General features: G+C 32.8%; 60 protein-coding genes, 3 long non-coding RNA genes, 1 other non-coding gene and 6 pseudogenes across 103 annotated transcripts in view; 30 read left to right on the top strand and 40 right to left on the bottom strand.

The window, feature by feature from the left end:
* LOC114193738 (uncharacterized) overlaps window positions 1–6,206 on the top strand; it is a 7,137-nt gene extending 931 nt beyond the window's left edge. Inside the window, exon 2 of the mRNA XM_028083652.2 lies at window positions 2,553–6,206. Coding sequence (XP_027939453.1) covers window positions 2,667–5,867 — 3,201 coding nt within the window. The 5' untranslated portion in view covers window positions 2,553–2,666 and the 3' untranslated portion in view covers window positions 5,868–6,206. The remainder of the gene's footprint in view (window positions 1–2,552) is intronic.
* A 2,179-nt stretch (window positions 6,207–8,385) lies between these two features.
* LOC114195267 (uncharacterized) lies at window positions 8,386–9,187 on the bottom strand. The gene has a single exon (XM_028085672.2). The coding sequence runs from the start codon at window positions 9,074–9,076 to the stop codon at window positions 8,729–8,731; it is 348 nt and encodes a 115-aa protein (XP_027941473.1). The 5' UTR covers window positions 9,077–9,187; the 3' UTR covers window positions 8,386–8,728.
* An 8,364-nt stretch (window positions 9,188–17,551) lies between these two features.
* Window positions 17,552–21,726, bottom strand: LOC114194203 (pre-mRNA-splicing factor cwf26-like). The gene is made up of 7 exons (XM_085665306.1): window positions 21,233–21,726; window positions 20,169–20,236; window positions 20,007–20,068; window positions 19,463–19,566; window positions 18,276–18,348; window positions 18,009–18,189; window positions 17,552–17,914 (listed from the first exon to the last, which is right to left on the bottom strand). Exons 1-7 carry the CDS (start codon window positions 21,709–21,711, stop codon window positions 17,829–17,831), a joined length of 1,053 nt encoding a protein of 350 aa, XP_085521432.1. The 5' UTR covers window positions 21,712–21,726; the 3' UTR covers window positions 17,552–17,828.
* A 3,005-nt stretch (window positions 21,727–24,731) lies between these two features.
* Window positions 24,732–32,890, top strand: LOC114194111 (uncharacterized). Its single transcript, XM_085665305.1, has 9 exons — window positions 24,732–24,959; window positions 27,951–28,178; window positions 28,295–29,201; window positions 30,198–30,265; window positions 30,366–30,427; window positions 30,869–30,972; window positions 32,087–32,159; window positions 32,246–32,426; window positions 32,521–32,890. The coding sequence occupies exons 2-9, from the start codon at window positions 27,992–27,994 to the stop codon at window positions 32,604–32,606; spliced, it is 1,668 nt and encodes a 555-aa protein (XP_085521431.1). The 5' UTR covers window positions 24,732–24,959; window positions 27,951–27,991; the 3' UTR covers window positions 32,607–32,890.
* A 13,514-nt stretch (window positions 32,891–46,404) lies between these two features.
* Window positions 46,405–47,553, bottom strand: LOC114194202 (elicitor-responsive protein 3-like). Its single transcript, XM_028084310.1, has 5 exons — window positions 47,487–47,553; window positions 47,324–47,389; window positions 47,032–47,170; window positions 46,628–46,766; window positions 46,405–46,527 (listed from the first exon to the last, which is right to left on the bottom strand). The coding sequence occupies exons 1-5, from the start codon at window positions 47,551–47,553 to the stop codon at window positions 46,405–46,407; spliced, it is 534 nt and encodes a 177-aa protein (XP_027940111.1).
* Window positions 47,554–65,613: 18,060 nt separating this feature from the next.
* LOC114194115 (transcription factor GLABRA 3-like) lies at window positions 65,614–67,226 on the top strand. 2 transcript variants are annotated; one of them, XM_028084176.2, is made up of 3 exons: window positions 65,614–66,010; window positions 66,537–66,797; window positions 66,921–67,226. In XM_028084176.2, exons 1-3 carry the CDS (start codon window positions 65,883–65,885, stop codon window positions 67,036–67,038), a joined length of 507 nt encoding a protein of 168 aa, XP_027939977.1. In that variant the 5' UTR covers window positions 65,614–65,882; the 3' UTR covers window positions 67,039–67,226. The 2 variants fall into 2 exon arrangements, with proteins under 2 accessions (XP_027939977.1, XP_027939978.1); XM_028084177.2 differs by having other exon boundaries at window positions 65,623–66,010; window positions 66,924–67,226.
* Window positions 67,227–68,072: 846 nt separating this feature from the next.
* Window positions 68,073–70,268, bottom strand: LOC114194114 (protein KTI12 homolog). Its single transcript, XM_028084175.2, has 2 exons — window positions 70,138–70,268; window positions 68,073–69,161 (listed from the first exon to the last, which is right to left on the bottom strand). The coding sequence occupies exon 2, from the start codon at window positions 69,109–69,111 to the stop codon at window positions 68,203–68,205; it is 909 nt and encodes a 302-aa protein (XP_027939976.1). The 5' UTR covers window positions 69,112–69,161; window positions 70,138–70,268; the 3' UTR covers window positions 68,073–68,202.
* A 10,396-nt stretch (window positions 70,269–80,664) lies between these two features.
* LOC146884013 (uncharacterized) lies at window positions 80,665–86,256 on the bottom strand. 2 transcript variants are annotated; one of them, XM_085665703.1, is made up of 9 exons: window positions 86,114–86,256; window positions 85,368–85,596; window positions 84,347–85,276; window positions 83,284–83,351; window positions 83,122–83,183; window positions 82,577–82,680; window positions 81,390–81,462; window positions 81,123–81,303; window positions 80,665–81,028 (listed from the first exon to the last, which is right to left on the bottom strand). In XM_085665703.1, the coding sequence occupies exons 2-9, from the start codon at window positions 85,553–85,555 to the stop codon at window positions 80,943–80,945; spliced, it is 1,692 nt and encodes a 563-aa protein (XP_085521829.1). In that variant the 5' UTR covers window positions 85,556–85,596; window positions 86,114–86,256; the 3' UTR covers window positions 80,665–80,942. The 2 variants fall into 2 exon arrangements, with proteins under 2 accessions (XP_085521829.1, XP_085521828.1); XM_085665702.1 differs by lacking the exon at window positions 86,114–86,256 and having other exon boundaries at window positions 84,347–85,253; window positions 85,370–85,506.
* Window positions 86,257–86,465: 209 nt separating this feature from the next.
* On the top strand, window positions 86,466–96,167 carry LOC114171541 (mediator of RNA polymerase II transcription subunit 12-like; annotated as a pseudogene). Its single transcript, XR_014984193.1, has 10 exons — window positions 86,466–86,610; window positions 86,934–87,002; window positions 87,167–87,220; window positions 87,391–87,498; window positions 87,878–88,027; window positions 88,108–88,449; window positions 88,576–90,900; window positions 91,393–93,960; window positions 94,364–94,673; window positions 95,238–96,167. The product of XR_014984193.1 is annotated as a mediator of RNA polymerase II transcription subunit 12-like (transcript).
* Window positions 96,168–97,480: 1,313 nt separating this feature from the next.
* LOC114171540 (protein KTI12 homolog) lies at window positions 97,481–99,570 on the bottom strand. Its single transcript, XM_028056491.2, has 2 exons — window positions 99,546–99,570; window positions 97,481–98,569 (listed from the first exon to the last, which is right to left on the bottom strand). Exon 2 carries the CDS (start codon window positions 98,517–98,519, stop codon window positions 97,611–97,613), a length of 909 nt encoding a protein of 302 aa, XP_027912292.1. The 5' UTR covers window positions 98,520–98,569; window positions 99,546–99,570; the 3' UTR covers window positions 97,481–97,610.
* Window positions 99,571–109,982: 10,412 nt separating this feature from the next.
* On the bottom strand, window positions 109,983–132,433 carry LOC114171539 (uncharacterized). Of its 2 annotated transcripts, XM_085665457.1 has the most exons (9): window positions 132,295–132,433; window positions 114,685–114,913; window positions 113,664–114,593; window positions 112,601–112,668; window positions 112,439–112,500; window positions 111,894–111,997; window positions 110,708–110,780; window positions 110,441–110,621; window positions 109,983–110,346 (listed from the first exon to the last, which is right to left on the bottom strand). In XM_085665457.1, the coding sequence occupies exons 2-9, from the start codon at window positions 114,870–114,872 to the stop codon at window positions 110,261–110,263; spliced, it is 1,692 nt and encodes a 563-aa protein (XP_085521583.1). In that variant the 5' UTR covers window positions 114,873–114,913; window positions 132,295–132,433; the 3' UTR covers window positions 109,983–110,260. The 2 variants fall into 2 exon arrangements, with proteins under 2 accessions (XP_085521583.1, XP_027912291.1); XM_028056490.2 differs by lacking the exon at window positions 132,295–132,433 and having other exon boundaries at window positions 113,664–114,570; window positions 114,687–114,823.
* On the top strand, window positions 115,069–125,482 carry LOC114194110 (mediator of RNA polymerase II transcription subunit 12-like; annotated as a pseudogene). The gene is made up of 10 exons (XR_014984066.1): window positions 115,069–115,958; window positions 116,249–116,317; window positions 116,482–116,535; window positions 116,706–116,813; window positions 117,193–117,342; window positions 117,423–117,764; window positions 117,891–120,215; window positions 120,708–123,275; window positions 123,679–123,988; window positions 124,553–125,482. The product of XR_014984066.1 is annotated as a mediator of RNA polymerase II transcription subunit 12-like (transcript).
* Window positions 126,796–132,562, bottom strand: LOC114194113 (protein KTI12 homolog). The gene is made up of 2 exons (XM_028084174.2): window positions 132,295–132,562; window positions 126,796–127,884 (listed from the first exon to the last, which is right to left on the bottom strand). Exon 2 carries the CDS (start codon window positions 127,832–127,834, stop codon window positions 126,926–126,928), a length of 909 nt encoding a protein of 302 aa, XP_027939975.1. The 5' UTR covers window positions 127,835–127,884; window positions 132,295–132,562; the 3' UTR covers window positions 126,796–126,925.
* Window positions 132,563–135,616: 3,054 nt separating this feature from the next.
* On the top strand, window positions 135,617–139,707 carry LOC114194201 (uncharacterized). The gene is made up of 7 exons (XM_028084309.2): window positions 135,617–136,024; window positions 137,020–137,087; window positions 137,188–137,249; window positions 137,692–137,795; window positions 138,910–138,982; window positions 139,069–139,249; window positions 139,344–139,707. Exons 1-7 carry the CDS (start codon window positions 136,017–136,019, stop codon window positions 139,427–139,429), a joined length of 582 nt encoding a protein of 193 aa, XP_027940110.2. The 5' UTR covers window positions 135,617–136,016; the 3' UTR covers window positions 139,430–139,707.
* Window positions 139,708–149,895: 10,188 nt separating this feature from the next.
* LOC146884012 (uncharacterized) lies at window positions 149,896–153,195 on the top strand. The gene is made up of 3 exons (XR_014984143.1): window positions 149,896–150,096; window positions 150,363–150,805; window positions 152,819–153,195. It is a non-coding gene; the product is annotated as an uncharacterized LOC146884012 (long non-coding RNA).
* Window positions 153,196–156,018: 2,823 nt separating this feature from the next.
* Window positions 156,019–160,730, top strand: SHD (Chaperone protein htpG family protein). Its single transcript, XM_028084246.2, has 15 exons — window positions 156,019–156,177; window positions 156,260–156,380; window positions 156,461–156,614; window positions 156,729–156,809; window positions 156,964–157,075; window positions 157,156–157,282; window positions 157,378–157,516; window positions 157,946–158,057; window positions 158,194–158,390; window positions 158,503–158,718; window positions 158,811–158,976; window positions 159,229–159,367; window positions 159,461–159,611; window positions 159,766–160,170; window positions 160,276–160,730. The coding sequence occupies exons 1-15, from the start codon at window positions 156,111–156,113 to the stop codon at window positions 160,534–160,536; spliced, it is 2,448 nt and encodes an 815-aa protein (XP_027940047.1). The 5' UTR covers window positions 156,019–156,110; the 3' UTR covers window positions 160,537–160,730.
* A 1,356-nt stretch (window positions 160,731–162,086) lies between these two features.
* On the bottom strand, window positions 162,087–164,203 carry LOC114195256 (thaumatin-like protein 1). The gene is made up of 3 exons (XM_028085659.2): window positions 164,064–164,203; window positions 163,311–163,989; window positions 162,087–162,701 (listed from the first exon to the last, which is right to left on the bottom strand). Exons 1-3 carry the CDS (start codon window positions 164,116–164,118, stop codon window positions 162,500–162,502), a joined length of 936 nt encoding a protein of 311 aa, XP_027941460.1. The 5' UTR covers window positions 164,119–164,203; the 3' UTR covers window positions 162,087–162,499.
* A 1,395-nt stretch (window positions 164,204–165,598) lies between these two features.
* On the top strand, window positions 165,599–165,682 carry TRNAL-CAA (transfer RNA leucine (anticodon CAA)). The gene has a single exon. It is a non-coding gene; the product is annotated as a tRNA-Leu (tRNA).
* A 5,416-nt stretch (window positions 165,683–171,098) lies between these two features.
* LOC114195370 (thaumatin-like protein 1b) lies at window positions 171,099–173,368 on the bottom strand. The gene is made up of 3 exons (XM_028085806.2): window positions 173,253–173,368; window positions 172,460–173,153; window positions 171,099–171,696 (listed from the first exon to the last, which is right to left on the bottom strand). Exons 1-3 carry the CDS (start codon window positions 173,311–173,313, stop codon window positions 171,501–171,503), a joined length of 951 nt encoding a protein of 316 aa, XP_027941607.2. The 5' UTR covers window positions 173,314–173,368; the 3' UTR covers window positions 171,099–171,500.
* A 3,572-nt stretch (window positions 173,369–176,940) lies between these two features.
* On the bottom strand, window positions 176,941–181,490 carry LOC114193128 (protein PSK SIMULATOR 2-like). The gene is made up of 13 exons (XM_028082832.2): window positions 181,313–181,490; window positions 180,865–181,097; window positions 179,894–180,207; window positions 179,704–179,796; window positions 179,538–179,628; window positions 179,201–179,294; window positions 178,866–178,963; window positions 178,681–178,750; window positions 178,461–178,558; window positions 178,261–178,377; window positions 178,118–178,194; window positions 177,651–177,695; window positions 176,941–177,539 (listed from the first exon to the last, which is right to left on the bottom strand). Exons 2-13 carry the CDS (start codon window positions 181,069–181,071, stop codon window positions 177,068–177,070), a joined length of 1,776 nt encoding a protein of 591 aa, XP_027938633.2. The 5' UTR covers window positions 181,072–181,097; window positions 181,313–181,490; the 3' UTR covers window positions 176,941–177,067.
* A 2,209-nt stretch (window positions 181,491–183,699) lies between these two features.
* LOC114194769 (tubulin beta chain-like) lies at window positions 183,700–185,970 on the top strand. Its single transcript, XM_028085170.2, has 3 exons — window positions 183,700–184,244; window positions 184,619–184,888; window positions 185,143–185,970. The coding sequence occupies exons 1-3, from the start codon at window positions 183,845–183,847 to the stop codon at window positions 185,820–185,822; spliced, it is 1,350 nt and encodes a 449-aa protein (XP_027940971.1). The 5' UTR covers window positions 183,700–183,844; the 3' UTR covers window positions 185,823–185,970.
* A 1,962-nt stretch (window positions 185,971–187,932) lies between these two features.
* LOC114193778 (uncharacterized) lies at window positions 187,933–191,118 on the bottom strand. Its single transcript, XM_028083711.2, has 3 exons — window positions 190,833–191,118; window positions 189,606–189,981; window positions 187,933–189,519 (listed from the first exon to the last, which is right to left on the bottom strand). Exons 1-3 carry the CDS (start codon window positions 190,902–190,904, stop codon window positions 188,183–188,185), a joined length of 1,785 nt encoding a protein of 594 aa, XP_027939512.2. The 5' UTR covers window positions 190,905–191,118; the 3' UTR covers window positions 187,933–188,182.
* Window positions 191,119–201,392: 10,274 nt separating this feature from the next.
* Window positions 201,393–206,663, top strand: LOC114194002 (GDSL esterase/lipase EXL3-like). Its single transcript, XM_028084022.2, has 5 exons — window positions 201,393–201,717; window positions 205,400–205,530; window positions 205,614–205,838; window positions 205,974–206,229; window positions 206,315–206,663. The coding sequence occupies exons 1-5, from the start codon at window positions 201,426–201,428 to the stop codon at window positions 206,503–206,505; spliced, it is 1,095 nt and encodes a 364-aa protein (XP_027939823.2). The 5' UTR covers window positions 201,393–201,425; the 3' UTR covers window positions 206,506–206,663.
* A 5,769-nt stretch (window positions 206,664–212,432) lies between these two features.
* LOC114193750 (GDSL esterase/lipase EXL1-like) lies at window positions 212,433–215,797 on the top strand. The gene is made up of 5 exons (XM_028083665.2): window positions 212,433–212,811; window positions 213,769–213,899; window positions 213,997–214,233; window positions 214,738–214,993; window positions 215,415–215,797. Exons 1-5 carry the CDS (start codon window positions 212,502–212,504, stop codon window positions 215,603–215,605), a joined length of 1,125 nt encoding a protein of 374 aa, XP_027939466.1. The 5' UTR covers window positions 212,433–212,501; the 3' UTR covers window positions 215,606–215,797.
* Window positions 215,798–219,077: 3,280 nt separating this feature from the next.
* On the top strand, window positions 219,078–222,221 carry LOC114194040 (GDSL esterase/lipase EXL2-like). Its single transcript, XM_028084073.2, has 5 exons — window positions 219,078–219,435; window positions 220,886–221,016; window positions 221,124–221,357; window positions 221,434–221,689; window positions 221,773–222,221. Exons 1-5 carry the CDS (start codon window positions 219,138–219,140, stop codon window positions 221,961–221,963), a joined length of 1,110 nt encoding a protein of 369 aa, XP_027939874.2. The 5' UTR covers window positions 219,078–219,137; the 3' UTR covers window positions 221,964–222,221.
* A 3,235-nt stretch (window positions 222,222–225,456) lies between these two features.
* Window positions 225,457–227,746, top strand: LOC114195664 (GDSL esterase/lipase EXL3-like). The gene is made up of 5 exons (XM_028086211.2): window positions 225,457–225,745; window positions 225,854–225,984; window positions 226,112–226,345; window positions 226,677–226,929; window positions 227,017–227,746. Exons 1-5 carry the CDS (start codon window positions 225,484–225,486, stop codon window positions 227,205–227,207), a joined length of 1,071 nt encoding a protein of 356 aa, XP_027942012.2. The 5' UTR covers window positions 225,457–225,483; the 3' UTR covers window positions 227,208–227,746.
* A 1,166-nt stretch (window positions 227,747–228,912) lies between these two features.
* Window positions 228,913–232,957, bottom strand: LOC114195459 (la-related protein 1B-like). The gene is made up of 6 exons (XM_028085939.2): window positions 232,229–232,957; window positions 231,330–231,891; window positions 231,105–231,249; window positions 230,942–231,032; window positions 229,547–229,618; window positions 228,913–229,426 (listed from the first exon to the last, which is right to left on the bottom strand). Exons 1-6 carry the CDS (start codon window positions 232,676–232,678, stop codon window positions 229,265–229,267), a joined length of 1,482 nt encoding a protein of 493 aa, XP_027941740.2. The 5' UTR covers window positions 232,679–232,957; the 3' UTR covers window positions 228,913–229,264.
* Window positions 232,958–237,639: 4,682 nt separating this feature from the next.
* LOC114194200 (GDSL esterase/lipase At1g23500-like) lies at window positions 237,640–239,511 on the top strand. The gene is made up of 5 exons (XM_028084308.2): window positions 237,640–237,880; window positions 238,028–238,158; window positions 238,277–238,504; window positions 238,690–238,945; window positions 239,205–239,511. Exons 1-5 carry the CDS (start codon window positions 237,640–237,642, stop codon window positions 239,420–239,422), a joined length of 1,074 nt encoding a protein of 357 aa, XP_027940109.2. The 3' UTR covers window positions 239,423–239,511.
* An 8,020-nt stretch (window positions 239,512–247,531) lies between these two features.
* Window positions 247,532–252,033, bottom strand: LOC114195458 (la-related protein 1B-like). Its single transcript, XM_028085937.2, has 6 exons — window positions 251,242–252,033; window positions 250,357–250,918; window positions 250,131–250,275; window positions 249,968–250,058; window positions 248,214–248,285; window positions 247,532–248,107 (listed from the first exon to the last, which is right to left on the bottom strand). The coding sequence occupies exons 1-6, from the start codon at window positions 251,737–251,739 to the stop codon at window positions 247,904–247,906; spliced, it is 1,572 nt and encodes a 523-aa protein (XP_027941738.2). The 5' UTR covers window positions 251,740–252,033; the 3' UTR covers window positions 247,532–247,903.
* An 8,926-nt stretch (window positions 252,034–260,959) lies between these two features.
* Window positions 260,960–262,771, top strand: LOC114195578 (putative cinnamyl alcohol dehydrogenase 6). The gene is made up of 6 exons (XM_028086094.2): window positions 260,960–261,131; window positions 261,217–261,330; window positions 261,409–261,636; window positions 261,738–262,026; window positions 262,108–262,261; window positions 262,356–262,771. Exons 1-6 carry the CDS (start codon window positions 261,037–261,039, stop codon window positions 262,553–262,555), a joined length of 1,080 nt encoding a protein of 359 aa, XP_027941895.1. The 5' UTR covers window positions 260,960–261,036; the 3' UTR covers window positions 262,556–262,771.
* A 4,582-nt stretch (window positions 262,772–267,353) lies between these two features.
* LOC114194043 (transmembrane protein (DUF677)) lies at window positions 267,354–268,971 on the top strand. The gene is made up of 2 exons (XM_028084076.2): window positions 267,354–267,457; window positions 267,587–268,971. Exons 1-2 carry the CDS (start codon window positions 267,415–267,417, stop codon window positions 268,684–268,686), a joined length of 1,143 nt encoding a protein of 380 aa, XP_027939877.2. The 5' UTR covers window positions 267,354–267,414; the 3' UTR covers window positions 268,687–268,971.
* Window positions 268,972–269,672: 701 nt separating this feature from the next.
* Window positions 269,673–271,516, bottom strand: PER64 (Peroxidase superfamily protein). The gene is made up of 4 exons (XM_028085655.2): window positions 271,274–271,516; window positions 270,895–271,083; window positions 270,429–270,591; window positions 269,673–270,312 (listed from the first exon to the last, which is right to left on the bottom strand). The coding sequence occupies exons 1-4, from the start codon at window positions 271,475–271,477 to the stop codon at window positions 269,912–269,914; spliced, it is 957 nt and encodes a 318-aa protein (XP_027941456.2). The 5' UTR covers window positions 271,478–271,516; the 3' UTR covers window positions 269,673–269,911.
* A 1,467-nt stretch (window positions 271,517–272,983) lies between these two features.
* On the bottom strand, window positions 272,984–274,450 carry LOC114194139 (expansin-A11-like). The gene is made up of 3 exons (XM_028084213.2): window positions 274,168–274,450; window positions 273,744–274,065; window positions 272,984–273,657 (listed from the first exon to the last, which is right to left on the bottom strand). The coding sequence occupies exons 1-3, from the start codon at window positions 274,304–274,306 to the stop codon at window positions 273,351–273,353; spliced, it is 768 nt and encodes a 255-aa protein (XP_027940014.2). The 5' UTR covers window positions 274,307–274,450; the 3' UTR covers window positions 272,984–273,350.
* Window positions 274,451–275,607: 1,157 nt separating this feature from the next.
* LOC114194138 (putative 26S proteasome non-ATPase regulatory subunit 3) lies at window positions 275,608–280,280 on the bottom strand. The gene is made up of 9 exons (XM_028084212.2): window positions 280,141–280,280; window positions 279,926–280,058; window positions 279,637–279,833; window positions 279,186–279,326; window positions 278,958–279,094; window positions 278,771–278,825; window positions 278,584–278,694; window positions 278,175–278,414; window positions 275,608–276,397 (listed from the first exon to the last, which is right to left on the bottom strand). The coding sequence occupies exons 2-9, from the start codon at window positions 280,002–280,004 to the stop codon at window positions 275,885–275,887; spliced, it is 1,473 nt and encodes a 490-aa protein (XP_027940013.1). The 5' UTR covers window positions 280,005–280,058; window positions 280,141–280,280; the 3' UTR covers window positions 275,608–275,884.
* A 1,150-nt stretch (window positions 280,281–281,430) lies between these two features.
* LOC114194675 (Alba DNA/RNA-binding protein) lies at window positions 281,431–285,782 on the bottom strand. The gene is made up of 9 exons (XM_028085038.2): window positions 285,605–285,782; window positions 285,318–285,440; window positions 284,459–284,539; window positions 284,278–284,366; window positions 284,090–284,164; window positions 283,037–283,098; window positions 282,909–282,968; window positions 282,387–282,569; window positions 281,431–281,810 (listed from the first exon to the last, which is right to left on the bottom strand). Exons 2-9 carry the CDS (start codon window positions 285,438–285,440, stop codon window positions 281,731–281,733), a joined length of 753 nt encoding a protein of 250 aa, XP_027940839.1. The 5' UTR covers window positions 285,605–285,782; the 3' UTR covers window positions 281,431–281,730.
* Window positions 285,783–293,399: 7,617 nt separating this feature from the next.
* On the top strand, window positions 293,400–294,555 carry LOC114193683 (E3 ubiquitin-protein ligase ATL23 pseudogene; annotated as a pseudogene).
* A 5,079-nt stretch (window positions 294,556–299,634) lies between these two features.
* On the bottom strand, window positions 299,635–303,639 carry LOC114194321 (4-hydroxy-tetrahydrodipicolinate reductase 2, chloroplastic-like). The gene is made up of 8 exons (XM_028084461.2): window positions 303,155–303,639; window positions 302,804–303,041; window positions 302,091–302,224; window positions 301,909–301,983; window positions 301,134–301,235; window positions 300,268–300,377; window positions 300,072–300,159; window positions 299,635–299,909 (listed from the first exon to the last, which is right to left on the bottom strand). Exons 1-8 carry the CDS (start codon window positions 303,374–303,376, stop codon window positions 299,841–299,843), a joined length of 1,038 nt encoding a protein of 345 aa, XP_027940262.1. The 5' UTR covers window positions 303,377–303,639; the 3' UTR covers window positions 299,635–299,840.
* A 946-nt stretch (window positions 303,640–304,585) lies between these two features.
* On the top strand, window positions 304,586–308,961 carry LOC114194320 (calcium-dependent protein kinase 29-like). 2 transcript variants are annotated; one of them, XM_028084459.2, is made up of 8 exons: window positions 304,586–305,468; window positions 307,252–307,395; window positions 307,484–307,636; window positions 307,715–307,830; window positions 307,968–308,135; window positions 308,237–308,364; window positions 308,469–308,568; window positions 308,657–308,961. In XM_028084459.2, exons 1-8 carry the CDS (start codon window positions 304,796–304,798, stop codon window positions 308,738–308,740), a joined length of 1,566 nt encoding a protein of 521 aa, XP_027940260.1. In that variant the 5' UTR covers window positions 304,586–304,795; the 3' UTR covers window positions 308,741–308,961. The 2 variants fall into 2 exon arrangements, with proteins under 2 accessions (XP_027940260.1, XP_027940259.2); XM_028084458.2 differs by lacking the exon at window positions 304,586–305,468 and adding an exon at window positions 305,611–306,767.
* A 713-nt stretch (window positions 308,962–309,674) lies between these two features.
* EMB1793 (LYR family of Fe/S cluster biogenesis protein) lies at window positions 309,675–313,371 on the bottom strand. Of its 4 annotated transcripts, none has more exons than XM_028083389.2 (2): window positions 312,721–313,371; window positions 309,675–310,722 (listed from the first exon to the last, which is right to left on the bottom strand). In XM_028083389.2, exon 1 carries the CDS (start codon window positions 313,194–313,196, stop codon window positions 312,729–312,731), a length of 468 nt encoding a protein of 155 aa, XP_027939190.1. In that variant the 5' UTR covers window positions 313,197–313,371; the 3' UTR covers window positions 309,675–310,722; window positions 312,721–312,728. The 4 variants fall into 4 exon arrangements, with proteins under 4 accessions (XP_027939190.1, XP_027939188.1, XP_027939189.1 ...); XM_028083387.2 differs by having other exon boundaries at window positions 309,675–310,719; window positions 312,721–313,369; XM_028083388.2 differs by lacking the exon at window positions 309,675–310,722 and adding an exon at window positions 311,487–311,766.
* Window positions 309,804–312,652, top strand: LOC114193545 (calcium-dependent protein kinase 19-like). Of its 5 annotated transcripts, none has more exons than XR_014983976.1 (8): window positions 309,804–310,470; window positions 310,548–310,691; window positions 310,953–311,105; window positions 311,319–311,434; window positions 311,611–311,778; window positions 311,891–312,018; window positions 312,227–312,315; window positions 312,396–312,446. XR_014983976.1 is itself a non-coding variant. In XM_085665265.1 (8 exons), exons 1-8 carry the CDS (start codon window positions 309,804–309,806, stop codon window positions 312,447–312,449), a joined length of 1,515 nt encoding a protein of 504 aa, XP_085521391.1. In that variant the 3' UTR covers window positions 312,450–312,652. The 5 variants fall into 5 exon arrangements, 3 of the variants coding, with proteins under 3 accessions (XP_085521391.1, XP_027939184.2, XP_027939185.2); XM_085665265.1 differs by having other exon boundaries at window positions 310,563–310,691; window positions 312,216–312,315; window positions 312,396–312,652; XM_028083383.2 differs by having other exon boundaries at window positions 312,216–312,315; window positions 312,396–312,652.
* Window positions 313,372–314,582: 1,211 nt separating the features above from the next.
* LOC114193546 (uncharacterized protein At1g76070) lies at window positions 314,583–315,749 on the top strand. The gene has a single exon (XM_028083386.2). It carries the CDS (start codon window positions 314,806–314,808, stop codon window positions 315,538–315,540), a length of 735 nt encoding a protein of 244 aa, XP_027939187.1. The 5' UTR covers window positions 314,583–314,805; the 3' UTR covers window positions 315,541–315,749.
* Window positions 315,750–318,191: 2,442 nt separating this feature from the next.
* LOC114195274 (LYR family of Fe/S cluster biogenesis protein) lies at window positions 318,192–320,288 on the top strand. Of its 4 annotated transcripts, none has more exons than XM_028085689.2 (3): window positions 318,192–318,338; window positions 318,832–318,955; window positions 319,925–320,288. In XM_028085689.2, the coding sequence occupies exons 2-3, from the start codon at window positions 318,862–318,864 to the stop codon at window positions 320,065–320,067; spliced, it is 237 nt and encodes a 78-aa protein (XP_027941490.1). In that variant the 5' UTR covers window positions 318,192–318,338; window positions 318,832–318,861; the 3' UTR covers window positions 320,068–320,288. The 4 variants fall into 4 exon arrangements, with proteins under 4 accessions (XP_027941490.1, XP_027941488.1, XP_085521652.1 ...); XM_028085687.2 differs by having other exon boundaries at window positions 318,288–318,379; XM_085665526.1 differs by having other exon boundaries at window positions 318,327–318,345.
* Window positions 320,289–326,140: 5,852 nt separating this feature from the next.
* Window positions 326,141–331,857, bottom strand: LOC114195497 (general transcription and DNA repair factor IIH subunit TFB2-like). Its single transcript, XM_028085987.2, has 15 exons — window positions 331,297–331,857; window positions 330,816–330,983; window positions 330,183–330,251; window positions 329,812–329,905; window positions 329,514–329,614; window positions 329,356–329,401; window positions 329,213–329,272; window positions 329,066–329,134; window positions 328,833–328,916; window positions 328,639–328,722; window positions 328,032–328,117; window positions 327,675–327,765; window positions 326,867–326,947; window positions 326,712–326,786; window positions 326,141–326,626 (listed from the first exon to the last, which is right to left on the bottom strand). Exons 1-15 carry the CDS (start codon window positions 331,407–331,409, stop codon window positions 326,492–326,494), a joined length of 1,356 nt encoding a protein of 451 aa, XP_027941788.2. The 5' UTR covers window positions 331,410–331,857; the 3' UTR covers window positions 326,141–326,491.
* Window positions 331,858–334,401: 2,544 nt separating this feature from the next.
* Window positions 334,402–335,493, bottom strand: CDSP32 (chloroplastic drought-induced stress protein of 32 kD). The gene has a single exon (XM_028083392.2). The coding sequence runs from the start codon at window positions 335,414–335,416 to the stop codon at window positions 334,517–334,519; it is 900 nt and encodes a 299-aa protein (XP_027939193.2). The 5' UTR covers window positions 335,417–335,493; the 3' UTR covers window positions 334,402–334,516.
* Window positions 335,494–337,143: 1,650 nt separating this feature from the next.
* Window positions 337,144–338,519, top strand: LOC114193292 (24-methylenesterol C-methyltransferase 2 pseudogene; annotated as a pseudogene).
* Window positions 338,520–340,308: 1,789 nt separating this feature from the next.
* On the bottom strand, window positions 340,309–341,437 carry LOC114193192 (glutathione S-transferase-like). The gene is made up of 2 exons (XM_028082910.2): window positions 341,110–341,437; window positions 340,309–341,034 (listed from the first exon to the last, which is right to left on the bottom strand). The coding sequence occupies exons 1-2, from the start codon at window positions 341,315–341,317 to the stop codon at window positions 340,583–340,585; spliced, it is 660 nt and encodes a 219-aa protein (XP_027938711.1). The 5' UTR covers window positions 341,318–341,437; the 3' UTR covers window positions 340,309–340,582.
* Window positions 341,438–343,620: 2,183 nt separating this feature from the next.
* Window positions 343,621–346,915, top strand: AMY2 (alpha-amylase-like 2). The gene is made up of 13 exons (XM_028082860.2): window positions 343,621–343,782; window positions 343,866–343,925; window positions 344,012–344,039; window positions 344,228–344,265; window positions 344,366–344,492; window positions 344,600–344,826; window positions 344,914–345,059; window positions 345,156–345,268; window positions 345,518–345,606; window positions 345,756–345,878; window positions 346,127–346,162; window positions 346,340–346,438; window positions 346,527–346,915. The coding sequence occupies exons 2-13, from the start codon at window positions 343,911–343,913 to the stop codon at window positions 346,719–346,721; spliced, it is 1,236 nt and encodes a 411-aa protein (XP_027938661.2). The 5' UTR covers window positions 343,621–343,782; window positions 343,866–343,910; the 3' UTR covers window positions 346,722–346,915.
* Window positions 346,916–358,637: 11,722 nt separating this feature from the next.
* On the top strand, window positions 358,638–360,483 carry LOC146884011 (uncharacterized). The gene is made up of 2 exons (XR_014984136.1): window positions 358,638–358,915; window positions 359,579–360,483. It is a non-coding gene; the product is annotated as an uncharacterized LOC146884011 (long non-coding RNA).
* A 3,764-nt stretch (window positions 360,484–364,247) lies between these two features.
* LOC114194667 (uncharacterized) lies at window positions 364,248–368,379 on the top strand. Its single transcript, XM_028085027.2, has 11 exons — window positions 364,248–364,519; window positions 364,588–365,008; window positions 365,100–365,170; window positions 365,353–365,515; window positions 366,012–366,605; window positions 366,756–367,136; window positions 367,239–367,314; window positions 367,384–367,447; window positions 367,644–367,779; window positions 367,857–367,970; window positions 368,063–368,379. The coding sequence occupies exons 1-11, from the start codon at window positions 364,263–364,265 to the stop codon at window positions 368,126–368,128; spliced, it is 2,343 nt and encodes a 780-aa protein (XP_027940828.2). The 5' UTR covers window positions 364,248–364,262; the 3' UTR covers window positions 368,129–368,379.
* Window positions 368,380–368,433: 54 nt separating this feature from the next.
* Window positions 368,434–373,605, bottom strand: LOC114194669 (Pseudouridine synthase family protein). Of its 2 annotated transcripts, none has more exons than XM_028085030.2 (15): window positions 373,383–373,605; window positions 373,013–373,305; window positions 372,756–372,876; window positions 372,551–372,668; window positions 371,611–371,675; window positions 371,459–371,530; window positions 370,940–371,008; window positions 370,764–370,844; window positions 370,570–370,689; window positions 370,412–370,486; window positions 370,207–370,287; window positions 369,489–369,562; window positions 369,320–369,380; window positions 368,980–369,035; window positions 368,434–368,891 (listed from the first exon to the last, which is right to left on the bottom strand). In XM_028085030.2, the coding sequence occupies exons 1-15, from the start codon at window positions 373,506–373,508 to the stop codon at window positions 368,810–368,812; spliced, it is 1,494 nt and encodes a 497-aa protein (XP_027940831.1). In that variant the 5' UTR covers window positions 373,509–373,605; the 3' UTR covers window positions 368,434–368,809. The 2 variants fall into 2 exon arrangements, with proteins under 2 accessions (XP_027940831.1, XP_027940830.1); XM_028085029.2 differs by having other exon boundaries at window positions 371,611–371,696; window positions 373,383–373,604.
* A 658-nt stretch (window positions 373,606–374,263) lies between these two features.
* LOC114194668 (L-ascorbate oxidase homolog) lies at window positions 374,264–378,621 on the bottom strand. Its single transcript, XM_028085028.2, has 8 exons — window positions 378,296–378,621; window positions 378,106–378,215; window positions 376,513–376,783; window positions 376,020–376,122; window positions 375,430–375,775; window positions 374,983–375,348; window positions 374,802–374,880; window positions 374,264–374,719 (listed from the first exon to the last, which is right to left on the bottom strand). Exons 1-8 carry the CDS (start codon window positions 378,428–378,430, stop codon window positions 374,507–374,509), a joined length of 1,623 nt encoding a protein of 540 aa, XP_027940829.1. The 5' UTR covers window positions 378,431–378,621; the 3' UTR covers window positions 374,264–374,506.
* Window positions 378,622–383,440: 4,819 nt separating this feature from the next.
* On the bottom strand, window positions 383,441–396,502 carry LOC114195271 (Ubiquitin-like superfamily protein). Of its 3 annotated transcripts, none has more exons than XM_028085683.2 (18): window positions 396,300–396,502; window positions 395,279–395,488; window positions 395,051–395,168; window positions 394,629–394,745; window positions 394,410–394,528; window positions 394,213–394,293; window positions 393,429–393,596; window positions 393,261–393,330; window positions 393,027–393,178; window positions 391,929–392,093; window positions 391,772–391,843; window positions 388,449–388,569; window positions 388,063–388,380; window positions 387,836–387,978; window positions 387,513–387,737; window positions 384,986–385,582; window positions 384,340–384,495; window positions 383,441–384,219 (listed from the first exon to the last, which is right to left on the bottom strand). In XM_028085683.2, exons 2-18 carry the CDS (start codon window positions 395,405–395,407, stop codon window positions 384,148–384,150), a joined length of 2,823 nt encoding a protein of 940 aa, XP_027941484.1. In that variant the 5' UTR covers window positions 395,408–395,488; window positions 396,300–396,502; the 3' UTR covers window positions 383,441–384,147. The 3 variants fall into 3 exon arrangements, with proteins under 3 accessions (XP_027941484.1, XP_027941479.1, XP_027941485.1); XM_028085678.2 differs by having other exon boundaries at window positions 387,827–387,978; window positions 396,300–396,501; XM_028085684.2 differs by having other exon boundaries at window positions 387,827–387,978; window positions 394,641–394,745; window positions 396,300–396,501.
* Window positions 396,503–399,991: 3,489 nt separating this feature from the next.
* LOC114194409 (putative CoA ligase CCL5) lies at window positions 399,992–402,908 on the bottom strand. The gene is made up of 5 exons (XM_028084599.2): window positions 401,592–402,908; window positions 400,778–400,923; window positions 400,618–400,685; window positions 400,430–400,532; window positions 399,992–400,280 (listed from the first exon to the last, which is right to left on the bottom strand). Exons 1-5 carry the CDS (start codon window positions 402,802–402,804, stop codon window positions 400,167–400,169), a joined length of 1,644 nt encoding a protein of 547 aa, XP_027940400.2. The 5' UTR covers window positions 402,805–402,908; the 3' UTR covers window positions 399,992–400,166.
* Window positions 402,909–405,348: 2,440 nt separating this feature from the next.
* LOC114194590 (Tetratricopeptide repeat (TPR)-like superfamily protein) lies at window positions 405,349–421,301 on the bottom strand. 2 transcript variants are annotated; one of them, XM_028084921.2, is made up of 13 exons: window positions 421,136–421,301; window positions 421,011–421,053; window positions 420,630–420,814; window positions 420,026–420,133; window positions 419,466–419,648; window positions 412,440–412,883; window positions 411,848–411,943; window positions 411,028–411,201; window positions 410,292–410,519; window positions 409,286–409,429; window positions 408,990–409,178; window positions 408,058–408,177; window positions 405,349–406,027 (listed from the first exon to the last, which is right to left on the bottom strand). In XM_028084921.2, exons 1-13 carry the CDS (start codon window positions 421,217–421,219, stop codon window positions 405,641–405,643), a joined length of 2,385 nt encoding a protein of 794 aa, XP_027940722.2. In that variant the 5' UTR covers window positions 421,220–421,301; the 3' UTR covers window positions 405,349–405,640. The 2 variants fall into 2 exon arrangements, with proteins under 2 accessions (XP_027940722.2, XP_027940723.2); XM_028084922.2 differs by having other exon boundaries at window positions 420,630–420,831; window positions 421,136–421,249.
* A 1,447-nt stretch (window positions 421,302–422,748) lies between these two features.
* Window positions 422,749–429,495, bottom strand: LOC114193680 (BTB/POZ domain-containing protein). Of its 2 annotated transcripts, XM_028083569.2 has the most exons (13): window positions 429,354–429,495; window positions 428,021–428,834; window positions 427,455–427,778; window positions 426,618–426,845; window positions 426,124–426,285; window positions 425,502–425,714; window positions 425,365–425,412; window positions 425,208–425,266; window positions 424,315–424,447; window positions 423,829–423,909; window positions 423,667–423,747; window positions 423,386–423,454; window positions 422,749–423,291 (listed from the first exon to the last, which is right to left on the bottom strand). In XM_028083569.2, the coding sequence occupies exons 2-13, from the start codon at window positions 428,810–428,812 to the stop codon at window positions 423,073–423,075; spliced, it is 2,409 nt and encodes an 802-aa protein (XP_027939370.2). In that variant the 5' UTR covers window positions 428,813–428,834; window positions 429,354–429,495; the 3' UTR covers window positions 422,749–423,072. The 2 variants fall into 2 exon arrangements, with proteins under 2 accessions (XP_027939370.2, XP_027939372.2); XM_028083571.2 differs by lacking the exons at window positions 422,749–423,291; window positions 429,354–429,495 and having other exon boundaries at window positions 423,386–423,491; window positions 428,021–429,033.
* A 3,238-nt stretch (window positions 429,496–432,733) lies between these two features.
* LOC114194602 (catalase-3) lies at window positions 432,734–435,258 on the top strand. Its single transcript, XM_028084938.2, has 7 exons — window positions 432,734–432,893; window positions 432,971–433,067; window positions 433,144–434,198; window positions 434,284–434,373; window positions 434,548–434,615; window positions 434,703–434,796; window positions 434,968–435,258. The coding sequence occupies exons 1-7, from the start codon at window positions 432,879–432,881 to the stop codon at window positions 435,025–435,027; spliced, it is 1,479 nt and encodes a 492-aa protein (XP_027940739.2). The 5' UTR covers window positions 432,734–432,878; the 3' UTR covers window positions 435,028–435,258.
* A 1,934-nt stretch (window positions 435,259–437,192) lies between these two features.
* LOC114195385 (putative serine/threonine-protein kinase PBL21) lies at window positions 437,193–439,771 on the bottom strand. Its single transcript, XM_028085837.2, has 3 exons — window positions 438,874–439,771; window positions 438,422–438,716; window positions 437,193–437,283 (listed from the first exon to the last, which is right to left on the bottom strand). Exons 1-2 carry the CDS (start codon window positions 439,657–439,659, stop codon window positions 438,444–438,446), a joined length of 1,059 nt encoding a protein of 352 aa, XP_027941638.1. The 5' UTR covers window positions 439,660–439,771; the 3' UTR covers window positions 437,193–437,283; window positions 438,422–438,443.
* Window positions 439,772–440,852: 1,081 nt separating this feature from the next.
* On the bottom strand, window positions 440,853–442,752 carry LOC114194048 (putative 12-oxophytodienoate reductase 11). The gene is made up of 5 exons (XM_028084084.2): window positions 442,547–442,752; window positions 442,329–442,469; window positions 442,052–442,182; window positions 441,794–441,970; window positions 440,853–441,690 (listed from the first exon to the last, which is right to left on the bottom strand). The coding sequence occupies exons 1-5, from the start codon at window positions 442,645–442,647 to the stop codon at window positions 441,071–441,073; spliced, it is 1,170 nt and encodes a 389-aa protein (XP_027939885.2). The 5' UTR covers window positions 442,648–442,752; the 3' UTR covers window positions 440,853–441,070.
* Window positions 442,753–444,126: 1,374 nt separating this feature from the next.
* LOC114194198 (uncharacterized) lies at window positions 444,127–445,766 on the bottom strand (annotated as a pseudogene).
* A 7,287-nt stretch (window positions 445,767–453,053) lies between these two features.
* Window positions 453,054–465,695, top strand: LOC114193021 (RAD3-like DNA-binding helicase protein). 4 transcript variants are annotated; one of them, XR_014984275.1, is made up of 29 exons: window positions 453,054–453,509; window positions 453,589–453,673; window positions 453,898–453,973; window positions 454,424–454,488; window positions 454,578–454,622; window positions 454,712–454,812; window positions 454,911–455,052; window positions 455,299–455,360; window positions 455,467–455,540; window positions 455,632–455,702; window positions 456,354–456,441; window positions 456,515–456,587; window positions 456,688–456,783; window positions 457,240–457,348; window positions 458,380–458,473; window positions 458,556–458,639; window positions 458,722–458,878; window positions 459,281–459,477; window positions 460,961–461,005; window positions 461,271–461,299; window positions 461,389–461,510; window positions 461,587–461,634; window positions 462,162–462,286; window positions 462,378–462,661; window positions 463,336–464,236; window positions 464,390–464,461; window positions 464,708–464,827; window positions 464,914–465,018; window positions 465,386–465,695. XR_014984275.1 is itself a non-coding variant. In XM_085666004.1 (29 exons), the coding sequence occupies exons 1-28, from the start codon at window positions 453,173–453,175 to the stop codon at window positions 464,953–464,955; spliced, it is 3,744 nt and encodes a 1,247-aa protein (XP_085522130.1). In that variant the 5' UTR covers window positions 453,054–453,172; the 3' UTR covers window positions 464,956–464,988; window positions 465,386–465,695. The 4 variants fall into 4 exon arrangements, 2 of the variants coding, with proteins under 2 accessions (XP_085522130.1, XP_027938511.2); XR_014984276.1 differs by having other exon boundaries at window positions 464,914–465,082; XM_085666004.1 differs by having other exon boundaries at window positions 464,914–464,988.
* Window positions 465,696–466,455: 760 nt separating this feature from the next.
* Window positions 466,456–468,405, bottom strand: LOC114193027 (NAD(P)-binding Rossmann-fold superfamily protein). Its single transcript, XM_028082721.2, has 5 exons — window positions 468,150–468,405; window positions 467,741–468,083; window positions 467,400–467,668; window positions 467,142–467,338; window positions 466,456–467,045 (listed from the first exon to the last, which is right to left on the bottom strand). Exons 1-5 carry the CDS (start codon window positions 468,337–468,339, stop codon window positions 466,611–466,613), a joined length of 1,434 nt encoding a protein of 477 aa, XP_027938522.2. The 5' UTR covers window positions 468,340–468,405; the 3' UTR covers window positions 466,456–466,610.
* Window positions 468,406–471,092: 2,687 nt separating this feature from the next.
* On the bottom strand, window positions 471,093–474,793 carry LOC114193602 (magnesium transporter MRS2-3-like). Its single transcript, XM_028083472.2, has 6 exons — window positions 474,511–474,793; window positions 473,903–474,421; window positions 473,686–473,814; window positions 473,466–473,611; window positions 473,177–473,387; window positions 471,093–471,559 (listed from the first exon to the last, which is right to left on the bottom strand). The coding sequence occupies exons 2-6, from the start codon at window positions 474,395–474,397 to the stop codon at window positions 471,272–471,274; spliced, it is 1,269 nt and encodes a 422-aa protein (XP_027939273.1). The 5' UTR covers window positions 474,398–474,421; window positions 474,511–474,793; the 3' UTR covers window positions 471,093–471,271.
* A 3,130-nt stretch (window positions 474,794–477,923) lies between these two features.
* LOC114193688 (cell division control protein 2 homolog D) lies at window positions 477,924–479,836 on the bottom strand. Its single transcript, XM_028083580.2, has 8 exons — window positions 479,544–479,836; window positions 479,318–479,459; window positions 479,163–479,224; window positions 478,933–479,044; window positions 478,744–478,837; window positions 478,592–478,661; window positions 478,361–478,499; window positions 477,924–478,280 (listed from the first exon to the last, which is right to left on the bottom strand). Exons 1-8 carry the CDS (start codon window positions 479,765–479,767, stop codon window positions 478,188–478,190), a joined length of 936 nt encoding a protein of 311 aa, XP_027939381.1. The 5' UTR covers window positions 479,768–479,836; the 3' UTR covers window positions 477,924–478,187.
* An 8,167-nt stretch (window positions 479,837–488,003) lies between these two features.
* On the top strand, window positions 488,004–503,353 carry LOC114194253 (Chlorophyll A-B binding family protein). 3 transcript variants are annotated; one of them, XM_028084377.2, is made up of 7 exons: window positions 488,004–488,267; window positions 488,362–488,528; window positions 491,929–492,075; window positions 492,384–492,516; window positions 497,405–497,497; window positions 499,787–500,106; window positions 501,620–503,353. In XM_028084377.2, exons 1-6 carry the CDS (start codon window positions 488,094–488,096, stop codon window positions 500,099–500,101), a joined length of 1,029 nt encoding a protein of 342 aa, XP_027940178.1. In that variant the 5' UTR covers window positions 488,004–488,093; the 3' UTR covers window positions 500,102–500,106; window positions 501,620–503,353. The 3 variants fall into 3 exon arrangements, with proteins under 3 accessions (XP_027940178.1, XP_085521745.1, XP_027940177.1); XM_085665619.1 differs by lacking the exon at window positions 499,787–500,106; XM_028084376.2 differs by lacking the exon at window positions 501,620–503,353 and having other exon boundaries at window positions 499,787–500,274.
* A 2,251-nt stretch (window positions 503,354–505,604) lies between these two features.
* LOC114193924 (hydroxyproline-rich glycoprotein family protein) lies at window positions 505,605–512,577 on the bottom strand. Of its 4 annotated transcripts, XM_028083925.2 has the most exons (4): window positions 512,326–512,567; window positions 508,419–508,691; window positions 506,445–507,627; window positions 505,605–506,057 (listed from the first exon to the last, which is right to left on the bottom strand). In XM_028083925.2, exons 3-4 carry the CDS (start codon window positions 507,334–507,336, stop codon window positions 505,858–505,860), a joined length of 1,092 nt encoding a protein of 363 aa, XP_027939726.2. In that variant the 5' UTR covers window positions 507,337–507,627; window positions 508,419–508,691; window positions 512,326–512,567; the 3' UTR covers window positions 505,605–505,857. The 4 variants fall into 4 exon arrangements, with proteins under 4 accessions (XP_027939726.2, XP_027939722.2, XP_027939724.2 ...); XM_028083921.2 differs by lacking the exon at window positions 508,419–508,691 and having other exon boundaries at window positions 512,326–512,577; XM_028083923.2 differs by having other exon boundaries at window positions 506,445–508,691.
* Window positions 512,578–517,595: 5,018 nt separating this feature from the next.
* LOC146884010 (uncharacterized) lies at window positions 517,596–525,424 on the bottom strand. Of its 2 annotated transcripts, none has more exons than XM_085666024.1 (8): window positions 524,983–525,424; window positions 522,566–523,597; window positions 522,329–522,435; window positions 522,171–522,247; window positions 522,032–522,098; window positions 518,719–518,806; window positions 518,577–518,636; window positions 517,596–518,378 (listed from the first exon to the last, which is right to left on the bottom strand). In XM_085666024.1, exons 2-8 carry the CDS (start codon window positions 523,427–523,429, stop codon window positions 517,773–517,775), a joined length of 1,869 nt encoding a protein of 622 aa, XP_085522150.1. In that variant the 5' UTR covers window positions 523,430–523,597; window positions 524,983–525,424; the 3' UTR covers window positions 517,596–517,772. The 2 variants fall into 2 exon arrangements, with proteins under 2 accessions (XP_085522150.1, XP_085522151.1); XM_085666025.1 differs by having other exon boundaries at window positions 525,046–525,424.
* A 13,297-nt stretch (window positions 525,425–538,721) lies between these two features.
* On the bottom strand, window positions 538,722–545,838 carry LOC114193926 (protein Iojap, chloroplastic-like). The gene is made up of 7 exons (XM_028083926.2): window positions 545,805–545,838; window positions 544,625–544,732; window positions 543,626–543,868; window positions 542,265–542,391; window positions 540,105–540,243; window positions 539,937–540,025; window positions 538,722–539,232 (listed from the first exon to the last, which is right to left on the bottom strand). Exons 3-7 carry the CDS (start codon window positions 543,866–543,868, stop codon window positions 539,111–539,113), a joined length of 720 nt encoding a protein of 239 aa, XP_027939727.2. The 5' UTR covers window positions 544,625–544,732; window positions 545,805–545,838; the 3' UTR covers window positions 538,722–539,110.
* On the bottom strand, window positions 544,665–567,878 carry LOC146884009 (uncharacterized). 4 transcript variants are annotated; one of them, XR_014984069.1, is made up of 9 exons: window positions 567,749–567,878; window positions 567,091–567,422; window positions 566,248–566,393; window positions 565,340–565,508; window positions 564,632–564,730; window positions 564,278–564,360; window positions 563,612–563,823; window positions 550,514–550,584; window positions 544,665–544,732 (listed from the first exon to the last, which is right to left on the bottom strand). XR_014984069.1 is itself a non-coding variant. In XM_085665459.1 (7 exons), exons 2-7 carry the CDS (start codon window positions 567,415–567,417, stop codon window positions 563,697–563,699), a joined length of 951 nt encoding a protein of 316 aa, XP_085521585.1. In that variant the 5' UTR covers window positions 567,418–567,422; window positions 567,749–567,878; the 3' UTR covers window positions 563,380–563,696. The 4 variants fall into 4 exon arrangements, 1 of the variants encoding a protein (XP_085521585.1); XR_014984067.1 differs by lacking the exons at window positions 544,665–544,732; window positions 550,514–550,584 and adding an exon at window positions 560,970–561,497; XR_014984068.1 differs by lacking the exons at window positions 544,665–544,732; window positions 550,514–550,584 and adding an exon at window positions 563,317–563,478.
* LOC114193927 (uncharacterized) lies at window positions 552,100–558,834 on the top strand. Of its 5 annotated transcripts, none has more exons than XR_014984073.1 (6): window positions 552,272–552,449; window positions 552,643–552,744; window positions 553,684–553,766; window positions 554,870–554,959; window positions 555,901–557,819; window positions 557,897–558,834. It is a non-coding gene; the product is annotated as an uncharacterized LOC114193927 (long non-coding RNA). The 5 variants fall into 5 exon arrangements; XR_014984075.1 differs by having other exon boundaries at window positions 555,901–558,075; window positions 558,633–558,834; XR_014984074.1 differs by having other exon boundaries at window positions 552,100–552,364; window positions 555,901–558,834.
* Window positions 567,749–570,359, bottom strand: LOC146884008 (F-box protein At5g46170 pseudogene; annotated as a pseudogene). 2 transcript variants are annotated; one of them, XR_014984070.1, is made up of 3 exons: window positions 569,941–570,357; window positions 568,923–569,874; window positions 567,749–567,856 (listed from the first exon to the last, which is right to left on the bottom strand). The product of XR_014984070.1 is annotated as an F-box protein At5g46170 pseudogene, transcript variant X1 (transcript). The 2 variants fall into 2 exon arrangements; XR_014984071.1 differs by lacking the exon at window positions 567,749–567,856 and adding an exon at window positions 567,971–568,107 and having other exon boundaries at window positions 568,949–570,359.
* Window positions 570,360–571,937: the final 1,578 nt, after the last annotated feature.

Genomic DNA, 571,937 nt, shown 5'->3' with positions numbered 1-571,937 from the left:
TTGCTGATCCAACGTTATTCATGTGGAAAATTTTCTACTAGTATGAGTAGTTGTAGCAGCACATTTTTCTTATCTTTGCTGAAATTATGTGAAATTTTTAAATATTACTGGTGTACTATGTTTTTTGAGTACATATTCAAGTTTGCTAAATATGGCGGCTATAGATCTTTTTCCTCTGGTTAACATTATTCTATTTTTTGTCGGAGGTCCCAGCTGATTTATGAACTTTTGAGCAAATACACGTTAGTCTAAGAATTGTAACATGGGATTTTGATCATAAATGGAACTCCAAATAGCAGTTCGTGCGAAGTGCCATGTTTTGTTGTTTATTTACTTTACTGTAAGTCTTGAGGTTGATTTTATACACTAGTTTGGATTTTAGGAAGCAATTATTATGGTTTCAATCATCCTTTTTTTGTTAAAAATGTTATCCATAATTAGTTTGCATATAAAGTTGAATTTAGGCTTAGAAAGGTTGTAAAGTGTGGAAATTACATCAAACTGTTTTGTGTCTTTCACTGCATCACAGCTGACAGCAACTTGTTCTTGATAAGTTGTTGCTATTCAAGTTATTCCTGATTGGAAAAGGTTATAAACATTGTTTTTATGAAAAATAAAATGGATATGGTGATGGGGCAATTGATGCAATCGTATATGTGTAGCGATAATGCATAAGTTTGTTAATATAACCAAAAGTTTGCAGTTGGCCAGCCTTCACTTTTGAGTTTGACGAGATAAATGTTAAATGGATTCTCTCCTGTCACTATAAGGGTTTTTCTTAGGTTTCCTGTCTAGAGTTATATATGAGTCAGAAGTGTCTCTTGCTACTTTTCTTTCTGTCAGTTATAGGCTTGAAAAATGTCCAAACTGCTTGGACGTACCATATATTTATTGAATATTATGCTACTTACTATAAATTTCTCTGTAAAATTGCTCTATGATTGCTGTCAACAAATTCCAGTATCTTCGTATCTTATAGAATGCAGCCTTATTTTTTTGTTGGTATTGAGTAGTTGGTATTAGTAAATGATTTGCATAGGTGAATCTGTCAGCACACGGATTGATAGTTAATTCCATAAAAAGGTTGTTTATTTATTGCTTTTAGACGACCAAAGTCAATGATATTTATGAAGTATGAACACCTCTTGTTTGAACTTTTGCAACGTCAGACATGTTTCCTGCTCGCACATCTCCTTGACACTTGTTTAGAAAATTCAGCTTAAAACATATAACTTTAAAAAACGTCTGAGGTTCTTTGATGAAAAAGTGGCCATGGCGAATGGTGGTCACAGGTTTATCAATGCTGCCATTCTATGGCAGTGGTGTGGTGATACATGGTTGTTGCTTTTTGTGTGGCGGCTATACCGGAAGCAGTTGGTGGAAATGATAGACTCATGGAAGACAAATACCATAAAATTGGAGCACGCAGAAGAAATTTGATAACAAGTAAAAAATGGGTTTGGGTTGTTTGACCAAACCCATTATTATTCCAAATTAAAGAAAGAAAAGTAAAACCTGACCCGACCCAGGCCAACCCCACCCTGTAAACACCAACCAAATCCAGGCCCAAACATTAAAAAGGATGTGCATCATCTGTGAATCTTGTTAGCTAATGTACCATGACACCCCAAACAAAAAAATAAGGCTGCATTCTGTAAAGAGATCAAGTTCTTTGTTGCAAAATAATATCAATATTTTTTTTGTGCCACATTATCATTAGAAAAAGTGAACATAAAATAATATCTGTTATTATTAGTGTCGTGTCTGTGTCAGACTGTGGTTCATAGATTGATTTTGGTGGTATACGATTATGATTCGGGTTTAAAGAATTTGGATTTGTTTGATATGTTGTACATGAGGATTGATTTGTTTGATTTGTACACTGGAATGGTCTTTTCTTATTTCTTTTTTGTGGTGATTAATTTTATCTCGGTTGTATGTGTTTTCTTTTTTTCTATATCTTATTTTTATGATATGATAACTCTGCCTTTGTCAATCTTTATTGCAAATGTTTTTACATGGCCAGTTCCCAGCTTGTATGAAAGAGGACGGTTGTTTTAGGTAGTCAATTATCAGTGTAAAACTTTGTTGAATTTTATGTCCATACTACGTAGATAGGAGTTGAACTGAATGCATTAGAGAGTAAGTCGGTGTAGCATCCATCCTCGAAAAAATGGTTGAATCTCATCTTTTGATGGTTTGAGCATGTGTTGATAAAGCCAATAAAGAGAGTACATTAGATGACAGTAGCCTATCGGTAAAGGTGGGAAGGGAACCATAAATGTCTATTTATCAATGATTATGTAAGATTCCCTGGAATTTTTCTTGTGTATATTGTTAGCTGAAAATAAGACTGAAAAGTATGTGCATTTTCTTTTTCAGCTAAATTTACCATATTGTTGCTGTAAAAAAGGTTCAGTTGGATTTTTTTTGCTATGGTTTTGGTTATGAATCTGTGTGAAGCTCCTCAAATACCTTGAAAGTATTAAACTTTTAAGATAATTGTCTCCATTTTCGACATGCGTGTTAACTTTTTTTATTATATTTTGCAGTGCATGTTTGTGAAGCATTTTTCCTGAAATCCCAATAAACCTCTTCCAATGGGAGAAGTTCTTGCACACCAAAAAGACAGCCTTGATGTTTTGATAAAGGTTATTTGAAACAGTATGACTCTTGAAGATTTCTTTACGTTGACTGAAATGAAAGATGGCCTCACGGCCCCTTCCCGAGTGCAAGAGTTAGTCTCTGTAATGAAGAAGGAGCAAGATTGTGTCGTTAAAAATGCTGGTGATGCGACAAGGCAGTGGGCTGCTGTTGCAAGCACTATTGCTGCTACAGAGAATAAAGATTGTCTTGATCTTTTTGTTCAATTAGATGGACTTTGGTTCATAAACAGATGGTTAAAGGATGCGCAAAATTTGGGTGCTGATAATACAAATGATGGCTTCATTGAAGAATCAATAACTGCAATGTTACGAGCAGTTGAAAAACTATATCTAGACAGCGAAAAGTCAATTTCATCTGGAATTTCGGTCACTGTTAATAACCTTCTTGGCCATCACAGCTCTAAAGTGCAGGATAGAGCAAGAGCATTATTTGACCTATGGAAAGGAGGTGGACTTGGAGATGCTGAACCTCATGATAATTCAGATCGAGATAGACTCAACAATGAGAGTGATAAGATTGCCAGGGAGGAAGGCCAGCCATCTTGTGTGAACGATGCTGGCAATGACAATCATCATGCATCTCAACTTGCTGGAGATGAGAAGTCTCTATTGGGAGGCTCAAATAGTCAGCTACAAGAGAAAGTTACTAGTAGTCAGACACAGAGTGTTGATAATGCACTCCAGTCCTCTGTAAGTTTGGACTGTGAAGATGTCAAAGAGAGATCAAGCCATGTTGATAGTGTTTTGGCTTCTGCTCAAGAAGCTACCGTAAGTGAATGTGAGACCACATTGGCTGGGACCTGTAGCTTACCTATTACTAAACAAGGCAGTTTCAAAGGACAGCAAGATGATTTACAGTTGAATGACTTGTCCAAAAAGGAAAAACAAGATCAAGATGTTAATGGTCCTCCTGAAGAATTAAAATCAGCAGATATCTCTTCCGCATCCGCAAAGCCAGATCCTGAACCTGTTTCCACTGGCAATACTGAAGCAAAAGCACTGGAATCTGTGAAAGAAGAACCTGCTTTAGAACATAATGTGGAAAGCAATGAAAATGTTGTTTGTCCAAAAATAAGTGTTTCTGGTAGCATGAGAACGCCTGAATCTGATGGAATGAGTGAGATGGATGATTTCAGAGCCACAAGTTCTAGCAATCCACAGCTTCCCAAAGCATCAGAAAATGATGATGACAGTTGTTCAAGAATGTTGCCTGACTTATCTGTCACTGGAAGTAACTTGGAAAAAACTGACATGTCTTTCACCAAATCAGAATACATCAGAGCAGTAAAGGAAAACAAGGACCAAGAGTCTGATCAAGATGATGATACTTCAAATGGTTCTGATTCTTTTAATCAGGGCAAAGGTCCCAGAAGCCCTAACATTATTGACAAGAGTTCTGACATGGAAGTTGAATATGGTAATGTTGATGCTTTAGAAGTTGCTCGACTAGTTGCCCAAGAAGTTGAGAGAGAATGTGTCAGCCCTGTAAAGGAAGGGAATGACCATGGTTCTAATTGTACCACAAATGGTTCTGATTCTTTTAAATGGCGAAATCGTCCCAAAAGCCCTAATGTTATTGGCAAGAGTTGTGAAATTGAGCTCGAGTATGGCATGGTTGATGCTTTAGAAGTTGCCCGACAAGTTGCTCAGGAGGTTGAGAGAGAAGTTTCCAGCTCTTCAGAGAAAATCTCTGAAGGTGGAATTAGGCGGAGAGGCAGCCTTGATTCTTTAGGGAGAAAGGATGAGGTCACTCGTATCCTGCCTGAGGAAGTATCATCCAGGCAAAGCAACTCAGCTGAAGTGTGTTCGGAAGAGGTAGGACATATGACAGATTTAGATAATGTTGAGGCCGGGCCAGATGACATGGACTCCTCGCAGGTGACTGAAGCAGCTCGTGACCCAGGAGGTAGTTCGGAGAAAAGTCTTTGTACCTTTGATCTCAATGAAGATGTTGGATCTGATGATATGGATGTTTCTGTAAATGCCATGCCTACTATGCCAATACCTGTTGTCTCTGCTTCAAAACCTGCACAGTCTTCTGGGTTACCAATGGCCCCTTTGCAGTTTGAGGGGACCCACGGATGGAAAGGATCAGCTGCTACCAGTGCCTTTCGTCCTGCATCACCTCGTAAAAATTCTGATAGCGAGAAGAATGTTTCTGTTGGTAGAAGCTCTGAGCTTTCCAAGGAGAGGCATTGTTTCCTGGATTTTGATCTGAATGTGGCTGAAGGTGAAGAAGGATTGGTAAAACAAATTGGTGAATCTTCAGGCCTTCCTTCTGGCCAATCATCTGTGGAACTTAGTCCTAAAAGATCAAACAAGGTCGAATTGGATTTAAACAGTATTGGTGATGATGATGTCCAACCTTCAAATCAGAGGATCGAGGGCCCACCCTTTTCTGGAAGAAATGGTTATTGGAGCCCATCACCTGCTTCTTCATCGTCATCAATGCAACCTTCAGTACGGAACATTGATTTGAATGACAGACCATACTTTCAAACAGATTTAGTGGACCAAGGGCATAGTAAGTCATCTTCGATTACCGAAGCATATAAACGGTCTAAACCGGGTGCTCCTGTTATCTCTATTTTGGGTGCCAAGGTGGAAGTTGGTAGAAGAGAATATGTTCCTCAAACCTTGTCGCTACCAAATGGCAAGGCTATTGAGCCAGCAATGGATCTTCCATTATCAGGAGCAGGTGGCATTTTAGGAATGGGCCCCCCACTATCCTACAATCATTCAAATGCATTTGGGTATAATGGACTGACATCAGTGCCTGCTTTGTCTTTTTCGTCAGCCATGTACGGACCCTCTGGTGGCCCAGTTCCGTACATGGTAGACTCGAGAGGAACTCCAGTTGTGGCTCAGGTTGGGGGATCTTCGTCTACCGTCCTCTCATCTTATACTCAGCCTCCATTTATCGTAAGCATGACCGGAACGCAGCTTGGTTTAAATGGCGTTGGATCTTCACATCCCAACTTTGATCTAAACTCCGGCTTCACGATTGATGGCCCCAACAGAGACATGTTGACTGCAAGGCAATTTTTCTTTCCTGCTCAAGGCAGAGCTATTGAGGAGCATGTAAGGACCCTTCCACAGTCCTCTAATTCTGGGGTTAGTCTGAAAAGAAAGGAACCAGACGGTGGTGCCTGGGAAACCTATCCGCGTAGCTACAAACATCAGCAACCGCCATGGAAATAGCTCTAATTTACGCTCTTACCTCTCATCTGATCTGTTTATAATTCTGCTACCGATTGATGCTTATATTATTACTTTAAGTTGATAGTGAATGGTAGGCCAATCCATTGGAATCCTTTAGCATGAGAAGAACCAGCCCAATAAAAGGTGGAGGACGATGGATCTAATATGATTCATGAGATTGATTGGCAAAGGGGGAAAGTTAGTTTTTTTTTTTTTCTTTGTTTTTTCTTTCCTGCAGTTTCATAGAAAGTCAGTACAAGCTCACAAGGCTTGGTGCATTTAGCTGTAATTTGTCTTTCACATGTCAAAGAAATTATAGGCATAGTATCGTGTTTCTCACTGAGTGAGTGGTTCTTGAGTACATGGTCACAAATTTAGTTGATTTTAGTGAGTATTTATTATCAAGTAATAACCTGTATAGAGAAAACTGTGTTCAAAACTTATCCGCTTACATAAAATAGTCTAACTCGATACAACTCCTGCTTAACACCTGCTCTTAAGTATACTCAATCACATCACATTTGTTATTCCCCACTCCCCAATTTCTGCTTTGCTCAACCTTAAATCTCACTTTCCAAATCTGTACCCATTATTTCAGAGTCTTTTCTTAGTTTCTGTGACCTAATTTTTAATTTTCCCTTTGGGACAGATTAGGGCGTAAATGAAAAAAGATGCTAGTAAATTATTCAGGTTCAGTTTGTTAATTACTCGCTTTATCACGATTGTTGTAATATCTCTATCAACAATAATTTTAGTGTAATTTTTTAAGGAGAAAGGTGAGATTACTTTTTAATTTCCAAAACTTAAAATAAAAGGACCAGTTTAAACAATTTTGTTTAAAAAATAGGTTTAAAGTATCAAGCTTCTTTAAGGTCAGCCAATCGGTTAATGTATATAATTCTCTTTGAAAAAATAAAATAAAAATAACACAAAAGATTATAAATTCAATTGATATACTTTTATCCTTTGGTAGTTAAATTTTGCACGATTAAGTGTTAAAGAAACTAAAATTTTAGCTTCTTTTATTTTTTTAATTTACTTATTTTATTCTATATTTATGAGGTTTAAACCTTAGCCACACTTAATAGAATGGTGACCCGTTAAATGTATTTAAGTTTTTCAGTCTTGTTCAACTTCTGAATCAACTGTATATACAATACTGTTACTTAGTTGAAAGTCAGAGAAACATAGTTATTAATTAAACAAATATGAATTTGGGTTCAATATTTTGGTCTCCAAAGCATGTTTAGACATTTTCTTTTCTTTTCGCTTCTAAAATATATTTTTTTTTTCTTTTACTTCCGCTCTTAAAAAGTTTTATTTAGTAATTTGCTAGTGAAAACTTTGGGTCTATTAACTAGACCTGAAATATTAACTTTTTTAGTTTTTTAAAATATTGTTATTTTTCATTTTCTTTTAATTTTTTTTCATCACCTCTTTTTCACGACATATCATGTTAAAAATGATATGAATGAAATAAAGAACAAACTAGTTTTCTGGGAAAAGATGAAAAGAAACAGTTTATCAAGGGAAAAAATAAAATTCAAATAATTTAAAAACAAAAACCATTTTAATTTTTATTATAATAAATAACAAATCGGGTTAAAAAACTAGATCAAATAACTCTTCAATTGTATTAACAATTAATTTATTACATTATTAAGATCTGTATCGAAATTATTCGAACGACATGCATTCCTACATTTTGTCTTGTGTCAAGAAATAATTCATCAAGGGGATAGTCAATAAACTCATATAAATAGCATCGTGACTCTAGAGTTAAATTTTCATGAATAAAAATTAAAACTCAAAAGAGAATTCTACTTAAGATTGTTCTATATTTTTGTATTTTTCATAAAAACTAAGTTTTCCACAGTTGTAAGAATACCATCTAATTTAGTTGACTCGATAAATATTTAATTTATTAAAATTACACTTAAGTTGAATTGATTTTTTCTTCATGTTTTCAACTCAATAAAAAATTCATTTATTCAATACTCGACTTGAGTTCAATTGAATTTTTACAACTTAAACTGAATTCAAACTTAGGAATAAGTCTATTTGGTTTTCTAACTCAATTTGATTTAAAATTACCACCATTTTGCATATTTTTCATCGATTAATTTTTCATCAAAGAACTACTTATATATTATACTTTGATTCTTTTGTAAACCCAACTAATGAATTTAGTATAGTTAAAATTTAATTAATTTAATTAATAACATTATAGTCATCATAATGTTTCTTTCAAATTTTCCATGAAACCAATCAGACATAAATTATTTATTTTTTGAAACACTTTTCCGAATTTTAAGTCCTCCAATTTCTCTTATCATCGATATGTACTAAAACAATTTTACAAAAATAACTTCATTACTTCAACAAAGAGAAACTAAAAAATGGTTGAAAGATTTCATTAAAATTTTCAATCAATCTAAATATTTTGAAATGCAGTATTTCCGATACAGAAGAAAAACACCAGCAGAAATCAAAGTAACTTTTTTATATGCCATTACACTAACTAACAAAAATACATCATTTATTCACATAAACCCTCCAACCACTATTTATATATCATCATTATATATCACAACATATACAAGTCTTTTTTGGTAAAAAAGAAAAGTAATATAAAAAAGACAAAGAAAACTCTCTCTCTCTCTCTATATATATATATATATATATATATATATATATATATATATATATATATATATATATATATATATTTATGAACTTGAGAAAAAAAAAGGTAAAAAAACAAAAAAAAAAAAAGAGAAAAAGTAAAAAGAAGAAGTAATTAACAAAACCCCCTTTTTTTTTTCTGTTGGCATGTGTGTTGATGATGAGGGATTCACTGATCACAAAGTTGTGTGAGGAAGATTCTGCGGGAGTCGGAAGCGAACCTGCGATGCCGGCGAGCGCACGGCGACGCCGTGCCAGCAGATGCCACCCTTGCAGGGCTCGTGCGCGTGGTGCGGCGGAGACGGCGGCGGAGAGTGATCGGCGGCGAAGGCGTAGGTGGCCTTACGAGAGACGTCCCAGGTGAGCGTGGCTACGAGAATGAGTGCGACGGTGGCAGTGGAAACGAGGAGGACGAAGGCGCCGCCGAAGCTGCGTCCGCACACGAAGCCGTACGCTTTGATGCAGACGATCACCGCCACATACAGCACCGTTAGGTTACTCACTACAGCATCAGACACAGCCATAGAAGAGAAAGAAAATGTTTGTGTGGGTCGATCTGGGTCTGGTTCTGGCTTTAATGCGTCGTCGTCTTGGGAATGTTTCAGGGTTTTTACTTTTAATTATAACACCCGATGATGCTGAAATTACGATAATGGACCCCTCTTGTCTGATATTTCACCCTAATTATTACACACATAAAATTTTGAAACATTCTCATCATTTTTACCTAACTCTCAGGATTTAAATCTACTCTTCATAATCCCTCTAATATTTTTTTATTAAATTAAACATTTAATTACAGAATCAAAATTTAATACTCAATGCCAAAAATTTATCACTTGTTTGATATGCTCTTTTTAAAAAAGTAAGCTAATTATATCCTTGTTTTTAATAACTGATCTTATGTAAAAAAACATAATACAATAAAGAATCTCATAAGATCAAGAATTTATTATAAAAAAAAGGTAAATTTGAAGATTAAAGAAAAAAATTGCAAAGGAGTGTGTGTGTGTGAGGTTATTTACTACAACCACATCGAGCTTATCTACTTCGATATTCAGAACAAGGAGATCCGAACATATCCACCGGATTCGTAACTTATCGTGGTGTTATTATCGTACGCAACCGCCGATTTTTGTAACTCCAAGGAGATATCGCCACGTGTCTCTCATGTCAGTTTTCGCCTGACGTGGCTCTTTTTTTATTTTTAACTACTTTCTGGGCTTCGTAGGGATGTCAAAATGGGCCGAGCCCGACGGGCCGGCCCGCCAGCCCGACCAAAAAAGCATGGGCCGGGTCAAAAAATTCAGCCCGCCAACCCGAAGCAGCCCGGCCCGTCAAGCCCGATAACCCGTCGGGCCAAAACGGGCCAGTCCGCGGGCCGAACGAGTTACTAATAATACATAAAAAACACGTGCAGTGCAGCGTTTTGGGAAACCAGAAAAGACTCTTTTCTTCTCTTCTCCTCCACTCCACTCCACTCCACCCGCGGCCAAACATCACACTCTCTTCTCTTCTCTTCTCCTCCACTCCACTCCACCCGCGTTTTGGGAAACCAGAAACCACCCACTTTTCTTTCTCCTCCACCCACGTCGCTGGCGAGGAAACACGAAGGCAGAATGCAGGCCATTCACGATGCCACCATCGGACTGCGATTCACGACGATTCCGACGGCCACCACCACCGCGAAGATAGGTTTGTTCGTAATTTGAGTTCTGGTTCTTTTTTTTTTCGATTTGTGACCTAAATTTATGATTTTCGTAACCCTAAAATTGGTTTCCCTAAATTGGAGGTTATGGTGTATGTGTGGTTGTTGTTGCTGCGATTTGCCCTTGTTTGATTGGACCCATTCTGTAAATCGTAATTGTTGTGCTGTTCTTGCTTAAAATTTTCCCCTAATTTCAATTTCGTAGACAACAAGATGTGTTGTTTTGGCATTAATAAAAAGGTGTTGCTTTTAGCAAAACGATTGGATATTGTCATCCAATAGAAGCAGAGATATGGAGCAATACAGCTTGTGGGGAATTCACATGGTGGCATGGTAAAACCACACATATTTGCCTAAACTTTTGCTTTTGTGTTGAACTATTACATCTAGCTATGTATGTCACACAAACCTTATTCCACAAACGTTAACTTTTTATGTTTCACGAGGGGCTGGAAAGGAGGAAGGAAAGCCATAGATTTCGATTAGATATCAAAGAAAAAGTTGCAGTCAGTGTCTGATGTATAGTGTCTGGCTCTGTATGCGCCTAAAACATAATATGACATGTGACGGATACTTAGGCAAATGCAAATGAATGGAACAGCACAAAAATGTAGTCGTGGTTCAAAACAATTAAGGAAGCCACTAGTCATGTCCTCATCAAAATATTGGTTATGAATTGAAAAGTATATTTTTTTAAGAAAACTCTGTAATTTCTTTACTAGATGTGTGCTGCTTGTAAGGTTCAGAACATAAAGATGTAAGTTGATTTCTTAAATTGATCTTTTATTACTTTCCAAAAGTCTATTTATACATGAACTAGTTTTATTCAATTGAAACCTTTATATATTATTTTCTTCTACCAATTGGTGATATTCACTAACACAAAAAAGACCTTTAACGTCACCCCAATAACGTCTGCCTAAGAAAAGTCCAACGTTAAAAATGTGCGGTGGCATTTTTGTAAATAACGAGACCTTTTTAACGTCTGACGTGGAGCGGGCAGACGTTACTTAACGTCTGTTAAAAAATACCCCGACGTCACTCAAAAAAGGACGTCGGACCAGAGCGCGCCAGACGTCCCTTGACGTCGGACCAGAGCGCGCCAGACGTCCCTTTACGTCGGCCCCTCCCACCCCCGACGTCACTTAACGTCGGACATAACACCCCCGACGTTAAGTTTCAGTTTATCTCTGCGCGAAACGCAGAAACCCTCGCGCTGTTCATCGTTTACGCGAGATTCCCGCCGGCGACGCCATTTCCGACCCACTCCAGGTGAGTTTCGAAAGGTTTTCGCCATCAAACTTGTTGGGGTTTGATTATGGGTTGATTTTACGCGTTTTGAACCGATTATTTTCCGTTTTCATCTCCATTTGCAGTGTTTTGAGATTCGTCCCACTTGCTCTTCGTTCCCATTTGGCCAGCAGTGTGCGGAGACCCTAGACTTCCTCTCAAAGTTCGTCTTTCAATTAGAAGAGGTTAGTTTTTCATTGTATGTATATATTTGTTCCTTGTATGTATAGAATTACTTGTATTAATTTATAAATGTCATTATAGTTTTAGTCTTAGACTATTTTTTTTGTTAATTTTTTTGGCCTATTTTTTTATTTTATTTAAAATTTTATAATAATATTTGTAAAATTAGGAAATAAAATTATATTTATTATTAGATATATGCATGTTTAAATAATTCTCATTGCATTTTATTTTTGAATATTATTGTTGCAATGGTATTTTATATATGTAGATTTATTATACTTATAGTATACAGTGAGCGAAACTTAGTTCCCGTTTGAGATTTAATACAAATGATTAAATTTTTAATCGTTTGTATTAAATCTTGAATTGTCCGATTGGACAGTTTGAATTTCATATTTAAAGCAAGGAATTGGTACCTTTTAATATTATACCTAACTGTCTTCTTGTAGGTACATGGACAAAGTCATTGTGGACCAAGGTCGATCTTCCGTCTATGGATTCATTGAACCTCAAACAATTCAACCTTCGGGAAACTCACCTGACCAAATCAAACTTTATTTGCAAACATGGATGGTTGAGTCAAATAGAGAGATCTACTTTGCACCATACATTGATTCGTAAGTGTTTTTGCTAATAATATTTTGTGAAGTATTATTAATTATTTTGGCTAAGTACTTGTGATTGATGGTAGGTATCATTGGCGACTTTGTCTCATCATTCCAAGACAATGCCTAGTTGTATGGTTTTGTTCATGCCATAGGAAGATTCCACCAGCTTTTAAAAACATGTTACAAGAGTAAGTATTTTTTTTTTTTCAATCCTAACTTATGTATGTACTTAGTTATAAAAACTTACATATGTTTTATGTTTCCAAAATTTCATTAGAATTGTGGGTAAGCCTAGAGGCCAACAACTTAAAGTCATATATCCAAAGGTTAGAACTCATTCATTTTAAAGTTATTAATTTCTGTATGTCAACTTATGACTTTGATGTATTTATTTTATTTGTAATGTTCAGTGTAACAAGCAAGAAGATTCATGGGAATGTGGATATTATGTCATGTCTTGGATAAGAACAATCATTCGAGCTGCAGTTAAAGATGAATGGATAGAGGTAATTATATATATCTTTCACATATTATAAATCATATCAAACTTTAAAGAATGATATTCATACATAAGGAAATTGTATTATCAAGAATCCATCACCTCTGCCAGATGCCATTATCCACACACTAAGACAGGAATGGGCGGCATATCTATTGGAGAGATGGAGTTGATACCACATGAATTAGAACTCCTTTCAAAAACTTTATTGTACAAGAATTTCATGTTGAAATTTTTAGTTTGTTGTTATTTATATTAGTTTAGAATATATGTTGAAACTTAAGTTCTATTATATATAACTGTAACTCCAGAATTGTGCTGAAAGTATTATGAAATTGTTTTGGGAATTTTCTGATTTTCAGGTGTATGGATGTTGTAAAAACAGTCAAATTTTTTTTAAAAAAATGGAGCAGTTTAACGTCTGTTAGAGCCCGTCAGACGTTATTTAACGTCTGACCGTACCAGGGCCGACGTTATTTAACGTCTGACGGGCTCTGACAGACGTTAAACTGCTCAGGTTTTTTCCTCATTTTAGCGCAAAAATTGACGTCTGTGTTACTAGCCCCGACGTTGGATAACGTCGGACTCTTAAAAGACCGACGTCAAGTGACGTCTGCTCTTTTTTCCGACGTTATTTTGACGTCTCCCGATACGACGTCGGTGTTTGGGCAGACGTCAAAGGTCGAAAATCTCGGACGTTAAAAGGCTTTTTTGTGTTAGTGATTCAAGTATGTTTAATAATTGTAAATTGCGTGTATGGCTCAAAAACCAATACTTCTCACATGCAAAGGGTAATTTACAAAAATGACTAAAACATAAAACGGAGCTGAATAAGTAAATAAGCAAACATGTGCTAACACATTAGTCGAAGTCTTTACATGCAATCCAAGTATTCGCAGCAAATACAGCAAAACAGCAAACAAAACAAGTCTTAGAAGAGTGTTGCATCTGTAACACTTTGATTTCTATTCTCTAAATATCATATCATAGGTCAAACGAAAGACCAGTTCATAAACATAAAGCAAATACAATGAGCATTCTCTTCTTCATTCAACACCTTCCAAGCTACTACTCTTTCTTAACTGAATCAATTATGTTATTATATATTGCATTCCAGGGCTGTTTTTGTGTTGTGATAATAGATCATTGTTGTTGTACAGATGTGAAAAAATTCAAAATTAAAATCTGACTGATTGGGCCAAAAAATATACAGATCAGAAAAAACTGGCGGGCCGGGCCCAAAAAAGTAGCCCGTTTTACCATGTCGGGCCAGCCCGGCCCGACCCGTTTAATACGGGCCAAAATCGGGCCGGGTCAAAACGGGCCAGGCTGGCCCGTTTTGACACCCCTAGTGGTTTGTGGTTGACTTCTCTTCTTCTGCTTCTTCTTTTTCTTCTTCTCTACTTCTGTGTTACTTTCATACCTTTTCAAATAATCCTTCAATGAATTGGACCCCATTTTTAAGACAACAATGTCCACAGTTCAGCCTCTATAGTTACCTACCATAATGTAATGTTCTATTAGATGATGCTTCAAATACTTTCAGTATGAAATAGCAAAACTCAAACTCTAATATATATATATATATATATATATATATATATATATATATATATATATATATATATATAGGGATGGCAAAATGGGCCAGCCCTTGCCCATAGCGAAAGATTTCCGAACCTTATGAACACCACTTGTTAGCAAATATGCATAAAAAAGATAAAAACATAAATAAAAGGAATTCCTTAGGCGTGTTGGAAACACTGTCCTTAAGGATTTATCCGCAGTATATGCGCAAACCCCCCAAGATACAACAGGAACATCTCAGATATATCCCGAGGATAACAGAAACTAGCAAAATAAACTCCTTAAAGAGTAAGTAACCCATGATATAAGAGAAGAGAGAAAAAGAAGAAAAGTAAGAAAAAGAGAGATCAGAAAATGGTTGTGTGATGAAGGGATTTAAAAATCCATGCTCTGTAACTGAAGCCTAGTGTTGAAAATAATATCCCATAAAATGTGGATGTGGGATCACCATGTGGAGGAGATCTCGATGCACCATCCTTAAAAGGAGGGAGGCTTGCTCACGTTGCAACAACAACAACGCTATTATTTTTGCAATATTATTATAAATATATAACACCATTGTCTTAAAGATAATATAGAGAAGAAAAGAAGAACATTTCAGAGAAAACTCTAATGTTTGTTGTCTCTGTTATTGTATCTTTCCCGATGCACCTAGGTGGTATTTATAGGTAGAAAATGGAGACAAAAAAGTAAATAGTAATAAGAATATAGTCGTTAGCCATAAAAACCATTAACCCATAAATTAAAGGTCTATAAAAACATGAGTAACAGTAGAATTTTTATTTTAATTATTTATTTTTTAAATTATATTAAAATATTTCTAACATCTTCATCTACAGACATCAATTATCATAATTGGTTTTCTTCATCAATTGCGACATCGTCATACCATTCACAACTTTTGTCATCTCTCACTTTGGTGCACTCCTTTCTTCCTTTCTCACACTATTTCACCCTCTCTCTTTCTTTCACTCGGTACTCAGAGCATAAAGCTCTTATACCACTTTGTTGAAGAAAACTCACACACACTAAAAGAATATGCAACTTAACTCACTATGGTGTTTTTAATTGATGGAAAATGAGCTATTATATAGCTAATTACAAACAAAAAAATTAACAAACCAAACTAAATCTTAATATAATCTAATCTTATCTAATATGTCATATTATCAAACTAAATCTTAGATATTCCAACTAACTAAAATAACAACTAATTAACTTAAATTTAATTCACCAAATATAAAATATCCTATCACTTTGTTAAATAAAAATAACTCCATAATCTAACACATAGTTTAAATATTACCTAACAAAATTAAAGATTATTTAACAAAATTAAAGATTATCCAAAAAAAAATTGAGATCCTAATGTATAATCAGAAATAAAGTGGTACCTTTGTACATCGAGAATGAGAGGTTGAGAATGCACCGTCACCATCAAACCCTGACGACGTTCAACATTCAATCTAGAGAGAGAATAATGATTTTGGAAGGAAGAGAAGAGAGAAGGAAGAGAAAATTTACAATTATGATAACGATTATTTATGATATGAAGAATGATGTGAAATTATCATTTTTTTTTTCTATTAAAATTCGACTCTCTTTTTATATATCAATTTTAGTGGTTGAAATTAGTGCTATAAAATGTAGTTAAGAAATTTAACTTTTGTAAAATATATAAAGATTTAATTGGTACTCAAATTAAATATTTAATTGTTTTTATTTAATTATATCTCAATTTTCTTTCCATTTGAATAATGTTGTTGTTTCCGTTACATTAGCTTTAACCAAATTTAAATTGTGATGACTAGACACACTAACAAAAAATACGATAAAACAAATATAATTAAACTTTTTTTTACTATTTTTATTTTCTGTACATCACAGTACGAATATATGAATAGAGAAGGAATTTAAATATTTTTGTTTCTGTTTTAAAATCAAATTTATAATTATGATGAAATTGTGTTTATTTTCATTATGTATACATTAAAATATTTGTCAAATGATTATTTCACAAAATAAAGAAAGTTAACTTTAAGTTTGATTTAATTTCACAATATCGAATTAGGAAAATAAGATTTAAATTTTATAATTTAAACATATTTGAGTTAATATCATTTTTTAATAAAAATACTAAATCAATAAAAAATATTATTATTTTAAGATAAGGATGAATGTAAGAACAAAAAAGAAATAACAGATATGTATATCTTATAAAAAGTCATTCATTATTCGTACTGATGCTAATATTTAATCAAATAAACCATTATTTATTAATATCGAGACAGAAAAAACAATAAATCTCTATATATTCCTAATTATATTATAAAATAATTACTTTTATGTGAAAAAAAAAAGAGAGAACAAAGTTGGATGAAACATTACTTCATTATTTTTGGATCTAGACACACCAATAAGTTGCCAATATGACTTAAGACAAATTGTTTTATAAAAAAAATCCAGAAAATTATAAAGAAAAAATAAATTAGTTTTTTAAAGGTAAAATTAATTTATGGACTAAATAAAAACTTAAAATTTAGAGGGTAATTATATGAAAAAAGAATTTTTTTTATATTCAATCTCTATCCCAGGATGACAATCTAACTAAATGGGAGAGTCATGTAAAAAAAATTATTATAATTTACACTTCTTAATAAAGAAAACAAGTTAATATTACTTTTGTATGTATAAATTTCCTCTGTTCAAATAATTTTATTTTATCATCCAAACAAAATTAATTACATATTATTTTTGAAATATCATTCTCTAAATTGTGATTGATATTAGTACGTGAATATCAATAGACAAAAAAGTACCGATGAAAAGACGAAATGATCATTTTTTTTTAACCTAAAGTCTAACAAAATCTGAAATGGACATTATTTTGATCTTCATAGACGAATACATTACATAACCACAGTCTTTTCTTTTAAAATGCGGTATAATTAAAAAATTATTAATCATTTTAGAAGTATTATCTGAGACAAAATTAATTTTAATCTAATTAAAATTATCAGATAAATTTAAACTAATTTAAAAAATATGTCCAATGCATGTTTAAATGAAAATCCCGAGTATTTTTACTCCTCTTGCTGTAAGGTTAGACTCAAATTTGGACTATCATAAAAATCAATTTTAGCTTTAATTAACAACACTGATCCCCGAAAGTTCGAAGGAAACTCGAGAAAGACAGTCATCTTCAAACTACAGTAGTGAAAAATGATCTAAATTACATGGAACAACAATGTGATAACCTCTCAAAAACTCGAAAATATCACAATGCTGATCAAACCAAATGGAGATTTTCTAAGATAGATACATCTTTTCAATAATTTTCCTATGGACATGTCAGCATCACATTCCTTAATACTCTTGTGTAATTGTACTGCCACTTTTCACATATCAGAGACGGACCAAAGATAAGCTTCTCTATCTCTAGCTTGTCTCTCATTTGTTCTCTTAAACATATCCTTCTCGAACCCTGAAAATGATATAAGTCAATCATTTATGGCTATTTACATCAGAAAAGGGAAGGAAAAATCAAACTACAAAAAGTACAGGGAATATGAACCAACCATTACTGCGATCAACACCATCCCAATGTCGTCCGGGTCTTATTCCATACCGATTTGGTGCGGCGTCTAAACCTCTTTTTAACCAGTTGTGATTTGGAATATCCTGTGGGACTACAAAGCCTGATTCTTTCATCTTCTCATTCTCCCCCAAGTTTGGAAGAACAGGCTCTGGATATTTTTTCTGCAAATGGCAATTGGCACAAAAACATGTAAGTACTGATGAAACTCCATCTCACGCACCAAGCAACATGAAATGTTTTGCATTACCTTTACTAGATGTGCCATGGGATCACCCCACCTTAATCTCTCCTTAAACATTTTGTCTAGTTCAGGATCATCTCTGTAAGAAACAAATGCAAATACAACATAAGAGACACGGAGACAATAAGGAAAAAGGAACCTTAATCGATGACATCAGCTCACACAGTTAAACATCAACATTGCATCTCAATGACAGTCCAGAACTTGCTCTCGATGGGATTTTAACTAACAAATAATTTATAAATAAATTTCCAAGCTGGTACATGGTAAACTAAGTAATTATAAACAACACTGATTACCCCCTAAAAAAATGAAACTATGTTGAACATGTGTAAAAAGGACCATCTCATGATAATCCAGAAATGATGCAGGAATTACTTCCAAATATATACAATGATGGACCAAAAGTAAAACTTTTATCTTCTGGATCCTAAAGTAAAATATGTATTGAAGAAGATGGATAATGACAAAGCTATTGGGCTCGATATTATAATCACTGAGGTATTAAAGAGTCTAGGAGAGAGAGACACGAGTTGGCTCACAAAATTCTTTAACAAGATTACCAGGTTTAAGAAAATTTGAAACGAGTAGAGAAGTATTAAAATCCCTATTTATTACAAAGGAGATATATAACTTGCACAGATAAGGGGATTAATCTCATTGGGTATTAACACAAGCTAGGAGAAGTTTATTCGAGCCAACAATTGCTTGTTATGTTGCATTCATTTTAATAGCTGAATCAAGAATAATTTGATTCAAAATATGAAAGTTTTACTTGACGTGTCAAATTATTTATTCCATTATCCATATCAGCCTTAATCTAAGACTTATCAGATCTTAACATCCTTTTAGAAAGAAGAGCTTCAATAATTCACAGATAGTTTTCATAGAGAATCCAAGCATATCAATATTAAACATGTACTTGTTACGTGGGATGAGTGTGTTAGTGCTTCATGAGTTTGGAATTTTAGTTTTGCAAATATATTCATGTTTCATGAATTTTTTATGCATATTTATGTGTAATGTACACCTTATATCATTATAATTTTAAGAATAATTGTCACCAACTCAATGTATCCCTTTTATACATGGTATTTTTTATACCCCATATTATGTTTGTGCATCATAGGTTGCTATGATAAAAAATATAGAACAATTTAGAAACCATGTTTCTAAGTACTTTATATATATACCTGGTTCGTGCAAAAGGCTTCTCCTTTTCAAGTTCTAGTTCCTTCAGCCTAGCCTCAGCTTCACGCTTTTGAGCTAAGCCTTTGCCCCATTCTATTTCTATCTCCTGAAAATCACAAAGATACCTAAAAATTCAGCTTAGCAGTTTTTATCGGAAACATGAATAACATAACTGTTCTGACATACAGTTGAGATTTTAGAGAACTTAGTGAGTCTCTTGCCGATCACTTCTGTATACATTGTATTCATATATAAAAGGTAGCATACAAAAAAAAAGAAAAAAGAGAAAAAGAGATAGGGGTCCGCCTATAACCCTTCAACATAATACATCAAAAAATAGCTTTGTAAAAAGCTGAACAGATAAGAGAGATTATTTTAACACATTTTAGAAGTAACATTCATCTTCAATCATAGGGACCAAATGACAACAAATATGACATGGTTTCTTGTCCTTTTGATGTAATTGTAATAGTAGTAGATATAATATCCTTATAAATCTAGAAACAATACAACAATGCTACAAAAATAACGCAGAGTACCAAATACCTTGGGTTTTTCTTCTACTTTCTGTTTTGATTTCAAGTATTCCTCCTTTGAAATGCGTACTCCTGCAAAATTCAGCATCATTCAAAATTTCTTTGCACACAAAGACAACAAATCAAATACATTGAACAGAAACATCAACAAACAACTGACTAAAATTCTGACCTCTTATTTTATCACGATATACAGGTTCAGCACCCCGTCCACTTATGGAAGGGTCCATCTGGTTAAATCTGCGCAAAACATAGTTATCAATGCCATGAAGCAATGTGAAGCAACTAACACCAAAACTTGCATAGAAAGACAGGGAATGACGAGCATTTACACTTGTATAAATGAAAGAAGGGTTTCAATTTCAAGAAAGGGGAATTGCAAGATTAACCCCGTCCCCCCTCTCCAAAACAAACCTTATACAATGAAAAAAAAAAAGGTGATAAATGGGACTTTTTTTTACTGCTTTTATGAATGACATCTGCAACTTTTGTGAGTTTAAATGTTTTTTAGTATGAGGAAACATGACATAATCAGGAAAAAATTATGGCCCAGAAATGCCACTCAGCCACAATAGATAATAACTATAGCATAACAGAAAGCATTTTTAGTCAGAATAAGGTTTACCAGGCATGTTAGTGACATAATAATAGTCCTGGGCTTCTTTGTAATATAGCTTAAGATTTTGGAAGAATTGGTCTTAGAAATGAATTATTTTATTAGTGACCTATATCTTGATAACTGAATTTTAATATTGATTGTTAAAAAGGCAAAAAATACATTAACACATACTAAAATTAATAGTAACAAACAACTAACAGAAAAAGGAAACGAGCATTTCACTTAAATTTTGTAAATAAATAGAATAACAAAAAGATCACATGCTTGCTGCATTTAGTTTAAGTGTTTAACTAAACCCTAAAACTAACAGACTAGAAAAAATTGATTGTGTATGCTGTTTCATGAGACTGATAACTTCTCCCAAGTCACATAAGAAAAACTCCTATTCAAGTGTAGCTATAGTCAATAAGAAATAAACAGCCCGTGTTTCTGATCATGGTGGTAACACTTCTGCGAAAGCCAAGTAGAACTATCTCAGTATTCCATACTTCCATAACCACACAAAAAACAAGCTTAGTACTACAACACCATGGCATTAAGCAAGGATAATAACAAATATCTATCAAGTAAACATTAATATGTGATTGGAAAACATTATAAAACAACTGAACAATTACCTCAACATATCATCCCTCTTCTTTTTCTCGATCTCGTCACTGATATCCTTACCAGAAATTAGACCTGTTTTACTAGCTGGATTTGATGATTCCTGAGTATTTCTCCTTGGTGGAGCTAGTTCAAGATCCAAAGATGAATGTGAACCAACTTTAACTGAAATACTAGATGAACCCTGTCTTCCAACATTCTTCTGAATTTTCCTTGGGGGTGAAAGGTCTGACACTTCAGATCCATGTAAAGCATCTTGAGAAGGAGAATCATGACGACTGCGTCGAGGAGGAGATAGATCTTGAGGTGAATGGCGCTGAGAATCAGAAAAACCAGGTCTTGCAACATTCTTCTTGATTTTCCTCGGAGGTGAAAGGTCGAGTGCCACAGATCCACGCAAAACATCTTGAGAGGGAGAATCATGACGACTTCGTCTAGGTGGAGAGATATCTTGCAAATCAGAACTCTCAAACTTAGAAGAGTGTTGCATCTGTAACACTTTGATTTCTATTCTCTAAATATCATATCATAGGTCAAACGAAAGACCAGTTCATAAACATGAAGCAAATACAATGAGCATTCTCTTCTTCATTCAACACCTTCCAAGCTACTACTCTTTCTTAACCGAATCAATTATGTTATTATATATTGCATTCCAGGGCTGTTTTTGTGTTGTGATAATAGATCATTGTTGTTGTACAGATGTGAAAAAATTCAAAATTAAAATCTGACTGATTGGGCCAAAAAGTATACAGATCAGAAAAAACTGGCGGGCCAGCCCGCCAGCCCGCCAGCTCGCCAGCCCGCGGGCCGGGCCCAAAAAAGTAGCCCGTTTTACCATGTCGGGCCAGCCCGGCCCGGCCCGTTTAATACGGGCCAAAATCGGGCCGGGTCAAAATGGGTCGGGCTGGCCCGTTTTGACACCCCTAGTGGTTTGTGGTTGACTTCTCTTCTTCTGCTTCTTCTTTTTCTTCTTCTCTACTTCTGTGTTACTTTCATACCTTTTCAAATAATCCTTCAATGAATTGGACCCCATTTTTAAGACAACAATGTCCACAGTTCAGCCTCTATAGTTACCTACCATAATGTAATGTTCTATTAGATGATGCTTCAAATACTTTCAGTATGAAATAACAAAACTCAAACTCTAATATATATATATATATATATATATAGGGATGGCAAAATGGGCCAGGCCCGACGGGCTGGCCCGCCAGTCCGACTGAAAAAGCATGGGCCAGGCCAAGAATTTCAGCCCGCCAACCCATGACAGCCCGACCCGTCAAGCCCGCTGGCCCGTCGGGCCAGCCCACGGGCCAAAACGGGCCAGCCCGCGGGCCGTATAAGTTAATGAATAAAAAAAAAACACGTGCAGTGTAGCAGCAGGAGGTGGGTGGAGTGTTTAATTTTGGTTAAATTATTCTTTGATCCATTTTTTTGTCTAAAAATATCACTTTGGTCATCTAGTGTTTTTTAGTTTCAATTTAGTCTCGATTTTATAAAAATTAATGCATTTTTATCTTTTTTGTTAAATTTCTTGAAGCGGAACAAAATTTTTTCATCAAAATTGATACTAGGATTATGCCAATTACACCAACAAAGCAAATCATTCACAACTTCAATTTTGATGAAAAATTCTTGATTTGATTTAATAAATTTAACGAAAAAGGACAAAATTACATAAATTTTTAAAATTCGGACCAAAATTGAAATTAAAAAAAACTAGATGACCAACTTAAGAACCAAAAGAATAATCCTAAAATTTTTAGATAAACTACTCAAAACATAGTATTTAATTTTTTTATGATAATAAAAAATAATAAAATTATTATTATTATTATTATAAAATTAGATATAAATAACTTTTTATAATTTTAGTATAATTAATTTTCATTTATAATGGTTCAATTTTAAAAAATAAAAAATATTAAATTAAACAAATAATCATTTAAAAGATAATATTAATAAAAGAATTATTTTTATTTAAAAAGTGTTTAAAAGATGAAATTGAAAAATAAATACGAAAAAGAAAACTTTTTCTTATATATATATAAATGTATAAATATTTATTAAAATATTAAATTTAAAAGAAAATATTTAAAATCATATATTAAATTATATAAATGTAAAAGAAAAAATGGAGACCATACCCCTTTAGTTCCAACATTGTTCCCCATTGTATATAAGAATTAGCATTCTATAGTTTATAAAATAGAAAAATAAAATAAAAATTAATATTTCTTCCTAGTTTGAGAGCATTTGGCCCATAATTATTATAATTAAATATAATAATATTTTATGCATATAAAAAAAGTAATGCATCTAGGATATATACGAATATATACAAATGTTTTTATAATAGATTAAATTACTCTGTAATAACATTTTTTAATTAAAAAAGACGAAGACAATTTATTTCTCTAAAATTGGTAATGTACTTTTGCGCTCTCCAGAATTTTTAATATATTTTTATTTTTACAAAAATAATGCATTGAAATTAATTTTGATTCAACACCTACGTGCAAATATTTAAAATAAATATGCAGGAAAAAAATTTAGCATATTTTAACTTTGCAGAAAAAAAAATATTTTTCAAGAAATTAAAAGTAAATTATCAAAATTTTAATTTTAGAGGATCAAATCATATTTGATCTAATTTAAAATTAACAATTTAATTTTATATAGGATGATATAAAACAAATTATCTAAAGTATGTTTTTTTTTTCTATTCTATTTATCTAAAATGCAATTATTTTTATGTCCCTAGTCTCCGACGATAATATGATATTCTCATAGTTTTTTTGTGTATTTTTTAATTTTTAAAAGGACAATGATACTTTAACCTACTTTTTTTGACCAACTTTTAACCCACCACTTCAATTACCATTAGATCATACATCACATCACCAAAAAGAATAAAAAAAGATGATCTAATGGTGATTGAAGTGGTGGGTTAAAAATGGGTCAAAAAAAGTGGGTTAAAATATCATTTTCCTTTTTAAAATCATCATTTTACTTTTTGTAAAAGTACTTCTGAATTATTTGTAATAAAAAATTTCTAAATCTTCTGAAATTTTTGGAATGGGAATTTTTGAAATAAGATTTCTCGATTGAGATTTTAAGAATTTCGTTTTCAAAAAAAAATCTAGAATAAGTTCTTTTATTTATTTTTGCATAGTATTATGGTTTTCTCTTCTTTCTCTACAGAGATCTCTCTGTCTTCTTCTTTTCACTGCGGCGGAGGCAGCAGGAGTGTTGTACACTAAGAAAGGATATTTTAGCCTTTTTGATATCAATATGGTGTGCACTTAACAATGATGGGGTGCAACGAATTCTGAAGTGGATGCATTGTGTTTGGGCAAGCCCAATCAAACCCAATTTCATTGTTAACAAAAACCTAGTTTCACTGAGACAAGTAGTGGCGGCAAACTCCATTATTGTCGTTGTCACTTTCATCCAAATTCCAAAACCCACTGCCAGACTTATTCCTTCATTCCTCTCACACTCTCTTCTCCTCGTCCTCCACCACCCGCGTTTTGGGAAATCAGAAGAGAGCACCCTCGTTTCTCCTCCACCCACGTCGCTGGCCAAGAAACACGAAGGCAGAGTGCAGGCCATTCACGGCGTCTCCTTTCTCCTCCACCGTGACATCCACCACGTCGCTGGCAGGGGCAGCAGCGCCACCATCGGACTGCGATTGACGAACGATTTCGACCGCCACGACCACCACGAACACAGGTTTGTTTGTAATTTGCGTTCTGGTTCCCTTTTCTTTCAATTTGTAACCTAAATTTATGATTTTCGTAACCCTGAAATTGGTTTCCTGTAATTGGAAGTTATGGTGTATGTGTGGTTGTTGTTGCTGCGATTTGTCCTTGTTTGGATTGGACCCATTCTGTGAATCATAATTGTTGTGCTGTTGTTGGTTAAATTTTCCCCCAATTTCAATTTCGTAGTTGCTGCCGTTTTGGTGTGGTGGTGATGTTCATTTCTTTTTTTCTTGTTTTTCTAGTGTTACTATTTTTTATCTGACTGTGTGATAGGCCGATAGTTGTGGTTGTTTTCTTTGTTTGTCTGTTTATCTGTAATCATGTTGGAGATATGTGGAGAACATGTATTTCATCGTTGCACTGTGATCAAATAAATACTGCCACTGTTTCATATTGTTCTATCATCCTTGAGACAAAAATATGTTCTTCATTAATGATTGAATTATATGATAGAAAGTACCAAGTTGCAAAGTTGTATGTGCCGTGTTTGCAAAGCTGGGATTTAGTTGTTTGGCATTAACTTAAACTGAAATTTGCTTATACACTGCAGTATATTTGATGTAGAACTATAATGCCACCTCCTTTTTAACTGTTCTGAACTCTAATTTGTTTGAGGCATCTCTACCGGGGTTTGATGATGGGGAGATTTCAGAAGATGCTCCTATTGATTTGGAGGGTTTAGATGCTTCTGCAGCACATGTTGCCAAACAAATTATACAACCTCTCATCCATAATTAATGCTTCTGTTTTTTTTTTATGTAACTGTTTGCACTTTGGTAATGCTCCATGCCTAAAGTACTCTAATTCAGACTTGTTATTGATGTTGCAACAGTGTCTTGATGACTTGCAGAGAGCAAAATGTCATTTATATATATTGTAGGGTTGTTTGTTTTGTGATCAGTTATATTATATACTGCAGGGTTGTTTTTGTTGCAATAATTTTGTTGAAATCTGATTTTGGACTAAAAATGTAACATATGGAAAAAAGCCCGCGGGCTAGCCCGCCAGCTTGCGGGTCGGGTTCAAAAGTATAACCCGTTTCACCCTTGCGGGCCAGCCCGGCCCGGCCCGTATAAATCGGGCCAAAATCGGGCCGGGTCAAAACGGGCCGGGCTGGCCCGTTTTGACATCCCTATATATATATATATATATATATATATATATATATATATATATAACATCCAATCAACTCATGAATGACTTCAAGCTAAGATTTAAAAACCACTTTCTACCATCGGAAGAGTATAAACATCACATTGTCACAACAAAGCAAGGTGTGAGATATCCACTTAAAGCTAATAAAGATAACATCAAGACAAAACTGAAGGTCTGGTTATTTGAAAATACGATGCAGGACTGAATAAGAGCTAGGATTCAACAGGCTAAGCTAAAGAGTCTAGTTAGTCAGTGAAATGCAGAAGTTGGTGAATTAAAGGCATGAATGAGAAATAGAGAATATTTATTAGAATCTTATGAATCACGGTTCAATCCTGCAACTTGGCTACCTAAATAATCATATTGTTGGAATACAGTGCAGAGGAACCAAACTTTGTGCAACAAACCTAATTCCTTACTTGAAATTGCAGTTCCCCTTCTTCCCAGTGCAGCAACCACACCCTCGCCAGTCCACGACCCAAATCGCAAATGCAGTTACCCTTCTTCCCGGTGCACGAACAAAACCCTAGCCAATGCACGAGACAAATCGCAAATCCAGTGCACGAACCCTAAATCCAATTCCTTTGGAGAAAATGAATTCCCCTTCTCCCCAACACTACTCTTTGGAATAACTTCTTACGAAATCCCACCTTCCCGCTCTCTGTTTTGCAGTCTAAAAAGAAAACCACAAAGCCCTCCAAAATTCAAGCAACACAGATAATAAGAGAATCTTTCGGTTTTCCCTCCGCGTAAAAATGCCTCAGCGTGCATCCACCATTGCTTTCTCTCTCTAAGTGGCGTCAATTTTCTCTCTCTCTATATATATAATCGCGAACGTGGACCGGGGAGAGAAATAGGAGTGAAACGAAGAAGTCGATGATGATGATACTGCTGCTGTTCTTGTTGTCCGAATCAGTGTGTGGGTCGCACGCGATTGTGCGATTTCGGGTCAAACTCTAACAATTTTTTATAAGATTCTCTTATTATTTGTGTTGCTTGAATTTTGGAGGGCTTTGTGGTTTTCTTTTTAGACTGCAAAACAGAGAGCGGGAAGGTGGGATTTCGTAAGAAGTTATTCCAAAGAGTAGTGTTGGGGAGAAGGGGAATTCATTTTCTCCAAAGGAATTGGATTTAGGGTTCGTGCACTGGATTTGCGATTTGTCTCGTGCATTGGCTAGGGTTTTGTTCGTGCACCGGGAAGAAGGGTAACTGCATTTGCGATTTGGGTCGTGGACTGGCGAGGGTGTGGTTGCTGCACTGGGAAGAAGGGGAACTGCAATTTCAAGTAAGGAATTAGGTTTGTTGCACAAAGTTTGGTTCCTCTGCACTGTATTCCAACAATATGATTATTTAGGTAGCCAAGTTGCAGGATTGAACCGTGATTCATAAGATTCTAATAAATATTCTCTATTTCTCATTCATGCCTTTAATTCACCAACTTCTGCATTTCACTGACTAACTAGACTCTTTAGCTTAGCCTGTTGAATCCTAGCTCTTATTCAGTCCTGCATCGTATTTTCAAATAACCAGACCTTCAGTTTTGTCTTGATGTTATCTTTATTAGCTTTAAGTGGATATCTCACACCTTGCTTTGTTGTGACAATGTGATGTTTATACTCTTCCGATGGTAGAAAGTGGTTTTTAAATCTTAGCTTGAAGTCATTCATGAGTTGATTGGATGTTATATATATATATATATATATATATATATATATATATATATATATATATTAGAGTTTGAGTTTTGCTATTTCATACTGAAAGTATTTGAAGCATCATCTAATAGAACATTACATTATGGTAGGTAACTATAGAGCCTGAACTGTGGACATTGTTGTCTTAAAAATGGGGTCCAATTCATTGAAGGATTATTTGAAAAGGTATGAAAGTAACACAGAAGTAGAGAAGAAGAAAAAGAAGAAGCAGAAGAAGAGAAGTCAACCACAAACCACTGGCTTATTAGTCGTGGATGAAGATCCCATGTGGCAGAAACCCGTTGAACTTGCAGAAGAAAACAATGATAACTCATCTGGTGTGTAATACAAACATAACTGTTCACTCATATAAGAGAATTTACCATGAATTTACCATTAGTAATTTTTGTGTATACTATTATCTCATATAGCCATATTTTATTGGTTTATGTAGACGAAGAGAAACCACTAGTTGATGAAGACATTGATGTGAAGCGTATGAAGAGGCTTGAGCAGCTGAGGGCCAGACGTCCATATAATGCTATATCTGAAGATGGAAGTGGTTGGGTTTCGCTTTCCTCTAAACCTGAAAATTCACTTGACTCAAACAATGACGTGTCTCCTCCCCGTAAAAGAAAAGGTGTTGATTTATCACCTGGTCAATGGTCAAAACGGAATGACACCCCATCACCTGATTATAGGACTTCTAGTTTGCAAGACATCTCTCCCCCCCGACGAGGTCATGATTCTCCCCCTCAAGATGCTTTGCATGGATCTGTGGCATCGGACCTTTCACCTCCAAGGAAAATTCTGAAGAATGCTGCAAGAACTGGTCTGCCTGATATTTCTCGTGGATGTTCAACTGAAGATTTCTCTCCACCTCGACGAGGCCATCGTGGTTTTGAGAGTTCTGATTTGCAAGATATCTCTCCACCTAGACAAAGTCGTCATGATTCTCCCTCTCAAGATGTTTTGCGTGGATCTGTGGCACTCGACCTTTCACCTCCGAGGAAAATCAAGAAGAATGTTGCAAGACCTGGTTTTTCTGATTCTCAGCGCCATTCACCTCAAGATCTATCTCCTCCTCGACGCAGTCGTCATGATTCTCCTTCTCAAGATGCTTTACATGGATCTGAAGTGTCAGACCTTTCACCCCCAAGGAAAATTCAGAAGAATGTTGGAAGACAGGGTTCATCTAGTATTTCAGTTAAAGTTGGTTCACATTCATCTTTGGATCTTGAACTAGCTCCACCAAGGAGAAATACTCAGGAATCATCAAATCCAGCTAGTAAAACAGGTCTAATTTCTGGTAAGGATATCAGTGACGAGATCGAGAAAAAGAAGAGGGATGATATGTTGAGGTAATTGTTCAGTTGTTTTATAATGTTTTCCAATCACATGTTAATGTTTACTTGATAGATATTTGTTATTATCCTTGCTTAATGCCATGGTGTTGTAGTACTAAGCTTGTTTTTTGTGTGGTTATGGAAGTATGGAATACTGAGATAGTTCTACTTGGCTTTCGCAGAAGTGTTACCACCATGATCAGAAACACGGGCTGTTTATTTCTTATTGACTATAGCTACACTTGAATAGGAGTTTTTCTTATGTGACTTGGGAGAAGTTATCAGTCTCATGAAACAGCATACACAATCAATTTTTTCTAGTCTGTTAGTTTTAGGGTTTAGTTAAACACTTAAACTAAATGCAGCAAGCATGTGATCTTTTTGTTATTCTATTTATTTACAAAATTTAAGTGAAATGCTCGTTTCCTTTTTCTGTTAGCTGTTTGTTACTATTAATTTTAGTATGTGTTAATGTATTTTTTGCCTTTTTAACAATCAATATTAAAATTCAGTTATCAAGATATAGGTCACTAATAAAATATTTCATTTCTAAGACCAATTCTTCCAAAATCTTAAGCTATATTACAAAGAAGCCCAGGACTATTATTATGTCACTAACATGCCTGGTAAACCTTATTCTGACTAAAAATGCTTTCTGTTATGCTATAGTTATTATCTATTGTGGCTGAGTGGCATTTCTGGGCCATAATTTTTTCCTGATTATGTCATGTTTCCTCATACCAAAAAACATTTAAACTCACAAAAGTTGCAGATGTCATTCATAAAAGCAGTAAAAAAAAGTCCCATTTGTAACCTTTTTTTTTTTCATTGTATAAGGTTTGTTTTGGAGAGGGGGGACGGGGTTAATCTTGCAATTCCCCTTTCTTGAAATTGAAACCCTTCTTTCATTTATACAAGTGTAAATGCTCGTCATTCCCTGTCTTTCTATGCAAGTTTTGGTGTCAGTTGCTTCACATTGCTTCATGGCATTGATAACTATGTTTTGCGCAGATTTAACCAGATGGACCCTTCCATAAGTGGACGGGGTGCTGAACCTGTATATCGTGATAAAATAAGAGGTCAGAATTTTAGTCAGTTGTTTGTTGATGTTTCTGTTCAATGTATTTGATTTGTTGTCTTTGTGTGCAAAGAAATTTTGAATGATGCTGAATTTTGCAGGAGTACGCATTTCAAAGGAGGAATACTTGAAATCAAAACAGAAAGTAGAAGAAAAACCCAAGGTATTTGGTACTCTGCGTTATTTTTGTAGCATTGTTGTATTGTTTCTAGATTTATAAGGATATTATATCTACTACTATTACAATTACATCAAAAGGACAAGAAACCATGTCATATTTGTTGTCATTTGGTCCCTATGATTGAAGATGAATGTTACTTCTAAAATGTGTTAAAATAATCTCTCTTATCTGTTCAGCTTTTTACAAAGCTATTTTTTGATGTATTATGTTGAAGGGTTATAGGCGGACCCCTATCTCTTTTTCTCTTTTTTCTTTTTTTTTTGTATGCTACCTTTTATATATGAATACAATGTATACAGAAGTGATCGGCAAGAGACTCACTAAGTTCTCTAAAATCTCAACTGTATGTCAGAACAGTTATGTTATTCATGTTTCCGATAAAAACTGCTAAGCTGAATTTTTAGGTATCTTTGTGATTTTCAGGAGATAGAAATAGAATGGGGCAAAGGCTTAGCTCAAAAGCGTGAAGCTGAGGCTAGGCTGAAGGAACTAGAACTTGAAAAGGAGAAGCCTTTTGCACGGACCAGGTATATATATAAAGTACTTAGAAACATGGTTTCTAGATTGTTCTATATTTTTTATCATAGCAACCTATGATGCACAAACATAATATGGGGTATAAAAAATACCATGTATAAAAGGGATACATTGAGTTGGTGACAATTATTCTTAAAATTATAATGATATAAGGTGTACATTACACATAAATATGCATAAAAAATTCATGAAACATGAATATATTTGCAAAACTAAAATTCCAAACTCATGAAGCACTAACACACTCATCCCACGTAACAAGTACATGTTTAATATTGATATGCTTGGATTCTCTATGAAAACTATCTGTGAATTATTGAAGCTTTTCTTTCTAAAAGGATGTTAAGATCTGATAAGTCTTAGATTAAGGCTGATATGGATAATGGAATAAATAATTTGACACGTCAAGTAAAACTTTCATATTTTGAATCAAATTATTCTTGATTCAGCTATTAAAATGAATGCAACATAACAAGCAATTGTTGGCTCGAATAAACTTCTCCTAGCTTGTGTTAATACCCAATGAGATTAATCCCCTTATCTGTGCAAGTTATATATCTCCTTTGTAATAAATAGGGATTTTAATACTTCTCTACTCGTTTCAAATTTTCTTAAACCTGGTAATCTTGTTAAAGAATTTTGTGAGCCAACTCGTGTCTCTCTCTCCTAGACTCTTTAATACCTCAGTGATTATAATATCGAGCCCAATAGCTTTGTCATTATCCATCTTCTTCAATACATATTTTACTTTAGGATCCAGAAGATAAAAGTTTTACTTTTGGTCCATCATTGTATATATTTGGAAGTAATTCCTGCATCATTTCTGGATTATCATGAGATGGTCCTTTTTACACATGTTCAACATAGTTTCATTTTTTTAGGGGGTAATCAGTGCTGTTTATAATTACTTAGTTTACCATGTACCAGCTTGGAAATTTATTTATAAATTATTTGTTAGTTAAAATCCCATCGAGAGCAAGTTCTGGACTGTCATTGAGATGCAATGCTGATGTTTAACTGTGTGAGCTGATGTCATCGATTAAGGTTCCTTTTTCCTTATTGTCTCCGTGTCTCTTATGTTGTATTTGCATTTGTTTCTTACAGAGATGATCCTGAACTAGACAAAATGTTTAAGGAGAGATTAAGGTGGGGTGATCCCATGGCACATCTAGTAAAGGTAATGCAAAACATTTCATGTTGCTTGGTGCGTGAGATGGAGTTTCACCAGTACTTACATGTTTTTGTGCCAATTGCCATTTGCAGAAAAAATATCCAGAGCCTGTTCTTCCAAACTTGGGGGAGAATGAGAAGATGAAAGAATCAGGTTTTGTAGTCCCACAGGATATTCCAAATCACAGCTGGTTAAAAAGAGGTTTAGACGCCGCACCAAATCGGTATGGAATAAGACCCGGACGACATTGGGATGGTGTTGATCGCAGTAATGGTTGGTTCATATTCCCTGTACTTTTTGTAGTTTGATTTTTCCTTCCCTTTTCTGATGTAAATAGCCATAAATGATTGACTTATATCATTTTCAGGGTTCGAGAAGGATATGTTTAAGAGAACAAATGAGAGACAAGCTAGAGATAGAGAAGCTTATCTTTGGTCCGTCTCTGATATGTGAAAAGTGGCAGTACAATTACACAAGAGTATTAAGGAATGTGATGCTGACATGTCCATAGGAAAATTATTGAAAAGATGTATCTGTCTTAGAAAATCTCCATTTGGTTTGATCAGCATTGTGATATTTTCGAGTTTTTGAGAGGTTATCACATTGTTGTTCCATGTAATTTAGATCATTTTTCACTACTGTAGTTTGAAGATGACCGTCTTTCTCGAGTTTCCTTCGAACTTTCGGGGATCAGTGTTGTTAATTAAAGCTAAAATTGATTTTTATGATAGTCCAAATTTGAGTCTAACCTTACAGCAAGAGGAGTAAAAATACTCGGGATTTTCATTTAAACATGCATTGGACATATTTTTTAAATTAGTTTAAATTTATCTGATAATTTTAATTAGATTAAAATTAATTTTGTCTCAGATAATACTTCTAAAATGATTAATAATTTTTTAATTATACTGCATTTTAAAAGAAAAGACTGTGGTTATGTAATGTATTTGTCTATGAAGATCAAAATAATGTCCATTTCAGATTTTGTTAGACTTTAGGTTAAAAAAAAATGATCATTTCGTCTTTTCATCGGTACTTTTTTGTCTATTGATATTCACGTACTAATACCAATCACAATTTAGAGAATGATATTTCAAAAATAATATGTAATTAATTTTGTTTGGATGATAAAATAAAATTATTTGAACAGAGGACATTTATACATACAAAAGTAATATTAACTTGTTTTCTTTATTAAGAAGTGTAAATTATAATAATTTTTTTTACATGACTCTCCCATTTAGTTAGATTGTCATCCTGGGATAGAGATTGAATATAAAAAAAATTCTTTTTTCATATAATTACCCTCTAAATTTTAAGTTTTTATTTAGTCCATAAATTAATTTTACCTTTAAAAAACTAATTTATTTTTTCTTTATAATTTTCTGGATTTTTTTTATAAAACAATTTGTCTTAAGTCATATTGGCAACTTATTGGTGTGTCTAGATCCAAAAATAATGAAGTAATGTTTCATCCAACTTTGTTCTCTTTTTTTTTCACATAAAAGTAATTATTTTATAATATAATTAGGAATATATAGAGATTTATTGTTTTTTCTGTCTCGATATTAATAAATAATGGTTTATTTGATTAAATATTAGCATCAGTACGAATAATGTATGACTTTTTATAAGATATACATATCTGTTATTTCTTTTTTGTTCTTACATTCATCCTTATCTTAAAATAATAATATTTTTTATTGATTTAGTATTTTTATTAAAAAATGATATTAACTCAAATATATTTAAATTATAAAATTTAAATCTTATTTTCCTAATTCGATATTGTGAAATTAAATCAAACTTAAAGTTAACTTTCTTTATTTTGTGAAATAATCATTTGACAAATATTTTAATGTATACATAATGAAAATAAACACAATTTCATCATAATTATAAATTTGATTTTAAAACAGAAACAAAAATATTTAAATTCCTTCTCTATTCATATATTCGTACTGTGATGTACAGAAAATAAAAATAGTAAAAAAAAGTTTAATTATATTTGTGTTATCGTATTTTTTGTTAGTGTGTCTAGTCATCATAATTTAAATTTGGTTAAAGCTAATGTAACGGAAACAACAACATTATTCAAATGGAAAGAAAATTGAGATATAATTAAATAAAAACAATTAAATATTTAATTTGAGTACCAATTAAATCTTTATATATTTTACAAAAGTTAAATTTCTTAACTACATTTTATAGCACTAATTTCAACCACTAAAATTGATATATAAAAAGAGAGTCGAATTTTAATAGAAAAAAAAAATGATAATTTCACATCATTCTTCATATCATAAATAATCGTTATCATAATTGTAAATTTTCTCTTCCTTCTCTCTTCTCTTCCTTCCAAAATCATTATTCTCTCTCTAGATTGAATGTTGAACGTCGTCAGGGTTTGATGGTGACGGTGCATTCTCAACCTCTCATTCTCGATGTACAAAGGTACCACTTTATTTCTGATTATACATTAGGATCTCAATTTTTTTTTGGATAATCTTTAATTTTGTTAAATAATCTTTAATTTTGTTAGGTAATATTTAAACTATGTGTTAGATTATGGAGTTATTTTTATTTAACAAAGTGATAGGATATTTTATATTTGGTGAATTAAATTTAAGTTAATTAGTTGTTATTTTAGTTAGTTGGAATATCTAAGATTTAGTTTGATAATATGACATATTAGATAAGATTAGATTATATTAAGATTTAGTTTGGTTTGTTAATTTTTTTGTTTGTAATTAGCTATATAATAGCTCATTTTCCATCAATTAAAAACACCATAGTGAGTTAAGTTGCATATTCTTTTAGTGTGTGTGAGTTTTCTTCAACAAAGTGGTATAAGAGCTTTATGCTCTGAGTACCGAGTGAAAGAAAGAGAGAGGGTGAAATAGTGTGAGAAAGGAAGAAAGGAGTGCACCAAAGTGAGAGATGACAAAAGTTGTGAATGGTATGACGATGTCGCAATTGATGAAGAAAACCAATTATGATAATTGATGTCTGTAGATGAAGATGTTAGAAATATTTTAATATAATTTAAAAAATAAATAATTAAAATAAAAATTCTACTGTTACTCATGTTTTTATAGACCTTTAATTTATGGGTTAATGGTTTTTATGGCTAACGACTATATTCTTATTACTATTTACTTCTTTGTCTCCATTTTCTACCTATAAATACCACCTAGGTGCATGGGGAAAGATACAATAACAGAGACAACAAACATTAGAGTTTTCTCTGAAATGTTCTTCTTTTCTTCTCTATATTATCTTTAAGACAATGGTGTTATATATTTATAATAATATTGCAAAAATAATAGCGTTGTTGTTGTTGCAACGTGAGCAAGCCTCCCTCCTTTTAAGGATGGTGCATCGAGATCTCCTCCACATGGTGATCCCACATCCACATTTTATGGGATATTATTTTCAACACTAGGCTTCAGTTACAGAGCATGGATTTTTAAATCCCTTCATCACACAACCATTTTCTGATCTCTCTTTTTCTTACTTTTCTTCTTTTTCTCTCTTCTCTTATATCCTGGGTTACTTACTCTTTAAGGAGTTTATTTTGCTAGTTTCTGTTATCCTCGGGATATATCTGAGATGTTCCTGTTGTATCTTGGGGGGTTTGCGCATATACTGCGGATAAATCCTTAAGGACAATGTTTCCAACACGCCTAAGGAATTCCTTTTATTTATGTTTTTATCTTTTTTATGCATATTTGCTAACAAGTGGTGTTCATAAGGTTCGGAAATCTTTCGCTACACTCGATCAATCTGACGGGTTGTTGTATCTTAGGAGAGAAACACATATGATTTGAAACACATATCATTGTGTATTTGTTTAGCCCTGTGCAGTAGGGGTGTTTTCTCTCTAAGAATAGCGCTATGCGTGCCTCAACCCAGGATATTTCTACTTCTTACCTTTTATCTATTATTTATTATTGTTAAAATAATTGTTGATCTCTGATTAATATTCATTGTTTTATATATTGTCTTAGTATTATTATTGATTTAATAATTATTATTGATATCATTTTATATTTTTATTATTAATAGTATTATTTGAGTAATCATTTTCTAACAGAAGACTCTTCGGGGATCCCAAGATATTTGTGGGATATAGTGGAGACCGGGTACGAAGAACCCGCAAATGATGCAAATCAGACAACCGCCCAGATTACCGCGCTAAAGAAGACACGAGTGAGAGACAAGTCAACTTTGTACTTTTTGTACAATGTTGTGGACGAGTCGTGCTTCAAGAATATTGCAAATGTTGCATCTTCAAAGGAAGCATGGGATATTCTGGAGGTTGCATACAGAGCGAACGACCGGGTCAGACAAGTCCAGCTTCAAGCTCTCAGAGGAGAGTTTGAAGGGTTGAAGATGGAAGATAAAAAGTAGGTAACCAAGTACATAACTTGGGTAGAGAAGGTGGCCAACCAACTCGACAGGAATGGAGAGCCAATGCTAGCAAGTCGGGTTGTGGAGAAAATTGTAAGATCACTAACAGATGATTTCGATAGCATCGTATGCACCATCGAGGAGTGAAGGACCTGTCAATTCTCTTAGTAGAAGAACTCGCTGGGTCATTGGAGGCCCGTGAACAAAGGAGAGGGAAGAAGCACAAACCGCTTGATCAAGTACTACAAGCGTAACTTGATTTGAATGAAACTCGGAATACTCAGAGCCGAGGTCCTGGAGGCAGAGGACGAGGTGGTCGAGGTCGAGGTGAACGTGACAAAGATGATGTTGAAGAGAGCACAAATCAAACCAGGCAGCAGAATTGGCATGGTCGTGGTCAAGAAAGGGGCCAAACAGATTTGTCAAAGTCAGAAGTGGAATGTTTCAGGTGTGGCAAGTACGACCACTACGCAAGAGAATACAGATCGGCAAGTTGCTACAACTGTGGCAAGGTTGGTCATATAGCGAAGTTTTGTCAAACTGAAAAAAAAGGAGAAAAATCTTCTCACAAAAGAAGACAACGAGCAGGAGATAAGAATTTTAACGATTATGCAAAACTCAGATGTCAAACTCAGGAGCAGTAAATCGGATGCCAAGTTACGATCGGACTATGTGAAGGAAAGGAGATCATGTGACGAGCTTAGTCCAGGTTGTTTAAACTAGAGCTGTCAAAATGAGTTGGAACCCGCGAGCCAACCCGGCTCACCACGGGTTCAAGCCGGGTTGGGTTGAAATTTTTTTACAAATTTCAATAGGGTTGATTTTTGACTTGACTCATCTAGAACCCGACTCACCCGGGTTGAACCCATGGTGACGAGCCAACCCGCAAATAAAGGGTCACACAAGTGTTTTTTATTAAGTTGAGTTTTGCATTTGGAGCATGTTAGGTTGTTTTTTTTAGCCAACACATAGATAATTTGTATTTTTGTGATTTTGGTTTGTATTTGAATTGTATTAAAGTTTATTTAGATTTTAATTATAATTATAATTTAGTTTTGACTAAATAAAAAAATTGTATTTTTTTTAATTAAGTGAACCCGTGAGCCAACCTGTTTAACCCACCAACCCGTGGTGGACCAGGCCAGGTTCAAATTTTTTTGGCTCGCTAATAAGTGAGCCTGGTTGGGTTGGCTAACTAAGTGATCAGTCGAGCCAGGTTGGGTCGGGTTACCCATTTTGACAGCTCTAGTTTAAACAACTCGGTTTGGTATATAGACACTGGAGCAAACAATCACATGTGTAGAGATGAGAGTTTCTTCAACGAACTCACCAAGGTGGAGGACATATTAGTGTCAAGTGGAGATGATCCCAAGATGGTGATTAAAGGGCATGGAACAATACAACACATGAAAAGGATGGATGGGTTCGAGAAATCAGAGATGTCTACTATGTTCCTGAGCTGAAGAGTAAAATTTTAAGCATAGGTCAGATAGTGGAGAAAGGAAACTCGATTCTGATAAAGAATCAGGTATTGTACTTGAAGGACAAGCACAGTTGGCTAGCAGCCCAAGTAGAAAAGAAGAAAAATTGGATGTACAAATTGGAGTTGAGCATCTTGCAGAAAAGGTGTTTGAAACGTGTGGGCAGTGAAGGCGGTGCGGGATCAATTTGGAACGGTGTGGTAGAGAAAGAGTCCGATAAGCAAATTAAAGCAATGTGATATGAAAATGAAAGAGAAGAGACAACCAATCTTGCCGAAGAAGTTGAAGAAGAAGCAGTGTTGTTGATGATGGGATGTAGCTCGGGGGACGAGCAAAAACAAGTGGAGAAGTCGGCAAGAAGGTTGAGTGTCATAAATCAGTCCAGTAGCATGGAGAGGTCGTCAAGATGTGCGGATAGCTTGGAAAGCTTAGCAAAGAGTGTGGACATATAAGATAGCTCGATGGAGCATGTGGAGAGCTCGATGGAGCATGAGGCCAACTCAGTTAGCTCAGTGGGAAGTTCGAATAGCTTGATTAAGTTGGTGGAGCAAGTGGAGTGCCAATATCATTTGGGGGAGCAAGTGATCACCTTGAAAAGCTTACCAAAGAGCCTAGATAGCTCGGTAGAGAGCCTAGATAGCTCGATAAAGCGTCTAGCTAGCTCGGATAGCTTAGTGTGGATTGTGGATAGCTCGGATCTTGAACAAGAAGAGCAGTTGCGTGCCGAGAAGGATCAGAGAGTTGTATTGGAGATGCAATATGAGAAGTAACAAATTGAAACAGATGATGAGTTTGGTGTGAAGAAGGCGTGGAAATTGTCCAATCTCTTAAAGGAAGATCAACCTATTCAGAGGAACCCGATTAATGACAAGTCGGCCACAAACACAATAAAGAACCTAGCAAAGGGTAAGTCAGTTAAGATTAAGATGAAATCGATCAAAGAGAAGATCAAGTCGGATAAAGAGAAGATCAAGTTGGTCAAAGAGAAAAGCAAGTCGGTTATGGAGATAGAAGATTGTTCGGAATCTTTAATTTTGTTAGATAATCTTTAATTTTATTACATAATATTTAGATTATATGTTAGATTAGGGAGTTGTTTTTATTTAGCAAAGTGATAAGGTATTTTATATTTGGTGAATTAAATTTAAATGAGTTGTTATTTTAGTTAGTTGGAATATCTAAGATTTAGTTTAATAATATAACATATTAGATAAAATTAAATTAAATTAAAATTTAGTTTGGTTTGATAATATTTTGTTTGTAATTAGTTATATAATAACTCATTCTCCATGAATAAAAAAATACCACAATTGCATATTCTATTCTTTTTATATGTGTGAGTTTTTTTCCAACAAATTTGTCATTCTTTTTTGGAGCACTTGTTGTAACATGAAATGAGAATGAGTTTTGCTTTCATCTTCGCATTTCAAAATAATAATAATAATAATTGCAGTAGGCTTATAGAAAGTATCTATTCTAAAACACCTTTTCAGGTTAACGTGACTATTTATTCCTTTATTTTGATTGAAGAGATAAACCACTAGAAGCTGATTTTAACTTTGTAGAAACTAATTTTGACTTTTCTTATTTTTTATTTTTATTATTTAGAAAGGATACATGGACAAGCTGTTTTTTTAATAACTTATTACTAATTTAAACGTTAATTAATTCCAATTTCTCTTTACAGATTTCAAATTCAAATTCATTATAATAAGATTCAATAATAAACTTTTAAAGACTATTTTATCTGTTCAATCTCTTATGAAATTTAGTATATGACTTATTATTAAAAATATTTATTTAATATTTTTTTATTTAAATTAATTTTAAAAAATATTTTTCTTTTTTAAAATATTTTTGAATTTTATAAACTAATTATTATTTTAAAATTAAGAAATTAATATTAAAATATTACAAATATTTTATATTTTATATTTTATATTTTCTTACATGAATAAAATAAAATAAAAAAATTTCTCATTTAATATATCTTTTATATTTGTTATATAATTTATATCTTTCATATCTCATAATCCTAAAATTTGTTAAAATGCATAATATTTCATACTGTATCATATCTAATATTTTATATAGGAATTAAAAATTTTGTAAATGTGCTTCTCTGTCAAATTCTATCAAACTCTCTACCTATTTGTATTTTATAACTTTTTTATATCAGATTTGTATTTTAGTTATATATATTTTTTAAAAATTAAAAATCTAAATTTTAAATAAGATTATATTCAAATAAAAAAGTAATTTAAATTTAATTTTAAATTTCAAAATCCTAAATCCTCTCTTTCTTCTATCTTTCACCTAAAATTTCAAGAACCCTAAATCTTCTTTCTTCTTCTTTACGATTCATTCGAAAATTTGAATATCCATCCAAAAATAAATCTAATTGGCAATCTTAAATCTTAAATCTTAAAGAAACGTAACGAGAGCACTAAGAGAGAAAACTAATTTAAGACAACCTTCTTTTAACACTCCTCTTCCACCAATGTTGAATTCTTGTGTCGGGGCGGTTAGTTTTCTGAAACGAAGAGGAACTTATGACTTATCGTTATAAATTGGTTTTAAGACTTGAAGTTGGTGTTTGCGTCATGCTTGATATTGTGATCCGTTTATGTGCTAGTTTTATTCAATGTATCTATGGCATTCATTTAGAAATTCAGTTTTGTTTTTCACTCATTAGGTAGTGTTATGGGTTCTCAACCACATCTTATTGCACTAATTTCAACCACCAAAATTGATATATAAAAGAGGGTCGAATTTTAACAGAAAAAAAATATAATTTTACATCATTCTTCATATCATAAATAATCGTTATTATAATTGTAAAGATAATTATAATCAAAGCCAACAAATTTATCATACATTATTATTTTTTATCAATATCAATGTTAAAAATATATGTTAACAAAATATGTTTTTATTTTTTAAATATTCTATATGTAGCATTTTCCATGTACTTTTTTATAGGTAATATGTTTTCGTATAAGATTTAACTATTAATTTTATTCCGATATAAAATTGGAATTTCGATTCCCAAATTACTCGTTTAGGGCATTCTAATTATCTTTGTTAAAAAAAATTTATTTTAAAATAATATATATCTTTTGATAATTAAACAATCTTGATAATAGTATTTTATATACAAATAAATAACTTCTATATAGAATTTAATTTTGTTGGAGAAGTTCTAAGTAGAGATGGCAATTCGGGTCAGGTGGGTTGACTCGCAGACTCGCACAAAAAAATGTTGGGCGGGCTGGGATGTTGAACCCGCTGGCTCGCAATGGCCTGTCTCGCAATGACATGTTACTATCGTACTTTAGCTATAATCTTGGTTGTTATTTTTCTTGTTTTTGTTTAGGTAAACTAATTGAAATTATTTGAATAGAAAATGAATGTCAATTATTATGAAACGGGACGGGTCAGAAAAGTGAATCAGATATTAAACTGTGCGGCAGGCTAACCCGACCTACACTTTGCGGGCCAAAAGGTAGGATGAGCGAAAACGGGCCAAGTTAGTCCACTTTGCCATTGATCTCCTTCCTTCAAAGCGTGACCTCAATAAATTTCCAATTTCCTTCATTCTTCTTTCTTCTCTCTTCCTTCAAAAATCATTATTCGCCTATGAAGTTTAGACACAACTACTTTTATATATATATATATATATATATATATATATATATATATATATATATATATATATATATATATATATATATATATATATATATATATATATATATATATATATATAAATAATACATTAATTAATATTTAAATAATTATGTTGATAAAAATATTTTAATAGTTATGTTTACATAATATTATAAATATAAGTAATATGTTAATTAATATTTAGAAAAATATATTAATTATAAATTTTAAATAACTATATTTAAAAATAATACTATTAGATATTTAAATAATTATATAATAAAATAAATTAAAATTTCTTTGCATAAAATATATTGTATTGAAAAAAAGAAAGAAAGATTTATAAAATGAAAATGTGATTGGTGAAAAGGATTGAATTAAGACCCGTAAAATCAAAACTCCTTTATTAAATATAAAGCTTAAATAGTAGTTTGGTCCTAGTTTTCGTTCGGTTTTTTCAATGTGGTCTTACTTTTGTTTTTTTTTTCAATTTGGTCCTAATATTGGTTAATTTTATTCAATTTGGTCATTTTTGCTAATACTGTTAAAATAGTTAATGGATGTGAACAGTAACCACCACGTGTTATTTTGTGATTTTTTTTTAATTTTTTTTAATTTTTTTATTTAAAAAAAATGTACACGTGTCAAGCTCATATCAATATTATGACATGTGTCAGAGTCAATTTTTCATATTCAATTTGATTCTAATATTCGTTAATTGTTTTCAATTTGGTCATTTTTTTTTAAATTTAACATTTTTGTTCCTCTCCAAATTGATACAAAATTTAATTTGTATACATTAAAATGCATATTTTTTGTTAAATATTTTTAATTTAGAATTAGAGTTAGTTTAAAATTAAAACGAAAAAAAACAATAACACCATTAATTTAAAATTTTAAGAGGTTAAAAATATTTAATTTTAAACCAACTCTAATTTTAAATTAAAAATATTTAATAAAAATATGCATTTTAATAAGAATATCCATATATCATGTATATACAAATTATATTTTGTCTTTGGAGAGGAAAAAAATACTAAATTAAAAAAAGGTTAGGAGCAAATTGAAAACAATTAACGAATATTATGACCAAATTGAATATAAAAATCTGATTCTGACACGTGGCATGATATTAGCTTGACATGTGAATTTTGTTTTTAAATTAACAATAAATTGAAAAAAATTAAAATAATCATAAAATAACACGTGACATAATATAAACTTGACAGATGTACCTTTTTTAAATAAAAAAAATAAAAAAAATAAAAAAAAATAAAAAAAATTAACTACTATAAAATAAAATTGTCGAATGTTAGAATCAAATTAAAAAATCAAAAGTAGACCGCATTATAAAAACCGAACAAAAAGTAGGAAAAAATCACTATTTAAGCCTAAATGTAATATAACTAAAGTATTAAATTAATGAGAAAAAAAGGTTAGGTCTTTTGTTTCTGATTCTTTCGCTAGCGTTCTTTACATTCATAGCGTGTCTTCTCTGCGCGTCCAGAAACAAGGCCGTGTCAGGCCCAAATAATTGTCTCTGACACCGCGTCGTGCACACTTCCGACGTTGCGAGGGTTTGACGGTGACGGTGTACTTCTGAACCTCTCATTCAAAGGTACCACTTTTATTTCTGATTATATGTTAGGATCTCAATCTGTCATTCCTTTTTTTTAGCTCTTGGTTGTAATATGAAATGAGAATAAGCTTTGCTTCCATCTTCACATCTCAAAATAAAAATAATTGCATTTGGTTCCTTTATTTTATTATTAAGAGAAAAAAAGCCTCAAATTGTTGATCTAAAAGATAAAACAAAAAAAATTATAGTTTGTATGTGATGATAATCTTGGTTACTTGATTGTGTTTTGAACCTGTGAATGTGGTAGGTAGGGATGTCAAAATGGGCCGAGCCCGACGGGCCGGCCCGCCAGCCCGACCAAAAAAGCATGGGCCGGGTCAAAAAATTCAACCCGCCAACCCGAAGCAGCCCGGCCCGTCAAGCCCGATAACCCGTCGAGCCAGCCCACGGGCCAAAACGGGCCAGCCCGCGGGCCGAACGAGTTACTAATAATACATAAAAAACACGTGCAGTGCAGCGTTTTGGGAAACCAGAAAAGACTCTTTTCTTCTCTTCTCCTCCACTCCACTCCACTCCACCCGCGGCCAAACATCACACTCTCTTCTCTTCTCTTCTCCTCCACTCCACTCCACCCGCGTTTTGGGAAACCAGAAACCACCCACTTTTCTTTCTCCTCCACCCACGTCGCTGGCGAGGAAACACGAAGGCAGAGTGCAGGCCATTCACGACGCCACCATCGGACTGCGATTCACGACGATTCCGACGGCCACCACCACCGCGAAGATACATGGACAAGCTGTTTTTTTAATAACTTATTGACCCTACAAACCTTGTTTTTGGCGCACATTTGTGGTTGACTTCTCTTCTTCTGCTTCTTCTTTTTCTTCTTCTCTACTTCTGTGTTACTTTCATACCTTTTCAAATAATCCTTCAATGAATTGGACCCCATTTTTAAGACAACAATGTCCACAGTTCAGGCTCTATAGTTACCTACCATAATGTAATGTTCTATTAGATGATGCTTCAAATACTTTCAGTATGAAATAGCAAAACTCAAACTCTAATATATATATATATATATATATATATATATATATATATATATATATATATATATATATATATATATATATATATATATATATATATATAACATCCAATCAACTCATGAATGACTTCAAGATAAGATTTAAAAACCACTTTCTACCATCGGAAGAGTATAAACATCACATTGTCACAACAAAGCAAGGTGTGAGATATCCACTTAAAGCTAATAAAGATAACATCAAGACAAAACTGAAGGTCTGGTTATTTGAAAATACGATGCAGGACTGAATAAGAGCTAGGATTCAACAGGCTAAGCTAAAGAGTCTAGTTAGTTAGTGAAATGCAGAAGTTGGTGAATTAAAGGCATGAATGAGAAATAGAGAATATTTATTAGAATCTTATGAATCACGGTTCAATCCTGCAACTTGGCTACCTAAATAATCATATTGTTGGAATACAGTGCAGAGGAACCAAACTTTGTGCAACAAACCTAATTCCTTACTTGAAATTGCAGTTCCCCTTCTTCCCAGTGCAGCAACCACACCCTCGCCAGTCCACGACCCAAATCGCAAATGCAGTTACCCTTCTTCCCGGTGCACGAACAAAACCCTAGCCAATGCACGAGACAAATCGCAAATCCAGTGCACGAACCCTAAATCCAATTCCTTTGGAGAAAATGAATTCCCCTTCTCCCCAACACTACTCTTTGGAATAACTTCTTACGAAATCCCACCTTCCCGCTCTCTGTTTTGCAGTCTAAAAAGAAAAACCCAAAGCCCTCCAAAATTCAAGCAACACAGATAATAAGAGAATCTTTCGGTTTTCCCTCCGCGTAAAAACGCCTCAGCGTGCATCCACCATTGCTTTCTCTCTCTAAGTGGCGTCGATTTTCTCTCTCTATATATATATATTTGACATTTTAAACGTATTTTAGGATAATATTTGAATTAATAGTGAAGCGAAAATGTGTACGGTGTAAATAATTCAAATATTATCATGAAATGCGCTTGAAACGTCAAATAAACTCAACAAAAATTTGTTAAAAGGATTAAATTCACGCATTTTAAAAGATGAAAAAACTAAATTGGTCAAATTTTTTGAAGAATGACTAATTCCAAATTTCACTAAAACTTAAGGGACCAAAAACAAACCCTTATCTAAAATAACATGTACCCATCCTATTATGTAAAGAAGTACACACTATTACATTTTAAATGATGGTTAATATAGATAAATAAAGGGTTAAATATGTTTTTGTCCCTCAAGTTTTAGTGAAATTTGGAATTATTCTCTCCTCAAAACTTTGGACCAATTTAGTCCTTCATCATTAAAAATGCATGAATTTAGTCTTTTTAACCAAATTTTGTTAAGTTTATCTCACGTTTCAAGCGCATCTCATGATAGTATTTGTGTTGTTTACACGGTTTGACACATTTTCGCTTCAATGTTAACTCAAATATTATCATAAAATGCATTTAAAATGTCAAATAAACCTAACAAAATTTGGTAAGAAGGACTAAATTCACGTATTTCTAAAAAATAAATGACTAAATTGGTATAAAGTTTCGAAGAGGAACTAATTCCAAAACTTAGTGAAACTTGTTGGACCAAAAATATATTTAACCGTATATTTAATTATAAGTTCAAGGTATTCCTTCGTGCTATATATATATATATAATTTTGTATATGAATGAAAGTTTATCGGTTAACCCAACAAAATTTGCTACTTTTAGTTCTTTAAAGTTTTAAAATTAAAAAAAGAAAGATCCATATCACTACTTAATAGTGTGAGACGATAAAAAAATAATTTATTATATGAATAATTGCTCTAAAGTAGCGTATAATAATATAAGAAAAAGTTAATAGGAATTATTTAAAAATAACAACTTTATGGAAAAGTAAAAGTGTAGATAATGTATGTAAATTATAAGAGTGGTGGAAGAAAAGGGGAAATAATTTAAATAAAAACAAAAAATAACAGTAAAGATGATTTTGACTTTTGATTTTTATAATTAATTATCCATCTCAATGATAATCCTGATGACTTTTGGAAGTTTTGTGCTAATAGAAAAACAAGATTTTCCACAGTGATATTCTCCAAATCCATCCAAAAATTGAATTGGGTGATTCCTTCTTCTCATAACCCTTGAATTCATCTGGTTTCTCCATCAAGTACTCTTCATTCTGTTAACAAATTCACACTAACTAATTAGCATTTATTAGTTAATAATTGATTAATTAATTAATTAATTAATTTGCAGGTGCTAGAAAAGATGAACCCTACATTATCAGCAATGAATTTAAATCCAATTTTTATTTGTCCTTTGTAAGTGTGATCTTGAAGAACCACATTATATGGAGCTGGTTGTATTTCTATGTATCCCTGATCACTTCCTTCCAATATTATTCCACCTATGAAAATTCTGCTTTATCACAAAAATATGTTAATTGTGCAAAAAAATATATAAATAAACTAAACCTTTCCAACAATAATCGTATCTTCACAAGATTGTTTCTTACGCAAAAATAATTTTACAGATTAAATATATTTTTCATTCTCAAATTATTATAAAAAATGAAGATGGTATTTTGTCTTTAAATTAAATTATAAAATAGTTGATGTTTACATTTTATAAAAGTTATGTATTTTTTTCAACAATTGGTGTGTAAAAATAGATAAGAGATTACTTGGCTTCACCAACAAATCCACCATTTCTGAAGAGTTCTGTGTCCATGATTCTACATTTAAGATACGTTGAATTCTTGCAATCAAACTCCGACAAATCAAATATGAATTTCTCATTCCACCGAGGTTTCTCATGTTTTCCTGCATCACATACAATTATGTCAAAACAAGTCACATAAAAACAACAAGAATATTGCACTTTCATAAAAAATAAAAAAAAAACGAGTTAAACCTAAATTTTATTACTTTAATATATTTTGAATAACCTAAATTTTGAATAACATATACTTTAACCTGATGAAACTTTTGTTATTCGAGTCTGAGTGCCACATTCAATAATCACATAGTAAGAAGGTGTTCCTGCAGTATTTTGTTCAAAGAGAAATGAACAATTTTCTGATAAAAAAATAGTTTTGGATAAATTGAAATTGGGATGCAATAAACGAAAATAATATACCAACAAAATTTGTGTGTATAATTCCTTTTGCATTGACAACAAGTACTTCAAGAATTCCTCTCTTCATTCTGTGATTTTCTTCTAATAAGAAGTTCATATCTGTGTTTTTTATGGCTCTAAAACATGAAATTCTTAGAAATTATAAATTTAAGACAACATGTGTGAAGAGAGAGGTAACAATTTCATTGCTTCACTAACGTACCAATTAATTAGTTGAGGTTACCATCTCTTCATGTTATTAATGGTGTATTAATCCTTTTCAGTTTTATTCACTAATATTATTCATTTCAATGTAATTTTACCAAATTACCTTTTTTATATATATATTTTTTTAGGAGATGAATGACAATATTAATATATTTTATTTTATATCTTAAATCTTAAGATATTTTTTAAGGATAGGGTAGTGATGTAGTTTTAAAACGGAAAATTCTTCAAATGTATTTATTAATTTTGACGATTTTATATAAAATGTAAAAAAAGGTGATTTTAAAATGAACTTTCATTCCACCTTTAAATTGATTTTAAATACTCTAAGTGAATTTTAAGTTCAATTAAATTTTATAAAAGTTTATTCATGAAGTTTTTCACTCGTTATAGATTTGTCTCATATATGATCGATATTATATTTTCAACACATCTTTCTAACATTAATATATATATATATATATATATATATATATATATATATATATATATATATATATCATAAAACTAAATATTAATATATATGTCAATAATGATTTGATAGTATATGATATGATATTATCTAAGAATAAATATTAATAAAATAAACTTCATATAATTTTGATATTATTGTAATAAATAAACTTTAAATTTCACTAAAATTTTAACCTATAATGAGATTTGTTTTAAATTACATCTTATAAATTCATCTTATTTATTGTTGGTGTCAGATTTCCAATAAAAACTAAATGTAATCCCACTTTTAAATTGTTTGTATCTCCATAAACTGAACAACAACAAAAATATTTTTTTTAATTTATTATAAAGCAATAAATCTTATGTAAGAAAACAGAAGAAGATATGTAAACAAAATATTAATAAATAAATAAATAAATAAATAAATCAGTGATTATAGTAGAGAGAATACGTACTACTTTGGGAATAAAATATTCCTCTTCTTTTATCAATTAAAATACCAATTAAAGAAAAGCAAGTACAAATGAATAAAGCAACATTAAAACACTATAAAAACAGAAATTAGAAAAGGAAAAAAATAATTAGAAATAGTAAATGATGGTACCATTTATGTGAGACACATACATCATGGTTGTGTTATTTGCTTGACTACTTTGCGTGTGTGATAGGGACGAGAAAGTTGTTGATAAAGAACCCTAAAAATTTGTCCCACCCAATTAGTCTACCCATCTTTTCGTGCAAGTAATAACATGTAAGAAAATTGCATTTATTTTTACGCCATCTTAATTGTTACTAGTACTTCTTGCATTTATTTTACACTATTATTATACTCAAATAAATTAAAAACAAAATGGTCTTCTTAGATAGTCTATTTTAATTAATACATTAAAGAAGTTTTAAGAAAATAAATCGCGACTCACTTTTGCAACCCTAAATAAACTCTACTAAATAGCGTTTTCTAGTGTACCAATAAAGTCTTCTAAATTTATCATGATAATACCATTTAGTGATAAAAATGTTATATCCAACCACAAGTATTAAAACTAATTTCTAGCAAGAAAAAATATTAAATAATATTATTGCATGCAAAATCTATTATTCCATAATGGAGGTGAAGTAATCAAATCACAATTAAATTAAATTGTTATATAAGGTAAGTGTTCAATCGAATATTAACTCCTCTCATATTAATAATGGATGGTAATTATATGAAGGACAAGTCAAAATAATTTTAGAAAGAATTGTAAGGGTAATTAGTGATCATATTTATAATAATATATAAAGAGATACATTTTGTTTGTGTTCACATTTTATATTTTCATTTTTATCTTTAATTATTATTTTAAAAATTAATTATTTTATAAATAGTTTATCTATAATCGTTATTCTAAAAAAATATTCTTAACCATTATTTTAAAAACATCTAACAATTATTTTAAAAATTAATTATTTACTTTTTATTAATCTTTAACTCAAATCTTTATAAAAATAATTAAAAATAAAAAATTACTAACACACATGTCCGGCTCCTATGTTTTGGCTACTATGCATTATGGTAGTAGTGTGTATTGAGTGGGGAGACTATTAGGAGATTAATCAGTAAAAGGAAATGGGCCTAATGGTAATGGGTAGAATAGTAAGACATTCAGTTTGAATTCAAAAGGGAAGTATATAAGAAAAAGGCTACTACTTCCTACTTCCTGCACCCCTACAATTACTAATTGCTTATCAAAATCGCATGATTCAAAATGCATTTCAAACATTCTGGAAATTATATTCCATAAATCTCTTTCTGAAAATCTTATTTTCGTAAAGCTTGGTCCAGAAAATAAAACACTATTTTCAAAATTGGGGTTGCACGAAGAAATTGTGGGGGGTGCACGAGGAAACTGTGGGGGTGTAGAAAATAAAATCCAAAGAAAGAACATGCACTCTTTGGTGTTGTTTTGGAGGGTTTCTTCTGGTAAGTGAAAGCTTTTGGTGTTGAACTGAAATGAATGAAAAATATATTTGAAAGTTGTAAAGTAGAGTACGCAGTAGACATGTCAGTTAAGCTTTTTCAGTGGTTGCATACTTTTATGGTGTAAAAAGGAGAGTAGAAACATCATTTGATATTGCAATGAAAACGAAGAGATTAATTATGTTTGCAAACAGTACTTTTTCAAAGAGGACATGTGTGACCAACCTTTTGCTGATTCATCTCATTGTGATAATGTGTTTTTTTGACACTACAACAAGTGGTTCTGATGTTTTCGTACCACTTTATTAATCCAATTTTAACTAAGTAATGTCTTATTATCAGTATTAGTTTTACAAGGATTTCTTAATTCAAATACAGCAGCTATATTTCTGTTTTTAGAGTTTTATTTCACACATTGATTCCATATAAAAAGAAATTATTCTATCAATTAGAAGTCACCATGTAAATCTAATTTTAAAATAATTAGCTGTAAAAATAAATAATTTTAGGTTTACTTATGTCATAATGAAATACCGTTTGTGTTCAAATCATCTATTGATATTTAGATTCACACACAATATATATTTCGACATAAGAAAATATATTATAAGTCTCTTACATCAACCAGATATTTAAATATAAATCTCACATTATAAATTGTATGATTAAATTAAGATTAGAATTCACTTCTTAACGAATATAATAATAAGAATATAATGAAATATAATATAAGATGACGTGTGACTTTATTTTATTAAAAATGTCATCATGGTTTTCAATGTAATTACTTACAACAACCAAGAGATTAGTTGTGATGATAACTTTGATATTATTATCGACATTGATGAATAAAATATCATTATTCAATATACTTTCAATTTAAAAAGTAAAAGCAGCTTATCATTTTATATTAACTACATGTTAAAAAATGTATAGATAAATAAAACTAAACAAAATAATGATGATGTCCTCTAATTAACAAACTTTTTTAATAAAAACTACTTAAATGAAAAATGTTTACAATAAAAGAGTTGAAACTTAATTATGTCTTGAAAGAAAATGTTTGAATCGAGCTAAACTTATAAACAAATTGTTTACAAATTTCATTAGTAATATTACTAAAAAATTTCATATTTTCTGTTAGTTTTATTTTAATTTTTTTTGTAAAATATTTATAAATTTTATTATAAAAAAAAATATACAAAAAATTGTTACAAATTTTTTTTTAAAAATATTATGTATAAACATTTTTCACAATAAATCTGCAAGAAAAATTTCATGTAAAATTTTTAATAATGTAATATAAAAAATCGTGTCTAATGAAGCTTTTTCTCTATAATTTTGATAATATTTAATTTTTGCCCTTAACTTTAGAAACTTTTGAATTGTAGGTTGATCCAAAACCCGACTTAAAGAAAAAATGTGGCATATGACATAAAAACATTTCCCTACATGTTGTTTTAACCACGAGTGATGATAAAAAAGTAAATCCCATAAAAATGGTGTAGAATAAGAATAAAATATATTATTTGCAGGTAGAAAGAAGAAAGAAGAAAGAAGAAAGAAGAAAGGAGAAGAAGTGTAATATTTAAAAGAGAGAATCGAAGATGACGATGATGATGATGAAGTTTGAGGTGATATATGAGAAGTGTGATAGAAATGGTAGGGTAGTCACCTTCTCAAAAGCTTCTGCAAGCCTCATCTCACTTCAACCAAAACTACACTCCAAAACAAAACTACATTGAAGCTGGGAAATGTTGTCGTGCTGCACTCTTCTACCTTTCTTCCACGTGGCGAAACTGAATAAATTATTCAGGAGTAAATTATGTCAATTTAGATTTTTTATATAAAATTTTTTGATTAAAAAAAATGTATTCCCTTTATTTAAATAATTCTCGTACCATGTAACGTTCCATTTAATCGATAACCCTAATTAAAAGAAACGTACACAGATAACATAGTAACACGGTCTTGGAAATACTCAAGACACACATTATGGCAAAAGCCAAATAAGATACAAAGTTCAACAATACTCCAATTTAAAATTAAAGGCCAAGCAAATACATGGGTCATAACCCTATAACGAAGCCCAAAGCAGTAAAATCTAGTCCAGGCGGACTACGCAGCGGAATCATCCATTCCCTGTTGACCTCGAGTGCCTCTCACATCAATAAATTGATCATCATCGCAAAAAGAGAAGAACCACATACAAGACAACCAAACAAGCAACAAGGTAAACTAGAGTAGAAACAGTTTATCATGCAGTCACATGTTATCACACATTCCAAACAATATTTATCAACCAATCATGTTATGACTTCTCAAACAATACACTAGACTCAGACTCGACTCATCCGAATTACATATAATCTAGTCGGATTCAGCGAATGCTTGCACTTGTGGTGGATATCTCTGCTCACCCCCGAGCTAAGTGTTACAAGTGGTACAATGTCTCAATCCCCCACACACATCCCCACACACAAGGTTAGCCCTTAATGAGTTTCATGCCTCCTACTACTCTCACCACAAGAGTCAGTCTGCTTTAAGTGAGACTAACTGACTCCTTAGAGTGTCCGGATGCAACCTTACCTTGAATCCTTACCAAATTATATAGATGGGGCACCACCATGAACTCCCACTAACAATGGAATTACGTCCCGACCACTGAAGCACTACCACGAGGTCTCACCTAGAGGCTCATGGAATTACGCACTGACACAGACCAATCATACTCAATCAATCAAGTATTATTTCTCATGCACATAACTTTCATGCCAACCTTTATAACCAAATCCACATTCATATTACATGTTGAATCCATTCCAACTCATCCTTCCCAATCCATGAATATAGAATTGTACTTCATACCAATACCATGCCATTTTGATACCAACCATTTCATTGAAATCGCATGTCAAGATTTATCCAAGTTCATCATTCACAATCCATGAATCACATCACTCATGCAAATTCATTCATCTCATACTTTATAAATGCATACCAAGACATACATATATCACAAAATAGTATTCATCCCAAATAAATGAGTGTCAACATTTAAGTACCTGCAATTTCATACAATCAAGCACAGCCCACAACCATAATTCTTACACCAAAATTCCTAAGAAAATTTATTATCACAAAACCAAAAATCATTGCAGTAATGCGTGACACATTTCTCAAGCTACAGACATCTAATAAACGATCCAACTGGTCAAACCATAAAATAACATGTTATGAACCAAATGTCAAAATTTGAGCTCAATCCAACGGTTAATGAGTCAGAAAATTCAATTTTACTAAAACTGCGCATATCAAAAAAATACACAGTCGCCAAACAACCAAGTTAACTCGCTCAGTGACTGCGCGACACATCCAGAATACGAGAAATAACATCAAATATCACAGTTTCATGAATATTTGAACCCCTAACTCAGAAATATACCAAAAACTAATGTTTTCCCCAAACTTTTCTCATATTTTACAAAACATTAATCGCATAAAATAGAAATAACGTGAAACTCTAGCTTCCCTTACCTGGAAAGGGGTCAGCAGAGGACTTCGACACCCGAATCGTGACGAACAGTAGCTCAAGCAATAGCTTCGAGTGCTGGAAAACAGTGGAACGAGCTTAAAATGAACATAATGGAGCAAGAGCATGAGTTGGAAGCTAACTTACGAAGAGTAGAGAACTGGTCTGAGTTCACTTGATTAGAAACACTGGTTGAACCCTAGCAGAGCTTCACAGCTGCTCAAAGAGGAAGTAAGGGAGAACTATTTTTCTAAAATGATATGAATGAGTGGGTTAGGGCAAGTCTTTGGTCATTTAGTTCCTTATGGGCCAACCCTTAGGCCCATTATACCTTGGGACAACCTTTAAAGATTGGGGCTGAAATAAGAGGGCTTTACATACCACAATTTGCATTTTTCAATTTTTAATTTTTTAATTGATTGAATTTATGGAAAATAAGTATTCTAATTTATATTTTAATTCAAGACTATTCAACTCATTCATTGTATGCAAACAGAAAACACAAAATTCCAACATTTTATAATATAGGGTTATACTAATTTGAAAAAAAAAATTGGGTTCATGTCAATTTCGTAAAAAATATTCTTAAAATCATACTTAGGGTTCATACTAATTTGAGGAAAAACTTCATTTGGAAGAAATATCGTAATGAAAAAAATGATAAATCTAACATACAAAGTAGGTTACTAATTCATAAGATATTGTGAGCATGTGTTCCTCTTCTCTCTGTCCTCTCATCTATATTTCTCGATCTGTCTTTCTTTTTTCTTTCACACTTTTTTAATGACTTGCTGTGAAAAAAACCTTATGAGTAGATATAAAACTTTAATCCCTTAATTAACCAAGGTCCATCAAATTAATTTTTATTTTACTTTTTAAATAATAAAAGTATATAAATAATATAATAGTATATAAATTTAAATTTAAAATACATATAAATATATATAAACAATAAAATTAAAAACTTGGGGAGTCCTGCCTTTCCTTGGTCATAAAGAAGGTCCGCTTCTGCTTTCTTCCCCGACAAAACCTACATTCCTTCGGTCTCTTCTTCACCTATTATATTATAAGATCATATTGAATTGATTTAGGACGATGATAATGATATTTTGATAACTTTATTTTATAATTTGATATAACATCTTTTAAGTAATTTTGGAATATAAAAAATAAAAAAATAAAAAAAATAAAAAGCTACTTAAAATATGACACCTCGTAAAAGAAAGTTATCAATATTTAGTAGTTAAAAAATTATTTTTTTTAGATTTAAAATTCATTACTTAAAATAATATTAGAATTCTCTGAAATTTATCATAACAAAATTTAATATTTATCGGACTTATCATTTTACCATATCAGTATTAAACTATCAATTATTGTCTAATCATATACTTAAAGATGTAAATGTCTCGACATGTATTCAAAATCTTATATCAACTAAAATAAGATAAATTTACCATATATAAATCACTCTAAACCTTATCTTATAAATGGTTTTTTAAACTTAAATCAGATTTAAAAATCATTATTTAAAGAAATATAAAATAAATGTGCTCTAGTCATAAATTTAAAAAGTTTCAGCTAACATATTACATGAGATTTTATAATACACTGATGATTCTAACCAAAGAATATGATATGAAGTTTATTCTTACTAATCGTCACGTTTTAAAAAAATAATTAAATCGTGTTTCATATATAAGAAACAATTTTACTTTATTATGATAAAATGAAGTATGTTGGAATATAACACAGAGATGTCAAAAAAATCCATACACGTGGGTATTCGCGAATAAAACCTGCAACGGGTAAAAAACGGATATTAAAAATAGATACCCGCTATCCGCAGGTACGGGTATTTTTGATACCCGCATGTCAACGGGGAGGGTATGAGTATCATAATATTCGTACTAGTGGATACCCGTACCCGCTAAACATACACCTATTGACATTCTTCTCTTTCCTTTCTTTGAGATTAGATATATACATCAAACTTTATATAAATAATGACGTTTATGATATGTTTGTTGTCAAATGATGAAATAAAAATAAGAATACTTGGTATGTGACAATTGAAGTTTATTATTTGCTTATTTTGTTTATTTTTCAGGAATCAATAGGAGAAAGTGAGTTTGTTGATCAAAACACTAATTAAAGAATTTCCATTGTGTTGAACGTCATTTTATATTTACTTTTACAATTATTTGGACTTGTATCAACTTAAGTTTATTTGAATTTTTATTTAAAATTTATGACAGTGATGTATTTTATTTTATTTGAATTTATAATTAAATATTTATTTTTTAAATAATTTTGCAAATACCCGCTGGTACCTGTGATACCCGTGGATATGAAAAAAATAGGCAGATACCCGCACAACGGATATATGATAAATATTTATTCAGCGGACAAGGTACGGAAGAGTTACTACCCGTATCCTACCCACCCATTAACATCTCTAATAACACGTGAAAATGGTGACAACTTTATAATTGAATTGATGTAGTTATTACAAAATTTGAAATATTAGCTTTTAATTTGCATCGTTCGTTGGTTTTAATGGAGGAGTCAATTAAAGGACAATATATTTACTGTAAAAGAATCTAGTTTGTTGTTTGGACGATGTTTGAGATGCTCAATGATTCACTTAAAAAAGTATCAAAGTTAAGTGATTTGTCTTTATCCAAATTCTTTAAACACTATTTTTGGTTGTGAAATAGAACAGAACATTGTAATAATGGCTCCTAAAGATTTTTTTTTTTTTCACTTTCTAAATAGTTTATCTAAAAGTTGTGAAATAAGGTTCTAATTTTCTTAAAGAATAAATATGTTTTTACTTTATTTTTTATAAAATAATTTATTTTTTATTTAAAAATTATAAGTATATTTATATAATAAATATATTTTTAGTTTATATAGATAATTTTTTAGTATAATGGAAAATAAAAAAATAATTATTGAATATAAAATATAATGAAAGAGATAAAATGATAGTTACTCCAATCTCATTTATTAACACAACTATAATCTTTTATGTTTGTTATTTTAGGTTCTTTACATTATTTTAGGTCAGATTGATGTAAGACATATAAATTTACGTTACATGAATAACATATCGAACTATATTTTTTTTAATTAGAATAATTATTTTATTATTTTTATTAAATTTAACTATTTTATTTATTTATTTATTTATTAAAATTTTATCATTTCTTTATCTACAAAATAAGTAAATAAATATTCATAATGAAATTTAAAAAATATTCATATTTATTTTAAAAATTAAGAAAAGTAAATATACAACTAACTGATTTCTTAAAAAAAAAACTATTTAGTTTTCAAAAAAGTATAAATTATAATAATTTTTTTATATTATAATCAATATTATGTAAGTGTATATTTAAAACTAAAACCTCTCCTTTTCTGATAATTCACATGTTATAGTAATTTATGATAAATTAAAATTTCATAAAATCAACTTTTAGAAAAAAAATATAATTATAATAAAATGTTTTAAAATATGAAAATTAAAATACTTCTGGAATTAATTTAATGAGTTTTTTTTTTTAATACCTGGTGTTAATATTAACGATGTAAGTCCACAGTATTTATTATTTTTGTATAGAATTTATATTCATACTAAATATGCCACATATTATATACCGTCCAATGAAAATGGTTAATGATTAACATTATTGGGTTCGTCATGGATCACTTTGAACAGAAAAACTAACTATCACTTTTAAAAAGTATTAATAAGTATTAATAGTCTCTAACTGTAAAATGTGATTTTAAATTTAATTCTAACTAACCTTACTACTATTAAAAAAATTGTTTTCTCGCATCTAAAGCTAATATTTGTTACAGTTTGCTTCTTTTTATTTTATTTTATTAGTTTACATGAATTAAAAATAATGACATTTAATTTTGATCTTTCTTAATTATAATCAAATGATTTATCATATCTCCTATCATGTCCATGTCCATATCTTATAATTTTATCATACTTATTGTTATAAATTGGTATAAGGATAATTTTAAATTATTTAGATGAGAAGAATAAATATTTGATATTGTAAAAATTTTAATTATATAAATGAAATTCATGATAATTCAAATCACCATTATTATTAAAAAGATATATTTTTCATGTTAGTTGTTGTTGCCCATAACCATATCAAAAAAATTGAGACAAAACTTCATGAACAAAACAATATGCATATAATTGTTAGGATCAATATACATTCCAAATATTATTTATTTTTATGTTCTATCTCTTGTGGAAAGATGCATAGAAAATTTTAAAAAGATCGATATTTAAAATTTATCCTTAGTTTCACATTGGTGTAGTTTTTACTATTTAACTCATGTGATATGCTTTAATTTTAAAAGTAAATAAAACATAAAATGCAATGACAATTTTAAAATTTGTGTGAACTTATAAGCTTTGATTGTTGCCATAACCTAAGCCTATTCACCTATTTGCTTCGATTGCAAAGGAACTGAAACCTATAAGTTTGCAAAAATTTAAAAATTGTTACTTTTTTTTAACTATTTCATTTTAGCGCAAAGATATAGGCTTCAATTTTTGGGGAACCAAAGCCTATACGCTTTGATTTTTTCTAATAACCGAGGCATAAAACTATGCCTAGAGTTAATTTTCGTGAAAGCCTTCACTGCGAAGTTCATTTATGCAGTTTCGTGAAAACTTCCACTTCAAACGTCATAACCATTTTCCTCTCTATCTCCACTACCTCTACTGCGAACTCAATTGCGTTCATTGACGTTGTGACATCCACTCTCTACCACTCAATGTCAAACTAGTGAGTGATTTTTTCGTGCCTCCTAAATATGCTCTCATTTTTAGCAATGCTCACACAACTAAATCTAATTAACCTAATGATTTTTTGTATTCTTTTTGCTCGTTGTACCTAGTTGCACTTTTGAGGTGTCATTTTTGCCCCACTACAATTCTCTCCATTCTTTCTCTATTTTCAACTTGCTTCATTTCCATTGTTGGCTCACTCGTCAAATTTGTTCTTTCTTCCCTCGTTTTTTTTTTTTTGTTTCATTAAGACTCGTTATGTTCTTCCTAATGCATGCATTTTGTGCCGACATTCATGTCCAGGTTTTGCATTCAGGTGGCATTGGTGCAACACATGTTTCCTTACTTCCAAAACGTGTTTTACACTATTGCAGTCCTCCCCCCATTGTTGGGGTAGCTTCTACGCTCCTAGGTTCTTAAAAATTTATATTTTTATATATGATTTTAATATATTTTTTGTATGTTTGATATGTTTAGTTATTGTGCCAACTACATAGTAAAATTGTACAATAGTATGTGTAGGATATTTAAAGTGTTTTGATTCAGGTGTATTGTAATATTTGGTTTGTGTCTGAATATTTCTGGTTGTTTTGTTTCAGTCCAAGTTGATAAGGTAGAAAAATAAATATTTAAAAAAAAATTATAGAATAGGTTTCGGTTATAGCATCAACTGAAGCATATAGTGAATAATAGATTTTGGTTGCCAAAGGAACCAAAGCATATAGTTGAATAGACTTTGGTTGTTTTCAAAATCGAAACCTATCCTTCACTTCAATTTTTTTTCAATATTTTTTTAATTACTTTTGACTTCAGTTATGAAGATCATCAAAATATATTCTTAAATTACATGATTCGATTAGGAACCGAAGTCAAAAGTTTTCCCTTTTTTACCTTGTTTGGATATACTTCAGTTAGAGAACTAAAGTATAAAATTGAAGAAAAATGATGTCGAAACCTTTCACCGTGAAACATCCCTACTTTGAATAGTGTATTATTTACTTTATCCTTACTTTTAAAATTTAGAGTTAGAAAATTATGTGTTTTTACTAATGTTTTGTATTATATCTAGATATAGTTTGAACATTGAGAAAGAAATTAAGTAGTTTTTAAGAAACATTAAGAATAAGTAAAATAAAAATAACAATAAATGACAACAATTATGCACAAATCAATTTTGTTTATTTTTTTTAATTTATTTCCATTTATACACTGGTCCTATTTATTTATTTTATTTAATCAGATCATGTTTATTTATTTTATTTAATTTATTTCCAGTTATGCACGGATCCTTTTTATTTATCACATTTAACTTATCTCTAGTTACACACTGGTCATGTTTATTTATTTCATTATACACACAAATATATATATATATATATATATATATATATATATATATATATATATATATATATATATATATATATATATAGACACACACATATATACTTATGCACTGGTCCGATTTAATTTATATTTCTGTTGTTATATTTGTTTATAACATTCTATTCCATATCTAGTTATTTATTTAAAATTCTTGCTTTTATTCTTATTTTATCATTAATTTTAATTCAAAAAATATAAAAATAATGTAAAATTAAATATTATTTTATTGAGTGAGCTTGGATAAAAAAAAATTACATGTATATTTTATTGTTATTTTATATTCTTTGTGTATAGTTTGTATAATGACATAATTTGATAGTTATAACATTTTATGACATTTGAAAATGTCTAAGAGTATGTCACTTAAGAAAGACTTAAGTCTGGTTTCAATAAGTTGAGATCAAACCAACGTCACCATTTTTATATTTGGGAAGTCACAATTTGGTACAAATTGGGATGAAAAGCAGGACCATTGTGGGGGTTAAGGAAATTTTACCAAGTACGTGAATATTTGGATAGTTTAGAATAGTGCGCTGGAATAGGATATTCATAGGTCAAACTTGGGACTATCTAATACCTACTCGACATCCCCAAGGTTGGATAGTGAGTATATATCTCTTTTATGAGCTGATAAATGACTAATATTCTAGAAAAATAAATAATTATGATTGTACCAATGTTTTATGAGAAATACTCAACTATCTAATCACTTCCCAAAGTAACTTTTGATGTTAGTTCATAATGGATCATCAGAGGTGAACTGTAGATCCATACGTTTGATAAAACATGATCAAGTTTTGTGGTTGTAGGTCCAATTCTAGGCCCCTAGTATCTGTATTGTTTGTTGAGTTTATTAAGATTGATATTTAAGACTTATAAAAACCTCACTAATTTTATATTTTTCTTTGATATGTACTTAGTTGCATGAGTTGTAAAGGAACCTATTTAATGAGAGTTATTTGAAATATTATTGATGAATTAGATTGACTTATGAATAATAGTTACAAAATATATATATATATATATATATATATATATATGAAATTGTTATCGTTAGTTTTTTTCGAGCAAAATTTTATGAAAAATTTAATTCTATTTTTTTTATCAAATAATAATTATCTAACTGCACTGATATTACATCAACCAGATTTGGCTGTGGACATATAGCTATTTATTTGATTTTTGTTTTTTCATTATTCAAACCCAGTGGCCGAGTCAATATTGGAGGGCTGATACTTCCCTTATGTGGTGGCATTTATACTCTTTCTAGTTTAAACACATTTTTTTAATATTTTAAATAAAATAACAATGACTATCTGAAATTTAAATAAATATACACTCTTTTGTGTGTTTTTTTATCGTTCACTTCATGTTTTTAATAAAGTGACAATTACATATATATATATATATATATATATATATATATAATCTATAAAAAATAACATTTTTCATTTTTCATTTAAAGAATATTATCTCATTTTTATATTGTTATCGCTTTTTATTTAAATTTTAGTCATCATGATATTTCTAAATGAAATAAATGAAGTAAATAGTACTTTATAAAAAAAATGAATGTATATTTAAAAACTATAAAGTATATTATTTATTTTTTAATAAATTTTATATACTGAAAAATAATTGATAAATTTTGAGATATCAACATAATTAAGATGTCAAAATTCATAATAATATATAATATAATATGATTTGAAATATGAATCACATTTATTGTAAACAAGTTTCTATTTTAAAGCTAGATAAAGCATGAATATTATAGCTACGTTATCATATGACAAAAATTTTGAAAATGATGTGAATCAACCATCTTTAGTTCTAATGAAGGAATTAATTCGTGGTTAAACACCAAAAAAGAAAAAATGACATGCACATACTAAATATGCACATACTAAATACGTCAGATAAATTTAATAAATTTTAGTAAAAAAATATTAAATTTATGTATTTTAAAAATAAATAACTAAATTAGTTAAAAGTTTTAAAAAAAAATTAATTCCAAATTTTATTGAAACTATAATGTTTTTTTTAAGAATTATAATAAAAAATGAATTTTTAGTAGGGTAGGGACTTCTTAGGTGAATGTGGATGGTGTTTTAATGTGTCTCCTTTATATAAGAAACACGTGAAAAGACAAAAAGTTCAAACATTTCTTAAGGTCAAACAACACGGAGAGAGATCAAATAATTCTAAAAAGTTTTATCTTTTTTACTAATTAATTTTCTACCTAAGTACAATATTAGTTACATTAAAGTTTATGTATTTATTTTCTTTAAATACATTTCTAATTTTACATAATTGTTTATTGTGATCTTTTCTTTATCCTTTTACTTTTTATACATCAAACTATAAGAAAGGTGAGTGTTTTCAAAATTAGAAAGAGGGTAAGCATGATTTAGCACGAGCTATAGTTATATTTTATTTAATATTAATGATTACATATTTGACTTTGGTTTTGTTTTGTTTGAAAGATGACTAAATCCAAATCCATGCCAAATTAAAAATATCACATGTGACACATGTTGTTGAACATATATAGTACACGAGCTTCCTATGAAAAAAACAAAAAAACATGTACATGAAAGATAGTGAAATTTTTGTCTTTGTTAGGGAAACCTCTCAAATCCATAATAATATTTGTTTTTAGTATTCTAAATTTCTGACACTTTAATTATTGCACTAATATGTTATAATTAACCCCATTCCAAAACTGCCTAAATTATTGGAAAAATTTGTCACCTATATCACATCACATTCACGAATATTTTCAAACAAATTACATTGCAATCATGAAAAACATACAATTTTTTTAATTCTTTTTATTTTTTAATAAAAGGAATTATGTTTCAATATTATAATTTTTAATAAAACATCTTTGTCTAACTTAAATTAATAAAATTTATTTGAATTATTTATATGAAGATTTTTTATTTTGTGTTTACATTTTAAATATCAATTTTACTTATTAAAATACAATTATTTATTAAATTTTTAAAAATTAACTACTATTTTTATAAACTTTTTTTTCTATTTATCAACAATTATTTTTTCATATTTTTTTATATATTTTACTTTATTTTTAATAAATATGATTTTATTTTATATATTAACTAACATTATATTATCTCTATCTATTAATATAATATTACACATATTTAAAAAATATGTACACATATACGATTGAAATACACTGGTAAAATCTTAAAAAGGATAACTATGACTTATTTAATAATTTTTGAATATAAATTAATTTATTAAATCAAAAACTACTTTTATAATTTTACTGAAACCATCATACCAACATAGAATCTATAAAAAATTCTGAATCATAAAAACATGTTTGGATTTTACTTAGAACAACTCAAACTCCCTTTAAGTTGAATTAACTAAGAGACAAGTTGATGAGTAACTTGATAAACATTTCATTTATCATTCGTGCAAACATATGGTGGAATGATTAATGTCAACTAAATGTACTTATTTTATTGGTTAAAAAAATGGTGAGATTTGAACTATTACACGAACACGAACATGAACATTTTCTGATTTTGTCACTTTATTGAAAGGGATGAAAGTGAAAAATGAAGACAATGATGACGAATATTGCACACTGAGATTCCTGTGTGCCTGGTCCCAACCAAGTGTGCTTTGTCATTCTCAGATTTTAAATCTTTTAAACATATTTTCATTAAAAAATGTTTTCTTGAAAATATTTTCAGTGAATGTGGATATTTTATATTGAGGGAAGATATTATTGTGATTCCTAGGGAGAAGTTAAAAATAAAAGCAAGTCATTGAAAAGTTTTTATATTAGAATTAAATACTGTGCAATATTTACTTTTTACGGAATACCTTCATCCTCACGTGGCAATATTTTTTAATTCATTCTTTTTATAATTTATGATACCATTACAATTAATTTTAAATTTTACTTTATTTTTTCATTTTTTAAATATTTTTCATAAAATTAAATACACATAAATAAAGATTAAAGATTGTCTTTGTTTTAGTTAGTAGAATTATGAAGTTATCAGAAAATATATAATTATTTAACAATAAACGTTATGTAGAAATATGCACCGACATAGACTATTTATTTATCTAGTAAGAAATCAATGTTCAACTAACAATCTTACATGACCTTAGAATAAAGAAAAAAGCAAAGTAGGTGTGAAAAAAAAAATCGAATTCTGATAAATTTTTTCAATACACTCATGCACTATTACAATTATACATTACAAATTTAATCCTCCAAAATCCAAATTCTTTACTTTAATAAAAATAGTTGTATCGTGATAAATAGTGTTATAAGAGACTTATCACTTCCACAGATAATAGAAAAATTTATAATTAATACTAACATCACTTCATAAACGATTTTATAAGATTATAATTAATACAAACATCACTTTATAAACCAATTTTATGAAATGATATAATTACTCATTTAGTCTCCTAATTTCTTGGTTTGATTTAATTTGGTTTTTTTTTATTTATTAGTTCAATTTAGTTATCCAATTATTTAAAAATGTTCAATTTGGTACTTCTCCTAAGTTAGAGTTAACACCGTGTCCGTACATGACACGTGTCAAAATGTGAAATTTTTAATTTTTTTTGGTTCAATTTAGTACCATATTTTTAAAATGATCCAATTTTGTTCTCTTCAATTTGAGATCAAGGTAGTAAATAAGCTTAATTACAACTTATATATACATGTTAATTTTTTTTTTTGAATTTATACATCAAATCACTACACCTATTCAAATTATTTTATTTTTTACAAGTGTACAAGATTTCAAGTGTAAAAAATTACAAGGGTAAAAATGTAAAAAATAGGGATATTATATTGAACAAAAAATTTAAACAGATCCTATATTGAAAACAATTACTACCATTGTCATGTTTCAACATGGTAAACTGTCACATCACTTGGCACGATGATAACATGATATGTGACAATTTATAAATTTTTAGAAAAAAAATTGAAAATTTTATAATTTGACACATGTCATGTAAGAACACAGTGTTAACTTCAACTTAACAAAAAATACTATATTGAACCTTTTAAAATAATTAGAAGACTAAATTGAACCAACAAATCATAAAAGATTAAATTGAACCAAATCAAAAAATTAGGAAACTAAATGAGTAATTATATCTTATAAAATTAAATATATTCTTTAGCATAATTAGCATAATGTTATAATTTTTTAAAATTTATTAAAAAAATTTATTATTTATTGAAGATTATTGTTTTGTGATATTAAAAGAAAAAAAATGTACTTTTGAAAATGTCACTGTGATTCATGGTGTAAATATTTAATACTAATAATACGTACAGTTAAACTCCTACCTTAATTTTTGAAATTCTTGTAATGTGTAACTTGTTTAAAAATAAATTTAATTCCATTGAAATTTGATAATAAATCAATTTTAACATAAAAATTTAAAATTTAAGAAAAATAAAAAAAGTTAAGATATTCAACATATTTTAAAATAAACAATATAAGTATAAATTTAATTCAAAGTAGATAAACTCATGGATTTGTTTATTTTAATACTTTTTATTTTTTTAAATAGGTTTCGATATCTGAAGAATTAATCTTTTAACTTTTAACTAAAAAAAGCACCTAACTTCACCAGATATACACAGTAACAATGATTGAGAAACAATATATATATATATATATAAAGTCCATTGCAGATAAATTCAGCAAAAAGAATTTATGTTATCTCCATCAAAATAAAAAGTTCCATTTTTAATATAATACAGCAGAAAGAGGACACGAAATATGATCCACCAAACTTTGAAAATTAAATTCATTTTTGATCTGTGAGGAGAAAGGGGATGAACACCCTCTCTCACCAACACTAACCATTAACTGAGTGAGCAGGGTTGAAACCAAAGAACAAAAACGTGTGTTGTTTTTCTTTTGTGAGCAAAAGAAGAAAGTGATAGTAACACTTAGTGGAAGTGATAGTCCTGCATTTTGATGACATTTCAGAGGAACTACAATGGCCAACAAGGGAAGTCCAATGCATGAGAAGATGCAGAAAAACCTTTGCACACAACTTGCTGTTGCAGTGAGAAGCATTCAATGGAGTTATGGGATCTTCTGGGCACCTTCAACCACTGAAGAAAGGTACAAACACACACATCTTGCTGTTTTTGTTTTGTTTTGTTTGGTTTTGTCATATGCTACCAACATGTCTCTTTTCTGCAAGCTTCACTTCCTCTTCGTTAAGTCTTGAATCCCAAATTTTGATTGGTGAAAAACTGACATGGAAGTGTGCAAGAGAAAGATGTGAATGGTATGAAACTTTAGTCAAAAGGGTCACTTCACTTCACTTCATCACCTTGGAGAAAGAGGGTGTAGTGAGGATGAACTGACACAAATTTTTTCCAGGTTTTTAACTTGTTTGGGTCTAAATTCAGTGTATACAGCTGAGTTAAGCACTTTAAAAGGAAAAACTTTAGTTACTATTTATAGAGAGTAGAGTCTATCAAACATCATTAACTTGTTTCAGTTTAACCAAACACTTTGTTTTGAAAATTTATCCATGTACACAGCTACATTAAGTATTCTGAGGAAAAACAAAGGAAACTTGGTATCTATGATGTTTTAATCTGATTGGAACATGACTTTAACTTATGTTTATGTGTGAAAGGGTGCTGGAATGGAGAGAAGGGTACTACAATGGAGACATCAAGACAAGAAAAACTGTTCAAGCCATGGAATTGGAAATGAAAGCTGATAAAATAGGTCTGCAGAGGAGTGAGCAATTGAAGGAACTATACAAGTTTCTTCTTGCAGGTGAAGCTGATCCACAAACCAAAAGGCCTTCTGCTGCATTAGCTCCAGAGGATCTCTCAGATTTGGAGTGGTATTACTTGGTTTGCATGTCCTTTGTTTTCGGTCACAATCAAAGGTACCAACATTCTTAGTTCCTTCTTCATTAGTACAAACCCTTCTTGTGCAATTTTTTGTGGTTTTTTTCTTTGGATCTGGTTTTGTTGTCTCACCATGGAAGATTTTTCCTTCCCTTGTCAAGTAGTTTGCCGGGGAGAACACTGGAAATTGGTGACACAATCTGGTTATGCGATGCTCAACATGCAGACAGTAAAATTTTCTCTCGTTCTTTGCTAGCAAAGGTTGGATTTTACTTCTGAATTTGATTCAATCAACACAGTGACTTACTGTTCTTCATATGTATTTTTATTACTGGTTTTTAAAGTTTACTAAAACTTTAAAAAAGTCATTGAATTGAATTTATTTATCTATCATTCAGTGATTCTTTTGATTAAAAAGAAAAAAACTGAGTCTGATAATAATAATAATAAGAGTTTGCAACTTTGCACCACTTTTCTTTTTGCTTTTTGCTGATGACTCTACTGGCATAGGATGATGAGATGAGCATAACCCTTAATTCTGAATTGATTTTGTGAGTGGATATATACTGTACTGAAAGTGGTGCATGTTGGGCCTTTTTGTGTGTCATCTGAAATCATTTCATCCAAATTCATGAGAGTACCACTGCATCATATATTTACTTTATATATTGTGTGAATTTAATCTTTTTTACTAAATTTTGATATTTTAAATATATTTTATGATAATATTTGAGTTAATATTACAATAAATCATAAAATGTGCTTGAAATGTCATGTAAAAACAAAATTTAGTTAAAATGATTAAATTAAATTAATCAAAAATATTGAAAAAAGACTAATTTTGAATTTTATTAAAACTTAGACAAAAACATATTTAATTCTTAAAAGTATTAGTATAATATTTATAGAAATAACAAATTTAACTTCAATTTGAGAAAGAATAACACTTTTAATTTGAAAAAATTGAGACGAAATGAATGTGCATGCTAATGAAAATTTGTTTTCAATATTTATTGTTATATATACACGTCGAAAATACATTTTCGTTATATTAACACTTGTCAAGAAATCACACTGAAATATAATCCGATACAACTCAATAATCAATACCAAAGATGGGGAGAGAATTATGTTTTGTTTAGCGAGGAAGAAAAAGAGTGAACTTAGCTTGTTTAAGATCCGGTTTTCATATCTTACAATGAAAATATTTAAATTATATAATTCTTTTCATTCTTATGATTTTGTTAAACCAGACCTGAGCTAGCTACTAGGGCTGAGAAAGGAGTTTGAACGATAGTACAAGAAACCAGAAGGGAATAAAAAAACCAGTTTATTCTATAATAATGATGTAAACTAAAAAGAAAAACAGTTTCTGATCTTAAAATACAAACATGACATCCTTTAGCACACAAGCTGAATTGCAAACAATTCATATACTGTTCTTCAGGATGTTCCTAGTTCTCTGTTCAAGTAGTCAATGAACATTCTTTTTGCACTGTCTGCATCAGAAGGGGGTGGTGGCCCACTTAAACTTGTTTGCCCTGTCAATTTTATGAAGGTGCGTCGCATTCTACGTAGCTCTGGCAGCCCAACACACCTTGAAATGTTGATTACAGGCAAATCTTTTCCCACGGAAACACCGTTAAGTGGTCCTCCAAGCGCTTGAGATTGTGCTTCTACTATGGCATTTGTGACTTCTTGTGTTGCTTTGTCCAATTCATACAGAGAATTTGCATCAGAAAAACGTGAGGTTTGAGTGGCAATAGTTGGTTGCAGAATCTTAACATCCCTGGTTTTGGAGTCCACCTTTTTGGTTAAGTAGGAGACAACATCTATAATGGCAGAGGAAGATTTCTCTGTCTCTTCTCTGTGTGGCCATAATTCAAACAATGGAGAATCCCACCTGTTTCTTCTTTCTGGTTTCTCAAACCTTCTCACCAAATCTTCAAAAATTGAATCCTCATAACTGGCTTCTCCTTTCTCCCTGCGCTCTTCGTTCCATTTCCTACAAAAGGTTTCTTCTACGTCACAGTACACCACACAGTATCTGATTCCAGAAGCTCGAGCCAAGCACCATAGCTCGTATCTGTAACCCTTGATGCTATTCAAAGAATCTACTATGATGATGCTATCTTTGGACACAGACCTATCTACTTCTGACCTGAGCACCCCTCTTAAATTCTTCTCTGAAGGCATGTTTGCATAGCTTTGGTTTCGATCAAGATGAAAACAAGCTTCGTCTATGATTCTCACTTGATGTTTTGATTCTGATTCTTTTAGAGCTTCAACTAGACAGAGTGCAGCTTTGGACTTCCCACTACATGGCTGCCCACACATTACAACCAGTGCCATTTGAAAAAACAAATAGTCTGATGATACTGGTCTCTCTTTAAAGACACAACCTGCAATATATCAATGTAGGATAAGAAGTCAACAGCAGAAAAAACAACCCATCATGGACACACATCTCCACTGTAAATAATATGTAAGCTGATTATCATCACCCAATGAATATGGACATAATTCAAAAGAAAAAACCCAATGACAGTCAAAATGTGTAAAAAGAGTGACACACAACAATATGACCCAGTTTACATGAACTTGACGCAATGACCCAGTTTACATGAACTTGACGCAAGTACTGACAGAATAAGAAAATATGAAGAAATGAAATAAACTCCTCTTTACAATAAGCTTTTAGAGAAGTTATCAAAACAAGTTCCTCCGTAAGTCCTTTCTACAAGAGAAAAATAAGAAAAGTCGAAATTAGCTTCTACAAAAGTTAAAACTAGCTTGTGCAAGGGCTAATTTGTAGAAACTCTCCTGGTAAAGCTTTTCATTCTTTTAAATTTTACTTGCGTATAAGCTAATTTTCACTTACGAAGAAGTGAAGTTCATTTTTTTGTTCTTCTTGTGTTCTCTGGTAGAAGAGCTTATAGTGAAATTCATTCAAACAGGCGCAAGCTAATTCAAAATGAGCTAAGTTATGCATCCCAATGCCACTTCTATCAATCTACGTAAATCTCAAGAGAACCATGAGCGGTGGAGTTTTTTCTCAATTAACAAGAAAGAATTAATAATACCCAAATACTAACTATACAATAATATACCTGCCACATTCACAGGTTCAAAACACAATCAAGTAACCAAGATTATCATCACATACAAACTACAATTTTTTTTGTTTTATCTTTTAGATCAACAATTTGAGGCTTTTTTTCTCTTAATAATAAAATAAAGGAACCAAATGCAATTATTTTTATTTTGAGATGTGAAGATGGAAGCAAAGCTTATTCTCATTTCATATTACAACCAAGAGCTAAAAAAAAGGAATGACAGATTGAGATCCTAACATATAATCAGAAATAAAAGTGGTACCTTTGAATGAGAGGTTCAGAAGTACACCGTCACCGTCAAACCCTCGCAACGTCGAAAGTGTGCACGACGCGGTGTCAGAGACAATTATTTGGGCCTGACACGGCCTTATTTCTGGACGCGCAGAGAAGACACGCTATGAATGTAAAGAACGCTAGCGAAAGAATCAGAAACAAAAGACCTAACCTTTTTTTCTCATTAATTTAATACTTTAGTTATATTACATTTAGGCTTAAATAGTGATTTTTTCCTACGTTTTGTTCGGTTTTTATAATGCGGTCTACTTTTGATTTTTTAATTTGATTCTAACATTCGACAATTTTATTTTATAATAGTTAATTTTTTTATTTTTTTTTATTTTTTTTATTTTTTTTATTTAAAAAAGGTACATCTGTCAAGTTTATATTATGCCACGTGTTATTTTATGATTATTTTAATTTTTTTCAATTTTTTTCAATTTATTGTTAATTTAAAAACAAAATCCACATGTCAAGCTAATATCATGCCACGTGTCAGAATCAGATTTTTATATTCAATTTGGTCATAATATTCGTTAATTGTTTTCAATTTGCTCCTAACCTTTTTTTAATTTAGTATTTTTTTCCTCTCCAAAGACAAAATATAATTTGTATATACATGATATATGGATATTCTTATTAAAATGCATATTTTTATTAAATATTTTTAATTTAAAATTAGAGTTGGTTTAAAATTAAATATTTTTAACCTCTTAAAATTTTAAATTAATGGTGTTATTGTTTTTTTTCGTTTTAATTTTAAACTAACTCTAATTCTAAATTAAAAATATTTAACAAAAAATATGCATTTTAATGTATACAAATTAAATTTTGTATCAATTTGGAGAGGAACAAACATGTTAAATTTAAAAAAAAAATGACCAAATTGAAAACAATTAACGAATATTAGAATCAAATTGAATATGAAAAATTGACTCTGACACATGTCATAATATTGATATGAGCTTGACACGTGTACATTTTTTTTAAATAAAAAAATTAAAAAAAATTAAAAAAAAATCACAAAATAACACGTGGTGGTTACTGTTCACATCCATTAACTATTTTAACAGTATTAGCAAAAATGACCAAATTGAATAAAATTAACCAATATTAGGACCAAATTGAAAAAAAAAACAAAAGTAAGACCACATTGAAAAAACCGAACGAAAACTAGGACCAAACTACTATTTAAGCTTTATATTTAATAAAGGAGTTTTGATTTTACGGGTCTTAATTCAATCCTTTTCACCAATCACATTTTCATTTTATAAATCTTTCTTTCTTTTTTTCAATACAATATATTTTATGCAAAGAAATTTTAATTTATTTTATTATATAATTATTTAAATATCTAATAGTATTATTTTTAAATATAGTTATTTAAAATTTATAATTAATATATTTTTCTAAATATTAATTAACATATTACTTATATTTATAATATTATGTAAACATAACTATTAAAATATTTTTATCAACATAATTATTTAAATATTAATTAATGTATTATATATATATATATATATATATATATATATATATATATATATATATATATATATATATATATATATATATATATATATATATATATATATATATATATATATATATATATATATATATATATATATATATATATATATATATATATATATATATATATATATATATATATATATATATATATAAGTAGTTGTGTCTAAACTTCATAGGCGAATAATGATTTTTGAAGGAAGAGAGAAGAAAGAAGAATGAAGGAAATTGGAAATTTATTGAGGTCACGCTTTGAAGGAAGGAGATCAATGGCAAAGTGGACTAACTTGGCCCGTTTTCGCTCATCCTACCTTTTGGCCCGCAAAGTGTAGGTCGGGTTAGCCCGCCGCACAGTTTAATATCTGATTCACTTTTCTGACCCGTCCCGTTTCATAATAATTGACATTCATTTTCTATTCAAATAATTTCAATTAGTTTACCTAAACAAAAACAAGAAAAATAACAACCAAGATTATAGCTAAAGTACGATAGTAACATGTCATTGCGAGACAGGCCATTGCGAGCCAGCGGGTTCAACATCCCAGCCCGCCCAACATTTTTTTGTGCGAGTCTGCGAGTCAACCCACCTGACCCGAATTGCCATCTCTACTTAGAACTTCTCCAACAAAATTAAATTCTATATAGAAGTTATTTATTTGTATATAAAATACTATTATCAAGATTGTTTAATTATCAAAAGATATATATTATTTTAAAATAAATGTTTTTTAACAAAGATAATTAGAATGCCCTAAACGAGTAATTTGGGAATCGAAATTGCAATTTTATATCGGAATAAAATTAATAGTTAAATCTTATACGAAAACATATTACCCATAAAAAAGTACATGGAAGATGCTACATATAGAATATTTAAAAAATAAAAACATATTTTGTTAACATATATTTTTAACATTGATATTGATAAAAAATAATAATGTATGATAAATTTGTTGGCTTTGATTATAATTATCTTTACAATTATAATAACGATTATTTATGATATGAAGAATGATGTAAAATTATATATTTTTTTCTGTTAAAATTCGACCCTCTTTTATATATCAATTTTGGTGGTTGAAATTAGTGCAATAAGATGTGGTTGAGAACCCATAACACTACCTAATGAGTGAAAAACAAAACTGAATTTCTAAATGAATGCCATAGATACATTGAATAAAACTAGCACATAAACGGATCACAATATCAAGCATGACGCAAACACCAACTTCAAGTCTTAAAACCAATTTATAACGATAAGTCATAAGTTCCTCTTCGTTTCAGAAAACTAACCGCCCCGACACAAAAATTCAACATTGGTGGAAGAGGAGTGTTAAAAGAAGGTTGTCTTAAATTAGTTTTCTCTCTTAGTGCTCTCTTTACGTTTCTTTAAGATTTAAGATTTAAGATTGCCAATTAGATTTATTTTTGGATGGATATTCAAATTTTCGAATGAATCGCAAAGAAGAAGAAAGAAGATTGAGGGTTCTTGAAATTTTAGTGAAGGATAGAAGAAAGAGAGGATTTAGGATGTTGAAATTTAAAATTAAATTTAAATTACTTTTTTATTTGAATATAATCTTATTTAAAATTTAGATTTTTAATTTTTAAAAAATATATATAACTAAAATACAAATCTGATATAAAAAAGTTATAAAATACAAATAGGTAGAGAGTTTGATAGAATTTGACAGAGAAGCACATTTACAAAATTTTCAATTCCTATATAAAATATTAGATATGATACAGTATGAAATATTATGCATTTTAACAAATTTTAGGATTAGATATGAAAGATATAAATTATATAACAAATATAAAAGATATATTAAATGAGAAATTTTTTTATTTTATTTTATTCATGTAAGAAAATATAAAATATAAAATATAAAATATTTGTAATATTTTAATATTAATTTCTTAATTTTAAAATAATAATTAGTTTATAAAATTCAAAAATATTTTAAAAAAGAAAAATATTTTTTAAAATTAATTTAAATAAAAAAATATTAAATAAATATTTTTAATAATAAGTCATATACTAAATTTCATAAGAGATTGAACAGATAAAATAGTCTTTAAAAGTTTATTATTGAATCTTATTATAATGAATTTGAATTTGAAATCGGTAAAGAGAAATTGGAATTAATTAACGTTTAAATCAGTAAGAAGTTATTAAAAAAACAGCTTGTCCATGTATCCTTTCTAAATAATAAAAATAAAAAATAAGAAAAGTCAAAATTAGTTTCTACAAAGTTAAAATCAGCTTCTAGTGGTTTATCTCTTCAACCAAAATAAAGGAATAAATAGTCACGTTAACCTGAAAAGGTTTTTTAGAATAGATACTTTCTATAAGCCTACTGCAATTATTATTATTATTATTTTGAAATGCGAAGATGAAAGCAAAACTCATTCTCATTTCATGTTACAACAAGTGTTCCAAAAAAGAATGACAAATTTGTTGGAAAAAAACTCACACATATAAAAAGAATAGAATATGCAATTGTGGTATTTTTTTATTCATGGAGAATGAGTTATTATATAACTAATTACAAACAAAATATTATCAAACCAAACTAAATTTTAATTTAATTTAATTCTATCTAATATGTTATATTATTAAACTAAATCTTAGATATTCCAACTAACTAAAATAACAACTCATTTAAATTTAATTCACCAAATATAAAATACCTTATCACTTTGCTAAATAAAAACAACTCCCTAATCTAACATATAATCTAAATATTATGTAATAAAATTAAAGATTATCTAACAAAATTAAAGATTCCGAACAATCTTCTATCTCCATAACCGACTTGCTTTTCTCTTTGACCAACTTGATCTTCTCTTTATCCGACTTGATCTTCTCTTTGATCGATTTCATCTTAATCTTAACTGACTTACCCTTTGCTAGGTTCTTTATTGTGTTTGTGGCCGACTTGTCATTAATCGGGTTCCTCTGAATAGGTTGATCTTCCTTTAAGAGATTGGACAATTTCCACGCCTTCTTCACACCAAACTCATCATCTGTTTCAATTTGTTACTTCTCATATTGCATCTCCAGTACAACTCTCCGATCCTTCTCGGCACGCAACTGCTCTTCTTGTTCAAGATCCGAGCTATCCACAATCCACACTAAGCTATCCGAGCTAGCTAGACGCTTTATCGAGCTATCTAGGCTCTCTACCGAGCTATCTAGGCTCTTTGCTAAGCTTTTCAAGGTGATCACTTGCTCCCCCAAATGATATTGGCACTCCACTTGCTCCACCAACTTAATCAAGCTATTCGAACTTCCCACTGAGCTAACTGAGTTGGCCTCATGCTCCATCGAGCTCTCCACATGCTCCATCGAGCTATCTTATATGTCCACACTCTTTGCTAAGCTTTCCAAGCTATCCGCACATCTTGACGACCTCTCCATGCTACTGGACTGATTTATGACACTCAACCTTCTTGCCGACTTCTCCACTTGTTTTTGCTCGTCCCCCGAGCTACATCCCATCATCAACAACACTGCTTCTTCTTCAACTTCTTCGGCAAGATTGGTTGTCTCTTCTCTTTCATTTTCATATCACATTGCTTTAATTTGCTTACCGGACTCTTTCTCTACCACACCGTTCCAAATTGATCCCGCACCGCCTTCACTGCCCACACGTTTCAAACACCTTTTCTGCAAGATGCTCAACTCCAATTTGTACATCCAATTTTTCTTCTTTTCTACTTGGGCTGCTAGCCAACTGTGCTTGTCCTTCAAGTACAATACCTGATTCTTTATCAGAATCGAGTTTCCTTTCTCCACTATCTGACCTATGCTTAAAATTTTACTCTTCAGCTCAGGAACATAGTAGACATCTCTGATTTCTCGAACCCATCCATCCTTTTCATGTGTTGTATTGTTCCATGCCCTTTAATCACCATCTTGGGATCATCTCCACTTGACACTAATATGTCCTCCACCTTGGTGAGTTCGTTGAAGAAACTCTCATCTCTACACATGTGATTGTTTGCTCCAGTGTCTATATACCAAACCGAGTTGTTTAAACTAGAGCTGTCAAAATGGGTAACCCGACCCAACCTGGCTCGACTGATCACTTAGTTAGCCAACCCAACCAGGCTCACTTATTAGCGAGCCAAAAAAATTTGAACCTGGCCTGGTCCACCACGGGTTGGTGGGTTAAACAGGTTGGCTCACGGGTTCACTTAATTAAAAAAAATACAATTTTTTTATTTAGTCAAAACTAAATTATAATTATAATTAAAATCTAAATAAACTTTAATACAATTCAAATACAAACCAAAATCACAAAAATACAAATTATCTATGTGTTGGCTAAAAAAAACAACCTAACATGCTCCAAATGCAAAACTCAACTTAATAAAAAACACTTGTGTGACCCTTTATTTGCGGGTTGGCTCGTCACCATGGGTTCAACCCGGGTGAGTCGGGTTCTAGATGAGTCAAGTCAAAAATCAACCCTATTGAAATTTGTAAAAAAATTTCAACCCAACCCGGCTTGAACCCGTGGTGAGCCGGGTTGGCTCGCGGGTTCCAACTCATTTTGACAGCTCTAGTTTAAACAACCTGGACTAAGCTCGTCACATGATCTCCTTTCCTTCACATAGTCCGATCGTAACTTGGCATCCGATTTACTGCTCCTGAGTTTGACATCTGAGTTTTGCATAATCGTTAAAATTCTTATCTCCTGCTCGTTGTCTTCTTTTGTGAGAAGATTTTTCTCCTTTTTTTTCAGTTTGACAAAACTTCGCTATATGACCAACCTTGCCACAGTTGTAGCAACTTGCCGATCTGTATTCTCTTGCGTAGTGGTCGTACTTGCCACACCTGAAACATTCCACTTCTGACTTTGACAAATCTGTTTGGCCCCTTTCTTGACCACGACCATGCCAATTCTGCTGCCTGGTTTGATTTGTGCTCTCTTCAACATCATCTTTGTCACGTTCACCTCGACCTCGACCACCTCGTCCTCTGCCTCCAGGACCTCGGCTCTGAGTATTCCGAGTTTCATTCAAATCAAGTTACGCTTGTAGTACTTGATCAAGCGGTTTGTGCTTCTTCCCTCTCCTTTGTTCACGGGCCTCCAATGACCCAGCGAGTTCTTCTACTAAGAGAATTGACAGGTCCTTCACTCCTCGATGGTGCATACGATGCTATCGAAATCATCTGTTAGTGATCTTACAATTTTCTCCACAACCCGACTTGCTAGCATTGGCTCTCCATTCCTGTCGAGTTGGTTGGCCACCTTCTCTACCCAAGTTATGTACTTGGTTACCTACTTTTTATCTTCCATCTTCAACCCTTCAAACTCTCCTCTGAGAGCTTGAAGCTGGACTTGTCTGACCCGGTCGTTCGCTCTGTATGCAACCTCCAGAATATCCCATGCTTCCTTTGAAGATGCAACATTTGCAATATTCTTGAAGCACGACTCGTCCACAACATTGTACAAAAAGTACAAAGTTGACTTGTCTCTCACTCGTGTCTTCTTTAGCGCGGTAATCTGGGCGGTTGTCTGATTTGCATCATTTGCGGGTTCTTCGTACCCGGTCTCCACTATATCCCACAAATATCTTGGGATCCCCGAAGAGTCTTCTGTTAGAAAATGATTACTCAAATAATACTATTAATAATAAAAATATAAAATGATATCAATAATAATTATTAAATCAATAATAATACTAAGACAATATATAAAACAATGAATATTAATCAGAGATCAACAATTATTTTAACAATAATAAATAATAGATAAAAGGTAAGAAGTAGAAATATCCTGGGTTGAGGCACGCATAGCGCTATTCTTAGAGAGAAAACACCCCTACTGCACAGGGCTAAACAAATACACAATGATATGTGTTTCAAATCATATGCGTTTCTCTCCTAAGATACAACAACCCGTCAGATTGATCGAGTGTAGCGAAAGATTTCCGAACCTTATGAACACCACTTGTTAGCAAATATGCATAAAAAAGATAAAAACATAAATAAAAGGAATTCCTTAGGCGTGTTGGAAACACTGTCCTTAAGGATTTATCCGCAGTATATGCGCAAACCCCCCAAGATACAACAGGAACATCTCAGATATATCCCGAGGATAACAGAAACTAGCAAAATAAACTCCTTAAAGAGTAAGTAACCCAGGATATAAGAGAAGAGAGAAAAAGAAGAAAAGTAAGAAAAAGAGAGATCAGAAAATGGTTGTGTGATGAAGGGATTTAAAAATCCATGCTCTGTAACTGAAGCCTAGTGTTGAAAATAATATCCCATAAAATGTGGATGTGGGATCACCATGTGGAGGAGATCTCGATGCACCATCCTTAAAAGGAGGGAGGCTTGCTCACGTTGCAACAACAACAACGCTATTATTTTTGCAATATTATTATAAATATATAACACCATTGTCTTAAAGATAATATAGAGAAGAAAAGAAGAACATTTCAGAGAAAACTCTAATGTTTATTGTCTCTGTTATTGTATCTTTCCCCATGCACCTAGGTGGTATTTATAGGTAGAAAATGGAGACAAAGAAGTAAATAGTAATAAGAATATAGTCGTTAGCCATAAAAACCATTAACCCATAAATTAAAGGTCTATAAAAACATGAGTAACAGTAGAATTTTTATTTTAATTATTTATTTTTTAAATTATATTAAAATATTTCTAACATCTTCATCTACAGACATCAATTATCATAATTGGTTTTCTTCATCAATTGCGACATCGTCATACCATTCACAACTTTTGTCATCTCTCACTTTGGTGCACTCCTTTCTTCCTTTCTCACACTATTTCACCCTCTCTCTTTCTTTCACTCGGTACTCAGAGCATAAAGCTCTTATACCACTTTGTTGAAGAAAACTCACACACACTAAAAGAATATGCAACTTAACTCACTATGGTGTTTTTAATTGATGGAAAATGAGCTATTATATAGCTAATTACAAACAAAAAAATTAACAAACCAAACTAAATCTTAATATAATCTAATCTTATCTAATATGTCATATTATCAAACTAAATCTTAGATATTCCAACTAACTAAAATAACAACTAATTAACTTAAATTTAATTCACCAAATATAAAATATCCTATCACTTTGTTAAATAAAAATAACTCCATAATCTAACACATAGTTTAAATATTACCTAACAAAATTAAAGATTATTTAACAAAATTAAAGATTATCCAAAAAAAAATTGAGATCCTAATGTATAATCAGAAATAAAGTGGTACCTTTGTACATCGAGAATGAGAGGTTGAGAATGCACCGTCACCATCAAACCCTGACGACGTTCAACATTTAATCTAGAGAGAGAATAATGATTTTGGAAGGAAGAGAAGAGAGAAGGAAGAGAAAATTTACAGTTATGATAACGATTATTTATGATATGAAGAATGATGTGAAATTATCATTTTTTTTTCTATTAAAATTCGACTCTCTTTTTATATATCAATTTTAGTGGTTGAAATTAGTGCTATAAAATGTAGTTAAGAAATTTAACTTTTGTAAAATATATAAAGATTTAATTGGTACTCAAATTAAATATTTAATTGTTTTTATTTAATTATATCTCAATTTTCTTTCCATTTGAATAATGTTGTTGTTTCCGTTACATTAGCTTTAACCAAATTTAAATTGTGATGACTAGACACACTAACAAAAAATACGATAACACAAATATAATTAAACTTTTTTTTACTATTTTTATTTTCTGTACATCACAGTACGAATATATGAATAGAGAAGGAATTTAAATATTTTTGTTTCTGTTTTAAAATCAAATTTATAATTATGATGAAATTGTGTTTATTTTCATTATGTATACATTAAAATATTTGTCAAATGATTATTTCACAAAATAAAGAAAGTTAACTTTAAGTTTGATTTAATTTCACAATATCGAATTAGGAAAATAAGATTTAAATTTTATAATTTAAACATATTTGAGTTAATATCATTTTTTAATAAAAATACTAAATCAATAAAAAATATTATTATTTTAAGATAAGGATGAATGTAAGAACAAAAAAGAAATAACAGATATGTATATCTTATAAAAAGTCATACATTATTCGTACTGATGCTAATATTTAATCAAATAAACCATTATTTATTAATATCGAGACAGAAAAAACAATAAATCTCTATATATTCCTAATTATATTATAAAATAATTACTTTTATGTGAAAAAAAAAGAGAGAACAAAGTTGGATGAAACATTACTTCATTATTTTTGGATCTAGACACACCAATAAGTTGCCAATATGACTTAAGACAAATTGTTTTATAAAAAAAATCCAGAAAATTATAAAGAAAAAATAAATTAGTTTTTTAAAGGTAAAATTAATTTATGGACTAAATAAAAACTTAAAATTTAGAGGGTAATTATATGAAAAAAGAATTTTTTTTATATTCAATCTCTATCCCAGGATAATCTAACTAAATGGGAGAGTCATGTAAAAAAAATTATTATAATTTACACTTCTTAATAAAGAAAACAAGTTAATATTACTTTTGTATGTATAAATTTCCTCTGTTCAAATAATTTTATTTTATCATCCAAACAAAATTAATTACATATTATTTTTGAAATATCATTCTCTAAATTGTGATTGGTATTAGTACGTGAATATCAATAGACAAAAAAGTACCGATGAAAAGACGAAATGATCATTTTTTTTTAACCTAAAGTCTAACAAAATCTGAAATGGACATTATTTTGATCTTCATAGACGAATACATTACATAACCACAGTCTTTTCTTTTAAAATGCGGTATAATTAAAAAATTATTAATCATTTTAGAAGTATTATCTGAGACAAAATTAATTTTAATCTAATTAAAATTATCAGATAAATTTAAACTAATTTAAAAAATATGTCCAATGCATGTTTAAATGAAAATCCCGAGTATTTTTACTCCTCTTGCTGTAAGGTTAGACTCAAATTTGGATTATCATAAAAATCAATTTTAGCTTTAATTAACAACACTGATCCCCGAAAGTTCGAAGGAAACTCGAGAAAGACAGTCATCTTCAAACTACAGTAGTGAAAAATGATCTAAATTACATGGAACAACAATGTGATAACCTCTCAAAAACTCGAAAATATCACAATGCTGATCAAACCAAATGGAGATTTTCTAAGATAGATACATCTTTTCAATAATTTTTCTATGGACATGTCAACATCACATTCCTTAATACTCTTGTGTAATTGTACTGCCACTTTTCACATATCAGAGACGGACCAAAGATAAGCTTCTCTATCTCTAGCTTGTCTCTCATTTGTTCTCTTAAACATATCCTTCTCGAACCCTGAAAATGATATAAGTCAATCATTTATGGCTATTTACATCAGAAAAGGGAAGGAAAAATCAAACTACAAAAAGTACAGGGAATATGAACCAACCATTACTGCGATCAACACCATCCCAATGTCGTCCGGGTCTTATTCCATACCGATTTGGTGCGGCGTCTAAACCTCTTTTTAACCAGTTGTGATTTGGAATATCCTGTGGGACTACAAAGCCTGATTCTTTCATCTTCTCATTCTCCCCCAAGTTTGGAAGAACAGGCTCTGGATATTTTTTCTACAAATGGCAATTGGCACAAAAACATGTAAGTACTGATGAAACTCCATCTCACGCACCAAGCAACATGAAATGTTTTGCATTACCTTTACTAGATGTGCCATGGGATCACCCCACCTTAATCTCTCCTTAAACATTTTGTCTAGTTCAGGATCATCTCTGTAAGAAACAAATGCAAATACAACATAAGAGACACGGAGACAATAAGGAAAAAGGAACCTTAATCGATGACATCAGCTCACACAGTTAAACATCAACATTGCATCTCAATGACAGTCCAGAACTTGCTCTCGATGGGATTTTAACTAACAAATAATTTATAAATAAATTTCCAAGCTGGTACATGGTAAACTAAGTAATTATAAACAACACTGATTACCCCCTAAAAAAATGAAACTATGTTGAACATGTGTAAAAAGGACCATCTCATGATAATCCAGAAATGATGCAGGAATTACTTCCAAATATATACAATGATGGACCAAAAGTAAAACTTTTATCTTCTGGATCCTAAAGTAAAATATGTATTGAAGAAGATGGATAATGACAAAGCTATTGGGCTCGATATTATAATCACTGAGGTATTAAAGAGTCTAGGAGAGAGAGACACGAGTTGGCTCACAAAATTCTTTAACAAGATTACCAGGTTTAAGAAAATTTGAAACGAGTAGAGAAGTATTAAAATCCCTATTTATTACAAAGGAGATATATAACTTGCACAGATAAGGGGATTAATCTCATTGGGTATTAACACAAGCTAGGAGAAGTTTATTCGAGCCAACAATTGCTTGTTATGTTGCATTCATTTTAATAGCTGAATCAAGAATAATTTGATTCAAAATATGAAAGTTTTACTTGACGTGTCAAATTATTTATTCCATTATCCATATCAGCCTTAATCTAAGACTTATCAGATCTTAACATCCTTTTAGAAAGAAGAGCTTCAATAATTCACAGATAGTTTTCATAGAGAATCCAAGCATATCAATATTAAACATGTACTTGTTACGTGGGATGAGTGTGTTAGTGCTTCATGAGTTTGGAATTTTAGTTTTGCAAATATATTCATGTTTCATGAATTTTTTATGCATATTTATGTGTAATGTACACCTTATATCATTATAATTTTAAGAATAATTGTCACCAACTCAATGTATCCCTTTTATACATGGTATTTTTTATACCTCATATTATGTTTGTGCATCATAGGTTGCTATGATAAAAAATATAGAACAATCTAGAAACCATGTTTCTAAGTACTTTATATATATACCTGGTCCGTGCAAAAGGCTTCTCCTTTTCAAGTTCTAGTTCCTTCAGCCTAGCCTCAGCTTCACGCTTTTGAGCTAAGCCTTTGCCCCATTCTATTTCTATCTCCTGAAAATCACAAAGATACCTAAAAATTCAGCTTAGCAGTTTTTATCGGAAACATGAATAACATAACTGTTCTGACATACAGTTGAGATTTTAGAGAACTTAGTGAGTCTCTTGCCGATCACTTCTGTATACATTGTATTCATATATAAAAGGTAGCATACAAAAAAAAAAGAAAAAAGAGAAAAAGAGATAGGGGTCCGCCTATAACCCTTCAACATAATACATCAAAAAATAGCTTTGTAAAACGCTGAACAGATAAGAGAGATTATTTTAACACATTTTAGAAGTAACATTCATCTTCAATCATAGGGACCAAATGACAACAAATATGACATGGTTTCTTGTCCTTTTGATGTAATTGTAATAGTAGTAGATATAATATCCTTATAAATCTAGAAACAATACAACAATGCTACAAAAATAACGCAGAGTACCAAATACCTTGGGTTTTTCTTCTACTTTCTGTTTTGATTTCAAGTATTCCTCCTTTGAAATGCGTACTCCTGCAAAATTCAGCATGATTCAAAATTTCTTTGCACACAAAGACAACAAATCAAATACATTGAACAGAAACATCAATAAACAACTGACTAAAATTCTGACCTCTTATTTTATCACGATATACAGGTTCAGCACCCCGTCCACTTATGGAAGGTTCCATCTGGTTAAATCTGCGCAAAACATAGTTATCAATGCCATGAAGCAATGTGAAGCAACTGACACCAAAACTTGCATAGAAAGACAGGGAATGACGAGCATTTACACTTGTATAAATGAAAGAAGGGTTTCAATTTCAAGAAAGGGGAATTGCAAGATTAACCCCGTCCCCCCTCTCCAAAACAAACCTTATACAATGAAAAAAAAAAGGTGACAAATGGGACTTTTTTTTACTGCTTTTATGAATGACATCTGCAACTTTTGTGAGTTTAAATGTTTTTTGGTATGAGGAAACATGACATAATCAGGAAAAAATTATGGCCCAGAAATGCCACTCAGCCACAATAGATAATAACTATAGCATAACAGAAAGCATTTTTAGTCAGAATAAGGTTTACCAGGCATGTTAGTGACATAATAATAGTCCTGGGCTTCTTTGTAATATAGCTTAAGATTTTGGAAGAATTGGTCTTAGAAATGAAATATTTTATTAGTGACCTATATCTTGATAACTGAATTTTAATATTGATTGTTAAAAAGGCAAAAAATACATTAACACATACTAAAATTAATAGTAACAAACAGCTAACAGAAAAAGGAAACGAGCATTTCACTTAAATTTTGTAAATAAATAGAATAACAAAAAGATCACATGCTTGCTGCATTTAGTTTAAGTGTTTAACTAAACCCTAAAACTAACAGACTAGAAAAAATTGATTGTGTATGTTGTTTCATGAGACTGATAACTTCTCCCAAGTCACATAAGAAAAACTCCTATTCAAGTGTAGCTATAGTCAATAAGAAATAAACAGCCTGTGTTTCTGATCATGGTGGTAACACTTCTGCGAAAGCCAAGTAGAACTATCTCAGTATTCCATACTTCCATAACCACACAAAAAACAAGCTTAGTACTACAACACCATGGCATTAAGCAAGGATAATAACAAATATCTATCAAGTAAACATTAACATGTGATTGGAAAACATTATAAAACAACTGAACAATTACCTCAACATATCATCCCTCTTCTTTTTCTCGATCTCGTCACTGATATCCTTACCAGAAATTAGACCTGTTTTACTAGCTGGATTTGATGATTCCTGAGTATTTCTCCTTGGTGGAGCTAGTTCAAGATCCAAAGATGAATGTGAACCAACTTTAACTGAAATACTAGATGAACCCTGTCTTCCAACATTCTTCTGAATTTTCCTTGGGGGTGAAAGGTCTGACACTTCAGATCCATGTAAAGCATCTTGAGAAGGAGAATCATGACGACTACGTCGAGGAGGAGATAGATCTTGAGGTGAATGGCGCTGAGAATCAGAAAAACCAGGTCTTGCAACATTCTTCTTGATTTTCCTCGGAGGTGAAAGGTCGAGTGCCACAGATCCACGCAAAACATCTTGAGAGGGAGAATCATGACGACTTCGTCTAGGTGGAGAGATATCTTGCAAATCAGAACTCTCAAAACCACGATGGCCTCGTCGAGGTGGAGAGAAATCTTCAGTTGAACGTCCACGAGAAATATCAGGCAGACCAGTTCTTGCAGCATTCTTCAGAATTTTCCTTGGAGGTGAAAGGTCTGATGCCACAGATCCATGCAAAGCATCTTGAGGGGGAGAATCATGACCTCGTCGGGGGGGAGAGATGTCTTGCAAAATAGAAGTCCTATAATCAGGTGATGGGGTGTCATTGCGTTTTGACCATTGACCAGGTGATAAATCAACACCTTTTCTTTTACGGGGAGGAGACACGTCATTGTTTGAGTCAAGTGAATTTTCAGGTTTAGAGGAAAGCGAAACCCAACCACTTCCATCTTCAGATATAGCATTATATGGACGTCTGGCCCTCAGCTGCTCAAGCCTCTTCATACGCTTCACATCAATGTCTTCATCAACTAGTGGTTTCTCTTCGTCTACATAAACCAATAAAATATGGCTATATGAGATAATAGTATACACAAAAATTACTAATGGTAAATTCATGGTAAATTCTCTTATATGAGTGAACAGTTATGTTTGTATTACACACCAGATGAGTATCATTGTTTTCTTCTGCAAGTTCAACGGGTTTCTGCCACATGGGATCTTCATCCACGACTAATAAGCCAGTGGTTTGTGGTTGACTTCTCTTCTTCTGCTTCTTCTTTTTCTTCTTCTCTACTTCTGTGTTACTTTCATACCTTTTCAAATAATCCTTCAATGAATTGGACCCCATTTTTAAGACAACAATGTCCACAGTTCAGCCTCTATAGTTACCTACCATAATGTAATGTTCTATTAGATGATGCTTCAAATACTTTCAGTATGAAATAGCAAAACTCAAACTCTAATATATATATATATATATATATATATATATATATATATATATATATAACATCCAATCAACTCATGAATGACTTTAAGCTAAGATTTAAAAACCACTTTCTACCATCGGAAGAGTATAAACATCACATTGTCACAACAAAGCAAGGTGTGAGATATCCACTTAAAGCTAATAAAGATAACATCAAGACAAAACTGAAGGTCTGGTTATTTGAAAATACGATGCAGGACTGAATAAGAGCTAGGATTCAACAGGCTAAGCTAAAGAGTCTAGTTAGTCAGTGAAATGCAGAAATTGGTGAATTAAAGGCATGAATGAGAAATAGAGAATATTTATTAGAATCTTATGAATCACGGTTCAATCCTGCAACTTGGCTACCTAAATAATCATATTGTTGGAATACAGTGCAGAGGAACCAAACTTTGTGCAACAAACCTAATTCCTTACTTGAAATTGCAGTTCCCCTTCTTCCCAGTGCAGCAACCACACCCTCGCCAGTCCACGACCCAAATCGCAAATGCAGTTACCCTTCTTCCCAGTGCACGAACAAAACCCTAGCCAATGCACGAGACAAATCGCAAATCCAGTGCACGAACCCTAAATCCAATTCCTTTGGAGAAAATGAATTCCCCTTCTCCCCAACACTACTTTTTGGAATAACTTCTTACGAAATCCCACCTTTCCGCTCTCTGTTTTGCGGTCTAAAAAGAAAACTCCAAAGCCCTCCAAAATTCAAGCAACACAGATAATAAGAGAATCTTTCGGTTTTCCCTCCGCGTAAAAACGCCTCAGCGTGCATCACCATTGCTTTCTCTCTCTAAGTGGCGTCGATTTTCTCTCTCTCTATATATATATAATCGCGAACGTGGACCGGGGAGAGAAATAGGAGTGAAACGAAGAAGTCGATGATGATGATACTGCTGCTGTTCTTGTTGTCCGAATCGGTGTGTGGGTCGCACGCGATTGTGCGATTTCGGGTCAAACCCTAACAATTTTTTATTTTTTTTTATAAAAAAAAGTGTGTTGGGTGTGTGTGTTTTTTTTTTCTTTTTGGGTTAGGTTTTGTAGTTTACAGAGTGAGAGAAGGGTGTGTTGAGTGGTCACACGTGCATGCTTTAGAATCATAGCTCTCCTTGATGAGTAATGAAAATATAGAAGTCAATTTTGCTTGCATTAAAATACGGTAGTTTCAATTCAACTGTTCTAACCTGCCCTTTTGTCTAGTATCTTCTATTTTCTGACATTGCCTTGCTCCTGTATCTGTCAGGAAGCCAGAGAAATTTCTCTGACACAGGTTCCACATTTTAACAAGAATGTTGTTCTTAATTGCAAAGAGGTGTGACTCTTTTCTCTTGTGTCTTTTTTGAGATATTTTTGCCCTCTTATTTTTGTTTATATGTCTGAGCTCTTAATTTACTGCAAATCTCCATATTTTTTGGTTTTCATTACAAGGCGATTGTGGATATAGATTAACTTGTAGTTTTTTCATCTAATTTCCAGGCTATTAGAAAACGTCTGAGGGCCATCAATGAATCTCGTGCTCAGAAGAGGAAGGTGATGATCTTTAATATGTCTTATGATCTATTTATCCTTGCTGAACATTACTTTTATATGTATGTATATAGTTGTGGTGCTTTTTCTAGCTTATTTTGGAATTAATGAACTCTACTTATCTTATTTTGTTATGAAGGTGTTTGATCTACATGTGTGTTTTGATTTGATAGGCTGGTCAAGTATATGGTGTAGCTCTTTCAGGATCTCAACTTGCCAGGTCTGGAATTTTCCCTGAACTAAGACCTTGTGGTGAGGACTTCCAGAAGAAATGGATTGAGGTATACTTGGTGGTAGTCTTACTCCTACTGTTCTCTTCTCTGTGCAACTTGCTGTGGCACCTCACATTTGTTTCTAAAACAATTTTGGCAAATTTATATAAAGGAAGCACTGGGTTTTGAATGGCTAGTAACATAGTAGTAGATGGTTATATCTTGATGTGATTGGCTGCGTGATGTGAATATGGAGGGATCTGTAATTCTTATAAGCTGATATGACCAATTTACGAGAATTTTTATATGGCTTAATATGATCAATTTCTGAGGTTTTTGTTGTTAAAGCTGACAGGTTGTTATGGCTGTGAAGTCCTTGAATACTCTTTTTTGAACATTACTTGGTGGTTCAGTGTATATCGGTAACTCTTAAAAATTTTATTTACAGGGTTTATCTCAGCAGCACAAGCGGTTACGCTCTTTAGCTGATCATGTTCCTCATGGTTATAAAAGGGCATCACTTTTAGATGTTCTTATAAGGAATAACGTTCCATTGCTTAGGGCCACCTGGTTTATCAAGGTTACTTACCTCAATCAGGTAGGAATGTTTAAATGTTTGTATATGTACCTAGTTCCTTATACATTTTAATATGTGCTGATTATGATTGAGTTTTCCAGGTTCAACCTGGTTCTGTTGGTATTTCTTCTGGAACTGCTGACAAGATTCAACTGTCACGCTCTGATGTTTGGACCAAAGATGTTATCAATTACTTGCAAGCCCTTCTGGATGAATTTTTGTCAAAGAATGTTTCCCATTCTGCTTCTCATGGTCGAGAGCGATCACCACAAATACCTGGACCACTGCAGAACAAAAGTGATCCATTGTTATCTGTTTCTGATGGTGAAGGACCATCGTTACATTTTAGATGGTGGTATATTGTACGGCTTCTGCAATGGCATCATGCTGAAGGGCTGCTTCATCCATCTCTTGTCATTGATTGGGTGTTTACTCAACTACAGGTATTTACTTTCTACATTGTTTGTGTTTGATGAGTACAATGTGCTAATGAAACTAAAAATGTACTCTATATACCTTCCACTGATTTCAACTTTTGTGTTGATTTCTCACATTTCTGTTCCTTTCAGGAAAAAGATTTGCTTGAGGTTTGGCAGCTGTTATTGCCTATTATATATGGTTTTTTAGAAACTATTGTACTATCTCAAACTTATGTACGTACCCTTGCTGGACTAGCTCTTCGTGTCATTCGTGATCCTGCTCCAGGTGGTTCAGATCTAGTAGATAATTCCAGGAGGGCATACACAACTTGTGCTGTGATTGAGATGCTTCGGTATTTAATACTTGTGGTGCCAGATACTTTTGTTGCTTTGGATTGCTTTCCTTTACCTTCTTCTGTTATTTCACATACAATGAACGATGGGAATTTTGTACTAAAATCAACTGAAGCTGCAGGGAAGGTAAAAAATAGTTCAGATGATTTTGGTCGCATTATTTCACGCATTCAGAAACATACAGAGGATCTTGTTAAGGCTTCAATCCCAGGCTCTCCAGGCCATTGTCTGGCTAAAGTGGCAAAAGCCTTGGATAAAGCTCTTGTTCTGGGTGATTTGCATGTTGCATATAAATTTCTTTTTGATGATCTTTGTGGTGGAACTGTATCTGAAGGCTGGGTTGCAAAAGTCAGCCCTTGCTTAAGGTTATCTTTGAAATGGTTTGGGACTGTGAATACACCCCTTATATATTGTGTTTTTCCTTTGTGAGTGGGCAACATGTGATTTTAGGGATTTTCGTGGTTCCCCTCCTCATGACATTAAGTTTACTGGTAGGAAAGATCTTTCCCAGGTGCATATAGCTGTTAGGCTTTTAAAGATGAAGATTAAGGATGTGAAGATTTTGCTAAAACAAACAAACGAATATCGCAGAGCCAGTCGTTTTGCAAAGAATCTGGGTCAGCGGCCTAATTCGAATTATGTGGGCAAAGTATCCAGACTGAAATCTAGTTCAAAAAGCACAGGTTCTTCAGTTATATTTGAAAGCCCAGGACCACTGCATGATATTATAGTTTGTTGGATTGATCAGCATGTGGTACATAAGGGGGAAGGTTCCAAGCGCCTACAACTATTTATTGTGGAACTTATACGTGCTGGCATCTTTTATCCCTTGGCATATGTACGCCAGCTGATAGTCAGTGGGATCATGGATGCGAATGTAAATTTGGTTGACATGGAGCGACGGAGGAGACACTATCGCATCTTAAAGCAGCTACCTGGATGCTTTATCCATGATGTTTTGGAAGACTTAGGAATTGTTGATGGGGTGCATCTCAAAGAAGCATTGCAAATTTACTTGAACGAACGGCGCCTCATACTTCGGGGTCCTCTAAGTGAGTCCCATGATGATGCCAGTGGCACTGATTTATCTGCTCTAAAGAGAAAAAGATATCCTGCTTCAATAAAGGATGAAGCTTCCGGAATGACAGTTGATCAGAGAAATGTTATTTCTACCACAAAAAATGTAAAGGATAATGCTAACATTGAAGAACTAAAAACAGCTATTTCAGTACTGTTACAGCTACCTAATTGTTCATCTAATTTGAGTGCTACAGGATGTGATGAATCTGAAGGCACTATTAAAAGATCTATTGGGTCTCAGAACAGCAAAATTGATCCAGTGGAGGGTACACCTGGGTGTGAACAATGTAGCAGAACAAAGAGACAAAAGTTAAGTGAGGAAAGAAACTCATGTGTACAGGGGCATTCCCCAGTTCAATCTGATGATGACGATGCATGGTGGGTGAAAAAGGGAATGAAATCCCCAGAGCCTCTCAAAGTTGATCAACCACAAAAGTTAACCAAGCAGGTCACTAAGAGTCGGCAGAAGAATGTGCGTAAAACTCAGAGTCTTGCTCAACTGGCAGCTTCTAGAATTGAGGGTAGCCAAGGGGCATCAACTAGTCACGTTTGTGGAAGCAAAGTAAGCTGCCCTCACCATAAAACTGCTATGGATGTTGATGGGCAGAGGTCCGTGGATATCATCCCAACAAGTCATTTTGGAGATATAGTTTCCATTGGAAAAGCTCTAAAGCAGCTACGTTTTGTTGAGAAAAGGGCTATAGCCGTTTGGCTGCTGAGTGTTGTTAGGCAGGTAATTGAAGAGACGGATAAAAATATTGGTAAAGTTGGTCAGTTTGGCAGGCCTTTTTCTGGTGCTGACGATAGAAGCTCAATACGGTGGAAACTGGGTGAGGATGAACTTTCTGCAATACTGTATTTGATGGATATCTCCCATGATTTGGTATCAGCTGTCAAGTTCCTCCTTTGGTTGCTGCCGAGGGTTCTTAATAGCCCCAATTCCACAATTCATTCTGGGAGGAATGTGCTGATGCTAGCAAGGAATGCAGAAAACCAAGTTTGTGATGTGGGAGAGGCTATTCTGCTTTCATCACTGAGGAGGTTTGTAGCTCTGCAATCAATTATATTTTATATAGTTTTTGTTTGCTGTCTCTTGGAAAACAGAAATTTGCTCTCCCCCACATGATGTTTTCTTCCTTTTCAATGGCTTAGAACCTTTTAGATAAGTGGTACAAATACAATGCTTTATAAAGCACCTCGTAGTAGGCTGCTATATCTGTTTCTATTTCTTCTTATGCTCCCTTTTGTTGTCACCTTAATCAAGCCACTGTTTTAACATAATTATGCAAGTTTACTGAACGTTAAGTGATGTTTCTGTAATTTTTATGGTCCATCTCACTCTGAAATATTCATATTTTTGTAATTGAATCTGTGGTAGTGTTTTTGTTTTGTTTTTATGATCGTGTTGGTGAGTTTCTTTGTGGATTTTTTGAATGTTTTCCTTTTGTTGTTTATGCTTGTGTGGGACAATTTCTTTGTGGATTTTTGGAATGAGATTTTGACAAACTTTCCTCTGCAATTTATTTGATGTAGGTATGAGAACATTCTTGTTGCAGCAGATCTTATTCCAGAAGCCTTGTCATCTGCAATGCATCGAGCTGCCAAAATTGTTTCATCTAATGGAAGACTTTCAGGGTCAGGGGTCCTAGCTTTTGCTCGGTACTTGTTGAGAAAATACAGCAATGTGGCTAGTGTCATTGAGTGGGAGAAAACTTTTAAGGCTACATGTGACACGAGACTTTCCTCTGAACTTGACTCTTGTAGATCAGTGGATGGAGAGTTAGGGCTGCCCCTAGGTGTTCCAGCCGGAGTAGAAGACCATGATGATTTTTTCCGTCAGAAGATCAGTGGTGGTCGGTTGCAATCCAGAGTAGGTGCAGGCATGAGGGAGGTTGTGCAGCGTAATGTTGAAGAAGCATTCCACTTTCTTTTTGGAAAGGATAGAAAGCTCTTTGCTGCTGGTACTCTAAAAGGTCTTCCTCCTGTAGAAAAATGGGACAATGGATATCAAATTGCTCAACAAATTGTTATGGGTTTAATTGATTGCATAAGACAGACTGGGGGTGCTGCTCAAGAAGGAGATCCCTCTTTGGTCTCTTCTGCGGTTTCTGCAATTGTTGGCAGTGTTGGTCCAACTTTAGCAAAAATGCCTGATTTTTCATCTGGCAGCAATCATTCAAATATAACATCAACTTCAAATTTATTGAACTATGCCAGGTGCATTCTGCGAATGCATATAACCTGTCTAGGCCTGCTTAAGGAAGCCTTAGGAGAACGACAAAGCCGTGTATTTGATATTGCACTTGCTACTGAAGCTTCTACTGCTCTTGCTGGCGTTTTCACTCCTAGTAAAGCATCTCGTGCTCAGTTTCAAACATTTCCTGAAGTCCATGATTCTAGTAACACTATTTCAAATGATATGGGAAGCAACTCTAATAAAGTCGTGGTAGCAAAAACCACAAAAATTGCTGCTGCTGTTTCTGCGCTTTTTGTTGGTGCAATTATATATGGTGTTACCAGCCTGGAAAGAATGGTAACAGTTCTCAGATTGAAGGAGGGTCTCGATGCAGTACAATTTGTAAGAAGCACTAGATCCAATGCAAATGGAAATGCTCGTTCAGTTATGGCTTTTAATAAGATGGACAGTTCAATTGAAGTTCATGTCCATTGGTTTAGACTGCTAGTTGGAAACTGCAGAACCATATGTGAAGGGTTGGTGGTGGAACTCTTGGGCGAACCATTTATTATGGCTCTTTCAAGGATGCAACGGATGCTTCCTTTAAATTTGGTCTTTCCACCTGCTTATTCAATATTTGCCTTCATTAGGTGGCGGCCTTTCATTTTGAATGCTACAGTTCGTGAAGACATGAATCAAATTTATCAGTCTCTTATAGTGGCCATAACTGAAGCAATAAAGCATTTGCCATTTCGTGATGTATGTTTTAGAGATTGTCAAGGTCTTTATGATCTTATGTCCGCAGATAATAGTGATTCTGAATTTGCAAACCTGCTAGAGTTTAATGGTTCTGACATGCATTTAAAACTCACAGCATTTGTTCCTCTACGCTCTAGGCTTTTCCTTAACGCCATTATTGATTGTAAAATGCCACAATCTATTTATGCAAAGGATGATGGGAGCCGGATTTCTGGACCTGGTGAGTCTAAAGTTAAACCCACAGATAGTGGGTCTAAGCTTCAGGATATGCTTGTGCATGTTTTGGATACCTTGCAACCTGCCAAATTTCACTGGCAGTGGGTCCTCCTCAGGTTACTTTTAAATGAACAAGCCCTCATTGAAAAAGTGGAGAATCATGATGTGCCCTTGTCTGATGCTATAAAGTTGTCCTCACCTAGTCCTGAGAAGGCTGCTAGCGCTTCTGAGAATGAGAACAATTTTATTCAAATACTTCTCACTAGGTTACTGGTTAGACCTGATGCTGCACCCCTTTTTTCAGAATTGATTCATCTCTTTGGTAGGTCACTAGAGGATTCAATGTTGTTGCAAGCTAAATGGTTCCTTGGAGGCCAGGACGTCCTCTTTGGCCGGAAGGCCATTAGACAAAGGCTGCATAACATTGCTGTTAATAAAAAACTTTCTGTTAAGACCCAATTTTGGGAACCTTGGGGTTGGTGTAGTCCAACTACTGATTCATTGACTATCAAAGGGGATAACAAGAAGTTTGACAGCACCTCTCTTGAAGAAGGAGAAGTTGTTGAAGAGGGAACATATTTGAAAAGGTGCCAGCAGCAAGTGATTGAGAGGGCTCTTATTGAGTTGCTTCTTCCTTGCATAGATCAAAGCTCTGATGAAGCTCGCAATTCTTTTGCAACTGACTTGGTGAAACAGTTGAGTTATATCGAGACACACATAACTGCTATTACAGGTGGAAGTAAACCAGTGGGAAGTGCTCCTGCTGGAGTTGAAGGTCAGCCAAATAAAGTAAATAACCGCAAAAATTTGAGAACTGGAAACGCTACATTATCTAGACGACCAACAGTAGCAACAGATTCTTCTCCTCCTTCTCCTGCAGCCCTACGAGCTTCTATGTCATTACGGTTGCAGTTGCTCCTAAGATTTCTTCCTACTCTTTGCACTGACAGGTAAGAACGACGAGATATTGCATTGTCCAATTGGTTTTCGTTACAGGATTCTTGTCGCACTTGTTGAAGCGTAAGAAATTCTATGGTTTTTTGTTCTTAAAATGGATGAAAAAATGGAGTAAATTGCAATGCAATTTTCAGATTAAAAAAATACGGTTCTCTATAATACAATTTGGTATCATGGGTGCTAGCACCGATAGAGATAGTTTTTCCTTGCAACAATGGACTTGAGCTAAAATTAGGTGTTAAGTTAAATCAGTTAATTATGGCAGCTAGAAGTGAAATTATGGATATTTGTGCCATGAATCCAATGACTGTTTTTACTTTTATTTGTGCATGTGAAACGGAACTAGTACATCAATGTTAGTTGTGATTCTTAAGTTCCATATGTTCAATATTGTAGGGAGCCATCTGTGCGGAGCACGAGACAATTTCTTGCCTCTGTTATTTTTCGTCTCCTTGGTAGTCGGGTTGTGCATCAGGATGCAGACATTTCAGCAAATGCTGTGCCTCTGCCAACGAGGGAGGCAGAGTCATCTTCTGAAGTTGCTTCTGCTGCTTTTGTGGATTCTTCTTCTCAGAGTCTGTTTGATCGTTTGCTGTTGGTTTTGCATGGGTTGCTAAGTAGTTATCCTCCAAGTTGGCTCCGGCCAAAGCCTTCAAAGACAAGCAATGAACCTACAATTGATCGAGAGTTGTTGGAAACTTTGCAGGTTTGATCATTTAATCTATGAATGTATATAGTTTTATTTTCTGCGCTACCCCTTACGTGGCTTTGCAGCCTTTTTAACACTATTCTAATTTGCCTTGAGAAACTGGTTAGCAGATGAAATAGCCAACATAATATTCTTTTGAAGTGTAATAATTATTTGTTTGTTCGGCTGTATGTATTGATTGTGTGCTTAAAAATTCTATACCATATTAGGTCTTAATTCAATGTGTAGTGTAATATCTTTTTTTTATTGAGGTTTTTTATCAACATATTTGATAAACTCTAAATTTCTATCATCTCCAATAAATAATATTGGAACTATAGCCTTATTTTTCTTTGCTTTCACCCTGAAGTCATGGAATGACCCAACCCGTTATCTGTGCATCATGTTATACTGGAATTGTATTTACTCTACAAACTGTTATCCCATGTTGTACTGGTTTCATATCAGATATTGTGTTAGCCATATCCATGCTTCATAATGCTCTCCAATGGAAATATTTCTGTAACATACTTCTCAATCTGGAAATGTTAGTACTTATCTAACGTCAACTGTCTGATGCAGAATGACTTGGATCGTATGCAACTACCAGATACTGATCGGTGGCGAATCCAAGCTGCAATGCCGGTACTCATCCCTTCTATGCGGTGCTCTCTATCCTGCCAGCCACCATCTGTTTCAAATTCTGCTCTTATGTGCATTCAACCCGGCACTACAAATCCTGGGGTTAACTCCAGTAGCTCAACTATCCCCCAGAGGGGTCCAGCTCTATCAAGGGTTGCATCTAATGTATCAGGGAAGCAAAAACGACAGGACAATGATTTGGAAATTGATCCTTGGACACTTTTAGAAGACGGCGCCGGCTCTGTCCCTCCGGCAGGTAACACCGCTAGCATAGGAAGTGGTGATCATGTTAACATTCGAGCCGCTAGCTGGCTGAAAGGAGCTGTAAGGGTGAGACGAACAGACCTCACATATGTTGGTGCAGTAGATGACGATAGTTGATTAGCAATATTTTTTGTTGGTTTGGAGTATGCAACCCCACTGGCCAGTGCTTTTTGTGGTTTTTGATTTTTTATATTCAATACAAGAATGGCATGAAGATGCTGCCATTTTGTGCTTGCCCTTTGTTGGAAGCAGAAGGAGCATGGTTATGAAAGAAAATGGTTGTTGGAAGACAGCACATCCAATGGTTCTTTCTGGCTCTGGTTGACTACTAACCTGTGTTGATAATCACGCCCTTCTGGATTGTGCATTTGCTGGCGCAGTTCAGAGGTTTGTTGTACATATAGGAATGATTGTTTCTCTTTACCAATTGGTCCGAGTAATATAATCTCAAGTGATCTGTAGCTTTTTCATGCTCATTATGTCTAATGAACGCTTGTGTGAGCACTGTCTATAGCTTTTTTAGGGTCACAAGCACACACAAGTGCAATCAATCATTGTTTCTTTTCTCATTCAAATTATCAAAGGTTATCTGGTTGATCTGGAGCATCACCAAAGCATTCCATTATTTGCTTGCTAATCCAGAGATAGATTCATTTCTGTCTAAAATTTTACCAGTAAAAAAGTTGCTGTGTATGCATCATCAGCAGGGGAAAGAATATTATGTGTGTCTATACACGCCATAAATGTTATCTGAGCAAATTTTGTAGTGGACGACAAGGTTGCATATTTTCTTTTTTATTTAAGCAGGAGAAGGTTTTTTCTTTAGCAATTGTAATAATGTAGAATATGATGTCCATATTTTAAATATTATGACTTAGTTGTGATACCATGTCATTTCTTCGATTCTGGTTACGTCCTGTTTTTAAGTTGTTTCTTTTTAGGGTCCTAAAGTATGTAAAACATCGCATGATAACTAGTAAAATAACTGACACCGTCAATTCTTTAGTTACTCTCGGTTTATCTTTCCTGTTTTTTTTTTTTTTTTAAATGTTGGCTTAATTACTAACATTTAATATAAATAATAATGTTATATTATCATTTATATTAAAAATTCTTACAAAATTATGACTCATAATGTAATGTTAAAAAGTTATTTTTAAAAATATGATTAAAGATATTTTTTGTTCTCTCAAGTTTTATTAAATTTTGGAATTGATTTTTTTTTTAACCTTTATACTAATTTAATCCTTTATGTTTAAAAATGTGTGAATTTAATCTTTTTTATTAAATTTTATTAAATTTATTTGACATTTTAAATGTATTTTATGATAATATTTGAGTTAATATTACAATAAATCATAAAATGTGCTTGAAATGTCATGTAAAAACAAAATTTAGTTAAAATGATTAAATTAAATTAATCAAAAATATTGAAAAAAGACTAATTTTGAATTTTATTAAAACTTAGACAAAAACATATTTAATTCTTAAAAGTATTAGTATAATATTTATAGAAATAACAAATTTAACTTCAATTTGAGAAAGAATAACACTTTTAATTTGAAAAAATTGAGACGAAATGAATGTGCATGCTAATGAAAATTTGTTTTCAATATTTATTGTTATATATACACGTCGAAAATACATTTTCGTTATATTAACACTTGTCAAGAAATCACACTGAAATATAATCCGATACAACTCAATAATCAATACCAAAGATGGGGAGAGAATTATGTTTTGTTTAGCGAGGAAGAAAAAGAGTGAACTTAGCTTGTTTAAGATCCGGTTTTCATATCTTACAATGAAAATATTTAAATTATATAATTCTTTTCATTCTTATGATTTTGTTAAACCAGACCTGAGCTAGCTACTAGGGCTGAGAAAGGAGTTTGAACGATAGTACAAGAAACCAGAAGGGAATAAAAAAACCAGTTTATTCTATAATAATGATGTAAACTAAAAAGAAAAACAGTTTCTGATCTTAAAATACAAACATGACATCCTTTAGCACACAAGCTGAATTGCAAACAATTCATATACTGTTCTTCAGGATGTTCCTAGTTCTCTGTTCAAGTAGTCAATGAACATTCTTTTTGCACTGTCTGCATCAGAAGGGGGTGGTGGCCCACTTAAACTTGTTTGCCCTGTCAATTTTATGAAGGTGCGTCGCATTCTACGTAGCTCCGGCAGCCCAACACACCTTGAAATGTTGATTACAGGCAAATCTTTTCCCACGGAAACACCGTTAAGTGGTCCTCCAAGCGCTTGAGATTGTGCTTCTACTATGGCATTTGTGACTTCTTGTGTTGCTTTGTCCAATTCATACAGAGAATTTGCATCAGAAAAACGTGAGGTTTGAGTGGCAATAGTTGGTTGCAGAATCTTAACATCCCTGGTTTTGGAGTCCACCTTTTTGGTTAAGTAGGAGACAACATCTATAATGGCAGAGGAAGATTTCTCTGTCTCTTCTCTGTGTGGCCATAATTCAAACAATGGAGAATCCCACCTGTTTCTTCTTTCTGGTTTCTCAAACCTTCTCACCAAATCTTCAAAAATTGAATCCTCATAACTGGCTTCTCCTTTCTCCCTGCGCTCTTCGTTCCATTTCCTACAAAAGGTTTCTTCTACGTCACAGTACACCACACAGTATCTGATTCCAGAAGCTCGAGCCAAGCACCATAGCTCGTATCTGTAACCCTTGATGCTATTCAAAGAATCTACTATGATGATGCTATCTTTGGACACAGACCTATCTACTTCTGACCTGAGCACCCCTCTTAAATTCTTCTCTGAAGGCATGTTTGCATAGCTTTGGTTTCGATCAAGATGAAAACAAGCTTCGTCTATGATTCTCACTTGATGTTTTGATTCTGATTCTTTTAGAGCTTCAACTAGACAGAGTGCAGCTTTGGACTTCCCACTACATGGCTGCCCACACATTACAACCAGTGCCATTTGAAAAAACAAATAGTCTGATGATACTGGTCTCTCTTTAAAGACACAACCTGCAATATATCAATGTAGGATAAGAAGTCAACAGCAGAAAAAACAACCCATCATGGACACACATCTCCACTGTAAATAATATGTAAGTTGATTATCATCACCCAATGAATATGGACATAATTCAAAAGAAAAAACCCAATGACAGTCAAAATGTGTAAAAAGAGTGACACACAACAATATGACCCAGTTTACATGAACTTGACGCAATGACCCAGTTTACATGAACTTGACGCAAGTACTGACAGAATAAGAAAATATGAAGAAATGAAATAAACTCCTCTTTACAATAAGCTTTTAGAGAAGTTATCAAAACAAGTTCCTCCGTAAGTCCTTTCTACAAGAGAAAAATAAGAAAAGTCGAAATTAGCTTCTACAAAAGTTAAAACTAGCTTGTGCAAGGGCTAATTTGTAGAAACTCTCCTGGTAAAGCTTTTCATTCTTTTAAATTTTACTTGCGTATAAGCTAATTTTCACTTACGAAGAAGTGAAGTTCATTTTTTTGTTCTTCTTGTGTTCTCTGGTAGAAGAGCTTATAGTGAAATTCATTCAAACAGGCGCAAGCTAATTCAAAATGAGCTAAGTTATGCATCCCAATGCCACTTCTATCAATCTACGTAAATCTCAAGAGAACCATGAGCGGTGGAGTTTTTTCTCAATTAACAAGAAAGAATTAATAATACCCAAATACTAACTATACAATAATATACCTGCCACATTCACAGGTTCAAAACACAATCAAGTAACCAAGATTATCATCACATACAAACTACAATTTTTTTTGTTTTATCTTTTAGATCAACAATTTGAGGCTTTTTTTCTCTTAATAATAAAATAAAGGAACCAAATGCAATTATTTTTATTTTGAGATGTGAAGATGGAAGCAAAGCTTATTCTCATTTCATATTACAACCAAGAGCTAAAAAAAAGGAATGACAGATTGAGATCCTAACATATAATCAGAAATAAAAGTGGTACCTTTGAATGAGAGGTTCAGAAGTACACCGTCACCGTCAAACCCTCGCAACGTCGAAAGTGTGCACGACGCGGTGTCAGAGACAATTATTTGGGCCTGACACGGCCTTATTTCTGGACGCGCAGAGAAGACACGCTATGAATGTAAAGAACGCTAGCGAAAGAATCAGAAACAAAAGACCTAACCTTTTTTTCTCATTAATTTAATACTTTAGTTATATTACATTTAGGCTTAAATAGTGATTTTTTCCTACGTTTTGTTCGGTTTTTATAATGCGGTCTACTTTTGATTTTTTAATTTGATTCTAACATTCGACAATTTTATTTTATAATAGTTAATTTTTTTATTTTTTTTTATTTTTTTTATTTTTTTTATTTAAAAAAGGTACATCTGTCAAGTTTATATTATGCCACGTGTTATTTTATGATTATTTTAATTTTTTTCAATTTTTTTCAATTTATTGTTAATTTAAAAACAAAATCCACATGTCAAGCTAATATCATGCCACGTGTCAGAATCAGATTTTTATATTCAATTTGGTCATAATATTCGTTAATTGTTTTCAATTTGCTCCTAACCTTTTTTTAATTTAGTATTTTTTTCCTCTCCAAAGACAAAATATAATTTGTATATACATGATATATGGATATTCTTATTAAAATGCATATTTTTATTAAATATTTTTAATTTAAAATTAGAGTTGGTTTAAAATTAAATATTTTTAACCTCTTAAAATTTTAAATTAATGGTGTTATTGTTTTTTTTCGTTTTAATTTTAAACTAACTCTAATTTTAAATTAAAAATATTTAACAAAAAATATGCATTTTAATGTATACAAATTAAATTTTGTATCAATTTGGAGAGGAACAAACATGTTAAATTTAAAAAAAAAATGACCAAATTGAAAACAATTAACGAATATTAGAATCAAATTGAATATGAAAAATTGACTCTGACACATGTCATAATATTGATATGAGCTTGACACGTGTACATTTTTTTTAAATAAAAAAATTAAAAAAAAATAAAAAAAAAATCACAAAATAACACGTGGTGGTTACTGTTCACATCCATTAACTATTTTAACAGTATTAGCAAAAATGACCAAATTGAATAAAATTAACCAATATTAGGACCAAATTGAAAAAAAAAAACAAAAGTAAGACCACATTGAAAAAACCGAACGAAAACTAGGACCAAACTACTATTTAAGCTTTATATTTAATAAAGGAGTTTTGATTTTACGGGTCTTAATTCAATCCTTTTCACCAATCACATTTTCATTTTATAAATCTTTCTTTCTTTTTTTCAATACAATATATTTTATGCAAAGAAATTTTAATTTATTTTATTATATAATTATTTAAATATCTAATAGTATTATTTTTAAATATAGTTATTTAAAATTTATAATTAATATATTTTTCTAAATATTAATTAACATATTACTTATATTTATAATATTATGTAAACATAACTATTAAAATATTTTTATCAACATAATTATTTAAATATTAATTAATGTATTATATATATATATATATATATATATATATATATATATATATATATATATATATATATATATATATATATATATATATATATATATATATAAAAGTAGTTGTGTCTAAACTTCATAGGCGAATAATGATTTTTGAAGGAAGAGAGAAGAAAGAAGAATGAAGGAAATTGGAAATTTATTGAGGTCACGCTTTGAAGGAAGGAGATCAATGGCAAAGTGGACTAACTTGGCCCGTTTTCGCTCATCCTACCTTTTGGCCCGCAAAGTGTAGGTCGGGTTAGCCCGCCGCACAGTTTAATATCTGATTCACTTTTCTGACCCGTCCCGTTTCATAATAATTGACATTCATTTTCTATTCAAATAATTTCAATTAGTTTACCTAAACAAAAACAAGAAAAATAACAACCAAGATTATAGCTAAAGTACGATAGTAACATGTCATTGCGAGACAGGCCATTGCGAGCCAGCGGGTTCAACATCCCAGCCCGCCCAACATTTTTTTGTGCGAGTCTGCGAGTCAACCCACCTGACCCGAATTGCCATCTCTACTTAGAACTTCTCCAACAAAATTAAATTCTATATAGAAGTTATTTATTTGTATATAAAATACTATTATCAAGATTGTTTAATTATCAAAAGATATATATTATTTTAAAATAAATGTTTTTTAACAAAGATAATTAGAATGCCCTAAACGAGTAATTTGGGAATCGAAATTGCAATTTTATATCGGAATAAAATTAATAGTTAAATCTTATACGAAAACATATTACCCATAAAAAAGTACATGGAAGATGCTACATATAGAATATTTAAAAAATAAAAACATATTTTGTTAACATATATTTTTAACATTGATATTGATAAAAAATAATAATGTATGATAAATTTGTTGGCTTTGATTATAATTATCTTTACAATTATAATAACGATTATTTATGATATGAAGAATGATGTAAAATTATATATTTTTTTCTGTTAAAATTCGACCCTCTTTTATATATCAATTTTGGTGGTTGAAATTAGTGCAATAAGATGTGGTTGAGAACCCATAACACTACCTAATGAGTGAAAAACAAAACTGAATTTCTAAATGAATGCCATAGATACATTGAATAAAACTAGCACATAAACGGATCACAATATCAAGCATGACGCAAACACCAACTTCAAGTCTTAAAACCAATTTATAACGATAAGTCATAAGTTCCTCTTCGTTTCAGAAAACTAACCGCCCCGACACAAAAATTCAACATTGGTGGAAGAGGAGTGTTAAAAGAAGGTTGTCTTAAATTAGTTTTCTCTCTTAGTGCTCTCTTTACGTTTCTTTAAGATTTAAGATTTAAGATTGCCAATTAGATTTATTTTTGGATGGATATTCAAATTTTCGAATGAATCGCAAAGAAGAAGAAAGAAGATTGAGGGTTCTTGAAATTTTAGTGAAGGATAGAAGAAAGAGAGGATTTAGGATGTTGAAATTTAAAATTAAATTTAAATTACTTTTTTATTTGAATATAATCTTATTTAAAATTTAGATTTTTAATTTTTAAAAAATATATATAACTAAAATACAAATCTGATATAAAAAAGTTATAAAATACAAATAGGTAGAGAGTTTGATAGAATTTGACAGAGAAGCACATTTACAAAATTTTCAATTCCTATATAAAATATTAGATATGATACAGTATGAAATATTATGCATTTTAACAAATTTTAGGATTAGATATGAAAGATATAAATTATATAACAAATATAAAAGATATATTAAATGAGAAATTTTTTTATTTTATTTTATTCATGTAAGAAAATATAAAATATAAAATATAAAATATTTGTAATATTTTAATATTAATTTCTTAATTTTAAAATAATAATTAGTTTATAAAATTCAAAAATATTTTAAAAAAGAAAAATATTTTTTAAAATTAATTTAAATAAAAAAATATTAAATAAATATTTTTAATAATAAGTCATATACTAAATTTCATAAGAGATTGAACAGATAAAATAGTCTTTAAAAGTTTATTATTGAATCTTATTATAATGAATTTGAATTTGAAATCGGTAAAGAGAAATTGGAATTAATTAACGTTTAAATCAGTAAGAAGTTATTAAAAAAACAGCTTGTCCATGTATCCTTTCTAAATAATAAAAATAAAAAATAAGAAAAGTCAAAATTAGTTTCTACAAAGTTAAAATCAGCTTCTAGTGGTTTATCTCTTCAACCAAAATAAAGGAATAAATAGTCACGTTAACCTGAAAAGGTTTTTTAGAATAGATACTTTCTATAAGCCTACTGCAATTATTATTATTATTATTTTGAAATGCGAAGATGAAAGCAAAACTCATTCTCATTTCATGTTACAACAAGTGTTCCAAAAAAGAATGACAAATTTGTTGGAAAAAAACTCACACATATAAAAAGAATAGAATATGCAATTGTGGTATTTTTTTATTCATGGAGAATGAGTTATTATATAACTAATTACAAACAAAATATTATCAAACCAAACTAAATTTTAATTTAATTTAATTCTATCTAATATGTTATATTATTAAACTAAATCTTAGATATTCCAACTAACTAAAATAACAACTCATTTAAATTTAATTCACCAAATATAAAATACCTTATCACTTTGCTAAATAAAAACAACTCCCTAATCTAACATATAATCTAAATATTATGTAATAAAATTAAAGATTATCTAACAAAATTAAAGATTCCGAACAATCTTCTATCTCCATAACCGACTTGCTTTTCTCTTTGACCAACTTGATCTTCTCTTTATCCGACTTGATCTTCTCTTTGATCGATTTCATCTTAATCTTAACTGACTTACCCTTTGCTAGGTTCTTTATTGTGTTTGTGGCCGACTTGTCATTAATCGGGTTCCTCTGAATAGGTTGATCTTCCTTTAAGAGATTGGACAATTTCCACGCCTTCTTCACACCAAACTCATCATCTGTTTCAATTTGTTACTTCTCATATTGCATCTCCAGTACAACTCTCCGATCCTTCTCGGCACGCAACTGCTCTTCTTGTTCAAGATCCGAGCTATCCACAATCCACACTAAGCTATCCGAGCTAGCTAGACGCTTTATCGAGCTATCTAGGCTCTCTACCGAGCTATCTAGGCTCTTTGCTAAGCTTTTCAAGGTGATCACTTGCTCCCCCAAATGATATTGGCACTCCACTTGCTCCACCAACTTAATCAAGCTATTCGAACTTCCCACTGAGCTAACTGAGTTGGCCTCATGCTCCATCGAGCTCTCCACATGCTCCATCGAGCTATCTTATATGTCCACACTCTTTGCTAAGCTTTCCAAGCTATCCGCACATCTTGACGACCTCTCCATGCTACTGGACTGATTTATGACACTCAACCTTCTTGCCGACTTCTCCACTTGTTTTTGCTCGTCCCCCGAGCTACATCCCATCATCAACAACACTGCTTCTTCTTCAACTTCTTCGGCAAGATTGGTTGTCTCTTCTCTTTCATTTTCATATCACATTGCTTTAATTTGCTTACCGGACTCTTTCTCTACCACACCGTTCCAAATTGATCCCGCACCGCCTTCACTGCCCACACGTTTCAAACACCTTTTCTGCAAGATGCTCAACTCCAATTTGTACATCCAATTTTTCTTCTTTTCTACTTGGGCTGCTAGCCAACTGTGCTTGTCCTTCAAGTACAATACCTGATTCTTTATCAGAATCGAGTTTCCTTTCTCCACTATCTGACCTATGCTTAAAATTTTACTCTTCAGCTCAGGAACATAGTAGACATCTCTGATTTCTCGAACCCATCCATCCTTTTCATGTGTTGTATTGTTCCATGCCCTTTAATCACCATCTTGGGATCATCTCCACTTGACACTAATATGTCCTCCACCTTGGTGAGTTCGTTGAAGAAACTCTCATCTCTACACATGTGATTGTTTGCTCCAGTGTCTATATACCAAACCGAGTTGTTTAAACTAGAGCTGTCAAAATGGGTAACCCGACCCAACCTGGCTCGACTGATCACTTAGTTAGCCAACCCAACCAGGCTCACTTATTAGCGAGCCAAAAAAATTTGAACCTGGCCTGGTCCACCACGGGTTGGTGGGTTAAACAGGTTGGCTCACGGGTTCACTTAATTAAAAAAAATACAATTTTTTTATTTAGTCAAAACTAAATTATAATTATAATTAAAATCTAAATAAACTTTAATACAATTCAAATACAAACCAAAATCACAAAAATACAAATTATCTATGTGTTGGCTAAAAAAAACAACCTAACATGCTCCAAATGCAAAACTCAACTTAATAAAAAACACTTGTGTGACCCTTTATTTGCGGGTTGGCTCGTCACCATGGGTTCAACCCGGGTGAGTCGGGTTCTAGATGAGTCAAGTCAAAAATCAACCCTATTGAAATTTGTAAAAAAATTTCAACCCAACCCGGCTTGAACCCGTGGTGAGCCGGGTTGGCTCGCGGGTTCCAACTCATTTTGACAGCTCTAGTTTAAACAACCTGGACTAAGCTCGTCACATGATCTCCTTTCCTTCACATAGTCCGATCGTAACTTGGCATCCGATTTACTGCTCCTGAGTTTGACATCTGAGTTTTGCATAATCGTTAAAATTCTTATCTCTTGCTCGTTGTCTTCTTTTGTGAGAAGATTTTTCTCCTTTTTTTTCAGTTTGACAAAACTTCGCTATATGACCAACCTTGCCACAGTTGTAGCAACTTGCCGATCTGTATTCTCTTGCGTAGTGGTCGTACTTGCCACACCTGAAACATTCCACTTCTGACTTTGACAAATCTGTTTGGCCCCTTTCTTGACCACGACCATGCCAATTCTGCTGCCTGGTTTGATTTGTGCTCTCTTCAACATCATCTTTGTCACGTTCACCTCGACCTCGACCACCTCGTCCTCTGCCTCCAGGACCTCGGCTCTGAGTATTCCGAGTTTCATTCAAATCAAGTTACGCTTGTAGTACTTGATCAAGCGGTTTGTGCTTCTTCCCTCTCCTTTGTTCACGGGCCTCCAATGACCCAGCGAGTTCTTCTACTAAGAGAATTGACAGGTCCTTCACTCCTCGATGGTGCATACGATGCTATCGAAATCATCTGTTAGTGATCTTACAATTTTCTCCACAACCCGACTTGCTAGCATTGGCTCTCCATTCCTGTCGAGTTGGTTGGCCACCTTCTCTACCCAAGTTATGTACTTGGTTACCTACTTTTTATCTTCCATCTTCAACCCTTCAAACTCTCCTCTGAGAGCTTGAAGCTGGACTTGTCTGACCCGGTCGTTCGCTCTGTATGCAACCTCCAGAATATCCCATGCTTCCTTTGAAGATGCAACATTTGCAATATTCTTGAAGCACGACTCGTCCACAACATTGTACAAAAAGTACAAAGTTGACTTGTCTCTCACTCGTGTCTTCTTTAGCGCGGTAATCTGGGCGGTTGTCTGATTTGCATCATTTGCGGGTTCTTCGTACCCGGTCTCCACTATATCCCACAAATATCTTGGGATCCCCGAAGAGTCTTCTGTTAGAAAATGATTACTCAAATAATACTATTAATAATAAAAATATAAAATGATATCAATAATAATTATTAAATCAATAATAATACTAAGACAATATATAAAACAATGAATATTAATCAGAGATCAACAATTATTTTAACAATAATAAATAATAGATAAAAGGTAAGAAGTAGAAATATCCTGGGTTGAGGCACGCATAGCGCTATTCTTAGAGAGAAAACACCCCTACTGCACAGGGCTAAACAAATACACAATGATATGTGTTTCAAATCATATGCGTTTCTCTCCTAAGATACAACAACCCGTCAGATTGATCGAGTGTAGCGAAAGATTTCCGAACCTTATGAACACCACTTGTTAGCAAATATGCATAAAAAAGATAAAAACATAAATAAAAGGAATTCCTTAGGCGTGTTGGAAACACTGTCCTTAAGGATTTATCCGCAGTATATGCGCAAACCCCCCAAGATACAACAGGAACATCTCAGATATATCCCGAGGATAACAGAAACTAGCAAAATAAACTCCTTAAAGAGTAAGTAACCCAGGATATAAGAGAAGAGAGAAAAAGAAGAAAAGTAAGAAAAAGAGAGATCAGAAAATGGTTGTGTGATGAAGGGATTTAAAAATCCATGCTCTGTAACTGAAGCCTAGTGTTGAAAATAATATCCCATAAAATGTGGATGTGGGATCACCATGTGGAGGAGATCTCGATGCACCATCCTTAAAAGGAGGGAGGCTTGCTCACGTTGCAACAACAACAACGCTATTATTTTTGCAATATTATTATAAATATATAACACCATTGTCTTAAAGATAATATAGAGAAGAAAAGAAGAACATTTCAGAGAAAACTCTAATGTTTGTTGTCTCTGTTATTGTATCTTTCCCCATGCACCTAGGTGGTATTTATAGGTAGAAAATGGAGACAAAGAAGTAAATAGTAATAAGAATATAGTCGTTAGCCATAAAAACCATTAACCCATAAATTAAAGGTCTATAAAAACATGAGTAACAGTAGAATTTTTATTTTAATTATTTATTTTTTAAATTATATTAAAATATTTCTAACATCTTCATCTACAGACATCAATTATCATAATTGGTTTTCTTCATCAATTGCGACATCGTCATACCATTCACAACTTTTGTCATCTCTCACTTTGGTGCACTCCTTTCTTCCTTTCTCACACTATTTCACCCTCTCTCTTTCTTTCACTCGGTACTCAGAGCATAAAGCTCTTATACCACTTTGTTGAAGAAAACTCACACACACTAAAAGAATATGCAACTTAACTCACTATGGTGTTTTTAATTGATGGAAAATGAGCTATTATATAGCTAATTACAAACAAAAAAATTAACAAACCAAACTAAATCTTAATATAATCTAATCTTATCTAATATGTCATATTATCAAACTAAATCTTAGATATTCCAACTAACTAAAATAACAACTAATTAACTTAAATTTAATTCACCAAATATAAAATATCCTATCACTTTGTTAAATAAAAATAACTCCATAATCTAACACATAGTTTAAATATTACCTAACAAAATTAAAGATTATTTAACAAAATTAAAGATTATCCAAAAAAAAATTGAGATCCTAATGTATAATCAGAAATAAAGTGGTACCTTTGTACATCGAGAATGAGAGGTTGAGAATGCACCGTCACCATCAAACCCTGACGACGTTCAACATTTAATCTAGAGAGAGAATAATGATTTTGGAAGGAAGAGAAGAGAGAAGGAAGAGAAAATTTACAGTTATGATAACGATTATTTATGATATGAAGAATGATGTGAAATTATCATTTTTTTTTCTATTAAAATTCGACTCTCTTTTTATATATCAATTTTAGTGGTTGAAATTAGTGCTATAAAATGTAGTTAAGAAATTTAACTTTTGTAAAATATATAAAGATTTAATTGGTACTCAAATTAAATATTTAATTGTTTTTATTTAATTATATCTCAATTTTCTTTCCATTTGAATAATGTTGTTGTTTCCGTTACATTAGCTTTAACCAAATTTAAATTGTGATGACTAGACACACTAACAAAAAATACGATAACACAAATATAATTAAACTTTTTTTTACTATTTTTATTTTCTGTACATCACAGTACGAATATATGAATAGAGGAGGAATTTAAATATTTTTGTTTCTGTTTTAAAATCAAATTTATAATTATGATGAAATTGTGTTTATTTTCATTATGTATACATTAAAATATTTGTCAAATGATTATTTCACAAAATAAAGAAAGTTAACTTTAAGTTTGATTTAATTTCACAATATCGAATTAGGAAAATAAGATTTAAATTTTATAATTTAAACATATTTGAGTTAATATCATTTTTTAATAAAAATACTAAATCAATAAAAAATATTATTATTTTAAGATAAGGATGAATGTAAGAACAAAAAAGAAATAACAGATATGTATATCTTATAAAAAGTCATACATTATTCGTACTGATGCTAATATTTAATCAAATAAACCATTATTTTTTAATATCGAGACAGAAAAAACAATAAATCTCTATATATTCCTAATTATATTATAAAATAATTACTTTTATGTGAAAAAAAAAGAGAGAACAAAGTTGGATGAAACATTACTTCATTATTTTTGGATCTAGACACACCAATAAGTTGCCAATATGACTTAAGACAAATTGTTTTATAAAAAAAATCCAGAAAATTATAAAGAAAAAATAAATTAGTTTTTTAAAGGTAAAATTAATTTATGGACTAAATAAAAACTTAAAATTTAGAGGGTAATTATATGAAAAAAGAATTTTTTTTATATTCAATCTCTATCCCAGGATAATCTAACTAAATGGGAGAGTCATGTAAAAAAAATTATTATAATTTACACTTCTTAATAAAGAAAACAAGTTAATATTACTTTTGTATGTATAAATTTCCTCTGTTCAAATAATTTTATTTTATCGTCCAAACAAAATTAATTACATATTATTTTTGAAATATCATTCTCTAAATTGTGATTGGTATTAGTACGTGAATATCAATAGACAAAAAAGTACCGATGAAAAGACGAAATGATCATTTTTTTTTAACCTAAAGTCTAACAAAATCTGAAATGGACATTATTTTGATCTTCATAGACGAATACATTACATAACCACAGTCTTTTCTTTTAAAATGCGGTATAATTAAAAAATTATTAATCATTTTAGAAGTATTATCTGAGACAAAATTAATTTTAATCTAATTAAAATTATCAGATAAATTTAAACTAATTTAAAAAATATGTCCAATGCATGTTTAAATGAAAATCCCGAGTATTTTTACTCCTCTTGCTGTAAGGTTAGACTCAAATTTGGATTATCATAAAAATCAATTTTAGCTTTAATTAACAACACTGATCCCCGAAAGTTCGAAGGAAACTCGAGAAAGACAGTCATCTTCAAACTACAGTAGTGAAAAATGATCTAAATTACATGGAACAACAATGTGATAACCTCTCAAAAACTCGAAAATATCACAATGCTGATCAAACCAAATGGAGATTTTCTAAGATAGATACATCTTTTCAATAATTTTTCTATGGACATGTCAACATCACATTCCTTAATACTCTTGTGTAATTGTACTGCCACTTTTCACATATCAGAGACGGACCAAAGATAAGCTTCTCTATCTCTAGCTTGTCTCTCATTTGTTCTCTTAAACATATCCTTCTCGAACCCTGAAAATGATATAAGTCAATCATTTATGGCTATTTACATCAGAAAAGGGAAGGAAAAATCAAACTACAAAAAGTACAGGGAATATGAACCAACCATTACTGCGATCAACACCATCCCAATGTCGTCCGGGTCTTATTCCATACCGATTTGGTGCGGCGTCTAAACCTCTTTTTAACCAGTTGTGATTTGGAATATCCTGTGGGACTACAAAGCCTGATTCTTTCATCTTCTCATTCTCCCCCAAGTTTGGAAGAACAGGCTCTGGATATTTTTTCTACAAATGGCAATTGGCACAAAAACATGTAAGTACTGATGAAACTCCATCTCACGCACCAAGCAACATGAAATGTTTTGCATTACCTTTACTAGATGTGCCATGGGATCACCCCACCTTAATCTCTCCTTAAACATTTTGTCTAGTTCAGGATCATCTCTGTAAGAAACAAATGCAAATACAACATAAGAGACACGGAGACAATAAGGAAAAAGAACCTTAATCGATGACATCAGCTCACACAGTTAAACATCAGCATTGCATCTCAATGACAGTCCAGAACTTGCTCTCGATGTGATTTTAACTAACAAATAATTTATAAATAAATTTCCAAGCTGGTACATGGTAAACTAAGTAATTATAAACAGCACTGATTACCCCCTAAAAAAATGAAACTATGTTGAACATGTGTAAAAAGGACCATCTCATGATAATCCAGAAATGATGCAGGAATTACTTCCAAATATATACAATGATGGACCAAAAGTAAAACTTTTATCTTCTGGATCCTAAAGTAAAATATGTATTGAAGAAGATGGATAATGACAAAGCTATTGGGCTCGATATTATAATCACTGAGGTATTAAAGAGTCTAGGAGAGAGAGACACGAGTTGGCTCACAAAATTCTTTAACAAGATTACCAGGTTTAAGAAAATTTGAAACGAGTAGAGAAGTATTAAAATCCCTATTTATTACAAAGGAGATATATAACTTGCACAGATAAGGGGATTAATCTCATTGGGTATTAACACAAGCTAGGAGAAGTTTATTCGAGCCAACAATTGCTGGTTATGTTGCATTCATTTTAATAGCTGAATCAAGAATAATTTGATTCAAAATATGAAAGTTTTACTTGACGTGTCAAATTATTTATTCCATTATCCATATCAGCCTTAATCTAAGACTTATCAGATCTTAACATCCTTTTAGAAAGAAGAGCTTCAATAATTCACAGATAGTTTTCATAGAGAATCCAAGCATATCAATATTAAACATGTACTTGTTACGTGGGATGAGTGTGTTAGTGCTTCATGAGTTTGGAATTTTAGTTTTGCAAATATATTCATGTTTCATGAATTTTTTATGCATATTTATGTGTAATGTACACCTTATATCATTATAATTTTAAGAATAATTGTCACCAACTCAATGTATCCCTTTTATACATGGTATTTTTTATACCTCATATTATGTTTGTGCATCATAGGTTGCTATGATAAAAAATATAGAACAATCTAGAAACCATGTTTCTAAGTACTTTATATATATACCTGGTCCGTGCAAAAGGCTTCTCCTTTTCAAGTTCTAGTTCCTTCAGCCTAGCCTCAGCTTCACGCTTTTGAGCTAAGCCTTTGCCCCATTCTATTTCTATCTCCTGAAAATCACAAAGATACCTAAAAATTCAGCTTAGCAGTTTTTATCGGAAACATGAATAACATAACTGTTCTGACATACAGTTGAGATTTTAGAGAACTTAGTGAGTCTCTTGCCGATCACTTCTGTATACATTGTATTCATATATAAAAGGTAGCATACAAAAAAAAAAGAAAAAAGAGAAAAAGAGATAGGGGTCCGCCTATAACCCTTCAACATAATACATCAAAAAATAGCTTTGTAAAACGCTGAACAGATAAGAGAGATTATTTTAACACATTTTAGAAGTAACATTCATCTTCAATCATAGGGACCAAATGACAACAAATATGACATGGTTTCTTGTCCTTTTGATGTAATTGTAATAGTAGTAGATATAATATCCTTATAAATCTAGAAACAATACAACAATGCTACAAAAATAACGCAGAGTACCAAATACCTTGGGTTTTTCTTCTACTTTCTGTTTTGATTTCAAGTATTCCTCCTTTGAAATGCGTACTCCTGCAAAATTCAGCATGATTCAAAATTTCTTTGCACACAAAGACAACAAATCAAATACATTGAACAGAAACATCAATAAACAACTGACTAAAATTCTGACCTCTTATTTTATCACGATATACAGGTTCAGCACCCCGTCCACTTATGGAAGGTTCCATCTGGTTAAATCTGCGCAAAACATAGTTATCAATGCCATGAAGCAATGTGAAGCAACTGACACCAAAACTTGCATAGAAAGACAGGGAATGACGAGCATTTACACTTGTATAAATGAAAGAAGGGTTTCAATTTCAAGAAAGGGGAATTGCAAGATTAACCCCGTCCCCCCTCTCCAAAACAAACCTTATACAATGAAAAAAAAAAGGTGACAAATGGGACTTTTTTTTACTGCTTTTATGAATGACATCTGCAACTTTTGTGAGTTTAAATGTTTTTTGGTATGAGGAAACATGACATAATCAGGAAAAAATTATGGCCCAGAAATGCCACTCAGCCACAATAGATAATAACTATAGCATAACAGAAAGCATTTTTAGTCAGAATAAGGTTTACCAGGCATGTTAGTGACATAATAATAGTCCTGGGCTTCTTTGTAATATAGCTTAAGATTTTGGAAGAATTGGTCTTAGAAATGAAATATTTTATTAGTGACCTATATCTTGATAACTGAATTTTAATATTGATTGTTAAAAAGGCAAAAAATACATTAACACATACTAAAATTAATAGTAACAAACAGCTAACAGAAAAAGGAAACGAGCATTTCACTTAAATTTTGTAAATAAATAGAATAACAAAAAGATCACATGCTTGCTGCATTTAGTTTAAGTGTTTAACTAAACCCTAAAACTAACAGACTAGAAAAAATTGATTGTGTATGTTGTTTCATGAGACTGATAACTTCTCCCAAGTCACATAAGAAAAACTCCTATTCAAGTGTAGCTATAGTCAATAAGAAATAAACAGCCTGTGTTTCTGATCATGGTGGTAACACTTCTGCGAAAGCCAAGTAGAACTATCTCAGTATTCCATACTTCCATAACCACACAAAAAACAAGCTTAGTACTACAACACCATGGCATTAAGCAAGGATAATAACAAATATCTATCAAGTAAACATTAACATGTGATTGGAAAACATTATAAAACAACTGAACAATTACCTCAACATATCATCCCTCTTCTTTTTCTCGATCTCGTCACTGATATCCTTACCAGAAATTAGACCTGTTTTACTAGCTGGATTTGATGATTCCTGAGTATTTCTCCTTGGTGGAGCTAGTTCAAGATCCAAAGATGAATGTGAACCAACTTTAACTGAAATACTAGATGAACCCTGTCTTCCAACATTCTTCTGAATTTTCCTTGGGGGTGAAAGGTCTGACACTTCAGATCCATGTAAAGCATCTTGAGAAGGAGAATCATGACGACTACGTCGAGGAGGAGATAGATCTTGAGGTGAATGGCGCTGAGAATCAGAAAAACCAGGTCTTGCAACATTCTTCTTGATTTTCCTCGGAGGTGAAAGGTCGAGTGCCACAGATCCACGCAAAACATCTTGAGAGGGAGAATCATGACGACTTCGTCTAGGTGGAGAGATATCTTGCAAATCAGAACTCTCAAAACCACGATGGCCTCGTCGAGGTGGAGAGAAATCTTCAGTTGAACGTCCACGAGAAATATCAGGCAGACCAGTTCTTGCAGCATTCTTCAGAATTTTCCTTGGAGGTGAAAGGTCTGATGCCACAGATCCATGCAAAGCATCTTGAGGGGGAGAATCATGACCTCGTCGGGGGGGAGAGATGTCTTGCAAAATAGAAGTCCTATAATCAGGTGATGGGGTGTCATTGCGTTTTGACCATTGACCAGGTGATAAATCAACACCTTTTCTTTTACGGGGAGGAGACACGTCATTGTTTGAGTCAAGTGAATTTTCAGGTTTAGAGGAAAGCGAAACCCAACCACTTCCATCTTCAGATATAGCATTATATGGACGTCTGGCCCTCAGCTGCTCAAGCCTCTTCATACGCTTCACATCAATGTCTTCATCAACTAGTGGTTTCTCTTCGTCTACATAAACCAATAAAATATGGCTATATGAGATAATAGTATACACAAAAATTACTAATGGTAAATTCATGGTAAATTCTCTTATATGAGTGAACAGTTATGTTTGTATTACACACCAGATGAGTATCATTGTTTTCTTCTGCAAGTTCAACGGGTTTCTGCCACATGGGATCTTCATCCACGACTAATAAGCCAGTGGTTTGTGGTTGACTTCTCTTCTTCTGCTTCTTCTTTTTCTTCTTCTCTACTTCTGTGTTACTTTCATACCTTTTCAAATAATCCTTCAATGAATTGGACCCCATTTTTAAGACAACAATGTCCACAGTTCAGCCTCTATAGTTACCTACCATAATGTAATGTTCTATTAGATGATGCTTCAAATACTTTCAGTATGAAATAGCAAAACTCAAACTCTAATATATATATATATATATATATATATATATATATATATATATATAACATCCAATCAACTCATGAATGACTTTAAGCTAAGATTTAAAAACCACTTTCTACCATCGGAAGAGTATAAACATCACATTGTCACAACAAAGCAAGGTGTGAGATATCCACTTAAAGCTAATAAAGATAACATCAAGACAAAACTGAAGGTCTGGTTATTTGAAAATACGATGCAGGACTGAATAAGAGCTAGGATTCAACAGGCTAAGCTAAAGAGTCTAGTTAGTCAGTGAAATGCAGAAGTTGGTGAATTAAAGGCATGAATGAGAAATAGAGAATATTTATTAGAATCTTATGAATCACGGTTCAATCCTGCAACTTGGCTACCTAAATAATCATATTGTTGGAATACAGTGCAGAGGAACCAAACTTTGTGCAACAAACCTAATTCCTTACTTGAAATTGCAGTTCCCCTTCTTCCCAGTGCAGCAACCACACCCTCGCCAGTCCACGACCCAAATCGCAAATGCAGTTACCCTTCTTCCCAGTGCACGAACAAAACCCTAGCCAATGCACGAGACAAATCGCAAATCCAGTGCACGAACCCTAAATCCAATTCCTTTGGAGAAAATGAATTCCCCTTCTCCCCAACACTACTTTTTGGAATAACTTCTTACGAAATCCCACCTTTCCGCTCTCTGTTTTGCGGTCTAAAAAGAAAACTCCAAAGCCCTCCAAAATTCAAGCAACACAGATAATAAGAGAATCTTTCGGTTTTCCCTCCGCGTAAAAACGCCTCAGCGTGCATCACCATTGCTTTCTCTCTCTAAGTGGCGTCGATTTTCTCTCTCTCTATATATATATAATCGCGAACGTGGACCGGGGAGAGAAATAGGAGTGAAACGAAGAAGTCGATGATGATGATACTGCTGCTGTTCTTGTTGTCCGAATCGGTGTGTGGGTCGCACGCGATTGTGCGATTTCGGGTCAAACCCTAACAATTTTTTATTTTTTTTTATAAAAAAAAGTGTGTTGGGTGTGTGTGTTTTTTTTTTCTTTTTGGGTTAGGTTTTGTAGTTTACAGAGTGAGAGAAGGGTGTGTTGAGTGGTCACACGTGCATGCTTTAGAATCATAGCTCTCCTTGATGAGTAATGAAAATATAGAAGTCAATTTTGCTTGCATTAAAATACGGTAGTTTCAATTCAACTGTTCTAACCTGCCCTTTTGTCTAGTATCTTCTATTTTCTGACATTGCCTTGCTCCTGTATCTGTCAGGAAGCCAGAGAAATTTCTCTGACACAGGTTCCACATTTTAACAAGAATGTTGTTCTTAATTGCAAAGAGGTGTGACTCTTTTCTCTTGTGTCTTTTTTGAGATATTTTTGCCCTCTTATTTTTGTTTATATGTCTGAGCTCTTAATTTACTGCAAATCTCCATATTTTTTGGTTTTCATTACAAGGCGATTGTGGATATAGATTAACTTGTAGTTTTTTCATCTAATTTCCAGGCTATTAGAAAACGTCTGAGGGCCATCAATGAATCTCGTGCTCAGAAGAGGAAGGTGATGATCTTTAATATGTCTTATGATCTATTTATCCTTGCTGAACATTACTTTTATATGTATGTATATAGTTGTGGTGCTTTTTCTAGCTTATTTTGGAATTAATGAACTCTACTTATCTTATTTTGTTATGAAGGTGTTTGATCTACATGTGTGTTTTGATTTGATAGGCTGGTCAAGTATATGGTGTAGCTCTTTCAGGATCTCAACTTGCCAGGTCTGGAATTTTCCCTGAACTAAGACCTTGTGGTGAGGACTTCCAGAAGAAATGGATTGAGGTATACTTGGTGGTAGTCTTACTCCTACTGTTCTCTTCTCTGTGCAACTTGCTGTGGCACCTCACATTTGTTTCTAAAACAATTTTGGCAAATTTATATAAAGGAAGCACTGGGTTTTGAATGGCTAGTAACATAGTAGTAGATGGTTATATCTTGATGTGATTGGCTGCGTGATGTGAATATGGAGGGATCTGTAATTCTTATAAGCTGATATGACCAATTTACGAGAATTTTTATATGGCTTAATATGATCAATTTCTGAGGTTTTTGTTGTTAAAGCTGACAGGTTGTTATGGCTGTGAAGTCCTTGAATACTCTTTTTTGAACATTACTTGGTGGTTCAGTGTATATCGGTAACTCTTAAAAATTTTATTTACAGGGTTTATCTCAGCAGCACAAGCGGTTACGCTCTTTAGCTGATCATGTTCCTCATGGTTATAAAAGGGCATCACTTTTAGATGTTCTTATAAGGAATAACGTTCCATTGCTTAGGGCCACCTGGTTTATCAAGGTTACTTACCTCAATCAGGTAGGAATGTTTAAATGTTTGTATATGTACCTAGTTCCTTATACATTTTAATATGTGCTGATTATGATTGAGTTTTCCAGGTTCAACCTGGTTCTGTTGGTATTTCTTCTGGAACTGCTGACAAGATTCAACTGTCACGCTCTGATGTTTGGACCAAAGATGTTATCAATTACTTGCAAGCCCTTCTGGATGAATTTTTGTCAAAGAATGTTTCCCATTCTGCTTCTCATGGTCGAGAGCGATCACCACAAATACCTGGACCACTGCAGAACAAAAGTGATCCATTGTTATCTGTTTCTGATGGTGAAGGACCATCGTTACATTTTAGATGGTGGTATATTGTACGGCTTCTGCAATGGCATCATGCTGAAGGGCTGCTTCATCCATCTCTTGTCATTGATTGGGTGTTTACTCAACTACAGGTATTTACTTTCTACATTGTTTGTGTTTGATGAGTACAATGTGCTAATGAAACTAAAAATGTACTCTATATACCTTCCACTGATTTCAACTTTTGTGTTGATTTCTCACATTTCTGTTCCTTTCAGGAAAAAGATTTGCTTGAGGTTTGGCAGCTGTTATTGCCTATTATATATGGTTTTTTAGAAACTATTGTACTATCTCAAACTTATGTACGTACCCTTGCTGGACTAGCTCTTCGTGTCATTCGTGATCCTGCTCCAGGTGGTTCAGATCTAGTAGATAATTCCAGGAGGGCATACACAACTTGTGCTGTGATTGAGATGCTTCGGTATTTAATACTTGTGGTGCCAGATACTTTTGTTGCTTTGGATTGCTTTCCTTTACCTTCTTCTGTTATTTCACATACAATGAACGATGGGAATTTTGTACTAAAATCAACTGAAGCTGCAGGGAAGGTAAAAAATAGTTCAGATGATTTTGGTCGCATTATTTCACGCATTCAGAAACATACAGAGGATCTTGTTAAGGCTTCAATCCCAGGCTCTCCAGGCCATTGTCTGGCTAAAGTGGCAAAAGCCTTGGATAAAGCTCTTGTTCTGGGTGATTTGCATGTTGCATATAAATTTCTTTTTGATGATCTTTGTGGTGGAACTGTATCTGAAGGCTGGGTTGCAAAAGTCAGCCCTTGCTTAAGGTTATCTTTGAAATGGTTTGGGACTGTGAATACACCCCTTATATATTGTGTTTTTCCTTTGTGAGTGGGCAACATGTGATTTTAGGGATTTTCGTGGTTCCCCTCCTCATGACATTAAGTTTACTGGTAGGAAAGATCTTTCCCAGGTGCATATAGCTGTTAGGCTTTTAAAGATGAAGATTAAGGATGTGAAGATTTTGCTAAAACAAACAAACGAATATCGCAGAGCCAGTCGTTTTGCAAAGAATCTGGGTCAGCGGCCTAATTCGAATTATGTGGGCAAAGTATCCAGACTGAAATCTAGTTCAAAAAGCACAGGTTCTTCAGTTATATTTGAAAGCCCAGGACCACTGCATGATATTATAGTTTGTTGGATTGATCAGCATGTGGTACATAAGGGGGAAGGTTCCAAGCGCCTACAACTATTTATTGTGGAACTTATACGTGCTGGCATCTTTTATCCCTTGGCATATGTACGCCAGCTGATAGTCAGTGGGATCATGGATGCGAATGTAAATTTGGTTGACATGGAGCGACGGAGGAGACACTATCGCATCTTAAAGCAGCTACCTGGATGCTTTATCCATGATGTTTTGGAAGACTTAGGAATTGTTGATGGGGTGCATCTCAAAGAAGCATTGCAAATTTACTTGAACGAACGGCGCCTCATACTTCGGGGTCCTCTAAGTGAGTCCCATGATGATGCCAGTGGCACTGATTTATCTGCTCTAAAGAGAAAAAGATATCCTGCTTCAATAAAGGATGAAGCTTCCGGAATGACAGTTGATCAGAGAAATGTTATTTCTACCACAAAAAATGTAAAGGATAATGCTAACATTGAAGAACTAAAAACAGCTATTTCAGTACTGTTACAGCTACCTAATTGTTCATCTAATTTGAGTGCTACAGGATGTGATGAATCTGAAGGCACTATTAAAAGATCTATTGGGTCTCAGAACAGCAAAATTGATCCAGTGGAGGGTACACCTGGGTGTGAACAATGTAGCAGAACAAAGAGACAAAAGTTAAGTGAGGAAAGAAACTCATGTGTACAGGGGCATTCCCCAGTTCAATCTGATGATGACGATGCATGGTGGGTGAAAAAGGGAATGAAATCCCCAGAGCCTCTCAAAGTTGATCAACCACAAAAGTTAACCAAGCAGGTCACTAAGAGTCGGCAGAAGAATGTGCGTAAAACTCAGAGTCTTGCTCAACTGGCAGCTTCTAGAATTGAGGGTAGCCAAGGGGCATCAACTAGTCACGTTTGTGGAAGCAAAGTAAGCTGCCCTCACCATAAAACTGCTATGGATGTTGATGGGCAGAGGTCCGTGGATATCATCCCAACAAGTCATTTTGGAGATATAGTTTCCATTGGAAAAGCTCTAAAGCAGCTACGTTTTGTTGAGAAAAGGGCTATAGCCGTTTGGCTGCTGAGTGTTGTTAGGCAGGTAATTGAAGAGACGGATAAAAATATTGGTAAAGTTGGTCAGTTTGGCAGGCCTTTTTCTGGTGCTGACGATAGAAGCTCAATACGGTGGAAACTGGGTGAGGATGAACTTTCTGCAATACTGTATTTGATGGATATCTCCCATGATTTGGTATCAGCTGTCAAGTTCCTCCTTTGGTTGCTGCCGAGGGTTCTTAATAGCCCCAATTCCACAATTCATTCTGGGAGGAATGTGCTGATGCTAGCAAGGAATGCAGAAAACCAAGTTTGTGATGTGGGAGAGGCTATTCTGCTTTCATCACTGAGGAGGTTTGTAGCTCTGCAATCAATTATATTTTATATAGTTTTTGTTTGCTGTCTCTTGGAAAACAGAAATTTGCTCTCCCCCACATGATGTTTTCTTCCTTTTCAATGGCTTAGAACCTTTTAGATAAGTGGTACAAATACAATGCTTTATAAAGCACCTCGTAGTAGGCTGCTATATCTGTTTCTATTTCTTCTTATGCTCCCTTTTGTTGTCACCTTAATCAAGCCACTGTTTTAACATAATTATGCAAGTTTACTGAACGTTAAGTGATGTTTCTGTAATTTTTATGGTCCATCTCACTCTGAAATATTCATATTTTTGTAATTGAATCTGTGGTAGTGTTTTTGTTTTGTTTTTATGATCGTGTTGGTGAGTTTCTTTGTGGATTTTTTGAATGTTTTCCTTTTGTTGTTTATGCTTGTGTGGGACAATTTCTTTGTGGATTTTTGGAATGAGATTTTGACAAACTTTCCTCTGCAATTTATTTGATGTAGGTATGAGAACATTCTTGTTGCAGCAGATCTTATTCCAGAAGCCTTGTCATCTGCAATGCATCGAGCTGCCAAAATTGTTTCATCTAATGGAAGACTTTCAGGGTCAGGGGTCCTAGCTTTTGCTCGGTACTTGTTGAGAAAATACAGCAATGTGGCTAGTGTCATTGAGTGGGAGAAAACTTTTAAGGCTACATGTGACACGAGACTTTCCTCTGAACTTGACTCTTGTAGATCAGTGGATGGAGAGTTAGGGCTGCCCCTAGGTGTTCCAGCCGGAGTAGAAGACCATGATGATTTTTTCCGTCAGAAGATCAGTGGTGGTCGGTTGCAATCCAGAGTAGGTGCAGGCATGAGGGAGGTTGTGCAGCGTAATGTTGAAGAAGCATTCCACTTTCTTTTTGGAAAGGATAGAAAGCTCTTTGCTGCTGGTACTCTAAAAGGTCTTCCTCCTGTAGAAAAATGGGACAATGGATATCAAATTGCTCAACAAATTGTTATGGGTTTAATTGATTGCATAAGACAGACTGGGGGTGCTGCTCAAGAAGGAGATCCCTCTTTGGTCTCTTCTGCGGTTTCTGCAATTGTTGGCAGTGTTGGTCCAACTTTAGCAAAAATGCCTGATTTTTCATCTGGCAGCAATCATTCAAATATAACATCAACTTCAAATTTATTGAACTATGCCAGGTGCATTCTGCGAATGCATATAACCTGTCTAGGCCTGCTTAAGGAAGCCTTAGGAGAACGACAAAGCCGTGTATTTGATATTGCACTTGCTACTGAAGCTTCTACTGCTCTTGCTGGCGTTTTCACTCCTAGTAAAGCATCTCGTGCTCAGTTTCAAACATTTCCTGAAGTCCATGATTCTAGTAACACTATTTCAAATGATATGGGAAGCAACTCTAATAAAGTCGTGGTAGCAAAAACCACAAAAATTGCTGCTGCTGTTTCTGCGCTTTTTGTTGGTGCAATTATATATGGTGTTACCAGCCTGGAAAGAATGGTAACAGTTCTCAGATTGAAGGAGGGTCTCGATGCAGTACAATTTGTAAGAAGCACTAGATCCAATGCAAATGGAAATGCTCGTTCAGTTATGGCTTTTAATAAGATGGACAGTTCAATTGAAGTTCATGTCCATTGGTTTAGACTGCTAGTTGGAAACTGCAGAACCATATGTGAAGGGTTGGTGGTGGAACTCTTGGGCGAACCATTTATTATGGCTCTTTCAAGGATGCAACGGATGCTTCCTTTAAATTTGGTCTTTCCACCTGCTTATTCAATATTTGCCTTCATTAGGTGGCGGCCTTTCATTTTGAATGCTACAGTTCGTGAAGACATGAATCAAATTTATCAGTCTCTTATAGTGGCCATAACTGAAGCAATAAAGCATTTGCCATTTCGTGATGTATGTTTTAGAGATTGTCAAGGTCTTTATGATCTTATGTCCGCAGATAATAGTGATTCTGAATTTGCAAACCTGCTAGAGTTTAATGGTTCTGACATGCATTTAAAACTCACAGCATTTGTTCCTCTACGCTCTAGGCTTTTCCTTAACGCCATTATTGATTGTAAAATGCCACAATCTATTTATGCAAAGGATGATGGGAGCCGGATTTCTGGACCTGGTGAGTCTAAAGTTAAACCCACAGATAGTGGGTCTAAGCTTCAGGATATGCTTGTGCATGTTTTGGATACCTTGCAACCTGCCAAATTTCACTGGCAGTGGGTCCTCCTCAGGTTACTTTTAAATGAACAAGCCCTCATTGAAAAAGTGGAGAATCATGATGTGCCCTTGTCTGATGCTATAAAGTTGTCCTCACCTAGTCCTGAGAAGGCTGCTAGCGCTTCTGAGAATGAGAACAATTTTATTCAAATACTTCTCACTAGGTTACTGGTTAGACCTGATGCTGCACCCCTTTTTTCAGAATTGATTCATCTCTTTGGTAGGTCACTAGAGGATTCAATGTTGTTGCAAGCTAAATGGTTCCTTGGAGGCCAGGACGTCCTCTTTGGCCGGAAGGCCATTAGACAAAGGCTGCATAACATTGCTGTTAATAAAAAACTTTCTGTTAAGACCCAATTTTGGGAACCTTGGGGTTGGTGTAGTCCAACTACTGATTCATTGACTATCAAAGGGGATAACAAGAAGTTTGACAGCACCTCTCTTGAAGAAGGAGAAGTTGTTGAAGAGGGAACATATTTGAAAAGGTGCCAGCAGCAAGTGATTGAGAGGGCTCTTATTGAGTTGCTTCTTCCTTGCATAGATCAAAGCTCTGATGAAGCTCGCAATTCTTTTGCAACTGACTTGGTGAAACAGTTGAGTTATATCGAGACACACATAACTGCTATTACAGGTGGAAGTAAACCAGTGGGAAGTGCTCCTGCTGGAGTTGAAGGTCAGCCAAATAAAGTAAATAACCGCAAAAATTTGAGAACTGGAAACGCTACATTATCTAGACGACCAACAGTAGCAACAGATTCTTCTCCTCCTTCTCCTGCAGCCCTACGAGCTTCTATGTCATTACGGTTGCAGTTGCTCCTAAGATTTCTTCCTACTCTTTGCACTGACAGGTAAGAACGACGAGATATTGCATTGTCCAATTGGTTTTCGTTACAGGATTCTTGTCGCACTTGTTGAAGCGTAAGAAATTCTATGGTTTTTTGTTCTTAAAATGGATGAAAAAATGGAGTAAATTGCAATGCAATTTTCAGATTAAAAAAATACGGTTCTCTATAATACAATTTGGTATCATGGGTGCTAGCACCGATAGAGATAGTTTTTCCTTGCAACAATGGACTTGAGCTAAAATTAGGTGTTAAGTTAAATCAGTTAATTATGGCAGCTAGAAGTGAAATTATGGATATTTGTGCCATGAATCCAATGACTGTTTTTACTTTTATTTGTGCATGTGAAACGGAACTAGTACATCAATGTTAGTTGTGATTCTTAAGTTCCATATGTTCAATATTGTAGGGAGCCATCTGTGCGGAGCACGAGACAATTTCTTGCCTCTGTTATTTTTCGTCTCCTTGGTAGTCGGGTTGTGCATCAGGATGCAGACATTTCAGCAAATGCTGTGCCTCTGCCAACGAGGGAGGCAGAGTCATCTTCTGAAGTTGCTTCTGCTGCTTTTGTGGATTCTTCTTCTCAGAGTCTGTTTGATCGTTTGCTGTTGGTTTTGCATGGGTTGCTAAGTAGTTATCCTCCAAGTTGGCTCCGGCCAAAGCCTTCAAAGACAAGCAATGAACCTACAATTGATCGAGAGTTGTTGGAAACTTTGCAGGTTTGATCATTTAATCTATGAATGTATATAGTTTTATTTTCTGCGCTACCCCTTACGTGGCTTTGCAGCCTTTTTAACACTATTCTAATTTGCCTTGAGAAACTGGTTAGCAGATGAAATAGCCAACATAATATTCTTTTGAAGTGTAATAATTATTTGTTTGTTCGGCTGTATGTATTGATTGTGTGCTTAAAAATTCTATACCATATTAGGTCTTAATTCAATGTGTAGTGTAATATCTTTTTTTTATTGAGGTTTTTTATCAACATATTTGATAAACTCTAAATTTCTATCATCTCCAATAAATAATATTGGAACTATAGCCTTATTTTTCTTTGCTTTCACCCTGAAGTCATGGAATGACCCAACCCGTTATCTGTGCATCATGTTATACTGGAATTGTATTTACTCTACAAACTGTTATCCCATGTTGTACTGGTTTCATATCAGATATTGTGTTAGCCATATCCATGCTTCATAATGCTCTCCAATGGAAATATTTCTGTAACATACTTCTCAATCTGGAAATGTTAGTACTTATCTAACGTCAACTGTCTGATGCAGAATGACTTGGATCGTATGCAACTACCAGATACTGATCGGTGGCGAATCCAAGCTGCAATGCCGGTACTCATCCCTTCTATGCGGTGCTCTCTATCCTGCCAGCCACCATCTGTTTCAAATTCTGCTCTTATGTGCATTCAACCCGGCACTACAAATCCTGGGGTTAACTCCAGTAGCTCAACTATCCCCCAGAGGGGTCCAGCTCTATCAAGGGTTGCATCTAATGTATCAGGGAAGCAAAAACGACAGGACAATGATTTGGAAATTGATCCTTGGACACTTTTAGAAGACGGCGCCGGCTCTGTCCCTCCGGCAGGTAACACCGCTAGCATAGGAAGTGGTGATCATGTTAACATTCGAGCCGCTAGCTGGCTGAAAGGAGCTGTAAGGGTGAGACGAACAGACCTCACATATGTTGGTGCAGTAGATGACGATAGTTGATTAGCAATATTTTTTGTTGGTTTGGAGTATGCAACCCCACTGGCCAGTGCTTTTTGTGGTTTTTGATTTTTTATATTCAATACAAGAATGGCATGAAGATGCTGCCATTTTGTGCTTGCCCTTTGTTGGAAGCAGAAGGAGCATGGTTATGAAAGAAAATGGTTGTTGGAAGACAGCACATCCAATGGTTCTTTCTGGCTCTGGTTGACTACTAACCTGTGTTGATAATCACGCCCTTCTGGATTGTGCATTTGCTGGCGCAGTTCAGAGGTTTGTTGTACATATAGGAATGATTGTTTCTCTTTACCAATTGGTCCGAGTAATATAATCTCAAGTGATCTGTAGCTTTTTCATGCTCATTATGTCTAATGAACGCTTGTGTGAGCACTGTCTATAGCTTTTTTAGGGTCACAAGCACACACAAGTGCAATCAATCATTGTTTCTTTTCTCATTCAAATTATCAAAGGTTATCTGGTTGATCTGGAGCATCACCAAAGCATTCCATTATTTGCTTGCTAATCCAGAGATAGATTCATTTCTGTCTAAAATTTTACCAGTAAAAAAGTTGCTGTGTATGCATCATCAGCAGGGGAAAGAATATTATGTGTGTCTATACACGCCATAAATGTTATCTGAGCAAATTTTGTAGTGGACGACAAGGTTGCATATTTTCTTTTTTATTTAAGCAGGAGAAGGTTTTTTCTTTAGCAATTGTAATAATGTAGAATATGATGTCCATATTTTAAATATTATGACTTAGTTGTGATACCATGTCATTTCTTCGATTCTGGTTACGTCCTGTTTTTAAGTTGTTTCTTTTTAGGGTCCTAAAGTATGTAAAACATCGCATGATAACTAGTAAAATAACTGACACCGTCAATTCTTTAGTTACTCTCGGTTTATCTTTCCTGTTTTTTTTTTTTTTTTAAATGTTGGCTTAATTACTAACATTTAATATAAATAATAATGTTATATTATCATTTATATTAAAAATTCTTACAAAATTATGACTCATAATGTAATGTTAAAAAGTTATTTTTAAAAATATGATTAAAGATATTTTTTGTTCTCTCAAGTTTTATTAAATTTTGGAATTGATTTTTTTTTTAACCTTTATACTAATTTAATCCTTTATGTTTAAAAATGTGTGAATTTAATCTTTTTTATTAAATTTTATTAAATTTATTTGACATTTTAAATGTATTTTATGATAATATTTGAGTTAATATTACAATAAATCATAAAATGTGCTTGAAATGTCATGTAAAAACAAAATTTAGTTAAAATGATTAAATTAAATTAATCAAAAATATTGAAAAAAGACTAATTTTGAATTTTATTAAAACTTAGACAAAAACATATTTAATTCTTAAAAGTATTAGTATAATATTTATAGAAATAACAAATTTAACTTCAATTTGAGAAAGAATAACACTTTTAATTTGAAAAAATTGAGACGAAATGAATGTGCATGCTAATGAAAATTTGTTTTCAATATTTATTGTTATATATACACGTCGAAAATACATTTTCGTTATATTAACACTTGTCAAGAAATCACACTGAAATATAATCCGATACAACTCAATAATCAATACCAAAGATGGGGAGAGAATTATGTTTTGTTTAGCGAGGAAGAAAAAGAGTGAACTTAGCTTGTTTAAGATCCGGTTTTCATATCTTACAATGAAAATATTTAAATTATATAATTCTTTTCATTCTTATGATTTTGTTAAACCAGACCTGAGCTAGCTACTAGGGCTGAGAAAGGAGTTTGAACGATAGTACAAGAAACCAGAAGGGAATAAAAAAACCAGTTTATTCTATAATAATGATGTAAACTAAAAAGAAAAACAGTTTCTGATCTTAAAATACAAACATGACATCCTTTAGCACACAAGCTGAATTGCAAACAATTCATATACTGTTCTTCAGGATGTTCCTAGTTCTCTGTTCAAGTAGTCAATGAACATTCTTTTTGCACTGTCTGCATCAGAAGGGGGTGGTGGCCCACTTAAACTTGTTTGCCCTGTCAATTTTATGAAGGTGCGTCGCATTCTACGTAGCTCCGGCAGCCCAACACACCTTGAAATGTTGATTACAGGCAAATCTTTTCCCACGGAAACACCGTTAAGTGGTCCTCCAAGCGCTTGAGATTGTGCTTCTACTATGGCATTTGTGACTTCTTGTGTTGCTTTGTCCAATTCATACAGAGAATTTGCATCAGAAAAACGTGAGGTTTGAGTGGCAATAGTTGGTTGCAGAATCTTAACATCCCTGGTTTTGGAGTCCACCTTTTTGGTTAAGTAGGAGACAACATCTATAATGGCAGAGGAAGATTTCTCTGTCTCTTCTCTGTGTGGCCATAATTCAAACAATGGAGAATCCCACCTGTTTCTTCTTTCTGGTTTCTCAAACCTTCTCACCAAATCTTCAAAAATTGAATCCTCATAACTGGCTTCTCCTTTCTCCCTGCGCTCTTCGTTCCATTTCCTACAAAAGGTTTCTTCTACGTCACAGTACACCACACAGTATCTGATTCCAGAAGCTCGAGCCAAGCACCATAGCTCGTATCTGTAACCCTTGATGCTATTCAAAGAATCTACTATGATGATGCTATCTTTGGACACAGACCTATCTACTTCTGACCTGAGCACCCCTCTTAAATTCTTCTCTGAAGGCATGTTTGCATAGCTTTGGTTTCGATCAAGATGAAAACAAGCTTCGTCTATGATTCTCACTTGATGTTTTGATTCTGATTCTTTTAGAGCTTCAACTAGACAGAGTGCAGCTTTGGACTTCCCACTACATGGCTGCCCACACATTACAACCAGTGCCATTTGAAAAAACAAATAGTCTGATGATACTGGTCTCTCTTTAAAGACACAACCTGCAATATATCAATGTAGGATAAGAAGTCAACAGCAGAAAAAACAACCCATCATGGACACACATCTCCACTGTAAATAATATGTAAGCTGATTATCATCACCCAATGAATATGGACATAATTCAAAAGAAAAAACCCAATGACAGTCAAAATGTGTAAAAAGAGTGACACACAACAATATGACCCAGTTTACATGAACTTGACGCAATGACCCAGTTTACATGAACTTGACGCAAGTACTGACAGAATAAGAAAATATGAAGAAATGAAATAAACTCCTCTTTACAATAAGCTTTTAGAGAAGTTATCAAAACAAGTTCCTCCGTAAGTCCTTTCTACAAGAGAAAAATAAGAAAAGTCGAAATTAGCTTCTACAAAAGTTAAAACTAGCTTGTGCAAGGGCTAATTTGTAGAAACTCTCCTGGTAAAGCTTTTCATTCTTTTAAATTTTACTTGCGTATAAGCTAATTTTCACTTACGAAGAAGTGAAGTTCATTTTTTTGTTCTTCTTGTGTTCTCTGGTAGAAGAGCTTATAGTGAAATTCATTCAAACAGGCGCAAGCTAATTCAAAATGAGCTAAGTTATGCATCCCAATGCCACTTCTATCAATCTACGTAAATCTCAAGAGAACCATGAGCGGTGGAGTTTTTTCTCAATTAACAAGAAAGAATTAATAATACCCAAATACTAACTATACAATAATATACCTGCCACTAGGGGTGTCAAAACGGGCCAGTCCGGGCCATTTTGACCCGGCCCGATTTTGGCCCGTATTAAACGGGCCGGGCCGGGCTGGCCCGACATGGTAAAATGGGCTACTTTTTTGGGCCCGGCCCGCGGGCTGGCGAGCTGGCGGGCTGGCGGGCTGGCCTGCCAGTTTTTTCTGATCTGTATACTTTTTGGCCCAATCAGTCAGATTTTAATTTTGAATTTTTTCACATCTGTACAACAACAATGATCTATTATCACAACACAAAAACAGCCCTGGAATGCAATATATAATAACATAATTGATTCGGTTAAGAAAGAGTAGTAGCTTGGAAGGTGTTGAATGAAGAAGAGAATGCTCATTGTATTTGCTTTATGTTTATGAACTGGTCTTTCGTTTGACCTATGATATGATATTTAGAGAATAGAAATCAAAGTGTTACAGATGCAACACTCTTCTAAGACTTGTTTTGTTTGCTGTTTTGCTGTATTTGCTGCGAATACTTGGATTGCATGTAAAGACTTCGACTAATGTGTTAGCACATGTTTGCTTATTTACTTATTCAGCTCCGTTTTATGTTTTAGTCATTTTTCTAAATTACCCTTTGCATGTGAGAAGTATTGGTTTTTGAGCCATACACGCAATTTACAATTATTAAACATACTTGAATATCACCAATTGGTAGAAGAAAATAATATATAAAGGTTTCAATTAAATAAAACTAGTTCATGTATAAATAGACTTTTGGAAAGTAATAAAAGATCAATTTAAGAAATCAACTTACATCTTTATGTTCTGAACCTTACAAGCAGCACACATCTAGTAAAGAAATTACAGAGTTTTCTTAAAAAAATATACTTTTCAATTCATAACCAATATTTTGATGAGGACATGACTAGTGGCTTCCTTAATTGTTTTGAACCACGACTACATTTTTGTGCTGTTCCATTCATTTGCATTTGCCTAAGTATCCGTCACATGTCATATTATGTTTTAGGCGCATACAGAGCCAGACACTATACATCAGACACTGACTGCAACTTTTTCTTTGATATCTAATCGAAATCTATGGCTTTCCTTCCTCCTTTCCAACCCCTCGTGAAACATAAAAAGTTAACGTTTGTGGAATAAGGTTTGTGTGACATACATAGCTAGATGTAATAGTTCAACACAAAAGCAAAAGTTTAGGCAAATATGTGTGGTTTTACCATGCCACCATGTGAATTCCCCACAAGCTGTATTGCTCCATATCTCTGCTTCTATTGGATGACAATATCCAATCGTTTTGCTAAAAGCAACACCTTTGTATTAATGCCAAAACAACACATCTCGTTGTCTACGAAATTGAAATTGGGGGAAAATTTTAAGCAAGAACAGCACAACAATTACGATTTACAGAATGGGTCCAATCAAACAAGGGCAAATCGCAGCAACAACAACCACACATACACCATAACCTCCAATTTAGGGAAACCAATTTTAGGGTTACGAAAATCATAAATTTAGGTCACAAATCGAAAAAAAAAGAACTAGAACTCAAATTACGAACAAACCTATCTTCGCGGTGGTGGTGGCCGTCGGAATCGTCGTGAATCGCAGTCCACACAACGATTCGGACAACAAGAACAGCAGCAGTATCATCATCATCGACTTCTTCGTTTCACTCCTATTTCTCTCCCCGGTCCACGTTCGCGATTATATATATAGAGAGAGAGAAAATCGACGCCACTTAGAGAGAGAAAGCAATGGTGGATGCACGCTGAGGCGTTTTTACGCGGAGGGAAAACCGAAAGATTCTCTTATTATTTGTGTTGCTTGAATTTTGGAGGGCTTTGGGGTTTTCTTTTTAGACTGCAAAACAGAGAGCGGGAAGGTGGGATTTCGTAAGAAGTTATTCCAAAGAGTAGTGTTGGGGAGAAGGGGAATTCATTTTCTCCAAAGGAATTGGATTTAGGGTTCGTGCACTGGATTTGCGATTTGTCTCGTGCATTGGCTAGGGTTTTGTTCGTGCACCGGGAAGAAGGGTAACTGCATTTGCGATTTGGGTCGTGGACTGGCGAGGGTGTGGTTGCTGCACTGGGAAGAAGGGGAACTGCAATTTCAAGTAAGGAATTAGGTTTGTTGCACAAAGTTTGGTTCCTCTGCACTGTATTCCAACAATATGATTATTTAGGTAGCCAAGTTGCAGGATTGAACCGTGATTCATAAGATTCTAATAAATATTCTCTATTTCTCATTCATGCCTTTAATTCACCAACTTCTGCATTTCACTGACTAACTAGACTCTTTAGCTTAGCCTGTTGAATCCTAGCTCTTATTCAGTCCTGCATCGTATTTTCAAATAACCAGACCTTCAGTTTTGTCTTGATGTTATCTTTATTAGCTTTAAGTGGATATCTCACACCTTGCTTTGTTGTGACAATGTGATGTTTATACTCTTCCGATGGTAGAAAGTGGTTTTTAAATCTTAGCTTGAAGTCATTCATGAGTTGATTGGATGTTATATATATATATATATAGGGATGTCAAAACGGGCCAGCCCGGCCCGTTTTGACCCGGCCCAATTTTGGCCCGATTTATACGGGCCGGGCCGGGCTGGCCCGCAAGGGTGAAACGGGTTATACTTTTGAACCCGACCCGCAAGCTGGCGGGCTAGCAGGCTGGCGGGCTAGCCCGCGGGCTTTTTTCCATATGTTACATTTTTAGTCCAAAATCAGATTTCAACAAAATTATTGCAACAAAAACAACCCTGCAGTATATAATATAACTGATCACAAAACAAACAACCCTACAATATATATAAATGACATTTTGCTCTCTGCAAGTCATCAAGACACTGTTGCAACATCAATAACAAGTCTGAATTAGAGTACTTTAGGCATGGAGCATTACCAAAGTGCAAACAGTTACATAAAAAAAAAACAGAAGCATTAATTATGGATGAGAGGTTGTATAATTTGTTTGGCAACATGTGCTGCAGAAGCATCTAAACCCTCCAAATCAATAGGAGCATCTTCTGAAATCTCCCCATCATCAAACCCCGGTAGAGATGCCTCAAACAAATTAGAGTTCAGAACAGTTAAAAAGGAGGTGGCATTATAGTTCTACATCAAATATACTGCAGTGTATAAGCAAATTTCAGTTTAAGTTAATGCCAAACAACTAAATCCCAGCTTTGCAAACACGGCACATACAACTTTGCAACTTGGTACTTTCTATCATATAATTCAATCATTAATGAAGAACATATTTTTGTCTCAAGGATGATAGAACAATATGAAACAGTGGCAGTATTTATTTGATCACAGTGCAACGATGAAATACATGTTCTCCACATATCTCCAACATGATTACAGATAAACAGACAAACAAAGAAAACAACCACAACTATCGGCCTATCACACAGTCAGATAAAAAATAGTAACACTAGAAAAACAAGAAAAAAAGAAATGAACATCACCACCACACCAAAACGGCAGCAACTACGAAATTGAAATTGGGGGAAAATTTAACCAACAACAGCACAACAATTATGATTCACAGAATGGGTCCAATCCAAACAAGGACAAATCGCAGCAACAACAACCACACATACACCATAACTTCCAATTACAGGAAACCAATTTTAGGGTTACGAAAATCATAAATTTAGGTTACAAATTGAAAGAAAAGGGAACCAGAACGCAAATTACAAACAAACCTGTGTTCGTGGTGGTCGTGGCGGTCGAAATCGTTCGTCAATCGCAGTCCGATGGTGGCGCTGCTGCCCCTGCCAGCGACGTGGTGGATGTCACGGTGGAGGAGAAAGGAGACGCCGTGAATGGCCTGCACTCTGCCTTCGTGTTTCTTGGCCAGCGACGTGGGTGGAGGAGAAACGAGGGTGCTCTCTTCTGATTTCCCAAAACGCGGGTGGTGGAGGACGAGGAGAAGAGAGTGTGAGAGGAATGAAGGAATAAGTCTGGCAGTGGGTTTTGGAATTTGGATGAAAGTGACAACGACAATAATGGAGTTTGCCGCCACTACTTGTCTCAGTGAAACTAGGTTTTTGTTAACAATGAAATTGGGTTTGATTGGGCTTGCCCAAACACAATGCATCCACTTCAGAATTCGTTGCACCCCATCATTGTTAAGTGCACACCATATTGATATCAAAAAGGCTAAAATATCCTTTCTTAGTGTACAACACTCCTGCTGCCTCCGCCGCAGTGAAAAGAAGAAGACAGAGAGATCTCTGCAGAGAAAGAAGAGAAAAACATAATACTATGCAAAAATAAATAAAAGAACTTATTCTAGATTTTTTTTTGAAAACGAAATTCTTAAAATCTCAATCGAGAAATCTTATTTTAAAAATTCCCATTCCAAAAATTTCAGAAGATTTAGAAATTTTTTATTACAAATAATTCAGAAGTACTTTTACAAAAAGTAAAATGATGATTTTAAAAAGGAAAATGATATTTTAATCCACTTTTTTTGACCCATTTTTAACCCACCACTTCAATCACCATTAGATCATCTTTTTTTATTCTTTTTGGTGATGTGATGTATGATCTAATGGTAATTGAAGTGGTGGGTTAAAAGTGGGTCAAAAAAAGTAGGTTAAAGTATCATTGTCCTTTTAAAAATTAGAAAATACACAAAGAAACTATGAAAATATCATATTATCGTCGGAGACTAGGGACATAAAAATAATTGCATTTTAGATAAATAGAATAGAAAAAAAAACATACTTTAGATAATTTGTTTTATATCATCCTATATAAAATTAAATTGTTAATTTTAAATTAGATCAAATATGATTTGATCCTCTAAAATTAAAATTTTGATAATTTACTTTTAATTTCTTGAAAAATATTTTTTTTTCTGCAAAGTTAAAATATGCTAAATTTTTTTTCCTGCATATTTATTTTAAATATTTGCACGTAGGTGTTGAATCAAAATTAATTTCAATGCATTATTTTTGTAAAAATAAAAATATATTAAAAATTCTGGAGAGCGCAAAAGTACATTACCAATTTTAGAGAAATAAATTGTCTTCGTCTTTTTTAATTAAAAAATGTTATTACAGAGTAATTTAATCTATTATAAAAACATTTGTATATATTCGTATATATCCTAGATGCATTACTTTTTTTATATGCATAAAATATTATTATATTTAATTATAATAATTATGGGCCAAATGCTCTCAAACTAGGAAGAAATATTAATTTTTATTTTATTTTTCTATTTTATAAACTATAGAATGCTAATTCTTATATACAATGGGGAACAATGTTGGAACTAAAGGGGTCATGGTCTCCATTTTTTCTTTTACATTTATATAATTTAATATATGATTTTAAATATTTTCTTTTAAATTTAATATTTTAATAAATATTTATACATTTATATATATATAAGAAAAAGTTTTCTTTTTCGTATTTATTTTTCAATTTCATCTTTTAAACACTTTTTAAATAAAAATAATTCTTTTATTAATATTATCTTTTAAATGATTATTTGTTTAATTTAATCATTTTTTATTTTTTAAAATTGAACCATTATAAATGAAAATTAATTATACTAAAATTATAAAAAGTTATTTATATCTAATTTTATAATAATAATAATAATAATTTTATTATTTTTTATTATCATAAAAAAATTAAATACTATGTTTTGAGTAGTTTATCTAAAAATTTTAGGATTATTCTTTTGGTTCTTAAGTTGGTCATCTAGTTTTTTTTAATTTCAATTTTGGTCCGAATTTTAAAAAATTATGTAATTTTGTCCTTTTTCGTTAAATTTATTAAATCAAATCAAGAATTTTTCATCAAAATTGAAGTTGTAAATGATTTGCTTTGTTGGTGTAATTGACATAATCCTAGTATCAATTTTGATGAAAAAATTTTGTTCCGCTTCAAGAAATTTAACAAAAAAGATAAAAATGCATTAATTTTTATAAAATCGAGACTAAATTGAAACTAAAAAACACTAGATGACCAAAGTGATATTTTTAGACAAAAAAATGGATCAAAGAATAATTTAACCAAAATTAAACACTCCACCCACCTCCTGCTGCTACACTGCACGTGTTTTTTTTTTTATTCATTAACTTATACGGCCCGCGGGCTGGCCCGTTTTGGCTCGTGGGCTGGCCCGACGGGCCAGCGGGCTTGATGGGTCGGGCTGTCATGGGTTGGCGGGCTGAAATTCTTGGCCTGGCCCATGCTTTTTCAGTCGGACTGGCGGGCCAGCCCGTCGGGCCTGGCCCATTTTGCCATCCCTATATATATATATATATATATATATATATATATTAGAGTTTGAGTTTTGTTATTTCATACTGAAAGTATTTGAAGCATCATCTAATAGAACATTACATTATGGTAGGTAACTATAGAGGCTGAACTGTGGACATTGTTGTCTTAAAAATGGGGTCCAATTCATTGAAGGATTATTTGAAAAGGTATGAAAGTAACACAAAAGTAGAGAAGAAGAAAAAGAAGAAGCAGAAGAAGAGAAGTCAACCACAAACCACTAGGGGTGTCAAAACGGGCCAGCCCGACCCATTTTGACCCGGCCCGATTTTGGCCCGTATTAAACGGGCCGGGCCGGGCTGGCCCGACATGGTAAAACGGGCTACTTTTTTGGGCCCGGCCCGCGGGCTAGCGAGCTGGCGGGCTGGCCCGCCAGTTTTTTCTGATCTGTATACTTTTTGGCCCAATCAGTCAGATTTTAATTTTGAATTTTTTCACATCTGTACAACAACAATGATCTATTATCACAACACAAAATCAGCCCTGGAATGCAATATATAATAACATAATTGATTCAGTTAAGAAAGAGTAGTAGCTTGGAAGGTGTTGAATGAAGAAGAGAATGCTCATTGTATTTGCTTTATGTTTATGAACTGGTCTTTCGTTTGACCTATGATATGATATTTAGAGAATAGAAATCAAAGTGTTACAGATGCAACACTCTTCTAAGTTTGAGAGTTCTGATTTGCAAGATATCTCTCCACCTAGACGAAGTCGTCATGATTCTCCCTCTTAAGATGTTTTGCGTGGATCTGTGGCACTCGACCTTTCACCTCCGAGGAAAATCAAGAAGAATGTTGCAAGACCTGGTTTTTCTGATTCTCAGCGCCATTCACCTCAAGATCTATCTCCTCCTCGACGCAGTCGTCATGATTCTCCTTCTCAAGATGCTTTACATGGATCTGAAGTGTCAGACCTTTCACCCCCAAGGAAAATTCAGAAGAATGTTGGAAGACAGGGTTCATCTAGTATTTCAGTTAAAGTTGGTTCACATTCATCTTTGGATCTTGAACTAGCTCCACCAAGGAGAAATACTCAGGAATCATCAAATCCAGCTAGTAAAACAGGTCTAATTTCTGGTAAGGATATCAGTGACGAGATCGAGAAAAAGAAGAGGGATGATATGTTGAGGTAATTGTTCAGTTGTTTTATAATGTTTTCCAATCACATATTAATGTTTACTTGATAGATATTTGTTATTATCCTTGCTTAATGCCATGGTGTTGTAGTACTAAGCTTGTTTTTTGTGTGGTTATGGAAGTATGGAATACTGAGATAGTTCTACTTGGCTTTCGCAGAAGTGTTACCACCATGATCAGAAACACGGGCTGTTTATTTCTTATTGACTATAGCTACACTTGAATAGGAGTTTTTCTTATGTGACTTGGGAGAAGTTATCAGTCTCATGAAACAGCATACACAATCAATTTTTTCTAGTCTGTTAGTTTTAGGGTTTAGTTAAACACTTAAACTAAATGCAGCAAGCATGTGATCTTTTTGTTATTCTATTTATTTACAAAATTTAAGTGAAATGCTCGTTTCCTTTTTCTGTTAGTTGTTTGTTACTATTAATTTTAGTATGTGTTAATGTATTTTTTGCCTTTTTAACAATCAATATTAAAATTCAGTTATCAAGATATAGGTCACTAATAAAATATTTCATTTCTAAGACCAATTCTTCCAAAATCTTAAGCTATATTACAAAGAAGCCCAGGACTATTATTATGTCACTAACATGCCTGGTAAACCTTATTCTGACTAAAAATGCTTTCTGTTATGCTATAGTTATTATCTATTGTGGCTGAGTGGCATTTCTGGGCCATAATTTTTTCCTGATTATGTCATGTTTCCTCATACCAAAAAACATTTAAACTCACAAAAGTTGCAGATGTCATTCATAAAAGCAGTAAAAAAAAGTCCCATTTGTCACCTTTTTTTTTTCATTGTATAAGGTTTGTTTTGGAGAGGGGGGACGGGGTTAATCTTGCAATTCCCCTTTCTTGAAATTGAAACCCTTCTTTCATTTATACAAGTGTAAATGCTCGTCATTCCCTGTCTTTCTATGCAAGTTTTGGTGTCAGTTGCTTCACATTGCTTCATGGCATTGATAACTATGTTTTGCGCAGATTTAACCAGATGGACCCTTCCATAAGTGGACGGGGTGCTGAACCTGTATATCGTGATAAAATAAGAGGTCAGAATTTTAGTCAGTTGTTTGTTGATGTTTCTGTTCAATGTATTTGATTTGTTGTCTTTGTGTGCAAAGAAATTTTGAATGATGCTGAATTTTGCAGGAGTACGCATTTCAAAGGAGGAATACTTGAAATCAAAACAGAAAGTAGAAGAAAAACCCAAGGTATTTGGTACTCTGCGTTATTTTTGTAGCATTGTTGTATTGTTTCTAGATTTATAAGGATATTATATCTACTACTATTACAATTACATCAAAAGGACAAGAAACCATGTCATATTTGTTGTCATTTGGTCCCTATGATTGAAGATGAATGTTACTTCTAAAATGTGTTAAAATAATCTCTCTTATCTGTTCAGCTTTTTACAAAGCTATTTTTTGATGTATTATGTTGAAGGGTTATAGGCGGACCCCTATCTCTTTTTCTCTTTTTTCTTTTTTTTTTTGTATGCTACCTTTTATATATGAATACAATGTATACAGAAGTGATCGGCAAGAGACTCACTAAGTTCTCTAAAATCTCAACTGTATGTCAGAACAGTTATGTTATTCATGTTTCCGATAAAAACTGCTAAGCTGAATTTTTAGGTATCTTTGTGATTTTCAGGAGATAGAAATAGAATGGGGCAAAGGCTTAGCTCAAAAGCGTGAAGCTGAGGCTAGGCTGAAGGAACTAGAACTTGAAAAGGAGAAGCCTTTTGCACGGACCAGGTATATATATAAAGTACTTAGAAACATGGTTTCTAGATTGTTCTATATTTTTTATCATAGCAACCTATGATGCACAAACATAATATGGGGTATAAAAAATACCATGTATAAAAGGGATACATTGAGTTGGTGACAATTATTCTTAAAATTATAATGATATAAGGTGTACATTACACATAAATATGCATAAAAAATTCATGAAACATGAATATATTTGCAAAACTAAAATTCCAAACTCATGAAGCACTAACACACTCATCCCACGTAACAAGTACATGTTTAATATTGATATGCTTGGATTCTCTATGAAAACTATCTGTGAATTATTGAAGCTCTTCTTTCTAAAAGGATGTTAAGATCTGATAAGTCTTAGATTAAGGCTGATATGGATAATGGAATAAATAATTTGACACGTCAAGTAAAACTTTCATATTTTGAATCAAATTATTCTTGATTCAGCTATTAAAATGAATGCAACATAACAAGCAATTGTTGGCTCGAATAAACTTCTCCTAGCTTGTGTTAATACCCAATGAGATTAATCCCCTTATCTGTGCAAGTTATATATCTCCTTTGTAATAAATAGGGATTTTAATACTTCTCTACTCGTTTCAAATTTTCTTAAACCTGGTAATCTTGTTAAAGAATTTTGTGAGCCAACTCGTGTCTCTCTCTCCTAGACTCTTTAATACCTCAGTGATTATAATATCGAGCCCAATAGCTTTGTCATTATCCATCTTCTTCAATACATATTTTACTTTAGGATCCAGAAGATAAAAGTTTTACTTTTGGTCCATCATTGTATATATTTGGAAGTAATTCCTGCATCATTTCTGGATTATCATGAGATGGTCCTTTTTACACATGTTCAACATAGTTTCATTTTTTTAGGGGGTAATCAGTGTTGTTTATAATTACTTAGTTTACCATGTACCAGCTTGGAAATTTATTTATAAATTATTTGTTAGTTAAAATCCCATCGAGAGCAAGTTCTGGACTGTCATTGAGATGCAATGTTGATGTTTAACTGTGTGAGCTGATGTCATCGATTAAGGTTCCTTTTTCCTTATTGTCTCCGTGTCTCTTATGTTGTATTTGCATTTGTTTCTTACAGAGATGATCCTGAACTAGACAAAATGTTTAAGGAGAGATTAAGGTGGGGTGATCCCATGGCACATCTAGTAAAGGTAATGCAAAACATTTCATGTTGCTTGGTGCGTGAGATGGAGTTTCATCAGTACTTACATGTTTTTGTGCCAATTGCCATTTGTAGAAAAAATATCCAGAGCCTGTTCTTCCAAACTTGGGGGAGAATGAGAAGATGAAAGAATCAGGCTTTGTAGTCCCACAGGATATTCCAAATCACAACTGGTTAAAAAGAGGTTTAGACGCCGCACCAAATCGGTATGGAATAAGACCCGGACGACATTGGGATGGTGTTGATCGCAGTAATGGTTGGTTCATATTCCCTGTACTTTTTGTAGTTTGATTTTTCCTTCCCTTTTCTGATGTAAATAGCCATAAATGATTGACTTATATCATTTTCAGGGTTCGAGAAGGATATGTTTAAGAGAACAAATGAGAGACAAGCTAGAGATAGAGAAGCTTATCTTTGGTCCGTCTCTGATATGTGAAAAGTGGCAGTACAATTACACAAGAGTATTAAGGAATGTGATGTTGACATGTCCATAGAAAAATTATTGAAAAGATGTATCTATCTTAGAAAATCTCCATTTGGTTTGATCAGCATTGTGATATTTTCGAGTTTTTGAGAGGTTATCACATTGTTGTTCCATGTAATTTAGATCATTTTTCACTACTGTAGTTTGAAGATGACTGTCTTTCTCGAGTTTCCTTCGAACTTTCGGGGATCAGTGTTGTTAATTAAAGCTAAAATTGATTTTTATGATAATCCAAATTTGAGTCTAACCTTACAGCAAGAGGAGTAAAAATACTCGGGATTTTCATTTAAACATGCATTGGACATATTTTTTAAATTAGTTTAAATTTATCTGATAATTTTAATTAGATTAAAATTAATTTTGTCTCAGATAATACTTCTAAAATGATTAATAATTTTTTAATTATACCGCATTTTAAAAGAAAAGACTGTGGTTATGTAATGTATTCGTCTATGAAGATCAAAATAATGTCCATTTCAGATTTTGTTAGACTTTAGGTTAAAAAAAAATGATCATTTCGTCTTTTCATCGGTACTTTTTTGTCTATTGATATTCACGTACTAATACCAATCACAATTTAGAGAATGATATTTCAAAAATAATATGTAATTAATTTTGTTTGGATGATAAAATAAAATTATTTGAACAGAGGAAATTTATACATACAAAAGTAATATTAACTTGTTTTCTTTATTAAGAAGTGTAAATTATAATAATTTTTTTTACATGACTCTCCCATTTAGTTAGATTATCCTGGGATAGAGATTGAATATAAAAAAAATTCTTTTTTCATATAATTACCCTCTAAATTTTAAGTTTTTATTTAGTCCATAAATTAATTTTACCTTTAAAAAACTAATTTATTTTTTCTTTATAATTTTCTGGATTTTTTTTATAAAACAATTTGTCTTAAGTCATATTGGCAACTTATTGGTGTGTCTAGATCCAAAAATAATGAAGTAATGTTTCATCCAACTTTGTTCTCTCTTTTTTTTTCACATAAAAGTAATTATTTTATAATATAATTAGGAATATATAGAGATTTATTGTTTTTTCTGTCTCGATATTAATAAATAATGGTTTATTTGATTAAATATTAGCATCAGTACGAATAATGTATGACTTTTTATAAGATATACATATCTGTTATTTCTTTTTTGTTCTTACATTCATCCTTATCTTAAAATAATAATATTTTTTATTGATTTAGTATTTTTATTAAAAAATGATATTAACTCAAATATGTTTAAATTATAAAATTTAAATCTTATTTTCCTAATTCGATATTGTGAAATTAAATCAAACTTAAAGTTAACTTTCTTTATTTTGTGAAATAATCATTTGACAAATATTTTAATGTATACATAATGAAAATAAACACAATTTCATCATAATTATAAATTTGATTTTAAAACAGAAACAAAAATATTTAAATTCCTTCTCTATTCATATATTCGTACTGTGATGTACAGAAAATAAAAATAGTAAAAAAAAGTTTAATTATATTTGTTTTATCGTATTTTTTGTTAGTGTGTCTAGTCATCACAATTTAAATTTGGTTAAAGCTAATGTAACGGAAACAACAACGTTATTCAAATGGAAAGAAAATTGAGATATAATTAAATAAAAACAATTAAATATTTAATTTGAGTACGAATTAAATCTTTATATATTTTACAAAAGTTAAATTTCTTAACTACATTTTATAACACTAATTTCAACCACTAAAATTGATATATAAAAAGAGAGTCGAATTTTAATAGAAAAAAAAATGATAATTTCACATCATTCTTCATATCATAAATAATCGTTATCATAATTGTAAATTTTCTCTTCCTTCTCTCTTCTCTTCCTTCCAAAATCATTATTCTCTTTCTAGATTGAATGTTGAACGTCGTCAGGGTTTGATGGTGACGGTGCATTCTCAACCTCTCATTCTCGATGTACAAAGGTACCACTTTATTTCTGATTATACATTAGGATCTCAATTTTTTTTTGGATAATCTTTAATTTTGTTAAATAATCTTTAATTTTGTTAGGTAATATTTAAACTATGTGTTAGATTATGGAGTTATTTTTATTTAACAAAGTGATAGGATATTTTATATTTGGTGAATTAAATTTAAGTTAATTAGTTGTTATTTTAGTTAGTTGGAATATCTAAGATTTAGTTTGATAATATGACATATTAGATAAGATTAGATTATATTAAGATTTAGTTTGGTTTGTTAATTTTTTTGTTTGTAATTAGCTATATAATAGCTCATTTTCCATCAATTAAAAACACCATAGTGAGTTAAGTTGCATATTCTTTTAGTGTGTGTGAGTTTTCTTCAACAAAGTGGTACAAGAGCTTTATGCTCTGAGTACCGAGTGAAAGAAAGAGAGAGGGTGAAATAGTGTGAGAAAGGAAGAAAGGAGTGCACCAAAGTGAGAGATGACAAAAGTTGTGAATGGTATGACGATGTCGCAATTGATGAAGAAAACCAATTATGATAATTGATGTCTGTAGATGAAGATGTTAGAAATATTTTAATATAATTTAAAAAATAAATAATTAAAATAAAAATTCTACTGTTACTCATGTTTTTATAGACCTTTAATTTATGGGTTAATGGTTTTTATGGCTAACGACTATATTCTTATTACTATTTACTTCTTTGTCTCCATTTTCTACCTATAAATACCACCTAGGTGCATGGGGAAAGATACAATAACAGAGACAACAAACATTAGAGTTTTCTCTGAAATGTTCTTCTTTTCTTCTCTATATTATCTTTAAGACAATGGTGTTATATATTTATAATAATATTGCAAAAATAATAGCGTTGTTGTTGTTGCAACGTGAGCAAGCCTCCCTCCTTTTAAGGATGGTGCATCGAGATCTCCTCCACATGGTGATCCCACATCCACATTTTATGGGATATTATTTTCAACACTAGGCTTCAGTTACAGAGCATGGATTTTTAAATCCCTTCATCACACAACCATTTTCTGATCTCTCTTTTTCTTACTTTTCTTCTTTTTCTCTCTTCTCTTATATCCTGGGTTACTTACTCTTTAAGGAGTTTATTTTGCTAGTTTCTGTTATCCTCGGGATATATCTGAGATGTTCCTGTTGTATCTTGGGGGGTTTGCGCATATACTGCGGATAAATCCTTAAGGACAGTGTTTCCAACACGCCTAAGGAATTCCTTTTATTTATGTTTTTATCTTTTTTATGCATATTTGCTAACAAGTGGTGTTCATAAGGTTCGGAAATCTTTCGCTACACTCGATCAATCTGACGGGTTGTTGTATCTTAGGAGAGAAACGCATATGATTTGAAACACATATCATTGTGTATTTGTTTAGCCCTGTGCAGTAGGGGTGTTTTCTCTCTAAGAATAGCGCTATGCGTGCCTCAACCCAGGATATTTCTACTTCTTACCTTTTATCTATTATTTATTATTGTTAAAATAATTGTTGATCTCTGATTAATATTCATTGTTTTATATATTGTCTTAGTATTATTATTGATTTAATAATTATTATTGATATCATTTTATATTTTTATTATTAATAGTATTATTTCAGTAATCATTTTCTAACAGAAGACTCTTCGGGGATCCCAAGATATTTGTGGGATATAGTGGAGACCGAGTACGAAGAACCCGCAAATGATGCAAATCAGACAACCGCCCAGATTACCGCGCTAAAGAAGACACGAGTGAGAGACAAGTCAACTTTGTACTTTTTGTACAATGTTGTGGACGAGTCGTGCTTCAAGAATATTGCAAATGTTGCATCTTCAAAGGAAGCATGGGATATTCTGGAGGTTGCATACAGAGCGAACGACCGGGTCAGACAAGTCCAGCTTCAAGCTCTCAGAGGAGAGTTTGAAGGGTTGAAGATGGAAGATAAAAAGTAGGTAACCAAGTACATAACTTGGGTAGAGAAGGTGGCCAACCAACTCGACAGGAATGGAGAGCCAATGCTAGCAAGTCGGGTTGTGGAGAAAATTGTAAGATCACTAACAGATGATTTCGATAGCATCGTATGCACCATCGAGGAGTGAAGGACCTGTCAATTCTCTTAGTAGAAGAACTCGCTGGGTCATTGGAGGCCCGTGAACAAAGGAGAGGGAAGAAGCACAAACCGCTTGATCAAGTACTACAAGCGTAACTTGATTTGAATGAAACTCGGAATACTCAGAGCCGAGGTCCTGGAGGCAGAGGACGAGGTGGTCGAGGTCGAGGTGAACGTGACAAAGATGATGTTGAAGAGAGCACAAATCAAACCAGGCAGCAGAATTGGCATGGTCGTGGTCAAGAAAGGGGCCAAACAGATTTGTCAAAGTCAGAAGTGGAATGTTTCAGGTGTGGCAAGTACGACCACTACGCAAGAGAATACAGATCGGCAAGTTGCTACAACTGTGGCAAGGTTGGTCATATAGCGAAGTTTTGTCAAACTGAAAAAAAAGGAGAAAAATCTTCTCACAAAAGAAGACAACGAGCAAGAGATAAGAATTTTAACGATTATGCAAAACTCAGATGTCAAACTCAGGAGCAGTAAATCGGATGCAAAGTTACGATCGGACTATGTGAAGGAAAGGAGATCATGTGACGAGCTTAGTCCAGGTTGTTTAAACTAGAGCTGTCAAAATGAGTTGGAACCCGCGAGCCAACCCGGCTCACCACGGGTTCAAGCCGGGTTGGGTTGAAATTTTTTTACAAATTTCAATAGGGTTGATTTTTGACTTGACTCATCTAGAACCCGACTCACCCGGGTTGAACCCATGGTGACGAGCCAACCCGCAAATAAAGGGTCACACAAGTGTTTTTTATTAAGTTGAGTTTTGCATTTGGAGCATGTTAGGTTGTTTTTTTTAGCCAACACATAGATAATTTGTATTTTTGTGATTTTGGTTTGTATTTGAATTGTATTAAAGTTTATTTAGATTTTAATTATAATTATAATTTAGTTTTGACTAAATAAAAAAATTGTATTTTTTTTAATTAAGTGAACCCGTGAGCCAACCTGTTTAACCCACCAACCCGTGGTGGACCAGGCCAGGTTCAAATTTTTTTGGCTCGCTAATAAGTGAGCCTGGTTGGGTTGGCTAACTAAGTGATCAGTCGAGCCAGGTTGGGTCGGGTTACCCATTTTGACAGCTCTAGTTTAAACAACTCGGTTTGGTATATAGACACTGGAGCAAACAATCACATGTGTAGAGATGAGAGTTTCTTCAACGAACTCACCAAGGTGGAGGACATATTAGTGTCAAGTGGAGATGATCCCAAGATGGTGATTAAAGGGCATGGAACAATACAACACATGAAAAGGATGGATGGGTTCGAGAAATCAGAGATGTCTACTATGTTCCTGAGCTGAAGAGTAAAATTTTAAGCATAGGTCAGATAGTGGAGAAAGGAAACTCGATTCTGATAAAGAATCAGGTATTGTACTTGAAGGACAAGCACAGTTGGCTAGCAGCCCAAGTAGAAAAGAAGAAAAATTGGATGTACAAATTGGAGTTGAGCATCTTGCAGAAAAGGTGTTTGAAACGTGTGGGCAGTGAAGGCGGTGCGGGATCAATTTGGAACGGTGTGGTAGAGAAAGAGTCCGGTAAGCAAATTAAAGCAATGTGATATGAAAATGAAAGAGAAGAGACAACCAATCTTGCCGAAGAAGTTGAAGAAGAAGCAGTGTTGTTGATGATGGGATGTAGCTCGGGGGACGAGCAAAAACAAGTGGAGAAGTCGGCAAGAAGGTTGAGTGTCATAAATCAGTCCAGTAGCATGGAGAGGTCGTCAAGATGTGCGGATAGCTTGGAAAGCTTAGCAAAGAGTGTGGACATATAAGATAGCTCGATGGAGCATGTGGAGAGCTCGATGGAGCATGAGGCCAACTCAGTTAGCTCAGTGGGAAGTTCGAATAGCTTGATTAAGTTGGTGGAGCAAGTGGAGTGCCAATATCATTTTGGGGAGCAAGTGATCACCTTGAAAAGCTTAGCAAAGAGCCTAGATAGCTCGGTAGAGAGCCTAGATAGCTCGATAAAGCGTCTAGCTAGCTCGGATAGCTTAGTGTGGATTGTGGATAGCTTGGATCTTGAACAAGAAGAGCAGTTGCGTGCCGAGAAGGATCAGAGAGTTGTACTGGAGATGCAATATGAGAAGTAACAAATTGAAACAGATGATGAGTTTGGTGTGAAGAAGGCGTGGAAATTGTCCAATCTCTTAAAGGAAGATCAACCTATTCAGAGGAACCCGATTAATGACAAGTCGGCCACAAACACAATAAAGAACCTAGCAAAGGGTAAGTCAGTTAAGATTAAGATGAAATCGATCAAAGAGAAGATCAAGTCGGATAAAGAGAAGATCAAGTTGGTCAAAGAGAAAAGCAAGTCGGTTATGGAGATAGAAGATTGTTCGGAATCTTTAATTTTGTTAGATAATCTTTAATTTTATTACATAATATTTAGATTATATGTTAGATTAGGGAGTTGTTTTTATTTAGCAAAGTGATAAGGTATTTTATATTTGGTGAATTAAATTTAAATGAGTTGTTATTTTAGTTAGTTGGAATATCTAAGATTTAGTTTAATAATATAACATATTAGATAAAATTAAATTAAATTAAAATTTAGTTTGGTTTGATAATATTTTGTTTGTAATTAGTTATATAATAACTCATTCTCCATGAATAAAAAAATACCACAATTGCATATTCTATTCTTTTTATATGTGTGAGTTTTTTTCCAACAAATTTTTCATTCTTTTTTGGAGCACTTGTTGTAACATGAAATGAGAATGAGTTTTGCTTTCATCTTCGCATTTCAAAATAATAATAATAATAATTGCAGTAGGCTTATAAAAAGTATCTATTCTAAAAAACCTTTTCAGGTTAACGTGACTATTTATTCCTTTATTTTGGTTGAAGAGATAAACCACTAGAAGCTGATTTTAACTTTGTAGAAACTAATTTTGACTTTTCTTATTTTTTATTTTTATTATTTAGAAAGGATACATGGACAAGCTGTTTTTTTAATAACTTATTACTGATTTAAACGTTAATTAATTCCAATTTCTCTTTACAGATTTCAAATTCAAATTCATTATAATAAGATTCAATAATAAACTTTTAAAGACTATTTTATCTGTTCAATCTCTTATGAAATTTAGTATATGACTTATTATTAAAAATATTTTTTTAATATTTTTTTATTTAAATTAATTTTAAAAAATATTTTTCTTTTTTAAAATATTTTTGAATTTTATAAACTAATTATTATTTTAAAATTAAGAAATTAATATTAAAATATTACAAATATTTTATATTTTCTTACATGAATAAAATAAAATAAAAAAATTTCTCATTTAATATATCTTTTATATTTGTTATATAATTTATATCTTTCATATCTCATAATCCTAAAATTTGTTAAAATGCATAATATTTCATACTGTATCATATCTAATATTTTATATAGGAATTAAAAATTTTGTAAATGTGCTTCTCTGTCAAATTCTATCAAACTCTCTACCTATTTGTATTTTATAACTTTTTTATATCAGATTTGTATTTTAGTTATATATATTTTTTAAAAATTAAAAATCTAAATTTTAAATAAGATTATATTCAAATAAAAAAGTAATTTAAATTTAATTTTAAATTTCAACATCCTAAATCCTCTCTTTCTTCTATCCTTCACCTAAAATTTCAAGAACCCTAAATCTTCTTTCTTCTTCTTTGCGATTCATTCGAAAATTTGAATATCCATCCAAAAATAAATCTAATTGGCAATCTTAAATCTTAAATCTTAAAGAAACGTAACGAGAGCACTAAGAGAGAAAACTAATTTAAGACAACCTTCTTTTAACACTCCTCTTCCACCAATGTTGAATTCTTGTGTCGGGGCGGTTAGTTTTCTGAAACGAAGAGGAACTTATGACTTATCGTTATAAATTGGTTTTAAGACTTGAAGTTGGTGTTTGCGTCATGCTTGATATTGTGATCCGTTTATGTGCTAGTTTTATTCAATGTATCTATGGCATTCATTTAGAAATTCAGTTTTGTTTTTCACTCATTAGGTAGTGTTATGGGTTCTCAACCACATCTTATTGCACTAATTTCAACCACCAAAATTGATATATAAAAGAGGGTCGAATTTTAACAGAAAAAAATATATAATTTTACATCATTCTTCATATCATAAATAATCGTTATTATAATTGTAAAGATAATTATAATCAAAACCAACAAATTTATCATACATTATTATTTTTTATCAATATCAATGTTAAAAATATATGTTAACAAAATATGTTTTTATTTTTTAAATATTCTATATGTAGCATCTTCCATGTACTTTTTTATGGGTAATATGTTTTCGTATAAGATTTAACTATTAATTTTATTCCGATATAAAATTGCAATTTCGATTCCCAAATTACTCGTTTAGGGCATTCTAATTATCTTTGTTAAAAAACATTTATTTTAAAATAATATATATCTTTTGATAATTAAACAATCTTGATAATAGTATTTTATATACAAATAAATAACTTCTATATAGAATTTAATTTTGTTGGAGAAGTTCTAAGTAGAGATGGCAATTCGGGTCAGGTGGGTTGACTCGCAGACTCGCACAAAAAAATGTTGGGCGGGCTGGGATGTTGAACCCGTTGGCTCGCAATGGCCTGTCTCGCAATGACATGTTACTATCGTACTTTAGCTATAATCTTGGTTGTTATTTTTCTTGTTTTTGTTTAGGTAAACTAATTGAAATTATTTGAATAGAAAATGAATGTCAATTATTATGAAACGGGATGGGTCAGAAAAGTGAATCAGATATTAAACTGTGCGGCAGGCTAACCCGACCTACACTTTGCGGGCCAAAAGGTAGGATGAGCGAAAACGGGCCAAGTTAGTCCACTTTGCCATTGATCTCCTTCCTTCAAAGCGTGACCTCAATAAATTTTCAATTTCCTTCATTCTTCTTTCTTCTCTCTTCCTTCAAAAATCATTATTCGCCTATGAAGTTTAGACACAACTACTTATATATATATATATATATATATATATATATATATATATATATATATATATAAATAATACATTAATTAATATTTAAATAATTATGTTGATAAAAATATTTTAATAGTTATGTTTACATAATATTATAAATATAAGTAATATGTTAATTAATATTTAGAAAAATATATTAATTATAAATTTTAAATAACTATATTTAAAAATAATACTATTAGATATTTAAATAATTATATAATAAAATAAATTAAAATTTATTTGCATAAAATATATTGTATTGAAAAAAAGAAAGAAAGATTTATAAAATGAAAATGTGATTGGCGAAAAGGATTGAATTAAGACCCGTAAAATCAAAACTCCTTTATTAAATATAAAGCTTAAATAGTAGTTTGGTCCTAGTTTTCGTTCGGTTTTTTCAATGTGGTCTTACTTTTGTTTTTTTTTTCAATTTGGTCCTAATATTGGTTAATTTTATTCAATTTGGTCATTTTTGCTAATACTGTTAAAATAGTTAATGGATGTGAACAGTAACCACCACGTGTTATTTTGTGATTTTTTTTTATTTTTTTTTAATTTTTTTATTTAAAAAAAATGTACACGTGTCAAGCTCATATCAATATTATGACATGTGTCAGAGTCAATTTTTCATATTCAATTTGATTCTAATATTCGTTAATTGTTTTCAATTTGGTCATTTTTTTTAAAATTTAACATTTTTGTTCCTCTCCAAATTGATACAAAATTTAATTTGTATACATTAAAATGCATATTTTTTGTTAAATATTTTTAATTTAGAATTAGAGTTAGTTTAAAATTAAAACGAAATAAAACAATAACACCATTAATTTAAAATTTTAAGAGGTTAAAAATATTTAATTTTAAACCAACTCTAATTTTAAATTAAAAATATTTAATAAAAATATGCATTTTAATAAGAATATCCATATATCATGTATATACAAATTATATTTTGTCTTTGGAGAGGAAAAAAATACTAAATTAAAAAAAGGTTAGGAGCAAATTGAAAACAATTAACGAATATTATGACCAAATTGAATATAAAAATCTGATTCTGACACGTGGCATGATATTAGCTTGACATGTGGATTTTGTTTTTAAATTAACAATAAATTGAAAAAAATTGAAAAAAATTAAAATAATCATAAAATAACACGTGGCATAATATAAACTTGACAGATGTACCTTTTTTAAATAAAAAAAATAAAAAAAAATAAAAAAAAATAAAAAAATTAACTATTATAAAATAAAATTGTCGAATGTTAGAATCAAATTAAAAAATCAAAAGTAGACCGCATTATAAAAACCGAACAAAAAGTAGGAAAAAATCACTATTTAAGCCTAAATGTAATATAACTAAAGTATTAAATTAATGAGAAAAAAAGGTTAGGTCTTTTGTTTCTGATTCTTTCGCTAGCGTTCTTTACATTCATAGTGTGTCTTCTCTGCGCGTCCAGAAACAAGGTCGTGTCAGGCCCAAATAATTGTCTCTGACACCGCGTCGTGCACACTTCCGACGTTGCGAGGGTTTGACGGTGACGGTGTACTTCTGAACCTCTCATTCAAAGGTACCACTTTTATTTCTGATTATATGTTAGGATCTCAATCTGTCATTCCTTTTTTTTAGCTCTTGGTTGTAATATGAAATGAGAATAAGCTTTGCTTCCATCTTCACATCTCAAAATAAAAATAATTGCATTTGGTTCCTTTATTTTATTATTAAGAGAAAAAAAGCCTCAAATTGTTGATCTAAAAGATAAAACAAAAAATTGTAGTTTGTATGTGATGATAATCTTGGTTACTTGATTGTGTTTTGAACCTGTGAATGTGGCAGGTAGGGATGTCAAAATGGGTCGGGCCCGACGGGCCGGCCCGCCAGCCCGACCAAAAAAGCATGGGCCGGGTCAAAAAATTCAGCCCACCAACCCGAAGCAGCCCGGCCCGTCAAGCCCGATAACCCGTCGGGCCAGCCCGCGGGCCGAACGAGTTACTAATAATACATAAAAAACACGTGCAGTGCAGCGTTTTGGGAAACCAGAAAAGACTCTTTTCTTCTCTTCTCCTCCACTCCACCCGCGGCCAAACATCACACTCTCTTCTCTTCTCTTCTCCTCCACTCCACCCGCGTTTTGGGAAACCAGAAACCACCCACTTTTCTTTCTCCTCCACCCACGTCGCTGGCGAGGAAACACGAAGGCAGAGTGCAGGCCATTCACGACGCCACCATCGGACTGCGATTCACGACGATTCCGACGGCCACCACCACCGCGAAGATAGGTTTGTTCGTAATTTGAGTTCTGGTTCTTTTTTTTTCGATTTGTGACCTAAATTTATGATTTTCGTAACCCTAAAATTGGTTTCCCTAAATTGGAGGTTATGGTGTATGTGTGGTTGTTGTTGCTGCGATTTGCCCTTGTTTGATTGGACCCATTCTGTAAATCGTAATTGTTGTGCTATTCTTGCTTAAAATTTTCCCCCAATTTCAATTTCGTAGACAACGAGATGTGTTGTTTTGGCATTAATAAAAAGGTGTTGCTTTTAGCAAAACGATTGGATATTGTCATCCAATAGAAGCAGAGATATGGAGCAATACAGCTTGTGGGGAATTCACATGGTGGCATGGTAAAACCACACATATTTGCCTAAACTTTTGCTTTTGTGTTGAACTATTACATCTAGCTATGTATGTCACACAAAACTTATTCCACAAACGTTAACTTTTTATGTTTCACGAGGGGCTGGAAAGGAGGAAGGAAAGCCATAGATTTCGATTAGATATCAAAGAAAAAGTTGCAGTCAGTGTCTGATGTATAGTGTCTGGCTCTGTATGCGCCTAAAACATAATATGACATGTGACGGATACTTAGGCAAATGCAAATGAATGGAACAACACAAAAATGTAGTCGTGGTTCAAAACAATTAAGGAAGCCACTAGTCATGTCCTCATCAAAATATTGGTTATGAATTGAAAAGTATATTTTTTTAAGAAAACTCTGTAATTTCTTTACTAGATGTGTGCTGCTTGTAAGGTTCAGAACATAAAGATGTAAGTTGATTTCTTAAATTGATCTTTTATTACTTTCCAAAAGTCTATTTATACATGAACTAGTTTTATTCAATTGAAACCTTTATATATTATTTTCTTCTACCAATTGGTGATATTCAAGTATGTTTAATAATTGTAAATTGCGTGTATGGCTCAAAAACCAATACTTCTCACATGCAAAGGGTAATTTACAAAAATGACTAAAACATAAAACGGAGCTGAATAAGTAAATAAGCAAACATGTGCTAACACATTAGTCGAAGTCTTTACATGCAATCCAAGTATTCGCAGCAAATACAGCAAAACAGCAAACAAAACAAGTCTTAGAAGAGTGTTGCATCTGTAACACTTTGATTTCTATTCTCTAAATATCATATCATAGGTCAAACGAAAGACCAGTTCATAAACATAAAGCAAATACAATGAGCATTCTCTTCTTCATTCAACACCTTCCAAGCTACTACTCTTTCTTAACCGAATCAATTATGTTATTATATATTGCATTCCAGGGCTGTTTTTGTGTTGTGATAATAGATCATTGTTGTTGTACAGATGTGAAAAAATTCAAAATTAAAATCTGACTGATTGGACCAAAAAGTATACAGATCAGAAAAAACTGGCGGGCCAGCCCGCCAGCCCGCGGGCCGGGCCCAAAAAAGTAGCCCGTTTTACCATGTCGGGCCAGCCCGACCCGTTTAATACGGGCCAAAATCGGGCCGGGTCAAAACGGGCCGGGCTGGCCCGTTTTGACACCCCTAGGCTTCGTATACCGTTTACCTTTTCTTCACCGTATTGTGTTTATGTCCGTTTGTTGTTATTACCTTTTCTTTACCGTATTCTGCTGACGTCGTTTGTTGTTGTTATGCTTATAGTTTTCGCAAGTATAACCATCAACACTACTGGACAATGTCTCCTTTTTACAGTATTTTGTACGGATTATATTACTAAGACCTCGTAATATCAGAAAAGTACATTACAATCTTAGATTTATGATGCTTTTAACCAATGCTTACATGATGTATAACAGATATTTTTGTAATTGCTTTATCTATCGATAGAATGTTAACTCTTGATATAAAATAGGAATTTTATAATCTTAATGATTTTTATTTCACTTTAAATAAAGATTGTTCTCCATATTTTTGTCTTCGAAAAAATACTTATTTTTTTTCAATATATAGGTAGTAGGTGAAGGTACCGTGAATGTTTATGCACTAATTCACTCTTCTGTTTACCTTGTTTAGGTGGCTATGACAACTCCCTAACCCTAACCCTCACAATCACCGTCACCGTCACCCACCGATCGTGATTCTTGCATGCACTCCTCATAATTAATCTTCTCTCACAACTTCATTCTTCAGTCAAAAAACGTAACGTCTTTTCATATCCATTATCTGCTTTACCGTTGCATCCACGGCAATTGAATTCGATCGATAAATATAACTAAAATCTGGATTCAGCAGTATAGCATCGTTTGAGGTAACATGTTACTAACGTTATGATGGACATAACAATACTTTTGCGGGTCTATGAAGAAATAGAACCACTTCGTTTGTCTGTTTGGCTGTCTCGTCTGTAATAAATTTTATGACAATTGTTATTTACATGCTGTAGACTTAAACAATGGGTTATATTATTATATTAATTGATAACTTTCGATTACGATGTTCCAACTTCGTTCTGTTACATTCTTCAACGTATTTATTTGGTACAGAAAATTAAACAAAATTTTGACTTTTGAGGGGTCCATCATGTTTCACGTACTTTTTCTTAAACCATCTTCAATCAAATTTACTTGCATAAGTCCTTTGTTAATAAAAAATAATATTTTAACACATGTATATTTTCTCATAAATATAAATACTTGCCGGTAATATAAATCTTTACATGGACTTCGAACCAGTATAAAAGTCAATATTTTGTTTATTGCACATTGTAGTTTATGATTAAATCGTGATGTAAACTTGTTTCATACTATTTTTTTTATTTATTATTTCATTAGAAATAATAATATGTATGCAGAGGCGGATGCTTAATGGGCCATGAGACCTCCAATTTTTTTAATTATAAGTAGTACATACTATCATGAAAATTAATTAGATAGATTTTTATTTTTTATAAAGTATAATATTTAATATTAATAAAAAATAAAAAATAAATAACAAAGAATAAATTAATTTGTTGGGTTATTTTTTATGATTTTTAAACTATTTTTTTTTATTTTTTTGCATATTATATTTTCATATCACTCTTACTTTTTATATGTTCTATTTTATTATTGAAGATAAAATTGATAACTCTATCTTATCTTATTTAATAGTGAAATATTAATTTTATAGTTAGTATTTTTTTATTTTGTAAATTTTGTGTATATTTATTTTGTTATGAATATAAAAAAATGTATTATATATTGTTTCATAACTATATATTTAACTTAATTATTATAATTTTCACTTTTAATAATTATGTTTTTCAATGTTTTATTAGATTTTGATCAACTGTTCTTTATTCATAAATTATTTTTCTAATTAGGTATATTAATGAAGAATAAAATAGATTATTTTTTAAAAATAATAAATGAAAAACAATGTAAAGATGAAGATCGAATATATCTTACTCAATTATATATTTTAAAACATAATATTAAAGATTCAATTGTTAAAGCAGATAAATTTATTCAAAAAGTGTGGTTAAGATTGGTATATATATATATATAATTAAATGGTCATAAAACATTTTTTCATATGAGATATTATTTAAGTATCAACCGAGTCTATGTATTATTGCGTTATATTTTTAATAAAAAGGTTAAATAATAATTTATCATTTTATACGGGTGATTAAATTTTTCTATCAAGTTCAAATATTTTATTCCGTTGAATATATATACATACATTTTTGTAAATGGAACGAGTTCATTAACATGAATTTGTGAGGAGCATTTATTACCCAAGTAATTAATGTGAAGTCTACTCGATAAGATACTTGCTTAACAAAAGATGTTCTGTTTTGAAACATACCTAACATCAATTTAATGTTTAATTTTGTAACCATGTTTAAGGTGTTAATTGTAACGTCATTGTTAAACAATTTTTTATCTTGAGAATTATATTTTAAGATTTGAACATGCGAAAGATTTAACTGTTTTATTTATGCGTTTCAACTTGTTAAAGTTGTAGACAATAGTTAAAGTAATACAATTATTTCATTACTAAGTTCATGTATGACAATCCCACACCTTCAATATCTTTTAGAAAATACAATTTGAAACATATTAAAATACTTTGAAAAAATATATATTTATCAGAAAAGCCAAAATAAAATTTTGCAAGCTCTGTTGCTTTTTTGTTCTTTCTGTTTCTAGCAATTTTCAAAATAAGAAAGTTTCGTTTAATTATTTTCTTCGTTTATGTTCTTTTTTTTTCACATTGATGCTTTTCAATTTTACGTCAACCAGAACTTCATTTCAGAATTAATTTCAAATTACATATTATGTAATCTTTATTTCAAATTATAATTTTTGTTTGAATGCCTCCGGGACGTGTAATTTTAAAAATTAAAAATATTTTAAATAAAAAAAATTAGAGGATACTTCTGTCATTATAAAAATTTAAAAATATAAAGTTTAAGAATAAATTGTGAAGTCCGGTAGCAATTTCCTTTTTCCTTTCCGATGTTCGTTGCAAACACAACCCATTTTGTTTAAGTCTTATTGGTTTTTCAATTTTTTGTCTCGGCCCATGGAAAGGTCCCTTTCTCAGTCGCTTCTGGAGCCCATTTTCGTGACTTGGGACGTCAATGTTGGTTTAAATTCATCTTTTTTATGTTATACACTTTTCTCTCTTTTAATAATTTAACGTAAAATTTATTCAAATTCGATTTAAAAATAAAAATAACATATTGAAAAAAAATTGGAATCAAAATAAAATAACATTTATTTTGAGGAAATAATGATTGCAAAAGTAAACCGAATGCTTCAATAAATATAAACATAAATTTTATTCCTTATTAACTTCGAGAAATACTCTCATAAAAAATAATTCTTAAAATTTGTAACTTTCTATTTTTTTATACTAAGATTTAATTTAAAAGATTAAATAAGGAAATACACATTAAAAATAGAATGAAAGCTATTAGATTTTTTCCACGTAAAAAAGAAAATATATAACCAATAAGAAGCTGCCGCATTGGAGAAAATAACTAACATTTTCCAAATGGTAATGGTGGACTTGCGCTTTGGAGTCGTCTGTGGGACCATCTCCTACACTACTCGCAAATTCCACGTCGAATGGAGAAGAGAGAGCCAATAAAATAATGCCACGTGTCAGAACTTTGATTTCAGACCGTAAGATTGTCCACGTTGGCGGAACGGGGTCTTGCTAGGAACGAAGCTCCCCGTGAGAAACACGGGCAAACCTATAGGTGAGTCATATATAAATAAACCATCTAAACACAGATGCGAAATCAATCCAAACTAAACGGATCTCTTCTTCACTGTTGGAAGCTACTAGAAGCTTTGAGTGTGCGAGCACTGCGATGAGGAAGTGGACGGTTGCTTCCGTTCTCCTTCTACTCTGTCTCCTCTTTCTCTTTGCAGATCAAGGTGCGCCACTTCATCATTCACCGTTCACTCTTGTTTTCCGCGTGTTCGAATTCGTTAACGCATCGTATTTTTTCTTCCGCAGGTCGAAAGTTTCAGGCGAATGCCGCGGGCGATTCCGGCGGCGTTGTAGATCCGCCCAAGGTGGAGGACAAGATCGGCGCTGTTCCTGGCGGCCTTTCCACCGATTCAGATGTGGTCAAAAGGTGTGTGTTATTATCTCTCTCTGTCTTTACCTTTCAGGTTCTTGTTTTGGCATCTGAACGCGTGTTATTGTGATTTTAAGGGAGGCGGAGTCGATCTCGAAGAGATCTCTCCGGAGCGACGCCGAGAAGTTTGAGTTCCAAGCGGAAGTGTCACGGCTCATGGATATTATCATCAACTCTCTCTATAGTAACAAGGATATCTTCCTGAGAGAGTTGATTTCCAATGCTTCTGACGTAAGCGCTTTATTTATTAATTTAAATTAAATTTAGTAAACTGCTGCATTTCAATTTCAGCGCCAGAATTCGAATAAGTTGTTGTTAATGACAAATGATGCGTGTGCATTTTAGGCTTTGGACAAGATTAGGTTCCTCTCTCTCACGGACAAGGAGGTTTTGGGAGAAGGTGATAACACTAAGCTTGATATTCAGGTTAGAACTGGTAGCATCTATTAATTATTATTATTATTTTAAAGAGTTTTTTGGTATAATGTTTACATTGACAGTCTAAGAAATGAATGGCGGTTGTGTATTGTTTTGTCAGTGATTTGTTTTTTAACTAAACTGAAACATGTTGATGTTTCAGATTAAGTTAGACAAGGAAAAGAAAATTCTCTCGATCAGAGACCGGGGTATTGGTATGACGAAGGAGGATTTGATTAAGAATTTGGGGACAATTGCTAAATCTGGAACTTCAGGTATGTATGTTGTTTTTGCTAATGTGATTTTGCTGTAATATGGTTGGGATGATGTTAATTGGAACTGTGTGTTGATTCAGCGTTTGTTGAGAAAATGCAAACAAGTGGAGATCTCAATCTCATTGGGCAGTTTGGTGTCGGCTTTTACTCTGTGTATCTCGTGGCTGACTATGTTGAAGTTATTAGCAAGCATAATGATGATAAGCAGTATGTCTTTAAGACTTCATATTGTTTTCTAATCAGTAAATGTTGAAACCTTTGTTTTGTGTTGATTTATAAATTTGAAATTATTCGATTCTCAGGTATGTATGGGAATCAAAAGCTGATGGAGCTTTTGCAATCTCGGAAGATACATGGAACCAACCTCTAGGACGTGGAACCGAGATTAGACTACACCTCAAAGAAGAGGCTGGGGAGTACTTGGAGGAATCTAAACTGAAAGTATGTACCAAACTATTACCTTAAATTATTATAACTTTGTTGAGTTTAAATTACTCGTCTCCTTGTTTACTGCGCAGAAGTTTATGCTTAGGGGTCATTAACTGTAAACTTCAGAGTATAATATGTGAAGAATATGTAGTGTGCATATTTACTCATACTCGAAAGTATAGTGCTATTGATTTTCGCTCGGTAAATATGCAATATTAAGTAGAGCGCTGGGATTATATGGAGTGTTGCACTTGCAAAATGCCCGAGTTCTTATTAGTTTAAGTAAATATTTATATGGATTATGATTTATGGTTGCGAATAGGATAAGAAAAAAAAGGATGGACATGATTTAATATTCGAAGATTTCGTCGATGACTGTTCTCAATACGAAAGAAGTCATTCTCTTGCTAAATATGATTTGATAACTGTTGTTTTTCACAGGAATTGGTGAAGAGGTACTCTGAATTTATTAACTTCCCTATCTATATTTGGGCAAGCAAAGAGGTTGATGTGGAGGTTCCCGCAGACGAAGACGGTGATGAAGATGATTCTGGTATGTATATTTTAAAGAATTCCGTTGGATCTTTCCACTTATATCCTGTTCCAAGATTATGTTTCTGTGTTTGTTCATTCTTTTATATTATGGTGATGGTAATTTAAGATTCTACCTTATGTTCTTCCGTAAACAGCTGATGGCAGCTCCAAAGAGGAAACCGAAGACGAAGATGCTGATAAAGGTGAAGATGAAGACAAGCCTAAGACAAAGACAGTGAAGGAAACAACTTACGAATGGGAACTTCTAAATGATGTGAAAGCTATATGGCTGAGGAATCCAAAGGAGGTTACCGAGGAAGAATACACCAAATTCTATCACTCTCTTGCCAAGGTAATATTTGCAAGTTCATTACTTATGCGATACTTCAAGAGAATCTGTAGCTGAATTCACTTCACTCCGAGTTTGCTAATATTCATGAAGTTGTGGCTTTATGTTTGTGCAGGATTTCAGTGATGATAAACCTCTATCGTGGAGTCACTTCACTGCCGAAGGTGATGTAGAGTTCAAGGCAGTCCTGTTTGTACCACCTAAGGCACCTCATGATTTATACGAGAGCTATTACAACGCAAACAAATCCAACCTGAAGTTGTATGTTAGACGAGTGTTCATTTCAGACGAGTTTGATGAACTGTTGCCCAAGTACCTAAACTTCTTGAGGGTAGGCATCACTGTGCCTTGTTATTGGAGATAAATATATTTATGAGGATCAGATTAATTTTTTGTTAATGTTATTTTTGACATTGGGAACAGGGTCTTGTTGATTCCGACACATTGCCACTTAATGTATCGCGAGAAATGCTTCAACAACATAATAGTCTAAAGACAATCAAGAAGAAACTTATCAGGAAAGCCCTTGACATGATCCGTAGGATTGCTGATGAGGATCCTGACGAGTCCACCGACAAAGAAAAGAAAGGTATGGTGTTAAATTATGGGCTCGATCTGTTGGAATCCATATTCTCTTCAGGGGCTATGGTTACCCAAAACGTGTCAGTCCTATAATTCTAGGCTTGCTGTGTGTCCTACAGTCGAAATATTCTCGTCTTTTTAGTTTTTTTTGCGGGGGTGGTGCTGAAATGATTTTGTCATCTTTCTTTAATTGTATGAGTAGCTTCTTGAAGTTTATTCGCTGACTTCGTACTTCCATCTATCTTAAATATTTATGCAGAAGATGCATCCTCTGACAACAATGAGAAGAAAGGTCAGTATGTCAAGTTCTGGAATGAGTTTGGTAAATCCATTAAACTTGGTATCATCGAGGATGCCACTAACAGAAATCGGTTGGCAAAATTGCTCAGATTTGAGAGGTATAGTACTTCTGCTTGTAATAACTAAAGTCGGTAGTGTAATTTCGCCGTTTTCGATAGGTAACATTTTGCTGATGCTTGTAACTCTTGCAGCACCAAGTCTGATGGTAAATTGACATCCCTGGATCAGTACATATCTAGAATGAAAGCTGGCCAGAAGGACATCTTTTACATAACCGGAACCAACAAAGAACAACTGGAAAAATCCCCATTCCTTGAACGGCTTAAGAAGAAAAATTTTGAGGTGCAAATAAAATCAGTTTCTTTTAATGCAGAACGTTACTTCCAGTAATTGTATCTATTTGTTCTTTGGGAACTTTTGTTTCTGTTCTGCTGAGGAAAAATGATTTCATTGGTTTGATGTCTTCTAAGTGTATTTTCTTTTCAACTTGATACAGGTTATTTACTTCACGGATCCAGTTGATGAATACTTGATGCAATACCTGATGGATTATGAAGATAAAAAGTTCCAAAATGTGTCCAAGGAGGGTTTGAAACTCGGGAAGGATACGAAAAACAAGGAACTGAAGGAATCCTTTAAGGATCTTACCAAGTGGTGGAAAAGTACTCTATCCAAGGACAATGTCGACGATGTGAAGATATCCAACCGATTGGATAACACTCCTTGTGTAGTAGTGACATCAAAATATGGTTGGAGTGCAAACATGGAGCGAATCATGCAGTCTCAAACTTTGTCAGATGCTAGCAAGCAAGCATACATGCGTGGGAAGAGGGTGCTTGAGATCAATCCTAGGCACCCAATTATCAAGGAGCTCCGCGAGAGAGTAGTAAAGAACCCCGAGGTATTCTTTAGATTTGAATGGTGTCTGTTACTTAATTTTATCTGTAGCCTCTCTTTACTCAACACGATTAAGGTATATTGTTGACACAATCGGATAACTTTTCAGGATGAGGGTGTGAAACAAACAGCACAGCTGATGTATCAGACTGCACTCTTCGAGAGTGGCTTCAATCTTGATGATCCCAAGGATTTCAGTTCCCGTATTTATGACTCAGTGAAGTCTAGCTTGAACATCAGTCCTGATGCAACAGTTGAAGAGGAAGATGACACCGAGGCAGAGGCTGAAAGTGAGGCTAAAGAAGATACTCCAAAAAAGCCTGAAGCTGAAGTTGATGATGACGTTGACGATACCAAAGACGAGTTGTAGATTTCAATGACATCCACTATTTATTGACGGTGCTGTCGGTTTCCTTTTGTTTTTCATGGTTTAGCTAATAGACCGTAATAGCTTTATGTACGAGTTTTGTTTTCCTAAGTTTAAGATACCTTAGTGTAATCATCTTTTACCTTGGAATTTTGTCCTCCCACCATACTAGCTTAACACAATTTTCGGTCCCAAAAGTTTACTTATTTCTCTTGACTATCATCAGAAGATTTCGCACGTCTTATGAGAAAAATATATCGTAGAAAATGATAACTGTTAAATCGAAGTAAATTTTTCATTTTTTTTATATAAATTAAAAAAAATTATTTTGTCAAGAATAAGATTCGAACCCATGCCCTTTCGGATCAGTACCTGAAACTGGCGCCTTAGACCAACTCGGCGCCAAAATAAAGAATTTCCTTAATGTTAAAATGTTTTCATATATTGAAGTACAATACTAAAAATAATAAGTAAAAGAAATTGGCTTAACAATTGGGTACACTTCCAACAATCCACAAATTTCTTCTCCCGCCTTCCCTAACTTCCCAATAGTTAGCAAATAAATTTCGGTCAGCCTTTCCTTCTATATTCTAATACATACAAATACTTAAATAAAAGTTTATCTTTATGTTGACCTACCCTTCAACCAACATTTAGCTAGTATTTTTTGTTTTATGAATTTTGAAGAGTAATTTTGAGGAGAAACACACCGGAAGAGAGGTTGTCTGGAGAAAGATGCAAGAAATGAAGAAAAATTAAAAGAAATGTGATGAGTTTAATAGAATAATAAAAAATGATAAGTATCTAGATTGTTTCAAATTTTAGAAAAAAAAAACGAAGTAAATTTGTAATTAAGTATATAATTGTTAACCAATGGAGTAATTAAAATAAATTATAAAGTCTTGTGAGAGGAGCTTTCGTAAGGAAGGTAAGAGGAACACATTTTTTATTATATGAATAAAGGGATTGCAATGTATATTTGAGTGATCATATAATAATTTGAAAGGTTTAATTTTACTTTTAGTTCTTTAATTTGTTTGAAAAATTTAATTAGGGATTGATGTTATTATTGTGTTACATAAGAATGACAGTGTCATATTTCCATATATTACCAGTATTAGTGTTATATTAAATTTTTTATTGTAAAAATTAAGTTTTGTCAAGAATGGAATTCGAACCCATGCCCTTTCGGACCAGTACCTGAAACTGGCGCCTTAGACCAAGGCGGCCATCTTGACTTGCACATTAATTGATGAATGTCCATTTTCATAGAACTCCCAGAATGGATTATCCACTCTCCAATAGAAGTTTACCCAATTTGCCAAAAAAGAAAAAATTAAATGTTGTTAATGTAAAATAAATCTCTAATTGCAAAATGTTTCCATAACTCTGCAAAATGTTACCAAATAAATTGCGGCCAGCCTTCCCTTGTATATTGTAATAGTCACACAAATATTTAAATAAAATTCCATTTTTCTGTTAACTGATGTAGAAATAAATGTTAGGAATCTAACTGATGTTTCTCTTCTTTGATAAACACAAAAAACTGATAGTTAGGTGTGAAACTTTATGTATAATTATTTAAAAATTGTGCTTATTGGGACATTACAATATTGAACATAACCAGAGTGTGTTTAACATCAGCAATAAGTGGCTTATGTCTCTTTTCCAGACAATATAATTGCATATACCATTGTCTTGCCAACCCAAATGACATGGTGCCAAGCTTAAAATACCCTCAAAGTTCCCTTTACCAACCATGTTACTCAAATTCTAAGTCAAGCAAAGCATAAAAAACCCTACTTTTTATACTCTGCTACATCACTTTCTAATTCAATAATTCCAATCCATCTATGAAAAACTCCCTTTTTTGCTGGTGGGGTGCACATGATTCTCATTACCAAAGAAAACTCATCGCGAGATTTAGTTATCCATACTAAAAAATTTCACCTACCACTTTTCTGCACTATGAGCATTCCAAAGAGAAGAAGATTATCACAGTGAGTGTAAGAATGAATGGGAAGGGACATGAATGAGTGTTTGATGAAATTCCAGTGAAAAAGTTGGAAAACCATGGACTGTTAATTATCAACGGTATTTCCCCTGTCACTGTTTCTGACCCATTTCCAGAAGGAGGAGGTGGTGAATAATCTCTTGCAGATTTTTGGCTGCAAGTAAACAAAAACAAATAAATCATTATACCCAACAAAAAAAAATTAGATTTTGAAAATGATTACGGTTAGAAATTTTATATCGGTTAAAAATAGAAAGTAAAACATTATATAAATGGTTAAACTCAAGTTTTATCGGTGTTTTTTCTGTTTGGAAAAACGTTAGACCTAACAATTATAGATTGTTGGAACAAAATGGTATGTTATTTCTTTTGGTATGTTTCTGAATGATGAAACAATCCAACGAAGATATCCTGTAATAGATTCCAATTGTTTGGTAACTCTCTTTTCTTTTTGTGTTCCTCAAGCAAATATAGTTTGTACTTTAACTTGTGCCACACTAAAAGGTCACTATAACTAGAAAACAAAAAAGTTAGCAACCACCGTATCACTCAGATTTTAATAAAAAAAAAGGTTGCATATTATTATAATAATAGTTATTACTATTGTTAATGTAACATGAACAACCGAAAGTGTTCATCAACGATTGAAATCGTAATCTCAGAAAAATTAAAACAAAACATAAAGAAAGCGATGGTACTGAAAAGAAAACAAATGAGTATAAATAATTGATTAAAATAATAGTTAGATGCAGAATCTCCTTACCTTGTGGTTGAAGGGCAGAATGTGATGGTGTAATCAGCTCCGGTACACGTAAACGTACTCGTAGCGTCGTCGTACGCGTAGCTATACGATTTCGGACACGCGGATTTGAATACCTGCGAATATATCGAAGGCTTGCATGTCGCGGGTGAAGCGTACGCGCCGCTGCAGCAATACTCTGGGCTCTGAAACGCCTCACAGGCGCTCCTACACGCGGCGCGATCCGCCACGCGTAACTCGTTGGGGCACCGTTGGTTCAGGTCCGCAACGCACCCGGTGGACCCGCACGTACCCGACCCGCCACTGGGGTCTACAATCAACGGCAAGTTGTAACCGTCAACGAGACTCACGTCATAGAAGTCCTGCGTGCCCGAACCCGACCCGATTGTGAACTCCGCCAATGTGGCGGGTGGACTTGCCCCGCCACCGTTGCATTGGACCTGATTGGAGCCACAGTCTCCCGTCGTGCAACTGCCCTGTTGGGTATTCGGGTCGAAATTGCACCCGGTTCTGCCCCAGAATCTGCCGGACCAATTGGGCGGTGCTTGGAAGATCCGTGAGCCACCCGGTCGGAGTTCAAACCCGGTTGAATCCAATCCGGAGCTCCCTGCATTGGCTAAAATCCCAGGCCACACCGTGTAGTCACATTTGTTGATCAGAGTAAATGTGGCACATGAAGCACCTATTATCCATTGATACAAATTATTACTACTTTGGATAGAAAATTTAATGAATGGAAAATTAATTAATAATTACCTTTGAAAAGAAAAACCCAGATGAGAGCAATGGGTATGGAGAAGCAATATTCCATTTGCAATGTGATTGATTAATGGAAATGGATGAGAAGAGAGGCCATGCATGAAATGAAAGAATGTGATATGATAATAAAGTGTATATATATATAGATACTATAAAGAATATTAGGTTGAGTAAAACCCAATATAAGTTGTTGAGTGATACGTAAAAGGTTGAGCAAAATATTTGTATCTGGTTTTTGACTGCTGAATTTTTAGGATAATTATGTTGCAATGATTCTAATCGATGGGTTTAATGAACCAACGTATATAAGGGGCAAAGTATATTAATAATTATTAATATGTAATTAATTAATTAATTAAGGTCACTCTCACTTTTGATAGTGGCTAAGGGATTCGATTCTTCTTCTATCTTTTTTCTTCTTTCTTTCTTCAGTCTTTCATTTTTTTTTCTGAGGCAAGGAACTGAGATCAGATATTTTTCAAAGTGTGTTGTGAAGTGATGACTTTTGTGTTCATTTCTGCGATTTCATTGCATTGCAAGCTACGTTTTTCTCAGTTCCTAAATTTCGGATTATGATTGTTTTTGTCAAAAAAATTTAATATGAAAATTTGCCCGTACTCTTTGAGTAATTATTATTATTGTTATTAAAATCAATAAATTAATTATATGTAATAAGTTATATTTAAATAATAGCATCAAATTTCTTTAGATTATATTGTATATAAACGATTTTCTTTACTAACTTTCAGTTTCAGTTACTCCGAAAGCATCTTCTCCTGTTTTGTTTGGTGACAATTTTACCTAACATACTTGGAAGACCAAAAATCTCATCTTTTTTAACCCTGTTGCTTATTCATTTTTTTCCCCATGTTTTAAATTATCTCCGACTTTCTAACATGAAATTGGATTCTCAATTATCGCATAAATTGAAAACGTTATATTTAGTTGCGTTTAATTTAACTAGTTTTCTATCAATAAATGTTATATTAACCCATTATTCAGTATTGTTAGTAGATAGTATATAATGACGCGTTGATTTGCTTTAAATTATGGACTAAAATTATTGAATACATTAAATTGAGATTTTCTGAATAAGATATAAAACACGCAAAGCAGTTCACTAAAACAAGGCTTAAGAACCTTATATATAATAGTTTTAAAAAATGTAATATTTATCAGTAATGTATCACATTTCCAGTAGAATATTATCATAGTATATACTTGATAATTAAGTGTATAGTATTCATAATATTACTATTGCAACATTTATAAGATTTGTTTCATACACGCTATAGATTATAACACAAAATATGTCATGTGTATTTTAATTAATAGGAATGACTACAATCTACTTCTTTGTAATTTAAATTTTGTCTTGAAAGTTTTAAGAAATCTGGGTAAAATAAATAAAAAGTGTTAAAATAAGATATTTTCTAACAATATATAAAAAGTAATAAAATAAGAAATTTATAATTGTTAAAAATCTTGTCAGATAATATATATATATAACTTGGAAATTGTTCCACAATAAAGTCAGGATGGCCGAGTGGTCTAAGGCGCCAGACTCAAGTTCTGGTCCTCATTTGAGGGCGTGGGTTCAAATCCCACTTCTGACATTTTTCAGAAATTTAAGAAATTTTGTTTGAAATTGAAATTGTAGAGGTGCATAAAGAAATGGCCCATAATTATAATAAAAAAACCCATGAAATGGATTTCAGTTTTAGGCCAGATTGGAACTTCAAAGCTAGGAATTTACTTTCTACACCTCGACAATTACTCTGCACAGCCCCTTAAATTTTTGAAATGAACATTTTTTTCCTTTGGAAAAGTAATTTCCAATTATATATCCGAAAACTTTCTGGATAAATCTTCCCATAAAATTTTCAAAATAAAATTTCAAGAACATATAAAATGTGTCCTACAATAAATTTTTCGGAATAAAACTCATGAAATACTATACGAAATGTGTTTTCCACAATATTCATACACGAAATATGTTATGAAAAGAGATTTTCAAATTACATGAAATATATTCCACACAAAACTATCTAAAATTAGTTTTTTTCTGCATTTTTTCTTATCTTCTTTCTCAGTAGCATCCTCTCTCTATCTTCTTCTTCCTCGGCAGCAACATTGTAGCGGTGACGTCGGTGTAATGTGGTATGGTGACAGTGATAAAAAATATTTGAGTCTTTTCCGGTACCGTGGGAGTATAGTTAGTAATTATATGGGGTGCAAGAAGCAATACTCCAAGGTCACATATCTATTAACACCTTTGGTCTCTTCTTCATTAATATTTTGGATTAAATATTTTGGAATTAGTTAATTTTAAAACTTTTGATCAATTTAGTTATTCGTATTTCAAAATATGTGAATTTAGTCCTCTTAATCAAATTTTGTTAAGTTTATTTAACATTTTAAACACGTTTCATAATAGTATTTAATAGTATTTGACTTAACATTAAAACAAAAATGTGTCAAATACCTCAAATAAATGCGTTTGAAACATCAAATAAACCTAATAAAATTGAATTAAAATGACTAAATTCACGTATTTCGAAAAATAAATAACTAAATCAATTCAAATATTCAAAATGGACTAATTCCAAAATTCATGAAAAATCAAATAACTCAAATAAATGCGCTTGAAATATCAAATAAACCTAATAAAATTGAATTAAAATGACTAAATTCACGTATTTCGAAAGATAAATAACTAAATCGATTCAAATATTCAAAATGGACTAATTCCAAAATTCATGAAAAGTTAAAAGACCAAAAACATATTTAACCCGTATTATTTTCCCTCCCAAGAATTCTCAGTCAAACATTTTGAATACGATCAAGAAATTATAGAAAAATGATAGATAGAACATACTGCAACAAAACATTTTGAAAAAAACCTATTTTTACTCTTCATTAAAAACAAAACCTGTCTATTATGTAACATGCAATATGTGAGGGAATGAACATAATTAGTTAGACATTAACTATTACGAATGTGATTAGCCCTAGAAGTGTGAACGTGACACATGAGTTAGGTTCACAACTTTGAAATTTGTAAAAAGCCTTACAAATTGGTCTTCATAAATTGATATGTCCCTTAAAGAATAAGAATCACGCAATCACTCCAACTTCACGTGTTGAAGTTTTTTTCTATTTAAAATTCCCTGCAACATAACATACAAACCCATCTTCATTCTTCAATGCCTTCTAGATAAAATTTCTACATCTTTTAACCATAAATTTTAAAAAATACTTTTAAATGTTATATTTATTAAATTAATTTTAAATTTTTTTAAAATGTTTAAATTTCGCACGGTTCAAATTTAAAAAATGTGGCTGTTTTTATTTGAATTCTACGATCTAAATTGAAAGAACTCTTGGCCTCCATAGTGATTCCAAAATTCATTAAAATAATTTGTCCTTAGAAACCAACGTTGAAAAGAGACCAACATTCATGTACTAATGGTGTAAAACAATTTTTATAATTATCCAATCCTAAATAATTGTTAGTATGAATTTTAATAAATAATTATTATGAAAAAAAAAGTAACAAATAATTTACAATTGACCAAATTCTAATACTATCATTGAAACACCGGTGTCTCACTCAACATAAATTGTAGTTTTATACAGATCATCATTCCCACTAACTAGGCCCATGATGAAACGAGAGGAAAGGGACTTGAATGGGCCCGGCCCAATTGTGCAATTAAGAAAAACCAATGGGACCGACCCAAATATTCTTTAAAAAATTGAAATTTAGTCTTATTCTGAAGCGTGCACACATTGAAGTGGCGTCATGAATGATCTCAATCACGCAATTCATCACTAAATTTAATTATTTTGGAACAAGTGGTGTCCATTTGTTAGCAATGCATTATCCACTTATTTTAATTTATGTGATTTAATTAATATTTAACATATTTACTTTCTACAATTTCAGAATATATTTTAATAATTTGGAAATATGCAATCAAATGTTTATTTGGAAACCTATATGTTCGAAACAAATCATTCAAATTTAGGAATACAAAATGAATATTTTTCACTCTCTCATATTTGACTATTATAGAGGAACAAACATGTCCACCACCTTGATGCTATGCACTTCCAAAAATCCCTCATGTATACATTGTTTTCATTGATGGAAAGAAGCAACAATTCAATTAATATTTGAATCCTTTATAATATAGATATAAAGAAAAAGGCTAAGGTTAGAGAAGTAGTGATATCTAAATTTCAACTACTCTTCATAATTGAGCATGTCAAAAGTCAAGCCATCATCTTATCCATACAAGCCACACACACACCATCAATTTTATTTACACATATTTGCTTCCCATTATATGACTTCAATGCACAAATTGAGGAAGATTGTCTCAAAATGAAAATATATGTCTTAACAAATAAATATAATTATAATAGTTAAAAAATCAAGATAAATTGAAAATTTTCACTTTTTATAGAAATGAATAATATATAAGTAGTAGAACTTCTAAATCTATATCGTTTTAAAAATTTAAATTAAAAGTGGTATCCTGATATTTTATATGAATTTGTTTATTATTTATTTGTGTCTGATCTATTTGATATTCACCCTTAAAAAAACTTTTTCAAATAAAATTATTAGCTTCACCTCATACTTCTTATATTACTTTTAAGTGAGTTATCAAATGCTAAAATGCCAAAAAGATTATTTCTCATTATATTATATCTTTAGTGTCACATTTTTAGTCTTAATTCAAAATCATAAAATAATAATTCAATTCTCTCCCAAGAACCAAAACTTGGACCAAATATTTTTAGTTGAAGTTCTCTCCCCTCACACAATAGAAAATTTCATATTACATAGGGTTTTTCTTACAAATTTATTAAAAAAATTTGCAAGAAAAGACTTTTTTTCTGTCATTTTTTCTAAAAATTTTAATTGACAGGTAATTCTTTCGTGGGTAATCATTTTCTACAAAATTATAAAATTTGTATGTATTTTTTACAAAATTTGTTATGAAAAGTGTTTTATACAAAATATTTTGTAAGAAAATTGGTAACAATTTCTTGTAATTTTTTTTTTGTGAAAAAAAAATTGCAAGTATTTCTTAAAAAAAAATTCAAAATAAAATTGAGAGGAAATATGAGTTTTTTTTAGTAGTGTACTATGTTGAGTAATAATTATGTGAATGAAAATAAAAGTGTGAACTACTAGTATAAAGGATTCAATATTTTTCTCGAGATTAATTTTTGACAGAAAATTTCATTTATTTCATGAAAATCAAAATCAATTTCACTCTAGCAAAGGAATTCTGGATATAAGCTAACAATTTTCAAAAATAAAAAACAAAAAGGGGTATGCAAACAAAGTAATAAATCGTTAGGTTGATTTAAAAAAGAAAAAAACACAAGACCAGTACAAAAACACTCGCAGAAAGGTACACGTAGAACTTTCACAGTTCCTCTTTTTGTAACAGAACTTAGGTATAAGACAAGTAAAATTACATATGACTAATCAAATGTTAAGCAGTGTTTGACTTTGGTGAAACATGTTTACATTTTCTTGTGGCGGCTGAAAATGAAAAAATCGCGTTTCATTGATTTGAATTCAAACACCATGCATGCATGCATTGGTATTTTCACTGCTACTGCTATATGTCCTTATCGCGAATCCAATTCCAAAAATCTTTATTTGTATGCGTAAATATATTCAACCCTAAATACATAAATAACTTTTGCATTCCTTGCTTTATAGTTGAATATTGAATCGTACAATAAAAAGTGAGTTTGAACCTACGTTTTACTAACATCAAACTTCAAGCCATGTTATTGGTGAGTCAACAAACGGATTATATTTATCTAATCAATTAAAAATGCTTATTTGAAAGATTGTTTACTGCAATATTACTCCACTTGCTGCTATAATAATGCATTCGTTTGAAGTGGTGCTTTTTGTACGAGTTTATTTTAGGGTTTGTGGTTGCATAGTATATATACATGTAATTGTAAAATTTAAGTTGGGCGTTCTATTGTAAGTGGTATTAATTGTTCCATGACGGAGGTAAAGTGGACCGAGTCATAATCAAATCGTGATGTTTTGATAATGTTACATTCTTAAGTAAAAAAAGTTACACCCTGATTAATAGCTATAGTTTTTTACTTAGTGGTAAGCGCTCGATCCTAATATGTTTTTTTTATTTATTATTAAATATTTAAGTTGTAATTTATTTTTTAAAAATAATGATATTATTTATAAAAAAAATTTATTGTCCATTCAAATAACATACTTGTATGAATATTTCCCCATATATAAAACTCTTTTAACTAACTCATTCTTAACATTTTCCCTCTTGAAATTGCCTTTAAAATTACTCAACTCATTTTCTCTTAAATATTCTTTGTCTAATTAATTAATACGCGAATAGGTAATATTAATTATGAGTAGTCTTATCTTATTACTCTGCGAAAACTCAATTTTCCGATCCTCGGAGAAAACACACCTCATTAGTTAATAGTAATGTTTTTATTGACAAATAAAAATTGTGAAGTGATTAGAAGGTATTTTACTACAACCGTAATTAATTCGAAGAGAAAATTAGTCTAAATTGTGTCCGTATAAAAGGATGTAGGGATAGTGTTAGAATAATAAAATAAATGTACTTAATAAAAAGAAATATATTCTTAGAGATCAAATATAAAATTTGAAAACTTTTATTCTGGGCAAAAAGGTAACAAAGAAAAGAAAGAGATGCTGCCTAATAAAAATGCTGCGGAGGTAGATTCCAATAATAAAGATGTATATATATACACCGTAAAGAAAGTAACATTAATTTTTTGTGTGCGCTATAAATAAAAGTACCATGTTACGGCTCATAAATTAATTACAACCATACATGCCAAACCCGTGGTCCTCTTCCTACATTACTACAAATTAAAAACACCCTATTTTATCATTATTAATCACGAATCAACACCACTCACTTTTATTCAGTTTTAATTATATATGTACTACCACCTCACACGTCCACAATGTTGTAATTAGAAAATACACGAATCCATTTCTTTATTGCAATTAAATATTACATCCCCAACCAATAAAGAATTCAATAATAGTATTCCGAATTATAATCTAAACTACAAAAATAAATTAATAACGGAAAATTCCCTTAATACTACTGTGTTGCCTATTTTGCTACATGTATATATACGTAGAGTAATAATAGTATTGCGTTCTGGCACACGAAATTATGGTCGACAAGATTCGTAGGATCTTTGGGCCTCTAATGACTCACATCCCCGTCAGCACGGTCGTGTACAGGTCACATGGTTCTCGTTCTTGGTGTGCCAGAGAATAACTATAAGTCCAGCTTGGGCCCACTCCTTTGTGCGAGCCCATGGGCCCAACCGTGTGAAAAATAATGCTGAGGAAACGATTAGTAGTTAGAGGAGTTGGGTGAACCGCCACATAGCCATCGCGACACCGACGATGCCGGCAACGGCTTGCGATTGGAACACGTGGCTGCGTGTGGCCCACGAGATTTCACTCTGATCGAAGCCACCTTCGTACACCATTGTGCCGTTGTTAAGCAGTGGCGTGGTGGATGAACCATCTTGTTGCTCCTGAGATGCTTTTTGGCTGAAAAACAGGAAAACAAGAACAATATTAATTATGACAAAACAAACAAACGGGAAGTGCAAAACTAGAACTGTGAGACGTGTCATTATGAGATTCGTGCAACGGTCGTGAATTGCACAGAACCAGTTACTTTAATAATGCTACACGGTAATAATTGAGTGCAACGATAACCACCGGCATGTGTGCCATCCCCTACTTCCCATGTGCACAATTAAAAATACCAAAATTTTCTCAAATTATGTAGCCGATTTTTTTTTTTGGTTCGAGGTCTCTGTCTAAGGAGACCAATCACGTTGAGTGGGGACAAACTATTTGATCCATCTCTTCTACTTCCTACATTGCTTGTAGATGCAGAAAATGGTTGCGCTTTGACATGGCTACGCTACCTAAATCCCCATACATTCAATCTTATTAACGCCAAAATTCAAACTCGGTTTTCTTAATTTATTATTCCATTAATATGTATTTGATTTTTACTTATTTTATTACCTTCATCAGATAAGATAATGATTTTAATGAATAATTTTCAGGAATAGGACAAGTGAAACTGTCAACTCAGTCCTAACCAACGATAATATTCTTTAGCATACAGTTATTGTTGGTATAAAATGTTGACTATGCTCACTGTCATTTATACAAAATTACGTCTAAGTTGACACATAATTTTTTTTAATGGTATTATTTTCACAAAAATTAAAAAAAAAAATGATTTATATGTTTTAACTTAACGGTTGTTTGTTGTAGAAGTGGAGAAGAGACAAACCTGGTGGTAGGGGAGGGGCAAAAGGTGATGGTGTAATCGGCGGAAGCGCAAGTGAAGGTGCTGGTTTTGTCGTCGTACGCGTAGCTATAAGCGCGTGGGCACGCGTTCTTGAATATCTCAGAGTAAGACGAGGGCTTGCACGTGTCGGGCGTGCCGTACGCACCGCTGCAGCAATACTGCGGCGAGTTGAACGCCTCGCACGCGCTCTTGCACGCGACGCCCTCCTTCCCGTCCGCGCTCATCACCTTCAGCTCCGACGGACACGCGCCGTTGAGGTCCCCGACGCACCCTGTGGAGATGCACTTCTCGCCGGAGCCTCCCTGCGGCACCACCAACATCGGCACGTTGTAGCCGTCCACAAGGCTTACGTCGAAGAAATCAAGGCCTCCGGCACCGTCGAGGGTGAATTCCGCCAGTGTAGCCGGCGGAGTGGCTCCACTGCCCGCACATTCGAGCTTGCCGGAGCCACAGTCGCCGGTGACGCAGGAGAACTTGCCTGAGGAGTCTTCGGAGCAGAGAGTTCGGCCCCAGAAACGACCTCCCCAAGACGCGGGTGCGGCGATTGTGGAGGACGCGCCGGTTTGTAGCACGAAGCCGGTGGTTGAAAGAGGTGGAACTCCCGCGTTTGAGAGTATCCCCGGCCACACCGTGTAATCACATTTGTTAACTAGAGTGAATGTTGTTGAAGCCACCCCTGTAATAATAAAAATGTTACGAATTAATGAAAACTATAGTATAATTGATTTAAGCTTGAGATAAAAAAAATTTATGATATGGTTATGAGCAACATTACCTGATAGTGATAGATAAAATGATAGAGAAAATGAGAACAGTGAGAATGTGATGCGTTCCATGATGATGAATGTGAAGAAGAATAGTTTTGTTGGTTTAAGAGATATGAGAGGATGGTTAGGGTGGTGGCGGTATTTATAGAAAGAATGGTGGGAAGAGAAATAATAAAATTGTTGTGGGCCTCGTGGTTTTACGGTGGTAGGGACACTACACTGACCAAAGTAACGTTAAGACTTTCTTTCTTTCTTTCACTTTTTCATGGCATGTCATAATTTTATTTTATTTTAATTTAAGAAGAATTACTATTATTTTATTTGTAGTAATATGACAAATATTTTCACATTTATCAAATTCTTATCATCTCACTTACTGTTAGGTATAGATGAGAATCATGGTCCTTAAATTTTACTTCTTTGACCATCAACTAACTTTTTAGTTCAAACGAAATACTAATGAAATGATTTACCGTTTTAAAAAAAGTAAATCATTTACTCAAGAAAAAAGATTCGTTAATACGAAGAATGATATTTTAGTTAAATATATTCTATTATAGTTAGTGACGTTGTATTAATTAAAGGTCCATATTTTTAATCAACGTGCTATTTGATAGATGATTAACCTATATAAAAAAACATTTTTTTAAAAGAATACTAAATCTAATCCTACTTGAACTAATAATGTATCGGTAATTAAAGGTATATTTGGTTTCATAACCCATAATTTTTATTACTTCATAACATTTAGATATATAGTATTATTACTTTTTCTGTTTGAAACTTCACACGTGTACGTGCATAAATATAAATGACAAAAGTAACATAATATGTAATTTTAATACAACAATAAGATTATATTTATTATTCGTAAGTATTTGACAGAATATTGTATTGTTTGAAAAAATAATTTTAAATAAATGTTTCTTAGTTTACTGAATAAATTTTAGTTTAAAATAGGGCTTAAATATTTATGAAGTTTATGTGATTTATTTCGTGTCGATTTCCGAGTTGAAGTTAAAATCTATAGCCTCACCGTCTATAATAGTGGTTTGAAGTCTTTTATAAGTAATTATATATATATATATATATATATATATATATATATATATATGAAAATATTTGTCATAGCTGACTTAGCGCAACCCAAAACGGATATTTAAAACACATTGAAAACGTGTCCAGGTTTAGTTTTGTCTAGGTGAATAAATCAGGAATAAGTATTCAAAGAAAAATTAATAAAGCGTGTTAAGGTTAAAAAACTTGTCAAGTTTAAACATTTCAAAAAGAAGTTTGCTTAATAGATAATTAAAAATAAACTCAGTCAATAAAATATATATTAAATAAGTTAACAAATATCTTAAACAAAACTCTGTTAGCCTATTTACAATTATAGTTAAAAATAAGCAAAATAAACATTTAAAAGATACAAAATACCGTATTAAAACTTTAAAAGTTTCAGATATCAAAACATAGAAGTAAAACTAGCGTTTAGCCATTAGTTAATTAAGATCTTACTTAAAAAACCGAACTCGTTAATTTCTTTGAAGCAATAGATATTTTATATAAATAAATAAAATAAAAATGTGAAAAAAAAACATTATGGAATTAGCTTGGAAATTTTATTAAATTGTTTGTCATTAAATTGAGCGACTAAAAATGCCCAAGAAATATAATTGTAATGTATTATAATCTATCTAATCTAAATTCAAAACTAAATAAACTTTTACGTATTTTATAATTTCTACCACAACAGACACACGTTGATATGGTTTATGAAATACATAGAGACACAGTTTTTTTTTTCAATTATAATAAAATAAGTTATACTTTTAAAAATGATTTATTCTTCTATCATTTTCTAAACTTAAACAAACTCATCCTATATATATATATACAAACTATCTTCTTAATTTTGATATAACTTGAATAAATAGAATTAAACATCAAACTGAAAATACAGGTCTTTAAAAATCTAAATCACATAAATTAAAAAATAAAATAGAATTATAATTCAACCTATTCATTTTAAGATGAAGACAAAAGCAACTTGACTTACACAAATGTTGATGTTATTGAGGTGTGTGTCATACAAAAACATGGAGCCCACAGAAGAAAATGCAATGTCATGAGAAAAAAGTTCAGAAAATTGAAAAATAATTCATCAACAGTGTTTTTTTTCTTTTCTTTTATTTATTATATTATATAATCTATAAATTTATTATTTTTGAATGTATATTAGTTGGTAATAAATGTTTTTTGGCCAGGAATAATTTATTTTCAAGTGTGACATCATTCTACAAAACCTGAGCTAGCGCAGCCTTTGCAGAGAGGGATATGAAATGGATAAAAAAGAAGGTCTCGTTTGGCAACTTTTGCAATTTTGACACGATTTTGAACATATCTTACTTAATTATTTTATTCTAAAAATTCTTAACCTCTTTTGACTACTATGTACACCACTTTACTCTTCCACCAAATCACAAAGTTAGTTGATCAAGTTGCTGAATCTGTATGTAGAAGTTAGCTTCAACTTCCCAGTTTCTGATTCCAGAAATTCCTCCCATTGTTGAACTGCTTCAGTTTTTGCTGCAGTCAACAACATTTTCATAGGAATTATAAGTGTTACCCTGAAAAGAATTTAGTCACATCACATGAGATATTTCAATGCTATTATCTTGTATCTCATACAAGGATTTGAAGTATCTTGTATCTTGTATCTTAAAATATCTAAAAGTCAGAAAAGGCACACAAAAAATATCTGGGACTGATATAGCAGCATTAATTAGTAATTTAATTTATGAAAATAATGGTTGTTTGAATTGTAATTATCCACATTATTATAGCCCACCAGCTTGTAGACTTCATTAGGTGTTTATTTTTCTTTTCTCAAGTTACCCTTTTAAGCACGCAAGAGCATGTTGATTTAGTATTATTGAGAGAGACTCTTATTACAAACTTTATGTGTATATACTGTACTGACAGATACTAACCAAAAAGAGAATTGAGAATTTAATCAGTGTAAAAGGTTTCTACTTTTAATTCTTTAATCAAGTCTTTTGATATTATGTTGTAATCCCACATCGATCATCTTACAATCGAGAATCATACTACATTCTATAAAACATGTAGTTTTAGATGTTGTGGTGACAGTAGTAATAGCTTCTTAATCAGTTTAATTGTCATATTGTTTATGTAGTATTGCTGAAAGGCTATTTCTTTATACTTTCCTGAGCTTAGTAAGAAGAGATTGACAATGAAGAGTAAGATTACAGCACTAAGATTAGCCTTGAGTTTCAATTTTACAATAAGATTTTTAAATTTGAGATTTATTGTATTAGAAAGTTATTTGCAACTATTGAACACTTTTATGGTGTATTAGTACATTATAGCTCAATTTTATACTCTGTCACAGTGTAAGATGTGCTGAAGTTGTGAGTGTTTATAAGTGAAAAAAGTGATTAAGTCAACTAGTGGGTGTTTGTTAAGTGAAAAAAGTTATTAAATGAAGTAGTGAGTGTTCATTAAGTGGAAAAAATTCTAATTATTCTGTATGGTCCTTTAAATAGAAAACATGTCAATCCTAAATCAGTTTAAGCCTTAGATTCATGTAATAAGTGGTTGTACAATGTTTTATTGAACTTAACCATTGTATTTTCTCTAACTAAAATATATGAAATTCATACAAAGAAAATGTTACTTTTTTCAAAGAATAAGCTTGCATCAAGAAACTGAACACAATGTCACATATATGTTTTTCCCATAATCTTTCATAAACATCTCCATCTTGCGCAACAAAACAAACCAAATCGAAAAAAACATCTTATAGTCCATCTATAATATCCAAAAGATTAGATCTTTGGTTCTCCAAAGCTTTTGTTGTAACAGGTGAACTCCCTACACTATTACTATGATGACAAAGTTTGGCTCTTCTTTTCTTGGTCACTGCAAGATCCTCACTTTTGCTAACTCCTGGGTTCCTTCTCCTCATAGTTACTTCCTCTAACAATCTTTTGTCCTCTTGGGAAAGTTGAGTTCCCAATGACTTGCTAATACTGTCTAAGCTTATAAACTGTAACATCTTTGCTTGAAATTCTAGTCGCTTCGGAGAAGTTGTCGTGGACATTATTGGTCTCATGGGATTGCTATGTCTGTATCTTACAAAGGTAACCAAGTAGTGAAGTCTTGTCAACAATTCAATGATGTAAAAATCTATCTTCTGCTTCTCAGCATAGTAAAGTGTCTGCAGCCGAATCAGTTTATTTTCTTTGATTGTGTTTTCACAAAACTCAGTGCTGCAAATCACAAAATATGACAGTAAATCATTCTGCTAACATTGATCATCATGAATAAATACAATAATGATATTCATACACAAAATCATTGAATTAAAAGTAAAAGATAACCTTGTATTCGCCCATTCGCCAACCCATCCAAAACCTTGATGTGCCCTGCAAAATACACAAAAGCAAAGATTAGAAGAAAAAAAAAAACAACATAACATACTTCAGCAATTTCAATGACATTTGGCTGAATTGCTTTTGAAGAGTAAAATGATTCTACTCTCTCTTCATAGTCAAATTTTAATTTTGTCTTCTATCTGTTTTTGATTTGATATTGCCATGAACATGTTATGTTATGTTAGTAGATAAGTACAAGAAAACAACTCAAACCAGAAGAATGACCTATTAATAACTTACTTTACTTAGTGTGAAACTCTTAATGTTCATAAATGTCTTCTAAATGCATGACATGTCTCAACAAATTTGTGACAATCTCTGAACTTTACAAACTGGAGTTTAAAAGGAACAAAACTAGTCCAACATACAACTGGTGTTTTCAAATATCAAAGTAGGAAACTGTGTTTTCTTACTTGGTCGTGTTTGTGGCAAATGGAGTAAGCCACTGCAGCGTCTTGTCCATTTCAGCTTTGACCTCATTGATGGAGAGCTAAAGAAAATTCCCATTTAGCATAACATAACAAGAACAGAACTTCAATAATCAGATTACACATACCTGTTTCATGGCATCATAATTTTGCAACCGAGAAGGAAGAGCGTTCTTAATATTATTAGGCAATCCATGATACAATGTGTCTCTCATATTTGGAGGAAGAACAGTTGGACGAGATGCCTGATATAAGTTTGAAACAGACATTTTATTTAGATTACATCTTCAACACCTTACTATGTTACACTAGCATGGTACAAACTTACAATCATGTTTATCTGATTGATAATGTTAGCATAGTGCAGAGACAGACCAGCTTCACCAAGTCTTTCAGAACCCTTGCAAGAGTTTACAGAAGTTGTTCCTGCAACAAATTCACCATTTCATAACATTTTAGGAGTATAATACTAATGATAGGTTTGGCACCGAAATCCAAGTACTACACAGATGAAGGATTTTGAATTGTTATTAGATATGATCTCATACCATGGTTTCCAAGGAACTCGAAAATTGCTTGATCCATGTGGGTAACTATGTCAACAAGCTTTTCAACAATCTGCAGTAGGTAAATGCAAGGAACAAGTTCACTGATGTACAAAACTTTTATATTGAATGGAAGTTTCAGATGAGGAACTAACTATTCATAGAATAATAATCACAATCTTGTATACCTCTTCCAATCTTCTTGACCAAAGAGATTTCCTTTTCAAGCTCCTCACAAACTTTCTCTGATGCTTTATTTCAATCTGAAAAGCTGTGAGACTGTCCCCTACAATTATAAAGAAAACGACCTGTCACAAATAAGATAAATACTGCAGAAGATTGACTTGCAGATAATTTGTTAAGTTGATAATCTAAAATGAGAACTCTCTACAAGACCAACAATTAAGAATGTTCTTACTAAAAGGTAAAATGATTGTTGTCTTAGCACATGGACAAAACTAAAATCATCAATCAAAAAGAAAGTCAAACTTTTTAAGGAAAAGTATATCGGGAAGCTTCTAACCGTTGAGAGGAAGATTTAAGGATTCCATTTCCTTAATCTTGTTCTGATAATCTTGTTCAAATCGTTCTAACGAAGTTAGCTCGTGATATAATTCCTATATAGAGAAAAGATCAAGTTATTTAAAGAAGGAACAAATAAAAATTCAAGAATAGAGCTGAAATTTAAGCACATCAGAAGTAGGAAACACTGCAATATCATATTCATGGATTAAACATATAACATTTCACTCATTCATTCATTACAATTTACAGTTTTCAGTCTTTTACTTTCTCTAATCCTCTCTTTTGTGAAAGGCCTGCACCATGTATTCTAACAGAGAAAATTACAATTTGCTTACAGCAGTACTGTGAGATAAAGTTATCAACTCCTGCATTGTGTTTTCTGCCTCCACCCTTGGCTGCATGTTGTCCAATATGTCCATATGTAATCTGAAATGTTTGTGATTATTTGAGAAATCAACACAATGAGTTAGCATAATCTTTTTCAAAACCAAGAAAACTCACCTTGAGAAATATCGTTCTAGGTTATGCCACTGAGGATCCTTACACATGTTTCCAAATCTAGCCACTTCCCGGGAGAAAGCATTGAATTCTTCCCTACAAATTCCCAAAAATCAGAGATAAAGAACATTAGTAAAAGAAACATATATGGAGATGCAATGAAACATAAAACACTTCTAAACAAGAAAATGACCTTTTGTCAGCTTCAACTAGGCCTATTAACTCCTTTGTATCAGTTGAAACTAATTGTTGCAACCCTTCTGACTGCAAAATCTCTTTTTTAAGGAACTGAATGTTTTCTTCAGACAGTGATTGAAACAAGATTGCTCCTTTATTTATTGTGTTAGCCACTTCAAATGCCAATATAGATATTCTATTCCCTCTTGGAGCCACGGCAGAACCAAACCCATTACTGTTGCTTAACTTTGGCACACTACTTCCAAGTGTGTCCAGAACTTCCACTGCCCTCTCACCAGCTCTTCCCCAAATGGAACCTCTCTGGGATCCCTGAGAAAAGGAGACACACCATTGATCAAAGTGTAAACATCCAATTTTCAATGCAAAATATCCTAATCTATCGTATACAAATACGTGACACAAATCGAAGTATGATTTATAGCCAAGGAAAAAAATCATACAGACAAATCTATGAACTGTTTCAGAGTCAGACTATTCCACCAAAAATTTCCATCAGTTAAAAATCATCAATGTGTAGTAGAATCAGAACCAGTTCTTGTTAAGATCTCAAACCTCAAAGATTACTTTGCAGGATCAAAACAGCTTCACCACTTTCCTAGTTTAGGTAGCATATCTTCACTCAAAAATAAAAATGCAATTGATCTTCATTTTTACGAGCTTCCAACTCATTCATAATCGATTTTTTATGAATAACACCAGTTTTTTGTTACCAGTAATCATGTTTGAACAGATGTTAGAACAAGAAAATCCCTCACAGATTTAAAAATAAATAATGCAGAGGTCGTTTACATAGTCATTCCATAGCAGTTTACTAAGTATAATAAACTCGTTGACTTTTATCCATACCAGAAATCACGTTTACTCTAAATTTAATGAGAGAATTACATGCATTTTTAACTGTTTTGTTACCCCTCAACCAAATTAATTCAGCTTCAGAAAAAACAAAAATCAGTAGAAGAAAAGTACCTGTTTCCCTTCTTTTCCAGTAGGATTAGATATTCTGAATTCACTTCGATTTTTCTTTCTACCACGATCACTACTCCTTGGATTTGAATAACAATCTCCTTTCCCCTTTGTAACACTCTTTAACTTCTTAAGCTTTCCCAATCCTTTCCCTCCAACCTCTTTGTTTTTGTTTTTCTCAGCCTTACCAGCTGAACAAACCGACCCCATTAATGAAAAGAACAAAATTTGAAAGCCTGCAAAGAGGAGTGAGTCTGCAACTTTAACTTCTTTAACATGGTAAACAAAACACAGAACCAAAAGTAAAATAAAATAAAGAACATTCTCTTGGCTAATGATCATGGTGATTACAATGAAGACAACAACGTTGACATGCACAGTTTTATTATAAGAATTAACGACATGAAAACAAAGCAGCAGTTTTGATTCGGCAACCACTAGATTTCATTACCCCAATAAGTGTTGGGCTATTTACAGATAGTATCGAACTCCAAAACGGAAACTCTTGTAGAAGAATTGAAGAGGGAGATGAAAGAGATAATTTGCAACTATGGCTTTGACTAGAATGTGATAGGTTGGTTGATGAAGGACATTCGGGTGGTTGAAAACTTTGGAACATATAAAATAATAAGAATAGAAGTAAACTTAGAAATAAAATAAGATACGCGTAATTGGAATTGTGAGGAGAGGAAATTTCGTGGCACGAACCATGACAGTGAATCAGAGACTGCTTCAAACTTCATAGAGTGTTATTGTCATGTACTACGTATGAAAGATATAGACAAGACAACGTGAAAACGAACAAAACTGTAGTATCTACCTTGTCCCGTTTTGTTTGATTTTGGCTCTGCTTATGTTTCTGAATCATACTTACTCCTCTTAACCCCTTATTTGGTGTAATAATGTATTAATCAATTACAAATCACTCTAAATATAGCTTTTAAAACAATTAAAGTACAAGTCAACAAGTTTTAATTACTTGATTATTCATTATTTGTTGATAGAGTAAAAAAAGCATATTCGTTATATGTGCATTGCTTGTTTATACATCAAGATTGTGCAATTATGAGTGATGATTATTTTCTTGAACATTTTATTAATGCATTAATCATTTTGTTATTGTGTATTGAAAAAATTGGCATACTTAGAAGTTATAGTTGACTTGACTAAGTTAATTTCTATTATGGGTGGATTACTGAAGTTTGTAACATAAACTTGGTAATAACAAAAAATGTCAATAATTGAGACTCAAGGGTCCTAAATATAACTAACAAAGTTAAACCTTTGTCAAAATTTCCCATCTTAGACCTTCATAGAAAATTTCACGTTTTAGGCTTTCATCATTGAAATTCCATTCCCACCTTACCAAACATTTTTCTTCTAACCTTTTGATTTTAATTGCTTTTTCATCTCATAAAATTATCCCTTTTTGCTATTTTAGATACCAAAATCATATTTTTATAATCTTTATCAAAACCTTTGATTCTTAACCTCCTATATTACTATCATCCCTTCTCAATTTTTGTCTAATGTTTGTAAGTATTCATAACATTTGTTAACACACTCTTAAATTATTAAGTAATTTTTGTTTAGAAGTCACAAAATTGTACAAGTTTCATTTATTATTATCAAGTAAAATCTGTAGTTTTAGTTGAAATTTTAAAGAAAGAATACACTTTTCAAGTGTAATTTTTCACGTTTGGAAAGAAGACAAAGGACGAGGAAAAAGATGAAGTAAAATGGGCCCTTATTTAAAACGTTTGTCGTGAAAAACACTGTATACAGTTAATACATTAGCTATGAGCAAAGAACGTGTTTTTCTCACTGGGCTTTTTTTTTTACGTTATTTGTTAAATTTATTTAGAACATTATTTCCAACTTATTATTATATTCTAATAAGTGGTGTATTTGCATAATTAAAAATTTAATAAAAGTTGAAAATGATTATTTAAATATATGCATTGTCTGTGAAAAAATATTTAATTATATTTTGTATGATAGACATAAAACAAATGGTTAAGTATGTTTTTAGTCCATGAATTTTGATCCAAAATTGGAATTTGTTCCCATCCGAAACATTAATATATCTTGGTTTCTAAACTTAAAAAATTAATGAATATAATCTTTTAACTCAATTACGTTAATTTTTTTTAAGTATTAAACACATTTATCATTAGATATTGAATTAGGAATGTGTCAAATAGTGTAAAAAACCTTCAATATTAACATGAAAAGCGTTTTACACGTCAACAAAAATTTACATAATTGGGTTAAAAAGACTATATTCATTTGTTTTTAAAATTTAAGGAGCAAAATATATCGAAATTTCAGACAAAAATAAATCCTAATTTTGGATTAAAGTTTGAGTACTAAATAGATACTTAATCCCAGAATAAAAGTGTATTGTAGTCAGTTAACTTTTAGTTTCGAAAATATGTCCTTTACGTGTTCGATATTTTAAAATATGTTTTATCCCGTGAATTAAATGTGTTGATTTGTATTTAAAGAAAGTTCAAATAATTGTGGATGCGACGACAAATGATTATCTCTGATTTGTCAAACAACAAGCCCAAGGAATTATCTCTTGTAAGAGTGGGCTAGTGTAAATGGGCCAACAATATTAGTCACTTTTAAAGTTTGAAAACGATAGTATTTAAAATAAGTATATATTCTTACAAAAAAGAAAATAATTTAAAAATAAAATATTGTTGAAGTGTAAAAATTAAGAAAAAGAAAAAAATTGGATTGGGAAAAGACAAAAATAGAGCGAAATAGAAGGAGAAGAAGTTAAGGTAGGGATAATAATGGGTGGTAGAATTGGCGCTTCAAACCACACTCCAAGAACATAAAACTAATACCTTTTTTCCATTCCACGATTACCCTCGCATTCTCAGTTTCTGAGATCTCGTGTATATATATACACATGTGTGTGTGGAATTGAAAGAGAGAGAGAGAGAGGGAAAGAGACGGTTGAGTAAGAAGAATGAGAGAAATATTGCACGTGCAAGGTGGGCAATGCGGGAACCAAATCGGTTCGAAATTCTGGGAAGTGATATGCGATGAGCACGGGATCGATCCCACCGGAAAGTTCACCGGCGATGTGGCGTCGGATATCCAATTGGAGAGGATAAACGTGTATTACAATGAGGCTTCTGGAGGAAGGTATGTTCCGAGGGCTGTGTTGATGGATTTGGAGCCAGGGACCATGGATAGCATCAGATCCAGCCCTTACGGCAAGATCTTCCGCCCCGATAACTTCGTCTTTGGACAGTCCGGCGCCGGCAACAATTGGGCCAAGGGACACTACACCGAAGGTGCTGAATTGATCGATTCCGTTCTCGATGTCGTTCGCAAAGAGGCCGAAAACTGTGACTGCTTGCAAGGTATCCACATTCCTCTTACACTTCAATGTAGATCCGTTACAATGCAAATGCTGTTCGCAATTATAAAAACAATCATGAGATCTCGTTTTTAAAATACTGTTAATTAGTTTTTTTCGTTTAAGTAATATGGATTACTTTATTGTTCGAGATCACACGCGGTTTAGATGTTTGTCAAATGTCAAAATTATAGAATGTAGATCACTTTAGAAGATGGTATTAGATTTGATCATATTAGCCACAGATATATGTGTTTTATTAGTTTGAGTATTGTCGTAAGATTGGACCAGCTATGGTTTGTGAACATGGATGAATGTGATATTGTGTTGTGGGTTTAATGTTTGATGTGTGTTGAATTTATTTCTTTTTGTTCTCAGGTTTTCAAGTGTGTCACTCGCTTGGAGGTGGAACGGGTTCTGGCATGGGAACACTGTTGATATCGAAGATCAGGGAGGAGTACCCGGACAGAATGATGCTAACTTTCTCTGTTTTTCCTTCTCCGAAGGTCTCTGACACGGTTGTGGAGCCCTACAATGCTACTTTATCCGTCCACCAACTGGTGGAAAATGGAGATGAGTGCATGGTTCTTGACAATGAAGCACTCTACGACATTTGCTTCAGGACCTTAAAACTCACCACCCCTAGTTGTAAGTACCCCGATCCTGCATAAATTTTAATTCCTGCATTCATTATTCTGCACATTCACACATTCATCAACTCGGAACTGTCCTGGAACTGTGAAAAGGAAAAGTTATCTGCATTCTTTAGAATTCTCCCCCACAGAGAAATTGTTAGATCTCTGGTATACCATCACATTTTCAAAATTTTACTATACAACAATCATTATCTTAATCAACCTTTAGTCACATAACTTGATTAACTTAACGATTTGCAATTGTAGTTGGTGATCTGAACCACCTGATATCTGCAACCATGAGTGGAGTGACCTGCTGCTTGAGGTTTCCTGGCCAACTGAACTCTGATCTGAGGAAACTGGCTGTGAACTTGATCCCATTCCCACGTCTCCACTTCTTCATGGTGGGGTTTGCTCCTCTCACCTCACGTGGGTCTCAACAGTACGCCTCCCTCACTGTCCCTGAACTGACCCAACAAATGTGGGACGCCAAGAACATGATGTGTGCTGCAGATCCCCGCCATGGACGCTACTTGACAGCATCAGCAATGTTCAGAGGAAAAATGAGCACCAAAGAGGTTGATGAGCAAATGATCAACGTGCAGAACAAGAACTCATCATACTTTGTTGAGTGGATTCCCAACAACGTGAAGTCAAGTGTGTGTGACATCCCTCCGAAGAACTTGAAGATGTCAAGCACTTTCATTGGTAACTCGACTTCAATTCAGGAAATGTTCAGAAGGGTGAGTGAGCAATTCACTGCAATGTACCGACGCAAGGCCTTCTTGCACTGGTACACAGGGGAAGGAATGGACGAAATGGAGTTCACTGAGGCAGAGAGCAACATGAACGATTTGGTGGCAGAGTACCAACAATATCAGGATGCAACAGTTGATGAGGAGGACTATGAAGAGGGTGAGGGTGAAGAGGATCATAATTTCGAGTAGTAAGGGTTAATCATTACTATAATCTCATGAAGCCTCTTCCTTCTTTTTTTACTTCTGCACTTGCTGTGTTAGTCGTGTTATTCCTTACTTTTTATATCTGCCTTGTAGACCATATTGTTCATTGTTCATTGTTCATCGTTCATTGTTCTATACTTAATCCAAGTGCATGAATAAGAAAAAGTTTTCTTGTCAACAATTTCATATTCTTTGGTATGAGCACGCCCAAAAAATAATAAAAATATATGATGATACGTTATTACATGGTAATATAATCTATTATACCAAATATCTATGAATTTTCCTTTTATATTTATATTGTATTACTCGTATTCATTTGACTCTTTCTGTGCTCCTCACCCTTTTATTTGATTATTACATCTTACAAAATCATAACTTGATTTGGACTATAGCAAAACAGTTCATTTATATATTTTATTTTAAATTTTTGGAGGATCTTTTTTATAATTTTTACGATTAAAATAAATAATGATAAAAATAAAAATATTATTAAAAATATAAGCTCTAATAAATGAAAAGTTACTACTAATCAATGACTCATGGTAGTAATAAATATTACAGTTTTCTCGCTTATATAAAAATAAACAATAAAAATTATTTTTCCACATATTTATAACTTGTAATTGATATAAGTTTCATAAAGTGATATTTTACCTTTTGCATGAGTTACTAAAAGTACAAAAGATGAGATGATATTTCGAAAGAAACATAAAAACCAATAAAAATGTTTATTTAGATACTTTTGTTTTTACATTGAAATATATTGCTGTGGGCTTGAAAAGTGTCAGTAATATTTGCTCAAAATCAAAATACTTGATCTATACTTAAGATGGAGTTATTCTGCTAGAAATGTCAAATAATTGGTTTAGATTTATTTTAAGTTACTAGAAATGTCTTCGAAAGATGTCGTGACACCAATTATTTAATACTCCATTTCTAAAACAAGAGAATGTTTTAAAATTTCGTTATTCTTTTTTATGATGCTTTTTTATTATCTCTTAAATTATTTTAGTTACATTATCAATATCATGATTTATCTCTTTCTTTTATTCTCTTATGTTATGAAGATTGGAGAATTGAAGAATTAAATTTTAAAAATTAATATTCTACCACTACTATTATTCCCTTTTTCATAAATTGATTGCATGAGAATAATTTTGAAAAATATTGCTATTTTCCACGTTTACTTAAAAGACGAAATGTTATCCCTTCCTATTAATCATCTAAAAAACATTCAGTAAAAAATTAATATCTTTAATATATTGGAAATATAAAATACATAGGGCTGGTAAGAAGATGTAAGAAGATTTAGAATTATTCACTTTAAAATGATCTTGACGCTAACATTTTGTAATGCACAAGTAGTGATGATCACTAATATATGGGTGAAATATGGTACAGAAGTAAGAGCTTCGATTATATGCCGCAAAATAATTATAGTTTATACATCAAGTGATGATAACAGTATATGGTATAATAAATGACTTGATAATTAGTATATGCTATATTACAGTTAAATTTAATTCGTACACGGGTAAAAGATAAAAATTTAGAAAAACCATGAGAAAACCTCAACAAATTAATTTATGTATAAAGTAGTTTTAACTAGTAAAATAGATTTATTTTTCTTAGAAATGGTTATAAAAAAATTCATCCAAACTTACTACATGGTTAATAGGATGATCGTACAAAGCCTGTATTGTAAACAATTTTCACTTATTGCTCTAACTTTTTAGTTAGCTTTCCGCAAAATAAACGTACTTATTCTTCATGACAGCATACAAAACCATAATCAAACATCCAAAGTACAAATTACACAGAAAATTAAATACGTCACTTATCACTAATTCCCATCTTCGACCAAAATCATATCAGAAAGTGTGATTTTCAGTAAATTTATTAATTATATAATCATACATCGCTGAAAGAATCGCTAGAGAAAATATTGAAATTCTATTGGCAACATCAGATAAACCCATCAGAGACCTTTTTTTTCTTAAAGCAACCAATAAAACGCCTAAAAAGAACGTTTCACAGATGAATAAAAAAGTGTCATTATATTCATGTTTTAAATTTGCCTAAGAAAATGATATAGACAAAAAATCATAACAAATATCTCTATCTATATATTTATATTTATGTACATTCTCATATTCTCTAAGGACGTCCCGGTATGGAAGACAAATTGCATGATTCACGTTTAGAATATATTACGCAATTTTCCCCCCCACATGCCAAGTAAGTGTTTTTTCTCTTTCAAAAAACAATAATGCTCCGGTTCTGTCAAATTGAACAAAGCTTCCTACGTTGAAACTATCTAGTGTAAAAGAAATCCAAAAGAATCAAAATGGAACTGCATATGGCAGCGCATACACATCGACCTCAGGGAAGTATTCTGCACGAGGCCACATAGAACTTGAAAGCTTGAAGACTTCAGAATCACACTTCTGTTTCTTTGAGGCACGCGGTTTTGCCTCTGCCTCTGCTTCCGAACTAAATAGCCAATCTTGATCCAATGACTCAAATCCATCATACGTTAGTGGAGGAATAAGTAACAGAGACTTGTACAAAGATTCCACTTTCTTGCTACCATCATCAACTGCAATAACCATGTCCATAGCATCATCAACTGCTTTATCTGCGACCATGGCATCACCAACTGCAATGTCTGCGACCACAGCATCCCCGTGAAAAATGTTCTTCAACGCTTTGCTATGTTTAGAATCAGGTTTCTCAGGGACCCTTTTGCGCTTGGTGAGACATTTCGACTGGTGATCACTTGCTGGAGTACTTTTAGTCACCACATCCTCTCCATGAACCAAATTCTGCACCGCTTTGCCATGTCTAGCATCAGAGTTTCCATTAACCCGTTTGGGCTCGGTATTATTCCTCGGACATTGTGTCTGACGATCATTTTGAAGGGTACTTTTAGCACCAGAAGAATCTCCACGAATAGAATTGTGTATCGCTTTGCCAGAGTTACTAACAACCCGTTTGGGTTCTTCCAACTGGAGACATTGTAATTGCCGATCACTTCCAAGAGTACCTTTATCGATCACAACATTTCCATTAACTGAATTCTGCATCACTTTCGCATGTCCAGAATCCGAGCTTCCAAGAACACCATTGGGCACTGCAGTCCTGAGAGACTGTGACTGACGATCACTTCCAAGGGTGTTTTTAGCCACTACACCATCTCCACGAACAGAATTCTGCACTGCATTGCCATGTCTAGAAACAGAGTTTCCAAGAGGAACCCGTTTGACCTCTGTCGTCCTGAGAGACTGTGATTGACTATCATTTCCAATGGTATCTTTAGCCACAACAACATCAGGACGAACTGAATTGTTCACAGATTTGGGGTGTCTAGAATCCAAGTTTCCAACCACCCGTTTGGTCTCTGAAGTCCTGAGACATTGTGACTGACGGTCACTTCCAACATTACTCTTAGTGACCACTGCATTTCCACTAACAGAATTCTGCAACACTTTACCACTGCTGGAATCAGATTTTCCAAGAAACCGCTTCGGACCTGTGTTAGTGACACTAGTTTTATTTGAGAGATGTTCATTATCTCCCGCATTTCCTGAAGAAGACCCTACATCAAATTTTGATTTGGAATTTAATTCTTCAGGGTCGCTGTGCTTTCTTAAAGGAAGTCTGATTTTAATAGCAGGTCCTGTTTCATAGAAAAGCCAAAATTAGATTTAAATACAAATTACCCAATCAAAAACAATGAGGTGACCAGCTTCAAAGCATCCTCACCATTTTCATGAGACGCTTGTGGGGAGCCCCTTTTCCTCTTACTGCTTTGAGTACTGTCGGACAAGCAGCAAGGTTCCCGAGAAGTAACAGGTTGTTCAAGTTCCTCTGTAATTCCACTCCTCTCAAGTAGTTCATTCTCACATACTTCACCCTTTTGTAACTTTCCATCTGCTTTGGTTTCCGTAATATCTTTAATGAGCTTGAACTTCTTGTCATCGTCACTGCCATTAGTAGATGCAGTTGTTTCTTCTTTATGTTTCCTTTCTTTCTTCTCCTTCCTTTTCTCTTTCTTCTCCTCCTTCGACTTCTTCTTCTCCTTCTTGATTCTCTTCTTCTCTATCTTCTCCCTCCTCTTCTTCTCTATCTCCTCTCGGAGCTTTAGGCACCAGAATAACATTTTCAAACAGAGGATAGGGAGAAAGTCCAAAGAAACAAACATGCTATGCAAGCATTTCAATGTTTCACCATGCAATTGCAATAACTAAACTATTTCATACTTCGTACAAATCTTTTGGTAGTCAAGACAATCTTTTCAGCCATTACAAGAACCATTTTATATATTATATCCTTTACAACTCTTAAGACAGTACCAGTGCACAAGCCACACAATACCAAAAGAGGATCAGACTTGCTCCATCACACACGTCAATATCGAACGTCTACCCATGAATGAGATTATCTAGGATTACCTAATCATCCACTAATCTATACATAACAGAGACTGATGCGATCTCACATCACATCTTCATCGCCTCAGACAAATATCCTAACATGCAGTGATATGTATACAGAAAGCCCGTCCAAGATTTGAGTCCCATATTTTGAATTGCAAAAATTATTAGTTTATACAAGAAATTTCATTAACCCCAACCCAAAGATTCAAATAAAATAGTTAGTGAGTTGAGAGAACTGCATGCATCTTAAAAATCCTTTCGCAAATCCCACCAGTTATATTAGGTTAATTATTTATTATTTATACTTGACCAAAAGAAAACCCTAGAACTATTTTTCCATGTTCACTCATAAAAATCAGCCGATCTATGCCCCAAAAAGCAAAATCACGGTTCTAGGGTTCGATCAAAGCATCGAAAGAATGGGACAATCTCATCGCCTGGTCCTATTCTAACCTAGGTTGAAAAGGAGCCGTAGTTCTACCCAGAAAATCAATTTGGAACAACATGCAGAGTTGAGCGCACAAACGCAAAAACGAAACGGCTCAACACAAACCTTAATCGATTCGATCAAGGCCTCGCTACGTGCACCGTAACCTGGAGGGGGGAAAGGGAAACAACGAGACATCTTCGGTTAATATAAAAGCTTTTGGTTTGGTTGTGAGTGTTTGTGTTTTGATCAAATCGCTCAGCTAATGAAGCGAACCGAGGTTCGATTTCAAGAAAAAAGGGATAAAGAAACGCTATGAACGGAGTAATCTCTCTCTGGCTGGCGGCTACGGCCAAAGGGCTCCACAAATATGAAACCCTAATTCTGAATCGCGCAAGCCAAATGAGGCGAAGGAATGGCAAAGGGTTGTATTTATAGCCAGGGAAACCGACTTTCAGTACCACACGGTTTCGTGATTCGTACGCGACCACGCGTATTGCTCCTTTTACGATATTACCCTCTAAAATTAATCAACAATTATCTTATATGTGTATATATGATTATTATCTAATGATAAAAAATATATTTATTATACATTATTTATGTTAAAGATATTGCTTACCATGGATTAGGATTTTATTGTATAAAATCTTTATTTTTATTTCAGAATATATGTTTTTGTATTTATTTTAGAAACGAATATGGTTATGGAAAATATATTATGATTAATGTTGGAGATCTCAACAAACAAATTTACAGTAGATCCAAACTTCATTCTATGTTTGTAATATTTAATTTTATTATGTTTAATTCATAAAATATGCTTTATATTTAATCTAGAAACGAATATGTTTATGAAAATATATTATGATTAAAATAATCAAATAACTCATTAAATCTTAAAAGAAAAATCATTTATATAAAATGATAATTAATTTACTAAATATATAATATTTTAAAGATTATTATAACTTTTTTGTTTATTATTACCACTTTTATAATTATGTTAATTATAATGCATATATATTATAACTTGAATTGGTTAATTAATTAAGATAAATATATTGAAATTTATTTTTTGTTTTTATTTCTTTTAAGATGTTTTCTTTTCTTATATATAATAAAATTGAAGCTGTGACGTATGTTTGTCTTTGAGGGCGAAGTCAAGACATGCTGTATAAAACTAATTTGATTTTAAACAAATATAAAGTAAATGACTAAACGATAATATTATTATAAAAGATAAAATATTTTTATATATGAAAATAAAATTAGGAAAATTCAAAATAATTAAGTTATACAGTAAGATTTTTATCTAAATTTACAAAATCACAAAACAATTATATACTCAAGAGAATCTTGTCTAGGTGAAGTGGCTTTCAACTTATTTTCCCATGAAAAAAATATATAGATCACAATTTATATTTGAGATTTGACGAAGAGACTGAAGTAAGAAGAATAAAATTAGAGAATGAAGAGATACGGGAAAAAGTAAATAATATGATTTGACCAATAAGGCATAAAAAATATTTTTTCTTTTTTTTAAATATGATTTGAACAATAACACCTAAAAATAGTTTTTTATTTATTTATTTTTTTCAAAATAGAACTTGAAGTATCAATGGTTTTGGAAATAGTAAATATGTGTATGAAAAGACAAAACAGAGTCCCATAATTATCATTTCTATACACTTGATTGATAATTGGTATCTCCTCGGTACAAAAGCAATTGATTAAATACGTCGGAGTAAAATATTTTATACCTTTTGTAGTTATAAGTTAAATTATTTTGTTAAATAAACTGAAATTAGAACATGGATAGTAATTGAATTTTTTTATTACAAATGGTATTTTTATCGCGTTCTTCATTTCCACTATTATCAATTTTTGTTGAAATTTTTACGACTTTTATAAAAGATATATTTTATACAATAAGTTATTATTTTATTTTATTCGTGTATCTTATATGTAAAGTAAATCATGAAAAGTTATCAATATTTTGATTTTGATTTTCTAAATCTAAATTAATAATTAATATTATTAGATTTTTATTATGTTTACTTTTTTTCTTTTATTGATATTTTTATTATTATCTTTTTAAATAATTAAGGATTTATAAATAATTTTAGAAAAGATAAATATTTTTTTTATTATATAATTAATATTTTATTATATAGTTTTAAAAAAGATAAATATTTTATCTTTTATTGGATAATTAAGATTTTATTTAATAAATTAAAAAAAATAATTATTTGATTTATCTCTAATATTTAAAAGTTATCAACATTAATCGATTATCATCAATTATTAATGGAGTTAATTATTTTAATTACAAATTCAATCACAAATTTCAGACACGATCCAAAATTTTACAAAGTTAAAAAGAGAATCCCTTGTGAGGAACTTACGAGGAAGATAAGCTTAATTCTTTTGTTGAAACTCATTTTAGAAGCATTCAAATACATATTTTCTTAAAAATTAAGATACTGAAATTTAATTCTATAAATAAAGTTAAGATTTTATCTTAAGATACAAATTCTAATCAATAAAAATAAATATATATTTTTCTTGAAAAATTATATATATTCAAATTTACTTTTTTTTTTCACGACTTATCATTCTCATTCCTCCTTCAAGATTAGATTTATTGTCATATTAAATATTAGAAATCAACGACTTTTAATTTTACCATGTTAATCATGACACATAACGGTGTTTCTTTATTTTCTTTCACTTAGTTTCATTTATATAAATTTTGTTTTTCTTTTGCATATTTTGATGTTAATTACAATGACTAATTTATTATTCTTATTTGTCTAGCTTATTATATTGTTATCGAGCTCTTCAATCGTCATCATTTTTTGTATTGTATTCTTCTTTTTGTTGTTACTTTAGTATTTTATTGACAATGTTCTGTATTTAGAAAGCCACGTAAATTTCAAATGTTGAACTATTGAAGTAGACTTTCGTACTTTAAAATCTCATGCACGGATGCAAAGTTAATTATTTCGAAGATTGCGATTGAAAATTAATAACGTTATATGATGTAAATATAATTTGTTAATTAAATTGTGATTTTTAAAATAAACCTACATGTTCATTCGCTTTATTTGTTTTTTATACTTTTATTCTACTACTTTATGTATAATATAGTGATAAGTTTATTAACTTAAACATTCTAAAAGATTGTCATGTCTTTTTCGTGTATTTTAGTTGTATTAATAAATTTAGCTAAATTTATTAATCTTTCTAAGTGTATAAATAAATTCATTGCATGAAATACTATACCAAAATATATTTGAGAATTATTTCTATTGTATAAATGATAAAATTAAAATTTTAAATTTTCGAATATAAATAACTGTATCTTAACATCTAGTTAACACATTTGATGTAACAATGAATCCATTTTATATAGTGGTTTACATTGAAATTGGTATTATAAATTCAATTTATAACTACGAAATTATAGAGAAATCACACATTTCACATTGACAAGAAAGACATTTAACACCTAACATAATATCAAAGATTAATTTATTAAACAATATATTATGTCATAATTAATCATTTTTATATATCCACCAAAGTCAAGTTACTGCGGAATTTCATTGAGGGCTTTGAGCCTCCAAATTTTGTTTTTAAATGAACAAAAAACAGTATATGAATACAATTTTTTTTATTATTAAATTTCATGTCTTTGGCCCCTTCAATTTTACATCCATTTATAAAAAAAAAAATTATACCGTATAAATCTTAAAATTGTTCTGATTACACAATTCAACATTTTTTCATAAAGAAAATGATTTTTTTTGAATTATGCAACCCAAAAAAATTTTAATACAAAAAATAATTTTAAATATATTCTATAAGAAAGAAAAAACTTTGAGATTGTGTGATGAAATTCAAAAGAATTGTGAAAAAAGTCAAAACATGACTTCAAGATTATAGCATACGAAAGTTATCTTTGAATGACAAAGTGTGGATACTTTTGTATTTGTGAAGGTGTGGAGAGAAAATATAGGGTCCAAAAAGAAATTAGCGTGACTGTGACACCTCATTGGCCAAGTAGGGTTTGATTTGTGGCATCAAATTTAAGGTTGAACTGGTCCATGCAATGTTTTCTGGTGTAGTCTATCTCAAATATTCTTTGTATTACTCTTTTCCATCTCTGCATTGCCACAAATAGTGGCAACAAAATATTAAATATAAAAATTGTTCATTTTACTCCTAAAGCATACTTAAAAGAAACACTTTGAAATTAAAAAATAATATATTTTACAGGAAAAAATTATTGTTCAAAATGCAATAGAAATGTGGTTATGTTGATATTTACATTTTAGAAAAAACTTGTACTTAAACCGACACATGCGTGTAAAGTTGTAATCAATGTGTATTTAGTTTTAAGTCAACTCTATATATGGTTAAATGAATATATTTACATTTTTTTTTGAATTATAAAATCGAATTTAATATGAAAGTATGGAATCCAAAAAATTACATTATTACAATATTTTATTTTAAGTGTGTGGCTTTTTTGAATGTATTCAAATTATTTAAATCTTAAGATAAATGTTTGATCATACATTGAGATGTTCATGGTACAATATACCTAGATGTTTTTCTGTGAACAGTTTACTTAATTATGTATGATATGTTTACGATATTAAAAAGTTGGGAATGTTTGAGATAAAATTAGTATTCTTTAAGTAAATAGATTTTCAGTGAGTTATGATATATGTTTTACATTTCAAAAGTTAAAATATTTAGATCGAGTCAAATTGAGTCAACTTATTTTTTGTTTTAGAACAAAAATTTAATCTCAATGGTAAAAAATAATGAGGTATAATTGTGACATATTTCATGTTATTGGATGATTTATATCTCATTGAATATAATTGAAATATTGTTGTCATGATGGGCTTTGTAAAGATGATTTATATCCAACATTAAACATATATTTAGATGATTCGTATTCCAACATGGATTTAACAATTTAAAAACGGTGCTCTCTAAAAATAATATAATATAAAACTTATTTATGAAGTCTCCTAACTTGTAATATTTATGCGAAATAAAGTTAACTTTAAGAGATTATGTAATTTGAAAGTCAATATTTTTTCAAAATCGGAAGCATGGCAATGCGCGACAGTAGCATGGGACAATTTGGTCTTTTACCCACTTCCATGGAGTACACATGAAAAGTACGAGGGTGAATAAAGAAATGACCCAGTCAGTGTATGACCCAGTTTGTTAGTGGGTAGTGATGAGGACCAGCCCAAAAGAAGGGCCCAGTCAAGTCTGGTGATGGGACGAATTTTGTTAAACAAGATGCAAATTAAGTTTTCTTGCTCTTTTCACCTATGCAATTACTCTTTCCACCTTATGTGATAAAATGCAGAGATATAACTGTTGATTGAAATATTAATGGTTGAGATTGTAATAAAATACATGGACATTTGATTTCCCAAAAATGTTATAATTTCATACTTTACCTTTGGAAATTCTTCGTTCCTTTTAAAGGAGTCAAAGTCCCTCTTACAATGAAAAAGTAATAAGCATTTATGTAAATTATAATTACAAAAATACAATGTTAACACCAATTAGTGAATTGAAAAGTAAGTATAATATTGAAAACTTAACATCATTGTTTACTGCACTTAATAAAAAATTAAACTATATAGTTAATTATTTATATAAAATAAGAAATAAATTACTTAATTGAATAACATATTTAAAATTATACAGTTCCTTTAATTTATAATATCGTTTATTGTCTAAATTATGCTAATCTGTATTTTAATCTATTAATCATCTTAGTATTAAACTTGGTAATAAGGACTAAGTAACAAGATTTTTACAAAAGTTGAAAACAGATAAAACCATATTTACAACAAATGATATTTAAACAATAATAAAGTAAGTAATACAAGAAAAGAAAATACAAATTCATTTTTAATGATTTTGGTTGATTTTCTTCTTCTTCATTTTATATCAGTATAAAGAATATCAATAGATACAGAGAATAAAGGGTACTCCAATTTAAGAACCATAAACAAAGAACAAAAGAAACAAAACTAAAAAAAATAAGAAAGTGCAATGCAACTACAGAAGCATAAAAGAGAGGGTTCGGAATCATAAGAGAATTAAAAAGCAACACAGTGAACTAAAATCGTAAAAAGTAATTAAAATTACAAGAAACCAATCTTTTAAATAGTCTAAAACTTATTTAACAAGTTTTAATTGAATAAAATAATTAAATTATTTGCTTAATTTTTATATTATAATAATATGTTGATGTGATTAGAAACCTAATTAGACTCTGAACTAAATTTCAGCAAGTTTTAAGGCTCTTTATAGCTATTCAAAACAATTATCCTTTCTATTCAGAAAGCTTGAACTATAATTAAAGCAATTTATATTGTTGTATATTCAATTTTATATTATTATATGAATAATAAGAACGATTTCAAAATGATTTCTAATTATGGTTGAATGTGAACAATTATCACTGAATCAATTTAAAAAAAAAATGTATATGAAAAGTTTAAGTGTTTCTCTCTGAAGCAGAAACAATAGCACATTATTATTTTTTTAAATGTATCATTAAAAAGTTGTCGAAATGAACCAATTAGCATAGTATAAAAATCATGAAAGAACATGCAATATATTTAAGTTATGAATGCATTATGCATATTAATTTTTAGTTTATTTGGTTCAATATTTATTAGACTTTATGGTTATGTTGCAACTTACAACTAATAACAGCACGACAGCGACCAAACTTTTGTTGAAGTCCAGGTGTGTAATAAGATTATTTGAATCATATATTTAGAAGCTTTTTTTTTTTTTTCAAGATGCTTGCAATTTTTTTTTCTTAAAACATGTGATTGATTTTGAAGTTGTTGTACAATTAATGTAACCAAAATTAATTTTCTATAATGTCATGTGCATTTAACTTGATGGTTATGTCACAACTTCAACCAAATAACAGTACGAGGGAGACTATAGCTTTTATATAGTTGTTTTAAATATCAATAATGAGCATAGTTGAACTTTGATCCATAACATGTACGATATTTTTATCGAACTAAATTGAATATTAAATTAATTTTCCTTTTTGCTACTATAAACAATATCTGAATTTGTTAGGAAAATCAGAATAAGTGTTTTTTCTTTTACAGCTTTGGCATAAATTTTATTTGCTTCTATTTATAACAAGAACATTGCCATTTTTTTATTGTTCTTTAAAATACGACTGACTTTTTTTTATCCTAAAAATAACTCGTTGATTATTTCGACGATGAAAACCAATCTTCAAACTTGAGGTCAATAATAACGAATATCGTATTTCAAAACCCTCCAAACAAATACTTATTTTTTCTCAGTTTAAAACTTTTTATTTATCATTGTCATTTTCTTGTGGACAGAATTCATAAAAAAAAAATTAATTTTCTTTTATAAATAAAATCTGTATATATTAAACAAAATCCATATGTATTTAAATATTATCTACGGATTATATATTAAAACAAATTCATATATAAATTAGACGTCGAAAAATTTACATAGGAAAAATATTTCATATATAATTTAACATATGAAAATCCTAAATCCTAAACCGTTGCCACAATTTTTGTTGGCATAATTAAATAAATGTTTAATGGAATTATACTTATCATAATATTAAATTAACATGAGCATCATAGTCGATAGAAAGATATAGATTATATGAAACTACAAATTTGTTATCATTTTCAACTATATAAATATTTTTTCTACAAGAAATAAGTTAAAGTAATGGTTTGAGTAATTGCTTACACTTTTTTAGTAAACAAAGTTAGTTAACCCGAATTAGATGTTAATATTTTAATTTATTTTTTTCCAATTTTTTATTAAATTAAAGTTTATTAATTAAAAAAATTAAAAGTGTATTAATGTAACTATAAATAAATTCAAGTTAAAACTAAATAGACAATGATTACAACTTCATACGAGGGTGTCGGTTTAAGTACAAGTTTTTTCCTAAAACATAAATATCAATATAAACTGTACCCCATCCATTACCAATTGAAAAATATTTTTTTGCTACAAACTATTTTTTTTATCGTAAATATATATATTTTTTAAGTATGCTTCTTTGTGAGTAAAATGGAAAATTTTACATTTAATATTTTGTTCCTACTATTTGTGGCAATGCAGAAATAGAAAAGAGCAATACAAAGAACATCTGAGGCCAATAAAATAGACCAGACAAAGAACACTGCATGGGCCAACTCAACCTTAAATTTGGTACCACAAATCAAACGCTACTGGGCCCGTGTGGTGTCACGGTCACAGTCTCTGACCCACATGTTATTGGGTAGTGATGGAGGCCCAGCCCAAAAGGAGGGCCCAGGCAAGGCTGGTGCCAACTACTTCAACTGTCTTCAAGCCTGATACCATCTCATCAATGCCACACTATTAATTTCTATACAAATAATCAAACTTCAATATTCATTCTCAAATCAATTTCAGAATCTTTCAATCAAATCTTTGGAGATAAGTTTCCATGCAGTTAATGTTTTTTTTTTCTATTGGAGCAGTGTGAATGTAAAAATAATAATTAAGAGATAATATTTTTGTTTAAGAGATAAGTAAAAATTTTAGAGATTAATTAAGTGTGAATACCAAATGAAAATTATGACATAGATGCATTGTGAATACAAAAGTAAAGGACATGGTATTTAACATGGATATACTATATTAATAAAATCATATACATCGTATATTATTTACGCAACTAAACATCAATTTCAACATCACTTTTTTTCTATATTATGGGTTGCTTATTTATATTTCTTGTTTATCTTTCATTATTGTCTCAATCACTTTATTCAAATATTCCTTATTCCTCTTGATAAATTTTTATTTATCTTATTAAATCATATATATATATATATATATATATATATATATATATATATATGAATTCAATCGTTAAACTATGGTTATGTATTATTTTATTTGCTAAAGTCAAAACTTACTAAAATTAAACAATAATGAAAGTATAATTAAAGAGTTCTTATGCTATGTATTCCAAAAATATGTCTTTTCATAATGTTGACATTTATACAAACAAAGTAGTTAAAGAATTTAGATGAATATCAAAATTTTATAAATATAGTCTATATTATTGGAATGGTTAAACACATAACCAGTGACGAGTCAAAATTATCTTAAAAAAATATCTTTAAATTTATAACTGATTTAACCTACAGAGCTAAGACTAGGTGACAAACTTTCTAGAGTTATTTCCAAAATTATTTAAAGTAATTTCATCAAATTAACTGTTAAATTTTAAATTTTCATGAAAACGATAAAATGTGATTTACCTTTTTCACAAAATTCGGTCTTAATGTATATATTTTAGGTTTAATTAAGTTTTTAATTTTTCATAAACCTAAATATTTTCAATTAATTTGTTCTAATTTTTAAATATATTAAATAGTTAAAATTTTTATAATTTTCAATTGAGTTTATGGAATCTAACTCTCTCATTAAATTGATGATGGAATTGTTATTTTACTTATGAGTCTCCATTCATTAAAAAGTGCAAGTATAATTAATATAAAAATAACATTAAAATTAATATAAAATAACAAAATGACGTATATTATATAATTTAGAAATAAATTAATATTTTATCATATAATAGTTAAATCAATTATATTTTCACATTCAGTACAAAAATAATGATATTTAATAATTAAACTGAGAATTTTTATATTCTATGAAAATCTATTAAACTTTTATTACAAACTATATAACATTGAAGAAAGAGACTTTTATTTTTCCTTGTATAAAGTTTTATTCTTATAATGCAATATTATACACCCATTATACAACCACACTAAAAAAATCAGACAGAAATAATAAAGTTGTATTCTTATCATACAATATCATTCATTCATTGAACAACCACGCTAAAACACTAAAAAAAATCAGACAGAAATAATAAACATAGTAAACTATGAAGAAGAATTTATTATCAACATATAATTATAAGAAAAACCTAATTCATGCCAACATTAGCTTCCTTGATTTGTCTTGTTTTTCCTTAGACAAGCCAACAACAAATTCATGCAATAAATGACCTGAAAGGTAAAGGACACAACATGTACCAATTATTTCACTTTAAAATACGAGAGCACCAATAAGTGTTTTCCAGATATTGATCAAAATATTAAAAGTGTAAAATTTTCATGAAAAATATATTGCTACCCTCCAAATTTCAATAAAAAAAAATCTAATTCCTGACCGATAAAAATTGTTTCTTAGCATATATAAATCTGAAAACATATATCAGATGCTAATGATTTATAAACAATAATTACAAAACTTATTTATTACTCTCAATTTTAAAAACCACTCCTATTCTACATTTTATTCATTTTTTATTACGTTCATGAATAACAATACTTTTATTTTGTTGTTCAGATATACTAAAAACAGAAGTAAAACTGGCTTTACACATGTGGAAAAATAAAATAAAATCATCTAACACATATATCATGTAGTAATGGTCCATCCCATTTTAATAAAATTCTTTTTGCTTGCAAAAAAAAAAAAAATATTATTTCCATGAAAAGAGTACGTAGGTCACTAAAACTTTGTTCTCTATAAATAAGTGTTGTTATTTGTTGTCCAACACGTAGCCAAAAGTGAAGTGAAGCAGCCATGGTTCTTTCTTCTTCTTCTTCTTTTTCTCAGTCTCTTCCTTCCAACATGCTTCGTTTTGCATTGTTGGTGTTATCTGTTTCCTTAAAAACAAAAGCTTTGTTGAAACTACCACCGAATGTGTCTGTTCCGGCAGTGTTTGTGTTCGGAGATTCAGTGGTGGACACCGGCAACAACAACAACAGAACGACATCGTTTGCTAGGTCTAATTTCGCTCCTTATGGGAGAGACTTTGAAGGTGGCGTTCCAACCGGTAGATTTAGCAATGGAAAGGTTCCATCAGACCTTATAGGTAATTATATATCTTATTTTTTATCTCTTTTGTTCTTATCTTTTGTTCTATTTTATTTTATGATGTTTTATGTTTGTTAGATGAAACACAAATTTTAACAGCTTAATGAAAAAAAAAAAGAGAAGATAAATCCATTTTCCCTCGCGTGGGTATACACGTGCAAACTTTCTGTGATAATATTCGAGAGATATATGTGTCCTTATCTGAAACAATAGTCAACATTTTCTCTAAAGCCTGAAAATGGCAAACAGGTATGAGATTGGTGGAAAAAAAATGTAGTTTTTCTTATTCTAAATATTAATAAACTATTTTTTCTTATAAGAATAGTTCAAATAACAATTTTTTTTTCACAAATCTAATTCATTCAACTACTTAAACCATCAATGACAACTTTTTATTATATTTTTATTATTTTCTCGTAAAATTTTTATTATTTTTTTATTAAGGTTGACAATTGAATTTTTAAAATACTATAATATTATTTAATAATATTTAATAATTTGGATGTTTAATTTATTTATTTTGCAAATTAATTATATAGGTTGTAAGTATACTTTTCAACATATATATTTATAATAGTGTTTGGTGAGATGAACACTTGTACAATTAAAGAAAACTTCAATTCAATATTCTTTAATTATATTGTGATAAATATATAAAATAAATTACAAAAATAATCAAGTCCGTTTTTGTAAGAGTTGGTGTCAAAGAAAATTTTTCGTTATAATAACGTGGAAGAATGAAAGAGATGATACAGAAGAAAATAATACAAGAGAGACAAAGTGAGGTTTTAAAAATATGAAGCTATATTTACTTGTGAAGTTTATTAGTTCCTTTTTTTTTTTTCAAAAGATTTCCATTACAATGAAGAGTAGAGCTCGTACGCGGATGGGTCCATTAGTTTAAGTCTTCACCTACATGAATTGAATTAAGTTCAGTGATAACCAACAAATAATAATAAAAAATATTGAATTTTGAATTAAATTAATTTTAGTGATAATTAGTAAAAATAAAGATATTGAATTATAGTAGTTGAATTGATTTTGATCGTATGAGTTATGAGTAATTTGCGGAGTCTTCCCTTCTTAAGTAGTTTTTGGAAGAACTTCTTAAATTTTTTTTGACTCAATTTTATTCTAAAATAAAGACAAAATTTGAAAATAATAGTATAAACCGAACACTATACTAATCCCAATCTATACAATGTTGAATAACTAAACTGATTTATTTAATAAGCGTTTGAAATCTAGTTAAGTTTAAAAAGTTTAAAATAAACAATTTATTATAATTGTTTATTTAATTAGGATTTGAAAAGAGTTTTACATTGCATTTAAAATAGATGTCAAATATCAGTACTGTATTTAATAAAGATTAAAATCAATTTAAATGTCTCAACTAAAATTTAACCTGCCTTTAAAACAGCACATAATTGTTGGATATGATGTTTTTTTTTTTTTTTGAAAAACTGTACTAAATATTTCATTAGTCATATTAATTAACGAGTATTTATTGTGATATAACTTCACAGATAGATTCAATTTTTTAACAATATATTCTATATTATAAACACTAAATACAATTAATAGACAGGACAAAAAAATTATTCGGATTTCACTGTAATTTGGTCCAAGAATTTATTTTTTACACCTTATTTGAAAACATGGACGCGAATTCCCATAAAAAATAAGAGGATTTTAAACACTGTAAACAGGTAAATGTTTGTCAGAATTATGATAAAATATCATCAAAAAGTGATTTTTAATAATATTTACAAAAAATTTATGAAAATACTTAAGACAAAAATTGTAAAATGACACTGAAATATTATATTTTATTGTGAAGAATCAATCTGCCCCTAGATCATAATTAACAGAAGCAAAGCTTTGTTACTTCTACAGTAAAAGAATTTAATTATATGAAGAGATATAACAATATTCTTATAGTATTTTCTCTATCATATTAATCATTTTAACACACTTTGTCCTATCTCTCTCTGGTAATAAAAAAAATTGTACAAAAAGAAGCACAAACTCTCATTTTCTACTTATCTGGGCATGTGAAGGTAGCACTTACAGTATGAAAGTATCATCACCCCACTGTCATGACAGTGATAGACATAAATAAAAGATAGCATTTAAGCCATGGAGGACTTTGGAAGCTTATTTTTTAGTTAGAGTTCTTACATTGAGTATTTTTTTTTTTAAATTTTAATTAAGTTAAATAATTTTTTTTCTACTAATTTAGTCTTTTATTTTTAAAAATATGCAGATTTAGTTTTTTTAACAAGATTTTTTAAGTTTATCTAATGTTTTAAGTTCATTTTATGATAGTATTTGAATTGTTTATGTTGTTTAAACCATTTTCTTTTCAATACTAATTTAAATATTATCATAAAACACGTTTGATACTTTAAATAAATTTAACAAAATTTGATTAAAAGAAATATTTCTAAAAATTAATGATTAAATCAGTTAAAAAATTTAATGAAAGACTAATTTCAAATTTTACTAAAACTTAAAAAATAAAAAATATATTTAACCATTTAATAATGACATTTAATAATGGCTTAATGACATAGAGAAAGAGATGTAAGACATAAAGTTTTTGTTTTAGTCAATAGGTTACAGAAAATAATAATGTAAAGCAATATTATCAAAATGTAAGACACATAGTTTTTGTTTTATAATTTTCCCACTAAATAAAACCTGCAAAAACTAATTAAAAGTCATGTGAAATAATATAAATTATTTAAAAGTAAAATAAATTTTTATGAGAGTCTTGTTTTATAAAAAAAGAAATCTATACAGAAAGCATTAAGTTATTGCTTAAATTTAGAAATTGACCGACACTTTTGACATTCTAAGACCGATGTAGAGAATATCAGTTTTTAAGTTCTTTTGTTTACCTATATTTGTTCATTTTTATTTTTATCTTTCTTTTTCTACTCTATTTATTCACTACACATTTTATTTACGCTAATTCTAAATCCCCACACTATATATCTCATACAAACTATATATATATATGCTAAATTTTCCAAATTTTTATTACTCTATTTTCTTTCCACGGGTGAATCTAGATTTTTCGTTAAATTTCACTCTTATTTTAACATAATAAAATCAACATATTTTAAAGTAAGAAAATAAAGTAACAACAACAAAAAAAAAAAAATCAGCGAAATCTTTTATATCACTCATAAAACAGAGCATGTACTTTAGAGTATTTATTGAGCTACGTTGAGTTTTTAATTCACGGCCTCAGTTGTACAGGCACGCTGGGTCCCTGTATTGACAAATTAATGCATGTTATTAATATGGAACTGTTCTAATATTATCACCCTCATTATTACTATTGTTTATTATTAATAGACATACTAAAATCACAAATTAAATAGCTGAAATTATTTACTTTTCGAGTTTTCGTTTTCACACAGTGCATAGCCGTAGGACAGGTAACAGATATAATAAAACCTTCGGTTAAAGTCATATTATAGTTCGGACAATGATATTTTTTTTTATTATAATTTGAATAATGATATTTTGACACCATATTTTTTTTCGTTAAAAAAATATTTTTTGTTAAAATTATTTTATTTTTTAAAGATGTGAGTATTTTGTTGTACATGTGGGGATGTAGTGTAATTTTATGGTGTGATATATAACATAACATAAATGATGAACAGTGGAAGAGTTGGGAATTAAGGAGCTTCTGCCAGCATATTTAAAGCCAAATCTGGAGGGTAGTGATTTGGTGACAGGGGTCTGTTTTGCTTCAGGTGGCTCAGGATACGACCCTTTGACTTCCATATTAGAGGTATCTCTACCTTATCTACATACATACCTTAATTAACACTTTATTAATGCATCTTAATAATACAACAAAGATGGATTAATCAGGGATCAATGGCGTTAAGTGGGCAACTTGATCTGTTCAAAGAATACACAGTGAAATTGAAAGGTTTGGTCGGAGACGAGAGAGCAAAGTTCATCATAGCAAATAGTCTCTTCATTGTGGTAGCAGGAAGCAGTGACATTTCCAACACCTATCGCACTCGTTCTCTCCTCTACGATCTTCCTTCTTACTCCGATCTTCTCCTTAACTCAGCTTCCACCTTCTTAACGGTCAGATAAATTTCTATGTTTTTGAAACATCATTTGACATGCGTTAATTTGAAACATCAAACGTGTGTTTGTTGAATTTAATGTTATGTTTGGACTGAGGAAAACTATATATTCTTTTTATGATTGGTTTGAAAGGAATTAAATGAGTTAGGTGCGAGGAGGATTGCAGTATTCAGTGCACCTCCAATTGGGTGTTTGCCGTTTCAGAGAACAGTGGGTGGAGGAATAGAGAAAAAGTGTGCACTAAGGCCCAACAACTTGGCCCAATTATTTAACACCAAATTGTCCAATCTCGTGGGTTCTCTCAATCGTAACTTTCCCAGTAGCAGAAATGTTTTCATCAATGTTTACGACCCTCTGCTTGACATCATCGTCAATTACCAAAAATATGGTAACTGAAAATGTCTTAAATTAATTGTCTAAAAAGCTTCCCTTTTTGGTGAAAGTTGAGAAAATGAAAAGGTATATTTGTGCAGGGTATAAAGTTGGAGACACTGGATGCTGTGGAACAGGGAGAATAGAGGTTGCAATATTATGCAACAGTTTCGATACGACATGTCCCAATGTTCAGGATTATGTGTTTTGGGACAGTTTTCATCCCACAGAAAGCGCTTACAAAAGACTCATAGCTCCTATTCTTCAAAAATATTTGTACCAATTCAAGTGAGCTTTCAGAGTTCCTTCTGCTTAGGTTGTTTTCGTTACATCTTGTGTTGCTGTCTATCAATTTCATCTGTCAGAAAAATTCCGTGGATTAGTATTATATAATTATTAGCACGGAAAATGAATTTTTGAATGTTAAATTTTAATAATTTTCTTTTACAATTTTAATTGTTATTTATTTTTTTATTTTCAATATTTTAAAATCATTTGAAAGATATTATTTTATATTATAAAAAAGAGTTATCAAAATTTAATAATTAAAATATCATCAGACTCACCGAGAGTAACACTCTCGTTTACTTGATTTTGAGTGTTACGGGTCTCACTAATATTATATAACGATACCATTGAGGAGGAAATATTTTTCTTGGAAACATAATAATATTTAAATTAACTTCATTATTTGAATTATGCCCTCATGAAAATTTGAAATTTTAAGTTGAATTCTTAAATGATATCAATTTTTTTTTATGAAATAAATAGTATCAAATTTAATTACACTTAACTATGATCATCATGCGTCATTATCCATTGGGCTGAGGCTTTGAAGTTGCTCCACCATGTGAAGATGTCATCTCATATGTGGTTCAAAAGCGACAATTTCGGGTTGAAATCAACCAACTTGCATATTATAAGTTCTTAACAAATATCTATCACACTTTTTTGTTTTTTGTAATGTTTTAATATGTTTTTATTGGTTACTAATTATTTTAGTTTATAGGGTTATCAATTACCTTTTTAGTTTTTGTTTTTTTAAGTAAATGGATGTTATGTCTTTTTATGGTGATTTTTAATTACTCTATATTGGTTGTCTATAAAAAAGAATATCTTAAAATAATATATCCATGTTTTTCTACATTTTTCTATTGTTTTCTATTATGAATAGCTCGATTAAAAATAGTAATTCAAAGTGTTAAAAGGTGAGAGTATAAAACAACTGTGTCAAAAGCTTCATTGAGGGTAACGAATTCAAAGTGATTAACAAGTTGCTTTTTAAGTTAGAGAGGCAAAGAACATTATAAATTGTTTTTACAAGTTATTTTTCAATTTTGTGTATTAATTAATATCACCTTTTCCCACCGAAACTAATGGCAGAATAAAATTTTTCGTTTAAATACCAAAAATAAGACTTAATTTCACTCATGTGATTACTGCAACAATTGTCTACCTATTACATTTTCAATCGCCATCAACGAATTCTATACTTTTTTTTCACCGACAAAATTTGATTTTCCTCATTCTCTTCAAGATTCATAAACATAATGACCATATTTGTGACATTTAAATTCTCCATTTCAGAATAAATATAAGATTGATACCTTAAAACTTTTGTATTGATTATATTACGCTTTATAACCTCTCTCATGGCTTCTAACAAAATCTGAAATTATTATAAAAAAAATATATTTTTTAATTCATACACAACGATTAAATGTTTATTATAATGGTAAAATAGGTAAGTAACTATAATTTAAAAAAATACTGTTTTTTTTTACTACGTAATTGAGTTAATGATGTCTTATAATAAGGACTAGAAGGAATATGTTTTTTTTTTAAACACATCCATGTATTCTAATTTAAATTTAAATTCAAATTCAATAACATCACTTAAATTTTATGAACACACATTTTAATTTATTATTATTTAAATTTATTTGATTTCTATATTTTTTTTTAAATTTTTAAACCAGAGGCCAAAACTCGAAGCTTCATATTCAACTTTTGAGAAACCTTGATATTTTTTCTTTATCTTTAAAAGCATTTTCACAAAAAATAGTTTTAGTGATAGAAAGGTCAAACAAATCTCCAATTGAATGTAATACAACAAGGTATGATACTATGTATTTTGTAAATTTGATTAAAAGGTGCACGGATAATCTTAAAAAAAAACAATTACTTGTTGATAAAAAAAAAGTTCCTTCACTATTTGTAAGTAAAGATAACGATACTATGATTTCCATTTTTTGACTCTCATTTTTACTTTTTGGCGTGACTTAATGTGAGTCATTGATTAATATACTACGATCTTTCCTTTAAAAGAATCAATAATTCATACTAAACCACATCAAGAAGTAAAATATATGAGTCAACAAACGAAAGTCATATTATAATTTTTCTTACAAGTATAAAGAGAGTTCATACTCTTTTATAAAAAAAAAGGTGAAAATTATAGACGTCATTAGGATTTGTTAATAGGGATTAATGCATGAAATGAAGATTAATTATAAATAGAACATTTGACGTACATTTTCATGTTTGGAATATTAAAAGAGACCCAACTAAGCACATGCATGTAAGTGGATTCGTTGACGAAAAATAATGATGATAGAATAATTTGCATGGCTTGTCTTTATGCAAGGATTGTGTGGACAAAACTACGATTTCATTTGCAAGATAATAATATAATGAACATCTACCATCTAACTTCACGGGAACTGCTCAAAACGTATTTATTATATGCGACACATTATTAATTACAAACCCGATAAAGTAAGACATCGCAAACAAATAACATCAAACAAAATAGTTTAATATATCTTTACAAAAGTTTTACATGTTCTTAGGCAACGTTGTTTATTACAGGCACGTTTTTGGTTACATAAAAAGCAAAAAAAATTGCTTCTCCATCCCTACAACTGCATTTTAAACTGGAATCAACAATTTCGACAAAAGCATATGAAAATACAAAACACATGCCCACGTCAAAGCTAAAGTTTGAGTATATAATCTAAAAAAGGTTTTGAATAGAGATCAACTCATCGAACATCTCTCATGGTGAGATTTTGTTGATGATTACACATTGATTAAAAATAAGACTTTTTATCATATATAATAATTGTGTGTAAATTTTAATTATAAACTGATTTTATGGGATTAAAGTAAATTTAAAGTTCACTTCTTAACAATGTATTAAAGTCATGTGTTACAACTTATCCTAACTATATTTATCGTTGTTCGATCTATTATATCATCTGTTATCGAGAGATTTGTTGTTTATTGAGTCTATTGTGTCATTCACTATTGAATCACTTTCGAACTATCCATTAATGTTTATTTCAACATTCAAAATATATATATCTCGATGTGAAGGTGAGTTTTAGAAATTGCTTATCGACTAAAAATAATATATGATCATAATATGTAAGTGGATGTAAACTTTATTTTAAAAATCAGTTCTATGAGATTGCGTTAAATTTAAAATTCATTAGACAAATTCACATTCATTTATATATTATGTTTAAAAGTATGTTTTAAATTTAACTAAATCTGATAGAATTGGTTCATAAAATCAAGTTTGAATCTATTAATTAACTTATTATCGGTGGAAATAGAATTTTCAATATCATTTTTTGAAAGATTTTTGAAAACGTACGATTTGGGAAAGCTTTGGTTACCAAATCATTGACAAGTCTAATTAATTGTTACGATGGACAGAAAATTGAATACGTCACACGCGTCTGCTTATAATTTGAATTTGGTGATTACTGATGCAACTGACACCTAACTCAATTTAGTACAGCCCTTATATTTTATTTATTTAATTAATTAATGCTTCAACACCATAACTACTCACTCTCCCATCTGAAAACGACTTAATATTCAAAATTAAAGCTTAATTATTAGGTTATAGAGTATACTAAACTCAGTTTAATTGAAGCTATCCCTCGAATAAAAAGGAGATTAATTATGCATCAGAAGGGATGATCATAAAACAATTGATTATCTTTCACAAAAATGAAAAATTATTGTACTTTCCAAAGTAAAATTTAATGTACTTCACTGATTATATAAGTTATAAAAATTAGTGTTACAAATAAAGATTATGCACACTTGCAACTTTTACCACCAAATGGAATAATACCCTTATTTTTCTCTATACGTGTTACTCTCTTTTAAATATACTTTCTTTTAGGTATAATGTTTATAGTGCAATTTTTTTATTTACATTCTTATTTTTTAATTACTTTACATAAAACATAAAAACAAAAGGGATTAATTATTTGAATAATATTTATTTTGATAGGAGTGTGTCAATTTAGTACCTGCAATAAAAAAAATATCAATTTCGTCTTCACTTTTAAAAAAATGTCTCAATTAATCCCTTTCAAATATACTTTCTTTTAGGTATAATGTTTATAGTGCATTTTTTTTATATTTACATTCTTATTTTTTAATTACTTTACATAAAACATAGAAATAAAAAAGTTAAAACAGAAAATTGAAATATTGTTTTTCTGTCAGATAGTAATGTTTTAACATTACTATTAAAACATAGTAATGTTTCAATAGCTAGAAATAGAATGGTGTACTGAAATAAATTTCTTCATATGTCTGGTTCGACTTAGTGTCAGATAATAATATCCCTTGATCTTTATCATTTTTCATTTAAATGAGGGTCATTATAAGCAATTTATTTAATTGAAATTGAAAGTCTTGCTAATTAGTGTTCTTAATGCACTTTTTTATATATATTTTTAGTATACTAGCTAAGAAAAATGAAAACATATAAATTGTGAAAAATGGATTAAAAATAAATCAAAAAATATTTTTAATTCCTGTAAAATAAGTGAGTCTATAATTTTATTTTTTTAAAGGTATTTATTTCTTAACTGCTCTAAAGTTCAAAATAAAAAACTTAAATTTTTTAACAATTATAATTTTGTCGTTTTTGTTTAACTTTTATGATCAATATAATTAAACATGCATTTTAGTAAAGAGAGTTTATTAAAAAAAATATTATTAACATGTTAATAATTAGTTAATTTTGAAGCAATCACTAATTCTTTTAAATTTATAAAATAATATGTAACAATTCAATTAGGTCAATCATTAATAGAATTCAAACAAAACTGATGAAATTATTTTTTTCTATTAAAATTTTAATTATTTATTACATTTAAAATAAAATATATTAATATTTATGGTGCTAAATTGATTATTTAGCCTAAAAATTATAATTACCATTATCAAATTTTAGTAATTTAAAGAAATTAAAATAAAATTATATTTAAATTTTAGAAATATATATATATATATATATATATATATATATATATATATATATATATATATATATATATATATATATATATATATATATATATATATGTATGTTCGTTCTTAATCATGCTTTAATTACATTTGTCGGCGTTTGCTAAATGATAATGTTAGCATTGAAAAAGTGGAAATGGATAGAATGGAAAGCAACTGGTATTTGGTGGCGTTGACACAGCAAAAATTAAAGCACTAAAGATATTTTTTAAAACTGTTTAGTATTATTATGTTAGTTTTTAAATTAAAAAGAATTAAATAAGTATCTGTAAATATAATAATCCATTATATTAGTTTAATTTTAATAATAATATACCTTAATTTATACACTTAGATGAAATTTTGGAATAATCTGTAATTTTTTTTTAACTTTGAATATTAATATGAGATAGTATTAAATTTTTACTGTCCAAAATAGCAGTTTGTTTATTTAAAAATTACAAAATCTAAACCATAAAATAAATTTATTTCTTATAATTAAGATATAAAGTAAATTACAGCCATATATATATATATATATATATATATATATATATATATATTTCAATTTGCCATACATTCGTAATTTGTGAAATTATTTAGGAAATTACATGATTATTGACTTCGTAAATTTTTTTATCTCAATCTATTAAATTTGTGATGAGTCAAATCGACTTTAATCCTATTTTATATGAAATCGATTATGAAAAGAATAAAAAATTAAAATCACAAAGCACTTATATCATATGCATTTATATAATTTAAAACCTAAATAAAAAAATTCATTAATAGCATGACAGAATCGTGAAACTGCAATGAAAAGTTGCAAGGTAGCTTGACATAATGATGCCATAAATGAGTTAAAAACAGAGGATGATTCATTCATGCAATTTATGGTGCACACAATTATATAACATCTTCATCCTTATCTATTATCTTTCCAGAAAAAAGAACCACAACCAATAATTTATGTTGCTTTTTATGAAGCTCTCTCCTTCTTCTTCTTCTTGTTCTCCATGTTCACTCTTCCGTTTCATATTACTATTTACAATAACAGTTTTGATTGTGTGCGGAAAAACAAGGGCAGTTGTGAAACTGCCACCAAATGTTTCAGTTCCTGCAGTGTTGGTGTTTGGAGATTCGATCATGGACACTGGCAACAACAACAACAATTTAGCAACAACAGCAAGGTGCAATTACCCTCCATATGGAAAAGATTTTAAGGGAGGGATCCCTACAGGAAGATTCAGTAATGGAAAGGTTCCATCTGACCTTATAGGTGTGTGTGTCCTATTTCTCATCCCTTCTTTTTATGACACTGTCCTTCCCATCTTTGCGGATATTTAATGTACATAGTTTTGTTATATGGATAATGATATTTTGATTACTAAATTTTGATAACTTTTTCTTACAATATGAGATGTCATCTTTTAAGTGGTTTTGAAATATTGAGAATGAGAAAATAAAAAAATAAAAAACTACTTAGAAGATACTAACTAAAATTGTGAGAGAAAGTTGTCAAAAAATTTAATAATAAAAAAATCATTTTCGTTGTTCTATGTACACCTCCAAACTGTACAATGCAATCATAAATAGTTCCTATTATAAGGCAATCAAAGTTATATATCTTTCACTCTTCAAATAAATTGTACCAAATGTATCATCACGATGAAAATACAAGCTCAATTAATGCATTACTTTGGGATTTAATTATAAATAAATTAAACTATTCTTTTTTTTAATGGTATACTTTTTAAAATAATTTTAGTTTAAAAGTGTGATTTATTTTGATGATTCAACAATAAGCATTTTTTTTAAGATTTTTTTTCAAACTTATATGTTAATGAACTTTCTTAATTAACACAAAAGCTGTTCATATATTAGACTATGTATAGAATATTTATATTAACATATATTATAAGGGTTTGTTAGTTTTATGATAAAATGTAAGGAAAGGGGACTAATATTTTTGTTTTTCAATGAAAAATTTTTACAGAAAAAGTTAAAACTTTTGGTGGTGACATGTCATTTTCTAGGTAATAATTCTGATATGATTCTAACAGCTGATGTGAATTTCATTTGGGTGACATTAGTGAAAGTCTGGATGCGACCAAGTAATAGTAAAAAGAATAACGATTAAAAGCACTTAATAACATTAATAATTTTCTTAAGCACTTTTAAGTTTTAACCATTTAGAAACAAAAATTGTGAAAACTCGTGTTTCTGCATAACTCAGTGGAGGAACTGGGAATAAAGGAGTTTCTTCCACCATTCGTGGATTCAAATCTTGAAGCTGGTGAATTGGCGACCGGTGTGTGCTTTGCATCTGGTGGCGCAGGATACGATCCTTTAACAGCACAATCATCGGTAATTTCATGTCCAAAAAATCGATTAATTAATTGATCTCTCTTGAAAGTGAAGAACTGGTTTTGATGGTTTTTCTAACTTGGTGTCAATGAACTAGTTGACTATATCATTATCGGGTCAACTAGATTTGTTCAGAGAATACGTAGGGAAGTTGAAAGGGGTGGTCGGAGAAGAGAGGAGCAAGTTCATCTTGAAAAACACTCTTTATATTGTGGTATTAGGAAGCAACGACATTTCCAACACATACTTTTTGACCCGTGTTCGACAACTGCAATACCCTGATTTTTCTGCTTATGCTGATTTCATGCTCTCCTCAGCTTCTATTTTCTTGAAGGTATCATGTTATATTGTTATATATGCTTAAATATGTTTTTGATTTCTTAATTTTCAGTGAATTTTGAAATTAGTTAATTTCAAAATTTTGAACTAATTTAATTCTTCATTTTTCGAAATACGTAGATTTAGTCTTTTTAATCAAATTTTGTTAGGTTTATTTGATGTTTCGTATGTATTTCACGATTGTATTTGAGTTGTTTATAATGTTTGACACATTTTTACTTTAATGTTAAGTCAAATACTATTATGAAACGCGCTTAAAATGTCAAATAAACTTAACAAAATTTAATTAAAAGAACTAAATCTACGTATTTCAAAAGATAAAAGACTAAATTGGTCCAAAGTTTCAAAATAACTAATTTCAAAATCCACCAAAAGTTAAGAACCTAAAACATATTTAACCCTTGTATGTTTTATACAATTAGTTAAGAATTGAACTTCAAGATTAATTTAACATAATACTATGTTGTCTTTTATATTATGATGTTTGATATAAATGAAGGAAATATACGGAGAAGGGGCACGGAGGATTGCAGTGTTCAGTGTGCCACCACTTGGGTATTTGCCATCTCAGAGAACAATCGGAGGAGGAATACAAAGAAACGTTGTAGTGAAGATAAACGACGCCGTACGGATCTTTAACGCCAAATTGTCAAAGCAACTTGACTCTCTGAATCAAAACTTTCAAGATAGCAAAATAGTGTACATTGATGTTTACAACCCTCTACTTGACATCATAGTGAACTACCAAAAATATGGTAATTTTAATTTTCACTTTTTCTTATTCATATTAATTTATAGAGCTTTTTATGACAAAAAACATTCTAATGTACAGAATTACCATTTCTAATATGTTCCAAAGCTTGAGCAAATCTTTTAAGAGAATTTTCCATTTATAAGTGATATTTGGTACTATTCTTTTATCTTCTCTAGAAAAGTAGATGCATGTATTTATTTTCTATATTTAGTTTATTTTAAAAAATTGTAGCAACACCTGTGTTTTGCACATGTATGAGTAGATCGGAAAAATTAAAAGGTGGGTCTGTTCATTTAATACACTATTGACTGAGACAACAAAAACATTGAAACATAGACAATTTTTCATCGATTATTAGTTATTTTTTTAACATATTAATGGTTTAAAATTTTTGAACGTGTTATATTACCTTTGTTTTGCAGGGTATAAAGTGGGAGACAGAGGGTGCTGTGGCACAGGCACAATAGAAGTTGTATTACTGTGCAATCGTTTCACTCCATTGTGCCCTAACGATTTGGAGTATGTGTTTTGGGACAGTTTTCACCCAACCGAAAGTGTTTATAAAAAACTTATAAGCCCTGTTATTGCAAAATATTTGAACAAGTTCTTGTGAGCAACACTTACACTTATCAAATTCATTGCTTTAAACCAAAAGTTGTAAACATATATAGGTATGTATATCCTATTCTTTAGAATTACAAACATTTAGTCTTATGGTTTAACGTGTCCAGTGCATGAGACCACAATTGATATATGTGTAATTCTTGAGAAATAGAGACAGATTTCTATTATATGTTCTTCAAAATTATGTGTTTCTTTGTCAAACCTCTTAAGAATGAGTTTTCTAATTTTAAATAAACTCTAAGGCTGGAGCAAATTTTGAGGGATGGTTAGTTTCTCTTTGACAAAGGAAATAAATAGCGAGAGAAAGTACAAAATGATTTTGTACAAGATCATTACAAATATCACAATCATATACAAAAAACATCAATAACACTAGTGTAACAAAAGAGTTTGACGCCAGAATTTGAAATCAGATTATTTTTCCATTTTCGATTTTACAACTGAAAATATCTAAGTGAAGTAAAAAAAAGAGGTTTAGGCTTCAATTTCTAACCGAAACCTATATTTTAGGATTAGACTTTAGTTGTCCAAAACATAAAACAATTAAAAATAAATAAATAGCAATAAATTTTAGTCAAATGCGAGCAAGAGTGAAAGCAAAAACCAAACAAGAGTGAGAGAGACCAAGATTAACTGCTCAAACACGAACTAACAACCAAGACAATAACAATGTTGTGGTGTCCTAAACGCAATAGACCAAGACCAATATAAACATGCAATGATGTGACATCCCAACGCAAAAAGATGACAACAACCACCAAAATGTAATGGCAACACCAAAACAAGAAGAAAAATATCATTAGGAGAAAGAAAAGAAAAACAAGAACGAAAGGAAGAGATAAACGTGAAACGAGAAGAAAGATAAATGATAATGACCTCAACAAAGACTATAATGGAGGAAAACACGAAATTCCAACGATGAAGGAGAACAATGCAGCGGTGCTATGCAACAAGACTTTTCGTGAGTTGCAAAAATTTCTAAATTTATCATATATGCATATGGGTATAGGTTTTAATTTAATCTAGAACCAAAATCTATACTTTGACATTCAGGTGAAACCTTTTAAAAAACGTAATGACATTTTTGAAATGAAATGTTCGATTATAGGCTTCAGTTGTGCAAATATTTTGAAAAATATATCACTATGTCATTATAAGCTTCAATTTGTTTTTAAAGCGGAACATATTAGGCGACATCAAATTTTATTTTTGCACTTGTGTAAAAAATATATATAATATATACCTCTCATATAAATATAGTAATACATAATATTAATACAAATAATGAATGATTTAATAATATATGCATGTGTAGTTGTTGTTTGTATTCATAACTTTTTATAGTTACATAAATTTTTTTTATTAAAATTAGAAATTATGATGTATTTTTAGTGTATTTAGATCATGTTCGTATAACATATACTTGAAATACTTAATAATACATTCTTACATAAGAGTATAATATTTGTAGGGTTAAATATGTTTTTATCCCTTAACTTTTAGTGAAAATTGTAATCAGTCCCTCTTCGAAATTTTGGTTCAATTTAGTCCATGCTATTTATAATTGAGTGAATTTAGTCCTTTTAACCAAATTTTGTTAAGTTTATTTGATGTTTGAAACATATTTCATGATAGTATGATAATATTTAAGTTGTCTACACCGTTTGAAAAGTCAAATAAACTTAATAAAATTTTGTTAAATCCACGTATTTTTTAAGTTAAGAGACTAAATTATACCAAAGTTCTGAAGATGGACTAACTCTAATTTTCACTCAAAGTTAAGAGACTAAACACATATTTAATCAATATTGGTATATATAAATATTTGAATCATCATCGTTTCTATTTTTATTAAATAGTAATATTATTACATTATTGTTATTACACCTATATAATCTAGGTTAATTACTCTGAATGTTTATGTACACGACGTGTTTTATTAATTTGAGGTTATCCAATTTGTAGGACGTTACAACAAACATTAATATAACATCTATGTACAAATTAAATTTTGGTTTTAATTTGGAGAGGGACAAAAGTGCTCAATTTTTAAAATAATTAAAACTAAATTAAACAAAAATAACAAATATAGGGATCAAATTAAGTATAAAACATTGACATTGACATACAATGCTAATTTGACATATGAATATTTTTTAAATAAAAAATAAAAAAATAAAAAAGATAAAAAATTTCACCAACTAACACGTGACAAACAAAGTTTACTTTATGTTAATTATTTAAACGACGTTAATAAAAAAATCAAATTGAATAAAATCGATAAAAATTAAAACTAAATTGAACAAAAAAAATATATGACTAAATTGAATAAATTCAATAAAAATAAAACCAAAGTAGTATTTAATCATAAATAATATCATATATCTCATAATATTATCTTTTCCTTATTTTATTATTTTATGTAGGTAATATATTGTATAAATCTCGTACTTGGATCCTTCGTAGGTATTTTGGGTATGCCAACAAGAATAATAATAATAATGTAAATTTGGGTGGGGTAGGTACATAAACCTCCCCAATTCCATAGTTAATATAACTTTTGCAGTTCGATCAAGTTTATTAAATGAATGAGTTTATATGGTATTCTACTTTTCATCGAGTTGTATTTGGACACTTATATCGTCATAATTTTGGATGGAGTAAGTCCATGGTTGGACATTTATAAGGTGTTCGGAGTGTTTTCAACTGGGTCATGGTCATACACTCATAGGGTATTTGGAGTGTTTTTCAAGTAAATTCATGATCAAATACTTATAGAATACATGGATTGTTTTCCAAGTAATCCATAATTAGATACTCATGTTCAGATTTATCGAATAGTCACGTATTATGACACTCATGCTTGAATTTACCGCAGAATCACACATTCGAAAATTGGACTCAAATTAACTAAGTAGTTGCAAGTTCAGACGTTGATCTCGAATTTACCGAATAATCACAAATTCATATATGACCGAATAGTCGCAAGTTGGGACGCCGTTCATATCCTTATGAAACATCAAGTTTGTAAAAGTTGTAAAAGTTTAAACTCTAAGAGAAGTTAATGTCTGTGTTTAAATTGAAAAGCAGAAAAGGAAACAAGTGGTTGTTGGTAAATTGTTTTGCAGTAGTGAGATTGCTGTCAAACCGACCACAGTGTTCATTTAGATTCCGAAGGTGATAGCCATTATTTTCAATTACAGATCATCTGTACCAACATCAGTTAAAAAAAATTATCCCTACTGTATCACATATCTTTCACTGCAAAAGTGACATATTTTTAATTCGGACAGTTTTAGATGCTGAATATATTGATATGTCTCTCTCCAACAGACTTCTATCCAATTTCAGAGCCACTCTCCAAACTGAAACACATGATTGTCATAAATGAGATGCAACTGTTTGGTTCAAAGTACAAGCGTGGTTTATTGTCTACATATATACTCTTCCTTGTCATTCTCAAAAACCAAAACCAAGCAATAGCAAAATCTACACTCCCTAATTCCATTCTTTTTCTTCCAATGAAGATCCCTTCTTCTTCTTCTTCTTCTTTGCATTATTTTCTGGCTTCAACCTTCAATTCACTTCTCATTTTTTTCCTAGTTGTTTTCTGCAAAACATACGAGTCTGCAAAACTTGTACCGAATGGTTCAGTTCCTGCAGTACTGGTGTTTGGAGATTCGATCATGGACACCGGCAACAACAACAAGATTTTGGCAACATCAGCAAGGTGCAATTTTCCACCATATGGCAAAGATTTTAAGGGAGGGATCCCTACTGGTAGATTTTGCAATGGAAAGGTTCCATCAGACTTCATAGGTTTCTTATTATTGCTCTCTCAACTTTTTATTTTTCTCGTATTTGGATTCTCGGATTGAGTTAGAATCTTTTAGTGCTGTTCTTTTATTATATTTTCACAATACATCCATTATCATTAATTTTAATGTTTTAAAATATATTGAAAAGATATTTTCAATATATTTTTAATGCTTAACAAATAACAATATCAATAAAGAATCTGAATTCGTTTTTTTCCATATTTATATAATTGGAAATAAATGTTTGCATTTAAACTTAAAAGTATTTTGAAAGAATCATAGGATTTTACAATTGTAGTTTAATCGGTTGATGTTTATTTTACTCGTTTGAATCCCACCAATATTCGTCATGAAATTTTCTGTGTTGAACTATTTTTCCTTGGACTCATCCCGTGTCACAGCATGAGTTAAATATTTACTAAAAAACATATTATATAATCACATTTTACACTTTTATGCTTTCATGCAATCATAAATAATTTATTGACTTTAAGATTAATTTTTATAATATAATGGTTAATAACAGAAAATATTTTACGTTAATAAGACATGACCCTTATATTAATATCTATTTATTCCATTCTAATTAAAATAAAGCACTTCATTTAAAGTTGGATGGATCACTAATTGAATGACAAAAAAAAAAAGAAAAGAAAGGGAGCACAAGAAACTCATCACTTGTTGAATCAAAGCATAGACATATAATATGTTAATAGTTATTTTTGTCTGTGATATTTATCATTGTTTTATACGTGTGATATGGAGAATCTTTCTTTTTTAATCAAATCCCTCTCTTAGAAGTGAAATTCTTAAGCTATATATGCATAGGATTTCTGTTAAAAATTATGAAAACTAGTGTGATTAGGTTTATAGTTTGGTAGCTTTTGGTTAATTTCTTTATAGAAAAGTTTTAGTAATTAATAATCGAACTGGATGAGCAATATTTTTTAATTGGGATAAACAAACCAATTTACAAAATTAAAATTGTTACATGTCCACATATGATTTTTTTTAAATAGCAACTGGGATATAATATTTTTAATACCTGTAGACTTTAAATATGTCAAAAATTCTAAATTAAAACACTTATTCACTATTGTAGAAAATATTCTCTCTGAAATTAAGTACGTTAATGCGTAAAAGTGGTAATTCAATTACTTTCCAGTAGATTTTTAGATTTTTGTGATAATAAATGAATGAATTCATATTCAGTTTACATTATTCCTCAAAAAATAAGTTCTTTCTCACAATAGTTTCATAAGAGAACTTCTTCTCCTGTCTCTTTTTTTCTTTATATATTTAACTCTTATCTCAAAAATATCATTGTCCATTTAGATATGTTTGGGTTGATGTTTTCCTTCCACCCAAATAATCTTGAACTATTAAAATCAAAATTTCATCATGCTTCTTTTTCTTCTGAATTTGTTCTGTTCTTGTATTGCATGGATCAGCCGAAGAATTGGGCGTAAAAGAGTTTCTTCCAGCATACTTGGATCCAAATCTCCAACCTGATGAATTGGCCACTGGTGTTTGCTTTGCATCTGGTGGTGCTGGATACGATCCTTTAACATCAAAAACTGCAGTACATAGTTTTTCTCTTCAAAACCTAATTTCTGAAAGAAAAAAAAAAAAAATCTCTGTAAATTCTATTCCTCTAATAATAAACTTGGCTTACTAATTTATAACCAGGGAGCTATATCACTATCTGGTCAACTACAAATGTTCAAAGAATACATAGTGAAGCTAAAACAACACGTTGGAGAGAACAGAACAAACTTCATCCTAAGCAACGCTCTTTTCTTCATCGTTTTAGGCACCAACGACATTTCCAACACCTACTTTCTGTCCCATCTCAGACAACTGCAATACGATGTTTCTGCTTACTCTGACTTCCTTGTTAACTCAGCTTCTACTTTCTTCAAGGTATCAGAACCAAATTCACCAACATGAAAAAGATTTAACTTTTGTGTGATGTATTAATCTTTTCTTGTCTTTGAAGGAAATATATGAACTGGGTGCACGAAAGATTGGGGTATTCGCTGGGCCACCGGTTGGGTGTGTGCCATATCACAGAACGCTGTCTGGTGGAATAGAAAGAAAGTGTATACAAAAGTACAACAATGCAGTGATGTTATTTAACGATAAACTGTTGAGGGAGATAGGTTTCCTTAATCAGAAACTTCCAAACAGTAGGATTGTTTACATCGATGTCTACAACCCTTTACTTGATATCATTGTGAACCACCAAAAATATGGTAACTTTTCACTTCGTAATCTGTTTATCACTTTAACTGTAACAATCTTCGATGATTTTAACGTTTGTATGAAAATTATGCAGGGTACGAAGTCGGAGACCGAGGGTGTTGTGGCACAGGGACTCTAGAAGTTGCATTGACATGCAACCATTTGGATGCCACGTGTCCTAATGTTTTGGAATATGTGTTTTGGGACGGTTTTCACCCTACTGAAGACGTTTACAAAAAGCTTGTGCCCAATATTCTGCAGAAATATATACACCAGTTTCAGTGATCACTCAGAAAAGTGCGTCTTTCGAAACCATTTTCTCTCATGCTCCAAACGTACCTAAAATACTTTATCGATTGTGTTCTTTTTTCTATTCTATAGAATAAAAATTGTTAAGAAAAAATAATAGTGATCTATGTCCTAAGTTACTTGTAAGGAGGATTTCCTACCCTACATATTCGTGTTTCTTAATAGGTTTTTAGTAATACTGCAAATTATATCTTCAATAATTTTAAATAACTTGTTGTTATGATTTTGCTTACACATTTGGATATAAAGTTTGCTTAGGTGTGCATCACTTCCCAACTAACACCAACTTTAAATCGTAGCACGCACAAGAGAAATGGGGGAATATATATATAAGTAGTTTATATTTTACATTTTTTCAGAGATAATATATTTTAATTGATTTTTTTACTCACTCTAATTATTTTTAGATCATCACATCGTACTATTTAAAAATTAAAATAAATAATTAAATAATAAATTAAAAAAAGATAAAAAAATGGCTAAAAATCATTTTTTTTTCAAATAATAATAATAGGAGGAACAAAATTAATAAAACATTAATATTTGACCATCTGCTCAACTACTATTGTTTCTTGGAGAGAAATAAAAGAACACTATAATTTATGAAAATTTTATTGGAATGGTGCGAAGAGAGAAATTAGTTTTCTATATATAGTTTTTGCGTTTTCTTCTATAAATCGTATTTGAAATTCTTGCTTTTTATTCTATTAAAGGATAATTTTGAAATATAACTACTTTTTCATTTTAATTTTATTAATTCTTTTTAGAATTAGTTCTTTAAAGCTCATTTTTTATTTTATTTATTAAAAGTATATTTTAAAAATGTCGGAGCAAGATTTTTTGCCTTTCTTAAAGTTGTTTTCAAGGGCACGTATTTAGGTTTTTTTTTTTTTTTTTTAAGTTCAATGTATAATTGAAAACAAGTATGGCTTTAATTTATTTTATTTTCTTTTTATTTTGTCAGATTATGTAATTTCAATACATATTGTCAAGCGTATTTTTCTAGATAACCCTAATAATAAACTAAACTAATAACATTCATTAAAATTTTAAAATATAGTAATTGTAAATCGCTATATTTTCAACTTTCTTTCTCTGAAGAAATATTATTAGACTTTACAAATTTAACTATTGTATTTTAAACTTTGAAATAAAAAGATTAATTTTAGTTTTTAGTACATCTTTTAGATATTTTCTCGTTAGAATTTAAAATTATAAGATGAAAAACATCATTTTTTATCCACAATAGTTTGATAAAAATTATATTAACAAATATATTTATACACCATTTAATCAGTTCGAACTTGGTATTATTAAATATTGTATAACCACTTCTTTGATGAGGCATGCAACCACCTCCTTCAATAATAATAATAAGTTATATAATTTGTAATGGTATATATATATATATATATATATATATATATATATATATATATATATATATATATATATATATATATATATATATATTCTAAATTCGTAGCTAGTTAGCCAGTATTGTTTATTTTTAAGATTATTAGAATTAAATTGAAGAAGAGAGTATAACAGGTTATATTTATTAAATTTAGGATTAAATATATTTTTGGTTTTCAAGTTTTAGTGATTTTTAGAATTAGTCACTCTTCGAAACTTTATACTAATTTAGTCTTTTATTTTTAGAAATGCATGAATTTAGTCATTTTTACCAAATTTTGTTAAGTTTATTTGACATTTTATGATAATATTTGAGTTAATATTGAAGCGAAAATGTGTCAAACGGGATAAACAATTCAAATATTATCATGAAATGTGATTCAAACATCATATAAACTTAACAAAATTTTGTTAAAATGACTAAATTCACACATTTTTATAAATGAATACTAAATTGATCAAAAAATTTCAAGAGGGACTAATTCTAAAATTCACTTAAACTTGAGCGACAAAAATATATTTAACCCTAAAATTTATATAGAAGAAAAAGTGAATATTATTAATTGGAGCCTTTTTTATGAGACAAAAACTTTCTCTTAAAATTACTAGATTTAACTAACTCATCCGTCAACTTTAAGTTCTTATCTTCTATTCTCTTTGTACGTCTGCTTTTATGAATTTTGGTTGGTCCTGCATAAAGTTAGCTACCTCTATTATCAATATTGTTCAAATCCAATTCAAACTCATTTAAACCACAACAAATTAAAAATATAAATACTAATTTTATTTATATGATGTACATTACATAAATGAGTGGATAGTTGATGCAAATAGTATATATATTAATTTTATTTAAATAATATTTTGTTCATGAAAAAGAAATTGCTGAAAATAAGATATAAAGGTTTAGGTTAATTGCATAGGACAGGTAAGAAGTGAAAGGCACTCACCATATTCATTTCCATTCATACACTCTCAACCAATACCATTAATATATATATCTTCACAAACCTACCCTTCTTCTCTACTTAATTATTTGCTAACTTATTATTAGACTTAATAGTGTTTTCGTTTCTCTCATTATCATTAATGTATTTTCAATTGTTGTTTTAGTTATTCTTAAATGGATTAAAATATTTTAAAAATTTACCTCTCTTTAAAAGTAGTATATATATATATATATATATATATATATATATATATATATATATATATATATATATATATATATTCTATTTTTTATTCTTGATATTAATAAATTGGTAAATTTATATTCAGGACAATTATTGTGTTATATTTAAATTACCGGTGTTAGTATGCCAATTTTAACGATATCACATACCAATGGTTATGTAAATATATAACTAGAATAATTAATCAATTACAAAATAATAAAACTATGGAAATTAAATACTAGTCAATCTCTCAATTTTTCTTATTTCAAACTCTATCTTTGCATTTTTTTTTTCTCAAAAGCTTCGTAATTGGGAACAAGTTAAGCCATTTTGAGTCTCTTATACTAATACGTCATGTTTTAAGAGCTCAAACATCATAAACAAAGTTTTAAATTTGAATCTAGTGGATAAAAAACATACTTACAAAGAAACACCTACTAAACAAGATTTCAATGAGTTTGAACTTTTTGAATGAGAATAAATGATAAAAAAGAGAGATCATATTAATCGGTTACTCATCTTTTTTCAAACAAAATCATGGGTCAAATTAATACTTGTTACTCACCAATAACATGAAAAAATAACAGTAAAAAATTATCAAATAAATAAAATCGTATCAAAGTACTACTTATAAGTTATAATCCAATATTTGGTAGCTGAGTTAATACATATTTTATTATTTTGTGACAAATTGAAACAATACTTTTTTTTTTCGAAAAGTATATAATCCACTCCAAAACATGTGGCAATTGTCATAAAATAAACCTACTATAGGTATATAAAAATGAAAAAAAAAAATGCATGCAGTTATTGCATGTAGTTACGTTCCTTTATATAACATAACCTTCCCCAAGACAGCATAGTGAAGAAGCCTCTTGTGTGTCGCATATTTAGAAACAACAAGAATGGGTTTCATGCAGCTTACCTCATTGCTCCGTTTCATAGTAATATTTGGTTTATGGTGCAGAACGAAGGGTGTGGTGAAGCTGCCACCACACGTGTCAGTTCCAGCAGTGTTAGCATTCGGAGATTCCATCGTTGATTCCGGCAACAACAACAACATTAAAACACTGGTCAAGTGTAACTTCCCACCCTATGGGAAAGATTTTCAGGGAGGAAAACCAACCGGTCGATTTTGCAACGGAAAAATCCCTTCCGACATAATAGGTACTCTTTCTTCCATTTCTATGTTGTCTTTGTTAACCTAGGTTCATGTTCTAGGTCCATTTATTTTGTAATGTTCGTATCTCTCATTGCAAATTGGTTGAGTTTCAGTTGAAGAGTTGGGTATTAAGGAGTATTTGCCTGCATATTTGGATCCAAATCTGAAATCCAGTGATCTTGTTACTGGCGTCTGCTTTGCCTCCGGCGCTTCAGGATACGATCCTTTGACACCCCAAATAGCGGTAACATAAACCAAATTTCACTAATGATAGAACAAAGTGTCTTCACATTTGATGAAACAAATCCTGTTACATAGATGTAAGCAAAAACTCATAATTGTTCATCATTTGTTTGTGGTGTGTTACACAGTCGGTTATATCGTTATCTACTCAACTAGACATGTTCAAGGAATACATAGGAAAGCTGAAACGCATTGTCGGAGAGAGCAGAACAAACTTCATCCTGACCAACAGTCTTTGCCTTGTGGTGGCAGGCAGTGACGACATTGCCAACACCTATTTTGTTGCTCACGCCAGAATATTGCAGTATGACATTCCTTCTTACACTGATCTTATGGTCAACTCAGCCTCTGATTTTGTAAAGGTATATGCTCAAGATTTTTCTTAATCAGTATCACTATTTAAAAGTTACAGTGATCAGTGAGGACGCAACTCTTTATACTTAAAAATATAAATATTGTAATTCAATTTTAACTGAGTCCATTTACAGTGATCAGTGAAGACGCAACTCTTTTTACTTAAAAATATAACACTCTAAAAATTGTAATTCAATTTTAACTGAGTCCATTTAGTTTCTGTTACCGAATAATTGATGTCAGCTACAACGTATATATAATCTCTTCCTGAAGAAAACCTGCATGGAAAATCAACTATATGCCTTCGTTCAACATGTGTTTTTTTTTTTTGTTGATTAGGATATATATAATCTGGGAGCTCGTAGAATTGCAGTGCTGAGTGCACCACCTATTGGGTGTGTGCCATCACAGAGAACTCTAGCTGGAGGATTAGAAAGAGGGTGCTCAGAAAAGTACAATAATGCAGCAAAGTTGTTCAATTCAAAACTCTCAAAGGAACTTGATTCCCTTCGCAGCTACCCCAATAGCAGCATTGTTTACATTGATGTTTACAACCCTCTGTTTGATATCATTCAAAACTACCAAAAATATGGTAATACCAAGTTAGCTTTGGCTTCATTTACTCTGATGAGAATTTATTTCATAATAATAACATCTTTTAATTTTTTTGTTTTTGCAGGGTATAAAGTTATGGACAGAGGTTGCTGTGGCACAGGGAAACTAGAGGTTGCAGTGTTATGCAATCCTTTGGATTCTACTTGTTCTAATGCTTCAGAATATGTCTTTTGGGACAGTTACCATCCAACAGAAGGCGTTTACAGAAGAATAGTGAATCATGTTCTTGAAAAGTACATGAATCAATTGTTTTGAGGATATATTTATAATAAAAATAAGGATATATTTAGACAAATTTCATCCTAAGTATTTTTACGAAAAACAAATAATTTTTAACGAGTTAAAATAAAATTTTACATATAAGTTAAAAAATGATTCAAATAATCAAGAAATAATTTCTATAAAGTAATTTTTATATAAATTAATTTTAACTTATGTGTAATTTTATTTTAATTTTTTCTTATTTCTTTTTCCTAAAAATACTTGTGAGAAGTTTGTCTAAATTATTATATATTAATTATGATAGCAAAGGTAATTACTGTTTTGAATTTGTCGGGTTGCTTGTGTGATTGTTCACTATTTTTTTTTCTAGATTTTTACGGTCATTTTCCATCTCAGACCTTCCAGATTTTCGTGTGTTTTTTCTTTTGATTATGGATAATAAAATTAAGAGTATTCTACTCTTTGCTTAATGTTTCATTATGTTATTTTTCACTTGAGTTTGTAGTTTGTACGATAAAAGTGATGACATTGTTCACATAATAAATTTTCTCTATTATCTTCTCTTGCTAAAATGTTGTATTATGTAGACATATGTGTAATAAAATATTCTCTTATGAACTCTTATTCTTTCATGTATTAATGCCTCTGAGTTTTTACATATTATCAAATTGTCATCTGCTAAATTAAATGATCGAGGATATTGAAATGCATGCATAATAGAGTTGACATTTCACGCCTTTAAGTAATATTAACTTTAAAAACTGTTTTTTTTCAAGTAAATCAACTTAATAACATTAAATATTACTGATAAAAGGGTATAATTAGAAATTTAAGATAAAACCAATGATATTCTATATTGAATAAAACACTTCCGCGTGTCAAAGCTTGTACCTAGTCATTGCCCTCACTTATTATGTGATATTAGGAAATTATAGTAGAATAAATTAAACAATGTATTTGTACAATCAAAATTACAATAAGTTTCATTATAGAACAACTAACGTATTCAAATATATATAAAGTAGAGAAAAAAAATATATCAAAAAATAGTAGCAGATGAAGATAATTGAAGACAATTATCCAAACCAAGAAACACAGATAATTAACTCACAAAAGATCAAAACACAAACCAAACCTACTCCCCTTCATGAAACAAATCACTAATACAAATATCATGACCTCAACCCAACTACTCCTACCGTGTATTTATTTGTTAAAGAGATTTGCCTGTTTTACTCAAATAAAATAATTTGTTTTATATTATCATCTAATTTTTTTATACGTAAAATATTTATAATAATCTCACCTTTTTTTCATTTCTCATCCCCTCACTCGTAGATTTATAAATACTTCTATAATAAAATAGATTAGATTTATAAATGGTTATAGATATTAATAATTAATAAATTATAGAAAAAAATTACACCAGTATACACAAATCATAGTATACTAATAATAACCTCAATAAAAAATTATTTTTATTTTTGCTTGACATACGCTATTATCTAGCCTAAGGAAAACATTTAAAATTGAGAATTTAAGAAAATGCTGAATAAATTATATACTAACACACACTAACCCGATAAAAATTATGAAACAATATTAACATCTATATCAATTGCAGGTTTTAAATTTAATTTCCTGATCATATCACATCATTCTTTTATTTTTACCATCTTCATTAATACTACTTCTTTATTACTATCTGCAATGTCCTTATAACCCATAAATAAAACACTACACACAAGAGACATTATTTACATCATCTAACATAAATCATTCAAAAAATGGAAGTATTCATCAAATCAAATATAAGCTATACAAACCAATATACTCCATAAATCAGCCTCAATCAAAATTTTAAAGTTTTTTCTAATTAATTTTTCTCTTTTATTTTTCAATTAGTTTTTCTCCTCTTTTTTCCTCTTTTTTTTCCTCTTTTACCATAAGGAATGTGAATGACTCTTATTTCCTTCAACTACTTCACTCAAAATCACTCAAAATCGAGACCACCACAGTCTCTACTCCCATCACTTCCAAAAAAAATATAAAAATAACCTAAGACCACGTCCATTGGGGAGTTGAGCAGACTAGAGGACGGTGGTTTCTTCCAAGGTTATAGCTTGAAAATTAGTTGTCAAGTTATTGTATCTTGACCCACGGGGAGAGGATGAAGTAGAAGTAGATCCAGACCGTGTTTTAGCAGAGGACACCCATCTCATCCACTCATTATGTCTTCTTAACTTATCACCCTGCAGTCAGAACAAAATAAATTTAAATATAGAACAAAATAAATTTAAATATATTAAATTTAAACTATTAACAAAATAAATGTTTAATTGTGACAAAAGTCCTATTATATGAGAACTTACCCGCACTTCCACAATTGTTGAAGTTCTCATAGAATCCAAGATCAACTGAACGTTGGTCGTAAGACTTCTTACCTGGCACAGGACAGTACATAGAGTAAAAACAAACGGATTTTAGAGAGAAAAGTTTCTATCTTTAGTTCATTTTCATGTCTTGAATGACACACTCCAATTTTTAAAAGAGAAATAATAATAGAAAACATAGGAAAATAACTAAGTTACGTTAAGTTACATGTTACTTTTCCCTTTAATAAGAATCCGCTGCGAAAGTGCTGTAAAGTAGTCATGATATCAATAAATAAAGTTAAGATGTTAAACAATAATCTTTCATTTTCTTATAAGAATTTTTCAAATAAGAAAATTGTTAATAAATAATAAAGATTTCATTCCATTTGCCTCTCAACTCCACCCAAACCTGGGTAATGTGCAGAACAATATGTCTCTAATCACATTCCACAACCTTTGCTCTCTTATATCCTACTCATAAAATATATTGAACGCACAAAAACAAACAAGTTCAAGGAAAAAAATCAGCAATACGAGGACGAATACAACAGAAGACAAGAGACAGGAGACTTTTCAGAAAATCCAATTTCATCATTTGTCACCCTTGATAGCATGCCATGCAATACAACTGACCAGTTGATAATAAATATTAAACATTTTCATTTCGAAAATACTCAAATTAAAAACAAATAAAAAAAGAATTAGTGATCTACAGGAAGAAAGATCCCACAACCAATGACCTTGGGCGTTTTGGTGGGTTCTACGCGCCAAATCAGAAAAGAAAATCACTGACCCCACAATCCTATGAATGATAGGAGATTTTACTTTAAGATCACACCACATACCAGTTTCGGTTTGTGTGGTTTTACAACCATGCCGATATCACTAAAAAACGTTTACATTCTTTGAGAATCAGTATGAATTACCAAAGACTTAACATAGATCACAGCATATACAATCAAAGCTCTGTTTCAGGTTTGAGTGATTTTAGAATCATACTGATGATCAATCACTAATAAAAGTTTACTTTTTTTGAGATCTTAATTATCAGTATGAATGATAGGAAATTTCACTTGGATCACACAATAAACAATCAAAGATGTGTTTAAGGTTTGTGTGATTTTACAAACAAACTGAAAAATTCATCTTTCCTGGTAAGAGACATAGTTAAAGTATTCATTTATAAGCAAAAGTGTACCGAAGCATTGATGCCAAATAGATTGGGTAACGAAAATCCTCAACCAAAATAATCTTAAGAAAACAAGTAAATATAAACTGCTACAGAATTGCTACCGCTAGTCAGAGATTTAGTGATTGAATAAATTATACAACCAAGAAGTATAACATTAGAAAGCTCTACACAGAAGATACAGAGTGATTTAAGAAACTTACTCGAGGGAAGTCAGCAATCAAAGTAACAGGAACCCAACCCTGTTCATCCATTTTAGACCTTAAAAACCCATCTCTCACTAAATTAGCGTCACTGCAAAAAACAAATTGGAAATGAATGAAGATTTACTAACCATCTAAATAATAAACAAAATATAAAAATTACCTAAAGTAATATTCAATTTGGCGGACTATCATATTGGAGAGAGCAGAGTCAGCAGCAGAAAAGAATGTTGTAGGAGGAGGGCTGAGCGTGAAATAAGGCATACCAGTAAACTGGTCCATTGTTACTGGCTGATAGTAATAAAACTCTAAAACGAAAACAGAAGAAAAACATTACTTTGTTTTTTATTTTATACAAAGACAATTGATGGAAAAAAGAAAGACAAACCAGAAAAACCCATGGGGTTAGCAAATGGTCCAATGGGCTGAGGGCCCACAAAAGCAGCAGAGCTAGGAGGTGGGTGCCTCAGTAATCCTCTTGGAGGCATCCTTGGTTGAGGTACAAAAGTGTCTCTAGTATTCCCATAATTTCGGCGATCTTGATCATGCCTGCTACCGTAGCTATTATGATAGGAACCATCTCCTCGGGGATTATGCCCAAAATAACTCCTGTGAGATGAACCACGATATTCATTCATCCCAGGCACAAAACCCCCCACCATTGGTCTTGGGTCCCAATTACTGTTCCGGTAATGATCTCTTGGAGCAGGCTCAGGTACCACTGTTACCATACCATAGCTAACTGGTGGGAGATGGTAGACAGGAAAAGGTGGCGGTGGCGGGGGTGGCGGAGGATTGGAGAAGTTGCTCTGGGAAGGACCTGACACAATGCCACTGCCACCTACCCGCTTCATCGATCTTTGTCTAGCAGGCACATTGTAATTTGTTGCAGGATTAGCTTTCGCATTAGTATTAGATTGCTTCTGAGGAGCCTGTGAAGTCATTGGCGCCTACAATATAACAGAAAGGGTCATTCCAACAGAAAATAACCAGTACCCGCCATTTACCGTTAATAATATGGATTTTAAATACTTCTTTATCAAGACATACATACTCTCTTTGAAAGATGAAAAATAATATATAGTGTTTTGTTGTCATAGATTCATGTAGATTGGAAGCAGAATTCTATAGTTGGGTGTTATTCTTGCTATATTTTCATAATTTTCATATTAAAAAAAAAAACTACACAGAATTACAATTTACTGTATTTGAACAAACAAAACAGAATTATAAATAAAGAAGAAAGAAATACTAAGCAGAGGATTAGGTAATGTATTTGAACAAAACCTGAGAAGTTGAGAGTGATCCATCAGCAACGATTTTAGACGACGATTCAGGTTGCAATTTGGCAGAACCTTTGGTGGATGCAGACAACGCGGGCCACGATTCAGCTCCCATTACGGGCCCAGTCTCAAGGACGACGCCGTTTGAGGGCCTATTCCAAACGGGTTTCTTAGAACGATCAGCATTGTCCTCGGCGCCATCAGAGCTATCGGCAACAGCAACCGTGTTAGAATTGTCCATCGGCGGCGGCGACGACGGAATGAGCTTGGGAGAATCAGACGAGGGCGTCTGGTCCGTAATCAGTGATGAGGAAGAGGATGACGTTGATGGTGGTGATGGGTGAATGCCAGGCCCCGATTCCGGTTCTCCGCCGCGAACAACTTGAGCCCAGGGCGAGGGAAGGTTTTTTCGCGGGAAGCTGTTGGCATCGGCAGATTTGGCAGTGGTAACCATTGATTGATGATTAGGGTTTCTAGTTTTGTTTTGTTTTTTTATTTTGGAAGTGAAAAAGAGATTGATGAGTGAAGAAGCAAGAGAAAAGTAAAAAAATAAAACAATTCGATAATTGCAAGACAGAAAAGGGAAAGTGGGAAATTGAAAACAAATAGGAGTTAGGGTTTTTTCTGAAAAGAATGAGATGGGAAACGGATCTTAGGTGGGGAAGAACCCTCTCAGCATAAACAACTCTGATCTCTCTCCCTCTGCGTTTCTTACTGTTCTCTCTCTCCTTTTTTTTTTTCCCTCAAATCAACTAACCCTATATCTTTCTTTCACCATTATTTATCTTTATATTGGTAAAACCAGATAACAATTTTAATTTATCTTTCTTTAAATACATTTATATATATTATTTAGTTTTATAAAAGCAACCTATAGAGATAAGTAATAAGTAAATATATGTAAATATTAGATACTTATTTGCTGTTAAAAAAATAAAAAAATTGTTATTATTACTATTATTACTATAATTATATATATTAAATTTATACTTATATTATATATATATATATATATATATATATATAAAGATTTTTATTTAGTGTTCATGTTTGGTTTTTCAATCTTCTTTATATATATTTATTTATATATAAGTATATATTTGTATATTATCATTTACATTTATATATTTATTTGTGATTAAAAAGTATATAAATATTTATAACACGTTTACAATACAAAATATTTTTAGATCCTTTAAATAAAATTATAGTTTGTATTAAATTGATAGATAGTTAAGAAAATTATCATTATACTTTGTACACGCCTCAAATTAAAAAATAGGTTAAATTACTCTTTCAGTCCTTTTATTTGTCAAGTAATATCAGTTTGGTCCTCAAGTATTTTTCTGTCTCAATTTGGTCCTCGTTTTCTTAAAAATAATTCAATTTAGTCTTTACCGTTAGTTTGACCAAACGGTGTTAAAGTCAACTCCACATGTCAATTTCTATTTTTTTTTTGAATTTTTTATTTTTATTTTGATTTTTTGATTTTTATTTTTATTTTTTACACGTGTCACTTCACATATGTGTCACATGTCAAAATGATTTAATTTGGTCTCTATATTTGTTTTTAGTTTCAATTTAGTTTCAATTTTTGTAAGAATGAAGTAATATTATCCATCCTTAAATTGACACTCAATTTACTTTTTTATAAATCTTATGGTGATATTCTTACTAAAACTAACGTTTTTATTAAATATTTTTAGAAATATTTGAAATTAACTTTAAATTCTATACAAAACATTAAATTTTGCTTTTATTTTAAACTTTAAATTTAGTTTCTAAACTTATGTGTAGCAAGTTATTTGATTTTTAATCTTCATTAAGTTTGTATAATATGATACACTTGATGTCTTTATATATGATGACAAAATTATTACGTGTGGAAATTAAGTTTGGGGTTTAACCGTGTTTAATAATAAAACTAAAAAAAAAAAACTTGTTTAAAAATATTTTTACAAATATTTAATAAAAATGTCAATTTTAGTAAGAATATCATCATAAAATTTATACAAAAACTAAATTGAGTGTCAATGTAAGGAAGGACAATATTGTTTTATTTTTACAAAAATTGAGATTAAATTGAATCATGTTGGCACATGATACAACTGTGGAGTGACACATGTACAAAATTTAAAAAGTAAAAAAAAATTTAAAAAAAAGCTAAAAAATCAAAAATTCAAATAAACTATAAATTGACATGTGGCGTTGATTTTAACACCGTTTGGTCAAAATTAACGGTAAGGACCAAATTGAGAAAAAAAATACTTGAGGACCAGAAGAGTAATTTAATTAAAAAATATTTAAAACATTACCTGTGCTTTACTAAATAATAAGCTGCATCTAAAAGATTTATGTAGATGATATAAGTTAATTGTTACATATAAAAAAATTATATTTAATGGTAAAAGTTTTCTTAATAAATTATAATTTTGTTTAGATAGAAAAAAATTATTAGTTATCTTTATTCTCTTATAAAAAAAATATTTTTCTTATTTAATTCTTTTATCTATGTGATCTCTCATAGTGATCTCATTCCTTGCTTTTTCCTCTTTTACAGTTCTTATGTGGAAGGTTTTAGTATATTCCATTTCTTAGAATCTCATATTTTGTTTTGTGTACCAATATTTTTATCCTTTTTTTTATTTGTATGTTTTGCTTTCTAGTTATGTTTTTGTTTTTATTTTATTTGTTGAATTTGTATTATGATTATAAATGTGTTTCTTTTGTTTGGTTTTGCTTTTCGGTACTTTTTTATTTATTGATTTCGAAAGTTTTCTTTGATGAGAAAGTGAAATTTTTGCTTGAATTGAATTACAAAACTATTAACTTTGTTAGAGTTTGACCTTTTTATGGATAATAAAGATGAAATCTCTAATGAAATGAGCGATGAATATGAATTCGAATTGAAAAACTTTGAAAATAATGCACACGATAGATAAGATTAGTAAATCATGAACATGACACTTCTACATCATTATTTAAGGGAAATGATAGGTTATAGGTTATGAAAATGATAAAACTTATTGACATTTTTAATTATAAAAAAAAGGATAGATTCTTTTATAAATGCATATGTAGCTAATAGAATAATGTTAACCATTGTGATATTAATTGTTTAAATCAAAATAATTTATTTTTAAAATGTATATATAACTTACAAAATATTATCGCTTCAGAAGGGTTTTTCAAAATTAAAAACAATAAAAATTTATTTAAAATCAATAACATCTCAATAAATTAAATAAATTAACCTTGTTATACATTAAAAAAATATTAAATGAAATTAATTAAAACAACTTAATAGATAATTTTATATAAAAAAAAATTAAAAATATATTTTAAATAGAAAATTTCATTTTTGAAGTTTGGTTTAAATCTTTCAAATCTACGAGGCATTCATGTAAATAATATGATGTAGAGGGATGATTGGCTAATTTTTAAAATTAAAATAATCTTATAAATGAAAAATGGATAGAGAATGAAATATTTTTATTTATATTTCTTTTATATTTAAAAAGTAATAATTAAGAGATAGTGTATTTTGGAGAAAAAAAAAGTTCTCATAATATATTTATTCTAATTTATTATAAATATACATTAAATATGTAAGACTTGTATAATTTCTTACATTACATGTGCATGGAAAATATTCATTCTTATATTTATGCGTTGTATTAACTTACGTCTGAAGAATTATTAAAATTAATAGTTTGAATATAGAATATAAAGACCTTATAATTTGTCTAAAGAAATTCAAAAGGAAAAACAATATTGTGAATATTGTAGTTATAAGTAGTCAAAACATTCATTTCCCATTATTTTTTAAATATATATCCCAAATTACATATTAATTAGATTATATGTCAAACACGTTTCATTTATTCATCTATACATTTGCTTATTAAACATTAAAATTAGTATACGAAGGAAATTGTGCAAGTCTTATCTATTCAATGCATATTCATAAATAAATTAGGATAAAGACATTTAAAAATGTCATGTTTCAAGAAAATATGTTTTGTTTAACATATATAGTAGTTATAACTGCCAACTTGGAAAAAGATATGTCAAATACTTTATCGAAGATATTGCGATTCTAGAAAACTTATATTCAGTAATAAATTTAAGTAATAAAATATTTAATAACAAGTTTAACTAAATTTATGATAATGTAATTTAATTTTGTTTATATATTTACAATGAAAATAAACATTTTAAATTTATCTCAACTTCCAAAAAAAAAAAACGATTGAGTTATTTAGTTATATTAACAATTTAAAAATTTTGAATTTAGGAATGAAATATAATACTTCAAAGATACAGGCTATATAAACATTTTGAGAGTTCTGGGTATTGTATCGAAAAGTGAGAGAGAAGTTAAAACAATTATTTAATTAGTTCAATCATTTACCTTTGATATCGGATAATTGGACATAGTTATGTTAGGCTCTTTTTATTACATGACTTTATATGCTTGGTTGTTACAAAAGCGTTTTTAAAATAACTTATGTATAACACCATTATACTAAACTTATTTGTGAAAATATTTTCAATACATTAAACTCCATTAGAAAACCCTCATTTTAAAGCTAATATTTATTTCAATTAATATTCGAATTAATTTATTAAAACCAGTTCTTTGAAGGACGACAATAATCTTAATTATCATAAAATGAAAGACAAATCATTAATGAACTCTCTTTATTTAAGGGTGAAAATTTCGACTACTAAAATTAATGTAAGATTTGAAACACACTGGAATGAAAAAAATTGAGAAAAGAATAACCTAAAAAGAACGTGTAAAACTCAATGTCATTGTAAGAACAGCACGTACTCTAAAAGATAAAATCGATACTTTAAATTCTTTTCTATTTGCTCTATTTGTTTTCAAACTTTCTTTTATCGTAAGAAAAAAATTAAAATTATAATTAAAAAAAAAAAAACACACAATTCAATTTCTGTCGTTTATGTTGGTAATAGAATCTCCCCTGTTTAGAAACAAAAATAGAACAGATTCTATAATTAAAATCCCATCATGACTGAAATGTACAAAATTTATGTCTATTTATTAAATATTAAATTTTAATGCTGCACTGTTTCAAATTATGTCCTAACTTTTAAATTATATCTATATTTATTTATTTATTAATATAATTCACAGGATTTACTCGATGAATTTCTATTAAATGAGACGCACGCGGAATACATTATGAGTTAAGATTTTTTATTGAATTTTTTTTATATTGCGTTAACATTTTAAATTATTTTTTAATATATTTTAAAACGTTAGTAATAATTAGTAAATTATAAAGACACCGTAGATGTAGATGAACAATATCAAAAAATCTAAAAGAAAATCCAAATTCTCTATAAATACCATACACCTTGCAAGAAAACCATTGAAAAAGCAAAATGGAACAGTTATTAGTATCAATTGTGTTGGTTTTCTTTGGTATCAGATTTCCCAGAGCACTAGCTGCAAACCCAGCAGTTCCAGCTTTGTTTTCATTTGGAGACTCGATTCTTGATACGGGAAACAATAACCATCTTGCAACGATGACCAAGTGTAATTATCCACCCTATGGAAGGGATTTCCCTGGAGGAGTACCTACAGGAAGATTCTGCAATGGAAAAAATCCCACAGATTTGATAGGTATATTGAGATTCATGAACGTGCATGCATGCATCATCGATAATCAATCCAATAATATGTTTCATGATATATATGAATTCCATATCGTAAATATAGTTGAAATGTTTGATAATGAAGTCATGACCGATTTAAACATTGTACATGCAGCATCTGCATTGGGAGTAAAAGACACTGTGCCAGCATATCTTAGCACCACCTTGACTCCTCAAGACCTCGCCACTGGTGTTTCCTTTGCTTCTGGTGGTTCTGGACTTGATGATCTCACTTCTCAAATACAGGTATATATATATATATGTATATTACACTTTCACTGCATTTTAGGTTGTTTGCAAATCCTAACAACTGTGTTTGGGAGAAAAGTTATGTTTTTCCATGATGTTTTATGCGTGAGATCAGGGAGTTATAACGCAGCCAACCCAACTGGCGATGTTCAAAGAATACATAGGAAAGCTTACAGCAGCAGTGGGACAACAACGTGCGAGTGAGATCCTAGCCAACAGCATCTTCCTTGTTTCTGCCGGCAACAACGACATTGCCATCACCTATTCTTTACTTCTTGCCACAACACGTCCTTTCCCTCTCTACGTCGCTTACTTAGTTTCCAATGCCAAGAACTTCTTCAAGGTTCCATTGCCTCCTCTTAATTTTCTAACTGCCAAATTCATCTGTTTTGTTCTTCTGCTATACCACTTGATGTTTTTAATGTTAAACAGAGGACACGACACTACAAAAAATTCTATAGTTTATCGTACGTTAATTACGTGTTTGATTACAATTAACATAAGAGTGTGTGAATGAACTTGTTGAAGAGTATATATGATCTTGGAGTACGAAAAGTGTGGGCATTAAGCACATTGCCACTTGGATGCTTACCTGGAGGTAGAACTACAGCTGGGGGGCCATTGAGATTTTGTGCAGAACTTGCAAACATTGAAGCACAGACATTTAATGGACAGTTATCAGCAGCAGTTGATTCTCTCGGAGCCACTCTTCCAAATTATGACATTAGATTCGTCGATGTCTATACTCCTTTTCTCAGTATTATACATAATCCACAGGCATCAGGTTATTTTCTACACAACTTTATATATTCACCGATTCAAGAATAGTTCATATTATTGTTATCGATAGGTTTACGGAGAGAGTTTTACGAGAGAGATACAACACCGATGAGAGTCCAATCACATAAGACATTGACACCATTTTCAACTCAACACCTTAAGACAGTGTCTTACTTTCTCATTTCTAACCAATATAAAACTTAGGCTCACACTTGTATTTCTAACGATTATAACGGTGTTTTACGTTATGATTATTATTTCAGGGTTTACTGACGCTGGGGAAGGGTGTTGTGGGACTGCTCCATTTGGAGTTTCAGGGCTGTGTAGTCTTATGGCTGTGTGTCCGAATCCTTCCACTTACGTTTTCTGGGATTATGGTCATCCAACAGAGAGAGCTTATCAGCTTGTGGTCAATTCTATTCTTCAGAAAATGAAGATGAATGTTCAAAGCTCTTTTGCCAACACTTCTATCACAAGTTAAGGAACTTGTCTCGAATGGAGAGAGACAACAACTTCATCTAGTGTTTATCAAGTCTCAATAATAGCTCTGTTTCAATAATTAGCATGAATTTCAATCAACTTTATCAAGTCTCTCAACTGTTGTATTATTGTATTATCAAGTATATATAGTTGTTATGGAAATTATTTTCATTCATGAGTACTACAACTTTGTTTACTTTTGTATTTTTCTTATGTGTATTAGTATTTGTGAGGATGCACCATTTAGGGGTAAATTTATAAAAAATCTCTATTCATAATTACCGAAATCGACAAACTTTAGAAAAATTATCAATATAGACTTCACTGAGAAGAAATCGTACAACATGTATACGACTTCAATAAATTCAAAGAAATTGTATATAAGACTGACAACTTCACTTTGTTTACGTTAATCATGAGATTATTATTTTTTAAGTGAAATCGTATCCTAGGTCGAAGACTTTACTGTGATTACATTTATAAAGCAGCTATTTATTTGTGTTCTTTAATTCTGATAAGCGTTGTTTAATTCTGAATGCTCTTGCTTATTTCCAGAAGAAATTGAGGGAATTTTTTCAAGCCAGTTCTTGAAAATAATTTTTCTGGAGTAGAAAACAAAAAAAGGCATCATAATGGCAAGATAGATTTTTTTTTTTTTTCCTAAATTGCTGTTCCAAATACATACAATATTTGGCTTACACATACATATGCTTAACCAATGTATGGTTTTCGTAAAAAAGCTAATTAATCTTTTTAAGTTGTTTAATAAGGAAAGACAAATATTTTTATTTTGTATAAAATTATAAGAGAAACTTATTTTGTTGATAAAATTTAATTTAATAAAAGCACCGACTAGGATACGACTATTTTAATGAAGTCTCCAACAACATATATCACTTCATTTCAAAAAAATTATTTTCCTGATTAACGTAATAAAAATAAAGTCGTCAGTCTCGTATACAACTTTTTTAAATTTATTGAAGTCGTGTACATATATATGATTTTTATTTTAAAATTGTCCGTTTTGGTAATTATGAATGAGAATTGCACCAAATAGATAAATTTGCCTATTTAGGATAAAAATCCAAACCTAAAACAATAATTGTTAAAATCAAATCTGTCTAATACTTTTAACCATACAGGGATCCGAATTGATTAATGAGTTTTTCACTGGTTTAAGATGAATCTTGAAAAGATCTTTAGGTTTTAAAGTTCAATTAATCAATTACACAGTTCTGGGTTAATGGACTATTTAAATCAATCAAGAAAGATTAAGAGAGAGAAGAAAGAATCAAGACACACAATTTATACTGGTTCGATTCAATGCGAATCTACATCCAGTCTTCTCCTAAGTAACACACTTAGAAGGATTTCACTAAACAGAAATGTTCCAAGAATTACAAGCACACCTATGTAATTCTAATCCTCAAAACCCAAGAACTTGATTCAACAATCAAGAACTCCCCCTAGGAGCAATGCATCCACACAATTGCACCTAGGTCCACACTTCAAACACTGAAGCAACTGTAATAAAAAATACAGAAAACAAAACAAGAAACGAATACACCTAAGCTGTGCAGATTTGACTTGATGCTCCTTGAATCAAGCAAGATCCATCATGGTAGAATCAACCATCAATTCTTCTTGGATCTGTACTTGAGTTATCTTGCAGAATCTTCTGAAACTTTATGTCTCTCAGATGACTCTATCTCAGATGAAAACTGCGTGATTTTTCTAATTTTCCAGACCCAAAACAGATTCCAAAACAGCTTTTATACAAAGGTTTTTGTTGTCACTAATTCGATTATCAATTTACCTAATCGATTATCGTGAGTATATTTTCACTTACTTTGTACCATAGTCACAGTTAATCCATTAGTTAAAGAACTAATCATATGCAGAATTACACAGCAGGTCTGAAATACATTTGATAAAGAGAAGCTAATTGCCTAATGCATATCCTAACTGGACCAAGCTATGTTTTATCCTAGATCAGTAGACATCATCAAAATTGTTCTTCATTTATGGATGAAAGGCTCCCCCTTTCAACAATCTCCCCCTTTTTGATGATGTCCAAAACATGGACTGTGATAAGCCTGCCTGCAGCACATTAAGCAAACACAACAGCAGTACAAGCACACAAAGCAAACAACAGCATAGGCATATAACAGATATCATTTTCATTACATACTCCCCCTACCAATAAACCATCAATATATCAAATTCTCCCCCTTTTTGGACATTAGCAAAAAAATCAAACAGATTTAGGATGCAATACAGGACAGCAGGAAAATTGTATCTAAACAGCGCAGCAATGTAAGAGATGCAGTAGGAGATAATGCATAACAACCAGGATAACAACCAGAATACATAACAATTTCGCATAATGGATTAGCGGGCTCCTTTTGAGAAATTAAGTAGCAACTATGTGATGCAGAACTTAACACAGACTAAGCTTCAGACAGAACACGATAATGGATTAAGGCCAAGGTTAGGCAAGCAGCTACACAGTTTGAACACAGTAGGCATACAAAGTATGACAATACTAACAACGCAGCAGGTGAAATCAATAACATAGGTTAACATCAGAGTGCAGACATTTATGGAAGTATAGAGCAAATAGAAACCAAGACCAATGTGATGGATAAAAAATTTGACCTTTGTTATTATCACCTCTTGTAACATGACCAATAATTGGCTTTGTAAGATATCCTGTAGAAGTTCTTCACATCTCCTTTCATGTGTCTTGAGCATCCATTATATAAAAGCTACATTGTTTTCCTTGCATCAAGACACATCTGAAACAAAGATTAAAGAGAAGATGCAGGTACCCAATTGAACTTGGGTCCTTTCATGTTAGTGGTTTGAGGTGTTCCTTTAGGTACCCATTTGTAATTATTGTAACATGACCAATAATTGGCTTTGTAAGATATCCTGCAGAAGTTCTTCACTATCAAAATTTCCATCAATTGAGTCATCTGCAGATTCTGCTCTCTTAAGTTTTGTTGCAGATTTTACAGCACTCTTTAAGGCTATAGTGTGCCTCTTTTCTCCATCCTCTTCTTCCTTGAGTCTTCCAAGCTCTAATTAATGTTTCCTCAATTTTCCAAAGAGAGTGGCTATGTTCATGCTAGTGAGATCTCTAGATTCAGAAATTGCTGTAACTTTAGGCTGCCATGTCCTATTTAAGCTCTTCAAGATTTTGATATTCAGTTCTTCTTTGTCAAAGATCTTGCCAAGAGCTAAGAGGTGATTTACTATGTGTGTAAAATCTCTTCTGTACATCACATATGCTTTCTCCAGCCTTCATTCTGAACATTTCATACTCTTGAATGAGAGTATTCTTCCTTGCTCTTTTTACCTCATTCGTGCCCTCATGGGTGACCTCCAAAACATCCCACATCTCTTTGGCGGATTCACACACAGATACCCTGTAAAATTCATCCAAAGTTAGTGCAGAGGATATAATATTTTTGGCTCTAACATCATAGTGTGCCCTTTTATTTTCATCAAGAGTCCACTGTGAGAACTCTTTAAGAATAGTTTTGCCTTCCACAACTTTAATGGGTTGAAAAGGTCCATTAACTGCAGCATCCCAGACCCCTTTGTCCACTGATTCAAGAAAAATTTTCATTCTAATTTTCCAAAAAGGGTAGTTTTCACCAGCAAACAGATGTGGCCTGTTGATGGATGCCCCTTCAGTAAAGGTTTGAGATGTATTAGACATAACAGGATCTTTCTAATCGACTAGCGTGCGATTAACCAGCTCTGATACCAATTGTTAAAATCAAATATGTCTAATACTCTTAACCACAAAGGGATCCGAATTGATTAATGAGTTTTTCACTGGTTTAAGATGAATCTTGGAAAGATCTTTAGGTTTTAAAGCTCAATTAATCAATTACACAGTTCTGGGTTAATGGACTGTTTAAATCAATCAAGAAAGATTAAGAGAGAGAAGAAAGAATCAAGACACACAATTTATACTGGTTCGATTCAATGCGAATCTACATCCAGTCTTCTCCTAAGTAACACACTTAGGAGGATTCCACTAAATAGAAAGGTTCCAAGAATTACAAGCACACCTATGTAATTCTAACCCTCAAAACCCAAGAACTTGATTCAATAATCAAGAACTCCCCCTAGGAGCAATGCATCAACACAATTGCACCTAGGTCCACACTTCAAACACTGAAGCAACTGTAATAAAAAATACAGAAAACAAAACAAGAAACGAATACACCTAAGATGTGCAGATTTGATTGATGCTCCTTGAATCAAGCAAGATCCATCATGGTAGAATCAACCATCAATTCTTCTTGGATCTGTACTTGAGTTATCTTGCAGAATCTTCTGAAACTTTATATCTCTCAGATGGCTCTATCTCAGATGAAATTGCGTGATCTTTCTAATTTTCCAGACCCAAAACAGCTTTTATACAAAGGTTTTTGCTGTCACTAATTCGATTAGCAATTTACCTAATCGATTATCGTGAGTATATTTTCACTTACTTTGTACCATACTCACAGTTAATCCATTAGTTAAAGAACTAATCATATGCAGAATTACCCAGCAGGCCTGAAATACATTTGATAAAGAGAAGCTAATTGCCTAATGCATCTTTTAACTAAACCAAGCTATGTTTTATCCTAGATCAGTAGACATCATCAAAATTGTTCTTCATTTATGGATGAAAGGCTCCCCTTTCAACAATAATATGAAATTGAATGTCTATATGATCTAATTTCCCTTAAAACATGTTAATAATACACTTTCATTGTGTTTAGGTATTAATAAAATTTATTCTTTATCAAAATATACTAAAACACTTATATATTAAACAAATATCAAAATCTCGTTATAGTTAGTTTTTAATTGCTTCAAATGAGAAAAATATTATTAATTGTTTGTTTAATTTATTCAATGTAACAATCCTTTCTACCTGTGTCTGACTCATAAACCCAAATATGGTTTGTAAGAAAACCTTTTTAAGAAGTTTTTTTTTAATATTTTAGGTAAGGTTTGATCATCTATCTATATTTATAAATAAGACTTGAACATATTACTATAACAATTGATCAAAAGCTAAAATTTATAAAATATAAACAAATTTTACTATAACCATTTCATCAAATAAAAGTTAATGAATTCGGTTATATTTAACAAATAATGAAATATTTTTTTAAATTAATTAATAATTACTATTTCATACTCATTAACACTTAATATTATTAATTGGTATTTATAAAAAATGCATATTGATATTAGTTATTGTATTTACTAAGTTTAATATTTTTGAAATATAAATTTACTAAATGTATAACTTTTGAGCACAGTTTCTTTACACAAACCACATAATTAAATAAAATTAAGTACTTTTCAAATTTGGTACATAAACTTTTTGTGCATATATTAATATTAATAATATGTATTTTAAAATTAAAAGATGGGAGTGAAAATTATCATCTTTAATTCAAAATAAGTATGGCAATAACTAATTGTAACAATTATAGCATTGTATGCCATAATTATAGTTTGGTTTGAATGGTGAAATAATATTAATTATATTTTACAGACATTTTTGTTTGATAATTATAATTCTAAACAGATAATTATAGGCATTTTTATGTACCTCGAAAAAATCGGGCATGTACCAATTCAACATATTGAACAACTATAAATTAATAAAATGTATAATTTACATAATTTTATCCATTTAATTTTAAAGTTAAAATTTCATTGTCACAATCAAGTATATAATATTTCAAATAAAATTTACAATTAATAACACAAATTCAAATTCCAAAGAATGTAGTGACGATAAAATAATTAATGTATAAAATATCAATTAAACAATTATATTTCATATCTTTCAAGTCCATATAAACCATGAATAATTTTATTTTTAAAATAATAAAATTTAAATTAAGTTAAAATTTTGAAATATGTATTTAAAAGTTTTAATAAATTTTGCCATAATATTTTTATAACTAAAATAAATATGCATACTTTGACTTTATTGTCTTGCTAAAGTCATGGCTTGAGTAGTTATTCTATATTAATTATTACTTTTTAATTAAATATATTTGTTTAAGTACTTTTTTATTTTGATAAAAAAAAAATATTATTAATTAAAAATAAATATGAATACGGGTAATATCAAATTTTTTAAAGAGATACGAGGATAAACATGATTATGTAAGTATTTCTCCCGTTCTTATCACACTAATAAAAAAATCTTTTAATTTTATCAAATATATGTAAATTTTAAGAAAATTGAAACCTATTATAATGTGATGACATTTTTGAAATTATTGAAAATGTTTAGACTTCTTTTCTAACAAAAATTGAAGCACATACATGTTTCGATTTCAATTGTCTCAAAACTTGTGCCTAAAAGTTTTCATTAATTCAAAAAATGCCACTAATTTTTAATTTAATTTTTGAATATAGGTCGATATTTTTAGAACGAAAGTCTAAATGTGTCTAGGTTTCGGTTTTACGAATAACAGAAGCCTAAACATCTACTTAGGGTTATTTTTTTTAAAAATTTTAAACTTGTGCCATCCTTGCATTTTCCTCCCTCCTTCCTTCTTCTTTCTTTGTTTTTGAATACCTCTATCCAACGTTGTTGAACCCGAGTCGTCATCGTTGCTCAATGTCGAATAAACAGTAAATAGGTTTTCTTTGTTTTTTTTTTTTGCATTTTTTTTGTTGAGGTCATGTTTTTCGTTGAGCATATTTGTTTCTCTTCTTTGATTTTTTTTCTCCTCCTACTACAAGACTTCATAATGAGAGTGAGTCTTCACAATAGCAAAGGTGACCAAGTGGCCTTGAGAGGGGTTTTTGGTTGTCCTGATGTTTGCAGATTGAGATTTTTGCTTGTCCCAATTTTTGCATATTTGTATTCTTGGAGATTGAAATTTTTTACAGCATGAGTTGGGTTCTCGATGCAGATGATGAATAAAAAAAGGAGAAAGGAGATTTTTATAATTATTTAATATTTATCTAATGGATATTTGATATTTATATAATTATAATTTATTTTTTATATTTGACTTTTGAACACAAGAAATGTATACCTTTTCATATTAAATGTGATATTTGTAGAAGGATATTTAATTAATATTTAAAACACTAAAATGACATGTACGAATGTAGGTAGAGACTCGTGTCTTTATGGAGATGAAATAAAAAATTTTATACAAACTAAATGTGAAGATAAAATTTTACTTTAATAAAAATAAATAAAATACTCAAACTCTCACTAACATAGGATGAGAAATAAGTTTGTCCTCCTAGTAGGTATTATCTGAATTCGTACTGTTTTGTTTAAAAATCTATATTAATTATATGAATAATATTCGACTTTTTAAATTAGTTAATGAGGTGTGAATGAATATGTACTCGTTCCATACTTGCCTTAATTTCCACATCTTGTCACATGTAAATTAGGTAACTAAAAATGTATAGTTTACAATGACATAAAAAGTGTATGTATCGGACAAAAATTGTCAGCATAATTTACAATGTTCAAAATAAAATCTTAGTTAATATAATCAATAGCTTTTATCTAAATATTTATTTGTAAATTAGAATTATAAATATTTCTCTTGATATTAGATATATTAATAATTGTAGAAAAAAATTACACCAATAAATTTATGCAAACATGCGTTCCTCTTTTTATATATCGTTTTGCTAGTTACAAGTCGAATTTAGTCTACGTCGACCATGACAAATAGTTCTACATGACATTTATGATTTAACTGAATTTTCAACAGAAGATTGAAATAAAGGTGTATTGAAAATATCTTTAACAAAAAAAATATTTAATTAATACATTTACTTGAAATACCAGTTACTACCATTATCATATACTAAAACAAAAACAAATAAAAGACATGCATATTTGAGAAAACCCTGAGTATTTAAAAACAAAATGCATAACAATTCAACTACATGAAAATCTAGAAGTAAAAAGAAAGAACATATTATGAACCACTATTTGAACAAGAATAAAAAAGATAGACTAAATAAAAACAGAAATTGATATTGTCAATATGTAATCTTAGCACACAACTTAAAATAAATTTAAAACTCAAAACACTACAAAGAACGGAGATTATTTACACCTTCTACCATAAATCATTAAAAAAATAGGAAATGTTCAACAAAACAAATATAAGCTATACAAATCAATAATCTCGTTAAATCAGCCTCAATAAAAAAATTTAGATTTCTTTTTCTAATTAGTTTTTCTCTTTTTTTTTTTCTTTACCATAACAATTGTGAATAATTCTTATTTCCTCCCACTACTTCACTCAAAATTACTATCAAAATCGAGACTGTTGAAAGAATCAACTATCACAGTCTCTATTCCCATCACCTCAACCAAAAAAACAACCTAAGACCACAGGCTTGAATATTGGACCCCAAAAAGGTTAAGAAATCTGGTCTGGGTAGATTATTTAAATGCAGTTCAAGTGCTACTTCCGGTAGCACCACCATTGGAGAGTTGAGTCAGACTACATGACTCTGCAGTTTCTTCCAGGGTTATACCTTGAAAATTAGATAAGTTATTGGATCTTGATCCACGGGGAGACGATGAAGTGGAAGTAGACTCAGGCCGTGTTTTAGAAGACACCCATCTCATCCACTCATTATGTCTTCTCAACTTGTCACCCTACAATTAGAAGAAAACAAATTAAAATACATTAATTCCAAACTCATAACAGTGCAAATTTTACGAAATATTGGAACGTAAAAAGTACTATTATATGACAACTTACCAGCACTTCCACTATTGCGGAAGTTCTCAGAGAATCCAGTATCAACTGAACATTAGTGGTAAGACTTTTAACCTGCAAAAATATGGTACATAGAGCAAAAGCAAACCTAAAGTGCTAAGTACTTATGAAGATTAATAAAAGACAGTTGAAATGTTACATAATAATTTTTAATTTTCTTTATTTTCTTTTAAGAATTTCTCAAACAAGAGAATGGTTACTAAAAAATAGTAAACATTTCATTTCATTATCCTCTGAACTCCACACAAACCTGGGTAATGTGCAAAACATGTCTCTAATCACATCCCACAACATTGCTATCTACAATCCTTATAAAATATATTGAGCGCAGAAAACAAACAAGTTCAAGGGAAAAATCAAGAATTATTAATATTGAAAAGTATTAATCAATATCTTTTGTAATTGATCAATATTTTATACATCAGATTCTAATTTACATAACATGAGGACGAATAGAACACTAGATAGGAGACTTCTCAGAAAATCCAATTTCATCACTAGTCACCCTAGGTAGCATACCATATCACTGATCAGTTAATAATAATAATTAAACATGTTCATTTGGAAAATGGTCAAATTCAAAAAAAGAATTAGTGATCTAAAAGAAGAAAGATCCTACAACCAATGATCTTATAGACATTTTGGAGGGTTCTATGTGCCAAAGCAGAAAAAAATCGCTGATTCCACAATCCTACGAACCCGAGATTTCACATAGATCACACCACATACAATTATAGCACAGCTTCAGTTTGTGTGATTCAACATTCATACTGATAGCTACAAAGGAAAGTTTATATTCTTTGTAGTTATCAGTACGAATGATAGTTAAGATTTCACTTAGATCATACCATATACAATCAAAGCTCTTTTTCATGTTTGTGTGATTTTACAAACTGATGATCACTAAGAAAAGTTCACATTTATTATCTCCTAATTGTATTTGTCACATCCTAAAAGGCATCATATTTTTTATTTCTAACATCCTAACTCCAAAACTGGTGTATATGTCCTTTATTTTCTGTAAGACATCATAAACTAACAAATGATAACTGACAGTATTAATGATGTTAGTGTTTCCTTTATTCTTCTAGATAAGCATGTACCGAAAAAAAACAAAAAAAAAAACAAAATACACTAATCCCAAAAGCTGAATTGGATGCAGAGCAAATTTGACGTCCAAAGCTCACAAAAGCACATAATCATCCTAAACAGTTCTATGCATCTTATGCACCAGTACCATATGTTGTTTAAGACAGAAATTTCAACCCAACAAGATATTAAAAAATTTAAATCTGAAGCTGTAAGAGCAATATTCAATAATAATTTCAACCGAAATGGTCACAGACAGCAAATATCAAACTTATGTGTCAAGGACGCACAAAAGGTCAACCTTTCCCATTTCTTCTGGTCACCTGGAACAGCATTAGTTCCACACAGACAGAATATGTAAAATAATCAATAACTTCAAAGAGAAAAAATCATCTTTCGTGGTAAGAGACATAGTCAAAGTAGTCATATATAAGCAAAAGTGTACCAAAACACTGATGCCAAATAGATTGTGTAAGGAAAATCCTCAATCACAATAATCTTAAGAAAACAAGAAAAAACAAAACTGCTACACAATTGTTACCGATAGTCAAAGATTTATTGATTTACTAAAACCAGGAAGCAAAACATTAAAAGGCTCTACACAAAAGATGTAGGATGTACTTTTTAACCGAGAAAAAATAACTTACTCGAGGGAAGTCTGCTATCAAAGTAACAGGAACCCAACCCTGTTCATCCATTTTAGACCTTAAAAACTCATCTCTCACCAAATTAGCATCACTGCAAAAAACAAATTGAGAATGAATGAAGATTTATTAACCGTCTAAATAATAAACAAGAGATTAAATTTACCTAAAGTAATATTCAATTTGGCGGAGTATCATATTGGAGAGAGCAGATTCAGTAGCAGAAATGAATGTTGTAGGAGCAGGGCTGGGAGTGAAGTACGGCATACCAGTAAACTGTTCCATTGTTACTGGCTGATAGTAATAAAACTCTAAAATGAAAAAAGAAGAAAAACATCAGTGTCTTTTTTTATTTTATACCAGGACAATTGACAGAAAGAATAAAAACAAACCAGAAAAACCCATGGGGTTAGCAAATGGCCCAATGGGCTGAGGGCCCACAAAAGCAGCAGAGCTAGGAGGTGGGTGCCTCAGTAATCCTCTTGGAGGCATCCTTGGTTGAGGTACAAAAGTGTCTCTAGTATTCCCATAATTTCGGCGATCTTGATCATGCCTGCTACCGTAGCTATTATGATAGGAACCATCTCCTCGGGGATTATGCCCAAAATAACTCCTGTGAGATGAACCACGATATTCATTCATCCCAGGCACAAAACCCCCCACCATTGGTCTTGGGTCCCAATTACTGTTCCGGTAATGATCTCTTGGAGCAGGCTCAGGTACCACTGTTACCATACCATAGCTAACTGGTGGGAGATGGTATACAGGAAAAGGTGGCGGTGGCGGTGGTGGAGGAGGATTGGAGAAGTTACTCTGGGAAGGACCTGACACAATGCCACTGCCCCCAACCCGCTTCATCGATCTTTGTCTAGCAGGCACATTGTAATTTGTTGCAGGATTAGCTTTCGCATTAGTATTAGATTGCTTCTGAGGAGCCTGTGAAGTCATTGGCGCCTACAATATAACAGAAAGGGTCATTCCAACAGAAAATAACCAGTATCCACCATTTACCATTATTAATATGGATTTAACAAGACATACATACTCTCTTTGATACATAAAAAATAATATATAGGGTTTTATCTTCATAGATTCATGTAGATTGGAAGCATTATACATAGACAGAATTGTATAGTTGGGTATTGTTCTTGCTATATTTCATATAAAAAAAACGAAACGGAATTACAACGCACGGTATTTGAACAAATACAACAGAATTATAAATAAAGGAAAAAAAAAAACTAAGCAGAGAATTAGGGAATGTATTTGAACCAAACCTGAGAAGTTGAGAGTGATCCATCAGCAACGGTCTTAGACGACGATTCAGCTGGCAATTTGGCAGAACCTTTGGTGGATGCAGACAACGCGGGCCACGATTCAGCGCCCATTACGGGCCCAGTCTCCAGGACGACACCGTTTGAGGGCTTATTCCAAACGGGTTTCTTAGAACGATCAGCATTGTCCTCGGCGACATCAAAGCTATCGGCAACAGCAACCGTGTTAGAATTGTCCATCGGCGGCGACGCCGGAATGATCTTGGGAGGAGAGTCAGAGGAGAAGACCTGGTCGGCAATCAGTGATGAGGAGGAGGATGACGTTGACGGCGGCGATTGATAAATGCCAGGCACAGATTCCGGTTCTCCGCCGCGAACCACTTGAGCCCAGGGAGAGGGAAGATTTTTCCGCGGAAACTTGGGACTGACATCGGCAGACTGCACCTGCGGTGGAGCAGTAGACGAAGAGTGATGATTGGGAGATTTGGCAGTGGTAACCATTGATTATTAGGGTTTCTAGTTTTGTTTTGTTTTTGTATTTTGTGAGTGAAAAAAAGATTGATGAGTGAAGAAGGGTGAAAAAAATAATGCAATTCGATAATTACAAGACAGAAAAGGAAAAGTAGGAAATTGAAAATAAATAAGAGTTAGGGTTTTTCTGGAAAGAATGAGATGGGGAACGGATCTTAGGTGGGGAAGAACCCTCTCATCAGCATAAACAACTCTGATCTCTCTCCCTCTGCGTTTCTCACTGTTCTCTCTCCTTTTTTTTCCCTCAAATCAACTAACCCTGTATCTTTCTTTCATCATTCTTTATCTTTATATTGGTAAAACAATGTAACTATTCTAATTTATCTTTCTTTAAAGATAAACATATATATTATTTAGTTTTATAAAAATAATTTGGAGATAAGTAAATATTAGGATAGTGATATATGGGTTTATTAGTTATTATCTTTTATTTGTTTATTTGTGTATTAACATTTTTTATGTATTTGTGACTAAAAAGTATAATAAATGTTTATAACACTTTTACTATCAAAAATGTATATATTGAATCTTTGTAATAAAATTATATTTTGTATTAATGTTATTTTTTTAGTGATAGATAATTTAGAAAGTTATCATTATATTTTGTATAAGGTTTGCTTCAAATTAAAAAAAAAATAGAAAAAAAAGTACATGCGTTTTAATAAATAATAAGTTGTATATAGAAGATGTATGTATACAAACATATAAGTTAAGTGTTACCGTATGAAAAAAATAATTATTTGGTATAAAATATTTTTATTATACATTAATTCAAGTTATGTAAAAAACTAGAAAAAAATACTATACTCAAAGTTATCATTTGCTCTCCCCTTTGTAATCACTCTAAAATTATATAAAGTTATATATGAGTCTTTTAGTAAGATGTATGCAAAAATATTTATGATGTTTCTTCGAATTTTTTTCTCATCTTATTATTTTTTTTAATACAATTCAATCAATATTTTTTATCTTATTTATATTTTTTAAATTGAAATTTGTGATCTTAAACACACACCTAAGTCTAGAATGTAAGAAATCAAATCATTCTTACCAATGAGAAGAATAGAATAGATTGTGTGTTGTGTGTGTCATGAAGGAATTGGTGAACATTGAAATGGATAAAGTTGGAGCATGTTGATAAGTGTCACTTATTAGTTAAATTGCATATCATTTAAATACTCATCTTGTACTAAATCAATGTAAAAATCATTAGAATTATCCTAATTTTACATAATTACATAATGAGGTAGTAAGAAAATAGAAAAAGTGAAATTTAATACATTTTGTACTATTTTGTAGGAACAATGAAGGAAATTATAAAGTTGGTGTTGAGCCTCAAAAGTTGTAGCTCAAGCCAAAAAATGAATTGAGAAATTTAAATTTTAATCATGCAGCTGAGTAGTGAAATTTGATGCTTAAGCCATATTTTAAGAAAACTTCACTACAAAGAAACATGAAGCTCCAGATTTGAAGCTGAGCACGAATAGGAAACCTCTATGGCAGGAAACCTCCATCGTTGACATGCAAAAGATGGATGTCCAAGCTTGGGAAGAAACTCACTTTGGAAAGAAACCTCCAAGGCTAAACTTCAATATTTGGAAGCTTAAATTCTATAAATACAAGGCATGACCTATGGGTTTTGTATGCTGATTTGAACGTTGATTCTATTATAGTTCTATAGTATAGTCTAGAGAGAGAAAAACTTATATTAGTGTAGTTTGTTGTAAATACTTTGTAAAAGATATGGAAGGAATGATGCTTCTCCATGCTCCTCTTGTATTCATCATCATGATTTCATATAGTTGGAATTAAATGTAACTTTTAAACTTTCTTTATATTACATCTTATTATATATGTATTGTTTTCTTCTTTCAATGTGTTGGTTACTTGATTTACGTTTCACTCCGTGTTGATTTGGCCAATCATCACACCTCATCAGCATTAGATGTAGATACATTTGGTCTAGTGTTTATATCCAATCAAGTCTCTTGACCCTTGACCCTTATGGCATATAATAGATATGGATATGCGGGATGAATTGGTTTAAAAAGTCTTGTTCTCAAAGGAAGGATTCCTCCACTTGGATTGGGAAATCCTACGTCTGACACCCTTAGGTTCAATATCACAAACATGTGGTTTAATCTACAAGTTAAGCCTACTTCCATGAACACTAGAAATAAAGAACATAATATATAGATAATTAAGGGTAGTACAATAAAGGCCAAGTTCAATCCTAATGTTTTTATCAACATCATCTCTCTCAAATGTAGTTTTATTTATCTTTAACAATATAAAAAACAAAACTCATTTATTGTTCCATTGTCAAAATTTGAGTCAAATTATAGACTATTGATCTAGTTACCAAATCCTCGTGAATACAACCTTGTTGCACTACAACACACCCTTGATCGGGCCATAAACAATCCTCCCTATAGAACCCGATTTTGCTCTCATATTTCATCAAACAACAACACTGACTTACAAATTACAAAACCAACATCATAATTCACCCACAATCTCAAAGCAATGTAAATCTAGATCCAAAAAACCCAATTTAAAAACTTGAAGTACACATAAATGAATTTACTTACCCTTCTTCACCAGTAGTAACTCCTCAATGCCACCAATAATCCTCACCAACTCTTTATTTCGAATTGAGAAAGCACTTCAATTCACATCTTTGAGATCTTCTTTAATTCTTTTTTTTTCATGAAACTCCCTTCATAAACACATTGCAGTGTTGGGCTATAAATTATAATCTTCATTTCACATGTGTGATAAAAAAAAATAGGACAAATGTTCATAACAGAGGGGTGACGTGCCACAACGTTTGCCATGTAAAAAAAATAATAATGTCGTTGGGTATTAAGGACTGAATCCATGTATTTCTTAAGTATTGAGACCTGACAAGATCACACTTTGAAATAAGGACTAAAACCAAAAACGCATTATAGTTTAGGGACCAAAAACATAGCTAGCCCTTGTTGAAAATTAGAATTGTTAATTTTTTATAGGTATAATTACTAATTTGGTCCTCTAATTGTTTTGTTTAGTTCAATTTGATCCATTTATTATTGGTTGGTTCAATTTATTCCCCCAACTATTTAAAAGGGTTCAATTTGGTCTTTTTCATTAAGTTAGAGTTAACACTGTGTCCGTACAGGACACATGTCAAGCTGTGAAATTTTTAATTTTTAATTTTTAATTTTTTTTTCTAAAAATTAATAATCTGTCACGTGTCAGGTTACTATCATGCCACGTGGCGATTTACAGTCGTGACATGTGACAGTGGTAATAATTGTTTTCAATTTAGTCTTTTATTTAAATGTTTGGTTCAATTTAGTACCCCTATTTTTTAGAATGATTGAATTTAAGACCAAATTAGTAAATAAGCTTGATTACAACTTATATATACATGTTGCAATAATGTTTTTTAATATATACATAAAATCATTTTACCTAACCTCAAATTATTTTATTTTTTACATTTTGATCTTTGTAATTTTTTACACTTGAAATTTTTTAGACTTGTAAAAGATAAAATAATTTGAATATTTAGGTGTAGCGATTTGATGTATAAATTCGAAACAATTATTTTAACATGTATATATAAGTTATAATTAAACTTATTTACTAATATAGTCTTAAATTGGAAAGGACAGAATTGGATCATTTTAAAGTATTGAGGTACTAAACTGAACCAAAAATTTAAATAGATGACTAAATTGAAAACAACTATTATCATGTCATGTGTCATAATTATAAACTGTCATGTGTCACGATAGTAACCTAACACATGACAGATTATAAATTTAAAAAAAAAAATAAAAACAAATCTAAAAAAATTAAAAAAATTAAAAATTTCACAATTTGACATGTGTCTTGTATGGACACGGTGTTAAATCTAACTTAACATAAATGACCAAATTGAACCTTTTTAAATAATTGAGGTATTAAATTAAACCAACCAATAAGAAGACCAAATTGAACTAAACCAAAATATTGGGAGACCAAATGAGTAATTATACCTTTATTGTAACAAAATAACTTAAGTGATCTTTCTATACCATCCACCATATCTGGTTTTATAACAATTTTTTTAGTCAAACCTTGTAATGAAATGTCTCATAACATTCAATTTCCATAATAAAATATGCTATAATATTTAACATTTTTCCACGAGATAACATCTTTAGAAATAATAATATATATTTACAGTATCTTGGTATCTAGCAAAATCTTAGTCAAAATACCGAATTATTTCAAGTTGATTCAACCTTCAATACGTGAGTATCTAGTGTTTTATTCTTCCTAAGTACCACATTTCACGTTTAATTATGTTTTAATGATACAATCCAAAATTACTCAAATATCTAGTTAATATTCCTATAATGTAAGGAATGCATGAACTTCATATTGTTGATGTATAATGAATATTTTACATTTCACTTTCTTCAAGTGAATTTTTAAGACACTAATCAAAACTAATTTGGTCTTCTTTAACCATAAAGGTATTACCTAGTTTACAATCTTGCATGTCATATCTTTTCATATAATTTTTGAAACAATTCAAGAATACCCGGAGAACGATCTTGATATACATGTATGTCTAATACAAAAAGTGCATTCAGACAAATTTTTATCTTAAAACTTTTAATTCTAAGATATCTTGGTTTATGCAATAATTTTTTATTGTGGTTGACAAGAAAAATATTACCAATATACCAAATCAGAAACACATACATGTTCCCACAAAACTTATGTTATAAATGAATTTTTTAAGTTAATTAACCAAATCCTTTGAATCTTTTGAAACAAACCTTCCGTATTTAACCATATAAATTGTCTCATTAATATTGTTATTAAAAAATATTGTCTTTAAACTCATATGATCTTAATCAAAATAAACATGTGTCAACTTTCATATTGTAAATCTGAATAATATAAAATGTTAATTTATATGTTTCGGTTGATAGAAAATCGAGGCCATAAACCTTTTATGCCTTAAATATTTGAAAATCGAGGCATAATCTGTAACGTCTAAATTAAAAACGTGAAAAAAAGCAAAAATTTTAAAATTTTATGAAGACTTTATACCTCGGTTAGATATGAATCCAAACATATAATATGGATGTTGCATAAAAGAGTTTGGATTGCGGTGTGTTTAGTTAGTGCTATAATGTCAAACTAGTGTATCAATGTATACAAGTTAAATTTTTTTGTATAAGAGTTAGAGCACCCCTTAAGTGTTTTTTTAATTTTAATTCATTATTTGCTGAAAAAAAATATATAAGATTTTATGCAATGATTATTAAATATATCGAGACATAAAAATTTGCTAGAATTTCAAAAATATCACTACATTTTAATACGTCTTATTTTTGGAAAAATGAAATATAATGACCTAGTTAAAATGACATAAATGTACTAGTGGTTCTTATATTCCATAGTTATTAAATTTATGTTTAATTCAAATTTTTAAAATAAATGTATAGAATTTACACTCACTTTTATATATTATAATTTAATCAATTTTACCATAAGTGGAGATATTATCTTATAATATTTTGTTTTGTTTTGATAGTCTCCACCGAAAAATTTAATATCATATTAACCAATAATTATTAAAAAAAATCAACAAGATTTGAGAAAACCGGTCCGCAATCAATTTAACTTTGTGTTTGGATGGAGCATTTCAACAATACTTAGAAATTGAAATGCTTTGTATTTGAATTGTTTGTAATTAAATTCCATTCATTTTTTAAATAACTTGTTTGGATAAAGACATTAAAATACTTGACATTTCAATTTCTTGTTTGGAAAAAAACAAATTGAATTTATTGTGAGATAAAATTTAATTTTAACAATATTTATTTTACGCTTAATTATGTTTTGAGTTCATGATAAATTTGGAAATATACTCGACAACCTAGATGGGTCGGGCAGACCCAACTACGCAACCGGATTGGTTAGACCCGACGACCCACCCGAGCTGGACCGACTGGAAAGCCCAGACAGGCTGGGTGGCCCGATGATCTAGAGGCCAGATGGCCCATACTACACACGTTCGACGACCCGGACAGGCTGGGTGGCCCGACAACTCAGATGTGCCCAACGACTTGGACACGTTCGACGACTCGAACAGGCCCGATGACCTAGACGGGCCCGACAACTCGTACGGGTCCATTCAAACTGTCTGGTTCGTCGAGACCGTTCGGGTAGTCTGGCCTGTATGAGTCGTCAGGCCCGTTTGGATCGTCGGGCCCGTCTGGGTCATCGTTCCCGTCTAGGTCGTTGGGCCCGTCTGGGTCATCGGGCCTGTCTGCGTTGTCCCGCACTTCCGGGTCGTCGGGCACGTCCGAGTTGTCGGGCTCGTCCGGGTTGTCGGGCCCAATGATTTGGAAGGGCTAGTTTGGGTCGTCATGCTCGTTTGGATCGCCGGGTCTGTCCAGGTCGTCGGGCTCGTTCGGGTTGTTTAGGTCAGGCCCGTCCGGGTCATCGAGCCCGTCTGGATCGTCAGGCCCGTTTGGGTCGTCAGACCTGTCTAGGTCATCGGGCCCGTTTGGGTCATCTGGTTCGTCGAGCAAGTCTGGGTCGTCGAACCCGTCCGGGTCATTGAGCCCGCCCGGGTCGTCGAGCTCGTCTGGGTCATCGGGCACGTTCTGGTCGTCTGACCCGTCCGGGTCGTCAGGTACGTCCAAGTCGTCATGCCCGTCCAGATCTTCTAGAATGTGAGGTTGAGTGAGAAGAATTCAAATTCTACCTATTTTGAGGGTATTTGAATTTCTACTAATTTAGCTAATTGAAATCCTTCAAAAAAATGCTTGCATTTGAAATGTTTTTTAATTTTTCTATCCAAACAAAGCATTTGATTATAAAAAAATCTAAATTCTTCAAAAAAATAAATTGTTTCATTAAAATACTCTATCCGAACACACTCTAAACCTATCTTGGATCAATTCAATTCAATTCAATTCATTCCCCCCGCAAATATGTCACCCCATCAGTAACCAAATATTCTGTCACTCCTCCACACACACCCTCACTGTCAAAACCTACCAACTTCTCTCTCTCACATATTTTTTTCAAAACCTCCCTCGTTTATGTTAAACGTGACGAAATAAAAACCTAACACACAACATGCTCGATGAAATGTCTCGTAAAAACATTGTCTCCTGCTTCTACTCCAACTGTGTGGTTGTGGATAGGGGTTACACAATCTTTAAGATATCTAATTGTGTGGTTGCGGAAACGGGTTACAAAATTTTCAGGATATATACAACTGTGTGGTTCTTGTGGAAACAGGTTAAAATTTTTTTTGAAGGTAAAGATTAGGAACATTGTATGAGTTGTTTCAAGAGATAGGGGTGTCAGGGTGATGCCCATTTTTTTTCATATCTTCGTTTATCATTCAGTGTATTCACAATATTAAAAAATTAAGTTTCATACATTCGTTTCATGTTGTAAATATATCTTTTAATAATATTATTCATACATATTGTTTATTGTTCACAGTAATGATTGATGTAATTGGGACCTTCAATGCATATATATAAAATAAATATATCCTTTTACAACAGAGTTTATTCTATTATATAAAGTGACATCACCAAGATTTGAATCTTATTTGGCAAATTTTTCAAAAGAGAATATATAATAGAAGTAATATACAAGTTGAATTTTAAGATATTAAATAAATAACCCAGTGTTTGTTTTTTTAATATTCTAATAACCTATTTTTAAAAAAAATATACAGATAAAAAATGGAAAAGAATTATTAATAAATAACAAATAGTGAATGACTAACCATATAAGTTAAATATACACTACAAATCATGCAGGTAGAATATCTCGTTAGCTTAAAAAATTAAGATCAAAGATTACTTAAAGGCAGAGGATTAATGAGACTAGGGAATTTCCAAGTATCAAAGTTAGACAAAGAATTATATATTAATCTTTCTCGTTTGACTTTTAGTAAACGGTATCAAAACTTGATCAGATTTATTGATTCGATTAGGATATGGAATCAATTAGAAAATATTTTAACTGTGTGAACTAATTTACGTTACACAGTACATACATAAAATATTTGTTAATAACAACGTACTTATTATTATTATTAAATACTAACAAAAATGAGTTTTAGAACGAATTTTCCATGGTTTGATAATAATAAAATTTTAACAAAGATATAATTTATAAAATCAGTTTTTTACTTTGAATGTTCTTGTTTTTATTTTTTTATTTTGGATGCGCATGCTTGTTTCTTATTATTTGACAGTGTTTATGTATACTCTAATCTTATTTTGTTGTTCTAAAACTTTTGTCATTAGTTATATTATGTGTTCGACGTAACCATCACCACCAGCTACCATAGCTTTGTCGCCATGCCGTTAGTGGTGAAAGGACCACTGACAAATTTGTCTTCTTCATAAACCAAAATTAAAAATCTTTATTTCATTTTTATAATTTTAATTTCAATTACAGGACAGTAATTTCTAAACTCATATTATGTTTTATATATATATATATATATATATATATATATATATATATATATTTTTTTTTCATAAAAGAAAAGGTTGATTTTTTATGTATTAAAATTATTGTATTAGGTTCATAGATTACGAGTCTTTCTTCCTACTCACCATTTAGCAATTTCTGGGTACTTTCTGTCAACTACCAGTTTACTAAGAACTGAGTCAAGGTCTTTTCTGACTTTTGTGATATAAATATATTGCAGACAACAACCAAGATTTTAAAGTTACTTAGAAAGCTTCCTAGTTTTTCCATGAAAGTGCTTTCTTTTACTTTTTTTTTCTTAAAAAAAAAAAGGCTTATTTCTCTCCTTAAGAAAGTAGTAAAATATTTTTTTCTTTATTTCATGTCTTTCAGTACTTCATTTAACTACCCCACCATGCTTTTCTAGAGGATGACACACAAAACAACTCTTGTAAATATAATTTTTTTTTGAAGATTAATATACTTTAAACTTCAGCAATGAAGGGTTGTTTATTTGATATTAAATAAAAAATAATATCCGGTATTAATTAAGAGCATGGGTAGCATGCAACAAATAATAACAAAGGGGCTGAGAAAGTGGTAGGGACACGACATGTGGTGAGATTTAACGGTAAAAAAAAATACTGTAACTTTTTTAATTTTACTTTTTTTGCGTCTATAAAATGCGAAGGTTCGCTGGCATTAAGTTCATCACTCTCTCTCGGCTACCAAACAGAGAAATTGTGCATTTTCTTTTTCCCATCAATGGCTGCAACAACACCGAATCACACAGTAACAGTATCTGGTTGGGCAGCACATGATACTTCGGGGAAGATTAGCCCCTACACCTTCAAAAGAAGGTAATGATGCTAAAGTTTAATAATTCTCAGTGTTTTTCTTCGTTCTGTTACATCATCGTTGACAGAGGAAGTTAATTTGACGCAGGGAGAACGGTGTAAACGATGTAACCATAAAGATCTTGTACTGTGGGATCTGCCACACCGACCTCCACTATGCTAAAGATGAATGGGGCATCACCAAGTACCCTGTGGTGCCTGGGTAAGTAATAAAAAATTAAACTTTCCACTGTTAATTAAGTGAGTGGTTAATTAAGAAAGGTTGTTTGATTGTGTGCAGGCACGAAATCATTGGGGTGGTAACTAAGACAGGAAGCGATGTGAAGGGGTTCAAGGAAGGAGACAGAGTGGGTGTGGGGTGTATGGCAGCTTCATGTTTGGAATGCGAACACTGCAAGACAGATCAGGAAAACTACTGTGATAAGATGGTGCTTATATACAACGGAGTCTTCTGGGATGGCAGCATAACCTACGGTGGCTACTCCAAACTCATTATTGCAGACTACAGGTTTTTTTCTTTTTTTTTTTAACGAAAAGGAAACTTTTTTTTTTTATGAATTAATATCAGTTTATTTATTCATAAAACCTTTTGGAAAATCTGATGTGAAGGTATGTGGTACACATTCCGGAGAGCCTACCGATGGATGCGGCGGCTCCTCTACTGTGCGCCGGAATAACAGTGTTCACTCCGTTGAAAGACCACGATTTGGTGGCGACGCCGGGGAAAAAGATTGGGGTGGTTGGGTTGGGAGGGCTGGGACACTTGGCCGTTAAATTCGGAAAGGCGTTTGGGCACCATGTTACTGTCATCAGCACTTCTCCTTCCAAAGAAGCCGAAGCGAAGCAACGTTTGGGTGCTGATGATTTCATAATCAGCTCCAACCCTAAGCAATTACAGGTTTTTGTTTTTGTTTTTTCTAATCTGCTTCGGTTTTAGGCCATGGGAAGTAAGGAAATGACTTAGTTTTCGTGGTTACAGGATGCAAAGAGAAGCCTTGATTTCATATTGGACACTGTTTCTGGTGACCACCCTCTGTTACCCATCTTGGAATTGCTGAAAGTGAACGGAACCTTATTTCTGGTGGGAGCACCCGACAAGCCCCTCCAACTGCCGGCTTTCCCATTGATTTTTGGTAAGTTTAAGATTATTATTGTCGGAAATTCTAATTTAACAACGTGGGAAATTGGTTATTTATAAAGTATATATATATTTTTTGGTTGTGACAGGAAAGAGAGCGGTAAAAGGTGGCATCATAGGGGGAATAAAAGAGACACAGGAAATGTTGGATCTGTGTGCGAAGTACAACATAACGAGTGACATTGAGGTAATAACACCAGACAAGATCAACGAGGCTATCGATCGTCTTGCGAGGAATGATGTTCGGTACCGTTTCGTGATTGACATTGGTGCTGCCTCCAGCGAGTAGAGTTGAATATGTGTGTGGTGTTTTGATGTAGAAGCAGTGATTCTATATCTTCAACTCCATCACTGAATCATTCATTTATGTTGATGCCATTTGGTAGCCTTCATGCTGTATTTTCATTTCAGTTTTTCAGTTATGAATAAGATATTGAGTTTTAGGTACAGCTACAAATAACTACCATCCTCATATTTAACATGTGTTCATTTCTTTTTTTCTTTACTCTATCTTTTTGTCTCTTTCTTCTTTAATAATGCTATCCCTTTATAATAATTATTATTATTATTACAATTTTAATAATATTATGATATATTATCTAAGAAATTAAATATAATATTATTTAAGAGATATTTCTTTTCATAATTTTAATTTTATTGTAATAATATTAATTATAATAGTTGTTATTATAAAATAATAGATATTATTGTTACTATAAAAATATTATTATTATTAATTTACTATAGTTGATCCATAACTATTTTTTAAATTAATATACTAGAACTTCTTTTAAAAATTTTAACTTGCTGAGAATATTAAGAAATAAATAAATAAAAAGACAGGGTAAAATAACAAGAGTAAGAAAACAGAGAAAAAACCTTAATAAATATTAAGAAAAAAGTAGTTTGATACTATTTGACAACTCGTAAAAAAAAATCTGTTAATTTTTATATTTCTAGTAAAAAGATAATAATTATGAAGAATAATACAAAATAATAATAAAAAAATGTGATATAAAAATAGCAGTGTTTAAATATTATTATAACTCGCAATACCATATGTCACTGTATCAATTATTTTTATCTCAACATAATACATTATTCGCAACATATAAAATAATATTAACTTTATTTACTAAACTAATATTTAGTGAAATATCATAAGATCTTCTTTGAAAAGTATAAATTAGCCTTAATCTATACTCTTAATTTCCTTTATGCAAATTCGAATAAAGAGAATTAAGTATGTTTTTATGATATTATCATGTCTATCATATAATATCACATGTGAAAACTCCTCATTTTTGTCACCACCTTTTGGGGAATTCCATAGAAAAACAAGAACATGTTTGTTTTTCCGTAGAGACAACCCTTTTTTTCTCTCTTTCAAGACAATTATGTTTCTACAGTTTGCTCCAATCAAATTCAAAATAAACAGAGTATTTGATCTTTGATCCATTACCCCTATAGCATCCAATCAAATTCAAAATAAATAGGATCATGTACTCTTGAGTACTGAGTAGAAGCTAATGTTTGAGTTGAAAGAGAAACTACAAGATTGAGGTTAAAAAGTTTACTAACACTTCAATCTAACAACAACATTAATTTTTGGTGTGTTTCCACCTTCCTAGCTTTGAAAACTTCTTTTAATTTTCACCATTTTTGGAACAGTTTATACAAATCTAAATCTTCATATGTTTGTGGAAATTAAGAAAAAAGAAAGAAGAATGTTGTAATCTCCCACTCGCATCTTCTACTCCACTTGCTCTGTTTTTTTCTCACCTCCTCTGCTCCCATTATCTCTAATATGTCACTTTCTTCCATTTATAATATTCAGAAGGAAAATGTTGTGAATTTGTTTGGATTCCAAATATCATATTCTAGTTATAATTATCAGTTCCAATATTGTGATGTGTAATATTTTCATATTTTATGTGCATGGTTGAGATTTTTTTTTTTTGGACATATCATTGTAAAAAGAACTGAATTCTGACTTACTTTTCCAAATTTTCTAAAAATTATAATTATGTAATTTCTCTTAAATTATTATTTTGATAAATTTTATATAAAATATTCAATGATTAATATGTTTTTTATTATTCATTTGTTTTTTTTCTCATTTAAATTTAATTTCAATTATTTTAAAAAAATCTAATACATTTAAATAAATACAAAATTACAATATTAACTTACACAATCCCATGTAATTAAAACCGGTTGGTCATAATGTTCATGTTAAAAAAAAAAAAGCCTTTAAAGTGAAGTCGTCAGTCATAAAGACGACTTCACCATGCACATTTTCGGAAACCGGACTCATTCTTGACGACATTGCTTTTTTTTAAAAAAAAAGGTAAAAACCGGTTAGGGAGAGAACAATTTCATTTTTAATGTCGTCCTCCCCATGACGACTTGACCTGTTTCGCAAAAAATTTCAGGGGATCCTTTTCTACAAATTCAAATTAAAATGAACCCCCAATTACAAAAAAAACCCAACAACACATCATAACTCAATTCAATAAATTTACTAAACTCATTATTACAATACTTATTAATAAATTTGTAACCATATTTTTCTAAAACAAATTTGATCATCAAATTTTGATTACGATCAATAAATAGTACTATTTAGATAAATATTATATATTATACATTTTTTGGAAAGAAAATTGTATTAAAAACTTACTGAAAAACCGTAATACTGTAGAACAAAATTAACATAACTTAGATGTGAAAAAGATATTAAAAACCAATTAAAAATAAAAAGTTAGCCATACGGAACAACCTATTCGACCTCACTAAAATATCTGATTTTGTTTTCATTGAATGGCCCCATTTACGCACCAAGCCTTCGAATATCCGCTATATACATCCATCTTTGAATAACCTAAAACAAATGAAAACAAAAACTTGTAAGATCAATGTCTTTGTTTTTTCAATTATTTGCATTAACGTGTGTTCTTATTGTTAGATATTTTTATTTGATCAGAGAAGGAAAAAAATCGTCTTCTTTCATAAATCCTAATTCTAAATTAAGGTTTCCTTGCCGTGAACTGCCAAGAAACTTAAATTAGAAAGGTTCTATGCATCATACACTCATATGTATAATTTAAATCATTTTTTAAATTACTCAGATATGTATACAAATAGTTGATTTAAAAAATAAATGAAACCATACAGGTTAAATTAATAAAAAGTATATTTTATTTTTTTAAAAAAAACTTGAAATGAATATGTAAGTAGCCAAGACAAAATATGCTTTGATATTTAAGTGATTAATAATTTTAATTTTAAAATAAAATGATGGTAGTAACGTTATGTTACGAGATGAAAATTTAATATTTTAAGGAATATCTATTACCAAATACTCATAAAAGAAAATATGTCAAAATTTTGGAACCAAAAAAAGCTGATTTCAATATAAATAAAGACTTTATTTTTTAAAAATTTTATACTATCATCTATTTATTTGTAATTAAGAAGAACGTTGTTCGTTTGCTATTTATGAAAAAGAAAATATGGATTAAACAAATTGAAATATCTCTTTTTCCATAATTAAGAGCTTCTTGTATCAAATCTTGCTTGCAAAAATTGTGGCAGTTGCTAACAAGACGTGAGACACGAAGAAAATGAAGAATGTCATTATTGTAGGGAGAATTCTTCAATTAATAAATTTAATTTAGATAGCAACCTTTAACAAACCTATATCATTTTCTTTAAAACACTTTTTAAATATGAAATTTTGAGTTTCCAATGCTCGGTCTGCATCAATCCAATTAGCTTACCACAAAAAAATAATAAAAATAAATAGGCATTATTAGATCAAGCTTTTTTTGTTTTTTTTTTAGTTTGATAGAAATGTTAAATTTCTATGTTGTTTTTAAGTTTATAAAGTTATTGTTTGTTCCAAAATAAAGTAGATTTATGTATTATTGGTTATATATTAAAATAAAAATAATAAAATAAAGCCTAACCTAATCTTACTTTAGTAAGATAAGATTTGTGTCTCACCTTATGTAATTGGTATTATCTGAGGGTGAATCTTTAATTATTCATGGCTGGGCTTCAATATAGAAGAATCTTTTACCCTCCATCAAAACTGCTACGTAACATGTGCCATCATTACTAAGTCCACGTGGCAAACAGATATACATGGAAATGTAATCATAAGACCCCACGTTAATATCTTGCTTTGGCGACATCTGTGTTTCATATCTTACACACAAACGCGTTCCTATCATTTTGTCAATTATTATTATTATTATTAATATTATTATTTCCTCACTCTTTCACATACCATTCTTCTAATGTAATCACACATTAAAAATTAATTATTTTTAAAACATTATTAATATTTCTTATTCATAATTTAAAAAATTATTTTTTACCATTCATTATAAAAAAGGAAGAATAATTTCTTCTAAAACGTGTTTTATGAGTAATTATTAATGTGGGGTGAAAACTTAACTAACATAATTCTTTGGAAATTTATCCACAATCTCTCTCCAACCACATAATAAAGCCTCCTTCAATGTATAAGCAAAAATTAGTTATTTTTTTTTCCAACCACATCATCCTTTACTAATCAATTAGTGCTGGCAGATATTTGACCAAGAGACGACATAGAAAGCTGTGGTTGCAAGTAAATATACAAATACTGACATAGAATGTAGCATCATCAAGTAGTGATTTTTATTTTTTATTTTTGAACAAACACTATTAATGATTGTGGGGATATGGTAATGATTGAATAAGAATCGTATATTAATTAGATAGAGAAAATGATAGTTGAAATAATGGTTTTTGTAAAAGTAAAATAAATAGATAAGTAATGCTTAAATGTGATTGTGACGTAGTTATATAGTCTTGTATAAAGGGTGTGTGGTGTTGACGTGGGAGAACACACCGTGTGAGGTACACTAACGTGTGACCAAAGCCATTAACCTTTTGTGGTACTGCTAACTGCCAACTAGATTCCTTCTCTTCCTCAATTCACCAATACATACCACCTTTTCTCTCTCTTCCTCTCTCTCTCTCTCTCTATATATACTTCCTTTCAATTCATTCTATTACATTTCCAATGCACACAACATAACACTTTCATCTCTCTTTCTCTCTCATATTTTTCTTCTTTACATATATACCTACGACATGGCATGTACCAGGTGGCTTTCTTCTCTACCAAAAACAACAGGTAAATGAGTTTATGTGTAATTTCTGATTCAATTAGATGTTTGGTTTGATTGGTAAAGTGATATTATATATCCACAACTGGCTCCAATAATTTGATGACCAAGTTGCTGTGTGCAAATTAATCGAACAGGTAGATCACGGAAAGAATGTGAGGAAGATAGATTGTGTAAGAAGCGAAGCGTGAATGAAGAGTATTTGGAAGCATTCAGAACAAAGTCTTACATCGAAATATGCAACAAAGCAAAAGGGGGTCTTGGAAAAACAACCACCAAAATCTTAACTTCATCTTCATCTTCATCTCCGTCTTCATCTTCGTCTTCTTCTTCTTCTTCGGTTCCCTTGTGCATGCAGCTTACAGAGTACTTGCTCGAGCCGCGGCAAGAGATGATAGCGAACATAACGCAGAGGTTGAATGTTCATCGTCCTCTTGTGGACTACTTCGAAGCCACCTTGGAAGCGTGTCGTTGTTGTGACACGATCCTTGAAGCAATCCATTCAGTAAGACTTGCTTACCGACGAATCACGAGAGTTGCTAAGCTTAGAAAAATTGTTCTTGATGCCAACAATGACGAACAAATCCACAAGGATGCCATCTACAGAGAGCTTTCTTCATTTGCTTCGCAAAACAACCCTTTCTCTGCGGTTGGCACCGCGCAGTTCCGTGACATTCACGACAAGTGCGTGGAGCTTCTGGATAGACTGAAACAGACGAGAAGGAAGATCAGAAGGAGATTGAGAATGAAAAGTTGGTGCAAGAAGGTTGGTGGAATAGCTCTTGTTGCTTCACATTGTGTGGTTCTTGCTGGTTTGCTAGTGTTTGCTTTTCATAGTGTGGTTGGGGTGGTGGTGGCACCTGGTATTTTGGGTGGCTTGGTGGGTTTGTTGGTGAAGAGGGGTGGTGAAAGGGTAGGGTGCAGTTCTTATGAGAGGGTGTGTGAGGAACTTGATTTGGCTGCAAAAGGGGTTTATATTGTGATCAATGATTTGGACACGATGAGTAGGATGGTGAAGAGGTTAGAGGACGAGGTGGAGCATAGGAAAGTGGTTGCAGAGGTTTGTGTCAGGAATGGGAAATGGGAGATTCTGAAGCAGGTTATGAGAGAGTTTCATGAACGTGAGTCGAGCTTTATGGAGCAGTTGGAAGAGCTTGAGGGACATATCTACTTGTGTTTTCTCACCACAAACAGATCCAGGAGGCTTGTGCTGCAAACAATCACAGAGAAAAAGTAAAACATTGAAAAACAACACACTTCTCTATCTTCATTGATCATCAGTTCCACCTTGTTGTATATAGAAAAATGTTCACAGAGTTAGTAGTAGCTTAGTTATGTTCATGTATATGAAGCTTCTGTAGCTGTCACAGAGCAATGGAGGAACTAAGGTTTCTCATGCAGGACTTGATCTATTTTTATGGCATGGTGCTTTTGATGAGAGCTTAGTGATGCCTCAAATGGTTTTGTTTTGTTCAATTTTGAGACCATAACATGTATTATAGATTGTCTTTGTTTTGGTTAACTTTGAAAGTTTATTCCTAGTACATACATATATATTGTTCGGTTGGTTGAGTAGTGCATATTTTTAAATATTACACATGTATGTATATGTATATTTTGTAACATTTCTGGATGAGTTTTTTTTTTTTTTTTTAAAAAGCTTCTGGAGAAAAATACATATTTCTTTTCATAAATTAAAATGTACTTAAGTATAAAATAATTTGTTTTTGGAAAAATAATATGTAAAAACTTTGTACATAGTTTTAAAGTTGACAGTTAATGCTTTGTTTCCTTCTCAAAAATTCATAAACGGATAAACTTGTTTAATCATACTCTTCATTATTAATGATTGACAATTATTTACCGGTTTAATGATTGATATTCTAAATCTAATTGATATAAGTAGCAGAATTATGTAGAGAGAGAATGATTGAATTTAAATAAATAAGTAGAAAATAAGAGATAAGCGACTTAATTGCTTCACTTCCAATTTGAGTGCAGAAATAAGTCAACTTTTATAGGATTTTTATTTTTTTAAATACAAAAATAGATAAGTTTAAAAAGTTGTGGTTTAAAAGATATCTTTTAACAACAATAAAAAAAAGTTATATTATATGAATTTTAAGACACAAGTTTACCTTTTATTTTAATTTTAGAAAAGTTGCGATTTCAAAATATACAACTTCAATTTAGAAAATAAAAAATAAATTCCTGAAAAAGTCATAATTTAAACTGCTATCCTTCTAGTATTATCATATGAACAAACAAAATTCTTAGGATTCGAATAGAAAGCCCACAACATCAAAACAAAGACTGAAATTTCAAAGAAAAATTGAACACTTGCTTTGGCCACTAGTCATGGATTACCATAAACATTTTCCTTTTATATTTCATCGCCCTTGCTTCCTCAATGCATTGATACAGCACAAACACAATTGATTCAAATACAAACTATGAATTAATCATCTAACGAATTTACAATCGAGCCTGATTTGTTGTTGTCCATCGTTGGTGATGCTGCTCATCTTGATCATGGACTTCACGAAGGCCCTTTCAAATTCCTCTTGAGAATAAGCAAACTTTGAAACCAAAGCTTTAGTGGTGGGATGAGTTAGCAGAGCTTGATCAGAAGAGAATATGCTCTCTCCTTGGAGGAGCAACTTGTAATAAGCATTGTCAAACAAGGTGGAACTGGAATCCAATGAGGTTCCTGCATTTTTCACCTTGTTATGAGAGGGACAAATGCTTCTGAGTCTGCCTCCAAATGAAGGGTTCAGAGAAGGGTCAATGTCTTGTTTTGGGCTGAATCTATGGATTCTGTTCTGAAAAGATGAACAGTGAGCGAATCCAAGTGTGTGTCCTCCTGCACATCACATAACATCATCATCTCATCATATATTACGTACAAAACCTTATACCAACAAATTTTCAACAAAAAATGATAATAACTAAGTGACTGGAAAGGAGTTTCAAAAGTACCTGAGAGGGCTACAAGATCCTCCAAGGAAAGACCTCTCTGAGAGAAGCTTTGTTGTAATTGGGAGATGTTGAATGTAGGAGCTGGCAATTGTCTGGTTTCAGTGGCCATTGATATCCTTCCATCCTTTCTTCCTTTTGGAACATCCCAAGTGGGACCACCGGACTAACCCAACAAAGCCAATAAGTAAAATATAACTTACAAATGGTTTTGTTGAAGTTAGATTGACGAAAAAAAGAAAAAACCTTAATCTTCAAGAAACAACCGTTTTGTAGGAATAGATTTTAAGCCTAATACAACCTTACAAAATCAGTCTAGAAGGTGAAGTTTGCATCTCACTTGTATATTATATATATTATGAAATTGTCTTATTTCTAGTCGATGCAAGACTTCCAATATTATCGTCCAATCATGAATTAATGAATAAAATGTGGTTAGTGTAAGTTATTGTTTGATTGAGACACTAACCAGAGTAACAGCATCCCTAGCAGCAAGAGCCAAAATATCAGCACAAGAAACCACTCCGGGGCATACTTCTTCAAGTGCTTTCTTAGCATTGTCAATGACATAAAATGCATGCAATGAAATGTTAGGAGGTCCATCCTTTTCTGCTATGGTTTTTCCCTTTGATTCCAGAAGAACAGAGGCATCACAACCCTTGAAAAAAAAAGAGAAAATATCATCACTTTCAGACGTGTGTGTGTATAATGTTAGTGCATGCAAGTTATGAAGAGAATTCTTCTAATAATTTTCCCTTTTAAAACTTATGCATTGAACCAACACGCAAAGGAATATGAATATTATTTGAATTTTAGGAGAATTTTAGGAGAAGCAAAAGGTTACGTACCCTTATAAAGCAATCGTGAAAATGCATTCGAAGGAGAGCAGCAGGAACAGTTTTGTCATTCATGGTGGCTTTGTGAACAGAAGCAGCTACAATGGAATCCACATGAGGGCACGTATTTTCATAATAATTTACATTTAGTGCTCTCACAAGAGAAGCCAAGTGCAGAGTAGTTATGAACATCATCACTGTAGCAAAACCTGCCATATTTCAAACCACAGATTAATTCAAAAATTTTGTATATGACTTGTGAGGAACATAACGAGAATAACTGCGGTATTTATAGGAGGTGGTGGTGACACGGGAACCTTGGAGTTGTTAATGATTTGTGGTTGTTAAGCGTATTTGGTGATCTACGACCCTTTTAGTGGAGCAGTAGTGTTTTCAACCACCTTCTCTTAAATAATCAAAGTTGCATTGCATTTGGTACTGTTGCCTTAAAAATCCAACGTTATTATTACAAAAGCAATCCCATAATATTTAGATTCAAATTTTTGCCAGCTACCTCTTTCCTTTGAGTTTTTTCTTCTTAGTTTCACATGTTCACCATAGTAACATAATTTTGAAAGTCTTTTTGTTGATTAAAAATAAGATCAATTTAGAATATATAAGTAAGTGTAAACTTTTTCTTACAAATCATTTTGTAAGACTAAAATATGGTATCAGGGTAATATCCAAGCCACATTTGTTCTTTGTTGAGCTTATTGTTCTACTTACTACTAAATCACTCATTAATGTATAATCTCACGCTCAAAATGTATATCATGAGAAAAGTTTTGAAAGTCTCGTATTAACTAGTGATAAGGTCAGTTTAATATATATATATATATATATATATATATATATATATATATATATATATATATATATATATATATATATATATAAGTGAGTGCAAATCTCACCTTACAAACTGATTTTGTAGAATTAAGTTAGATTTAAAATCTACTTCTTAGCATTTTTCATTTTAGTATGTCTAATAATTTATCAAAATTTGATTTAATGGCTATATTTATACGAGTCAACATTGAACATTTCCTGGTAAAGAAGTGTATATTTATACCGCATAAATTGTCCCTACATTACATAAGGGGTCAACTTACCATTTCGAGCTATGAGGTTATTATAACGAATCATTTTCAATTGTTATAGCAGAGACGTAAATATATATATATTGTTGGAAGCAATTTCAATCTGTAAATTAAGTTTTAAAAGTTATATAAATTTGAATGAAGTTATAGTAGTAGTGCAGAAAGAGAAGGGTTGATGATGAGTTTGGGTTGGTCTAAAAGGATAAAGAAGTAAACATGTGTGACTGTCCAGATTCAGTTTGTGTGAGACATCAGTTGCGATGGTTCCAGCTAATGTCTTGTGTCTCACTTTTATTAACTCATGTCATGTGCATTTGCATCTGCTTTTATCAAACAAAAAAACACCTAGATTCTCTGCTAGCTGTAATAACACTTCTGCTCACTCCTATTGGCTCAGATTTACGCGCTATGCTTCACCCTTTTATTATCATTCTCATCTCTCTACAAACAAAAACTTAACAGCTTTTTCTTGCACTCTCGTTACTACAAGTGCACATAGAAACAAAATCAAACCAATTCAAACAAGAAACTTCAGGCATGTTCGGATAACTTATTAAAAGTGGATTCAAGTTACCCCATTGAATAGTATTTTTATTAAACATTTCACTTAATCCGAGAATACTTCAATCCGAATCAACTAAAATTAATCTATTGATGAAATAAACACACGACAGAGACAACATTACATCGAAAAAATTGAGGGAACTGATATTTTCCCAACTCGCGTAATACAGCTTCCATTTGAACTATAGTATTCATATTATAACAATTTATTTATGGTATAAATATAAACCTGAAAGATGGTAATTTGATTTCTACAAGCTTGAGCTTCTTCCTATTGATAACAATTTATTTAAGGCATTATGGGGTTGGAGTTGATGGGTTGAGTTTTTGAGTCCACCAATTAATAAAAACCAGAAGAAAGAGGAGTGGCGGGCTGCTCCATTAAAATAAAAAGCACGCCTCAGCCGTTGAGTTTTGTGTGAAGCTTAGAACTGAACTGGGCTGGAGAAAGTTTGGCCAAAACTCCAACTTTCTGGAACAATGTTCTGGAAAACTCTGGTTTCTCCATCAGTGGTTGTGACCTTGAAGGACAAAGATTGACCATTCAAATATGCGTTGGATTGCCAATTAGAACCCCAGTTTCTTGACATAGCCATCCACTCAGTTTTCGATCCTTTGATGAACACAGATTGGATGGATCCGGCCCCACCCACATTGCTGATCAACACAAGCTCAAAGTAGTCCCTCCCATTCACACTGAACCTAACCCCTCCGTGCTTTTTGCATGGAACCCTGCACCGATCATATCAATGTCACAAAGTAATTCAAAGGATGTTTTTCACAAATATTAATGTTCTTGGTAGGGAAGAAATTGCAACCTTTGGAATAAGACGGGCACGATTCCTCCTCTGTAAATACCAATCTTTTCCCATGCAGGTTGGGCCATGTCAAAATGCTTGAGGGGTGGGTTGCACCAGCCTCCATTGTTGTTTGGAAGAGCAAAATTGGGAGGGCAAAAGTTTGTGGCGGTTATGGTGACAGATCTTCCTTTGATGCACCATCTGGAGTCTGCTTTGTAATCACATATGATTTTGTAGCACTGGCCACAGGAAGCTCCGTCATTAAATAAGGCTGTGCTTAAAGCTGCAGTTCTAGTTCCATAACCAGTTGCATACAGATTCCCATACCCACAAGCTCCACCTGCAGCCATACACAATTTATGTGTCAAATTTCGAATTTTAGTTTGAAGAATAGGGTACAAAACAGAATCTAGTATTCACATGTTTGGTTACAGTTGCTTACCCATAGTGCCTGAAGCATCACTACCCCCATAAAAAGTGGCATGGGCATTGGTCCATCCAGAAGGTGAGAAAGCAAAGGTAGTGATTGTGAAGCTGCATAATGCAACGAGGCTACTCAAAAGAAACATAACTTGGCCCATTTTTTTTAGCTTGGTGAATGCCTAAGACCCCGAGTGAGATGATGAGGTTGAAGGATATGAGAGTAGAAATTGTATTTGCAATTATTGACATTTCCAAGTACAAAAGATGTGTGTTTAAATAAGAGTCTAGAATGGCTTAGGCAACGATGCCACATGTGAGGTTCTGCAAGATAAGAGAAATCAAGAAACAATTTTTATTGTTTATGAGATTAAATCTATCTGTGCAAGTCTGAACACCATTCAATCATTCCCACGTTCTGTTTCAGTATTCCTCTTGTACATCCCTTCTAACCCACTCACACGCACATGCCCACATAAGAGCCGTGAATGTTTCAAAACCCACAAACCCCATTTGGTCGTCCAATTATTTAATTATAGCCCCTCACAGATCCCAATGTCTACTTCTCTCGTCTCACATGCATGGATCTCATGGTTTGTAACTCCATTTGTGGATAAAAAGACACAATGGTTATATATCAAATGGAACAAACGGTGCAGATCGTAACTTACAGGGTCACATGGAAATGATGACGGTGTCGTTTTTTGTGAGCTACATCCACATGTCCCATTTCGCCTATGCAGATTGTTGTCAGTCGTCTGTTAGCTAGCAACGCAAATGGTCACCGTTGGTTCAATCCGATAATACATGAGATGTTGAACATCTATAAAGTAAATAAGTTATCCAGTTGTACACTGGACACTGAATTTTTCTCATTTTTTAAGTCGATTGTTCATGAATTATAAAATTAATCACATCACACGGGCCATGCTACGCCATAATAGCACCGTCAAGCTATCAAAAGATGAAGAGAACAGGGGCAAGGCAGTTTGCCATGGGAATTAGAGTAAAGCAGACCAAAGAAAAGGGGCAAAGTAACAGCACCGTCAAGCAATCTGAAATTGCTGAATGCCTAGAAACCCAGCCAAAGGCAAAGTTTTTTACATTATATAACCTTCCCTTGTCACTAATACAATTTTCTAAAAACATGACTAATTCCCCACCCCTTCCCCCATCTTTTGATAGGCTCCAAAATATCCAAGAAAAATAAATATAACAAGTGTTACGGCTTTAGATATGGCCTTCAATTCTACATCCGACTCAAACAACAAAAGAAGGCAGGGTGTAGTTTATCTGAGAAAACAGGGGAAAAAAAATACATATTTCCACTCCTGTAATAGCTCAATTATTACTCCACCATTTATATACCTCTTTTTTGGGGCCAATGACAGATCATTTTCAATAGTCAAACTTTTGAATTGAATCACTAAAATGGAAATGATAGATCAGTTTACTCAAATGCTAAAATAAAGTTCCCTGAACAAGGAAACAGATCATTGGTGTTGCCATGATTTGTAACTTCCAGTAAATATCTCAATATGGCAAAGGATTTCCAAATAAATTGGTGTACAAAATAAAACTTCATGGTCGAGAAAACAGATGGTAGAGAAAGTTTTCCCATAGAGATATAGGCAACTACGGGCAACAAAGAACCTCACACCCGGGCGGGTAATATTAAAAGAGCAAATCATTATAAGAAGTTGTCATCCTTTTCCTCTTCGATAGGCTTAGCCAAGATATCAGAAGTCATCATCATCTTCCTCTTCGATATGCTTAGCTAATTCTTGCTCTTGTTGATGTCTTTCTCTCCTCTTCTCGGCACTTTCCTTTTCCTTGTGGGTGTTTGGCGGAAAACGCAGTGCTCGAACAGCCTCATTGTGCATGTTAAGACAAAAGGCAATCCGAGAATTAAATGCAAACTGAGGCTCATTTGTAGAGTAAATATCTCCAGTTTCCTTCGATACCATCCACCCATCAGCATGATCCAATGAAGCCTCAACAGCCCCATCACGGATGGCCTTTGCTACAATGCTCTCAGCATCAGCAACAGGATTAGCAGAGTTCAACCTCAACTTTTTAGCTACATCAGCTAGCGATATGCGCGAATATGATATGCTGATGTTGCGTAAACCAGTCCTGATGACATTATGGCGCAGCCGAACAATCAAATTATGAGTTCCATCTCTATTGAAAGTTGTACCAAACTTCTCCGCAACATTCATAAACAAGTCCAAGTCACCAATCCGAACAGCCTGAAATTCCATAACATGATTCAACACTACCACAAAAAAGCACCACAACAACTTTATGGTTGACTTAACAGAACGAACTCTATTGGATTTGGAGGAGGGCTCAAAATCATGTGAAAAGCACTGGATCATGATTTAGAAACACGAAACAACTTCTAGCAAAGCATCAATTGAACATTTGCACATGCAAATGCATAAAACATTCTATATTATTGAATTTCAACAAAAGTAAACTTGCTTTAAGGTATTTCATAATTGTAAACTTTCTAAATCATCTGATAAGATACTTCTGAAAAGAACTGGAAGTTGAACAATGATCTTTTTTACTCAACACATTTGTAACTTCTGCTGTAAAAAAAAAAAAAAAAAAACATAAAAGAGTCATGGCATTCCAAACAGAACCTTAGCCTGCCATAGAATACAGAAATATTTATATATGGCTCCTTAGATAGTCATCAGTGTTCAACGCTAAATATAGTTTAACTAGTTAAAAGTAAAACCGCAAAGATCACGGCATTTTAAGTGCATTATTCATTTGAAGCTCTAATCAACACGGCATTTTCATTCCAAAGTTCATTGGATTTTTTCATGATAGGCAGTTGAATTGTTGATTACAGCTTATTCAAAAGTTTCGGTAGTTGTAGGTTACTTTGATGTAGAGACCCATCCAAGCTGCCAAAAAGTTTCCCCATGTCAGCTGTCAATTTTCTTTATTGTACATGATACTTTCCGCAGACATAGACTTTTCCTTTTTTTCAATAAAATCAAAGTAAAAGTAGTATATAACAATGGTTTGATATTTTTCTGTGTCAATTTCAGTTAAACAAAGCGTAAGTATATCATTTCCCTGGTGTATAATATAGTCAAATATTTCTCCATAGCAGAGCAAAGTGAACCCATACTGTTCAAAGCCAAAATTGCAGTTTTTCATGTGGTATAACAGCATTGCTGTGATGGGATTCAAAATCCATCGCCTCCCCCCCACCCAAACGTCTTGTTCAGGAATTCTGTGAGGTAAAAGTATGAATTCTCATCCATTTTCTAATGTATTTTAGCCTCAGAAACATGACAGGGTTTTAGACCCTTCTTCCTCAGTCATCTACAAAATAAAACGTTACTTTTGTTGACCTGTGTACCTTCACATTTTACAGGTGTATGTTCTTTTCTTTTTCTGTGTTTTGTGTTTCTACTTTCTTTAGACCTCACAGTTCATTTAGTTATAATGCAATTTTTTCTAATAGTTTAACTATTCTCTCCTCTTTTTTTTTCAATTCCTCTGTTCCTATCGCTCCTGGATTTATGGTTGTGAGTGTAGAGACTTATTATCTATCATAAATCCCTTCAAAAACATTTTTTTGGTAATTACACAGGTAATATAAGTTATTTAGTTTGTATTATGATATTTAAAATAGTGGCTATCCAGTCTCCTGCAATCCTATCATAACATTTTCCGGGCTAACTGCTACAAACTAATTGTCCTGGACTGATAACTATAGGGTCAGGTGTTAGTGTCAGTAATATAGCCACACAGAACCTACCATGTGTCAAGCATTTCATCTGCCACACCATAATTTTTAAAGAGTTATAACATAGGATGGTTGAATAAATAGACAAGACATCAAGGAACATAATTGGCATGCAACAAAAGTGTAGTAGTGCGCCTCCTACTTCATAAGAAGTGAAACTATAGGAACTAATCATACGATCAGATCTAGAATCAGAAAATCACTTTTAATGGACCTTAAAATATCAAATTCTGGTTTATAATTTGTGGACTTACATTTGTAAGCTCAAAGTAAGGTCTCAAAGCTTTCTCCATTCCTCTCTGCATAAAGACATTCCTCTCAGGTACTTCTCCCAATAATAAACGCACTATCAGAGCCCACTTGTTACATTGAATTCGAAAACCTCGTGCTGCACTGGGAGCTTTACGAGCAGCCTGCAGGAGAGACTCTTTTGCATCGGTATACTCCAGCTGAATTGTCCGAATTTTTCCTAGGTAGAAGAGATATCGACAAAACTAAAAAACACAACACACATGGATAAGATGGCAAATAAAAAGAATCTAAGAAACAAAAGGAAATTTAAACAGGACAACTGAATATATAAATCTCAGAATCATTGAGAAGGTTTAACATGAGGGCATCATTGCAAAAAATTCTCAGAGCCACAGGAAAAAATCCCCATACCTGCTGATTTGAATGGGCCTCAAAACGTGGAGCTTTGGACCTCAATTTCTCTGCCTGATCATATAGGTTGTAGTGTAGGTAGTTACGAAGTAACAGATTAAGAAGTGTTTCCTGCGACAAGTCACCGGGTAAGTACACTGTACGAGACATGACACACCTATAAAACAACACATAACAGAAAACAAACCTGACCCAGCTCGTCATGGCGCAGGGTAGCAATCCGATGCAATGCAAGGAGGTTGCTGAAATAAAAAAGATATTCAGTTTGAATAAAGGAAATATCAATTAGGTGTAAATCCCCTTAATGTTATAACAGTATAAAAATCTACACCTGAATATCCTTCTTTAATTGCATAGATAAGAACCAAACTCACCCTCTAATTTCAGCAAGATCTCCCGCAAGCTCATAGCTATACGAGTAATAAAAGTACAGTCTAGACGCAATAACATCGACAGTTCTTCTATTCAAGCTCTTCAGCCGAACAATGCTAGCTGAGGAACAAGCTTTGGCCTAGAAAGAAAATATAAACAACCTTAGCATATAAGGTGCAGCCTATTGGCATAGCCGGTAAAAATACAAACATACAGAAATAGGACTCAACTGCATCATATCTTTTCTGGTCAATTAGAAAAAGTAGGACAAGGAGGTAACAGTAGATTTCTAGCTCAGGCAACAAGTGCTTGGCCACCGGGTTTTGAATGGCAGATGTTGCACTGTCCACTTCCATCTCTCGATCACCCTCCTATACAGCAGTTTCAAACACAAAGACCATATTCCATTAAAATATTGCAAGAAAACTAGCATAAGTTGAAAGAAAATTGATATTAGCTTCTCCACAAGCTAAGCTTATGTACATGCTAGTTTATAGAGTCTTTCTCATCTAAATTTTCGTGTTTAACTTATGCTAGTTTATGTTGAAGCTCATTTCATTTTCTTCTTTTCTTATTTTTCTCTCCTACAAGTTCTTATGGAGAAATTCGTACAAGCGTGCTCTAATAATGTTTGCAATAGTATAGTTAATTGAAGTGAAGCTCAAAAACAAAAATAATTACCTTGGGACTAGGAAGATAAGAGGATAACTTCGCGTGAAGTTCAGAAGCGGGCACGAGAACGTAATCAAGAAAAGATGAGAGGAGCGGTGCCGTAAGTTTACGTCTCAACGCAAATGTAAGGCGCAGGGCACGAGCAATCCGACGAACTTCCTTTGAGTACGAACCGCTTTCAATGATTGATGATATTCCCTTCAAATCTGTTGGTGAGCTCAAAATTCAGTAGAATTAAATGGAATTAAGCTTCAGAGATAAAACTAGAGGAATAGTGCGGTTGGGAGAAGAAACTCACGCTGCAATGCAGATGGAAGAGCTGAAGAAACCGACTGTGAAGGCGTTGCCTGATCTTTCATTTCCACGTCTTCACTCATCTTCCTCAACCACACAATCTATCAGTGTCTGTCGATCTGAAAATTACGTAAACCCTAACACAGAGAGAAGAAGAAGAACTCAAGAGCACGATAAATAGATTCGATGAAGTAAGAAACTTCGATCACAAATTATCACCTCTTCTTCCGAAGTTGAACGCACCTAACTTTACTTCTTCTCCACACTTCTATTTTAAAAAAGAGAATTAATGCAAGTTTAATCTCAATAACAAAATGTACAATTATTTAATGAAGATAATATGGGAATTTTTGAATCCATTCAAACTGTAGTTTGGGTAGAAAAAAACCAAAGTACCAAGCCCCCTCAATGTCAAGCCACATCACCATTTTTTTTTCTGTCTATATTTTATCCATTTTTTCAATTCATTATGCCAATTAGAGTTATTACAAGAACATATTAATCAAATTACATATGATGGAATTTTTTAAACGTAATTATACAATTTTAATTTTTAGTTCTGTTACTTTAACTGATTATTTAATTTGAATTTAATTATATAATTTTAGTAATTTGTTTTTATTTTATTTTAATTATGTAACTTTTAATGGATTGTTTTAATTTTAGCTTTAATTTAATTCTGAAATTTGAACTGAATCTGTTTTAATTTTATTTTAAATTTACATTTAAAAATTTAATTGATTCTGTTTCCATTTTATTTTAAATTTAATTTTGAAATTTTAATTGAATCCTTCTCAAAATCTTTTGAGAACATTTCGAGTTCAATTTATGCGTGTCCGTAGAAAAAGGAGTGATTAAATTGGTGCGGAATAACCTTTGTTATATAAAATGGTAAGTGATTTATTTAATAATGATGGCAATATGTCTTATAAATATAAAAATATATTTTTTTTTTGGTATCTATCAACCTTTATATCAAGAATACTTTCTATTTTACAACAAAGAACATTTTTAATGAAACTGAATTTAAATTATTTTTGTAATCAAATAATGTGACCACTTGAACAAGGTAATCGATTATCTATTACTGTAAAGGATGTAGTAAATTTATGAGGATTAGTGATAGGTAACAAGTAATCTCTTTCTATTAATGTTGGTCGTTGACTGATCAGATATACAAAAAGATATTAATGCTTAGGTATGGTCCAATAAATCTGTTATTGAATTCAAGAAGGCCAAATTAGTAGATAATTAGAGCTACATCTCGGACACGAAGTTCAAAAATCGGTCACCACAAATACTGCAGTGGACAGTAATAAAAGTTTGGACCAAACATATCAATTTAATTACGAATTACGCAAACCTATGTTAATAGAATGTTAACCAAGTCTTTCAACATCCCTGCTCATGAAATAGAAGTACCCAAACTAAGAAAATTGTCCAGGTAAAATCATAACACACATCCCCTGGAGCATGAAAAAAGCAAAAATATGAGAGAAGGAAAAGGCATGAATTTAAACACTTCTCTAGAAAATAAAAATAAAAGAATGAGATTCAGGGCCAAAACAGAAGTACAACTGACCAAGGTCTAAAACAAAGGGTGCCTTATGTGGCAGCAGTCTCAAAACTAAACGTCTACATAAAACTGTAAGAAGAAAATGCCCTACAGTTCTTCGGGCCCCAGAGAAAAAGAAGGGGGAAATGAAGAAAATTGAACAAATAAAAGAAAACATAAAATTAGACATGGCTTTGGCTTTGCTTCACTAATCAAGTCAACTGCACTGCACTAATGCCAGCCAACTAGTTGCCTCAGGCAGCTGCTTGGATTGGTCCATTTGATCTAAAGCCACGCCCTCTTCCACGATATCCACCCCTGCCGCGGCCACGACCTACAACAAAATTAAATTACAATTGTTAAATAAAATTAAATGCAAGCCTATTAATTAATTTAATACCCTCGTGACTAATTGTCAAAATATCAGTCACAAGTACACCTTTCATTAATCATAACACAAACTATTACCATATAGAGCACATCTCAATAAAGCTTAAACATTAAAAAGTACTGGGTGAAAAATATCAAAAGGTTGAATTGGGCAAGATGATAGAATATTTCCCCTTCCCAATCAGCTCTACAAAGCCTAAATAAAAAACAGAACATATCTCCCGGTCTTTAAGTGTACCCTTGAATGAACGAGTATGATATTGGAAATGAAGTAAAACATGAAGGTTAAAGCAACATATGAAACTGCACCAATGTCCAGATAACACAAGTTCAATCAATTCCAAAATATCAAGTAAAACTGTAAAAGCCAATAGCCTAATACTGGCAGACAGGCCATACATCCATCAACACTAACACAACCAGTTCAAACACTTCCAGAATATCAATAGCAAAATTTGATAGCCAATGTAAACAGATGTAACATAAATGAACAAACATAAAAAAGGAATTAATTATTTACCACGGCCTTGAGGAACATCTTGGTTGTATCCTCCATCTTGCTGCACATCAAATTGGGGCCCATTGTATCCTCCCCTTCCACGACCACGAAAACCGCGTCCTCTTCCTCTACCCCTGCCCCTGACACTTCCCCTATTACGATCCCAACCACCGTCCTCGTAATCAGCTGAAATAAAACCATTCCCTGAAATAAAATTCAGCAGCCATCTAAGAAAACAGGATAACAATTCTTCAACCTTTTCATTAGGGTTCAGATGGCCTACAAACAAGATTTTTTTTTTTTTATTGTGGAAAAGATGCCTTGCTAACTCTAAACACGTTGAAAGGGACTATGGACACATTTAAGTGGTTTCCTATTAAAAGGAATCAAGCAGCTATCAAATTAAAAATCTAAATGTATTCACATATCTGAATAGCATGAGGCAAAACTTTCTCAGAAGCGATCATCCATATCAATCAAAACAGAAAATTTATCCCGGTCACAACAAACACAGTCCATAGGAATAAACAATCACACACGTACCTCTGCCCCTTCCCCTTCCTCGACCACCACGACCTCGAACACGGCCATTAGGTGAACCATCTGCAGATCAGACAAGTTAAAACAGTTGTAAACTATTAACTGGGGGGAAGCAACTTACATGTACCCACCTCCTTCATAATCAAAATCTGTAGCAGCCTTCACCTGATCAGCTGGTAATGGAGGCTGATACCTAAGAGAACACAACAAATTATAGATTTCCTTAAATTCACATAATTTATAATATCCATAATAATGATATGACTTGCTTCTCCATTTTGATATCTAAAATCTTGAAACCTGCTAAAGTACATGTGTCGGTATATATACTCTCTAATTTCCTATCCCCATACAAAAGTTTCTTTTATTTTCCCTACTTGAGTTTACCTTTTAAAATTAAGATTTGCTATAATCATCATATCATCTATGATCTTCATGTCATTATCAAATGTGAAACAATATCAAATGCATACCTGTTATGAAAGATGGAATTATAAGGCCAGTTGTTTAAATTTATTTTGAAGAATAAGCGGTTTTTTAATTAACAGATGTTTCAATAAAAAATAAATAAAAACCGAAAAGGAAACAAAAATAGTTTTGGAGCTTTTTCTCACTCTCAATACTTCTGAAAAAAATTCAATAAAAGATGTATCACAGAATCACTAAGCAAAGATGCACTTACTGAGGGAACTACAAATCATTAAGATCACAAAGAAATCAATATCTCTTCATTGATATTGATATTCGGAAACAAAGCCTATAATTGTTCTTCCTTCTAACATTTTAATACAAATATCGCTGCATGTCTAGAAACTTAGCAACAAAAATGTAATACCAAACTCATCCAAATGGAAAAGAAAATCATTTGGGTAATGTAATCAAACCTCACATTCACTGAAATTCTAATTTGTGTGCACTTCGCTTCAATATTCCTTCCAATTCAAACAAAACTTTCTCCAACATATCAGACTTCGCAGGATTCACAGTACTAATTTACTATAATAGGTAATCTAAATACATATAAGAGAACTTATTTTCGTGTACTGAAGCAGGGGTTTGAACTTATTTTCAAAACTGAAACTCTCTTCATACTGCATGACTGAAATAAAACTAGGAACCCTAACTCTGAGTCAGACTATAATATTGGTGATGAAATCGGCATAAAGGATAGAAAGTCAACTTACCCCACAGAAGATGTATCAAGTTCATTCTTTGAGAGGGTTATTGTTATCATTGACACATGCCTTGTTGTCTCCAAACTTCAAGACGGACAATGTTAAAAATTATGTTAGTGAGATCCAGCATCCACCTGATTGGAATGTTTAACACTTAATCCATTTAGAATTAAAATACAATTAGTCGAGACTCTTACGGAAGGAGGCCTTCTTCTAGGGGCTCCCAAGTATCAGTGATATCAGTGGATCCAATTGCTGTATTCTGGTGGAGGCCCACAATTCTCCTCTGCATTAACACCAAGCCATATACATAATATAAAATCCTCATTAAATGAAACAAAATACCAAAAAAGTGGTCAGCTCAGGTAACCAAAAGACCTTGATCAACTCCACGATAGTAACGGTTTTGTTGATAGCTCTCCCCATTGCTTTGAAAACAATTTCATTAGAACCTTTCTCCTGTGAAAACACATAGGCAAGTTAAGATGAGCTTTAAGAATTTGAACATAAGAAAGACTTCACACACAAACTGAAAATCCCAACCTAAGTTATTTGTCAATTATGAGGGAGATCTTCATGACTTAACTTCACTGAACTTTTACTTTACTAATTTATGATTCATAATATTCACTTTTTCAGCCACCAGAGAATGCTATCAGACAGAATAAAAGGAAACACACACTACTCCTTATTTGGGAGATTCCCTATTAAAAGAACAGTGGCACTGAACCCCACCACTCACACACAATTCCAATACAAACACTTAAAAAATGGAAGAGAAGGGGGAGATTAGAGAGGAGTTGTCACACCACAAGCTTTAAATTAAATTCTGATAATCAAAACCTTACATTAATCATAAATATACTCATCGTAATAAATCTAGTAGACACTATGTATTCTTTAATTTAAAAAAAATAAAAAAGTACACACAAAATGTAAAAAAAAGTACAAGCTAGTAGGGTAATATAGGCCACCTACCACACACTACTAATCCATTTCCATTCCCTCCAAATTTAGAATGATAAAATTGCAACATAAACAAATGCAAAAAGAGGTCTAAACAAACTACCAAATAAAAAGAGGTCAGACTCATTGTTATGAACATGTTCAAGACTTCAGTATAGAGGCATGGTAATTACCACAATATTCGCATGCACACAATCAGTAAGAATTTCCAAGTTTCCTCAGTCCTTGTAAGACCTCACGCAAATTTTAATTTAGGCTTTAAAAATCTTACCTGAAGCAAGCTCATGGCGTAAGTAATGTAGTTCCTCATTCTCCCCTGACTAGTAATACGGATCTCATTCTCATCGATTGGAGTTTCAGCTCTCGGCTTCTCCACCTTCTGGTACCGATCCATCTAGCCACCGAACAAATAACACAAAACACATCAAAAGCATCAGCAACAACATCGCGCATGCATAAAAACAATCAAAAAGAAAAAACCGCACAAAAACCACTGAAGTAGAGAAAAGAAAAATCAGTGAAAAGGAAAAAACAAGGAAGAATTGATCCGCGAGTTACCGCTATATCTAAGGATAGAGTTTCCTTTGCGAACGAACACAAAGAACGAAGCCCTCTTCTACGGCTTGTATTTTCTATTGCGCCCTAACCTGGTTGCTGCGATGTGTTTCACTTTATATACCTCCTAACACCCGACACCCTCTCTCTCTCCAAACTACCCTAACCAACTCACTCTTTTTCCGACTCTTCTCCAAAACCCCTACCCAAACCTCTACTTAATGGGCCAAGAGCCCATTCCCAATGGATCATAATAATAAACCATCTTTCTCTCGTTCCGCGTAATCTTTCAATAGTGCACAACCTTGTACAGATATATTTCTTTTAATTAATAAGTGTTTTGTTGAATAATAGAACTCAACTGCTTAAATAATCTATTTTAAATTTAAAAATCAATGCAACTAACTTTTGATAAATATTTTATTTCCTTAAAAAAAAAAAAAAAAACTAAAACAAGTTATCTGAAGTTATGACGAGGAATTTGAACTATGATTTACTTGATTCCAATCTGTGTTGATTTCTTATTTCTTATATTATTTTAACAAGTATAATAATTATTATGTTTTAAAAAATAAAATAAAAATTACATAACATGATATTGTATTAATAATTTTCTTGTTTATTTTAAAAATTATTTTAATTGAATTTCATGATTTAACTATATGTAACATTTTTATTATTACATATAAAATATACAACTTTATAGTTGTTATTTTTTCATTTTTATATAGAAAATTCTAACTTTTTAAATAAAAAACTTAATTATTTGATCAAATACATTATCATATCATCTCATTAACCAAATGTAATTGTGAAACTTCTCAGTTTAAAAACAACTACATATAAACGGATAATTCTTCAATCTTTATCTTTACAATACTATTTATATTTTATTTTTTGAATCATATCTTTTTAAATATAAAATTAAGATGTTTATTTAAGAACATAGATGATTTGATCTTATCACATGTAATTCAAGTAATTTATTCAATAAAAAAAATTGAATCAATCATTTTTAATATAATCATCGTATGTTTGTGTACTTAAAAATAATTAAAAACTAATTCATACAAATATTGGTTAAAAAATTATAATTTACAATAAAAAAATATATTCATCATTAAAAATATATTTTTAGGAGTGACAACAACCAGAAAAATTAAATTAATTTTAAGCAAAAAAAATATTTATCAATATTTATTAAAAAATATATTAGTACTTTACCCGGTTCTAGTTCTCAAAGGTTGGGTACATGGTATTGATTACTCTAAAGAAGAAATTATTCTCATAGTACCTCTATCTGACCCTAACTCACCAATTGGTGATGGTTATTCCAAAGAAGATATTATTCCCAAAGTACATGTATCTGGTCTTATCCCACCAAGGTTTTGTACTGGCTACTCCAAATAAGACATTATTCTCATAGTACTCATACTCGGTCCTATCCCACCAAGGTCATATACAGGGTACTAAATACTCCAAAGAAGATATATTATTCTCATAATACTCGTACCTGATCCTATTCCACCAAGATCGTGTACTGACTACTCCAAAGAAGACATAGTATTCTCATAGTACATGTACTTGACCCTACACTCCAAGACCATGTACTAGGTACATGTTACTCCAAAGAAGATATATTATAGTACCCAAACCCAGTCCTATCCCACTAAGGTCGAGTACTGCATACTAGTTACTTCAGAAGCTATACACATTAAGTCTTGAACCAATGCTTATTCAGGAGACCGAATGTTGAGGACCAACAACCAATAAGGGGTTTTGTGGTAATTTTAGCATTGTCACTGGATCCCAGAGACAACTAAAAAGGTTTCTTGGACCTAAAAGTCCATTCAAGTGGGACCTACAAGTAAAAAGATATAAATAATACATTGTTCTATGTATTCATCATATCATTATTATTTTTTGAAATTTTCTGACATCACTAGTGCTAACTTAAACATAAAAATGTCTTTTGCTAACACCTCTGCATCTTAGACAGCATCTATTGAAATTAGAGGATAATCAAACTAGAAGACCGGTTATCGAAAGAGTTAAAAACTAGGCAAAATACAATTTCATCCTACAATAATCATTTTTATTAGTTATTGATTCTACTTATGAATTAAAATCGTTGAATCTAAATTTAACAACCCTTCTTCCTGAAGTGTTTAGTATGACATGATTTTAGAATAATGGAATCTGTATGCTTTAGATTAAGACAATTTTTGTCATGAATTGTGTAGTTTTTATTTTTTCAATCCAAGTTGACTGTGGTCAAATCCTACGGCAATTCCTTGACCCTACCATCAATAAACCCACAGATTTTATGCTTGCAAATGGTATTATTTTGAAAATTCCTGGGCAGCCATAGCTAGCAACAAACAACCATTAATGGATCAAAACTGTCCTCATCCCATATTCAATGGCAAGTGGTGAAAAAGTGCATTTTTGGAGGGTAAAGTTGCTTACTTAAATACACACGATAAATATTATTCGATTGGTTTTAAAGGAACATAAGAAAAATTACGGTGAGAATATGATGCATGCATTGCAAGTTGCAAACTATCGAATGATGTTTGATAAAAGTAGATCTAATGCATAGAACACGGAAAAATATCTACCTGCAACTGTGGATGTTACTTTATTTTCATGGATTCTAATTCAATTGGTGAAGAAAAATTAAGTGAAGAACATGTTACTTCCAAGATTCATCTGGCTATCATAAGGTAGAAGAAAGGAAGATGAATAGAGATGAAATGAAAAAGTGTCTAATAAGCAATAATTAGCATTGGAGAAAGCATTGTGAAAGAGAAACTTCAAAGGAACCTCAGTGTTGACTGCAGAGAGATGATAGAGTAATACCAATATCTGGGAGTTAGGTTGGGACCTTAAATTCTAAAGCTTGACACGACGCTGACTCACACCGCATAACATAAAGTTCATAAATATTATTAAATTACTTTCGTGTATATATATAGCAGATTTAACATGATTAGTGTAGAGGTTAAAAATATTGTATATAATTATTTCTAATTAGATAAATAAATTACTTCTAATTACAGTGTTCATAATGAAATCAAGATCGATCATGCTAATATATTATCATCTTGTACTTTGCTATTTTAATCCATTATTGGACTTCTTTTTTCAAAATAGATGCAACATTAGAACTTTTCTCAAAAGTACTATCCTAATGCATGTTGGCCTTTGACTTTTTAAAAAGTTATTTTGAGCTATATTATTCATAGAACAACTCATAATTTATATATATACGTAAAAAAATGCAAACATTTTATATAATATTTTTATGTCCAATCTATCTTTATGCATCGAAAAATTTAGTATATCACATACTCTACTATATACCCTTTCAAATGCAAATGAATCAATTCAATGACAAACACTTCTACAGGAAAAAAAAAAGTACAAGGAAGAATAGACAAGTCAGGTGAGATTTGGTGAAGTTAACGGGCCATCCAGCAGAAAGAAGATAATGTGATACAATTGCAATTTTTGTACATATATTATTATTATTATTATTATTATTATTATTATTTTAATTAAATAATTAGTCTAAAATAATAATGTGGCATATTTGATAAATTTATTGATTTTAAAAGAGTTATCTTAAAGATAATATCTAACATAATTTCTGATAATATTCAAATTTTATATCAATAATTAATGTATAAATATATTAAATGTTATTAAATTAAATTGGGTTAAATATGTTTTTGATCCCTTAACTTTCAGTGAATTTTGGAATTAGTCTATTCCGAAACTTTGGACCAATTTATTCCTTCATCTTTCAAAATACGTGGATTTAGTCATTTTAATCAAATTTTGTTATATTTATTTGACATTTCAATCGCGTTTCATAATTGTATTTAACTTAACATTAAAGCAAAAATGTGTCAAACAATATAAAAAAACAATATAAACAACTCAAACACAATCCTCAAATGATTAAATAAACCTAACAAAATTTGATTAAAAAATACTAAATACACGTATTTCAAAATATGAATAACTAAATTGGTCTAAAGATTTGAAATTGACTAATTTTAAAATTCATTGAAAGTTATGACACTAAAAACATATTTAACCAAATTTAATTTAATTTACTACTTTTTTAATATGTTGAAATTTACTTTAGAAACCAAAAGAATTTGTGGAGATCAAATCTAACTTCTTTTTGTAAATTCTAATTATAATATGACTCACGAAAATACGTCTTTTGGTGAATTGGAATGGAAATGGTTGAGGTAAACTATTAATAAATTTGATAAGTGATGTCATATAAAGTTAAAGAAAAATAGAAAAATAAGATAATATATAAAATAGTAGGTAAGTGAAGGATTATAATTATTTTTTTTTCTAATTTAAATCCAAAGAAAGAAAAATGAGAATGAGATGCGTGGTGTACACTATTGTAATCTTATCCTTTTACATTTTTTGCTCTGTGTGGGGCCATTGAATATAGAGAGAATAACACTAAACATATTTATGTTTGTTGGTCTATGATCACAGTACCATAAATTATAATTCATTACCTTTGTGACCACTTTTGCTTTAGAATTAAATGAACTTGTTTTAACGTATTTGATTTTAAGATATTCAATAATCATCGAGATAAATACACATTTTTAATCTTTAATTTGGAGTTATATTTAAATAAGATTTTAAAATATATTTTTATAAAAAAATATTTTTTAAAGCCTCTTTTAGAAGACTTTTATGAATACAATTTTGTAACTTGGATTTTAAAATAAAAAAGTTATATTTTGAAAGGTTTTAGTAAATTTACAACAATTTGAAGATTCCGAGCATGTAAACAAAAAGATCATCATAAATACTATATATTTCTATGGTAATATGTTTATTTACATATTATCCTATCATATTAAAAAAATTAATAATTTTTGTTGCCAATTTTTATCTTGGCAAAAACAGAAATTATTGTTAAATAATAATATTATCATACAAAACTAATGTTGTGAACCGAAAATTTTAAAAATTACTAAAAAAATATATAGAGATAAATAAAAGCAAAGCCATGTACAATTGTTATAAAGCAAGAAGACAAAAGAAACATATATTTAAAGAGTCTCGTTATCTTTTTCATTCAAATTGATATAATTTATAAAAACACTTCCTCAATGATTTATGAAGAACGAATTTTACTAAGTCATAACTTTTTTATAAAGACAAATATAAAAAAAAAAATACAGAAAATTGAATTTGTCTTATGCAATTAAAGGTAATATTTTTGTTAACTCCTCTATTGCATAGTATCTATTTTTACATAAATATCTAATGATTCTTTTTAATACTCTAACCTTGTTCAAAAATTCATTTTTTTAGTGTTTCTCTTCTATTTTGTCTTATTTTCACTTATTATTTTTTCACATATTAATAGTTGTTATTGAAACTTTTGATAAACGAAAATGTTTAAAAATATAGTAAATTATAATAATTTCATTAGCAGTGATAAGATGAGTATGAGAAATGTGATAAAAAGTAGTGAGTTAAAGTGTATATTTCATCGTTGTAAACCATTGGGGACTTGATCATGCTAACTCACACTTAAAAAAACTCTTTTTATTATTTAACTATGACAATGGCCTAAAAAATAATAGTAGAAAGTAAGAGTCTAGAAAAACATGATAAAAATAATTACTTTAAAACATTATAAATTTGATGAGAGGAACACTATTATTATATTTTACTAATATATTTAGATGAAATTGTTTTGTATATACAAATTAAAAGTTACACGTAATACAAAAAAAAAATCAATAAGCAAAAATAATTCATTGAAATTTGTATAATTAAAAATATTATATTATTGTTTCTAAATTTTTAAAATCTCAATTAAAATATAAAAAAAATTCTTTTAATGTCATAAAAGACCTAAAATAGTTAAAGTAAAAATGTTCTTATAAACGAAACTTGAATATTCTATTATTAAAATCTTGAGTTTATAAATAGAAAAAAGTAATTATTTAAGTCTTATTTTATAAAGACTAACATTTTTTTTTAAGATTCTCGTATATTTATTCACATTTTAGAATATTATAGTCCATCTTAAAGAATATATGGTAGAGTGTAATAATCTTATCAGGTCATGATCTTACTAATATTGTGGAAATATATTGTGAATTGTTGATTTGATATTTGTGTAATGTTAACATAATTATTTTCAAGGAGAAAACAATATGTTAAAACATTTTATAGATCGTATATTGAATGAGGATTTCGAAAAGAAATTATCTTTAACTTTACTAATATCAAAATACTGCATAGAAAAATATATTAGTTGATAAGAGTCAATTAAGGTTTTTGTAACCTAATTTGCAGTATAACAAAAATTGTCTTATAAGTCACAAAAAAATAATTTTACTAATATTTGAATTATATAGAAAAATATATTAGTTGATAAAAGTAAGTGAAAGTTCTTGTAACCAGACTTGGACTATAAAAAAATAATTTTATCTTTTAAGTCACAAGAAATCTAATTTATGTGTGAGTAAAAGTAGTATGATAAATGTAAAATTTTTAAGTCTAACTTAACGAATAAGTTTTTTATAAATAAATATTTTTTTTCTTATTAAATAATATTAATCAAATGATGGATGTGATTTTAAAAACGTGTGATTATAAGAATTGTGAATTAATAAATATATTATACTTTTAAAAAGAAACTTCCTCTTTATATATTTTTTTTATTGTTTTAAATTGTGAAAATATTATGTTAGACAAGTGTAAAACATGCTTCAAGTGAAGATGGTCAACTTGAGGAAAGATTATAGAAACTTTTTTATCTGTAACATAGTAGTATAATCATATGTATATATTTATATTTTAAAATGTGTAATTATAAGAATTGTGACTTAATAAATATATTATACTTTTAAAAGAAACTTCCTCTTTATATATATATATATATATATATATATATATATATATATATATATTTTATTATTTTAACTTGTGATAATATTATGTTAGACAAGTATAAAATATGCTTCAAGTGAAGATGGAGAAAGATCATAGAAACTTTTTTATTTGTAACATATTAGTATAATCATATGTATATATTTATATTTTAAAATGTGTGATTATAAGAATCGTGACTTAATAAATATATTATACTTTTAAAAGAAACTTTCTCTTTATATTTTTTTTATTGTTTTAACTTGTGATAATATTATGTCAGACAAGTGTAAAACATATTTTAAGTGAAGATGATCAACCTGAGGAAAGATTATAAAAACTTTTTTATTTGTAACATATTAGTATAATCATATGTATATATTTATATTTTAAATTCTTCATAAAAAAGTTATATTTTATGAAATATTTTAAAAAATATATGTAATTAAATATATGCATAATGGAATGAACAATACTCATGTAAAAGTTATATGGGAAATTACAACGCAACCATCCTTTTCATAAAGAAAAAACCTTTAAAATTCTGTTTAAATTCCATCAGAATACATCGTACAACATGTCAAATAGGTATAGTATAGAATATAAATTTCGAGTCTGGTTTATGTATCTAAGTAAAAATGAACTCTCATAACATTTTTTATTTAATTATCATCACCAACGAAATGGAAATTACATTTATATTTCTTCAGAGAACTAGGGATGCGTAACTAACCCATATCCAAAACTAATATTATATTAATCAAATTGAGTTACTTGTTGAGGGTTACGAAAGAGACAAGTTATTAAAGGTAACAAAAAAAATAGTTATTTATGATTTAAAACAACACTACCAATGCTAATGTGTAAAGTAAGAAGAAAAAATGGTGAGGCTTTTATGAGAGCTTTCCTTGTCACATACGAAACAGTATACGATTTGAGGAAAAGTTTAAAACCCCACAGATCGCAACTTCATCATCAATCAAAAACCCTTTTCTTCTCCTCTCTCCCGTTACCGTTACAATCACCGTTAACGGTGTCTTCTCCACCCAAAGCTCAACAAGCTGGACATGCTCGACTCCGTTCTGCTGGCGCTGTTCTTGCCATGCCTTGGCATGACCGCCGTTTTCATCGTTTACATGTGTCTTCTATGGTACGCCACCACTCACCACACCGATCCCCCGCTACCGGCGAAGCCCGTCTCCGACGGCGGCCTCTCGCCGTCGCAGCTCCAGAAGCTTCCCTCGATCACCGGGAAAGACCTTCTCACGGGCTCCGAATGCGCCGTCTGTCTCGACGACATCGCCAGCGACCAACCCGCTCGACTGGTTCCCGGTTGCAACCACGCCTTCCACGTGGAATGCGCTGACACCTGGCTCTCCAAGCACCCTCTCTGCCCTCTCTGCAGAGCCAAACTCGACCCCACCGCGCTTTTCTCTTCCGAAGAAAATCCTTGCTGAGAGACAGAGCGAGTCTAAGCCTAAGCCTAAGCCTAAATCATGGTGTTTTTGTTTCCTTAATTAGATTCAAACTCTTCGCCACTGTACAGTTTCTCATCTCTCATCTCGCATTGTTGGATGGTAGATCCTTTTGGCTTTGTTTCTGAACACGCGAGTAGTGTGTTCCATGCAGCACCGGAGTGAGCCTTTCTTTCTTCTTCTTCTTCTCTCTCTTTAATTATTACCAGTAATTTGGGGATGGGTGAAATGTGTTTGTTTGCTTCTTCTCAGAAGCATTCTCTGGAACCTTTTTTCGTAGATGAAAAGATGAATTTTCAATTTTTTATTGAGTGAGAGAGAAGAGTATGGGTTCTTGCTAGAAGCAATTGATTGAATCATGCAAGGGATGATGCTTTCCTTTTCTTGTGGGGTTGAATAATCTTTTCAGTGGTTTTTCCCAACACACAGTGACATAGAAAATTGAGTTATACACATATAGAGAAAGAGCACAAAGGGAAAGTGTTTTTTTTTTTTTTTCTTTTTCCTTAGAGAAATAAAATGAATAATTGTATAATTTTTAAACATTATTATTATTTATTGAGTATAACCTTATATTGTAACGAAAAGAATTAATGAACAGAAGCATTAATATCTGAAAATGGCGGTTTGTGGAGAGATTTTTTGTTTTGTGTTGATTAACAAACATTGGTCTTTCACGCATATTGAGACAGGTGGTGGTAATGAATGAATAGAACAACATTATTTTGTTGTCCTACTTATAATTAGAATGAAGCCATACCTTGAATGACATGACACATAAAAAATAATAACATAAACAAACAAATGAATATAAAATGTGGTTGGGACATTCTTATCTCAATCAACCCAGTGTCCCCTCTGGTCTTAAAGGAAACAACAACTCCCATGCCACCTTAACCCTTAATCACTGCTTTTTCACAATTAATTTAAAACAAAAATAAACACCTTTTCTATTTTATTTTTATCATCCAAATCAATTCAACGCATACTTTTTCTTTTTTTGGTTAATTTTATATAAAATTTTATTTCTCACAGAATCTCTGATCAGTACCCTAACTCTTTAATTCAAATTAGACATCCATTTTTAAACTTGATTTGTAAGATAAGATGAGTAAGAGGGTATGCATGTATATATAAATTAAAAGATTATCGCCTAATTACATTTATAATCAAAAAGGTGATTTTTTTTTTAATGTAAAACAACTCTGTAATGAACCCTCATAATTTTTTTATCTTATCTACGATAAACTGACATTAAAAAAGCAATGCGATGAATGATATTAAACAATAATTGTGATGGTATGATTATCGATGAGAAGGTTTGGCAACAAATCCACTAATCAGTGACCCCTACCCTACACTGGAATGAGATAATGAATTTTCTGCTATGTGGTCCTCACAAATAGCATTTGGTTGATCACAAGTGGGGAAGGGAGGGAAAAAGAAAGAGATTTAAAAAAAATAAAAGAAAATTGTTTAGAGTGAAAGAGAAATGTATTAAAATTCTTCCTCGTTTGTTTTTGTTTCTCTTTCAAAAGTGGAGTGAATTAAATTAAATAATATTTGGTTAGTGATTTTATTTAATCATCTTAAGTTGCTAAATATCTTTCCTTTTTGTTAAAAAGTTGGTAGTTAATGTATAAGGAAGGATAAAGATGAGAAGTTGATGAGATCCAGCTATGAGCACACAAAACCAAATACAAACCGAGAAAGAGACAAATTTGAACTCAAAGTGCTTGCTTTCTTCTTTCTTCTTCCTCTTTCAAAATAATTACTATAGTTAATATTGACTTTAGATTGTTTACTGATTTTTTTATACTGTTATCTGCTTAACATTAAAAGTATATTGTATTAGTATTTTAAATATTTTTTTAATATATTTAAAAATGTCAAAATTAATGATAAACAGTGTATTATGAAGGTATAGTGGAGGAACAATACAAAAAAGACCTAAGAGAGAATTCAAATTCATTAATCTTCATATCCCTCCTTTTGTTTTAAAAAAAAAAAAAAGTAAAGACAAAAAATATGGTTTTTAGTTGGACATATAACTAGGCTCAACATTTTTTTGCAACATTGTTGTTCAAATTGTTTACAATGTTATAAACATAATTTAGGTTACGAAAACTTGTAAAAAAGTAATGAAATTATTAAACCTTTTCTAACTTATTAGTTCTTACAAAATTTTAACAATATAAAGTTGAAGATATAATATTTCGCAATTATAAAAAGATATTAAGTCAATATATATAAAAAAAAATAAAGACAAATACTGTTTTCTTTTGCCAACGTTTTTATAGTCATTCATGGATAACTCATCACGTCATCACTGTTTATATGCTTGGGTAAGATTTAATAAAATTGATTTTGAAGTGAAATAATCTATTTTAAAAGTAAGTTATAGTAATATTTTTATCAAATGAAAAAAAAAAAGATTCAATTCAAAGTTGATTCTAAATTATAATTATTTCTTCAGTGTGGAACATGTGAATTATCTGTCTAAATATACGTTAATTAATATTCCAATATAATTTTATTTGATATAATAACATGAGCTCAATTACCTATAATGTTTTTATACAGTACAGAGTCTATCAAAACTTATTTTAACTTAAAAAAAATTAATTTCTTAGGATCGAATATATTAACTTTTCAATTATATAATTAAAATAATAACAAAACTCCATTACTATAATAATAGCAAATTACATGTGTTATTTTGAATATTTTATATTGGCTGTGAAACTGTTGCTACTACTATAGAAAGTTGGAATAATTAATGTTTCTACGTTGTTAATAATTGATACAGAAAAGCAATACATTTTATGTCACCTAGAACAAGAATTAATGTAAAATAAAAATAAAAGAAAATATTATATTATGAATTTGGAAGAACTTCTACTGCATCAATTATGACTTGACATTGACGTGGAAAGATACACTATCTATAGTAGTAGCAACAGTTTCACAGATATAAAAGATATTTCCATTATTATGACATTGCTACCACATTTCATTTCATAACAAGCCTTTCCTTTTTTATACAATAAGCACAACGAGAAATATATTTTTCTTGGATTATATACATATGGGAGAAATTAAATTATATTAATATAATTTTTATCAAATATTAAAAGGATTGGTGTCTTTTAATTGGATCATATTTGTTTAAAAATTTACTGTGACATTACAAAATTTTCAAAGATATATATACATAAATTTATTTAATATAATTTTTAGATGTTTCGTTTATATGTATGTATAATTTGATATTATGTATATTTTGTAAAATATAAAGAAATATAATTTGTATTACCACCTTGTTCATTTTTTAATTTTAATAAAGTTTAAATTACAATAAAATGATTTTTGTTTTTTTGTTTTTATATAAAGTAAGGTTTGACGATAGAAAGAGCAAGGGAGAAAGTTGTATTGTATCGTGCAGAGCTATGCAACAAGATTCTAACTATTCCCGACAACTTCACAACATGTTACTTTTATCAAAATGCGATGCTACTTGTTTCCAATAAAAAAAAATTCACTTTTGCATTTAACACATTTTTATTTTAAAGTATCCATTACCTTTATTTTTTATATTCTCATCATTTTTCTTAATATTTGTGGGAGAGATATAATCAAATTATAATTTTTATTTATTTTTTAATTAATGTGAAATCTCTACCACATTCTCATACTCTTGTATAATTAAGATGACCTAGTTACGAAAGTTGAGAGTTTTGTAACCAATTACAAAGTTGATGATAGTTTAATTAAAGAAATGTAAAATGGTTTACTAGCAACAGATGAGAATCTGTGGAGGGATGAGTGGGTTTAGAAGTGTGATTCCTATTTATGGGCCCATGCACCCAACTTTTTATCTTCTTCCAAATCCTAATTGAGTTTTGATGTGATTATGCTTTATATCACTCCCTTTTCCAGGATTAGGGTCAAATATTTTTCTTAAGCTTATATGAAGGATAATCTTAAGGAAATCCTTTCAATAAATCAACATAAATAGGACAATAATGTCTTGGTTATTGAATTTATTATGAAGGTTTATTAGCATGAAAAACAACAAACACATTTGTAATCTATAACAATATATAAAGGGAATTTATCTTTTTGTGTCCACTTTTCAAAATACCGATTTTACCCTTTAAATATAACAATTTATTAAATTTTAAAAAATTGAGCGTTACTTCTACAAACTTTTTATAAAATCAGATGTCTCTGCTTCTTCTCTTCTTCTTTATTTATCAATGATTATTCTTTTATCTGTTCTGATATATTTCACTTTATTTTTAATAAATATAATTTTAAAATATATATTAACTTAATAACATTATAATATTATCACCTACTAATATAATATCCCGCATTTTAAAAAATACATACACACAGGTGCGATAGCGCCTGTGTTCTGCTAGTTATAGTTAATGTCGGAGTTGTTGTGCTTCTAATTTATTTAAAGGTTTGGGCACATTGATATTGATAAATTAAATAGAGGGATTATAAAAAAATTTGAAAGCATATATTTTTATATGTATATTATATGAATTTTTCTACTTGTAAATAGTTTAATGAAATTTTGTATGTACTTTATATGCCATTTATTGATGTGAGGTGATGCCAAAGACATAGATGTTAAAGTTTCACTCAAGGAAAAGAACAATTATTTGTTGACAAAAGAAATAGACGTTAGTGATGGTAGGTATATGAAACGTGATGTTTTATTCCATGTTAAAACACATCACTCGTATGATGATAGTTTAGAGTTTTATTTTACACATTTAGTCTCTAAGAATAAATTTGTTAAAAGAGTATTAATTTGGATGTGTAGATAATTATAATAAATATTTGAAAAATTGAAATAATATCAGAGTTTAGAGTTTGAATAGATTTGAAGAATTTTTTTTAGTAAGAGAAAAAAATATGAAGAATGATTATTTTCCGTTCTCCATTTTGCAGTCAAACAAAAGACATAATAGCCTGTTAGTAACATAACTAGTGCAAAGAAAAGGGAAAAAGAAAAGGATAATGTCTAATAGGATGTTTCCAAAATGAAACAGAATCTAATTACTCTCATATTTGAACTTATGATCAATGACCACAAAATCTTGCATCCATGGACTGCTTCTCCTTCCTATATATATATATATATATATATATATATATATATATATATATATATATATATATATATATATATATATATATATATATATATATATATATATAAAGATTTAAAAGAACCTAAAGATAGTTTAATGGATCAAAGTTTTAATTAACCATCATAGGTTTGTTCTAAGAAATATTAATGTCAAATTCCTCACTGTACAGGTTGCTTGATCTTCAACATCAGTCCAAGACAGAAGTTTGATGCAATCATGCAAGAGTGATAATTTTAGTAACTAACAACTGGAAAATGCAGATTAATCGTTCGTTGACCTTCTCTAACCCACAAGTACCCTATAGATTACAACACAATCGAGTATAATCACATTCAACTTTCAAATGCAACAATCAGTAGGGCGAAGTAAAGCCAGGGCATCATACACAAGAAGCTAAATTTTGGGGTGAATAAGGGGTGACTACCATTGAGAGAGTGAAAGCTTGTTGGAGTTACGAAGAGAAAAATCATAGTTTGTGTTGATCCCATAAGAGTGCTTTACACAGTTCTCATCGATTCATAAATAATACATACACTAACCTTCTGTAAGCTAAACAAAAACAAACTCGGAAAATTGCTTGGCCCAAAAACCAAAATGCCAAATCTTGTTTATTATATGTTCTACAGTTGACATCCTGGTCCAGATTCAATGAAAATTTCATCGCATATTACCCTCTCGCAGGACATCAATCATATTATACAATCTCTTCTCATCCTTTGCTTCAATCTGCATACATGAAGTAACCCAATAAAGGATCGTATACAGAGAATGATTGAGCAAGAACAACTTTTGGTAGTTAAAATTGTTTTAACAGATGAAGGGCATTCTCAATCATAGGTTAAGATGGATAGTCAGAAAAGATGGTTAAATCATATGGAAATATAGTACCTTCTTAGCAAGAAACAATACAGCATCCACAGTGCCTTCTGCATATATTGATCTACCACAAACATTATGTTGGAATTCAAAAGAAACCCTGCAACAATGTTTTAAAGAAACATAATATAAGAAGAATAAGTAGTTAGTGACAAGTCGAAATATGTCAAAACATATAATAAAAGAAAATGAAAATATTAATCCATACGTGTCATCCGGTGATGTCAAATGATACATATGAAATGCATGACCGGACAAATGCTCCTCTGGGACTCCAACCATTTCAAGTTGTTGCCTGGGATCCCTGATCAATTTTATCTAAAGATAATTCACAAAAGGAAAGAGGAAAACAAAATCCAATAAGAATTTGTAGTTCTTATAAGGGTTAAATATGTTTTTGGTCCCTCAAGTTTCAGCGAAATTTGGAATTAGTCCCTCATCAAAACTTTTGACCAATTTAGTCCTTCATCTTTCAAAATGCGTGAATTTAGTCCTTTTAACCAAATTTTGTTAAGTTTATCTGACGTTTCAAACGCATTTCATGATAGTATTTAAGTTAACATTGAAGCAAAAATGTGTCAAACAATGTAAATAATTTAAATACTATCATGAAATAACTTGAAACGTCAGATAAACTTAACAAAATTTGGTTAAAAGGACTAAATTCACGCATTTTGAAAGATGAAGGACTAAATTGGTCAAAAGTTTTGATGAGGGACTAAATCCAAATTTCGCTGAAACTTGAGGGACTAAAAACATATTTAACCCTTCTTATAATATGAAGACCACAACAGGCAACTTGTTGGAAATATAAAGTCACGCACGCTAGTCTAATCTTAACTGAGAGTTCACGTAATAAGACAACTTAGAAATGGAAATTCACTTACAAGTAGCAAATGATTAGAAACTAGAAAAAATTCCCAGTGAACTACACCGGTAATACCAAGATACATGTTAGTCTGCTAAACTCAAACCACACATAGACGCACACAGTTCAACCAGAAAGGAGTTTAGCTAAAGTAAAGAGTATACATGGCTATACAGGGACGAACCATGCAATTTCATCTAACACACCTGATCCATATCAAAAGACACCCCCAGTTTGTTGAAGCAAGAAATTACAGCCTTCGCAGTTCCAGATGCATCAACTTTGCTTGCTTGATGGGACTCCAGTACCTACAACTTTGACGATTGCATCAGATTTTAATATTACATCAAATAGAAGATTTAAAAGAGAAGCGTCATTAAAATTAAACGGTTTCTAAAACTAAACGAGAATTTTACTTAAGAATCACTAATCCTAACATTTTTTTATTCAAAATAAAACAATATGCCTTGAGAAATTCCTGTCACAAACTAGTAGCAATGTAGAATGTGATATACCAACTTTTGTTCAGAGATAAATCTGTTTGAATTCTTTTGTATCGTCAATACATATGATTGTAAGTACAGCTTTACTGTAACTCTCTTTCCAATTGTAGACAGCAGCACATTACTCTCTAGAACAAGGATTACCAGTCCTACTAATTAGCAATTTAAGCACCTAATTTAGTTGCAGCGCAGTCATTTCAAGTTTCAATCATTTTAAAAACATTGCTGTTTTATTTGTACAATATGACTATTTGGACCTCTTTTGGTGACTTGTGATTTAGTTTCACTCGAAACAGAATAGAAAGACACACGTGGAGGAAAAAGATGAGTGCCCCCTCCCCCCAAAAAACACAAAATAATAATATTTTTGTACTTCCGCGTTAGGCTGAACAGAGACAATTCAAACATGGTGAACTAAGGTATCTAAGTGTTCCGAACCAAACTTTTCCAAACCCCAAAATGACAATGCAAGAGTTACCTGTAAGGAATACCCTGAGAAGGCTCCAGGAAATTGCTCTGCCATAATTTCCATAGCTGCAAGAAAAGCAACAACCTAAAGGGAAAAAATATATTAACATAAGGATGACAAAATACAGGACTGTTAAAGACATGGAAGTTTGATCAAGGTTCTCTCCTTATAATACGTATATACACACACACCTGCTTTCCCATTTGCGGGGATATCACAGCATAATTCTTTGAGTCTTCAACAGACTTATGCAACAAGACCCGATCTCCACCAGTGGTTCCCATCACGAAGGGCACCCCAACCTTACAGTATAGCTCAGCATTGCCTGCATAAGAGAATGAATTCAAAAATAGCTCCAATACTATTACAATCTTCGTAAAACATTCCCAATCATAGATCATAAAATAAAAAAGATCAATTTTGTCTATATCATTAAAATCAGGTCACGTGTCTGGAATTTAGATCCATAACGTGCAATGGTCACCGAGCTGCTTGTGTATATATATTTTGAGCTCTCAAGTGTGGATTTGTGCACCCTAAAATAGGTTTCATTTTAAGATAAATAAGAAAAACAATGAAAGATATGTGAATTTGAAACATCAATGTTTTCTTTGCTGATAGTAAGATTTCATAAATTACTTCATAAATACTACAACAGCAATGCCTTGTTTCACCCAAAGAAGTCAGTTACAGGAATCTCAAGACACGATTCAGCTCAGTAAAGACAGTATCTTCAGAGATAAAGGGACGTAGGAAAGTAAAGGAGAAATAGTAGAAGGGTATACCACACAACTTTTTAAATTAATTCCATTTTTTCTCTCTCCCACAAACAATCCACATTAATTCTATCCTCACTCCTTCATTTCACTTCAATTATAAATATGCTTCAAGATACATTACATACCATTAACCGCATTAGGTACCGTGTAGTCCACAACAATCAAATTTGGATATCTTTCAAGGGCAGATACAAGAGCACTCTCCCTGTCAGAAGGACCATGCACTAAAAAATCCTTTCCACCTATCTCAAAAGTCTGTCCAGACTCCTCTTCATTCCCAAATGACACAGGAACAACATACAGTCCAGCAGCTTCCGCTGCATTAATCACGGCCTTTCCCATTTTTCCAGTACAGGCATTAACCTAAACAAAATTTAGTTAAATGCACGTAAGCTAATTGCACTATGTTTTGCAACTAACCCCAGTTCAAATAAACTTATCCACATCCAATTACAAAAGTCCTCATAGTGAATTACCATTATTGGAATACCCGTGTTTTGGGACGAAGATGGTGCAGACTTTACGAGAGAAGTTTCAACGGGCGTGGCTGACATTGACACAACAGCGAAAGAACGCGATCTTCTCTTCTGCGAAACGGAGACACTTGTTCTTGCACTTATGCCATTGGCGACGAATGCAAGAGGATTTTGGTGTCTCTGGAACACGTTGGGTGTAGTTTTCATAAAAGATGTTGCCATTGAAGACGAAGAGTGAGGATCTGAGCTCAATTTGGGGTTCTAGGGTACCTTCGAACGAAAGAGGAAAGAGGAAAGAGGTGCAAAAGCTGGGAAGGAGAATGTGGGAGGTGCAGCGTGGGAAGGAGAAGGTGTTAGCCTAGTCAAATGTATTTGAATTTAATTTAATTTAATTTCATTTCATGATTTAACTATATGTTACATTTTCATTTTGATTAAAAAATTATTCTTTCTTCCATTTTTATGCAGAAAAAAGATATTTTTCATTAAATAAAAATAATTTTATTATTTGATAAAAATACACAGTTATATCATCTCATAACCAAAAACAATTGTGGACTAAATCTAAAAATAACCACATATAAACTGAAAACAACATATGTAGAATTTAAGATTATTTCAGTTTTAAGTAACTAAACTACTTTCTTAAATTCATTTTCAATTTCTTTTAGAATTATCTAAGTAACATAAAAATGTTTAAAATTATTTATAAAAATAAACTACTTCAAAAAAATTCTCCATCATCCAAATAGTATTAAGTTGTCTAACATTAATAGGTTAGCATAAAAAAAAAAAAAAACTCTGTTGATTAACAACGTCAAGAACACGAACAGGGGAATTAACACCTCCAGGCATCAAATACTGGTTGAAAAAATGAAAAGAACTTTTTTTTTTCACAAGTCATTTTCCTCCAGTCTAACAAGAAATTAAAGTGGAATACAACAGATAAGTTCTTACTCTTGCAAGAAACTAAATTGGAGAAAAGATAAGATCTTTAAGTTATGAAATCACTCTTTTCAAAAACAATAAAACAGAATGTTCTAAGAAATATTAGTGTCAAATTCCTCACTGTACAGGTTACTTGATCTTCAACATCAGTCCAAGACAGAAATTTGATCAGTTTGTAAAAACAGTAAAAGAATCTAGATTTTTTAAACATTTTAGTTTTTAATGCAGCTAATTTTAATAGTGGTTTGTATGAGTTGAACTTTTTTGTATATCCTTTAAACCAGATGAAGCATCAGATGAAGTTTGTAGAGTTGTAACAGTACTCTTCATACTTTTCAGCTTTTTCCTGAGCATGAACGAAGGATAATATTGTTATGGAAAGAGTCGTGGGGAGCAAGAACCCATACATAGATGCGAAGCGTTCATGTTCTTTCTCCTCCGATCGTACCAATACCAAGAGAAGAGTAATGGAATCGGTTCTAATCCGCAAAGCTTAACACCTTCAAGCGTACAGAAGGTTATATTCTTGTTCTTCCGAGAAGAAAAGCACCAAAAAAATTGGCAATTGTAATTAACCCCATTGAAACGAATAGTTAATTGGTCTGATATAAAAGCAAAGCAAAGCAAAACTATCACCACGTACCCAGAAAGATCAAGATCAAAAAGAAGGTCTGATATCAGAAAATAAAAAAAATGGGGTTGGGGTTGTTCAAGGCGTTGTTCTGCTGCAGCAAGGCCCGTCAAATTGAAATCGAGGAGTCATGGGAGTCCTCTCCGGAGCATAGCTCGAAAGAAGATAGTGGAAAAAGGAAATCAGTTGATGGTGTTGTTGAGAAGAAGAGGAGCACGCCGCAATCGGGAGCTATTCTGGGAAAACCGTACGTAAAGATAGAGCAAATGTACGAGATGAAGAAAGAGCTAGGAAGCGGACAATGGGGTGTGACTTATCTGTGCGTGGAGAAGATGACGCAGAGAGAGTACGCATGCAAGTCCATTGCGAAGACGAAGCTGGTGAGTGCGCAGGAGATTGAGGACGTGAGAAGAGAGGTTATGATCCTGCAGCATCTGTCGGGGCAACCCAACATCGTGGAGTTCAGAGGGGCTTACGAGGACAGAAACCACGTGCACCTGGTCATGGAGCTCTGCAGCGGAGGCGAACTCTTCGACCGCATCATTGCCAAAGGAAACTACTCAGAGCGTGAGGCGGCGACGGTGATGAGGCAGATCGTGAACGTCGTTCATGTCTGCCACTTCATGGGCGTCATGCATCGAGACCTCAAGCCAGAAAACTTCTTGTTGGCCACCAACACCGACGATGCTGCCGTCAAAGCCACCGATTTTGGACTCTCCATTTTCATCGAGGAAGGTCACTCTTTTCCTTCATTTATCTTCTTCTTATTACATGCGTGTAGAGTATTAAACAAACAAACAAACAAACATCAAGAACCTCTTTTCTGACACTGGATTTTTATTTGATAAAAATAAGGGGAAAATAAGGTTCAGTGATAAAAAGATCGGTTCTTTCTTTGGTTTGGTATTGGGTGTGGGTGTGGGCCTGGAGTGAGAGAAAGCATGACGCCATAAAAGATCAAACAAATTCCACTAGACACGTAACAACAACACCTAACATTAGTTTAGCGTAAGATAAAAACAGACACACTAACATGATAAACAACATAAGTCTCTGTCTCTCTCTAACAAAGCGTACTGCGTACTGCGTACTGATGCAAAAAAGTGAGGAATGGTGCTTTATGTTGTGTGAGTGAGAAGTGAGTAGCATCTCATCTCATCCCATATTCCATATCTCATATATATCCCAACCCCAAAGCAAAAGCAAAGGATAAATCAAGAGTAGTAGTAGCTACTGCTTGTGTTTTCAACTCAGAAGCTGAAAATCTCACACATCAATCAATCAGAATCTCTCCCCAAACAAACGTTATTTTATCCATCCACATGGGGCACTGCTTCAGCAAACCCCGCAGCAACGAAATAGCAATCAACTATGATTCACCACCCCATCATCGTTACGAGCCTCGTCCACGCCCTCGACCACGAAGACCTCAAAACCAGCCTCATCTTCGACCTCGTTATCCCTACTCTGCTCCAAACTCGGACCCTTCTCTTTCCATCGGCCCTTCATCATCATTCGGAGATCAGTCACGGATTCTGGATAAACCGTACTTCGACATGAAAACGCTTTACGCGGTGGAGAGGGAACTGGGGAGGGGTCAATTCGGGATCACTCGTCTTTGCACCGAGAAGACCACCGGAAGGAAATATGCCTGCAAGTCCATTCCAAAGCGGAGGCTAACAAAAAAGAAGCAAATCGATGATGTGAAGAGGGAGATTCTGATCCTTCAGCACCTCTCGGGTCAACCCAACATCGTGGAGTTCAAGGGTGCTTACGAGGATTGGCAGAATGTGCATTTGGTGATGGAGTTGTGTCTGGGTGGCGAGCTTTTCGATCGCATCACTGCAAAGGGTAGTTACTCCGAGAGTGAAGCTGCTTCCATATTCCGACAAATCGTGAATGTGGTTCATGCATGTCACTTTATGGGGGTCATGCATAGAGACCTTAAGCCAGAAAATTTCTTGCTTGTTAGTAAGGATCCTAAGGCACCCTTGAAAGCCACCGATTTTGGATTGTCCGTCTTCATTGAAGAAGGTCATGCGTTACTCATTAATTCCTTTATTTTCTGTGTTTTCATTCTCTCCACGATTCAACCTCTCCTTTTTCTTTTTTTTTCCCTTTACTAAAGAGATTCCAAACGTTGCCGTGTGAGTTTGTGTACGTATAAATGAAAAAGTAATAATTGCCGTAACACAATAGGTAGAGGAAGAAGAAGACTGAGTCAAGACACATGGAGTCAACCAAGTAAACCATCCATCTCCAATGTGATAATGACAAGACAAGTCAACCGAGTAAACGGTTTCCCATTATTAAAGGGGACATTATAAAAAGGAGCAACAGAAAAAAAACAAAAAAAATAGACAAGAGGTGAAGTCACCTTTGGGTTATGTGATTCAGATTGAGCCAGTAAAAATGATATTCTGTATTTAAAAGTACATGTTTGACAAGAGTTACATTTTGAAATTTGTGTGTGAGAATCTATTAATTGGAGTGTACTAAACAATATGCAATTCTACAGATAAAGTGTACAAGGAGATTGTTGGAAGTGCTTACTATGTGGCTCCAGAGGTGTTAAAGAGGAGTTATGGAAAAGAAATAGATGTGTGGAGTGCGGGAATAATTTTATACATCCTTCTAAGTGGAGTTCCTCCATTTTGGGCTGGTAAGTATAATTTCTGACTCTGTGAAAAAGGTACATTGTTTTAGTATTGTTGATTGCTGTAGTAACATTATCTGTGGGAGAATTTTAGAAAGCGAGAAGGGTATATTTGATGCAATTTTGGAAGGGAAGCTTGATCTGGAGAGCGCACCATGGCCTTCTATCTCAGCTGCTGCAAAGGATTTGATCAGGAAAATGTTGAACCATGACCCCAAGAAACGCATTACAGCTGCTGAAGCCCTTGGTAAGTAATGTCACTGCTGCATTTTCTGTTTTAGCCACTCGCATTCTCATGGTTTTTCGATTTACTCATTTGAACCAGAACACCCGTGGATGAAGGAGGGTGGTGAAGCATCTGACAAGCCTATAGACAATGCTGTTTTAACTAGGATGAAACAGTTCAGAGCAATGAACAAGATGAAGAAACTTGCTCTCAAGGTACCTCAAATTTGAATCAAATATAAAAGTCTGTTACTGTTGCACTTGCTTGCCACAACAAACATAGAATGAGAAGGTAGAAAGTAGAAGTGACTATTGTTGTAGTAATAGAATTTGGTTGTTTTATTATATGAAAGGTTATAGCAGAAAACCTTTCAGAGGAGGAAATCAAGGGCTTGAAACAAATGTTCAACAATATGGACACTGATCGCAGTGGCACAATCACATACGAGGAACTCAAATCTGGATTGACCAAATTGGGATCCAAGCTCAGTGAATATGAAATAAAGCAGCTAATGGAAGCTGTAAGCTCAGTCTCATACGAATTAATAATCTTTTCAAAATATATACTTTTTCTTATCCATCAAGACATAACAAACAATGATACATGATTTTTCCTTAACAGGCCGATGTTGACAAGAGTGGAACTATTGACTATCAAGAGTTCATCACTGCCACTATAAACCGGCATAAACTGGAGAAGGAAGAGAATCTGTTTAAGGCTTTTCAATACTTTGACAAGGATAACAGTGGGTCAGTATGAAGTTCATTACTTTGATTTTGATCTGTTTAACTTTAGTACATTATTAGTGTATTTGAATTGCGTATTTTCTATGGTTTTTGGTGAATTTGATCAGATATATAACAAGAGAAGAGCTTAGACAAGCATTGACCGAATATCAGATGGGAGATGAGGCAACTATAGATGAAGTGATCGATGATGTGGATACTGATAACGTACGATGTTAAATACATAGGTTATCTTAAAACGTTGTGTTATTATGATGTAATGGTAGGGACTAATGGTTGAGGTTTCCATTTGCAGGATGGGAAAATAAATTACCAGGAGTTTGTGGCAATGATGAGAAAGGGGATTCTGGATATTGATGAGAAGGAGAAACCACGATAGTTGTGTTGTGTTGTGAGGCCTCAAAACAAAGCTGTTTCTGGATTTTTCTTGCTGCTTGCTGCTGATGGTTGAATCACCTTTGAATGTGTGAATGTGTGTATTTACTTGATGTCAAAATTTTATGGCATTCCCACTCTATGCCAAACTTTGTAAAGCTTGTTCTAAATAAACTGCAATATGTGGAAAATAAATAAAACTATAATCCAAAGACGTTCCTGCGATTCATAACTTTATATATCGTTACTTGGTACAAGAAATATTTAGAAAAAAGAAGTTTAAAAGCCTCTTCTATTTCAAAACTTTTCTTGATTCAGTTTTTTTTTTTAATACGTATGTGTGCTGTTTTTTTTAACAACCATACCCTTATATGTAATTATAAGATACTTATATAGTAGAGTATTAATGTTATTTCTCGGTGAAAATAATATATAAAATTGAGTACAAAGGAATAGTTAAAAACAGTGGAGAAAATTTTAAAACATTAAATATGTTAATTTTACCCATTAAATTCTTGTTGATTATAATATACATGGCCAGAGAAAACGGAATACTATTTTTTTTTTTTCAATTTTGACAAATTTAACATGACGCTTATTATTTTAAATTATCATATTCTTTAAATTTTGTATTTGAATTATTAAACACATTTCTTATAAAACTAGGCAACAAATATAGAAAGGTTTAAAATTTTAAAAAGAGACTCAGCAGCATACTTATATCACATATAAATAAAAAATTCAATAACTATTCACCAAAAATATAAAAAATAAATTTTTCATAAATTATAAAAAAGTGTATAATTTAATTTTAACAAGTAAAGAAGTTTGATTAATTTATTTTCATATTTGGTTATGCTATAATTGATTGATTATCCAGATTGGAATGGATGCTGATATTCTTGCCACTGATGGAAGTAAAGAAGAAAAGCAGAAAGTGAAAAGGCCAAATAATCACATTACAGCAAAGAACATGTACATGTAATGTAAGGTCTGAAGGCAGAAACACAGCTTCAGTTTGCTTAAGAATAAGAAAAACCAAAAACCCTCTTTTTCCTGATAGAGTCATGGGAGTGGGATTCTCAAAGGTGTTAACACACACAACGGACGATGAAATTCCAATTTCTTCGACAGATTCTGCTCCTCAACTCACCTACAAACAACCTCGGAAAAACCTCCTTTTTCCACGTCCGCTTCTTCCTCCTGCCATGCCAACCCAATGTTCTTCACAAACAGAACCCGTTCTCGGGAAGCCTTACGTTAAAATAAAGCACATGTACGAGATGAAGAAAGAGCTGGGAAGAGGCAAGTTTGGCGTGACTTATCTGTGCGTAGAGAAAGCCACAGGAATTGCCTATGCATGCAAATCCATCGCAAAGAAGGGTCCACAAGAAGTTGAGAATGTTAGAAGAGAGGTTATGATTCTGCAGCATCTTTCAGGGCAACATAACATAGTGGAGTTCAAGGAAGCTTATGAGGACAGGGAGAAGGTGCATCTGGTGATGGAGTTGTGCAGTGGAGGTGAACTCTTTCACCGTGTTGTTGCAAAGGGAAGACACTCGGAGCGTGAAGCAGCCACAGTGATGAGACAGATTGTGAAGGTGGTCCACGTGTGCCATTTCATGGGTGTGATGCATCGAGACCTCAAGCCAGAGAATTTCTTGTTCGCGACCAAGGACGAGGATGCCCCTTTGAAACTCACGGATTTTGGATCCTCTGTCTTCTTTCACACTGGTTATCATGCACATTCATTCTCTTCATTCTTTATCATCACAACTTTTTTTACCTGATAATACTAAATAATTGCACAGGTGAGGTGTATAAAGATATTGTTGGAAATGCATATTACGTGGCTCCAGAGGTTTTGAAACGGAATTACGGAAAGGAGATAGATGTTTGGAATGCAGGAGTCATTTTATACATTCTCTTAAGTGGGGTGCCTCCATTTTGGGCTGGTAAGTACAACGCATGCACCACTCTGATCTGCTTCACAGTAGCACCAAGAAATTTAAATCATCATTTACAACATTTAGAAATTTTGTTTATGATTCAAGTCATTGACAGAAATTTAGTAAAGATTATGAAACTATGCAAGTCTTTGTTCCCTGTATGTTAACTCTGGTTCATGATTTTATGATTCTGAAACGTTGATTAGTACATAAGCACATGTTTTAGCTGTGTTTTTCTTGATTTAGTGACTTGTGTGTGGGTTTCAGAAACCGAGAAAGGCGTGTTTGTTGAAGTTTTGGGTGGTAAGTTAGATATGGATAGCGAGCCATGGCCTTCTACATCAGATGCTGCAAAAGATTTGATCAGAAAAATGCTTACTTATGACCCTAAGGAACGGATCACAGCTGCTGAGGCCCTTGGTAAATTTGTGTTATTGTTGCCAAGTTTTGGTAGTTTTACTAGTTTCAGATAACAGTGATTGATTCTTTCATCACCCCTTTTCTCACACCAGAAGTCTTTTGTAATAGGCAATGCAGAGTTTTAACTATTATCTCTCAGATATACATGTTAATTAACAAACAGTATTACCAACTTTAAATATTCAAGTAAATCACATTATATGTTTGAACCAGAACATCCATGGTTGAAAGAAGGTGGTGAAGCATCAGAAAAGCATGAAGACAATGCTGTTTTAAATAGGATGGAACAATTCAAAGCAATGAACCAGATGAAGAAGCTTGCCATGAAGGTCCGTCAAATTTTTCAGTCATGCATCAAATTTAATCAAATAAATGATCAAATACCACGCAAAAGTGAAAGTTTTATTATAAAAAATCGTGTTACACTTTCTTGGTACGGCAAAAATTGAGGTGACGAGTAAAATACACTTTGACTAATAGAATTTTTTATTTCTGAACATGGAAGGTAATAGCAGAAAATCTTTCAGAGGAAGAAACAAAGGGCCTGAGACAAATGTTCAACAATATGGATACTGATAACAGTGGCACTATCACATTTGAAGAACTCAAATCTGGATTATCCAGATTGGGTTCCCTGCCTAGTGAATCTGAAATAAGGCAGCTATTGAATGCTGTAAGTTCAATCCACGGTAATAAGAAAAATAAAATATTTAAAGCTTTTTTTCTATTTATTAAGCAAGACTAAATTGTGCTATATAATCTTTCTTCTTCACGAACACTGTCAGATTGGTGATGGCAAAAGTGGAACAATTAACTACTGTCAATTCATTGCTGCAACCATGGATCCACACAAACTGGAGAAGGGGGGGAATTTGTTCAAGGCTTTTCAATACTTTGACAAGGATGACAAGGGGTTAGTCTTCAGTTCATTAATTTTACAAGCTTAATCCTAATATATACAATTAGATCACTTAATGAGTTTAGTAAGGTCTTGAAAGGAAGCGGAAGTTGGTCTGGTACACAAAATACAGATACAAGATTTTCGTCTATCTTTTAGTTTTGAATCTTATTAATTCTTGCTTAATTGAAATAAAGTTTCCATTTGAATAGTTATATAACAGGTGATGAACTTAGGGAAGCTATCACAGAACACCAAATGGGAGATGAAGCTGCGATAGATGGAGTATTTGAGGATGTAGATTCTGACAAAGTGAGTAGCAAGGTTACTCTCTCCTATTTCTGCTGGTCATGTGAATTGTGACTAACAGTAGATTGGGCTTGATTTTGCAGGATGGGAAAATTAGCTATGAGGAATTTATGAGCATGATGAGAAACAAATGCTGAATAATAACTATGACAAACTAAAGTTCAGCTAATCGCTAACAATATTCTGTTACGTCTTGTACTAGTTTCCCTGCTGCACCAGATAGAATCACTTGTGAAACGCAAAACCTTGTATGGCTTTTCTTCTAAAAGGCGTAAAAGTAATTTCAGTACACACTTATGCTTTGCAAGTTGATTCTCGAACAATACAATATTACGTGCAACCCCGGGTAATTAAGGTACAATAAAATTGACAGAAATTCGGAAGTGAAAAATTGCGTAACTTGACTACCTTATGAATCAGCGTGGATGGGAATCAGAGGGATTATCTTTCTGAATGTGATGTCTATGCTTCTCGGCGAGCTTGTCGATAGCGGAGTGTAGGGCTTCGCGTCCCCCGATAAGCAGACGGGTTACGATTTCCGGGTCGGTTTCGAAGCGGGCCTGTTCGAATTCCGTTCGGGCATTTTGTCTGAGTACGTCGCGCCAGATGACGCCTCTCGAATCGGGCCACACGAAGAATCGGGTGGCCCGAAGAATGTCACGGTACAGACTGAGCGCTTCGCGGCGAGTGCTGGTGAGTTTCCTCCGATTCTCGAACTCGTCGTGATCGTTATCGTTTTTGTTTTTGGTTTTGACGAGGTGCCTGTCGAGTAGCTCCTCTACGGTGTCTGGGCCGTCGTGCAAGAGACGCTGCTGACTGCATCTCCAATTCCGGCGATGAATCCAATTCCAAACGCATCGCCATTCTTGCACCCTTCCTACCATTTCTCTTCGCTCTTTCTCCCTCGGAACACACTGTTTATTTATTTCTCATTAAATTAAAAAATATATATATATATATATATTAATTCTATCTAACTCACTCGACACATTTATCTTATATTCGGGCTTTTCGGCCCAATTTAGAAAACATTGGCAGTGTGAGTATAGGTAGTAATTATGGATGCTGGAAGCAACAGCATCACAATGTGGTTTCCATATCTGTCTTAAAGGCCCAATTGCAATTTAAAAATTAAAATGTACAGAGGAAATTACAATTTTGCCTAATTTTCAGTGTTTAAAATGACACTTAATCTATTTTAATCGTTTGTCTTTTAAAAGTTATTTTTACAGTCAGAATACACGGTTTGTACCAGTGTAGATTAGAAAAAGAAATACTTGTAGTGCTTATTAAAAGTTACAAATAATATTTTAAAGAAATAGAACTGAAGAAAACGTGTTTATATTTTTCTTATTGTTAAAGTTTCACTTCTACCGCGGAAAAAAATATTGTTAGTATCTACTATTATTGTTGTTTATATAACATAAACTGTCTTATTTGGCATGCACAATTGTTTCAACTCTCCACGTCCCTATCATCCTCGTCAACTGACACAGCATGAGGTTGGTAACCTTTTCTGATACTATTTTTTTTTTTTTTATCTTTATAATATATATACACACTCACAAGTTGACGATAGAAAAATTACAAACCGTCTGAATTTTTAATCTCGTATTTAAAAAGTATACTAGGTTAAACTAATGAGTTAAACATAAAATAAATATATCTGTAAATTTATAATACATTTATTTTACTTGCAACCCATTACGAAATTAGAAAAATAGTTTAACATATCATGTTCCACTTTTCCTGCCACGTTTATGCAGCGATGGCAAATACAAAGTTTGTCTTATTTCACCAAAACCTTGTGTTCATTGCTATCTAATGTTTGACCCAAAACTTGTCGTGTGAAGCCAAATAAACTCGGATTAACATGGAGTTATTTTTTGTTGGTGTAAAGAGATTTGATTTGACTCATATGAGTAATTTATAGAAGGAGATACCTTTCTCTGAAAGTAATTGAAGACTATACCTTGTAAGTTAAAAATGAACAAATATTTGTTAAGCAAAAAAATCCACCATAGTTATTATAATTATTCCAAGGATTAGAGTGCTGAAATTCAAATGACACCGAAATTGAATATTTACCAAAAATAATTAAGAAAATATATACAATCTGCGTTAACAGTAACCTGTGTTTGCATATGTTAGGAGACAGTAAAAGTCACATGATGTTATTTGATACATGTGACTTAAACGAAAGACCAAAAACGGTGTTTCGTATGTGTTTCCTACGTAGTAAGTCACAGCGATTTTATTTGACCAAGCGCTTTCACTGTCTTACTCTCCCACCATTATTGACAAGGTCAAAAACACGCTAACGTCAGAGGCATATCATAATACCAAAACCAAACCCTCCCTTCCTACTTCCACACGCATGTCACAAGTTACGGTTTTCCCTGCTAATTTCCCTCAGCGCGTATAAATACAACACAGTTCCTCCTGGTTCCATTTCAAACAATTTTTTTCTTGACATCTCGCAGATTTGAATCCATGGAGAAAGAGAATAAACAGTCAAAGCTGAAGAGCAGGATCTTGAAGATACTGCCAAAAGCTGCAGCAGCAGTGACATTCCAGAACCCTCCCTTCAGCCCTGGCCGGGATCACAAGTTCAAGACCCATGCCGGAAAAAGCTTCTTCTCCGGCCCCATGATTCCCGACGAGGCTAGAAGAAAACCCAGGGATGGCGGCGCCGAAACTCAAGAGCCCACATCGCCCAAAATCTCCTGCATGGGACAGATCAAGCACAAGAAGAAGCACATTAAAAAGGGAGGGCCAAAGACCATGTCCATGCCCACACGCGCCACAGAAACCGCGTCTTCCACCACTCCCAGAGACGAAAAGAAACAGCGTACCAAGTTTCAGAGGATGTTGTTCCCCGCGGGGAAACCGAAAGCTGCGGCGGCGAGGAAACAATCTGATGCGGGCGACGACAGAGCGCCGCCGTTGGGTCACATGAGGCGATTTGCAAGTGGGCGTGAGACTTTTTCGAATTTCGATTGGAAGGCCCAGATTGCGCCCGAGGAAAGGGATTGCTATTCGGACAACGATGATAGAGTGGAGAGCGATGCAGAGGATGATGTGGTGATCCCTTTCTCTGCTCCTCTCGGCGCTGGTGGTGCTCCTTTGCTTAGTGTGCAGCCTCGGAAAGAGATTAATCTGTGGAAGAGAAGAACCATGGCAGCACCTAGGCCTCTTCAGTTGAATCCTGTGCTCACGGCCAAATGATTCACATTTTTAGGTTTCTTTTCATTCATTTCTTTCATTCTCTAAACTGCACATCATCATACAATTAGGTTACAAACAAACACTGTTCTTGGTGCCTTTGCCACCATATCCATGAACGCGTATTTTGTTTCCTTCTTCTTCTTCTTCTTCTTCCCATCCTCGTGTATAGAAAACATGGTTAATCATAAATCATGGATTTGATTTATTTATCCTACTTATTCTATTTACTGTTTGTACGAAGAAAATATGCAAACAAAATTGTATATTCAAAGCCACGGTGGTTGCTGGGAAAATTTCAAAACAACAAAAATTAATGAAAAATAAAAAGGACGTGGTTGGTGGCTGCAATTTCTTAAATATGTCCACCGACACTTTCGATCACTACGACCATTCCTTTAATGATGTTCATTTATGTTTTGTTTTTCGGGATTTAACGTTACTCGTCTCAGAACTTGTACCCCCTTTATTAATATTGATTTTATCGGTTATTTATACTGTTATTTTACTATTTTTATACTAATAACTCCTTTATTTTCTTTTTCATTTAATTGTTTTCAGTAAATTCATGTATAATTTTTGAACATTTATCTCTTCACTGTTAGTTATTTAAAAATCAGGAGGCACGTTATTTTATAATTGATAAAAGAGGACATTGTTGTGATTTACAATTAAGTTTTCTTTAAACTTGAGTAGCCAGTTTGACCTACTATTATATTTTAAAAGATGACGTTGATGGTTAATGCGCAATCCAGAGACTATTTTGTTAATTTTATAGACTAACTTAATTGATTGTTATTATAATCTCAGAACGGCAAATCTAAAATATTGTTTGATTAGCTTATGCTGTCAAGTCATTTAATGTTTATTCTACTTCTGTTTGGTTGAACATGTGTCTGCTAAGGTTTTCAAACTTACGATTCGTTTACCTCAATACCAGAATCACAGTACAATTTATTCACAATTAAAACAAAACATGAAAATAATATAAAAAATTTACTTTTCCTTTTTAAGTTTGTTTCAAACATTAAAATAATATAAAAGAAAAGAAAGAGATTTTAAGATCCTTTTATGATATAAAAAATAAATATCGCAGTAAACTCCCATGGATTCTTGCACCTTTAAATTAGAAAACTATAATTATGTATTTTAGAGAAAAATAAAATATAGAAGCAATGAGTTGTTCATTTGAAGTTTTGGGTGGAAAGTTGGATATATATATATATATATATATATATATATATATATATATATATATATATATATATATATATGACTAATTTATTAACTTTAATAGTTTTCCTTCTTTAATAGACTATTGTATTTGTAATAGAATTTGGATTTTCTGTTGGATTTTGTTATATTATTCTTTTATTATGTCTTCAAAATATATTGATTATTATTAATTTTGACATTTTAAATATATTATAATGATATTTAAAATACTAACATAGTATATAAAAATATTCAGTAGAAGAAAACATCAACAAAGAGAATCTAGACTCATTTGTAACATCAACAAAAAGAATCTAGACTCATTTGTAGCATGATGTTGATTTGTCTTGAGTTTAGAATTTGGTGCATTCATAAACATTCTTTGATTAATCAAGTGGAAGTGAATGCAGCCCTTCTCCTTTCCAACCTAACAAACCAATACCCACTTTCTATTGACCATTAATTAAGACGTCATATTTGGAATCATAAATGTGACTAAATATATAAAGAAAGTTAAGTAAATAAATATTACCTCAGGAATTATGCCATTATTAATAAAAGGAAGCAATTTATTTATTTATTTAAAGAAAAATCAAAACCAATGTAAATTTCTCAAAAGTGTTAACATAGAAAATCAAAGTAGTATAAAAGTGGTAGCCGCCACATAACGAATAAAAAATTGGAAGGCATTGACTATGAAGAAGAGAAAACTTGGATTAGATTTGTGATATATTAAGTTATTTATTGATTCAAATGGGGGATAAGAGTAATTTAAAAAAAGTATAGATGTTTTCCTTTATTTAAAAAAGAAAGTGGACGACAATGTAAATAATTTAATTTATGTTAAGTCCTTACAAATATAGAAAAATAATTAGTTTATTGGATTTGAAACCGAAAATTGAGTGACAATGACAGCGAATACGGGTTGTCGCTACATACTACAAATGAAGAAGGAAAAATCTGTGATCTGAATCTAATGTGTTTCTATGTTTATGAGAATCACATGTCACCACGTTGCTTTTTGTTTTTCATTGCCATTGTTACATTTTCAAAACCCTCAAAATTAATGTAATCAAAATCAACCCTTCATAATATAGACCCAACATAAAACACCTTAAACCGGGGTTTCTTCATGCACCTTATTGTTTTCTTCCTGTACCTCCAAATTTTGTTGTGATCCTAATTTTGTCCTCCTTACTATATAATAAACAAATTTTGAAATTCAGTAATTTAATTTTTTTTTTTTTAACTTTCTGGACTGCTTATTATGAAAAGTTATTGGATTGCTCAATTCAAAACATATTTTATCTTTTGTAATAGTGTAGTTAATATATACATATATATTAGAAAGATTGCTCTACAGATATTTTAGGATAGGTATTCCGATAATAAGTATTTCAAAACAATGTTTATTATTAGATGAAATAAAGCATGAAATATAAAATGTCATTTCAAAAATTTTGGAGGTGCAGATGGTAATTATGGGGGTGCAGAAAGCAAAAGTCCACATTTGAAATGGGCATCTACAAGACCGAGAAAATCAACTCTTCCATGAATGACAGAGCTATCGCATGCGAGGAGAACAGGTTGCATGTATTTTCTGTAAAAACTTACATTAAAACAATTCGTATGTTACATTACCTTTCTCTTCCATTTTCTAATTTCGTGGCTTATCTCTTGCCGCCAATTTCATGCGACCATTTCTCGCAGCGCAATGAACGAATGTTGCACCACTTTTTTTGTTTCCCCTTCAAGCATTAAGACGTTTTGCCATGTACGATAGTTGAAACGCACACCATGTGTTTGTGAAAGTGTGCTAATGATGCTTTTCCAATTCTTTAGACTGTGATTTGAAAAATTATATAAACGTTGTTTTCTCTGTATTCACTAAGTGCAGTTTCTGTCATTAACTCTTCATCCCCTATCTAGTTTCTTATCTTACCTGTAGCCATCGCAGGTTATACTTTGTAATTGATATATGAAAATAGTGATGAGTTATGAAGAAATATGCATACTCTGCATCTGAATGTGTTATTATCATAACTGTTTTGTTGTTTTCTGAAATGTCAACCCGTTTAGGAAGAGGCTGGATAGTTTCCCTCTCTCTCAATGGACCTGCAGGACTTCCTTCTCCGTGCTCGAGTCTTGAGGCTTTACAGACAAGCATTGAGAATTTCTGGTCGAGCCCCTTCTTCTGCCAGAGGTGAATATTCTTAATTATATGGCTCAACATTCTTCTGATGTTATATACGATTATTTATAGTTTTATAATGAAACTTACGAATATTCAGGAAGATGTGTTTCTGAACTGTGAATTGAAGTTGGTAAAATTGAAAGCATAATTTTGGTCCACAGTTTTACAATTTCAGTGACACTTTCTGACTGTTGTGCCGTTTTGTTGTCTACACAGGCAAAATTGTTTATAACTGAGAATAAAAAGGTTATGAGAAGTGCGAACCTCTGTTATTCAGATTTAACGACTGCATGCTTATTAGATAATTAGATAAGCTAGTACAAAAGAACAGACCATATCAATAGGAACAAACCAAGTACTATAACCTGAAGCTAACCTCCTTCATAGCGTTTAAAAACAACTAAGCTACTTGAAGAAAAAATCTCCTAAAAACTAGTATAACAATTGAACTGCATATAGAATACTATTTATTTTCTTAACAAAAATGTATTATCACTTATTTAGTGTCTGTTTGGAACAAAGCTAAAAGAGTTTCTGAGAGCCTCTCTAGTAGGAATACAGAACTTTTTCAGTTGAAAAACTCTCAAAACCTGTCTAAACAGACTCGGTACCTGGTCAGTAAATCAAGGCATGAGTCCTGATGTTCTCTGGTTTGAGACAGTAGGATACGGACAATAGGGTAGAAGTCTTCCAGAAGAATATTTCAATGCATGTTCCAGGGAATTGTAAAGAAGCCTCTTCTTAAATAAGATACATTTACTTGTGGGCACAAATAATATATACACGTGGATCATGTATAAGAGTTTATCTATCTTAGTTTCAGGTTGGTCCAAAGGAATGGATATCCTCACTTTATTTTAATTTTCTTTTACACCAAAAATTACTTGTTGGTGTTAAGAATGAGTGTTAAAAAATTTCCAGTTCATTGATACATGCATGTAAGTTTTATGACATTGGTTGATGTAATGGACTGTGCAGCTGAACTGAGACAGACAATCAGACAAGAGATGGAAAATAATAGAAACTGCAATGACAAGCAAAGGATCCGTTTCTTGATTAGTGAGGGATTGGAGAGACTGAACCGACTGGATGAAATGCTTGACATGCAAGGTCACCGTTGATGGAGTGGTATGTGAATGTGATCAAATACCTCGGCTTGTTAGGAGAGCAAAAAATCAAATTAGTTCATGAATGATATGGTATCTGTAAAATTATGGTTTAAATTCTCCGTTGATTAATAACTTTGCTTGATGATTGTCCCTTTCTACATTCTACAGGGATTCCTTAAGACTAACAATCTTTTGATTTAATACTTGATATAATCCTATTTATATTGGCGTTATACCAATCCTGTCCTGACTATTCTTTCCGCTGTATATATGTTGTTAAAGAATTGTACGTGCATACAAGACAAAGTCATAAGCTTTTCAACTCCTTCCCTTAACCCGCGAGTAAGGTTCGAACTTGTCCTCCCGGCTACAATCAGATATGTTTTTTTCTTAAGATGTCGTGAAATTTAATTTTGATATATGATATCCTGATGTTTCAATCTGAGTTACGTGATACTATAATCTGAGTTACGTATTCGTCCATACTTTACTTAATTTATAATATTTTATGTTTTGAAATTTTGATATATATGATTTTAATTTAAATTCACACGATAATAATTATATATTTATTATGTTCGTTCTTGTCGAGTATTAAATTTTTTTTTTCATCTGGGTGAGTATTGAACCTCTTTTTTTTTCTTTTGTAAGGTCCGGTCTTTTACAATAATCGCATTATGCGAACAATCCTTTCTATATAGGATGCTTGAAGTACTAACTCCTCTAATAAAATTTAAACTTTCACTTTTATTAGGCAGTATTGAACACATTCATTCTTATTTTATTAATATTTTTGAAAGTTAAATTACTTAAAATCAAAATGTAGTTGTATGTAAATATATATCTCATACCTTATTCTATTATGCATAGCAATATATATTATTTGTAAACATTTAAGACATAATATAATATGTGAAATTTATTAAACAAAAATCACATTCAAATATAATGCACTTTGGATAATCAATTATACTAAGCATGTTCTTAGCTCCATATGCATTTAGTTGATTACTTTAGAAACAATATACTAAATATGCATTTGATGTTCATAACTCATTCATAATTATTTATTTATTAAGATAAATTTTTACTTTACATAATTAATTATATATAAGGATAATAGAATGTTTCACTCAATATATTTGATTAAACTCACATATAAGTTTTCAAATCACAAGAGAAATTTATAAATGTCCACCTAAATTATTTTTGTGGGTCAAATATAAAAATCAAAAAACGACAAACTAACCCATTGTCATTCTGACCTAAAATGATACTTCCTCAATGAAAAAGCTTTAAATTTTGAAGAAAAATATATGTTTAAGTCACTTAAGAGAATAATGATTTGTATATTTCTTAAGTTATGAGTAAAGAAATATGTTAAACAAGTTTTATTAATTGAAGGTAATTAATATTATATTTATAAATTATTATATAATCAATTATTATATTATAATATCTTAAAATATTAGATAATTAATTATTATATCATAATATTTTGGAAATATAATAAAATCTGATAATATGATAAGATGTTATTTGTAAATTTATTGAAGATATTTTAAAATATATTAATGATATGTGTGTTATATATTTTTTAATATACATACTCTTTTTTAAAATTTAATTGTTTTTATCTTTTAATCATTCATCTTATTTCTTTTTAGTTAAATGTTTATATTTTAAAAATATTAGAAAATCAATTATTGTATTATAATATTTTAAAAATATAATAAAATGTTATTTATAAATATTCTGAAGATATTTCATAATATATTAAGGGGACGTGTTTTTTATCTTTTTTAATATACGTACTCTTTTTTTCATTTAATTGTTTATATCTTTTAATCATTCATCTATCTCTTTTTCGTTAAATACTTATATTTTTAAAATAAATTACTAATAATTAATAATAATCTTATACCACTATTAATTCAATTATTTTAAAAATATAATAATTTAAAAAATTTATTCATTATAATTTTAAGATTATAAAAAAGCTAGTCTAAGAATTGTCAATTTTGTCTTCTCCATACCATATCTCTAGAGTCAATAAAATAAAATACTATAAGAAAAATAATGGAAAAAAAATTAAAATGATAATATGATAAAAAAAATAGTTGTTTAAAATCGAAACATGAAAAATAAAATTAGGACAAGTGTCACTTTATATCATATCCAGAAATGTAGATAAACTAAGCATATAATATATAGAATACATGATAACTAGAGTTGGAGTTATTATTATTTAATGATCAACTTTTCCTCGCTTAAAATACTCATTAACCCTATTATTATTTCTTTTATCTTTTTTCTATCATATCATACCATTTATTATAACTAAACTAATCCCTTTTATTTTTATCTATGATATCATATAATTTATTATAGCTAGACTTATATCTACTTTTCTTTTATCTTTTTATCTTATCATATTATATCAAAGTCATTTTTAACTTTTATCTTTTGAACTGATTATAAATAGTGTACACCAATTGTTTTTTTCCTAAATTGCAAAGCTGAATAGAGTGAAGACACATCATAGTTGTTAATATGGTTTCAGTTCCCAGAAATGAACCAAAACTGATTGAGTTGAAGGAGTTGATGCCATTGCGTCCATGGAATACACCATCGTTACCATTGAAGAAAGTTGGAGTACGTTACGTGAAGCTCAAGGAACCCATTTAACGTGATGGAGTCAGAGTTTACTGGCAAACAGTGATCGAAGAAGAAGATGAAAATCATAAATTTGAGATTCCATACGAAAGACTTTTCAACCTTTTAAACAAACGTTTTCCTCATATTATAACATTTGTCGCTAAATTTGTTTGTTGGACAAATGTTTAGCTTGCCAAAATCTGTATCAAACATTATTAATTTTAAATTTAAATAGTATTTTAGTTTCTATATTTAGCCTCTTTTTTCAGGTTGATTTTTATATTTGTTTTTTACTCAGTTTATATTTTCGTAAAAATATTTAATATGGTCGTTTCTATAAAATTAAGTCTAAATTTTTTTGAAAATGTTGTATGTCAAAATCTAAATTGTCACGTATTAAAATTTATGTCATTTTTTATTTTGGAATTTCTAACATCTTCAAAGTAAAAGTTCATCGAAATTTTGAATTATATTAGACTATAAGATTTTGACAATGTGATATTTTCAAATAATGCAAGTTTAATGGAAGAGACTATATTGAGTTTTGTTTGTTTTTTTCCCATAATTTCTTAAAATTTTCATTCAATGACAATCTATAATCTATGTGAAATATGTAAATTTTGGTTTCAGTAGTACAATATTTTTTTCAATTCTTAAAAATTTGAAGTCACTATTTTAAGATAAATAAATAACGATCATTTCATGGTTCAAGAGATTTTGAGGTGCTACGTGTTGACATTATATCACAAACTATTAAACAAAGGGAATTAAAATCAAAAGTCACTCGTTTACTGAGATTAATAATATATTTAAAAATTTATAATTTTTATAGACATTAGTAAAAAAAGTTATTTATAAGTTAACTATTTCAAAATATTTTTAAAGATATAAATTATATAACAACTAAAATTCATTATGAATAATATAGATAATATTTTGTCTAAATTATATTATCTCTTGCTGTACTTACCAGATGAAAGGATGCAGTAATATAACTTGATAAAGTTCGAAGAATTTTTTTTAATGTAATTATTTAAAGTGTCAGTTTTGTAGAAAAATATCTGGAATATTTTTAGATCGGTAATGTGTTAAATAAAAGAATATGTTATTGTAGCAAAATCTGGCTAATTTTACAATATAAAAACATTATATTTTTACTGTAGCAAAATCTTGAATATTGTTTAGTGGGTATAATTGTTTAAACCATATTATTTTTTCTTGTGTAAGGTCTGGTCTTTTACAATAATTACACTATGCATACAATTTTTTTTATAAGTTTTTATTAAATATTCAAGTATGCATTTAAGGATGTTTCAAGCACTAACTCTTCTAATAAAATTTAAACTTTCAATCTTATTAGGCATTTAACAATAGAACACATTTATTTTTATTTTATTAATATTTTTATGAGCTGAATACTCAAAATCAAAAATTAGTTGCATGTAAATATATATTTAATACCTTAATCTATTAGTAATAGTAATATATAATACTGGTAAACATTTTAGATGTAGATGTAATTTATTAAACAAAATCATAAAATCAGTTTAAATATAACACACTCTATTAAGTGATTGGATAATCAATTATATCAATCATAACGTTGTTATTAGTTCGAGGTGTCGCATTTAGTGAATTACTTTGGAAACAATATATTAAATGTTCAAACTCACTTAAACATAATTCTTTGTTTATTGAGATAAAATTTTACTTTACATAATTGATTATATATATATATATATATATATATATATATATATATATATATATATATATATATATATATATATATATATATTAGGATAATAGAATATTTCAATCAAAATATTTGATTAAACTCGCATATAAGCTTCCAAAACACAAAATAATGCATCTGTTTGTTTATTAGCTAAATGTATTTTTGGTGTATGCCAAAGAGACCAAAACTGACATGTATTGTGATCTTTAATTAAAATACTACTTCGTGAGAAAAGCTTTATATTTTTACATTTTAAAAAGGAAAAACATATATTTAAGGAGTAATTATTTGTATGCTTCCTACACCATTAAACAAATTTATTAAACAGATTATATTACTTGAATATAATCAAATATTATATTTTTAAGATATTATATAATAAATTATTATATGATACTATATTGAAAGTATTATATAAACAATTATTATATAATAATATTTTGGAAAAATTTTAATATAACAATATATTATTTGTAAATATCACCAACATATTTCATAATATATCATGGTTATGTTAAATGTTTATAATTAGTTTAGTAGTTTAAGAAGAATTAATTAAATTGGTCTTTTATCGTTATTAATATTAATGAAAATATATGCGCTCATCTATGTTTACTTTCTTTTATAATAATAAAAAATAATTAAATTGTTATTATTATTATCAAAATTAAATATAAATAATTTTTATTATTTTATTGTAAATGGTTTTTATTTATTTAATAGATAGTTTTATAATCCAAAAAGTTATTAAGTTTAAAAAAAATGATCAAATTGAAAACATGATTAAATAAAAAAAATGATAAAATTGATAAAATAAATATTTTAATTTAAAAAGATAAATTTAAAAAATAAATGTGGACATCAATAAGGAAAATGTCTTTTATACGTAGTTATAGATATATATTCTTTTTAAACTTAATTGTTTGTCTCTTTCAATCATTAATCTTTTATCTATTTTAAGTTTAATGCTTGTATTTTTAAATAAAATACCAATAATTAATAATATTTTTATACCAGAAATTAATTATTGTAAAATATATAATATTTTGATCACTTCATGCATATTATCCAATTTTGAAATATGTCAAAATATTATTTTGAAATGGAAGGTTTCATGAATGCAATTTGCAATAGTCTTTACTTGAAAAATGTGGTTGAACTCGAGTTATGATGTGAAATCCTTCAATTTTATGCATACTACAAAATTATAAACTAATCTTCGAGGGAAAAAAAACTGACCAAATGTGTATATGGTTTTAAAAAAAGTATGTTTTTAACCTAACTATATAAGTTTATATTTGTAACCATTGTAAATGGACAAATTAAAAATAAACATGATAATACGCCAAAAGTAATGTATATTATATTAAATATGGATATGAAATGGGCAAATTAAAAATAAACATGATAATACGCTAAAAGTAATGTATATTATATTAAATATGCATCTTTGACATAAATAACAATAAAAAGAATATTTATTATGTTTGTCTCGGCCATTTTCATAAAAAAAAAAAATTGAATTTAATTAGCAAAACATCCTTGCAGCGTAATTGTTGCTAAAAGGGTGCAAGTTGAAAGTCATTGAAACCTTTAGCAATTTATTCAAAATATTAATTATAATACTCGAAAATCTACTTACTACATAATTATACTTATTATGGGCAAGGAAATGAGTGTGAAAAATGATTAAACACCAAGTAGTGTGTGTTTTATTATGAATTAAAAAATGAAGATAACCAAAATGATGCTCTTAGTAACCTCCTATCCACAGAGAATGTAGTGTTTCACAAACCTTTTGAGAAGGTTCAAAATTTCCAATGCTAGTGTTGATGTTAATGTGACTTTGAATGTCAAAACGTACAACAATTGCGAACAATAATTACCATTGTACATAACGAACTAATACTAAACAAATTATTAACAGTACTGAAACATTTACATGGATTTGAATTAAAGATCTTCTATTTCCTTTTTAGTTCTAAAAGGGAGAAAATTATGAAGCAAAGGTTTTTCCATTGCATGTTGATGGCTTTGCTCCTACTTTTGGCGGCGTAAATAATCTCGTACGTAGGGATGTACCTCGGTCTTAACCACCATATGCATTTTCTTTGAATCTTCCCACAACAAACCATTCCATTCTCTAGCACAGTCACATGCACCTTCAAATACATCCTGCTCACAAATCATACACAAATTATCACACACAAGGCCATGTTTTTAAGACACCAACTCAAATCAATGATGCCAAGTTGCTTACTCTGGAAGGGAACTCATCGTAGTAATATGCATCTGTCATCTCAACTCTGTTTAGATCTGCTTCCCACAGCCTAATCTGTTGCCATCACAAAGCTACATGTCAGAAAATGAAAGCAAACATTACACTTGCAAAATCATGATACTAAGATCCAAAACCTGATCTGTGACATTTTCAGGCACAGATGGTATTCTATCTGCAACACGAGGATGAGCATTTTGCTGAAGGAAAGTGACTATCTGTGACATCAATGCAAATGGTTGTCTGTGTAAGAGATTGCTCATTGTAAACTTTTAATGTTTAATAAAGACTAACCAAGAAACATAGTAAAAGGATACCAAAATCTTCAGTGATAGTGACTACAACAACTACAAGCATGTTAGGGTGAGGAAGTGTATAATAGTAAAGAAATGCATCTATTCATCAATGTAGGTAATTCAAATGAAGGTTAAGGCTGAGGCTGGTCCCCGCATATCATAGTTAAAATCGATGACCTTAGTAACTTCTTGCTGAAGAACTACTTATTTAAAGGCTTTTTTTTACAAAAACAATGTTAAGGGAGCAAACAGGCAAAACTAAAACTGTTATAGTATGCACAATAAAAGAATTCACACAATACTCAAAAGTAGAGAAAGAGAAAAAAGAAATCTGTTATTATTGTTGACTAGTGAGAATTGTGACAATGAGTTTTCCCAAAAACTACCTGTGTAGTATCTACTAGACTTCTACTTATAGCAATCAATTCTCAGGTACCTAACAGGCTCATGTAACTACCAACTAAATGACTCTTGGATTAGTTGGGTTTGCTATCTTCCTATTCCTTCAAGAATACGCTTCTGTATTAGACCCCTTATTCCAAACAAAAAGCATAGCAAGAAATATAGCATTACCATCTACATGCAGAAACCAAGTACCATAATTAAAAACAAATATTACAGCATAAAATTTCTACTTTATAATGCTCACCTGATCTGCTGTAATTCCATTTTCAAAAGCATTATACAAGCTTTCTTTTGTAATAGCTCCAACAATAAGATTTGGAAGTTGATACTCTACCCTGGATACATCACCCGTAACGATAATAAGCAAGAATATTTCGTTGAAATAGGCAGAGCTCAAAAATGAATAGCTAATAATGGTTTCATATAAAAATAGTATCTCAGAAACGTTAAAGATATTCAAAAAATGGCGTCCGGGAAGAACAACTTCTGATATCTATAAGTGGTTTTAAAATAAAATGGCAGGGAAAAGTAAGAAAAGATTAGAGGTCTATTTGACAAAAGTTGCAAAATATAACATTTTACAAAGTATTTTGTGGCATACCTTGAGAATAGCCGCAATATCTCACAATGTAACTTAGAAGTGGAGTAAGCATAAACTCTAAAATTTGTTTCCACAACCACAAATCCCTGAAAAAGTTAAATAGAACGACAGTTTCATTAATATTCATAAATATGTACGGGGAACATTCTTTAAAAGGGCATTATATATTGTCACTATACAAGAAAAGGATCCAATCATTAAAGCCAACAAAAGATTCTTGAACGAGTCAAGATATCTCCCACGTGAAATCCAGTAAAACTTGAAAACTCTGAAGAACATGAGTGTGTGCATGTTTGGAATGATTGAGATGAAGCAACCAAAACACCTAAACAACAATAACAGCAACAGTATACTCACACGTATGAACAAGCAAAAAGAAATTCGACATATTAATTTAAATAAACCACATTAATATTGAAAAAATATAGAGTATGCCAAAAAAAAGTAAACCTCCCTATGTGAACAAGGCACAAAGGTAAAAATGCAGCTGAGACAAATACATTGATGCTATAGAGCATCCTCTACTATTCAGCACATATGTGAACGAGTTTCCTAAAAGAAGCTAAATTTTCTATCAAATAAATCATTCTCAAAACAAATAACAAACCTGTTTTCTAGCCGATGAATCAGACAAGCTCATTGAAAGATTGGTTGCCAATTTGGTAGGTATAAACCAACTTCCTTTCCTTCCCTATAAAGTTATCACAATAAGGAAAGGGAGACAAATTCTGATGAATAAATATACAATTACAATCATCATGAACCTCATCACGTCTAAAATGAGCACAGAAATATTATAACCTGCTGAAGTTTGACCAGTCCAAGGTCTGCCAGGTCATTAATTATGCTCCTCTGAAAATCAGTCAATGTGTTTATACTATATGCCTGGTGCAATGAAAATATCAAGTGTCAAAGTCGCATTACATTCCAGTTACATGAAAATTGCAGTTTCAGTAAACATCACCAAAGAAAAAGGAACAAAAAATATAAATAATATGGAATACCACAATATTCAGGGAATGATAATGTCTTACCTCCCCGATGACATGAAAGCTAAGTTCCAGCATGAATGAGATCAACTCAGCTGCATCAACACCTCTCTCCTGCACCAAATGTGGATGAAGAGAGCATGTACAAAGCAAATTACAAAAATATTATTGAACAAAAAAAGTTAGAGCTACCTCAGAATTAGAGATATATTCTCTGATGATATACCAAAGCTGAGCATTTGTATCCATCAGCTGTAATATGAAAGGAAACAATTTTTATATTTAGGAAAAGCATTAGAGAAGTTCAATTGGTTTATAAATCATTTGATGCATACCAAAAACTGGAAACCACTTTCAGTTAGTTTTGGAAGTTCTTTGTCTCTGTATTGCACATGAGCAAATGACATTAAACAAGAGGTACAGTTTAAAACACCCACATACACATTCAGGCAAAGGCTACAAATGAGAAGTATTATTGCAAAGGAAACAAAACCTGTGACTAAGGAGACGTCGCTGGAAAACTTTCATCAAAGAAGAGCTAATATTTAAAGGCTTATCAACCTGAGTTGGGCTTATAAGTTGCAATAAGAAACACTAGTTCATCACAAAACGAAGTCCCAGATGAGTTAGGAGTCTTTTCAGTCAAAATATAAGTAAGGTACTGCATATTGAATAACGACTACAGTAACTTATATAGCAAATAGTGTTAAGCATAAAAGAAATCATGCAGAGGTTTTATAAAAAAAAAGAAAAAGAAAAAAAAAGTGGAATGATAAGATCGAGTATTGTACCTCCCATTGCTCTAGAGCATAAGCCTCGAGATTTTCTAAGGTTGGAAGCCTCACAGTAATATTGGAAGGCATTGATTCCCTTGGCAAAGTTCCACTGCCATATTTAATTGCATGGAAATATTACCAACTAAAGTAAAAAGAATTTGTAGTACAGTCTACATATTAACAATTGCATCGCTCTTCTTGAAAATTCAGAAAGGAGGAGTGACTCTGGTCGTTTAAGTAGCCCATATGCATAAAGTAGAATAGTTTTATCATATGCCTCAAATAAACAATTTTGTATATCACATCCTCATCATAGCAGTGAGAGACAAGCTAACTTGTACCATGGTTCAAGAACAGAAAATGAAGGGAAAATATGTATCACTCACCCTTGTACTAAAAGCTTTTGGAGACTCCTCTGATATGTTGGATTAACTTTGTATGTCTTTTCATTCTTCCTGCCAGAAGGAGAAAAACTTCCTGAAGTAAGTTGGATAAGGCAAGGCTCCAAAGTTTTAAAAGTGACAACCATGACTATGTGAACTTAGCTAGACACACAGGGAAGAAGAAGAATATATACAATCCAGAGAAACGCCAACGTAATTGATATCTATTCCTCTTGCTTGTCAGAAAAAGAAAAACAAAATTAATAGACTTAAGTGACAAGTACTAAGTATTAAATGCCATTTGCTGTGAAGGGATTGTGACTTTACACTTGTCTTCAGAAAGAAGCAAAGGAGAAAGCAAACAAATACCATGCATGTCATGGAGCATGCAAATCAGATAAGCACTATTTTCCATTGAACTACATCTATGATATAATCACAAAGACCCTTAAACACATTGCAAGAAGCAAAAAAGGTGTGCATCCTTCACAATAAGGGCTGACATTCATCCAAATGTTATTTTGAAATTAACTGAATGAGTTCAAGAGTTCAAACCATTCAGAAGCTCAAATGTCTGCTCTCATTTTCACAAAAATGAAAAAAATCAAAACGTTTCATCAGTGAATAAATATGTACCTGTCAACAGCTTCAAGGAAAACTCTCAACTGAACCAGTCTATCAATGGCTACTCTGTGCTTTGAAACTCCATCCGGAAGCACCCACTCTTCCAACAATTTAGCTGCCACTGGCACATCAATTTGTAGCATCTGTATGATGTATTTCTTTGCAAGAGGCGGAAGAGACCTGATATTTGAAGTTATATACTAGTTATAGTCACAAACTCATATTCATGACACTAAATGCCACTTCTCTAACTAACTTAACTCTGCACTTGCATTCCATAAAGGTCAAAAGTAGTTAAAATTAAACCCAATATGAAGAGAGGGTGAACGGGTCAGAATTTGTTACTGAGGCAAACAAAGATGCATAATCTTTTCTCTCAGTTTGCTACATTTCTTCAACTAGTTTACCAAAAGAATAGAACAAAAGGAAACTTTTCACCCAAAATAATTAGTGACACTGATAAATAAAAAAACAGCTAGAAAAATAAAATGACCTGATAATAGCCTCACAGATGAATCCATTTTCATAAAGTTTATCCAGCTTCATGGCGGGCATGGAAGCCACCATGTCCATGAAATTTTTGGCAATAATCCTAACCTCTGGCATTGTGATTCGAACACCACCACCTTTCTTTCTCTTTAATCGGATTCTGATTAAAGGGGTCTTTATCCAGAACTCAAGCAACCAAATTGAAAAGAAAAAGCAAGCCACTTTACGACAACCCCTCACAAGCCTCGCTTAGTTCCATACTGGTGGAGCATAAAGAGACACTTTGCAGAGTGGAATTGAAGGATCCACGACTTGACCGAGTGGTGGAGCATAAAGAGACTCTTCGTCGCTCGACTTCTCCGGCACCCACGACTTGACGGCGATTCTCCGTGTCGCCACTTCTGGTCACTTGCTAACCATCCGAGAGCTTTGCACCGTCCGCCGCACGCTCGTCGCCGCCGGGGAATTATTCCATAGTTTGAAACGCTTCGCTAGTACCTGAGTTAATGGGAAAAAATGCTCGAACCAATTAACTATGATCAAGTCAAATTGGTTAGGTTTATCGATAATATAAACTAAAGTAGCTTGAAACAAACCAATAAAATTTAGGTCAGGTTAAAATATTGGCTATGTATATACAAGTAAATTTATATGTTTTTTTTTTTAATTTTAACACAGAAAATAAAATTAAAAAATAAGAAGATTTGAGATTTGTATTTATGAATTTGAAAAACTTTAAAATATTATTGATAGTACAGAAAAATGTTTTGATGTGAAACATAGTGAATGTTATGAAGCATGTAACTGTTAAGTAGCAACAGTAATTATATGAATTAAAGCTAATAATTTGGTTGATTAACTGTAGAAATCCATGGTGACTACTACACAGTGGAAGTTTGGACCAGGCAAAGACAGAAGCACAAGGGTCTTTCTTATATTGGTCAAGATGGTTAACTATATTCAATTTTCTCTTTAATACTTTAATTAGTTCACTTAAAAATAATATCAAATATCTGTTTTTTTTTTAAATTTAATAAAATGATCTCATAATCGATGGAATTGGTGACTGATTTGTTTAAAATTTAATTAAATGTTATTTCATTAATGATCAATTAGCAATATTTTTTAAAAATTTAATAAAGTTTGATAAATACTTCTAAAATTTTAAAAAATGTTAACAATTGAATGGAAAGCTGAATTTTCTAATAATTTTTTTTACTAAATTGGTCATTAATATTTAGAGGTGACCAATATTTTACTGACCGATTAATAATTAAAAATTTTGTAGTATTTTAGTGATCACTTAATAATTAAAATTTTTGTAGTATTTTAGTGATCGATTAATAATTAAATTTTTTGTAATAATTTAGTGATGGATTTTAAAATGGGTAACTAATCATTTTGGTACTATATATATTTTTTATCGCTAAGGAAGTTTACAATTGATTTTAGTCTTTTAACAACCGATTATTTTATCGTTAAAATGCCTTTTTTTTAGAACTTGATAATAAATCAAATTTTGATACAATTTGATTATTAAATTTTAAAATTAAATAGATAATATTTTTAATCTAATTTAATTAATTTTTTTTTTACATATTGAATGGTATTTTACGTTAACGTATAAGTTATTTACAATAATTGACTGCGATAACAAAATCACATTCATTGATTTCAAAATTAGAAAAATTAAATGGAAATATCGACGAATTTCAATTTTTCATATTCAAATGTTGAAAATAAAAATATATTTAATTCTTTAATATATATTTAAAGATAATAATACCTACAAAATAATAAGTATTTACAGTATTTAATGTTTTCGTAAAATCTTTATACCGGAAAAATAAACGTTTTTGTGTACCATGGAAAAATTATATATGATACTGAAATTTATGCATACGCTATGTTATAAGTTGCTGTAAACCAATTGATATAGAACTCTTTTCTTTTTAAATGTAACAGATGTATTGTAAGAAAAACTTTACACAAATATTACTTAAAATTTAATTATATATAATTTATATGTTCTTAGTTATTGAAAATGTGTGTAATTAGATTTTATTAAATAATTTATTATATATTCATTTTTTTTTGTAGTTTTGAGCTAATTCTAAATATTACGCAATATACATACAAAATTATCATTATACGGAGATATCCGAATAAAGGAACTTATATAACCAATGTAATTTAAAAGATAAATAAAGATATATTGATATACATGAATATAGATAACAAAAAATATCATTTAGGTTTCTTCCGAAAAAAGGTTATATATCTAGAGCAATCTTTTAACTTCTATTATTATTTGCTTATTTATTAAACATAATTATGACAAAAAAAAATCACACAATGAACACAAGAAAAATAAAGTATTTAGAAACTATTATTAACAATTGTATAGACAAGCAAACATATTTACTGATTTCTTAGTATTTAATATTTTAATCTATATGATTTAGATAGTATAACTTTTTAAGTATAGATGTTCCCCTTAATTAAAAAAAAAAAAAAGTGGACGAGAATGTAAATAAGTTAATCTATGTTGAGTCCTTACAAATATAGAAAAATAATTAGTTTGTTGGTTTGTTAAAACATTGGGATTTGAAACCGCAGAATGGAGCGATAATGACAGCGAATACGGGTTGTCGCTACATACTACAAATGAAGAAGGAAAAAATCTGTGATCTGAAATCTCGTAATGTTTCTACGTTTATGAGAATCACATGTCACCACGTTGCTTCTTGTTTTTTATTAACCATTGTTACACACCACACAAGTTGCAAATTTTCAAAACCCTCAAAATAAATATAATCAAAATCAACTCTTCATAATATAGGCCCACATGTAAACAAGTTCAACGAAACCCACTGCCCAAGGCCCAAATCTCAATCAGGCCGATGGAGCCCAGTATACTTTATTAAAATTAGTCGTGGCTTTAATCTTGAACACTTTTATATGTAACTTTAATTTCATAATTTCTAACTATTACAGTTAAGTTTATAATTTACTATTTTCTTCTACTTAAACTTTACCGTTGGTCTCTATCCGAAATCTGTATAAATTACGTGTTCTAAAAAACAACACAATATGGTTCCGAAGGATGTGGGAAAGAAAATGTTGGAGAATTATGAATTTATAACACTCGAGATTCCCCATAGGTATACATGTCGAATATGTCTCTTGAAATGAAGTTGATAACAGTGATTGAGAAATTAGAATTAATAAGTGACACGAACACCCTGGTACCTGAGAATTTCGCCGATGAGCTCCCCTTTGCCGGAACCCACGTACCGGCCCTCGATGTTGCCGTCTCTGATGAACAGAAAAGTGGGGACCTGAATCACTTCCATGTCCCTCAAGAACTGCATGCAGCTTTCGTTCTCGTCGCCGTTCATGCGCGCGAACACCACCGACTCCATCTGCCTCGACAGCTTAACCACCGTGGGATAAACCTTGACGCAGGGTCCACAATGTTTTAGTCCCACGTCGAGCACGATGAGCTTGTGGTCCACCTTGTGATCCTCTATAAGCTTCTGAACGTCCTCCACGCTGTGCAGCTGCACCACCGCGGAGTGGCTGTCGCCGTAGTAGAGCACGTCACCCACCAGCATGTCCGGACCGATACCTTCCTCTTCGTGGATCTTCTCCCTGCTCTTGTAGAAGCTGAAGTGAGGCACATTCTCCACCTTCTCTCTCTTCAACAGTTCCTTTGTTTTCGCCGATTCGTCCCCCATTACCAGGATGAACTCCACGTCGCTGCAGCTGCGGCTCAGCTCCACCATGAAGGGGTATATCTGGCTGCTCTCCTCGCTGTCGCTCGCCGCGTACTCCACCACCACCAGCCTCTCTTTCGCGGACTCGAGCGCTGAATCAAACTCCTCGATGCTGTGGACCCGCTGAACTCTCTCTTTCTTTTCTGTCTTCTTGGCGCCGGGAGCCGCCGTGGCTCTGGGGATTAACGGTGCTCGATTATGGTTGGGGGTGGTTGATATCCTGGAGGAGGGGATTTTAGGTAGAAAAGGTAGAGTAGAGGCATGGGAAAGAAGGGGAAGAAGCTTTGGGTGTGAGGAAAGAGAGACAGGGGATTTGAATATTAAATTGTTGGTGAGTGTAGCCATGAGTGGAGTATGAGGAATGAAGAATGAAGAAAGAAAAAATGCAGAATGAAGAAGGAAGAAGGAAGATAAGAGTAAAAATGGAAAAGGAAAGAGATTATGAAGAATGGAACTGAATAAAAATCTCATATCCCTTTCCTTTGCATGTGGTCTATATTATTGACACCTGTCTTCTCCTTTTACTTTTTTTTTTCCAATTTATTCTGGTCCATATTAATGGGATTAAGGTTGAGTGCCATGTTGCCATGTTGCCATGTTGGTGTTCAAAGCTACCTTCTAGATATTAAGCTCAGTCTTCTATCATCATTTATATAATTTATTTATTTTTATTATTTTTCATTTGAACAATTTATATGGACTTATTATTTAGATGTAATGATAATGGATTTATTTAGTTATTTCTTATAAAATAATTTTTAATAATGCAATATACTTTTTGGGCAAATTGAATTTCATTTAAAATGGAAAATAAATAAATTTATGCACGACGATATAATTATCCCACAATTAATAAAATTCACATAGTTAAAATAAAACTAATTTTAAATACTTTTGAAACTCAAATGTTTAAATATATGCTCAATAATGTTTGTTTGAGATTACTATGTGACACCTCTCACCAATATAGTAGTATGGTTCAAATCCAAATAGGATTACCATTAATGGCCGAAGACTTTTTTGTTGCATTGATTGTAACAATTATCAAATGATAGTTATTTATTTTAAAAATTAATTTGTAACAATACAATATACATTTTGGGTAAATTAAATTTCATTTAAAATAGAAAATAAATAAATTTATGCACCACGATATATATATATATATATATATATATATATACTTAATAATGTTGGTTTGGAATTATGACATGACGTCTCTCACGAATATAGTGGTATGGTTCAAATTCAAATGAGGACTACCACATGTTAGTGGCCGAAGACTTTACTGTTGTATTGATTTTTAGAATTATCGTCATAGTATGCTACTCATTTTCCACAATTATACATGTGTTGTGCAATATAATATTCTTAGACAACTATTCTGTGGGTTGAGTAAATTTGGAGGCATTTGAGAAACTAAACAGATAAGAATAATGATATGAACTACTATAAACTGGTAGTTTATGCATAATATTTAAATAAAAAACGAGAAAAATACAATGTATAATTTCTTCTTATTTTTGTTTTAATTTTAATAGCTAGACACTTCATTTTTAAAACTTTTACCGAAAATACCATGAATGTATATATTTTCTACGATTTCTACTATATTCATAATTTGAACTCTAACTAGGATTGTTTGAAAAAAAAAATCTTATAGTGATATAAACAAATATAACAAATTATACCACAATACTTCACAATGTTCTAAAATTGGTAAAGAATATTTATACACTAGAGAGACCTTGGAATTGAAGTTGCAAAAAAAGAAATAGAAAATCACGTTAAAATATTATTTAATTATGAATTGATGACTATATTGATTTCCAAAGTACTCTTTACATACTGGTATTAGCACTCTATGGTCGCCAATAATGACAGAAAACGAAAAAGAAAAAAAAAAGAAAAAAGAAGAGAAATGATAGGGAAAGAATTAGAGAGTTTGTGTCTGGCTAAGTCGTCGAAACGACTAGGATAATTAAAAAAAGGAAGAAAGTACTAGGCTAGGCTAGGGAATAGGGAGCCGAGATTCACGCGCGACACACATGGAGTGAGCACCAGCCAGCCACACTCTCACACACCACAACTCAGTGGAGGAATGCCCTCTATAAAACCAAACACAACACACACAATTCAACACAAAACAACATAAACCAACCCAAAATGGACTCACTGTCCCTCCTCTGGACCGTCCCGCTCCTCGCCGCCGGTCTCTACTGGTTCATCTGCATCCTGGGTCCCGCCGAGCAGAAGGGGAAGCATGCCACCGCCATATCCGGCGGCTCCATCTCGGCGGAGAAAGTCCAAGACAAATACAAGCAGTACTGGTCCTTCTTCCTGCGGCCCAAGGAGATCGAAACCGCCGAGAAAGTGCCGGACTTCGTCGACACATTCTACAATCTCGTAACCGACATCTACGAATGGGGCTGGGGCCAATCCTTCCACTTCTCCCCCTCCGTTCCTGGCAAGTCCCACGCGGAGGCCACGCGCCTCCACGAAGAGATGGCCGCGGATCTCATCCAGGCCCGCTCCGGCCACCGGATCCTCGACGTGGGCTGCGGCGTAGGAGGGCCCATGCGGGCCATCGCGGCCCACTCAGGCGCCAACGTGGTGGGCATCACCATCAACGAGTACCAGGTCCAGCGGGCGAGGTTCCACAACAAGAAAGCGCGGCTGGAGTCCCTCTGCGAGGTGGTGTGCGGCAACTTCCTCCACATGCCCTTCCCGGACGACAGCTTCGACGGCGCCTACTCCATCGAAGCGACCTGCCACGCGCCGAAGCTGGACGAGGTGTACGCGCAGGTATTTCGCGTTCTGAAGCCGGGGGCGCTGTACGTGTCGTACGAGTGGGTGACCACTGACAAATTCAGAGCGTCGGAGGCGCAACACGTGGAGACCATTGAGGGGATCGAGAGAGGGGACGCTCTCCCTGGTCTGAGGAGCTACGCTGACATCGCGGAGAGCGCGCGTAGGGTGGGGTTTGAGGTGGTGGAGGAACGCGATCTCGCTCTTCCACCCTCTCACCCGTGGTGGACCCGCTTGAAGATGGGTCGGGTCGCCTACTGGCGGAACCACCTTCTCATTTCTGTTCTCTCCGCCGTAGGAATTGCCCCCAAAGGTACCCTCGACGTTCATCAAATGCTCTTCCAGACCGCTGACCACCTCACCCGTGGCGGTGATACCGGAATATTCTCTCCCATGCACATGATTCTCTGCCGAAAACCCATCTCCTCCTGATCCATTCATCATTTCCTTTTTCTCTTTTTCCTTTCCTTTTCCTACTGTAATTGCTTTTAATTCCATGTTCCACTGCTGCATGCATGCAATTTGGTTTTCAAAGCTATTTTTTTTCGTTGGATAGCTCTCACTCTGTGTATACTGTCCTATTCATCCTCAAATCTCACGGATCCAGGAATCTACAAAGTTCTCATTTTCCTTTTTCTTATTTTAAAATTTTCGATCACGTACTGCGCTGAGATGTAAATTAAAGTAAAGGGGGGAAGTGGTGCGGTGAAGCTGCGCGTGCCATGCATGGTGGAATCAGAATCTTCAACCCTCTTGTGTTTATTTTTTATGTCTGATGCTACCTTTTACTCACGTTGCGCTTGGATCTATATTTCTCATTACTCGTAACGCCCGGAATAAAAAAAACCACCTACGGTAGTTTTGTTACTATATTTAATCATGTTTCTGACTCCAAACACACACATACACACAAAAAAATGTTAGATACCTAATATCTGTTGAATCATTGGTTACCAATTTGTAAAGTTTTATATGTTGGATAAACTTAACTTAAAGTGTACAGTTAATGGTGAACTAATTTATTCTCTCTATGCAATTTTAACATCTGTGAATTTTTTTTTGTTTCTGCTATATGCTATGACTCTGTGATGAGTTCTTTAGTAGGATAAAGAAAGGGTTAATTATGGAACTTTAGTAGATGGGCTTCCAGATTTGGGCCTTTAATCCAACAAAAACGAAAGACCTCGGCCTAGCTTGTTATGGACGTATTTGGACTCTGAGGTATTCTGGAAAGAGAATTTGATTTCATTGTTTTTTACAATTACTTTATTTAATATTTTTATGGTGAGAAAGTACACAGAGTATAGTAATTGATAGGAGGTAAAGAGAATGACATAAGAACATAATTCATTTTTCTATATTATTTTTTATATAAATATAATTTAAGTATGTTTTTATTTCTTTAAATTAAGATATTATCTTCTTTATTGTCTTTCAATTTATAATTTTTACTTTTTGCTCTTTTGATTTTTGTAAAATGTTATTTTTAAATATTAAAGTTAGATGACACTAGTCCTTGGGATTGTGAGGCATTATTTCTTCTGGCCTTTCAATTAAAAGTTTTCATTTTTAGTCTTTCTATTTGTGCAAAATATCAATTTTAGTCTTTAAGATTAGACATTGTTAATCGAATATTAACTCAACTTATGCGACACCTCGCAATATCAATATTTTTCACTTCACTCCCAGATGCAACTGACGCACAGCCATTGGTTATTTATTTTCTAATAAAAAATAAAAGTAATTGGTCTGACTAAAAGGTAAAATTATGATCTGTCAAAATATTCAAAATTATGATCTGCCTTCTTTTCATGTTCTTTTATGTTGATCACCTCACGATCTTTTTCATTTCCTTTCGCTCCTTCATTACGTAACTCTTCCCATCAAAAATTACTTACCTAATTAACATTAAACCTCTTTATTATATTAATATTTGACCTACTGATTTAATCGACTTTAAAATCTATCATCACAGAATCCTCTTAACATCAACATTGACTTTAACACCACCGTAACATTGTGTAAAATTAAAAGACTAGAACATCAAAAAATTTAAATGATAAAGCTAAAGATACATGGACCTGTTTTGGACCAGAAATCATGTTACTCAAATAAAGCTAAATGATAAATGGCATCTACGCAATATAGTATAAGCTTGAAATTTAAATAAACATTTCACACAAAAAAAAAAAAGTACTTGGAAGATATAAAGAAACAGTATCCTAGAGATCCTAAAATATTATATAAAATATTAATAAATTGAATTTCCTTTTAAAGATTAGAATTGACGGGAAGTAGTAGTGATTTCCTCCGCACAGGAGACATTTCCACATTTGTAAATTTCCCAGACATTTCCTCTGTTGTTGTTATCTATGGGTAGTTGGGAGTGGCAGAACACGAGAAAATTGAAGTGACGATGAACTTGGAAGTTGGAAATGTCAACATTTCGGTATTATTTCGATAGAGATGGCCACCTCCAAACATTATGTTTATGTTTGACTTCACTTCTCGTGAAGTCAAAACCTACCCACTTCCGTTTTCCCTATCCAAACCCTTCAAAATTACACAACTACCATCGGAGTTCTCACTTCAGATTACAATGTCAGAAAACAACACCGCTAAAAGTAAAACCAACCATCCAAATCCAGATCTACCTTAATCTTAACAAAAACGAACTTAAATTTTCAAACACAGTAAGCAAACTCAGGCACCTCGCTGCAAGTCCACGACTTTCTTCCAGGAGTCGCGGGAGGAGATCTCGTCCCACCACCTGGCGACGTTGGGAGAACTGAAGAGAGGAGCAGCGTCGGGGGCGGCGAGCAGGTACTGGGTGTTCGGGAGATGTGAAAGATCGGCGAGGGAGAACTCATCCCCCGCCAAGAACCGGTTCTCTCCGAGCCTCTTCTCGTACACATCCAGCACCTTCGCCAGCTTTTCTTTGCTCTGCTTGATCACACCCTCGTCCTGCTTGATCTTCATTCTGGGCGCGAATGCCAGCTGGAAGACCAGAGTGGAAGAAGGTGGGTTGAAGTTCTGACCTTCTGCCTCCACCCATTGATCTATGGAGGCCTTCGCCAGAGGGTTGCTTCCGTAGAGATCCTTGTTCCCTCTGTCGCCGTATTTCTCGCATACGTAGCGGCATATCGCTCTGGACTCTGATTTCAATCTCTGATGTTAGGGTTAGAAGTAAGGAAAAAAGGTGAGAGCTTTGGGGAGGTAGAGGAACGTACCGAAGAGGGAAATGTCGTCGGCGTCTTGAAATGCAGGTACTTGTCCGAAAGGGTGAAGCTTGAGAAAGTGAGGGGTCCTGTGTTCCCCTTTGGACATGTTAACGGGAATGAGTTGGAACGGAACGTCTTTCTCCAACAGACAGGCCAAGACTCTGGACACGGCAGTGGACATGGGTGGACCGTACACTTTCACTGTCGGCGCTGCCATGTCTTGCTTTGCTTGAAGGAAGAAAGAAAGGAAGGAAGGAACAGTTACTTGTGCAGCTTTGCTTTATCTTTCTTCACTCTTATCCTATCTCATCCACACTTCCTAATACACTATAGTCAATGTTTTATTTTCTTTATCCACTCGAATAAATTAATTTAAATAACCTCTCTCTTTCTTTAAACAATATTATCTATTCTATTTTTTTTTAATTTTATTATTTCTTCATTTCTGTCTCTCGTTTAAGTAGAGTCTCGATGCCTTGTTTGGTTTTTCGGATTAAAATAATTTTGGATAAATGAAAATCATGTTTTAGTTTATATGAAAATATAATTTAGAAATTTATCCATTCATGATAATGTTTTTTATTTTTTCTCATTAATTTCGCTATCCCTTTCCTTATCTTTTTCTCTGTTTCTCTTAATAAAAGAAACACTTGACTTCTATTTTTTTTTCTCTTTTTGTTTTTCTATTATAATGCATTGTTTCGTTTATCTTTGAAAAATGTAAGGCAATGAACAATGTTTTAGGTAGAACGCGGAGAAATGGCTTCCTTCTCCCTTTAGACACGGAATTGGTTCCATCATTATTTGATATAAATTCGTTTTTTTTTTTTAAATCAAATAATTTTATAGCATATTTTACATAATTTTTTTTAATAATAAGAGAAAATAAATTCTCTAAATAGCGCAAAAAATATTGTTCGTTTAAATTACTTAATTTCTTCTACTTTTTTAATTTGTCCAAATACTTGAAATAAAAAATATTCATTTTTATTCATCTAAACTATACAAATTTTTAACACTATTTATCTTTTATTCTTGTTATTCCATTTTTATCTCTCTTTTCATCTTATTCCCAATCCAAAGCATAAATTTGAAAGCAATACTCAACAACATAGTTTTGTTTTTTTCTTTTTCTTTATGTCTTTACAAGTGTTATAATGCAAGAAAAAGTGATTCTTTAGAGCTTTTTCTTCAAAAGTATTACCGTATCCTACCGAAAGGTTTTATTCATTTATCGTTGCTCATCACATAAATTAACCTTTTCCAGATGCCATCTGAATATGGGTATAACCACTTAATAAGAATCATTACTTGATGCTTACTTAGTACTGTGTACATATATAGTCTATCTTTACATTACTTCATATCTTTTTTTTTTTGTCTCAGCAAAAGAAAAAGTTACAAATATCATATAATGGAGAAATTCTATATTTACTAATATTTTTAAAAATAAAATTTAAAACATCGGTTTGGAAAAAAGTAACAAAATTACATTATTAATATAAATATTTTTCAAGAACCATAGTTACATTTTAAGAACTATTTGTGTTGATCCTATACGAGTCATGGTGACACATATGTGACATTATTGATATTCTATTGAAGCAAGTATGCACATGTAATAAATCATACATGTGCAGAACAGAAAAAATGAGCAGAACAACATAAGAAAGAAACTAATAATGCGAGACGGTAAGAGATAAAGAAGAAATAACAAGTAGCATTAAAAGTTAGGAAAGATAAGAAATATTTTAATATGTTGTAAGAAGAATTATAGGTTGGTGGCATATTTAACACCTTTACTTAAAGCATTTTTTTTATGAAATGAAATGAAGGAGTGGAAGCAAAAGATGAAGGAGAGTCCCCCAAGTTGTGAGGCTCTCCAACCTGAAAGGCTTCTTTTGACGTCATGTAGCCCTCTAAGTTGATAGTTTACATGTGAATGGATAAATCTCATTTTCTTAAGTTTGTTTTCATACGATAATAGTGACAAAAAAAATAAACTTAACACCTTGTCGTGTTTTGGCAAACTCTTACCCCCAGATTCCGTTAACGGGTTATCAACTTCTTAAAACAGGACACGAGGGTCTGGTTCTAGATTTTTTGGACTTTCTGCACATCAGAGCAGAGCTACTGGTTCTGGCTTTTTGGGACTTTCTACACATCAGAACCTTTTTTTAATTATTAAACATCGATTGTGATGAGAGGGTAAGTTGAATGTGCATTGTATGAAAATGGAGGATTGGTAATGTGAAAAAAAGATGCAGTTAATTTTTGAGTGTGTGGTGGTGGTGGTAGAAGAAGAAGGAAAAACAATGCAGGGTTTGAGAAATCATTTTCAGAAGCATATATTAATTGATTGGTGGTGGTGGTGGTAGCTTGCTTGCGATCTAAGCTGTGTAGATTGTAGCGGAGAAGAGACGGCTCTAGAAATAATTGAAACTTGTTGAAATGAAATGCTAGCGTTGAATTAATTCCCCATGCCTCTCTATTCCTCCAATTGGGAACACATTGAATATGAATTTTGTCTCAAAAGCAGATTCCCCTTTATCCTCACATTCCAAATTCCCGGCTAATTTCACCTCTGATTCTAATTCCACAGATTTTTTTATCCCTTTTTCCCTCTCTACTAATACCAATGCCTCACTCCCTCTTTCCTTCAGATCAATCTTCTCTTCTCTGGTGCGTTCCTCTCTTCTCCATTCTCTTCTTCTCATTCCTCTTTTCCCTTTCAATAATCAATTCTTTCCTTACTCTTCCTGCAGATATCAATTCCTTGATCAAACAACTTCACTATTCACAATCCTAACATGGGCTACTTGAAGGTTCCTTCTCTGCTATACCATTACCTATCTTCTCTTGTTATATTTCTCTCTATCTCATTTCTTTGTCTCTTTCTTCTTACGAGCAGGAACACATCAATCAACAAACTGATCCAGGTATGCTTTCACTCCTCATAAACCTCATTCACAACACAATTTCAACCAATGTGCTTTGGACGTAATCTCAGTATAGATCATGGCATTGAATGCCTTGTTCTAATTAGAGGACTTGTCTTTCTTCTATGGAGATCGTATTTTAGTACTGAGTTCATCTAATTTATCTAATTTCTGGTGCATGTGAGCAGCTGCAGTTTTACGTGATGGAAAAGAAATTCTTCTTCAGGTATATTTTAATCACTCTGGTCCACCTACACTTTATATTATTTGTAACTGTGAAGAACTTGCACGGACTAGAATTAACATTTAACAATTTCTTTTTGCAGGGATTCAACTGGGAGTCTCACAAATACAACTGGTGGAATAATTTAGAAACTAAAGTTCCTGACATTGCTAAGTCTGGATTTACTTCGGTGTGGTTGCCACCACCATATCATTCATTTTCACCTGAAGGTTAAATAACTTTAAGATAACCAGACAGTTTGTAATGTGTTTGTGATGTTTTTATCTTTTTCATTCAAACCTCCTGCAACATTTTTTTAACTTCTTCTCTAAAACAGGTTACACTCCGCAGAACCTTTACTCCCTCAATACTAAATATGGTTCTGAGCGTCAGTTAAAAGCTTTGCTTCAGAAGATGAAACAATATAGAGTCAGAGCAATGGCTGACATAGTTATCAATCATCGTACTGGAACCACTCAAGGACATGGAGGAGCGTATAATCGATTTGATGGAATTCCTTTAGCATGGGATGAACGTGCAGTGACATCATGTACTGGAGGACTGGTAAGAAAAGTAATTTATTTATGTTCTAATATATATTTTTGTGTTAGATATTGATTCTAAAGTTCTACTTCTTCTTCTTTATTTCAGGGAAATCGAAGCACTGGAGCTGTTTTTCAAGGATTTCCTAACATTGACCATACTCAGGACTTTGTGAGAAAAGATATCATTAACTGGCTTCGCTGGTTGCGCCATGATGTGGGTTTTCAAGATTTTCGATTTGATTTTGCAAAGGGGTAAGACATATTCTGACATTAGAGTATTGGATTTTCTGTGATTCTTTTTTTCTTCTTTATCATGCTATATATCTTTTATCTATGCTGTCTATATAGGTTTTCAGCCAAATACGTAAGAGAATACATTGAGGGAGCAAAACCTTTGTTTGCTGTTGGAGAGTACTGGGATACTTGTAACTACAAGGGTTCTTCTTTGGACTATAATCAAGGTACATCTATTAAACCTTAAGTGAATAATTTTCATTTGGTTTTGAATTTTCTAAAATTTGGATATGTTGTACTTCAAATACACAAATTTCACATGACAGAAAATGACAAAAAGAAGCTCTCACATCTCTAATTTGTTTTCCCTTGGATAAGGGTTGAACTTTTTTTTTATTGATATGACAAATTAATGATTCGCAGATTTTGTTAAGGTATGAATATTGAGCTTGGTACTTATTTTTCATGATTCGCAGATGGTCATAGACAACGAATAGTGAATTGGATAGATGGCACCGGACAACTTTCAACTGCATTTGATTTTACAACCAAAGGAATTCTTCAGGTATCCCACATATTTTGTACTTAGTTGTTACTGAATCAATCCTATTGAACAAGATGATTTCTGCATAACCAAGTTTACCTATTGTTTACACTCAGCACATACAACAAATCCTTTTACACGCGAATTGATGTTCTGGTTTTAATTTGTAGGAAGCTGTGAGAGGAGAGTTTTGGCGGCTACGTGATACTCAAGGAAAGCCACCAGGTGTGATGGGGTGGTGGCCATCAAGATCTGTCACATTTATTGATAATCATGACACAGGCTCAACTCAGGTAAAACTCATTTCTTAGTTAAGTGCCATGGACTCTCACCTAAAAGATATCAGTCTTTTGAATTGAATTCTTTTATGGTGCTTAACTCTTAATAATTGGTGTTTCTGTTAAGAATTATGTTATCTAAAGGCTTATCCATAAATTGAATCAAGGTGTTTATTGAATAATGAAAAGTGAGTAAGGTATGCAAAGAAAAACAAAATTGTGTTCTACTACATCTTGTAACTTGTGTTCTTCACTATGTGCAGGGTCATTGGCCATTCCCGAAAGACCACATTATGGAGGTATTTTATTTCTTTGGCATTAGTATCTTATCTTACTAGTATTGCCATTATGTAAATAGTTTGACAGTCTATTTCTACATCATTTCTGTGTTTTTTCTGTCAGACAAAAGAATGTATATGTTGTTCTTTCTGTCATATATTTAGAATAGTCATATTTAAACTCATGTTTTATGACAGGGATACGCATATATATTGACTCATCCTGGAATACCAACAGTCTTCTACGATCACTTCTATGACTGGGGCAACTCAATTCGAGATCAGATAGTGAAATTGGTATATAACATAACCAGTACCAGAAACATAGCCATTTCTTTTGTTTCATAAAAGAACATGTAACAAATTTACATTCAAACTACTGCAGATTGATATTCGCAAGCGTCATGGTGTTCAAAGTAGATCGCCTATAAGGATTTTGGAGGCTAAACACGACCTCTACTCTGCAATCATCGGCGAAAAACTGTGCATGAAAATTGGAAGTGGTTCATGGTGTCCCTCTGGAAGGGAATGGACACTGTCAACTTCTGGCCACAATTATGCAGTGTGGCATAAGTACTGATTCTTTGATACAAGATTAAGTGCTTCTGGTCTCCTTCAAATTATGATTAATAACCCTTTCCATTGTATCTCTATTATCAAGCATCAATGGCTGCTTTCTTTATGTAATATATATGTAACAACAAAAATAAGCAGCTTTGTTTATGTCATGTATAAAATAAATGAATAATCATAAGTCTATATGGGTACCTATAATTAGTGCGGTCTTATTAAGTATCACTCTTTTCTCATTATCGCATTCGTGTATACAAACTTTTAAACAATGTTTAAAAAAATAATATATATGAAGAGAAACCAATTACTTTAATATATTCAGAATAAATAATTAAAATTCAATTATTATATGATAAGTTGATGTTAACCCATCACCACTATTAAATTAATTTTTAATTAAGACAATTTAGTGTTGGTGAAAAAAAAAAGCTAAATAAAATCTATTTTTAATATTAATTTACTTTAGACCGCTTTGACCCACGGTGATGATAATAATTTTTAGAAAAATATTTGCTCCCGTACTTAATAAAATAAATGAAAAAATATTGTAGTCGACGAAAGATACAAGTGTAAATGAAGAAAATAAAAGTAGATGAAGATGAAGGTGATATGTGTAGGTGAAAGAGATAAGTGTGATAAGATGGGTGTCAACGAAAGTTGAGTGTGAACAAAGAATATGAATGGGAGGAGTTTATATGGACAGTGAGAAAAAAAAATTGAATAAAAATATTTGTTATATTTAAATTTGAACCTTTAAATTAGAAATAATATATGGTTCTTATTTATCTTGAGATACATATAATATAGATTCATAACATATAAATTACTATCAGATTAATTGATACCCGTTTAAATGGATATAAATACTAAAAATACTGTACCGACATTAATTTTATTTATTTTAGTATGTGTTAACTAAACCGATGTGAATATAATACTATAATAAATGTTAATACTTATTAAGAAAATTTAAAATAGTTAGTATTGTCTTATAATTATCTAAGCGAGCTATATTAGCATCATCACTAGAGAGACTCTATTAGTATCAACTATGCCGATATTAATCTAAAACTACATAAATATTTATTTATTAAAAAATTAACAATAATTAGTATCGATTTCAAATTAATTAAATTGACTTAAAATAATTAGTATCGATTTGAAGTTAATTAAATTGACTATGTTATAATAGTTAAATCATTTTAAGAAAATTTACATTTTAGTTTTTTTTTCAAAAATCTTTATATATCAAGTTAACTTACTTTAATAATATAACAATATAGTAATTTAACTAACACTAATATTATTTTTTTTGTTGTTAGTGTTCACTTTATTTTTATTAAGTATTAAAATGTTATAAAGTTTAGCTATTTGTGCCAATAAATAATACGTGGCAATAAGCAAGAATTACTATGTTTAAGGTTTTTTGTTGTTGTGTTTTTAGGCTATTTTAAATAAAATAAATAAATTTGAAGTAAATTACGACATATGCAGTTATATTTTAAAATACATATTATTAAACCTATCAATTTCTATAAATTTTCAAAAAAAAAAATGTAAGATTAAGATAAAATTGTTATGTTTTAAAATAATTAAATTAAAAGTTATCTTAATGATACACTTTATGTGATTGATAGTACAAATACTTATTAAGATTAAATTGATTTTTATAACCTTTAGTTAAATTGATGAAAGGATTTGAAGTTTAAGTTTAAGCTTGTTCCATTTGTAGAAGAATTAGGTAAGATGGTAAAAGACCATGAGATACCCGCATTAAAAAATATATATATATATTAAGAAGGTTGTGATTTGATAGAGAACTGGGCTAAAAAAAATGTACAGATGAAAACCAGAGTGGTGTACTGATTGTACTTGAGACGCAGCAGATATGTGGTACACATGAGGAGGATTTGAACAAAAAGTTTGAATAGCAGTGAAATTATTGAAAGATTATTTAGTTAATGTGCAGATCTTAAACATTTTGATAATAATAATAATAAGCAGCACATGGTTGCAGAAATGGTTTCTCTTTTTTACAATAATCTAGCTTTACATGTCTTACCAGATACGGAGAGAGAGAGATAGCAACAGAGAGTCACATGGAGTTGTGGCTGGAAAGGGACTCACACACATCAACATCACCATCAAATACAACATTAGTCTTACATTTCATCATTTACTCTTTGAAAACCCACTTCAAATTACACCTACATTTATTTCCTACCATAGATCCCTCTCCCTACTTTGACTACAATATTATAATTCTTCTTTGCGATAATCTCTGTGTGTTGATGGATGAAGCACTTGGATATACCAATCTCAGCATAATGATGAAGATGATGAACTCTTTCTGCCTCTCTTTCCTACTGTGGTTCCCACTTAACATTACTTTACTTTTCAACACTTCTTAATCAAATCTCTTCCTTCATGACACAAAGCTTGAAAAACACGTAATTATAAGGTTCATCAAATTGTGTGTGTGTGTGTGTCGATCTTTTTTCTTTTGCCACATGATGTTGTGGGTGAAGAAGACAAGAAATTAGTTGTATAATAATGGGGGTTTTGAATTGGTGGCTATTATGTAGGAAAAGTGCTGGCATGCATGGGAGGGGAAAAAAAAGATGGATTATGAGATCTGGTCTTTAGTTTGTGACAGCTTTTTCAACACCTTTTCTCCGCGTTGGATGGTGCCTGTATGTATGATTGGTGAATAATATATCCTCCTACATACCATAGCATAGCATGGGAAATTCAACACTTTATACTAAAATCATCTTCTTCTTCTCTTAGATATTCAACTAAAATGTAGACAGTGATTTAAGGGTTAGATGGGTAGCCATAAATGAAGGAAGGAAAATGAGTTGGTCTCATAAATGCATGGCACTCCAATCCAATTGTTGTCTGTCGTTTTTTTATCTTTGTTGTTCAATTCATAAAAAGGTTGGACCACTCCTATTTTGGTTCTCAGCTTAAGTAAACATATTTGTAAACCTTTTCACCGTTTTATATACACCATAATAATGTCTGCATGTGTTCGGACTACCAAAATTTACTTCGTCAAATTTTAAAAAACACTAATTTCAATTAAGGCTTAATTACTCGAATCATACCCATTTTGCTTCGAAAATTTCAAAATGGTATCCGCTTTGAACTTTGCCTCAATTTAGTACCCAATTTTAATTATTGCATTAATGTAGTACCCGCCGTTAAGTCTTCACAAACGGCGTTAACTACCTTGCCACGTGTCAGCCTCTGGATTTTTTAATTTTTTTAATTTTTTTTTAATTTTTTTTAATTTTTTTTTAATTTTTAATTTTTTTTGAAAAAATTTTTTTTGCCACGTGTCAAATCCTTGATGTGACATGTGGCAAGGTACCTTGCAAGTGTAATTGTCTTCATCTCAACTTAGTCCCCACATGTGTCTATTTGTTTCAATTTAGTACCCATATATGTTTATTTGTTTCAATTTAGTACCCAATTTATTTGTTTCAATTTTGTCTGAATCTCTATTTTACAAAATAGAGAAATATTGTGTCTCCCTTAAGTCTAAATTTATAATTTATATAAATGTTATATTTATATTTGTTACTAAAAATGACTTACAAATATGTTATTCATGACTTTTACCATTAACTTTAATATAAATTTCAATACTTAATTTTATAACTCATTTTTAGTAACAAGTATCAATATAACATTTATATAAATAATAAATTTTGTCTTAAAAGAGATACAATATTTCTCCATATAAAAATAAAATATTTGAATAAAATTGAAACAAATAAATTGGGTACTAAATTGAAACAAATAAACATATATGGTATATGGGTACTAAATTGAAACAAATAGACATATATGGGGACTAAGTTGAAAGAAAGACAATGACACTTGCAAGGTACCTTGCCACGTGTCACATCAAGGATTTGACACGTGGCAAAAAAAAAATTTCAAAAAAAATTCAAAAAAAAAATTAAAAATTAAATAAAAAAATTCAAAAAAATTCAAAAAAAAAATTAAAAAAATTAAAAAATCCAGAGGCTGACACGTGGCAAGGTAGTTAACGCCGTTTGTGAAGACTTAACGGCGGGTACTACATTGATGCAATAATCAAAATTGGGTACTAAATTGAGACAAAGTTCAAAACGGGTACCATTTTGAAATTTTCGAACCAAAATAGGTATGATTCGAGTAATTAAACCTTCAATTAATTATATAAAAAAAAATTGTGTATCATTTTGTGATTTAAAATCACAAATTATAAAACATTATCCAACGAATCACTATATAAGAATAACGAAATCATGACATGAGAAATAGAAGATAAAAATTGAAAATTCATATTAACAAAAGGAAAAAAAATTTCTAAAAGAGCTTCCTGCTTCAAGTTTCTCATTCCACTTAACCATTTTTTTTTACTTTTAAATATATAGGAATAACTAATTCCCTAATAGGTTGGATATAATGATTTTTTTTTTACATATAGTATTTCTCTTGCAATATAATGTAATACATTATTCCTATTCTTTCTTAATGCTTCATTGCATGGTTTGATTATTATTTTTTTCTTGCATCTAAATATTGGAAAATGTTTTTTGAATTTGATTTTCATGATTGAACAACTTAAAGATATGATTTAGACATATCTTTAAGTTGATGACTCTTATTAATTTGTAATTTATATTACCAACAATTATTATCATTGGTAAATTTATCGATAAAATAACGACAAGTTTTTTATCAAGTCCAATGAGATTATTTTTTGTATATTAAGAACATATGAGTGAGAAGAAAAAGAGAAGGGAGAAAAAGAACAAGAAGGAAGAAGAGGAGGTGACAACAACGTCGTGACACAACGACGAGTCATCAATGGTGGTAATCAAACTTAGAGGAGGAATACGAGGAAGAACATGTAAAGGAAGAGGAAGAGACGACAGATAGGAGGAGGATGGGGAGAGGAGAAGGTGAATGGGGAGATAAGAGGAAAAAGAATAAGAGAAAAAAGAAAAGGATGAAAAAATGGAGAAGTTCTTTGACTTTGTGGCGCCCAATGCCATTTGTGTACCTCTCAATGCTAGTTTCTCTGATGGAGCACCTTGTTCTCTGATCTTTTGGCTCTGGGTTTGACTTTTTTAACGTTCAACGTTGTTGTTCCTCCATTATTTCACATTTTAGTTCTTCTTCTTGCTACGTAGGATTGCTCACTCATCTGGGTTTTGGAACAAAGCTTCCTATCATTAATTTAAACACAAAAATTTGGGATTAATGATATAATTAAATCAGTGTAACCCAAAATGTATTTCTCTACAAAAGCAAGATAAAATTGAAGATTAAGAAGCTTAAAAGTTAAAGAAAATTTGATTTTGTTAATAAAATATGAGTAAAATAATGGTAAAAATTAACATTATCAATAGGCTAAGTCGACGCTAGTTATAGTTGACCTTAAAGGCAAACGATAATGAACTAGCGAATACGATTTTAGAGTCACATGCATGTGTGATGCAAATTTGATACTAACAATTTTTTAGGTATGACTATTGCTTATTAGTGTTGACTTTTGATGTAACACCAACTTTATTTTCTGCCCTTATTTTTAAAGGCACACCCTAATCAATTGGGCCTAAAGGCTGGCCCATAGGGTGCCAAGGCCCCTAAAGCAGCAAAGGTCCTTCATTTTGCACTCACTTGCCAAAATCAGTGCTCTCACTCTTACCTTTCCTCTCCATAGAAACTCTGCTAGGGCTCAGTACCACCATGGTCAAGCTAGTTGGAACTCATTCCTTCTTCACGTAAGTTATGCCCCATCTCGTACTTCCTTTTTTTTTTCTAGCATTGTTGTCTTGGTTCCAGCAAGGGTCCCTCTTCGTAACCTTGTTTTCCTCTGTTCTACCATTTTTTCCAGCTTAGTAAGTTGTTCCCAGAGTTGTGGTGCTCACTGTTTGGGTATCCGAGTCTTTTGGCTAGCTCTTTTCAAGTAAGGGAAGCTAGAACCTTTTTTATGCTTGTATAAATAATGTGCTTATTTTGGTTCTGTTGGGTGCTTTTGATGATTTGATGTGCTTTTGATGGTGTGAAAATAATCTGTGTATTGTTTATGGATGGATTTTTGGCTTGGCATGCGTGAGAGCAGGTGAGATCTGCTACGCTCGCCTAAGCGGGTTGTTTTTTGCCCAAACGAGAAGCTCTCGCCTAAGCGAGAATGGCAGTAACTCCCCCCCTTTGGTTTCGAGTGCTCGCCTGAGCGAAGGCCTCTCGTTTGGGCAAGATAGGCTAGCTTGAGCGAGAACTCGAAGTGCTCTCTATTTTCAATCTCGCTTAAGCAAAAGCTTTTCGCTTGAGCGAGAGACCCCTGTCGCCTGAGCGAAAGCTCCTTAGCTTGAGCGAGATTGACAGCAGAGTTGTTTAAATACTTGTATGCTCCCATGATTGATTTGTTTACCTTTTTAAAGCATGAAAATATGATGCCAACGTTTTATGCAACGTGTTTGTGTTTTCTTTAATTTTTGTTGTTTGGGATTTTGTGTTCTTACATGTTGAAACCAGTGAAAAGCTGTCAGTTTAGCTTAAGCGAGAGATTTTAGCTTAAGCGAGATCAGTCTAGCTTAAGCGAGAATTTCTAACTTAAGCGAGACCAATCTAGCTTAAGCGAGATCAGTCTAGCTTAAGCGAGAATTGTTGCAGAATTTTAATTCCTTACTTTAACTTGAACTTATGGATTGATTCAATTACTTTTAAAAGCATGAATTGGGCAAATGGGTATGAGTATAATGGTTTATGGTCTGTGATTGATAAGTTTAACATGACATTGGCATGTGGCATGTATGAGATGGTTGGTAATTAAAGTGGCATGGTATTGGTATGAGATGAAATTCTATATTCATGGTTTGGGAAGGATGAGTTGGTATGGACTCCACATGTGATGGGAATGAGGATTGGTTATAGAGGTTGACATGAGATTTATGTGCATGATAAATATTACTTGATTGATTGAGTATGATTGGTCTGTGGTCAGTACGTAATCCCATGAGCCTCTAGGTGAGACCCCATGGTAGTGCTTCAATGGTCGGGACGTAATTCCATGACCCCTGTTAGTGGAAGTCCACGGTGGTGCCTCATCTATATAACTTGGTAAGGATTCAAGGTAAGGATTGCATCCTGACACTCTAAGGAGTCAATTAGTCTCACTTAGAGCAGACTGACTCTTGTGGTGAGAGTAGCAGGAGGCCTTAAACTCATTAAGGGCTAACCTTGTGTGTGAGGGAATTGATTCATTGTAACACTTGTAACACATAGCTCGGGGGTGAACAGCTCGGGGGTGAGCAGAGGTATCCACCACAAGTGCAAGTATCCGCTGAATCCGACTAGGTTATATGTATCCGGATGAGTCGAGTCGAGTCTTAGTGTATTGATTGGAAGGTCATAACATGCTTGGATGATAAATGTATATTTGACTGTGAAAGTATGACGGACTTCATGATAAAACCACTTTTGGGCTCTAGCTTACTCTTCTGTTGTTTGTTGTGTGTTTTGTATGTGTGGTTCTCTCTTTTGCGATGATCATCGACTTATTGATGTGAGCAGATGCGAGGAACACCTGTGGTCATCAGGGAGGTGATGGTTTCGCTGCCTAGTTCTCTAGATTTTTCTTCTCTAGGCTTTCTTGTTGGGTTGTGGCCCTTGTACCAGTTTAACTCTTACTTTACTATTTTGTTCTTGATGAACTTTGTATCAGTTTAGTTTTGGCATCGTGGTGTGCCTTGGATAACTGTAAGGAGTTAAGTTTAAACTTCGGGACTGCGCGGTTATATCTTTTGTGTGATGCTTTATTTTAATTATGTTTATTAATTAAATGTGGTGTTATATTTGACAGACACTAAATGTGTATTTTCTCATAATGATTATGTAGTGAGAAGAAATGGAGAAATCGAATCATTAAAGGGTGCGACGTTGACGGAGAATACAATGAAGTCATGCAACGTTTATGGAGAAACAAGGGTAGAAAATAAAAATTAGTTTTTTATTTGCTTTTTATTAAAGGAATATTGATATTTTAGTGCTTTTAGGGAGTTGCAAGCAAAAAAAAAAGTGGAAGTACATGAAGAATTTGCCCAAGTTGGATCAAGTTGAGCAAGATCCAAATAAAGTTTAATCAATCTAGATAAGTTGGGTTAGGTTGACCCTAAGTCTCACTCTAGGTTGAGTTAAACCTCTAAGTCTCATTGGGTTAGGTTGAATCTAAGTCTAGCTTGTTGGATTAAACTTTCAAGTTTAATTGGTTTATGTTGTACATAGGTCAATCTAGATCAACCTTAGACAAACTTATGTCAAACTTGGTTTAGTTGAACAAAATTTAATTCAATTCAAATATAAATTTAACTTTAATATGAAAAGATTAATCCAATGCACCGAGAAAATCTATTCCAATTTAAATTAAAAAATCAATTTAAGTTAATTTTATCTAGTTAAAATAAATTTAATTTTTATATTCAATCTACTTTATTATCTAAATTATATTAAGTTGAATTATAAACATTACTAAAAATTCTCATATATGGGAATTTCCTTGCAAATTCGTTAATAAGATTTACAAGAAAAGACTTTTTCTTAGTATTGTTTTCTAAAAATTTTAATTGACAGATAATTCCTTCATGGGTAATTATTTCATACAAAATTATAAAATTCGCAAGTATTTTTTACAAAATTTGTTACGAAAAGTGTTTTATACAAAATATTTTACAAAAAAATTTACAGCAATTTCCTATGAATTTTTTTCATAACAAAATTTATAAATATTTTCTAAAAAAAAAAATTAAAACAAAATTGATAAAAAATATGAATGTTTTTAGTAATAAGAAGTTTAATCGATAACTACCCTATATGTCCAATTTAATTCGTAATTCAAAATATGTGCATTCGATCATAAAAAATAAAAAAAACATTTTGTAAAGACTAATGTGGTATTGTGCTCATAAAATCAATCCTATTAATGTTAAGAGAATGTTTGGAGAAAAATAACGACTTTTCAATTTTTCTAATTACTAATAGAGAAAAGGTCAGTCTTGTAAATATATGTTAAATATATCTCACACCTATATAACTCTCGTCACTTTTATTGGTAAGAGAAAAAAAAAGTTGACCATAGACATGATCCGTATTTTGTTATACTACCCATAAATAGTATCTTTAGACGTTGAATAAAAGTTACAACAAACTTCAACAACAACAAATTCATTAATTTCGAGGTTTGGAGTTTCAGTAACACATCTCTAATTCATAACTTTAACAAATAGTATCTCTAATAAATTTAACAAATAATGTACTTAATTATATAAACTTTAATTCATAACTTTAATATTATATTATGAAAAAATCAAGTAAGATATTATATACGTTCAGTAATTTGTTCTAATAATAAAGTCAAAATTAATAATCAAAATATTAGGTTATTTTACGTCTTCACCAAAATTTCATAAAGACTAATCTTTCGCATATTTTTGTTTTTTTTAGGCCACAGAAAATAGAACATAAAAAAAATGATTAAATTAAGCACTACTTTGGTCAAATGAATAACTAAGATATATGTAATTGCATACCGATTGCAGACTCTATAAAAAAATTGCTTACCTCTACTCATACAATTATACTTATAAAGTAAGTAGTTACTATCTACTAATTTACGGTGACTAATTTTATGGATACTCATCGACGCAAAAAAATTCGTATCTTTATGTTATTTATAATCAGTTATTGCTTAGGTGAAATGATTAATGAATTGACTCCCTGTGTTAATTATCAATTAGAATTAGTTACGAATCTATGTACTGGCCTAAGTAAGAGGAATTCATGTCTCCTAAGAAAATGATATTTTGTTCAATCCTAATACTTACGTGTACTAAAAAAAAAAAAATCTACTTTCACATATTTCTACATTCTTCCCAAATTAGTCTCTTATGAATATTTGGGGATAAATAGATACTTCTATCAATATATTTTTTTATTAAACTCCAATGCATAAATGCTTTGTTTGACTTAAATAAAATGTTTAGATTAGTCTAAGGTTTCAACTAGATTGTAAATAAATTATTATGATTTGATTAGATAAAACTAACAATTTTTTAATGAAAACATTTATGAATTAAAACTATAACAAAATGTCTTTTAACACCAAATTTTAGTGAAAAAGTTGTTAGTCACTACATACACAACTTTAGATATTAATTTATAAAATAAAAATTATTAGTTACTAAAATAGTCACTGTTATAAATAAATAATTATAATTAATTTTTAAAATTTAGTTGTTTAAGTTTTAGCTACTAAAATTTTTGTTACCACACAATTTTGTTTCTAAATTAGTTTTTACTTAATTAGTAGTCAATTTAACAACTAATTATAATTTTTTAATTATAATAATAATTATTTTACTAACTAATAACTTTTTTTATTTTATAAGTTGATATATAAATTGATCACTACAAGGACTAACAATATTTTATCACTAAAATTGATTGTTAAAGAGTCATTTGCTTGTTCTTAACGAATTTTATTTAAAAATAAAAATGATCTAACGTTTCTCCCTTTTCCCCTTTGTACGAGTTAAAAAAAATTCTAAATTAAGCTTTTGTAGAAAAAAAATAACAAAATTAGAGAAGCTTAAATATTACAATAAGATTACTCTAAAATTGTAATTGTGACATGGTTTATTTAAGTGTTGAATCTATGTTCGTTTTTTGTCATACGAAACAAAATTGTTAACCACAGCAATACAAGTGTGAATAATGATTCATTACATTGGAAAACACAAAAGCGACAAAAAATACTATGATTATTTCACCTAGTGTTACATCAAATATAATTATGCAAATATTTTGAAGAATGTATATTTGAAAACATGTTTCAATGTTGAATTATTAGGAATCCTGTCATGCTGTTTGTTGTTGCATTTTGATGGTTTTTTATTCTAGGAGGGTGTTTATTTTTTTAACAGTATTTTATTATTTTGTTTTGCAACATATATAGATATTCTTCTAGGAATTTTTTGATGTGGACATGTATGATGGAAGTGAAATAGAATTGAGTGAAAATGGTAGGATTAATGACACGAGTACGAATGATGATAAAAATGAGGAAGAAAAGATTTATGGTACACTTGAAAAAAAACATTGTTCAAAATTGTGACCTTCAAAATTGAACCATTGTATTTGGTGACAGGTTTGAAAATTTACACGTAACCTTCAAAATATGCATCAAGGATTAATGCAATAACAAATAATTAAACTTTGAAACATGATGGTTTAAATATTTATAACAACATCATCACACATTTATCAATCTTAATTTCAGAGAGAAGGAGATAATTATACTAGGATTCATAAGAAATAAAAGTTATAGCTTAATTCATTGCAAAGATTTTGTAGGAGAGATTTTTTTCTTCCGTCGCATCAGGTGAGTGGGATGGTAGTATTTTCAAATGGCAACGAGTACTTTTTTTCTCTTCGATGTAGAAAAATAGAAAATTTTAGTATTTAAAAATTATAACAAATTATTTATGATTTTTGATGACATTTAGTATTTATTTTGATGTGCTCTAAAATATAGGATTTAGTAGGGTTGGGAAGAGTAAGAAGTATGAGAGAGAAATGTGAGGAGAATGGATGCATCGAGAACGAGGGGATGGAATAACTATGATGATCTTTCATCCTTCTAAATATGCGCTTCTCAATCTTTTGCTCCTGCTCCTACGTCTTCTCCTTTTTCCTTTTCATTAATGCCATAACCCAAATTATTAATTATTATTATTATTATTATTATTATTATTTAAATAAATAATTAATTAATTAATCTCTCTCTCTCTCTCGTCCATGCTCCATCACATCTTAAATAGCTGCCTCGTCCAGGTCTGAAAGCATCACAATTCACATCCTCTTCTTCTTCTTCTGAGAGTGTTTCTGCACAGATTTCATTCAGGCGTTCTCTTCATGCGGGATTCGCAAAGGGTTTCTAACAGAGTTTATTGGCATTCTGTCCACCTCCACTTTCTTCTCTTCTCTCTGTCTCTCTCAAACACACACGTTAACTATCCATCCATGCCGTTGGAGGTGGGCATACTGCCAACTCAGTTCTGTTAGTCACTCTTTGTAAATCCTTCATGATATTTATTACGCCGTTTACGATCTCCACTTTCTATCATTTCTTCACTCCACAAGGTAAGAGATCCAACCACCACAACACAACCACCAAACCCCCCTAAACCCTTATTCATTTTCTAATTGCAACTCTCCATACAATACCTTCATGGATCTAACTTATCCATATCACCACCCCCTTCTCCTTTCCCTAAACGCTTATTATTAACTTGTCGATTTTTCTTTTCGTATGTGTTTGCGCTATTTTTTACTTTCATCAACTTTGCTACGGAAATTCAATCGGATATAAAGGAAGTGGGGTAATCCCAACACGCCCTAATTTGCTTCTTTCTGTTAAGTTGTGCTGCGTCCTTTCTTTACTGAATATCCGTTGGTTGGGTTGGGAGATGGAAACCCTAATCGCTTTTTTCTTACATTCGATCTGTTAATGGTGAAAGTTTTCATTTTTTTCTTTTTACCGTGGATCCATCATGTGCAGGGAGTTATGACATGTTCTTAGGTTTTGAGCAGAAGCGTTTTTACATTTAATTTCAGGGGGATATTTCATCTGCCAAGGTTATAATATAATTGGATTTGTTCATTTGGTGGTGTTAGATAGAATACAAGTAACTGCATATGAAAGAGATGTGTGGTTTGAGTTCCGTTCCATGCATGGGTGTGTTATTGGCATTTTGATTGAGAAAAAAGAAGGTAGTTTGGGTGATTGATGGTGTTTATTTGCAGATAATAGGCAGCATATGTAGTAAGCAGCATGAGAGGAGACAGATGGGTGTCAGGACTTGAAAAATGATGCGAAAGGGTTCCCTAACCTAGTGTCTGTCTAGTTGATTTGTTTCTAGGCTCCACGAGGTCTCTGAACGTTAAGTTAGGCTCATGATTGCATATTGACATTAAAACCCTCTCGCTCTTGTTTCAATGCAAAAGCTCATTCTCCCATGGCGCGTGACCTCCATCCAGAGTCAGTAGTAGTACCTCTTGTCTGTTTCCCATCAAAACAAAACCCTTTGTTGTTTGAAAATTTTGAAGTTCATAGGTGCGATTAATAGTGTAGTTGAAACACGGGACAGAGAGGGGATGGCCCCCCAGAGTTGGGAGGTGCGATGTGTAGATGAAAGCATCTCAGAGAGTCGCAGCTTGAAAATGGTTCGAAGTGTGTACGATTGCACAGTGTGCTAGGAATTTATGTTAATTATGGGACCATTTCATTATTATGGCATGGATGATGGAGCTGGGGTTTCCACTACTCCCACAGCTATGCTATAATGAGAGGTAACAGTGGCAGAACGTAAGACCCCAAAGGATTTTGTTTTGGTTCTGAAATCTGGGGCTAGTAACTCACAGGACTTGGAGTTGGTGGACCAAGGATTGAGGAAGTTGGTGAAAAGTAAAATCAGATATCTTTATTACTGTTTACTCACTGAATTGCCTTTTTCTTCAACATGGATACGAGGCTTTCTTTCTTTGCCTTTGCATTTGCTTTGCTTTGCATTGCAGGCAATCATGCATCCTAAAGATCACACACCGCACCTTATTTTGCACAACCTTTTCATTCACACACTTTTATGAGCTACCAAATCAAATGATCATGGCTTTCGCATGCAACTATAATAAACGCGTGCCTTTTCTCTCATTATGCCAAAACAACGCTCCTTTTTCTCCCCTCTTCTACAAACATAATTTCTTATCATTCTATAATTATATTAATCACTTGTCTAATAATTTATAATTTAGTTTATTTTGTAAGATATGGATCTTGTTATTAAATAAATTTTCATTAATGAACTCATTAAAAGAACACATAAGGTCCCAGGGTGAATGTATTTAATAAATTACTTCATTTAAGTTTTTCTTTAACTTGTTTCTGTTTCTATTATTTATTTTATTTTCACTAATTTACCTCGTGACATGAAAGATAAAGATTATGGGGGTAATCTATGTCATTATAAACATTAAGATACCACAAAGTTTCATGATGACACAATCAAAGATATGCTAAACTTCTAAATAAGTTTTCGTTGACGTTAATGTAAGCAAACTACACACTCAAATTCCCTTGAGTTATTTATCTCACCTAAATTTAAAAACACTAACGTAATTTTGTCTTCAAATTATTATAACTAATTATATTTTTTAAAACGATACTTTTTGCATTTTATGATATTGTTGAAAATGTATAATTTTAGAACAACTATAATATATATTTTTATTTTGTTAAGAATATAAAGAAATATATTTTACAGAATATTTTTATTGAGTATAAAGACAAAATATTTTGAAATTTTATTTAAAAATAAATTATAAGATTTTATAAGAATTTGAAAACGATTTACACACACACACACACACATATATATATATATATATATATATATATATATATATTAAGAATATTTTATTCTATGAGCATATAATTTAATCAGTGTTTTAATTTCAAAGACATATTAATAAATGTTTTATAGTACTTTTATCTTTAAAATTCAAATTGTTTTATTTGTGTAGTTGAAAACTTCAGTCTCCAAAATCAAACCAATTTGAACATGTTGATTTTAACTGGTTTGGGTTTTTCCGCCCTTTAAAATCGAAGGATATTTATTGGTTTGTATTTATTTATTTTTAATTTTGCCATTGTTAGTTTATAGAAAATATATTTTGATTAAAAAGACAGACGGCATAAATTGTTTCTTGGTATTTAAAAAGAAACAAATTAAAGATCAACCATGCAAAGATAGGTAGGAAATAGCTTGAAAACATATTAAGCTTGTAAACGGTAAAATTGAAACGAATTGTTTTGTGAATCACAAGATTTGAGAAAAATTAGTTTGAAGAAAACAAGTTATGAAGGTTTTTAAATTAATTCCTCGTTAGTAAAGCAAATGAGGGAAGATCAAATGTTTGGATTAAAAGATAACAAAGTACATTGTGTTTCACATCATGTCCGTCTTAAGTTATTATCGAGATAATGGTAAACGAAAATATAATAGCATATATAATACAATGATATTATAGTAAGAGATTTAGTTTTTTTAAGTTATTTTTGTTTACTTTTTTTATATGATGTAATTTGGGTATTACAGTCCGTAGATTTTAAGAATAAAAGGTATTTCTTAATATAAATATATCTTCATAATATTATTATTATTAAAATAAGTTTTTAAGTTGTAGAAAATTAAAATGTACAGGAATATTTATAAAATTATGGTGTATATAAATCTCTTTATTAAGAAAACTTGGTAATAAATCTTTAAAAATGATATTAATTTTTTTTTTTATAAAACTCTTTGCATGATAAATATTCTAAAGCATTTGCATTAGTTTCGTATTCATTTTCTTTCTTTCAAATTAATTATTTTTCTCTTTTAGTCAAAGCAATACAGTATTTATGAAAAAAAAGTGAGTCTGTTTAAGTAAAATTATTTTTTAAAATAAATTATGTTTTAACATCTGCATAATAGAGGAAACCTTTTCAGAAATATATTGTATTTAATGCACTTGGATCTCTAATTTAACTATACATTTATTCCATGTACATGACAGCTTTGAAAACTAGTGTTTCTTTTTCTTTTTTAATAATGAAAAGCCAGACAAATATTCTATTAGTTAGAATAGAAGAGGTGTAAGAAATTTGCAACTAATCACTAACTCTTCTCAATAAATTAAACTAGACTTGCATTGCACAACAAAAATGATAGAAATATAAGATTACCTTTATTCAAATATTGAAATAAGAAAAGACTAAAATTTCTTTATTTATTTATTTAGATATTATTTAGAAGATAGAAAGGAGCAGTAATGATAATGCATTGGTGTAAGGCAGAGTAGATGATTATCGCGTTTGGCAGTGACAGAATGAGTAATTGCTTCTCCATTAATGCGTTTGCCAATTCACTTATTCTCTTCGTTCAATCATTACTTTTTCTTTTTTTCATGCCAACCCTTTCTGGGAACTTACATCATCACATTCACACCATCATTTCTATATATTAAAACTTATTTCTTTTTCTTAATTAATAATTATCTTCTTATCAGAGAAAACAACGTCACCTTTCTACCAGATAGCATGAATTAAAAGAATACAAGAAGTAACTTAATATTAAAAAAAAATTGTTCAATATTGATTTATATTTAAAGACTTTAGAAGCTTAATAATAGAATTAAGTAAGAAAAATATATTTTCATATATTTACTTTTATAATCTTTTTTTTTTGTTATTTTTCTGGAAAAATCTTGTTTAAATATAATTAATATGAATGCAAGGAAACTTGCTTTTGTCAAAAAAAAAAAATACGTCAGTTTCAATTCTTTTGAAAATAATGGAGGTGAACTTATTAAAAGCGGAGGTGAGAATAACGACTCTAAGTTTTTGCATTTGTTTGTACAGCACAAAACCTGCAGCCCATCTGGCCCAATGTTCAATTCAATATTTAACCCATCAATTCACTAATCAAAGAGGCTATGACCAGTTCCCCCTACAGAAATCGAAGCATTTTGTTCCGTTTTTTATTATTTATTTATTTTTTTATGTATCAATATCAATGTTTCTTTAACTAATTAAATATTTAGATTTTGTCTTGATAAATTTAGAATAAAACATATAACATAAGAAATAAAACTATAAATAAAGTAAAATTATATTGTTAGTTAAAATCAATTCGATCCAATAAAAACATATAAAACTGAACATTTTTTTGTTGGATTAAAATTTTAAATTTAATTAAAAACAATCCTATTTTAACTAAATCAAACTAAAAAAAAGTATGAAATTTCATATATGAACTTATTACAGCACTCGTACTTATATTATATAAATGGATATTGATAAAATTACCATATTATTTTTGTTTTATTCCTAGTCCTATATCTAAAATCTGTTCATTATCTTAATGATTTGTATGTTTATTAATTCCAAATAAATTTTAAAAAGTTACGTTGGAAAAGGTTTTTATAGTAAAGGTATAAACATGAAAAAATATTAATTCTTTTACCGAAAAATAATAAGTATGATGAAATATATTTTTAGGGAATTAATAAGTAAATCACGACAATTAGTTGACTTTTATTTGAAAAACATTAACCGTTATAGTGACACAACTTTCCTTTCAGTAATTCCAAAATAATTAGCATTAATTTATTATAAGTAAGTTAGGAGAAGAGACATTTGATAGTTTAAAATAGATTCCTTGGTTTGAAAATTGTAAGGGTGAGTGAAATGGTTACATTATGTTATAGACAAAATGGCGTCATCCATGGAACAGAACCAATGACATGTCCAGAACTTGCGACTAAAGTGAAAAATTGAAATTATTTTATTTATTTAAAAATAAGAAATAGGTTAATTTGATAAGTTGAGAAGAAGGAGAATATGAGGGGAATTATCTTCCTTCCGTGTAAAAAGTGGCATAACGAAAAAATGTTGTCATTTAGTCGCCACATTCTAAATCCTTGTACACGACATTCAAATCTCGCCTCCTTAAATTGGAGGACAACAACCTTAACCTTCCTCAAATCTTGTTCGTTTCCTATTCTTCTATCTTCTTCAATTGCCAACACCAAAACAATGGGTTCTCTTTCCGCTCTGCACCAACCAATCCAATATCCCGCTGCTCGCAGAGACGACTCCGTCGTTGACCACTTCCACGGGGTCAAGATTGCCGATCCTTACCGATGGTACGCAAATGCAACCAACTTCAGCATTGTATTACGTTTTCATTTTCATTTTCATTTGGCTTTGTTAGGCTGGAGAATCCGGAGGCGGAGGAAGTGAAAGAGTTCGTGCAGAAACAGGTGGCGTTGACGGATTCGGTGCTGCAGAGGTGCGAGTGCAGGGAGAAGCTGTCGGAGAAGATAACGGAGCTCTTTGATAATCCTCGTTACAACGCTCCATTCCGTCGTGGGAATAAGTACTTTTACTTCCACAACACGGGTCTTCAGGCGCAGAGCGTGCTTTACTTGCAGCACAGTTTAGAGGCTGAGGCTGAGGTTTTGCTCGATCCCAATGCGCTCAGTGAAGATGGAACTGTCTCCCTCAACACATTCTCCGTCAGCAAAGATGCTGAGTTCTTGGCCTATGGACTTAGTTCCAGTGGTAGCGACTGGGTCACGATAAAAGTCATGCGTATTCAGGACAGGAGTGTTCAGCCTGATACTTTATCCTGGGTTAGCATTCATATCAGATTCGCAGAAACAATGTTGAAACTCTTGCTGAAAATAGTTCATATCAAGATCATGCTAATGATTGATGTTTCAGGTCAAGTTTTCCTCCATTAGTTGGACGCACGATAGCAAAGGTTTCTTTTACAGCCGCTATCCAGCTCCAAAGTATGTCATCTCTGTTCTCGTGTTCTTTCTAGGATTGAAATTTGAAATTGGTATTTGGTGTTATTAATGTTTACTTTTTGTAAATAACTTAAGCATAGTCATTCTCAGGGAGATGATGGTGGGGTTAGTTTCATATATCCTTGATTCGTAACTTGATTTGATTAGATTGGTTTGGTAAGTAGGGTTGGAGAAGTAGCAGATGCTGGGACTGAAACTAATTCGAACCTTCATCATGAACTCTGTTATCATTTTTTGGGTACTGATCAATCCGAAGACATTCTGTGTTGGAGAGATCCTGAGAATCCTAAATATATGTTTGGAGGAAGTGTTACCGAAGACGGGAAGGTACTCTTTCTGTCATTGCCTTGCAACTATTAAATATTATGTGTACATAAGATATGAAAATGTACTCCCTGTGTTATGTCGTTATTTTCCTCAAGGCTTTAGTAGTATTAATACCGAAGATGCGTCGTTGTTTATATCAAATGTATCATGTTAATGTGGACATATTTGTTTTTTTAATTGGTCTTTTTTAGTCATATCGTAACGTGAAGTCCTGGATCCTTAAACTTTGAAATGTTCTAATTATTGTCAGAAGAACGATTAAGCAATCCACTGTCATGTAATATCTACCTCCGGTAGAATGAACTACGTTTTTTTTTTCTTTTTTCTTTCGTATGTTTTTTGTAAGAGCTAATGTTAAATTCATAGCATTGCAAGTCAGACGTGGTAGTATTGGGCATAATATGATTTTCCTTTGTCAAGGGGCATTACTGTGACGATGTATGCATATGATACCAAATTTCCTAAAAACTGGCTTGTTTTTTTGTTGATTGTGCAGTATGTTCTTCTCTATATTGATGAAGGGTGTGATCCAGTTAACAAGCTTTACTATTATGACCTGTCTGAACTTCCAAACGGGCTGGAAAGTTTTCGGAATGAAAATTCCCTCCTTCCATTTGTCAAGCTTGTTGATAAATTCGATGGACAATATCATGCCATTGTAAATGACGACACTTTATTTACATTTTTAACTAATAAAGATGCTCCAAAATACAAAGTAGTTCGAGTAGATTTGAAAGAACCAAATGCTTGGACTGATGTTATCGAAGAGTCTGAAAAAGATGTGCTTGAGTCAGCACGTGCTGTAAATGGTAACCAACTTATTGTGAGCTACTTGAGTGATGTGAAATATGTTCTGCAAGTCAGAGACTTGGAAACAGGTTCCTTGCAACATCAATTACCAATTGACATTGGCACAGTCAGTGAAATTTCTGGGCGGCGTGAGGATTCCGAGGTTTTCATTGGTTTTACAAGTTTTTTGACTCCTGGAATCATATATCAGTGCGACCTGAGAACACAAGTTCCTGATATGAAGATATTTCGTGAGATTGTTGTCCCTGGGTTTGACCGCTCCGAGTTTCATGTCAATCAGGTAAAAGAAAAAGAAAGAAACATTCACTGAAGCTCAGATGAGTTCTCCTTTGTTTGTCTATTTCACATGTCATGGGTATGGGTGTTGACGTCTCTTAGAACCTGTGCTGTTTATTATGTTCTATTCTCTAATGTACCTTAAAAATTTCAGGTTTTTGTGCCTAGTAAAGACGGTACCAAGGTTCCGATGTTTATTGTTGGCAGAAAGGATATTGTTTTGGATGGTTCACACCCTTGTCTGCTATATGGATACGGTGGCTTTAACGTCAGTCTTACACCATATTTCAGCATCAGTCGTACTGTACTGGCGAGACATTTAGGCGTTGTTTTCTGCATAGCAAATATTCGTGGTGGTGGAGAATATGGAGAGGATTGGCACAAAGCTGGCTCCCTTGCCAACAAGCAAAACTGCTTTGATGACTTCATTGCAGCAGCCGAATACCTTGTATCTTCTGGTTACACCCAACCCAAAAAGTTATGTATCGAGGGTGGAAGCAATGGTGGACTTCTTGTTGGTGCTTGCATAAATCAAGTATGATTCATTTGCCATTTCTTGTGTTTGGTCCTCTGATATTTTGTTAGTGCATTTTTATTGAGTTTGCTGTATTTCTAACCTCTCCCAATTTGTGAGCAGAGACCTGATCTCTTTGGTTGTGCGCTGGCTCATGTTGGTGTTATGGACATGCTACGGTTTCACAAATTTACAATAGGTTTGTTTTGTTCTGTTTTCTCGACTATAGTGTTATTTTGTATCATACTGATATGTTTCTGTTATTCAGGTCATGCTTGGACCACAGATTATGGTTGTTCAGACAAGGAGGAAGAATTTCATTGGCTAATCAAGTGAGCATGGTTATACGTATCATGAAATATAACAATATTTTTATATTTTGAGTGCAAATATGATGTTTCTGTTAATAATATTTATTTATTTATTTTAGTGATGATTTGTATGGGGGCAGCGTGTAAGTAGTGTGGATACTGCGGGCAATATTAAACATTGAGTATCGTTATGATTTTCTACAATACCTTGTTTTAGGTACTCACCATTGCATAACGTCCAGAGACCTTGGGAAAAGCATCCTAATCAGTCAATTCAGTACCCATCAACAATGCTGTTGACTGCTGATCATGATGATCGTGTTGTGCCATTGCATTCATTAAAGCTATTGGCAGTAAGTCTGTTTTTCATAGCTCAATTATTTTTGGGTGGTGCTGCCCTCTTTGACTGGTATTTTTGAGTTATTTTCAGACCTTGCAGTATGTCCTCGTTACTAGTGTTGATAAAAGTCCCCAGACAAACCCTATAATTGGTCGCATTGAGTGCAAGGCTGGGCATGGTGCAGGGCGTCCTACAAAGAAAATGGTAATAGATACGGATCTGGTTATTTTTTAACTTCTATTCCCATTGTTTATTGCTGTACGTCGTTTTTAAGTTTTATTAGTTGGTAACCGCAGATAGATGAAGCTGCTGACCGGTACAGTTTCATGGCCAAAATGTTAGATGCACATTGGATTGAGTAGATATAGATAGAGGGTAGTGAAACACCTTGAAAACAAAGGAACTGCATTGGTGGACAGCAGGACAAATTCTTGTGATTTCACTTTTTGGGGTAGGCCAACCCACGTAAAGTGTCGTAGTAGTATCATTACAAAATGTTACCAACTATGTTGTATATGATCCTGTTTTATTCAAATGGAGGTAGGGACCTCTGTTGAAACACGTAAGAGCATTGCTTTTTTTTAAACATTAACATCGAACACGATTCCATTTACTAGTGGTTCATATTATTATTATTATGTGTAATTTCAGAGAATAAAACCAAACATGACTAACTTTACACAATCCTGATATTATGCGACATCCAATTAAATTGCACAGCAAGTTGTTTAAAATGTTACGTTCAAAAGTAATTATACTTTACAATCTACATAAAACCTTAACAAATAATTCTTTTCAAAAAATCAATTCTACACAAATTCAAACTAAACTAACCGTAAACCTACATCATAAAGTTGTAATAATTAGGACTCCTTTTTTCTACGTTGCTCAAGGGCACTAATGTAAGGGGAACGAAATAAGAGGGTAGTCTGTACGAAAAGATACACTACTGGAAGTAGCTCTACTTGAAGATGCACATGTGTCTATCTCTCATCATAGTACTGCCCACTCCAAAGTCTAGCAGCCATGATTTAAAATCGGATTTATGTCAGGAAACATTCCATTTTTATGTCTGTGACATCAAGTTGCAAAATTTCAGCTCTGCAACCCAAAATTGATCCAATGCTGCAAAACCACAGTAAATAAGGCACTTGACAACATGGTAACGTGTTCCAAATAAATTCCCATAAATTGAAAGTATCGTATCTCGTACCTAGGATGGGTGCGTCCAAGATCTCCATGAACAAATTCCTTGATATAGGTCCCAGCCTGTAAAAGTACAAACTTATTATGCACTCAGAAGACAGAAGTGGTAGTTACATGGCCTATGTAATAAATCCTTTATGTCCACCCATAAATTCTTTTGCATGGCCTCTGTAATATTTACTTGACAAATATTGTTCACCATTCATTTCCAATAAAATGTAAAAAGTATATAGACCATGGAGTTATAAAGTTTGAGGTGCTAAAACTTGAAACCATAACTTAAGCTCCGTTTAAAAAGTAGTTCAGTCACTGAAACTTCATTTATATAAGGGATAATATAAGATTACCTGTGTACATAGGTGCAGAAGAAAATATTGGGAACTTCCAGCAATTGCCTCTATTTTCATCCTAAGATTTGAGAAACAGTAAGGGGTGGTGAAATTTCAGACACGTATCTGAATGCAGCTTTTATATAGTAAACGTAGCATATAACTATCAATATATAGGAGATCCTACCAATGAATAATCTTTTCCCGTTCTAAAGGACTGCGACGATGTAGCACCCTTATTGGGGTCCGCTGCAAAACTTTCTGCTCAAATAAGAAAGAAATTCTGGTTACCACATTTACAAATTAAAACAAAAGCTATTATTAAATGCAAAAAATCCAGCGAGCATGATCCAAAGAGAGAAAAGGTGACAGGCCGTGGTTGACCCACCCAGGTCAATACAAGGAAAAAGTGAGGAACGAAGTTGATAAGGCAAGAGGGTAAACTGGAAGGTAAGGACAATGGAGGAGTCACAGCAATGGGAGGGGTGGTTAGGATAGGAGGGAGCATGGAGAGCAAACTGAATGACCAGGTTGCAAATTTAGGCTGGAAAGGGTAATTCTAGCCTGATTGGGAAGTGTATAGAGTAGACAAGGAGGGGAATATGAGAGAAGTGGGTTTGTATAGAGAAGATTTTAGAGGGTGAAGCTTAGGAAGGCTTCTACCTCAGGAGGAACTAAATTGACATCCATATAGAAGTACATAATGGATAAATCAAAGGCTTAAATGACATAAATACAATCAGATGCGTTACAAAAACAGACATGCATGTCGTAGAGCTACTCAGCGAAAGTCAAATGACGCAGATACAAAAAACAACACGGTTTATGCTTTTTTACGTTTAAGTTAAACATTTAATACAAAATGCATGTTTGATAACAAGTAATACACACAACATAAAGCTTACCAAATCCTTGTGTGAAGAAATACATTGAAAATCTTCATCCTTTAGAGGACGAGATATCCACACTAAAGCAGCATATTGTTTCTACATAGTTGTAAGATTGTAATTGTTAGGACGCATATATAGATAAAACAATGGATGAATGAAAGCTGTAAGAGATCAACAAAGAAATAAAAGTAACTAGTTATTAAGAATCTAGATGAAAGACCTGCTTCTCTGCTTCACCTTCACGCATAAGGTCCCAGCCTTCACTACCAACAAGTTTCAGATTTTTCACCCTAACCTACACAAACATATGATATTATGAATTTAGTAATCATGAAATAAAAAGATAGAGAAACATCACCAGTTCAGCCGCAGCATTACCAATTTATTCTCCATGTTATTTATCTTTCTCTCTACATCTTTTACAAACAGTTCAGATGGGATATGCCGTGCATTTTGCACCTCAACAAGAAAGGGCCTGCCTGGACCCAACATTCGGACCTAGAACAGTTCCATATCAGATAAGTTCATTCATTGATAAACTTTTTAAAAGGACACAACCATAAATTCAGTACATCGATATCTTCTCTGCCTGCAGCGTGAAACTTAAAACTATCACCTTGGCAGGCTTGGAGGATTTTTCCACCAATTATTTCCTACAATGATTTAAAGCATTGTTGTCACCTTTCACAATCAACATTAAAAGGAAACATAAAAGACAACAGCTATTGCCAGGAAGAATAGACAGTACTTCAACCGAGGCTTCTCCCATTCTTTCATCATCAATGATCCAGCATGTTTGACTCACATTCCGTGAATACTGCCATGAAAGTAAACACATAAATTTGAATTTGCACAAGAAATATTCACTCTTTGTCTATCATTGGTTTGGAAATTATAGTTATATGATTATATCTAGACCAAATAAAGGAAATTATATTCCATTACATAAAGAATCTATTTTTTGTGTGAGAATTGATCAATTAATTTATTTCACCTATACATGGGAAAGTGCATAAAGCGAACTTGCAGTTTACATTAAGTATCACATAAATACCTCCACATATTCAATATGTCTATCATGCCATATGACATATCAGAACATGTAAAACTGTAAGTGTGGCATTTGGATAAAGAAATGCAACATTTATGATGTCTTAAAACATTGCTGGAGTAAAAAACATGTATGCCATTGATACATGTAATGACTTCAGAATGCCAGTCCAAATGTCCAATTAGGAAGATTGGGGGAGGATAACAAATTCATTACCTTCAGGTATCTTCCACCAAAATAGAAAGGCGTCCTGTAGCAATAGAAAGTAAAATGGCAAGGCTCGTTTGCCTTAAAAGAAAGGAAAGCAAAGTTAGCGATAGAATCATAGAAAATCTAAATAGCAAAATAGACAATGAATTCAAATTGACCTTTTCTAGCAAGAATTCACAGCCGTCAGAGGAATCATTCTCAAGTGAATTGCCAACAGGTATTTCTGCAACAACATTGGACTCTCCTATAAAATATTAAAATAAAAATGAAATGGTTGATGTAAGAAACTGTAAAATCACAGGCAGTGTTTGTATACACCTCAGACCTATAGACAATCCAACCATATGTTAGAGCCAAAAACTAGTCAAATTTAAAGGAAATCAATCTTATGGCACTTTTTCTACCAGAAAAAGAAAAAGGCTGCAGTGTCCAAAAGGTCAATGAAAAGTGTAAAATCAAAGGCAATGTCTGTCTACACCTTAGACATATAGACAATCTAAGCATATGTTACAGCCAAAAACTAGTCAAAGGAAAACAAAATAAATCTAAGAATATGTTTCAGAGTCCAAAAGGTCAATCAATGAAAACTCATGGGAAAATGGGACCAGCTATATAATGGTTATTGGTTACATAATAAGATGTTAATTTTTAAAGTGCAGAAATTCTGAAGCTCAATGAATGGCAGTCCCTTTAATGTACAGGGAATACTCCTCACAGTAATCAGTCAATAGTAACCATTGGTTTATTGCAAAGCATGCTTCCAGAGGAAAACTAGCATAACTATAAAATAAACAATTCCTTTGTCTGGAATAGAATTTCATTATAGCGGTATTATACTTTGAAAAAGGTTATTCACCGGCACAAAAGGTAATATCAATGCAAGAGAAATCCATTTTATTAACATATCACAATACTCAAGAATTCGTTGGTTTTTACTTTGTCCTGAATTCTGAAACAGTCAGACTGAAAGGCACAATACTGTACGCAACCACAAAGTAACAGCTCAATTTCATGCGTCAATGTCAGATGTTCTCAGTTTCTTCATAAAAACAGCAACTAAAAAACAACACACAGGATCAATAATAAACTTGGGCATGCCTATTTTTCTTCTCTTGCAAGTCTCGGCACTATCTGACCGGTTCTGATCCCCCTTCGATGCTTTTGTGTGAGTGTAGGTCAAACGAATGCGGAAAGGGCCCATACTCGATTTACATTCCTGCAAAAATAAATTTCTGTAAAGGGTCATTGGAAAACAAATGGACCAAAACATAAACCTCTTGACTGAAACGAAAAAATGACTGACCAGAAGATTTTCAAGAGGATATATTAGAGAAAATTTTAAGGCATCCTTTGTAGATATGCATCCAGTGTGCAAGTTTTCTTGGAACCAAGATTGAGACCCGAATTTGGTTTTCATATATGAGCTACAAAATTAAACAAATATAAGACACTCCTATGAATATTAAACGCGAAGGCAAACAATAGTAATAAGGAGGAATAGAAAGGCACAAGTACAAATACAAAAATAAAAAGTAAAGGAGCATGAAGTAGAATTGTAACCGAAGAGAGTTATCATTGCTGAGAATGATCGGTGGGATGGAAACTTCAAGGGAAAAGGTATGGAACTGATAGGCGTGTCGTTTAACGGTGTCAGCAATGAGAAGTGGGAGGTTCTGATTTTGAAGGAGGGTTTGGGTGTCGTCTGAATAATATGTGAACTGCAGAATACCGAAGCAAAGTGTGCAAAGTTGATGTGTGGTGGCGGAGAGTGAAGAGACAGAAGAAAGGGAAGGAGAAGAAGCGTAGACGCGGCCTTGGAGGCCGAAGAGGCGAAAGATGCAACGGGCGCATACCTGTGATGTGATGTGAAATAGCAGTTAGCAGAAGAGAAAGAAGAGAGAGAGAATGAAGATGAATTACAAAAACTGACCCCTTCGGACAGCAACTCCTTCACGGCGTCGGAGGGTAAATCCCGCACCGATTCTGATACCGATTCTTCTTCTCCTTCTTCTTCACCCAAATGCTTCATGCTTTCTTCCTGCTTATGCTCCTCCATTCTCAATAACCTACTTGCTTCACTGCACACTCCACACAAACACCTTCACTGCGCGGGTTTACCTATTTTTCGATTTTGTTACTTCAGATTTTTAAATTAACTTCCCTTTCTTATTGTGCTTCCTTTTATTTATATTTTCTCCTCAACACATTTTTCCTATGTTTTTATATTTGGTTTTCAATAAACAGTTAATTAATTTTATTTGTATTCAAATTCTAAAATCTATTTTTCAATATTCAAATTTATAAAGCGCATTAAACAAACCTAATGATTAGCAAATTAAAAGTTAAAACCTAGGAATAAACCACCAAATTAATAAAAGCTAAATTATATTTTTTTTTTCTTTTTAATTCTTATATCTAATTTTGGTCTTTCTATTTTAATTTTTTGTGAGTTCAATCTCCATCCAAATTTAAATATATATTTATTTCATGTATTTTAAACATTTAAATTAATTAAATGATTTCTCGATGGAGTGTAATTTCTGCCACTATCTATCAATATTGCCTTTGTAATCAGTGGCTACTTATGCTAATTTAGTTTCAGAAAATGCTTAATTTTCACAATGACAAATATATCATCCGTCTATACCTTCTCTGCCATGGTATCGATGATGGCTAATGACTTGGTTTGAAAGATTAATATTAAAGTTGTGTGTTTGGACACGTAAAATGTAAAGGAATACAAGTGCTCACTATTTTCAATCCATCTGAGAAGAAACTACCAATGCTGAATGAATTACACTTGCCACCACCTAAATGCCAATATTAATATGCAATAAAAACAGTAAATTCGGAAAATTACAAAGAGAATAGAATATTGTTTCTTTCTTCTTCTTTTTTCTGGGAAAGAATTAACGTGACCTCGAGCTGGGGTCACCTGTGGCTTAAATCATACATGTCCGTCGTAATCATACCATCAATAATAACATAAATTACCCAAACAAATAAATTCAAAAATCGGAAGCAGAAAAGTAAACTGCTTTTGATATTGGCAGCTCAAAGGGGTCGAGTGTGTCTCCCACTTGCTCTACCACAAAGCAGTGCATTCTTGGGAACAGGATATTCATCTCTGATTGAGGTTGATGTTGTATAAACGCGCATGTAAAACTGTTGACCAAGGTATTGCCGTGCCCAAAATTCAGATCTCAAGTTCCACATTCCCACATTGTCAAGAGCAATATAGATAGCAGTCCATGACTTGGGATATACCTGCATGCACCAATAACCACATTATCAAATATTTTGATCAGTAAATACTCTTTTGTTGAGACAGAATGCCTATTATTCGCACCTGAGTGGTGGACCGCGAAACTGCATCGCGAAGATTGTACTGGTTCCTGCTAGCAGCTGTCCACTGTCCTCCGTCCATACTACGCATAAACACACCACAAACGTTTCACAACTTATGGTGGCGAACAAGAAGTTGACCAAGTATATGAATGAATAATGGTAGATGAGCGATGATGACTCACCCAACCACAAAGAAAGAGTAGCCATCGAGATGATAGCTCTGAATGACGTCTTCGTCGTTTTGGATGACAATCTCCACAAATGTTCTGTAGTCGGTTTGCAAAACAGATGTGTCAAGGTAAATGCCACCACCAGTGGGCCTGTCAGAAATGCTTCCGACACGGAAAACACCTGAGATTTTGAAGTAGTCGGCGAGCTTAAGAGGAGTGTCTGGAGCAAGGTAAGAGACGCTGTTGATTCCGTATCTTTGTTTGCCGTTCACTATACCAGCTGAACTCGACAGTATGATGGTCCTCGTCGTGTTTATCAGACCGTAGTGGTACGATCCTTGCGGGTTCGGCCTTGGTCCACTTGCTGTCAGGTTCGTCCTGAAACAACCATTTAGGTTCCTCAGCTTCACTGCATAGCGCATAAACAAAAGTAACGAATTTGACAAAAAAAGAAGATACCTGATGGAGCGGGCCTGGTTGAGAGACCAATCAATCTGAATGGTAGGTCCACCAGGGGGTGGGCCTGATACTGGGCCTGCGGAGTTGCTGTAGCGAAGAATGGCAGTGGAGGTGAGAACTGTAGATGTAAATCGAGAAGAAACCACGATGTAATAGTCCTGAGCGGGTTGATCCGCAGTGACCAGAACAGAGTAAGACTGGCCCACGTGCACGTCAAGAGATGAGTAGGTTGTTTGAACCGTGTGCGTTCCTTCCACTTCTACCAGCTTTAATTTGTGGTTCTGTATGCGGAAATTCAGGGAATTTTCCAACCCCACATTTGATATTCTCAGCCTGTACGTTTTTCCTGCGTGTGCCCCGAAACATACGTTATTTATTTCTCTCATAAATTACTCTGGCCTAGGTTATGTACAACTTTGTTTTTACTTCAATAGTGGAAACAACGATGATCTTTATCGTGAATAAGACAAAAGAGCTCATGTAATGTAGACATGGGATGAGCAAAGCTAAACACATTTATATGAATCGTGTTTAACAAGTTGCAGGAGAAGGTTGTTCGATTTTAAGTGATCTGATTTACGCATGCATACCTTGTTCCACATTGAAAGATGCTCCGTTAGAGCCACGACCATTGATGAGGATTCCATCAGGGAAAGGCAGCTTGCTACCTCCATCAAGAATAGCCCGCAAATCCTGTGAAAAAAAAAAAAAAAACACAAGGGTCACCATTTATCCAATCCCTGATTAATATTTCAAACAACAGAAAAGTTCAACATAATAGAAACACTTTTTTTATTTAACCAAGAAGTTGATTTGCTTAAGAGACACAAATGTCAAAAAGAAGTGTTTTTTTTTTTTTTTAAGCGGCTATTCCCTTCCAACGACATTTGGCAGCTAGCAAGCACCTACCACCCAATAATAGTAAGATGAGTGAGAGAGTAATGCATGGAGAAAGTTAGTTGGGATTTGAATTGAGGCGCACATAGGGAGGTGCAAGAGAATTGACAGGTAGTGAGGAGATTAGTTGTGGGGTATTATTGCAAGCATGTGGAGGGCAGAGAGAGGAGAAAAAAATGATGTTACCGTGTGGTTCAACTTGTACCAATCTCCAATGAGGACAGTGTAATCACCGGCGGGATCGTCGAAAGGGACTGGAATTCTGGGTCTGCTCAAAATCCTAATACCTCCGAATCCACCCGCGGCTTTGTGGAATGCAAGAGATGGGAAATAGTAGAAGCTTCCAATCTGATCCTTCACCTGAAGTATGTATGTGAAGTTCCCTCCCGGTGGAATCGGACACGTTGTTCCCGAAACCCCGTCTTCGAAGGAGTTCCTCCTCTGCTGCACACCGTTCCTGTGTTTTCCAATCAACCACCATTACTATACATGTAACATATATATATATATATATATATATATATATATATATATATATATATATATATATATATATATATATATATATATATATATATATATATTTCTTTTCTTTTAATTCTTCAAGCATGCCAGATATAACGTTTCTTTCATTAGATTACTTTATTTCGGAAGCGTGGATTTAATGCTTCTTAATGAATGGATTGGTTGGAGGTGAAGTTAATTGAAGAAGTAAAGGTCTCTGTTTTGAGTGGCAAAAAGAAAAATCAAGTGATAATCAATCTCCAGCGGAGAACAGCGAAGCATAGATAAGTAATTGGGCCCACAATATAAATTATTGGCTTCTTAGCTAAGCAATTACAGAAAATCAAACTCATAATCATACACTGTTTCGCCTTCTTCATTGTGATTTGCAAAGCTACTTTTATGGAATCATAGATCTAAAACGATCACCATCTTTCATCTGCTACAATAATCCCCTAAATATTTTTCTCTTTCGGTGCCAACATAAAAAAAAAAAAAAATCTATTTCTATCACAGGAATCAATTTCTTTTCACTCAAATCAACTCATTCTGAACATAATGATCCACGGAGGTCTTCTGTTCGATCAATTTTTCAATGGATTTAGTTTTTTATAACTTAATTATTTTGAAACTATCTTAGGAATTATACATATCAAATTGTAATGTTCCAGTCAAGTAATTTCATAGGCCGTGTTTACTTATATTTTAAAAAATATACAGTGTATATGCTAAATTAAATAAATTCAAATTTTCTAAAACGTTTATTATAGATTGAAGTTCTAATTTAACAATTTAGATTATTGAAATTTAAGATATAACGAAAATGAATTTCGCGTGTATCTGAAAATATTCATCTTCTTAACTGTTTATATATGATAAACCAGTAGGCTGATATCATTCATAATACTTGTTTAGTAGACAAGTCTATAAATTTTTATAAAGTCTTTACATATAATATAAAAATAATTTACAAATGTTAAATTAAATCAGTTCAATTTACATATAATATGAGCTTTCAAAAAATGCAATTAGTGATAACATTATATAGCTATATGTATATCTATTTTATCCAAAATGTGGTATCAAAGGATTGAAGAGTTAGCTTAATGGAATTGAATACGTATTGAGAAACATAAATAATAAATAAATAACAGTAACTTGTTTGATTGTGATATTTTTATAAATAGAGATGAGATCTGTTAAGGCATTCTCTGAGGTAGAAGATTTGGAGTTGGAATCGAATGGAAAGAAAGCATAAGAAGTATCGATTATTACCAGGATAGGAGAAAGGGTTGGTCCAAGCTGTTGAAGACATTGATGATGAGGTTGTCGTTGGTAACAGAATGAATGTCTGGACCTGGGAATTGACCGTTGATAAGTATTCCCTGTATGTGTATGCGTGATACATACGAATGAGATCCTCCAACACAACACAAATATACGAAACATAGGAAGAGAAAAGAACCTGTTGGCGAACACCAAGTGGATAAATGTCTCCGTAAGTAACATTCCAGTTGAAGAACCTGTACGGATCTTCAGCGACAGCAACCATGGCAAACAGAGAAAAACACAGCACAACCGCCATGTTGAGCGACATCATCGCTCTATGCTTCCTCTGCTAATGAATGAACACAAGAGAGAGAGAGAGAAAGAGAGAGAGAGTAATGGAGCCACTAGGGATGGATTCACATTTAAACTGAAGTGCAGTGGGACAGAGAGAGAGAGAAAGAGAGAGAAGAAACCCGACTTCTCTCAAATCAATATAGCCGTAAAGGGTAAAATCAAAAAACAGAGGAAAAGTTGGTAGCCCACGCTAATATTATTCTTTCTTTCTTTTCTCTACAACCATCCACACCAATTAAAAAAATTAACCAACAGGCAAAACTTCACTTTTTTTATATCAGACAATAGTTTTAAGTGTATTTAAATCATTTAAAAGTGTTGCATTCAGAAGAAAAATGAGGAAAGATTGTTGAAATGCATGAAGCGTTTCTGAAAGTGGTGATACATAGAGAGAGAAATTTAATTAGTTAGAAAAGGGGAGAAGAGAAGCGACAGGGGTGTCGGTGGCGGGTCCTAGGATGCAATGAAAATTTGAATCATGTGTTGTGTTGTGTTGTTGTGTAGTGTGACCCAACTCAACACAACCCACATGGGCTCCTCATTCTGCACACAACTGTGCCTAGTAATTGCTTTTGTTTTCACTTCCAACACACAACTTCACGTGTCAATTTTATACGTAAAATTTTCAATCACAAAAAAGAACATGTTCTTTTCACATTAGCTACTTCTGAAAACATGCTGAAACCTCCTTTCACCAATCAACCTTTTTACCCTATCTTATTCTAAAACCTCAAAGTCAAATACACACTTATTTCCCCGCTTATTGTGGTGTTGGAATCTTCTTTAGACACCTAATGTGTTGCCAGATGTTAAATAAACTAACTTAAATTACTAGCCACTACTCACTACCCATTTTCCTTCCACTTTCTATGGTTTACTTCTTATCCTTATGAGTGTGGGTTGAGTTTTGAATGCACATGTCTGGTTTGAGTGAGTCAAGTAATACAGTATTATGAGGAATTAAGAATAGGTGAATCTGTCTTTTAGTGACAGTAGGCCATGTACTGCAAAATAAGGTACTGTACACACAGTGAAGGCTCACTCACATGCCAACTATAGCACTGCAAATTATTCACACCTACCTCACTTTTCGTTTTCCACCCCACTACTTGTACATACACTACATACCAAAAATAGAATATTAGTTTTCCTTACAATTTTATTTTCACGATAAACAACCCCTTTTCTAACCTATGCAAAACTTATAAGATAAAAAAATATTGGTTGATACAGAAAGGTAGATCTCCCGTTAGAAGGTAATAATCTTCTATTTTGAAATTCTTTTTAGAAAGGGTTCATGAATAAACTTTGTTTTATTAAATTTCAAAACTAAGTTATATCGGCAATACTTTTTATAGAATGAATTTTACTATTTTGAGAATCACAGTTAGACAAACGAGTGAATGCACCAAATACAGGAAAAAAAAACAAGAATGATTAATAGTTAGATTAATAAATTAATTTTTTTATATTTATACAATACATGAATAAAATAAAACGACTAAATCATCTATGTTACAACCTATCTCTTATATTTTTAAAATCTAAGGTTGTGTTTGTTTGAAATACATTCATTACTTGCAAGGAAGAACAATGATGAATTAAATGATGAATTAGAAGGTGAGATGCATGTTCGTTTTAGTACATGTGAGAGCAAGGAAAGGTGATGATTTGCAGGATGGGATGATTTTTCAATCTTGCGTTCATGAAGGTGATTTGAGGGTATACCTTATGTAAATATTATTTTACCCTACATTATTCAATGGTCTGTGTGAGATTCCCGACACAGCAAGATAGTAGTGAAGACATGAAGGTCATGGTTCATGGTTGAAGATGTAAAGAACTCTTTTGTTGATGGAGAAGAAAGGATTCAAGAAGGTGGAACCAAGACACTAACGTGAAGAGGGATCCAATCCCATCACCTTGGATCCAATCCAACAGAGCATGATGAGAGATGGATTCGATCCTAACCTGTTTGGAACCAATCCATGAGTGTATGAGTGAGAGGCAAATCCGATTAATGAGCTTTGTATCCGATCCATTGGAGAGTGGATCCAATCCCAACTTTGGTGGAATTGATCCACACACTTCTTTGTTGCATGCATTGAGGTTTTGGATGTTGTTGAACCCATTCCAGTTCACTTATGGTGCTACTTATATGAAGGTCAAGTCAACATTAGAAAAGTTAACTTTAAGAAATGAAAATTAAAGACAAGAAAGATGATTAAAGGCCTCCCTTCTAGTTATATTCCTTGTGATTCTCCTTGGAAGGTCCTTAATGCTCTTGAGGAGTCATGGGCTCATAATCTTCCCTTTATAGAGAGAATTCGACTACAAATTTGCAAAATCACTTCCTTAAAGAAGACATTTGTAATGAATCTTATATCATCTACCTTGTTGCATGGAATAAAATGAACCATATTAGGAACCTTATCAAAGACCACAAATATAGAGTCCTTACCTTTCCATGTCCTTGGAAGCCCTAGTATGAAATTGTTCTTGTCGACGAGTTGAACGATGGCCGACGAGTCAGCCAATCACTTCCTATGTGCGATGAGCACGAGATTTAGGAAGTTGTTGAAGTAATTTCAATCAGCGTCGAGATAATGCGTAATTTTTATGATGCCTTCTTCTACTCCACATGCAATTCGAGATTGTTTCTCTCTTATATTCAAATTGCCCATACTTTGCTCCTAACTTCCCTGGATCCGTGAGCACGATCTAGAGTGCGAAGGCTGAAGCGGTGTTGATTCCTACATGCAAGGCGATCGTTGGCATGTCTTTTGCGCCAAAGACAGATTCAAGTTGGATTGGGCTTCACATTGTTATAACGAAGTTGGGCCTGGATGTGGGACCCTAGTCTGGGGAAGGTTGGGCTTGGACGTTACTCGTCATTATAGATTGAGATAGGACATGGTCAAGATTAAATCGGGGTCGAAGCCCAGATCGACCTGTCATCGGGTGCGCTGGGACAAAAATCCATTGAAATGTCTATCCAAGACAAAAAAAAGGCATGGGTAAAAGAATGTAAAGGCCATGGAGATAAGCCTTAAACTTGGCCTTCTTGCATACTATTCAACTCTAATAATGGCTCTCAACACGCTTCCTCATATGAGGCAAAAAGCAGTGTTTTTCCAAGACTTAAAAAAGTCTTTATGGCCCTAAAGTGCCCCACTAAAATCTACTCATGTGCCTCTATAATGAGTGGTGCTCTTAAAGAACCTTTGGGTATCCAAAGTCTCTTACAATTAAAAAGATAGTCATGATAGAGGTAAAATTATTTTCCTGCCCTCAAGTGACACGTACTATGAATGGAGAAGAAACCATTAAGGATGTCAAAGCGAGTCTAGCTTGCCAAGCCAACCCGTCAACCCGTTAAGAAAAGGGTGGGCTGGGTTGAAGTTTCCAACCACCAACCCACCTTGGCCCAATCCGCCTAGCTCTTCAAACTGGCGAGTCAAAGGCAAGCCAACCTGTCCTTAATCCGTAGCCCGTCTTCCTTTTTTATTTTTTTAATTTGTTTAAAAATTAAAGATAATTAAAAAATACATATAATATTTTTTTATAAATGTTAATATGCAATATTATTATAATTTAAATCATTGATACTTATAAATTAAGTTCTAATTATTAGTTATAATGGAATATGTAAATATAATAGTTATTCTCATTTATCCAATTAAAGATATTAATTGACCAATTACAAATTTAGAACATATATGATTAAATATGCTCTAAATATTTTTCTATAAACAAAAAAAAAGAGTAACTGGACAGGTTGTAAATTTTAACCCATTTATCAATGACATTTATCAATGGCAGGATAGACCAAAATGAGTCAGACTGACCCATTTTGTCCCCTTAAAAATCATAATCTTTAGAATACAATTTCTTAATGTAATCAAAGTTTAAAAATTTGACTTCAAAGAAGGAGGGTTATTAGAAATTTAACATAAGAATCATACATTAAATAAAAATGAGTAAAATGACTAGTATATAAGTAGAAGAACTCATAAACTTATTGTCATAAGTTTTTGAATACAATGAATAAAATGATTAATATATAAGTAGAACAACTCATATTGACTTAAAATTTTGAATTAAAAGTAATGTTCTAATATTGATTTGTTTGTGACTCATTGATATCACATCTTTCCTCGTAAAAACATTGTATGATATAATCAAGAATTACTGTTCAAATATTATTTTAAATATGTTTAAAAGTATGTTTGGTTTCGAATTCTTTTCAAAAATGTGTTTATCATCTTCCATCCTGTCCATTTAACGTTATTATACTCCCCATTTAACGTTATTATAGTCGTTGGTTACACATCTTTTCTGCAACTTTAGCATTTCCAAGAGAAGATTATGCCAACTCCAAATATATGTTGGACTAGAAATAATTGCAAAACAAACAAATTTGAGCAAACCATTTGAAAATTCTTTGATTTCCATTATTAATGCTTAGGGCTTTAAAAATGCTACATTAACGAAGGTTCAGCCTATTTAAGCAGACAAAGGCACATGCATGAGAGGCGCAGAGCACAGTATTGGACACAATACCTTCAATCAGCCCCGGAAACCAAAACCCACAAAATTGGTGCATTTAAATGAATCTATGACAAGTCATAAAAAAAGGAAAACGTCAAGTCATTAACAAAACTATGCAAGTTTGGAAATAACGTCACTGGAAAGTGATTAGGAGGAAGGAAAGAGTTTATCTAGTTTGCAATCGTAGTCTACTATTCTTCACTCACCATAATGCGAACTTTTTTTACAGAACCAACTGTAGAACAAGTCAAACTCGAAGCAGGCAAGGAGAAAGGGAAATGCGATACACAATACAAGTTTGTACCGGTTGTTCTAATTCTATTATTACAGTATAAACTTCAATAGTAATTGCAGTATTATGCAAAGATAAAAGATAAACATATCTTTATCAATTTATCTAACCTAGTTTAAGATGAAACAACCGAAGAAAAACATATTTGACATGGAAAGATAGTAACTATGTGTAACATTGATATATCATCTTGAAATAATAGTAATAAATAATCTTACATAACAAAACTCGTGAGTTTAATGAGAGAAGTACATGGCACAGAAGTGCTGATTTTTTTTCAAATAGTCCTCGGTCTAAAAAATATACTTCAAACCTGGACAAACGCAGTTGTAATGCAACTAGATTCAGCCATTTATGGAAGCGCTAGAAGTACAAGACTATTTGATGAAACATCCACTGTCTGAATTAAGCCCAAAAGAGGGTGAGTCAGAAAAGACAAAATGCGGCAGTGGAAGTCATTAAACAGGTTCCAATTTCCTCCATCTCACTATTTTTCTCTCATTCCCATTCATATGAAACGAGCTTTTCTTATTCTTACATTCCGGATACCGGAATCTCCATTCCAGAATGAGAATGAACAGGAGGCGGGAGAAGAAATTAGTGAGGTGTGGGAAAAAATAGTCAACTTCTCAACGCTACATTTGAAACACCCGTCTAGCATGTGGTGGTGTAAGTTAATTTTCACACATGATCTGGAAGTCCGTCAAAATGATCCAGATCAATTAATGATCAATCAATTATTTAGGACACTACACGCCATAACTGATTTTCTAGAAGAAGTTTCGTGAAGGTCAAGAGTTCTGACACAATAGAAGCAATGGGAGCAGAAAATGTGTATTCATACACTATAGTTAGGATTTGTCCGGTTTAGAACGTCCCTCGAGCAGCTTACTTACATCATATCGCAACATATCTACATATTCCTGCACAACCAACAATTTTCTTTTAGGCTGGGCATAAATCATCGAGAATTTAGAAGAAATGATTTGTATATTTAGGCAGTGCAACAAACAACTTTCAGCTCAACATAAAGGACTACTTACCCTGGCAAGACTCTCATTGTGGCATAACTCATCCAGAAGATCATTAGAAGCGCTTCCCAAGCCAGATAGCTGGACAGCATTTTCAGCTACAGCACCGAAAATATCTACAGAAGGACTCAAATGCTCAATCCTCTCAGCCAGTGGTTGAAGGTCGAGCTGGAGAACACAAAGAAATTGTCACAATAGGACTACAGCTATAGCCTTTCAGCTTAGCAAACAAATTATTAATATTCCTAGGCATTACCAAAAGAGTTTATTCTAAGAAGCAATCTATGTTCACTTACAAAATTAGTTTGGGGTGATGCTCAGATCATTTAACTACATAATAATATAGTTGCTAAAAACAGAAAAGGGCTTGATTTACATCCCACCCCTTCCTAGCCTTAGTTTTTGGTCCTAACTCTCATAGATAGATAATTGGGTCATCCTGGCTGGCCCAGCTGCAAAAGTCATTTTGTTCCATCTTTTTTCAACAGAAATAGTGTAGGATACCTTCCACTCATACAGAGAAGGAACCACGAAAAACTGTTAACGATGCAAAAGCAGTAGATTTAACAAAACAAAAAAGAATTTCTGTTACCAAATTACTAAACACGGAGGTGCAGTAATACAGCTAGTGAATTTCTGTTACCAAATTGATACAAACCTGTAAACTTGGATTATCAGAATATCCATCTCTTCGGTTAACTGTTCCATCTTGGTAGGGTGCACCAGGAACTGCTTCTTCAACAGAGAACAGTGAGGAAGGATTTGCCCCACCAAGAGCTTGAGATACAATGGGCATCATCTGCTGAAACATCCTTGAAATGTCAATACCACCACCCTGCCCTCTTTCTGCTCCAGCAAACATATTCCCCACATCCTGACTGCCAACCTGTTGGACAATTTGGTTGACTGTATTCATCAGTTGTGGGCTCTGTGTGAACTGCTGCAACATGTTTCTCAAACCATCAGGTGAGTCAACTCCAGTTTGCTGTGAAACCCCTTCCAACAAACCATTCAAAGCAGGACTTTGTAAAGCCTGAGACATTAAACCAGCCACATCAATCGGTCGGTCACTGGAGGGCAAGGGCCGCTGGGATGGGCCATTAGCATTTCTTGAATTCAAAGCAGATCCATGACTTGCAAGAGTTTGTAGTATATGTTGACCATCTGTTCTGGTTTGCTGACTTTTATCGACAGAAGAACTCGAAGATCCATCATCAGCAACTTTACTCACAGGAGGTTGAGGTCTGGTTCGCTTCTGTTTTGGCATGCAAATTTCCGAAGGTTAATTCAAGAATATAGTTATGGATGCAATAATCATCAGGAAGATCAGAGATATATAGAATTCCAAATCACGACAACCAAGAATCCGTGCTAATGCACAAATGTGTTAATGTGAAAAATACAGGAAAGCCCCACACAAACATTGGAGAAGGGAAGCAATGGGTATACTTTAACTCCCATCATGTTAATGGCACCAGGACAGGGATGCTTCAACTTTGTTGGAAGGGTAGAATGGCAAACATATTATCATGGTAAACTTTCGGTTTGAAAGAATTTGCACTTTTTTTCACCGTATTATTATTTAAAAAATTTAGACAAAATGTGAAAACAACATTGCTTTCATTGTTTCATAATAGAAATCATTGAAAACGAGACAACCGATAACAAGTTGACATTTTTGTTTTTCAAGTGAATGAAAATAGAAAATAATTTTTCAAACTGAAGGGCTCCAAGAATTTCTACAAAGTTTTAAAGAATCCCAAAACATTACATGTAATTACATCCTTACTACGTCTTAACAGTCAATTACGAAATCACAATAAAATAAATTACTTTCAAGAAGCTATCCTACTACATCAACCCTAATGCTTGCCTTCGGAATGGGATTCAAAGCAAATTGTCAAAGAGACAAATTGAAGTGAGTATATATATATGTGTGTGTGTGTGTGTGTGTAAGCACTTATTCTTCAATTTGCCTCATGTATCCTTGTTTGATACACCAATACTCTAGGATACTTCACCTATATATAAGTCTATGTGTCAATAAAGTATCCAAACCTATGAAGTACCATTACTTCTATTTGTTTCACATATAAGATATAAGATACTTTTAAAAAATGAACCTTAAGCATAACTCAATCCTAAAAACAAACTTGTAAGGTGAGATGTGAGATTTACAATTTATATACTTATAAATTATCACAAAAACAGAGTTGTAAGGTGAGATGTGAGATTTACTTTACACACATTTATATCACAAGTAGATGTGGTATCTTCGACAGATACCAATATTTTTGGATAATTCACGGCTATGTTTGGTGAACTTAAAGCATTTATATCCATTAAACTACAAGAAACATACATGTGTAATATAGAACCATATAAACATTGTTTCTTCATAAACCAAGGAGGGAAATTGTTCTCTATGAATTATTTTAAAAAAGTAACGTGATTGATAATGTTATTCTTATATGTAAATAATAGAAAGTAATTTTTATTTTTATGCATAATAATAGAAAGTAATTTATGATAACAATAATTTATAAATTTTATTTTGACAATGCCTAAGAAATGCGATTTTGATTTATATTTGCACAATTGCAGTTTTATATTTACTGTGCTTTATGAAATTTTATACATTTTTAAATGTGTCTTGCACATATCATATCATGTTATTCTTAGAATAAACCATATTGTCATATGCTTATCATATCCACGCACCATAGATGTATACTAAACATCAAATGAGACATCTTATCAACAAGCAACACAAAAACAACCAAAACCGAAATCTTTACTTTTTTCAGTTTCTAACTAATACATATTACAAAAATTTTCTCCAATTGCTTATACACAATATTGAAAGCCCTGTAGACCACCTATGCTAATTTTAAAAAGATTTTTAAAGTGATTACTTTGGAGCAATACATGCTGGATAATATAATGTGTTCATATTGAGAATACACAGGGATGGTGTATGCTGAAAAATTCATATGAGGCTATGACTTCAAAAGGAAAATATAAGTTTTAAGACAATAAAAAGACTCATTCAGCAGCCTCTCAAATATTATGAAAATACTATTTCAAGTTCTAACATTATAGCAAACAAATCAATTTGCGTAGCATGGCACAACAATTAGGAAATTCAGGCTTCTTATGCACAAAACCATAACCAATAAGTTTACCTTCCGCTCTAAGCCACCCATACCCAATCCTAGGGGAGCAGACTTGGCAGGTTCCGTTACATCTTGTCTGTCACTGACAGCTGAAACGTCTCCGTCTTTTTCTGGTTTTACAATTGTTTCTCCACTAGAACAACTTTGTAAATCTTGTTTGGAAGAAGAAACAAATTTATCAACCAAAACATCTCTCTCAGCATTACTAGAGGTTTGGACTGCCTCAGTTTGGAGCTGGAGGTGATTGAGAGGTAAACATCAGTCAACTAAAAGCTACGCATGTAGGAGACAGATGAATCACCAGGTATGTGCAAAAGTACTACCTTCTGTACCTCACTTTCAGGCGTACTGCCAACTAAGGAAGCACTGGAAGCCCCAAAGCCATTCATTTCCACGGTATCTTGCTGTGCATTTAGTGTAGAAGGTCTTGATTCAGAACCAGAAGACAAGTCCCTGCTGATTGATTCCATTTCACCTGGCCGGATGCAAATAAATGTTTTGAAATTAAATGCTAATCTATCAAAAGACTACATATAGTGAAACCAAAAATGGTAATCACCTGATGGAGCTGTGTTATCTCCTTGCATACTGCCAACAACATTCATAAGGCGAGCATTAATTTCAGCTAAAGCAGACGACAATGAAGCTGAATCAGGTGGCTGTGAAGTAGAAACACTGAATCCAGTTTGCGTGCTACTAGAGACTCCAACACCAGGAGGGTGTGATGGGATAGTTGCGGCTATGACATTTCTAACAGGTAATACCCGTGTTGAACCTGAACCACCAGAACCAGGCTCATTATGCTGTTCACCTCGTGTCCCTTCCCCATTATTTGGCCTAGAACCAATTGCTGAAACAAGGGGTGCAATAGAGGTACCTAGTATGAAGAAAAATTAATAAAAGTTGAATATTTCATGGGTTGAAGTACACTTAGTTTTTATTTACCAGCATGTATATGAATGTTCACGTTCCTAGGAGCACTTCCAATACCAATGGTACCCAAATTTGCAGGAGTTGAGGAGGGAAGTGAGCCACCAAAGAGGGAGCTTGCCTGAAGTGGAAAAGGCTGAAAATAGCAGAACTTCGTTAGGACCAGAAATAGCAAATGTAGACAATAAAAATCCAGAGATAGAAATGTGACCACAAAAATAAGAGGTGGATTTTGGTAATTTGAACTGCTATAAGTACACGTAATTACCCACCCCCAGTGAACCACAACTGGATTGTACATAGTATAAATTCAGATAGCTGAAATTCCAACATCAACCATGAGTTGGGGAGACAGAAAATGCTTTTGTAGTTAACCCACAGGGTTGTGTTGGCCTCTGATTTTTATTTTTTTTATCAGCAGTGTTGGACTCTGATTAATCAAACTTGGTTGCTAAAGTAGTGCCTTTTAATTAAATTTGTCAGCAAAAAGCAAAGAAGTATTTGAGGAACCATTTGCTAAGCATCTAATATAAAAAACCTTTCAATCTTGGTGGTTCATGAAACAGTATCAGAGCCTTTATCATCAAGCGGACTAGAGTTGATACTTCTCCTAATTATAAAAGTTAAATTTCAACTACAAGGTCAGTGAACTTTCCCATTATCGACGCTTCAAGCACAAACAGAAGACTTTATAAAACCTTTCCTGTGACTTCACCTAATAGCTTAGGCTTTTGGTATTAATGAATCAACATTAGCTTCGTGTCCTCTGCTTGATTTTTTTTTTGATCGGCCATGTCCTCTGCTTGATGAGTGTCTTACATGCTTAGATAAATAATTTAGTCTGTTAGACTGAACTGTGTCACCTGTCAGTATGGCAATTTGCAGTGTTTGAATGATTCTATAACTACTTTTTCTCAAGATAGGTAGTCTTCAATCATTGCTACTACCTCCATTCCCATTTATAAGAAAAAAATAGCCAATTTCCTAAGAGCAATGAAGATGGTTTAGTGATTTTTAAATAATGATAGCATAAGTAATAGTTTCATTCCAAAATTATCCTTACAATAGTGTATCAAAAATACATTTTTTAATAATTCTAGGGTATATCAGTAATTTAACAAGGAATACGCTTGAAAATAGGTGAATATTTCTTACAAAGAATCAAGAAAAATAAAACTTTTTTGTTTTCTACAAATGGGAACGAAGGCAGTATTTCTTATAGGGAGGTTAACACCAGTTATTTTTGTAACATTATAATTAGTTTGCAGTTAAAAAAAATAAAGAATGTTTTGAAAGTATTAGTGACAATATGTTACCGTGGATAATACCACACTTGTAGCATATTTAGAAGAGAGAAACCGAGATGGGATACCACAAATTTTGGGTTGTGTATATATGATTATACTTATAAAGGAGAAGAGCTACAATAATAAGAAACAAAATGTACATATAATAATGAAAATTATTTGGTAAGATATTCTACTATTAAATCATATCACATCTTCCAACGTAATGTAACCAAATCATATCTCTACCATGATCATATCGTATCTGTAATACTTTCTCTCGACTTGGAGCATATGTATCATATGACATAAGTTTGTTACAAATGTCGTCAACACAGGACTGCTCGAGAGACTTAGTTAACATGTCAACCAATTGGCTTTTGTAGCTTTAATAATGACAAAGTAGATATTTTCTGTACACAAATTTCTCTATGTCAAAGTGGGAATAAATATTCAATATGCTTCATCTTTTTAAATCACATCTTTAACACTTCCCTGGAATGGAGCATATGTATCATGAGTTAAACTTGTTAAAAATAGTCAGAGTACCCAACAGCTGCCAGAGAGCAAAAGTGACCAAAGAACATGACAGTTATCATAAAAACAAAAAATGCTCATAGGACACGGTGGCTGGCACAAAGCAACAATGATCAAAGGAAATGACTGTAGCCGTAAATAAATAAAAAATTGCTCCAAGGACACGACGGCTGTTGAAAAGCAAATATTGAAGGATATGACGGTTGTCTGAAAGAAAAAATGCTTACAGAACAAGGCTGCTGCTAGAAAGCAAAAATGTGATTGTTGAAGAGCCCGACTAACCATCAGTGGTGGTGGTCTCTGGCCAGAAGAAGCTTGCCATTAAAAAGTTGAACGGGATGATTGACCAAAGAAAGCTCACCAGTAAAATGGTGCCAGTTCAGCCCGAAAAGGTTTGTCAGGAAGTTGCTGATGAACAACAGTGACGCCAGTGGTGAACAGTATATTTGGCATGAACAGTGGCAGTAGGGAATAGTCAGAAATAGGAAAAATACATTGTTTCGATGAAAATTTACACTGAGGGTTGACAGCCCTCAGGGAAAGCTCATAACAGTTTTTCTTTCTCGTTGGGCTCTAATACTATCTTAGAAACTATAATTAGGTCTCATTCCAACCTTACAAACCTGACCTACTTGTGATATGAGATTTACACATACTTATATACTATAATTTGACCATATCTCAAGTTCATGTAAGATCCCCACTCGAAACCACGAATTAAAAAGAGATAGAAAAGAAAAAAATTTATTGAACACGAATGAAAGAACAATGAATAGGAGAGAAAACTCTCATCTAAAATTTTCCCCTTCATACAAAGAGACAATCCTCAATTTACAATGATAGCCCATCTTAATCTCTCCCATCCTTTTTCTCCTACTTACACTTAACTAACCCCTCTAACTAAATCATTAATAATCTAAATATGTTAACAAGCATCTTATATTCTCAACCACAATTTTAATTTAGCAGACAGCACACGGCAGAGAAAAGACCTAAAGAGAAAGAATGAAGTAAGCAAAGGTTTTGGGTTGAATCCTAGATTCTTTACACTGGTGAGGAAGAGAAAAGATAGTATAGGGAATGTAAATGGACTCACTCTAAAACTCCATCTCATGAATCCGGGAATAAAAAGAAAAAACAACTACTCAGTGAAACTTGTCAACCAAATAAAATAAACTAATTTAATTTTATACTAAAAGTTTAGTTTTTAAAATTCCGATATGCATAATCCAAGTTAGCTTTATTTGAATACCAATTTTAGTTATCCAAAGATGTTGACATAACTTTGGTCTGCCAAAGAAAGTTGACATCAATTTAAAACCTCAATCATGGAAAGTGACAATAAAATCATCCTTCTATACAGCCACCACAGGAACACCAATATTAAGTATCAACAAGGTAGTTTATTAAGGATCAATCAACTTAACCAAAAGATCAGCCAGTACTTAAATAATTAAACTTGGCATGAGGCATCACCATGAATGAACTTAGAATAGATCAAAATAGCTGACAAACCTGCGCCATTATAGGATTTGGCCCTGATGGAGAAATGTAAACAGCTGGTCCATTGTTAACAACTGATTCTGCCTGAAGTTTGAAAGTAGTCATGAATGAATGATACGCTGACACAATAAAGTAAACCAAATCACTTAAGAAAATAACGGAAACATACAGAAGATTGTCCCATACGCAGTGTCAGCATTGTCCGGCCAAGTTCAAGTAGAAGTGCACCCAAATGCTGCATAGCAAGTCCTATCTGCACTGACTCTGACTGTATCTGACCTCTTACACGTGGATCAGCAGAAGCTCTTTCTCTTTCCAAGCGTCCTGCAATATGCTAGAGTCGCACATTACAAGTAAAACATAATCAGAAAAGATAAATGATGAAGATAGTAAGACTTATTCACACAAACAAATCCTTAAATGAAATATGCACTTCGTGATAACAACTTTTCAGGGTTAAACAGAAGTAAGATTTTCGTATCATTACATCTGCTAATATGGTTATGGACAAGGATGGATATATCAAGAGTCTTAAGGTTTTATAAGTATGCAATAAATACATGTCTCAAACGTGAGTGCATGTTTCGATAACTGTTGGAAAGAGCAAACCTTCTAAAAATACGTTCAGACTAAAAGATACAGTGGATATCCTTCTTCAAAAGTACTTTCAGCACCCTCCAACAGAAAACAAAGACAATCCAAACACAGCTTGAGTTGTCTTAAAATTAAATCTCAAACGGATTTGAGTTTGACTACATATCCTAGATATATTAACCAGGTTAAACAGGTCAAATGTGGACATCCCTAAACTGGTCAATTCACAAGATAGTTCAAATTGTATGTCTTGTCACAGTTAACCGAGACAAACCCTGCTAAATTGGTAAGTGCTGCAACATCAAAATAAAGGTTTATTTGGAATCAACAAGTTAATTGAAACCCTAGACTAGGATGAGACACCAATTATTTTGAGTCACATAAATAAATAAAGAATCACCATAAGCCTATGAAATATGAGCATACTCAACAACATGGCTGTCATTCTAACATTTAATTTGCTCGAAAGACAAATACATGGTGTATTCATGCTTTCAAGGTATTATTGATTAAAAGGATCATGCAATTTTTATTTTGCCCAAAATTTAAACTTATGTAGCAAATCTATAACGTACAAGGACTTTCACAGCAAACATCTAATACTCGCAGATAATAGAAAATGTATTTACTATTAGGGGAAAACAAATATTTGTAAATAGGATGTGTTCATTACTGAAAGTGCAGCAACAGTTTGACCACCAAGTAGTCGCTCTGCACGACGCAAGACAGTACTTAATGCTTCAAGAGTCGGCATCCCTTGCTGATTAGAAGGCAATTCCTCTCTCTGATCTCCAGGGTTAGCTGGTGAAAAATTTGACTCATAACCTGCATAAGCATTAAGCAATTATCAATATTTTAATTTCCTTTTAAATTAAAAATAAAAATGCAACAATCATAACATCATCACCATTTTGTGTCAGTGTCTGTTCCATGCGATTCATAAACTCAATCAGTGTGTTCAATGAATCAGGAATTGGCTGAAATGAAGGGGAAAGAAAAAAAAGTTAAACAACATGAAGAATGTTAAATTTCCACAAGAAAAATTTGAGTGCCAAAAGAGAGGTCATGTTCCCACTGCATTGAGAGATGGGAGGGGTATGGATCCTGCTGCCACAGGAATCTGAACAACATGAGATACAGATTGAAATGTTGGACCATGAAATGTCTGTCCAGATGGTGCCTGGTTTCCAGCTGGGTTTTGATTTCCAGCACGCATTCCTTCAGTTTCATTGCCTGGTTGAGCCTGATACACACACCAACCTAGTTCAAAGGATATGTATTGCATAATGCACGTAGGAAAAAAACATTTAGAGACTTCAAAGTGTATCAGTAGAAGTCTGTTGTGTTCTATCAATTTTATTCACAAACTAAACTGATAATAACACATAAGAGGGCTTAATAATACCCTGTTGTTACTATTGAAAGGAAAAACAAATATATATATCCGTTGAACCAGAAAAAAATAAATAAGGTTAAAGATTCCATAATTAAGATAAATAACACCTCATTGGGTACATTTTTTATCAGACATTCATGAGGTACTTGAGATTTCACACTATTAGGACAATGGATAAATACTTTTATGCTACAAAGCACAAGTCACCTGAACTAAAAACCACATGATATTGCTTCAGGATTTAAGAAAATGAGACTGAACAAGGCAAGCAAAATTAAATATGCAAAGTTGCAAGGAGAACTCAAATATGAAGGAGAAATCAGACAATCAATGAATGTAAAACTAACTTGATCACTCATGGTTAAGAAAATTAATTATATGAATACAATACCCCAGGAAATCATACAAATGATAGAAAATAAAACAATGTATGATCATCTATTCAACCAAAAATGGTACTAACTGAAGGAGTTTGCACAGCATTAGGACCATTTACTGTACTTTGGCCACCGTTTCCAATAGAATTTAAAACATGCCCAATAACCTGAAAAAAAAAACGGTATGTAAATGCCTCTCAGGCAATATCAAAGAAAATCATTATTGCCAATACCGCATGACTATGAACTACATAAGATAGACGCAAAGAATACGATAACAAACCCGAGTGAGGTCATGAACAATTCCTTCACCCTGTTCCCCCACGTTAAATGTCCCAAGAACAACACTGTGTGAAATTTGCCCAACACGGTTACGAGGAGGCCCTGAGCCCACGTCATTTCCTTCCAAACAACGAAATATATCACTAGCATAGTACAACAGTACAAGAGATGTCCGATAATGTCTTAAAATCTGAAGATAAAAAACATAAAAAGGACCAACCTGAAGGTATACCTTGGTTACTACTTGTACCAGTGGGCTCATCAGCACTCGTACCAGAAGCCTGTGGCTGATTTGGTTGTCTTTCAACTAAATGCAATGTATGCCCATTCTCAACATCTTAAATGGTTAAGGATTTGATTATAAAACAGAGATGAGTATCACGGTTTGAGTCAAAATACTAACTCATTTCAGCATATAATAAACAAATTCTAATATAGGGGTCACAGAATTTCCTTCTGTCAAGCAATCCCAATTTCCAAATCCAAACTAATAAGGGTGTTGAAAAGAAGAGAAAAAAAAAGGACACTGAACATATATAATGCGTTCACTTCATGATGAAACAAATTATTTTAAAACTGAGAAAAATCCAGGTCCGTTACTCATGAAGTTGTCAGTAAAAAAAAATGCAATTTGAAGGATACGATACTCGGAAAGAACATGCTCATCCTTTAAGACTTTTCCTCTAAATATCAATCGTTGCTGACTAACTGGAACACCAATTTCATTTGCAATTTTCTCTTTGAACAACGAAACAGGCATCTGAAACGATTTTGGAGACCAGTTTGAGGGTTATGCACGATGCTATTGATATTTACCTCAATAGGACTTAAAAAAAGACAAGAACGACAGGATTGGATATTATAGCTTACATTTTTGTTCACTTGAAAACTGTAGATGCGGGAATCTAGAGTTTTAATATTGAGCTGAACAGTTGAATCTGAACACTCTGCTGAAATATTTCCAGTACTGGAGCCTTCATTGGAGCACTGACCCGCCATCTGTCGGTTCAGCTGCAAATGTGTTGGACCAAGGAAGTCGACAGAACTAACCCAGACAAAAAGATACCAAAGTAGCTGCAACTAAACACAACGCAGATGATGGGCATATTAATCACCCAAAGAGTGAAAGAAATTCATCGACGCATCAGTATAAGCAACAGGAGAGAGCAGCAAAAATCGCAAAATGAACACACTATGTTTGTATGGCCGGCAATGCTAAAACACATCAGTGTGCAAAAGATATGCAATATAAAACCCAGTAAACCTCCATATTCAGTCATTAAATCAAACTATTAAAAAAAAAAAAACAGCAGATAGCAAGTTATCTCAGAAATTCCAATATAAAATGTGAATATCAAGAACTTCGGTGTCATTGGAAACATCAATTAGGTTTTCGGGAACGAACAGATGTTGGTGATACATTTCTCCAAACATAAAAACATCTAGTAACCATCAAAATAATGTTGTATGATGCACATGCAATCACACGTGAATATGGCTATGTTCACAACCAATAAAAATAAACGCAGAGCAACACAGCTTCAAAATATAATCAAGATTGGCTAAAGATTGGTCAGGTTTTTGATAGCCCATTTCAACCGGGGGAAAAATCAAATATGAAAAGAATTTGACAGATGAATCGGGAAATTCTGATTTTTTTTCAAAAAGAAAAAGTAGAATCAATAATTAAATTAGGAATAGTATATTAAAGTGCGATTAAAGGTTGCGAGAGATTTTAGCAGAGGAAGGTGATACCTGGCCTGAGTAGAGGAAGTTGGCGTGGGTAAAGAAAAGAGGCGCAAGAAGTGAGAGGGGAAGAAATATAAGAGATCTGCGTTTGGAAGATTCTAGAGAGCTTAGGAGGAAAATAAAAGGAAGAGTAAGTGCTCACCGTGAGTCACCGGAGATGGATTCGGGCTTATGATCTTTCCAGAAGGTGATGATGTTGATGATGATGATGATGACGATGCTACTGCTAGGTGCTTCTGCTCCCTAATCTCCTATATAAATCTCATTATGTTATATGCGTATACACAAACATGCCTTGGTTCCAAAGTTTTCATTTCTCTGCATAGACTTCAAGAATACCAACTGGTCGTCTACAAGTCCTTTTGGACTGGGCTGGCCACTCTTCCCAGCCCATTATGGCCCAATTGCTGGTCTTTCATCTATGTCCAGAGTTTACAAGGAATTAAATTAAAAAAAAATAGAAAATCATATTTTACGTATTTTTAAAATTACATTTTCAGTAGAGAAAATAAAATTTTGATCAGACAAATGAGTCACGTAAAGCGAATCATAATGTAAAATACTTCAATAATGAATTTTTTAAATGTAAAATATTTTACTTAATTGAAAGTACAATTTGAACGAAAAGTTTAAGTGCAATTATGCAATGATAAAAATATCATCTCTCGAATTTCAAAATATGAACACAGCAAATAATAAGGGAACATTTCCGAAAAAAAAAAATATAAGGAACTCAGAGAACATATACCATTTATATAAATTGATAAATATGGATATAAACATAAATTCTTTTATTAAATTTTCCATTTTAATATTACAGAATTGTTGACATTTTATACCTAGTTTTTCACATCTAAATAGATATTTCTACTCTTATTTATAAACTAAGTTCAATTATTATTTATTTATGATGCGTTAACATGACATGTTTTCTTTATATTGAAAACTTTTTTATAAACACTGGTAAATAACATTGTTTTTTAAAGTAATTTTTTTTATATATACTTATGTTAAGGACATCGAGAGAATAATCAAATTAAAAGATTACGTCATGTAAAGGTGGGAAAATGATGTATCAAGATAAGTAGAATTGAAAGAAAAAATCGAGTAAAAAATACTATTGAAAGATCAAAATAAGTTAGATCGAAGGAGAAAAAAGCATTAAGCAAAGAATAATCGAAATAGAAATTAAAACTAATTTGATAGGGAAGTCATGTGCAATAACTATTGCAAAATGTGGAATCAATATAAATAAATGGGTGACTAATTATGAATACAATTTCAAATGTATTAATAACATCCCTAGCAATATATGTCACCACTTCATTAATTTCCTTTAACCGTTTTTGTTTTATCTGGTAGTTTATTTTAGTGCAATTTGTATTTTTCCAAATCCTTCACCACTATTTTCTTTTTATCTCTATTTTGATTCTTTAATTATTTTATCTTTAACAACAAAAATATCAAAAATATGATTTCTGAAAAAAAAATGAATTGATTGAAGTTGATATCAAGCAAAAATCTAGTAATTTAAAGATTTTTGTGATTTGATCCACAATATAAATGAATTATTTGTTAAATTTGTTCTAGCAATGGACACATAAACACTTGATACTTAAAATCAAACTTAAAAACTTCAAGTTTGCTGGCCCTGTGAACGAACCGCATCAAGTAGATTTCATCACTATAAAAACATTCAATCTAAATTCTCAAGAAACGACTTGTTCTTTTTATCAATAATTTTTTCCTTTCCATTCTCTAATTCTTTTTCCATTTCTTAAAATAATAACTTTTATTTTCATGATTCCAACAAAATCAAAACTCAACCTATACTTATTGTTCGAACACACACACACGTGTGTGTGTGTATATATATATATATATATATATATCTTAGTATAAACACATGCATTATCATGTGTGTACGCATTTTTAAAATAGGTATGATATTATATTAGTATGTGATGATATTGTAATATTATTAAGTTAATATATAAAATAAAATTATATTTATTAAAAATAAAGTGAAAAATATAAAAAAAAATTAAAGAATAATCTTTGATAAATAAAGAAGAAGAGAAAAAGCAAAGATAGACCATTTTATAAAAAACTTGTAAAAATAATAATCAATTTTCAAAAATTTAATAAATAATTATATTTTAAAGGATAAAATTGGTATTTTGAAATGTGTACACAAAAAAGATATTCATCTTTATATATTGTTATAGATATATATGACCTAAAACAAATTATTAAATAAATAAAAACATTTTCATAAATATTATATTTTATCATTGTAATAAATATATATCACATCATAATAAATATAATTTATTATGAATATAATATATCACGAATTTTATTAAATTCAGTAATTGACACAAATACAAAAATAATAAATCAAATAGCGATTATTTCATCGATTAACCTTATCTTGCAATCATACAGATTACACGATTTAAATCATTGACCTATTCATAATTTTGTATCTTTTCCATAAATATAAAGATACGCAAAGAAAATATGAAGGTGCAGAAAGGGAAATAATAATTTAACAAAAAGTTTTGTTTCATAAACTTTAACAAATAACCATATTTAATAAAAAAAAATCTAAAATTTTACTGCTTTATTTTTGTAACTTCTTTGAAAAATAAAAATAAATTACATTTAGTAACTTTATGAACTTTGTCAAACTAAATGTTTGTCCAAAAAAGTTTCGTAGGAACTTAAAATCATTTAAACTGACCACACCTTCCCAAAATAATGAAACACTTTCACCCTGTAACAATTCAAACGTTCATTCTATGACCATATACATATACATATAAATCAGTAACATTAACTGAGAAAACAGAATTTCTTAAAATGTTAAGTAACAACATGGTAATATGGTGGGAGAAGTAAGATTAAGGAAGGAAGATTGAGGTGGTAATAATTAGGTAAGAGTATGAACAGGAAGGGCAGACATATGTGTGAAGGTGGAAAGACGCGTGTTTCCGAAGCAACGACAGAAGATAGTCCATGAAGGGTGCGTGACAGGGTAATATTATTGGACCCTGAGTTGGAAGTCCCAAGTGTTCCTCAGACATCCTCAAAAGCTCTCTGAATACGTTGTTCCTCAAATAGGTCAGTGGTAGCACGAAGCGTGCCTTGTCAATGGTGTACACCACAAAGTGACCCTTTTGCCTTCTTTTGATTGCCATGCCAATTACTCTTTTTAAGCTCAACATGTTGCAATCGGAGATTCAACACCTAATTATGTCTATGTTTGTTTCAGTGTGCTTATATATATAGGAATAAGTGAGAGGCAAAAGGTAGTTTGGAAGAAACCATGTGCTTATGGTCATGTTCACTTTGGGAGTGGGAGTGGAGTTCCCGAGGTACGTATATATAAACAATGTGCTGTAGCCGCTTTCTTCTTTTTTGCCCATGCTCACTACAACACAAAGCTTCAGGGTTGAATACACGTCAACCAAAGTGTTACAGTAATCAACTGATTTATAACAGTAGTTAACTAAATGCCAGTTATAGATGTTAGTTTGTTTCGGTTAAAGAATCTCCTATTCTTTTTAACTGCTAGTCAACCAGCATCGATACTTGTGAAATGTACCTAGATGTCATGCAACTAAAATATATTTATTATCTAGTGATATTTTTATCGATTTACCACAGTTTTATCATTCATCAAACTTGATTTCAACTTGTAAGTTCATCATCTTTTAAGCACTTGGATTTTTTTTTTTTTCATTGGTAAGTTTTTGCGTGATTGTGTTTTTGCATGCTACTATAGAAAAAGTTAATAAACAAAATGATTGTTGTGGTATAATATAAGTATTATGTTTAAGTCACGCGTAAGCTTTCTCAATTTAATTGTATTTAAATGTTTGTACAAGTTTGATCACACAAAAATGACAGAAAATATTATTTCCATCACCAAGACAGTTTTATTCCCGCTATGGAGGTGTAGTGGAGACTTGGTGGAAAGAGTGATGCATGCATGCATGCATGCTCAGAGTTTAGAAGTTGCAAGCTTGATGAGATCCTTGCGAAGAATTTTGCCAGATGGATTTTTAGGTATGGAGGAGATAAACGCAACTTTTCGAATCCGCTTGTAGGGAGCCACCTGTAATTAATGTGTAACCCACAGAAACAGAATCCTGAGAATTTAATACTGAGTTCCGCCGTAAAAGTTGAACTCCGGCAATTCAAAATATATCATTATAATAACAGCAAAACAACGCAGCCCTGGTGTTTGTTGAAACTACAACTAACCTGTTCTGCAACAAAATCCATAACTTGGCTTTCCGACAAGCTACTTCCATCCTTCCTCACAACGTATGCCATTGGAAACTGCCCAGCCTCTCTATCTGGATACCTGTTCATCACAAAACTACATTCATTCATCTACTGCTCTCACAATTTATATATTTATTGTAGATGGATGTAATTCAAAGACTTACGGGATAACAGCAGCATCTAAAATAGCAGGATGAGTCAGTAACAAGGCCTCAAGTTCTGCTGGAGGTACCTGAAACAGGCATCAACAACACCATCTCAACTCATTTTTCCCTTTTCTTCATAACAATCCTTGCTTTAACTACCATTCATAATTTACTTTACCTGATATCCCTTGTATTTTATAAGCTCTTTTAGTCGATCCACAATAAATATGAATCCATCATTGTCAATGTAACAAACATCCCCTGTTCTTAACCATCCTTTTGAATCAAGGGTTGATGTCGTCGCCTCTTCGTTACTGAAATAACCTGCCATCCCCACCTTTTCAATGTTAATATTATACACCAAATCACAACTTCATCTACTTACTATTAAACCACATGCAAGATTTTACAGATTCAAAAACATGTTCATATTCGGAAAGTTTTATGACTTTTGACCTGAGTGGACTTGGGAACTGTGGCTTATCGTTGAAGTAGGTAAAAGGTTTGAACCCATGACAAAAAACCTATAGCTAAGAAGTCCTAAAGTACCTAACCTAAGCATTATAGTAATGAAGATCTAAGGCTCAGCAAGTGAATTCTTAATCGACACAATTAAAAGGGTTTATTTATCTATCCATCAACCTAAACCAATCATACCATATGTTTGAAAATATAATGTTTCACATTATATGTACATCACTTGAGGCATCAAAATGAGTAGGGACAGCACGTGAAATGGGTCGTTGGCGTTGTTGATGCCAAATTTTGACAGTCAAATAATGTGTATGGTATTTGTAATAGGAGTCCTTGTCCGTATTCCTTTTCAACGACAGCGCACAATTAATTATAAAAACGTTGTATAAAAATATTTTCCCGGAGAAAAGACAGCAGAGAGTGACGTAACAACTCCACTTGGATGAGTATGAGCAAGACTTGAAAAGAAAAGAAAAAGTAGAAGGAAAAGAAAAGTTGAATACTTAATGATTCCTCACCTTTCATGATGGTGGGACCCCTGAGCCAGAGCTCACCGGTGCGGTTAACCGGAAGCGACTGGCCGGAGTCAGGGTCGACGATCATGGCTTGGGTTCCCGGCGACAAGAGCCCCGCGGTGCCGTATCTGCGACTCTCCTCCAAGGAGTCGGTGGAGGCCCCGACACCGGTGGATTCCGTCAAACCATAACCCTGAAGGATGGTGACGTTGGGGTACTTGTCGACAAACCCCTCAATGACCTCCTTACTCAAGGGAGCGCCGCCGGATAGAACCCAATGCAGGGACCCGATATCGTACTTTTTCTTGATGGCGTCTGCGTTGTTGAGCATGGCAACCAGAATGGGTGGAACCAGGGGGAGGTACGTGGCGCGGAACCTCTGGATGGCAGAGAGCATGTCGTGCATCTCGAACTTGGTGAGGACGACGATGGTGGAGCCGGAGGCGAGGAGGCCGGTGGCGAAGGCGACGAGACCGTATATGTGAAACATGGGGACCGTGCAGATGTAGGTTTCGATGTCTCCGGCGTGGAAGCGACCGAGGACGATTTGGACCATGGCTATGAGGTTCCGGTGGGAGGAAAGCACGCCCTTGCTGGGTCCCGTGGTGCCGGAGGAGTAGAGCAGCGTGGCCGTGTCGTCCTGCTCCACGCGCTCCCTCACGCGCTGAGCGCTGGGTTCCTTCTGGGCCATGTCGTGGAGGGTGGCTACAATTTTGGCTTCGGGAATGGATGGATGAGTGGTGGCGTCCATGAGAACGATCGGTAGAGAGGGTGCTGCCTGGGTGACTTTGGGAAGCAAGAGAGTAGTGGTGAAGGCGAGGAGGGGTTTGGAATCTGCGATCTGTTTGGCGATTTCCCGCGTGGTGTTGAGGGGGTTGGTGGTGGTGATGACGGCGCCGAGGGACATGATGGCGAGGCACACCACCGGGAAGTCGATGGAGTTGGGAGAGAGGACAAGGACGACGTTGCCCTTTCGGATCCCCATGTCCCAGAGAGACCCCGCCACGCCCTCCACCGCTCGCCATAGCTGGCTGTAGCTGAGGTGGCGGCCTGTGGCGGCGTCGATGAAGGCGGTGGTTCCGCGGTGGGCTCGGGAGGAGATGAAGGTGGTGACGTCGAGGGCGTTGTTGGGAGCGAGTGGGAGTGGCTTCCTCTTGCTGTAGAAGACTGAGTTGGAAACGCAGAAGCCACTCCTTGGATCTATTTGCTCCTCCATGCTTTCTTTTCCCTCTTCTTCAAAATCACTTTTTTACTTCTTACTTTTCCACTTCTCAAACTTAATACTCCAATATATATAGAACACCAACACCGTGGTTTCATTTCTTTGTCTGTTTCTTTCCGTCCAACCATGTGTTACATTACAGTCTTACTCGTCTTATTTTGACAACACACGTTTTGCATATGATCAAAGTCTTCCAATTTTTAATGAAAGTGCATTTGATTCTGTTCCCATTATTTACTTTATTTTATATTTTTAATCACAATTTTTAGGATCTTAATTCATGCCATGACTAATGTCCCATGGGAGGCTTCAATATGTCTAATGAAATGAATCGTTTTAGCCTGATTTAATCTTTATTAAATATATATTTAATTATGGAAGTCCATTAAAAAACTGAAAAAGATGGAACTTGCAAAACCTTAGTTGCATTTATAAATCTGTGTTGAATTTGACTATAATCTGCAACTGGTCTCTTCTTATCGTCATCATCTCCTTCGTCACAAAACACGTTCCTAACTATTATATTCTCAGTCTCACATTGTGTCTCTCTCCTCATCCCATGGAATTAATTTATACTGCTTTCAAAGTTTGTTCCGTTTTGTTGATTTTTGTATAAAATATAAACAATTCTTTTATATACACAAATGGAAAAAAAACAGTTTTCGCCTTATAAAAAGTTTAGATATTGAAGATAGATTTATCTTTATATGTATTTAATCCACATGATCAAATAATAAAACTAGTTTTTACTGTGGAATTTATTTAAACAACAGAGATTCAAAGTTGAAAGTTGGTGCAATCAAATAAGTCTAATTAAGATAATGGATTATTTGATCAAAATAAAAACTACAAGGAGACAAACGTGCTAATATGATTATATCTAACAAAGTGCTGTAGGAAGACTATTTTTATTTTCTTCTCCCATAGGTTAAGACTTGTAGATTTTAAATTCTGTGAATGATTCATTTATAGTTTTTATATATTTAATGTGTTATAAAAAACTTTATCTACTTGTTTTAACGTGATTGGAGAAGACACAAAATAAGATAAAATCCAAACACTTTTTCGAAAATGTGTAATCCCTATGTCAAGTTGTCTACGTATTATTAGTTGCAAAATCTGGGAACATTATCTCTAACTTTCAAATTAACTATGATAATAATAATTAGTTGTCAAAGCAAATCCCTTAAACTTTTTGATTGACCATAAGGACGGTGAATGAATGAATGAATCAAAATGCTATGATATAAAAAGTGATTAAGGTAGTATGAAGAACAGGATAATGGAACACAATTATCTCTGGCAATGCATACATCAAATCAGTCTTTTCTCTAAAGAAGATTTGGTGGAATTCCAACTCACTGAACTCTGTTTGGATGTCTGTTATTTGTCTGATACTATTTCTTCTTATTATGATATGATGACATATAGGTGTATTTTCATCCATGATAATCATCGTGATCATTGAAGAATCTATTGTTTTCTTAAACCCTCCAAAAAAAGGTGTGGATAATTGGATCTGACAGAGCATTGGGGGTCATTCTGTAAATTCGATCCTTACTGTGCAACACAATCTAGTGTAAAGTTAGGATGATAACAGCGTAATGTTAATAAAGTTTATTTCCTTCGTCTCTTCGTTCATCATGATGTTTCTACAGACAACGATTGCACCCAAATGTCATAATTTCCTCTCTTTAAAATAAAGTCGCACCTCTAAATCTAATCTATTCACTGCAACTCCTGTTCCTTTTTGTTTCTTCACTTCAGAATCAAGCAGTTTCAAAACAAAAATGCTCCATTTGGTTGTGTTTGTAGCAATCATAAATTAATATTTTCTGATTAAAATTCGTTATAAAAGCTTTTTGAAGTTTTTAAAAAGTCTAATTATAAGGCAAAGGGCAGAGTAGTATTTTCTCATGTTGTAAGAATTTCTCATAGATGTGCTTCTCTGTTTTGTGACGTGTCTTTTTGGACTATGATCACCAATATATGTATGAGATTCGCATGAATAAAATAAGGAGAATTATCAGCACCTCTTTCTCTGTTTTTCTTCTGTTTTCTGTTCGAGGAAGCTTAACCTGTAATACATTAACAGTAACCTTATCCAACATAAGCACAATTTGTAACATAGATAAATATCACGAGGGTCTATATCTTAAAATACGTTTAACCATTGGAAGTTTTTAATTCAGAGCTAACTCCAAACTTTTTGTTGGATTATTATTTTTGGGCCGAATATAATATTTTTTTAAAAAAATATACATATATGAATGTTAAACAAGTAAATGCCTATAGTTCTGGAAAGTAAATGTTAGCAACGCAAATTGTGTACCAGTGTAAACATTCAACTCCAAATGCGTGCGTTTGCAACTTGCATGTTGACTTGTGGAAGGGGATTCAGGAAGTTCGTTTAGTTACTATAAAATTCTAAATCTTCGAATTTTACCATTTTCATATACTAGAGTAACCAGAGGTAGCAGACAATCAGCGAGAAGAGAGTTTAAAAGCCATTTCATGTTTAGGTACAAAGTCTATATCTTGTTTCACCATACGTGATTCTGAATTATGACAAAGTATTTCAATGTCAAATCGAAATGTTAAACTACTTTCCATTTATTACAAAAAGACCCACAGTTTACTAAAATTTATTAGTTAAAAAATTGTGCACCAAACGTAAAAAAATTTCAAATCTGGTGCAACTCAGAAAAGTTGAGCTAGTTCCAAAATGATCGAAACTTGTATCCATAGGATTAAAAAATTTAACTCCTGCGCAGAGCTGAATGTGTCTCTATTAAAACTATCTAACTGGGTGTCTTCGTAAAACTCGGGTTCACAATCTTTTTCCTTCCAGTCTTCTTGCCCACATACTTTCATCAGCTGACTCGCAGATTGGGAATCCAGCTATGGCACACCATCTTAAATTCAACAACCCAATTGCAAGTTCATCTTCAGAATCTTCAAATAACTTGAGTATCTGTGACTCAGCAGCCAAATCTTCAGACAGAATGAATTCATTTACAAACTTTTTCTTCTCCCCAAGTATGTTGCCATCTTCAGACATCATACGCAAACTTAATACCTGCAAGGCTTCAATTGCTGTATTGTGAAAACCAGAATTTACATATGCAGAGAACACATAGCCGCATGTTCTTGGATCGGGGGGAACTTTCTCTCGGTGCATACGCTCCACAACGAACTCAATTACATCAATTCTTCCCTAATTCATGGACGAAATTAAATGACATTAGGGCACATTCTAATTCATCAAAAGGATAAAACACACATCTGACTTTTAATCAGGATAGAAATTTTCTTTTCCTGAGCAAGCTAAGTGCGCAGAAATGAACCTGAGTTATAATTATTATTGAAAGGATTGTTTGTAATTGTGAGTTGTGGACACACATGGGTATTCTTATTTAGAATGAAAAAGAGATACAGTCATAAGAAACAAAATCAATAACTAATAATGAGAAATATTGGCCAAGAAACTTTCCTTTTTGATGCAATCAAATCACTCCATATTATCTTTAACTCACCTCCTCAAGTTGAGGCATAGATATCATGAGTCAAGCATGTTACAAATGTCATCAACACAAGACATAAACAAAAATGCTTGAAGGATACTGTGGTTACTGGAGAACACAAATGCCTGGAGGGCACGACGGCTGCAGGATAGCAAAAATGTTTGGATGGCTGTTGGAGGGTGCGGTTACTGCCGAAGAGATAAAATGCTGAGAACATGGTGGCTTCCATTTGGGTAAAAACTGCTTCGAGAGCAAAAATGCTCTGCTGAGAAGGTTTGCTAAAGAGCAAAACTACTAGGAGGGCACGACAATAACTAGAGAGCAAAAGTGCTTGGTGGGCATGGCTGCTGCACGAGAGAAAAAATGCTTAAGGACATGGTGGTTGTCGAAGAGCAAAACTGCTTGGAGGGTGTGGTGGCTGCTAGAGAAGAAAAATGCTTTCAGGGTGTGGTGACTGCTGAAGATCAAAAAATGGTCAGATGGCACAATGACTGCTGAGAACCGAAGTGCTTAGCAGGTGCAACATCTATCAAAGAGAAAATAAAATGCTCGGAGTGTGGCAGCTGTTGGCAGCTGTTGGCAGCTGTGAACAGCAAAAATGCTAGGAGAACATGGCAGAAATCATAAAGAAAAAAATCCTCGGGTGGAGTGAAGGCTGTTGAGCAAAAATGCTCAAAGATCATGATGGCTTACAGGGAGCAAAACTGTTCATCGAAGACCAAAAATGTTGCGGCGATGTTTACTATGAGAGAAAATTAGAGTGACTAAGTCAGGAATAACGAGTTTAGGGAAAAATTCATGGCCCAACAGCGGACTGGTAATAAAATGGGTCAAGGAGGATGCTGCTCTAATACCATATCAAAAGGATTACTTGTAATTGTGTGTTGTGTACACACGCAAGTATTCTTATTTATAATAATAAAGAAGAGATATAGTAACAAAAAACAAAATCAAGAATCAATAATGACAAATTTTGCTAAGATATTTCTCTATTTGATGTAATACAATCATATCATATTTCCCTATTTAATGTATCAAATAAGATCTCTAATAAGTATTATAGCATAACACTTCAATTTCTTGAGAAACATATTATATTATAGCCATAATTTTGGGAGTGATAAATAAGTGACTCCTATAAACTTTGACTCATCCCTCAACCACCCTTGAATATATTAGGAGTTCCACATGGAATAAGATAAGCTCCTTGGTGTGGTACTTAAGCCTAGAGGTTCTCCTTCCACCTAATTGACTAGTCTTCTGTGTTGGACTCTTCCTGTGTTTGAGTACTAACAATTTGTGATTTCATTGAGAGTTGGACTACAGAAAGGGCTCTACCTGTCTTAGGCTGGATTAAGATACAAAACTGAATACTGAGCGAAGCTGTCTCAATGAGAAAAGGCCACCACCAGGTCAGTATCAATAGAGTGAAGTCACTGTTGACATTGGCCCTTAAAGAGGTGACAATGTTAGGGGTATCACATTGAGTAATAAGCTACTTTATGTGGTACTTAAGCCTAGAGGTTCTCCCACCTAATGGACTAGACCTTTGAGTTGGAATCTCCTCTTGTGCTTAAATCCTAATACAACGGTGACAACTTTTACCTAAATTCAACTAATGGCAATGAAGCATTACACATCCCTTAACCTCAGATTTTGAAACAAATTCCTTTTATTTCACCTTTTATCCCCCTTCTAGATTTTAATATGAAAGGTGAAGTACCTTGTAACAAGCTTGTTTAAGAACTGTATTGAACAGCAGTACATCAGGTTGGATGCCATCCAATTTGACTTGTTTCAAAAGATTCAGGGCTTCATCAAAGTTGTCATCTTCCAACAAAATCTGAAACAAACAAACTCCGTATCAAATTGGGATACACAGTTCCAAAAGTAAATTTACAAGTTGAGTAAGACTGATGTCATGGCAACTCATGAACAAAGAGTAAATATATCAGCACATGCACAATGAATGACACGATACAACCATTATAAGCCAACTTTCACGATGACCATCAGTCAGCTGCATGATTCCAGCAATTTGGACATTTCTCTAGTAAAATAGTGTCCTCTCAAGAAAAAATAAGTAAAATTAGTTATATGATCAAGATGAACCAAAGCTTGACAATCTAGAAGAAATCCATGCTTTCCTTAGGCAGTCACTACGTGTTATTTTTAATCCCAATGCCTTAGCCATTACATATCTGAGCAGTGATTTAGTGCATTTTGTACATTCAAACTCCATCCAGCATAAGATGTTCAATGTCTAATGTTATGAAAAAGACAATGCATACTGCACTGTGAGCATAGAGAATGTAACTTTGGAGCGATCTGCAGAAAGGCTCCTGAAGCACCATTTCAACAAAATGTCATCACTTTATTACGTAAATGCTACTAATTCTGCATGAATTCTGTAAATAACATGAAAATTATGTAGTAGTAGAAACATTTAACACCAGATGCACGCATTTGTCAATTATCACTTGCAGGTTGACTACTTGCTTACTGAAGGGGATTAGGAAATGCATCAAGGCTACTATAATAAAATCATAAATCTGCGCATTTTACTCTTTTCACATTAAATCAAGTACAAAGCAAAATCTTTGACTAAATAATAATAATTTGGGCTGGATTATCAGAGATTAAAATGAAATGAACCTTAATGATAGCGGTATATGTACATATCGCTGGACAAAACCCTTTCCGTATCATCATTGAAATCAGCAAACAAGCAGAACTGTAACTTTGTATGATGGTACAACAGTCAATCATTATATTGTATGTCTCAGAGTCCGGGTCGCAGCCACATAACTTCATCTTCTTGAAAACTGCAATCGCCATGTCACTCTGCATATCATGTTGTGGAAAAACTCATATTCCAGTCAGGCATGCATAATAACTCACTTCACAAAGTAGGTGTCAAAATACAAAGTAATGATGTATAAGTCACTCACTTCTTTGGCTTCAACAAGATAATGTAACACTGTGTTGTACATAGGTGTTCCCAATGAAGGGCTTCGATAAATGAAAAGATTCTCTGCCAGGTGTAAATACTGGATCAGCTCTCTTATCATCCCTTCTTCTCCAAGGGCTTTCAACTGAAAAGACAGAATGGACATGTCCAAGTCATAAGCAATGTAAATCAACAAGATACCAATCATGTCTTACCCTAACAAAAGTGATATTTAGATCTCTTAAACTTTATGGTTTTACTCATAATATCAACAGTATGGTTGGGTCTCTTGTAAGTATACTGTAACCAAAAAAATCATTTCCCTATTAAATGAGATTAGATTCATGGATTGGGCGACACCATTCTTTTCTACTAAAACCACATCTTTTAAAAGGTCATCTGCATCAAGGTCTCAATGATTTCACTAAAATATTTATCCTTTAATTTCCTGCACTTCTGTTTATAAGGCAGCGCCATCTATAATCACATGAATTCTTTTATTTCTTTGGTACAACATTTAAGGCAAAAATTCTGTTGTTTTTTCCTCAACAAGTATTCTAGTAATACTAAGTTCAAATATTTCATATCTAGTATTCTAGTATTTTCAGTCCATCATCAGCACTGCGAAGCATGTGACATTTCAGTAAAGGTTTCTTTTGACCTTGAGGGACCCCTTCTAATCACAAATAACACAACATTTCTTCATTTCATTCAGACTAGGTTGAATCCTATGATTTCCAACATCCTTAATTACTAAACAGAACAGGTAAAAAGGATTGACATGGTAATGACACACAAAGGGACTAATAAATCCGCATTCTAGTACAAAACCTATTTATTTTTTACATTAATTGCACCCCAGAAAGTGTTACTGACCACTTAGTTGAACCCCTCCATGTTTTCTGAATCAGGCATACAAGTTATTCATACATTTGAACAGAAGAAACCCCTCCAGAGATTTCATTATTCTTAAATTATGTGAAAAAGGAGACATAAATGAAACTTACTATGTTTTTTATTGAAAGATGACTGTGCTTAATGCCATTTGTGACCATATCTTTTTCTATAGCATTTATTCTTTTAGCAGCATCCACCTGTGACAGTATATCACTGTCTTCATAAGGGGCATTTACAACACCAAATAACGAGAATAGAAGCTCACAAGTCCTGATATTAGGCAAAACTTTTTTCTGCTTCATCTTGGCAAACACTTGCACAGCACGTTCAGGTTGATTCTGCAAATTTTAATAAGATAAACAAAATGTAAATGTAATGTATAAATTCAATTGCTCATCTTAATTGGTCCTCTGCAACCCATTGATGAAATAGATAACTTAATATCAAATTGCCACAAGTGCAAACCAAGCAGTAACAAACCTCATAATAAAAAAAACACACCCAAGAATCTTATTTAACTGTATTAGAAAAACAATTGTATGAATTAAGAAGTTTCCCCATTTCATTTTTATGTACATTTAATAATTGCAGTACTATCATACATCACCTTTTATTTTACAAGCATATTATTCAAAACTATAAATAGGATATGAAAGTACATGTATTGGACTCACTCAGTCAAATATTTTAGGAATTTTCACTGACCCTTCCTCTCACTCAACATATAACACCTCAATTAGCTATCTTTCAAAAGTCTTATCAAAGAATATAATAAGACATTATAGTCTTATAGACAATAAAATGGTAAATGAAAATTCTGTTTTGAAATTTCATAATTGAGCTCACCAATTCATCGCACGATGCTAGCAAAGCATTATAAGGATGTGGATATAGACATCCAGAAATCTGATTCAGAAAAGCCTCAGCTAAATCTAACTGTAGTGCTTTGCTGCATGTGATTGAAAGTGTTGCTAAAGTTGAATCATTCGGCTTCAAATTCTTCTGCTGCATTTTTTTCAACTGCATATTAAAAGAAAATAATATAAGGCCAAGAAAATTTTTCAGTAGTTAACTTGAGTATTGGCAAACACGAGACCATATAACTGTCACACTAGATCTCACATCAGATTCCAATTTGACAGGATTTGAGGTTCTATTTGACCTAATCTTAAGTGCTAAAAATTTCTGAACAGAACTCCCACAGATAGTTGCTCAAAGAATAAAAAGTTAAATATATTTTTAGTCTTTAAACTTGGACGTGCAAATGAAATTCATCTCAGTCCAAAACTTTGATACATTTTGGTCACCAAAGTTAGAAAATGAATGAATATAGTCCTCCTACCCCAATTGCGCTAAACTTTTTTTACATGTCAAATAGGTTTTAGGATGACATTTGAATTGTTTACACCATTTTGATACGTTACAACTCAAATATCAGCCTGAAACATCGTTTAACCAACCAAAAAAAATTAATGTCAGTGGGTTAAAACGACTATATCCATTTATTTTAAAAGTTTGGGAACTAAAATGTATCAAAGTTTGAAATATGGACAAATTCCAATTTCGCGTCCAAGTTTAGGGACTAAAAACATATTTAACCCAAAATAAACTAAAAAAAAAAATAACAACAAGTGATTCTAGACATAATTATTGTCACTGAACTCACCACTCCTATGGCATCTCCAAAATTTCCATGAGAAACAGCGGCTTTAATAATACCATTATATGTATGGCAGGATGGCTGCAAACCAAGATTTTCCATCTGAACAGAGAAGCGCCCTTCAAGATGTTAAAATACATTAATATAAACGTTATCAATGGATAAAATTCAAAATTCCCATAAACTTTGATAACTACCAGAAATTTATTTATGCTAAAAAATTGTGAAAGGAGGATGTATAAGGCATGTTAATATTGATATTCATTCGCTATTGAGAATCAACTAACAGAAGCTTTCAATAATTGAAATCTTAGGGGATTTGATGTCTTAAAATTCAATATTTAACATTCTCTGTGTAGAGAACCTTTCACCTATGAAGCACAAACTGATAAATACAAAACTTTACGTGTTTGGCAGGTGTTGGAAAGGTTTTACGGTCCATGTTGGAAAGATTTTTGACATTGTGACATTTGAAAGAGGTAAGGTGTCCTTGCTTCATAACCTTTTCGAATCAGAGTGTTGGAGAAAAATATTTTAATCTCTGACCTGTGTTACATGGAGCATTACAGAACATGTACATGCTTAGTGAAATATATACCTGTAACATAAGCTTCCTTGCAAGAATATAATTCTTTTGGTTTGCACACCCATGTATTATGTCATTAAAGGACCACCTCAACACCTTAACAAGTAGTGAGTGTTCTTCTCCATTCAGCCCAGACAATTCAGCACTCGTACAAGAGTCCAATTTTTTTATCTCCTTCAAGTCTGATAGAGTCAAGTCTAGCCCCTTATTTGAAGGCACAGGGATGTCCATTCTAGTAGAATACAACTTCCCATAAACTGTTTTAGCAATAGAAAAGTTTCCCCTGACGGCTAATGACACCATTTGTTGTAGTGTTTTATAAGCAGATTCTAAATCTCCTAACCTTGTAAATGACCAAATGAATTTACGCAGAGCAATGATACTCATGCTATAGTTTTTCATATACTCCTGCCAAACAAGATGGGCTGCTGGCAAGTCTTTCAGCAAAACTGCAAGCTGAGAAACAGGGTAAGTTCAGTGACAGTTGTCCTATGAAAAACAGAGAAAACATTCAAACACAGAAAACATGTTTAATAAAATACAGAGCAATAAAATAAACAGTGTGCTGTCACTTGATTCAAAACCATTTATGATGTCATAAAAGTTAGCAATAGATAGGCCGATTTTTCTTTAAGTTTTAATAGAAACTATATCAGAATCCCTGAGAGAAAAGCTCTTCTGTCAGAAATGCATACAAAGGGTTCCCAGAACTTTGTGTAGGCCGAAACACTCCCACAACAATCTAAATCTCCCTCTCAACCTTATTTGTAGGCAACATGCATGTTTCTCTAATTATATCAATCGCACACTAACTAGATATGGTATTACATATCATTACGCTACCCCCTAAAAATTCACCTTGTCGTCAAGGTAAAACATAGTAGCTGAAAACACCATCTCATTGGGGTTCCAACTGATTCAAGCATGACAATCAAGCCAACCTCACCCTGCACAAGTGAATGACCCCATGCTCCTTTGACATTCTGTTTTCTGCAGTATTTATGTTTATGAGACAGAGAATCATTTTGTAGTTATTCTTGAAGAGATTTCAGATAAATGAAACAGTGAAAAAACTACACTGTTACTGTTTTACTACTATTTATATAAGAAGATAGTAAGCAGAATACAAAGAGTCAAGGCCCAGTCCTAACCCTAACCCTAAAGAAAGGATCCCATACATGATAAATAAAATATTACATCTCAACACTCCCCCTCAAGCTGGAGCATATAGATCATATGCTCCAAGCTTGGAACATATAAATTGAATTCTAGGCCCTCTTAAAGATTTAGTCAGAATGTCTGCAAGTTGTTCATTAGAGCCGACAAACTTTGTAACAAGATCCTTGGATAGTAATTTCTCTCTAACAAAATGACAATCAATTTCTATATGCTTTGTTCTCTCATGAAACACCGGATTGGAGGCAATGTGAAGGGCTGCTTGGTTGTCACAATATAACTTCATCTGCTCATTTTCACAAAATTTCAACTCTTGAAGGAGTTGTTTAATCCATACTAGTTCACATGTAGCTAGAGCCATAGATCGATATTCCGCCTCTGCACTAGATCGAGCAACAACACTTTGTTTCTTACTTTTCCAAGATACAAGGTTCCCTCCAAGGAATACACAATACCCTGTGGTAGATCTTCTATCAATTGGACAACCAGCCCAATCTGCATCACAATACGCTTCAACTTGAGTACTTCCCTTGTTCTCATACAACAATCCTTGTCCTGGGTTACCTTTTACATATCTGAGAATGCGAATCACAGCATTCCAATGATCAATGTGGGGATTTTGCATAAATTGACTAACAACTCCCACTGGATAAGAAAGATCAAGCATTCCAATGATCAATGTGGGGATTTTGCATAAATTGACTAACAACTCCCACTGGATAAGAAAGATCAGGTCTTGTTATAGTAAGGTAGATGAGTTTTCCAACCAACCTTCTATATCTCTCTGGATCTGAGAAAAGTTCACCTTGATCTCTTGTTAATTTTTGATTTGAGTCCATAGGGCTATCAATGGGCTTGCAATTTGTCAGACCTGTTTCTTCCAAAATATCAAGAGCATATTTTCTCTGTGCAATGATGACACCTTCTTTTGATTGCGCCACTTCAATACCAAGAAAATATTTAAGACGACCCAAATCTTTGGTCTGAAAGTGGCTAAACAAATGGTTCTTCAATTGAGCAATTCTAGTGATATCATTTCCTGTGATAACAATATCATCAACATAAACCATAAGATAAACACATTTATCAGGAGAAGTATAACCATAAAATACTGAATGATCCGCTTCACAACGTTTCAATCCAAAATTCTGCACAACACGACTAAATTTACCAAACCAAGCTCGAGGAGATTGCTTCAAGCCATAGAGAGAACGATGCAACTTACAAACTAACCCAGACTCCCCCTGAGCAACAAACCCAGGAGGTTGCTCCATGTATATCTCCTCTTCCAGATCACCATGAAGAAAGGCATTTTTAATGTCCAACTGATACAGAGGCCATTGGCGAATGGCAGCCATAGCAAGGAAAAGACGAACAGAACTTATTTTAGCCACAGGAGAAAAAGTATCACAATAGTCAAGACCGTAAACCTGAGTATACCCCTTAGCGACGAGACGGGCTTTGAGTCGGTCTACAGCGCCAGTCGGACCAACCTTAATAGCATAGACCCATCTACAGCCCACAGACTTCTTACCAGGAGGAAGAGAGACAAGTTCCCAAGTCCCACTGTGTTCAAGTGCTTGCATTTCATCAATCATGGCTTGTCTCCATCCAGGATGACCAAGTGCCTCATCAACATTCTTAGGAACCTTAATGGTAGACAAGGAGGAAACAAAAGAGAAATATGGAGGAGACAAACGATGATAACTCAAAAAGTTATAAATAGGATGTGGATTACGAGTAGAGCGAGTACCTTTCCGAAGGGCAATAGGCCAAGTGTGATCGGAGTCAAGAGAAGATGAAGAGGATGAAGGATCCATGATTCGAGAATCTGGTGGAGAAGGATTTGAGTCACAGGGGTCTTCAGGCAAGGAAGGAGTCACTGGAGTGCGACGCTGATATGTGAGAAGAGGTGGTTGAACAATGTCATTGGCATTTTGAGGTTGAGTTTCAGGAAGAACCAAGGGATCACAGGATGGTAAAGGAAGGACTTGTTGAATAGATGAACTCTCCTCCATGGAGGACAAGAAAAAAGGTGTGTCCTCAAAGAATGTAACATCAGCAGACATATAATACCTTTTGGTTGAGGGAGAATAACATTTATACCCTTTCTGAAGGCGAGAATATCCCAAAAAGACACACTTAATAGCCTTTGCAGAAAGTTTATCAAGACCTGGAGAGACATTATGAACAAAACAAGTACATCCAAACACACGTGGAGAAACACGATACAAAGGATCATTTGGAAAAATTATCGAGTGAGGAATTTTATTTTCAATAGAAGAAGAAGGCATCCTATTGATTAGAAAACAAGCAGTGAGGACTGCATCTCCCCAATGATGAATAGGAACATTGGTATTCAACATGAGAGAGCGTGCAGTTTCGATAAGGTGTCTATTCTTTCTTTCGGCTATGCCATTTTGTTGTGGAGTATGAGGACATGTTGACTGATGTAAAATTCCTTGGGAAGATAAAAATGAGGAAAACGCAGCAGAAAAATATTCCTTAGCATTATCACTTCTGAGAATTTTAATTGTCTTCCCAAATTGGTTCTTAATTTCATTAAAGAAGGACACAAATATGGATAAAAGTTCCGATCTTTCTTTCATTAGATAAACCCAAGTACATCGAGAGAATTCATCAATGAACGTTACAAAATAGTTAAAACCAAAAGAAGTGACACGACTTGGTCCCCAAACATCAGAATGAACAGTAGAAAAAGCAAAATTACATCGTGTCTCAGACTTTTTAGGGAAGGAAGATCTAACATGCTTTCCTAACTGACACGATTCACAATCTAAGGCTTGAATGTGTTTGAGACTCGGAACCATCATCTTCAACTTAGACAAATTTGGGTGACCTAAACGATCATGCAAAAGTTTTGGGGATGAAGTTGCAAAACAAGATACTGAGGAGCTTGGTTTTAGGAAATAAAGTCCCCGTGACTCATGTCCTTCTCCAATCAGACGACCCGTACCATGTTCCTGTATAGCAAAGGAATTAGCAGTAAAGGTTACAGAACAATTTAAGGAACGAGTCAATTGACTCAAAGAGATTAAATTATAAGGACAATGAGGAATGTACAAAACAGAGTTTAAATTTAGTGAAGGTGATAAAGAAACTTTGCCAATTCCTTGAGATGCCACTTTGGATCCACTTGCAACAGTAATAAAATGAGGACTTTTGGGAGAGGAAATGGAGGAAAATGAGGAAATGTTACCAGAGACATGATCTGAGGCACCTGAGTCAAGAATCCATGGACTAAGACCTTCCACAGATTGAGAGATGCATGCAGTTGACATTGAAGAGGATGGGTCAGGATTGTTGGATTTCTCAGATTTGTACCTCAAGAATTCTTGGTACTCTTCATCAGAAATTCTAGATTCTGAATGATCAGACTTGGACACATGAGCAGCTTTATCGGGAAAACCATGTAAGGAATAACACTTGTCTTTGGTATGGCCCATTCTATTACAATATGAGCATTGAGGACGCCCACTTCGACCACCACGTCCTCCACGGTTGCTCCGACCTCCTCCTCTTCCTCGTGGTGCTACCATTGCTGATGTTTCAAAAACATCAGTTGAACTTTCATCTTTGACCAATGTAGGTACACGAAGAAGTCTAGTAACTAAGTTGTCCATCAAAGGGATTTGATCACCGGCTAAAACTTGATCACGCACATGATCAAAAGTCGAGTGTAGGCTCCTCAGAATTAAGACCATGTAAAACTTATCAAGTTTTTTGTTGATATCTTCTAATGAATCAGCCACAAAAAAACTCTTCAATTCTTCTACTGCAGCCCTAGCCTTTCCGATATGAGAAACCATATCATGATTGATTTGTTTGAGTGAGGCTACTCTTTGAGTTGCATCAAAGAGGCGTTGAATGTCGTTAGCAAAAATATCTTGTGCCCTTTTCCAAAAAGAGAAGCATGTCTTGTAAGGTCTCAAAATGTCTAAGACCCCTTGCTCAACTGATTGCCATAAAACAGCACACAACTGAAAATCCAATTTCTGCCACTTAAGTTTCTCTTCCTCTGAAATATTAGAGACCTCTTTTTCAAGATGATCATGATAACCTTGACCAAGAAACCACAACTCCACCGAAGCTGACCAAGAGGAGTAATTTTTCCAGTTCAGTTTCGCAGAGGTAATAATAGGAGTAGCTGATAGAGAGGGAGACATTCCACCCGTAGAAGCCATTAAAAAAAAAAAACTTAACTTTTGAGAAGAAACCCTAGGTTCAAGATATGGTCACCGAAACAGAGAACCAAGAGCAGATATAAGACCAGGAGGCTCCGGCGAGACGAACGACGGTGGCGCGGCGCGATTCCGGCGCCGGGAAGGCGGCGCGTGGTGTACACGTGCTTGAAGGTCGCCGGAGAGAAGCGGAGCGTGGCGGCGCGTGCGGAGGTTTCTGGGGACGTGACTTGCGGGGATGGGTTGCGCTCCTCGAGGCGCACCTAACCCTGACTTCGCCGGAGTAAACACGCCGGCGGCGACGGCGACGACGGCGGACGGCGCGGCGGACGGCGGCGGACAGTGGCGGAAGACGGCGGACGATGATAGTCACTGTGACAAACAGTGAAGATGAACCAGACTCATGTTCTGGCTCTTGATACCATCTTGAAGAGATTTCAGATAAATGAAACAGTGAAAAAACTACACTGTTACTGTTTTACTACTGTTTATATAAGAAGATAGTAAGCAGAATACAAAGAGTCAAGGCCCAGTCCTAACCCTAACCCTAAAGAAAGGATCCCATACATGATAAATAAAATATTACATCTCAACAGTTATAATGAGAAAATCTTAGTCTAGCAAACTGCACAATGGCATATACTTGCAACTGAGGATTATCAAGACCCTTCACTTTATTGTTCTTTTGTGACTGGTTGATGATACTACCTAACCCAAAAATCCACTTTTATCATTGGTTCAGTCAGGCGCTTCTTCCCTAAGTAATGCGTAGGGTTGAGGAGAGGAGGAAGAGGATAGGGCAGTTTTTGAGTCAGTGAGAGCTGGAGAGGGTCGATGAGTATCAAAAGGAGGTGGAGGAAAGTATCAGAAAACATTAAACAATTTCTAAATACTTAAAACCATAGCAAACAAACTCTTTTTTTTTTGCTGTTTACAAAAGTCAGTTAGAAATAGATTTAAAGTTTTTCAGTAAAATATTTTGACCCCCTGTTATCCAAACATGTTTTCTTTTTCAAATTAAGTTCGAAAATAAAAAGTACAAACTTACAAACAGCCAAAAAAGATTATATAATAAAGTTGAAATATATAACAATCTGTCAAGATATCTACATTTCCCTGCTCAATGTCAAGAGATGGTTGAATGATAAATGTCAATGGCAGGAGAGAAAAGCATCATCACCTGTCAATTAATAATTATCATTATACTTAGAAAGGAAGAAGGTGAAAGCTTTCCTTCGGTTAAGCAGAAAAGTTAATATGCAAAATTATGCCACAATTGGAATAGGATTTTGAATTATCTCTAAGCTTTGCATTATCTGTCTGTTCGGTACATTACTATGAAGTAAAAAGAATGTAATAATAATAGCTGAAATTTCACCAAGCGAAACAACATATAGCCATTATTTGGAATTTAAACCAGAGAAGAACAGGTCCTTGTGCAAACTAGCACGTTTTTTAACAAATACTATCAGGAACATTCACTTTAGTCCAGATCAAGTGGTTGACCTTGAATCACGTGCATATAAATGCTTTCAAACTTAATAATCTATCAAATAAAACAACTTTAACAGATAACAGACAATACTATTCTCAAAAAGAGTAATTTTATTTTTTATTCACAACCATAATAGAATGATGATAGATCTTTCTGTTTGCAAACCTTGAGAAGCTCGGTATATGTAACTTCACTCTTCCCTAACATCTTCTTTTCCATTAAGTCCAAACATTTGTTTGCTTGAATTAGACTCTGCATTTTCGTGCAGGATCCTAAGAGACTATTGTAAAGTGGGAGAACTGGATATAGACATTGACTTCCTCCGAGAAAATCCATGATATCAAAGGCCTGGACATAATATAACAGGTAGAAATGAGAAAAAAACAAAAACCCTCGCAGCTAAGATGAAGCTGATTTACTAATAACTGCCTCATATACACCGTTTAACATGCAATTCAATGTCATGATAAAGTATCCATATATCATATGGAATTGTATTTTCAGAAAGGAAGAAAAACCTTTTATTTTTTAAAGTCCCTGAAATTGTAGTGGGTTAATCCCAAACCAATGCCCGTAGCATAACCCCTTTCCCCAATACTAAACCCAAGAAGGAAAGAAGCATTAATGAACCTATCCCCTTTCCTCAATACAAAGCCCAAGAAGGAAAAGGAGCATAAAGGAAAAATTTAGTCAATTATATTTCATGTATAAAACTAATAGTTTACCTCCTCCAAGTAACCTCCTTTACAAAGGGCCTCCATCATAAGAGATGAACATATATTGTTCATGCTAACACCTTTTGATTCCATGAATCTCCAAATCTCCATTACAAACTGAACAAAATAAAACAGGGAAGGAATAAATTTGACATTCAAAAAAGGTTCTACCATTACTCATGGTCAGAGACGTTCAAGGAAAGTGTGCATAGTCATGCAAATACAAAAGTTGAGATAATTTCCTATGCTTCCAACTCACACACGAGAACATAAATATGTTATTAGCCAATTTCCTATGTCATGGACTTTCAGAACTGGTGCAGTTAGAAGCTAATAATACATAGATAAGAATCGGTATTGGATCAATTTGTCAGACTGCCAAGGATATATATATATATATATATATATATATATATATATATATATATATATATATATATTACAAGTCGAGTAAAAATCATATCTGGTATCATACATTTGTAAAGCCAAGCTTAAAGCAAACTTTAACATGTTGATTTTGCAAACAGAGAAAAGGCTGGAGGGGATTAAAAAAAATGAAATTTGAATATTAGGAATCCAGAAATAAAAAATTGGTTATTTGGGAAATACATACCAATGGATCAGGAGAGCGTGCACAGTACTTAAAAATATGAAGAAAATCGTCTGCTGTTAATAAGTGGGTTCTGGAACCAAAACCCAAAAGTAAGTCTGAAGCCTTCTTTCTCTCACCCGAGCAGAGTGCCTTAAGCACTTGCATCTGCATAGATGGTTCTGTTGCAAATCCAACAAATTCAGGACCTGCATTTTGTTATATACTATGATACCACGTGTTAGGCGAATGAAAATTATCGATTGACAAATTCTTAGATATACAAGTGCAACATTTATGAAAATATCTATATAAAGTGATTGAGCTGCGATTGAGCTGCTATATTAGCAGAAAAGGTATGCATCTTAAATAAATGAAGAGACTCATGAAATGGAGAATGCATACCTGTTTTGGAGGTGCGATTTTGAGAGAAGTGAATTTGAGCCTCCTACAATATAGTAAGCGGAAAGAAGCATTTGGTTAGGTTAGGATAGGAAGAGAAAAAGTAAAATTAGCGGAAAAAGACATACATGGTGTTGATGCCACTTAGATTTACAAAGTGAAATTGAGCGCAGAAAAACCCTTGCTCTGAATCTATGCATATGCGTATGCATGCTTTGCTTTAGCTTTCACTTGTTAAGCACCAGGGTGAGGAAAATCCCGCTGCTTCATAACTTCACACTGCTCTGCTTTGCTCTGGTTTTTTTTTTTATCTCCACTTCTTAGCGGGTTTTCTTCCTGCACCCCATTATTGCTAACGACATCTCATGCTAATACAGAAAGCCTAAGATACCCTCTTCATTACATCACGTCATCGTTATCATTACTGTCACTTCATTTCTTCACAGAAGAGAATAGAAAGTTCATTCTAAAAAAAATAAAAAAAGTTATTTTGTATATTTTAAAATATTTGTTCTGGAAAACTTATTTTTAAATATATTTTATATATATTTCAAAAATTTTATTGAAAATTCTGTTTTGGAAAAAATTATTTCAGAATGCATTTTGCATTCCAGAAAACTTGTTTCAGATATTTTTTTTTTTCTGAAAAATTTATTCTTGAAATCATGTTTAGAAAATTCTACAAAGTTTGTTTTTTAAGATTTTCAGAATAGCTAATTTAAATATCACTTTTATAAAATGTAAAATAACCATTTTAAAATTATGGGAATGCATGTAAAAATTATGGGAGTGTAAGAGAGTTTCTTTTAACACTTCCTTTCCATGGGTTCTGGATCTTCAGACATACTATGTATAGTAGAGAGTTTCTTTTAACACATTTTTCTTCTTTTTTTTCTTCCACATGTATTAGTAAACCAGTATAACTAATTAAGAATTCAACATGAATAATCATGTTTAATTTTTTTTATTTATTATAAAAATATTTTCATTTTCTTTTAGGTCTGATTAAAATCTTGACCTTTTGATGGTTTCATCCAACACTTTATCTGTTAATTTTCCGTAATTTATTAATATACAGTTATATTTTATAAATTAAATAAACCATCATTTTACTTAATAATTAAGTTATAGAAACTCGTTTATATGCCTATTCCAATGGTTGACTTTATTTGGAAAATTTTGATTTAAAACTTAATTCTAATTGTAATGGATTCATTAACAACATTTAAGTGTTTTACAAAATTAATTCACAACTAGATTGCTTTACGTCAATTGGAGGTATCAACACATTTATCGTATGAAAATAACTGAAATACGTGCAAAAAAGAAAAATGTTTTCAAATCATTGATACAAATTGGTGAACATTAATACATTTTCTATACATTATTGGACTTTATTTTGCTTCAACAGATTAATATGGGAAACGTTTGTTGTGCAACCATCTTATTATAAATTTCACGTGGAAACAAATTAAAATATACTATTCGAGTGAGATTTCTAATTGTCTATTTTAAGTTAATAATACAATTAAAAATATACACGGACATAATAATGCACATGCCCTGATTGTGATTTTTTTTATTCAACATTAGGTATCAAATTTCCTCCTTTATTTGGAGAAAATATTGATTAATAATTTTCAATCTATGAATGAGAGAATACGATTGACTGTTTCCTGTACTTAATATATTAACTCATATATAAGCTAAGTTATCGAAACTTTAAAAACAAATATTTCAATTTACAAAATTTCGTGATTTATTGCTATCAATTCCAATATAAAATTTATGAATTCACCTCCATTGTTAACGAAAATCAAAGTTTCTTCTCCAGCTGGTATTTTATTAAAAGACGTTGCGATGAAGAGCAACCTCTATGACTAAGTTTCTTGTAATCACATTTAAAAAAAGCTACCACTAAATTGTGAAACTTGACTTCTCTTGAAACAACAAACCTTCTTCCATGACTTAGCAAACCATAATGTACATGACGGAGGTGAATTGTATGTATTTTGGGAAAGTATGGTGGTGTTGGCATGCTTAACGGTAACGAACCAAAATCTTTTCAGAGGAAGTAGCCATAGAGTTCCAAGTAACAAATGCAGAAATTCCAGGGATTGGTGGCATCGGTGGTGGGTCCAGTGAGAACAACCCGGAAATACCTGAAAGGAAGCAGAGCGTTGGGGCCAACTATCGGCCAAGAGGCAAACTGACCCGGTTTACATACGCTCCGATCATTTTCATGGACCCTCAAATTCGTCCAGCTCTTTCCCTCCTGTGAGCCCTGAAATTTTTACACACCATAACTCGTTAATATTTCCCTTTAACGTATAAAAATATTAGGACAGAAACCCTCCACAGTTCAAGGGACTGTTTACCTGAATGTTCCAACATCTGGGGAAGGCCTTGGAACCGTCCTGCCTTAGGGTATAGTAGTTGCACATAAGCTGCATCCATCCATTTTATTCAGAATGTGCATTACATCTAACAGAATGTGCATTACATCTAAGAAGTAAGGATCCATTCAAATTGATAAATGAGGTTGGAGAGCTGCAGTAAAATCTTTAAGCATCCACTACTCGAAGCGCATGACCAAATGGGAGTACTATTATTAAATGGTAGTAAACATACATACATACATAATCAACATATTTCATACCTGATGATCTTGGCCAAGATCAACCATCCACCAGGTACAATTCTGCCCATTTTCCAAGCGGGGCCCGGCAAAACATGTTCCCTGCGATGGTCACATGAAGTTAGATACCGTACAATAAAATAAGAGTTCAACAGTCAATTGTAGTTAAAATGCTTAGCATACCTGGTAGGTTCTAGAGACCAAAACCTTGGGATCAGTGTATCTTGAGTGGGGGCTGCTGGCTGTTATGGTAATTTTCCTGGGCTGCCACATACAAGTTTTAGTTAAGGGAATGCATAAACAGTTAATTCGTAAGACCTTAGCATAACAACTCCTAAAGAGAAGATTTAATTACTCATTCAGCTTCTATACCTATACAATCTCAAGGCTTCTATACCTATACAATCTCAAGGTTTTAAAGTCCTTGTACCTAGAAGGCACTTCCTTTGAGTTCCTACAGATAACCTTTTTTAACTGTTTTATCTCTGTACATACGTCTTTTAATCTGCTTTAGTCCCTACAATTTTGGACAATAGGACTTTGTAGGGACGAAAATAAGTAGGTTTTAGGAATGAAAACTAAAAAACGAAGATTGTATATGATATATAGACCATATAAGTTATTAAACCAAATAAAAATGAAGGGAGGAGAGATAAATTAGAAGTATACCTCTGCCAAAAGAGGATTAACCCAAGGGTGTTCACCATAGGATGTGCCAGCAAAATACAGAACTCCGTGGTCATCCCCATCGCAAATATACTGGAGTTCCTTATAACTGGACCGTCTATGTTGGAATCGAACACTATAATGAAAGTAAGCTAACTATTGTTAGACGTGTTCTTCTCTAGGAAAAGAAAAATGAGAGTAATTCATAACGTAAATAGAAAAATCATTAGTCACAACTTAGAAGTTCAAAAACTTATAAAGCAAACAACAACTCCAAATACTCCCAAATTGTTATCCAAGTATCCCATTTCGGATAAGAACGCCAATTTAATTTAGAAATACTTAGAAAACCCCAAGTGTCCAAGAAACTAACGAATACCTTATAATACCATCCTCAAATCATATACTTATATGATATACCCATTTTCAGTTTTCCACGGTCCACTCTTCCAATATTTCCTTTCCCACATCCATTATTATATCCCTACTTCAAACTCACCAGCATGTGCCCTAGAACGGCTATTTGGAGGAGGAAAACAAGGATAGAAAAAGAGGAAGGATAGAGTACGAAGCTTGAGAGAGAGAGAGAGAGAGTGTGTCACCCAATAGATTATGTCATCAAATTCTTGTACGGGTCTTGAATAGAAATCCCCCTCTATAATCCAAGTCAACCAATAAGTTTGTTTTAAAAAAAATGAGAATAACCCAGAATTAATGAATCCAAAATCATAATACCTTATTTAATAGGATTACAGATGATTTCTCACAACCAAATAAGGTAGTTATTTTTTAGAGAGGCTACAATCTAGATGTTGAAACGTTACACAACCAAAGTGCACTGCATGACTTAAAAGCCCCAATGAAGAAGCTGAGGCAAACTAAAGCGAAAAACTTACTTCTCTTCATTTTCTAGCCCTGCCAGCCCACAATTAACAAAATTGATTGCCTCATTAACCTGTAACAAATAAAATAACACAATAGTTATTCAAAATAAGATTTACACGAATCACATTACACATACAGCCTGAATTGATTCAGAGACAGCAAACTTACAAGATTTTGGAAAACAGGGATATGCTGACCAATGTTGCTATTCTGCAACTGCACATTAATTACAAAAATAACATTATAGTTAGAACAAGTAAATACTATTTATGTAAGGTATTCATAGGTGCCTCAATGTTACCAACCTTCTCAAGTAAGGAATATTGTAGCAGTGGAAATCTCACGAACGGCAACAAGTCATGGACTAACTGAAGCCTCTCACCAAAAAGGAGTTCGGGTTTCGAATTTACTATTAACTCAGCCACCTCTTCCCACCCAAACAACTCTTTAGAATTCATGCCAAACATTAGAATTGCATTAAGAACTTTCTCTTCAGATGTTACTGTCAGATCCGGATGCTGCAAAATCCAAATATAGGTCAAGAAATTATAAGTTATATGACCTAATACTGCAAAATTATACCTACTGGGACAGACAATTTTGCTGATGAATAAATTATACCTAATCTAGCATTCAGGGGATTAGAAGAGAAATTTATTGTTTCAAATGAGAGAAGTTATATCTACAATTCTCATATAAAACAGCTAAGGCCTCCTCAGAATTTCATACGCAGAAATTCAATAAAATCATGTTTTTAAATTCAATGGCATGTATAGATAAGTAGATCTTCAATCCTTTATTGCTTATGCCACGCTACTAACAAAACTTTTCTGCTTTACATTAAGCCAATGTAGATCCATGATCTTTTGGATATTATGGGCATTACTTGAATTTACCAAAAAATGAGCATCATGACAAGAAACACACCTTAATGATATTGATTAATGTTGTCTCATCTAACAAAACAAAGTCAGTACTTGCACTGGTATAATAGTCAAAGTTCATGGAAATTCTCCTCTGCAATGATTCTTTAATAAGTCGGCACGATGGGATTGATGAAACCACTTGGACAAGTGGACATACAGAGTCCTGCAACAAAGTTCAACGGTTAGCTTCAAAGGCCACGGTATTATTAGTTGCCAAATTTGTCTGCTTCCTCCATTCAATTTGTGTGTAACAGAAAAACTTTGTTGTATGACCTTCACCCAATAGAAGAACTTCATCCCTGCATATAATATGTTGACGAGAAGTATCAATATCTTAGAGTTGATTACTATAAAATGTATCTCTTCTTTTGTTTTCACAACTCCGAAACCGCAACTCTCTTCTCCAAACAGTTAGTTCAAGTGGCATCCACAGGATAAATGATTCTAACTTCCAAATAAGTACTGATTTCCGTTGAGTGAAGATTACCAAACTACCTCTGAGAGACATTCTAAAAGCATTTTGCAGCATTCTTGTTGAAGAAAAGTCACTCCAAATTGATCAGCTAATAAAAGGAGTTGGAGCAACAAAGCACCAGAATCAATAACTTTATCATGCAATTGCCCATCATATAAACAGTCGAGCATAGCCCTGAAAGCTTCTGGTGGCACATCCCTTAAAGTAACCTCCGAGGACACGCTTTCACTCATTCCATTTGTGAACATCTGATAAAATAACGGGATCTTTAACTAATAGCTCAAATTGACAGTTGCAAGAATACATAACCACTAGGTAAAACACAGCATAGTTGTTACTTGCATAAATAGAAATTTATGATGCATAAAGATAAGACAAATACTTGTTTAAATTGCATTGCAAAGACACAAGTAGAACACAGGTCATTGAAGAAATTTACAACAGTATTGAGGTGTACATTAATTAGCCTCACAAAATTAAATTTGTAACAAGGCATGTTGATTCTGAATAACTTGATTTAATGCTAAACATGAAAATCGTTTTATTAACTAGATTGAATTTGTAGTCATTCCTTAGACCTCAGAAAGTCAAGTTGTTACCAGAAGATATACCTCCACTGTAGAAAAAATAATTTAAGAGACTTGTAACTCTTTCAAAGGTTTTGCTGAGTATATAGTTTTTCATTTACAAAATTAACTCTCTTATAATTAAGTTTAACTAAGTTAATACTTCCTCCATAAAAGTAGAAACTTATCTCTAAGCAAATAAATATTAATTCTTTGGATCTTAAAAACCACCCCCAAAGGGAGGAGATGGCAGCTAACATTAAATCTGACAAGATTGTGAAATTGGCTCACCCGAGCAAAGGGGATACTCCATAAGCTGAGAACAATTTTATGTGCTTGTGCAATGAGCCCATAACTCTCAATGTAGATGCTTACGTCACTGAACTGGCCTGTTAATTTCAATTGTCTCAGTTGATGAATGTTGATAGGAAGTGAGGGCAAAGTTGAACAATGAGGTCGGATAGATGGATAGGTTAGCTCCACATTCTTTCCCGTGTCCAACAACTTCTTATCTAGCTTTAAGCGTTCCATAGTCTCTTCACACTGCTTCACCAGTGGCATCACTTCAAACTGTACGCTTAAAGCCCTCAAAGAACAAAGTTGTTCCTGTGGAATCTACATGATACAAAGACGCAATCACCTTGAGAATATAAATATCAATAGGAATTTAACGGGTACAATACAACACATCAAATTAAATTAAAATCACCAGGAAAGAAGTAAGATAACCAGTTCGACAAAGTCACAAACTTACCATGGTGATAAAAAAATAAACATGAATATACACAGAAAACTGATGATCTCAATTTCCAGGTTTAACATCAACAATAACAAATATAAAACTAATAAGGTATTACCTGGGTCCAGCCCACGTAGATGTAGTGAAGCAGTGCATGGAAAAGCGGATACGGTACAGTGGGTATGCTGATGACAAATGAGGAGGAGCACACAGGAAAGTTTCCAGATGCAGCTAAAATTGCCTTATGAGAAGGAACGGGCTTCTGCTCTTCACCAACTATGAATAACACATCAGACAAGTCCCAACTCTCAAGGAAATTTTTGAGCCCCCATTTGTCATAATCCATGTGTTTGTAATTGAAAGAGTCTGCTGCATCAAGCTCATCCTCCACTTGATAATCACCAAAAACAACATGCTTCGAAAGGGGCATATGAGTGTGGGTTAAGGACAAAACATTTACATTTCTATACTTAACATGTTTATCCCAGCTGCTGAGGCCAATATACTGAACATTACAATTGGGACAAGAATCTAACCACTGGAAAACAACATCCTGAAAAGGGTATTTGCCATTGCCTATGCTAATCAAGCCATCGTAGATGCTGATCCAGTAACTCTGAAAGGAGGAGGAGCAACAAAGGCCAACCCCTGCGACATCGACAACAGCTTTTCCATTGACCTCAATTCTGAGTCGGCGATTCCTGTGACTCCCCAATATGATTGTGTAGTGAGGACTGCTATCTCTTTTATAATGGTAACCCTGGCTTCCCACATTCTCCCGGAAAACCAGGGTAACATCATTGCAGGCGAATGCTTCAAAGGCCACACAACCTCGACCTGCTTCCCGGAATTTCAAATCCTCTCTCCAGGCGCACTCAAATGGCGGCACGGTCAGAAACTTGGCCGACATGTTTATTCTTCGACACCGAACACTATCAACCAATATGCAATATTGTATGTTTAAAAATAGGGAATGGATGAGTAATGTAACTTTGGAGTATGAGAAGGAATGAGAACAGTTAAATACAATTTATAACAGATAGATATGTAAAACAAACATCACTATCTGAATAAAAGATAAATTGCCAGAAACAGGCTACTAGAAGCTTTCAGACTTGACCCCAAACAAATAATAAAGGCAGAAGAAACAAGGAAAATAGAAATAGCAGGAGTTGTTGGGTGGATGAATGGATCTCATTCTCAATCCTACGCCACATCCTTATCCAAACAAATACAAACTAAAAGCATGAAATATCTATGCTGACTAAGATCCTCGTAAGGAAAATGAACAAAAATGATTTCGGAAACATCACTGATTGTCATGTTGTGCGTATCTTTGCCTGATTGGACATGAGTAGGACCATCCTCGTCAGCTAATTGCTCGGTCTCAGCCTCGCCATTCATATTTCACATCAAAACTTTAATTATTAATTTGTTAAAACAAAAATTACCTTCCGTACTGCTAAATCGCCATGGACTTTTGTTATGGTGCCATGGCACCGTTGCGCGCGTAATCACCCTGCCTCTGCCTGTGGCTGTGGCTGTGCGTTGTGGATCATTTCCTAACCTCACACCCAAACCTATCCCCAACTGTTACCTCTTCACCTAGTATGTCCTGTCAGATCTCGATCATTTCATCTTTTCATAAATTAATTATCAACGCATTTTTCTTACCTATTAATTACTATTAATTACAAAGTGAAAACATATTTGTTAAGGCATGTGTTATTTTATTTAAATAATAAATAATAAAAATAAATGTAAATAATTCTTGTAATTTATTTTATACATAATTCTTTTATTAAAAATATTTATTTCATTTTTTAAATATGAATATATATATATATATATATAAAGTTAAATTTAAAAAAATGTTTAAAAGATAAAACTAATAAAATAATTATTTTAATTTAAAAAACCATTATTTATTAAAAGGTAAAAATGAAAAATATGTTTATAAATTATATTGAAATAAATTTTAACTAAAATAAAATCATAAAATCTTTATAAATAAACATTATACTTTAGACTAGTGTAGAAAAACATTTTTTCCAACTGTAAATATTTGTTTTGTAAAATCTTTTTCCAATTCCTAGATTGTCTACCTTCATTATTAGAGTGTCTCTGCCAGAATACCAGTGGTGGATAGTCTTAATTTAGTGTTTAATGTGTTGGCATGTATTGAATCTAATGCATCTAGTATAACTTTAGTGAAGCTAGCACTATTCACAAGTCTTTTTTACGTTTAAGTGTGTTTCACGAAAGTTAGTTAAGATAGTTATGTTACTTTATTTAGGAATATGTAACGACAATTGTAATAATTAATAAAGAGTTGTAAGTTTAATGTATTTTGAGTTGCAAAAAGTTCGAGAATCTTTAAGTTGTAATCTTTGGTTCATAAATAAAAGTTCATTACTACTTCAATTGAATTGTATTCTTTTTTTTTTGTTTCTTTTTTCATTAATCTTCTATGATCATTTGTAGTGTCTTTCATTATTGTCATATTTGTGTTTGTGTTGGTAGCCAAGTAATCAATTTGTTAAGTATTTTTCTTCAATTGATCAGTGTAATGCATATATAATTTAATCATCATGACATCTTTGAAGTATATGATTAAGAAATTCACTGGTATAAATAATTTTGAATTATGACAATCGAATATGAGTGATTTATTAGAACCAGATGATACAACAAACTCCAAAAGTTCTAAGTAATTTTGATAATAATAAATATTATTAAGTGATGTAAGTGAATGTTATTAATTGTTTAACATGTTTAGTTTTGTAAATAAAAGTATTTTAAGATAATAAACTTAAGATATGAAGTGTTATCACAGGAGTAATTGACAAATATCTCGTTTATCATTTACGGTATATCATTTTATAGTGTTGTTTAAGTGTTAAATGCTTTTTGCTAAATTGAAAATTATATTTGATGCGAGAATAAGATAAATAAGGTTCAACGACTTATTTATCTTTATGTTAATCCTTTCAATGTCTCATTAACCAAATTTAGGAAACAAATAATTATATGATTATGTTTAATTTGATGTTAATGTTATATTTGTATAATTTACTTGAAAAGTTTCTTTTATCATATACATTCTTAATGTTAGAGAAGAACATCAAATCATTATAAAACAAATATTCTTTAATCTCAAGATGAAAGATAAAAATCAAAATATCAAATGATCAAAATTTTGTGAGAAAGTTATGATACTCATTTAATGCATACTTTGACTTTACTCGTCTAGTCAACCTTCCATTTGAATCATATAATGAAAGTACTCTTCTAGTAAGGATATTCGACATTTTGTAAAAATGGATATAACTTGTAAAAATGCATATTACATGAGTTGTCTATTGTATATCTATTGTCGTCTTTAATCTAGCTCACCCATTATTTATTTAATCCTTGTTCAAATATATTGTTTAATCATTCTTAATTTAACTGAGTAATTGTATTAATGACTTGATTTTCTTGTTTCATTATAAATTTTATTATCATCAAAACATATATATTGTCAAGCTCTTCCAATAGGATTTTTCAACATCTAATACTAACACCATGACTTGAAAAATTGAAGAAGAACAAGTAAAAAAAAACACTTTGGAATATAGAGTATTAGATATTTCTTTTTATTTGTATTGCATATAACTTATATAGGATTATTTTCCTTTTGTAAAAATTATAATTATAAAAAGGATTACACTTAGTCTCGTATAAGTCAAGCCCAAGTAAGACACTCGATTAATCAAAGAACATATATCAACTCTTCATACAACTACAATCACCCACCAAGTGTCAAATGTTATAAACATTTCAAAATAGCAAAGATTGTCCAATGTTAAACTCTTTTCTAAACGTTGAGAATTTTAAATTACTTTTAATCCAACATTGTTTTGGATCATGAGATGCGAGGGGTTTATGTATCTCTAAATAAAACCCTTGCAACAAATTTAGAAGGATAAGATTACAACAAGATTATAGACAAAGCTCAAAAATTTGTCCAAGACGAAATTTGTGATATAGTCTATATATAACTCGAAGCATTATTCTCATTAAATATTGAAAATATAGTTTCTAAATAAAATTACACTAAATAAATGTTATAAAGTACATAATGTTGCTTTAAATTTTGTAAATAATGCGCTAGATAGGAGAAGCATCATTCATTTTATTTTTAACGAGAAAATATGATTTATTAGTTTTTTAAGTAATAATAGTCGATGAATTATATTAATTTGAAGAAAAAATGATACATAGTTATTTAAAATATTTATTTGTGTCTTCATTATTACCGTGTTAACATGTACATGTACTTATTTTTTTATTGATTTTAATTAATAATTTTACATTTTTTGTATAATTAATAATTTTAAATATATCTATTATAAAACGAAATTTAAATTTTCAAGTTGCTTTAATTTTTATTATTATATATGGTAGTTACTTTATTAAATATATAACTTTTCAGGTTTAGAGTTAATGATATGTCATAAATTAAACATTTACAAGTCATTATTATTATTATTATTATTTGATTTTAAGTTTATTTAGAGATTTTAAATCTCATATTTATACTTATGATATGTTTAGTGTAATTATTTCCTATAACATATTAATAACAAATTAGTATCTATCAATATTAATCCTTGTAATGCGGAGACAATTAGATAGGAAAAGAGGATAAGTAGGTGAACTGAAAAGAGGGAAAAGCGGTAGCCGTATAAAATTGTGCCCATAGACTCGTAAAATGTTATTAACATTTTTTATTTTATGATTAATCCATCTTATGCGGAGAGATTAATGATGATAAGTATCGGAGCTAGAAACAAGGGAAAATAAAATAAAATTGAGTCGTACCTATAAGCCATGGCCAGTGTGACACACACATGCTCCTCCTTTACCAAATTCCACTCATCTCCATCATCTCTGTCTCTATCTCCCTCTGATCCTGTTTCCTCTCGGGAGCCATGGATCCCTACAAGGTTTGCTTTTCTTTCATTTTACATTCTATTCTGATACTCAAATTTCAACTTTTTTCTTTTCCTTTTTTTCCATGTAGAATTGCCCATCAAGCGCCTTCAATTCTCCCTTCTGGACCACTAATTCTGGTGCCCCCATCTGGAACAATAACTCCTCGCTCACGGTTGGATCAAGAGGTACATATTGCTTTCATCCAATTGTATTGTATTGAATTGAATTGAATAAATAAATGATCCGAAATTGTTTGCGAAGGTCCAATTCTTCTGGAGGATTATCATCTGGTGGAGAAGCTTGCAAACTTCGACAGGGAAAGGATCCCGGAGCGAGTGGTCCATGCCAGAGGAGCCAGCGCAAAGGGTTTCTTTGAAGTCACGCATGACGTCTCTCACCTCACCTGTGCTGACTTCCTTCGCGCCCCTGGAGTTCAGACTCCGCTCATCGTTCGCTTCTCCACCGTCATCCACGAGCGTGGCAGCCCTGAAACCCTGAGGGATCCCAGAGGATTTGCCGTCAAATTTTACACCAGGGAGGGTAACTTCGACCTCGTCGGAAACAACTTCCCCGTGTTTTTCGTCCGTGATGGCCTCAAGTTCCCCGACATGGTCCATGCCCTGAAACCCAATCCCAAGTCCCACATCCAGGAGAATTGGAGGATCCTCGATTTCTTCTCCTACGTTCCCGAAAGCCTTCACATGTTCTCCTTCTTATTCGACGACGTAGGTATCCCCCAGGATTACAGGCACATGGATGGTTTTGGTGTCAACACATACACCCTCATTAGCAAAACCGGCAAGGCTCACTATGTCAAATTCCATTGGAAAGCCACCTGTGGTGAAAAATGTCTCTTGGATGAGGAGGCCATCAGAGTTGGAGGATCCAACCATAGTCATGCCACCCAAGACCTTTACGATTCAATTGCTGCTGGAAACTATCCTGAGTGGAAACTTTATATCCAAACAATGGATCCTGAACACGAGGACAGATTTGATTTTGACCCACTTGATGTAACTAAGATCTGGCCTGAGGATGTTTTGCCCCTCCAGCCTGTTGGTCGCATGGTCTTGAATAAGAACATAGACAACTTCTTTGCCGAGAACGAACAACTTGCATTTTGCCCTGCCATTGTTGTACCTGGCATTTACTACTCCGATGACAAATTGCTTCAGACTCGGATATTCTCCTATGCCGATAGCCAGAGACACAGACTTGGTCCCAATTATCTGCAGATCCCTGCCAATGCACCCAAGTGTGCCCATCACAACAATCACCATGAAGGTTTCATGAATTTCATGCACAGGGATGAAGAGGTAAATTATTCCACCGTGATACTTCAACTTATTCTTTTCTTGTTTGCATTTCCCTCCATAACGATTGATCTCTACTGGTTCATAGGTCAATTACTTCCCTTCAAGGTTTGATCCTGTTCGGCATGCAGAAAGGATTCCCATTCCTCCTCGAATCCTAGATGGGAAGCGTGAAAAGGTTAGTTTTCCTTGGGTATAAAGGTTAAGATTGTTTTTATTTGTATTACATAGCTTATTCCTAGAAGAGCTTACTAATTAATTACGTTTCTATTCAACAGATTATAAGATTTAGAAAAGTGATTACTAAGCTATGTAAATATGAGTAAATGTGTTGACATCTTACTTTTTCCAGTGTATGATTGAGAAGGAGAACAACTTTAAGCAACCTGGAGAGAGATACCGATCCTGGGCCCCTGACAGGTTCGTTTCATAAATTACTGGTATGATCAATGAGGTAATTTTGGCTTGTCTACTGACTGGGCTTTCTTTTCTATTTTCTGACTTCAGGCAAGAAAGATTTCTACGCCGATGGGTTGATGCTTTGTCTGAACCACGTGTGACCCATGAAATTCGCAGCATCTGGATATCATACTGGTCTCAGGTGAGTTATTCGTACACCCTTATTGCCACTGTAAACAATGTGCCTAATTTCTTCCTTATTGGCACATTTCATGGGACCACGATATATATGGTGTGGCCCCTTGAACTGAAATTAGCGTAAATCCGCATTTGGGGTGCTCACGTGATATTTCATGGATGGATTGTTGCGCAGGCTGATCGTTCTCTCGGACAAAAGATAGCATCTCACCTGAATTTGAAGCCAAGCATCTAAGATTGGTGGTGACGACCCGAGCTTCTGAGAGTTGCAGATGCAGGAGCAATTGAGAAGTTTGTGGCACTGTAGTAGTTTCAAAGGACTGGTTATTACAGTATTATATTGTATATTGCTTGTTTCGCGAACTCCACTTCTTGACTTGTTTCAACGTAATAATACAAGTCCATTGTGATACGGTGAAGATCTGCACGACCCACTGTTTCACAGGACTTTTTCGCCAGCTTCTAATTTTTTTCTCTTCATCGTACATTTCATTATCATTAATTTTGATATTTTAAAATATATTAAAAAATATTTAAAATATCAGTATAATTTTAATACTCAAGACAAAAAAAAAGAAGAGGAAAACACAAAAAAAACAAGTATAAAGGTTAAACTATCTGAAAAACTTGTATGACTTTTTAGTAAACAATTTTTTTTTATACAAGCTTATATTTCTAATTTCTATCTTTTATATATGTGCGTATTTCTTCTTTCACGGCCATAAATATATTTAACTTTTATATATATACATATATATAATGTTATTGTCGATGTCCGTCCGATTTTGATTTCAAACTTACCGATTAGGTGTATAGCAAGAGCAATATTTTGTATATTATTCCGGCAAAAAGTTGAATAATTTTACCGAAGACAAAAATTATAAGAATCTTTCTGATTTAACATACAATAAAGAGCACACTGAAGCCAGAAAATCATCCCCTGATCCTGAGGGTTAATCTCTCATTTATAGACAAAACAAAACAATTACAAATATGATAACCGACTGACCCAAAAATATCTCAAATAAAAAATATCTTAATAAAATATCAATTAGGCCCAAATTTCTAGGTTCATAAGCTTTCATGAATCGGGTCGGACCTTGGACGACCAAGACGATACATATATAATTAGAATATAATAATAATACAATTTATTTACTGAGTGTTATTTAAATCTAACATTAATTAATTTAAGGGTTAAGTATGTTTTTAGTCCCTGAACTTTAGTCAAAATTTGGAATTCATCCTTGGTCGAAACTTCGATAAATTTTGGTTCCTAAACTTTAAAAATGAATGACTGTAGTCCTTTTAACCCAATTTTGTTGACTTTTTTCAACATGTTGAATGTGTTTCATGTTAATATTGGAGTTGTTAACGTCGTTTGACACATTATCGGCTCAATATTTACTGAGAAATGCGTTCGAAACCTAAAAAAAATTAACAAAAATTGGAGATATATGTACCGCATGAATAGAGAGGAACAAATTCCAATTTAGGGACTCTTAATTTAATTTAATTACTCGAATGGAGATATATGTACCGCATGAATAGAGAGGGGTGAAATGAAATGCTGTATCAATTTTAAAAGGAAAAAAGTTTAACAAACACAAAAAAATGAATTCAATTTTTTATTTTTCACTTCTTCCTGTATAATGAGAGATCTTAGAAGAAACTTGTAAATAATCGATTAAAAATCAAAACGTAACTTATTATTCTTATAATATTATAAGTATATATATGATAAAGGTATGTAAATGATTAAATAAATATATTTTATATTATATTATAATAAAATGAAAATATTAAAATATTGAGTTATATTAAAATAAAAATATTAAAATTTATTTTAATATTATTTTTAAAATTTATTTTTTATTTTAAATGATTTAAAAAATATTTTACAATTTACTTTTTAAATATATTAATATATAAAAAAATGTAATGATACATTAATAGAATCATCTACAATCTTTTCACTTATTTCCACTCTCTTTCCCTTTATTCAAACAATTTCATTTTTATTGTCGTTCGTTTAATTTTCTTCTCTATTTTCACTCCCTGACGTTCTTTTATCAAATGTTTCAGAAAAGGGATTTAGAAGTGTATAGGAATGAAACTTCTTCTAGTTTAAATAAAATTTTAATGAAAAATAACACGTTACTTAATAAACTATTTAATATAGTAATAAACTTAAAACAACATATTGTTCTTTAAGTTTATCCTGGAGGGTTCCCGGGTTTTGATAAATCCAATGCTATCAGCTGCAGTGTGTTTCTTCCGCTTACTAATGCTGGCAATATCATGAATGGAACCTGACCAAGCTTAGAATAATTGTTCCTTAGAAATAGTGTATGAGGTTAAACCCAAAGAGTTGTTAGAAGAAACAATATCTGAATCAATGTGATTTGAGGATCCAAAGGAAAGCCAATTTGTCCATCTTCATGTCGGGGAGGCAACTTTTCACTCTTGTTTAAGGATTAAATGTCCTTCTCTGTTACATGCAATCAAAATCATCAATAATCTACATTATTTTCATACTTTCCAATCATAATTATATGCATTTTCAACTATCAATTATATAATTGTTGACTTTGTAAAATCTTTAATTGAAATTCTTGTTAATACAAAAATGTTTTCAACTCTTGACTTTACTTCTTTTATAAAGTTAAAACCAGTTCCTTATTATTTTTTGCTTGTGAATCATTCTAAAAAATATTCTTAAGAGTTCATGACGTGAAGTTGAATGGTATATATATTAATGTCATTATCAAAAGAAAAAGATCAAATTAAGTTAAAATACAAGCTGTATATTGAAACAAAATTTAAGTATCTTTATATATCTCTCTCTATATGAAATAAAAACATCACCATCAATTAAAAATGAAGAAAAAAATTATAATAAGAAACAAGTTAAGAAAAAAACACTCTAGATATAGTAAAAACATAAATTATCAACCCAAAAAACATGATATACCAATTTATATGATAACTTTAGTAAAAAAATCAGTAAACTTATACATAATAATTTTTATTGAATAACAATAAACTTTTTACAATTTATTCCATTATATTCCCCTACATATCAAAGAAAGAATAATTTATTCCATTATATAAAAAATGGTTGAAGAAACAAGCAATTGATTAGATATATGTTGTATTAAACTTGACATTTACAAATTGTAAATTGATCGGTATAAAACTTTGATATCAACAACTACATAAAATATAATTGAAGAAATATAAATTAAGAGTAGAAAGAAAACAAATTGACCATGTTATTGGTCTTCTGTGCTTGGAAATTATTTAGTTTAAAATCATATGGACAAAAAATAGTTCTTTTAATTTTGGAACATATATTTTTTCATAAATTCTGAAATGATTTTGGTAAAATTCATTTTTTATTTGAGTCCCTATATGATACCTTTTATTTATACTTTTAATTCCTATAATATATATATATATATATAGTTACTTCATTTTGTGAATTTAGAGTGAAGTGTTAGAAAGTAAAAGCAAAGTATTGGAAGCAAGAAAAAAAGATTGAGAGGGAGTAATTAATATAAAATAAGAAAGGTAATAAAAATATATAGAAAAAAAATAAAAAAAGAAGAAGATGATGAATATATTACAGGGATGAAAAGATGGTGAATTCTAGTGTGGGTCTGTTTGGGTATCGGATATCGAGAGTGATTGGCGTGGTGGGCTGCGTGAACGGTGCCTGGTGACTTCAGAGACACTTTCGGAGGCCAGGTACTCCAACGCAACAACAATGTCACTTATGGAGGGACGGAGATTGGGTTGCTCCTGGAGGCACATTGCAGTTATAGCAACTGCATTCTGCAAACAACGTAAGGGGTAGTTTCCTTCCAGAAGAGGGTCAACAATCTGATTAACCTTTCTCCGGTCGCTCAAATATGGGCGAGCCTGGATCAAGAAATTTAAGAATAATGGATGAAGAAACATAAACATATATATATATATATATATATATATATATATATATATATATATATATATATATATATATATATATATATATATGTACGAGAATGAATTAATGTTAATGTTATTTATTATTTACCCATGCAACCAGGCTTTGCTCCCGTTGTTTCCTAGTGACATCCATGGCCTTGCGTCCGGTGATCAACTCGAGCAAGACGACGCCAAAGCAGTAGATATCAGATTTAAGAGTTAATTTGCCACTCATGGCATACTCGGGGGCGCAGTACCCGTATGTTCCCATCACTCTGGTGGAAACATGGGTATTGTCTCCAACGGGTCCTAGCTTCGCAAGCCCAAAGTCAGAGAGTTTTGGGTGCAAATTGCTGTCTAGCAAGATGTTGGCAGATTTCAGGTCCCGATAGATAACCGGAGGATTCGCTACACAGTGTAGATACTGGAGGCCCCGCGCAGCGCCCAAGCCAATCATGAGTCGAGTTCTCCAGCTCAGTGCTTTCTTCTCCGAGATATGTTGCTCGAGGCTTCCCATGGGCATGTATTCGTAAACCAAAAGCCTCTGATCCCCATGGGTGCAGTAGCCATGCAATTTGACAAGATTGGAATGGTGGAGGAGGCTGAGCATAAGAACCTCCGTCACAAATTCCCGATTACCCTGATGAGTTTCACCATCTAGACGTAATTGTTTTATGGCCACAAGCTGCCCTGTAGAGAGACGACCCTTGTACACCTTTCCGAAACCCCCTTCCCCGATCAAGTTCTCTTTGTTAAAACCCCTCGACGCCGCTGCAAGCTCGCGAAAACTGTAACTCGTTGCAGACGATCTCTTCGACTTCGTCTTTGAGTTTGACCGTAAACTGCTCTCAAGGCCCACATCCTTCCGACGAGTTCCAGAACAAAAGCAGCTCATCCCTCTCTCCCTTAAATCACATCAATCTCTCTTTCTCTCTCTCTATATCTCTGTATAATCTAACCTAACACAAACCATTCTCTTTCATTCTTTAATCATAATATACAAAACTCTCTATCTATGTCTGCCCCTTCACGCCAATTTTCGAACACTAATTTTAGCGCATGCCAACTGCAACACGCTAACTATATCCAAATTAACGCCTATATAACCATTTCCTCCTTTCTTTAGCCCAATCACACCGCCTCTTTCTTTCTCTTTCTATATATAATAATAAATATGGAGTTTTCTTCAAGCCGATTAAATTTTTCATATAATGTAATGTTTTATCAATACTTTTATTTGAACGAACGAAGTAATTTTCAAAATATAATGAAATATCCTATAAAATTTTTATACCTTGATTATTATTGTATCAAAAGGTTGACATATATAATTATTAATTAATATAGGTATGTAATTTAGATATCAATTAATATATTACTAAACAAAGTAGCTTTGAAGGACTTGTTACATAACGTTTGTTTTTCGTTATTAAAAAGTATTTTCTGATTTTAAAAACAATATATCTAGAAGACATGTGTATTGTATTAGTTGTTCGGGCCAACTTGATTCTTATAAGACGGTCTTACCTAAAATTTGTGGATCTAGGAATTATACCTAAATTTGTCTTGCAACTTGTTAATATTTTATTAATATTTTGTGTATAAGAGAAATATTTGAGTCAATTGGTTATTATTTTTGTAATTACTTTACTTATAAGTTAAAGGTTAACTCTTAGAGTTCTTAGATTTAAAAAAAACTATTTTGTCACCTTAGTGTTTAAATGATTCATTTTTTATTTAGATAAGACCACTCAGATTTTTGCCATAAGAACATGTTTGTTAACCTATAGTCTTTAGAACTGTATAAAATATAATACCTCCTTCTTGGTTTTTAAAATAAAATAAGGCAAAAATACTTTTAACACATTTTAACTTTTTATTCAATTCGTTGTTACTCATCCATTCTAAAAACTAAAAAAATTAGCAAACATAACGCCTGAATAAAAAAATTTCTCTATAGATATAGTACAAAAACTATAAAAAAATGAAAAAAAAATATTCAACTTTGGAGTAAGGAGGAGCAGAAGGGTGTGGATTAAGAGCAGAGGATGAAAAACAAATAAGATTAAAATGGTGATCCAAAAGGGAAAAATACAAGTTGGAGGAAGCATTTACTTGATAAACTGTCATGGTTTCAGAGAAACAGGATAGAGAGAGTGAAGAGAAAAGAGACATAAAATAAGCTGCTGTCTTTTGCGGATGTAGCATACTTCAGTACTGAATTCGTGAAGGAACATCCAAGCCCTTTATATGAAGACGTAAACTTAGAAAATGACAAAATGACACAGAGAAAAGCAGTAGAACAATTATGATACAAACATTGTAAGTGAATGGATGACTACAGGGTGAAGAAAAGGATAATCCGTATATCCAAGAACAGGGTGAGGCGTGTAAAAGGTGGTGGCGTCGGGTTCGTTTAACTCAGCATCCACTTCAAATCTTGCGGGGAGATCTGGATTGGCCAAAAAGAGGCGTCCATAAGCGACCAAATCGGCGGCGGCGCTAGATATAGCCTGGTTTCCCTCACTCCTATCGTAACCACCAGCCACAATAAAAGTCCCCTTGAAGGCCTTCCTCATTGGTGTTAGGGACCATTTGGTGTCAAACTTTTCGAATTGTGTTACCATCCTGGGCTCAATCAAGTGAAGATACAGAATCCCCACTTCATTCAATGACTCAGCCATGTATTGCCCCAATGCCTGAGGGTTAGAGTCTCCACAATCGTTATAATCAGCGAATGGCGACAGCCTAATCCCAACCTTATCAGCTCCGATCTCATCAGCCACTGCCTTCACCACTTGCAGTGGGAAGCGGCAACGATTTTCTAAGCTTCCTCCGTATTCGTCATCTCTGTCGTTCACCTTGTCCTTTAGAAACTGGTCCAGTAAGTACCCGTTCGCCCCGTGTATCTCCACTCCATCAAAACCTGTACGTATGTCAACAACATCAAAATACAAAACACAAGATGGTTATTTTTTATAAAATGACGATGATTGAGAGTCGAATATCACTATCAAACGTATACTTGCCCGCTTCAATGGCATTTTTAGCAGCAACGACGAAGTCATTGACAAGTTTGAGGACTTCATCGGTTCTCACCCGGCGAGGAGTTGCGTATCTATCAGCTGTTGCTTTATCATTTGTAATATCCTTACGAAGTCGCTTCTCTGTACTTGATATCGGGGCTTCGCCATCTGGTTGGTATTCTACAGTTGTATACAAATAAATTCATAATCAGCGTCAGTTGTTTTCATTATCAAATCATAAACTTAACTTTTAGTATATACCAGAGTTAGAGACTCTTCCGGCGTGCCAAAGTTGACAAAAGAAAATAGCTCCCTTTTCATGAACAGCGCTCACAATGGGTTTCCAAGCTTCCACTTGTTCTCTTGTCCAAATTCCAGGTGTGTTAGGGTACCTTTGGTTTGGTCAAATCCAATCCAGCCACGCATATATGCATGGGTTAGAAGAACAACTACGTACCGTACATTACTAGATAGAGTACGTGTGGTCCATATACGACGATATGAAACATGGGAAAAAAAAATAGTGAAGAGTATGTACCCCTGTGCTGTAGGAGACACCCCGGAGGCCTCCCCAATCAAGAAGCCACCCTTAGTTGCTCTCTGAGAATAATATACAGCAGCATGCGGCTGAGCGACGAAGTTGTAAGACCTCGATCGTGTTAATGGTGCCAACACTATCCTAAACAGGATGATAAAAAATCATGATTAGCAAGCATATGTACACACGTCGATAGAGAAAAGAAAGAGAAAGGGTACCTGTGGGATAGATTAAAATTCCCCATCTTGTATGGAGTGAGCAGGGGTATAACCTCTCCTTCATCAACTCTTTTGCTTTCTTCTTTCCTGCTCATGTCCATAGTTCTCCCACTTACAACCAGATGATTTCAAAATTTGTATGATTTTGAATACCATGTTATATATATATAAGAGTTAAGTCATTTATATATCAATATGCTACCTGTGGAAATAAAAAAAAAAAGGAATCCGTGGAAAAAAGTCCAACAACTATGTGATTAATTGCACCAAAGTCAATGACTTTAAGGACTAAAAGAAGGTGATTGAAAGAGATTATTACATGAATTATCCCATTGAAGTAATGTTCCTAGTTGATTGGTATTTTGCACACCATTTATAGAAACAATAAGTGATTCAATAGTCGAATAATTAGCCTTATCCATCTTCTCAATGTTAACAATATGATTAGAAAAGATGAGAAAATATGTTTTGGAGGTTGATGTTGCGTTGGAAGACATTTTTTTTCCTAAAAGGCTATAGGAAATAAACATCGAGAAAAGGCATCAAATAGTGAAAGCAAAACTCATAAATAAGTTTGTAAACAAATCTTCTAAAGAGGAAGGGTATACGAACCAAAAGAAATCTAACAGGGGAAGAATGAAAGTGAGCATGAAATAAATGTTTGTAAAAAGAAATTATTAGAGACAATGAATCTACAAAAATTTACAGGATTTACTTATTTGTTATTTTTTTTTTTCAATTTAAATATCTACTGCTTATGTTTTTTCATATAATCTTGTGCCAAATTATATACATTTGTTAGTAGACTTTTAAATTAGGATTATAAATTAAAAAATAGGTTTTCAAAGTTAGTGCCGAAGATTTAAAATTGTATTAAAAGGACATTTATATCAAATTCATGGGTTTTTTTTCCCTTCTAGGCAAATGAGTTTGGGTTATTACGGAAGTAGGCAGTTTTTTAAAAAATTATAGAAGTAGGCAAAACGTTTTGGGGTGCACGTTTTCGTATGAAGAAATCGTGTAGCCCCCATACGTTGTTCGGTCAGAATTTGTCAATGAGCGAAATCGTGTAGGGGGTGGACGATCTTCAAAGGAAATCGTGTGGGGGGGTGAACGATCTTCAAAGGAAATCGTTGGGGGGCTGCACGTTTTTAGATGAAATCGTGCGGGGGGATACGTTTTTCATCCAGTAATCGATTACCGTATGCTGTAATCGATTACTGCATGTGTTGCTGTTTTCTGGGTGTAATGTAATCGATTACAGACGAAGTGTAATCGATTACATGGTTAATGCATTTTGTTCGAGTGAATTGTAATCGATTACAATAGCATTGTAATCGATTACAGTTCAAATTTAAAAAAAAAGGTGATTAAATTATAATTGGATACAGAGGCGAGCATAATAATTTGTTCTGATTTTATAAAGTTTTTTTGTCCATAAAAGAATAAAGTATTTCAACTTGTAGTTGATGAAGGCATAAGAAATATTAATGTTCATATAAAATTGTCTTAGTTTTAACATTGTAGAAAGAAGAAGAAAACATTGAAAATTAAATTAATTGAAATAAAAAATGTACAAATTATTGGTGAAATGGACATTGTCCCCTATGATGACCCTCAGTGCGACAATAAGAGCATTTTTTTGGCTTATCCGTAACGGGTTGATCCATTTCGTTATGGATCATAGTCGTTGTAGGTCGTCCCGAAGCCTTACGCCTAGTTTGGGGGTCTGGAGTGAAATCAGGGCCTGTATATGTTGACCAATAGTCCTCATTTCGCAGGGGGTGGAATTGGACTTGATAAGCCTTATTTATGTTATCAAGGGTGTAAACTGGATCGATAAAATTTGAAAGTGGCATATGACCAAAAGAACAAACAGTTATGATGTGATGACAGGGTAATCGACTTGCTTGGAAGTGACCACAATCACACCACCAATCGTTTAATCTGACAGTGAATGAGATCGGTTTTGGCCGATAGTGATGGGGGCTCGATATCTCTTGCACCTCGAATTCTGAATTATCTCGATCGTAGCGTTGAACATGACAATATGCAGATTTCTGATGATTTTGTTGGAGCAAGGTTGTGACATCTTCTGGATATTGATGGCCAGCTCTTAACATAGAGTCTGCCTTTAAGCCGCGTTCAACAAACCAAGCATTTATGTTTTGAAATGTAATTTTCAATAGTGCACAGATAGGTAATGAGCGAGCCCCCTTAAGCACAGAGTTCATGCACTCCGCCAAGTTTGTTGTCATGTTCGTGTACCTGCGCCCCCCATCATAAGCCTGAGACCACTTATGTAAGGGAATTTTATCAATCCAAGCTACTGCTTGTGGGAATTGGGACCTTATAACTGAAAGTTTTGCTTGCACGGTAGATTGTTTGACTTCATAAGCTGTGAAAAAGAAATATAAAATAAAATGAAAAAATATTATGTATAGGAAATATTTTGTGCATCTGGAATTTAAAGTTAGGAAAACGTCGTACCCAAGTTAATGAATTGTTTATTGAGATCGGCATTTTTGAAGCAGTTGTTGAAGTTGGAACCCAGATGACGTATGCAGTAGACAGAGTGAAGATTGTCTGATTACCAGTCAACTTCTTCCGTTCGTAGGGCTGACAAAATTTCCTTGCCTCTATCAGTAATTAGGCAGAGATTTGGCTGAGGAGTTACATGCTCTCGTAGTAGTTGAAAAAACCAAATCAATGCCTCCTTTGTCTCACCTTTTACTATTGCAAATGCCAAAGGAAATATGTTTCTATTTCCATCCTGAGCAATTGCAGTTAGCAAGGTGGCATGATATCTGCCTGTTAAAAAGGTTCCATCCACTTGAACAACAGGTTTACAATACTTAAAACCTTCAATGCATGGTCCAAATGCCCAAAAGCAACGTTCCATGATGTATGTGGAACTTTCATCCTCAACATCAATATTAACTGGAGGACTGGAAAGTTGAAAAATTGTCCCAGGATTGGTTTGTTGGGCAGCTAGTAACCATCTGGGAACTTCATTATAAGATTGGTCCCAATCACCATACTCCATTGTAATTACTTTCTCCTTCGCAATCCATACTCTTCTATATGTGACTGTGTATCCGTAACGACTTTTGATGTCAGCGACCAAGCTTTTGATGCGAATGCTTGGATTTGTGCAGACCAAATGAAAAACAATGGAAGCAATTTGGGTCGAATCTAGATTGCAGTGATCTTGTGACATTAATGTAGAGAAACAAGTATGTGTACCATCAATGGACTTGATTTCCTAATGATGTCGGATTTTACTATAACTAGCCCTCAAACGCCATTGACATCCATTGTTGTAATGGATGCATCGTGCAACATAAAGATGCGGTTTTGATTCTACCACGTTGAAGTTGTATCCATTAGTGATGTGATAATGTTTGATGGCAGACACTGTTGCCTCTTTAGAATCGAATTGCATGTGTTCTTGTAGTTCGACTTCCTCATAGGGATTGTAATCCATAGGAGGAATCGGGACAATTTCTTGATTGTCTGCATTGTCTTCATAAAAATCATCGGAAGTAAACTCTTCGACAATGTCTGGAATGACAGATTCGTCATCGATTGGATTAAACGAAGAAGATCCTCCATAATTTCACGAACTCATTATGACCATGTTGGTATGGAAGTGTAGACCCGAATATTTCAGATCGAAAAATAGATCAGGATATTTCAGATGTGAAGCTTGGTATGCAGAGAAGTTTTGATAGGAGAAACAATGGTAGTGTGGTAGAATATATAAGCGTTTTAGTCAGTAGAATCAAATGGAGTGGGTTGGAGTGCAAAAGGAGTGGGTAGGGGTGCGAAAAGAAAAAAAATAAATTTTTTTAGAAAACGTGCACCCCCCACACGTTTTCATAGAGAAGTCGTGTACCCCCCACACGATTTCTATTCAGAAAACGTGCCCCCCCACACGATTTCTATTCAAAAAATGTGCACCCCACACGTTTTCTATTCAAAAAACGTGCCCCCCATTACACTTTCATTTGAAAAACGTGTACCCCCATGACGTTTTCTTCTTACACTTTTTTGATTCTCCAATTCGGCGTGATTCCTGGACTGCTGCACCTGCCATGATACTATTACAACTTCACGCTTCTGCACTCACAATAAATCACGCTTCTGCACATTACTATTGAAAATAATGCATCCTTTTTTGTTGTGCATGATAATATTCACAATAATGGTTTGATTGGAAATGTCTCTGCCACCTGCAAATTTGAAAAATAGTATGAGATTATCTGAAAGTGTTATTATTATTGAAAAGAAGGTTTGTGTGGTGAATAGAAGAAGCCATGTGGTGGTGTGCATGGAGGTGTAGGAAAATAGGCTCCTATTTTTTAGACAGGTGCTTTGCTACGTGAGAGAGAGAAAAATGAAAAGTAAGGCATGCGAGTGAATAGTGTGGTGAGGTAGTTTAAATACCTATATCAGGTGCAACATTCACATCACTGAATACTTCATTGCCTTCCCATTGTAGTTGGATTTGCAGCGTATCAAAATTAATTTGTCCTCCGTCAATCTAACAGGTTCGGTCAATTTTATGATAATTTGTTTTTTGTTTGTTTTGTTAGTGATTAACTTGAAATGATATTTTGTTAATATTTTCATATACTTTTACGTAGTTTATTATGACTCAGAACAACAACCTGCCAGCAAACTTGTCCGTGTTGCGTCATCAAGACGATCACATCACCAACCAGATTTGGGAAAGAAACGAGAGGTCCTCCGGCCACGACGCCATTCTATCTGGATACTAAAACATACAGATCTTATTGACCCTAGGGTCAGAATGTTAATTGATGCAGCTGGTTTTGGTCACGTTCTAAAAGTGAGTAATATGGAGATTAACCACCTAATGGTAACAGCATTATGTGAAAGGTGGAGAACTGAAACTCACACCTTTCACATGCCACTCGGAGAAACAACTGTTACCCTGGAAGATGTTTCACTGCAACTGGGGATGCCAATTGATGGTGAACCCGTGACCGGTGGAAGTTCTGGAAACCTGCTACAATTGTGTCAAGATTTATTGGGGGATATTCCTCCCGAAAATATGATTACAGGGAACCAAATGAAGCTATCATGACTAAATAGCAGATTCCGAGAATTACCGGATGACGCAACACTGACTATCGTTGGACAGTATGCACGAGCACACATCCTCATTTTGATTGGCAGCATGTTGATGCCGGATACATCAGCCAATCTCGTGCATTTTATGTTCCTGCCATTGTTAATGGATTTGGAGCATATTTCAAATTTTAGTTGGGGTTCCGCAGTATTGGCATGCCTCTATCGTGCACTGGATCACAACACAAAATTCCATCAAGACAACATTGGTGGATGCATGTTATTGCTCCAGCGTTGGGCGTGGGAGAGATTTACATGCATCTCTTCAGAAATACAACCAGTCATGGAGGACGAGATTGTGGCTGGGCTTGCGTTCCCCTTAAGTGTGAGGTGGTGTCGGCAAACACGTTCTGTGTTCCATGACCAAACTACTGTGGTGGGCTTCCGAAAAAAATTTGATCAAATTCAACCAAAGCAGGTTCATTATCACCAATGCTCTACTATTTTGTTTCTTGAAATTCCCTTCGTTTTTTTTTTAAATTATTAACACTAATTTTTGCAGTGTTTATGGACACCATATCGACAACCACATGTTAGTCGCATGATAATCATAAATGTTTCTCCAATTAGTCGGGCATTGGTTCCTCTTATATGTTTTGCGACGGTTGAATTTCACCAAGTTGACCGGGTAGTCAGACAGTTTGGTTGGCGACAAAACATCTCATCCGACCCGATGAACTTGGATGAGATTCACCGAATTGATCTCCAAGGAAGGGGGGAAATTAATTGGAGGCAATATCACCATCGCTTTATCATGCTATGGAATAATCGCCATAATTCCATTGTTCAGGGTGAACCTTTCACCAAAAGTGGCCATCTGCGTGATAACTCGCCCTACATGCAATGGTACATAAACCATACCATCCGGTATATCACGGCTATTGCGCAATCATCCGATGATGAAGTGAGAATCATTTTTTCATTCACTGCATGTTAATTAAAGTTTCGATTATAATTGATTTTAAATAATAAAATTTAATTTGTTATTTTGTTTTAGTATGACATGCCGGAGCAATATCAGAATCCGCCTTCACATCAGCAGTTTCATCCGGATACACCCTTTTCCGGCCTCCTTCAGTCACAAAATGTAACTGCTGGTTTTGGGAATTGGGATCACAGAATGCATCCTCCATCGTCATCTCAACAGGTCCCTACTTCATATGGTTTTTTTCCAGCGCCTTCAAACTTTGGATCTGATCCAGCGCAATATTATGGTGGTTCATCTGGCCCACATATTTCCAGCTATGGGGGTGTTCCATCACAAATGTTTGGGACATCATCACTAACTCCACCATCTGCATACTGAGGCGCCTCATCTTCACAACCATACTACAGACCTGAAATTCCATTTAATGTTTCAGAAGGAGGTTCTTAATCTATGAAAGTGGAAGATACTGATGATGAAAGTGAGTCACCCCCTCCTCCCCCACAACCTGAGAGACGACCTCGACGACCGACACGAAGGCCACCATGCGGCACATGCAGCCACCGTTGAATAATGTTGTTGTGAAATAAAGTTATCACATTATGGGAGAATATTGTACTATGTATGTGTACTATTTCAATATGACAATTGCACATGTACGTAATGAATTCAACCTTTATCATTTTGTCTTTCTTGATTCACTCAATAATTGTGCAACTACTATGCTTATAAAAACCACATCCCCACACTGCATCAAATGCAAACTTTCAACTTTCCAACACATCAATTGCTTGGCATCTCCTTCCTCTTTTTCTTTCTTAATTGAAAACCGAAAGATGGAACAATTTTCCCCTGAAATGTTTGGCATCACAGAGTCGCAGGATTTCACCAATTCTTACATAGCTGCCTTATACACAAATGGTGAAATGAAACTCTGTGAGGATGGGGTGAAGTTCATATGTCAGACTTCGGAGATTGTTCGCATTCCATACAACTGCACATACAACATGCTGAACCAAAGAGTTTGTGCAGCCATTCCAAGCCAGGCACACACAACCATTAACAACCTATACTTCAGACGACCCACAACGACTTCTGAAGGAAATATTGTCTATGACGCATTTGAAATAAAGACAGATGAACATGTTTTTCAAATGTTGGAATGTAAGTCTTCTTTCACTTTCAACACCATGATTGAATTGTATGTGACCTTCACAAGATCACCTGAAGAAATCCTTTCTCTTTTAACTACAAACACCCCATCATCATCATCCTCAAACTCTCTCCCAACTTCACCAACTATTCTTTATTATGGTGGACTTTTAAGGGGTGCTGATATCATAGAGAGTCGATCTGGTTTTGGTCTTGAGTTTCGTTCCGATGCCACGAAAACCTTCTCCATCAGACATGATTGCACCTACAATGAATTATTACAAATCGTAACTCAATTAGTCGAGTGTGGTGACCGTAGAGTTGTCAAACAAATTGACTATCGTCACCCTTCAACAATACGCAACAGGCGACTATTTCATGACACCGCGGAAATCAAATGTGACTTTAATGTTTCACAAATGATCAGTCGTTGGAAACACGTACAAAGTCTAGACCAATCTGTCAAAAAATCGCGCATCTCTTCCTATATCGAGCTTTTCATCCAAACTAGAGACATCAGACCACCAACACCTTCTGAAGAATACCAAGATATCAATTCTGGATGGTTTGTGGATCACCGGGGAAGAAGAAGATACAGATGGTTGCCGTAAATCGTTTTATGTGCAACTTATTTATCATTTTATTTTTCTTTAATTAATGGAATATGTTAAACTTTTTTATTAATGGAGTACAAATGCTAAAAAAAATGTTATGCTGTAATCCCTCACCACAATTAATTTTCAGCAACAATGCGTGCGGTAATCGATTACCATGAAAGTGTAATCGATTACCATGACCAAAATTTGGACATCTGATATGAGCGTAATCGATTACACAAGCCCAAATTTGTACAATGTAATCGATTACCAAAGCCTGTAATCGATTACTTAAGTAACATGACAACCTGGAACATAAATAATACCTTCGTAATCGATTACAACACACCTTTAATCGATTAACAGGAGAATTTGCAAAATTATTTCTAGATTGGTAATCGATTACATAAACTCTGTAATCGATTACAACTCTAACACGAGCTACTAGAACTTAATTTTTTCCGTCGTAATCGATTATCGAAACCCTGTAATCGATTACACCACTACTAGGAGCCCCTGGAATGTTATTTTTAACGTGGTAATCGATTACACAAACCCTGTAATCGATTACGCGTCATCTTCCACTATAAAAACAACATTTTCTCTCTCCGCCGCTGCATCCCAAAAACCCCACCCGCGCCCCCTTTCTCTCCTCCGTGATTTCATCATTGTGCCTTCATTTCTTAACCAAATCACCTCCCGTTTGTTGCAATCTTTCTCATTTTTAATTATCTACAAAACCCACCGATTAAAATCTTCAGAAACACCCTAAAATGGCAGAATCGTCAAGGAAACGCAAGACTCAAGTCGGTGCTTGCCGCCGTGGTCCCGCCGTCAACGAACCTGAAGAAATAATTGGACCTTCACAACCACAGAGACTGTTCTCTTCCGTAGCACAATATGAGAGGTATACTTCAAAATTTTCTGCCAGAGATATTCTTGAACCCAGATATCCTGATGATTTTATTGCTGAGCAAAACTTTGAGTGCTATGATATACTCCACAACTTGAGATTATTACCTTTTTTGACTAATCGTCAACGTTATTATCCGGAATTAGTTAGAGTATTTTATTCCAACTTACAAATTACTAAGGAAGGGGTTATTCTTAGTGAAGTTAAGCATGTGAAAATTAGGATGGATATAGATATGTTTTATCGTATAACTCAATTGGGCACTCAAGGGGTCTGTTTTGAGGGAAACATGGTTGAGGAATTGAGAGATGATTATTCAAGTCACAATGCAAAAATGATGATTTGTCGTGACAATGTAAATATTGGAGGAAGAATACTGGCATGGCAAATGAAAGTGGAAACACGTATCCTGCACTACATCTTATGTCGATGCCTGGTGCCCCGATCAACTAACCTTGCCCAAGCTACTGAAGAAGACATTATCTTAATGTGGGCAATGCTGACCGGAAGGTAGCTTAACTGGGGTCATCTGATTAGATATTGCATGAAAAAGGCATTAAGAGACCATGCCCCTTTACCATATGCTAATCATATTACTGACATTTTCATTAAGTTTAATGTTCCTCTAGAAGATGAACCATTTGAGGAGATTAATTGGAGAACAGGTCCAATTGGTGCTGAAGTGATTCATTCCTTTGGTTCTGTAAAAAACCAAAATGATGAATGGATTCATAAACGTGATATGCAGGATGCACCTATTCATGATGACCGCACACCATCTCCACCGCCTCAGCCTACCCAGGATGCATCTGCTGCTATGCTTAATGATATTATCCACGAAATCCGCGATCTCCGGACTTGTGTTGGTTCAAGATTTGACAGTATAGATGCTCGGGTTGGTCAACTTGAGGAAGACATGACTTATGTGAGGCGCCAATTTCCTCCATCTTAGATGCATTTTCATGTTTATTTTCATTCAAAAACTTTGTATTTCTTTAATGCACTTTGACATTGATATTATTATCTTAGTACTTTAATTGATTGTAATCTTTTTTTTTTCACTAATATCACTGTTTTTAGTTTCATATTCAACTATATTATACATCATTGCTTTCCTATCCAGTGAAATGTTTGTTAACGTTTTTTTTTTCAAAAAATTACGCATGTAATCGATTACAGTTCGTGCGTAATCGATTACACAATACCCAAAAAACTGCAACACATTCAGTAATCGATTACACACTACAGTAATCGATTACGGCTTCAAAGACGTTATCCCCCTGCATGATTACAGCATGCAATAATCGATTCAACATACGGTAATCAATTACGGCACCAAAAACGTTCACCTCCCACACGATTTCGCCCTCTAACCCAGTTGACCACAAAAACGTATAGGGACTACACGATTTCTTCATACAAAAACGTGCACCCCATAACGTTTTGCCTTCGATAATTTTTTAAAAAGCTGCCTAATTTCGTAATAAACTAAAGTCAATTGCCTGTAATGGAAAAAAAACCGTAAAAAGTTAGTGCCGAAAATTTAAAATTGTATTAAAAGGACATTTATACCAAATTCATGCACTCATCACAAAAATTTACATCGTAAAAAGTTTTTATTTTATTTTATTTAATTATAAGAGCTACTAAAGTTTTTTCATATAATTTCGTACAAACTAAATCATTTAACCTAAACATTACAAAATATTAAATAACAAAAACTAAACAAAAAGAGCTAATGTTTCCTAAACCATCAACATAGCCGCCAAATCCTTCTGATAACCTTTTTCCCGCCTAAACTTAAACAGTGCAGAAGTAGAGAGGCAGAGTATGGACATCTCATCTCATATTGTGAAATCTGAAGTGAATTACAAAGAAAAAAAATGGTCTCTGCATCAAACCCTAACCCTAAACCTAAAAATGTTTACCACATCGGAGGTCTGGAAGTAGAATTTCCTTACCAACCATATGGGTCTCAGTTTGCGTTTATGGGTAGAGTAATCTCTACCCTCAATCAGGCTCGGAGAGAAGGCCACTGTCACGCGTTGCTCGAGTCTCCAACTGGCACCGGCAAGTCCCTTTCGCTTCTCTGTTCATCTCTCGCTTGGCAGCACCACTATAAATATAAACAAGACCACCTCAATCCCCCCCCGGAGGCAACCACCGATCCTCTGGCTTATGGCGGCGGATTTGTCATCGAGGAGCTTTCACTATCTTCTGGTATGCTAATTGCCTAGTCTAATGGGCCATATTTTTTTATTTGCTTTTCGTTTTCCTCACCAAATTCTCCTGCTTTTAGCATCTGAAAACCCGGACCGTACGCAAACTGAGGCTAACAACAAGAAGCAGAAGAAAAAGGAAGCACCGACTATTTATTACGCTTCGTATGTTTTTTTACCTTCATCATTTGAGTCCCTTTTGCTTGTTGCTTCAGTAATTCATGGTATACAATTATTATTTTTATTTAATTATTATCGTAGTTTCACTTAACCAGCATTGCTATGCATTTTAGACATGTTTATATTAGATTAAATGGTTCCATTCCGGAGTTTCCATGTCATACGGGTATCTTCACTTATCCGGCTAATTTTTTACTCTACTTTACAAGGAGAACGCACTCACAGATTTCTCAAGTGGTGCACGAATTGCGCAAAACTTCATACAGGGTACCAATGGCTGTGTTGGTAGGTTGAATCCGTTTATTATCTTATCTCGTTTGATTTGTTTGGTATTTTCCCTCTTAAGTAATTCACCTTTTGATTTGCTTTTTTAACCAATATTAATGGAGCTACTGCAAAATATCATATCTTTTTATATCATTCCGAAGAATGTGTTTATTCAGCATTTCTCCAGACTGAAGCATTTTTAATTTCCTTTATTATTTTTGTAATAATAACCTATATTTTCGTTTTGTTTGTGAAGCATATTATATATTATATGTTAGTTTTAAAGCATTGCTGATGAGATACTAATCAGCACCCAACTTGTATGTTATCGATTTTAATTTAGCAATGGTTTTAGCAAAAGTCAGTATGCATTTTTGCGTTGATACTTATTATTGGATATGCAAAAAGATATGTTACATTCAGTGAAGTAATATGAATTTAAATATTTTTCCCTCATTTATTTGGCAGGCATCGCGGAAACATTACTGCACAAATAAAAATATAATTGGCAAAGAGAATATCAATGAAGAATGGTGCTTTTTACCTTGACGTTTTTTACTTCATGACAATCTCTTTTCCCTCTTCAATCTTGGTACTGATATTTTTCATAAAATTTTGTCAGTAAACTATTATTGAAAGATGAGGCAACAGGGTGTCCAGAATTCAAGTGAGTTTATGCTCATCCACGCATGCTTCCTCTCTATCTTTTATGTTGCTCTTGAAGTAACCAAAATGAGAAACTTATAATCTATGCAGAAATGCTCATAAAGTCAAAGGTCATCCATCCCTTCAGAAAGGAGGATGCAATGAGGTGCATGACATAGAAGATCTCGTAAAAGTTGGACAATTGGTCAAAGGTTTGGCCTTGTACTATTATTTTGGTCTTTTACTTATTTCTTTTGAAGTATATGCGAAGCTTTGTAATGTACAAGTCTTCTGCTGTCTCCACTTTCAGGGTGCTCTTATTATGCTGCTCGTTCTATGTCAGATGATGCACAATTGGTATTTTGCCCTTATAGCTATATCATTAATCCAGTCATCCGGGCAGCAATGGACGTGGATATCAAAGGAGCCGTAGTGATTCTTGATGAAGCTCAGTGAGTTGCTGTTCTCTTTCTGTTTAATTGCCAAATCAATCAAACAGTTATAGGAGTCCAGTTAAATTGAACTGGCTTTATTTTATTTTTTTTAAGATAGTGCATAGGTTCTAGTTGTCTATCAGACACCATCTGTTGTATTGTATGCAAGCCAATGCAGAACTGAAAGACAACTTTGTATAGTTTGGTTGTAATTTATTCCTGTTTTTGTCTATGAAATGGCCCTCACATACTTGCACTTTGCAGCAATATAGAGGACATTGCTCGTGATGCTGGAAGTGTGGATATTGAAGAGGATGTTTTGGATAGTATGCTATGAACCTTACTCTTTTATTTTCACTATCACTAATAATTGAGACTTACTTTCATGGTCACAACTAATGATGCTTAACTACATGACTGTACCTTTGAAAGAACTACAAATGGAACTCCAACAACTTTGTTCAATTAATACTGCAATTTACCAACCACTATATGAAATGACACAGGTAATAGGATTATATATTGGGTTTGAAATGTTTGACTAATAAATTTATCCTCAGTGAATGTATATATTCAATATGTGCTGTATTTGTATAGGGCCTTACTAGTTGGATGGAACGGAAGAAAAACAAACTCGAAAGACGTGATTTTCACCACTATGTATCGTGGTAAGTTAAGGATTTTTCCATTTTGTATGCCTCTATTCATTATTTATTATTTTGTAAATGCAGTTTTTGCTTTATAATTTGGTTCTTGAGGTTGTAAAATTGTTTTGCTTTAGATTTGATATGATCATGCTTTATAGAGTGATATGCGACTGGTAGATGACTGGGATTTCAACAATCACACTGAATCAATGGGTATTGGTAAAGGGAGACTCTTCTTGGGTTGGGATAATACTGTTAATTGTAATCTTGTTGCATGTTACATAATTTCTTCTCTTAATAAGGTACATGCGTTTTTTTTCCCCAAGTGAATCTCCATTTGTTTAATTTGATCAGGAGATTATATATTATTCTTTTTTCATTCTTTTGAACCCATTTCACGTGTTGATAAGATTTAATCTTTATTCTTGTCAACTTTTAAAATTCTGTTTTATTGTCTCCATTCACGTATGACATCTACTAGTGGAGAGCTCAAGTGTTGCTTTAAGCTCTATGAACTTTTTTGCGTTTAGACTATTTTTCCTCTGTTGTAGTTGAATTGATATTTTTTAAAAAAGTATTCAACTGTTGTGTCCTTTGTTGGCTAAAATAAAACCCATGACTTGTGAGCTAATCTGGGATTTAATAACACAAGCTTCCTATATGTATGTATAGTTGGACTGGTGATAATGCTTTACGAGAGCTTGAAGAAGCAAATATTTCGAAGCAGTGTTTCCCTATCTTGCTGGAATGTGCTACCAAGGTATCTCATTTGTTGGCATTTGTATTTATTCTTATGATTGCATGCCATTCATCTACTTGATACTTTGTTCAAGGCAATCAAAGTTGCTACAGACTTGGAGACAGATGAACCGCGTATAAGTGGCACGGCAGTGATAACATTGGAAGGTTTGGGTTTATGGTTTTAATATATGTGGAATTATATTCAGTTATCCACTTAGCTCAAAATATTCGTTACTACCAATGATATTTATTGATCTCATTTCAGGCTTATTCTCGTCTCTAACTTATTTCTTCTCAAGAAATGGATCTCACATGTTGGATTACCAGCTTGCTCTTCAGCGATGTGTTAAAAAAGATACTGGTAAGTAGTTGTAATTTTTTAGACTAACAATAATATGCAGCAGAACTGCAAATGACATGGTTGCTGTCCATACACAAGTGAATGGGAAATGGTTTGGAAAACCTTTTGGTTATTTGATTGACTTTTTTAGGAGCCTCTAATTTAAAATATTATAGAATCTAAATTAACAAATTGAAATCATTTATGCGGAGGAAACAATTTAAAGATTTACTTGAAACATGAACGATTAAATTGTTTTTAAGGAGACATGAAATGAGATACAAAATAGTCTGCATTTATTTTGTGAACTGAAGACAAATGAGGATCCTTTTCCTTGTAAGATTAGTCGACCAATTACAGGTTGATTACTCAATGGCATTGTAAAGGGTTCCAATAAATAGTATATAACTATTTATTTTATGTTCATGCTGGAGTTATTACTGCATTACTACAACTAACATTCATTGGTTCTGCCAGGAAGAGCTACTGGAAACTGGACATGCGCTTTTAGTTTATGGTGTTTGAATCCAGCAGTTGTGTTTAGAGATGTTGCTGAGCTTTCTTTATCAATTATCTTGACTTCAGGGTAAGCATAATGGGTACCTAATGACCAACCAAGCCCAAGTTTATAATTGGTTCAGAACAGATTTATTTTTGCATTTTTTTCTCATGATTCAAGAATGCATCTCAAAATTTATTCCTGAGCAATGTTCCTATTAGTCAGTACCATTTTCTGAGTCTGGGGGAAATTTCTACGGAGCCAGTGGGTTGGTTGGGATTTTATAGCCTGACCTCATCATCTAGACTAATATAAGGCAGGAAAAAGCAGGTCTTTTAAGCCTGATTTCATATAAGCATATAATTATGACCGGGCCTGTATTCTTTTGGATCTGGGAGGGTGGGGAGTGCAATTTTTTTTTTTCAGTTTTGGCAGAATTAACCTGAATATCTAGACTAATTTTTTTAGAAGCATCTATGTCGGAATACATGTTCTGTATTCCAGTAATGTAGTCTCAAATATTATGTTAAAATTTCTCAAATTAACTTGGTGTCTTTTTTGTAAAACTGTATCGTTTATTAATTTCCCTCCTATTCAGCTCTTCACATTTCATTGTAATGTCTGTAGAAATACCCAACTATATGTCTGGGTTATCGAAATAGCCTTTTCACTGTTATGTTCTGTAAAATGCATTTGTTGAAATATAGTCCAATTGAGGCATTGCTACCACAAGCCTTCATGTTAAAGGTAAACTGATAAGGACTTGAATTTAATAGTGTGCCTAAATTCTACATTGAGTAATACACGATGTTTGATGGCATCTTTAATTATTTGGTTTTCTCTTCATAATAGTTAGCTCTTGAGTGTGGGTTCCGTAAGTGCTTTGGTGCTTATCATAAACTTTCACCAAATAATTCATAATTGATATATGTATATGTGTGTCTGTCGTACAATTTTTCATTGCTAAGATGAGGTGAGTCTGTAATTCTTATTTTTAATTTCCATGACACTCTGCATATTAGGGCCAAGAATTGTTGAGGAACGAGCTTAATTCTCATTGCATCTTTACTTCCTCACATCCTTTTAGTATCTTTTACATGCTTATTTTTGTATTTCAGAACACTATCACCGTTGGCATCCTTTACTTCTGAGCTTGGAGTTCATTTTGAAACTAGTCTAGAAGCTCCTCATGTAATTGATGTTGACTCACAGGTCTTGGCTACTTGTCCACTTATTCTTTTAGCCCTATAAGTGCTAGTTCAACAAGTTATAACATAAGACCTCTTGAATATAGGTGTGGCCTGCTGTAATCTCCACTGGTCCTGGCAATTATCCTTTGAATGCAAGTTATAAAACTGCAGATGGATATGCATTCCAGGTATGTTTCCTCTTCACATATTTTTCAGACTATGTTATTCTTGCATTTAGAATACGTCTGGTTATAATTAGTTATGATTTAGGACGCAGTTGGAAATTCTTTAGAGGAAATCTTCAAGATTGTTCCAGGCGGATGCCTTGTGTTCTTTCCAAGTTATAAATTGATGGACAAATTACGCAACCGTTGGGCTGAAACAGGTCAATGGTCTCGACTAAATGCAGAAAAACCCCTTTTTGTCGGTGAGTTATCCTTATTTTCCAAATGCTTTTTGTGCACTAGGATCAGGATGAGTTTATGTTGATATGTTTGCTTTTACCTTTTGCTATCTATTTTTTCTGCAATGCAAATGTTTAAGTAGAGAGAACATTACTCTGGTATTTATATCTAGGAAAGCACTGCTTGTAACTGTGTGATCAATATACATGGGTTCTCGTATCTACGAAATCTTATTACTTGTAATTGTGTAATCTCTGATTTATATAGATTTGAAAAATCAATATCTAATAATAATGGGGAATATTTGATCGTATCTCTTTATTTATAATCAAATAACAAATGATATGTTTAACAACATCTAAAGATAACTTTGTTGTCCTGGAAATATTTTTGGTTGTATTAAGAATTTTGTGGTTGATTTGTAGAACCAAGAGGAGGAAGCCAAGATGATTTTGAACTGGTATTAAAAGGGTATTATGATTCAATTCATTGCGAAAAAAGACCTGCGCGGGGAAGGAAAAGAAGGATTAAGACAATAGATCTAAATCGTGTTCAGGCAGTTGATTCCCTACCGAATTCTAGGAAAGGAGGAGCAGCTTTACTTGGTGTTTGTCGAGGAAAGGTGCGTCAGAATTTTACTATTATCTAATTCTTTTAGATGCTGCTTTTTCTGGTAACAATTATGGAATGGGTAATTTGATTTTTTCTATTCTTTAGTAGTTACAGTTATATTTCCTATAATTTTTCCTTTGATAGGACTATTTTTTTTTTTGTGAGAATGAGAGAAACAAATATTGACCACTAGATTTTACTATGAGTGATTCAGATTAAATCATGCCAAGTCATGTGAAAAAGTCATATCAGAATTTTAAGAGATTATTTTTGATTTTAAAGACTTTAATTTGGATTTAGAATTGTATGGCCAAAATTTGATTCTCATTCATAAAATCCTCCTTTTGCTATGATTCATTTATGTATAAATAGAGAAAGAAGAGAGATGGAATTACTATCGCTGAATTTTTTCACTTTATTGTCTTTCTGTATATACATACAATCTTATTTATCCAACCCTTAAATTAAAACTTATCTAAGTATATTTTGATCTTGTCTATAATTTGTCACATTTTTTATGCTTTATTTAATCAATTTAATTTAAAATATCATATACTTTTTAAAAATATAGGTAAATGTTGTCTACAAGAGTACGTAATCACAACATTTCTCTAAAATCTGGTATGTTCAATGGTTGAATTAAGAAAAGTTAATATTTGCAAAGAGTTACTGGAGTATTGCTAGCTGACATCGAGGGAGGTGTGTGAAGTCAAGATTCGATTTAAGGTCCTTGTAATCAACTGTGGAAAACTTAACCGTATTATGACAAGCTGGCACCTTCTGCTGCAATATACTATTACTAAAATATATTTATGAAAACAAATATTATAATGGACTAAAAATAAAAAGTTCTACTTACCCAGTTTGCATGATTAAAAGAAATCTACAGCATCCACTGTTTAATTATTCGTATTCACTTGTAGTCACCCATTTTACACTTTTATTGTTAACAAGTAGACGTTTTTTATAAAATTTTGATGAAGCATCCGTCAATCTAAATCTACCATCTACAAGTGGTCATATTGATCACAATGCTGTATTTTTCGCAAGTTCTCTAATATATAAAATAGTATCCGTACACGAGGTTGAGTTTATGGAGCACCAAATTATTCAAGGCTCAGCATATATTGGCACAATATGTTTATTCTTCATGCTCTTTACCCTAATTGTCATATCTTACAGCAACTATAACCTTATCTCATTAGGTGAAATTGATTACATGGATAACCTGACATAATTGTGCTTGGTCAAAAAACAAATTCTGAGGAGTAAGTTCACTATGGAGTCATTTTTAATAATTTTCTTCAGGTGTCCCTTTGTCTCAATCCCTTTTTACAAGTTAAAAAACCATACAATTTTCTCTTTTCACCAGAGCCTCATATTGAAACCGCCTTATAAATTCAATTTGCCTTTAGCATAGTTACTTGTGTATATGACCTCATAATTACAAGCTTGTGTTTATTTGATCAAACAGAATAATGTCTGTGTTGCAGGTTTCTGAAGGAATTGATTTCTCCGATGATAATGCTAGAGTAGTTGTATCCTTATTTCTACTTATAATTGATTGTTTCACCATTCTGTGGGGAAGAGATCTTATCTACCATGTGAGTATAGTATATTTTTGTGAGGATTGAAAGTAGGTATGCTCTCAGATTATCAAGATGAAGATTAATAAATATGGTTGTGAAATTGAACCACTTCAAGGTAGCCTATAGTTATAATGAGTTTGATCACACAGACATTGCAATGTCTAATAACCAGTGTAAATGTTAACTATAGATTGTATGTCCTTCACAATCTCAGATTATTGTTGGTATTCCATTTCCAAATATGTAAGACTCCTTTCTTTTCTCCTATTAGTTTGAAGGAATCATGCTACGAGAATAAAATTTTCTGATTGCCTGATTTATTAAACTACCAGAAATGATATTCAAGTTGCATTGAAGAAGAAATATAATGACACCTACAAATCATTCAAAAGTCTATTGAGTGGAAATGAGTGGTACTGCCACCAAGCATTCCGAGCTTTAAATCAAGCCGCAGGTAAGGCTTAAATCCATTTAAACCAAAGCTCATTATTTTTGAAATTTTTATACTGATTTCCTTTTATTTTCTGTAGGGCGCTGTATACGTCATAAATTTGATTATGGAGCAATTATCCTATTGGGTACAAACTGCGTTCTATTTTGGATCTCTTCCTCTTTATATGTCGTTTCTCTCCCTTTGGAATTTAGAATTTTAAAAACTGAGTTTTATATTTGAGAGGGAGGTTGGAATTTTTCGGTTTTCTAGAGTATGCAAAATATTACACTGGTGGTTGCTTTGCAAGAGTTTACAGCTTTAAAACTATTTTCTTTTTCATCAGTTGGTTTGGAACTAATTCCTTTAAGCATACTTTGAATGTTGGTAGTTTCTACCATTGGAAAATATTTTCCTATGGAATGTAAAACTTATCATGAGTCGTTTGTGACAGTTATTCCTATGGGGCAAAACGGTAGTTCTGTCTTTTGAGCTACTTATTTTTGTTTAGACTACAATAATCTGGTGTTTCCCATTGTGTTCTGGTAGACCGTTGCTTTGCTGTTTATTCTTGGGCTAGAGTTTTTGTTAACACTGTTCTTTGTATAACTATCAACTGTACACTTCCAACCCAATTTTCAATCGTAATTGGTGTAATTATTATTATGGAGTTAGATGAACGTTTTCAAGAAGAAAGAAATAAGGCATTCATTTCAAAGTGGATAAGAAGACCGTTGAAAGTATATGACAGCTTTGATTTGTCATTGGAGGGATTAAAGTCTTTCTTTGAGAATGCGAAGGTACATTGCATGTTAGTTTATTATAACTATCTCGATCTTCTTCAAGGTTTAGTGGTAAAAGAATTACCGATGCATGGTCAACTTGCTGCAGGAACATTATGGCATAAATACAGTGCATGCGACACAGAGTTTGGATATAAATGGGCATGATGTCCATAAGAAGGATCAGAATGCATGTTCCACAAGAAAAAAAAATCAGAAGCTGAACAAGTCTGATAATGGAGATGAGAGAGAAACAACAATGATCGAGAATAGCATTTCTTCACCCACCCTAACCTCTCAAGATCTTGTTGAGTGTCAGCCATCAGCTCAAAAGAATAGTAACACTTACCGTCGTAAATATCTCCCACAGTACTTTAAAAAGACAGATCCAAGGTATCTTTCTGTTTCCATCATCTTGTTGTAATTTGTATGATTCTTATTTTTAGTAACTAAACGTCTAAACTTAATGATAGACACGTCTGTTTTGAAGAATTGGGGCAGTTAAATCCTTCTTTGACCTCCAATATCAAATTTCATTGATATTCAAGGGAGGGATATTAATCTTCTATCTTCTATTTAGTACAAACTGAAATACAGAACATCCAGCTGATTCTGTGATTGTTTATTTAACAAATAACATTTTCCTTTCGTGTTGTCAACTAATCTTCCAGCATATGTAGTGGTATGATTGAGTTAGCCAAACTGTCAGGGGTCTTATTTTAAAACTCGTGGTACTGGTGTAATTTTTCTCTTTTCGATGAATAAGTGAAGGCACCAATTGACCTGGATGAAATATTTTCCTTTTTAAATTTAAATGGAAAAAGTAGAAAATTTAAATGTGCTGTTCCCTTATGCTTGTGTATCTTTCTATTTTGTATTGGATGGGTTCATTCAGGGTTTTCAATTCTGTAATACAGGATCACACTTTGTCTTCAACGAAAGATAATCTAGACATTCATTTCTATGCCATCAATTACCAATCTCTAAACATAAATATATTTTTCAATTATTTTTACATTATGAAGCAACATCAGTGCAGTTACTTGTTGGAAATGTAATTCTTGTAGGTTCACTGTGGAATCATCTCTTGCAATCATGCACGAGGAAACTTCCATTGTCAAGGAAACCCCTTGTATAGACGTTGACTATGGTTCCAGTATCCCTCATTACTCCAAAGATGACAACTCTGGCTCCTTCATAATTGAGGCCCCAGCTCAAATTCCAGATCAAGTGTCAAGTCTTTCAATGTCTTTGACTACTGGAAGCACAAATTCTTCAAGGGCTCAGTCTTCAATTACAATTACTCCCAAAAAGAATGTAATTACAAATGATATTCCAGAAATGGAAAGTGTTAATTCTTACCATCATAAAAGGATGAGGCCCGCAGTCACTCCTTATATAAACCTTGTTGAAGAAGAAAACTCTATTGCACCTTGTGCCAGTCCTCCTCTTACACGGTACAGAAAGAGCTCTGTAGTTGTTAGAGAGACAACTCAGGGAAGTGAATATGATTTTGAGAGGATTTTGAAGTCAAATTCTCCTCCATTACTGATAAGCAATAATATACCTGGTTCATGTTCACCAACTGCCCCTCCACTAGACCAAAAATTATTGATTTTTTGTTCGCTCTGCAAAAGTCCATTAGGCCGACCTGAGAACCATCTATATCTTACTTGCTCGTTGATTTCATCATCAAAAGTTCATTTGAGATCCCTTTTGAAACAGAGGCTGAGAACTTGCACTACTGATACTTCAAAGAGTATTCCAGTTCTCATTACTGATTCTTTATTTGTTGATCAACGAATTTGCAATAGAATACCCAAAAGCGCACCAGAACACAGTATTTGGTGTCCAGAAGATGGGTGTGTTTTCAGCACCCTTTTCTGCCCCTTTTGCAGTAATGGCAGCAATTTGCTAGGAGTTCAGGTCATGGCTACCGACTCATCAAATGTTCAGTTGCTTGACAAGGTAATTTACCACCAGGATCAGGCAACCTCGTTTCATTTATGCATGAATATTAATATCCTTTTTTTGCGCTGTACTTTGATGTTCCAGTTCCAGCTGTGTCAATTTTCTCTGCTAGCGTGTTCTTTGTATTTTTCTCTAACATTTCTTTTCCAGATTTTGTTTTACTTTGATTCATTGGACGTGAAGAGCAGTGAGGAATCAGGGAACATTGCTTCAGGGAAAGTGGTAAGATTAAATAGTTTTTTTGTTTTTGCTTTTTTTGTGATAGTGGCCACTTTGTTTTCTAGCATAATACCAAAAGCACATGTTTTATGACGGGAAAAATATTTGAAACAGGAATCTAAAACATCCCCAAACACTATCTCTTATGTATACTTTTGAAATTGTTCTTCATGGATGCTGAATTATAATTTATAAATGAGCTATATATTCCTCTGACACTTTATGAAAACATCTCCTGAATTGGTACAGGATCTGTCTCCGGTTAATGACTCTGATGAGGATAAAATTACTGTCTTAAATTCTATTGAAAAATATTCTTATCTTCACCGACCAGGGAATGAAGAAGTTTGGAAGACAGGAAAATCAAAGGTAAGAATTCAAGTAATGCTTCATGCATTTTTTTTGTTGAAAAGTATACTTTTGTCTTAGAGCTGTCTTGTTTATAAATGATGCAGCAAACACCAAGAGGCTTACGATGTGCAGCAAACAAAAGCTGAAGCCAGTAAGATTGGATTTGTGACACAGCTTTGGTAACCGTGTTAAGACACAAATTGACATGAGTATGCTGGTTTTTCAAGAATTGAATCAAAAAATATGTTTTGTTTGACATCAATCACATTTAATGTAATTAAATTTACTACGTGAGTATGTTTTTATTTTGAATTTAATTGAATAGATACCAAAAGTTGGGAAACCAGTCATTCTGGGCCTTCCGTATCTCACCGACTAACAACATTTTAGAATCAAATACTTAATTAATCCCAATAAGTAGCTTTTTCAATTTTTTTCTTCATCATGTCGGGGAAGTATCTGTAATTTATATAAGTAGTTTTTTTGTTATTGATTAGCTAATTTTCTATCTATGTAGTATTATATTTTGCACAAAGTACTAGTGTTGATGATGGTTTCATCACTTTGGAATTTCAGGATTAATTTGTTTTCCGGTCTTCAAGGTCTGTCTGCCTCCATCGCTCACCACCCGCAAATTACCAGATACTAAGTAGGAACAATGACATGTCTCGGTGATATCGGAATATCTCATAGTTACCGCCAAGATAACAATGACCCGAATTGTAGTGGTGCTTCTGTACAGCAAGTTATAAAAAATTGTTTTCTCTTTGTACATTCTGGAAGATGATTTCTAGTTACATATGTTGACTCAACAGAGTTTTTCTGTTTTTCTGTAAAGCATTTCCAACAATACCATCCTGTTTATACGTGGAACTATGTTCGAATATTTAATTGCAGTATGTATGTTTTAGCATCCACAACACCAAGTAAAGAAGCTCCTCTTTTCTTAGAGTTACGTAGAGAATCTACATGAACATGATTTAGATAAATTCTGAATCCTCTTTCCATGAATTGAATTATAATACCCCAATGCAGTTTAAAATCACCATTGCTTCTTTTTATTTTGAGAATACATTATCAAAGTCGATGTTTAGCTCTTTTCAATATTTTGAAGAACAAAATGACTATTCAATTTTTGAACTTTAAAATTGCGTGAACACATCGCTTACCGTTAAAACACTTTTTCAAGCATAAAAGTGACGAAAAAGAGCATATATCATATAACATTTTTAAGAATTTTTCAATTACTTAGATTATGTACAAATACTTATGTAATTATGTAGAAAAAAAATAAATTATTTAGTACCAAAATCTTTTTATCTTGAGAATACATTATCAATATCAGATTTTTAACTCCTTTTAAATGTTGAGAACAAAATGACTTTTTTGAATTTTTCGAACTTAAGTTAGGTGAACAAATCAATTTCCCTAAAAACATTTTTTTTCTTCTGAAAATACATATATATATATATATATATATATATATATATATATATATATATATATATATATATTATAACTTGAGAATCACATAATTTAATTATAACTTAAGAATTTTGCAATTATTTAGGTTGTGCACAAATGCTTATATAATTATGTAAAAAAAATAAAACTTTAGATCTAAATACTAACTCTCACCCAAACAGTACTACCAAAATCTTTTTATTTTGAGAATGACAAACAAAGTCGATGTACTCCTTTTAAATATTTTGAATAACAGAATGAGTTGAGTTTTTTGAACTCTGAAAGTAGGTGAATACCTCTCCCTTTCCATAAGAATACTCATTCTCCGTAACAATACTTATGTCCTTGCTCTTTTCAAAAGGAAGCGCAACGAAAACATGCCAAGAGCAAACGTTTGCCAAAACCATCCTCTTGCATTGGAAGGATCCACCCTTCGAGCCAGGTGCCAAGCATAAATGGCCTCAGCAATATGTGCAATTGTAGCCAGAAGAAACACTAGCCTTGTCACCCACATTGATCGAAAGACAAATAGACATGTAGCTCTGAGAAAGAACACGATCCCTATGTCAGGTAAGAAAGCACCGCAAAAGAGTGCGACCATTCCAATGACGCCAAACAACCACGCATAGATCGTGGGTCCATCCAGAGTCGCTCTTTTCCTCTGTTGCCAGTAAGATATGGTCAAAGCCATCCCCTCACGTGAGGTAACCATGGGAACATAGCCAATCTCCTGTCTGGCTTTAAGATAGGAGAAGTAATGGGTGACCCCCACCTGTCCAAAAAACAAATACGGAAGTAGATAATACAACATTCCCGAATCATGATAACCTGAGGAGGTTCTACCTATTAATTAGAGAAAAGGACGGACCTTGTGTACTTCAGAGGGAAGAATGAATGGCTGTGGAAGCCACCACCGATTGAGCCATGGATATAGGATTGTATAAACAGCCGAGCAAATCCTGCCAAGAACAAGAGCCCGATCCACAGGTAGTGTAGTCTTTGGTAGTTCATAATCTAAACTCCTAAGCAGAGGCTGTAGGAATTCAAAAGAATTGACCGGTGAACCTGAGAAAAGAAGATATGTTAGGAGAGACAGTAAGAAAGAAAGAAAAGGATGATGGATTACCATCAGATATAAAGTAGGCCTGGCCAGCAGCTACAGGGCGTTTTGCCTGGCTAGGATTGTCATCAAGAAGTCCCATGCTGGCCAATATAAGAGCAAGGACAAGGTTATCCACAAAAACCCAATCTGATTTTACACTTTGGTCGCCAATTCTGAACAGAAGGAGACCCAACTTTGCCATGCTTACGATCCTTGGAAGGTGCCTGTCTTCGGCCGGTCCATAGATTGCAGCTGGACGAATAGCACAAGTGTAAAGATTACCGGATTGGTTCCTGTAAGAGGAAAAAGTAGTTAGTTAGAAGTGTAGGAAAGAGCTCAAAAGAATTACATACATAGATACATACTTGAGAGGGCGAGCATTGTTCTTTAGAACAAACTGCTCAGCGATTGATTTACTACGGCCATAGGGATCGGCATGGTGATCAATTGGGAAATAAGGCAATGTCTCATTCCCGTTGATGATCTGTTGACCACCGAAGACAACATTGTACGTGCTACAGTAGACAAGCCTTGTGATGCCGAGGTCGATACAAGCGTCGAGAACATGGCATGTCCCATTTATGTTGACTTCATCGACACGACCAAACTGGAGCATCTCTTTACCTGACATTCCAAAGGCCGCAAGGTGGAAAACACAATCGGCACCGCGGAGGGCCCTCTCGACGTCTTCTTTCCGGCGAATGTCACCTGTGCAGAGAAATAGAGAGTTAGGTTTAAAAAAAAGAAAGAAAAAATGGAAATTGAAAAGGTAACCTTGGATGCAGCGGACTCCATTATCGTGGAGAGCAGGGGAAAAGGGAGAAGAGGAGCGGAGGTCAAATGCTCGGACCTCTCTGGCATCTCTTCGGATGAGCTCCAAGCAGAGAGCAGAGCCTACGAAGCCCAGTCCACCGGTCACTACAAAGGCCTTCCCCTCTATCCCTTCGTTCTCGCTCAAGTGCATTCTTCTCTTCTCTTTTTCAGATCTTCTCGCCTCTCTCACCTACACTCTCCTTCCCCCAATTTATCACATATTCTATTCACACGGGAAACTCACCTTTTTTTTTAAAGAAAAAAATCCAATAAACAGACAATTTATTAATCATCAATGTTTAATATTAACACCAACGATTGAATATATATTTATAACCACAATTTAATATATATTACCAACAATTAAGTGTCTTTTAAGAGTAACTACTTAATATATTGTAAACTATTAACAACATCAATAATTCACATTAAGAGCACCAATAATTTACATTTACTCTACCAATAAATTCACATTAGCAACACGGATAGAATACTATTAACAAATTATTCAAATAAATTTTATATTGGTCTTTGAATTTATTCAAAAATCTCGATTAGGGTTTTATATTTTAATTAATCTTAATTAGGTCTTAGATGTGTAAGGATGAAAAAAAATATTTGTCACTCGAGTATTCATAAATAAAATTCACCGAGAATAGTTAGTATCCATGGATATTTAATATCATTTATAAACAAGTCGAGTGACTATCATACAATTTGTATCGGCAAGCATCCTTAATCTACCAATTAAATTGTATTTGAATTGCTTGCAATTAAATTTCCTTCATTTTTTAAATAACTTGTTTGGATAAAGAAATCAAAATAGCTTATATTTCAATTTCTTGTTTGGATAAAATAATCGAATTTCTTGTAAGATAAAATTTCATTTTAACAATATTTATTTTAGGCTTAATTATGTTTTGAGTTCATAATAAATTTGGACACGGACTCGATGATCCAAAGGGGTTGGTTCGACCCGACGACTCAATCAGGCCGGAAAACCAAGACAGGATAGGTTGGGTCGATCCAGACAAGCCTAATAAGCCTAACGGCCCATATGGACTGGTCATGCCTGTCAAGTTCGTCGACCTAGGCCGACCCAACCCGTCTAGGTCGTTGGCCTGGCTTGGCTCTACTAGGTCCTCAGGAACATATAACTAAACATATATGTGGGTACTAATTCAAAATTCAAGGAGAATTAGCTATATACTGTAGTAATGTATGCATTGAAGTGAGAATTGTGTTGGCTTGGCAGTTATCCTGACGTTCTAATAACCATTCAAGTTCTCAAATAGAGGAATGATGTATGTGGTGAGAGTAATAAGAGGTCCTAGTTTAAGAGATTTTCTTTAACCATAGGTGTTAACAGAATAACCTTATATGTGGTAGAGTTTGACTTTTTTATCTACTGCTCTATAGAGCATGAGATGTTATTACAAGTGCACAACTGTTTGGATCGAACCTCAATGCATATATCCTGATTAATTGAATCTTGATTATAAAATTGTGTGAAACTAATTGATTATTTGTACCTGATGTATGCTATTAACTATAGAATCAAATTATATATTTTTTTTAAATCATTAGTTTACCCTTCTTTTGTCTCTTTTGTTTTGGGTGTTTGTTATTGTTTTCTATGATCACCAGATTGGTGTGAACAGTTGAAGATCTTGGAGCTAGCCCTGCAAGGAAGAGAAGGATCTGCTCTAGAGTAGAGTTTCCTTAGAATTGTTGCATTTTGGTATAGACTTGTGTTTTCTTGTTGAAAATTCTAGTGTAGTTGTGTACATAAGCTTTATAGCAGTTTATCTAGTTTCTTGGGATAACTATAATATACTGTTTCTGTTTTGGGTATTATGCTGTGAACTATCAAATATGCAATATTTAGTTTGATGGTTTAGACTATTAAATAGAATGTTACAGTCTAGTATCTCAATGTATATATGTGAGTGTGCATTTGTGTATGTGTTTGTGTCTATGTGTGTGTCAAATGTGAGTTATGTGACCTTTTATTTTTATGTGTGTGTCAAATGTGAGTTAGATCTTTATTTTTATGTTTATCACCATTAGTATGTAAGGTTTATTCAATGATGATTCATGCTCAATCAAGACATCATGGGTTAACAAAATTGTAAAAGATACTGTCAAGGTAAAAATATTTGCTACTTTAGATTGAGTTATGTCAATATGGAAAACATGTTCATCACTTATTTTCCTAATAAACAAAATGGCTTCAATTGTATATTGACATCTTTGGAAAAATGAGGAACAAATAAGAAAATTTGGATGACATAATACTTTGTGACAAACATCCTCGAAACTATGTATATAATATTCCTTCTCCCAATAATTATTTTCTATATACAAGTACCTATCTTACTCATTCGTTATTATATCTTCCAAGACTATCAATCTTTAACGAAATTTCTTAAATGATAAGAAAACTTTGGTTTCACTAATTCTGTTGCACAAACAAAAACATCTTTTAATGGTCTCATTCATTCCAACTCTCTTAACCCTTGGGTTATGGACTTCACATTATAGATAATAAATCTCTTTTCTTTTCTTTTGTCTACTTTGTTGGGTTATATACCTTTGTTACCATGACCAGTGGATATGTATTATTCATCTTCTTCCTTTTGTATCTATTGATTATATTCTTTGTCTCTAGGTCTATATTTAACTTATTATCTCATGGTCGTCTCACACGTTCCCTGTATTCTCTTTTACCACAGATTCTATTTGTAAAAATTCTAGGGAAAGAATATGTAAAAAATGGAAAATGTAAAAAATCTGATCCCAAGATATCATTGAAAGAGAACTGTTGTTTTTACGAATAGAAGAAATCAAATAGATTAGGGATAGATAATAAAATGGAAGGGAAACAATGTAAAAAATAATAAATGTAAGAAAAGGAATCTGAATACTTCGGAAATTTTGGTGCTAATAACAAAACTGTTACTGTAACTGTAATTTAATAATGGCCTGCTATTAAAATTTATAGCATATGAATGAAAATTGATTTTCAAATTACATTACATTCTTTTATGAAACAAAAGAAACACTACTACATGCCTTGTGAGTTACTCCAGCAAACGTTTGTGCTTACACCAGGCAATGGCAACTACATACAAGAATATGGTCCCTGCAGTGCTACCACCAACTGTCCACAGGAACTCTGTCATCCCGGCTTTATCGGGATCAAATAGCTCAATGTGAATATTCATGCCGAAAACTCCGGCCACAACAACAAAGCCACTCACTACCAGAGTTGCTGTGGTCAACATGACTCCCATTTTGAGGAGATGGTTCTGTTTGTCATCCAGCATGATATTGATGTAATCCTCCGTGTCATCAACATATTCCCTCAGCTTCATCAGGACAATGAGCAAATAAGAAAGAGACAGCGACAGAGAAGTCAATTTAAACTTCATTTTCCAGGTAACTAGTAAATTATAATATAATGTCAAATTTTTACAGAAGATAACCATATTGGATCATAAATGTTCAAAGATCATAACCTAAAGTTGCCAACCACGTGCTTTGATAAACTCCCTTACATATAACTCATCCGTCTTACAAGAGTTTGTTACAAAGGTTTGAAATAACATGCATCCTTAATCCCGTATGTAACAGCATTTTAGCCCCTAAAAGATAAGGGGTCTTGATGATTGCCGAAAGCTGGAACTTGTCAAATACAGCCTTGAAAGACTAGTTTGTCGGTCAAATTGGTCAACAACTCCCCTAGTTCCAAAAGTGCTCACTGTCAAGGTTGGATCGGAAGCAAATGTTGATCTTGGGTGATGTGTTTGTTGCCAGTTTCGAGTATAAGTAGATAATGACGGATAGAGCGTCACCACTGATGGCTATCAGGAGCAGTATATTGATGAGTTTGTCCATTGGTGAATTCAATTGTGGTTTGGTAGCAAATAGCAAATGACAATTGGCATTGATAATCTTTTTCCTATCTTTTCTGTTTCGGGAGTGATAACAGAGAGGCATGGAAGTTAATAATGGGTTTAGTTTGCCTGAAGGGTTATTGTTACTGGTTTTTGGGGAGGTTTGACAAGGTTCCAAGCAAAATAGTGTCTGTTTTGGGTCTAATGGTTTGATTTAACACTAAGTTGAAGTTGCTTATATAAAGCACATGGCTAGGGAGCTCATAGATTGAGAGTTTCTCGATAGGTGTTAGACTGAAGAGTTTCCTATGTGTTCGATTAGTACCAAGTTTATTTCTGGATCTTGATTTTATTGCGTGATGTTAGAGGCTATTACATATAGTACGTTCCACCAGGTTGTTTGATATCATTGATGGTGAAAGGTTAAGAAAGTTGGTCATTAAAAGATAAGAGCAAGATCTAAATATGTTGCCTGCTCTACAACCAACAAAAGTCTCTTCTCCCATGACTAATAGGGCCAAGCTTCAGTCAACCAAGCCTTTTATCTCAACCATGGTGTCTTTCCTCTCTGCTCTGGTTTCATTTTAGTCTCTAGTCCGTATTAGTGATTACTAATATGACATACACAAAAAAATGTTGTCATGAAAGATCCGTAGATGACAATTAACATGTATGTGAGATTTCTGTAAATGTTAACTCAAGCCTCTCAATTGATCCATGGACTAAACTTTCCAAATTTAACATTTTTCATCTTTTAGGGAGACCAACTTAACCGACTTCCCGTTTTTGAAGGGCAAAAATGATTGGGGCAACCCGTTACATGTTTTCCTGTGAAACAGCGTTGGAAGAACTCCTGCCAATCTATGCTCTCAAATACAAACCAGAAAGAAAAAAGTTACTATTCTCATGGCTTCTCCTCCAACCTTATATACAGAACCTCTTCCAGCTTCAAATAAGGTTTCACTATGCTACTTAATCAGAAAGAAGCCATTGGTGTCTGTATGCACTTAGAGGGGAAGGAAAAAGTAATAAAATAGGGGTGATCAACCGATAGTGCAGACGGAATATAAGATGAAGGGGCGTGCATACCGTCGAGAGCTTGTTCAAGGTGCCATCGATCTGCACAAAGTAAGCCTCCAAAAGCATTTCAAGCTCCTCGACATCAAGCTGCTTGGTGACGGCACTGTAGGTGCTACCACGGGTTCCATGGTTGTCCCTACCAAGAACATTGTAGACATTGTGATGATCCTCGAAGCCCACAGGGGGTCCTCCAGCCTCAGAGGATATTTCTGGAACGGTCCTAAAAATGGATAGAAATTTTATATTCAGAGGTATGAAAGAGAGTTAAAAAGAGGTAAAGGCGTAAAAAGGTGGATGCCTGTCGTCTAAATCCTCGTCGTGGTGGTCATGTATGGAGGATGGGGAAGAGCTCTCTTCCATCTGCTGTTCGGCTAACTTTTCCGTCAGATACATCTCAGCCATATCATCATCGTCGTCCAGCAAGTGCTCCAATTCATCCCTCACCTGGACACATGATCAAACAATCAAATAATGAAACTCCCGGAAGCCCATGCCATGCATCAATCACGTCAACCAACCTTCTGAACACGACCAGTGATGGCGACTAATCGGCTCTTAATTTGACGAACTCGTTCCAAATTGAGAGTACTGATCTTGGATGTGAGCTTGTCCAAGGCCGGATGAGCCTCCTGCTCCAACGTCTTTGCCTGTCAGTTGGCAGAGGAAAGGTTTAGAGTGAAGACAGAGGGAAATTATCGGCAAGAAATCAAAAGAAGAGAAGATGGAAGCACGGACTTCGTTCTCCAATACGCTACAGGCGGATTCAAGGCAGGCCTCCAGGGCTACGAACTCGAAAGGGAGAATCTTAATGGCATCGGGGTCGTGGTCGCGGTCGGGCTCGTAGTTAGTGTGGTGGTCATGGTTTTTGGAAGAGGAGGAGGAGGCCTGGTGATGGCGGAGGATCCTGGCCTGGAGCTCGTGGACGAAGGGGGTGACGGAGGGGTCACGTGAGTTGAGGAGGAGAACCTCTTGGGCGGTGATGATGGCCTTGATGTGCTCCAAGTTGATGACGATGGCCCTCTCACGGCCAAGAAGGGTGGAAGGGTAGGAGAGGAGAGGGTCCAATATGCGGAGGTCACGGGCGGGGAGGCCGGTGCGCCTCATGATGGCGTGCTTCCCGGCCTCCACCACCTCCGTCTCTCCTTTCCCGTCGAGCAGTAGCCATTGCCTGATTCCGCTTCCCTTCTTCCGAATCCCCGTCACTGTCTGTCTCTCCTCTCCGCTCCTCATCTCATCTCCTTCTCAAGGTGCTAACTGGAAAGCAGAGGAGAAAATATGTTCAAGAAGAATGCATATTTTTTGTTCACCATCAGTGGGCAAAGTATAACATAAATTACAAAGACCTGAACGATTAAGGATAAAACATCAGGGTTCATGATTCTGTGACCCACGTCGTTATGCCCTGCAATGTCCACTCTAGCCGCATCTGAAAAACACCATGCGATTTTGCGACCCACGCCATTATGCCCTGCAATGTCCACCCCAGCCGCATCTGAAAAAACCCATGCGATTTGGCAACTTCCACTCTATAATTGGCCTTGCATTTGATATTGATTTAGAAATATTGATAAAATGAAAAAGCTCTTTTGAGCTTTCTATTAACAACTTACGATCGAGATGAAGCGACCCTTGTTTTTAAGCTACGTAATCCTTACCCAATGGTTTCTTTTATGTTGAAATCTCTAAATAACTTTTATCATTTTTTAATAACGTTGACTTGTACTCCTATAAACATATAGTGATATGGGGCGTTAGTTCCACATGAAATAGTGATATGGTTTACGTAGAGCTCATAAAGCTTGGTTTACAAGCCAGGTTGCTTCACCACATGCAGTACCACTCTAAATGACCTACGCCTTTAAATACAATAAATGCAATTGATTTATATATCACATGCAAAATAAGTGCTCAAAACTAAGAAGTACTTAAAAGTTAATAATTTTATCATCTGTAGTCCAAAGTCACACAGTCATTGCTTGGACAATAAGTCAGTAAGCCATGCCATGGATTTAAGTGAGAATTAAGCTTTCAAATGGATATTTCATTTAAAAAACAATTCAATTTTTGAAGATTTGCTGCAGGATTAAACCATTATAGTGATTTAAATCTGAAACGAGATGTTATAGGAATTCTGGAGCGTGAAGGGCTGCTATACTAAGGTCCACTGTGATACTATGGCTGTGATTGACAACTTTAGACTTTAATATTGAATATTCAGTTTAAGTCTCGTAATATCAGCTTAAGTTTATCCTTGGAATCAACATTTTGCATAACTAACAGCTTGTGTTTATCCTAACAAGAGTTTAGGATTGTTTTTTCTTACTCTAACTTTATTGTGTTTGGTGGCAGGTTTGGCAGGCACTTTTAGTTGTGCTGCCTCCTGTGGAAGATGTTGAAACCTGGCTCAAATTCGCTTCCCTTTGCAGAAAAAAGTGAACGGACTAGCCAGGCAAAATATACTTTAATTAAACTTCCACAGGTTTGTGCTGTATACCTGATCTAAGTAGTTTGCTATATGTTACTCCTTTATTCTTGTGTACCCAACGCAAGCTATTGTTCATTCTATCAGTATGATCCTGAAAATGTACGATACCATGGTCATCCTCAAATAATGCTGGCATACTTGAAGTACCAGTGATCTCTTGAAGAGGATTCAATGCGCAGAGAGTCTATTGTATGTCTTTCTATTGTATAGAGGGAGTCTATCTGAAATTAAATATTTTCCACTGGTCATCTGCTTGCATTATGTGACTTAGAATTTAGCTATGGAACTTTCAAGTGCACCCAACATTCGACCAATTACACCATCAAGCTTCACAAGTGGTTTGAATCCCAGTGTCCTCTCCTTGTTCGTGTATATCTAAATCTTGGCCTGGGATGGTTGATGAATCCATTAAAGATTCTTAGTTCTCAGTTTTGATTTCGAACACAAAATGATGATTATTTTTTTTCTAAATTTAGTTTCATTGTAGATATTCGTAATGCGTTCACAAAAGCTTCTCACTTATGCAAATAAATAGGGGAAAGCTTGGAATAAATGGGCATTATTCAACAAAGCAGTGGTGTCTCATTACACACCTTCAGTGGTCTCCCTGATATTGCAGCACAGTTTGTTGTTTGTTACAGCTGTAACTGGATCCTTTCATTCTATAGCATGTGCAGCAAATTCCAGAGGTGTCTATGATAGTTTACAGGTAAACTACAATTTCCGTTATAATATGAAACCATCCACACATGTATCTATCAATGTATCTATTAAAGACAATGCTGGCAATACTGGCAGTGATTGTATGCACTGACTCATGCAGTGTGATACAACTATTAATCAGTGTATTATTCAAAAGATTGCAAAAACTTATGTTCTCATGTTTCATTCTTTATTATAACTCTCAGCATTGCTTTCTTGACATAGCTGTAATCTCTGTTCTTAAAATTCACTTATTGACCATAAATTTGCGAAGACCTTGAATGCAAGTAGATTGATGCTTAAAATCTGACAGTTTGATGCTTACCAAAATTTTTTTACTTTCACTTTTTTTTTTCCTTAAAAACACAAAAGTCAATTTTTGTTAAGAACATTTTTTTCCCTATAAAATTGTCAAATGATAATAAAAGGTGTTAAAAGAACCCTCACTATGTTGTCATTTTTTAAAGACAAAGACAAGTTAGATAAGAAAAATCAGTCAAGAAATTGTTTAAGAAAGAAAGATTAAGGGTGTCTTCTTTTGGTGTTGAATTCGGGAAAGAATGTGAAAATGAATTTGTGTGGATTTGAAGAGATGAATGTGTGTATTTTTTTGAGTAAATTTGAATGGTAAAGTGAGTAAATTTGGAGATAAATTTTATGAAAATTACTGAATCATTTGATTGATATAATAAATTAAAACAATTGTTGTAATAGATAAAATTTAAAATTTACCAAAATATCCTTCATAATAAAAATTTAATAAAATCATAATTGAATGAATTCAAAATATTAAAATTTAAGAATATTTTAATTACATTTGTATATATTAATTATTATTATATATATATATATATATATATAAATTAATAATAATAATTACATATATTATTAGTTTTAACAATATTATAATAATTATTAATTATTGTATACTTTAATTAATTAATAATAATAATCATTTTATATATATTATTAGTTATTATATATTAATATATTAATCATAATATTTTAATTATTCTATTTATAGTTATAAATATTTAAATTATCCTATTTATAGTTATAAATATTTTAATTAATAATAATTATTATTATATATATTATTAATAATATAATTTATTCTATATATATATATATATAATAAATTATAATAATAAATAATATATATTTAATAATTAATAGAATTATTATTATTATTATTAATATTATTAATATATTATATGATAATAAAATGTGAGGAGAAAAGCGTAAAATTTGATATATTAGCACAAATCGTTGTATTTTTGGTGAGATTGAATTGTGATATATTTTTTCAAATCTATTTATGGTTTTTTTTTTCTCAAACGAACAATATTTTATATTTTAATCCGTCTTTTTAAATCTGTTTAAAATGTAGTATCCGTTGAAAGGAACACTGCGAAAGAGAGGTGCTAAATTTGTTCTCTAACATTTTATCTTTAGATAGAAAATTCTTTGTACAAACTTTTATTTTTAGGTGCAAAATATCATTTTAAGGTTGTAAGACGCTGTTAAAAATTTTACTTAGCAGAAGGGTACGGTCTCCGTACGAGAGAATTAGCATTAAAAAGATGCAGAATTATATTACGAAATTTTCAGATTTTCGTCAGAATGACTAGAAAGAAAACAAAGAAGCAATACTACTAAAATAAATCCTAAGGCCAATTCACTCCATAGTTCAACCAATATAGAAAAGAAAACAACTTAAAGTGATTGCTTAAACGCACTATGGATGCACACGCTCGAGAGAAGCATACATGGGGAGCAAATTGTTAGTCCTAAATTTCTACCGTCCAAATGTTCAAACAAGTTGTTCTCCCCCTAAAGGTGCCTCTTGTCCAGGTCATCAAAGTAGGCATGTTCCATTGCTTTCTTTGCAGAAATCCTCTTGGAAGGTTCATATTTCAACATTTGCTGAAAAGGAAAGACAAAATATTCAATGAATGGAAATTCAACAGGAAGTACTAGAAAGAGTAAGCTAATGAGTAACTAACAGATAGTAGATCGATTCCAAGCTCATCCAAACTCGGAACAGCCGTTGACAGACTTTGAGGATTCCATTGGGGGTATTCGTGCCAGTTCATTAGTTTACTCACGCCTGGCCACACCTCTTCATTAGGAGTGCCCAATAGCCTGCACAAACAGAGTAGAATTATATGCAAAATCAGGCAAACACAGTTGACAAAGACAAACAAAGACCGGTATATTATTGCTAAATGCCTCACCTGAATATATGAAGGAGTTGTTGAAGCTCGGAATCACCCTGAAAAAGTGCTTGTTTGGTGACAAGTTCGGCTACAATCGAGACACAAACAACATTACTAAACCCTCTACCTGACATACAAACAACAAGTTAAACAATATATTTTATCCATACCAAATATGCAGGCAACGGACCATATGTCCACAGCCATTGAGTAATGAGTGGCTCCCAAAAGAACTTCAGGGGCTCTATACCACAGGGTAAGTATCTGAAAATAGAGATATTGACTTACAAATGATTAACGAATCCAGAGGAAAAAATAATTATTTTTCAGATAAGATGCTATCCCTCATGTCTTTTTACCTCATGCGTATATTTCTTAATCGGCACCGTAAATGCTCGAGCGAGTCCAAGATCAGCTATTTTAAGCATCATTGTTTTCCGGTCCATCAAGAGATTGTGAGGCTTCAAGTCCCTAAATAAACATTGAATTTACATTCAATTGTTAATATATGTATATATGTATATGTATATACACACACATTTGCAAATGCGAGAAAAAGGAAAGGAAACCAGGAAAAGGGGTTAACAACCTGTGCAAGATTCCGTGGCCGTGGCAGAAAGCAACGCCCTTGCAAAGTTGGTACATCAAGCTCTGTAACCAAATTCACGATTCACAAAAATTGATTAAAAAAAAGAAAAGGGAAGAACACTGAGAGAGATCTGAAAAATTAAAAGTATGTATTACTTTGATGGTTTGAGGTGGAATGGATTCTCCGGTTTGACGGAAAGAGCGAATGAATTTCTTGAGATCGGTATCCATGTACTCAAATACCAAGTAGAGCACGGTCTTGCCTTCCTTGTTCTGACCTTGTTTGACATCCATTAACCTGTGTGTGGTGTGGAACTAGGAATAACTAAACAAGGAAAGAAAGAAACAGCAGAAAAGTGGGCAGAGGAGAAAGAATTGAAACCTGACGACATGGGGATCGCGAGAGAGCATCCGCAGAATTGAAACCTCACGGAGGGTGGTGGGAGGGACACCTTCTTCGTCCTCATGGAGGCGAGTCTTCTTTAGGGCAACGATCTTCCCAGTGGCCTTTTCTCTTGCCCTGTACACCTTTCCGTACGTCCCTTCTCCAACCTTTTCGAGCTTCTCGAATGCCTCCTTCGCTGATAGTACTCCTGCCTTCTCCATTTCTCTTCCTCTCCCTTCTTAATTCAAATCAGATTTCGTACCCTTCGCTTCAAACAATACAAAGCCCCTTCCAACATTTTCGATTATATATAACGATAAATTTCAAATCAGAATCTTAGTCGTTGTGCAACGGACACTTATTTTTTGAATTTCAAATCCGGCTCCCCTTCCCTTATCAACATCAAATTAGGAATATCAATATTTTTATTTTTATTTTTTCCTTTTCTTTCCACAAAATATATTCATTCCTATTCTAGGTATATGCAAATGTCATGTAATGATGCTATATCGAATATTTTATATCTTAAGTGAGTATTTTAAATTTGATTAAAATAATACACATTTTAGGATAAAATTAATATTATTTACTATACCTTTTTCTTATTTAAAATACATGCATTAACTAACATAAATCTAAATTAATTAACATTTTAAAAAAATTAACATTTCCTCAAGGAATATGACTTAGTTTTTCAATCCAACTTTGTAAGTTGAAGTGTAAACTTTTTTTCATCATGGTATTTGCATAATGTGATATTCTTTAAAATCCAAAATAGTATAATTACGACCTGAACTTTGTAACGTCCCATTTAATTAATAACGTACTTAAAAGAAGCGTCACGATGCCAAAAGAAACAGTTACAAAATATTATACAGAAATTAACTTGAGATGTAAGGGACAGATGCTACACGGGTCGTGGCCCTAAAAGAAAGATCATGGATCAGGATCTAGCCAAGGCAGGCTACGCAGCGGAGTCACCATTCCCCTGTTGACCGCGAGAACCTCTCGCTTCTATTCATATCAATAATTTGATGATCATCGCAAAAGAGAAAAGACAATCAAACAAGCAAAGGGTAAGCTAGAGCCAAAAACCATTTCATCAAAGAAATCAGATACATAATCACAGTCCATTATACATACATCACACAAGCATGTTACGACCTTCCAAACAATACACTAAGACTCGACTCGACTCGACTCATCCGGATACGTATAACCTGGTCAGATTCAACGGATGCTTGCACTTGTGGTGGATACCTCTGCTCACCCCTGAGCTGCTCACCCCCGAGCTATGTGTTACAAGTGTTACAATGAATCAATTTTCCCTCACCACAAGGTTAGCCCTTAATGAATTTTAGGCCTCCTACTACTCTCACCACAGGAATCAGTCCGCTCTAGGTGAGACTAATGGACTCCTTAGAGTGTCAGGATGCAACCTTACCTTGAATCCTTACCTAGTTATACAGATGGGGCACCACCATGGACACCCACTAACAGGGGTCATGGGATTACGTCCCGACCACTGAAGCACGACCCTAAGAATCTCACCAAGAGATCTTAAGGAATTAAGCACTGACACGGACCAACATTCTTAATCAATCAAGCGGATTCAGCATGCGTATACACATATATACATATACATAACATACAATTTCTCATAATTCACCTCTTTCATATTCCCAGCCAAACCATACCAACTCATTATTCTCGAACCATGAATATGGAATTCCGTCTCATACCATCGTCATGCCACATTGATACCAACCCTTTCGTGTCTCATGTCGAACTCATACCAAACTCATCATTTCAATTCCATGAATCATCTCATACATATATCATACTCACATCATGTAAAACTCATATATCTCAACGTTACCATCCCATACATACAAAATCACTCAATTCATAACTCATGAACCACATCCCTCATGCATAAACATTCAGAACATACTTTAGCACAATAACCCAGTCATACATGTGATATTCACCCAATTAACATAGAAGAAAACAGTACAGGGTGCATCCTCGCCCAACTATCGCTCAATCTGAGGATACTCGCTCAGGCGAGAGGTTTCCCTCGCTCAGGCGGACTCCCCTCGCTCAGGCGAGAATTCGAGGAGTGGGAATAGTGGCTCCCTACGAGGTCTCGCTCAGGCGAGCCCTCATCGCTTAAGCGAGAATGCATCTCGCTCAAAACGGGGACTCTTCGCCTAAGCGACCCCTCGCGTAGGAATCCTGGGCGAAACCTCTGCTAGTCTCACCTAGGCGAGATTATCAGACTTCGCCGCTGTCCGCACCTGCATCAGTTGTATTTTACGCATATTCAATATTACCAACCCTTCCCCGCATTCACAGTAACATACCAGTTCAAGAATCACGAAACAACAACCAGACAACAGACAAGCACATGAAACAAAAAAGGGTTCTAGCTTCCCTTACCTGGAAAAGCTAGCAGAAACTTTGATATGCAACCGTGAGCACCACAGCTCTACGAGCAGACCCAAAACTGGAAACACGATGGAACAGAACCAGAGCAAGGTTACTACGAAATCCTAATTGGAATAATAGAAACGCAGCTGGAGAAAGATCAGCGTTAGCTAAGGAATACTTACGTGGGATATAGAAACGAAGTTGAGCTTTGTTTGATCGAGATGGCCTAAACCCTAGCAGAGCTCTTTTGGGCAGCGGAGGAAGACGGCGACGTATAAGTGAAAGAGTGTGTTAGGGCAGATTTGCAAAAGTGGGGCTGAAAGGGAACCCTAGTAGATTTAGGGCCTTAGCACCCTATGGACCACCCTTTAAGCCCAACAGATTAAGGCCAGCCCTTAAATATTAGGGCAGAAAATTAAAACTGGGCCTTACATTCTCCCCAACAACAAAAATTTCCGTCCTCGAAAATTCATCGATGAGGTAGGAAGGAACTATGTTCTCATTATTTCCTCTGAGAACCACCACTTAGACACGACTGATATAACGACTCAACGCCTATAGTCATTGGAAACTTTGCCTTTGTGCTAAGCGATATGTGTTCAACTGTGTGGATTGGTTTAGTCACTACTCTCGAAGTAACTTTTCTCTAAAATTATGTATGAAGAACACGATGTTAATCTTATGTCAATTATTCTTCCTATCCCGATTCTATTTGAACTTCTTAACAAACATTATGATACTGCTAAAAATTTACTTTAGAGAATAATTTTAAAATTTTATTATTAAGTGATGAGATCTTAAAAATTATAAAACACTTTGAAAAGCTTTTCACAATAAGCTTATCAGAAGTTGGAAAGGTTTGTTTGATAGTTTTTAAAACAAATTCACAATATTTTCAAAAAGTTTAAACGATGATCAAGAGTAATTAACTTGCCTAATTAAAAAAATGACAATGAAAACATATTGGTTTGTATCGGTTAATCCCAACTTATTTTGTGTCTAATTCTCCTTTGTCAAATGTAAAGTGATCGATTAATCAATTTTAATTACAAGTATTGTTGTTAGATAATATAGTATTTTCTCTAGTAGTTGGACTCAGTCTATTATGTATTTTTGGGCACGACCCATTAGCATTATAAATAAATTATCTATTGTGTATGTTTTACAGAAGGGAGATTAATCCCTAAACCTATTTTCATGTTATTCAACATGGTATCTCGAGCTTAGGTTAGTTTATTATTGTAGTTGTTGTCCTAACACTCATCATCGTCGTTTCCGCCATCGCCATCGTCGGAGTTGCTGTTTTGACAGACGACCACATGATTCTGTTCATCTTGGCCAGGCGACCCTAATGCCATTGTGATCGCCACCACCAAAGCTCACATGTGTCGCCGTAAGCCTTGTCAGTCGTTGCTTCTCTACTAGTGTGTGACAACATGTCGTCAATTTTTTGCCGTGCGGATCAACTTCGCCTAAGTCACCTTCTTGCCCTCTTTCTGGATCTGTGGTTGTTGTATCAATTAGAGAACTTTGAATTTTTAGGGTTTCTCTCTCAATGTCTTATTCCACTACCTCTTTCGGTGTCTCGTCTTCAAGCACCCCCTTGTCTGACCCTCCATCTACACCAATTACATTAATGTACATTTATCCATAGACAAGTTGGATGACACGAATTATGCGACGTGACTGTCTGACATCAAGCTTTGACTCAAGAGTCAAGGATACGAAGATCATCCCACCCAGAGTGAGACTATTGTTGTTGTATATGAAGTTTCCCGCTAGACAAAAATTGATGCCCATTTATGCATCGTTATCAAGTCCACCATTAACTCTTCCCTAAAAGATGTTTCGTTCATGTGAAACATGTTCAAACGTATGGACACAAGCAAAGTTATTATACACCAATGACACTCAACGTCTTTATGGTGTTTGTCAAGATCTTCTCATTGTTGCTCCGTAGAGTCCTGGTCCCATGGCTAAATATTTGGGTAAAATTCATGCTTTTCTTCATGAGTTTAATAAGTTATTACCTCCTGCCTACACTCTAGCTGAAGAACTTGAGCAACAATCAAAGTTCTTCATGTTGTTGGCATTACATGTAATTTATGATGAATATTTCCATGTTCGCGACCAGATTTTGGGTTCTCTTGTTGTGCCCAACTTTATTGCCACTAGTTCTACCCTTTTGCGTGTGCTAAGAAAACAAGTCATTGATGTACCTGCTTATGCCGATGATTTCTCAGTCTTGTCCTCTCAACGGGATGATTGCAATCATTCTAGCAAGCTAAGAAAGGGACGTCCCAAGTGTGACCATTGTGGCAAGTTAGGCCACAAGAGTGACGAGTGTTATGTTCTTCATGGACATCCTCCTCGATCTGCTATAGTGGTCCACTTTAATCGTCCTCCCTGATCAATGAATGTGGATCCTGCTTCATTTGATACCGTAAGAAACTGCTATTTTCAATGACTTTCTCAGATGGTATGAGGAACGCCAGAGTTCTAATTCCACTACATCTACCTCTGTTGCATGCACAAGTACATCATTTGTTGGCCTGACTCACTCTGATTCTCTTGGACCTTGGGTTCTTGACTTAGGCCCCATAAATCATATTAGTGGTAACAAATTTTTGCTTTCCTCTTTGTCTTGTCCGGATAATTTACCTTCAGTTACAATGGCTGATGGGTCTAGAGTCTCATCTCATGGTGTTGGTATTGTTAATATTTTTCCATCCATATCCATTTATCATGTTCTTTAGGTCCCTAGGGCTCCATTCAATTTATTATCCGTCAGTCATTTAACTCATTCTCTTTATTGTGTTATTTCCCTTACCAAAGATTCTGTTTGTTTACATGACCAAAGTTTGAGACACGTGATTGGAACCGGATGTGAGTCTCATGATTTGTATCATCTTCGTTCTCCTTAACATGTTGGCACAACTATGGAATCACCATCCCTCCTTCATGTGCATAATCATAAATTCTATTAAATTGTTCTACAAATGACCCATCAACTTGCTCAACAGGCAGTGTTTTTGCTCTACGAGCCATGGACTTTGTCACAACAATATTCCACTTCCTAGTTACTTTATTGCGAATATCAACTGCCCTCAGACTTGGGTTGTCTCTTAATGTGTTTTCCAACCTACTACTTAACCACTTAGCATTTAGCATTTTCACATTGAATTCTCTGTTGCACTTGTGTTTGTCATTAATTCTCCTTAACTTCCATATGTTTGTTTCAGCCATATAAGCATAATAGGCAAACCAAGAACACTTTGCTTTCCCACCCAAACATATCACTCTACATCTATGTTTATCATTTTTTTTGAAGTTTTAGCCTTCTTCCAGATTGCACTCCATATGTCCTTATTGCCTCTACAAATGTCTATTTATTTGGAAAATATGTTCCAACTTCCCACTGGTATTGGGCCATGCTTTTGGGCATTTTAAAGGTCCCAAAGTTTGCCTTACATTGGCTGCCACTAGCCAATGAGTCATCACTACTTGGATCATCGTTGTACATGTCATCTGATTCCCACCCATCATCAGATAACCCCCTATCATGCATATCAACATGAGCACTGCCATCAAATTCTAAGTCTTCCTCCTTACCATCTTCTTCCCCATTTCCTTCCCACAAATTGTCCTCATAATGGACACTTACATCATGTAGATCTTCCTCACTCATGCTATGATCAGAATCAGTTTCACCTTCATTTCTTTCCTCCCCAATCCTTGTTTCTGCCTCAGCTCCTGTTTGCAAACCACCTACTGCCTCATGTGCCTCAGCTTCAGTTTCCTCACCTTCACCTACTGCATCAGCTCCAATTTCCTCAACCCGAATTTGATCCACTTCAGGTTGGACACCAACTTCTGCTTCAACCTCATTATTTTCATCAAATTCAGTTTTTGGCTGTACTTCAACATTGACAACAACCTCAATTTTTGGATCCATTTCAGTTTGTGGCTCCACCCTAATGTTATGGTGACTATCAGCGTCATCTTCCAATTTATATTCCATATCACAACCATTTTTATCCTATTGCATTTCAGCCTCATGAACCACATTATTATTCTGCTCATGATTAATGTGATCTCCATCGCCATAACCACTGTGACCATCCACCTCAGCCTGGACCTCAACATTTGTAGTTCCTGTTTCTGCAACCACCTCTTCAGGGAAGCATTCCAAAAAATTGTCCACAACCTCAAGTTCATAAATTGAGTGATTAACAAACATATGAACCTGCCCATTCCTTCTAGCAATATTGACCATGTGCATTGCAACCATGGGACAAAATTTTCAAATTGTTCTTCAATACATCTGACCTACTAACTTTATACCACAAATCTTTAATGTTTACATAACCCATTTCCCTAATTATTCTCATTATTTCAAAATAGCTCCACCTATCTAGGTCACAAGCCAACGTGGACGTTAACCCATTATTATAACTCTATGTTTCATTCCTTTCAAAGTATCCCGCATGGTGGACCACCACCTCAAATCTATCATCACACATCCCAACCTATAAAATAACATAAACCATGTTACTCTACGCACTACTAATGCCCACATATACAATACATATTACAACCCATACCCAAAAAAGTTAAAAGGGGCCACAACCCACTGACCACAAACCAACAGGACCACCACAAACCAACGGGACCACAACCCACACACCATTACAAACACACAGACAAAATAACACATAAAAAACAATACCAACACCCACAATTTCAATACTATATAAGTAAAACGCGACATTCAATCCATTAAAAAACCAAAAAACTTACCTTCAATTTCGTGCCACTACGAACAAAGCGACGAACCTATGCCACACCGAAGGAGAGCGCGAATCCTTCCTCTTCGAATCGTTATCTATTGATTGATTTTCGCTTCTTCCTCGAACCCTAATTTCTTCAACCCTTATCCCCAATTTCTTCCTCGAACCCTAATTTCTTTCTTTCTTCCTCGAACCCTAATTTCTTTCAAAACACTCCAACCCTAATTTCTTTCAAAACCCAATTAACATTGTTTTTCATTTCTCGTTGTTTACAGTCCACATAATCTGATGTCCCTACCTTGCCACAGTATCACATCATATCATTCTGCCGTTAACTTATTTAACGCTATTAACGTCGAGGACTAAATTGAACCTCCTACACAAACTAGGGGACTAAATTGAACCCTGAAAAAATTAGAGGACCAAAATGAACCCACCATATAAATTAGAGGACCAAAAGTCTAATTAAGCCTTATGTAAATATTTGTATTAACTATTTGCTTTGTATCCTGTATAGATTACATGTATAAACAACTCTCCCTATTAATAATAACACACACACACACACACCTAAATAGTAATATTCCTATCACACACAAAAAAATTGCTCTTCTTCCTCTTTTCTCTATTCTTCCTTTTCTTCTCTCCTCTATTATTAGCTTATTAGTTTTATCTTATAATAAAGTCTTAATAGTAATATAAAAGTTAAGGTTGGACTGGGCTATTTTTTTTTTCTGCTCATCAATGTTCTCATTTATATATGTTAGATCTTTTAAATACATTTTATTTTATTTTTAATTAATCATGGAGCGTGTATTAGAATGACACAAATTATTTTTTTATAGAAAAAATTAAATAAGACGTAGTATGTCATTAGTCAAGTATATAAATTTTAATGCTGTTGAAAAAATAAAAACCATTTTTAAAAGTACATGATGAAATAGTATACAAGTTTCAAAACCTATTTTTAATTTTACTAAATATTTCAGAAAAAAGAACATATTTTACATAAAATTATATCTAAATTTTAGTTTCTTAAAATTTCATATAATTATTTAAACTTTTTAGAATATTATATTTTAGTTGTTTTTTTTTTCACGTTGCACGCACTTTCTTACGCTTATACTCCAAATAAAGTAAGAAAATATAAGTGCAGTTTAAGAAAATCTTAATATTAACTTAATTACTCCAAAATCTATATTGCTATAATATTATTTACAATGCAAATTTTCTGTGTAAAACATCAGTAGAAGATATTAGTATCAAGGTCTGTGAATGAAAGAAGGGAAAGGGCATTTGAAGTGAGAGTTAGCGGTGAGGGGTCATGGTTTCGCTTCATCCACTAGTGTGTCCTTTGTCAGTTTCCTCTTCCTCCTCTGACCTTTTTAGATGCTCCCTTTGGTCTAGCTGCTACCGGTCCGTAAGTTTTGCCCCGAAACGAAGAAATAGCTCCAAAACAGAGCAGCGTTCTCTCATCTGCAATGCTTCGTGGCAAGAGGTCCGAGCTATTCCATTTCGTACTTTCTTCTTTCCAGTGTTACTGCTTTCATTCTTTCTTCCTATGATTCATTTGAGAATATGTTCCTTTTAAGCTCGCCGGAGTTTTACTATTCTCAGCGATTCCTTTCACTGCCGTGAAAGCCATAGCTAATAGTCCGTTAGGAGAGTCGCTTCAGAGGAAAACGGAGGAGGAGAAGAAATCTGCTGAAAAAAACTCGTCTAAATTCAAGGCATTAGCCAACAAGGCCCGAAAGGAGAGGTAATCTTCGGTAAGCAACTGTATCCATCTTGAGCGTTTCAGCTGTGACCATAACTCACCTGAAAATTATTTTTGTAAAGAAAAATCCTGAGAACACTATTTTTGCTTTTGTGAGTTGTGATGACTAATTAGTGTTATCAATTCAAGATATGAGAGATAAATCATAACGATGTTAGGAATTCAATTTGATTTGGATTAACATGAATATGAATATATAAGTATAAGAACCATAAATCCATTCTGTTATGATTTTGTATTAAAAGTGGTGTTCTAGTATTTATATGGCTTTGTTTATGACTCATTGATACTGAATCTTTGTGGTGTCTCTGTTCAAAAAACTTTACAATGATATTAGAGCCAATGATTCATTTCAAACAAGTATAATATAGAGTAGGTGAAAAATCCTAAAATTTAAGGGTCTTTTGTATTGAAAGTCTTCCATTTCAGAAAAGCTTATCCTATTGTAGAATGACGGTACAGAGGAATGTTACCACTTAGATTATGGTTGAGATAGATGTTCTAATGTGGAGAGATTCACGTTTGAGGGAGAGATTGTTAGGAATTTAAGGTGAGTTGGAAGTTTCACATTGGGTAAAAATGAGTAAGATGAACAATACATAAGTAGGAAGACCCATAAACCCATTGTTTTAAGGTTTTGGGTTGAAAGTGATGTTCTAGTATCTTATATGGCTTTGCTCACGACTCATCGATACCAAATTGTATTTCAATTGGCCTTGATTCCTAAGTGATATAGAATTATTTGGTGTATCGGAACAAACCCTTAGTTGAGGGCAAAGGGAACAAGAGTTTGTCTCTGGAACTACTTTTTGATTCCTATAGATGCCTTCAATTTTCTAACCTCAAGTTCATTGAGATAATATTGTTAGGGTCAATTACCTCGCTTTGGAGCTTGGAACTACGTCATGATTTTCTTCTATAAAAGGCATATTGAAGGGTTAAGGGAGAAAAATGTATTTAAATTACCTTTCATCTCAACTCTTAAACGATGTGATGTGAGACTATTAGGTGTACCGAAACAAAAGGGTTTGTAGTGTTGACCGGAGAGAGGTTGGAGTCTCTTGAATTTTGCGAAGAACAAAACACATTTGCTGTTTGTTTTTGTTTCTCAGGACTAGAAGTCAAAACTATTGGTTAAGTTATAACAATTCCCACCATGTGATCCAAACCCTTTGCGGTGTTTTGTGGTTTTAAAACACTTTATGGAAACAAATTTCAAAACTTGGAATGAGAAACTAATTGTTGAATAAAATAGAATTGTCTTTTGACCTCAAGTCCGTTTAGATAATATCGTTAGAGTCAATTATCACATCTAGGGTATTGTCTATTTTGGAACTTAGACTCCCATTATGCTTTTATGCTTAAAATGTGTCATTGCGAGTTAAGGGAGAAAGGTGTATTAATTACTATTGACCTTCACTTCTAAGCAACGTGGGACTACTGGACAACCGAAGAAAGCCTCCTAATCGAGGTCTAAGCGAACGATGGTTTGTTATCGAAACCGCTTTTTATTTCTCTCAATTGAGGACTAAGGGAATGGGGGTTTGTTTTCAGAATCACTTTTCCATTCCTTTAGGAAATGAGGATTTGTCTTTGAAACTTCTTTTCTTTTCCCACAGGCAATGCTAATGTTCCGATATCACGTCTGTTGAGATAACATTGTTAGGGTCAACCATTGCAGTTGAGGTATTGTTTGCTTTCGAGCTTGGATTTCTATAAGAGTTTTGTCCTTAAAAGGTGTCTCAGAGGGTTAAAGGAGTAAGTTGTATTTAAATTGTCCTAGACCTCGATTTCTAAGCAATCCCACATAAAGCACCTATGTTTCAACCTTAAGTTCATTAAGATAAGATTGTTAGATTCAGATCAACTCCTAGGTGGCATGGGACTATTGAACCTACCAGAACACCCTAGCTAAAAAGTAATTTTTTTAAAAAAGGTGAGAAGTAAATCAACCATACCAAGAGGGAGCTCTATCTTGATTTAGTTCTATCAACAAGTATAGAGCTATCTTGATTTAGAGGAAGCAATACATATTTTAGCCAAGCAATGAGGTGAGATTAGATTTCATGGATAGAAGATTATAACCTTGGAAGGGAGAAGACATGATTAGAAAAGGAATGTGTGGTTCCAACAATCTTGCAATGTGATGCAAGAAGCAAGAATGATCAAGACTGGAGATATTCTTCAAAATCTGACCTGAACTTTGACAATGCTACAATTGAAATGAGTGCATTAGATAGGTCAGAAAATGGAGGATAGGAAGATGGGGTTAGAGATAGATAGGAGACCTCACTCAAGAGAAGAATGTTGGAGGAAATTATAAATTCCTTTGTTCATTAGAGTTGATGCCAATGATTTTGTTAACTGTGTTGAGATATAGTGGTTTAAGTGGTGGTATTCTTTAGTTCCAAATCCATCTTGGATGATTTTTAGGAACATTGTAATTGGATCTTAAGAAAGAAGGTATAGTGCAAGAATATTGGGATCTTTGAAAGGCTCAAGGAGGAGGTGAGATCGGTATTGCACATGTTAGTAGTTGGAGTACTAAGTGAAGAACTCTTTCTTTCCTAACAATTATGTTGGGTGAAGAACCCGGAGAGATGTCGGACAAAGTGAGTGATGAACACACCTATCAGAGACCATGACATCACTTTCACTTCAAAACCTTACGTCATAGTTTTTGTGTCTTTTCTGCTCATATGTGGTACTTGTCTATTTCTAGTTCATCCTTGACTCCAAATTATAGGTCAGAATTGGCAAAAGGTAATGAAGGACTTTGATGATCATCTTTTGCCAATGGAGCCTTAGGTTCTTGTTAGACATTGATGCTCTGTTATGGGGTCAATAACATAGTAAAAGTCGAAGACGAGAAGAGATTGGAAGCACTTACTTGCTTGTGTTTGATCCAGGATGGGTAGAGCTATTTTGGGCTTCAAGACGCGGATTGACTTGATCATAAGGCTTGAACCAATTGGACCTCAAGGACAAGGTGAATATTTAGGGGAAAGAAGGAGTAGTTAGGTTACAATAGGTAAGTCATTGACCCGTTTTTAGTTATATCTTATATTAGTGAGTTAGTTATGTAGATAGTTTGAAGAAGGCGTGTTGCCTATAGAAAAGAAAAAGGTTTGAGAAAGGGGGACCTTATCTTGTACTCAGAGACTAGGGAATGGGGAGAGGTCAGGATCTCTTGAATACCTTGTGCACTAATTTAATTAATCTCTTGCTCTGTTATCAGAGGGGTTGTACTAAAGAATACATAAGAGAAAGAGAGTTTCAAATTATCATTTCATTGCTTTATTATCATTCCGACTGACGCTTGTGTGTCCAATTTGAAGCTAATTTCGTTAAAAATTCACTACTATATTTAACTAATTTTCAGCTGTTGGTATGGAGAAGATCGGCCTCGTTGGCTTGGTCCTATATCATATGAATACCCATCATATCTTACTGGGGACTTGCCTGGGGATTATGGCTTTGACATTGCAGGGCTAGGCAAAGATCCTGTGGCGCTGCATAAATACTTCAAGTATGTTATATTTAATATTTTAATGGAAGCCATTATGCATGTGTTCCTTCTGCTCGTCATGTATGGTAATTTTTCATATGATAAAATGTTTGAATTTTTAATTTACTTATATATAAAAGAAAAAATGCTAATTATTATGGTATACTTAGGACAATAATTCCTATTTCTTTTAAATAGTTTATCAATAATTTAAAGTGTCTGTTTCCAAAATTAACAGAAAAACATTATATAAAACAAAATTGTTTATTAATGATGTTATATTGTGTGAAGCTTTATATATGATCATTTTAACCTCTTTTATCAATAAGTTTTGAGATATTGCATGCTCGGTGGGCTATGCTTGCATCTATCGGAGCTTTGATTCCAGAATTATTAGACCTATTGGGAGCCTTTCACTTTGTGGAACCTGTGTGGTGGCGTGTTGGTTATTCAAAGCTCAAGGTTGGGATGTCCTGTTTCTTGGACCATCTTTTGTACAATCTTGCTTGTTAATTTGTTGGGTTTTATCATTTAGAAGTTTGTGCTATTAATTAATTGGAAATGTCTATACAATTTGGTCTCTATTAAATATTAGGGTAGATGTTATAACCCCTTTTTGGGTTTTTTTTTTAACTCTTCCGTTAATGGAGTTATAAAAAATCTATTGTAATTTTGGGTTATAAAAACCATTTCTGTTGATAATAAAATTAAGCAAAATAGTTCAGAAACTTTCTATTGAGAAGTGTGTAGTGTTACTTGACTCTGGCAGTAATAGTGGTGAGTTGTGTGTCGGTGCACTGCTGTAAGTAAAGGAAGCGGTGGAAAAGATTGATAGAATAGTTTGGAGTCACGGGAAGAGGTGGAAAAGGTGAAAGGTTGTGTCAAGATGAGGTGGCAAGAAGAGAGTGATGGGAAGGGAATTCATTATAAAGGACGAGGCCATTACAATTGGTATTAGTTAAGCCGAGAATGATGGTTACTAACAAGGATAACAAAAGGAGTTAGAGAACATGGTAGATCAAGGTAATTAAAATCGAAATCCTACTCGGAAAGGAAAATATAAATCATAAATGGAAAGATTGTAACCTAAATTGTAAGATCGTACAAATTTTATTGTCACTCAAAATTCATAGCTAAACTTTATAATATATGAAAAAAGAGAGTATATCATTAGGTACAAAAACAACATCCTAGCTATATAGGAGTAATTCCTTCCAGGTTACAAAACAGTTTATCTAAACCAAATAATCATGTATGTTAAATTAATAATCTTCAGAGACCTTCAAATCCATTATTTCCATCTCCTTCACCGTTCAAATCAGCCATATCTAAGTCATGACTATGGAAAGTTTCATCCTCCTCACCCTTAACCGGAATCAAGTTTCCATCTAAATCGAATGCTTCATTGTGCTCATGTTGATCTTCTATAATCCATGCTTCATCAGATGAACAATCATCAATGTTAATTATGAGCTGGTTTTCTTGTTTGTTTCTTCTTAGCTAATTTTTAATTGGCCATAACAAAATCACCATAATCCACTCTTTATCATATGAACAATCATCATTGTTAATTATGAGCTGGTTTCTTGTTTGTTTCTTCTTGGCTAGTTTTTAATTTGCCATAACAAAAAAAATATCATTCATTTTGCTTTGTTTTAGCTTATTTCTTCTCTTTGTATGGACCTAAACAAATGCAAAGACAACTATGATAAACAAGCATTAAACTAGTAATTTATTATAGAGATATATTCTAACATTAACTTACCATGTCAAAGAAACTTCAATTACACTTACAGCCGGAGGAGCTACATGTCAAGCTCAATAAATGAATGGAAAAATTTTGGAGTTCAGGATACTCGTCACCATAAGACTCCCACCAATTTGCTGGAGTGTTTAAATTAATTGACCTAGTAGCCAAGGGACAACCAAAACATTTTGCTCATTTTCTCAAATCATCAATTTGAACATCAATGAGAGTTTGTTCATCCTCATCCTCCACCATCCTAGTTATACATTCCATCTAACCTTGTTTCATTTACAAATTTGTTTTAAATCCAAGACGACGATAATGCATTTGAGGGTTAAGAAAATAGCCTGCATTGTGCAAGGGCCTATGGAGTTGCGTGTCGCACCTTTCATCTATGATGTTCCACAAAGGTAAATAACTAGCCAAAATACACTATATTGAGCTAGTTTTTTGTTTTCCATTTCAAAATCACTATCTTAACAAAAATATAGATAGTTAGATGACTAATACCTTTTCTTTTGACAACATTGAAAGCCTTTTGAATCTTCTCCTTAGCTTGGTCCATTGCTTCATAAATGAATCCTATGACCGAATTTTGATCTGAATCAAACAATCAAAGCACTTCACTTATAGGCAATGCACCCTTCAAAAAAGTTATTATATTCTTCCAGAAGTCCTTATCTAAAACAACATCTTAAACAATTTTACCATCAATTGTTTTAGCAAACTTGCTTGACTTCCACTCATTACTAGTAAACATTCTAATCAAAACACCCTTATTATCATGTAGGCATCCTAATGTTAGGTAGGATGTAGCGAAATGAGTAACACCATGCCGCACCAAATCTCTTCCTTTTGTGAAATGTTATAGTAGAGAAATTAGAGAAGATCTTGAATAGATAAAGGTAGTAATTTTTTTACCTTTTGGAATTGTCTTATCATGAATGAGGATCTTCTTCTCGTAATCTTCCAACATTAAGTCAATATAATGTGCAACACAAGGTGCCCAAAATAGTCTTTTCCTCTTTGTTATCAACATTTGACCAACAACTCTGTAGTTTGTTGCATTATCTGTCACAACTTGAATGACATTTTCTTCTCCCACCTCTTCAACCATGCTATCCATCATGTCCAAAAACATAGTTCCCTTTGTGTAATGACTTTATTACACTTATCTCAAATTTTAATTTTGATAATAATATTAATATTGTATGATTTTATTTTCATTATTATTATTTGCAACTATTATTATTTATTACTTGTGTTGTGATATTTTTATTTATTGTTGTTATCATATAAATTTATTTCATTGTTACTATTAATAGTAACTTTTATATAATATTATTTTTATTTTATTACTAATATTGTTTATTATTATATAAATTTATTTGTATTATTATTACTAGTGAAAATACATGCTTGTAGCAAAAATTTATTAAACTATAAAATAATTTTCATCAAAAGTAATTATAAAAAAAATAATTTGTATATTCTTTTTTGTTACATAAATATTGTTAGCGAACACACAGGTGTGCACTTTTTAATTTTTAAGAAATTTAAGTTAGATCAATAACAAATATATAATTAATTTTTAAAATAGTTGTTAAATGTAAAATTAAAAAAATAAGATATATACAATTGTTTTTTAAAAATAATGGTTTAAGAAAAAAGAGATTTTTAGAATAATGGTTAAAAGTAAATTATTTATAGAATAATTAATTTTTAAAATAATTAAGGGTAAAATTGGTATTATAAAATGTGAAAACAAAAGAGAGAATTCTCTATAGATTATTTGAATTAAAAAAGTAGTTGGATAAAATTAGAAAATAATTTTTTTATTATTTGTAATTATTTGAATTTAAAAAGGTGCTACTAAAGGGTAAAATTGAAAAGAAAAGTGAATACCAAAAATATGAATCCTCTTTTTATAACAGTATAGTTTATTTTTTATTTTCTATTTTAATTATTTTTTCTTATAATTATTAATGGAATTTATTTTTATTATTTTTTATTTTATTTTGATTATTATTTTGTTATATTATCTATACTGTTAATTTATATCTATACTATTAACAGGGGGTTTGGTCCTGTACATATCTATTTTTTCGGTTTTATCATTTTGGTAACTACTTTTCAATTCAAATAAATACTTACCGTAAATAACTATTTTTCGGGTTTACCCTTTTAATAAATACTTTTTTTAATCCAAATAATTATTCATAGTAAAAAACTCATTTAATGAATAAAAATTATTTATAATAAAATTATAAAAACTATTTAGTTCTATAGTTACTTTTTATTTCAATAATTAAAAATCATTTTATAATTTAATAGAGCTTTTACTATAGTAAAAGAAAAGTGATACACCGTGCATGTATTTTCACTAATACAATATAATTATAATTGATTATTTTAATATAATTGATTATATGTTTAAATATAACGTAATATTACAACATAATAGATTATCTGTTTACTTTACATGATCTGCTCTAGGTGTTTGGGCTTCATCTTTAGCTTTGGAGTGTATATATATATAGCGATCCGGATTTCTTTTGCAGAATTCAAAAATATGTTAGTATCATTGGTTATGGGATCATTTAATTCCACAGTCACACCATGATTATAGAATCCTCTTCCCATTTTGTAAATTTGGGATCTTTCTGGTCCGGGGCATCACCACTTAAGTTATTAGCTTTCCTTTACCTTTTAAAGTGGTCCAAACAAGTTGAGACTATTTTAAGTAATCTTTTTCATTCAATCAATATGCATGCAATGTTAAGATTTTGAAGCTCTCCATGAGTTTGGGATTTATTATCCCCTATTTCAGTTGCTGTGTCAACAGAATCCGCCATGGCTGCAACAAGACACACAATGAATGACAAGATAAATCATGGCAACAATTAAGGCTGCCTTCAAAGAGATGGTAGACAAAATGAAGGTTGTAATCTAGGATTTTAGATTATTGGCACCAATGAAGGCTATCATCTAGGATGTTTGGATGCATAGTCAGTGGGCTCTTAGGATTTGAATGCTCTAATACAACCTCCAATATTAGGGTAGTATAGAAGGATTTTATTGCTCATATATAATATTGGAAGACTAATTTAAGAAATATAATAACCATACTAATGTAATCAGATTCCTGTGATTCGTATATAAACGGATTTCTATGATTCAGAGATATAATTAGATCCAAATGATTCAAGGACGTTTCCATTTAGTTATAATATGAAAAATATGGAAGTAACAGAATATGATTGCCGACATTCTCCATAAAGCTACACATGCTTTAGACATTGTTAAATGACAATTAAATATTCGCAAATGGGTCCTGATAAATTTCTTTGAAGTTAAGAAATCTTGATTATAGCTCTTGGCATACTTTGTATCTTGTAATAGGTTTTTTGATCATGTTTTTATCCTTTACCTCATTGACTATGTGTTTTAGTATTGATGGTGAAGATGACAATGATAGGGATGGTGGTGCTGGTAGTAGTATCTATGCAGGCTCTCATACACTAAACAATTTTAACCTGTAAAGATAATGGTAATAAATGTAATTAACGCTTCCTTGCTTACGAGTACTTTAATTTTCAACAGGGAGATACTTTGGATTACCTTGGCATCCAAGGTCTTCACTTTGCTGGAAGTCAGGGAGTGGTCGTGATTGCTATTTGCCAAGCACTCCTTATGGTAATGCTTGTATCCCTAACTACGTTTATGAGTTTTGTTAACAATTATTTCTTGTGCTTATAAAGTTTTTGTTGTGCTATTTGTCATCTGGTGGTTTTTGAATTAGAGAGTACTAAGTGGCAATGTGGTGTAGCACATATGATTTCAGATTGGCAACTAGGAAGTATTGGATGAGCTTTTCCATTTAATTCTACAAAAATATGGCCTGGAATACTTCATATGTCAAGAGACATAACATAGTGCAATGTTAGAAAAACTCATGATATTTGTCATAATGTTTTTTTGTCTATTATATATATTTATCTATCTTGAGTGGGTCGTAGGTGTCCTAGGTTGTAACCATGCTCTATCTCTGTAAATCATATCCAGATTATTGTTATACACACGCACAAACAAATAGTTTAGCTTAGTGAAAATTCGCTCAAGTTGTCCATCTTAATGTTAGACTTTAACTTGATATTAGAATGGGTTCAGTTACACTATCTTTCTTCATCTTCTGGTCACGCCCATTGTTGTCTGCCGTCACCGACCACCATTTTCTTTTGCAAATCCCAAATCTAGTGCACCACTTTGAGTGAGATCCAATCTTGAGAGTTTTGGAGGCAAAAACTACTTTGTGCAGTATTTGTCACGTGTGTGCAGTTAGTGCATTGTCTTTTTGTCATCCTAATTTAGGTGCAACACCACCACCAATAGTCTTGTTGGTGCTTCATGGTCCCGTTTCTAGCCTCATCTTGTCACTCTACTTTCCTTTGGATATTGGGTCTGAGATTTGTGATCCTTTACTTTAATTTTTATTTCTTTGGTTATAGAAATGTCATTTATAGGTCTTGTTCCCTTTTTTAAAACTCCTACTATCACTATTGAGAAACTCAATGGAAACATTACATGTTGTGGTTTTCCTTTGTTGATCTTGGTTCCTTGATCATGGCTACCATGATCATCCGGGAAAGGAAATTATTACCCAAAACAAATGTTCAATGGTAGAAACATGATTTTCAGTTGTGTTGTGTTGTAGTAATCTGTAGAACCAAATATCTTAGGGACTAAGAATTTTTAAGACTTTTTCATCTGGAAGAAAGCTTAGCATTTTTGCTAATGATATTTAACATCTATATGACTGTCCAAAGTTTAGCTTCTCAAACAAATTAGTCATGGCATGATTTTACATGTTGCTCAAACTCAATCTACATAGAAGAATTAAAGATGTTCTTAAAAATTCGATTTATTGGAGGAAATTGCTACATGCCTCGTCAAGAAAGAAAGAACACAAAACGAGAAATGTAGACTGAATATGTTTTGCAGTATTGTTTCAGCAATTGTCAGTATTGTACACCAACATCCGCATACAAAGGAAGGCACTTCCTTTCACACAGGATATTCCCTGTTTACACAACCAATGACTCTAGAAAGCCCCTAACACCCTTCAGAGGGTGGACTATATATAGACTTTCTCACAAAAGTCTCTCTCCTGAAACTACTAACATGATTACTATTTATTTTTAAATTTCTTTCTATGGCACAATTCCACTCTCTCATTATTCCCCTGTCTAATATTACCCAGCGCTGCCAGAACAACCTTGTCTCCAAGGTTGAATTCTGAAAATTGATCTTTAATGGTAGAAACGTCTTCCCACGTGGCTGCTTTGGACCCGTCCTCTTGCCATTGCACCAACACTTGTTGTGGTGACTCTTGCTTCGAATTCTAGTTGTCATAGTCCTTGGCATGCTAGACATGGTCATCCTAGCTCTCATGTTCTTAAACTCATACTTAAATCGATGTAATATCCCTTCAATGAATAAAAATTGTTATATTGGAAAATCCTGTAGACTTACTTCTTCTGCATCTGAAACTGTTTATACAACTCCTTTGGAAGTTATTTTTAGTGATCTTTGGGGACCCTCATATACCTCACATTCTGTATACACTTATTTTGTCTCCCTTTTAAAATCTAAATCTGAAACTCTTAAAGGGAGTTTAGAAAAAGCTGTTTTGTTATCTGTCATAAACCTGGTTTTAGTTGTATAGTGAATGTCTGTGCATATCTGTTGATGTCTTAAGTTGTATTGCTGCAAACCATATCCAAATTATTGTTTTATATGTATATAATACTTAGTTCAGCTGGGTGAAAATTCGTTCAAGCTTGTCATCCTATTCCCTGTCTCTAACTGTCACTTCAAAATTTGAAAGTGAAATTCAAATTCCTCTCCCGTTCATTTTGTATAGGGACTAAAAATAAAAAGTTTCAAATAATTGGAGATTTATAATAGTTAGAGATTCTTTAACAGGTTGGACCAGAATACGCTAGATATTGTGGGACTGAGGCATTGGAGCCCCTAGGAATATATCTGCCCGGTGATATAAATTATCCTGGAGGAGCTTTGTTTGATCCCTTGAATCTGTCCAACGATCCCGAAGCTTTTGAAGAGCTGAAGGTAAAAGAAATTAAAAATGGACGCTTGGCAATGGTGGCCTGGTTAGGCTTTTACGTGCAAGCAGCACTGACGGGTAAAGGTCCTGTTCAGAACCTTGTTGATCACATCTCTGATCCTTTCCACAACAACTTTCTGAACTCCCTCAACATTATGAAATTCGTCATATGATGTCGGTAAGGAATTTACATTCATTTGGGTGCTCTTTTCTACGTTTATGCTGATGGAATTCTTGTCAGAATGGTATAACCATCAGCCATGTACCGTTCGCAATCAATAGTCAAATCTCTGTACAAAAGAAACTATTTCTAATATTTTGCATGTCACTCTTTGGACAAGGAAAATTATGTTTTGACAAAAATTATTTTGACAAATTCGACAAAGTTGCTATAAATAAAATTAAAATAAATAATTTTTTATTTTTTAATCAAAATAAAGTAATAAAGTAGTACTTTTTTTTATCTAAATTAGTTTGTCAAAAAAACAAAACATTGTTAAACTATCATTCTCCTTTAAAATAATTTTATTAATGGTATGATGACAATGCATAATTACTACCAGCTAGCTTGGTTGGACCAATTAGTACAATAGATTACATAAAATTTAAAAGTTCCTTGCCAATAATTGCATTCACATTAGAGCTGTCAAAACAGGTAATCCGGTCCGATCCGGCTTAACCCATCACGGGTTGATGATTTAGTGATCCAACCCAACTCGACTTACTTTTTAGCGAGTCAAAAAAATTGGAACCCGACTCGGTCCATCACGGGTTGGCGGGTTAAACAGGTTGGCTCACGGGTTTCCAAATGTAAAACGCAACTTAATAAAAAACACTTGCGTGACCCTTTTATCTGCGGGTTGGTGAGCTAACCCGACTCACCACGGGTTCAACCCGGATGAGCCGGGTTCTAGATGAGCCGGGTCAAAAATCAACCCATATTGAAATTTGTAAAAAAATTTCAACCCAATCCGACTCGAACCCGTGGTGAGTCGGGTTGGCTCGCGGGTTCCAACTCATTTTGACAGCTCTAATTCATATAATCAAACACGAGTATTGCTTAGACATGAATGGAATGTATTCCTGTATCCCACGAGTATTTTTCGTTTAGGTCTATCTCACGTTTAGCCTATGTGAGTCGAATTATCCTGTCTCACTTAAAAAATATAGATTGAAAATGTTAGCCTGTCTTGCATAGTTAATGGTAAAGATGACAAAACGGATTGGTCCAGTCTGGACCATCGAAAAAAGATTGGATTGGACTGGTTTGTCAAACAGAAACGGATCAATAATCATAACTCGTTCTATCTAGAATGGGCTGATGAGTTGGACTGGTCTGTTAGTTTTTTCTTCTTTTATTTTTAAATTTTTTAACTTTAATTTGTTTTCAAATTTTTTTTATTTTTAACTTTTTTTATATATACATTTAAATTAATTTTAAATGTATATTTAATCAAATAAAATATTTTTTAAACTTTTAATTGACTAGTTAATGTTTTTAATTAGATAAATTAACATAATGATTATATTTATATATTAAATTACTCAATTATAGTTAACAATGGACACTTCATTTGTAGATATTAGTGATTTAAATTATAATACTATTATATATTTACACATTTAAAAAATATAATATAAAAAATTAATCTTTTTAATTATCTTTATTTTATTTTATTTTTTAAAAACAGGATGACGGGTTGGAGCCCGTCAAATTGATAAACTGGATGGAACGGTCAGAATGGACGGGATCAGAACTTGTAATTGAGGATGAAGCCTTGAAACAAGGTTGGAGGGATGCAATGGTCTAAGAGATTAAGTCAATTGAAAAAAAAAAAAAAAAAAACAAACGTGGGAACTGGTTGAACTTCCGGATGGAAAACAGAAAATTGGAGTAAAGTGGGTATTCCAGAAAAAGTTGAATCCTGATGACTCAATCTCAAAGCACAAGGCCATATTAGTAGCAAAGGGTTTTCTCCAAAGGCAAGGCTTGGATTTTTCGGAGGTTTATGCACTAGTGGCTCGGCTGGAAAGAATTAGAGTGGTTGCAATTGCTTGCGCTAAGAAATGGCCCTTATTTCAACTTGATGTAAAATCAGCCTTTCTCCATGGACACTTAGAAGAAGAGGTTTATATCCAGCAACCCCCTGGATTTGTTATAGAAGGAACATCAAGTCTACAAGCTAAGAAAGGCTTTGTATGGATTAAGGCAAACCCTGAGAGCTTGGAACAGAAAAATTGATTCAGTTTTGCTCTAAATCCAGTTTACAAAATGCATGGTTGAGCATGGAGTATATGTGAGGGAGCATAGAGGAAGAAACCTGCTTATAATTTGTCTTTATGTTGACAACTTACTGGTAATAGGATCAAACTCTGAGTCAATGGAAAAATTCAAGAAAACCATGGTAGCAGAATTCAAGATGACAGATTTAGGAAAGTTAAGTTACTTTCTAGGTTTGGAATTTGCTTATAGATATGCAGGTTTGGTAATGAACCAAAAGAAATATGTTGGAGACATATTGAGGAAGTTCAACATGGCTTCCTGTAATGCAGTAATCAACCCATTGGAGATTAATTTGAAGCTTACTAAAGATGAAAGTGGTGAATCAGTGGATGAAACTGCCTTCAAGCAAATTAAAGGCTCGTTAAGGTACCTATATAATAGCAGACCAAAGTTGTCATTTGGAGTTGGTTGGTTTGATAAGCAGGTTTATGAGCAATCCAAAGAAGTGTCATATGCTAGCTGCCAAAAGAATATTAAGATACATACAAGGAACGTCTGACTATAGTGTGTTGTTTCCTTTTGGAGAACAAAATTCAGAGGTAGAACTAATTGGTTTCGCGACTCTGACTATGGTGGAGATTTGGTTGAAAGGAAAAGCACTTCCGGTGTTCAAAGAAGCAGCCTGTTGTTGCTTTGTCCAGCTGTGAAGCTGAATACATATTTGGAAGCTTTGTCGCATGTCAAGCAATGTGGCTTGTGGAGTTGCTGCGAGGTTTGAAGGTTTCGGTGAAGGCACCATTGGAGTTAAGGATAGACAACATTTATGCCATAAATCCTGTAAGCCATGAAAAAGGCAAGCACATAGAAATCATATTGCATTTCCTTAAGAGACTTGGTGAATAAGGTCGCTGTGGTGTACTGCAAGACAGAGTTGCACTTGGCTGATGCAATGACTAAAGTCTTGAAGAATGATAGATTTGAAGGCTTAAGAAAATCAATTGGAGTAGTCTCTCTTAAGTACTTGACATAGGGGAGAGTGTTAGTTAGTTGTTAAGTCAAGTATTAACCTGCTTAACAGTTAGCTTACATTTTTTTTTTCTTTTCTCTTCTGTTATTCTGTTACCATGACAGAACCCACTTGCATCTTGTATAAAATACCGTTCATCACATGAATAAAAGTTAGAGACTTTTACACAGCAAATTATTACTTGTTTCTCTTAAGACCCAACAACGTCGACGGAGATGACTGCATCCTAGCGACGACTCAACAAACTTAAACCCTAAGCATGAGAGCTCTATCATCTTTGCAGGGAGAGAAATTGTTCTTCAAGGGTGAAGGAACTGTCTTGCCAAGTATCCCCACCCATGTGAGCAAAAAACGATCGCACAGTGATGATGGTAATGATAGGCGTGGTTGCAGAAGTAGAAGAGTATGGAGTTGTATAGAATCCATGAGAAGTGGAGTCTGACGCCGAAGGAAAAGGATTGGGAACCACAAAGTTGTGGAGAAAAGAAGAGGGGTGCAGCGGCAAAATTAGGGTTAAGGAAACTTTTGCTTTTATCTATGGTTAAAATACTCCATTGGTTTTCTTCAAAATCTCAATTAGGTCTTCAGATTTTTTAGTCTCAATTAGGTTCATATTTTTAAATGTATAACAATTAGGTTTATTCTGTTAGTATGGTGGTAACGGTGTTAAAGATATGTCACGTGTGAGCAGCTCATTTTTTTGAATTTTTTTTTATTATTTTTATTATTTTTTTTTTATTTTTTTATTTGAAAATTATTCATGCCACATAACACGTCAATATTGTGTCACGTGTCAAGTCAGTCTGTGTGGAGTCATTGTCTGAATTTCAATTTACTCCATATATTTGTTATTTTGATTATATTTCAGTCCATTAATTTTAAAATTTTAAATATATTTATTTTACAAAATTGTTTTAAAATTTATATTTAAATTTATAAAATTGTTATTTTTAAATCAACTCCAACATTTGTATATAAATTATTTAAAATAATTTTGTAACAAGTTAAAATAAATATTTTAAAATTTTTAAAACAAAATATAAGTAAAGTAATGTAAAATAAAAATTTAAATAAACTTAATATTATTAAAATGTTTAATAAAAATATCATTATAAAATTTATATGATAGTTAAATTTGGTTTCAATTTGGAGAAGGTGAAATTGAAAATAAAAAAAAATGAACTGAAATATAATCAAAATAACAAATATATGAACCAAACTGAGATTCAGACAATGACTTGACACGTGTCACCTTATTGACTTGACACATGGCACAATAATAACGTGACATGAATAAATTTTAAAGAAAAATTAAAAAAAGAATTCAAAAAAATGAGGAGCTAACACGTGGCACATCTTTAACACCGTTATCATCTTATTAACGGAATGGACCTAATTATCACGTATTTTTAAAAATATGGACCTAATTGAGACTGAAAAAAATCTTAGAATTTAATTGAGATTTTATGAACAAAAACATGGACCAATAGAATATTTTAACCTCTGTTATAAACCCAAATTCAAAATAAAACTGAGCAGACAACAATTTTGTTTTCAAATCGCTCAGATTCGGACAGGTACAATTTATTTGCTTAGGCCTTCTAGGCTTTATGTCTGAAGAATGATTTTGTGATATCGTTGTCAAGATATATATTATGAAGTTGAGGTGTATGCAAAATCACACTAACACTAAAGTACACATAATAAATGCTATATTAAATAATAAACAATACATAAATCTTAAATAGTAAAATACACATAATAAATGTTATATAAAATAATAAACCGTTCATACATAGTAAATAATATCCCATTTATAGTGTTTTGATGGATCATTAACTAGATGAACCTAAACTAGATAGGTCATACCTAAGTTGAAGAAGTCCAAAATGTCGTAATATTTATTTAACTAGTATTATCATAATCTAATACAATCTGTTTAAAATGATAATTATACTATAATGTCACATGCTATGACCAATATGATCTTCTCAACATTCATATCATGAAATGACATCATCTAAATTTTGTAGGGAGCGAATGGCCCTATTATCTCGACCTTCATATGGTACACATAGTATCAAATTAAACACTATAAATATATAAGAATCAAATTAAGAAGACAAAGAGACGCCGATGAAAGGAATAAAATCGGTAACAACATTTACACGTAAAGACCAACCTAACACGAAAAGATCAAATTAAGAATTCATTATACCTACAGAGTAGCTAAAATATGTTTAACCAAAATTTTACGACACCTACTGTATGATGACTAATTACATTCTCTAACTTGTTCCCGCTTTTAATAATGAAGGAAAATCCAAATCCAGTCAACAAATTTTTAATTACCAATGCGCTAAAAAGTTTGTGCGGGAGTTTGTAAGCCCTATAGTCGAACAAATGCAAGTTCATAAACTGCTCGTTGTTTAAAACCAAACTTCATTCACTTGAAACATTAATCTGAACTCGCTTGAAGAAAGAGACTACATTCATTGATCAGTAAGATCTGGTCAAACACGATGGACAGAATCGGTTAGATCTAAGTTAGGTCATCCCATCTATTAGACAACCCCAAGTAAAGAATTTCTTTTTCTTTTTTTTAAAACAAAGCTACAAATTAATACACAGATAACAGATAATCTGTTCTCAACTGATTAATTCTTAGTCATGCCAAATCACATTCGCTTTCCTTCTCGTAAGCTTCTTCCTCTCCTGTAGTCAATCTCAGCATCGGAGCACGATAACCCCATCTTATATTTCCTGCTAATTCTTGAAGATTCCATTTTTGAGAATATATCCTCATCATCCACAAAAGTAGGGTTCTCTGGTGGGCTGAACCCAGAGCTGTTGCTACCATGCCTTTGTGATTTAAGATCTGACATGCAAGAAAAGACATATTTGCTTACAGGTTGATAAAGAAAAGGGTATGAAAAAGTAGAACACAGAAAATCCCGATTGTTAAAATGCATATATCAACCTAACACAAAATTACCCTCCATCTTTTCCAGATAATATACAAAGATGACCAATGTCTTACATTCTTACCGGACAAAAAATATTATAACCTTTATCCATCAAAAGTCAGTAGAGCACAGATCATGACAGGGCACCAAGGCTCTAGTTATAGAAACGATATTATATATAATGTTGAAACCAAATTGCAAGTAATTTAGACGTGCTACTATATTTTATTTTTCATTTCCATGGTTTCTCAAGATGCAATGAAACAAATTAATATTTAAACCTAGAATTTACAACATACCTTCATATCCTTGATATATAGCGGCCTGATTGTGTCCCTCCTTGCCTACTGGACCTGGATCTGAGCCAAGACTTTTAAGACTCTGCAATGCTACCTGAGTCTCCTGAGCTTTGAACCCTTTCATTAAAGAAGGCTCTATGTTTTCTTCCATTGTAGACTTGCCAGAGGCAAAGGGCATCATAGTAAATGAATCCTCCATTACATCAGAAATTTCCACATATTGAGAGGTAGTTATAATCTCGTCTGCACTGAAACCAAACGATGCCCGGTAAGCTTCTATTTCTTCCACATCCTGCTTAGGACTTCTAGCATGCCTACTCTGATGTCCATTTCCACCATTAGATTGAACATCTGAATCTTTTGAAACACTTAATCTCCCACCATTATGAGGAAATGGAGGATTTTGGTCCAAGTAGAATTGTGCATAGGTAGCAGGGCAAAAGAAATTTGTATCTTGGGATGCACTAGTGACACCATTTGTGTCATGCCCAGATACCCTCCCCGACCCTGTTCTCTGATATTTTCCATTCTCAGGAGACAATGATGAATCCCACTGTGGACGGAACTCTCGTTCAGGAAAAGAGGATGATAAACAGTCACCCGAGTTTCTTGATATTGGAGATATGAGGCTGCTGGCAGGACTTCCAGGGTAGAGTGAATATGTGGCTTGAAGATCATTTGCACTGATGTAGTTACCCTTATCACTGTTTTTGAGATCCACAGAAGATGAGAGAAAGTGAGCAAAAGGTACATCTGGGGAAGAGGGAGTTGTTAAATGAGCCAACTCAGGTGGAGGAGTGAGAGGGGCAGTTGATGGTTCAGTAGTGAAGTTTGAGAAGACTGGAGGAGACACCGGCTGTGTTTCATGAGCGTATGGTCCTGTGACATACATTGTAGATGAAGGACCACCAGGTGAGTTAGCAGATAAGGATAAGAAACAACTAGGTGATTGTGCAGTGGAAGGAAGGGCAGAATGAGTGAAGGATGCTGGTGAAGAAGGTGGGGCTAAGAGAGAAGGAGCTAGTCCTGTGGCTTGATTGGTCAACCCAACCACTTGAGGTCCATTTGGCTGAGAGGCTGGCCCGCTACTCTCAGGAATGCGAGATGCAGGTACAATGCGCTTCCCACCTTTCTGTGAACCAAAACAAGAAAATGCACCCCAGCATCCTCCCCATCTCTTTCGCTGTTAATGCAAGGGAAGCAATATAGACTTACACAAAGTTTAAAGGAGATCAATAACAAGTACATCTGAAATGAAACAGTAACTATTTAAAGTTCTTTTTGAAATTTTAAATATTTGACAAGAATTGAACCTCTTAAACATCTTTATATCTTTTCACTGTTCCACATAAACATCAACACATACTTCATATTATCACTTAACTTTTACGCATGCCAAACAAAAGCTTACAGTCAGCAATCAAAACATATCTTTCAGGATCAAAGTTTATATCTATGAACTAAATTTTATGAAAACTGTTAAGGGATTTCTACATTAACATCCTATACATCACAAAGTTAAACGACCAGCTTCCTTTTGGCACCTTGATTCTAGTAGTCTCACTGTTATTAATTAATAGACAATAGTTTGGCCTTTATATTTTTTATGTTTTTTTAATGTATTTCTCCTTCAATATTTATCATACTATCCTACAATCCTGTAGTTTTGCCTTCACAGACCTGATCATAAATCTAAATCGTCACGAGGTTAATTACTTCAATCAGAAATTATAGTGCTTTCTATGACAAGCTCCACTTCCAAGATTTTGACTTCACACAGTGCTTTCTCTTAATGAGCAAGCATTAAGTGCCAGAATTGAGGCAGCAACTCATGAGTAAATTTTTCATAATACAGTTTAAAAGGTTTTAGCAGGAAAAAGGAGGCTATGGTCAATTATGTGGCAGTGCAAGTTTATACAGTTCTTCAGTGCATTTACTCAGAAATGAATGCCATATTTTCAAAGGTCTCTCTACCTTTAATTTCGATATGGTATAGGATTTTTGCTTTTGACTTCTCTTACATACAATATAAACAGAGGGATTGGAGAGCTTTTAGGTTTTTATAGCCATTTTCATTTTGGCTTGATACTTAGCTGTTTCCTTTTCTCATTTCAGGATAATGCTTTTGTGCCCATAGATGCATATTGTCTTTGTTTCAATTAATACTCCATTCTTTTATCAACAAGCAGAAGAGACCATGAGATCAACAGAATCTATCCAGCATTCATCTTGAAGGCCACTGAAATTCTAGCAATTAAAATGCTTATCAATGAAGAAATGAGATCATAAAACATTTGAAATGGAAAAAAAAAGGAAAATTGAAAGTTGCAGACCTGTAGATAGAAATTTAAGAAAAGCTAGAATAATCTTACTAACCAAATTTAGAAAAATTAATCTTAGATTTGGCATGACTTTTTGGTGCTAATATATATCCCAACAATAGTTTGTTTTAAAATGCTTTCTCAAAATGTTTCATTCCGGGAAGCAAATAGTATATGCTTAATCATCTTTTATTCCTGATCAACACAATCATATCCTATTTATTCCTCCAATCTTATGCAAAGCCTTAACCTATTTCATTTCCACAAAATGTTCAATCCAAGTACCATAGGGCATGCAGAAATAAATGTCCATACTAAATAAGAACGAAATCCTAGATAGCAGTGCGAAGCAACTGACCTCAAAACCACTAATTCGGGATAGAGATAATGGGATGGACGACTGCTATTCTAGATATTTTTATGACTATCATTATTTAGTTTATTATATTATATGTTATGCTTTATTGGGTTTTTCTATGACTATTGTCACTTGATTAACTATATTATTTTGTTTACTGCTGCTCTTTCGTTTATTATATTACATATTATGCTTTATTTAGTCTATTATTGCTATTATTTTTTCGTTTATTATATTATATGTTACGATTTTAAACAACAAAAATATGAAACTGAACTCAAACTGAAAGCCCAAAAAAGAAAAAAACAAAGGGAGAAAAGAAACACTGAAAAACGTGTAGCCCACAAGGCCCAACTTCACTAGTCAGCTCTCTGCTAGCTAAGTGTCACCACCTGTGTCTGAAACTGAAACCCAATGGCACCATCAAAGATGGAAGACTGGAAGGTTTAGGTAAATAGCTATAGAAGCAAGGTACCAGAGCTATCCAGCAAAGGGGCATGCAGCACACACTGTCCAACAACAGGCACAGGTTGAAGAACCTGTCTGGCTTTCGACTTTTGGCCATGCTTCACAAATTGCAGACATAAAGATGCAAGACTTCCATGTTTCCTTCACATATAACAACTGTTTTTCCTAAATGCAAGGACCTATTGTGTCACCCAAGCTCAGATTTTGAAAAAGTGTGCCCCCCATTCATTGTGATAGTTACATTATTGACTTCATAGCATACTAAGTTTAGAGCACTGAAAGAAAACTCCAAACTTTTCAAGTTATTTTTATCCCAAAGGTTGATAGACACGAAAAGAAAAAGAGGCATAGGAGTAAAAGAATGGTTGACCCCTTTTTAAGAGATACATACAAAGATGCGGCAAGCTGAGGATACTTACTTTGGTTTATTTCTTTTTTTGGAATCCAGTATTATTAATGAGAAAGAAGAAAGATTTCAGAATAGTGGAGAATAAGCCCTACTCCTAAACAGAAGTGCAAGGAAAAAATAAGAAGAATCAGGCACTACAAAATCTGCATGTATCTATTAAAGAAGGCTCCTTTATGGAGACCATAGGCCAATCAATAAAGGGTAAAAATAAACAATGTTGTCAATTCTCAAATCTGATCAAGATCCTGAAAATAATTCTTGAAATATAAAAGCAGTTTATTCAAGCCAAATAAATAAAATGCACTACATTAAGCATGACCCCATAAATGCTAATCAAAAGAAACTGTATGAAACTGAGAGCCAGAACCCTGTATATAACCCCAAAAATAGCAAATAACTTATTTGAAATGACAGTGGCTTTTGGCGGATGTAAGGAAAACTGGGCAATCCTTCAGGAAGTTACGACTTATTCCTTAATCTTATAACTCCCCTAGTTCCACTCTTTCCTTACTTACCAAATTATGAAATTACATGAAAATCAAAAGTCACAAAACCACAAAAACAGTACAAGTTTTAACATGATTTTGTTTACCAATTTGCAGAACTATTTGACGTTATAAAGCTTTTATAGGACAAATCTCAGAAAATTTGACATAAATTGTGCATTTAAAAATAATTTTATCTTGCTGATAGCAAAATTTGTATCATAAACTAATACAGGACTCTTCATCTTCTCACCCCATTCGTTCTTAAGTAATTATCTCAATAGCCATAAATTACAGTGGCACACAAAATTTACAGTCATTTAAGACTCATTCCACAAAAGCATCAATTTAACTCTAATACTATTTTTCCTTCTGTGAATGAGAATCTGAAACTTATGTTAAAATTGTATACAAGTAGTAATTAATTATTATTTTAAAAGTATAGATTCTTCTAGCTTCAAGTTACATCATATACTTCCTAATTATGAAGAAATATATATATATATATATATATATATATATATATATATATATATATATATATATATATATATATATATAAGAACCATATAACAGAACCCTTAAAGTTTGTTTAATATTACAAAGCAAAGTATCAAACCACAATAATAAGGTTTGATAGTACATTAGAACTAAAAGATCAAACTACATCAATGACAAAATCATTTGTTCAAAAATTGAAACATAAGTTACTAAAGTGAAAATATTTTAAAAAGGAGTTAATTTCTCCAAATCATTTGGGCCTTGATAGACACAGCCACTTTGGGGGTCAAAAATTGTATTTGATTTCAAGCTAGCTTCTTGACTCAAAATTTGATGGGAGTTTATCTAGAAAGTTAGTTTGTTTTTTACCCCTCGTAAAATTGTAACAGTTTATGAGTTAGTGTGAAAGTTTGACAACCTTATCCACGTGGGTAGTCCAGGCTATTAGGATATGACACAAACCTACACACATAAAGGGAAAAAAGAAAGAGAAAGAAAGAATCTACTGGTTGTTAAAAGAAAGATAAAGCAAAAATTCTATTTATTATATAAGAGACAGGCATTCTTTCAATACCTACCAAAAGATAAAAACAAAACAATCTCAAATAGTTATTGATTGTATGGGTTTATTTTCTTATCTCTATAGCATACAAAAACATGAGAATCCTTCTGCATACAGAATTCTCAGTAGTTTTTCAAAATCACGGTTTACGTAACACAACAAAACATAAAGCAAGCGTGGATGTGATACTATGGATCTAGATTCTGAATGCAAAATTGAAATGAAATATAAAAAAGAAAAGGCCAATTGCACCAAAAGGAGTGAAGTAAGCCGCCCTTCACACTAGCTTATGGGGAAATATTTCTCTACAAAGCTACTACTAAATCATAAAAAAGGGTAGCTTTGAAAACTAATAATTCAGCCATCAGATCGGTCCAAGTTTAGCTCGGGCGGGTTTCTGGCCGTGAGAATTGTTTGTCGTCCATAATGTTCTCGAAGGCTAACAGATTCAAGTATAACCAGAAGACGATACAGAAAAGCAATGACACCCAATATGTAAACTAAGTAACTAAAGCAACTATCGTCGTCTGACGTGAGATCTGAGGAGGATATGTGCTTAATAGAATGAAAACGGCAATGAAAAAACATGAGAAGCGATCCCCAACCGAAAATATACAAGTTTGGGGTTAGGTTATGTACTAGGGACCTCAGATCTAACCCGAAAAACCCTTATAACACTGGCAAATAATCTATAAAGCATAAGTGTTGTGGTTTAGAAATGAAATTCGTGAAGAGTAAATAGAAGGACACGTGAGATTGAAGGAGTGAGAAAGATACTCTTTCGTGCTGAGGAAATCGATTCTGCTCCGACCCCATTAGATAGTAGTCGGAGGCCCAGTTCGCGAGCTCTGGCAGTTGACGCCGATGATCGTGGTAGATGAAGTTTCAGGAGGCTGAGGCGTGGCGCCTTGCGGAGGAGGAACGACAAGAGAGAGAAATCGGAGAAGGGGATTGTTCTGTGAGGGTTTGGTTCCAGTGAGGTTTTTCGTGAGTTAGTGGAGAAGTGTTATCATTTTTCTTTTTTTTTTAAGCCCAAGTTGGATCATAGACTAAAGTTATTATTTTTCATTTTAAGTTTTTTATTTTCTTTTTACAAATTCTATTTCATTTAATCGAAGTGATGACCGTTATTAATATTGAGTTATTAAGATTAGAGATATAGAGTCAAGTACCACATCACATAAATTACAATCGAAACACGTGAAGTTCATTTCTCAAGGTTCAAAAATATTTTAAAAATTATTGTTCTGATACTAAATGAAACATCTCAACCGGATATTATGGAATTAAATAATAAAATAAAATGAGAAAATAAAATCACATTTATTATAAATCCATTTTCCAAACCCCATGGACTTTCACATTTCTTCTTCACAAGCTGAAACCCCATGGACTTCTAGCTTCTCTATGTGATGAGAGGGATGGGGAATATTAACTAGTTTATGGCAACAATCAGAGGACAAGGAAAGACAAAAGCGAAAAAGATTAAAGTGTGTGGGATGAAGATAGAGAAAAAGCATGGAGGCCGGGCCAAGGCCTATATACTTTATATTATTAACATTGTTACTGGAAAAACACGCATACATTACTGTCCAGATGAAATTAAGAGTTTACTTATGCAAAGAATTTCATTTTATACCGACAAATAACTACAAAATCATCTTCAATCATATTAATTAATTGATCTTCTTTTAAGGTAAGATCTTGAAATGACAATTGAGAGAAACATTGGATAATGAAAATGATAAAAGTTCAAAAAGTTATAAATGAAAGGCGAAATAATATGAGAATTTATCAATTTTTGTGTGTATTCAATTTCTATTTAAATATGTATGTCTCGCATCGCAATACAATTTAACTAAAAACTCGCCATCTCTTTAGAAAATTCTCACAATTTGAATATAAACTTAAACACGAGTATTTGTATAATGACTTTAAATAAATTTTATGAAACCTCTTTGAAACATCCTTCAAATAATTTTTCATAATAGTGAATTATCGTTTCATAGAAATAATTTCCTGAACTCAGCCAACTAAATTATCTTTATTTTTAATCTCACATTCATGCGTCACTGGATATATTTTAAATGTTCAAGTTTGATGATCCATTTTATTTATTTTGCAGAGTTAGAAAATAAGTTTAAATTCAATTCCATTTTATAGAGTGAACTTTCGAGATTTATATTTATTTACATATTTTACTTTAATTATATTTTCAAAGATATAAAATCTCCGAACATTATTTAAAAATATTTTGTATTTAGAAGGCTTCTAATCAACCAACACATTTAACAGGCGGTGAATTAACTTCATACTTTAGGTCTTTAAAATTAGAGAAAGAGACTTTCAAAATAATAGAGATGATGTAACAAAAATAACGGGGCATAAACCCTTGGTATTATAAAAAGTTGTTCACTAAATCACATAAAGACGTTGGTTTATACTTTATTGGTATGCACTAAGAAAACTTTTCCCTTTTAGCACATCTTAATTAAAAATCTAAAGGTCCATATGTGGTGGATTAAAGTGATAAAAATAAGAAAAACAAATTATGAAAAAAAAATATAAAGAAGATAGAAAGAAAAATAAAAGAGAAAGGGAATAAATAGTTATGGAAGGAGGGATTCAATAGAGTCTTAAACTCTTTTCTTGCTAGACTTTCTAGTAAGTGATAAAAAATAATACACAAATTTTATATGGATTTACTTTAAACTCTTGAGTTATGCTTAAGAGATTCTACAAATTAAATCAATGATTATAAGTTGAGTACACAAACCACTCTTACAAGTATATAAACAACTTTTGATTTTCATAAATACGTAAATCGCTCTTAGATAATGATAAGTTATCGTTGATGCTACCAAATAAATGTCACTCTCCTAATGCACTAGTGCATAAAGAGTAAAGAAAAGAGTATAAATATGGTTAAGCAAACCCCAATCGTCAACCAACAAATTAAGTGTAAGAATTTTACTTAGAGCAATATTTATTAAAATATGCATTAAGGTGTTATAAATATAAACAATAAAGGGCTTTCAAGAGGGTCCATGATGACTTCTCTCCTAACTCCTTTAAGATATACATGAAGATGGAAGAAAGCTTTATAAGGAGAGGTGAGGTCAACTCTTAAGGAAGGAAGTCTGGAAGAGGGAGCTACGCTAGAGAGAACTCAAAGTCTAATGAATTGTATAATTTAGGCAACATTTTAGTACTAAACACTAGATGAATATTTTGTATAAACCAAGGCCAAAAAACCACCCTACTTCATTATGAATGAAAAATATCCTTTTGAACCTTGGCCTTAAACATGCACCTAAGCATAGAATGTAGGAAATCAAACCCTTCTTAATGATGAGAAGGATACAATGAATGTGTGTGTGTCATGAAGGGATTGGTGATTTGTGAAATAGACGAAGGAATAAAGTTGGGGTATGCTGAAAGCATACCTAAGAATGCAAAGAAAAATGAAAATGGCAGCAAAAAGGAAATTGAAACTGGACACCTCAAATCTGAAAATGATAAATCAAAGCAAATAGTACCTAATAGGAATGAATTGAAAAGAAATTGGCAGAAGAGAAAAACAAAACAAAAAGATGGTTGGAATAGGCTAGAGTCATAGCATTTGCAAATTGTTGTTTTCCTTTTTAGTAGTAAGTCTTGCTTGTCTTGAAAAACAAAGTTTTTTGATAGCCCAGCCACGTTACAAGCCCAAAAGACCTTTGTGATCTTTGCCAATCATGTCTACATAACTGTGGAGAATGAAAATACAAAGCTAAGTGGACAATTGTAAAGGATGATAAGACAACAAACACTTTAACCACTTCGAAGGATGCAATTATGCACTTAAGCAGAAAATCATTTGAGAGACCTTGTGTTTAATCTTTAACTATGATAACTTGTGTCAAACTGATTTCATTAGTTCTAATTCAAGTACTTGATTGCATTTCTCTTAGCTTTTTGATAAAGTGTGATTTATGAATTTCTAAACAACCATGATCAAATCTTTTTGAAACCATTTTGTGGAACTGTTTCAAGCTTTTTTTTAGGACAAGTAAAGAGCTAAAGTTGGGACATGTTGTTAAGTGTCTAGTATTAGTTAAATTGCATGTCATTTAGACACTTATCTTGTATTAATTCTATGAAAAAATGTTCATAAAGGCCTTAATTACACATATTGTGGTTATGAGAAAATATAAAAAGTGAAATTTGATACATTTTATGCTCTTTTGCAAGTAAAATGAAGAAAATATGAAGTTGTTACTAAGCCCCAAAAGTTGTAGCTCAAGCCAGAAAGATGAACTAAGAAAAAAAATTTAAGCCTACAACTAAGTAATGAAATTTGACGCTAAGTAACATTTTAAGAAACCTTCACTGCAAGGAAACATTAAGCTCCAAATTTGAAGCTAAGCATAAAAGGAAAATCCTCGTGGCAAGGAAACCTCCCTCCATTGCTAAATATGATAAAGATATATTATGGTAACTCAAAATAATTAAAAACAAAATATGAATTACAAGTAGACTAAATACCTTTCCATATAAGAATACACAAGAGCAAGAGTAATTACTTATGTCCTTCGTTGGTATGTAAGATGAGTCAATGTTAGACTGGTTTTCATTAGGGTTAGAATAATAAGAATTTGGAATCATAAAATGATCAAAGGTTAAAAAGGGAAAACATGTGTCCTAAAAAATGTGACATTAGGTAACATATCATATCTTTTGGTAGTTGAAGGGTTATATTTGTATCTGTTTTTTTAACATAAGAATATTTTAGAAAAATATATTTAACATTTTCTGTAAAGTGTTTATCTAAACCTTAAGAGGCATTGGAAACCACATAAGAAGAATCAAACATCCTAAAGTTAAGAATGACAACGATACGACCGTGTTACTTGCTTTATCTAAAATGAAAAAATGAATGAAAATGAAAAGTTTTTACAAGAAATATGATTAAAGATACATGAAAGTATTCATGGATCTTAACCTTCTACAAATAAAGAAATACAAGTTGTTGAAATGCTTGAAACAACACTAAATATGAATACGTGTGTTTTAATACAATTACATACTTCATAAAGAACTATAAACACAACCTTGACAATCTAACACTTAAATGCATTTAATAAAGGAAAATGCTGCAACCCAATTAATTTTGTCTAAGCTTGAAAAACTAATCTTAGTAACAATCATATTACTTGAAGGCTGCTACTTCCCGCACCACTTTTTTTTCTTCCAGCACCCCGTATACTTTAAATTTCCCCTTTTACCCCTAATTCAAAGTAAAAATCCAAAATTACTTTTCATTCCCATTTCCCCCTTCCCCTTGCGCTTGTGCCATCCATATTAAAAATACCTTCCGTACCAACCATTTCGGAATAAAAAAAATAAAATCCAAAACAAGTGTTTCAGAAATTATTTCAAAATTCGAAAATATTTGTATTCTAAATCCAGAAATTACTTCTGGAATACCCAACCAAAAATCGAAAAATATTAATAAGGTGTAGGAATTTTTATTATAATTTTAATGAGATTTAATATAGGAATTTCATATCTTATGGTGGTGTAGGAAAAGTCACCCTTACTTGAATTAATAAGTTATTTAAATGTAGTATACAATATGCAACCTTCTATAAATAAATTAATGATATCTGAATGAATATTTGTAATAACTATATAAAAAGTTTAGGACGAGACTTAGAAAAAGAAAATGTAAGTTTGAGGGTTAATATACTTTTGACGCTTCTCATTATCTCTTTCGTTTTTTCTCATATATATATATATATATATATATATATATATATATATATATATATATATATATATATATACACACACACACATAATATGGAGAGGAAAATTTTACTGAAATGTGCAAATAGAGAAAAAAATGGTAATAGTAAAAAAAACATGTTAGCAGAAAAGAAAAATAAGAAAAAATGGGAAAAAGGCTCGGATAGTAAATAAGAAATCAAATCAAAATATATTAAAAATATCTACTTAAACTTTCCCTAATCTTTGAATCCTTTGCTAAAAGCAGCAGATAGACATTTGCGCAAATATAGTGTGTAATATTAGTATTAAGAAACCTTTGCTGCAAAAATATATTTACTGTAACATTACGCATGATGGTAAAACCATAAGGGAAACAAATGACTAAACAAAAAATGTTACCACTACAGTATTCAAAACTTTGCTGCAAAAAGTGGAGCACCAATATTCGAATTTCATTCTAAAATTTCTCCCTCTTCATCAGATTTCTCAAATCCTTCTTTAACCAAGGAAAAAAGTTCTTTGTGTGGATTATTATGTACAATAGAGTCATTCTCATCCACATCACTGTCTTCGTCTTCACTACTATGATCATTATTATTTAGGCTAGCAATTTTTTTGACAGCTCCCTCGTTCCCGCGTTTAGGAACATCTTTTTTAGTGTCAACTTCAGACCAGTTCTCTTTAACCATGACTGATGGATATCTAAGTGGCTTATCAGGACAATGTTTGAAGAAAGAATTTATTACCATGAACCTGAAAACCTGAAACAGGTGGCTCTTATCCTTGCTTATATCTGCACTCAAGAGTTTCTGCAATAAAGTTGGCTTCCTCATTTTTAATGAAGGGCTTTCTAAAAAGTCAGCAAACTTTTGCTTCTTGCCGAACCGACCTTTTCTGTCTAATTTCTTGTTGAACTTGTTTTGGAACTTTCTTTTGTCACTAAATTTGTTTTTCCCTTCATTCTGAAGACCTTGATTATCAGAATTCTTAAGGTAGTGTGATGGTATTTCAGCAACTTCGATTCCCAATTCAGCTTGCTTTGCTAAAACCTCCTTAAGCTGCAAAGACAAGATATATACACTGCTAATGAATTGGAATACCATTTGCTGAGTTCAAGGAATATTTATGTCAGCACATATATTTCCTGCTAAAAAAGCCTATTTTCTTAACTTATATATTGAACAACATTATTAAATTTTACATGATAATATTATATTGGGAAGTGTTACATGCTAATAACATCCCTCTAAGTATACCTCTCTTTGTAAGACCTCCCTTTTAATGACCTTGGAGTCCATCGGCCATTCACAGTGCCTCTGCAATTAGTATTCAGGAATTGATATTTAGAAAATAACATCTGATAAACACAAGCAGTAGATACATCAGTTTGTTTACAACCTTCTGAAAGTTGTTACAAGGATGATTCTTTTTCCGTGCTTCACGCCATTGTTTGATTTCTTGCTCAGTGTAAATCACAGAGAAAGATCTAACCATTCAAGAAATGAAATAATAGCAATCATTAAAAAATCAGGGTTAGAGTTAAGGTATTTTCAGTATAAAAGAATAAGTTGAGAAATTCGAAGTTTAAGAAAAGTAATTTAATAGTGAAAAGACAATAAAAATCTAATAAGAAAGCAGACAATTTATAAAAATAACACCAAAAGCAAATCTAATTTCGTTTAGAAGGTTATCTGGATTCTGGAAAACATTTATTTGGACAAAAATCACAAGTCTGGTACCGAAATTGTGAAAGGCCACAACCTTATTGATTCAATATGTTGAAGGGAGGCAGGACGATATAATTATATAGAACCACATGTGTTGTTTGACTACCACACTTGTCTTACACACAACACATACTTATGTCCATGTTGAATGCAAAAGTTAAAAATACTATACTAGATGTATTATCTGTTTATCATGCCTCCATTACAAGAATCAATTTGGAAAATTTCCCTCCAACAGAAATTTCCATATGTAAGTCTTTGCCAACTGTTTCACCTTTCTAGTCGAGAGCATCTTTGCAAAAAAGATTCTATTAATCAATTGTTTGGTGCAACATATATGATTTCTTTAATTGAGTTGCACCAAAGAATAAGTTTTAAAGAATTAATCTTTCTAGAAATAATTTAAATTTCATAGGTCTAAAGAAAACAAATATAAATATATAAAATCAAATTCTAAAACATTCTTTAATAAATAATACTTCTCTCACTCGTGACTAAATTTTTTACCACTTGTTTCTTCAAATATTCAAATAAAATTCACTAATAATGATTAGCAAGTATATGTGGGTTGAATACCATGATATCCATACCCGTTTTATTAAGAACCGAGTAATTGAAATACTCTTGTCCATTATCCATGGTTATCCATTAATAATATTCTTTTAGAATTTGTTACGAATTTTATAATACAGATTTCCTCTAGTGTAGATTTATTTGTCATCCCTAATTCTACTATCTATCTTAGTGGGATGTATTTCTTATCCTATGAGAAGAGCTAGATTAGAAGGCAACATGATAGAATAGTCTACCTTTCTACTCTCACACCACTCCAACTCCATTATTATCATTGTCACCACCCCTGTCATAATTGTCCCTGCTCTTGCCACCATCCCTCCCATTATTGCCTCTGTTACCATTTTCACTACCCTTATTGTTGTTGCCACCACCCCACATACACCCGCTCTACTATCATACTTGAAAGAATTAATGTAAACGAAAGAAGATTTTTATTCAATTGATTCAAAACAGTACATCCACTTCTATATATAGAGAACTCAAACCTTAAAGTAATAATTACAAGAGATCTTTAGAATCTACTAACAACTTCTAGTAATTTAATATCCTAACAACACTCCCCCTCAAGCTAGTGGAATGGATATCTATCATTCCTAACTTGCATGTGAAATCATGAAATCACTTACTAGGAAGACCTTTTGTAAACAAATCTGCTAACTGAAGTTCAGATGGGATATAACAAGTAGTAACAAGGCCACTATCTAATTTCTATTTAATTAAGTGTCGATCTATCTCTATGTGTTTGGTCTATCATACTGAACTGGATTGTGAACAATGCTAATAGCTGACTTATTATCACAAAAGATAAAGAATGATAGGTTCTTAACATGCCACTTTAAGATCATTTAGAATAATTCTCATCCATAACAATTCACATAGCTTGGAATTTAGCCTCTACACTAGACCTTGCAACAACATTTTGTTTCTTACTTTTCCTCACCAAATTTCTACCCAAGAACATGCAAATATCCTAAGGTGGATTTCCTATCTATGACAAACCCTGCATCATCTGCATCAATTGGTATTTTTCCTACCATGATTCCTAAACATAACAAACTAGAAAATGTTAATTGGGAGAAAAATCATCTTTGTTTGGTCTCTATTATATTTTGGCTAGTTAGAAATTTAAGTATGAGTTGAAAGTTCCTCATTGAGTAAAAATGAAAAAGTTGAGTGATGTATAAGGTAAAAAGACCCACAAACACAAATCCTTAAGATTTTGGGTTGAAAATGGTGCCATGCTTTCTTATATGGATTTGCTCTAACTCATTGGTATTAAATCTCTTCAATATATCCTCGTAGAAAATTCCTAATATTAGAACCCGATGACATGTCTTGGTGGCAAACTCAAACAAAGGCAAGCATGCCCCATTTTGGTAAGAATTCTATAGTAGTTAGGGTTAGGAGAAGTGTGTTGAGATAAATGGGAAGGAGGAGAACAAGCATGTCCTGTAGCTTAGTCTTTGAATCATGTGTGTAAAACCATATCAAATTCCTTGCTTATTATGGCTATTAAAAGAAAAACATAAGGTCAACTTCTAAAACTAAATTTAACTACCCAAGGAACTCCTCTTAACACCTAATCATCAATATCAAATACCCATGAATCTATATAAGAACCATTAAAAGGCAAAAAAAGTTACCATTGTTGGACCCTTAATGCCACATACACTGCAAGAGTGTGTGCAGTCATCCCAAATAAACTTTTGTTTTCAGAGATGTTCAAAGCATGACCTACAAAGTACAGTGGTGGACACAATTGTGAGCCTGTAACATGGCTTGATGGTTACCATTATGTCCATCTAGTATTTTCAGTCTCAGATGTTTTCTGACTACCATGCTTCATCTCACAGTTCAAAATTAAAATAGACCGAAATATTTTCCTGTACTACAACATGCTTATATGCCAACAATTTTTACATTGCTAACCTTTAGCTAAAATGAATAGTTGATTAATGCATGTATTAGAGCTGGTTACAAATAAGGGTTAAATATAGAGTTGGCTTTCCCTATGGCCCATAGGTAGTGAGTAATGACAGTTAAGAAAACTGGACATTTGTACACAGAATCAAGGATAATATGCCAAAACTTCTAGCTGAGTGGCGAGAATTTTCTATTAACATTGTTCTACTTTTGTGGTGTACATCATTCTTTTTCAAGTAAATTCTCACATTTTCAAGAAAATATTACATTCAGTTGATATCTACTAGCATCATTTTTAGCACTCCAGAATCAGCAATGTAAAATAACCTTCAATTTCAGGAAGTAACAAATAAACTAAGAACTATTTAATTAGCATCTCGTTGTTACACATTATCATTATCAACAAAGACAATTAAAAAAGGACTGCAAACAAGTAATAGACTGGTACCAGATAAAAAAGAATCAGAAAGTGAAGCAGAAGCTACCTTTCTAGTTGCTGCTTAAGTTCCTTTGATCTTACACTATCCTGTGCTGCCCTCCCACTGTAAGGGCCTGTTTCCATCACAACATTAGCCTAACCATAGAAAATATTTCATCTGGGTAACAAGGTAGAAAAGTTCAAACCTCTTCCATTATGATCTTTAAGAAACCCAGTTCTGCGCTTTCCATTATTCACATCATTAAATTTAGACTTCTGGAATCTAAAGAAATAGGACAATTGTAACGCCGAGGAAAAACAGGCAAGTGATCAAGAGTAACAAAGAGAAAAAAAAATAACATACCCTCCTTTAAACCCCCCTCGTGTTGGTCTATTTTTGAAGTTTTTGCTGGGTGATCCATCCCAGTTGGTATTTGGAACATTAGTTTTAATATTTCCATAAGGATTCACCTGCAACAATTATTGAGATTTGCAGTAAATATAATACCACAGCTTCATTTACAATAGTATTTACATGTAGTAGAACAATAAATTCTGCTAACATACATTGAAAAGACATAAAACACTTCAATTTAAATACCTGTGAGTGCGACTTTAAAAGTGCAGGAGGTTGAGAGTTACTTGTATGAGCCAAATCAGAATTAAGTGACCCAGAAGTATTCCCTTGTAATTGATGAGATGAAAAAGGCGACTGTGATACAAAAGCATTTGCATTCACGTTTGGTGGAGCAAGGTTTTTCTCGTTCGGGTCAATATGCAGCCGGACATGCCTTCCAGGCTCAAAACCTAACTGTGGACTTGGAGAAAGTAATGAACTCTGAGGGACCATAGCCTGAGGCAGTTGGTTTGGAAACCCAAACATGGGGAAGGAACCAGGATGCATGCCATGCGGAACCACTTGAGAAGGGCTTGACATTTGTGTAGGTAACTGTTGATTCATATTCTGCATAGGATAAGGGGCACGAAATTGGCCATTTGGCATACTCATATTCACATTAGACGGCTGAAGTATATTCAAAATACTCTGTGCCAACATTTGTCCCTGTAAATGAGACAAATTGATTTGAGCTGCATTCAGTATGACTTGTCCCTGAACAGGATACATTGGATTGCTGTAATTGGGATTGCCAACGTTATTTTGGGGACCTAAAACCCCCACAAGGGGTTGACCCTGTTGATGACCAGGCATACCCATTTGACACAGATGCATCTGATCGTTTTGCAAGGGAAAATGATTATGATTTGCAGCATTCATGAAAGGTGCCACATTCATGGGTAGTCGCTGCATAAAAGGGGGTGACAGGCTTTGGCTTTGGTGGTTGCCAGAACAAAATTGGGGCTGGGGTGTCATGCCCACACCATTGTTTTGTAAGAAATTTTGATGGTTAGGATTAGGAGCATAAGGGGGTTGGGTTTTGGAGGAGGAGTTGGCATTGTTAGCCATTATGTTAACATAAACACAAGAAACTTATACAATTCAAAGTTTCAGTTAAACACAGTTTTCGAATCTGAAGGGTGGGAAGGAACACAATAACTCTGAACGTGGTCAAAGCAAAAAAGGACAGCAACCTCCATTAAACACAGTTGCGATCATTAAATATATGGAATCTGCCTGCATGCCAAATTTAACAAGATTGGAAATATCAGTTAAGAAATGAACCAAACAACTGAGGAAGAACAACAACCAATTGAGAGACAATGACAAGACAAATAAAAAAGAGGTGACAATCAGAGGCAAATAACTGTTGAGAAAGAAGGCTTACCAATTGAGAGAGAATAACAAGACAAATAAAAAAGAGGTGACAAAGGAACATTTTCTAATTAAGCCAATAGACAGTTACTAATTAAGCCCATTTTCTAAACAGATTCCAACTGTAGTATGAACATTTTACTCAAAGAAAAAACGAATATGCACAAACTTTGATGGTCAGATTTGGAGGGAATGATATCATGGCTTAAGCTGTTACAATGTTTGAACCCAAAACAGTATAAAGAAAAGTTATTTAACATGACCAAACTCTATGAATAAGCCAATAGTCACAGTCCAACATATGTCTACCATGGAACTACATATACAATTACCTTAGTTTTTTTTTTAATTACAAAGATGTACAAAACATGAACAAAAGGTCAAAACAGAAGTTTTTAACAACTAAGTGACTTCTCTCAATCTCAATTACAAAATAAAAAACCTAATGACACAAAATGTGAAAGTAAAAGTTGGTACATAATCATATTATGAAAAGTGAAAAATATCATATATTCAATTACATTAGTGTTACGGGTGACTTCCTTTCCTATTTCTTTAGGAATAATATACCTTTCTATGGTTCTAAATTTAACTTCATTTAGTTTTGAATCTTTTAAAATGGTTAATTTTAACCCTCGTAAATTTTAAATAAGATGTTGTCCCATTTAATGTTTCCACGTAACCAAAACTATCTCTAGATCTCTTTCACTCTTTATCTTCACCCAAAACCCTTCTCCAAAATATTTCAATGTATTCTATAATTCTTGACTGTTTTATTTCTAAATAAATCCATCACATCAGTATCCATAGCCCTCTTTCTATACCCTAAAAACTCACATAATCACATATTGATGGGTGGGTTATAGTCATTAATTATGGTTCTATATATATGACATTGGTCTTACACATATAAGACATTTGACACAATTTTTACTATTTTTATCCTCAAAATCTAAAATCTTAAGCCAATGGAGTTATAGGCCTTTCATCTTATATAATATTTAACTTTGTCTATTCTATAAAATATGGGATTTAACTCACACTTGGAGTATTCCAAGTATATATATATATGTGTGTGTGTGTGAAAGACCTAAACCAATAAACACACAATAAAGGTGCAATTACAACTACACTGGAAAACCAAATCTTGCAATTTCAGAACACCAAACCAGTACCAATCCCAAACAAATGTATCAAAATAAACAAATGTCTTGCAATTTTATAATGAACGACGTTAAAAATCTCACAGGAGAATCACAACACCGTCTTTGACCTTCACAGGGGAAGCATTAACGCCACCACGAGCTCACCTCCTCGGCAGCGGGTTTGAGCTTCTCAAATTTCTAGTTGAAGATTCGTGCTTCATGCACGAACTTGATTTCAAAGAACTGAATTTGAGACCTATTAAGGTGGCGACTGGCAGTTTAGGGCTCAGGTACCGCACTAGTGAGGTTCCAACGGTAGTTGGCGAGGGCGAGCGGTGGCTCTTGCCGTCGGAGGCCCAGTTCGCGAGCTCTGGCAGTTGACGCCGATGATCGTGGTAGATGAAGTTTCAGGAGGCTGAGGCGTGGCGCCTTGCGGAGGAGGAACGACAAGAGAGAGAAATCGGAGAAGGGGATTGTTCTGTGAGGGTTTGGTTCCAGTGAGGTTTTTCGTGAGTTAGTGGAGAAGTGTTATCATTTTTCTTTTTTTTTTTAGGTTTAATTATGTCTTTTATCCCTATTTTGGAGTTCCCTTTTTTGTTAAAACGTCTCACGTTTGCCCTTGCCATTAAGTCAAGGGTGACGCCGTTAGAGGAGTGCCACGTGTCAGTTCCTCGATTTTTTGAATTTTTTTATTAATTTTTTTTTTGAATTTTTTTTTATTTTTTATTTTTTTTTGAATATTTTTAAAAAAATCAAAAAATTGCCACGTGTCAAGTTGTCATCGTGTCACGTGGCATTGACAGTGACACGTGGCGTAATACTGGCACGTGTCACTGTCACTGCCACGTGGCACGATGACAACTTGACACGTGGCATTTTTTAAATTTTTTTTAAAAAAAATTCAAAATAAAATAAAAAATAAAAAAAAATTCAAAAAAAAATAATAAAAAAATTCAAAAAATCGAGGAACTGACACGTGGCACTCCCTCTAACGGTGTCAACGTTGACTTAACGGCAAGGGTAAACGTGAGACGTTTCAACAAAAAAGGGGACTATTTTGAGACTTTTAAAAATATGGGTACCATTTTGAGATTTTGACTCTAAAATGGGGACCAAAGCCATAATTAAACCTTTTTTTTAAGCCCAAGTTGGGTCATAGACTAAAGTTATTATTTTTCATTTTAAGTTTTTTATTTTCTTTTTACAAATTCTATTTCATTTAATCGAAGTGTTGACCGTTATTAATATTGAGTTATTAAGATTAGAGATACAGAGTCAAGTACCACATCACATAAATTACAATCGAAACACGTCAAGTTCATTTCTCAAGGTTCAAAAATATTTTAAAAATCATTGTTTTGATACCAAATGAAACATCTCAACCGGATATTATGGAATTAAATAATAAAATAAAATGATAAAATAAAATCACATTTATTATAAATCCATTTTCCAAAAACGAGAGAAATTTTAAATAATTTATTTCATAGTAAAGATAACACTAAGTTCAAATCTTCTCAAAATTCAATAAAATACCAAAACAGTTTCATAATAGTTTACATCTTTATTCCAAAACCATGAATGATAAAACTCTATAAAACTGTTCCCATGAGTTTTCTCCGCTCCGCTGCTAAGTTTCACCAGATCCACCTGCAACATCATCTGCTCCCGTGTACCGCATACACGATCATCGCCAAACACAAGCAGATAGGGTGAACTAATAAAATAAAAATGTATATATGGCACAAGTATATATATATATATATATATATATATATATATATATATATCACACAAACACACCAAAGGAATTCCTTCCTTTGATTCCAAACCACATGGCCACAACCATGTTATTCGTGTTCTATATCTTTTAGTGAGTACCTCAAGATGTCTTGCTGCCATACCTATCGGCCACAACCGATAGAGCACGTGCGGGAAACCATGCTACGGATCACACGCTGTAACGCTAGGTGGAGTTTCCAAATACGAACATAGTCATAACGTTCCAAGACTACCAAACTCGTCAGCTAATTATTGAGGAGGAAAATCCATTTGGACCCATCCGTACTGGCCACAACCAGCACACTCACACCGGCAACACTCGCCAACCGAGCTCAACTCAAGGGTTCCTCGTGTTCATCCGCCATCCCGAGCTCAACTCAAGGGATGTCATTCTGAGCTTAACTTGAGGAATGCCACGTGCTTAACCCCTATCCCGAATTCAACTTAAGGGATACTGATAACGTTATCGTTGACGCGGTCAAATTAATACTACTAAGCTATAACAACTTCAGTATTGTTAAGAAAGTAGTCAACAAAATAGAAAGGGTAAAGTAACCCTGGCCCAAAGTCGTTTCCCAACGAACACGAAAATGATTTTTAACAAATTAGTTCTTATAAAAACTATACAAAACGGTTAGTCAAATAAAATAATAAAAATATGGGAGGATTAAGATAAACAAGAATGAAATAGAAAAGATAAAAAGAGATAAAAACAATAGTAAAGAAAATAGATTGATTCCATTGCTTTTTCAAAATAGATTCATCATCGGTTATCTAAAGATTATTGCTCAATTAATTATTGTTGTAGATTTAGAAATTAATCAATGTAAAGTCTCAATTAATTTGTTGGCTCGTTCTCACTTTTAACCAAAGTACAGTCTCAATTAAAAGTGAGAACTTTTAGATTATCCATAGTAAATTCAATCAAAGTACAGTCTCAATCAAATTTTACTATGCCTAATCATGTCTATTCTTTTATCTTCTCACCAAATAAAAAGCTTAATTAATCAAAGTAAAGTCTAAATTAATTTTCGTTAAAGTAAATACCTGTAATCAAAGTAAAGTCTCAATTATTAGTAAAAACTCATTTAATCACATGAAAGTTTCTAAATTAAATCAAAGTAAAGTCTCAATTAAATTTAAAAACCCTTGAACTCATATGATCAACATACATATAGATTTAAAATCATTACTTTTTACGTGATTCAAAGATAAAAGACATAGATGAATTAAAACCTCAACAATAATAACAAGAACAAAGAAATTATTTCATTCTAACCTCAGAATCCATAATGAAATTACAATGGAATCAACCCAAGAAGATTAGTAATCCATAGAATGCAAAAGTAAAATAAAAATAGAAAGAAGAATAGAGAGAAAAAGGAAACGAAATTAGGCCCCTTAAGGGTTCTAAAACTCCGAAGTCCCGAGCTTGTTAGTGCAAGGATTGTTGCCACATGGAATGTTTTAATTGGACAGATTTAAAAAATGAGGATTGCCACATGGCATGATCTGGTTGAGTGGATTTTAAGTGGTAGGAATGGTGCAACTTAGTAAAAACTGGGGGTGCAAAACAGGTTTTTGTGGTCCACTTGCAGGAGGAGTGTGTAAACAAAAACAGGGAGTGCATTTAGATCCTGAATTATTCTTTTCCAAAATTTTGTAATTTTGGACTTATTTTGTAACTTTGAATATTTCAAATCCAAACTTTTAATGACCCAAATTAAATTTCAGTTGCATTAACAAACGTTAGAATATCCAATAATATTTTATACAACTAAAATCAATTTTTACACCATTTTTAACTTACGTACTCAATAAATCCAATAATCACAAATCCTAATTAAATCAATCCTTAAGCACAAAAATTCTATTAAATCCCCAATTTTAAACATTAAATGAGGGCAAAAATTTCATTTGGACCCATCCGTATTGGCCACAACCAGCACACTCACACCGGCAACACTCGCCAACTTGAGCTCAACTCAAGGGTTCCTCATGTTCATCCGCCATCCCGAGCTCAACTCAAGGGATGTCATTCTGAGCTCACCTCGAGGAATGCCACGTGCTTAACTCCTATCCCGAGTTCAACTCAAGGGATACGTTCCAAGCTCAACTCAAGGAACACCAGCAAACCGACCTTTAAAGTATCTTAAAAGCCTTGTAGATCACGCACGCAGAAACAACAACCCAAGGTTGCTGCAGTAAAATCGCATGGCAGGGGACACATACCACCAGGCGTTGTCGCTTCCAGACCGCCTGGCGGGTGATGCGTACCGCCAAGCGTGTAGCGCCTCTGATTCATCCACGTTGCAAATACCGCCTGGCGGGAAGACCGTCACCGCCAGGAGCACACATTCCAGTAGCTCTTTGTTGGGCAGCTATCGCTTGGCGGCTTCAGCTCTATCGCCAAGCGCGACACCAGTACAACAATTGTACTGTTTTTCTGAATTTTATTTATTTACAATCTTCCAGTCACGCACTTACACACTTCCAGAGTATCTATTACCCCTCTATTCAGTACTTTACTAGTCTATACATTGTATTCCTTGGCATACAATTTCCTTCTTACCTTTATTAACTTATAGTCCTTTGATTTAAGTCGTAGATTCAACATGTCTAAATCAGATTACCACTATTAGCTTCATTCCCTTCTTTCTATTAATTTACCAATTGTTACCAAGCCTTCCCCAAATTCTACATGACATGGCCCCCATCACCTAGTCATATTTACATCATTCTTCACATTTCTCAATTCCAATTACTCTCACCATCCCCTATTTACCCTAGCAATGTCTTATTATGATTCATATTACAGTAGATTATCCACACTTTATATCTCACTCTAACTGCAATTCCTACTGCATTACCATGACAGTCATCTTCCATTCAAATCCTAGAGATTACACCCCTAACCCAATATATTATCACATATGCTTCTATTCAATTAATCCTTCCAATTCCCCAATTAGCACGACCTGACTCACCAAAAATCCAGAACCATAAACTAACACTCGCGATCACATCAAATCCCAGTCTCTACGGTGGCGTCTAGAGGCGAGCCCCGTGCTGCCAGGCGGTGCATGCGGTTCTGGTGAAATTCCAGAATTTCTGCACCTGCACTGCCCTACTACCTATTTCTTGAAACTTTCCTCTGCCTAAGCTCACTATTTCTTACATGATCCACTTCATCGTGATACCAAGACTCCAACTAGACTATATCCAACACAATTCTATGACCAAGTTACCATAAACACACATAATCATGAAACCCCCCAATGTGCCAACCTTAAGATTGGTTCATATATCACCACTTTCATTTAATTCTCTCGTGTCGCACTAAAAGTTCACAATTTAATCATCTCTTTTTGATGAATTCGTAATCACAATACCAATTACGCTGACCAACATATCCCAAAACCCCGAAAACAGCAAAATCGAGCCAATATGGCTCGCGTCGCCTGGCGGTTCAATCACCACCGCCAGGCTCCTCATTAGAAAACCCAGAATTGGGTAAATCACCAAGTGTCGCCTGGCGGACCGTCTCGTTTCGCTAGGCGGTTCCATCTCCGGAACCCAAAATTAGTATAACTGGGATGAGTCGCCTAGTGGAAATTCATCACCCGCCAGGTGGTTTCTGGAAAATTTCCAGAAACGTGAATTTGCACAGCTTTATTCCACTACATGCATCCAATTATTCAATTAATCATGCAATATTAACAACACAAGTAAAAAGACGGAGTCCAGCTCCCCTAACCTGGTTTCCTTTGCTTAAAACTTGAGTAGCCCTTGGTTCTCCCTTGCTTCCAATGGCCTTCCTTTGTTCTCCTCAATTTAGCCTCAATGCCCCACTCAATATACTCACCTTACTCTGACACAAAACCTCTCTCTTTTTCCCTTAATTGGTGTCTTAATGTGGGTTTAATGATGCAAAACGAAAGTACAATTAAACTAAGGTTAATGCCATTCAATTTGTTGTCTTATGATAGTTTTCCAGCCCTCCCTTGGCTGCTAGGGTTTCCTTGCCCTTTCACCTTCATGCCAAATAACATTTTGGCAAAAATAAAGTTTAATTTGGGTTCACCAAGGTTTAAACCCCTTACCTTGCCAAAGCCAAATCAATGTTCCACCATTCAACCACTTCATGTTTCGTGATGATTAATATAATTTTATGATTATATTATCACTCAACATGCTCTACCATATTATTAAAAACAATAATAATTAAATGACACACAAATGGTATACATAAGACTTGAACCCAAGTCCTCTCACACAATCAAGTACTCTCAACCGCTTGAGCTAGTACTTTTCCACATCATAGTAATCCGCATTAAATGCCTTAAAGACTCCTACTACCCGCATTTATTAAATAATTATTTAATTAATTATTTAAATTTCTCGAGTCTTACACTTAGCATCACCTTCACATTGAACACCATCTCCTAAAATAGCAACACTCTCACATTGTCCTCCCTCCTCCCTTAACTCAGCATCACCTTCACCTTCACCTTCACACTCAACACCCTCTCCTAAACTAGCTGCAGCCCCCTCCTCTTGTGTGTCAGGTTCATCCATAAAATATTCCAACATTTCAATCACCTGGGGTTCAGACAATGTGAGTTCCACAAATAAATGAACCTGACCCTTTAGCCTCGCGATATTAACCATATGCATCGCACCAGTGTCATCACATAGAAGCTGCAATATGTCATCCAACACTAAAACACTTCCTATAGAGAACCACAATTGATTCTCTCCAACATACCCTAACCCTTTTATCACACTTAAAACAACATAGTAGCTCCAAATGTCTGGGTCGAAGGACAACGTAGTACTTTCCCCTTCGTACCGCAACTTCCCATCACTTAAGAATTTACCTCCATGGTGAAAAACCACCTCAAAATCCCCGTCCATGATGCAAACAAGTATAAAGATAGATACATAAACCTATTTATAACGCTGTCGTTGACGCGATCAAATTAATACTACTAAATTATAGCAACGTCAGTATTGCTAAGATAGTAGTCAATAAATAGAAAGGGTAAAGTAATCCAAAGTCATCTCCCAACGAACACGAAATTGATTTTTAACAAGTTAGTTCTTATAAAATATATACAAAACGGTTAGTCAAATAAAATAATAAAAATATGGGAGGATTAAGATAAAAAGATAAAATAAGATAGAAACAATAGTAAAGAAAATAGATTGATTCCATTGCTTTTTCAAAATAGATTCATCATCAGTTATCTAAATATTATTGCTCAATTAATTATTTTTGTAGATTTACAAATTAACCAATGTAAAGTCTCAATTAATTTGTTGGCGTTCTCACTTTTAACCAAAGTACAGTCTCAATTAAAAGTGAGAACTTTTAGATTATCCACAGTAAATTCAACCAAAGTACAGTCTCAATCAAATTTTACTATGCCTAATCATGTTTATTCTTTTATCTCCTCACTAAATAAAAAGCTTAATTAATCAAACTAAAGTCTCAATTAATTTTCGTTAAAGTAAATACCTTTAATCAAAGTAAAGTCTCAAATATTGGTAAAAACTCATTCAATCACATGAAAGTTTCTAAATAAAATCAAAGTAAAGTCTAAATTCAATTTAAAAACCCTTGAACTCATATGATCAACATGTATATAGATTTAAAATCATTACTTTTTAAGTGATTCAATGATAAAAGACATAGATGAATTAAAACCTCAACAATAATAAAAAGAACAAAGAAATTATTTCATTCTAACTCAGAATCCATAATGAAATTACAATGGAATCAACCCAAGAAGTTTAGCACTTCATGAAACATAAAATAATATAAAAGAAGAATAGAGAGAGAAAGGAAACGAAATTAGGTCCCCCTTAAGGGTTCCTGAACTCCGAAGTCCCGAGCTTGTTCTTTTTGCTTCCCCCTTGTTCTCTTTATATAGGACTTGGACTGGGCTTTTCGGTTGGTAAAATCTCTCAAATATCTTTCAAAATAAAGATAAAGCTAAATATTTAAAAATATTTGGAGAGATATAGACTATTTGACAAATATAGTTGGTTGATAATATCAATATCTAATATAATTAAATTAATTAATTAATCAAAAATATATGATAAATTATCACCAATTAATATTTGTATTAATTTTCCAAATCAACCCTTTGCAATCTCCTCAAATTATCTTCTAAATAATCCAATATCTTTAAGATATATTTGTTTGTTGTGGATCTAAAAAGATTCAAAAAGATCTTGTCATATTTAAAAAGATTTGGTAGTTATTATCTTTTAATATTTTATGATATAGTTAAATAAGATAATTATTTAAAAATATTAAATAAAATATCTGAAGATATATTTTTCCCAAATTATGTTCTATCATAAAGATAAATAAAATCGCAAGGTCCAATTTTTTTGTTGCTCTCTTCTTGGTTTAGCCAAACTTCTTCACTTTTTCAAGCTTTTCTTGCCGTCTTCAAAGAATGCTTGGCTAGGATTTTTGTGCTTTTGATAATTTCTTATTCTTGGATTTATCTTTAAGGTGTCATGAAACTTTAAGCAATTTATTTCCACACCTCCATGAGCTTAACTTAGCTGCCACTGCACTAACACACTCAAAATATCCAAAGAACATTTATGCAACTAAAAAGCTATTTTTAACATGTTTTTGTATCTCATGCTCAATAAACCCAATTATAGGAAATCTCAATTAAATCAATCTTTAAGCACACAAATTCAATTAAATACCCAGAATTAAACATTAAATGAGGGCAAAAATATGTATTCATCACCTATATATTAATCAAATACCGAAAAAAAAAATATTAAATACAAACCACACTGAAAGAGACACTTCAACACGACTTTAAACATGGGGGACCACATCGCAAAAGCATTTCCATATGGTGGGTCAACATAACCATATTTAAACACCTTCACCCCATAATCAATACTGTGGTTCCCCCAAAACACACAAGCCCTATGACCAATATTCTGCTTCCCCAAAATACAAACACCACAACACACAACGAACAAAACAAATGAACATATTATAGAGAGAAACTCACCTTTTCCCCCCTTCTATTTAAATGAACGCGCGATTTAGACCAACGACTACCACAATTGTACTTGGATTTGAACACCCTCCTCCCCCTTCTCTTCTCTTCTCTTATCTTCTCAAAGAACCCTAAATCGTTTCGTTTCCCCTAATCAGATTTTCGTCCCCTTCTATTCTGTCCAATCCCTAATTATATTATTCAACTAATATAATTTTTTCCAGCTCATTATTTCAACTAAAGCCACATCACTTAAAAACAACACATCAACATGCCTAGTCACTGTTCATTTAACCGTCACTGACATAGTTAACGATTAGAGCTGAATTGTTGCTATTTTTCAAAATTAGGGATCAAATTGAGTCAAATAAAAAGAGGAAGACTTTTGGAATGATTTAACGTAATTGATTTCATGCATCTCTTTCACCGGCAACTATCCAATTACATTTATGTCTCTTCTACTATCAGTTTTGGGTATTCATAATGTGAACTAGATTATGCCAGAGAGAGAATTGATTATTGGTAGCCTAATAATTGATTTCAGATAATGAAAATGATTTTGTTTAGATGAAGGGGATAATGGTATGATATATTTGAAAAAAAATTAATTTTAACATTTTACTCTTACTTAAGTAGCTCTATCCATGTTTTTCTTAAAATTTCAGATTGACGGATTTCAAGCTTTCTCTGCATTTTCTCGTCCCCATTTCCATGTACATCACGTGATCCAAACATAAATGTCATCCATAAATTTGTTTTCAGCAGCCAGGCAATGAGATGACAAACAATGAGAACTGTGAGAAGAATTTAAAACTGAAAACTGATTAAAATGACTCAACAGAAACTCCAATACTCAAACATCTTTAAACCCATTAAAAGACTTTAAAAGCAACTTCCTAAGACTTAAAACAACAAAGGAAAGATGTTAAAAGGTTTAAAACAGAAAAGAAAACTGACTCAAAATGAAAGCTGACATAAACTGAGAAAAAGAAGACTAGAAATCTAAACAACAACTCCTAATAGCTAAAAACTGTTAAAACTTTTTAAAAACTCTTAAACCAACTTGCTACAGCTAAAAAAATTTAAAAGAAAGATGTTAGGAAGTTTGAAAAACAGAGAGAAATTGTCTAGGGGAGCAAAAATAGCTCAAAGCCAGAAAACTAGCTGAAAACAACAACTCTAATAGCTAAAAACTGTTAGAACTACCTAAAGACTTTCAAAAACACTTTTCTACAACTCAAAACAACTTAGGAAAGCTAAGGAAACATGTAAGAAAGCTTAAACAGTAAAAAAAATCAAAACAGATTAAACGGTTAGTGAAACTAAAAAATTCAGCACAAAGGAATAATATAGAGCTAGGAAACCTGATTAGTCCATTCAAAATTCAAAATACGGAATTAAACTACTAATATATACTATTAACATGATCAAAACAGAAAAAAGAGAACTAGTAAACTGATGAAAAAGCAATTCAAACTGAAACAGTAAAACTGGAACAAAATCAGAGAACTTTTTTTAACTTAAATTCCTTAAAAGATCAAACTAATTACTAGCAGCTAGGAATTTCAAAAATTTAAGAGCCTTTCCCCCCACATTTAAATGACACCTTGTCCTCAAGGTGCAAGGGGATCAAAATAGCAAAGAAAAATAGAAAAAGAAAAGAAAATTCACTGTCAGAAAAAATTTCTAAAACAGAATGTAAAAACTCCTCTTTTTGGTGTTTCTTCTAGGCCTCTATCACTGGTTCTGATTTTCCCTAGCGCTAATCACGGGCTGGGTTGTGATGGTTCTAGATTTCTTATGCATCAACTCATTCATGGAGGTAGCCAACTGCCCTATTTGAGTTTTCAAGTCTTGAACACAACTTCAATTGTAGGGTCAGTTCTGTACTACTGCTGTGGCACAAAATTTTGTGGCCTCATCTATTGTGATTGCCTTGAACTGGGTGCTATGCTTGGCCTTGCTTGTTGTGGAATCATCCTTTGTTGATTATTCTGGAAAAACTGCTGCCTTTGCTTAGAATAAGCAAGCTCCCTAAGAATTCTTTCACGCCGTTGAACCATACTCACAGTTTCCCCAAACTTGAGTTCAAAGTTAGCAGCAATGTGATCAAACTGTTCTTTTTTAGCTTGATGTTTCATTTTCTGGTTTGGGTCACATCTAAAATCATGAACCGACCCAACAAAATGGACAAACCTGAAGACTTAGTCGTGTTTGATGACCTGGACAGGCCTGACGACCCGAACAGGCTTAACCATCCCGATAAGCTCGACGATCTAGACAGGCTTGACGACACAAACGAGCTTGATGATCCGGACGGGCCAACGACCCAAACAAACATGACGATTTAGATGATCCAGACGACGCCAATGACCCGAATAGTGCCGATAAGCCGGATGGCCCGACGAGTTGGACATACACAATGAAACAGACATGTCCGACAGACCCAACGACCTAAACAAGCACAACGATCCGAACGAGCCCAACGACTCGAACTTGCCCAACGACCTGAACGAGCACGAAGACCCGAATGAGACCGATGACCCAGACGGGTCCGACGATCCGATCAGGCCCAACAATCCAGACGGGCTTGACGATACAAACGACCTGGACGGGCCTGACGACTCAGACGGACCTGACTATCTGGACAAATTCGACGGTTTAGATAGGCTCGTTCAGATCGTTCGGCCCATCCTGATTGTAAGGGCCGTCCGACTCGTCGAGCCCGTTCTAGTCGTCGAACTCATCTTGGTCATCTGGTTCATCGGACCTGTCTGGGTTGGTGGGCCCATTTGGGTCGTCACGCTTGTTCGGGTCGTTTGGCCCATTCGAATTGTTGGGCCAGTCCGAATCGTCGTGTCCGTCTGAATTGCCAGGCCAGTCTGAATCGTCGGGCCCGTTAGAGTCTTCGGGCCCATCCGTGTCGTTGTGCTGGTCCGGGTCATTTGGTCCATTCGGATCATTGGTCCGACCAGATAGTCAGGCCCGTCTGGATCCTTGGACACGTTCAGATAATTGGGCCCTTCCAGAACCTCGGTTACGTTCGGATCGACAAGCCCATTTTGGTCGTCAGGCTCGTTCGGGTCGTTGAGCCCATTCGGATTGTCGGGCCCGTCCGGGTTATCAGGCTTGTCTGGGTCGTCAAGCTTGTTTGGGGTGTTGTACCCGTCCGAATTGTTGGGCCTGTATTGGTCTTCTAGCCCGTCCGTACCGTCGTGCTGCTCCGGGTCGTTTGGCTCATCCAGATAGTCGGGCTCGGCCAAATAGTCAGGCTCGTCCAGATCCTCGGGCCCGTTCTGGTTGTTGTGTTTGTTCGGGTCGTCAAACTTGTTCGATCGGTGGACCTGTTTGGATCGTCGAGCCTGTTTGGGTCGTCGTGCTTGTTGGGATCGTCGAACAGGTCCGGGTTGTTAGACAGGTTCGGGTCGTCGTGCTTGTTCGAGTTGTTGGGTCCGTCCAGATTGTCGGGCTTGTCCCACAGATAATAATATATTTTTCATGTTGAAGATGAAAGCCCATGGGTTGACCCTGACCCACAAAACTTTTGTGGGGTTTTTGACTGTGCGAACTTCTTTGATGGGGACTTTTTTTCAATGTGGAATTTTTTAGCCCTAGCCCATATGGGTTAGGGAAGCCCTGTGAGCTGAGTCAAATTGACACCTCTACCAATTTGTGTATCAGCCTTGACCTATCCATTATTGACTCCCCTTCAAGAGAATCTTGGCCTCTATCTACTCTTTGACCACTCACACAAATGTATAGCCTTATCAACTATATTACAACAATAAAACCACAAAAACAAACCGAGAAACAATTTAGAAAATACAAATGGAAAGAATATACTACAACATAAGCGCTTGGGAAACCTTGTTCAGAGCACAAGACAACACTTTGATCTTTCAAATCTTTAGAGCACTTGGAAAAGGTGTGTTGTTCTCAGAAAAAAAACGCTTGTTTACTTCTTAGATTGCTTGTAAAAGTTAAGTAAAGATACAACTTACCCTTTTATATAGATCTTAAAACCCATTTTGCAAGTGCAAAATTCATGCATATAATCAATTATATTAGATGGTGGTTGATTATTCTATTTGGTTATCAAAAACATGTCTCAACATCTAAGACATAATTGATTATTTCTCCGTATAATCGATTATACACGCTCCTCATTAATTGCTCAAACCTAATATAACGGATTGGTAATTGATTATATAACTGCAATAGGAAAAGCTTAAAAACATGCATTTCTAAATAATCGGTTATACCAACACATACAACCTCTGAAGATCAATATAACAGTGGGGGAAGTAAAAAACAATGTAAAATCTACTCTACAACAGTGCAACGGATCAAAGAAAAAAAGTTTAAAAAACTGCTGGAAACAGAAATGTACTAAAGGAGTTAAGTATTTGACAGATTTTCAATAGGAAAAAAAAATTATATTTTTTAATGTATAATCTAAAATAATAATTTAACATTTCAGATTATATAGTGCAAACAAAAAAATATAACTCTTTTTTCATTCTAAATTGCACTACCTAAAAGACAAAAATATAACATTTTTTTTTTCCAAATTATGTAATTTAGAAAATCTACGAACTATATTATCTAGAACTTAAACTGAAAAAACAAAAAACTACGTACTCATAAGAGTATAACTGATATTTCAAAATTATAGGATAAAAAAACAATAGGATGGATTAAACAATAACCATTTGGAAGCTCAATGTTTTTAAAATATTATATTATTAAATGTCTTTATTATTAAAACTATAGTACCTAATATCAATAGTTTTGTATAATATTTACAACGTCATTTGGTTAACTTAAAAAAAAAATATAAAATATAGTATTTCATATTGTAGTTGTTATTTGAAAGTAGCTATATTTATATTTGTCGTGCACCAACCAAGTGTTGGAATTGAGTTTATCAATTCATTTTAATTAATTTTGGAATCATTATAAAATATTCGGAAAAATACTTATCTTTAAGTCCAAAGTAAATAGGAAAGGAAGAGAGCAAAAGTTTCCTTTGAATCATCATTTTCTTGTTCTCTTTCTCCTGTTTTAAATATGGAAGAAAAAGAATAAATTTTTTTACAAAACCCACCTAATTCAAACTAACAGATATCGAATTTCAAGACAGACTTCAGCAATTTGTCTCTATTCCCATTTGGTAAAGATTTTTTAGAGGAATTACCACTCTAATGTAAAAATTCAGAAAAAAAAGACTTCTAAATGCAGTGAAATTGTGCCTTTTCGCTTCCCCATTGACTGATTCTCCACTCCTGCTAATAAGGACATTGGAAGCCTACATCATACTCACGTAAACAAACCAAAGCTGGTCATTATAAATGTCTTGATCATCTTGAGTTTTTACAACAACTGGCAAATAAAAGGAGCTGTCAACTACGAAATGGTGGTTGATTCTCAAAAGGAAGCTCTACCGGTGTTGCATTACCATAAAACTCTTCCAAATTGTAGAAAGTTCTCTGTGAGGGAAGGAAGATGTGTACAACAACATCACCTGTAACCAATAAACAATCATTAGACCCACCAGGATCACACAGTACTTAACAAGATTACTAAACCAAGCCTAATCCAGAACTAGTGAAGCAACCGTTTCCATTAATTAACTACACGCATCGGCCAAGTGCACTCTTGATCTGTGGAATTATATAGGCTTTTTGGATTCGGACACAATTTTTTGTTGATTGGCTAAAACGGCTCTGGTGGGATCAAAGAGGGTAGAATCTTCTGAGTTATGTTGTTGCATCATGTTGGAGTACAAAGTATTTAACAAGTTTTGTCTTTGCATGTGTATGCTTTATACATCTTGTTGGAGTGCAATGGCCAACTTCAAGGGATTTCTTCGGGTAAATGGAGACAATTAAAGGGCTTTACTGTATTGATGTACTCTTGCTTTCTGCAGCAGGCTCTGTTCTTCGTTAATTTTCAGGTGGATATTTTATCCTTCAAGAAAATGAAGTTCCTCCCTTTCTAAAAGTTTTCTTCTTTTCATCATAAAAGAAACTGGCTAGAAATGTAAGATATAAAACTTAAGAAACACGTTCTTTAGTAAGATGGCATCAATTTGAGTGGCAGCACTACATGGTACCTATTAGAAGGGAGGTTGGAGTACGATGGCATTGGCATGTAAAGCTTTGTTCTTAAGTGAAAACAAGATTTCTATTAGCAGGTTATGCTATATTATAATTTAAAATCACTTACCGAAGTCCAACAGGGTCCATGAGTTGGGCTTTGTATCTCCTGTTGGAATTTTTCCATATTTTTTCTCAGCTCGATCTCTCATCCTGGACCTAAAACGCAATATCAACAAAAATGAAATCCTCAAACATTGCCTTCTCAGTACAAAGATATCAGTGACAAAGCCCTTACCCAATAGCATCAATCTGCGGACGGGAAAATGCTGTAGCTATGATAAAAAATCGGGTCCAGTAAACAAGTGGCTTCACAAACAAGACCTTTATATCTGCTGCCTTAACCTCGCTTGCAACCGAAGCCAATTCCATAGCAACTACAAATATGACACTTAGCAATTAGACACTATTGAGGCTCATTATATTTCTCCCTCTAATAGTTTTGTATAAGCAGAAAGTAACTGAACTAGTTTTTCGAACAGTTGAACCATTAGGTTTCGAGAGAAGTGAAACCAATTTATCAGCACTCGCACACACAAAAGGATATTAAAAATTACACACTCCAAGAGACTGAATAGGCTATGATTATTCCATTGTAACCAACAAAGTAAACAAGTGGCTTCACAAACAAGACCTTTATATCTGCTGCCTTAACCTTGCTTGCAACCGAAGCCAGTTCCATAGCAACTACAAATATGACACTAAGTAATTAGACAGTATTTGAGGCTCATTATATTTCTCCCTCTCTTAAATAGTTTTGTATAAGAAGAAAGTAACTGAACTAGTTTTTCCAACAGTTGAACCGTTAGGTTTCTAGATAAGTGAAACCAGTTTATCGGCACTCGCACACAGAAAAAGATATCACACTCGAAGATACTGAATAGCCTATGATTATTCGATTGTAACCAACAAAGTAACACGTACAAAGCTTCCAGGGACATTGTTCCCTCCTCACACAGGATAGCAATAATCCTGTTCACTCCCCTTTACAAAAACCTTCCTCCTAAGACAAGGCTACCTATCCCTATATATAAACTTCCATTGAAAGTCTCTCCCCCCTCCAAACTACCAGACAACAACCTATAACCACCTATTTTTTAACAACTTTCCTCCTAACATATACCTTCCTAGTCCTATCATGAACACACTTGTATTAGTATTCAGGGGAAAATAACATGATCTTACAGAAAGATTCCATGGTACAGAACATTAAACAGAAAAGTAAAAACTAATGTGAGAAAACATATGTACAAATTAGGTGTTAGCAGAGGATTTTCTACTTCGAAACACACAAAGAAGATTGACTCAAGTACTTAATAAAATTATAACTGTACCACTAAAATTTATTTGTATATGTTTAATGTTATAACAATTAACATGGAGATTAACTGTGTTCACACATATGTAGTAATATTCTTACAAACAGAATCTACTTACTCATCAATTAAGTCAGAATGACACAGAACTGAAAGCCTGGCCAAATTCAAGCACAACAGGTATATGGTGGAGAGTGGCCATGGAGGCATGGTAAGTACCATGATTTTGTTTACAACCACACATGAAAACAATTACATTTATCAGTTAAACAACGATATCAATAAAAAAATTTCACCAACAAATAGATAAACTAAACAAATTCAAAATATCAAACAAGCTGAGTCCAGTAAAAACATTGGAGCTTAGGTTATTTATTTAAATGAGGCTCCAATCACCCAACAAAGGTGAAGGCAGATCAGGGTATTTATGGGTATTCACTTCCTTTTACAGCCCCATGGCAGCAAGAATATTCCTTATTTTCTTCTGCATTAATTTATTTCAACTTTATTCTCCCAGAATTTATGTTTCATAGTTGCATGTGTATCTGTGTACTTGGGGAACACACCCTAAAAGTCTAGGCTATTAAGGAGAGAGAACCATTCACTTCAATACATAATCGAACATCCATAGTTCTTTATGACACACCAACAACTGGCTTTGATACCAATTCATAAGTACTAAAACACTTGGAAATTCAACCTCAAAAGTTAGCCATTAAGCGGGCAAGAACAAAGCACTTAAATACTCCACCAAAGATTCCATGTTACTCAATGTGTGACTTAAGCACACCACAATAACCAAGTTCCTATCGCTGCGTAACCTCCAAAAATTGTATATATATTTTTAAATCTCTAAGTAATATACCTACCTAAAAACTATAGAAATGAACTCCCTACTTTTTAATATTGTTATTCCTAAATTGCTTTACAAGATTCTTATGTAATTTATCATCCTTCAGATAGTCTGACAGATGAATCTTCTTAAAGAAACCTGATATAATCCAAAAGGTTGAAAGACAGATTGTACATGAATGTAAACAAGGTGGAAATAAATTCTTTGACAAGACTTCTTTTCAGCTTACATGACAGGCTTTCAGCATCATCATCAATCTCTGCGCTAGCAGGCTTTTTGTCTTTTCTACTAAATACCACTTTTCCATAATTATTAATTAAATCTTCATACATGTCATCTGTGTCTTCATTTACATCCTGCAAAGTACACAAGTTTTGTTACTTACGTCCCCTTAATGATGATCATCAACTGCAATTAACATGACAAAGTTTACAAAAGTATCTAAATTTCCTTAGAAAGGGTGTCAGTTGAAATTTGATGTTATAAATCCATGCAGCATACAAACAAATAAAATGTGAAAGAGTCCTATAAAAGACAATTGACCTATATTCTCAATATTAGCAGTTAACATCCAAGTGAGTTCATAAGGTACACTGTTTTCAAGACTAGAATATATAGCGATGAATAACAAGGGGATTGGAAAAAGAAATGTGGCGAAGATGACAAGGTTCACTTGTTGTCATGATGATAAAGGACATGAAAACTAATACTCTTTTTTTTTCACCAAAATCAGGGTGAAATAGGTGAATTAAATTTGTATAATTGAAAACTTCAAAGCAAGCAATTGCATGCTGTGCCGTCCAGGGAATGGCCGACCTCAACATGCTCATTTGGATTCTGACTCGATCAATATTTATCATAAAACAACGAATTTCAGTCACAGGCCGAGGTGACGAGCATTTGGGCCGAGGTGACGAGCATTTGGACCGAGGTCACTGAGGTGACTAGCATTTGGGTCGAGATGGCCGAGGTGACAAGCAAATATCCCTGGATTTTAGGAATAACCACCCCCCATGCGAGATTTCAGGAGAGAATAGTGGAGAAGTGGGTAGGTTGGTTAGCTAAAGATCTGGCAGTAAGATAGCCGTTTGAAGACTGAAAGACCCTATATATATATATGAGGGACGGGTGAAAGAGGGGGGGTCTTTGATGGCAGAGTTGATTCCCAGTTCTGGTTCGGTCCCTAATTCCAGACCGGAACACATGCCTAAGTCAACATTTTATAAAAGTAAGCTTTCAAATTTTCAATTTGTCACCTTCTGGAAGACAAAACTTTGTTGTTCCTTAGGTAGTTATAATGTTTTCCAACCAGAATTGGAGTTTCAAATCAATAATTGTCATAATAAAGGTTGGTAATCAATATATGTTAATAAGGTAAAACTCCAAATATAAACAAAAGGATACTTGTATTGTATCTAAGTCTTTTCTCCCTTGGAACCCAAAATTCAAACTCAACCCAGAAGATTTATGAAGTGCTAAATGTTATCCAAACTGTAACTGGACTTTAAAATGATATTATGCAGCTATATTAAATTAACCAACAATTTAAAAAAAAAACCGAAAATTGCAAGGAACAAGATTATATTTTACCGAGAAAAAGCTGTCTTCGGCTTTTTTACCGAATGCGAAGCTTGAAAGTGAGTTTTGCTTCTTGGACTTGAAACCATTGATGGAGTGTTGCTGTAAATAAAGCTCCTTTATGCACCAACGGCTGAAAACCTTTCTGGGTCTGGGAGAACACTTGGCTTTGAGATGACCCAATTCGCCGGAAAAAATCACCGTCAGTACGGTGCCAGCACCGGCGAGAGACAGAACAGTGGATGATGGTAGCATCTATGAATAAGCCAATAGTCACAGTTCAACATGTGTCTACCATGAAACTACATATACAATTACCTTAATTCTTTTTTAATTACAAAGATGTCCAAAACATGATTAATCACTCAGAATCAATTAACAATCAGTCAAACTGATTAAGACAAACTTCATATCATAAACTTAACCAAGTGACCCTAGCTATAGTATATTATTAAAATCCAGATACTATCTAATGTATCAAGTATGAACAAAAGGTCAAAACAGAAGTTTTTAACAACTAAGTGATTTCTCTCAATCTCAATTATAAAATAAAAAACCTAATGACACAAAATGTTAAAAGTAAAAGTTGGTACATATTCATATTATGAAAAGTGAAAAATATCATATATTCAATTACATTAATGTTACGGGTGACTTCCTTTCCTATTTCTTTACGAATAATATACCTTTCTATGGTTCTAAATTTAACTTCATTAGGTTTTCAATTCCTTTAAAGAATTGTTAATTTTAACCCTCATAAATTTTAAATAAGATGTCCCATTTAATGCTAATATTTCCACGTAACCAAAACTATCTCTTAAAAAATATGAATAACAAACAAAAAATATAAAATTAGAACTACATTAAATAATATCTATTGTAGTAAAAACAAATTTTAATCTTTAAATCAATAATAAATGCAATAAACATGTGTAATCTAAGTGTATAATCTAAGTGTTCTTTGATATTTGCTTAGAACCATAAGTTTAAGAAAGACTAAGGATGAATTACCTCCAGTTTTGGCTGAGAAGACCCAAAACAATCAATTTAAGCCGCAATCCTTAATTGAAGTAAGAACCACTTGCAGAATAATCCCCGGATTGAAACTTGGGGTTAGGCCTAGACACAAGGTAAGATGGGGCTATTGTTTGATATAAAGGTAAACAAAGGGAGGAGAAACATTTCATTCCAAATTTTATTTCCACAAAACAGAGTATGTTGACATAAAGGCTAGCAACATACCATTCAAGCATTATCAGAGAGAAATAACAAAGAATACAATAACTTTAAAGCTAAAAGACATATAAGCATGGATACTTAAAGCTGCATACAAGACAAACCACGTGATTCTCTTTTAGTAAATCATAAATCTGTACACAGAAATTAGAGTTTCATAATATGGCTCACATCGTATTGTGCTAAAAAATTTCTCAATAATTAAAATGCTTACACCATAGCTCTTTCACAAAGTAGGCAACTAAGACAGATCATGTTATCATGTTATCAAAAGACTGTTCTTTTCATTTCACTCAAAAGTAAAGTACATTCTTTTCTCTTGGCAACATTTATATGCAAATTACTGATGCTTGGCTCCAAGACTTCCAAATTGATTAGGCATGAGCAACTCTAGCATATTACAACTTCAATCATTTAAAAACTCAGTAAACATAAAAAAGAAATAATATTAAAAGGTAACAAAGCTCTCGTTGAAGTTATTTTAGTGTAATGTTGTCTTCATTTTTTACTAGTAATGTCTGCAATACTACAATTACTCATTACACAAATCACAGAATAACCACCAAACAAATCACTTATACAAACAATGGACCCCATTTCACTCCCTATATCTAGATCTCTTTCACTCTTTATCTTCACCCAAAACCCTTCTCCAAAATTTTTCAATGTACTCTGTAATTCTTGACTGTTTTATTTGTAAACAAATCCATCACATCAGTATCCATAACCCTCTTTCTATAGCCTAAATACTCACATAATCACATATATATATATATATATAGGAAAGACCTAAACCAATAAACACACAATAAAGGTGCAATTACAACTTCACTGGAAAACCATTTCATATCACTGAAAATCTCAGAACCCAAACCAATACCAATCCCAAACACAAAAATGTATCAAAATAAACAAATGTCTACAATTTTATAATGAACGACGATAAAAATCTCACAGGACAATCACAACACCGTCTTTGACCTTCACAGGGGAAGCATTAGCGCCACCACGTGCTCGACCTCCTCGGCAGCGGGTTTGAGCTTCTCAAATTTCTAGTTGAAGATTCGTGCTTCACGCACGAACTTGATTTCGAAGGACTGAATTTGAGACCTATTAAAGTGGCGACTGGCAGCTTAGGGCTCAGGTACCGCACTAGTGAGGTTCCAGCAGTAGTTGGCGAGGGCGAGCGGCGGCTCTTGCCGTCGGAGGCCCAGTTCGCGAGCTTTGGTAGTTGACGCTGATGGTCGTGGTGGATGAGGTTTCAGGAGGCTGAGGCGTGGCGGCTTGCGGAGGAGGAGCGACAAGAGATAGAAATCGTAGAAGGGGAGTGTTCTGTGAGGGTTTGGTTCCGGTGAGGTTTTTCGTGAATGAGTGGGGAGGTGTTATCTTTTTTTTCGTGTGTTGTTCTGTTGTTCTGAAGTTTGTTAGGATGAGGAGTGTGTGAAAAAACGTCAAAAAAATTGTGTGTGGGTTAGAGAAGTGTGTGTTAGTGTGAGATGTGGAAAGCGAGAAAAATCTGCCACGTGGAGTCGATACAGTGGGTAAGGATTTTTAGGTGAAAAAGAAAAAGACAGGGTGTGGATAGAAATATGGATCGGACTTTATGAGAGGAGAACATGGGTGGTAGTATTCTTTAAGTGACTAAAAAAACTAACTCGGTCAATTAAAATGGGTCAAAATTAATACGAAATTTTGACTTTTTGAATTTTAATAGTAATATTATAGATGAAAAAAGGATATGATTAACATTCTTTTTTCTAGTATTTCTATTGCTAAACATAATGGGATACGTTTCGAACTCGAAAAAAATTAGTTAAGTAAATGACTCAAAAACAACAACTTAATCATTAAAAAATGGTCAAAATTAACACAACATTTCAACTTTTTGAATTTTAATAGTGATATTAGTGGTTTGAAAAAAAATATGATTAACATTCTTTCTCCTAGTGTTCCCACCGCTAAACACAATGAGACAAGTTTTGAACCCGAAAAAAAATTAGTTAAGTATTGTTTAAGTTACTCAAAAACAACAATTTAGTCATTAAAAAAGGGTCAAAATTAACACAACATTTCGACTTTTTGAATTTTAATTGTGATATTATTGGTGCAAAAAAAATATCATTAGCATTCTTTCCTCTAGTATTCTCACCGCTAAACACAATGGGAAAAGTTTCGAACCCGAAAAAAATTAGTTAAGTATTGTTTAAGTGACTCAAAAACAACAACTTAGTCATCAATGGCTGATCTTCACCGAAATTTTTGGGAGAGCTAAAATAATATACTCAAAATTTATATATTTAATATTTTTGTGACTAATTCAATAAAAATGAATACACAATCTAGTACATATATAATTATCAAAGAAATTACACAATCTAAAGGAATGTCTATCGTTTTTGTCATATTTTTTAACTCATGGAAATTGATTATAATTAGATTTTTCAGTTAACTTTTTTCGATGTAAATAATCATATTATCTGCAAAATATTCATCTTCCGTTTTATTAACATACATTTGATTCAAAAAATATTCACAAACTTTCATTTCATTATTATGCGATAAATAACTATATTATCATGTTTTCATCTTCACTAGTAGTTTCTCTATCAATTTTAAAAAATAAATTTATTTTTTTATTTTTCATTAATATACCTATTTAGAAAATAAGTTTAAGACTAAAAAATAATTTATCATAATCTAATCAAAAGTTGAGAGACATAATTACTAAAAAAAACTATGATAATCAAGTTACAATTAAAAATTGACTATGAAAAATCACATAGTACATTGTTTCTTCTTCTATATTAATAAAAAATTAATATACAAAAAGGTCATGAGATAAAAAAATAATACTAAATGTTAAAGAAATAGTTTACTATCAAGTGAGACAAGAGAAAATTACCTTATTTATTTATTTAATAATGGAAGAGAAAATATAAAAAGATGAGGATAGAAATATTGAGTTTATACCTAACTTTTTTTTAGTAACAAAAGAAAATAAATAAACATAAAAGAAGAATACAACATATAAAAAACTCAAAAGATAATTAAGAGAAAAAATTAAAAATATCTTAATAATTTTGTTTTCTTATATATTTAATTTTATATTTTATTATTTATTATTGTACTTTATAAAATAAATAAAAAATAATTAATTTAATTTTTATTCATTTTGAATATAATATTATTTATTTTAAAATATATAAATAATTTAAAATATTTAAAAAAAAATAAATGTAAAATAATGAAAAAAAAAATTAAAAAAATTGGAGAGGGGGTGCCGTGGCACCTGCCTGCCCCTTGTATGCTCCGCCACTATTAGTCATTAAAAAAGGGTAAAATTAACACAACATCACAACTTTTTGAATTTTAATTGTGATATTATTGTTGTGAAAAAAAATATGATTAGCGTTATTTCCTATAGTATTTCCACCGCTAAACACAATGGGATATGTTTTGAACCTGAAAAAATTTAGTTAAGTATTGTTTAAGTGACTCAAAAACAACAATTTAGTCATTAAAAAAGGTTCAGAATTAACATAACATTCCGATTTTTGAATTTTAATAGTGATATTATTGGTGTGAAAAAAATATGATTAATATTCTTTCCTCTAGGATTCCCACCGTTAAACACAATGGGATAAGTTTCGAACCCGAAAAAAATTAGTTAAGTATTGTTTAAATGACTCAAAAACAACAACTTAGTAGTTAAAAAAGGGTCAAAATTGTTGGGGTTTTTAGAGCTTTTGAAAATATGAGAGATAAAGAGAGATATATGTGATATGTTATATGGAGGAACATGTTTTTATATTTTATTGATATATCCTATATATAGAGCAAAGGCAAAGTCATGCTTGTTTATAGGTGTTTCACAAATAATTATGACTAGGATCATGACTCTAAAGTCTCCTAAAGAAATTTGGGAATACTTGAAAGCAGAATATGAAGGCAACGAGAAGATTCGAGGCATGAACGTTTTGAACTTGATAAGGGAGTTCGAGATGCAAAGAATGAAAGAGTCAGAGACAATTAAAGAATACTCAAACAAATTGTTGGGTATTGTTAACAAGATAAAATTAATGGGAAAAGAGTTTCAAGATTCACTACAAAAAAACATGTAAATACCGACGTTTATTTTTGTAATTTACGTCATTTTTAACTGTTGTTATTTACTTGAGCGACGGTTTTCTGAAATGTCGTAATTCTTGCCGTCACAAAGTATAATACGGCGGTTATAGATGAACCGCCGCAACAACCGTCATTTTATACAACGTATAAAGTGGCGGTTTAAAGAGGCAAAAAGCGTCAGTTAAAGCTGACGTAATATTTTCACTGGATGACAAATATAATGTGAAAAACGACACTTTAAACTAACACTATTATCATTATATTATGACATTTTTAAATGTCACCAATTTAATTAATTACAATTTATTATGAGATTAATTACGTCATTATCAAATATATCAAATGACGTAATTTTAATATTTAATTATTTATTTTTTTTAATATTTCTCTAGGATGCCTCATCAATTCGTCTTGGTTTTTTACTGATGCATGCCATGTCATAGAATCACTTGTCTTAGGAGACATAAATAATCTTTGCAATCTCGGCTTTAAAGGAAAGTAACGCAATATCTTTGCATATTGTTTCTTATTTTTATCTTTCCATTTAGACATCTTACATCGTTTACATTCTTCTAAGTCTTCATTCTCTTCACCCCAATATAGCATGCAGTCTTTTGGGCAAGCTGGTATTTTGACATAGTTAAGACCAAGCTTGCTAATTGAATTCTTGGCCTCGTAGAATGAGCTAGGAAACTTAGCATGTTCAAATGCGTCCTTTAGCAACTCTAGAATCAATGTCATTGCTTTGTCACTCATTCTACACATGCACTTTATATGATATAACTTCAACATGAATGATAACTTTGAATACTTTGTACAACCATCGTATAATGGTTGGTTATTTTCCTTCAACAAAGCATCAAAATCTATATTTCCTTCATCACGCATCATATTAGCTTGCACACCATCATCTTCGGTAGCCCTGTCAAAATCATTAACATCATTTCCCACAAACCCGAATGCATCATTCAACATGTCTTCCATTGGATTTTGAGATTCTAAAAAATCTTGAACCACATTTGCACTTCTACCAGCCATGGAATCACTTACACTTGGTCCTTCACCATGCATATACCATGTTTTGTAGTTTTCAAGAAAAGGTCTACATGTTAAGTGTTCTAGAACCGCATCCCTAGTTTGCCATTTATTGAAACCACATTTTGAACATGGACACTTAATAACACGACCATTACCATGTTCAAAAGCAAAATCCAAAAAAATATTCAACCCATTTGAATATTCAATGGTGTTTCGTGGTTTAGAAGTCCACGATTTATCTATTGGCATGACTACAAAATAAACACCAAAGAAAAAAAAATCATTACTTAGGAAAGAAATCATACAAACAAGAGGAAGGTGTTCTATCCTCAAAACAAATAAATGAAAGAGTTAACTAAAATAATTAGTTAACCAAAGTATTCATTCAAAGCAATTATAAAATAAAGGACAAAACATATATATTTTATCCTCAAAATAATTAAATGAAAGAGTTAACTAAAATTATTGAATTGCAAAGAACATGACTTAAGCTCAAACCTTGATATTATATGAAATAAGCTGGACAAAGTTTGCAGCAGCTTTAACTTGCAAGTTGTCCAAGTTTTATCCTATACAAATAGAGAAGGTATATATCAAATTGGAGTTCATGCCATGTAATATCCGATTAGAGAGAAAAAATTGCTGCAGATCCATGCAAACATCAACACCAATAATGTACCAACATAAATAACTAGTATGCAGAACCCCAAAAAAGAATGTATTTGTTAATAAATTTCAGTCAAAAATACAGAATATGAAAAGAATATGCATTGAAGAAATTAGTCTAATTATGCAGCTAATGTAGCAGAATAAAACAGATAAAATAAGTGAAAAGAATATGCAACATAAATAATCTTACATAATCATTTTCCTAGAAACCACAACAGTGTCTTTGGAAAAAAAAATATATACAATCGAAACTTTTAGGCTCTGGCAGAACCATGATGTTTGGAGAAATAATTCATTGCACATAAGCATTGTCCAAAAAACAACAAAACACAGAAGGGGAAAAGTTATGTCAATGCAAAGACCTTAATTATATCTCTACAAATTTAATTAACAAAGCACAGATAATTATATCTCTACAAGTTTAATCCTTGCAGTGTGTGATATCAAATTCACCCCCACAAAGTAAATAATTCTCAGCCTATAAACATGGCATATCATGTTTATAACCAACACATCTGACAGTATCACATACATAGAGATGTTAACCTTGACAAAATTCTTTTATAAATCTCACGAATGAAGCCACTTGGCAATTAACATTTCTTAATTAGTGTGAGTTATACAAAAAATAAAAGATACTAGGAGGAGAAGTCTTGGTAGCCGTAATTTGTGTTGGGGATAAGATTAACGCTCCATCCAAGTCAATAAATAAATTGAGCACGAGCCCTGTTTTTTTGGTGACCATAGCTTGAATAGATTTTAAAGAAAAGATTAAACACCAATGGATGTTAATAAACGAGTCTACCATATAACCGTGAGCTAGCACTTGATTTTGATTCACTTCTCAACCCAATCCATTTGTATCTGGAACAATGGACTAAAATATACATGATAAGACAAAAAAGAAAAAATATTAAACTTGTTTCTAAAGTTTGCCAGGATTTTTTCAAATCCAACCCCAAAAACTGACAATTGCAAGTGACAAGTGATCCGCAAGCACAAGCAACAACGGCGAACTATGTACTATATGAAGATGAAATGCAATCAACACAATATGTCAATGCCACTCAAGCTCGACAGAAATAAAGCCATTCATTCATTCAAGATATTTTGACAAGGTATAGACATCACAAAAATGTTGCTCGCACAGAAAACCCTAATCATAAAATTGGCCACTCAAATCAAAAATAGGCAAGATTAAATTCAAAAACGCAACAATACATTGATGAATGTCATACCAGAAACAGAAAAGGAGTGGACTGAGGCGCAAATGCGAGCAATCGAACCAAATAACCCAATCGAGCAAATGCGAACGGCGGCAATCTGAGGCGCAAATGGAGGTGCAAATGGAGGCGAAGGAAGGAGAAAGGAGAAAGAGGTGAAACAAAAGAGGGGAAACGAAGAGGAGAAAAGGAGAAAGGAGAAACGGAGAGCGAACGGAGAGGTGAGCGAACAGAGAGCGTCACATCCAAGGATCCTCGCCCAGCTAGAATGGCAGCAGCGAGAATGGCGAGGCTGCGGAGGAAGGAGAGGAATCAGATGGTCTGAGAGGCGTCTGGCTCGTCGAGGAATAGTTCCTCAGGCACAAGGAAAGCACTATGGAGGCAATCGACCACGATGCCGAGCATGAGAGCGGAGACGAAGGTGGAGCTGACGCTAGTGATGAACACGACGAAGACGGTGAGCCCAATAACTAGGGTTTCAAAATCTTTAACCGATACAAAGCTCAATTGATTTGTGTGGTGTGTTGAACTTGCTCTTTTCGGTGGGTTTTTATCTCTTTATCCTACTCTGTTGCGATTTAAACATTTAAGAGACACTAAATCAAACACTCATTTAGTCTGTCCAAAAGAATATGAATTCAAGTTTTTTAAATTTCAATTTTCTATAATTTTGATAGTTTTATTGTATAATTAGGAAAATTTATTGAAACAATTTTAATTTATTGTTTGATGCAGAGTATTTTGCTGGAGAGAAAGAAAGTGTTTTGCAAGTAAGTTCATGTTTTGCAAAAGGTGCAATGGTGCTTATCATTGTTCGGTCTGCAACCTCCTCATAAGGTAGAGTTTGTAACCTTACTAGTGAGCTTAATATTAATTTTATACTAATGTTGGGAATTGAATTGGGAATTGTTGTTGAGTTAAAATTCCTGATGTGAATATGACCTGAATTGGTTACTGCTGCTGTCACATAATTTTTACTGTCACAGCTTAAAAATTTTTGCGGCCATGTGATTTAATGTTGTCATAGTCCAGTAAGGGTAACTGCTGTTGTTGCCATGTTTGTGTCACAACTAGTTGAATGAAATTCTTGGACCTGTGCATAGCATTTTAATATAGCAAGTAAACGCCATTTGAAACCAAGTATGAATTAATTAAATACACTTGCATAGTTTGAGCATAAATTTACTATGTCTCAATTTAAGTTGATGTGAATTTGGTTAATAACTCTGTTTTTATGTTGTGCTGATTTGCTTAACGTTGCCAGTTGGATTCACGAATACCAATCATATAGTTCCTTTGATAATACAAAAGTAACTAGTTTATTGTTATTTTAGTCAGCTTTCATTCATAAATTGATAAACTAATATGAAATTAGAAAGATAAATATAACTGCTGGAATATGGTGCAATAAGGAGAAATGAGCGGCACTAATAAAGTGTTTAAAATTAATTTATATCTGTTACCACAAACAGTTTAGAATTAATAGTGATAAGTTTTGTTATCAATTTTAGAGCTAAAGCATCACTTCTTTTTTTTATATGATTTTTGCCTTGATGTAGGTAGTTGACTTTTCTTTTCGGCAATATTTTCATAATGTTTCTTTCGAGTGCTCGTGAATCTATAAAAAGTAATAATACATTATTTTTAATAATTTTGTTAATGTGTTTTAATATTACTATGGTGTAATGTACACTGTCAGTATGCTACCAGTTTTTTTGTATTTTATTTTAACCGTAGTTTTCAATCACGTACCAATTGTTAGGAATTGTTTTGCAGTTCAATTTTGAAATGCTAGAGTGGGAGGGCAAGGATTTCTTAAAAGATGTTCTGTATCCAATCTAAGGCCTATAAACGTGAAGGTTGAATATTTCATTTTTCAGGTGTTTCTGTTGTAGTCCAGGTTGAAAGTCTTCAATGCTATGCATTTCTTTTATAGCCTGGAACTAGATAGATAGAAACTTGGACTTTTAGTTGACTTTTATCTACACTCTTTAAGAAATAATTAAATTAATAGTTAAAGAAAATATTTTGGAAGAAAAGTAATAATTTTTGTCTTTGTCAGTTTATTAGTAAAATCTATATTTTTAATATTTATTTTTTATCATAAATATTAAAGGTAAGTAGGGATATTTTAATGTATGATCATGTATACAGCTTTATAGTGTGTATTGTACCATGGTGTTAAGTTTTATAATTGTTGAGTAACTTACGAGAATAAAGTTACTAGCTATTAAAAGATAGTTACGAGAACCCTTAGAGCACACAAAATCACTTGACGAAAGTAGGTTGCTCTCTATTGTTTTTCCAAATTGTTTTTATGGTATCTTATGTTGCTTCTCGATTGTAGAGCATTTATGTAAACCAACAGATTCAAAGACACATTTTCTCCTTTTCGTCGAAGGGATGTCTGGCTTCGTAGTTTTAGCATTTGTTATTTCTCTCCTTAACAAATCATTTGGTTTGCTTAGATGCCAAGTCCAGTACACCACCATTATTAATATTAGAATTTTTTACATCTAGTTGACCCTTATAATGCTTAGGAAATTTTTTTGCAGTCTGTTAGTATCCCCATACAAAAAAATCATTGGCATCATCATTAAAAACAAATGAGACACAATTATTGCATTGTATTTACAAAAAATACCTTTTGAGCTTGTCCATGAGCCACAGTAAATTCCTTAAGTGCTTGAAAAACTCTACTTAGAAAATTTTAGTATAAATTCCTTTTTCCACAACTTAAATTGGAGTTAATTTTGAATGTGTGACTTCATAGGTATTCTTCCTATCTTTTATTTATACACATGTATGTATCTATGCATTATTTTGAATATGATTTTATGTTTAAGGTGAGGTCATACATTTTGTGTTGTATCTTTTATCTATAATTCTATTTTTTAAGCTGATGTCGCAATTAAATGTTCATAGCAGTTTATCATAGTATAAAGTGGTTGTTGTTTTACAGGGAGAAAATAATGACAACTGCAAGGAAAGAGAAAAAGAGAGAGAGGCTCGAAGAGAAGAGAAGCCTAAGAAAGCAACTTTGTTGGAAAAGGTTAAAGTCAATCCTAATGTTACTCATACACATAATGTTGGAAAGGGTTTATCGGTACAATAGGATAAACCCTTGAAGGAAATATGTTATATTATGAATTTCAGATTTCCATTTATTTTTAGTGAAAAGTATTTTGTATTGCTGGAGAGAAGGAAGTTAAGGTTTGCTTATTGGAAAAGAAATAGAGGATAAAATGGTGTTTCTAAAGGTGACAGTGATTGAGGACAACAACCACCTTTTAATAGGAACTGATAATAACTGGTATGAGCAGTCATGTACTGTTAGATGCTAGTATAATAATATCAGTCATGTTGGCAGTTATGGGTAGAATATGTGCTAGAAAATAACTCGCATTGCGTCAACAGTTCTTTATTAGAATTAGATACTACTGTGATGACAGTTATTCGTAGAGAATAACTGATGGCAGTTATTTAGAAGTTGTAGAGTGTGTAATTAGGCAAAGGGGATTGCTATTTGCAGTTTGTTTGCCGAGAATAATACTCTGTGTAGGATGTCTGTCGGACAGCAAGTGCATTGCTTTGCTACATTGTTTTTGATTTCATGTTCTGCGTGCTGGTTCACCTATTGGTGCTCTATCACTTTTAGATTCTAAAGTTTTAGCATTTTTTGCTGTGGAAAAAAAAAATCTGATTATGTCTTTGTTATAAGAAACATTTAATTTGCATTTACTTCAAATTAAGCATACTACTTGACTGTAACAATGTTGCTGGTCTGTATACAATAATTATAGTTAATGAGTTCACATTTGACCAAATTTTTTCTTATTCAAAGTTTGAATAACCAGTTACCTAGTTCTATTTATTATCAATGTTTGGTTACTTATTCACAGGTTTGCACACATGCTCTCACAAACACACATATAGTTATATTTTATGCTTATCTATGGGTACATCTTTGATCTCTTGGTAATTTTTCATCAGCTTGAAGATGGGGATTCTATTGCTGCAAGCATGCTGCAGGGCTCTCAAATTAATAATGAAAAAGAAGCTGGTTTAATAACTAATTCCATTAATAGTGTCACTCAACTGAAGGAGAGGTTGTCAAGTCATACTCCATACAGAGGCAAGTCTGACTCTGTTAGGTTTGTTGAGTATTGGGTTCCTGTACAAATATCTAATATGCAGCTTGAACAATATTGTTCTATTTTACTGTCAAATGCTTCTATTCTGCGCTCCTCATCAAAGGTTGATAGCATTGAGGCTGTTCGTGATGTTCTTATATTAACTCGGAAGGTTAGGTTTTACTTTCTAAATAAATTGCATGCATATCATAACATCAAAAACAATATAAAGTTGCATGAAATAATGTATTTATTATTATTAGATGTTTAGTGCTAAACTGTTAACAAGTTCTTACTACTGAGCGATATAATTACAATGAGTATGACATCAATATAATCAATTCAGTATTATTAATAAAAATTGATTTTGTTTTATATTGAATTCATTTCAACATCCTATGCTGCATATGAATTGATGCTAATTTTGATTTGGTGTTTCTGATTCATAATTAAAATGAATTTGATATACTAACGTGTACTTTTTTTATATTTGATTTGGTGTTCCTTTTTATTAACTCCAGAGCTGTCAAGTGTTTGTGTATTTTCTTAATAGTTTATTTTTATTGTGGTATCTCTCGACAGTGTCAAGTTGCAACTTTTTCAGGTACACATTTCAGACTGTCTACCCATTAAGTCATTAAATTTACATCATCATCTATTAGTTTCTTTAGCTTCATAGTTATCAATCACAATGAGGAGTGGCTGACCACAAAAATGTTGTAGTTGGGTGACTTTCGTATCAAAGATTTTATATTATAGATATATAAATGCCAAAAACTATTCACAACTATAGGCACATTCATATTAACTGGCATGAGAACACTGGAATGAAGTGATAAATAAAAGACGGAATTAATACATAAGAATGGAACACATAAGTTACGTGTGAGGAGAGTCAAAAGAAGTTGAAAAAAGTATGAAGGCTTTCGAGCAAAGAGCTGAGTGAACAGAGATCCTTATATTGGAGAGCAGTGGTCTATTAGAAAATACTTGGGTTAGCTGGAAATGATACTGCTGAGCTAGGATAGATGAGAGATGAAAGCAGAGGTCATACTTGTTTTTTGTTGTAAAGAAGTTGAGGATGCAATTCATGTTTTTGAATAAAAATACATGTATTCTACACGACTGTGAAAAAGTGAATCATGAAAATACTGCAAAAATGGATTCTATAGCTAAAAAATTTGAGGTGTGGGCAGGGAGATGGTTTTTGGCTATGATGTCATGGTTAGAGTCATGTAGCTTCCTAGGTTGATGTGTTATGGAGACAAAAGACTTTACGCCGCTCAAGAGCCTAAGAATTTGAAGGGACTAATATTAAATTCTATTAGTTGGTATAACAACACTACCCTTCAACGTGAGATCCCTAAATTGTTCTAGAGAAGTCCTTTTGTGAATGCATTAGCTAACTAGAGTCTTGAAGGGACCTACATTGTATCTAGAGGTGTCAAATTGAGCCAATCTGGCTCACATGGGTTTACTCACTTCGGGTTGAGTTAAATACGAGTTAGCTCAACCTGACTCACTTTTTGGTGAGTAAAAAATTTTGCAACCCGGCTTGACTCAAGCTGTGGTGGATTAGTGTGTTGATGCACTTAAAGATGTTTTGTTCTTTCAATTTTTTTTAATATATTCATCGCAGTACAAGCAAAGTAAATTGACTTGACTAATTTTTTATAGCAATATGATAAAAAATCTGGACAAGAAAAGAACAGAATTGGTTTTGTACATTTTGCAGAGAGGTCCAATGCTATGAAAGCACTGAAAGATATGAATTAGAAGGTAGCACATTGTCCAACCTTGTGTGATTGTTTTTGTGAATGTTTGTCAATATTCATTAGCTTTATTCTATGTTTCAGGTAAAGTTTTAGAGTGCTCTTTGACAAAGCCACGGTCTGATCAAAAGTCTGGAGGGTCAAACACACAGAAGTCAGGACCAGGATTGCTTGCAAGTTATCCACAACATGTCGGTTATGGTTTGGTTGGCGGTGCCTATGGTGCACTAGGTGCTGGATATCATGCTCTAGGTCTTGCACAGGTGACATTTTTTTCATTTGTTTTTCCATTAGATATCTTTAGCTTGTTTCCAGATCTAACATCACTATATTATGGTCTTTATTTTTGTGTTAACAGAAATCACTGTATTGATGCTAAATAATGGAATTATAGAGCTACTAACTTCTACAGAATCTAAATCCTTATCGCATTGCATTTAAAGATGTTCAATAATATATTTCAAATTACATTAGAAATCATGCATATGCTACATGAAGTACTATTATGGTGTTGTAGTTATCTGATATAATTTTCGTGAAATTTATTGGAAAATTTTTGTCGACAAATTATAATTAAATTTTTTTCATTCTCATCCACTCAACTTGAATCCTGGATTATGATTAATCTTTCTTTTCATTACATTGTAAGATGGATCCAAGGCATACTGTAATTCCTGAACTTCTTTTCTCAAAATTATCAAAGTCAACTGCCTCCTGAGTTGACTATGTTCAATCCTGCACCGGTAATGTTTAAGACTGGATAACTTCTTTTATTTTTCAGAGTTTACATTTGTAATTATGATTCATATTTATATTGTAGGTTTCTGATCAAGAAAGTGTGCCAACTAATACAAGTTCTGTACATGAGGAAAATCATGTGATAGTTGAAGAATATAATATAATGTGGAAGTTAATTGAATCATTTTATGTTTTGAGAACCATTGCAGTACTTCATGATAGTTTTTGCTGACTAATATTGTACTTGAATTTGAATTTGAATTCGTATATTTGTTATACTTTGATATACATTTAGTCATCTATAAATAATGTCAATTTGATGAGTTTATATCTATTTATGTATAATTTCATTAAATATAGATTAAAAAAATAGAATAAATGTAAATAATTGTGATTGAAAAAATATATATGAATACATAAATGATAAATGAGTAAAATAATATAATAATAATAATTTAAAAATCTATGGTACTTTACAGAGGTTTTGAAACCTATAATATTTTATGAAGGTTTTGAAGTCCAGGGTATTTTAGGAGGTTTTGAAACACATGGTATTTTATGGGGGTTCTGAAACCTATGTTATATATGGAGGTTCTAAAACCCATAGTATTTTATGGAGGTTTCAAAATCCACGATATTTTACGGAGGTTTCAAAATTCATGGTAATTAATCGGGGTTTTAAACCCACAAAACTTAACTGAGGTTTTAAAACTTATGTTAAATACAAGAGGATAAAAAACCTCCGTTATTGATTGGTGCTTCCTGGGGTTCGTAAAAACCCTGGTTAAAACATTCTCCAGGGATGATTTAGCGGGAGAAATCGAAACTCCAGGTAAAAAACTTAGTAGAGGTTTTAACCCTGAGTAATGTAAAAATAAACCTCCGTTAAAAATATTTTTTCTTGTAGTGTTCGTAACGTTAATGGACTTAATTTAAAAGAAAAAAATCTATATTACTAAATCAAAAGAAGATAATTCAAATTTGATTACAGGATTAGCAGGTAGTCTAATATTTACTTTCTCCAAGAGAAATACAATTTACTTAGCAATAGATTTGATGAGAAAATACAATAAAAATAAAAATAAAAAGTGTTATTAAATTATTTTAAAACAAGAGTGCAGTAAACCATATAAATAAAAGGATAACGATAAAATGATTTTATAAAATTATAAAATTATGAAATTATAAAATTATAAAATTATAAAATTATAAAATTATAAATTATAAATTATAAATTATAAAATTATAAAATAAAATATATATTTATATATTTTGTAATTTTGTAATTATATATTTTTATAATTTGTTAATTTTTGTAATTTTATATTTTTAATTTTTTTTTTATAATTTTCCAGTTACATGTTTTATATTTTATAATTTTTTTTTTGCAACTTTTTTGTAAATTTAAAAATTATTTTCTTTAAATGCAATCAATATAGGAAAAGATCAAGTCATAACCGTCTTTTGTAACAAATAATATTTGCAACATTTATAGAAAATGAGAGTGCAAGATAACTGTCACATCATAAAGTTAACAGACACACTTAAGAGTAGGGATTCAATTGAAAAGTTTTAAATTTGAAGGAGAGACCACAACAATTTATTGGGGACGCCAATTGAAAGTTCCCAAAGAGAGACTTAAAACATAATTAAGTCTTTATTTTAATGTATAAAAATTTTAAATTAAATTTAAAACGTATTAGTCAACTTAAGTATTAGTTCAGAGTGTAAGGTAGTGAAAAAGAAATTTTTTTTCAAATTCTACTTATTTTAAGGGTATTTAAATTTCTAATAATTTAACTAATTGAAATACTTTAAAAAATATCTATATTTTAAATATTTTTTAATTTCTCTTTTCAAACAAAGCATTTCATTACAAAAAAAATTAAATTCTCCAAAAAAAAAATAAATTGCTTTATTAGAATACTCTATCCAACTACACCTTGAGGTTCTTTCAAAAACATAAGATTCATGTCATTAATAGTGCACATGATTGAAGTTGCATATTCTAAAATGTTGTGATAAAGCTCGGAACATTCAAAACATCACATAATCAATCAGTTTCATGGGATAATATCTTCCAAATCGTGACGGATTCCATATTGATAAAATCAGGGCATTTGATGGAACATAGCAATAATCCAATAACACTAATATTATTGTAATATTGTATGAATATCATAATTTTAATCAATTATAATCTAATTTACATTAATCAATTAATAGAAGTTAGACAAAATAATCATAATGGTGGTGTGAGTATGCCATTGATAAGATTATCTCAAGAACAAAGATTCTTGGTGTTCAATAGAAGGAGAGCAATGATTTGAACAAGAAAATGAAACAAGATAACAACACAAACACAATTGCCAAATTAAAATGAAGGAAAACAAGAATATGGAAGCATAAGAAGATGGTAATGGAGCAAGGGAGCATGCCACTCATAGTGGGGCCATAAGGCTAACCAACCCTTGGAGATAAGTGATGTTGTGTCGTCACTTGATTACTTAAGACAAGGCAAAGGAGAACCTCCACTCCTTGGAGGAAAAGCTCACGAAAATGTGGTTGAAACAATATAGAAAATACTCAAATTGATCAACCATCGTACATGTCAAAGAGCACTCCTTAAATAGAAAGTTCTAGAGGCCTCTAAACAAAAACCAAAAGTGCAAAAGGGTAGCTAAACAATTACAAAACTCTAGCCTCTAGAAACTAGGTTAAACCTAATACATAAGATGACAAAAATGGAGTAGACTAGGTGGTCTCTTTGTGTGAATTTCGTCCAAGGTACAAGGAGGACCATATGCTCATGTTGCTTTATGTGTTATGCTTTATGTTTTCCTCTCTCATCCACATCACACATGTTTTATGCTTTATGTTTTCCATGTAGACATGTCTTAATCCACTCCCATTAGTGTTCATTCTCTCCTAATTACCATAAGCAAACCTACAAAACAAATAAATAAGGATTACCATGTCAACTAAGGTCAACAAGCCAACCTAAGTCAATCGCCAACAAGTTAACCTAAGTCAATGGTCAACAAGTCAACTCAAGTCAATAGTCAACAAGTCCATCAAAGTCAAGTCAACCAAAGTCAACTTAGGAAAATTCAAACATAATGAAAGCTAAGACAATGGAAGGGATTAGGTAACTCCCTATCTAAACATATGGGTTCTCCAAACCATATGTCTTGGGCCACTATCCTTGGTAAGGATCAAGCCTACATCATCCTCCCCTTCTTTGAGAGAATTTGACCTCAAATTCTTGAAACCCTTGTTGATGGAGCTTGACTTGAGTTGAGGAAGTAATTTCTCTTGAGATCTTTCTCCATCTTTTCTAAGGGTTCCAACCCTAGCCTTGGAGAGGCCATGTTACTTTTCTAAGCCACTTTTCCTCTCTTGCTTGTGCCTTTGTTCTTCTTTCTTGGTTTGGGAAGAAGAGGAAGAATGGTGGTGCACATCTTGCTTTGGAAAACTCTTTTTGTAGGCAATTAACACCTTGGTAAAGACTTGCCCTTTTTCTTTTTCTTCTTTTTCTTCTTTTATTATATTTTCATCCTTATTAACTACTAGAAGTCATAGAGGTAGTAAAGTGATCTTTTTCCCATGTATGAAAAAAATGTATTTGTTGGTATGGCCATCATGTAAAGTTGTTCATCAAATTGTCATGGCCTACCTCGTAAGATATGTGTGACTTCCATGAGAACATCACATAGGACCTCATCTTTGTAGCTTCCTATTGAAAAGTTAATTAGGACTCGTTTATTGACATTTATTTCTCCCTCCTTACTTATCCAAGTAAGCTTGCAAGGCTTAGCATGGGGAATGATTTCTAAGCTAAGTTTTTCCACCAACCTTGTGCTAACCACATTGGTACTACTTCTTCCATCAATAATTAAAGAGCAAATCCACTTATTAATGATGCATCTTGTTTGAAAAATGTCTTATCTTTGAGTTGGCTTACCTCACTTTGAACTTGGTCTATCATGTGCCTCACTAACATAGAGACTCCCTCACAAGTTTTAGTTTTACTAGAGGAAGAAAATTCTTCTCTTGAAGGAGAATGGGGAGATGGGTGCTCACTATCAACATCATCACTCTTCTTTAAGATCATAGTCCTCTTGGTTGGGCAAGTCAAAGCAATATGCCCATACCTAACATTTAAAACATTTAATGGAACTTAATCTTTGAGAAGTGGAATGGAAAGTATGACCACTTGGTGACTTACTTTTACTTGGTGGTTCTTGGTGAAACTTAGAAAGGGACTTATCATGTTTCTTTTTATCCTTTCCCTTCCATGAGTGATTATAGTAGTGGTTAGGTGAGTAACTCTTCTTTGCCTCTCTTTTCCTTTCCAATTGAGGACAAGCCTGTTGTTGAAGGGAGTGACGTTGTTGGAAACCCAACAAGTTTATGGGCTGAAAGAGCCATTGGTCCATGAGGGGCATATGACACCTAAGATATGGAAGGTTTATGTGCGCAAAAGAAAGAAGGGAAATGGGGATGCTGAGGTGGCATGAGTAAGTGGAGAGGTCGCTAGAGGTGAGAGAGTATTTTCTGTTACTTAGTCTGATGAGGCAAAAAGGGCAAGGCATTATGTGATTCTCTGTTATAGGAGCTATGCTCTGGGCAATCGGAGGTTTCCTCCTATTGTAGTTTCCTTTTCATTGCAAATAACATACAAATCACAGTGCCCTCATTTTCTCTGTTCTTTTTTATCACTATATTCTTTGGTTTGTAACATAATTACTAATTATTTAAATATATAAGACAATAATCAATTATAAGATAGTAATTGATTTAAAAGATAATTAATTGAGTATGTCATATGCGGGAAAGTATAACTATGGATATTATTGTTATACTAATTTCATTGACACCACAGTTAGCAACAAAGTGCTGAGAGATGGATTTTTTCCTTGAGTTACCTGAGCACAAAGATTATGATTGGCTAAGTGATGTCACAGAAACAATAATGTTTTTTATTTGAAACTGGATCCCATCTAATAATAAAAATGTAGCTAATGTCAGTTTGTTGTGAACTGCGTAGAATGAAATTACCTTCTTGAACCAAACTTGAAACCAGATCCATTTTTGTTGCATAGAAAGTGTGCACTTGTATTATTGGCAGTCATCACATGTAATTTCACTCTGGTTCAACAGGAGTTTGCGAAATGGTCACTGCTGATAATGATGGCCGTAGGAGAAGGTACAAACCAGGCCCTAAATATGGTATCAATGATATGGGAAGAAGCCAAGAACCTTTGTCAAACCTGCAAATTAGACTAGTGTTAAAATATGTGCTACATTGTCTTTTATTCCCTCCGTTCCACAATAACTGCAGTTTAAGGTTTTCACACACAGGTTTTTTTTAATCAAAATAGGTAACCAAAACATCATTGTCTCGACTCTAATCTCAACTAGGTTGACACTTCTCACACAGATTAAGAATAATAAGTATATCACTTTTTGAAATAATTTTGCTAAAATAGTCTCACTTTTTCAATAAATAAATTGCTCTGAATGAGAAAAAAAGAGTGATTAATTTGAGGATAAACTAGGAAGAGAAAGAATTAATACTTCATTGGAATGTGAGAGCATCAGTCAATTTGGAATTTTTTTTAAATAACTAAAACCGCAGTTATCATGGAACGGATGAAGTATATAACTAGGACTAGGAACTGAATGTAAAAATTAAACTAAGAACTTATATGGCAAGTAATTTACCATTTTCGTGCAGTCATGTCGTTGTATACCCAGAATGGTGCAAATGTGGAAAGTACAATAAAATCAATGGAGGTAATATGAATCTGCAATATGAAAACTCAACCTTAGCACCTAACATTTCCAATTTTATGAAAAATGAACAGTGTAAATCATGAACATGAAGTCTAAGAACTGCATTCTAATGTAGTCATGAACTTGGCCTAGTAGACCAGCAATTGTTGAATTTACATTAGCATTTCATTTAGCAAAGATCATGATAACAAGATTGAAAAAGTCTATGACACTGCTAATGCTTATATAATGAATACAATGAATAGTCATGCCAATTTGTTGAAATGGTGGGTATGAACTTACAAATTTGCTTTCCCTAAAGTACTGGTAAAATTCTTTCCACACATCTTGTCCAGCTAAACCAGCATAAATTATGATGGCTACCCCTGCAACAAGTGATATCTGATGTGCAAGTACGATAAGTTACATCCTTCAATAAAATAAATTAAAAAGAAGAGACTACTGAGATTATGCTATACATTTGTCCATAGGGCTATTCCCATGGATCTTCCATAAAAGGGGCATGCTGACAAGCATGTATAGGAAGAAAGTTTTTCAATGAGGACTAATAGAGGGCCTTTTGAAAACTATTCCAAATCATCATGGTTGTTCAATTTCATCATGATCATATTCTGCTTTTATTGATCAGGTAAGTTTAAGAATGAAAAGAATAGGAAGAGGAATCCAAAACGTTAAAAATAGATTGATTCCATCAAACAATAAGACTAAAAGCAGTTGAATATGAAAACCTTCCAAATATTTTTCTTTCACTGCACCAATGTATGCAGCAGGTTGTGTGTGTGTTTTCTAATGACATACAACTATGATGTTTTTATATAAAACACTAAGGGGCAACCTCTGCAATGGCTTTTTTTAATCATTTTATAACTCAAATCTACACTGCATTTTAAGTGTTTCGCCAATGATAAACATGAGATTGCAAATGGGCTGTTTTTTCTTATGATCATGCAAAATCACCTAACTATGGAATCAGGTTGAGATGAGCATTACCAATGCAGTTACTTTTGATTCCAGAAAATTCAAGGGCCATGTTTTAAGCTGAGTTTCTTCAACAGGAGGTGCTGGCGGTTTCCAAAGTACAAAATAAGGAAGAAGTACATATGCACCTCCAAAACATGAAAGTATCAGGAAGGGCCATACAGGAATACTGTTTTTTGAGCTGTAGAACAACAAAAGGAAGATATGAAACCAGCTTCAGGTATTGTCAAATAGGACATATACATAAGAAAACACAAATTATTGTATTTATGCTGGCACAAGGGAGGGCGGCAAGGCTTAATAAACTATGTATTTGCAAATTAATTCAATGTTTATGGTTCACAATTTTTGTTGTACGATTCAACTAGGCAGCAATTTGTATCATCTATTGAATCTGAAATGGTTAGAAATCTCGCATGGACTAAAAATATGATCAAATTATAAATATACATATTTATATATATATATATATATATGGATGCGAACTCTACCATACAAACTTATTTTGTAAGATTGAATTAGGCTTAAAATTAATGTTCTAAGTCAAATGACACTGAATAGTATGATACATGAATGATTTGGTACAACGTGGTGCTTACTGATATTAATCACATAATTAGATTTGTTGTTTTCTCCTTTTACTTTTCTTTTACCAGTTCTAGTGAAAGATATTAAGAATTTATATAAGCTTAAAAGGTTAAATGAAAAGTTTCTTCCATAAGGTTCCCTCTTTTCTCTATGTTCTTCTAGTCATGCTCAATTCGTAGAACTATAAATTTTCATAACACAACTAAAAGATAGAGGTTTATGAGTGGCTTGAAATCTGATGAAAGAAACATATTACTTATGTTAGACAAATATATATATATATATATATATATATATATATATATATAGATATATATATCAAAGGAAAGTACCTTCTTCCTGTAGGAAGCAAGAGCATGCTATATACCAATGGCCATAAGCCCATTATACACCACAATGATACTAACACTTCATTCATTCTGAAACCATCATCCCCTTTCAGATTCAGGAGCTTTTTCAGGAAATATAAATCCCTTGACTGAAAGAAAGTAAAACCTCACAGGTTAAGTCAAAAGAAAAGGAAAAATAAAAGCATAGGAAGATAAAAACTGCAAAGGCTACTTTCTGTGATGAATCCAAGACCCAGGACAAGTGGGGGGCATTGAGTATAATCACATACTCTTACATCAATATATGAGTCTCTCACTCAACTGCAGGGTCAATACATAAATTTAAGGCTGTAAAAGAATAAAAGTTTAATACAGTAATTAATTGTAATTTCACAAAAATGTGGAGGTGCAACTATGTACCTTATAATGACTCTGGGTTCGCCACCGACTACTTCTTTGCTCTTATAAGAGGACCAAAGAGTATATTGAATCCTTAAAGATCCTACACAGTATATTGATTTCCTATTTTAGTCCATGAGGGACTCTAACATTGTTGAATCTCTTTAGACCTGCCACTAGTTTCCCTCAGCTCAACTAGTTTTGCCAACGATTCTAGCAAAAATCCTTTTGTGGATAATAACTATAATTTTGATTCTCAAATAATATTAGAAGGTTTTGTTGTTGTGGTGGAGATTATATTTCTTCTACAATTATTTTTCATTCTCAAATGAACTGATATAAACAAATCACAAGTAATACACATACGAATATCCAATCTTGGTTCGAAAATACAGCATATATTACGATTAGCATATTCCAAAATGGAAAGAAGAGTGAAGAACATACCGGGGTCTGGTTTGGGGTGAGAAAGAAGACATAGTAGATGAGTGCTGCCCACAGGAGAAAGAGCAAAAAGGAGGTTGTCCAGTCTCTTTCGTCATTCCCACCAACTTCGCTCTCTTTCTTGAAGCTATGGCAGATTTGGACACCACTCTTTTTCTGAAGCGGAGCCAACAAGGTTTTGGGTCTTGCTCTCACACCAAGTGGTTTTGGCATTTGTGAAACTCTGAGAGGAGGAAAATTGTTGTGGGGCTGAAGTGAAGCTCTCAAATTTGTCTTCTTGATGAGAGTGGGAAAGTTGGGAGAGAAGAAAATGGGTTGAGCCAACAGCATGTTCACTACAAAAAAACATGTAAATACCGACGTTTATTTTTGTAATTCCTTTAAAGAATTGTTAATTTTAACCCTCATAAATTTTAAATAAGATGTCCCATTTAATGCTAATATTTCCACGTAACCAAAACTATCTCTTAAAAAATATGAATAACAAACAAAAAATATAAAATTAGAACTACATTAAATAATATCTATTGTAGTAAAAACAAATTTTAATCTTTAAATCAATAATAAATGCAATAAACATGTGTAATCTAAGTGTATAATCTAAGTGTTCTTTGATATTTGCTTAGAACCATAAGTTTAAGAAAGACTAAGGATGAATTACCTCCAGTTTTGGCTGAGAAGACCCAAAAAAATCAATTTAAGCCGCAATCCTTAATTGAAGTAAGAACCACTTGCAGAATAATCCCCGGATTGAAACTTGGGGTTAGGCCTAGACACAAGGTAAGATGGGGCTATTGTTTGATATAAAGGTAAACAAAGGGAGGACAAACATTTCATTCCAAATTTTATTTCCACAAAACAGAGTATGTTGACATAAAGGCTAGCAACATACCATTCAAGCATTATCAGAGAGAAATAACAAAGAATACAATAACTTTAAAGCTAAAAGACATATAAGCATGGATACTTAAAGCTGCATACAAGACAAACCACGTGATTCTCTTTTAGTAAATCATAAATCTGCACACAGAAATTAGAGTTTCATAATATGGCTCACATCGTATTGTGCTAAAAAATTTCTCAATAATTAAAATGCTTACACCATAGCTCTTTCACAAAGTAGGCAACTAAGACAGATCATGTTATCATGTTATCAAAAGACTGTTCTTTTCATTTCACTCAAAAGTAAAGTACATTCTTTTCTCTTGGCAACATTTATATGCAAATTACTGATGCTTGGCTCCAAGACTTTCAAATTGATTAGGCATGAGCAACTCTAGCATATTACAACTTCAATCATTTAAAAACTCAATAAGCATAAAAAAGAAATAATATTAAAAGGTAACAAAGCTCTCGTTGAAGTTATTTTAGTGTAATGTTGTCTTCATTTTTTACTAGTAATGTCTGCAATACTACAATTACTCATTACACAAATCACAGAATAACCACCAAACAAATCACTTATACAAACAATGGACCCCATTTCACTCCCTATCTCTAGATCTCTTTCACTCTTTATCTTCACCCAAAACCCTTCTCCAAAATTTTTCAATGTACTCTGTAATTCTTGACTGTTTTATTTGTAAACAAATCCATCACATCAGTATCCATAACCCTCTTTCTATAGCCTAAATACTCACATAATCACATATATATATATAGGAAAGACCTAAACCAATAAACACACAATAAAGGTGCAATTACAACTTCACTGGAAAACCATATCATATCACTGAAAATCTCAGAACCCAAACCAATACCAATCCCAAACACAAAAATGTATCAAAATAAACAAATGTCTACAATCTTATAATGAATGACGATAAAAATCTCACAGGACAATCACAACACCGTCTTTGACCTTCACAGGGGAAGCATTAGCGCCACCACGTGCTCGACCTCCTCGGCAGCGGGTTTGAGCTTCTCAAATTTCTAGTTGAAGATTCGTGCTTCACGCACGAACTTGATTTCGAAGGACTGAATTTGAGACCTATTAAAGTGGCGACTGGCAGCTTAGGGCTCAGGTACCGCACTAGTGAGGTTCCAGCAGTAGTTGGCGAGGGCGAGCGGCGGCTCTTGCCGTCGGAATGGACCTACGCAATTTATTACCAGGTCGTTCGACCGATGGTGTTTTATGTACGAGTTTTTCCAACCTTGGCCGATGGGCCTGAGGATTGGCTTTGGCCAATTGACCGATGGACATACAGTACACCATTTAAGGAGGACACCGTCTTCGATGCCAAGCTCACCGCTGGGGAGCTCGATCCGGAGGAGGCGAATCTCGTTGAAGTTTTTGAGGACCTGAGTGGGGGAGTGGTGCGTGACGCCGGCGTCTGAGTCATCATCGGTGCCGACGGCAATGGAGGAGGATGGGGTGGGGGAGGAAGAGGATGGGCGTTTGGGGCCGAGAAACTGGCCGAGGGTTTGGATGGGCTTAACGATTCCGCCGAAGACGAGGCGGAGGAGGTTCCAGAAAGGGCCGCGGGACTTGTCGGAGGCGGCGGAGGAGGAAGAAGAGTCGTCGTCGGAGATGACGCAGTCAACGCGGACGACGACGTTTTCGACCTGGGGGACGAGGGAGTGGAAGCGGCGAGAAACGACGCAGCAGCGGCCTAGGGCTTTTACGTCGCCGATCTTGTTGAAGACGAGGAGGAGGAGGGAGTCCGGGAGGCGGTCGAAGTGGTCGATTTGGGATGCATCGGGTTCCGGGAAGATCCGGCACGCTAGATCTGCGCGCTGAGAGGACATTGCACAGAGAGAGCAGAGAAATTGGGGAAATGAATTTACCTGATCCTATCGCAACTGAGAGGACATTGCACAGAGAGAGCAGAGAAATTGGGGAAATGAATTTACCTGATCCGATCGCAAGGGTTTTTCAATTTAGGGGTTCGTTTGCGTCAGATCTACCAACGTCTGAAGCCTAAACAGGGATAAGCAGAGATTGAAAGAGAGCGAGAGACAGAAAGAGAGAGAGATTGGAAGCGATGCAAAATGAGACTGCAAATGGTGGGTTGTGGAGACACATCCACGGTTTTGGTTTTGTCTTTACATATATGAGAGAGAGAGAAAGAAAATAAGAGAGATATTATGCGCGTCGAGGAAAAAGGTGGATCAGTGGTAGAGGGTGTGATTGTGTGTCATCTCATCATTCTTCCTCTCTTCTCCTTTTTCTTATCTTCTGTTAAGCACCTTCTCTAACTCCACTCTCTCCACTCTCTCCCCTCTAATTTCATCAACTGCACAAAATTATTTATTTCTCCATCTAACTCACACACCTCTTTCTATCTTCTTTTCTATTTTTCAAATCCACAATTAACACACTCTTCTCTCTGCTTTATTCTTTCTTTAATTATCTAAATTCATATTCAAATTTTCATATGTTGGAATCTGAAAATTTTCAAAATATAATTTTAATAAACTAATACATTAATACATCATAATGTTAAGTTAAACCAAGCCCACAGATAATTAATTTGATAGGTTGACTGAATAGTTCGACCAACTTTGCTATCAGTTATTGCAAATAATCCCTGTAACTGAAAGTTTGAGTTCTATTCTCATTCTATGTCTTCTCTACCATCTCGAATCAGACTACTTTTCAATTTAATAAATATAAAATATTGTCACATTGATTTTTTTTACCAACTCAATTAAAAAATAATTAAGTGAATAAATATTTTTGGGTATTTTTTAAGCAAAATTTCTCACAGTTCATTACTTTAAAGATTTTATATGATGTTAAACAACTATATGACATTGTTATATTGATTTGTCTATCTGTAGGGTGTAGTTATGACCTAAAACTTGTTCAAAAGCATAAAAAATGCATGTATTTTGTATCCCAATTAGGAATCATAAACCATGTGCACTTAGCATTCTTCTCATAATTTAGATTTGGATCCAAGAAATCACTAACTAAATCAGAACACACGCGCACCATGTGGCATGTGTGCATTCATGGCATATGCTTTCTGAACTCTCTTTTAAGTTTCGCAAAACTAACATGTGCTTTTCAAATATTTTAATAAATATTTCTTTATTGTTCGTTTGATCATTAATTGATTAGATTGATTCACACTAAATTAATTATTTTGGTTTGGATTATCAATATCAATTCAACAGATGAAGATCAGTGGACGGACACTAAAAATTATTTACTACCCGTGTCCCTGTACAGATAATTTAAGGATTTTTTTTTCTTTTCAGAAAATTATTATTATTCATTTGTTTTCTAAATATTTTATAATTACTTTACAACTTTTTATCAATAAAAAAAAAAATCATAAGCTGACGAGACAATCTCTCTCGTGAGGATAAGGAGAAAATAACTAATGTTAGCTAATTAAATGAATGGTAATTTAGTGAATTAATGACATCACCGGTTTCAGTACTTTAAAAATTATATTATTAACTAAAATAACTAATTGTTTTATTTTTTAATTAAGTTAAGACGATGTTACACATATACAAAAATGACCAATAGTATACCTAATAAGTGGTGTTAATCTGTATATCTCTATCTATAACATTAAAATATATAGCAATAAATTTATCTGCTGTGATGAACCTGCAATGCTTTAATATGTGTACTGAAGAATAGTTGTTGTTTTTTTTAGTAAAGTTCTCTTATTCATTATTATTTTTTTACTTAAGTACATTAGTTTGATTGGCAAAACTTGTTGCTATTATATTTTCAAGGACCAAGCAACCATTTGGGATGTAATTGTTGTTATTCCGTGAATTTATGTCTTAAAAAGTACTTTCATATTGGAGATACTTTAAATAAAAGTTATTAAATATATAATGAATAATCATGTTATTTATATACATATAATATGAATTACCATATC

The sequence above is a fragment of the Vigna unguiculata genome, chromosome 8 (assembly GCF_037176805.1).
Source record: "Vigna unguiculata cultivar grain cowpea cultivar isolate G323 ecotype 2 chromosome 8, ASM3717680v1, whole genome shotgun sequence".
Lineage (NCBI taxonomy): Eukaryota > Viridiplantae > Streptophyta > Magnoliopsida > Fabales > Fabaceae > Vigna > Vigna unguiculata.
Note: the sequence above shows the minus strand (reverse complement) of the source record. Positions and strands in the feature narration are given on the sequence as shown.

Coding starts and splice junctions, on each gene's coding strand:
- LOC114195267 (XM_028085672.2), bottom strand. CDS start 9,076: ATGGCTGTGTCTGATGCTGTAGTGAGTAACCTAACGGTGCTGTATGTG.
- LOC114194203 (XM_085665306.1), bottom strand. CDS start 21,711: ATGCAACACTCTTCTAAGTTTGAGAGTTCTGATTTGCAAGATATCTCT. Junction 20,069..20,168: donor ATATCGTGATAAAATAAGAG/GTCAGAATTTTA, acceptor TGAATTTTGCAG/GAGTACGCATTTCAAAGGAG. Junction 18,190..18,275: donor CCATGGCACATCTAGTAAAG/GTAATGCAAAAC, acceptor TGCCATTTGCAG/AAAAAATATCCAGAGCCTGT.
- LOC114194111 (XM_085665305.1), top strand. CDS start 27,992: ATGGGGTCCAATTCATTGAAGGATTATTTGAAAAGGTATGAAAGTAAC. Junction 30,428..30,868: donor AAGTAGAAGAAAAACCCAAG/GTATTTGGTACT, acceptor TGTGATTTTCAG/GAGATAGAAATAGAATGGGG. Junction 32,160..32,245: donor CCATGGCACATCTAGTAAAG/GTAATGCAAAAC, acceptor TGCCATTTGCAG/AAAAAATATCCAGAGCCTGT.
- LOC114194202 (XM_028084310.1), bottom strand. CDS start 47,553: ATGAAGAGAGGAATTCTTGAAGTACTTGTTGTCAATGCAAAAGGAATT. Junction 47,171..47,323: donor AATAACAAAAGTTTCATCAG/GTTAAAGTATAT, acceptor TATGTGATGCAG/GAAAACATGAGAAACCTCGG. Junction 46,528..46,627: donor TTAAATTCATTGCTGATAAT/GTAGGGTTCATC, acceptor ATTTGTTAACAG/AATGAAGAGTACTTGATGGA.
- LOC114194115 (XM_028084176.2), top strand. CDS start 65,883: ATGGCCAACAAGGGAAGTCCAATGCATGAGAAGATGCAGAAAAACCTT. Junction 66,011..66,536: donor CCTTCAACCACTGAAGAAAG/GTACAAACACAC, acceptor TATGTGTGAAAG/GGTGCTGGAATGGAGAGAAG. Junction 66,798..66,920: donor GTTTTCGGTCACAATCAAAG/GTACCAACATTC, acceptor TCCCTTGTCAAG/TAGTTTGCCGGGGAGAACAC.
- LOC114194114 (XM_028084175.2), bottom strand. CDS start 69,111: ATGGCACTGGTTGTAATGTGTGGGCAGCCATGTAGTGGGAAGTCCAAA.
- LOC146884013 (XM_085665703.1), bottom strand. CDS start 85,555: ATGGGGTCCAATTCATTGAAGGATTATTTGAAAAGGTATGAAAGTAAC. Junction 83,352..84,346: donor AAGAGGGATGATATGTTGAG/GTAATTGTTCAG, acceptor TGTTTTGCGCAG/ATTTAACCAGATGGAACCTT. Junction 81,304..81,389: donor CCATGGCACATCTAGTAAAG/GTAATGCAAAAC, acceptor TGCCATTTGTAG/AAAAAATATCCAGAGCCTGT.
- LOC114171540 (XM_028056491.2), bottom strand. CDS start 98,519: ATGGCACTGGTTGTAATGTGTGGGCAGCCATGTAGTGGGAAGTCCAAA.
- LOC114171539 (XM_085665457.1), bottom strand. CDS start 114,872: ATGGGGTCCAATTCATTGAAGGATTATTTGAAAAGGTATGAAAGTAAC. Junction 111,998..112,438: donor AAGTAGAAGAAAAACCCAAG/GTATTTGGTACT, acceptor TGTGATTTTCAG/GAGATAGAAATAGAATGGGG. Junction 110,622..110,707: donor CCATGGCACATCTAGTAAAG/GTAATGCAAAAC, acceptor TGCCATTTGTAG/AAAAAATATCCAGAGCCTGT.
- LOC114194113 (XM_028084174.2), bottom strand. CDS start 127,834: ATGGCACTGGTTGTAATGTGTGGGCAGCCATGTAGTGGGAAGTCCAAA.
- LOC114194201 (XM_028084309.2), top strand. Junction 137,088..137,187: donor ATATCGTGATAAAATAAGAG/GTCAGAATTTTA, acceptor TGAATTTTGCAG/GAGTACGCATTTCAAAGGAG. Junction 137,250..137,691: donor AAGTAGAAGAAAAACCCAAG/GTATTTGGTACT, acceptor TGTGATTTTCAG/GAGATAGAAATAGAATGGGG.
- SHD (XM_028084246.2), top strand. CDS start 156,111: ATGAGGAAGTGGACGGTTGCTTCCGTTCTCCTTCTACTCTGTCTCCTC. Junction 156,810..156,963: donor ACACTAAGCTTGATATTCAG/GTTAGAACTGGT, acceptor TTGATGTTTCAG/ATTAAGTTAGACAAGGAAAA. Junction 158,977..159,228: donor CACCGACAAAGAAAAGAAAG/GTATGGTGTTAA, acceptor ATATTTATGCAG/AAGATGCATCCTCTGACAAC.
- LOC114195256 (XM_028085659.2), bottom strand. CDS start 164,118: ATGGAATATTGCTTCTCCATACCCATTGCTCTCATCTGGGTTTTTCTT. Junction 163,990..164,063: donor CTGGGTTTTTCTTTTCAAAG/GTAATTATTAAT, acceptor AATGGATAATAG/GTGCTTCATGTGCCACATTT. Junction 162,702..163,310: donor TTCTGCCCTTCAACCACAAG/GTAAGGAGATTC, acceptor GTTTACTTGCAG/CCAAAAATCTGCAAGAGATT.
- LOC114195370 (XM_028085806.2), bottom strand. CDS start 173,313: ATGGAACGCATCACATTCTCACTGTTCTCATTTTCTCTATCATTTTAT. Junction 173,154..173,252: donor ATTTTATCTATCACTATCAG/GTAATGTTGCTC, acceptor TTATTATTACAG/GGGTGGCTTCAACAACATTC. Junction 171,697..172,459: donor TGCCCCTCCCCTACCACCAG/GTTTGTCTCTTC, acceptor CCTGTTTTTCAG/CCAAAAAGCATCTCAGGAGC.
- LOC114193128 (XM_028082832.2), bottom strand. CDS start 181,071: ATGGGGTCGGTTTGTTCAGCTGGTAAGGCTGAGAAAAACAAAAACAAA. Junction 179,797..179,893: donor CTAGTTGAAGCTGACAAAAG/GTCATTTTCTTG, acceptor GGGAATTTGTAG/GGAAGAATTCAATGCTTTCT. Junction 179,629..179,703: donor CTAGAACGATATTTCTCAAG/GTGAGTTTTCTT, acceptor CAAACATTTCAG/ATTACATATGGACATATTGG.
- LOC114194769 (XM_028085170.2), top strand. CDS start 183,845: ATGAGAGAAATATTGCACGTGCAAGGTGGGCAATGCGGGAACCAAATC. Junction 184,245..184,618: donor AAACTGTGACTGCTTGCAAG/GTATCCACATTC, acceptor TTTTGTTCTCAG/GTTTTCAAGTGTGTCACTCG. Junction 184,889..185,142: donor AAAACTCACCACCCCTAGTT/GTAAGTACCCCG, acceptor TTGCAATTGTAG/TTGGTGATCTGAACCACCTG.
- LOC114193778 (XM_028083711.2), bottom strand. CDS start 190,904: ATGTCTCGTTGTTTCCCTTTCCCCCCTCCAGGTTACGGTGCACGTAGC. Junction 189,982..190,832: donor CCTTGATCGAATCGATTAAG/GTTTGTGTTGAG, acceptor TGGTGCCTAAAG/CTCCGAGAGGAGATAGAGAA. Junction 189,520..189,605: donor ACAAGCGTCTCATGAAAATG/GTGAGGATGCTT, acceptor TCTATGAAACAG/GACCTGCTATTAAAATCAGA.
- LOC114194002 (XM_028084022.2), top strand. CDS start 201,426: ATGGTTCTTTCTTCTTCTTCTTCTTTTTCTCAGTCTCTTCCTTCCAAC. Junction 201,718..205,399: donor GGTTCCATCAGACCTTATAG/GTAATTATATAT, acceptor AATGATGAACAG/TGGAAGAGTTGGGAATTAAG. Junction 205,531..205,613: donor CTTTGACTTCCATATTAGAG/GTATCTCTACCT, acceptor TGGATTAATCAG/GGATCAATGGCGTTAAGTGG.
- LOC114193750 (XM_028083665.2), top strand. CDS start 212,502: ATGTTGCTTTTTATGAAGCTCTCTCCTTCTTCTTCTTCTTGTTCTCCA. Junction 213,900..213,996: donor CTTTAACAGCACAATCATCG/GTAATTTCATGT, acceptor TCAATGAACTAG/TTGACTATATCATTATCGGG. Junction 214,234..214,737: donor CAGCTTCTATTTTCTTGAAG/GTATCATGTTAT, acceptor ATATAAATGAAG/GAAATATACGGAGAAGGGGC.
- LOC114194040 (XM_028084073.2), top strand. CDS start 219,138: ATGAAGATCCCTTCTTCTTCTTCTTCTTCTTTGCATTATTTTCTGGCT. Junction 219,436..220,885: donor GGTTCCATCAGACTTCATAG/GTTTCTTATTAT, acceptor TGCATGGATCAG/CCGAAGAATTGGGCGTAAAA. Junction 221,358..221,433: donor CAGCTTCTACTTTCTTCAAG/GTATCAGAACCA, acceptor TTGTCTTTGAAG/GAAATATATGAACTGGGTGC.
- LOC114195664 (XM_028086211.2), top strand. CDS start 225,484: ATGGGTTTCATGCAGCTTACCTCATTGCTCCGTTTCATAGTAATATTT. Junction 225,746..225,853: donor AATCCCTTCCGACATAATAG/GTACTCTTTCTT, acceptor GTTGAGTTTCAG/TTGAAGAGTTGGGTATTAAG. Junction 226,930..227,016: donor TCAAAACTACCAAAAATATG/GTAATACCAAGT, acceptor TTGTTTTTGCAG/GGTATAAAGTTATGGACAGA.
- LOC114195459 (XM_028085939.2), bottom strand. CDS start 232,678: ATGGTTACCACTGCCAAATCTGCCGATGCCAACAGCTTCCCGCGAAAA. Junction 229,619..230,941: donor TGATTGCTGACTTCCCTCGA/GTAAGTTTCTTA, acceptor GTCCTGTGCCAG/GTAAGAAGTCTTACGACCAA. Junction 229,427..229,546: donor CAACAATTGTGGAAGTGCGG/GTAAGTTCTCAT, acceptor TTCTGACTGCAG/GGTGATAAGTTAAGAAGACA.
- LOC114194200 (XM_028084308.2), top strand. CDS start 237,640: ATGGAACAGTTATTAGTATCAATTGTGTTGGTTTTCTTTGGTATCAGA. Junction 237,881..238,027: donor AAATCCCACAGATTTGATAG/GTATATTGAGAT, acceptor TTGTACATGCAG/CATCTGCATTGGGAGTAAAA. Junction 238,946..239,204: donor ACATAATCCACAGGCATCAG/GTTATTTTCTAC, acceptor TTATTATTTCAG/GGTTTACTGACGCTGGGGAA.
- LOC114195458 (XM_028085937.2), bottom strand. CDS start 251,739: ATGGTTACCACTGCCAAATCTCCCAATCATCACTCTTCGTCTACTGCT. Junction 250,919..251,241: donor GATCACTCTCAACTTCTCAG/GTTTGGTTCAAA, acceptor GTTATATTGTAG/GCGCCAATGACTTCACAGGC. Junction 248,108..248,213: donor CCGCAATAGTGGAAGTGCTG/GTAAGTTGTCAT, acceptor TTCTAATTGTAG/GGTGACAAGTTGAGAAGACA.
- LOC114195578 (XM_028086094.2), top strand. CDS start 261,037: ATGGCTGCAACAACACCGAATCACACAGTAACAGTATCTGGTTGGGCA. Junction 261,637..261,737: donor CTCATTATTGCAGACTACAG/GTTTTTTTCTTT, acceptor TCTGATGTGAAG/GTATGTGGTACACATTCCGG. Junction 262,027..262,107: donor CCAACCCTAAGCAATTACAG/GTTTTTGTTTTT, acceptor TCGTGGTTACAG/GATGCAAAGAGAAGCCTTGA.
- LOC114194043 (XM_028084076.2), top strand. CDS start 267,415: ATGGCATGTACCAGGTGGCTTTCTTCTCTACCAAAAACAACAG. Junction 267,458..267,586: donor TTCTCTACCAAAAACAACAG/GTAAATGAGTTT, acceptor TTAATCGAACAG/GTAGATCACGGAAAGAATGT.
- PER64 (XM_028085655.2), bottom strand. CDS start 271,477: ATGGCAGGTTTTGCTACAGTGATGATGTTCATAACTACTCTGCACTTG. Junction 270,592..270,894: donor CTAGGGATGCTGTTACTCTG/GTTAGTGTCTCA, acceptor TTGTTGGGTTAG/TCCGGTGGTCCCACTTGGGA. Junction 270,313..270,428: donor GGATCTTGTAGCCCTCTCAG/GTACTTTTGAAA, acceptor TGTGATGTGCAG/GAGGACACACACTTGGATTC.
- LOC114194139 (XM_028084213.2), bottom strand. CDS start 274,306: ATGGGCCAAGTTATGTTTCTTTTGAGTAGCCTCGTTGCATTATGCAGC. Junction 274,066..274,167: donor TGATGCTTCAGGCACTATGG/GTAAGCAACTGT, acceptor GTATGGCTGCAG/GTGGAGCTTGTGGGTATGGG. Junction 273,658..273,743: donor GTGCCCGTCTTATTCCAAAG/GTTGCAATTTCT, acceptor TGATCGGTGCAG/GGTTCCATGCAAAAAGCACG.
- LOC114194138 (XM_028084212.2), bottom strand. CDS start 280,004: ATGAGTGAAGACGTGGAAATGAAAGATCAGGCAACGCCTTCACAGTCG. Junction 279,834..279,925: donor TCTTCCATCTGCATTGCAGC/GTGAGTTTCTTC, acceptor GCTCACCAACAG/ATTTGAAGGGAATATCATCA. Junction 278,695..278,770: donor GCCATGACGAGCTGGGTCAG/GTTTGTTTTCTG, acceptor GACTTGTCGCAG/GAAACACTTCTTAATCTGTT.
- LOC114194675 (XM_028085038.2), bottom strand. CDS start 285,440: ATGGATCGGTACCAGAAGGTGGAGAAGCCGAGAGCTGAAACTCCAATC. Junction 284,540..285,317: donor ACGCCATGAGCTTGCTTCAG/GTAAGATTTTTA, acceptor GTGTTTTCACAG/GAGAAAGGTTCTAATGAAAT. Junction 281,811..282,386: donor AGATGTTCCTCAAGGCCGTG/GTAAATAATTAA, acceptor ATTTTGTTGTAG/GTCGTGGCCGCGGCAGGGGT.
- LOC114194321 (XM_028084461.2), bottom strand. CDS start 303,376: ATGGCAACATCTTTTATGAAAACTACACCCAACGTGTTCCAGAGACAC. Junction 301,984..302,090: donor CCCCGCAAATGGGAAAGCAG/GTGTGTGTGTAT, acceptor TTTTCCCTTTAG/GTTGTTGCTTTTCTTGCAGC. Junction 300,378..301,133: donor TGTCTTTTGATATGGATCAG/GTGTGTTAGATG, acceptor AATTATCTTTAG/ATAAAATTGATCAGGGATCC.
- LOC114194320 (XM_028084458.2), top strand. CDS start 306,056: ATGGGGCACTGCTTCAGCAAACCCCGCAGCAACGAAATAGCAATCAAC. Junction 308,365..308,468: donor TTTGACAAGGATAACAGTGG/GTCAGTATGAAG, acceptor GAATTTGATCAG/ATATATAACAAGAGAAGAGC. Junction 308,569..308,656: donor ATGATGTGGATACTGATAAC/GTACGATGTTAA, acceptor TTCCATTTGCAG/GATGGGAAAATAAATTACCA.
- LOC114193545 (XM_028083383.2), top strand. CDS start 309,804: ATGGGAGTGGGATTCTCAAAGGTGTTAACACACACAACGGACGATGAA. Junction 310,471..310,547: donor CTCTGTCTTCTTTCACACTG/GTTATCATGCAC, acceptor ATAATTGCACAG/GTGAGGTGTATAAAGATATT. Junction 310,692..310,952: donor GGTGCCTCCATTTTGGGCTG/GTAAGTACAACG, acceptor TGTGGGTTTCAG/AAACCGAGAAAGGCGTGTTT.
- EMB1793 (XM_028083389.2), bottom strand. CDS start 313,196: ATGGTAGGAAGGGTGCAAGAATGGCGATGCGTTTGGAATTGGATTCAT.
- LOC114193546 (XM_028083386.2), top strand. CDS start 314,806: ATGGAGAAAGAGAATAAACAGTCAAAGCTGAAGAGCAGGATCTTGAAG.
- LOC114195274 (XM_028085689.2), top strand. CDS start 318,862: ATGGACCTGCAGGACTTCCTTCTCCGTGCTCGAGTCTTGAGGCTTTAC. Junction 318,956..319,924: donor AGCCCCTTCTTCTGCCAGAG/GTGAATATTCTT, acceptor TGGACTGTGCAG/CTGAACTGAGACAGACAATC.
- LOC114195497 (XM_028085987.2), bottom strand. CDS start 331,409: ATGCCAGAGGTTAGGATTATTGCCAAAAATTTCATGGACATGGTGGCT. Junction 329,402..329,513: donor CGACGTCTCCTTAGTCACAG/GTTTTGTTTCCT, acceptor TGTGCAATACAG/AGACAAAGAACTTCCAAAAC. Junction 326,627..326,711: donor ACGATGAGTTCCCTTCCAGA/GTAAGCAACTTG, acceptor ATTTGTGAGCAG/GATGTATTTGAAGGTGCATG.
- CDSP32 (XM_028083392.2), bottom strand. CDS start 335,416: ATGGCTACACTCACCAACAATTTAATATTCAAATCCCCTGTCTCTCTT.
- LOC114193192 (XM_028082910.2), bottom strand. CDS start 341,317: ATGGCAGCGCCGACAGTGAAAGTGTACGGTCCACCCATGTCCACTGCC. Junction 341,035..341,109: donor CGACGACATTTCCCTCTTCG/GTACGTTCCTCT, acceptor GATTGAAATCAG/AGTCCAGAGCGATATGCCGC.
- AMY2 (XM_028082860.2), top strand. Junction 344,266..344,365: donor GAAAAGAAATTCTTCTTCAG/GTATATTTTAAT, acceptor TTCTTTTTGCAG/GGATTCAACTGGGAGTCTCA. Junction 345,060..345,155: donor CGATTTGATTTTGCAAAGGG/GTAAGACATATT, acceptor CTGTCTATATAG/GTTTTCAGCCAAATACGTAA.
- LOC114194667 (XM_028085027.2), top strand. CDS start 364,263: ATGTTGTCATTTAGTCGCCACATTCTAAATCCTTGTACACGACATTCA. Junction 366,606..366,755: donor CCGAGTTTCATGTCAATCAG/GTAAAAGAAAAA, acceptor TAAAAATTTCAG/GTTTTTGTGCCTAGTAAAGA. Junction 367,137..367,238: donor TTGGTGCTTGCATAAATCAA/GTATGATTCATT, acceptor ATTTGTGAGCAG/AGACCTGATCTCTTTGGTTG.
- LOC114194669 (XM_028085029.2), bottom strand. CDS start 373,508: ATGGAGGAGCATAAGCAGGAAGAAAGCATGAAGCATTTGGGTGAAGAA. Junction 369,381..369,488: donor CGGGAAAAGATTATTCATTG/GTAGGATCTCCT, acceptor CTCAAATCTTAG/GATGAAAATAGAGGCAATTG. Junction 368,892..368,979: donor CTTGGACGCACCCATCCTAG/GTACGAGATACG, acceptor GTGGTTTTGCAG/CATTGGATCAATTTTGGGTT.
- LOC114194668 (XM_028085028.2), bottom strand. CDS start 378,430: ATGATGTCGCTCAACATGGCGGTTGTGCTGTGTTTTTCTCTGTTTGCC. Junction 374,881..374,982: donor TACTCTTTCTTTGTGGTTGG/GTGAGTCATCAT, acceptor GTTTATGCGTAG/TATGGACGGAGGACAGTGGA. Junction 374,720..374,801: donor TTTCGCGGTCCACCACTCAG/GTGCGAATAATA, acceptor TGGTGCATGCAG/GTATATCCCAAGTCATGGAC.
- LOC114195271 (XM_028085678.2), bottom strand. CDS start 395,407: ATGGCGGGTCAGTGCTCCAATGAAGGCTCCAGTACTGGAAATATTTCA. Junction 393,597..394,212: donor ATGCTGTGCAAACTCCTTCA/GTTAGTACCATT, acceptor TGTGTGTATCAG/GCTCAACCAGGCAATGAAAC. Junction 387,738..387,826: donor CTGAAAGTGAGGTACAGAAG/GTAGTACTTTTG, acceptor AATCACCTCCAG/CTCCAAACTGAGGCAGTCCA.
- LOC114194409 (XM_028084599.2), bottom strand. CDS start 402,804: ATGGAGGAGCAAATAGATCCAAGGAGTGGCTTCTGCGTTTCCAACTCA. Junction 400,924..401,591: donor GGGTCCCACCATCATGAAAG/GTGAGGAATCAT, acceptor TGGGGATGGCAG/GTTATTTCAGTAACGAAGAG. Junction 400,686..400,777: donor TAAAATACAAGGGATATCAG/GTAAAGTAAATT, acceptor TGCCTGTTTCAG/GTACCTCCAGCAGAACTTGA.
- LOC114194590 (XM_028084921.2), bottom strand. CDS start 421,219: ATGCATACGCATATGCATAGATTCAGAGCAAGGGTTTTTCTGCGCTCA. Junction 410,520..411,027: donor TAGCATCGTGCGATGAATTG/GTGAGCTCAATT, acceptor TAAAATTTGCAG/AATCAACCTGAACGTGCTGT. Junction 409,179..409,285: donor ATCTTGTTGAAGCCAAAGAA/GTGAGTGACTTA, acceptor CATGATATGCAG/AGTGACATGGCGATTGCAGT.
- LOC114193680 (XM_028083569.2), bottom strand. CDS start 428,812: ATGTCGGCCAAGTTTCTGACCGTGCCGCCATTTGAGTGCGCCTGGAGA. Junction 426,846..427,454: donor GGAGTATCCCCTTTGCTCGG/GTGAGCCAATTT, acceptor TTATTTTATCAG/ATGTTCACAAATGGAATGAG. Junction 423,292..423,385: donor CCAGATGTTGGAACATTCAG/GTAAACAGTCCC, acceptor TAAAAATTTCAG/GGCTCACAGGAGGGAAAGAG.
- LOC114194602 (XM_028084938.2), top strand. Junction 433,068..433,143: donor GCTCACGGTTGGATCAAGAG/GTACATATTGCT, acceptor TTGTTTGCGAAG/GTCCAATTCTTCTGGAGGAT. Junction 434,797..434,967: donor GGATATCATACTGGTCTCAG/GTGAGTTATTCG, acceptor ATTGTTGCGCAG/GCTGATCGTTCTCTCGGACA.
- LOC114195385 (XM_028085837.2), bottom strand. CDS start 439,659: ATGAGCTGCTTTTGTTCTGGAACTCGTCGGAAGGATGTGGGCCTTGAG. Junction 438,717..438,873: donor AGCAAAGCCTGGTTGCATGG/GTAAATAATAAA, acceptor TTCTTGATCCAG/GCTCGCCCATATTTGAGCGA.
- LOC114194048 (XM_028084084.2), bottom strand. CDS start 442,647: ATGGACATGAGCAGGAAAGAAGAAAGCAAAAGAGTTGATGAAGGAGAG. Junction 442,470..442,546: donor AATTTTAATCTATCCCACAG/GTACCCTTTCTC, acceptor CATCCTGTTTAG/GATAGTGTTGGCACCATTAA. Junction 441,971..442,051: donor CGGAAGAGTCTCTAACTCTG/GTATATACTAAA, acceptor ATACAACTGTAG/AATACCAACCAGATGGCGAA.
- LOC114193021 (XM_085666004.1), top strand. CDS start 453,173: ATGGTCTCTGCATCAAACCCTAACCCTAAACCTAAAAATGTTTACCAC. Junction 455,053..455,298: donor GTGATTCTTGATGAAGCTCA/GTGAGTTGCTGT, acceptor TGCACTTTGCAG/CAATATAGAGGACATTGCTC. Junction 455,703..456,353: donor TTTCACCACTATGTATCGTG/GTAAGTTAAGGA, acceptor ATGTATGTATAG/TTGGACTGGTGATAATGCTT.
- LOC114193027 (XM_028082721.2), bottom strand. CDS start 468,339: ATGCACTTGAGCGAGAACGAAGGGATAGAGGGGAAGGCCTTTGTAGTG. Junction 467,339..467,399: donor GGCCTACTTTATATCTGATG/GTAATCCATCAT, acceptor TTCTTTTCTCAG/GTTCACCGGTCAATTCTTTT. Junction 467,046..467,141: donor TTCCCTCTGAAGTACACAAG/GTCCGTCCTTTT, acceptor TTTTTTGGACAG/GTGGGGGTCACCCATTACTT.
- LOC114193602 (XM_028083472.2), bottom strand. CDS start 474,397: ATGAGGAGCGGAGAGGAGAGACAGACAGTGACGGGGATTCGGAAGAAG. Junction 473,612..473,685: donor TCACTGGTCGTGTTCAGAAG/GTTGGTTGACGT, acceptor TCATGTGTCCAG/GTGAGGGATGAATTGGAGCA. Junction 471,560..473,176: donor CCTTGAACAAGCTCTCGACG/GTATGCACGCCC, acceptor GTCCTGATGAAG/CTGAGGGAATATGTTGATGA.
- LOC114193688 (XM_028083580.2), bottom strand. CDS start 479,767: ATGGAGAAGGCAGGAGTACTATCAGCGAAGGAGGCATTCGAGAAGCTC. Junction 479,460..479,543: donor CGCGATCCCCATGTCGTCAG/GTTTCAATTCTT, acceptor CACCACACACAG/GTTAATGGATGTCAAACAAG. Junction 478,838..478,932: donor TTAAGAAATATACGCATGAG/GTAAAAAGACAT, acceptor CTCTATTTTCAG/ATACTTACCCTGTGGTATAG.
- LOC114194253 (XM_028084377.2), top strand. CDS start 488,094: ATGGTTTCGCTTCATCCACTAGTGTGTCCTTTGTCAGTTTCCTCTTCC. Junction 488,268..488,361: donor GCAATGCTTCGTGGCAAGAG/GTCCGAGCTATT, acceptor GTTCCTTTTAAG/CTCGCCGGAGTTTTACTATT. Junction 488,529..491,928: donor AACAAGGCCCGAAAGGAGAG/GTAATCTTCGGT, acceptor ACTAATTTTCAG/CTGTTGGTATGGAGAAGATC.
- LOC114193924 (XM_028083921.2), bottom strand. CDS start 512,364: ATGGGGTCGGAGCAGAATCGATTTCCTCAGCACGAAAGA. Junction 507,628..512,325: donor GATTTCCTCAGCACGAAAGA/GTATCTTTCTCA, acceptor TTGCATTAACAG/CGAAAGAGATGGGGAGGATG. Junction 506,058..506,444: donor TATATATCAAGGATATGAAG/GTATGTTGTAAA, acceptor CTTGCATGTCAG/ATCTTAAATCACAAAGGCAT.
- LOC146884010 (XM_085666024.1), bottom strand. CDS start 523,429: ATGGCTAACAATGCCAACTCCTCCTCCAAAACCCAACCCCCTTATGCT. Junction 518,637..518,718: donor CTTGTAACAACTTTCAGAAG/GTTGTAAACAAA, acceptor TACTAATTGCAG/AGGCACTGTGAATGGCCGAT. Junction 518,379..518,576: donor GGGAGGTCTTACAAAGAGAG/GTATACTTAGAG, acceptor TTGTCTTTGCAG/CTTAAGGAGGTTTTAGCAAA.
- LOC114193926 (XM_028083926.2), bottom strand. CDS start 543,868: ATGCTACCATCATCCACTGTTCTGTCTCTCGCCGGTGCTGGCACCGTA. Junction 540,026..540,104: donor CCGCAGATTGATGCTATTGG/GTAAGGGCTTTG, acceptor ATTGCGTTTTAG/GTCCAGGATGAGAGATCGAG. Junction 539,233..539,936: donor ATGGACCCTGTTGGACTTCG/GTAAGTGATTTT, acceptor TATTGGTTACAG/GTGATGTTGTTGTACACATC.
- LOC146884009 (XM_085665459.1), bottom strand. CDS start 567,417: ATGCTGTTGGCTCAACCCATTTTCTTCTCTCCCAACTTTCCCACTCTC. Junction 566,394..567,090: donor TCACCCCAAACCAGACCCCG/GTATGTTCTTCA, acceptor ACTTTCTTTCAG/TCAAGGGATTTATATTTCCT. Junction 565,509..566,247: donor TTGCTTCCTACAGGAAGAAG/GTACTTTCCTTT, acceptor GTTGTTCTACAG/CTCAAAAAACAGTATTCCTG.